The sequence below is a fragment of the Pinus tabuliformis genome, chromosome 7, assembly GCF_031772625.1.
Source record: "Pinus tabuliformis cultivar Carrire ecotype Pingquan chromosome 7, CPIR1, whole genome shotgun sequence".
NCBI classification, from domain to species: Eukaryota; Viridiplantae; Streptophyta; class Pinopsida; order Pinales; family Pinaceae; genus Pinus; species Pinus tabuliformis.
Genome location: NC_142293.1, coordinates 789,028,596 through 789,605,311, shown reverse-complemented (window position 1 = coordinate 789,605,311; position 576,716 = coordinate 789,028,596). Strand labels below are relative to the sequence as shown.

The 576,716-nt window shown below is 39.4% G+C and overlaps 2 protein-coding genes across 3 annotated transcripts; both read left to right on the top strand.

Moving 5' to 3' along the window:
• Positions 1-196,925: 196,925 nt before the first annotated feature.
• On the top strand, positions 196,926-199,485 carry LOC149249926 (uncharacterized). Its single transcript, XM_089458844.1, has 2 exons — positions 196,926-198,470; positions 198,574-199,485. Exon 1 carries the CDS (start codon positions 197,530-197,532, stop codon positions 198,112-198,114), a length of 585 nt encoding a protein of 194 aa, XP_089314970.1. The 5' UTR covers positions 196,926-197,529; the 3' UTR covers positions 198,115-198,470; positions 198,574-199,485.
• Positions 199,486-258,410: 58,925 nt separating this feature from the next.
• LOC149249925 (histone H3-like centromeric protein CENH3) lies at positions 258,411-537,218 on the top strand. Of its 2 annotated transcripts, none has more exons than XM_089456357.1 (4): positions 258,411-258,785; positions 258,905-259,098; positions 437,554-437,656; positions 536,673-537,217. In XM_089456357.1, the coding sequence occupies exons 1-4, from the start codon at positions 258,698-258,700 to the stop codon at positions 536,732-536,734; spliced, it is 447 nt and encodes a 148-aa protein (XP_089312483.1). In that variant the 5' UTR covers positions 258,411-258,697; the 3' UTR covers positions 536,735-537,217. The 2 variants fall into 2 exon arrangements, with proteins under 2 accessions (XP_089312483.1, XP_089312484.1); XM_089456358.1 differs by having other exon boundaries at positions 258,412-258,785; positions 437,554-437,613; positions 536,673-537,218.
• The last annotated feature ends 39,498 nt before the right edge of the window (positions 537,219-576,716 follow it).

The window sequence follows — 576,716 nt, the reverse complement described above, 5'->3', positions numbered from 1 at the left end:
CGACACTGATGTGATGGATCGGTAGCATTACCCCAAATATGGATGGTATGGCGAGACCATGGATGTGACCGGTGAATGAAACAACCCAACCCGATTGTGGTACGGAGGAAAAGTGTCATGTTCAAGAGCGACTTGCTACCATCAAAGTTTTCTTTAGTTTCTCCCAATTTTTCCCCAGTCATTGCTGACCAGTACCTCTTTATTTTTGTCAAGCTTGAGGAGGATAACATATGCTTGTTCTATAACCTACCCTTCGGGCAAGCCCATCGCTATGTTTTAACGAGCCTAGCGATAGTGAAACTCGTTCTCGTCTAAAGACAAGTTTGTCGCTATTTAATGATTTTAACGAGTCTAACGACAAAGATAACTCGGTTCTTTTCATTTTTAGAGAGTCTGAAAAGATACATAAAGTCAACTCCAAAATTCCTTTTTCGTCATCTAATCCCTTAAGTCCGAAAAAGTATAAAACAATACAGAAGGGATGAGTTTTCGATAGTTTTAACGAGCCGAATAAAACAAGCGCTCGATCTTTTTGTGAAATAATCCCTCCGGTCCAAAAAGATTAAAATCTAGAGGAGGGATAGCTCTTCCGGTCACTTTAACGAGCTGGAAGGCCAAAACTCGGCAATCTTTTCATATTTTACGAGTCAGATGAAAAGAGCTTAAAGAAGACTCGTCTTTTGAGGAACGAGTGATGAACAGGGTTAGCAGTTGATTCCAGGTACAGGTTGGAATTTTCCAATCATGGCAGTGTCACAAGGATGGCTAGGTGAAATCACTCTTCGCAGCTGTTCCTCAAAATGGGTAAACAATCATATGGAGGTGAACGATCGGCCAAATGAAAAGTGGAGGTGACAGGTGCAAACACGACCAAGGCTTTAATGGCTGATGGTATAACATTCACAGTGGTTATTTACCGGGATAGTTCATTTTTTAACGAGCTTAAACGCGGGTGGAAACATTTGCTCGATCTTATGTTTATTTTTTAACGAGCATGAACTATGTGCTAAAACTGCTCGGATCTTGCGTTTATTTTTTAACGAGCATGAACTTTGTGCTAAAACTGCTCGATTACCCAGTCATAAGATAAGAGTGTCTCATCAAGATTCTATTTTTTATGGAGCTTCATCTCACTAAGCTTTGCTCCGCATCCTTTCTTTATGCAAGTTCGGAAACGACTAATCCTACGAGTTTAAAGGGTTAGAGGTCCTAAAAATTTAAAAAATAAATAGCCGCCCCTTGCTTGCACTCCGAAAGGTTTGCATGCCCCCAGGCATAAAACAGAGTTTCAAGGTTACCTCTACTTCTCTTCCGTCAAAACATTTGTTTCAACGAGAGAGGCTTACCTCTTTCAGGTTACCCAAAGATTGTCTCGTTAATCTTTCAAACAAAACACTTCCTCGGCAATGTCTACCAAAATAAACAAAGGTGAGTGACGACTCTTGCCAACTCACATAACTTTGACAAAAGAATCTTATTCTAGAATAACCCCTCTTCCTCTATGGACGGGGTACAGACTAGTCATATTCTCCCGTGGAAACCTACTCTATACCCAAAGTTTTCCTGCCGAAGCAGACCATGACGCATGCCCCCTGGGTTCCAATCATATCCTTCCGGATTACTCGCGCTCATCAGGAGGACGGACCGTGGGTTGAGACACTTCTTGCACGTATAGACCATTTAGGGATGGTACATGATTATTTGCGATGCGTGATCCGGGAAATGAAAGTTGGTCCACGAGCTTGACCATTCTTCCTTCATGCGGAAAACACATTACTCTAAAGAGTGAGGAGACTATAGCTCCCATGCAATATATATAGTCTCGTCCAAGGAGTAGGTTATAATCCAAGGGTCCTTGAATGACCATCACGTTCATTTGAACGGTCTTCCCTTTCAATGTTATAGGCACATTGGGGAGGATCCCTAAAGGTCGACTGGTTCCTTTATCAAAGCCTGATAGATTTCTCATTTCAGGAAAAAGCGCTGGCGAACCAAGCGCTTTCCAAGCAATAGAGGAAAGGATACTCACAGATGCCCCCTCATCAATGATAGTGCCAGCCATTACCATTCTGTATATTTGAACGATAATCCTGAATGGTATATTGGCTGGCAACTGGGGTCTGCCTAGTTGGTTCCAATCAAAGGACACAACCAGGTTGCTTGGTGGTGGGACCGAATAAACGGCTGGATATCGCTCTGACGAACTTCCTTCCTGCGATAAAGGAATGGGGGCATTGCCCCCTTGTTCATCAGAGTCAGTGCTGATGAAGAGAATTTGGACGGTGTCGTCTTTATTCTCCTCTGTGATGGCATCATTCGAAGATAGAGCCTCTGAAGGCAAAACCGAGTCAACTGCCGTATCAACCTTTTGACTTTCGTCAAGCATGGATCCAGACGGTTCATCTTCAATGATAGGTGCTTCGGCTGACCACCTGAGCGGGCCGGCCGGATTCTCAACTAGTGAAGGACTTGGCAGGAGTTTTTGATATCCAGGAGGAAGTTGTGCTCGTAAAATCGGGCGATCTTCCAAAACTCTTTTTGCCTCGTCTAAGAAGGGACAACAGTGGATGGCGTGATCACCTTCACACAGTTTATAGGGAAATCTAGCTTTCCCTCTCTGTCCTGTGACTTCACTTTCACTAGTCGACGGTGAGCAGTCAACATGGCTATCAGAGGTTGATGCTACCGAATTGTGCAAACGGGGAGACCAGTCCCTAAGTATTCGAGGGATACAGGGACAATCTCTGTGGAAATGGTCTCCCTTGCATATGACACATGGCGATTTAGGCCTTGTCAGTGCTGTGTGTGGATTTTTGTCAGACGACACTTGTTTGCCCCCAGTCGCCTTTGGCTCCTTCTTCTTCTTCTCTTTCTTCTTCTTTTCCTTCTTCTCCTTAGGAACTCGGTTTTTGGTTTTACCAGTTCCGTCAAGCGAAGAGGAAGGAGGAGAGGAAGATGAAGTAGAAGGCTGGTGGGCAACTCTGGTCGGGTCTGACTGTTGACTCGACTGTTCAGGAATGGTGGTGTTCTGAACGACATTGGTTGAAAAGAGCCAAACTGGCAGGCCAATTGTCAGTCCTGGAAGCGACAATGTGGCCATGTGGGGCGCACCAACATCTCCCCAAGAGGAGAAGGGGCTAGGATTTTCCACCAAGGGGAATTCCTTGGTTGGTGTGCTCCATTTTTCAACCTAAAGATCAACGCAGGAATAAAGGGTGATTGTTCCGTTTAAAATAAATTTTAACGACGCTTTAGACACAACTTGCTTTTTCAGTTTTAAAGAGTCGAGAAAAAGCTAAAGATGACTCTAGTCTCCTTCGATGTTTTAACGAGCCCGAAGTGACAAATGCTCGGATGGACTTTTTCTGTTATAGAGTCTGAAAAAGGCCAAAAGAAACTGCTCTAGAGTTCTAGGCAGAGGGTGTGCCAAACTTTTCGCAAAACCGCAGAATACTTTTTTAAGGTACGGGCGGTCGATCTTCGTGAATGCTGTGTTCACTGCATTGCGATCAGTAGGGCGGCCGACACGGCTTCCTAAGGATAAAGGATATATGCCTATAGGGGTCTCCCAATATATACGCGACGGTACGTGGGAGCACAATCCGTACTAGCGCTATCGTCCCTCAGCAGGAATCACCCACCTTCCACGAGATCGACAGTCACTAGGCTTAACGACGCCGGAACACATCTCTAGCCTAGACCTCTATGTTGTGCGTTATGTTACAAAGCGTTGTTAAGTTCATTCAATTTATTTTAGGTTGATCTTTTTAAAGTTTGCCTTTCAAGGTTCACCACGAGATGTATGATACAAATTCCTAAATGCAGTCTAAAGATGATAAGCAAGCTTTATATCTTTTCAACTTTGAAAATCCTAGCTACTAAGGGAAAAGAAAGACACCATCTTTTCTCAAAGAGCAATCAGCACACTCTAATGCACTTTTCCTAAATCCAACATGCAAACTTATCAAAATGCAAATGCACAATGCAGGTGTTTGTTTTCCGCTTTCTTAGTATTGATGCCTACAAAGAAAGCTTTTTGTACAACTTTGAATTTGCTTTTAAATGATCAATACAAACAAGTTCACTTTTTCGAAATCAGAAAGGGTAGAAGAGATTACAACACTTAACGATTTTCGAAATAAACTTTTGTTTCGACACTTTAAAAGAGACAAACTCAAACCAATAAGCAAAAGTAAATGTATAATCAATCTGCAAACAGCCAATGAACTCTCTCCTAAGACCACAATCAACAGATCTTAATCAAGGGCTACAGGATGATTACTTCACTCATGCAAAGGAAGACTGTAAATGACGCCACAAACACATAAAAACACTCACAGTCTTTTTGTACAAAAGGAGGCGGAATGTAAGCAGAGAAAAGGGGTTTTCAAACTGGTACCTATGCTGGTTACAGGCCACAAAAATCAGAGATCAAAACAAGGCAAAACAGAGCAGAGAACCCCAGCTGCACAAGAGCAAACTGGTTCAGCGCAACCTCAACACAGGGGTTTTGACATTCAGCGCAGGTAGCCTTCACGGGACCTGCGTTGAAATGCAGAATCCCTTCACTGGGTCTGCGCTGAAGGAGAAACTCTCGTTTCCCACAGGTTCTGGGTCACAGATTGCTACTCAATCAACTGTTTCAGGCCAAATAAAAGCAACAAGCAAGGTGTAACTAAAGGGATGCTTTGAGAGGCTACTAAGATCTATCACAAGGATCATCAAATCATTTGTGGATCCATTGTTAAGATCATAGACAAGTCCAGCAATTGGATCAAAGCAACAACTTTCTACTTTGCATCCGGGAAAGATGCAGTTCGATTGTTGCTGTCAAGTCTATGAAATAAACAATGATAGAAACACAAATAAAATGACTTAAACAGATCTCCCCAGCGGAGTCGCCAATTTGTTGTGGGGAAAAATGCCTATGCAGGACGATCCTATCCACCTAAGGTGTGACAGTGCCTTAGCAACAAACGAGTACAGCTATACTGGTTTCTTCCTTTATGAAATGTGAAAGAAGAGAGATCAATAGACTTACCGGTGTCTTCCCTTTGTCCCTCGATCCAGATCCTCTTCTCTTTGGGTGTTCACAGCTACTTGCCTCCTCGCTCGTCCAAGAGAACAGCTACTTGATTCCTGCGAGATCACAAGAGAACAGCTACTTGCGACAAGAGAACAGCTACTTGCGACAAGAGAAGAACACAACACAAAGGCAAATATACATATTCATAAATGATTCAGGATTAGAAATAAATCAAATACACTAATGCAATCATACATCAAGAAAACATCAGCATATAGGAGAAACCAAGATAGCTTTATTGATGAATAACAAGGTTCAGGAAGAGATACAACCCAAAGGGCTCCAATCCAGCATCTCCTTCCCAGCAAATGGAATTCCTATCTTCACCCCTTTCAAAGCATTAAGCACCCAATAGTTCCAGTCTCAAACCAACAGCAATTCTTTGCAATAACAAAATTCCAGCCTCTAGATCTCATGGAAGAGAGATCCATATATAGATGTTTGGAGAGAGGATGAGTCAGCTTGAGATCTGACTAGTGTCCTCTCCCTCTGTCAGTTCTTGAGTCCACTTGGAGGTTCTTGCTTCCACTTGGAGATTTGGAACCTCTTACTCATCACCAGTCGAATTCCCTGAGGCAAGTGTCATTTTGGAAGCTTCCTGGGTTTTGACACCTTGAGAAATGAGCCTGCCACTTGTCCACTCTCGTTCAGCGCAGGTAGCCTTTGTTCCAGTTGACATTCAACGCAGGTAGCCAGTGTTGGCTTTGACATTCAGCGCAGACAGCTAGTGTAGCCACTGAAATGATCCTGAATTGACTTGTTTTGAGCAGTTTTCAGGTGGAGAACTTCCGTGAATTGTTGTGGTTTGTTAGCCTTGTTCCTCTAGGGGTAGGAACAACATGTTTAGGGACTTTGGATCCCTTAGATTATGGACATTTCATGCTCAATGCTGTAAGGCACAAAAATGTCTATAACAGCAACCTCAGTGGAATGTTGCTCATCAAGGGTGGAGGACCCAATACAACTCTCCTCCTGCTCTTTTGCCTCCACCGCCTGCCCAACCACAACCGTTACCTCCTGCTCCACCAAAGCAACCCCAGATGCCTACCCAGCCAATCTGAATCTGAACAACAGACAGGCTCAGCAGGTGTATAGTGGGGAACCATCATGCTTGACTTATGCTGTGGAGATTCAGGAAATTAACTTGTGATCTGGGAAAGTTCTCCCAGATAGCCAGCCTCCACCTAGGGAGGTTGAGGAAGATAAAGAGGAAAGTGAACCTAAAGCAATTCCACCCTTTCTTGAGAGACTATCTGCAACAGTCCAGCCTACCCCAGAAGAAACTGAACTCCTGGGAGAATTGAAACATTTATGTGTGAAGATACCACTTCTCCAAGCCATAAAAGATGTGCCTATCTACAATAGGTTGATCAAAGAGAAGTGCTTTAGGCATCCAAGAAGGCACAAGAGAGATGCCCCAACCATCAATGTCATAGGGCAACTATCCAACTTGATGTTAGGGTAGGTAATCTGTCCAAAATATCTGGACCCTGGAAGCCCAGTAGTTGATGTCCACATCAATGGCACCATGATCCCACACGCCTTGATTAATCTAGGCGCTGCCATTAATGTGATGAAAAAGGACACAATGCTTGAACTCAACCTCTATGAGGAAGACCACAACCGTGCTATAGCTTTCAGACCGCTCCACCGTGACCCCTGAGGGGATTGTGGAAGATGTGATGGTCTCCATTGATTCTTGGGAGTACCCTGTTGATTTCTTATTTCTCCAGCCAAAGGCAAAGCTCACTGGGTATCCTCTCATTCTGGGAAGACCCTAGTTGGCTACCGCCGATGCCTACATCAGCTATCGAGCTGAGAACATGACCATAAAGAACAGGCATATGTCCAAGCAGTTAATCCTATATCCTCCTGCCCAACCCTTGCTAGAACATGATTTACCTCTCTGGTTGGAGGAGGAAGATGAGGATGAAGTCTATTTTGCACTGCTTTGTGCATTAGGAATCACCATGGGGGGGAAACAGCAAGATGAGGATGATATGATTGAAAATCTGATTCATAATCCACCTCCCAGTGTATCACCATTAGAGGACATAGTAAGAGAAACCCAAAACAACCCCTCAACTGATCTCTGTGTGGCCGACTCCACCTCTCTCCATGTTAAGAATATAGATTTTGGCCCAGAAAGAACCTTGAGAATTAATCCATCCCTATCCACTTCCCAGGAGAAGGAACGGTGTAGCTTGTTGAGAAAACACCTAGATGCCTTCACCTAGAGTTATAAGGAGATGAAGGGAGTGCACCCTTCAATATGTACTCATCATATATACATCAAGGAGGATTGCATGCCAGTCAGGCAACCTCAAAGGAGTATGAATCCAGCACTTAAAGATATTGTTAAGGAAGAACTATAGAAATTTCTTGATGCAGGATTCATCTATCCCATCTCTGACAGTGAATGGGTCTCTCCTTTGGTGCTAGTGCCAAAGAAAAATGGTAAGTGGAGAATCTGTGTTGACTATCGGTAATTTAACAAAGCCACTAAAAAGGACCATTTTCCTTTACCTTTCATAGATCAAGTGTTAGACGGTCTGGCAGGGAAAAAGTTTTTCTCTTTCCTAGATGAGTTTAGCGAGTACAATCAGATTCATATTAGCCTAGAAGACCAAGATAAGACCACTTTCACTTGCCCTTAGGGTACCTTTTCATACTGGGTCCTTCCTTTTGGTTTGTGTAACGCTCCCGCTACTTTCCAAAGAGCGGTATTGAGTATATTCTCTGAATTAGTTCATGATGCAGTAGAGATATACATGGATGACTTTACTCCTTGTGGCTCTGACTTTCAGGAAGCCTTATCTAATCTAGGAAAAGTTCTAAACAATTGTATTGAGATGAACTTGTCCCTCAGTCTGGAAAAATGTGAATTTTTTATGACTGACCGTGCTAGGTCATGCAATCTCTCAACAAGGATTGCAGGTGGACCCCAACAAAATTTCCATCATCCAAAGGGTCCCACCTCCTCAAAAGGTGAGAGATGTTAGAAGTTTCCTACGCTTAGCTGGGTATTACCGGAGATTCATTAAAGATTTCAGCAAGCTGGTCTCTCCTTTGTTTGGCCTTTTAGGTAAAGATGTCGAGTTTATATGGTCAGAAAACTGTCAAGAAGCCCTAGATACCTTGAAGAGCAAGCTCGTGACTGCCCCAATTCTGAGAGGCCCAAACTAGGCCCTACCTTTCCACATTCACACAGATGCCTCGAACAAAGCAATAGGAGCAGCCTTGGGACAAATTGATGAAAAGTTACCTTATGCCATATACTTTATAAGAAAAAACTTGTCAAAGGTAGAGTTAAACTATACGGTGACCGAGAAGGAACTCCTAGCTGTCGTGCATTCTTTAAACAAATTCAGACATTATATCACAAGCTATCAAACTTTTGTGCACACTGATCATGCTGCAATTAGATATTTAATGAACAAACCGGATGTGAATGCTTGCATTATTAGATGGTTGCTTTTACTGCAGCAGTTTGATTTGACCATTATTGATAAGCCTGGTAAAGAAAATGTTGTTGCTGACTTTTTGTCTAGAGTAAATTTACCTGTAGGTGAAGAAGGAATGGTGGATGAAAAAATGCCAAATGAACACCTGTTTGCTATCTTAGTACTCTCTCCATGGTTTGTTGATATAGCAAACTACTTGGTTTTAGCACAGTTTCCACCACATCTGTCCTCAAAAGAGAAGAGCAAGATAGTGAGGAAAAGCGCCCCTTTCACCTAGATTGGGGGCAATCTCTTCAAACTTAGCCCAGATCAGGTCTTGAGAAGATGTGTCAGGGAGGAGGAAGTCTTTGACATCCTCCTGACCTGTCATGATGAGCCTTGTGGAGGTAATTTTGCAACAAAAAGAACCACCTTCAAGATACTGCAAGCAGGCTATTATTGGCCCACTCTTCATTAGGATGTGAAAAGATATACCAGCTAGTGTGATCGGTGCCAGAGGATGGGGAAACCTACTCCAAAGGATGAGATGCCCATGCAACCTCAAGTGACCTTTGAGCCATTCGAGAAGTGGGGCATGGACTTTGTGGGTCCTATCAGCCCTCCTTCAAAGCAGAAGCAATACATCATTGTGTGCACCGATTACCTAACAAAGTGGGCAGAGACAAAAGCAATCAAAGTAGTGACAGAGGAAAAAGTAGCTGAATTTTTGAGAGAGAACATATTCTACAAGTTTGGGTATCCAAGAGAATTGGTCACAGATCAAGGTAGTCAGTTTACTTCCAATCTGATTGAAGACCTGCTCACACATCATAGAATCAAGCATAGGACTTCAACCCCTTACCATCCACAAGCCAATGGGTAGGTGGAGGTCACTAACAGAGCATTGGAAGGGATCCTAACAAAGGTAGTGAGCAGCAGCAGAAAAGACTGGGCAGACAGATTAGTTGAGGCCACTTGGGCCTACAATACAACATGGAAGACCACTACAGGGTTCACACCCTATGAGCTGGTCTATAAGAAGAACGCTTTGTTGTCAATAGAATTTGAATTCAATACCTTGAGGATGGCAGCTCAGATGGACCTAGACCTCAGCCATGCATAGAAAGAAATATTACTTTATCTCAATGGATTGGATGAACACAGAATGTAGGCCCTTCTCCATACAGAGGTAGTTCAGCTTCAGAGAAAGATATGGCATGACAAAAACATCAAGGAGAAGAAATTCCAAGAGGGAGATTGGGCACTACTCTATGATTCAAGATACAAATATTTCAAGGGCAAGCTAAGGACAAGATGGCTAGGACCCTACACTGTGGAGAAATGCAATGACAATGGTTCAGTTCTGATCAGAACCATTGATGATGAAGCCATCCCCATGCTTGTAAATGGACATCAGTTGAAAGTCTATAAGAAACCCCTCTCCAAGCGAGAGTTCATTGAAAATTTGAATAAGACAGTGATGGTAGTGGAGCATGTCTTGGCCTCCACTTCATCCACTCACTGAAGAAAAAGAAAAAAATAAAAAATAAGGACTCAAGTAGGCGCTTGAGTCCCATAATTGGGTTGAAAACCTCTTCTGAGGTGGCCCAGTGATGTCAAAAAAAAAAGGAGAAAAGAGAAAAATAAGATCCCTGGGTGAAAATCTCCCTTGGAGGCACCCAGGGCAGACAATTAGGGTGAAAATCTCCTTGAGTCACCCTAGTTGTTTTCAAAAAAAAATAAAAAAATGAATTTCTAGTTGCATTGTAGGTTTACAAGTGGACTACAGAAAACAGTAGAAGGTGCCAAGGGAGCCCTGAAACCAATACCAGCACCTATCCTACCTTCCCACACCTTTCTCCATCACTCTTGGCATTCTTTTCACCTCACTGTGCTTCTTTTTCAAAAATTGTGTTTTCTACAGGAGGCTCATGTAGGAATTACAGAGAGCTAGAAATGGATATAAAAGGTAGTTTGAGGGATAGGGAAGCTTCATAAAAGATCTATGAATCCTCCTGTAGTCTTCAAACCTCCTTGCTATCATTTCCAAGCCTGCATCACATCTCAAGCATCATTCTTCTTTCTGCCCAAGGAAAACACAGAAGAAAAAAAATAGTTTTTTAGGAAAAAGAAAAAAAATAAGAAAGGAAACAGCACCATCCACCTCACCTGAAGCCTACCTATTACTTATCCATCTCTATCTACATCTCTGGCATCATCCTCACAGCTCCAAGCATAGAAAGAAGTTGAATTTTCAAAGGGAGAAGCAGCTACAGGAGCTCCTGTAGGAATTCCTGTAGCAATTGATCCCATTAAAATCCAGCATCAGCAGCAAGAGGGTGCAAATATGAAGGTTGAAGAAGACACCTGAAGATCAAATCCAGCCAGAGAGGAACCTGCACAAAGCACAGCCACACATCAGCAAGTAGATAGCATGCATCAAAAGAAACAAATGCATGCAGCAGAGAGAAATAGCCACCACCTTCACAGCAAATGCATTCGGATCTCAGATAAGTAACTAACCCGCTCCTCTGTTTGCATTTGTGTAATTAGAAGGCATGAAATAGCAACAAGATGGTTGAGGTTGAACGAGGGAAAGGTGGCTAGTTAACTTGGCCACCTTCATCTAGTTGACTCCACTCATCCGAAGATGTCACCCACACGTGCGCACAATCAACTCAGGAAAGATGTCAAGGACAAGTAGTGGAGGAAGTGTGAACTCTGATGCAATCATGAGGGATGATTACGAGGAAAGGGCCATGATGACAAGGCAGGTGGGGACCAATGGTCCAAATATGGCCAACGTACACTTGGCCAGCTCACCCTCCATCACTGGAAATATCCATAAAAAGCAATAAGTACTCCTCCCCGAGCACTCTCACCACCTTTTCCTTCATTCTCTCCTCGAAACTCCGCTCCTGCAATCTCCTCATGCCCCCACAGCCTCGTAACCATCGTTCTCCATTGATCTCTCCCATATTCCTGCTCTCGGTGTTTTCTACAGGAGCACTTATAGGTTCTACAGGAGAACCTACAAGAATTCTACAAGAGAGACAGTAGTCTTCTACAAGAGGGCTAGTGAGTTGTTTCGAAGGGAGAAAACATGGGTTTTAGCACAATTCTTGGGCTGAGGAGGTAGGTTCTATGCATACCCCCATTGAATATCAAAATATGCAAGCAGTGGTTAAAATTTTGAGGAGAAAATAAAGCCTTTAGGTGGAGGAAATACATAAAATAATTTCTACTTATTTCTTAAAAAAACACAGTCTCTCTATTTCTCTGTTTTTCTTCAAAAATTGTTGTCTCCTTCTCCTCATTTGGTTTCCCAAAGAAGCATAAACAAAATGACAGGAGGTTTTATGAGGAAAGAGCCCACCAACTCCTCTAGGCTCCATGCACATCCCCAAGTAGTGGACATATTCACAAGAGCAAATTGGATGAACTTTTTTGAGAAATTTCGAGGGTTTGATGAGGAAATTGCTCAAGAATTTGCCCACTCTTTGGTCCCTCACACCAAAACACATGCCACTGTCACCTTTAGAGGCATTTCCATGGAGATAACCCCTGAATTTATCAGTAGGGTCACTACCCTTCCTCTTGGATTGCCTTGGAGTAAGGATGAGAAACCAATTGGCCAAGCTGCTAAGAAAAACTTCTTCCAAAACAATGAAACCCCTGTAGAAGATAAAAATGGCATAAGAAGGGTTAGCATACCATATCCTTGGGATGAGGTTAGCTACCAAATAATCAAGTATATTTCCTGTGAGGGGAGGTACAACATTGTCTATGGTTACCACTTTAGAATCCTTCATGAATTAAGGTATGGCACGGACACTCCAGCCCCTCAGAGGCTCAGCAACCCCTACTTCATCCCGCAGTCCCTCATTGACTCAGTACTAAATTAAAAGCAGGAAATCCATAGCAGCTAGCTCACCATGTGTTAATCAAAATTTTAGTGGAAGAAGCCCTCCATACATTTACACTCCCTATAGCATGGGAAATATTCTGAAACATGACAGCTGAAGATGACATAAAGACCCTGACCTATGATATCAGTCCTACTGGCAGTGAGGAGGAAGAGCAGAAAGGGGGAGAAGGTGAAGCAACTGGTGAGTTAGAAGAACAAGAAGGGAAGAAGGAAGAAACCAAGATAGAGGAGGAGAAATCTAAAGAAATAGAGCAGGAGGAAACAGAGCAAACAAAGACAGAAAAAGAGGCAGAAAAGACAGAAGTGTCCCCTGAGACTCTAGAAAGAGAGGTAGTAGCTGCTCTCACTGCCCTTAACACACCAATTAAGCCAAAATAGAAGAGGAAGAGGCAGACCTCAATGTATTTCAAGGCTAGGAAGAGCACAAGAATCAAAACAGGGAAACCCCAGCCTTCTTCAAAAGTGCCAATTATTATTGAAGATTCACCCTCTGCCCAAGGAAAAGAATCCCCTTCCAAGGCACCTATCACATATGAAAGGGGGACTCCTAGATCCCCCACATGGAAAGAAAAGGTAGAACTACAGGACCCAAAAACAGTCCTATAGGAGGCACAGACAATTCTACAGGAGACCCTGTCAAAACTACAGGAGACCCAAAAGCTTGAGAAAAGGGTAGAAGGACAGCCACAGGGAAAGGAGGAAGAAACAGAGCTACAAGAACCTGATCCCCAGCCCAGTCTTGGCTCCTACTACAATCTTCTTGAGGGGGGAAGAATAATTCCACAAAAATTTGCAATTCCACTATTCTTTGAATTAGAGAAAGAAAGAATAAGGACCCATAGGTGGATGCAAATAGCCAAATCCAAGGGGTTGAGGATATTGGCCATATGGAGAACAAACTCAGAGAAATGGGCAGAGAGTTAAGTGTTGTCAGACACAGAGAAGCAATCACAAGAAGCCACCTTGAAACTGAAAATGAATTGCTAAGAAGACAGCTACAAGAGAAAGAGACCCAACTGGCATGTATGGTTAGCTGGTCCATGGAGGCATTGCAATATAGGACACCAACAAAATCCTATGGCCTGTATCTCAAGGACCAATGGTTGCAATTTCAGATAAATACTTTGGCACAAAGAGGCACAATGCCTTTCCAAGATTACAGGCAGTTTATGGACCTGTGTGACCAAAGCACATCAAAAGATAAGGCAAAGATGGCAGAATTCTACCTGCATAACATGGCCCTCATAGACATGAATGTGTGGGACCCCAATGCTAGGCTAGGGGACCTGCAACTAATGGCCATGGCCTCATGGATGAACCATGAAGAGTTAAGGGTAGCAGAAATAAGAAGGTTGATGATAAAGGAGTAGAATCAGCCATTAATGATCAAAGTTGAGCCATCAGACCCCATGGAACTCATCAGCACACATAACTTGCTTGCCCATAATCCTTAGATTGCACCTAGATATATAAGTGATCAAGCACAAGCCATTGCCATTTTGATGATATGGAAAGGTTACTTGGGGATGACTGTGTACATGCATGTATGAGGAGATGGAATACCTTACCACACAGTCTACATAACAGGGAATATCATTCCCCAATGAGGAGGCATTAAGGAGAGCGTCAATGTATAAGTGCTCCATGCAGAAGCTGAAGGTCAATTGGATTGGCGTCAAATTGAGTCCCCCACTGCTGCTAGGCATGCTGGAAGGCAAAAGAGAAGAAGAAGAGCAGGAGCAGTGGGAAGAAATAGACAGGAAGGTAGGATTCTATGAAAAGGAAGAGGAGACCACATCAGAAGCATGGGATACTAGGGAGGCCACCAGGGCCATAAAATATGAGGAGATGGACTAAGTTGCTCAGAGGTGAGAAACACTTTCAGTGGGGGGGTGATGATGAGACTCATAAATGGGTAATTATATGGGCTCATTTTACCTCCAAACCTAGTCAAATCAACCATTCTCTTATCTTATTGTATGATTTTCTAATTATATTTATGCTTATAGAGTGAGTTGAGTTAGTTATGATGCCATGTAGTCTAATATGTGTTTAATGCAGATTATTGATGAATTTTGTGATCAAAGTCAAAGATCCAATGGACAAATGGTAGCAATAACTCGAAGTGGGCAAAGGAGAGAACTTATAGGAGGGAGTCCCCCTCATTTATTACTCCTCACTTTGAATTCCCCTTCATTTAGCTCAGAGTACACGCAGCCAAGTCATGCATTAGCAAGCAACTGAGCAAGTGGAGGATGACTGATGACTATCTCGAGTTTTGGGAGCCAAGCCTCCCTGATTTTAAGGAAGCTATTGGTAGATTCATTTGTATAAGTAGAGAGGCCTAGGGCCTCACTAGGGTTAGATTTTTGTTGGATTTTTGTTGTACTTTTTCTTATGTAAACAATGCTCAACTTCGAGCTTATTATTTTGAGAGTTTCATGTAATCTTGTTATTATTTTGGAAATAAAGATGGAATCCTTTTTGAGTTAGCACTGAGTTACCTCAGAGGGCTGAATCTCTTGGGTTAGGGCCCAATCCAAGCAGCCAAGCTCCTCTTTACTTGTATTTGTATGTTTTATTTCAGTTGTAGATTAGATTGTTGTTAGATGTATTTCTTTCATGGTTAAGAATAGGTTGCTTTTGATGATTCAGTAGTTTGCTTCCATTTTTTCTTTCTATAGCAGATTAATCAGTGGTAAATAAAATATTCAAAAGGCTATAAATAGTGCCTTGGCCTCTCTTCCTTCCTTTCGGACCATGATCTGAGGCAAAGACTCTCTTGCTGCGCCAAAAACACACATTTTCCTCATTCATAGGACTTCTAGTGTTTACAGCTTTTTAGTTGGTTAATAGTCTAGTTTTGTTTTGCTTCAGAACTTCTTCATCATGCTCACTTCTTCATTTACAATAGTCCTCTTTCATGCTTTCCTTTCTTGCAGCATTTATCAGCATTTCCTTTCATAGATCACAGTTTAGATTAGTTTGATGCAAAACTCTGTTTTTCTATATGCACTTATTTCATCGCTTGCTTCATCTTATTGGTTGACTGTAAATTGTCTATGCAGCAGATATCTTCTCACAGTATATCAGCTTATCATCCATCCCATCATCCATCTTATCCATGCCCTACAGGTCACCCAAGTCTCCCCTCAATTATGCCTTAGTTTCCTGCATTTTCCATAGAATTCCTTCCTCTCTCCTTGAGCAAATCCAATCATCTTTCTCTCTCGTAATGATTCTTGGTAGACCCTAGGTGCCCTAACACTTCATTCCAACCTTCATCCACCTTTCTCACCCACTCTCACACCTTCAAATCAGCCAAAACTGCTCTCAGCCTCCTCCTGTAGGCCTCTTTTAGAATGTTGTTTTTCCTCCTGTTGATTTCCTGTGTCCTCCTGTAGATTTTCCTGTAGGCTTTGTTTTGAAGGCCGAGTTTTGGAAAAGCCTCGAGAAGGCCACCTGAGACTTCCTAGGACCCAACCACGCCATCCTACATCCTCTCAAGCCCCAAAACCACCTTTCAACACCACCTATTCGCTGCCACATTCACAAACAATAAATCACATACATGTCAAATTCACATGAAAATACATAAAAATCCAAAAAGATGTTTTTTGTTCATTTACTTCTAGAAATAGCTTAGTTAGATGTTGTTTACTTCTTTGAATAGATAGATGGCATTATTTTCATGGTTTTCATAGTGCTTTCTGCAAAAGTAGGATTAGTTGGTTAAGTAGGATTTACTTGGTTTGCTTTACATTTCAGTCTTTCTCCTTTCTGCAATTAGAATAGCATCTATCTTTCTTTCCTTTCATCACATCTAGAGCTTCTTCTGGAATCCATAGAAGTTGGCTTGAGCTCCTAGTGATCTTGCACTGGTTGACCAAGTGACAACCTGCAATAAGAACTAGTACTTGTGCATACAGCACCGTCACTTCCAAGTTTGTAACGAACTACCGGGTTGATAAGAGTAAAGAAGGTAGCCTAGGAGTTGCAGCATTATTGCTGCAATACTGGTGCTCACCAGCTTCCACTTTCATTTTTTGCTACTCTTTCTCTTAATGAGTAGGCTAAATTTTTCATCTCTATAACCTTCACAAAACACATCTTCATGATCATCGGTTTTTCCCATCTACCGTTCAACCATAGGTCTTCATACTTGACCCATATTGTAGCTATAATATGGGTTATGATGCCTTATTTTCCAGTGTCTACCTTTGTTTGCAACTAATTTATATGGTATGATTTTAAAATTACTAAGTTGGTGCTAATAAATGTCTACGGAAGGAAATCTTACTAAAGTAGTCTCATTCACGATGTTATCTTTGATAGTGGTAATGAAAAGTAACATTGCTTCCTAATGCTGTTGGATGGTTACTTGGTGCCTTTCCAAGGTCTCCTACTTCTCTTTCAACTATTTTTGTACCTAAGTCATCTTCTATGTGAACTTGCTTTCTTGCTATATCTCTTATTGAATGACCTCTCCCAAGTGTATAAGTTTCACTCCATGCTTGCCCCAATATTCTGTGATAGTGGTGAGGGAGTCTTGCCATTATTAAAACTTCTTCTTTAGAAATGGCAATAGTTTGATAGGGTTCTTGAGGTTTTTCTCCATTTATTTCATCCACTTGTTGAACATCTCTATCTACTCCTTCAAATGCTTATTCTTTTCTTGAACCTGACCATAATCATTCCTTAAGTATTCCAACTTTTCTTTGCTTTCTTTACCTGTGTATAGGTATAAAAGGTTCTCTTCAAAATTCTAATAGTTATTTGATGATCAATTATGCACCTACTATGATACCTTATGATCCATAAAATGAGAAAATTATATCCCACTTTCTTCACCAATATGGATCCTCTACAAAAGTCTCTTCCAAACTTTGTTCTTAGGATTTTGTAGTGTGCTAAATATTCTAGAGCTACTAGGCTTATGCTCCTCTAACATATATAGGGATCTCTATAATATCAATTTGGGGTTTTTTTTTTAGGCTCTTCTAACTTCATTGAAACCTATAATAATAATCAACCTCTAAATTTGTCTTGAAAAACTTTGTTTAGTATTCAATTTGATGACTACAAGGATTATTGTTTATGCAATCTCTACTCTATATGATTGACAAGCTCATTCTCTATGTAATGTGAACACAAGGACCACAATGAAAATGCAACAGAAATCCTTTATACTCAAATAGCCAACCAATGTCATGTATCTAACCTTGTTGGAAGTTTAGTACTATGTTTACGTAAGGGGTATTTTGCTAATGAATTGCTTATACTATCCAACAAGTTTACTCTATCTCTATGCATAATTAAAGTACTTCACTTAGCTTTGAGTGTTATGGAAAGCTAACGTCCAAAATATTCCAAATATTCATAGCCCTCCTTGTTTTCCTCCAAACATGAAAAATTTGGTTAGAAATTGCATTTTAATTTCAAAGCTTATTCTCCCCAAACTCAAAACAAAACAACCATCCTTCAACTCTAGAAATTTACAAGCAATGAAAAATATAGTTGGAAATTGAGATTCTTCGCAAAATAAAGATGTATTCTCCATATCCATTCTAGTAACGAATAATTTCTAGGTGAGATACCATGTGCATCCCTACAATCCTCTAGAACCTAAACCATTACCTTAAGTCTCAAGGCTTCTTGTTTTGTCCTTCATTATAGAGTTTAGGCTTAAGGCATGGCTTCGAATCTAAAAACCATTATTACTATTTTATATGAACAAGAACTAGAAATCCTCTTATACCAAAGATGGTAGTCTTCCTAAACTCCAATTTATAGTAGTGACATCACTCCTAGTTCTATCTTCACATTCTAGAACCAATAACACAATACTCTAGGAATCATTCCATATTTTGGATCCCATCAACTACACTATCATTTTTCATTATGGTTGTTATAGTTAATTCAAAATTACAAATTACTTAAAATATGTGGCATGTGAGGTTCCTCAATAAATCCTTCAATGACCAGTGAGAATTGAGCACTAATTTTTAGTGGGGTGTTTGAAGTATCAAGTTGGAAATAAGATATCATTGTAGTGTATTCTTGTAAATGATTGATGGATGAGACAAGGCACTCAATAACACCTGCATTTTCCCAAGTAAAAGAAATTATGGCCCAAGAATTGAATAAATCACCTAGCAAATGAGAAATTGATATTATAAAAAGGAATTCCCTCAATAGAGGTAAAAAGTAATTCTAGTAATAAATTAAATCAACTAGACTGCAGGGCAAATTGATCAACTAGCCAAATTTTTAACAACACCAATAATTTTCTAATTACTATTATTCAAGAATAAGATTACAAATGTAGAGAACTAGTTACAACAATCAAGTTTTGACAACCATAGATCCCAAAATTTGAAGTGGAATGAATGAATGTCATTTCGTAGTTGTTGCCATTCATTGAGATGTATGAAAAACAATTTTTTTTTAAATGAAAACTTAGATCATAAATGAAAATTACATTTTGTAATTTAAATGTATGGAAGAAACTTATAAACATAATTAACAAATACAATAACCAGATAGTAGATTATTATGAAATGGAGGGGTGCCAAACTTATCCATAAATTGCGATGGATATTCCACTGAAAAATTCATCACAACAAGTCTGATAAAACTATATTTAAAAATCCAAAATCTACAATATTAGGGTTTTATTTGTCTATAGATTTCTAGATTTCTAGAAACTGTGAATTTTGTATGAACACAAACTAAAGTTATTCTAGATTTCTAGATTTCTATATTACTGTTATTTTTCTCTCTTCTTTTTTTTGTCTTATTCAAGTACCACATTTGCATTGATTTGAAATGTTTGTTTATCTTTATTAATTATCTAACCAATCTTCTAGGTACTGATTCTTACACCCATTTGTTGGTTTAGATCCATTTCAAATGACACCTCCATATTGAGAGGCTTTTTGGTGTCTAAAATATTGAAGGAAACCAATCTAGATCAATGTGCCTTTTGTCTAGAAAATGGCTCTAAATCTAATTCATTCCTATAGTTTTGACTCTAGCTCTAGCTCTAACTCATTGGTCTACCTAGAAGCTTTGATTCTTGGCTATGGATTTGGTTTTGGTTACTAGGTCTCAACTCTGAGAAATCTCTAGATTCAAGCTTCGGATTCAAATCCCATCCCATCTCTCTTTCCATCTTGGAGATAGTCCATTTTGGTAGTAATTAGGAAAAATTTCAATTATAGTATTCTTGTTGAGTCTAATCCCAACACACCCTGTTCACATAAAAACTCACCTAAGCATAGTGTGGTTCTGTTTGTCTACTAGGATTAGTTGTTTTTTGAAAACTTATCAAACATGACTTGAAAAATATGCCACAATACATTCAAAAATCCTATAAATTAGGAGGTAGTACATAATATTATTCTTGTCCCTCATCCCATAGGAATAAATCCCATCTTACTTTTCCAAATTATGTCCCATTTCTCTATGCAATTCTTTTTATAAAATCACAATGAATATTTGATGAGCCTCAGTATTGCAACAAGAATGCTACAACTCCCAAGGCTACCGGCTTTAATTATCAACCTGGGGTTCGTACAAACTTAAGAGGAAATGTAATAAAATCATATCCTAAACTAATTTCAGAAATGGAAATGCTCGAAATGGAAAAGAAATTAATCCTAGGTAACAATAACAAAAGTGTAATTGAAATCCTAAGAGCATGAATTCAAATAAATAGGCCTCATCTACATTGTAAAAAGGCATGTCCTAATTGGTGTTTATTATTCATCAATTGTTGATTTAGAGCTTAGGGGTCATGATTCAACCCAAGGGACCAAACCCAAGCTTCTTGAGTGAATATGGGCAAGTATATACATGTTGGAAGGCTGCTACAAGAGATCCTGTAGCTACTACAGGATGTTATAGATTTGCTACAGGAAGTTATAATTCACCAAATGACCAAGAAAATCCATTCCAACTTGGATGGGACAAAAAATTTTATTGACTAGGATGTCTTAAGTCTCCATTCCAAGTGGAATCACTCAACAATATCTCTGTTAACCCATGCTAAAAAATAACAGAAAATTACTAGTCTAAAATCTAGAAATTCGAGAACAAGTGAGCTAGTAAATCTATCAAATGCTTAACCTAATCAAGTGAAAATGTAATGGGGTAAATTTTTTTATTAACTAGAATGTTTTGTGATCTAATGCAAATGGAATCAACTCGATTGAAGCTCATTAGAATGCTCTAAAAAATAGCATAAATTTATTGTTATTTGCCACAAGGGACTTCTAGAAATCTAGATTTGGGAATAAGAAAACTAATCCAAGTAGCTCAATGATTAATATGACCTTCCAAATCTTTTCCAATAATGAAATGATGCTTTTGATCCTGAAAAATAACTTACTTCAACCATTTAACCTAATCCTACAATAACAAATTATTAATACTAAATGCAAAAATAGAAAAAAGACAAGAACAAGAGATGCATGTGAATAAGAAGTGAAAAGAAGGAATGTAAATGATACAAAAGGGTTCTGAGGCTCCTGGGATGGACAAGCCAAAGGAAACTCAAAGTCCTATGAAATAGACCAAGATTTAGAAGTTTAACATGGCACCAATCTTCATTATTTCAATCAATACAATTACATCCCTACAAGAAATGAAAGTGGAGCTGCAAAAATAAGAGTTCTCTCCACAAGAAGACTAAGAAAAATCAACCCCTAGAGGAAATTCAAATTGGTACTTATACAAAATTATTAGGAAGAATTCCCCATGAAAGGAGGAAGATTTCCCCACCAAAATCCCTCAAATAGTGGATTGGTACCCAATAATAGGAATCTACATTAAATGATAGGGAACACATTCCTAGATTTTCTCAATCATTGGAGCTCCATAATTTGTGCAATAATTTTAGAATATCTTCTTGTTTTATTATTTAATTTTGATTCTCCTGTAGTAGGGAGCAAGTCCCTAAATTATCTCCTCCAAATCTTCATAATTTGTCCAATATTCTCTTAATATTCCACAAAAATAAATAATGTTAGGCACAAATATGCAATTATCCATGAAGCTTCCTAATGAATATAATAAAATTAAAAATGCATTATCTGATGCAAAAAAAGAGGTTTAATGTGCTGAAGAATGGTCAGATGGGCCTTAATTTATGTCTAATTTGGAGTCCCATCAATATTATGGCAAAAGGGTCAGTGAAATTGCTCCCAAATCTCATCTTAGAGAATCGAGGGGTTTTCTTACAAAAAAAAAAAAAAAAAAATTGTGGACAAAATAATAGTGGTTTAAGAGGACACTCAATTTATTAAATCCAATCATGAAAGGAGTATGATCATCAAGATAGACATGGTGAATTTGTTCACTAAGATAAGACATTATTTCCATTTTGGTGTCCTACATAAATTTGGTTTGTCTCCTTTTGTCATTGGATTGTTTGCATCTCACATAAGTGCTGAGAAATGAATATGCCTTATGAATTAGGGTTTATTTCTATGCAATGATAATTACTTGTGAATGTATTGGCTTCTTTATTAAAAAAATTGTTCCCTTATTTCTTCAAGCAAATACCAAAAGTATAAAACATGAAGATCACAAGAGACAAAGCAAACAAGGATGTAGGCTCCAAGCCAGAGAAAACCCCACAAGGGGGAAAACCTAACCAACTTCTCTTCTTATATAATAAGATCAAAGTCAGAAATCTAACATAATACAAAAATCCAACCTCCAAGATGCCAAGTCAAACCCTCCATGTTCTGCATCATCATGATAGATCCCATCAATCTTAGTCATAAGAGATAACATCAATATCAACCATAATAAATTATATGTCACAAGAAACTCTCTCTTATTTCAGATTATTTGTCACAAACAATTCCCATTTATCCGAAAAACTTCACATTTATCTCAGACATATATCTCAGGAAGCTCACATTTCTTTGTAGACATCTAGCCTCAAGAAACTTGCCTATTTCTGCAGACATATAGCCCCAAGAACTCACAAATATTTGTAGACATATAACCTTTGAAATTCATAGATCTTTGTAGACATATACCCTCAAGAAATTGCAAATCTTTGCAGACATATAGCTTGAGGAACTCGCAGATATTTGCACTTCAAAACTCATCACAGAAAATGCACTGAAATTTATTTCTATTTGATGGAGGATGTATGCAAATATATAGTTGTTCTCATATGTGAAAAAACACATCTCTTGAGTGTTGACTTGTCATCCAGGAGGGATGACTTGGCTTCTTGAGGTGAATTACATTTTTGAAAAAAAAAAAAAAAAAAAAACTTTTTCTTTACAAGAAGTCCAAATAGGACTTTGACTCAAGTAATCCTAGAAGCATGAAGAACATGCTTAATAATAATATTTTTTTTTCTTCTTTTTATATAAAATACATAATGATAGAAGTACAATGATAATTATGAAGACCGAACCTAATTACACTTTTCAATAATAAGTACAACATCGATAGTGCCATTGGTAAATGGAAAACTTGCACAATTTTTTGAAATAAGTATGGGGAAAGGACATGCTTCCTTATATCCCCCTTAATATTCATCCTAATGGCACAATCCCGGAGTAGAAAATTGGAATATGAAAGGTGATTTGGAAATATTCTAAGAGTAAAAAATGTTAGAGGGTAAAGAGTCTTAACCGCTCCTAGTTTTCTAATGACACCATATATTAGGAGGTGCATCCTTCATTATTATAGTATAAATCAAGATTTTTTTGGAGGCTTTCATGTATCCTTTAGGAGGGAAAATAAATAAGTGAACATCCACATTTTCAGGTGGAATGTAATCCTTTGACTACTCCAAAATATTTTCAGGATTTTGCAATTCCCTATTAGAAGAAATGGTCTTTGTTAGGGTACTTATGCATGCTATTATCTCTTATTAACTCCTTAGCCTAGTATTGGTAGAGCATTTTGGACAAAATCAAAAGAAAATTATAGCAATGGGAATCACAATGGCTAAATCCAATTGGTTGTATCATCCTAATCAAATTATTTCTAATGGCTATCCTAATTTTTCAAATTGTTGAAAATGGTTGTTATTGATGTCAAAGGCAATCCAATTGGATGAGTAAAATCCTTAAATAGATGGCTCATTATTAGGAGGATATTAGAACATAATTCAGTTATTTTCTTATAAGACATTAATAAACATATCTGAAGGTTCACTACTAGTGAAATGAGACATGGAGAAGCCTAACCAAAGTGTTAATAAAACTTAACCATTGTGCATGAGAAGGGACAGGATTCTAAGATTTGAAAAGAGTTTGAAGGCGTTATTGAGTTATGGAGCAGATCTATAGGAGGCCAAACCTAGCCATCCATTTTGTTAGTTGACAGGCCAAGAGCACTCTGACATAGGCTTCAGATTTAAATCGAGCCTTATTGTCAGTATTCTATTTTCATGATTGAGAAGTGATAATGTATGTGTCTACCATTTATATCATATGGGAATTGAGGGCACATATCTATGATCATTGTGGTATCAAAAGGAATCAATGATGGAAACCCCTCATATAGGCATCAAAAAAGGAGAAACATCCTTTCCTTGATAGTTTTGTGACCATAGATCCTCATAAAAGCCCTTCTCCTCATCCAATTATGTCTTTATTTGCTTATAAGCCATTTACACTTATTATAAAACATAACATATGTGGTGATATCATTGTTTGTTAGTATATGGGTTAAATCTGATAGAGAATTTTGGATTGAGCAATACCATGGTTCATTCATACGCATAATTGAAGGGAAAGCCACTCATTTCTTCAAAGAAGTTGAGAGCACAGGTTTTGTTGAGTACCTCCATCAGTCATCCTATTAAAATTGCATTCATTATGAACTTTTATTTAGTTCTAACTCATCATGTGTATCACCAAAAAGGCTATCATTGTCATCATGTCTGCCATCTTATTACTCTTCAAAGTAATTGCATGGAATTTTTTATTGTGGGGAGACATGTTGCATAAAGAGGAAGATAAGCTCAAGAGAGGTGAACATTAGAGAGATGACTCCATAGATGGTTTTGTGTATTTGAGTTGAGAAGAGGTTGTTAGTTGCACATAGAAGCACCCCAAGGGAGGTGTAGCACTGAAGAAACAAGGATTGTTTGTTGTGTAGTTTCAAGTTGAGAGAAATCACTATCCACATTGCATATTGCATGATGGAAGGTAGTAGATCTCTAGGAAGGCATGGGTTATGGTATGTCATGTGATGGAAAAATGACTTGCAGAGGTTGCATGTTTGTTCATCATATAAAGGTAAGTAGTTGAAAAAGAACTTGGACAAAGATTTAGTCAGGAGTGTAAGAGGATACAACAACAAGAGAAAGGGAGATGAAAAGTGTAGTGGAGATAAACTAAAGTCTCTCATAGGTTAGTGCCTATGGATTTTCTAAGTTGTTGCTCAGCTAGGGAATCAAAGTCTCTTGTAGGTTTGTGCCTATGAATTTGTTGATTTGGTTCTCATCTAGCGGATTGAAATATCTTGTAAGTTGGTGCCTACATGAGTTGTAAGTTGGTGCTTACTTTTTCGAGGAAGTTTACAAAATAGTTACAAAGAAAATTTTTATAAGTGTTTCTTATATAAATATCTATGTTTCATGATTTATTTACCTTAAATGTTTTAAAAGCTAAAAATTGTTAACGGTAGGGAAATATTAATCACCCTCCTCTCTCAATATTTCCAACAATTCATCTATGCTATCACTTTTTGGGATTATGAAGTGGATAGCACAAGAAAGTGGTAAATTCATAAGTTGGTTAGTGGTTATAGATCCAAAGGATAGAGAAGGTTTGGAAAGTAGGGAACATGTACTTATGTTAATATGACCTAAGACTTTTCTAACTCACATATAAATGTATTCTAAGTATGAATAAAATCCCCAGTCAAGCCTAAATATTTAACAGAGACCTAGCCTTGTGACCGCTGACTTGTAGAATTTGGTTTGTTAATTTGATTTAACATAAAATAACTACATTCATGTAGATTAGCGATCAAGTTTTTTGACAAAAGTATGTACTAACTGCAACCCATTATAGTAGCTTCTCCCAAGATAACCTCTAAACTATCCCCAACCCTCTAAGATAGAAATTTCCCTCAAGAGGGAAATCTAATGACAAATATTTTCAATTATTAAACCTTGCTAAAATAACTTTAATTCACAATGGGTCTAGTCAATAATAGAAACAACAGCAATATGATTTGCACAAGAATTTTTTTCAAAGGATTTTCAAAGAAATGAACTTCCATTAAGATTTAAGCACCAAAAGGAACACCCAAAAAAATTATATGCTTCAATCCACAACCTCCCATAACCTTAGTTTTTTCTATTTTCTCCTTATTGACCCAATGAGAACCTCTAAAGTCCAATCTCCCTTGCTAAAGGAAATTGTTGCAACAATTTTTATTTTTATTTTTTACAACACCCTTCATGATTGAAGTTAAAGAATGCCAAAAAAATATGGATAACTTCTAGAATGGATTTAACCAAAACCAACCTACCTCTATGAGAGAGTTGTTTATGACACCAATAATAATACAAGATTCTCCCTTTTCTATAATCCAGCTTAAGTCAACCTTCACATATATATTAGGTTGTCACATGACATGTTGCACAATTATGTAATGTAACAAACTTGTAACAAGACAGGTTTGACCTATGGCAAGTTTCAACAACAATAATTTGTGCTAGAAACTTTGGGGATAATTCAATAGGACCTATGTGCTATTGTGACTTTGTAATTTACATACAAGTTGAGGGCTCCACCTGTTGTAACAAATTGTAACATAAAGATGTGCTAGGCTAGTTTGGGCCCCATGGTCGCATAAAAGTTTACTTGTGTTTATTTTTATGCATATTATTCATTGTATGTTATGAATGATTATGTAGAATGATTGGCTATGTGTTTGGATAGTGTTAAGTTGTTGGATGTTTTTAAGTACAATATTTAAATAGAAACAATTTGTGAGGTGTTGTTCAGACTCATGTAGTCTTAGATTGGGTAGACCAATGAGACAAAATGAGTCATGGTATTTCATGATCTATAGTGATGGGTGACTTGGCTGCACCAAGTCGATCTCTAATACAAATTCAAATATAGGGTTCTGACAATTGGTATAAGATCAAAAGATATGCCAACATGCATTCATAAAAAATAAACGCGTTTTGAAATTTGTGAGATAAGTAACATAGATAGTATAGGAAACAGGATTGTAACAGGAATGGGGCATCACCTTGATGGCATATAATGACAAGAAAACATAGAAGCAATGGATCAAAGTTTAAAGAGGATGGTTGAGATCACTGCATAATGAACATCATGGGAGAGTTAGCTAAAATATTTGATTGTTGACATTGAAACCTAAGAAGTGCCAAGCTTGGACACGAACATGATAGGATTTTATGAAGCCAATAACATTGCCATATTTAAATGAACTTGTCCAATTTAGGATGTTTGTGAATCGATTAGATGTTTTCTATGTTTAGGAGAACACTTTGAGGAATACTATCCAAAGAAGGTGACTTGGTTGAATTAGTTGGGCACTTCTATCAAGGTTGGGCTAAATGTTTTAGACAGTAAGATGTAAGAACCACATTCATCGTAGGATTTGCAAAGGGTTAGACTATGCCAAGGATGTTCAATGAGTGCAACCAAGGAGAGATAGGAAAAAAAATCAGAATAATACATATAATGACTAGAAACAAGTTGCAGAAACAACAAAGTTACCCAATGTGCTTACAAGGAGAGGAAATCCATTTAAGTTCTTTTACTAGCACATAAAAATATTAGTCAAAGGAAATTTCATGGCAAGGAAATATAACATTAATTGGTGTAATTAGTAAAGGACCAAGCAACACCAAGCAAGGAAGCCAAGGTCTAGATAAGACTGTTCAATATTGGTGAATAGATGATAATGCACTCAGAAAATAGGGTGTTCAAGTCCACTCAAATTGAATAGTTGTAGAAATAGCAAAACCAAATAAAATAAACAAATATGTTGCTTGTTTCTTTTCAAAGAAAACCCACTTTGTAAGGAAATTCCCATGGAAACTGTAACACCACCCTTTCCATTGCCTAGAGCCCATACTAAGGGCAAAAGGGTGTGTTAATATCATAGACTCAACATCCGTAGCCTTGTCATGGAAATGGGGTCATACAATTTCTCATTTTTCAGCTTCCTTAAAAGTAAAACTCAATTCCACCATCAGGTTCATCTCATTGAGACCTTTCTAGCGATATAAATTTTACCTTGATCTGAATTATGGATCAAAAGATATGACCATTCAAATTTAGGTCCATTATAAAACTTGCCACATCATCATTGATTCCCATGTGACACCCACATAAGAACCCGTGTGGCACCTGACAGAGTCATCGTGGACAAATCCACATGGAATAGGTATACCCCTCTAGATAGTTGGAGGTCGTCCTACTTAACAGACCACAAATATATTTTTTGACCAGAGCCTTAAACCCTACCTAGCCTACTGGACCGACCCCCTCAACCTAGAGGGTCCCACCCGTCTATAACTCTCAGGGTGACTAGGTACCGTACCCCAACTAGTCCGACTCCCAACCAGTGGGCCCACCCGACTACTTGGCCTGCACATCTTTGGTTGAGAACAAACTCATCCCAAGTTTGGCCTTTTCGACTGACTTATCTGACCCCAAACTTGGTGGGTCCCACATGTGACTTTAACCTGTCTTTGCAATCCTTTTACACTTAGAATTTTTTTGGATTCCTTCCTGATTTTTACATAGACCCAAATCATTTGAACGCTTCTACCTGTTAAAATATGAACTTCATGATTTCACGGTAATTCCCTGATACATTCAACTAAAATCGTTGAAGAACACAAAAAATTTAATGATGCAACTTGGAGGATAATATGTATAGGAAGATACATTCAAAAAATGTGCATTCAAGTGCGTTTGATTAGAATTATAGGGAACTCAAGTAGCTCCCTCACACAACATAAAGATGTATTTATTTTAATCATTCAACTCATGTACATCAAGAAAATAATGGGACACATACATAGTAATGCATGTTGGTACCATAATCATCAAACTTCACCATTAAATGCAAAGATATTACTATCTCTTCAGGACCAAAAGATAACTGAAATTCAAATACTTAAACATATACAGGAATTTTAGACCAATCCTCCTAGACCTATACAGGGAATTCAACATCCCACATCCACACAAGGATCCCATCCCTCAAATTCAATATAAGCATTTTATCATCCCAATAAGAATGCACATAATATTCAAATATAGAGGAGTATCAGCAAGCAACATTACATTAACACCCTGGAATTAAGCTACCCCTCAACATTACAAAGGAAACAACATCCTTCAACATTAGTTCATGCACTTAATACATAGTGAATATTTACTCACAACATATGCATATGAATCTAGATAGACACTTATCTTAAAATGAAGAACCTGACAACTGATATTGGGACTTCGACTCTCGACCCAACCTTAGATGAGTTGCAACTAATTCTTTCTTACAGTTTTCACCCTTAATCCAGATTCGAGTGCTTAAGGAGGAGTGATTTCAGAGAAACAAACTAATGATAGTAGTTGAAACATGGTGTTACAAAGATACTCCGCCTTCACCCTCCAGCTACCCAATTAAACAAATAAAATAATCAGCCACTTCAATCGCACACAACCATCATCCCCTCAAGTAATTAACCCATTATCATCTGCTAAAACAAAGTGCCTCAAGGTTACGCTTCCTTCACCCACTAGCTATAAAATCATTCATATAAGACAGGAAATGCTTCCTTTTTACATAGAGGGACTTATAAGGCAAAATCCCAACATCTCTAGGGATTTAAGCACAAAGAGTCTCAATTTAGATATTGAGAAATAGATATATAGTTAATGATAAGGAGGATTTATCAGTTGCATTACTCCTAAAGGAATATGAGTGTACTCTCTAACAACTTAATGGAACTTCCACCTGTGTTTTTAACCTAACTCTGTGGAACTACTATCAAGTGTTATCAATCCACCAGCCCTATGTGACTTCACCATTCAGAAGTTATCAACCAGCAAAGACTCCAATGGAGTTATTAGCCCTGTAAGGAACAACCACTGCTCAATGATTATCAACCAACAATCCTTTTGTGTTCCTTAGTTGGACTACCATATGAGCTCACTCTATGATTATCAACGAACAAGCCTCGTGGGTTTCTCAGTTGTGTTATCATTAGAGTGTTTCCCTTCTTCCTAAATTCTCTCAGAGATGCTAAATTTTTCTTTTCCCTCTCAGCGAATACACTTCGTTACGAGTAGCCTCTCATCCTCCCCTTTTAACATAGTTACTGATCAAATGAGAATTATTACCTCAAAACGAGAACTCTAGCCAAAAACCCCCAAAAAAACCATGAAAAAACAGGTTGAAAACGAAAATTGTTGATGTTGGAAGACTATTTTTTTCGAGGTAAATTTTCAACATTTTTTAAAAATGGGAGTAAAAACCAATTTTTTTTTGTACAAAAGACACCCTGAAAATGAAAAGTGTTAATATTGGAATAACATCTTTTTTTTCAGGGTAAATTTTCAATATTTTTTAATAATGATGCTAAAAATAAAATATCATGACTCCGAAAAACATTAAATTTCCAACGATTTAAAGATAAAATATTACGTCTTTGAAAAACCTGAAAATTCCAACAATTTTCAAGCATGGTGCTAAAGAAAAAATACTTATAACTGTTTTCAACCATATTATTAAAGTCAAATACCATGACTTATAAAAACATTAAAATCCTGACAATATTTCAACCAGGGAATTAAAAAAAAAAAATTATTGTTATAGCTCCAAATCTCACTCTTATGGTTTGTGATGTTGTACTCATGGCCTAGGGCAACCCCTCCTTCCAGACCTGGTCCTAAAATTTAAAAAACAGTGTTTTATCCCTTATACGCGACATTGACCTGAGTTAAACGCATGTATATGCGGGTCTGTGTATACCCAACCCGCGTATATGTATTAAAACACTTAAAAAAATATAAACTCCTTATTTTCGGGCGGAGATCGTGGGTTTTACCTGCTGATCACCTGTTAGTGCTCGTGGCCCAACTGTTCCCAACCAACTCCCAACTAAAAAACTACTTTGGGAGAGGTATAAAAAGACCTCAAAGGGAAGGCCTAAAGGAGGAGAGAAGAGAGAGAAAGGTTATTATGCTGAGATTTTTCCCCTTACCAGGTCTGAAGTCCCTTGTGACTTCTGCACTTCCCCCATTTGTACAGGAAACTCTTGTTTCCTTGTGTGTTGATGTTCATCCATTACTTGTGACATCATGGAGAGAGTCATGGAAGGAGTTTGTTAAAGGCTTGAGGCTGGAACGGATCCGGAAGGAAGCTTTGCTTGGAGCCTGCTGAAGGTGACTCAGGTGAAAATATTCCTTTTTCATGTACTTTATTTGTCTATAATAAAAGAAACACATGTCTTGGTTCCCGAAATGAATCTTCTCTATGTTAATGATATTCATGTTTAGAATTCATATGTAAATGGTTGTTTGGATTTCATAACTAACTACCTTTATTTATAACATGAAGATGGTTTCTTTATAAGGTTTTGTCCATATACTGTTGTGTTCTTTGAATTGGTTGTTTTGTAGGACAAAAGAGAAGAAGGGAACTCCAAGAAGGGTTTGGACCCTAAAGGCCTTCTCAAACGTAGGACCTAAGGTACGTACCCTTTACAATAGAATTTGCTTATAATAGCATAATGGCCGTGTGAATGTGTGCTTCTTTGAATAGATAACTTTCAGTCTGCTAGGGTTTCAACCCAAAAAGCCCTAGGGGAACATTTCCCTCAAACAGAATTGGCGACTCCACTGGGGACAACACTCTTGTTGTTCCTAGTTTGGGTGTTTTTCAAGCCAATCAGGGCTCAGCTGCCTTGTCTACTTGCTGTTACTGTCTGGTCTGTTCTTGAACTTTAAGTTTTGCCAGTTTCTTCAGTTTGTTTTTTATTTTTCTTGAAACCTTTTATATACGCTATTTTTCTTAGTTATAGAGGCGTATGTACGCATGTTTCTTTAAGTGAACCCGCGTATACGCAGGTTTCCTTAGTTACAGTAGCGTATACACGCATTCTGTACATAAGTACAGTCGCGTATATCTTGCAATTTTCAAGATTTGTAAATCTTTTTGTCTCTGAAGGTCTGTCTGGTAGTTTGAGTCAGTCTGAAACAGTCACTATCCAGTATCAGTTATTTGTTTTACAGCGAGCATCTTGTTCCGAATTCTCTCTGATTATAAGAAGTATTGGTCTTGTTTTTTGTTGATTGCAAGCGTCATCGTTTTTTTGCTAAAGCACGCAAGATTTCTTGCTAGGAATCTTGGCTGCTCTGATTCATCAGGGTAGGGAGATTGATCTCAATCTTCGTGTCAAATCTTGCTTTTGGTGACTTTTTGTTTGCTTGACAAAACCACTTTTTGTGACCATCCACTTCTTTGTTTCATGAAAGTTGTTGATTGACACTTTCTTGGAATTTGTCTTTTTGATCTTTTTGGTTTTCATTGCCAAAGCTTTCATCGCTGCTTTTGATTGTTAAGAGCACTTTTAAACACATTTATTTTTGTTGAGTTTTCATCCATTGTGTGGTGTCAACTTGCAAAAGTGTTTGATTGCCTATTCTTCAATCACAAGTTTCAGTGTTGTTGAGAGCATTTTTGAAAAGACTCTTTTGTTGTTGCTTTTGAAGAAAATCTTTTTGAAAAACTTAGTTTTGCTTTCTTGAACTTGGTTTGCATTTGGTTTCCTTTTAGTGAGTGAAAGTGCTTTATGTTTGTCTTAGAACTTGTTTTTAGTGTTTAGACGAAATGAATGGTAGCATCTCATATTCCATCTAGACATTTTAAGTGGCAAGATAAAGATTGATAAGCAAGCAACTTTCATTTTTTGTTTTTAGAGTAGTTATGAATCTTGCATCGGCATATATTTGTTGCATTAGGATAGATTTGCATACTTTTTTAGGCATCCATAGATTTGTTATCTTTTGTGCGTGTGAAGTGTGAATTAACGAAAAGAAAAGAAAAATTTCTTTTATTTGAAGTTCCTCTGAACCCTATAGAAATTGCTTTTCATAGAAAAACGAAAAAGTGCATGTGCATGTAGTTAAGTTTTTATTAATTTCTTTTGCGTCAAAAAACACCACTAGTTTCACTTCCGTTATCCCGTGATTTAAAGAACAACCTATTTTAAAATCAAGCGCTAACTAAAATTCACTAGAACTTTTTGTTTAAGTCAGTTACACCAACAAGTTTAGGATTTTAGGGCCTTGGATTAGGCGAGTGGAGAGTTAACTCTCCAAGGCCATTTAAACGTCAAACGTAGGAGTCTGAATAACAAGAGAAAATCCAATAGCATTAGGAAGACTAGGAAAGCTCCGGATCTGGGAGTTAAGCACGAGGGTCTGTGAAGACAAGGAAGAGAGATACCCCCTCTCATACTTGTCCGAACTTACCTCACGACTGTTCCGCCTAGCTTCTGTGACGAATTGGTATCCATAGTTGCTACTCTTAGGGATCTACACAGGTGGCTGGGGAGGGGAATCCCGTGGCACCTGAGGTCGACGTTGCATCACTCTCGACAGTACTACTGGAGGGCACCCTTGCGAAGCTTGGGGGCTTGCACCGGCACAGGCTGTTGTTAGGAGGTCAGCGTAACTTCCTCTGTTACCTTCGCTGATAGGACTGGACTGTCATTATCCCAGACTATCTTCGGAAGGCCCCTTACTCCACTTTCTTGTATTTTGGTGTCCGGTCCTCATCACCCGGAGCGGAAATACTTGGAAGTTGTTTGACTGGCTGTTATCTTTAGGGACTTTATAGTGTGTGCTCTTTGTTCCTTGTATATAGTTGGCTTTAGGTATTTTTGTCTAGTCACGTTTGGACTTTGTGTTCTGAGTGACCGGCTTACCACTCTACCGATCTTGAAAGGCTTTTGGTCGTTCTTTCAGAAGTTGTGGAGTTGCCTCTTCAAGGGCAAAGGTTTTGATTGCCTATCTATATTCCTTGAAAAGTTATTTCTACATTCCCGTAAGGGAAGGGTCTTTGGATCAGTTAGATATGGCCAATATTCCTGTGGAAGCCAACCAAGGTACCCTTCCAAAAGGAGATCCCTGTGCTTTTGCTTTCTTTGGAAACGTTGGTACTCCCTTGATGGCCACTTTGAATATTCCTGGGTTAAATGTTGGACTTCCCGTTTGGCTATGGTCCACTCCTAATATTCCAAATGCTCTTGAAGCCTCTCAGTTGAATGCTTTATTTCAAGGGCATCAAATGGGTGCTAATTGTTCATCTTCTTTCAAAGAGAAATCTGGGATTCCTTCTTCTCCTCCTTCTTGTAACAAGAAATCTAAAAAGAGGAGAAAGAGGAAGTCAAAGAAGAAGAATAATTCTATCCCTTCATCCTCAACCTCTGCCAGTCATGTTGGAGATGAGTCTTTAGCCACTGCAAGTCATGCTGGGGGCACAAGTCTAGTCACTGCAAGTCATACTAGAACTTCATCATCAACCTCTGCTAGTCATGTTGAAGATGAGCCTTCAACCATTGCAAGTCATGCTGGGGGCACAAGTCTAGTCACTACAAGTCACACTAACGCTTCATCCTCAACCTCTGCCAGTCATGTTGGAGATGAGTCTTCAGCCACTGCAGGTCATGTTGGGGGCATGAGTCTAGTCACTGCGAGCCATACTAGCAAAGAGTCACCGACCTCTGCAAGTCATGTTCAGGACTCTCCACAAACCACTGCTAGTCATGTTGGCAGAATGGACGTTGATAAGAAACCTGGACGTCGAAGTTTTAAACCTAAGTTCCCTTGTAAGATATGCAAGGGAGACCATCTTACTCATTTATGCCCTGGTATTCTAGAGGTTCAAAGGATATGGTCCGAGTCTGAAAGTACTTCTACTCCTAGATCTGGTATGGTTTCTCATCAATCCCATCAACCTTTGGTTGATAATGTGGTAGCACCAGTGCAATCGCTGGCCGATTACACTCCTCTTTTGGGGGGTGAAGTGCCTAACAAAAGAGTCTGTTTGATCTCTAGTACAGATTCTTCTGGTATAGGGGGCATTCCAGTTTCTTCGAATGTTCCCCCTCCAAGTTCTAAGAGTGTTTCCTTTGATTGGAATAGTCTTGTTGAGCCTCGTCTTCCTTCTGCTGCACCTTTCCAAATAAAGGTCAGAGTTAATTCCACAAATGTCTATCGATGTATGGTGGATGAAGGATCCTCTGCAAGTATTATATCCTCTTTGACTTGGAAAGCTTTGGGTTCCCCAAAGTTGTTGACAGCTCAGAGTCAGTTGTTAGCCTATGATAGAAGACCTGGTGAATCTATGGGTGTTCTTCCTCAAGTGCCTATCACTTTAGGTGGGAAGAATGTCTTAATCGATATGATGGTGGTTGATAGCCCTTTAGACTTTAATATGCTACTTGGGTGTGATTATGTCTATGCTATGAATGTTGTGGTGTCTTCACTCTTTCGAGTAATGTGCTTTCCTCATAATGGGAATATTGTCACTATTGATCATCTTGCATCTGATAATCACCACCCTAATTCGACTTTACTGCAGAATGCCCCTTGGTTTGTTACAAGTGTTCAAGTAGACTCTACCCCGCCATGGGTGAATTATGTGGCATTGAGTCCTCAATGTTTAATCGCTTCTAAGAAGGATCCTTTGACTTATTATTCTCCTTCTTGGGACTTGGTCCCGGCAGTTTATCGAGAGATTCTTCCTATAGGGACATGGGACCCTTAATTCCCTCTTTTGATCCTTGTAGTTCTCATGATTTCTTAGAACTTGTTTTGCCTTCACAGGAGGAACTCTTTGAAGCCATGAGTTTTGACTACCAAAGGAGTCCTTGGCCTGAGCCCTGCAAGGGGTTTGTTCAGCAGAACTATTATGCGTAAGCCGCAAGGCTGTGTGGTTCCCTGTACCATATTGTATATATAAGGTACGCATTTTCAAGTTTTGTATTCTATACCACAAGATCTTATATGAAGTTTACATGTGGGATGTATTAACTTCTCGTCTAGTGTTCCTATTTATGTTTATAGAACTTGGAAGATTTCTCCTTTGGAAGTTTATGGTTGGTCCGTTCTGACAGGTATTGGTTCTTGAAACTGGCATATAGGTTAGGTTTTTCCACCTGCATTGTGCACTTATCAGTTTCCTTTCCCATTTGGCCTTAGGATCGACCCCACCAAGTTATGGTGCGGAACCTTCTCAGTTCTTAGAAGTATCATGACTTGTGTGGTAGAGCCTACCTTATCATGGGTGCCCTAGTTAGTACCTTGTTGTCGCTTGGCACTCATGCTGATTTTTCATCCCTAGGCTCGGGAGTCCTCTTTAGTCCTGCCATGACTTATGCGTTGAAGACTCATTCCTCTTAGCTTCTCCGCTTTGTTCTGGCCTTATACCCTAGAGGCTCCTTTGTGTTGAGTTGTACTACTGCATTGCATGTTGACCACTTGCACCTTTTGGCCTAGAGCCGGCTTCACTTGGACTCGTGTTTAAGCCAACTTTTGACCATGACGACTGCAAAATCAACCTTGCATACCTTTGACTTCTGCAGCTTGACACACCTTGACCCGTGGAAGGAACATACCTTTGAGTGTCACTGACCAGTTTTCACCTCCCTGCATTGAGCATAGGAACGTTCCATTCCCAGGAACTAGATCATCTGTTTCACCAACACTCATTCTTTCCACTGTACCATAGCATTCTTTTATTCTTTTTCCGGCTTAACAGAAAAAGACAGAAAAATTAAATATTCCAAAAAGAGCGGGAACGGGACAGTATTTCCATTTATTGTTGGCAGCTAGAGTCAGTCGTGTCGCCCTTGAACAAAGCACTCAAAACAAAGTCTCCTCCACTTGGGCGGGATTTAGTTTGACTTAGGTAAGCCTTAACCTTGTTATTGAGTCAGTTCTCCCCCGATTGGTTATCTCTTCCAATCATATGGAGGGTTCGTTCGTGCCTCCTGCATGGTGAACTTATACAGAGTCATCATATGCTGCCACATAGTCACATTGAGTCGTGCTTTTGTTCAAGGGAAGTTAGCCTGAGTCGGCCTCTCTGCGGTGTCTCTTGACTCATTTTTCAGTCGGCCATCCCTGGTTGTCACTGTCATGTCTATCATCACATCAGCTATATTGGTCCTTTACTCGTGCCGGTTTGAGAAGGTCCCCATTGACTTCTTGCTGGCGGGTCTTGTCCTTATCGACGACGACATCTTGCTCTAAGGACAGGCCTAGAGCCGCACCCTGGCCCTATGTTCATTATTGATAGGTCACCTTGTGCTCAGCATCGATCAGTATCATGGGTCTTTGACTGAGTGGTTTCCCTTGTGTTCGACATCAGCTTACATTATCACACATTGGGATTCGTGCAGTACCTTGGTTTCCATTTGACCCTATTGGTGGATACCTCGCCTTTGTGTCAGCTTTCATTATTGGTTGGTTCAGAGGGTTTCTGTCGTGCGCTAGCCACATCTTGTCTACGCCGGAAACGTACTTCGGTTGGGTTACTACATCTTTTTCATCCAATTCCTTCCACATTATTAGCCTACGGGTTACACTCGCGCTAGATTGATGAAGGATGCCTTAATGCCTTCCTTCTAGCGGATCTTTCCCTATCGACTCCGACTCATTGCTCTGGGGCAAAGATCTAGAGTCCATTTGGCAGTACCTTGGGATTTGCAGTCATTAGTGGCAGATCCTTCGCTATCGACAGTGGGAAACCATCATTGTCTCCTGATCGATAGATTCTTACAGGTGTTCGACTCTAGCTCATCTATTCACACTTGTTAGATTGTACTGGGTACCTTAATGCTCATTATCATTATCGGTGAGTAGTCTCACGTTTGTTAACGGTATGCATCAATGACCGGTAATCAAACGATTTCTCACATGGTCGACTTCAGATCATTTATTCCCATGGTGTAGAAATGTACCACAGCGGTCGGTGAAGACCTCAGGTTGTATCAGCATTCATTGGTTCAGTTGACAGTTGCTTCTGTTGCTGCTAGTTGATACCACTCCACCTTATATGTTGCAGTCAGTCATGGCGACATTCTATATGCTGGCACCTAAGTTTGCAGTGTAGTACCATCCTATTCCATCATGTTCAGTTGGTACCTTTTGGGATCAGTCTTTGATATCAGTGATCTGTTGCATCTTTCAGCATCATTGACAGTCTTATATGTGATATTCAGACATGTACTTGTTCATTATGATCAGATGATCCATTATGTATCTTTCAGTCATTTATACTTGTATACTTAGTGGATCTGCTTGTACTTGTTATGCGGACATGCTTTACTTTTTCTGAGCATGGGTATGCCCGCCTCAGACAGTGTTTCTTTCTGATCTCCTTTGGTGGCTTGGCAGGCTGAATTCTGGTGAAGTCCTCCTCGGTTTTTGACACACTTCCTTTCCATGTACTTGCATAATATATTTCGGCCATCATGTACCCCTTCTGACCTCATATATTAGGGGGCATCTGTTATAGCTCCAAATCTCACTCTTATGGTTTGTGATGTTGTACTCATGGCCTAGGGCAACCCCTCCTTCCAGACCTGGTCCTAAAATTTAAAAAACAGTGTTTTATCCCTTATACGCGACATTGCCCTGAGTTAAACGCATGTATACGCGGGTCTGTGTATACCCAACCCGCGTATATGTATTAAAACACTTTAAAAAATATAAAACTCCTTATTTTCGAGCGGAGATCGTGGGTTTTACCTGCTGATCACCTGTTAGTGCCCGTGGCCCAACTGTTCCCAACCAACTCCCAACTAAAAAACTACTTTGGGAGAGGTATAAAAAGACCTCAAAGGGAAGGCCTAAAGGAGGAGAGAAGAGAGAGAAAGTTTATTATGCTGAGATTTTTCCCCTGACCAGGTCTGAAGTCCCTTGTGCCTTCTGCACTTCCCCCATTTGTACAGAAAACTCTTGTTTCCTTGTGTGTTAATGTTCATCCATTACTTGTGACATCATGGAGAGAGTCATGGAAGGAGTTTGTTAAAGGCTTGAGGCTGGAACGGATCCGGAAGGAAGCTTTGCTTGGAGCCTGCTGAAGGTGACTCAAGTGAAAATATTCCTTTTTCATGTACTTTATTTGTCTATAATAAAAGAAACACATGTCTTGGTTCCCGAAATGAATCTTCTCTATGTTAATGATATTCATGTTTAGAATTCATATGTAAATGGTTGTTTGGATTTCATAACTAACTACCTTTATTTATAACATGAAGATGGTTTCTTTATAAGGTTTTTTCCATATACTGTTGTGTTCTTTGAATTGGTTGTTTTGCAGGACAAAAGAGAAGAAGGGAACTCCAAGAAGGGTTTGGACCCTAAAGGCCTTCTCAAACGTAGGACCTAAGGTACGTACCCTTTACAATAGAATTTGCTTATAATAGCATAATGGCTGTGTGAACGTGTGCTTCTTTGAATAGATAACTTTCAGTCTGCTAGGGTTTCAACCCAAAAAACCCTAGGGGAACATTTCCCTAAAACAATTATGACTACAAAAAAAATCTTAAGTTTTCAAAATATTTCAAGCATGACATTGTGGAAAAAAATTATGACTAAAAAAACTTTAAAAATGAACACCTAAATAAAAAAGTTATTATACCAAGAGTAATTTATTTTTTAAATGTTAAATGTAAAACGATTTTAAAATCTTAGCCTAAGACAACTTGATACATTGCAACAAAAATTTAAAAATCAACCATCAAATTGACACGCAATGTAGGTGAACTTGACCCGTTGTGATGAAAACTTAAAGATCAACCATAAAATCGACACATTGTGGGGGCAAACTCGATTCATTATAACAAACATTTTAAAATCAACTATCAAATCGCACATAATGGCATTGGATTACTAGACGAGCATTGACACGAACCTTGCAAATATATATATATACAAAAGAAAACAAATATTCAAATATTGAAAAAAAAAAACATAAAAAGTAATACAAAAGAAAACAAAAATTTAAATATTGAAAAAAAAAAAATCAATAAAAAAAAAATAATACAAAAAAAAAATATTGAAAAAAGAAAGAAAAACAATAAAAAAAAACACGAAAAATAATTTAAAAAATAATACCAAGTAATAAAACATAAAAATAAAATTAAAACATGACAAAAAAATCAAATATAAAAATTATATTAAAACAAAAAATGACAAAAAAAAATATAGAAATGTGAAAAAAAAAATCAAAATTAACTTTTAAAATTAAAATATATGGGGAAAATATTTCAAAAAAATTAAAAATTAACCAAAAACAAAAACAAAAACAATTTTTTTTTAAGTTAAAAAATAAAAATTGCAAAATTAAAATAAAACATTAAAATAAAAAATACAAATAAATTAATTAATTAATTTAAAAAACCAAAAAAATGACCCAGGGGTGGCAGGGTCAATTCCAGGAATCGACCCTACCACCCCTAGGCCGGTTGGGCCACGGGGGTGGGCGAGGAGGAGGCTTTGTGTATCCGCCTCCCCGCCCACCCCCGCGGCCCAACCGACCCAAGTGTCAGGGCCACAAGTTGAAGCGAGTGTGCTCATGTGCAGCAGCCGCCCGTATTAACCAACTCGGGCGTGTGCGACGACACGTGGCGACATTTGGTTATATGCGACCAAGTTGTAGCGGGTGCACCCATATGCGATAAGCACCCGTACTAACCAACTAGGGTGGATGTGCGATGATGAGTGCATCGGGCAAAGCCGACTAGGCGAGCGCGTGCCCATAGCAGGCGGGTGAGACGTGTGGGCATCGGGCGAGTCGTGCGATGAGTAGTTTGGCGAGTCAGGTGAGGCCGACTGGGTTGGCACGTGCCCATAGAAGGTGGGCGAGACATGTGGGCGTCAGGCGTGTCATGCAATGTGCAGTTGGGCAAGTCAGGTGAGCGGGTGGCCAACCTGAGCGACCCACGGTGGAAGTGCAACGAGTTATATGTGTTGGTCGAGTTTTATAACATGCGAGCCGACATGTTGAATGGTGATGGGCCGACCCTTGGTGAAATGAAGGGTCGCTTCCTTTGGAGTACACCATGGCATGGAGCATGGGTATATATTGGTGAAGGTTTAATGGAGTGAAGGCATCAACGAAATCACTTAGAGAACCATCGCAAGACAAGGAGGCAAAGGGGTCGAGCGAGCTACAACGAAGAAATGGTAGACAACACTTGGGACAGTTTGGGCGAACTCGGGTTGCATGTAGGAGCAAGTTGTAGGTCGTGCACAGCGTGCAGACCATGCGCCCGCACTATGCGCAAATAGTTGAGTGAACCAGATTGTAGAGGTGCATTGCAGAAGTTCGGGTTGTGGGTTGTGCAGAGTCTGTCAGGCAGACAGGTCATAGACCCGTGGCACATGACAATTGTCACAGGTTCGGGTCGGGTCATGGTTAAACTATCGGGCAGGCACACCACAGACCTATGACGTGATGCACACAAATTCACTTAGGAGGCAGGGTGCGGCAGAGCGTTGCGACCGGGAAACCAGTACAACAAAACGTGAGAGTAGAGTGTGCGGAGTGGTAAATAGTCGAGTGGACCATAGACGAGTAGGCACAGCAGAGCATGCGACACGATGGGTAGACCGACTGTGCAAAATTGTATTACGACAAGAAACTTGGAGTTTGTTCAGTTTGTAAAATATTGTACATTGTTGTTATATATATCTATATATATATATATATATATATATCTATATATATATATATATATATATATATTGGCAGACTTTACGGGAGTTGCCCCTCCCAAGTATGTATGGGCATGCTTGTATGATGTGTTGAATGTTTAATTTGAAAGATTAAATATTGAAGTAAATGTTCCATTGCATTGTTAACACTTGTTTGGAAAAATGACTAAGTGTTAAAGTTAGGCGTAGTCCATACACTCTAATATTGGTGAAAAGAAAAAGTGTAGTGGTTTCGCACTCGCTATATGTGGTTGGAAGAGTACCACAGGTATAGGGCCATGACAGGTGGTACAGGTGGTATCAGATCCCTATTTCCGCAGGGCTTTGTAGATTGAAGTTTTGAAGCAGAGATACATCTAACACTTCGTGACAGATAGTATAGGGCTTTGATTTGAAGAAAAGTGAAGCAGTTGGTGAAGCGTTGAGCCTGGTCCAAGCTAAGAAAAGGAAGATGGCATAAAGAGCTTTCCAAAATCTTAAAGACATGACAGGTTATTGGAAGGACAAGAAGCATCAGCACTATGAGGCTCTTGTGCAAGAGTGGGAACTCTTGGGACGCATTGGAGATGAGATAGTGAAGGTGTGGAAGGAATTGGATAATCTTCATGATAGGTCTACTAAACTTGATGAACTTGATGAGAAGATACAACACGGTGACCGAAAAGTCCAAGAACTCATGGAGGAGTGAGTTCACTTAAGGGAGAGAAGCTAAAGTCAAGGGACTTGAGGATGAGATCAAGAAGGACTTTCTTGATCATAAACCTATTGTTATAGAAGAAGTTGAGCTTGATTACATTGACAAACTTGGAGCTTATTACCGAGCCATGCAAGATGATATGCGGATGGTTGGGTCACTTCAAGTGGAGGAGGTCAATGTGTGCCAAGTAGGTGCACTTGAGCAAGATGTGATGAAGGAGAAGCTTGATGGAACTCAAGCTAGACTAGGATCAAATTGCTCAGATAAACTGAAAGGGGAGATTGCATACCTTAAGAGGACATTCAGGTCGAAACGCAAGTCGAAATACCCTTTTAAGGTTGAATTGTTGAAGAAGGTTACTGAGGTAAGACGCAAGATAAAGCCTACAAAGGATGTGGACTCCTTGAGGTTGAGTTTTGTGCAGGTAATCGTACATGGCAAGAAGTCTGTTTCATTGGTTGACACATGATCTACACTTAGTTTCCTTAGCGGGAAGGAAACAACATCTTTTGGGAAGAAAGCTAAAGTGGAAAGAGAGTTGAGTGATTTCAAAGCTATAAACTCTACCATGAAAGTTGTGGCAAGTGTTTTGAAGAACACACAAGTGAGAGTGGGTTCGTGGTTTGGCAGGTTGGATTTGAGGGTGATTGATATGGATGATCATGCTATGGTGTTGGGGCAAGACTTCTTTGTAGTTTCACAAGCCATACCGATGGTGGACTATGACATACTCTTGATTAAGGCTGGAGGACATACCATGATTGTTCCTATGAAAAGGAATAGTCGCTTGGGATATCAACCAAGGATTACTTCGATGACCTTGTATCCAAAGGACCCTGATGTGAAGCATAATTATGTGGAGCATAGGGAACTTTGATGTATGGCTCAAGCAATGAAGGAGAAGAGGATGATTGATTTTGTTGCGAGAGATAGGAAGAAAGATAGAGGTGGAAGGACCATTCCACATATCTTGAGGAGTATGACAGGTGCATATTCTACTGAGAGACTTCACCATGTGGTTGCTGATGAGAGGGGGAGTCTGAGTACTTCTTCTAAAGCAGTGGTTGGGGAAGGTTATGCAGGTAGAGATCCAGCTGGCATTGTGGACTTTTGCAGGTATGCTATGGGCATATATGACTTTCAATTGATGAAGGACAAGCTTGGGAAGCTTGGATGTACACATGAGGAGATTGTTGTTGTGCATGAGTACTTGAGGATGCAACATCAGTCAGATACATGGGTGGATGAGAACCAGGGAGGCAACTTCCTAGCCCTTCTCACACGATAGACCTTTGGAGGTGGGTGTGTGCAATGCCTTGATGATGAGGAGGACTGCACCACCCTCACAAAGGGGCCTTTAGGGATGAGGCCTCTCTTTTACACATTATGATGATGCTTGGATGGATGTGGATGTTAGGGACATCACCATGGGTAGCATAAGGAAATTAGCATTGATGGCAGCCTGTTAGAGATGAGATGATGGATTACTTCATGGACCTGAGCATGGATTATTTTACAATTGGGATGGATTGTTGATCAAGATGATATTGTGACAGGATGCTAGAGAAACAACCAATGGATGCATAAGGATGGACATTCTTATGATTTGATCATGACAGTTGGACTGATCACCCGACTAGCTCGAGTCATGAGGGCATGCAATGTGCAGAGTTATGTCGAAATATGTCTTGGTTATGACCAAGATATCTTGTGTTGGATAGAGTGTCATGGCAGAGAGTTCACATGATGATGACACATGATGATTCGACACAATATATGTTGCAATGATAGCATGTAGCTTGAGTTGAGGAGGACCAGCCTCTTCACGGTGGAGCAGCATGGAGATTGCAATAGATGTGGTTGATGTTCATGGATTGAGGAGACTTTCCCATTTTAGGGAGTCATGAGCCTTGAGGGAGGTTTATGTGATGAGGAGGAGGGTTTGGCAACATGGACACTGGATGTTGGAGCTAGTGAAACTTTCCAATGATTTGATGATGATGGTGTTGTCGAGGATGACAGTATTTTTAGAGTGGTGGAGGATGTCAGGCCCACAAGTTGAAGCGGGCGCCTGTATTGGCCAACTCGGGCAGGTGCAATGACACGGGGTGACATTCGGTTATATATGACCGAGTTGTAGCAGGCACACCCGTGTGCGACAGGTGCCCGTACTAACCAACTTGGGTGGATATGCGGCGGTGAGTGCGTCAGGCGAGGGCGACCAAGTAGGCGAGACATGTTGGCATTAGGCATGTTGTGCAGTTGGACGAGTCATGCGATGTGCAGTTGGATGAGTCCGGTGAGCAGGTGGCCGACCCGAGCGATCGACGGTCAAAGTACAATGAGTAATATGCATTAGCCAAATTTTATAACAGGTAGGAAGACGTGTTGATTGGTGATGGGACAACCCTTGGTGAAATGAAGGGTCGCGTCCTTTGGAGTACACAATGGCATGGAGCATGGGTATATATTGGTGAAGGTTTGATGGAGTGAAGGCATCAATGAAATCACTTGGAGAACCATCACAGAACAAGGAGGCAAAGGGGTCGAGTGAACTACAACAAAGAACCGACAGGCAGCACTTGGGACAGTTTGTCTGAACTCAGGTTGCAAGCAGGGTTGGGTCGCAGGTCATGCACGGCATGCATACCATGCGTCGGCACTATGGGCAGGAAGTCGGGTGAATTAGATTGTCGAGGCGCGCTACAAAAGTTCAGGTGTTGGGTTGTTCAGAGTCTGTCGGGCAGATAGGTCGCATACCCACAACACACGACAGTTGTGACAGGTTCGGGTCAGGTTGTGGGTAGACTCTTTGGCAGGCACACCACATACTTGCAAAGTGCAACACACATATTGGCACTTGGGTAGAGGTTTGGTGCAGCGTAGGGTGTTGCAACCAGGCATCCACCACAGCAGAACATGCCGGTAGAGTGTGCGGAGTGGTAAACAGTCGGGTGGAGTAGAGACAAGTTGACACGGCATGGCGTGCGACACAAACATCAGATCGACCGTGCAGAATTGTATTATGACAAGAAACTTGGGGTTTCTTCAGCATAATTTGTGTGGGAGAAAGGCAGCTGGGTTGCTGCAAGTTTATGACACGGACTTGGTAAAATGTGCAAGCCAAGAAAGTTGGAAGCACGGTTGTTGTAAACTTGTACTTTGTAAAATATTGTACATTTTTGTTATATATATATTGGCAGACTTTATGGGAGTTGCCCCTCCCAAGTATGTATGGGTGTGCTTGTACAATGTGTTGAATGTTTAATGTGAAAGATTAAATATTGAAGTAAATGTTCCACTGCAGTGTTAACACTTGTTTGGAAAATTAACTAAGTGTTAAAGTTAGGCATAGTACATACACTCTAGTATTGGTGAAAAGAAAAAGTGTAGTGGTGTCGCACCTAGTATAAGTGGTTGGAAGAGTACCACAGATATAGGGTCGTGACACCAAGGGTGGCAAGGTCGATTCCCGGAAGCAGCCCTACCACCCCTGGGAAGGTTGGGCCCTAGGGGTGGGCGGGGATTTTTCATTTTTTTAATTTATTTTTATTTTTATTTTTTTTATGTTTTATTTTATATATATATATATATATATATATATATTATATATATTGTTATTTAATTTTTTTTTTTGTGGTTTTTTTTTTTTTTTTTTTTTTTTTTTTTTTTTTTTTTTTGTGGGGGGGGGTTGGGTTAATTTAAAAAAAAAAAAAAAAAAAAAAAAAAAAAAAAACCCACATAGTAAAAAGAATATATTTCAAAAAAGCATATAATTTAGGGAATTTTTTTTTTTAAATTAAACACACCCGCCCCCCCAAACATATATTGTTTAAATTTTTTATTTTTACAAGTTAATTTTGTTTTTATTTTTATTTGATTTTTTGTCATGTTTTTTATTTTATTTTTATGTTTTATTACCAACATGAAAATAACCAAAATTTAAAAAAAAATCCACATTTAATACATTAGAAAATTTAAAGTGTAAAAAATAAGCCCTTTATAAACAAAAAGGGTTGATTTTGCATCAACACTTTTCAAATCAGGATGAAAATCACTAACATTTTAAAAAACATGTTCATACTTGATACATTAAAAAAAATTGAAGTGTCAAAAATAAGCCTTGAAAAAAAATGTGTTGATGTTGCATCAACACTTTTCAAAATCAGCATGAAAATCACTAACATTTTAAAAACAATGTTCATACTTGATACATAAAAAAATTTGAAGTGTCAAGAATATGCTCCAAAAAAAAGGGTGTATTCTGAATAACCACTTTTCAAAATCGGGTGATTTGTTTGCTACCTCAAAAAACTGATAATCGGTAATTTTCTTGTTTGATCGATAACTTCTATTCCCTTCCTCTTTTCTTGCACATATGTCGATTATGCCTAACCCTTTGTTTTACTCTCCTAAGCGATAGAAGGAAAATCCATCTCTTCAGACCAGTTTCAGTATCCACTTCTCGTTTGTTCTAAATGTGCGAGAATGTGTCTCCCCTCATCCTCCTCTCACCACATCTCCCAAAAAAAAAAACATTTTCCTTTCATGGTCTACATGGACTAACTGCCTTGGGTAGTGTGGCCCATCTTCATCATTAATTTTTGTCCCTTTCTTGCTTACAATTATTCCCAAAAGACACATGGGTCTATCCTTCATTTTCAGATGAATTTAATATATAGTCATCCCATTAAATACTACTCAATAAATCCATGACTGATATTTAAAATAATCAAGTCCTCAAGCAATCTCTCACCTGAAGCAATGGAATATTTGTCCTTTTTCTCGGGCCCTTTTTAAATTTTACAATTAGATAATTATAAGGAATTATTACAATGTTTAAAAGGGGAAACTAACCCGCAAAGGATGTCATAATCCCCACCCCCTTATAGGAACACCGTCCTCGGTGTTCTCATTCCAAAACACAAAAGAAAACATGCTTAACCTAAGCATAAATGATTTGGAGCTTTATATTTACATCTTTATTGCCATTACAATTCACATATAGAAATTTATCGCCTATTAACTAAATGAACATGAAAAATTATCCTTAGATCAACCACTTTGTGTGGCTCCTTTGCAACCTTCTTGGTGATTTTTTTGCACACTCTCATATCTTCAAGTTGTTGCTTGTTGGTCCTGAAGCCAGGTCCATTCACCCAGATTAGGAAATTCCCATGCTTCCTTATAACATGGCATATAATCTCTCATGAGGTTTATCATGAATAAATTATAATAATTTTAATTGTACCTCTTATCTTCCTTGTCCTTAATAAGCCCATTTTATCAAGTGTTCTCAACAACTCCTTGTTGTTACACCACAGTGGCTGTAAATCAACACATGGGTTCATGCATATCACAAAAAGTCTCAGTTCAACCTTGGAGAGAGATATATATTTAATAGCAAGGATGTTTTATCAATTGTGTTACTCTTGAAGGAGTAAGAGTGCACTCTCCAGTAGCTTAGTGGAACTTCCACCTGTGTTCGTAGCCAAACTCCATGGAACTACCATCAAATGTTACCATCCCACTAGTCTTGAGTGCCTCAACCTCCCAAAAATTGTCAACCAACATAGTCTCCAATGGATTTATCAACCTTGTAAGGAACATCCATTACTCAATGATTATCATCAAACAAGCCTTCTAGGTTTCTCAACTAGGTTATCATTTGAGCTTACTTTGTGATTATCAGCCAACAAGCCTCATGGGTTTCTTAGTTGCACTACCATCAGAAATTTTATATGATTAACAACCAGCAAGCCTCATGGTTTCCTCAATTATGCTATCATCAAAGTTCCTCTACACCACCAAACTCTCTTTATGAATTAACACAATGCTTAGTGGAGTACATGCCCAATCCTACAACCAAGGATTTTGATTATTATTAATGTACCATCAATACTTCATTTCCATCCACATGATACAATATGAGAATATAAAAGTCCTATTCTCATGAAATTAAAATCATCAATCAACTAGGGCTACTTTTTCCCAATTAATTACTTAGAAAATTAGAAATATTTTCATGCCATCTATATTTGCATTAAATAAATATAAATTGTCATTCTTCCACAAGAATGAAACGTGTCAAAATATGCCAGTCATAATGGCATCTATACATACATATTAGCATGATCATGAACATATCACATATACAAATAAGGTCAAGGTTGAGAGAGCCTCTTTTTATCCATGCAAAGCATGCATGGAATTGGGATCCATGGTCCTAAAATTTGTCCAAGGAATTGATTATCTAAATCCTTTATCCCTGCATGTTTTAAACCCTGCTACTATGATGATTCTCAACCAATTTTCATCCTACCAAACAACAACTGTATTCCTTCACTGCATCATAATATGAGGATGCATGTATGTGGATATACATGTTGGTCATGAAATTTTAAAGTTTTAGGAAACCTCCCTTTTTATGCCATTCTCATGTAGGTTTCTATGTCATAGTCCATTTATTATTATGGACTCAACTAGCCCACTTGGTTTTCATACTCCTCCTTTATATCTTCATTGCCCTTTACTCATACATCGGATTTCATTAAGGGTTGTCTCCCTCATTGGATTCCACTTATCTCTTCCCTGGAGTTCCATTATCCTACTTCCACACCCAACAAGCTTCCAAAGACCCAACGCATAGAAGGAAAAAAAGAAAGCAAGACAAAAAATTCATAACATTTCATAACAACGATACAAAACATAAAAGTGTAGCATGGACATACGCAAGTCAACAGTGACATAGTATACCCAATATGAGTGCAAGTTAAGAGACAGAAACAATACATCAAGTATTAAATTCATTATGGAAACACAAATGCATAAAAACATTCAACAGTTACAACAACCCATTGCCCATGGGTTATGGTGTTACTTAATGCTTCATGGATAAGGCTCAACATAAGCCCTCTCCATGATTTCATTTAGGCTCATTACTAGTCAGCCATCTTAGTTGTTTGATGCTAGGTGACCGACTCATTTATTTTTCAGGGCAAGATGAGTTCCAAGTATGATCTAGGCTATGTCCTCCACCATTTGTTCTTCTTGCATAATATATAGTCTTGGTTGATTTATCTGTATTTGGGATCAATCTCTATGCAAGTGGTTTCCTCACATTTTTAGCACACTATGGGCTTACTCCATGACTCATCCCCTTCTTTGGCCTGGGTAAGTCAGCCTTCATAAGAATTTTTGAACATTTATTAAGTTTTACCTCCATTGGTGGTGAAGCTTCTTGCATTCTTCCTAGGCTGATGTCCAAAATTTCCTTGCCATTTTCCTCCAATTCCAAAACTATCTTTCACATTCAAATTAGTCTTAATCTCTAGCCTGCACCAATTTTTCGTAGTAGTGTTTTAACTTCTTGGCCGCATCCTCCAAGGTCTATGGCTCATCAAATTCAATTTGTGGCCTCCCAGTAACAAATCTTTGGACTTATTCCTTTTCCTCCTTGAGGTAAGGCACATATCGAAGAAACTCTAGGAATTTAGTAACATACTCATCATCATACATTTGTCCCATTTTGATGTCATAGAACTTCTTTTCCTTGTTATCAAAATATATTTCAAATAGGTATTTATCCCTGAAGTAATACTCAAATTCCTTCCATGTTAGTATGCCTTGTACATTATTTAGATACTCCCACCGTATATCATCCTTTCCTTTTAAGCTGAAGATAGCCACATTTTCTTTCATATTCTCACAATAGATGAACTTTGAGATTTTTCATCCCCAACAACCATGCTTTGGAATCTTCTACTTCCTTCACTTCACCATTAAATGTAGGGGATTAATTTTCCTAAGTTCCTTTGGTACGTATTCCTTTTCCATCCTATGATGATGATGATGATGATGATGATGATACCTTTTTGTGAGTGTCTTCATAATGTTGTTCACAGATGCTTGATTTTTTTCTAGGAGTTCTTAATAGAGTGCCTCCTTTCACAATGTCTTCACTAGACAATAGATGCCTCTTTGTAGATATGATCTCATTTACCCCATTGGTTCTTTCCTCCTGCCCCAATAGGTTTCACATACCTCTATGGATAATCCCCAACTCATGTTGCCTCTTCCTTTGCAGATATGATAAGCTTTTCAATATGATTGCATTGACTTCAGCTTGATTTTCTTGCACTCTTGCAAGCCTCTCATTGTCAACTTTAAAACTCCTTATTTATGCTTTTAGGCTTCTCAATGTGTCCATGCAATCAGGAAATTCTTCCTTTCCTCACTATTCAACTTATATTTCCTCTTCATGTCCTTGTTGTGATTGGTCAGAGCTATACTAAACCATTTTACTATTCTTTCCTTGGTGATATTTGGAAAATTCTAGTTTTGCAGACAAAATAGATATCCCTAGGCTTGGAAAGCAAGCCTAGTAACAACCAAATAAATAAATGAAAACATTCCCTAATTTATAATTGAATCACAGATATGAAGAGGATGAAAAGCTCATACCTTTTTACAAAATACTCGTTGATGACCCTCACTACTGTCCTTTGTAGCTTTCAACCTTTTTCCCTTGATGCTCCAAGAGAAAACCTACAAAGATAGAACCAAACAAGAGATCAAAGCATAAAGTATATCAAAGATTCAATCATAAACCATGTAAGAGATCAAGGAGCCTTACAATAAACATTAAAACATATGCATATGGGAAGAAACAAGTATTTGTATTAATGATAAAGAGAAGGAGATTTACAACCATGTGCCTTGTTGTTGGGGTCTCCACTCAACAATCTCCAATTCTCCTTTGCACAACAAGTCTTCAATCTCAATATCAAATGGGTAGCATAAGGGCACGAGTTAAATGCTCAAAAAGTCAAGCCCTTCTCCAATGAGTATCATTGTATTTATAGGAGAGACGAGGGATGTTGGAGATCCATATCTCATGGGATGAGATCCACATAAGGAGGAAAAAAGGTTACATGATAGGTGGGTTTAGTTCCACGAACCCTGAGATGAGGTCCAAATAGGTAGGAGCTTGAGTCTAGGTGGTTGAAGATAAGATTCCTCAACAAGAGTTCTATAATTTACTTTTTATTTTCACCTAGTTAGAAAGGTTGTCGCACTTTTTAGTGGAGAGAAGTATGACACACTACATAAGGGACAATAATTGGACCTGCGATTTTGGATTTTCCTCATAGGTAAAGTGTGACACTGCTTGAAATTAGGGTTTTTAAGTAATGTAATCCAAGATTCTTATATTTCTCAAAATGGTATTTACTCTAGATTTTCAGGGGATTGCTAAGAATGGTATATCAGATAGCGAGAGATCCAGTTTTAGGGTATTTTTCCTCAGTGTGACAAAATGACGTGTAGATTTCCCCCAAAGAAAACATTCAGAGATTATGTATGAGGACCATAGTGATTTATTCTGTGAAAGTTTGGATTAGAGATCGATGGTTGGAGACCTAAAACTATACAATCAAGGGTTATAAAACATATAATTATGAAATCATCTCTAAGGTAAGCATTACCATTCTTAGTATAGCATATCAAATATGTACCTAAGTATGGAAATGTACAAATATCCATCTGAATAAATCAAATTCATGGCCACCAGACGTATGCCATGGATCCATGCTCAAATATACTCAATATGAATATAGCCATTTCGTACAATGTGAATATGTACATCGGACATGAAAACTCCACACAACCTAGATGGATGAAATTAGATCCAGGGTCTTGGTCATTACCACCCGATAGTACGTGTAACCATGTGAATGAATGTATCAAAGTTGAACATGGCAGACACCGTCTGATTACCAATCAATGATGAGGATCATTAACAGATGCGAGAGAAATCAACAATAATGTCAATGGATCTCAAGGTACACTAGTACAATTTATGAAGTGTGAATGAATGATTTGCAATCGAACACTCATATAATCTTATGATTGAATGCCAATGATGTGAACCTGTCGTCGAAATTGAGGAGACCTACCATTGAGACATGTAAGTTCCAAGGCACTAAACAAAGTTTGTAAGTCAAATTTCTAGATAATGTGTTGAAGTCGATAGAAATTTGTTCAATTATAGCAAGAAAAGGATTCATTTGACTTGTGCCTTAGTCAAATGGAGAAATTTGAATTTCCACATTAGCAAGATGTCTTGAGTTGCAGTCAACGAGAGTGACATGGCCAAGTCACTTATTTAAGTTAGTCAATTTGAGTTTTTGGGAAAGAAGTAGATTTGTGCATGAGTTATTGCTGAGATCAAGCAATCCAATGGAGTTATAGCTTGTTAAACTCAGTTATTTGAGCTCTAGTCACAAATAGAGTTAGTAGGAGTTCAATTGAGTAGTTGTGATTGTTGTTAACTCATTGATCTCTAAGTTAACCAGTCAATTTATTAAAAATATCCCTAGTCATGCATGCAATTCGAATTGCCTAGTTGAAAGGAGGAAAAATGAATCATTGTAATCATTGTTGTATACTAGTGAGTGTAGAAAGTTTGCATGTATCATGTGAGTTAATTTCCTTAGGAATTGTGCAAGGAAATAAGAGCTTCCTATTCTATAGGAGTAAGAATTGTGCAAGGATATAGGAGGAAGTTGGAGGCATATTTTGTCCAAGTAATGGTCAGAGCAGGAGATTAGTATTCCAGTGAAGATTGAGCTTCAAGGACTGAAGCATCCATTGTAATTGATCATTGTCTTATATGATATAATACAAATAGAGGAGGGGTTTTTACAAGTTGGGTTTCCCATTAAAAATATCGTGTTCATTGTGATTGAATGATTGTTTCTATTATATGTTTTCTTTTCCGTAGATTGGGTAGAAGAAATTTGTGTCTATTGATCTCAGTTTGATTTCATTAGTAGCTGAAAATTTCATGTTATTTAAACATGGTATTAGAGCTATTTAAAACTACATAGAGACCATGTTCCTGATCATCTCTCAAAGAAATTTTGAATAGAAAATTTGTGGTGCAGGTGTTTTCTTCAGTGCAAGAACAATGGCTTTCAATGGATAGAGGCCTGAGTATGCATTGGAGGCCACTTCAAATTTATGTGATTGGAAAGATAAGATGGAATTTGTACTCAATGACAAATTATGGAGTATTGGAGTACACAGAAATTGATATTCCAAAACCAACAACATCAGATGCACATCAGCTGGCTTAGTGGAAGAAAGACAAAAAAATCTAGGAGGATTATCCTTGAGGGAGTCAGAGATCATGTGGTTTTGAATTTAAATGGAAAGGATACTCCATTTGCAATGTGGAAAACCCTCAAAGATATATTCCAAAGCAACAGTGATGCCAAGAAATTGGCCTTGAGAGATAAGCTCAGGAACATTCAAATGGGTAAAAATAAAATTGTTGTTCAATACTTATCCAGATTCACGCATGTGAGAGATGAACTTGGAGGAGTAGGAGATAATCTGCCATCAGCTGAAATTGTGAACTTAGCACTCCTTGTTCTTCCAACATCCTAGCACAACTATCAGTATTTATTTAATGGTAGCGACAAGCTCCCAGATTGGGAGAGACTTTGGTCTAACTTGGTGTAGGGGGGGATTAGAAGAAACACTAGAGATGGTGTCACATCCATAACTGATGAGGAAGAAAAATTTTCTTTGGCAGGAAAAGGAAAGAAATCCAAGGGAAATAAGTCCCAAGGCAAGGTAAAACATAGCCAGAACCATGGCAAGAAGAAATACCTCAATAAATTTAAATTGCCTTCACTGCCATGAGTATGGACACTATGAAACCAAGTGTCCACACAAGAAATCCAGTAAGAAGCCTACAACAGGAGCAGGAGGAGATGCTCTCACATCATAATTCGAGTTGGTTTTCACCCTCATTTCTTGCATGGCAAGTATTATACAAGGTAGTGTATCATACTTAGACTCTAGTGCTACATTTCATATGATAGGAAATAAGGAGTTCTTTAGCAATTTGGAGGAGAAGGACCTACAATTACACATAGAAATTGGAGATAATGGGAGGTATAGTACCAAAGGAATTGGCACTGTCACCTTTAAGAGGGAGTCAGACTCCCATATTCACCTAAATAATGTAATGTATGTGCCTAGTTTGAAGAAAAATTTGGTTTTTGTAGTTGTACTTGAGGACAGAGGATTTGATGTGTTGTTTAGTAAAGGGAAAGATTATTTGAAGCATGTTGCTACCAGACAAGTAAAAAACAATTCTGTTCAGGTTAAAAATATCTACATGTTAGAGGTGGATGCATGTGCTACATTTAACAACAAGGCATAACATGTTTAGGGTCGAGGCATTGGAGAGCTATAACATAGGCGCATGAGCCACCTACACCATGGAGCTTTGAAAATAATGCAACAGAACACAATTGGACTTAAAAAATCCACCCTTGATCAGTATGATGTTTGCAAGGGATGCACTCTTGGAAAATATGTTAAATCCTCCTTTTCGAGCTGAGATAACAGAGTTGGAGCCATCTTGGAGTGTATTATACATAATTTTCACTATTGCAGACAAGGGTGAATTCCCAAGATCTAGTGGTATGATCTAGAACAATAGAAATGAAAAATATCAAAGTTTTCCTTAAAGAAATTAGAGTATGTGAAAGAAGCATACCTGGAATCTATAGCAATCCTTCCTTTCCTCCTTACTTGTAGGCTCCAACTCTAGCTCCAAATGTTATAATTAGAACCTGCACACATGACTAAAACAAGCAAAGGAACCACAATCCACATAGCATAATCTAACATTTCTATTCATTGAGTCAGCATGGCATTGAAATACATGAGTGAAAACATAACAAAAAAAATATAAGAAAACAAGGTGCTATTTGTATTAATAAATATAGGACAGAGTTACAACCATAAATAGAAGTCTAACTTTGTAGATGTCTCCCCAAGTTGACTTGTCCTTCCTTGCCACAAAGCACACCTTAATGTCAACCCTAATGCATGAATATGATTACTCCTTAGGCTCAAAGAAGCATCATGAGGGCACCATCAATCTCCAAAGGCCAACCCACACTCTATGGGAGGCAGTAAATATATATGGTATTTACCATTTTAGGCTCGAGATACACATATGATGGGAGGATGAGCTCAAGGGATAAGAGATTAGGTATCCAATATAGGATCAGATAGGAATTCGAGATCTCTATCAAAATAGTTAAAACTACCTTGGAAGCTTCTGAAAGAGGAAGCTTCAGAGGTATTTTTTAATTTTCCCAAATTTCTAGAATAAATGCACTTGTAGAAGGGAGCAACATGTGTTGACCAACACTAGTGCTCAAGTATGCAACATGCGCTAAATGCAAGTGGCCAGTAATGAAAGATGCATTGGGGCGAAAAAAAATGTTTTTGAGCTAATTTTCCCAGAACCTTAGACTTTTTGGAGAAGTGATGCTTAGGGATTATGACAAAGTGTTCATGGATGTTGATTGATTCAATTTGCAAGAATTTTGGGTTGATGTGAAAAAATGGACTGTAACGGATTTCCCCCTAAAGTGCAAAGTCAGAATCAGTGGCTAAGGCCTTAAGTGATTTACCTTGTGACAAGTCTGGATCAAGAACAAATTGGTTGATATCATCATCTATTAAAATGCATATTATCATCATGATATCATTACCAAGGGAGGCATACACATGCTCAACACATAAGCCAATATTACATGTACAATTATCAAGTAGTCTCGTCCACTGATGAAAAAGTGTGGACCCATGCTTGGATGACTGTCTAAATTATCATAGCCATCATACTTTTGTAATCCTGTATTAATCCTAAAATCACAACCCGAATGGATGGAACTAGATCCAGGGTCTTCTATCTCATTCACTTGATCACTTAATAGTACTAGTCTAACCATGTGAATAAATCAACTAAATTTGAACATGGTAGATACCATCTAATTACTTACCAATGATGTAAGCCATTAACAGATGCGAGAGAAACCACCAATGATGTTAATGGTTCTCAAGGTACTATAGTACAATTTATGTGGTGTGAATGAATGAGCTGAAGTTGAACACCACACAGAATTTTCCAGTCGGAGGCCAATGATGCAAACATGTCTGAAAACGAGGAAACTTTCCATTGATGTATGCAAGCTCTAAGGTACTAAAGGAAGTTTCTAAGTCAACTTCCTGGATAATGAGTTGATGTCGATAGGAAGCGACCCATCGGACGAGGACCTTGATGTATCCCCCACCAACAACACGAAACAGGTATCAAGATTTGAGACAGAATGATGTTGATGAAGAGTTGGTCTAGGAACGACAAACATGAATGAAGGCCTAAGAGTATTGTAGCAGATATCAATTGAAATAATTCTCTTGAACATATCAATGAAACTTTATGTAGTTGGAAACATTGACTCAAAACCGAATGTGGAGGCTTTTAGATATGGTGTGATGAACCAAAGAGGCAAGTAGATTTCCCAACCCAACAGTCATGGAGATGAAGTGAAAGAGTGTCATGTTCAAGAGAATCTCATTTCCATTAATAGGATAAGTACCCTATTTTCCCAAATTCCCCAACCATTTCTAGTCAATACCTCTTTATTTTTGACAAGCTTGAGGAGGATAACATATGCTTGATCTATAAGTTCATCCTTCGGATGAATCCTTCTGAACCTTTTTAATGAACCCTGAGAAGGAGTGGTTCGATCCCATCATTTGTGAAGAGTAAAGCATTGTTTGATGTTTTTACGAGTCCAGCAAAGGTGTAACTAGACTCCTTTTTCATGTTTAGAGAGTTTGAAAAAGAGGTGAAAAAGAACACTCCAAAGGTTCATTTCCATAAATTTAGTCTCAAGTCTGAAAAGGCATAAAATGATACTTAGAAAAACCTTCTAGTCATGTTTGAATAAAGTATTCCTTTTTCATAAATAGTCTATCCCAGTGCAAAAAAAGGTTAAACTTATACTAAGTAGACATCTTTTCATTTAATTTAATGAGTTCAAAAAGACAAGTGCTCGGCAATAATTTCATGTCTAGGGAGTTTGAAAAGGGTTAAAAGAAGACTCCCCCTGGAGGAATGAGTGGTATAAAGGGAAGAAATTAGTTCCAGTCATGATGGAAATACTCAAAACATGTAAAAGTTAAGAGGATAGTTAATAATACCACTCATCGCAGTTGTTCCTTATGAAAGGGTAAAACAACCAAGTGAAAGTGTATGATCGTCCAAGCAGATGGTGACGATGGAATGAGAAAACCAAGGCTCATCTTACATAAATAGGCTAATAAAAATGGAAATCATGAGGATAGGTTTAATTTATATACAAGCTTGAAATAAAGGAAAAACTAGGCTTAAGAGGGATTTCATTTTTACAGAAACTTGAAATAGATGAAAACTATGCTTGAATTAAGTTTCCATGCCCCCATCATAATGACTCAATTCTAGGCACATGCCACCCAAGCTTCATTTCATTCACCTAAGTAGACTATTGGTTACTAATAGGTCAATGGAATGAAGGTCCATTTACGAAATCACGTGAAAGACTCGCTTGGGAATTTATGAGATCTAATCAAATACTCGAATTGGAAGGGGATATGTTTCATTTTTTAAAGAGATTGACACAAGAAAAGAACTATGCTCATGGGACCTTGTTTCATTTTTTAAAGAGATTGACACAACAAAAGGAACTCTGCTATTGGCTTATTGGGGCCTGACCCAGGTACGGAAGTGTTTTAACCAAACAAATCCCACACTACCAGCCCTTTCGGCAACAGTCCGCGGAGCGCGAACTGAAGTCTCACCCGAGGTAGTATGGGAGGGTGTTGGAACCAGGTTTCCACACCCTAAGGATGTCTTGATGAGGACCGGAAGGGTCACGAACTGATCTGCACGCTTGCACTGCTCTATTCAGCCGTCTGGCTGGCCTTCGCAAAGCTTGGCGATGGGGCACTTCCTAGATTCTTATTATTAATGTGTTAATTATGGATCTGATCTAATTCTTAAGGTCTTTAATCAAGCATTCAACAATTATAACCAGCGCGCACAACCATAAATCTTACAGATATGCATAAACTCATAATATAAGCATAAACATATAGATCTGCAACCAAATGCACAATAATTCAGAAACACTTATCTTTATTAATATTTTGTTCAGCACAATCAATTCCACCCTGTGCACTCAGCTGCAGGGGTCCGCGCACACAACTGCGGACTCTACCAGGCCTCTGCGCACACAACTACAGAGCCTACACTAACTACTATCACCCACGACTCGGACTTACAGACTCAAAGCACTCTTGCTTCTTACAAACCCATACACTTCAGATCTTAATCAAAAGCTACCAAAAACTGACTTCTAAACCTAGAGCCCTGCTCTATTTATACACTCACTTTCTATTATTTTACATTTTTCTCGAGCAGAAAACCCTTTGACTTGACTCATTACAATTTGTGCTCCACGCACTTCGCAGAACCTTTACCATACTTTTACCCAAAATTATGGGCTTTAAGCCCCAAAACCATCACGCGGGGGATTCGCTACCCAACAGGCCCCCAACACAATCATCGTGACTCCTCCCGAGTCACTCGGCTGGTGCGGTGATCTTGGCTCGGAGTCCATACAGCAACATCCACGCTATGCTGATATCTACCACACATTCTTCCGTTGTCTGATGTATCACTTGTGTGCAGATTTATGATGCAGTGTCAGAGGCACCTTCCTGCCCTAGGGCATATGCATCATATAGCTCAGTCAGCCTCCCCTCAATCATAGTGGTGATCATGAACCCTTCCTCCAACCAAGGTTGGATGCGTGCTTTAAGCCCGGCTCCTTTCTACCGCGCGGCATCCACCTATTCCTTCATAGCTTGGGCCTCCGTCATCTTGGCTAAGTGCTGAGTGAGGGCGACCATTTACGCAGTCCCCCAGACATTGTCATAAGCTTTCTGTAACTCTCGTACTTCTGTCTCGACCTACTGTAGCATTGGGTCTTCTTGTAGTGATGTGAGTGTATAGTGATGTGAGTGTAAGGAGTGACTGATCCAACAGTCCAATGCAATCCTGTATAGCGTGCTGTATCACTTCCAATCCTTCTTGAAGGGTGCAGCGGCGTTGCTCTCTGACTTTCAGCGGTGTAGTGGTCTGTGCTTTCAGCCTTAGCTCTGCAATCTGCAAATTCAATTCCCAGTGAGCTTTGGCAGCCTCCTCTTGGGCCTTACGGAATCCTGCGGCCATGTGATGAATATTTGCAGTGGCTAGGAGTTCCCCTGGCATAGAGAGCTCTGGTACACCACTACAAACCTTTGCCATGGCCTGTTCTAATTCTTGGTTGTGTGCGACCAAGTTATCGTGCTATAGACTGACATGCTCTAGATTTCCTTTTTGCTCCATCAAGACCTGGAGGGTGCGGCCTTCCCTGGCACAGAGCTCAGCGGTTACCCCATCCTGCAGCTAGTATAGGGTCTCTCTGGGAAGGGCAGCCAAATTCAACCCCCAAATCCTCAGGTCACCTTCGGCTTCTGCTAGGACGACGCCTGCTGGTAACACTAAAGTGTTCATTGTGTGGGCGCGCATCATCTGCTCAGCCGCGGATGTATCATGCGCTAGGTTCGGTATCATCCCTCCTGGGGGTCGCACCTGCAATGCCTGTAGCTACGCTCTGAGCGCCCCCAACACAGTTGTCTGCTCCGTCATCAATTCCTCCAGAGCACCCTTAGTGATATCACACACTGGTTCCCTACTGGCAAGAAGATCTCCCTCCAAAATCCTTGTTGTCTTGGTATTTTTGCTTGCTGGTGGCTACTCTGGACACGTGGTCTCTTAAGTTGGGTCGATGCTACGGTCAGGCTCGTGTATTCCTGTGTCTCCACTTCCCTCTGTATGTCCTACTCCATGGACATTTCCTCCACAGTCTCTTCGACGGGCGCAGTGATGGTCTCTGCTGCTGCCTCGGTCGCCTCCTGCTGTGTGGGTGTTTTCTATTCCTGGCACGTTCTTTCTGCCAACTTTGTGATGCACAACTTGATTTCCTTCTTCCACTGCTGAGCTGCAATCTTTTCTAATTCGGCCAGGTCCGGAGTGCGCCACTCTGGAGGCCATGCCACCATTGCCTCGAAAATTGCATCATCTGTTGCAATGAATGGAAGCTTTACCCATGTTCGAGTGGAATCCTTTCAAGCCTGAATATACAGATTATGTATATCCACCTTGAACTCGGTCGCTCTTTGTAAATAGTTGTATACTGTTGGGGATAACTGCGGTCTGTGGTTGATCCGTGTCCAGATACTCGCCTCCATGAATATCCAAAACACCTTGATCTCACGAATCCTCGTGGCATCTTTCGTAGCCCAAAGCAAGTTATACCGCACGGCTTCAGGTAGGTTCTTCTCAATGTCGAGAAACTAGCTGCCCTTCGGCAGCTCTCCTACAACTAGTAGGATTTTTAGGAGCAACCATGCGTAATGGAAAGTCTTACCTTGCTCCTGGGCTTCCCGACAATTCGTCAAAAATTTGTCACAGAGAAACTGTGCCCAGTTGAATTGAACCCCTTTTGCGCATTGCTCTGCGAGCGCAATGATAGAGGCTGGCACCTCGTCTGTGCGACATTTCCTCATGAGCTTACCAGCCAGTAACTGGGTGGCAATGCACACCCCTCGATCTTTGATGCTTGCTATTACATACCCTCGCTTCCGCTTTTCCAGCTTATATTTAACCTTCATGGCTTCTGCGAGGCCCACGTTGCTACTCGTTCTAGCTATGTCTGCAGGATCATTTCCTTTAGTAGGCAACTGGGAAATTCGGTGTATTAAATCAGCCGTGATGGGAATCGGTTCCTCCAGCTAGAGATACCCATCATGTACTAGACATAGTAATTGTCGGATAACAAAAATTGTGATGGTCGTGCAGTGATAGTGGGGTATCCACCTTAGATTGAGTAATCCTGCCTTCTCCACACCCCGTAACCACTTCTACTACAATAATTTCTCCACGGCCAACTGGGGGAACTTCTCACTGTCCACGAGATCCCAATCTTCGAACTTGATATTTGGTACCCGACCCAACGGCAGACCATCAAACCTTATTTCATCCGGAAGAAGCGGGGTCTGGAGCATACTCTTCGTGGCCTCCAGGTCCTTCAATATCTTGGTTGTCCCTTTCCACGGAGAGATATATGGTGGTAGTGTTATCTCCAAAGGTACTTGGGAAACATTTTCCTCTTCCTCATCCTGTGCTTCAATCTGAGCGATCAGGGCTTGTAAATCTTCCTCTTCCTCCTCGAGTTCAGTGGTGATTGCCTTGCCCTTTTCTGCCATTGACAATTTACTGAATCGTGGTGATGCCCGGACTGGCCCCATAGTCTGTTTGTCTTTCTGGGGTCACAGCGTGCGTGGGGACTTTGGAACCTCTGGGGCAGTGGCCACCTCTCCTGGCTCCTTCTGGGTTAGATAGGGCTCTTCTGCGAACCTTACCCTGGTTCTAGACATGGTTTCTATCCTGGATTCGCTCGGGTACGTACTCATGGGTGGCCAGGTAGCTGGGTGCTTACTGTTCTGTACTGGCTCAAATCACAAATATCCAAGTGTTGTTGTGGGGCTACCCCAAGGGTTTTTATAGGAACGTGTGAATTTGAATTCGACCCTTCCCTCCACTTCTAAGTCATTAATATCTTTTTGGTGGCAAATATTTTCGTATCTAGCTTGGAATTCCTATCTTAATGGCCCACCGCCCGCTCCTCTCTGCTACAAATCGGACTTCTTGTCATGAACGGTGACATCAACAATCACCTCCCAGCCTTCCCACACGGCAGCACAGTGTCTTTTGTGCGACCGCGATCTTGATGACTGATTGGCCCTGCGTAGAACCTCCTTTCCGCACAGCTCTCCTGCAAACTTGTTTATAGTCTCGCACTTCCTTTCAGCTACTTGGAGCGCTGAGACTATGCTTTCCACAAATAGTCAGGTGGTCGCACCCCACGTGCGAGACTTTCGCTTCCCTGCTAGCCCGGGCTGCGAGCACCCTTCGAGTACCTTTGTATTCGGTAGCACATCGCGTCCTATGCTCCTTTGTTTAGCAAGGTGCAGTCGCAGCCATGATAGCAGGGTTGCAGCTTGTTCTAATGTAGTAGTAGGGCTAGCCAGGCTTGTTCCCCTTAGTTCCACACAATTCACTTGTGCGACTCCAGTGTTCAGTTTGTTGATTTCTTCATCCAATGTCATGCTTTTCTTCCTCAGTTGTGCCCATTCTTCATCAAGTTCACGAAGTTTCAAGCTCTCGCACCAAATGGCTTCCTATAACTACCGAATTCCTCTACCCTGGTCCTCGCATCCTATCCGAACTGCGGGGCTGGCGGTCTGGGGAGATTCTGTTGTCCTCCTGATTTCATCTTGTCTTATCAATGATAGGATCACCTTCGCACTCCTCTTTTTACTTATGGTCCTATATGCCCATCAAACCCTTGGTACACTCAGTTCCTTATTGGTTTGTTTTATCTGGCGAACTCTGGTCCTGCTCTCACCTGTTTTTCTGATTACTTTGTCGCGAACAGCTGGTGGAATGCGTCGCTTTTCCTGTTGTCGTGGTGGGTTCTGACTTTTATTCTTAGTCGAGTAGGTGGTTGCACAACATACATTTGCATCCTATGTCGTCGGTGGACGCTCAAACCGCTTTTTCCTCCAAACCGTGCACGCGCCCGCCTTCTACATTCGCGCCAGGTCCACCTAGTCTTCTGACGTGTATTCCACCCCTGTGCAGTTGTCGCATGCAGCGCCCCTGTTTGCGCACCGTGCCACTTCTGTTCCAGTATCACCTTTTCACAGTGGTCTACGGATTCCTCCTCGTTCGTTGCCCCCTCATCCGTTGGTAGTTCCCTTGCCTCAGTTGTCACACATCACAGTGATCTAACCATCATATTACAATTTAACAATTGTTACTTCATGCAATTGGTTCTATTATCACTCTATCTCTTCATCTAAATCTGACGTACAAGAACTGTGACGTTCCCATGAGATTCTCCCGTCCACTGTCGATTCACCCAATCCTGGTCTTGCACTGTTATCTGGTAGATGTAGTCCAGGTCATCATCACTGTCCTCATGGCACATAGGTTCAGTGTAGCGTGCTCCTTTGGAAGGGTCCAGTGGAACTATTACACGTAGATACTTTTTCTTGAATATCATTTTTCGTCTCTTTAGGTTGATGACTCCATTCATGTCCGTGGCCTAGTCTATCCCTAACAATGCGGGGTAAGGGTTACTGTCATCCAAAATTTCTATTACCTCAAAATATTTTAGTGTGCTCGTGCCTTTGATGTCCACTGTGACTCCTTGCAATCTCCCAATGGGCAAGATCTTCTGTTGGTTCGCCATCCTTAATTAAATAGGAGACCATTGTAATGCGGGCCTGCCCATGCGTTCCCATGTCTGTTTAGGTAGCACATTTGCATCCAAACCTAAGTCCAGGATGACCTGATCCATCTCAAAGTCACCAATCTATGCTGTCAATCGCATTTCCTGCCCGGTGCGTAAAGCATGCTTTCCTAGTTTTTGGACCATGCGAGGTTTGCCCGACCCTACGCACCTAGTTATTAGCTCCTATAGTCCCTTAACTGCTTTATTGTCCCGTAGTAACTTCATGCATGTCTCTAAAAAGGTAGTTAGCATAGAAGGATCTGTTTCTGGTTCATTTTGATCCTTGCTACCTGAAGTAGAAGCCTCTGCGAAGCTCTTCTTAGCTTCCATAAAGGTCTCCTTGGCGCATTCCAAGTCAAACTCAGGTTGCTTTGTAGGGGCCTTACGAACCCATGTATTCTCCTCAGGTTGCTTCCCCTTATCTTCCCCTGTGGTTGCACCGCTTCTAAGCACCATGTTCACGTTGGGCTCTTCTTTGCGTGGTTCAGATCTCATCATTTAGATGTTTTGCGTTGGAGTAGTCTGAAGCACTCCTTTCTCACGCATATGTGCAATTAAAGTGGGGCACTCTACCGCTTCATGGTCAAACTGATAACAGTATGGACAATAGGTTCTGGTCGAGTTCGTATAGTCACGTGCATAGTGCCCAGGTCCTCCACAATTGTATCAGATTAACTGTCCATGGCCTCGTCCAGGTCCCATTCCTCCTCGTCCTCATCCTCATCCCTGGAATCCTTCGCGTGCTATTGCGGAAGCTGGGTCCTGGCCTCATGTCTCAATCTGCATCCTGTAGGTAGGCGTTTGATCCATCAACAATTCATAACTCCGACAGTTTCGTTGATCATGACCCACCGATCTACAAAAATTGCAAAATAGCTACTGGGGGTTTTGTGTAAATTTCTGCAATTGATGACAGTTGTCCATTGTGTGTTTTCCTCCCACCTGACAGATTGCGCACCAGAGCGCGGGTGCCACACTCGGTCCTGCCTGTGCCTCTAGTCTCAACGGCATTGGCCCTCCCCCTACCAAATAGTTCATGAATACCAGACAATGATCCTTATCGTGGCCCTGGCTTCTACATTTTATGCACCACACTTCTTCTCGCACTTCTGGCCGGGGTGCCCTATCCTATTTCAAACTTTGCATCTCTAAGCATAGGTTTTGTACTTGCGCATGGATTTGTTGAACTCCCAACCCAGGATCTTGTATTGGAGTTTCATGTAGCCTCATCGCTATCTCTAATGCTTTAGCCTGGGTTGAGATCTTCTGTTGTGATAGCGTCGTCCGCAGATGTGGTGTCAATGACACCACAAACCATGCGTGGTGTTGTGCATCCGTCAACGTCATGTTAGCTTCGTGGATCGTGCTCTTCAAGAGCTAATCCAGATCCCATGGAGTTTCGCCTGGATGCATCACAATTTCCTTAAATCCGATGATTGACTGAGTTTCTAATTTCGATCGGCTAAACTCTTTGTTCAATGCATCCTAGATCTCTACTATTCCGGCATTTGGATGATTGCTAGAGTGCTTAATATACCACGTCAACGCGTGATCCTACAACGTGCTCACCAAATTAGCCTTTTTAATGTTATCATCCGTAACGCCTTGGGCTTCCCATACTGCCTTTATCACGAACCAAAACTAGTATGGTTCCTCATTTCCTACGCCTCTAAATATGGGAAACTTGATCGCACTCACCATTCCAACCCTTGGAGGTGGTGTAGGACGGGTAGGTGAAGATGGGGTTGATGTAGATGAAGTTGGCGATGGCGTGGATGGAGGTGGTAGCTGCAAAATGCACTACTTTATCAACCGGACCGCACTTCTCGGGGAGAACCCAGTGAGTTCCTCCTCGCTTTCTCACAAAAGTGAAATCAGTGGATTATTTTCTAATCCTTCGATCCCTTGGTAGCCTCTTCCGCTCTGTGTTACCCCAGACATCAATGGATTCGCATAACTTGTTTTTCACATAACATCATTTTAATCCAAGTATTCAACGATTTGATGTACCTACCTCGTGGTCCCTTGAGAAAACGTCGCTCTACTTCGTTGTAGCTAATGGTTGTTTCTATCGCGAACTCAGTGATAAACCCTCCTATTATCCAATCCAGCCAATGATCTACTGCCTGCGCGATCTTATCTTCAGATTCTTCTAGCCCGCGCACCAAATCTGGAGTCCACGCTATGGGTTTATCAAGCTTGCACCTTTCTAGGCCGTCTGCTAGCCTCGTGATCCACCCATACAGTTTTGATGAGAAGGACGTAAATAAGATCTCCGTGTGTCAGGCGGAAAGAGTCGATAGTGCGGACACAACCAACCTCCCTAGGAGCCTAAGACTCTCTAGTGACAAACAAGACAAACAAGAGCAATCCTTCTCTAAACATGCATTTACCATACAAGAAATCAAGTGTTTAGATCCTACCTGTAGTCCAACGCTGTTGTAGTAGTCCAGCCTCGCCGATCCGGATGAGCTCCTCCTTCACTTTGAAACCTGCATTCACTAACAATCAAACGATTAAATAGCACTTGATAATCTCATAAAATAAAGCATATTTAACATATAGACCAAGGAGTACATGAAACAACTCATAAATAACAAGTTATTGAGAAGAATGGACTCATTTGCATTAATAGGAAACAAAAGGAACAATTACAACCTGAGCCTTGGTGTTGTGCAAGTCCCTCCCAAGGTCCATCAAGAGTTCTCCTTTACTTTGACAAAGCTCACCCACTTCCAAATGAAACAAGAAAGGATGGGAATCTCTCCTCACAAGCTTCTAAATGGGAGTCCTAATTCCAGCAGCATCTACCCTTAGAAATGTTTAGCTTTAGGAAGGGTGAAGCGCTTTATCATTTCAAGGATTATCTCATGGAGAGCTTGGTCAGAACCTGCAATTTTCAACACAAAATACATGTATAAGATTATATCATCGCTGAGGTAGGCATTCCCATACTCAGATCAAAACTTTAACTAACAGACTAACTACTCTGATACAGGAATGATCTTGCAGTACATCATAATCATAGACTTTTGTAGACACAGTATTGACGCAGCCATCTGTTTATGATTAGTCTACTAGATAATGAATACAAAACTCCTCGCAGCCTGGATGGTGGGAACTAGATCCAGGGTCTTCATTTCTACTTCCCGAATTGGTACGATTCTAGCCATGCGAATAAATGAGTTGATGTCGAACATGGTAGAAACCACTTGATTACCAATCAATGATGTAAACTGTTAACAAGTGTGAGAGGGACCACCAGTGATGTCAATGGTTCTCAAAGTACCCAGTACAATCCATGAAATGTGAATAAATGAGTTGATGTCGAACACGTGACGGAATCCTCTGATCGAAAGTCAATGATGTAAACTGTCGTCAAAGGCGAGAAACCTGCCATTGATGCATGCAGACTTCAAGGTACTGTCGATTTCTAAGTCATCTTTCCAGATAATGTGCTGATGTCGATAGAAAGCGACCCGTTGCAGGCAAGCCCACAACACGAAATCATTGTTCAAGTTGAAGAAATGTTGCTGTAAGGACTGACTCAGGGATGGTCAAAATGGATGACAAGTATTTTTGTAGATGAAAGTTTTGTTTGCAGACCTCTTGAACACATAACGACACAACAGATGGCTTGGTAACAAATGACTCAAAGTTAATCCCCGGAACCCGGCTGAAGACTTTCAATGTGGTTTGATCAACTGTGAGGTAAAGGATTTCCCAACCCAGGTGAATGAAAAGTGTCGTGTTCAAGAGTGGTAATAAGGTTTCTTCTGAGACAAAGGATAACAAATAGGCTCATTCTTCTCTCTTTTCCCCCACCATTTCTGGCAAGTACCTCTTTATTTTTTACAAGCTTGAGGAGGATAACCTATGCTTTATTATAAGCTCATCCTTCGGATGAGTCCAACCTAGTTTTGATGCGAACCCTAGGAAGGAGTGGTTCGTTCCTATTTGTAATTGAACAGGCCCTTTACTGTGAAATTTTAACGAGCCCAGTATAGGAGAAACTCGACATTTTTCAATTTTAGAGAGTCTGAAAAACTTAAGAAGACTCCAGGTTGAACTTTTTCGTAAATTTGTGTCCCCCAAGCCCGAAAAAGTATAAAATAATACCTGGGAGAACCGCTTGATCTTGCGACCAAGGAGTACTTTCATGATTAGTGCCACTGACCTGAAAAGTAAAAAGCAGTCAAAGACACGTCGTTTTATTTCCGTATCGAGTTTGAAACGACAAAAACCCGGCAATCTTTTCCTGTTTTTTACGGTCAGAAAAGAGCTATAAGGGGACCGTCTTTTAATTCCGGTTTAATGAGTGTAAAAGAAACGCTCGGCAATATTTTCATGTTTTAGGAGTCAGAAAAGAGCTTAAAAGATGACTCTGACGTTTTGGTTCGTGAAAAATGATGATTTTACCCTAAAGCCCTTTTGTCCTGCACAAAAACAACACATTACTCATACCTGTTTAAGATGGGTAAAAATACATTGAAAAACATCTTTCCATGGTGAAAAATAAACAAACTTAACATTCATTCATCCAAAAAACCTATAAAAAGACTTTTTACCATGTCATTTTACCATTTTACTGTAGAGGTTGAGAAAAGGGCTTTTGACAAGAAAACTTCCCGTGGACATTGCGGAGAATCCGACCGTCAGAATCGAGCGCTGTCTCTTTCAGGTATTCCACAACATCCTCCTCTTCAATTTCATCCGTTTAGAATTTCATTTCAAGTTTTAGTTTGATTTTTTAGGGGGTTTAGGGTTTTAGGATATGTTTCTCGGGGTACGCAGGTGCCCCATGGGCAACCTGCGTACCCCGACCTTTTTCGTATATAGGAAAAAGGTCGGGGTACGCAGCCCGCCTTCAGACCAGCCGCGTACCGCCGCTCTGTGTTCTGAACGCGGGGTGCGTACCCCATGAAACACGCATTTTGAAACCCCAAACTATAATTTCAACCAACCAAATTTTATTTTATGAATTCTAACTATTGTTTTTTGGTGTGTAGGGCAGTCACCATGCTAGATTGGAGAGAAAGAGAACACGAGGACGTTGATTTGGCCGCAATTGGTCATCAACCTTCTATTGATGCGTTAAAAGCATGCGATCTGTACAAATACTGGGCCATACCTGGCATGAGGGGCCAGGTGCCATTCCTTGAGTGGCTGGTTGAAAGGTGGAACATTTAGGATCAATGCTTCTACATCGGAGAGAACCAGCTCGAGATAGAGCCCTCCGACATATATTTTCTCTCTGGCTTGCCTAATAGGGGCGAGCAACTGACTCTGTCCAGGACTATGCCGGGTGGCCAATCCCTTGCTAGCCTCCGGCTAGAGTGGTGCAACAATCAGAACCAGGAGAAAGGGATAAAAATCAAATATATATCCCTGCCCGAACTTATGGTGATAGCCTTTACTGTTACCAAACTCTGCGGCGCAGCCGCCTTGCACATTGCCACTAGGTCCCAAATGCAGATGGCGATAGATTGCTACCGAGGCACCATTTTCAACTGGTGCGATGCTGTGTTGGCCAATATGAAGGGCCAACTAACCAGGGCAAAGAACGGACAACTGAAGACCTTTGGATATGGGCCTTTAGTTGTGAGCTTTGCCCTAGAGAGAGTTCCAATGCTGATCCCCCAGCATCTTACAGTTCCAGTTGGGGCTCCTCGGGAGCCTAAGTTGACGAGATGGGTTGCGGTAATGGCCCGGCATCCTGATGAGGGCGCGATAGTTGTTCGATTTCCTGATGGTTACTTTCACTGGCTAGAGAGCCAGGTCTTTGCTATTCAGGATTTTCCTTATGCCAGAATGGATTTTCGGAATGATCCGGACATGGTTCTTCCACAGGGAGAACAATGGGACGACAGAGGTATTTCATTTTTCACGAGTTTTTAAATTATCTATTTTTTTTATTTTTTTTTTATATATATCGTCTCAAAACTGACAGCACAAATTTCAAAAATGCAGATGTAGGTCCACGGCGTCCGGCCAACCTCCGGGCTTTTGAGAGGAGAGTACCAGCTGTACCAGCACCAGCCCCACAGGATGCGGCCGCAGAGACCTTAGCCGAGCTGGAACAGGATCTAGAGCGTCTAACGGCGGGTATACCAGAGACCACCATAGATGACATTCCTATTCGACTTCAGCGCTATGTGGTCGCAGTCCCAGGACCTTTCAGGAGGTTCCTATGTAGGGTAGCGCGGGCAGTGGTCTCGTATAGAGAACACCACCAGTGATTGGCTAGTCACTTTTGTAGACACATATGACATTTTTGGTTTTTTGTACTTATCATTTTTGCCGATCATAAGGTGTTTTTCAACCTATGATCGAAGACGATGTATATTTTTGACACACTCCTATCTATATATATATATATATATCATTATTACCGGCTTATCTTGTTTAACATATGTGATGAAATGTTTTTAAATTTACTTGCATGATTATCGCAAATGTCTGTCCAACATTCGAGAAGCGATTGCATCTGCTAATGTATTTAAAGACCTTGGAATATGCTGATATTCAATGTAATCAAATTCACGTTCCAAGAGACGCACTCTCAAAAACAACCTTAATAACACAGGATTTCTAATGGCATGTACTCTATTAAGCTGTAATACAACGAGTTCAGAATCTAACCTCACTATCAAACGTCGAATTCCAAATGAAATAGATTCAGACAATAATTCAACCACTGCACTGTATTCTGCAATGTTGTTCGTTGTTTGACCGAGGCTCACCCCATTCATAGAGACTAACTCGTCAGAGGGCGAATAGATAACCCAAGCTGCGGAAGAGATATTCCGTGTACTACGACAAGCACCATCGGCAAATCCAATGTATGTTTGGAGAGGCGTCGACATCTGTAATATCAAGAGTAAAACCAAGATAAGCCAGAATAACGACGAAAAAAGACACACTTTCTAAGCTAAGCACACTATCTAAGCTAACAAACATACTAGCTAGAAAGAAAACCTAACCTAACTAAAAAATTCTCCATACCCATCATTTAAACATAATACCTCTTTAGGTAAAGTCCATTTCTGGGTTTACCCAAAGAGTCCCCATCAAAATCTACCAGCTCATAGGACCCTTTTGCTAGCTTTCGCTTTACAATGTAGGGTCCATGCCACATAGGAACGAATTTTCCAGCACCTAGCTTATCGTTAGCTTGATCATATAATAGCACTAGGTATCCCTCCGAAAAACTTCGAGGGGTCACATTTCTATCATACTGAGCTTTCATTCGCTTCGCGTGAGTCTCGATTGCCAATGCAGCGTCACGTCGAGTCTCATCTAATTGAGCTAAGTATAATAAACGTTTCTCCTCTTCGGAAGTAGCTAGGAGTAATTCGACAACCATTTGAAGTGATGGGATTTCGCATTCAATGGGTAACACGGCTTCCAAGCCATAAACTAGCTGGAAAGGAGTGAACCCTGTTGAAGTTTTCACTGAAGTTCGGTATGCCCATAGCGCTGAAAATAACATGTTGTGCCAATTCGACCGATGAATCCCAATGATTCGTCGGATCATGATAACCAGAACTTTGTTGATAGACTCAACCAAACCGTTGGCTTGCGGATAATAAGGAGTGCGCAAACCAAGCTGGCTTGTAAGCTCAGTTATCATGATGTTTCGAAAATGGCTCCCATGGTCAGTGATGATCGCTTGCGGGACACCAAACCTAGTTATAATGTGATTGAATACGAAAACTGCAGCTATTTTGCTGCTTGCGTCGAATGTAGGCATCGCCTCGGCCCATTTAGTAAAATAATCAACCGCGAGGATGATATACGCATGCCCCCCGGCCGAGTGAGGGTTACAAGTAATAAAATCGATACCCCATTTGGAGAAAGGACCAACGGCAATTATAGGATGGAGAGGAGCAGGTGGTGCGCGCATCTTGCGATCAAACACTTGACAGTTGTGGCATTTTCGGACCGCAATGATACAATCTTTAAACATGGACGGCCAGAAATAGCCAGCACGCAACACCTTCTGAGCTGTGGCATACCCAGACATATGACCGCCACACGCTCCAGAGTGACAATCATTCAAAACTCTCTCAGCCTCTTCGTGAGTTAAACAACGTCGAAAAACCAAGTCTGCCCCCCGGCGATAAAGTGTATCTCCAATAATTCTGTATTGCTGGGATTGAAACCGAATTTTTCGACGCTCCGACTTTGAAGCTTCAGGCCGAAAGGTTTGGGTTTGGAGATAGATGATGATATCCCCATACCACGGATCTAAAGTACTGATAAGAAACAAAGATTCGTCTGCGATGGACTCCTCTGCCACAGTCTCTGTGTCAGTACGCGGGAAATCACACATCAATTCCGCAAAAACTAAGGATTTCTTAGACTTGGACTTCTCGAACTCCAAGTCGAACTCTTGCAGGATAACGATCCATTTAGAGTACTTGCCCCCTAGCAGTTGTTTAGTCAAAATATAAATCATAGGGTTGCAATCCGAAATAACTGTAGTTTTACGGAGGAGAATGTAGTGACGAAAACGCTGGACAGCTTGAACGGCTGCCAGGGCCAATTTCTCCACATGCAAATATTTTAGCTCAGTGGGGTTTAACGTCCTACTAAGATAATATATCACATGTTCCGTTCCGAATTCATCTTCTTGGACTAACACCATTCCAATAGTGGAATGCGAAGCTGCGAGGTATAAGAAGTAGTCCTGGTTGTAGTTGGGAGGATGCAACAACGGTGCATGGGTCAACGCGTGCTTAAGTGCATCAAAAGATTTTTGGGTAATCTCGTCCCAAAATAATTGAGCGTTCTGTTTCAACAACCGTGTAAAACCCTTAGTGACCTCGGCGTAGTTTGGAATGAATCGGCGTAAAAAGTTTGCTTTCCCTTGCAAACTTTGGAGTTGGCGCAAACTCGAAGGAGGAGGAAATTTGATGATAGCTTCGACCTTCGAGGGATCGACGCGAATGCCGGCTTTTGAAACAACAAATCCCAGCAATCGACCCGCTTCTATACAGAATACACACTTGTGCGGATTCAACCGAATACGATAATGCCTACACCTCATAAAGATTGCTCGTAAGTGGACAAGGTGATCAGCTCGATGTAAAGAATGAGCAGGCAAATCATCGAGGTACGGTTGCACAATGTGCTTGATGTCATGAAATGCATAAGACATCGCCCGTTGAAAAGTGGCTCCGGCATTCTTAAGCCAAAAAGGTAATTTGCAGTAAGCAAATGTCCCCCACGGACAAATGAATGTCGTTTTTGGTTGATCGGCAGGTAGAATATTGATTTGATTATAGCCCAAAAAACCATCCATAAAGGAAAACATTTCACTTCCGGCACAATCATCAATTATTTGATTGATATAGGGCGTAGGATAGTTGTCTTTTGGACAAGCTCGATTTATATCCCTATAGTCGATACAGATTCTTATTGTTCCTTGTTTCTTGTTAACTGGAACAATATTCGATACCCAATCTGTTAATGAAACCTGCTTTCAACAGCTTTTCGACTTCTGCTTTAATCGCAGCCGCTTTTCTAGGGTGAATCTGACGCAACTGTTGCCGGACGGGTTTAGCGTCCGGGTAGGTCTTTATTTCATGAACAACAATGGCAGGATCGATTCCTGGCATTTCCTCGTAAGACCAGGCGAACACATCGCGGAATTCTTGGAATAGGGCCTTGTAAGCTTGAATTTCATCTTCTGTACATGAGGCACCTATATGAATGTTTTCCTCAATTCCGGACTTCACTGAAATGTTAATGGGAACAGTATGAGAAATATTCCCTAAATTCAACTCTGAATCAGGATGTTTCGTTGGATTCTGAGCGTCTTTGACATATTCAGCGGTAAAAATAGATGAAAAATAGTTTTCAAAAGCATCACCCTCAGGTAAAAACGAAGATCGATGATGGAGATCTTCCCATTGTAGATCGTCTACACTTAGGATTTCGCGAAGTTGCTCGTCAGATGACACGACTTCGGGAAATGCTATCCGTTCTGAGGTTGATGTGAAAAGTGATTCCTCACTGACCACATTCATTTGGTCGATTTGGGTTAAACGCGAGTCGGTAAAAGACACAACGGCTTCATAAGCAATTTCATATGGACTCAAAGGCATAGCATCACCGAATGAGTCTATCTCAGATTCAGATGGGACAATCCAAGGATCGTCGTAAATAATGGTGTCTGATGTAATCATATGAATTGATGCAAATGAAGAGTCTGCGTTGATTGGAGGGAAAGGAAAAGTTCCCAGTAAACCGGAATCTTTAACTAAACCTACGCCAACGTCCCTATAAGGGATTGTCGTCTTACCGACATGCTGGATACTCTCTGAAGAGGCTGGGTCGGATGAAAAGTATGTCAGCTGATCAATTGTCACGATCTTGCCATTATGTGGAAACTTTATTACTCTGAAGACCGATGAAACGACCGCTGTCATAGCATATGACCAACTTCGACCCAGAAGAAGGTTGTAGTCTAGAGGGGCATCAACCACCTCCACATCCAGACTAACGGTTTTACCTTCTACCCCTATAGGCAATTCCTGTAGAATACCAAACGGACGGAACCCATGGCCATCAAAGGCCTTAAGGATGGTCGGGGATTGGTTCAGTGAAGGGGAACCAAGCGATCTCCAACACTGAATCGACATAATACACGTAGAAGCTCCTTCATCAATTACAGTCCGATGAATAGGCATGTTTTTTACTATCACTGGAATCTGGAAAGCCATTTGATGAGGGAGACGCGGTGTACTATTTTCTAGATCGAAGATTATCAGATTCGGGTCCTGAACATCAACAGCTCCGATAGCCGACAAAAGTAATTTTCGCTGTGCTGGGCATGATTGCAGCACTTCTAAAGCCGACATTTCTGAGGGTGAAATAGCTAAGTCCTCAACAATGTTGTAATTCTGGGCCGCTCTCGCATGTGGATTGAAAGCAGACCTTCGAAGAACACCCTTGGCGGGCGGTTTGATTACTAAGTCCGGGTTAGGTTTTTCGATCTGTAGTGGATCGGAACCAGGAGCTGAGGTTGATGGATTAGAATGAGAAGATTCTGCTTCCTTACCATCAACAGGATTCTTACTACCATAATCTTGCGACCGAGTCGCAATCCTCACATGAGACATCATAAAAATGGGTTCTTCACTAGCAGTCGAGGAAGAACCTATCATCTTACTCTCCTGCTTTGGAAATGGATCTTTTAACACAGCAGGAGTGGGAGAACCTTTGACTATTTTCACAACCTCGGCCCGATGAGGGCAATCTCTTGTAAAATGATCCTCTTCACAAATAAGACAAGGATATCGAGGTTTGCGCTTTTCGTCATTAGTTTCCGACTTTTCTGTTTTCTCCTTCGGAGCCTTGTCTGCTTTAGCCTTCTTCTTTCCTTTCTTCTTTCCACCGTTTTTTGATTTGGCCGTAGATGACTCTACAGTGTGAATATCGGCGGAAAGTTCAGGAAAAGACTCTCCTGTCGGGGAATCAGGCAAGGTGATTATAGGAGTAGTAGAATTCTTGGAAGACTTCTTCTTGCTCTTTGTGTTCACCGTACCAATCATACCATCAGCGGCATGAGATCCCGAAGGAGCAGCAGCAATTTGATTCGATTTTGGAAGATCTGGGATCTTCTCGTGTAACGTACCCGACTGAGTATAAACTAAGTCAAGGTACTGCGCCTGAGCAATGACTTGCTCCTCAGTAACTACTCCGGCCTTAGCTACATCTTCAGTAATCTTCGGTAATAATGATTTAACAAACCATTCAGCTAAGATTTGGTTCGGAATAAAAACTTTCACTAACCTTCTTCGACGTCTCCACTCATGAATGTGATCGGAAATATACGTGGACGTCGATTGTTTTAGTGAAGTTAATAATTCCGTGCCGTTATCGTATCTGACCGGCAACTGAAAGTGAGTTAAGAACGAGGTAGCTAACTGGCTAAAATTATAAAAAGAGGCCCGTGGTAACTCAATGTACCACTTGGCCGCGAGACCAATGAGTGTACGCTGGAAAAGACGTAAGCGGATCGAATCATCCGAGATAGAATTTGAAGCACACCAGAGGTGGTAAGTCATCACGTGATTGGACGGATCCTCTCCAGACTTACCTTCGAACTTGGGTATATCACTGGGCAACTTATTTGGCATTGGCGGCCAGAACGGAAGATATTGAATTGGATCGTTTGTTAGGCGCGTCAAGTCTAGTAAATCCAAAGTTGCGATAAACGGTAACTGCCGGTTAGGATCTCTGAAACTCTGGGTCACAAGACCAGTCCCAGGAGGAGGATATCCAGGATAACATGGAACAGGAATCGCATTTGGGATATTATATCCTCCTGGAAAACCAGGATTAACTGGACCGTACTGGGGTTGTTGAGGTTGTTGATAAGTGTACCCAGGATACGGTTGATACTGGTAAACCGGCTGTTGGACAGCTTGCCCATATTGATACTGTCCCTGGTACGGTTGATGAACAAATTGCGGTTGAGTAGTGACAATCGTACTTATACCAGGCTGACCTACAGGCATCTGAACCGTAGTTTGAATCGTAGATCCAGATAAGGGTAAAGATGTCTGAGGAGTGGTTACAGAGACAGTAGAAACAGGAGCTGTCGATACTCCAGAAGTAAGTGCGGCAGATGTTGCGGTAGTTGCTACAGCCGTTTGAGATGGAGTACTAGGTGCAATTGGCGGCTGAGTAGCTACCGAAGTTACAGAAGTTTGAACATTTGACTGGACAGGTTGCGGTTGCTGGGGTGAACCAGAAACCACGGGTTGTCCAGTTTGAGGTACCAACTGTATACTTGGCTGCAACACCTGTTGACCCTGTGATGGATCCCACACTATCATTCCGGGGTATTGACCCGTAACAGGTTGAGGATACTGAGATCCATAACCGGATTGAGGATAGGATTGATAACTGAAAGGTACAGTTCCCATACCTTGAACATATGACTGACCTTGAGGTGGTTGATAACCTTGAGGTTGATACCCTTAGGGTTGATACCCTTGGGGTTGATACCCTTGAGGTAAATACTGATACTGAGGTTGACCTTGGGGTACATATTGAGGCTGGGGTTGACCTTGAGGCATGTATTGCACCATAGGTACATACTGACCTTGAGGCTGCCCCCCAGACACAATTTGTGTACCCTGAGGTTTCCCCCAGGCATTAATTGAGGCTGCCCCCCAGGCGGTAATTGGCCACCTTGAGGTTGAGAAACGGGAACTGATCCTGACATCATGTAAATGTCTCCTACACCCAACAGTTTATTACCATTGTTTCCAGCTAATAACCCATGATCAATGGGTTGAGGAGATGCCCTCGCAAAGGTACCAGAAAGTGACTGATACCCGGTGGGAACAGAAGGACCACCGTGTAAGAAAGATTTAGGAGATTGAGTGAACACGGACGACTGACCAGACATATTTACAGGAGTATAAATACCTCCAGGTGGAAAAGGAGTACGAGGTGGAGAAAAACCTACCCCTGAGTTGTCTAAATAATTGGTTAACGAAAGGTACCAAGTAGTACTTCTAGGAGGACTGTAAAAGATAGATTCACGCTCTCTTAGATCAAGAGTAGGTTGATCTTCAAGGGTAGATACGCCTAATTCTTCCTCTGGAGCAAGTTCTTCAATAGCTATCAAACCAGTAGGAAGATTTTCGGTGATGACTCTTTCTACCCTGGGTGAATCTGGTACACTAGAAGTTGGAGTAACAGGTTCAGATATTTCAGGTTCTTTGCCTATATCACTAGTAGATGAAAAACTACCAGCAAGCTCAGAAACTGTAACAGCTTCAGGATTATAACCTGTTTCTAGACTTTGGTAATCTGGATGGACTACCAAGGAAGACTCTCCTTCTTCAGGTGAACCTACTCTACTGCCACTAGGAGGAGTTACAAGGACCTTCAATCCTTCGTACTGACCTGGGACGTCTTCAGGAGGTCCACCCCGCGATCTACGGAGTTTCCTCAACAAATCAGTTCCGATAACAATCTCAGGGTACTTGCCCCGAAGTCTACGGGACTGTCTCGGTAATTCCGCCACAGCTAAAAACTTTTAACTACTACACACGAAAACAAAGTAAAATTTCAAATCAAACCACCTAAAGTCGCTAAAGAACCAAAAAAAATTAAATCACACGCCTAAAGAATCTAGGGCGTCAAACCAAGCACAAACAGTAGCCTTTCAGACCGAAAACGCTAGTTGGAGATGAAACCCAACATCGTCGGATTCAGTACAGAAGTGGCGGGTGGAATAGTTACCCCGGCAACCTGCTTAATAAATAGACTGGCACAAGTTCCTCCACTTTAACCGTCTCGAGTGAAGTGAACCCCCTGGAAAATCCAAGTGAGTCTAGCCGACGTCTGCTCCAGGTACAGTGGGATCTTCCCTCCACCGTCACCTCAGTAGAATCCTAAAGATAATGGTCACTAAGGTTACCAACCGCAACAAATGCACCTGGGGGAACAGTCTACACTCCGACAGCACGCAAGGGAAGAGTATCAAGCTCAATCCCCTTGCCGGCTCCTTGACAATAATCCAAGGTTTACCGACAAGTGACCCCTAGCTCCTCGACAATGGTTAATCCGAGGTTTACCGTTTGTAATACGTGCGTGTCTGGCGTCGTTCCCAACGAGGGAGGATTGATCCCCTCACTGGTTCGGACACGAGCTCGTGCTTCTCCTTTAAGAGGAGCTTTCCCAGAGTACAAATGAGACAATTGGATTTATTCTATCACAAGATAAGCTACTTGTTTGGTTTTGTTGTCTTGGAGAGTTAATTACTCTCCTACTCCAAGACACTAGCCTGATCTAAATTGGTGTTTCAGAGCCCTAGTAAAAGAAAAAGTTACTATGTTGATTTTACTTTAAGCGTTAATTTTTATGGTTTTCTTTAAAGACAAAAGGTAGCGGAAATGAAACCAATGGTGTGTAGACTCGACTTGCAACCACTACAAAGATGCACCTAAGATGATTTACACTACTTTTCCTCTTCAATGAATCTCCTAACTAAGAGAGTTGGAAAATGCAAATTTTATAGAAAACAACTTTCTTAGTAAAGACAATCAAAGAAACAATTCTCTTTTTCTTTTCAAAACACACAACTCATGACCACTAATTACGTGCACGAGAAATTCTTTTTCTTTCAAAATACTCCAAAGCCACTTGAAACAAAACTTTTCAAAGGAGATGTTTTTGTATTTTTTATTTAATAAAGCATATAAATCTATTTTAACGAAAATCAATCTCAAAATCTATAAAATCTATGAAAAATTCACTCACAAGCAAATCAAAAGGAAATTTACTCTAAAGCAAACCTAACGAGGCAAAAGCCTACAAAGATGATTCTATGTTGTTTTACTTGACCACAATCAAGCCAAGGACCAGCTAATGCAGAATCAAAAAACCAGTCAAAACAAAACTCAAATCTTTTTGTTCTTTTTGTAAAATGGAATTCAATACTCAATCAACAAGCACTTCGAAATTTGCCAAAGAGACAACTCAAAGATAAGTTGCTCTCATAGGTAGACTTTATGATAGGTCCGACTCCTAAGAAGGCTGACAAAACCAGAGAGATCTAAGGCTTGACAACTTCTACCGCCAAAGTCACTACAGGACCTACTCAAAAATCAAACCCTAGGGCTTAAACTTCTATGAAATCCACTAAAACACTCAACGCTATCGAAACAAGTTCAGGTGAAGATCTTTGACAGGAGACTAATGGATCTGGGCAGTAAAGACTAAGAAAAAACAAAATCTAAGAGGAAAAATGTAAAAAATGGAAATTTCTTAATTTTTAGCAGGGTACGCAGGCAACCTGTTAAGACAGGTGCGGGCCCGCTCTGTGCACACAGCAACAGTGCGTACAGTTACGCACTGTGCAATACTCAGAGGGTGCGTACTACTGGAAAAACCAAGAAAAACTAAGTCTAATTTAACCCTAAGCTAGCCCACCCAAATACAAAGTCACGGAGCCAAAAACCAGAAAATAAATGACTTTTCTCAGATCAAAGTTGCATACAAAGGAAAAAACTTTCACATCAATGGATTCCCCAGTGGAGTCGCCATTTTGTCAGGCGGAAAGAGTCAATAGTGCGGACACAACCAACCTCCCTAGGAGCCTAAGACTCTCTAGTGACAAACAAGACAAACAAGAGCAATCCTTCTCTAAACATGAATTTACCATACAAGAAATCAAGTGTTTAGATCCTACCTATAGTCCAACGCTGTTGTAGTAGTCCAGCCTCGTCGATCCGGATGAGCTCCTCCTTCACTTCGAAACCTGCATTCACTAACAATCAAACGATTAAATAGCACTTGATAATCTCATAAAATAAAGCATATTTAACATATAGACCAAGGAGTACATGAAACAACTCATAAATAACAAGTTATTGAGAAGAATGGACTCATTTGCATTAATAGGAAACAAAAGGAACAATTACAACCTGAGCCTTGGTGTTGTGCAAGTCCCTCCCAGGGTCCATCAAGAGTTCTCCTTTACTTTGACAAAGCTCACCCACTTCCAAATGAAACAAGAAAGGATGGGAATCTCTCCTCACAAGCTTCTAAATGGGAGTCCTAATTCCAGCAGCATCTACCCTTAGAAATGTTTAGCTTTCAACCTCCCCTCCTTCTGGCCCAATGCCTGTATTTATAGTGCTCAAGAGGAAGTTAATCAGGTCCACCATCAATGGGATAATCCCCTATTTGGATGGGATAGCTCCTCTCTTGATGGGATAAGTTCCTCTTTCATAGGGGTACATGAACCATCTGGAGGCGCTCAATACACGTCGAACAACCTTCTAGAATGCTCTAGAAATGACCACAAGTAACTTTTTAAAGATGAAACTCGCGCCTTTTGACCTTTACAGGGGTACGCACCTGCCCCTTTACATACAGATCGTACAAGTACGCAGTTTTTGTGAACATTAGGTGCATATACGCAGGTAAGGCCGAGAGAATCTGCGTACCCAGAGATAAACACATTTACAAAGACTTTCTCTCTTTTTTGGAGTTTGACATGGAGAGCAGAGGCATGAGACTTGACCAGGAGGATAGCATGACTGTTGATAGAGCCATACTAACTGTAAATAGCCATGGTGACATTTTTTAGTGTAACACCGTGTATATGTAGCGATCCAGCCACCTTTTCTCAGATATCGGTGGGGTTTTGTTTCCTTGCACCATGAACTCATGAAGCTTCTAATCCAACCAATCTTCAATCTCTTTCTTTGTAGGGTTCCAGCTTTTGGACATCAGACATCCCTTAGGTAGATCCCGGTCCTGGCAACAGAACCATTTGTTGGCTTATTGGGGCCCGACCCAGGTTCGGAAATGTTTTAGCCAAACAAATCCCACACTACCGGCCCTTTCGGCAACATCCGGCGAAGCACAGAATGAAGTCTCACCCAAGGTAGTATGGGAGGGTGTTGGAACCAGGTTTCTGCACCCTAGCGATGTCTTGATGAGGACTGGAAGGGTCGCGAACCGATCTGTGCGCTTGCACTACTCTACTCAACCGTTTGGCTGGCCTTCACAAAGCTTGGCGACGGGGTACTTCCTAGATTCTTATTATTAATGTGTTAATTATGGATCTGATCTAATTCTTAAGGTCTTTAATCAAGCATTCAACAGTTATAACCAACGCACGCAACCATAAATCTTACAGATATGCATAAACTCAAAATATAAGTATAAACATATAGATCTGTGACCAAATGCAGAATAATTCAGAAACACTTATCTTTATTAATCTTCTGTTCAGCCCAATCAGTTCAACCGTGCGCACTCAGCTGCAGGGGTCCGCGCACACAGCTACGGACTCTACCAGGCCTCTATGCACACAGCTGCAGAGCCTACTCTAATTACTATCACCCACAACTTGGAGTTACAGACTTAGAGCACTCTTGCTTCCTACAAACCCATACACTTCAAATCTTAATCAAAAGCTACCAAAAACTGACTTGTAAACCTAGAGCCCTGCTCTATTTATACCTTCCCATGGTCCGCGAACCATGGGCATGCCGACTCACTTTCTATTATTTTACATTTTTCTCGGGTGGACAACCCTTTGACTTGACTCATTACAATTCGTGCTCCATGCACTTCGCGGAACCTTTACCATACTTTTACCCAAAATTGTGGGCTTTAAGCCCCAAAACCATTACGCGGGGGATCCGCTACCCAACATCTGCTCTAGGAACCTTGTTTCAATTTTTAAGGAGCTTGACATAAGAAATTAGAACTCTTATCATAGGACCTTGATCATGACCTCCAAGAGGCCATGGATTCCAAGAGGTTCTCATCATATGAAAGAACAATTCTCTAGAAGGGATACATATCAAGAAATCTAAGGGAAAGATTAGGCGTTAGTGCTCCCAGTACATAATGCACTACATCACCTACTAGATCATCAGTGGACACATGGATGGAACATGTTGCCACATAATTAATCTGTGGCGGGGGAGATACCACATGCATATAAGGACCATTTAGGTAGGTTGGTTGATTGGGAGTCAAATTAGGACCAACGAATGAAAGTTGGTTAATGGTCACGATTCTTCCTTCATACGGGAAACACATCACACGAAAGAGTGAAGAGACAAGAGCTCCCAGTCATAAATATAGTCACACCCAAGGAGTAAATTAAAATAAAAAGGGCATTGGAATACCATCGCATTGATATAGACAGTCTTTCATCCCAAAGTAATAGGAAATTAAGGAAGGATCCCTAATAGTTGACTAGTTCCTTTGTTAAAATCCAACAGATTCTAGGTAACATGCACAAGCTGCGAAGAATCGAGAGATTCTCAAGCAGTTGAGAACATAATATTAACATAAACTCCTTGATCTATGAATATTCCAGGTACAACCATATTATAAGCCTATACTATGATCTAGAAGGGCACGTAAGGAGGAAGACGATATCCTGCCTATCGAATCCAATCAAAGGAAGTGACCATAATACTTGGAGGGGGTGCCATTGGAACATGATAATTTCACCCTTATGTTATGGGAATGAGTGAAATTATCCTTTATTTTGTGGGAACGGGAGGATTACCCTCGTGTGTTGTGGGAACAGGAGGATTATCCCCTTGTGCCATTGGAATGAGAGGATTTCCCCCCAGTTCATTGGAGCCTGAAGAAACAAGAAGAACCTGAGTGGTATAAGACTCACTCTTTATGGGAAAACTACGATCAATGGAAGGTGGAAATGAGTTACAATTTTCTTAGCCAATGGTTGATCGGGAACAGACTCATGGGATTCACATTCAGAGAGAGTGGGATTGATTGGAGATAGATTGTGATCAATCAATTCATCAATTAGTGGAGGATTAGGGGAAAGCTTTTGGTACCCAACCAAAAGTTATGGTTGAGAAATAGTAAGGTTTTTCAACATTTTTTAGGCTTCATCCATATAATAACAAATGTGAATAAGATGATCACCTTTACATAACCTAAAAGGAAACTTAACTTTACCCTTTTTAATATGGATCTTACTCTCACTAGTTTATGGTTTCTCCATAGGATGATGACCAGGGATGATGTGAGCACATGGACCACACTTTTATTACCTATGGAATACCAAGGAAATCTCTAAGAATGTGATCATCTTTACATAACTTGTAAGGGAATTTAACTTTGTGAGGCTGATTGGAAGGTATCTCCATACTAGTTGCATTGAAAGCAATGGTTGTTGGATTTCCCCCCTTCTTATTTGGCTTCTTCTTCTTCTTCTTCCCTTTCTTCTTCTTCTTATATTTCTAGTTACTAGAATCGATACTTTCATCAGGAAAGGATGAAGGAAGGGATGAATAAATAATACGAAAAGAAGGTACATGGATCGTCATCTAATATACCAGAAGGTATGTGGAGAACGATCCAATATACCTGATGTACGTGGAACGAGATATCACCCCTAGAATGTAATGCTGACAAGTAATGACAACTCCTATGTTTAAAGATGTCAGAACACATCTCTAGCCTAGGCCTCTATGTGTGTCGTTAAATGTTACAAATGATCCTTAGGTTGATTTAGTAAATTTTAGAGTTCATATTTGGTTATGTTTCATTTTTCAAGGCTCATCTCAAGTTCACCTGAACTCCCTATAATGCAATCTAGCATGATAATAAGAAATATTTTATTTTCAATGAAAATCTATCTATGGGAGGGAATAAACAAAGAGCAATGCAACAAGCAAATCTTCCCAAGTAGATTTTTCTAATGCCACTGTTCCAATTTAAATTCAAAACCCTATATGATGAAAAACCATGCAATGTAATCTATGCATTATTTCGCTGAAAACTATGCAAATGTAATCTATGCACAATTTCCTTTCCTTTTATGAAAATGAGAATTCTAACTATGCAAATGTAATCTATGAAAGAGAATTCTTCAAAAAAATCACAAGATGATTCCAAATCGGTGAAAGAAAAATATAACAAGGCTACTTATGAAAGCAATACCTTCCTTCACTAATGTAATGAAAGAACCAATCAAGTGTAAAGGAAATTTCACAAAAATTATGCGACCCAATGAAATCAAATGTGATCTAAGATTTCATTAACAAAGAACTCAAACTAAAATTTGGTGAAAATTCCAAAGATCAAAAGAGATGTCACTCAAAGGGGATTAACACTCATACACATTTTTAAAAAAAATACAAGAAAAAACACATAATTTCACATAAGGGTTTGGCTTTACAAAGACATAGACAAACTTGAAAACTAGAAAAAAATTCTAGACCAAATTAGAATTAGTAGCAAGGCAAAGGAATGAAATTTTTTGCATCCTACAAGATCAGTGCACGTGCAGAACAAACATCAGTTCACTGCAGTGCAGGCGCAAAGAAGATACACATGCATTGAAGCACTCTGTCTTAGAACAAGGAATGCACTGGAGATGTTTTGGTTAAAGCAAGACACAAGAAACCCAACCAAGCTTAAAAGGGTGTTTTCCTACGGTCAATAAATGTCTAAATTAGTCATTTAAGGTTGCTTTGAGAGGTGAAAATTGTTAAGCTCAAGGAAACCACTAAGGGAAAATATCATCCCCAGTGGAGTCGCCAATTTTTTATATGAAATTTTCACTATTGCGGACAAAGGTGAATTCCCTAGATCTAGTGGTTTGATCTAGAGCAATAAAAATCTAAAAGCTAAAAGTTTTCCTTAGATAAATTAGATTATGGGAAAGAAGCCTACCCAGAATTTGTAGCAAGCCTTCCTTTTCTCCTTTCTTGTAAGCTCCAACTCTATCTCCAAATGTTATAATTAGAACCTACACACATGACTAAAACAAGCAAAGGAACCACAATCCACGTAGCATAATCTAAAATCTATATTCAATGAGTCAGCATGGCATTGAAATACATGAGTGCAAACATAACACAACAAATATAGGAAAACAAGATTCTCTTTGTATTAATAAAAACAGGAGATAGTTACAAGCATAAATAGAAGTCTGACTTTGTAGATGTCTCCCCAAGTTGACTTGCCCTTCCTTGCCAAAAAACACGCCTCAACATCAAACCTAATGCATGAATGTGAAACTTATTAGGCTCAAAGAAGCAGCATGAGGGCACTATCAATCTCCAAAATCCAACCCAGACTCTATGGGAGGCAATATATATAGGGTAAGAGTGGTAGTTTAGGATTTACCATTCTAGGCTTAAGATCCACATATGATGGGAGAATGAGCTCAAGGGATAAGATATAAGGTCTCCAAGATAGAAGCAGATAGGAATTTGAAATCTCTATCTGTAATAAATAGTTAAAACTACCTTGGAATCTTTTGGAAGGTGAATCTTCACAGATATTTTTTAATTTTCCCTAATTTCTAGAATCAGCACACCTGCAGAAGGGAGCAACTTGTGCTGACCAACGATGGTGCTCAGGTGTGCACATGCATTCAACCTAGGGGGCTGGTAATGCAAGATTTGTTGGGTCTAAAAACAATGTTTTTGAGCTAATTATCCCAGAAACTCAAAATTTTTGGAGAAGTTATGCTTAAGGCTCTGTAAAGGGATTATGACAAAGTGTTCATGGATGCTCATTGATTCGGTTTGCAAGAATTTTGTGTTGATGTGAAAAAGTGATCTGTAATAGAGAGATTTCACTCAAAAGTGTGTGGTCTATTTTTTACAGTCTCAGTTGCAAAGCACATGTATTATGCGACCTTTGTAGATGATTTTTCCTGCAAATGTTGGATCTATTTTATGAAGAAGAAAGATGAGGTTTATTTGAAGTTTGGTTAAGTTAAAGCCTTGGCTGAAAATGAGACTGGACAGAAAATTAAATCCCTGAGAAGTGATAATGGAGGAGTATGTGTGTAATGTCTTCAAAGAATTATGTGCTAAGGAGAGTAGTAGAAGGGAGTTGACTACACCTCACAACCCATAGAAAAATGTGTTGTCAAAGAGGAAAAATAGAAGCAATGTATGGGCTATAAGAGCAATGTTGCATCATCAAGGAATTCCACTATACTTGTGGGAAGAAGAATACAATACAATTGTTTATTTTCAGAACATATACAATTGTTTATTTGTAGAACATGAGCCCTTACAAAATTCTTGGAATGATCACACCTAAAGAGGCTTTCTTTGGGAGGAAGTCAAATGTCTCCTACTTTCGCATTTTTGGATCCATGGTTTGGGGGATCTTTGTAGGATATATAGAGACACCTCATATTTACTAGGTGTATATACCCTGACTTAGGATTACTATGATGAGGAAAGATGACATATTTGGTGAGTAGAAGGCCATGAGAAGTTCCCTAGAGCGAGAGTTGAGCATTCCACCAGAGGAGGATATTTTAGCTCCAAAGGAGGAGCCTCAGTTAGATCCACAAGATGTTTTGGAGCAGCCACATGTGAAGGAGTAGAGAGCAGGCCGAGTGGAGGCACCCACTCACACAGAGCCTTCTAGAGAACATAGGAAGAGAACTAGGGAGACAGAAAGGCTGGTGTAGGAAACTCAGGAGCAGGTTGGAGCTCTTAGTTCCTTTTGCAGATAGAGGAGATCACTAGACAAGTATACAGGATATATGGCATTCATGAAAGAGCTTATTGATTCTGAGACTTCTTCATTTGAAGAGATAGTTTCCTAGCAGATGTGGGTATATTCCATGGTTGAGGAGTATAACTCCATCATGAAGAATGATGCTTGGGAGGTTGTGCTTAGACATGAGGGCAAATCTATTATTGGCTACAGGTGGGTGTATAAGGTGAAACATGCAGTTGATGGCAGTGTTAAGAAGTACAGGGCCATATTTGTGGCCAAAGGATGCTCACAGGTGGAGGGAGATTATTATGAGGAGAAATTTTCCCCCGTGGAAAGATACTCTTCTATCAGGACCATACTTGTATTGGCAGCACAGTTTGGGTGGAGGATCTACTAAATGGATTTTAATATTTCCTTCCTTAATGGAATGGTTGAGGAAGAGATCTACATTGGGAATCCTTAGGGATTTGATACATTTGATAGGGAGACACATGTGTGTAGACTTAGGAGATCCATCTATGATCTCAAATGGGCACCTCATGCTTGGTACACTCTCATATTTTCCTATCTCAGTGGATTTGGCTTCACTAAGAGTGAAGCGGATGCCAATATCTACTACATTTTGGTAGATGGTTGTATGCTCATCTCAGTCCTGTATGTAGATGATTTGATATTGACTGGAGATAAGAGGTTGATCCATTCTTGTAAGGAGGACGTTGCAAGAGAGTTCAAGATGAAGGATATGGGTTTGAAGCACTAATTCCTTGGCTTGGAGGTGTGGTAGGGATATGGATAGATATTCGTTGGACAAGGGAAGTACACCTCTAAAATCCTTCATAGATTCCATATGTAGGATTGCAAGCCCATGGGCACTCCTATAGCTACTAACTAGAGGAAAGAGGATGCTTCAATGGGAGAAGTAGTAAATGGAACTATTTACAGAGAGTTTGTGGGGTCCTTGATGTACTTGGTGAACACAAGGCCAAAAATTTATTTTGTAGTTAACCAACTTAGTCATTTTATGGTGAATCTTACCAAGCTTCATCGAAAAGAAACAAAACATGTTCTCAAATACCTAAGAGGCACAATAGATTTTGGTTTATGGTATAGGTAGACCAATGGACTGAAGCTCCAAGGCTTCACAGATGCCAATTAGATAGGGAGTCCCTTAAACAGAAAGAGCACATTGGGAGATATCTTTAGTGTTGGGTCAAAAACAGTTTCTTGGTACATTAGGAAACAAATATTTGTAGCACTAATCTCAACAAAGGTCGAGTATAACATTTTTAGTAAAGAAACACACGAGACAATTTGGATGAGGAAGATTTTGGTTGGTATCTTCAGTCAGGGGATGGAGCCTACATTGATCCGCTGTGATATTCAAAGTAGTATAAAACTCTTTGAAAATCCATTGTTTCATGATAGGTCCAAGCATATAGACATCAGGTACCATCACCTGAGAGATTGTGTGGAAAGGAGTATTATCATGTTGTTGTACATTCCCACCAAGGAGCAGGATGCAGACATTTTGACAAAGGCTTTATCAAGGGTCAAGTTTGAGTTCCATAGGAGTAGGATAGGGGTTTTTTAGAACCCTTTTCTTGCTAAGAGGGTGTGTTAAATTGTAGCAAGAAAAAGATTCATTTGACTTGTGCCTTAGTCAAATGGAGAAATTCAAATTTCCACATCAACAGGATAACTTGAGTTGCATTTAGCAGGAGTGAAATGGCCAAGTGACTTAGTTAAGTCAATCAATCAGAGTTTGTGGGAAAGAAGTAGAATTGTGCATGAGTTTTGTTATCACTTAAGAAGTGATTACTAAATTGTTCACATCAGTTTAATTGTGAAGGTTAGGTGTTAGTCCAAGTTCAGTTTTTCCATGTTCAATGTAGTCTCTAGGTCTTTAGAATCTCGGTGGTATGGTTAAATAAATGTCAATAACCCGTTCTCATTCATCATTGGTCCCACAACCCGCATAGATTCCTTGTATCAAGTTTTTTTTAAGGTTCTTATGTGTTATAAAGCAGTTTAGGTGTTTTCGTAGCGCGGAAACGAGTCTAGGTGTTTTCGTAGCGCAAAACCCAGATTTTACACTGGCTGCGCTACGAAATCGGGGATTCGTGCGGATCCGTAGCAAATCTTTCTCAGTTGTCATATCTATCAAGGTCCGTTATGTTTACATCATCAATTGTCAGTTTATACACTTCGCCTATCATGTCCAACCGCTTATCTTCATCATTAGAGTCGTTAGGTACCTTGGTACGCTCAGATTTCAAGTTTCAAGAAAAGCCAAGCACGCACAGTCATAATTTGTGGTTGGATTCATGCGTAAGGAATAAATTGTCAAGAATTCAGTTTGAATTTCTTGGAAGTCAGACGAGCCAGCTTTCAAACAAGGCAACTCTCAAGAGAGGCAGCGATCGAAAATTGAAACAGTGCCAGTCTTTCAAATTGTCACCCTGTTGGAATCCCATGGGAAGGGATACATAAAGAAAGGAGCACAGGTCAGGCAGGTGCTTGAGGAGTGAACCTAAAGGTTTAGACATTATTTTAAAGAACAGAGAAGTTGAACATGCATTCAAGCAGGTTGACTGTTGGAATTTCTGCGAAAAGCTTCAAGGAGGCCACATGCAAATCACCAAGGAGTTTGCCTTGAATTTCACAGCAACGAATTCAAAAGTTGGGGTGCTTGAATTACCAGTCACTCCAGAGGCCATATCTACAGTCACTGAGATCCCAAGGGGAGAAGAAATATGGTTTAAAATTTTCAAATTTGATATGACCCCATGCAAAGAATTTCTGAAGCCGGAGTTTATTGATTCAGATTTAAATAAGTCTGTGCCCAGGAATTTTGTCAAGGATGCATATGCCAATTTTCTTACCTGCATACAGAGGTACTTTACCTGCGAGGGAAGGTATCATAAGTTGTATTCATATCACTTCAAGCTTCTGCTGCATTTCACAGGAAAAATATCTCTTGATTTACCTTTCTACTTGTTTCGTAGCCTAGGCAAAATGTGTGACAAGGTTCAGCTAAAGAAGGAAGCCTGTGAGACCTCACTGTTTCATCATGGCTTAGTTAAATTAATCGTGTTGCATGAGCTCCAGAAAGTAGGTAGGGACTGGCCCACGTTCATGCTTATGTCTGGTTTCAAGAGCGAGACTGGTCTCAGTCCTCAAGTTGCAAAAGAGTCTCCACCAACAACTGGCCATCATGCGAAAACAAGATCCAGGAGATTTGTAAAATTGAAGGCTAGGAAGTAGGTAAAAGAACCTACCAAACCACTGATAATCCAAGACACACCCTAACAGTCTCGGAAAGAGAAAAATCAGATCAGAGAGGGTGTACATGAATCATCTACAGGTTAAGTGGTTCAGAGAAGAATGACAAGGAGCCAGTTAGCTAAAGAAAAAGGCAAGACAGTGGTTACTGAGGAAAGCCCAGTTTCAAAGGGAAGTCTTAATGACTTACTGCAAGCTATTGATATTGAAGAATCTCCCTTGGTTCAAGTAGATTTGATAAAATCAGGAAAGGACAAGACCAAAAAGATTAAAGCCTCAAAAAAGCTTAAGTTCGATGATCCAATGGCTAAATTTGTCTTTAAGCCAAGAAGACCAGTGACGAGGCATTCAAGACAGGTACAAGAGACACTGCTCGAAACAAGTGAAACAGAGGAGATAGCACAGTATCATGAAGGAAAAGATAAAGATAAGGTAGTTATCCCTCAAGAAGAATATAGTATTGAAGAGTTAAAAAAGAAGTTGAAATTAGCAAACCTAGAAATTGCTAAATTGAAAAAAGCCTCAAGGAAACATGCAATCAAAGAAGCTCATTTCAACAAAATTGAGGCTCTGTGGGAAGACAAAACAATTCAAATACCTGAGGTGGTCGACTGTCATGCTCAATACTACACATGGTCAGTTCCCACAATAAAAGAAGCAAAATTCATCAGAAGGGTTAATATGAAACTAAGAGCTGGGATCAGGGTTATGAAGAGACAAATTGAGGATTTGAAGATGCAGCTAAGCCAGCGGGAAAGATCTCCTTAAGAAAATCACACAGCAAGTAAGGTTATATCCCCAAATTTTTTATGATTTACCTTGTTGTAGTTTTTCCTCAGTTTTGAATAGCTTCAGGGCAGTTGAAAGGGACATTTCAAATTAAAAAAGGCTCAAGACAGTCAGATTTTGGTATTAAAGCTGTGTTTTGTGATTACATGGCAGTTTCGTAGCGCGCTACGAAACTGCTGAAAATGACGCATAATGCACAGCAGTTTCGTAGCGCGCTACGAAACTGCTGTAGCTGCATAATTAAACTCAGTCGACCAATTTTGAGTAATCAAGGGGAAATTTTTTGAAAGGGGAATTTCAAAAAGGGATCATTTACAATGTGCAAGCAACCAGCAAGGGTAAAACAAGCGGAGAAAAAGATATATGAACTATAAGTTTTTGTCATACAAATGATCACCGCTAGTATTGTCCACGACATTTCAAACGGCTTTGAAGAATTTTTGTCTCCATACGAGTATATGGGAAGGGTCTACAGCACATCAAGAACGTGGCACTCCAATACACTTTTGTGTAATCAAAGAAGAACCTCATTGTTACACAGTAATTTATCACTGCCTTCCTGTCAGTCACCCTGCTGTGTCCAGAAGTCACAATCACTAAGTGTTTGATCCCTGAACTGGCTTAAAACCCATTTTTCCAAAGTTTTGTGCATCAGCGCGTCTGTTCCTAAAATAACCGCGATGACCAGCGCCTCACAGTGTATTTCGTGCGCTGCCATCGCGGAAGAACATCACTTTTCCGCGATGACGCACAGCGCGGCTTTCCCGTGTTCTTCCGCGCTGACATGACTTGTTCAGTTATTGTTATGTGCTGACAGCGCGGCAGTCTCCATATAATCCGCGCTGATCCAGTTTGGGCGAATTTGTTCAAACAACCAGCCTTCCAGATCTCTCCAGGCTTGGTTGTTAGCTTTGTGAATATTGACTCCCTTCTATGGCATGTCTGTTCGACCCTTTGCAACAACTCCCCTTGAAGATAAGCTCATCCTTCCACCTTTTTAGGAGACTCCTTCTCCTATATAAACTTCCACCATTACCATGAGCAGCTAGTTAGAAACTAGTAGAAACTAGCTAGACTTAGCTTGGATTGCACAGAGCTTGTAGTGCTCAGATTGCTGCTATAGGTGTGGTGTGTTAGGAGTGGAAGTGATTGATTGCTTTGGGAAGTTTGTTTGTGACATTTGTGTGAGAGAGAGAGAGTTGTTTGTCTTGGGAGAATCATCCTCAAAGGTGAATGCTTGAGATACATGCTGACTGATCCCTCCTGAGGAGTTTACCGACGTCAGAACATGTGGTTGTACTCTTCTCTATTCTGATTAATAATAGATGACTGCTATTATTGTTCCATTCTCGTTTGTTTATGCAATGGATAAATGTGAATTATGTCTTTTCTGACTGGCATATAGTTACTTTTACTAGATTTCACGCTTGCGTTTGCCTTCTCTTCGTGTGTGCAGGTGTCCGTTCGCGGGGATCGCGGAGGATTGTGACCAGCCGAAGCGAAGGAGCGAAGGAGACATCTCTTCGTCCAACGACAGCGCAGGAATCCAAGTAGGTGCTCTTTACTTCTTGTTTAATTGTAACTAGGAACATGCGTGGCAGCATTGTGTGATTGTTGCTAGACCCCTATTGGGCTAGTAGGGATCGCCTCTATCCGTAGAGGGGATTTACCTCTCCAACAATTTGGCGACTCCGCTGGGGAGAAGCCTTTTTGTCTCTTGAGTCCACTTTTGTGTTTGGCTTTGATTGATCTCTTTGTGGGTTTTTGGGATTGTCTTTTGTTGCTTATGAACTTTCTGGGTGTTTCTGGAAAGCGTCTTTATTATTAAAAAGCTCCTGCCTTTGGTTTGGGAAGTTTTTATTTTGGCTTTCCTTGTTTTTTACTCCCAGCGCGTTTTATTTCGGAACAGTCGCGCTGACATCGCGACTCTGTTCTTTTGGTTTTCTCTTCATCGCGCCTGTACGTCTAACAGCCGCGCTGACCTCGTTTTCAAGGGCAGCGCGCTTTATTCGTGTTCTTCCGCGCTGACATCGCGCCCCCTCTTCTTTGCGATTTCGGTCATCGCGCCTGTGTGCCTTATATCCGCGCTGACCTCGTTTGTCCTAGGGCAGCGCGCTTTTTCCCTGACTTTCCGCGCTGACGTCGCAAAGTTGCTGAAGACCTCCCCCTGTCAGCGCCAAGTTGCTGAAGGCTACCCGCGCTGAGCCTGAAAAACTCTTTTTTGTCCAATTTGACCTCCTGAACCTCTTGCTGTGACTTTCCCTTCTTCTCCCCACTTGTCTGATGACTTGTTTTTCACTCTCTGAACTTTGAACTGTTTGATTACGGAGCTCAACTCCATAGGGTTTCGTTTTGCTTGGTTTTAAGTTTGCAAACAACTTCCCTTCTAGCTGCTTGGTTCATGTTTTCATCCTTACTTTTGCGATTACTGGATTGTGTTTGGGTCTCTAATTGACTGGTTGCGACTCTGGTCCGTCGGATGTTTGCTTTTCTCTATTTGATTTCACGCTCTGAACCCTAGGACATCTAGTGGCCGTGTGTGTGTCAAGCCTCCCGTGAGGATCCCTGTTTGCTTGATTGACCAGCTCGTTCTAGACTCGCTTTTCGCATTTTTTCAGTGATTGTCAGAGTGTATTGGTTTGTGCTTCCAAGTGGTCTTTTTCGCTTCCTCCTTGCTTGCGATCCTTGCTTGTTTTGCAGAGCTTAGATCACATAGCTCGTGCATTGCCTTGTTTCCCTTTGATTTCGAGACTTTGGTTGAGTGTTTTCGGGAACTTCGTGTGCTCTCATTAAGTAGTTTACTTGGTGTTCAAGTTCCTCCAAATTCCTTTAGGTGTTTTATGTCACTAAAAGAAAACGAATTAGTAGCTTACTTTAAAATTCAAAAAGGAAAAGAACATTTCATTGATTTCCATTTTCAAAAGAAAAGTTTCCTTTCCTCGCTTTAGTTGCATTTAGCTGCTTGTTTGTTTGTATTCGTTTTGTTTAAAAAATTCTTTGCTCTCTCGTAGCTAGAATTCATCGAACGAAACGAAATTCTTTTGCATATAGATTGCATCTAAGTAATTGTGAGCGAAAATACGATAGAGCTTGAAATCGAAACTTAATCTCAAGATCAACTATAAAATGAACCAAATGAATCTAAAAACGCATTGGAACTAAACGCAAATATTTAGAGGTCTAGGTTAGAGACGTGTTCCGGCGTCTTAAAACATAGTCACTGTTGTTTCACATTAGGTTGGGTGATTCCTCCTTCTGTGACTCGATAGTGGTCTAATACGGACTGCGCTCCCACGTACCGTCGAGTATATAGGGAGACCCCACTAGGCTTTTATCCTTTATCCATAGGAAGCCGAGTCGGCCGCCCTACAATTCGCAATGCAGTGAACACAGCATTCACGAAGATTGACCACCCGTACCCTAAAAAGTATTCTGTGGTTTTGCGAAAAGTTTGGCACACCCTTTACCTAGAGTTCCAGAGCAGTCGCTTTTGATCCTTTTCGGACTCCCTAAACGAAAAGGTGCCTGTGAGCGTCTTGTCACTTCGTGCTCATTAAACATTCGAAGGAGACTAGAGTCATCTTTTCGTCCTTTTCTCGACTCTTGAAACATGAAAAGGTCAAGTTTGGTTCCAGTGTCTTAACAATTTATTCGGCCTCGATAACATTTCCTGGTTAGATCTTATGTGCGCTAGCCTGAGTAGGTTTCGTGTTCGTCTGCTATGGCAACTTTTCCGGGATTCACTAACCCAGGTTCCCCCTCTGATGGGAATCCAGGACAATTCCCTCCTCTTGGGAATGTTGGTGCTCCGTACATGGCGACGTTGTCCCTACCAGGGTTAACTGTCGGGTTGCCTGTGTGGTTGTTTTCAACCTCTTTGGTCCCTACCGTATCGGCTGTTAGTCCATCAGTCCCTCCACCTGAACAACATCATGTTGATCCTAAGGTGGATCTCTCCCCTTCGACGCCTACCTCTACGTCTTCCTCTTGTACTTCGCCTGGTGAAAGTCTCGATTCGCATAACCAGGTGGCTAAGAAGAAGAAGAGGAAGACCAAGAAGAAGAAGTCCCCTAAGGGAGAGCCTACACACATAGTTCCCCCCTCAAGTCCAGCTATCCACTCCAGTATACCTGAAGTCGGGTCACCTTCTGCTCCTCCGCGGAAGGTCAAGTTTCCTTGTCGATTATGCAAGGAGGACCATCTCCTTCGTGATTGCCCTGGCATTCCCAGGGTATTAGAAGTTTGGTCTCACGATCCAGCCCGCCCTCCATCGTCCACTGATGATCATGGAGATGCTACCTCATCAGTTGGGAATGGTAAGGAGAAAGGGAAGCTTCGAATCCCCTGCCGACTTTGTGAAGGCAAACATCCCCTTCACCTTTGTCCACTCATGGATAAAGCCTCTGCTACGTTGGAAAGTCTTGCTGCTCCTCCGAATCCACTTCCCGCTGGTTATCAGCGTCTTTCTACAGCTATAAATCGCGCCCCTGTTGACAAAGAGATCACTTCAGATTCCTCTCTTGTCCAGCCCCCTCTTCCCGAAACCGGCTGTTCCCAGCCCATCCCAGACCCGTCATCGGTCGGACAGAGCATTGAATCGAGTTCGCCACTCGCTCACTCTGTTCCGGAAGAGAAAAATTCTCATGTTCTTTTCGTCTCCTCAGATTCTCCTGAGCTTGATAAAGGTTCTCCTGAAACCTCTCCGGAGAATTTAGATTCGGTTCTTTCGGAGCAGGGGGGCAACCATATGGTTCCCCCACCAAGTAGTTCGGTCATCTCCTTTGACTGGAGTCGTTTGACTGCCCCTCCCCTTCCGTCCCATGTGCCTTTCTGGGTCACCGCCTATGCTTGCAGTAAAGCGCTGCCCGGCACTGTGTTAGACGAAGGAGCATCGGTTAGTCTCATGCCCGTTACTACTTGGCGAGCTTTGGGTTCCCCATCGCTCGTACCTGTCGCACCGCATCTCACCGCGTTTGATGGAGGAACGAGTCAGCCATTAGGGATCCTTCCAAAGTTTCCTATTACTTTGGGGGGCAAGACTGTCTATATAGACATCTCAGTTACCCAAGGTTCTTTAGACTTCAGTCTTCTCCTTGGTCGTGATTATGTGTATGCCATGGGAGCCCTTGTTTCTTCACTTTTCCGTGTGGTCTGCTTCCCACACGACGGAAGAATTGTGACGTTCGATCAATTATCGTTCGTTCGTCCACAAGCCCCTCCCGCGCATTCGTCTTTCCCTCCTGGCTTTCATCCACAAGTTGCATCTGCCTCGCCACAAATCAACTACGTGGCCACCTACCCCGTGCCCGTACCCAGTGATGACACCATCGTGCATAGTGTCCTGGGGGCATTAGGTCCTGATTTCCAAGATGTCGGCCTTCCCTCCGGAGCCACTTTCTTGGGGGCCTCCACTTCCCGTTCATTATGATGAAGTCTGGATGGAGCATAGTTCCTTTCCGATGTCAAGCTCCTTAAAAAATGAAATTGGGTCTGGATGGAGCATAGTTCTTTTACGGTGTCAAGCTCCTTAAAAAAAAATGAAACTGGGTCTGGTCGGAGCATAGTTCGCTTTCCTGTGTCAAGCTCCTTAAAAAATGCAACTAGGTGTTCGAGCATAGTTCCTGATCTTGTGTCAAGCTCGTTAAAACATGAAACAAGGGTTATGAGGATAGTTCTTTTACTGTGTCAACCTCATTAAAAAATGAAACAACTCCCTTTTCAGATCGAGTCTTTGATTAAGATCTCGTAAAATCCCAGTCGAGTCTTTCCAAGATCTCGAAAGTAAACCTTCATTCCATCCACTTTGTCGAATGCAATGAAGCTTGGGGGGCATGTACCTTGATTTGCATTATTATGCTGGGGGCATGCGAACTTATAACAAGCATAGTTTTTCGTTTCAAGCTTGTGTAAACATGAAACCGAATCCAAGCAAAGTTCTCCACAGTTCAAGCTTGTGTAAAAATGAACCCATACCTGATTTACATCTCGTGATTGCCTTTTATCTGCTAATTTCTGCTAGATGAGCCTTGGTTGTTTCATTCCATTGCTACCATCTCTTTGGCCGATCATATGCTCTCACTTGGTTGTTTATCCTTTCCTGAGGAACCGCAGCGATGAGTGGTTTTATTAGCTTGCCTCTTGACCATTACATGTTTTGAGTAGTTCCACCATTGCCGGAACCAGTTGCTACCTTTTATACCACTCGTTCCTCTAGGACGAGTCACCTTTAAGCTCTTTTCTGACTCGTAAAATGTGAAAAGATTGCCGAGTATTTTTCCCTTTTGACTCGTTAAAGAGAATAAAAATGGAGGTCTGCTTTCAGCTCTTTTCTGACCGTTTAAAGATGAAAAGATTGCCGAGTCCCCCTCTCGACTCGTTTAAAAAAAAAAAAAATGAGAGGCGGTCGCTTTTAAAGCTCTTTTTTCGACCGTATAACTTAAAAAGATTGCCGAGTGTTTGTCGTTTCGCACTCGTTATTGGCTCTAAAACGACGTGTTTTCGACCGCTTTTTTACTTTTTCGGGTCAAGAACACTATTTACGAAAAGTACTCCTCGATCGTAATGGTCGGGCGGTTCTTTCGAGCATTGTTTTATACTTTTTCGGGCTCGAGAGACACAACTTTACGAAAAAGGACCCCCCTGGAGTTTTCTTTTCTGTTGTCTTTTCAGACTCTCTAAACAGGAAAAGACGCCGAGTTCTTCCTTTGTCAGACTCGTTAAAACTTAAATGACATCGGGTATTGTCAACATGACACACATCAAGCATATGTTACCCCCGTCAAGCTTGTCATCCAAAAATAATCGGGGTACCTGCCTGCAAAGGTGGGGAAAATGGAACAGTAATCATAGTCGTGTCGGCAGTATGTCGCTCTTGAACATGGCACTCTTCTGCTTCGTGTCTGGGTGGGATCATCTCATCTTGTTTTTCACTAGCCTCCGTGGGTTTGGGTTATCCTGTTTTGACCTCTCATCTGCTCATTGCCCTGTCACCATGACCTCTGCTCATTTGATGTCAAATACTGCCAAATCCGTTACAGTGCCGCCGATATGTTCAAGAGAAGTTGACCTCTGCAATAATACAACCTCATCTGCTATCTCACACAAATCATTTTTCCTCTGTCTCGCGTCGATGATGTGGGAAACATTATGGCCCACCTTCGATCAAGGTCACTTCCTGTCGACTTCAGCTCATTATCCAGGAAGGTGACTTAGAGACTCCCTTCAGGTGCCTTAGAACCTGCATGCCTCAATGGCAGGTTCTTCGTGTTCGACGCGAGGTTTACATCATTGGCCTCCGATCGAATGATTCCGTGGGTGTTCGACACCAGCTCATTGATTCACATGCCGCGGATTGTACCTATAGTACCTTGAGGACCATTGTCATTATTGGTGGTACCTCTCGCGTCTGTTAACAGTTTTCATCATTGACTGGTAATCAGACGATGTTCATGCATGTTCGACTTCAACTCATATATTCACATGCTTGAACTTGTACTTTGCTCGGATCGGGACGGAGCGCAAGACCCTGGATCCCTATCTTTGAGGGCCGGGTTGCGATTTTGTGGATGATCATTACATGACTCATTGATGGATGGCTGCGCCCATACCTGAGTCTTCATGGATGGCTGCGACCATACCTTGTCATTATTATGGTCTCTTTAGCTGGGTGGCTGCGTCCATACCATAGACCAGTCTCGCATGTCTTTTGGATGGCTGCGCCCATGCCTAGACTGCATGTATATGATTGTCAGAGATTTTTCGGTACTTCCTGGTGGTGTTCCAGTTCGGCGTGTGTTGTAAAGCATTTCACCCCTCCCACTCTCTCGGTCTTCATGCTTTAGGGGGCATCTGTTACACAGTAATTTATCACTGCCTTCCTGTCAGTCACCCTGCTGTGTCCAGAAGTCACAATCACTAAGTGTTTGATCCCTGAACTGGCTTAAAACCCATTTTTCCAAAGTTTTGTGCATCAGCGCGTCTGTTCCTAAAATAACCGCGATGACCAGCGCCTCACAGTGTATTTCGTGCGCTGCCATCGCGGAAGAACATCACTTTTCCGCGATGACGCACAGCGCGGCTTTCCCGTGTTCTTCCGCGCTGACATGACTTGTTCAGTTATTGTTATGTGCTGACAGCGCGGCAGTCTCCATATAATCCGCGCTGATCCAGTTTGGGCGAATTTGTTCAAACAACCAGCCTTCCAGATCTCTCCAGGCTTGGTTGTTAGCTTTGTGAATATCGACTCCCTTCTATGGCATGTCTGTTCGACCCTTTGCAACAACTCCCCTTGAAGATAAGCTCATCCTTCCACCTTTTTAGGAGACTCCTTCTCCTATATAAACTTCCACCATTACCATGAGCAGCTAGTTAGAAACTAGTAGAAACTAGCTAGACTTAGCTTGGATTGCACAGAGCTTGTAGTGCTCAGATTGCTGCTATAGGTGTGGTGTGTTAGGAGTGGAAGTGATTGATTGCTTTGGGAAGTTTGTTTGTGACATTTGTGTGAGAGAGAGAGAGTTGTTTGTCTTGGGAGAATCATCCTCAAAGGTGAATGCTTGAGATACATGCTGACTGATCCCTCCTGAGGAGTTTACCGACGTCAGAACATGTGGTTGTACTCTTCTCTATTCTGATTAATAATAGATGACTGCTATTATTGTTCCATTCTCGTTTGTTTATGCAATGGATAAATGTGAATTATGTCTTTTCTGACTGGCATATAGTTACTTTTACTAGATTTCACGCTTGCGTTTGCCTTCTCTTTGTGTGTGCAGGTGTCCGTTCGCGGGGATCGCGGAGGATTGTGACCAGCCGAAGCGAAGGAGCGAAGGAGACATCTCTTCGTCCAACGACAGCGCAGGAATCCAAGTAGGTGCTCTTTACTTCTTGTTTAATTGTAACTAGGAACATGCGTGGCAGCATTGTGTGATTGTTGCTAGACCCCTATTGGGCTAGTAGGGATCGCCTCTATCCGTAGAGGGGATTTACCTCTCCAACACTCATGGTTAATTGGTCTCAAATATCCTTGAGGAAACCAAAAGCAGGAAAATAGGGGCAATTTCCTACTTTGCAGGAGCAGTAAAGGAGATAAGACATTAAGGGCCAGCAAGGAGTTTTAAACATCCATCAAAGTTAAATTGAAGGGAACCACTTGTCAGAGAACGAGTTTTTATTGTAATAAATTCTATTATCAGCATGATGTGTAGTTAGACTCCTAATTGTCGTAGGTTTCTAAAACTTCCAGTTAGCAGTTGTTGTATTTAATAGTTAGTTAAAGTTTGAATAGGTGTCATAGCAAGCAGAATTCGAGTTCCCCTCATGCTGGAGGAGGAATCTCAGCTTTGTAAAGAATTCTATATATAGGAGAAAGAGCAATGTACATGGTGGTTGGAAATTTATTGAGAAAAGCTCTGATATTTGGCTTTATGTGAAAGATTTTGTTTTTAATAATACAGTATTGGATTTTCTTCTCAGGAATCATAAAGAATTCAATGTGATGAATGTCTTGTGTTGTCTTTTCCTATTATCTACAATGTTGTGAATATGTGATTACTTAGAAATCACTAACAGTGCTCTAATTTCCTTCATATATTCGTAAACTGTATTGGCCTTCTATGTGTTTGGTGTGTTCTACATATGTTGGATTCTGAATGCCTTGACTTCTATGCAAAGCTAACCTTACTGTCGCTACTGAAGAATATTTGACTCCATAAGCCCAATGGATACTTTCTAATTGTGTTTCAACCTTTTATACTTGTTCATTTTGTTTCATAGAGTTAGCCATCTTATTCATTATCCAAATCTTTAATCTTGTGAGAGATCCCTCTCAGGTTGAGGAGGTTAAGCCTCAGCCTAAAGTAGGTTTGAAAGAGTTACTTGAAGTCTACCTGATCAGCAGCCTGTCAGGGTCTAGTTTTGAGATAACAAGTTTATTACTAAGATCTAGCAATCTAGTGGACTTACAGTTAGTGAAAATTAGTTATATGAGCTCTAGTCATCAATAGAGACAGTAGGAGTTCATTTGAGTAGTAAATGTTTTTAACTCAGTCATCTCTCAGTTAACTAGTCAATTTACTAAAAATATCCCTAGTCATGCATGCAATTCAAACTTCCTAGTTGAGTGCAAGAAAAATGCATCAATGTAATCATTATTATATACTAGTGAGTGAACAGAGTTTGCATGTAGAAGTTGAGCTAATTTCCTCAGAAATTATGCAAGGAAATAAGAGTTTCCTATTCATTAGGAGCAGGAATTGCACAAGGAAATAGGAGGAAGTTGGAGGCCTATTTTGGCTAAGTGTTGGTTGAAGCAGGTAGAGACAGAGATCAATGAAGTGCAAACTAATCTTCAAGGATTAAAGCAGTCATTGTAATTGATCATTGTCTCATTTGATATAATATAAACAAAGGATGGGTTTTCGCAGTTGGGTTCCCCAGTAAAAATATTGTGTTCATTATGATTGAATAATTGCACATTTTTCTATTGTATGTTTTCCTTTCTACAGATTGAGTAGAAGAAATTTGTTTCTATTGATCTCATTCTAACTTCATTAGTAGTTGCACATTTCAATATATTTCTACAAAAGTGACCCACCGCATGAGGGCCTTGATGTATCCCCCATTAATGACATGAAACATGTATCAATATTTTGAGTAAGATAAACAAAGTAATTCAGGACCAACTTAGGGATGACCAAAGCGAAATATGGCTATAAGCACTGCAAAATATTTTAACTAAGGTTGATCTTATCTTGAACATATCGGTGTCACTATATGGAGTTGGCAGCACTACTCAATGTGGGATCAAAACCCAGTATGAATACTTTCAAGAAGGTGTGATCAACAGATAGGTAAGTGGATTTCCCAACCCAATCAGACACAAAAGTGAAAGAGTGTCATGTTAAAGAGAAACTCACTGCCAAACATAAACTCTAGTCACTTCTTTTCCCAAATTTTCCCACCATTTCTCGCAAGTACCTCTTTATTTTTACACAAGATTGAGGAGGATAAAATATGTTTGTACTATAAGCTTATCCTTTGAAGTATTTTAATGATCCTTGGGAAGGAGTGGTTCGGTCTCATCATGATTGACGAGTCCTACATTGTTTACATTTTACGAGTCCAGTGAAGGGGCAACTTGACTTCTTTTTCACATTTAGAGAGTTTGAAAAAAGAAATGAAAAGGAAACTCCTTAAGGTTATTTTTCATAAGTTTAGTTCCCCGAGCCCAAAAAAGTATAAAATGATACAAGGGAGAACTCTTTTAACCATGGTTGATCAAAGTATACATTTTTCGTAAATAGTCTATGTAGTCCGTAAAAGGGGTAAACTTATACTAGATAGACATTTCTTCATATACTTTTATGAGCATGAAAGAAAAAAGTTTACTCGGCAATATTTTCATATTTTGAGAGTCTAAAAAGAGATTAAAGAGGACTCTAGGGGTTTCCTTTTTCATTCAATTTTAACGAGCCCAAAAAAGTGATAAAAGTATACTCAGTCCCAAAAAATTTTGTTTCAACAATTAACCTGCAATCTGCACATTCAGATTCAAAAAAATCATATTCGCTAAAAATAGTGAAAAATGACTGAAATATTTGAAACTTAAATAACATAAAAAAAAATATTATTTTAATGGACCTCATTTGGTTACAAAAGGTCAAAATTAAATCATTTTTTACCATTGTGTTTTATTTTACCACTTAAGAGCTATGACTAGTGCATTTTCACCCAAATATTCAAGAGTGGATTGAGACTGGTATGGTGGACCATTTTGAGTGTCGTTTCCTCCAGGTAAGAAATATTTCCCTATTCTTTGCATTCATGGTTTCATTTTTCCATTTTGATGGTCATTTTTTCATTTTTCAAGATTTTAGAAGGAGGAAAATGCACCCTCAGGCTGTCACACTTTTCCTATATCAAGAGGTGTGAAATCTTGTTCACCCAAAATGGGTGGAAGTGGCATGTCGCACTTTGTCTTGAGAGAAAATGTGCAATTTCACATTTTCTCTCAAAATAGAGTGCGACAAGCGCAAGGGGTGAAGAAAAAATAAAAATTTATCTCAAATCTTCTTCCATTTTTATTGTGCTTGTTATCTAACACATTTTCCTCACTCATTGCAAAGTTTTTGACAAACAAAGTGGAGTGGAGAGAAAGGGAACATGAATAACAAGATGTTATTGCAAATAATGATCTAGGAATGATGCAAGCACACAAGAATCATGGTCTTGCGATTTTCTTTTATTCCGGGCATGAGGGCCCAGTTAGATCTGTTGAAATGGTTGGTGAGAGCCTAGGATGTTCAAGAACAACATTTTTGGTGCTCACACACCTACCATTGATGTTGAGGAAATCTACTTCTTGACAAGGCTTTCATGCAGAGGAGCCAATGTTTCACTTTCTGGCCCTAGGTATGGAGGTGAACCAATAGATTACGACATAAATGAATATTGCTTTCAAGGATCTGAAAAGAGTAGTGGAAGGACTGAAATCAAACACATTAGATACCTTCAATAGAATACCATTTTATTCACCATTTCTCACTTATTTGGAAGTGCATCTCCTCACCTAGCTACAAAAGAACAAATACAGTATGCATTAGAGTGTATGGAGCCAACCATATTCAATTGGTATGAAGGGCTCTTAGCCAATTTGAAAGGATAACTAACCAGAGAAAAGATGGGGTGACTAAAGCACTTTCGTTATGGTTCCATTATAGTGTCTTTTTCTCTAGAGAGGATTGCCTTTCTATGCCCACAGAGGATTTCCATGGAGATGATAGGTCCTAGAGACCCCCATATGATACAGTGGGTTTTGTTGATGGCTCACCAAGGAGGTGGCCAATTGATAAAATTCACACCTACATTCTTCATATGGTTGGGTCAACAACTCCTGATGGTTGAGGATTACCTATACACAGGTGTAGATTTCTAAGGTGATTTGAGTATTCCTCTTCCTGAAGGAATGCAATGGGGTGACTTAGTTAAAACTTCTCATTTTGGTTGTTTTGTATTTTTCTAGATTTTCCAAGTTTTTTTATGTTTCTAATTTTGTGTCAATACTAACTATAGAATTACCATACATATGTTGCACCAGTTAGACCAGCAAGAATGCCACCAATACAAAGTCATGGCCAACAACTAGCAAACATTATCGAGAAGGACCTTACTGCATTAGATACCTTGGCTAAGATTGAGGAGAATCTCAATATACTGACGTTGAATAATCAATACTGATGATCTACCTCCCCATTATCAGAGGCACACAACAGGGGTACCTGGATGGATTGGTCTTCTACTACGATGAGTGGCTTGTGCCATCATCTGTTATCATGAGCATGGTGTTTAGATTCTTGGGCATATAGCTCAATTTTCTATTTTTCGTTTTGTCGGCATGTATTCAGATATTAAAGGTCATGGGCCTCATATGTCTTGGACACCATTTTTGTAAAAACCATTTTTTTTTACAAATGTTTAATATATGGAGACTACTTCTATTTACTCTACCTACTTTGTACAATGTGTGAATGACTATTGTTTCTTACTACAAATTCTGTAAACGTTGATTTAATACATATTTTACTAATGCATCAGTCAATGTATTCAAATGTCTTGAAACATGTTGATATTTGATGTAATAAAATTCCCTTTCCAAGAGATAAACCCGTAAAAACATCCTTAGCATTGAAAGACTTCTAACTAAATAGATTTTACTCGGATTTAATTCCACGAGTTGAGAATCTAATCTAACAACTAAATAAAAAATTCCAAGTGAAATGGCATCATACAAGAGTTCAATAACCACGCTTTACTCTGCAATGTTGTTAGTTGTTCGACCAAGGAAAATGCTATGCAGACTCACTAGCTCATTTGTAGGCATATATATTTCCAATGCAACAGAAGAAAGATTTGGGGTGCTACAACTAGCGCTATCAACATAGTCAATGTAAGGTTAAGGGAACGTCAGCATCTACAAACCAAGTGTAAAAAAAGATATGCAGGAGAACAAAAGGAGCTCGGGATTTTCATGAATTTAATGAGTCTTGAAAATAATAACCAAAATGGACTCGAAATAGGTTTCATTTTTACACAAGCTTGAAATAGAGAGGAAATTGTTCTTGAGATAGTCTTGTTTCATTTTTATACAAGCTTAAAATAGAGAGGAAATTTTTCTTGAGATAGGTTTGTTTCATTTTTACACAAGATTGAAACAGAGAGGAAACTGTGCTCGAGATAATTTGGTTTCATTTTTACACAAGCTTGAAACAAAGAGGAAATTGTGCTTGAGATAAGTTGCAATGCCCCCAAAGCATAACCTACATAGACACATGGCCCCCAAGCATAACCTGTAGAGGCATGTGCTCCCAAGTATAACACAGAGGCACTTTCCCCCAAGCTTCGTTTGACATGTCTAAGTAGACTACTGGTTCCTAATAGGCGGATGAAATGAAGGTTCATTAACGAGATCAAATGAAAGACTCGACTTAACGTTTACAAGATCTAGTCAAAGACTCGAATAAGTTATAGGGGGATTTGTTTCATTTTTTAACAAGCTTGACAGAAGAAAAGAACTATGCTTATAACTCCTTACTTCATTTTTTAACGAGCTTGACAAAAGAAAAGGAACTATGCTCATAGCTCCTTGTTTCATTTTATAATGTGCTTGACATAAGAAAAGGAATTATGCTCATAGCACCTTTGATCATGACTTCCAAGAGAACAAATCTCTGGAAGGAATACATGTCAAGGGAAATACCTCGATCATGACTTCCAAGAGATCTTCATCGGATGGAAGAACAATTATCTGGAAGAAACACTTGTCAAGGGATTACATAAGGACAGGAGGATCAAGTTCCAAAGTTCTCATTGAAGGGTTTGTTGTCACTTGTTGGATCTAAGTCAAAATAAGTCAAGCATACAATGAGAGGCTCATTTTCATCGGTAAGTGAAGACATGGAACAAGCTTCCACATAATTAACCTATGGAGGGGTGGATACCACTTGCATATAAGGAACATTCAAGGAGGTTGGATGGTTGGAAGTCATATCAAGGGAACCAAACAAAAGTTGGTCAATAGTCACAATGTTCCCATTATGAGGGAAAGACATCACATGAAAGAGTTAGTACACAACAACTTTCATTACATAGATATAGTCTCACCCAAGGAGCAAATTGAAATCCAAGGGGCCTTCGACTACCATGATATAAACATAAATATTTTTTCCTTCAAAAGTAATGGGTAACTGAGGAAGGATCCCTAAAGGTTCATAGGATCTTGTATCAAAATCCAATACATTCTTAGTAACAGACACAATTTGGAGGGAACCCAAATCTTTCCAAGTGGTTGAGGAAAAAATAATAACAAAATCACTTTCATCTATAATAGTGAGACAAACATTACTATCAAAAGCCTTCACAATTATTTGGAAAGGGATGCGAGAAGGGAGATCAGGTTTTTTCAGTCTATTCTAATCAAAGGAAATGACCTCAATAGTTGGAGGGGGTTCCATGGAAATGGGTGAAATGCCCCCTTGTGTGGTGGAATCTGAAGTAACAAGAAGAACACGAGCGGTATTAACTTCACTCTCTAAGGGGATAGTGGGATTGAATGAAGATAGAATCAAGTCAACTACTTCATCGATTGATGGTTCATCAACCTCAGTGCCATGGGTTTCACTCCCCAAGGGAAGAGTGGGATTAATCAAAATTGGAATGGGATCAATCACTTCATTAACTGACGGTAGGTTGTGAGAAATCTTATAGTAATTAGTTGGAAGTTGTTGTTGAGAAACAGTAAGGTGTTCTAACAATTTAGAGGTTTCATCCATATGAGGGAAAGTTAAGTTTGATGAATTCCTTCGCATAACCTACAAGGATACCTAACATTTACCATTTTTCCCAGGACCTTTATAATCACTAGTTGAAGGAACAACAATAAGTTGATGACAATCTCTAGACCAAACTTCTAAGAATCTAGGTATACCGGGGCAATCCTTAAGAAGGTGGGCACATTTACAAAGCTTTCAAGGGTATTTTGGCTTGTCAAGCATGTTGGAGGGTTCCTAAAAATTATCAACAGTCAAAGAAAAGGTTGGTTGGCCTCTTTCTTATCTTGCTTCGTCTTCTTCTTATTTTGCTTCTTCGTCATAGACTCCTAGTTACTAGCATTAAGACTTTCACCAGGAAAAGAAGAAGAAAGGGTAGAATACATGATGGGAGAAGAAGGTAAAAGGTCAAAAAGAGGTTGTTGTTGTTGTTGAGTATATGTATTGGGTTGAGGTGAAGCAGTTTGGGTATTTACGACCAATGATGTTGGAAACAACCATATTGGTAAACATATAGTGAATCTGAGAAGGGAAAAATTAGAGACATAAGGAGGACCAACATTTCCAAAGTAAGGAAAAGGACTAGGATCCCTGTTAAAATAGGTATCCTGATTGGTAAATTCTGGAATTGTTGTTATAGTGAATTTTGATTAGGAAATTTTAACAATGTATGGCAATTAAATTCACTATTGTAATCAATCAAATAAATAATAGCAATAAAAATAAATGGGTTACTAGGTATAAAAGGTTTACCAAGCTTATGTGAACTACTTTATACTATTAGGTACGTGTAGGAAATCTCCCATAATGTTGTGTCTGGTGTATCACATACAACAAGGTGGATGACTCAGTTACCTATGGCGTGTTTACAACCTAGAGGATACCTGAGGGTACATGTTAGTGTAGTCCATGTCAGTGTTGTGTAATGCATAATTGTATGATGCGAAGCATTCCTATATACTCGTCATACATGGGGTGCCTTCCATAGAAAAATGACCCTACATACTCTGATATACATGGAATACTAACCACCCGCATAATGTAACACTTACAAGTAATGACAACTCCTAAGTTTATAGACGATGGAACACATCTTCTAACCTAGACCCGCACTAAATGTGATTATTGTTTATTGATTATTTCCTTTAAAAGTTTTGATTGATTTTAATGTCTCACTTTTCATTAAAGGTAATAACTGTGTATGATAACCAACCAGTATGATAACTCAATTCCAACTAATGCATCTAACATGATATATAACCTTTTCACTTCAATGAAATCTTATCTACGAAGGGGAGAAGGCTTCATCACTTTTAAACAATGCAAGAATCAATGAATAAGAGAAATCATAGCAAATACTCTAATGCACTCAATCCAATAATTTTATTTTATTTTATGTTTAATAGATAGAATAATCACTACTTATTGCAGTGTAATAAAAACAAGAAAATTCAAATCGGACCTCTAATTCAACGACAAACACTAGATTTTCAATTGACAAAATAATTCTTTACAACACGTATAAATGAATGTTTGGTCAGTTCTAGTGAAAGAAAAGTGACTTTCATAATCAAAACCAGAAGCGAAAGACACTTTTTATATAGATCAGCAAACCAATCAGACATAAAAACTCTAATATGTAAAGATACGTGTTTTTCTCAAAAGACAACTAAAAGCAATGATTTAAATCCAAGTTTACCTTTCACTAATGAGCACCAACTCAAAAAACCACAACAAGCAAAAAATTTCAGACCAAGAGGGTAAAACCCTAATTATTCAAATTTTTCTAAGGTTATTGCAGGTAGATAGCTGAGTCAAAAACTACTCAAAAGGTCTCAAAAACTATACTTTAAGAATCATAAAAAAAACCCTAAAAATACTGGAAGGCCATAGTAGGCAAAGGAAGCCACTGAAGAACTTATTTGTCCCCGGTATGGTCACCAAATTGTTATCTAGACAAATCTTGTTTTACAAATAGAATATATCTCCCTAGGCTTGGAAACCAAGCCTATTAACAATCAAATAAGTAAATGAAAACATTCCCTAATTTATGATTGAATCATATAGGACGAAAAACTCATATATTTTTACGAAATGCTCGTTGATGACCCTTGCTACTATCCTTTGTAGCTCTCAAAATTTTTCACTTGATGCTCCAAGAGAAAAACTTCAAAGGTAGAAACAAATAAGAGATAAAATCATAAAGTTTATCAAAGATTTAATCATAAACGATGTAAGAGATCAAGGAGCCTTACAATAAACATTAAAACATATGCATATGGGAACAAACAAGTATTTGCAGTAATGATAAAGAGTAGGATATTTACAACCATGTGTCTTGTTGTTGGGGTCTCCACTCAACAATATCCAATCCTCCTTTGTACAACAAGTCTTCAATCTCAATCTCAAATGGGTAGCATAAGGAAAAGAGTTAAGTGCTCAAAAAGTCAACCCCTTCTCCATTGAGTAGCATTGTATTTATAGGAGAGAAGAGGGAGGTTGGAGATCCATATCTCATGGGATGAGATCCACATAAGGAGGAGTAGGTTCAATTATAGGTGGGTTTAGTTCCATGAACCATGGGATGAGGTCCAAATAGGTAGGAGCTTGAGTCTAGGTGGTTGAAGATAAGATTTCTCAACAAGAATTCTAGAATTTACTTTTTATTTTTGCCTAGTTAGAAAGGTTTTCACCTTTTAGTGGAGAGAATTGCAACACACTGCACAGGGGACAATGACTGGACCTGCAATCGTGAAATTTATTCATAGGTAAAATGTGACACTGCTTGAAATTAGGGTTTTTGAGCAATGTAATCCAGGATTCTTGTACTTCTCAAAATGGTATTTGCTCTATATTTGTAAGGGATTGCTGAGAATGGTTTATTGGATAGTGAGAGATCCAATTTTAGGGTATTTTGCCTCAGTGTGACAAAATGACGTGTAACACTTGGTTTGTTGGTTATTACACCACCATTTATTGTTCTTGTGGTCTTTCAAATTTCATCTCTTTGGGCCTTACTATCACTTTAGCTTACTGGTGAATTTTTTGGTGTAAAGGTAGCTGCAACATTACACCTCATTTAGTGCATGAGGGTAAAAAATAACTTAAATCATCAATACTATGCTACATGTAGATATCATAGTAAAATACACTGAGTGGCACATGTGATCAACACAAAAATAACTAGGTTCTTAATGCTGAATATGAGGTTTTAAGGCCTCATTGGATCTCCCAAGGTCCAGTGTCAAACCTTCACTTTCCAATTCTACGATAGAGCACTTCTAGTCCAAGTGTTGAACCTAGAAGTTTTGATACCAATTTGTAACACTAACCCTTCCACAACCCAAAGCCCATAATAAGGGTATAAGGGTGCATTAATATCATAGACTCGACCTCCATAGTTATATCATGGAAATGGAGTCATAAATTTCTCTCTTTTTAGCTTCCTTAAAACTAAAACCCAATGCCACCATTGGGTTCATCTCATTGATACCTTTCTAGAGATATAAATTTACCTCGATCCAACTTATGGATCGAAAAATATTTCCATTCAAAATTAGTCCCATTATAAACCTTGCCACACCATTAGTTATTCCCATGTGGCACCCACATAATAACCTGCATCACGCCTAACATGGAAGTTATTCCATCATGGAAAAATACACGTGGAAATGGCGTGCCCCTCCAAATAGTTGGAGGTCAGCCTACTCGACATAACATAGATATAACTTTTGACCAGAGCCCTGACCCTAATATGGCGGACCAGATTGACCCCTCACCCACCCATGACCTAGAGGTCCCACCTAACCATACCTCCCAGGCCGACTAGGTACCATACCCCGACTGGATCAACTCCTAACTAACGAGCCCACCTGACTACTTAGCCTACATGCCTTTGGTCGAGCACAGGCTCATCTCAAGTTTAGATTTTTTGACTAACTTTTCTAACCCCTGACCCAGTGATTCCCACTAGTGACTTTAACCTATCTTTGCAAGTAGTTTACACTTAGAAATTTTTCGGATTCCTTCTTGTTTTTTATGTAGGCCCAAATCATTCAAAATCTTCTACCTATTAAAACATGAACTTCAATATTTCACAGTAATTTCCATTGCATCGAGGTCATGAAAGCCATTAAGAATTTACATCGTAACATTCAACAAAACTCTCTAAATAATGCACATGAATTTTAATGATGAAACTTGGAAAATAATATGTACAAGAAGATACACTCAACAAATGTGCATTCAAGTGCATTTCAAGAATTACAAGGAACTCAAGCAACTCCCTCGCACAACATAAATGCGTGTTTCTTTCTATCAGTCAACTCACATACGCCGAGCAAATAATGAGACACGTACATAGTAATACATGTTGGTTACCATAATCATCAAACTTCACCATTGAATACAAATATATTACCATCTCTTTAGGGAAAAAAAGATCATTGAGATTCATGTTGGAAATAATACTGAGAGGGGGGGGTGAATCAGTATTATCACATTAATAAAACTTTTTCATTTCCATAATCAGATTCATATATGCTACTTCCACAACTTCTTATGATTAAGTTAATTGATCTTCAATGAGTGCATTAGAACATTATCAACCATATTATCAGATAACAGATGCAGTAATAGAGAATAGATCATCACACATAAGGCACACACATGAACACCATGATATAAGGTGGAAACCCAATGTAGGAGAAAAACCACCTGCTGCAAGTCATCTCAATCTTCTTCTTAATAAGAAAATCCTTTTACAATATTTGTACTGGTGCAGTCTTATACCAGTACGGGAGCTACAACCCCCTTTGCTCTTGTACTAGCCGATCCATTTACTAGTATGCAGGCTGCTACCTGCTACAATGCTCCAAAGATCTCCCTTAGCTTTTGTACTAGCTTAGATACTAGTACGTAGGCGCTGGCCTACAATCTTCTCTCCTCCAGGTACCACGTTTCATCAATTTTCAGACTGGATACACTGAAGCACAACACATAATCTGAAAGGCCACTTTTCATCCAATTTTCATACTGGACCCAACAACAACATTGAAGCTCATAATCAAACAACCTTCTGAATCACCCAATCACCATATCCATACATATACAATGATATTATGAGAGTTATCAACCAGATCTAGTACATAAAGATAAGTCATTAATCATGCTGTTATCTGAACTCAATACCAGTAACCAAACATCAGTTATGCACCCAAAACCCTGCAAAATAGTCAAAGGCTGTTAAAACAAATTTTAAGCAGGGATCGCAACTTCACTGGTATAGATCTGCGGATATCTGTACTACCTCCGCACCTGCGCCTTCTGTGGCGCCGCGACCACCGCACCTGCGCCTTCTGTGGCGCCTCCGCACTGCGCCTTCTGTGGTGCCACCGCACTGCGCCTTCTGTGGCGCCTCCGCACTGCGCCTTCTGTGGCGCCTCTGCACTGCGCCTTCTGTGGCGCCTCCGCACTGCGCCTTCTGTGGCGCCTCCGCACTGCGCCTTCTGTGGCGCCTCTGTGGCGTCTCCGCACTGCGCCTTCTGTGGCGCCTCCGCACTGCGCCTTCTGTGGCGCCTCTGTGGCATCTTCGCACTGCACCTTCTGTGGCGCCTCCGCACTGCGCCTTCTGTGGCGCCTCTGTGGCATCTCCACACTGCGCCTTCTGTGGCGCCTCTGTGGCATCTCCGCACTGCGCCTTTTGTGGTGCCTCTATGGCATCTCCGCATTGCGCCTTCTGTGGCGCCTCCGCACTTCCGCAGCTGCAGCGCTCGATAGATCACCCTTCACAGATTCGCTTTCAACTTCACTTTCATAGATCAAACTTTCAAAACAATAACCCAATATTTCAGATCTTAAGATATTCAATTGCAAGGATGAATTAGCCAAGTGATCTCCTTTGATTTATATAGGCTTAGGCCTTTCACAATACCACGGGCCAAAACCATAGGATCAAAAAACTGTTGGACTAATACCATGAACCAACCATGAAAGTACGTGAGATCAACACTTTTGACGAAGTACCATGGTCCAAAACCATAGGTTCAAATACCAAGGACTAACTACCATGGACCAAAGGTAAGATCTCCAACATATACGCGCTTTTCCTCATAGGTTCAAATACCAAGGACTAACTACCATGGACCAAAGGTAAGTTCTCCAACATTAAAGTGCGTGAACTTTTTCTCTACATGAAATAAACTTTTCTCTACATGAAATAAACTTTTTTCTGCATAAAATTGTGTGAACTTTTCTCTACATGAAATAAACTTTTCTCTGCATATAAGTGCGTGAACTTTTCTCTACAAATAATTTATTATCTGAGATGAGTGGGTTGCCATCAAGTGCAACATATGTATCATAATGCCAACAATCTCCCCCTTTGGACTTGATGGCAACAACAACCAATCACTCTCCCCCTTTGACATCAAGGGCAAAGGGTTATGCTCCCCCTAAGAACATGCTCCCCCTGAATATGAACCAGATCTGCAAAGAAGAACCATAATCCACTAAACACCATAAATGACCATGAAAGAGATAGATTGTAGCAATAATCAGACCAGCATCCCAGATCTCCTTCTGTACGTCCTCCATAATGCCAACAATGCATTATAAGCTCCCCCTGAGTACCTGTTGAAATCTCTGAATGAGCTCCCCCTTTGTATATGTCATGGTGCACCAATCTGATCATGCTCATTCTGAGAACAAGCTGAAATGTCCGCTCTGCTATATAGTGTTGTTCATGCTCAGGCTCCCCCTGATTGTAAGCAAGGTCTTCAAAAGGATGTTCTACATCACAAATGACCTTCCTAAAAGATTCAATACATACATCCATCACCCAACCAAGTGGGGATATATCAGAAAAATGAAAACCAAATACATTACATCTTCATCCCAGGCATAGTGGGGAAACCAACATAGGTCGTTACATGACCTGAAGAGATGACACTATTACATCATGAGTCTTGATATGACATCACCTAAATAAGATGAACATCAGCAACAACACTTTATGATCTGCTCCATAGTATCTGTCAACAGCAACTAGACCAGCAACTTGTATTAGTGCATGAATCATCAAGGTATGTCCGCATCAACAGAATTTCACATTCTATGTGAGAAACATCATAGTCATCCAGACCTACATGAATCAAGTATCATCAATTGGGAATATCTGCATTAATCAACATATGTATGAAACAATCCTATCATCATATAGATAAGAGCTCATTATCATCATGTCTCCAATAATGCAACTTTGAATAATCATCCCTGTATCCAGCCAACAATCCTCATCCATTTGTGCCAAGAATGAAAGGAATCATAACTCTAATATATGATCTTTATGCATATGACGACAGCAGCATATGAGTGACTCAACATCAAGAAGATGTGAATTCAAGCTAAGTGCTTCCCATGCAAGCATCATTAGAGAATCAACCATAAATCTGATCCAAGAACCATGTGAACAACTCATAACCATAGCAAGATGAATCATTTATCCATATAAGTATCATCACCAAGGACTATTAACCATAATGCCAATAATGCATTAAGTCCATATGCTCCCTCTAAACCTGTGCCATCTGCCTGATCATGCATATCAATAAGAAGAATCAAGACATCATCAATATCAAGTTAGAACCAAAACACTTCTAACCATCATATCCACACATCATTATTATTAACTAGAGAAAAACTGATCCTTCTCTTGAATCTGTCCCTACTGCCTTTCTTCAAACAAACATATACGCGACTGTGCAGTAACTAACTCGCGTATATATGCAACTTTCCTTTATGGAGTTTGCATATGAGATTCAGGACACTGAAGTTTTGTACTTTCAGCTCCCTCTGATTCTGGTATGTCTGTACGTTGTGCAGTGCCGCCTTTTTCTGACTGTACTTCCTTTTTCCTCCATATCTTCAAGTGTGACGATGACATTTTCTCCTTTTGATATGCTGCCCACACTTTGTTCCTGCATTCCTTAGCTATATGTCCAAGCTTGTTACATGCATAACATCTTACATGTTTCATATTCCTCCTGTAACAATCAGCAGCTTTGTGACCAAACATATTGCAAGCAAAGCAATATCCATAAAAGTACCTTGAATGTGATGATCTTTCTGCATAATGGTCTTGAACCCTTCTTCTTCTACATCTAGCTGCAACATGTCCAAGATTATGACATACATAACATTCAACATTATTCATAGGAGGAGTAAAGGATTTTCTTTGAGGAATCTCTTTTCTTGGTTGATGATGAGATTGATCTTTCATTTCTTCGTTGATCACTTTAGATTTCTCTTTAGAGTTCCTTGCCTCACCTTGTGAACTAGATTCACCTTCAACAGATTCATGGAAACCAAGACCAGTCTTTATAGCAGGAGACCTTTGACTACTAAGAATATCATCCAAGACTTTAGAACTATCTTGAAATCGTAAAAGCTTATCCTTTTCTTCTAGTTTACCTTTCAAGATATTTACCTCAACCTGAAGTTGTTCTTCCTTTTCAAGAGATTGCTTTTTCAAATCTTCTTCAGCTTTCCTTCCTTCTTCCATTTGTTCCCTTAGTTTGAGAATCTCCTTTTCTTGTTCTTCATTCAGATCCTGCTGCATTTGACGAACTCGGAAGGCACATTCTAGTTGAGATTTTAAGCTGGTGACTTCGTTTTCTTGTTTTGCAATAGCTTGGAGTAGATCTGTATTCTGCTTCTTTGATTCTTCAAGATCTCCTTTTAGTGAGAGGATTGTAGCTTCAAGATTTTCATAGTAGCTGGATCTATCTTTGAGTTTCTTGATGGTTGTGCTTCTTTCGTTGACTTCTTTTCTTAATGATGTCACTTCATGCTGTAATTTTTGACATTGGTCTTCCTTGTCCTTGAGTAGCTTTCTTACCTTGTTTCCTTCTTCTAGTTGGGCCTTTAGTTTGGTAGCTTCTTCTTTGAAATCACATTCCCTTTTGTTCAATAGATCTTGTTGATCTCTAATTTTGTCTGTCAGCCTTTTAAATTCTGCCTCTATTTGATATCTTTCTTGTTCACCCATAAGAGCAAATTCAGTAGTTTCGCTATCACTTTCATCTCTTCCAAAAGGAAAGATAGCTGGAACATCAGAGGATAATATATTCATACCTGATAATGATTCTGAATCTGATTCTGAATCTGAAGAGCTTCTTATACCTAATCCCCAATCGATTCTCCCACTGTCATAGTTCTTCTGAGATGACTTCTTTTTCTTAGGTGCTTTCTTCTTAAGCTTCTTTCCCATTGTTCCACGGATCTCCTTCAAGCGATCAAGCTTCTATCAAAGGACCTGCTCTGATACCAATTGTTGGAAATAATACTGAGAGGGGGGGGTGAATCAGTATTATCACATTAATAAAACTTTTTCATTTCCATAATCAGATTCATATATGCTACTTCCACAACTTCTTATGATTAAGTTAATTGATCTCCAATGAGTGCATTAGAACATTATCAACCATATTATCAGATAACAGATGCAGTAATAGAGAATAGATCATCACACATAAGGCACACACATGAACACCATGATATAAGGTGGAAACCCAATGCGGGAGAAAAACCACCTGCTGCAAGTCATCTCAATCTTCTTCTTAATAAGAAAATCCTTTTACAATATTTGTACTGGTGCAGTCTTATACCAGTACGGGAGCTACAACCCCCTTTGCTCTTGTACTAGCCAATCCATTTACTAGTATGCAGGCTGCTACCTGCTACAATGCTCCAAAGATCTCCCTTAGCTTTTGTACTAGCTTAGATACTAGTACATAGGCGCTGGCCTACAATCTTCTCTCCTCCAGGTACCACGTTTCATCAATTTTCAGACTGGATACACTGAAGCACAACACATAATCTGAAAGGCCACTTTTCATCCAATTTTCATACTGGACCCAACAACAACATTGAAGCTCATAATCAAACAACCTTCTGAATCACCCAATCACCAGATCCATACATATACAATGATATTATGAGAGTTATCAACCAGATCTAGTACATAAAGATAAGTCATTAATCATGCTGTTATCTGAACTCAATACCAGTAACCAAACATCAGTTATGCACCCAAAACCCTGCAGAATAGTCAAAGGCAGTTAAAACAAATTTTAAGCAGGGATCGCAACTTCACTGGTATAGATCTGCGGATATCTGTACTACCTCCGCACCTGCGCCTTCTGTGGCGCCGCGACCACCACACCTGCGCCTTCTGTGGCGCCTCCGCACTGCGCCTTCTGTGGCGCCTCCGCACTGCGCCTTCTGTGGCGCCTCTGCACTGCGCCTTCTATGGCGCCTCTGCACTGCGCCTTCTGTGGCGCCTCCGCACTGCGCCTTCTGTGGCGCCTCCGCACTGCGCCTTCTGTGGCGCTTCCACACTGCGCCTTCTGTGGCGCCTCTGTGGCATCTCCGCATTGCGCCTTCCGCACTGCACCTTCTGTGGCATCTCCGCACTGCGCCTTCTGTGGCGCCTCCGCACTTCCGCAGCTGCAGCGCTCGAGAGATCACCCTTCACAGATTCGCTTTCAACTTCACTTTCATAGATCAAACTTTCAAAACAATAACCCAATATTTCAGATCTTAAGATATTCAATTGCAAGGATGAATTAGCCAAGTGATCTCCTTTGCTTTATATAGGCTTAGACCTTTCACAATACCACGGGCCAAAACCATAGGATCAAAAAACTGTTGGACTAATACCATGAACCAACGATGAAAGTACGTGAGATCAACACTTTTGACGAAGTACCATGGTCCAAAACCATAGGTTCAAATACCAAGGACTAACTACCATGGACCAAAGGTAAGATCTCCAACATATACGCACTTTTCCTCATAGGTTCAAATACCAAGGACTAACTACCATGGACCAAAGGTAAGTTCTCCAACATTAAAGTGCGTGAACTTTTTCTACATGAAATAAAATTTTCTCTACATGAAATAAACTTTTCTCTGCATAAATTGCGTGAACTTTTCTCTACATGAAATAAACTTTTCTCTGCATATAAGTGCGTGAACTTGAGATGAGTGGGTTGCCATCAAGTACAACATATGTATCATAATGCCAACAATTCAAATACTTAAAGAAATACATGAATTCCATCCAAAGTCAATATGAGCATTTTGTCATCCCAATAAGCATGCACATAATATTCAAATATATAGCAACATAAGCAAGCATCATTACATTAACACACTAGAACTAAGCTACCCCTCAACATTATAAAGGGAAGAACATCCTTCAACATTAGTTTACGCACTTAATACATAGTGAATATTTACATCAAACACATGCATGTGAAGCTAGATAGGCACTTATCTTAAAATCAAGAACCTGGCAACTGAGATTGGGACATTGAATCTCCATATCTTAGACAAGTTGTAACCAATTATTTCTTGTAGTTGTCACTCTTGATCTAGATTTCATAACTTGAGGAGGAGTGCTTTTAGAGAAACATGATACTAGCTCAAATAGGGTGTTCCAAGGCTACATCTCCTTCACAAAGTACGTGAGATCAACACTTTTGACGAAGTACCATGGTCCAAAACCATAGGTTCAAATACCAAGGACTAACTACCATGGACCAAAGGTAAGATCTCCAACATATACGCACTTTTCCTCATAGGTTCAAATACCAAGGACTAACTACCATGGACCAAAGGTAAGTTCTCCAACATTAAAGTGCGTGAACTTTTTCTCTACATGAAATAAAATTTTCTCTACATGAAATAAACTTTTCTCTGCATAAAATTGCGTGAACTTTTCTCTACATGAAATAAACTTTTCTCTGCATATAAGTGCGTGAACTTTTCTCTACACTATAATTTATTATCTGAGATGAGTGGGTTGCCATCAAGTACAACATATGTATCATAATGCCAACAATTCAAATACTTAAAGAAATACATGAATTCCATCCCTCAAAGTCAATATGAGCATTTTGTCATCCCAATAAGCATGCACATAATATTCAAATATATAGCAACATAAGCAAGCATCATTACATTAACACACTAGAACTAAGCTACCCCTCAACATTATAAAGGGAAGAACATCCTTCAACATTAGTTTACGCACTTAATACATAGTGAATATTTACATCAAACACATGCATGTGAAGCTAGATAGGCACTTATCTTAAAATCAAGAACCTGGCAACTGAGATTGGGACATTGAATCTCCACCCTATCTTAGACAAGTTGTAACCAATTATTTCTTGTAGTTGTCACTCTTGATCTAGATTTCATAACTTGAGGAGGAGTGCTTTTAGAGAAACAAACCAATGATACTAGCTCAAATAGGGTGTTCCAAGGCTACATCTCCTTCACCCACCAAGATTATTGTAATTATCCAATCCATGTCCCTTTTCTCAAGACCTTTTTAAAATTTACAATTAGATAATTACAAGGAATTATTACAATGTTTACAACAGAAAACTAACTCACAGGGGATGTCACAATCCCCACCCCCTTAGAGGAACACCATCCTCGATGTTCTCATTCCCAAACACAAAATAAAACATGCTTAACCCAAGCATAAATTATTTGGAGTTTTATATTTATAGCTCGATAACCATTACAATTCACATATACAATTGCTCTCCCAAGTACTAAATGAACATAAAAAATTATCCTTGGATCAATGACTTTATGTGGCACCTTTGCAAACTTCTTGGTTCTTTTGTTGTATGCTTGATGTCTTCAAGTTGCTTCTTGTTTGTGCTACAACCATCTCCATTCACCCAAGCTGGGAACTTCCCATTCTTCCCTATAACCTGGAATACAATATCTCATGAGATTTATCATAAAGAAATTATAATAATTTAAATTGTACCTCTTATGTTCCTAGTCCTTAATAATCACATTTATCAAATGTTCTCAACAACTCCTTGTTACACCACAGTAGTTGTAAATCAACACAAGGGTTCACGCAGAGCACAAAGAGTCTCAGTGCGGCCTTGGAGAGAGAGATAGAGTTAATAGTTAGGAGGTTCTATCAGTTGTTCTACTCTTAAATGAATAAGAGTGCACCTCCAATAACTTAGTGGAACTTCCACCTATGTTCTCGGCCCAACTCCGTGGAACTACCATAAGGTGTTATCATCCCAGTAACCCTGTGTGACACCACCATTCATAAGTTAACAACAAACATAGTCTCTGGTCGATTTATCAGCCTTATAAGGCACAACCATTTCTCAATGATTATCAGCCAACAAGCCTTTTGGGTTCCTCAACTAGACTACCATCTGAGCTAACTATGTGATTATCAACCAACAAACCTCATGGGTTTCTCATCTTGTGGTGAAGTAAAATTCTAAGTGCGTACACAAACAATTCCTCTAGCCCGATAGCGGGTCTAGCCACAAACAAGACATTCTATGGAAGATTTCCTTAGGTTAGAACCAATAAAGAGGGCCTACCTCTTAGTACGGTTATCTCGTTTGGTGATGACCTTGCTTGCTTGCTCCAGCTATCTCCCGTTTCCTTCTTCGAACACCTGATACAAGTAAACAACAACAAACAACAACCGTGATAATAGACAAATTGTAATTCAACCTACTTAACAAGTTAAGAAGCATTAAGCCATAAACATGTGAGATGACACATTATGTAGGAAATCAATTGATAGTTGCATATATATCAAATCAAGAAGAGATTACAACCATTGTCTTGACGTTGCTATTCTCCTCCAACAAATCCTAGTTCCCACATACTTCTATTAACATTCCATGGTGGCCTCAACAATGATAGTTTTAAGGCTCTTCCCTTTAGTCTTCATACTAAACCAAATTCACACTTCTCCCCCACACACAACTAGAGAGCTACAACTATGGACAACTTGTTGATGACTCCAAACTTAATTAGCACTAGCACACCAATAATAACACCAGCTTGTGCTTGGGAAAAAGGGAGGCTTATATAGCATGAATGGATGGGAGATGGTTCCTCTTCTCATGGGAGAAGGTCTTATCTCTTGAGGCAGTTCCATCCTTATAGGGGAAAGGATCCCAAACTGACATCCTCGACTCCATCCAGCTGAACCATTTACCAGAATTCTGTTACGAAGCTTCTAAAGCTAGAAGCTTTGACTCCCTATTTAAGAAACTTTCCCAAAGAGGATTGGTGTGACTAGAACAAGGCTCAGTCGCTCCGATCGATGCTAGGGATAGTGTTAATCCCTACATATCGGCACGAGGAGGACACTGCTAATTAGCGTTGATCTTGTAAACAGGAAAAAACAGAAGATTTTTGGGAAATGATGCAAAAGGGAATTGATCTGCTCATGAAGATGGACACAATGGGAGTTTCTTCATGAAGGGAAAGCATGTAGGATTCACTGTAGAGGTCCTCCGGGACCATGGAACAGATGACAAAATGTTGTGTAATAGATGCCCCCTAAAGCATGAAGGTCGAACTAGAGTGAGGGGTGAAATTATTTATGAATCAGTGCGGGGAACCGGAGTATGTCGTCAAAAAACCTGCAAACAAGTACAAATACATAAACTGTGTCAAATGGTACATGAATCATGGTATGGATGCAGCCATCCATAGAATGATCATGTAAATGGATCCAGGCATGGGCACATCCATCCAATAAGAGGATCATATCGAAACCAAGGTGTGGTCGTAGCCATCCAATAATGAGAAGGATTACATATGACAACTCATGGTATGGTCACAGCCACCCATCTGAAAGAGACATGCATATCAGCACAATCATGTCACACTGCCTTGCAACCTGGACTTTTGTAATCTGAGCCCAGGGTCTTACGCTCCAACATGACCTTATAAAAGTACGAATTATAACATGTGAATAGATGTGTTGACGTCGAACATGCTAGAAAATTGCTTGATTACCAGCCGATGATGTGGACTGTTAACAAGCATGAGAGAAACCACCAATAATAACAATGGTACTCAAGGTACTATTAACACAATTCACAAAATGTGAATAAAGGAACTGAATTCGATCAACCATGAAATCACCCAATCGAAAGCCAATGGTGTGAACTTGTCATCGAGTTCGAAGAACTTGCCATTAGGGCATGCAAGCTCTACGGTACTGGAAGGGAGTATCACACTCAACTTCCTAGATAATAAGTTGAAGTTGACAGGAAGTGATCATGTCGAAGGAGGGCCATAATGTATCCCACATCATCGAAACGAGACAAAGGGATGCAAAATAATTTTGGATGATACAGAGAGTCAAGGGTAAGTGTAACTGCAGAAGGACTATTACATATCCATTTGGGCACATCATTCCCATCATCCAGATCAGTGTTTTAGAACTCATCAAACCTTAATTTCAGTTGCTACATACCCTAAACAAGTTAACCTTTTGAATGCCTCCTTCCCAGACAGTTTCATGGCCTGAAGACATCCTGAAACGACCTCTAGAGGGACTAGCGCAGGTAGGCCCATGCAAGGGTGCGTTGCAGAGCAGTTAAGTCCATGCCAGGGTGCTCTGCAGAGCACTTATGCCCTCTTTAACCTGCGTTGGGCAAGTTTGAGCGAAATTCACATAGGGTTTGGGGAATATTCTTATCTTCTGGAGCCTTCTAGAATATTCTTATCTTCTGGAGCCTTCTAGAAGATTTCCACACTTATCATCTCCTATGAGCTCGAAAATGGATGAGGAATGAGTTAAGATACCTCCTATCCTCTCATCCCTTCCACCATGGAACTAATTCTAAATTATGGAAGACCATTCAATACCCTCATTGATGACAAAACCTCCTCCATCTTCCTATAAATTGAGTACTCATCTAAGTGATCAAAGGTTGGAATTTGATGAATTGTAAGGAGATAATGTTAGTTTGAGAATTGAGACTATTGTAAGTGTCATTATGCTTCCGGATTTTCATGCTTATGATGTGATGTGGATGGAACCAAAGCTAGAGGAGTGACTTCGAATCGGGTTTCATGGTTGTAATTCTTCCTGCTATTCAATAAAGTATTTACACCTTTTTCCATATGCTTATCTTGATATGTGATGCTTATATGTATGAATGTATCTGATTCCATTTACTTGTAATCAATAGATATTTTGCTTTGATTGGTTCTTTGTCTTCTGTTGATGTTTACAGGTACTTCTCAAGCGTGTTAAGTACGGGAAGGAGCGATAGGACCAATATAAAGGAGGCAAGAGGAGAGCGAAAGTACAAGTAGGTCCTCTCATTCTCTTTGTCTTATCTATTGTTTGTAGAAAAAGGTTAAAGTGATTTAAACTATTGTTCTATATATGGCTACTTATCTAGGGAATTAGTATTTGTCCATAGATACCAAATTTTTCATAACAAGGACAACTCTTGAACATATCGGCGACACGACTGGAAGTTTGGTAGCTTTTGGATCCAGAGGATCAGTGGTCATGATGACGTGGCAGAGATCAAATGGAAGGCAAAAATTAACGGCCCAGCCCAGGAAGATCAACAATAAAAAGGAGGATGTCCCAACCCGACACAAAGCAGAAAGTGTCATGTTCAAGAGTGAGTTGCCGACACAACTGATTGAATTTCCAAATTTTCCCCCACCATTTATGGTAGGTACCCCAATTATTTTTTAATCGCAAGCTTGAAGGGGATAGCATATGCTTGCATTGTAAGTCCATCCTTCAGATGAATTCGACCTAGTAAGTTTAACGAGCCCTAAGAAGGAGAAGCTCATGTTCGTCATGGTGATAAGTTCGATGTCGTTGTATATTTTAACGAGTCCGACAAAGGTGTAACTCAGTATCTTTTTCATGTTTAGGGAGTTTGAAAAAGACAGGGAAAAGAAAACTCCACATGGTCCCTTTTCATACATTTGTGTCTCTCAAGACCGAAGAGGTAGAAAATGATACTTGAGACAACCGCTTGACCCTTTCAGTCAAGGAGTACCTTTTTTGTAAATAGTGCATCCCAGCCCGAAAAATGGGTAAACATATACTGGACGCACGACGTTTCGCATCCGTTAACGAGTTCAAAACAAAAAGAGCTTGACAATCTTTTTGTGTTTAAAGGGTTGGAAAAGAGCTTGAAAGAAGACCCCCCATTTTATTCTCTTTTAATGAGTCAAAAAGGGAAAAAATATTCAGCAATATTTTCATCTTTTATGAGTCAGAAAAGAGCTTAAAGGTGACTCGTCCTGGAGGAAAGAGTGGTATAAAGGGTAGCAACTGGTTCCGGCAATGGAGGAACTTCTCAAAACATGTAATGGTCAAGAGGCTGGCTAATAAAACCACTCATTGCTGCAGTTCCTCGGGAAAGGAAAAACAACCAAGTGAAAGCATATGATCAGCCAAATAGATGGTGGCGATGGAATAAAACAACCAAGGCTCATCTAGAAGAAATCAGCTGATTAAAATGGAAATCACAAGATATAAATCAGGCATGGGTTCATTTTTACACAAGCTTAATCCGTGGAGAACTCTGCTTGGATTCGGTTTCATGTTTACACAAGCTTGAAACCAAAAACTATTCTTGCTATAAGTTTGCATGCCCTCAGTATAACGACTCAATCGAGGTACATGCCCCCCAAGCTTCATTTCAGTCAACTAGGTGGATGGAATGAAGGTTCACTTTCAATATCTTGGAAAGACTCGACTACGATTTTATGAGATCTTAATCAAAGACTCAATTTGGAAAATGGAATTGCTTCATTTTGTAATGAGGTTGACACAATAAAAGAACTATCCTCGAACTCTTGTTTCATTTTTTAACGAGGTTGATACAAGAACAAACTATCCTGGGGACTCCTTGTTTCATTTTTTAAGGAGATTGACACAAGACCAGGAACCATGCTCCGACCTCTTGTTTCATTTTTTAACGAGATTGATACAAGACAAGGAACTATGCTCATATCCCTTGTTTCATTTTTTAACAAGGTTGACACAAGACCAAGAACTATCCTCATGACATTTGTTCATGACCCATAAGAGAACATGGCTTCCAAGAGGTCTTCACTAGACAGAAGAACCACACTCTGGGAGGAATACATGTCATTTGGTACCAAAGACAGATCGAGTTCTAATACCCCCAGTACATAATGTACAATACCATATGTGTGATCATTAGAAGATGCGGAGACCGAATGGGTAGCGACATAATTGACCTGTGGCGGGGAAGGTACTGCTTGCAAACAAGAGCCGATAGGGGATGATGGTTGCAAAGGAGGCGCCTAGTGACCAATGAACGACAATTGATCAATGGTCACTATTCTCTCTTCATCCGGAAAACAAACCACACAGAAAAGTGAAGAAACAAGAGCTCCCATGACATAAACATAGTCGCATCCAAGGAGAAGATTGAAATCTAAAGGACCTTGGACTACCATCACATCTATATAGACAGTCTTCCCTTCCAAAGTAATAGGGAACTTCGGAAGGACCCCTAAGGGCTGACTGGTTCCTCTGTTGAAAGCCAACAGATTCTGGGTGACAGGCACAAGCTATGGGGAACCCAAAGCTTTCCAAGTAGTAGAAGACATGATGCTAATAGACGAGCCTTCATCTAATATAGTGCCAGGTACTACCATATTATAGGCTTGTACTATAATCTGGAAAGGCACATAAGATGGAAGGCAGAAAGCAGTCAATGGAATCCAATCTAAAGAGACGACAAAACTACTTGGTGGGGGTATCATATGATTGCCCCCATGCTCTGCGGGAATAGAAGAAGGACTCTCCTGAACAACTAGGAAGGGAGGGTCATTGTTCGATTCATGAGAATCTGAGGAGATGAGAAGAACATGAGTAGTATGATCACTACTCTCTCCGGGAACTGAGTGAACAACTGAAGGTGGAGCCAAGTTGACACTCTTTCCAACCAATGGTTGGTTAGGAACATACACAAGAGAGACACACTCAAGAAGAGCAGGACGGTCAAGAGATGAATCCAAGTCAATCTCTTTACCAACTGGGAGAGTGTCAGAAGAAAGCCTCTCACAACCAACAGGAAGTTGGGATTGAGGAGCTACAAGGTTTTCCAAAACTTTGGAAGCTTTATCCATAAGAGGACAAAGGTGAAGAAGATTCTCTTCTTCACATAACCTACATGGGAATCTAATCTTTCCCTTATTTTTACCATCATTGGATGAAGGTGTGGCATCGACATGATCTCCAAAGGTCGATGGGGATGGTTGATTAAGGTCTTGAGACCATACCTATAAGACTCTAGGAATGTCAGGACAGTCTGAAAGGAGATGGTCACCCTTACACAGCTTGCAAGGGAATCTAACCTTTCGTTGAGAATCAAAAGGTTTGTCGACAAGAAGTGCATTTAGAGCAATAGCTGCACGGTTGGCCTCTCGCTTATCTAACTTCTTCTTCTTCATCATCTTGTTCTTCTTCTTAGCCTCCTAGTTACTAGATTTGAAACTTTCACCAAGAAAAGTAGAAGAGGAGGGCAAAGAAATGGGGGAAGAAGGTAAGGGGTCAACCTTAGAATCATCGTGACATGATTCGAATGAAGGAGACATTTGGACAGGAGTTGAAACGCTCGGAACCACCAAGGTCGAAATTAACCAGACAAGTAGACCAATGGTTAACCCAAGAAAGGACAACGTCGCCATATAAGGAGCACTAGCGTTTCCAAAAGAAGGAAAAGGACCAGGATTCCCATCCGAGGGGAATCCTTAACTGGTAGACTCTGGAAATGTTTCCAGTGGAATAGACCCTAAAGAATCACTAAGGAAGATAACTTTAACCAAGAATATTTTGTGGGTAGTTAATTTTAATACATTGAAATAAAACTTTTCCTTTTCATATTTTAAGAGTCAAGAAAAGAGCAAAAAGGTGACTCTATCACTTTCGATTTGAAACGAGCTTGAAAGGACAAGTTCTCGAGTGATCTTTTATATTTATGGAGTCAAAAAGATCAAAATGACTACTTAGGGTACTCTAGGTAGAAAGGATTACCAGGTAACCGTGAACTACATAATACCTCCCGGCGAACCAAGAAGTACAGGCAGGCAATCTCCCCGAATGTTGTGTTCGGTGTATCACGTTTACAAGGCGGCAGAATCGGCTTCCTATGGATAAAGGATTGCAAACCTAGTGGGGTCTCCATTTATATACACGATGGTACAAGGAGCACAAGTCCGTACTAGCGTTGTCTAATGCCGAAGCAAACGGTAACTTCTAGGTTTAAAGACGCTAGAACACGTCTCTAGCCTAGACCACTAAATGTGAGCGTTAAGTTTCAATGCTTCCTTAGGTTAATTCAATAAATTTTAACGGTTGATATTGAATTAGGTTTCAATTACAAGGCCTTACCGCTGTCATCTGACAAAAATCCTATATGCAGTTGTATGAGAAAAGACATCTTTCTTCGATGAAAGTTAACACTAATTGAGGGATAGAGAGCACACAATCAATGCAACAATCAAAGAATGAAAACTTTCACTTATGCATGTCCTAAATGCACTTAATCTTCCTATAACAACATAAGAAGTTTCATTTCATTTCCAATGCTTATGATGATGCAATTCTAGCTTCTCAATAATGCTACTAATGCAATATTTTTGCTTAAGTAAACTAGAATGATGTTCTCCTTTTCATAAAATGAAAAATGAATCTTTCACATAAAGCACTTTAAATGAAAATTTTCACAATTCTGAACAAACAAGCATCAATCAAATCCAAAGCATGATAAATGAAACTAAAAACAACTTCTTCCCTGAATCGAACCAACCAAACACATAAATGCTTCAATCAAGAAACCAAGCAATGTAATCTATGCTTGGAAAGAGAAAAGAGACACTCGAAATAAGAGAACAAACGACACTCTTTCACTCATTCAATTGAAAATGAAGCAATGAAGATGGGAGTCGAAAGAAGGGAGTCTGAGGGTCAAGACACACTAGCACGGGAATGTGAGAAATTCAGATTTTTTCTTAACTTAGAGACTGAAGTGACTACCTAACTGAAACTAGTGGCGATCGGCACGAACGGTACGACTAGCCAATACTACAACTAGCGTTGATGGCCTAATCGACACGACTGCCTAACTGACAAGTAGCGCTAATCGAGGGATTCAAAGAAAAAATAAAAAATAACTTCACACAGGGCTAGACTTAACACATCAAACACATATTTCATTAAATTTATAACTAAATAGTGGATCTAGAATTTCAAAATAACAAAAAAACTTAATTCTATTGATGTCTTTGTAATATAATTTTTCCAATTTTAATGAAATATTTGTTATCAGAGGGTGGGCTAAACCAAGCAAGCACACAAACCAAGCTAAATGGAGCTTTCTAGTCAGGGAGAACGCAGTCTAAACAAGCTAAAAGGCAAAAATCAAGAGAGCAAGACACATTGGTCGAGATCTAGGGTGAACCCTAATCTTCACCTACAGGCATCGGTGCAACTTCCTAACTGACAACAAGCACCAGAAGGGGGTCGACGTGACTGTTCCTAAGTGTATCGCATCATTCGACATGACTGTTAGCGAAGTAAGTGCACTAGCCGAGGATACAAGGAAAACATAAAAAAAAAATTCAAAGGCTGAGACCAAACTTGCTACTATAAATTTCAAACCCAAAGCAGATAGAACTAAAGGGAAATGGTGATACTAGAAAAATTCACACAAAACCATGGAATTACAAACAAGAAAAAAGAAGGATTGGTTCCCCAGTGGAGTCACCAATTTGTGGTGAAGTAAAATTCTAAGTGCGGACACAAACAATTCCTCTAGACCGATAGTGGGTCTAGCCACAAACAAGACATTCTATGGAAGATTTCCTTAGGTTAGAACCAATTAATAGGGCCTACCTCTTAGTACGCTTATCCTGTTTGGTGATTACCTTGCTTGCTTGCTCCAACTATCTCCAGTTTCCTTTTTCAAACACCTGAAACAAGTAAACAACAACAAACAACAACCATGTTAATAGACAAATTGTAATTCAACCTACTTAACAAGTCAAGAAGCATTAAACCATAAACATGTGAGATAACACATTATGTAGGAAATCAATTGATAGTTGCATATATATTAAATCAAGAAGAGATTACAACCATTGTCTTAACGTTGTTGTTCTCCTCCGACAAATCTGGGTTCCCACACACTTCCGTTAGTATTCCATGGTGGCCTCAACAATGATAGTTTTAAGGCTCTTCCCTTTAGTGTTCACACTAAACCAAATTCACACTTCTCCCTCACATACAACTAGAGAGCTACAACTATGGATAACTTGTTGATCACTCCAAATTTAATTAACACTAGCACACCAACATTAACACCAGCTTGTGCTTGGGAAAAAGGGAGGTTTATATAGCATGAATGGATGAGAGATGGTTCCTCTTCTTATGGGAGAAGGTCTTATCTCTTGAGGTAGCTCCATCCTTATAGGGAAAAGGAGCCCAAACTGACATCCTCGACTCCATCCGGCTCAACCATTTACCAAACTTCCGTTACAAAGCTTCTAGAGCTGCAAGCTTCGGCTCCTTATTTTAAAAACTTTCCAAAAGAGGATCGACGCGAATGGAACAAAGCTCAGTCACTTTGGTCGACACTAGCGGCAATGTTAATCCCTGCATATCAGCGTGAGGAAGAAACTGGTCATTAGCGTTGGTCTTGTAAACTGGGAAAAACAGAAGATTTTTGGGAAATGATGCAAAAGGGAATTGATATGCTCATGAAGAGGGACACAATGGGAGTTTCTTCATGAAGGGAAAGCATGTAGGGTTCACTATAGAGGTCCTCCAGGATCATGGAACGGGGATTACAGGGACAGTGAAAAAAATGGTGTAACACATCTATGCTATCATCAGATTTTTTCCATTCTCTTGAATTCTCTCATAGCTGCTAACATTTTCTATGACCTCTTAGTGAATACAATTGGTCACCAGGAGCATCTCGACCTCCCCTTTTATGTTCCCTTCCTCTCTGCCTGTGCATATGAAAATCACACCTAATCCTTTGTTCCACTCTCTTGAGCAAGTGAAGGAAAATCCCCCTCTTTGTACTTGCTTCAGTATCCAATTCTCATATATTATAATTGCATGAGAATATGTCTCCCCTAGTCATCCTCTCACCATGTCTCCCACAAAAAAATAAAAATAAAAATAAAAAAATGTCTTCCTTTCATGGACTACATGGACTAACTACCTTGGCAATGTAACCCATCTTCTTCATTAAATTTTATCCCTTTCTTCCTTGTAGTTATGTCCAAAAGACACATGGAATTGTCCTTCATTTTTAGCTGAATTTAATGCACATTTAGCCCATTTAATACGACTCAATCAATCCATGACTGATATTTAAAATAACCAAGTCCTCAAGCAATGAATCCATGTCCCTTTTCTTAGAACTTTTTTAAATTTTACAATTAGATAATTACAAGGAATTAGTGCAATGTTTACAAGGGGAAATTAACCCACAAGGGATGTCCCAAAAACTTAGGTTGGTGTGGTTGGTTGAAAAAGACAAGATCTGACTTGTAGCAAGCAAGAAGGAAGCTTCAGTTTAAAGGGATATAGTTATGGCCTAGCAATTCATGAAGGAAGTGTTGGAAGGGTTTAAGGCATTACAGGGTATTGGGTATAATGACAATGATGAAAAGGCATGGAAAAATGAGGATGTTTTAGGATTCACTGCAAAAATGTGACGGTGAAAGGATTCAAGGATGGTGCATAGGTGGAAACTAGCATAACTCACAATTTTATCAATTAGCGAACTATGAAGTCACTTCATTATGATCTAGAACATGATGCAATTTTGTACGAGGCAATCAATTCTGAGAAACCAATGACATGGATAGTTCATTCAAACTGTATTCAAATAGGATATTGGTTTGGGAACCTATATTTGAGAATGGTTCTATTATATGATCATGCATCCATCTTGAGTTGTGTCTTCCTTAGAGCTTCTGAAGCAGTCCCATTAATTTGTTGAGGTTTTTTTTTGTTCTTACATGGAGCTAAGATAACCAGTGTATTGATGACAAGGAAGAGTAAATTTGGTTGGAAATCAAGGATTTCTATGACCAATTAGATTGAGGGAATTCATTCAAATGAGAATAAACCTCATGAGGAAATATAAAAACAAGGGATATAAGCAACAATGGCTTCTTTAAAGAGCATGGGAAAAGAAGATCATAGATTGAAAAGTGTGGAACTTTTGGTAAAATCCATTGTGGAAATATTTTAGGTGATTACAAGTTCAACAATACTCATGATGAGGTGTGAAGAAATTTCAACCCCCACTCTGGTTATCAGTTTTCCTTATCACTATATGCATTTAGTTTTAAATCCAAGCATGATAAAAATTCTAAAATTTGGAAATGATAATATTTTTCTGAAAACACAAATTTAGAGATTTCACAATTGCTGAAATTGTAGAAATAAAACACAACAAAATTATGACAGCCACACACAGAAAATAACATAGTGATTTTTGGTCAATGTGACCCTGGAAAAACCCCCTACAACTCTTGGGGAAAACCAGTTTGAGAGATATTCTTTATTTCTGAAAATGATTTTACAGAGAAACTAAAATACATAGTAAAAATTCCAGCAACCACAAATTACAACTTATCTCGATTTTCATGCTTGAACTCCACCTTGAAAATCGTGCCAATCAGAAAACAGCCGAAACAGAAATTTTTTACAGCAATAAAACAACATTAAATGTTGTATGGCCAGCCTCAAAAAATGTGCCCAGAACTTGCTATCCCTCTTCCTCAATTTCTGTCCCTTTCTCCTACTGTACAGTTTTTCCTTGGGATGCATGCCAATAAATGTTGCTACCCAGATTTGCTGAAATATCTTCTTGCTACTCTCCTTCACTTCCTCACTGCTCAGAAATTCTCTCCTTGCTCTCTCTTCTCTCTCTCAAATGCTCATGAAAGAATGAATTGATCTCTTCCTCTTCTCTTCTCCTTTTATTCTCTAAATGACCTTTTGAGTTACCCTAAGATCTAATGGCTGAGATTCATTTAGATCTAGGGATGAAAATAAATGTGCATTTAGTTCTCACTTTCTATTTTTTAACTCACCCACTTAAATAAAGACCCACTTAGCCTTTTTTTTCCATAGTCACTTTTTCACTTTCTAATTATTCATTCAATTTAATAAAGTCACCTTTAAAGTAGAATGTAACTTTACCACTTATAAAGTCACTTTTAAATTAGAATGTAACTTTACCACTTATAAAGTCACTTTTAAATTAAATTGACTTTACCACTTATAAAGTCACTTTAGGAGAAAAGTAAAAAATAAATTTGGACACTTTTCCCTAGGCCAAAGATCAAAACCTTAGGAAACCACTTGTCCTCTGGTACCCAAATTTTACCACTCCCTCTTACCAAGGAAAGTATTCCTCACCACTCCCATATTGTCTCTGAAGTATACATGCTTGCCCCATGGTAAGGCTTTGGTGAAAATGTCCGCTACTTGCTCATTTGTAGAAATGTACTCAAGCTTGACAGCTCCCTTTTGGACATAGTCTCTAATGAAGTGATACTTGATCTCAATATGCTTTGACCTGTCATGAAAAACTGGATTCTCCATGAGTTTTATACAACTCTGATTATCACAGTAAATTACTAAAGGTCTCAATGCCTGACCAAATAGACCAAACAACATCTTGTGAAGCCATATGGCCTCACAACTAGCCAAACTAGCAGCCATATACTCTGCCTCAGCTGAGCTCAATGCAACTGACTGTTGTTTCCGGCTGATCCACGACACAACTTCCGAACCCAACCCAAAACAACAACCAGAATTACTCTTCCTATCTGAAGCACAACCTACCCAATCTGAATCCGTGTACCCTACCAATCTCACTCCATCACCCTGTCTATAATCTAGACCAAAATCCACAGTCCCCTGCAAGTAACGAAGAATGTGTTTTGCAGCTACCCAGTGCACTCTCCTGGTCTCACACATGAACTGACTCATAGTGTTAACTGCAAAACATATATCTGGTCGAGTGTTGACCAAATACATCAAACAACCAATCAACTTTATGTATAGAGTAGGATCCACCAACTCGGAATCAGAAGCATGAAGCTTCTTCCAATTAGTGATCATAGGTGTAGACATGGGTTTGCAGTCCTCCATGTGAAATCTGCTAAGAATATCCACAATGTACTTCCCTTGTCCCGGGAAGAAATGCCCCTCCTCCTGCCACACCTCCAATCCCAGAAAATAATGCATCAAGCCAATATCCTTCATCTCAAACTTTGAAGCAAGATCTCTCTTGCAGCCCTCAATGAGTCTATCTGCACCAGTGATGATCAAGTCATCAACATGCAACACCAAAATGAGAGGCTCCTCACCCACCACAATGAAGTATAGGTTCGGATCAGCCTCATTCTTTGTGAAACCCAACTGCTACAAGTATGTATCAATCCTCGAGTACCAAGCTATAGGAGCTTGCTTCAGGCCATAGAGTGCCTTTTTCAATCTACATACATGGGACTCCTTCCCATGCACCTCAAAGCCTTGCGACTGCTCAATATAAACCTCCTTCTTAATGAAGCCATTGAGAAATGCGTTCTTCACATCCATCTGGTGGATCTTCCAACCCATCTCTGCTGCAATCGATATAATGGAGTGAATAGATGTATACCGAGCTACAAGAGCAAAGGTCTCCTCATAGTCAACTCCCTCTACCTGTGAGAACCCTCTCGCCACAAATCGAGCCTTGAACTTCTCGATGCTGCCATTTGTAGCATGATTTATCTTGTAGAGCCATCTGGAAGTAACAATTGATTTACCTTCAGGCCTCGGCACTACCTCCCAAACATTGTTCTTCATAATAGAAGAATCCTCCTCCATCATGGCCTCTCTCCAGACCTGCTGGCTAGCTACCTCCTCATAACTAGAAGGTTCAAAGTCAACAATACTTGTTATCAATGCCATGTAACTACAGAACCGCTCAGGTGGTTTACTCTCTCTAACCTGTCTCTTTGGCCCAGCAACTAATGTGGCCTCGTGCAAGGTATCTTGAAGCCACTTGGGCTTCCTCTTCCCTGAGCATACTTCTCCCACCAGAGTGAAAGAATCATCATCATCATCAGAAGCCTAAACTCCTGAAGGCCTGTCAACTGACTGATCTGAATTGGATCCATAGAAAGACTGTCAAGAACCATGATTGAATCGGGTCAAACAAATCTCTAAAGAAATCCAAAACAGTATCAAAAACACCCTGAACCAGTGGCCATGGCAGCTGACGCGGAATGACGAGGACCTCGGTCAAAGCGCGCTGACCGAGGCCCATGGAGACCGTGCAGGAGGCCAAAGTAGCTGCGGAATGGGAAAAGGACGAGGTTTTTGATGTGAAATTAGCGCTTAGCACTAATCGCACATCGCTAGGAAAACACGGCCCTGAAGGGGAAGCCCAAGCACTCGGTCACATCGGGAGCCAGGAAACCGTGGGCAGAAAAAGCGAAAAACGCTAACGTACGAAGGCGGGACCTGTGCACTAGAAAACCGGTGGTATTGATCGGGGCGCCCGTGAACGGTAAGAGGTTTTGGACAGGAGCGGAGCAATTCCATACACCGATGAATGCATGGCAGGCAGAGGTGAGAGAAAATCGTCGTTGATCGCGCGCTATCGGTCAAGCAAGTCAACCGCGCGAAATGTGCGTATGACGTCGGATCTGGAGAGCTCAGATCGGATGGCTGAGATTGCACCCAATAAAAAGAAGCAGAATCGACAAGGAATTAAGCCGCGTTTGAAGAGATTTGGAATTCGTTTGACGGCCGCAGTGGAGGAAGAACGCAACCATGGCGTAACTGAAGAAACGAACTGACTAAGCATGCTGGCACCATTTAGAGGAGGACAAGTGGCCACTCCCTGAGCGTTCATGATGATGCCGAACACAGGGAACTCCAAGCACAGCCGCAGAAGGTGAATTGGCACAGGCGAAAGAGGAACCGAACAGGCATAGGGATCGAATGTCTAAAGCCATGAACAGAGACAGTCGAATCAGAGAAGAAGAGACAAAAGTCGAGAGACGAAGTAGTGAATAGTGAAACCTAAGAGGAGGACTGAACACAGAGAACATTAAAGCTAAGCAGAAGAGACAGAAGGCTGAGCTGACCATAGGCGGCATCGAGCACCAGAGAGCTTGAAGATTCAAGCCTTCCCATAGAGGAATCTGTCCGGACTAAGCATCACATTTGGCTCTTTCCACTGTAGACCAAAAGGTCACAGAGCTAGTAGGAAGAAGAAGATTCTGTGTACTCCAAGTGGCTGGGGAAATCCAAGAACCACCCTTCCAAGCAAAATCTGTGTCAGGAGAACTCATATTGAGTCCCTGTATTGTAATTTCGCTGCTTAAAGACACAATAAAATAAGGCCACCACTGAAGCTAGACCATAAACGTAGCCTTGGAGAATAGGGTGAACTCCTTATTAAAATTACTTATGTCTTTATGATTGCTTATTGTATTTCTCTGCTGTCTTTCCATTTTATTTGTCTGTGTATTGGCAATCTGATCGATCCATTGTTTTAATAACACAAAACACACACACCAGCACATGAGTCTGTAATACCTTTAATAATTCTGCAACTTATGTCACTCATAGGGTGAATATTAAATCACTGACCTCATGCCTGAACCTGTGCCTGTAGATGCTAAAGTACCGTGTGAACTGTCCATTAGTGGACTACCCTGTGAACTGCTCTATGGACTGCCCTGCATGCTGCCCGAAGAACCACCTACCTGACTCTGAGAGACACTGCTCACTGATGAACCTGGCACTATAATCGATGTACCTCCTGATCCCTGACCATTGGATCCCTGTGACTGACTCAAATGCTCCTGAGGGTCAAGTGACTCTGGATACTCTAACTCCCATGACCTCCTGAAAGCTCTCTCCTCCTTGAACTTCACATCCCGCCTGACAACCACTTTCCTCTATGCAGGAATATAAATCTGATAAGCTTTCGAGGTCTCGCTATAACCCACAAAGATGCCCTTGTCTGTAGTGGGCTCTAGCTTGGTCTTGTTCTCCTTGGGAACATAGGAATATGTAAGGCACCCAAAGATACGAAAGTGCCCAACATCAGGCTTCTTCCCAGAAAAAGCCTCCTCCGGAGTCACATTCCCCAAGGCACGATGTGGACTCCTGTTCTGCAAGTACATAGCAGTGTTGTAGCCCTCTTCCCACAAAAATAAAGGTAACCCCTAATCATGAAGCATGGCTTTGGCAGCCCCTGCAATGGATCTGTTCTTCCTCTCTGCAACCCCATTCTGCTAAGGGTAGTAAGGAACTGTGAACTCCCTCCTAATGCCTGCCTCAGCAGAAAAATCAACAAACTCACCAAGGGTATACTCCCCTCCATTGTCCGACCTAAGGACCTTCATCTTCCTACCTGTCTTGGTCTCCACAAGAGCTTTGAACTCTTGAAACCGCTTGAAGACCTCACTCTTGGTCTTCAAGAAATAAATCTAGGTCTTCGTGGAGTGGTCATCAATGAATAAAACATAGTACTCATAACCACTTAATGATACATGAGACATCTGACCACTCACATTGGTATGTATCATGTCAAGGATCCCGGTCACTCTACTATCATTGCTAGGAAAAGGGGATTTGGAAAACTTCCCCATAGCACACCCTCTCCATACATCAAGGTGATCAGAACTAAAATCTGGCACACCAATGGTGATCTCCGGCAATGTACTCAAGGCCCCATGATACATGTGCCCCATCCTGCGGTGCCAAATCTCACACAACTCTAAACTACTAGATATGTTGTCGGTCCCGTCTTGGGTGCTGCTACTCAATGCCATCAGGGGCTAGAATGAGAACTTGTACACCTTGGCATGGCGCACACCAATCTCTCTAGCTGAAGAAGCTAGAGTTCCCAAGTTATGAACCCAAACTCCTGATCAAATCTCTCTGAGAAGCTCTCTATCTCTGCAGAAGCTGCCATGGGTTTGTCTTTCCCTTTCTTGTTCTTCTTCTCCAGACACACAACAACATAATGTCCCAACTTTTGACAATTCCAACATTTGACTTTGGAATAGTCCTTCTCCTTGTTCTACTGCTTGCCTTTACCTTTGCTTTGCCTCCACTGTTGGAAGCTTGCTTCTTTTCTCTACCCTTCTTGCCTCTTGCTAACAATGCCACATTGTCATCCTCCTCCACCTGTTTGGCTTCCCCAAGATGGTTCTTTCTGATCTCATTCTGAATGCAATCATCCCACAACCTCTCCCAAACGGGAAGGTTTTCTCGTGCAACAATGCCATCCCAAGTCTTGGGAAGACCATTCAAAGCAATTCTCACCATCTCAGTGGGTGCAATGATCTCACCTATGGCTGCCAACTCATCTCTCACTGAAGTGATCTTTGTGAGGTATGTTGTAGCACTGTCAATCTTAGCCATTTTAATGGCCTTCAATTTCTCCTTTATGACCATTTTTCTGTTTTCATTTGAGCTCTGGTAAAGACTGGTCAAGGATGTCCACATCTCATGTGCATAAGTCTTTCCTCTCACGTGAGGAATGACATGGTCTTTGATTCCTTCCAGAATCAATCCTTATGCCTTAGCATTTTTTTTGTTAAACTCTGCCAACTGAACAAGGTCATCAGGTACTACTACTAGGTTCTGTGTGGTATTTACCATAATGCCCCAGACTTCTGCTTCCTCAAAGATGCTCTAGATTCTCTCCTTCCATGCACTGTAGTTGTTCTGCCCATCCAACCTGTCTTCAACTCTCAAACCCAAAGACATGTTTCACTGTCCTACCAAATTGAAATTTTCAAATCTGTGGTAAAATTTTATGTTTTCTGTGTAAAAATCAGCTTGCTGTAATTTTCACTTTGTTGTCCCAAACTGCACTTTTCAGCCAACCAAGCTCTGATACCATGAAGAAATTTCAACCCCCACTCCAGTTATCAGTTTTCCTTATCACTCTATGCATTTAGTTTTAAATCCAAGCATGATAAAACTTCTAAAATCTGGAAATGATAATATTTTTCTGAAAACACAAATTTAGAGATTTCACTACTATTGAAATTGCATAAATAAAACACAGCAAAATTATGAAAGCCACACAGAGAAAATAACACAGTGATTTTTGGTCAATGTGACCCTAGAAAAACCCCCTACAACTCTTGGGGAAAACCAGTTTGAGAGCTCTTTTTATTTTTGAAAATGATTTTACAGAGAAACTAAAATACACAGTAAAAATTCCAGCAACCACAAATTACAACTTATCTCGATTTTCGTGCTTGAACTCCACCTCGAAAATCGTGCCAATCAGCAAATAGCCAAAACAGAAATTTTTACAGCAATAAAACAACATTAAATGTTGTACGGATAGCCTCGAAAAAAGTGCCTAGAATTTGTTGTCCCTCTTCCTCGATTTCTGTGCCTTTCTCCTACTGTACAGTTTTTCCTTGGGATGAGTGTCAATAAATGTTGCTGCCCAGATTCGCTGAAATGTCTTCTTATTTCTCTCCTTCACTTCCTCACTGCTCAGAAATTCTCTCCTTGCTTTCTCTTCTCTTTCTCTCAAATGCTCATGAAATAATGAATTGATCTTTTCCTCTTCTCTTCTCCTTTTATTCTCTAAATGACCTTTTGGGTTACCCTAAGATCTAATGGCTGAGATTCATTTAGATCTAGGGATGAGAATTAATGTGCATTTAGTTCTCACTTTCTATTTTTTAACTCACCCACTTAAATAAAGACCCACTTAGCCTTTTATTTCCATAGTCACTTTTTCACTTTCTAATTCTTCATTCACTTTAATAAAGTCACTTTTAAAGTAGAATGTAACTTTACCACTTATAAAGTCACTTTTAAATTAGAATGTAACTTTACCACTTATAAACTCACTTTTAAATTAAATTGACTTTACCACTTATAAAGTCACTTTAGGAGAAAGGTAAAAAAATAAATTTGGACACTTTTCCCTAGGCCAAAGATCAAAACCTTAGGGAACCACTTGTCCTCTAGTACCCAAATTTTAACAAGGTGAAGTCATGAGGGCCATAATATTTGGAAAAATGACTACAATTTTCCTCGAGTACAAAACCATTGCTTAGGTGTTAAAAGGTTTTTCGTAAGTGTTTTGCAACAATTTTATTCATAATAAAAATATTAGTTTCCACCAATGGAAGATATGGTGAACCTACCATGAATGCATGTCCGAAATTTCATTAGAGGATAAGGTGCATGTAGTTCATTGTTATTGGTAATGTCATTGATGATTAGATGCATTGGTAGTTTGATACTTAGTTACAAGAGAACTTTCACTAGTTAAATGATTATTTGAAGAGAGCGAGTTAAAAATGTAACACTAACCATCTGAGTATTTGGAAAAAATATTTATTATTTTTTGTAAATAGAAATGGTAGTTCTAAATTTGTATAGGGAGTTTAGTTCAACATTTCAACTATCCTTTAATCAACTCAAAGGATGCTTTCCACATTTATGTATGGCAGTCTATTAAACATAGCCTAAATTAGCCCATCTCACCATAGAACTAGTCAAATATTCAACAACATGTTGAGCTAACCCCTTACTCTTTTTGCCATAAAATAAAAAATTATGTCACAGTGAAGAGTTTGAGATTATCTCAGATGATTCTGTGTCAAAAGAGCGGCGGAGAACCTAGGGTTTACTGGGCTCTCGCTGCTGCCTGAGCCTGCGGCGGCAGGGCTTACCACTGGTGGGGGTACTGGTCGCCCTTCCGGCTACCATCGTCTGATATCAGTGCCGGGGCTCGTTGCATCTGGTGGTTTCTGCGGATCCGGGGCTCGCTGCATCTGGAGGTTCTGCGGAACAGTTAGCCTGCGGCGTGATTTCGGCCTCGACTCCCCTATCTCCTGCGTTTTCCCTCGCGCAGTGTTTTTCTTCATTTTCCTCAGCGAGGCTCGGGCTTTGAGCTGAGCGGCGGCGGCGTTTTCTTCCTCTAGTTCCTCGAGTATCTGCGCACCGACAGACCCTCCGATTTGGCGGTTTTAGCAAGGGGTTTTGGCCTCTGAGTTTTGTGCTGCGCCGCAGAGCGGGGTCAAGGGACTTGGGCCTGACTTTCTTCATGGGGGCGAGGTGGCTGCCCTAGCCGCCTCTGCCCCCGGAACCGACCCGCCTCAGCTCGTTTCGGGACCTGTTGGGCTCCTTTGCTGATGTTGGGTACTATTTTTTGGTCCTTTGCTAGTTACCATTGCAGCTATGGAGAGTGTTGAGGGATCTGAGGTGTAGAGTCTGTCTCTGCATCGATTCGTGCCGCTCTTCTATGGCTGTTGCTGGTTAGTTTCTTTACTGGCTTCTCTGGATATATGGGTGGTTTTCTTTCACTTGCTTCTGCGGGCTTTGGTGGAGAGTTGAGGGGATGGGGGAGGTGTGGCCTCTCCATTTCGTGCCTCTCCCCTCTGTCTTTTGGCTGCCATTTGAATTATTTCTGCACATTCCACAGGAGCTATCGTTTATTTACTGTTTTTATTAGCTTATTAGGGTAGGAGTATACTCCTGTTGGGGTTTACATACCCTGTTTCTGGATGCCCTGTCTGAGGGCTTTATCTGCATACTTCCCTGAAGTATTGGTTATTGTAAGTGGTTTACCCACACTACTGCATATGCGTTTCAGCATCTACAACATGTAATTTTCTGAAATTAATGGAAATTACGCGTTCTTTTCTTCGGAAAAAAAAAAAAAAAAAAAAAAAAAAAAAAAAAAAAAAAAAAAAAAAAAACCACTTACTCTTTTTAATTTTATATATATATATATATATAATGAACTATGTTGAAAAATTTATAAATATTTTTCTAATTTTATAGGCAATATAAGGAGATAAGTATATTAACAAAGAATTAAAATGAGCTCTACAATACTCTTGAAGGATTTCCTGTAGGATTTTCTCAAAAAAGGAACACTGGAGATGCCTAGGTGTGTGCTCCCACAACAGATCTCACCAGGCTAAGGGTGCTTTAGATCCTTCCCCAACAAACACGCTTTAGGAAATACGAAAAGAGCATGAGAATGGATGACACAGAGATTGACATGATCGATCTCGAGTTGGAAGAAATTAATCTGATGAACAATGATATGATGATGGTGTATGGAAATGCAAACATTGTTCGTACCCCTATGCCTAATTTGAAACCCTCCATAATGGGTGGTACTTACTATCTCGACAATGGTGGCTTTAAGAAGACCAAAGGGATGGGTTTCATAGATGAAACAATTATTGAATGCACTAGCCTCTTCGCAACACTCGAGTTTGAATATCTTGACTCAGATAGTGTCTTTGGCCCTTAGAGACGTTCTACCCCGAATGAGATGTGGGTCACCGAGCTTAAAAATATTCTAAATATTGGAGGGTTTTTTGTTTTTCAAAACCCTAAATCTGTAAATCATGTTGAATCCTCTTTTTCCCTAGGTATCTATCGGGTGCTAGCATGATCTTTAGTTCACTTCTAGAGGAGGATATACAAAAACCAAGAGAAACCGTTTTTAGTACAGGTTTCTTCTTGGATCCACAGTGAGGTTATTACCCTTGATCTGGATAATTTTACAGTATTTGTGAGACGATTCTCAAGGGGCTCCTTATGTTTGCAAGTCAAAGACATAGATCTTGTCTCCTCACTCACAACCAAGATACAAGATTCGACAGTAATCCAATATGATAGTATTTGAATCCTTCATGGAGGTCTGAAACTTCAGGATATGAATTCTCTCAGTGAGTTTGGTATAGCCAAGGATACCTCAATTTATCTAGCATCAAGATTAACAGGTGGAGCCAAAGGCTGGGGTGTGTCCTCCTCCTCCCAACCCAAATATTATAAGGATGTAATAAAACTAGTTCTTCACCAACAAACCCCAAAGCTTTATCAGGGCTAGCATTTGTTGTGGATCAGGAAGCGAAAACCCCATCTCTTAAAGTGGATAACCTTATATCCATATTTTTAGCTACAGGTTATGAACCAAATGTGATTATTTGTTGTTTTAATGGTTTCTAGCCATCAAAATCTGCTTTAAGTGAATGGGTGCACCAAAATTGGTCTTAGAATACAGAAGTGCATTTTTGCTCAAAAGGATTCTTTATTGTGCTCTTTAGAAATATAGAGGACCAACAAATTTTTTTAGATTAGGGATCTTGGTTATGGAGCCCTATTCGTCTATCATTTCAACCTTGGTTTGTTTTGTTTTAATCCCCTTTCTATGACGGCTCTAACAAATCTATTCTAGGTAAGGCATCCTACCTTACCCATTCATTTGAAACAACATGATATCTTAGCTAATGGGTGTTGGGTGTGTGTTATATTCTTTCCATGACTAGTCGCACATGCGAGGGGATCACGGGGGGGCAACAACCATCCATGTTCGGTTTGTCGGGCACAGTAGGGGGATGGTAGCCCCCTTGCACGGGGTTTGGGGCAATGCCCCGGGGAAAAAAAAGTGGACCATAGGTGGGCGGACCTACCTATGGTTTTGTGCATGGGTTTTGCACATGGTTTTGGACATGATGGTTTTCTTCCCATGGTATTGTGTAGATATGGTCAAGGGAACTATAGTTATGTTCTAATCTAGGGTTAATGGATTAGGGTTTATGAATGTTGCGGCATGTATATATATGTATTGTAACATTGAAACGATAATAATGAAAAATCAATCTGGTAGTCCCGGTTTTGGATTCAGGGGAATATCTGTTTATTTGTTTTATATTCTTGTCATTATTTACTTTCTTTCTTTTTTTAGAATTCGGCTGTAGGTAATTTTTGTACAGGGTTAAAACCTACATTTGGTATCAAAGCAGTTCCGGCTTCAAGGGGACACCTTTGCTGCTGTGGGGTTTTTCTCGGGCCTGTGGTAGACCCCGTTCAGTGGGAGATCTATGGGATTGATTGTTGTGGTGAAAGAATATGGTGAGAAGTGGAAAGATATAGATCGATAAAGTTAATGGTCAGAGTTTTGAGTTGTGGAAACTCAAGATGGAGGATCTACTGGAGGCTAAAGATCAGTGGATCGCAGTAGATCCAGGTACTAAACCAACAACAATGCCAGATGAAGATTGGGAAAAGTTGGATCATAAAGAAAAGATCGCAATACAGTTGTGTATCTCATATTTAGTATTGTTGAATGTATCAGAGGAAGCTACGGTGAAGGCTTTGTCGAACAAGTTAGGGACTTTGTACCAATCTAAGTCTCTGGTGAGCAAACTGTTCCTACATAAAAAGCTATATAACATGAGGATGAAGGATGGAGACTCGGTGACAAAGCGTCTAGATGCCTTTAATACTGTGGTAATCCAGTTGTTAATATTAAAATTTTAGATGAAGATAAGTGCATCAATTTGTTGTGTTCTCTACCAAATTCGTGGGATAGTCTGGTTATTGCAATAGGTAGAAATACAACGACCTTGAAGTTTGATGAAATAGTATATTCTTAGTTGTCAGAGGAGATGACATAGAAAAATATGGAGGGCCAGAATGGATATGCCTTGTCATTACGAGGACGGTCCCAGAACAGAAACAAAAATAATTCCTGGAGTGGGAGATCTAAATCTAGAGGGAGATCTAAATCTTTAGGAAAGCCTATAAAGGTGTGCTGGAAATGCAGAAATGAAGGGCACTTCAAAAAGGACTATAGATCTAAAGTTCCTGAGAAAGGAAAGGGATCTGATGATGCTCCTTTTGTAGAGATGAAAACCACCCCAGATAAAGGTGGGGGTGTGTACTTGGATTCTTCTTCAAGTACACATGTAGATCATGAGGCATGGTTGATTGAATCAGGTGCATCCTTTCACTTCACTCCCCATAGGGAGTGGTTCTAAGAGTATGAGAAATATGATGGTGGTGGTGTCTTCTTAGGGGATGACAGGAAGGCTAGAATTGTCGGACATAGAAGAACACTTCAATGTGTTATGCATATTCCTTAGCCAGAAATTTGATTTCTATAAGAAAGATGGGTGATGCAGGTGGAAAAACACTATGAGAAAGATACCTGCAAGATGGTTCAGGGAGCACTAATATTGATTTGAGGATTTTAGGTTGGAACTCTGTACAAGATTTTGGGTAGTATTGTTATTGATGGTGCAATAGTTCTGTGGTTCTTGAAAGTGGAGCAGAAATCTAGTGGCCTCTGGAGAAAAGACCATGCTATGGCATCAAATGCTTGGAAATATTGGAGAGAAGTGCCTTCGAATACTTCATGGTAATCGTATGGTAAAAGTTATGTCTAATTTCTCTCTGGATTTCGATTTCTATGAACATTGTGTATATGGGAAGCAGAATCGGGTGATTTTATCCTCTGGTGCTAAGAGGGCGAAAGGGATATTATAGCTTATGCACAATGATGTGTTTGGACCTGTGTCGGTTCCATCACTGGGTAAGCCTGTGTACTTTGTATCATTTATAGATGACTTCTCAAGTAATACATGGATATATTTCTTCATGAAGTAATCTAAAGACTTTGATAGGTTTAAAGAATTTAAGGTTGTAGTGGAAAACCAGACAAAGAGGAAGATAAAGGTGTTGAGGACAGATAATGGTGGAGAGTTCTAAAAGAAGGAATTTGAAGAGTTTTATAAGAAGTGTGGTATAGCACAGCGGAAGACTACTCCATACACACCTCAAAAAAATGGAGTTTCAAAAAGAATGAGTAGGACATTGATGGAAAAGGAAAGAAGCATGCTTAGTGGTGTCGGGTAAGGACACGTATTATCGGCTGAGGCGGTGGAGACTGCATGTTACTTGGTTAATAGATCACCTTTGTCAGCTTTGGGGGATAATAATCCACATGAGGTATGGACTGGTAAGAAACCCTCTCTTTCACATCTAAGGGTATTTGTTTGTGATGCATATGTACATTTTCTAAAGGAGGAAAGAACCAAGTTGGATAGTAAATCTAAAAGGTGCATCTTTATTATGTATAAGGATAGTTTAAAAGGTTATAAGCTTTAGAACCCAAAAATGAGGAAGGTTGTGTACAATCGAGATGTGGTGTTTAGAGAGGTGAAATATGTTATTAAAAATGAAGTCCTACTAAAAGAATCTGAGAAGATAGAGTTTGAGCTAAAGGTGGAAGAATCGTACTCTACAACAAAACAAGAATCAAAAGATGAAGAGCCACAAACTCCAGTTGTGAGAATATCAGTTCAAGAAAGAAGGTGGCCAGAAAGGTATAGTCCATTTTATTTTTTTCAAATTTTTCTTTATCTATTACTGATGATGATCCCATAACTGTAGAAATTATGATTGTAGATTAACTTGATAATGCAATATAACCAAAGAAATATACTTTAACCTACTTCTACAATCAATTTTTGGAAGCTTAAAAGGTTTGAGCAAGATCAAGTTGAACACATATAACCAGAAGAAGAATCAATGCCCATGAAACACAGAAGAATACTCAAGGGAAAGCCTCAGCTAAAAACCCCACTATCTGTATTATCATACAAGTTGGAAATATCTCAGAATTACACAAATCCTTAGCTCTCACAGCTAGCCATCTCTCAGTACAATCCTCCTGGACGCTCACAGGAAAAATAGACTTCTCATAAAACCTTCTCCTCTACCCTCTAAGCTCCTATTTCCTTGTGCAATTTCTCCTGGGTGATCCTCATGTTACCAAGTGGAACATTGATCACTCACACTGATCTCACACCCTGTAAAACTGTGCAATCCTCAAGGAATGATATTCCTTCTGCATGCATGAGTTTTGTTTATACAAAAACACATGCAACTGATAGTGCATTGTCCCTGTCTTTAATCTCAACTGGGTCTTTTTCCAAGGAGTAGGCAAGTACACCCAATAGTTATGAGGTGTATCAGTGTACCCCACAAGTATCCCCAACTTTTCTGTTGGTTCAAACTTCTTCTGTGCATCTTTTGTCACATGGAAATATACCGATGAGCCAAAGATCCTGAAGTGACCCACATCTGGTCTCTTACTAGAGAAAGCTTCCACTAGTGTCTTCATCCCAAGTATGCGATGCGGGCTTCTATTCTACAAATAGATCGTTGTGTTGCATACCTCAGCCCACAAGTGAAGTGGTAGGCCTTGGTCATGCAGCATCGCCCATGCTGCCCCTACAATAGTTTTGTTCTTCCTCTCGACCACCCCATTATGTTGTGGGTTATGAGGTTCCAACAAATCTCGTTTAATTCCTTCCGCTGCACAGAAGTCCTTAAACTCTTGAGAGACATATTCTCCACCGTTGTTGCTTCTCAAGGCCTTGATCTTCTTCACTGACTCTTTCTCGACCAAAGCTTTGAACTCACAAAACTTTGTGAAGGTTTGGTCCTTCTTCTGCATGACATAAATCTAGCATTTACGAGAAAAATCATCAATGAAAATCACATAATACCTTTGCTTCGTTGTGGATTCCGTTGAGAATGGTCCACACAAATCAGTATTAACTTTCTCTAAGATAGCCTCTGCTTGACTTTCTCGATCATGAAAGGAAGACTTTGTGTACTTTCCCAAGGTACAACCTTTGCATGTGTCAACTTGCTCAAGTTTACCTTTGGGAAGTCCTGTAGATATCTGCTGCATTATCTTCAAAGCCCTGATTCAAATGGCCCAACCACCTGTGCCACAACTCACCAATATCTTGGCTTTGCACCAATTTTTCTTTCGTACTCAATGTTGCACAATCATCTACCTCTAGTTTAAAGATATTTTTCACCCGAATCCCTATCCTCTTGGTCTGACCCATGGCTATGTGTCTTAGGAATGCCTTTCCTTTGCTGAAGACAACATCGTAGCCTTTGTCCTCCAACATCGTGACCGATACCAAGTTATTCTTCAATCCAGGCACATACTTCACATTTGTCAAGGTGAGAGGAGTTCCATGCTCCCTCTGAAAAGCAATCGTGCCCACTCCTGAAACATTGTACTTTCCATTGTCACCCATCTCTATGCACATCTTGAAGTCTTTCTCCTCCAAGGTAATAAATAAACTTTTATCGTCAGTCATGTGGAATGAGGCTCCACTGTCAAGATACAAAACACAACCCACCATTGATGACACCACGCATGCAATGAGGGTAAAGTCCATTTCGAATTGAGAGGCTAATGCATCAACTTCCGATCCTTTTTTGGATCCCTTCTTGGACTTCTTCGATGGGAAATTAGTTGCATAATGTCCCATATCGTAACAATTAAAGCATCTCACTTTAGACTTGTCACCCTTCTTCCCTCCATGAGAAGAATTCGATTTGGAATGGGAAGCCTCCCCCTTTCCTTTCCTTGCCTTACTTGCTCAGGCCATATTTTCTTCTTCATCATTCTTTGATGAAGAACCATCTCGTGTGCTCCTCCTGATCTCCTCCTGCGTCAGATCTGACCACAGTTGTTCCCAATCTGGCAGTTTCTCCCTTCCCTTCACAGAGTCCTGGTAGCCATTCCAATTCTTTGGAAGGCCAAGGAGAGCGAGGCTCGCCATATCATCATCAGCAATAGTTATTCCCACACTGCCAAACTCATCTCTGCAGGTTGTGAGCTTGTTCAAATATGTGGAAATAGTATCGCCCTTCTCCATCTTGATTTTTCGAACTGATCCTTGAGCATCAATTTCCTCTAGTCGCTACTGTTCTGGTAGTGGTCCTTCAATTTCTTCCACATTGAAAATGGAGTATCCTTCCCATGGAGACTCGAGACAATATGGTCTCGAACTCCCTCAAGGATGATCTGTCTCACCTTCACTACACACTTCTTCCACTCAGGCAAATCTTGTGCATTAGCTGCAGCTGGCTTTGGGATTTCTTGATTAATGAAATCCTTCAAGCCATTGTCTTCTAATATAGCCTCCATTCTATCTTTCCATGCCATGTAATTCGAGCTGCCTTCCAAGGCATACTCGAGTCTCAAGCCATAGAACGCCATTGACCAACTTGAAGTATGATATGAATTCAATTTGCACTTGCAACCTTGAACTTCAAACTTTGAATTCTCTTCTCAGTATATTTTTCACAGCTCCGATAACCTTTGCTCCGATACCATGTAAAAATTCTTACTGTAGATTAACCTGATATTGCAATATAACCACAGCAAAATACTTTAACCTACTTCTACAATCAATTTTCAGAAGCTTAAAAGATTTGAGCAAGATCAAGCTAAACACATATAACCAAAAGAAGAATCAATGCCTATGAAACATAGAAGAATACTCAGGGGAAAGCCTTAGCTAAAAACCCTGCTATCTGTATTATCATACAAGTTGGAAATATCTCAGAATTACACAAAGCCTTAGCTCTCACAGCTAGCCAGCTCTCAGTACAATCCTCCTGGATGCTCACAAGCAAAATAGAATTCTCATAAAACCTACTCCTCTACCCTCCAAGCTCCTATTTCCTTGCGCAGTTTCTCCTGGGTGATCCTCCTGTTACCAAGTGGAACACTGATCTCTCACACTGATCTCACACCCTGTAAAACTGTGCAATCCTCAAGGAATGATATTCCTTTTGCATGCATGAGTTTTGTTTATAGGAAAACATATGCCACTAATAGTACATTGTCCCTATCTTTAATGTCAACTGGGTCTTTCTCAGAATAGACATGCATGAGTTACTGATGAGAGAATATTTAGTTTTCTGGAGTACACTAGTTGAGTGCATGCATGCATCAACTGACTGATAACTCACAATTGGTTCCTCAAACAGTTTGGAACTAATTTAACTGGACTTAACTCAGTAAACTGAGCTAACTAATTACAACTCAAATATAACTCAATCTTATCTCCTTAATTAAGGGATAATCTCCTTAATTTAAGGGATAACTGTTGCATGACTTCAGAAAGACTTCTAACTTGAATTTCTGCAACTAATTAACTCAAGATGAATTAATTAATTATTTTTCAAGCAGCTAGTGAGATTAAATTTTAATTTTAATTCACAATGTTAATTCAAGGACAAATTAAAATTGGAATATTCTTGTTGCCACATTTCAACAATAACTGTCAAGGAGGTAGTAGATTCAGAGGATGGAAAACTCTGGAAAGAGGTCATGGTTGATGAATGGCATATTTGAACAAAAATGAAGCTTGGGATTTGGTGGAGTTTTTGGCTAGAAGGAAACCCATTTGAATCAAATGGGTGTTTAAGAATAAGATGAATGCAAAAGGAAATCTGGAGAAATACAAAGCTCGTTTGTGATCCAGGTTATCTTTTGTTTATAGATGCATGAAAAGAATTATATAAACAGTTTGTCGCTTAACCAAAGAGAAACTTAAATGTGCACATGTGAGAAGAAGAAGAAGAAACACATGAGAAGACAAGAAGACAAGAACTTGATAACGGAGTTCGTCCCCCCTGGACTACGTCTCCGGGCCTTGCTCAATCAATTGGGATGCCTTCATTCATTAAAAATGGCATCAAAAGAAGTTACATTCATCAGTTACAAAAATGGAGCATTATACCTCCATGCTGAAAAATACCCGAAAATTGCAGATCTCTATTGCAGAAACTGACACTACCAATGGATTCCCGTCGCCTAGAGGTGCAAAATCCATATAAAACTTGCCCAATTCTGAGTCTGGACCAAAATCATCTTCCTGCAAAAACGCTGCTCAAACAAAGTTCCACCAGTTTTTCTCAACTGCTCAAGGTTCCGCCAACTGGTCTCAAAATCTGTGCCCGTTGATCTCTCTCTTGCAAATGGTAAAAAAAATGAGTTTAAATAATTCTGGGCGGGTTAAACCATAATGTTGTTATGGATTATTTTTATCAAAACCCATTTTAACATAACCATATACCAAAAACCGTATGCCTTTTTTAATACATAATATATTTTTTAATTTTCATCGGGGAGTGGGCCTATACCCGACGGGACTGCACTCACCCCAACCTACGAAACATGCTTTTACTTTATGTTGTACGTTGGTTATGTGGGGGCGGCGGGATCACCACATGGCTGCCCCCAACCACACCATATCTTCCTGCAATCTTTACCATATACGTTTGCTGCAACCAACCATACGTTGAAAACTTCACCATGGAACTTCATTGGTTTTCATTGAACATAACCGCCATACGTTACAACGTACCTTAGCATGCGTTGGTTGGTTTGTTATTTGTGTTATATATGTTTTGGTATGGTTATAACTTTTTACCATGTGTGGTATAACCATATTATTATATGGTTTTGGTTATTATTACATATATTTTTTAATTTGATTTGGTTTTTGATATAGTTAAGTGGATAACTAGATGAAAACTGCAGTTATAACCAAAATGTTTCTTGTGCAGGTTTAGGAGGCTAATGACGGGCTTCCATGTGGGTCCCACGTGTTGACTGGGATGCCATGTGGCGCACTGTGGGCCCCATTTTTCCTCTGCCATACCAATCTTTGAAGAGATCTATCTTTTGCATACGAGCTCGGATTGACAAACCGTTCAAGCCACCACGATCAGGAAGACAAACCCTCTCAACTGATGCCATCAAATTCTCTTTACAGCCATTTTGAATTTCGAGCCTTTATCCATCCCTTTGGTGTCTCAAGATCCTCCTGGATCAGTTTGGTAGAAAAAGGTTATTCCTAGGTGTCAAGAATTGATTTTGGTGATACTTTTCCTCTTGTTGCCAAGGTAGCTTCTATTAGATTACTTTTATTTGTTTCTGCTACTTTTGATTTTGAGGTAGAATAGATGAATATGAAGACAACATTTATTCACCAGGATTTGGAAGAAGAGATCTACATAAAGGAACCTGAAGGCTTTACGGTGAAGGGAAAGAAAGAACTGGTATGCAGGTTAAAAAAGTCTTTGTATGGGTTAAAACAGTCACTAAGGATGTGGTATCATAAATTTGATACATATATATGGGGACTTGGATTCACCAGAAGAAAAGAAGATAATTGTGTGTATTTTAAATTAATTGGTGACTGTGTTATTTATCTGGTCTTGTATGTGGATGATATGTTGTTGATTGGAAATGACATAGAAGTTATCCAAGATTTGAAGACCCAATTGTCCTCCAAATTCGACATGAAGGATATTGTTGCTACAAAATATATTTTGGGCATGGAAGTTAAACAAGATTAGGCAAAGTGGAAGCTATGGTTAAACTAGAGGAAGTATGTCGAGACAATACTGCAGAGGTTTAATACGCAGGATAGTAAACTGGTGAAGGTTCCTATTCCTATAGGTGTAAAGTTATCTGCTGAATAGTGTCCCAAGATAAAAGAAGAGGAAGAGGACATGTCCCATGTTCCATACACAAGTGTAGTCAGTAGCTTGATGTGTGCAATGGTTTGTACTAGAACAGACATTGCACATGCAATGGGAGTATTGAGAAAGTTTATGTCAAAACCAAGGAAGGAGTATTGGATAGAAATGAAACAGGTTTTCAAGTATTTGCGTGGCACTAGTAATTATGGTTTGTGCTACCAAGTAAAATCAAGATTAGACAGAGTTTTGGACATCCGTGGCTTTGTTGATGCAGACTGGCTTGGAGATCTGGATCAGAGAAGATCTACAAGTGGGTATGTGTTTAACCTATTTGGAGGTGAAATCAGTTGGATGTGTAAGAGACAATTTGTAGTGACACTTTCAACTACAGAGGTAGAATACATGGCAACTACTCATGCAAGCAAGGAAACACTTTGGTTGCAAAGATTGTGTTCAAGTATGGGGTTAGTCAAATGAGCTATAAGGATAAACTCTGACAACCAAAGTGAAATTTTCTTGGCAAAGAACCTTGCTTATCATTCAAAGACAAAGCACATTGATGTTTGGTATCACTTTGTGAGGGATATGGTTGAGGACAAAAAGGTGTTGTTGGTAAAGTTGGACACTTCAAAGAATGTTGCAAATGCATTGATGAAGGTTGTGAGCACTGAGAAGTTTTCTTGGTGTAGAGAAAAAATGGGTGTTGCAAGATTAAACCAATGACTAAGGTCTCTTGTAAACCCCTGTGTGGAAAAGAAAACGACAAGTGGGAGAATTTTGGGTGTGTGTTATATTCTTTCCATGACTATCTACATGTGCGGGGGGGTCACAAGGGGGGTGACAACCACCCCTGTTCATTGCATTGGGCACTGCAGGGGGGGGGGGGGGCACAGCCCCCCTTGTCAGGATTTTCATGGGGGCGGTAGTCCCCCTGCACAGGGTCTGAGACAGCGCCCCAAGAAAAAAAAATTGGACCCTATATTAGGTGGGCGGACCTACCTATGGTTTTGTGCATGGGTTTTGCACATGGTTTTGGGCATGATGGTTTTCTTCCCATGGTATTTTGTAGATCCGTTCAAGAGAACTATGATTATGTTCTAATCCAGGGTTAATGGATTGGGGTTTATGAATATTTCAGCATGTATATATATGTATTGTAACATTGAAAGGATAATAATGAAAAATCAATTTGGTAGTCCCGATTTTGGGATCCAGGGGAAATCCCTATGTATTTGTTTTATATTCTCGTCATTGTTTGTTTTTTGTTTTTTAGAATTCGTCTGCAGGTAATTTCTGTACAAGGTTAAAACCTACAATGGGGGGAATTTATTAGGTCACTTCATCAAAGTAGAAACTAAAAGGATTTCGAAAGGAATTATTACATTTGCCTACATATGTGTCAAAGTGGACCTCAATAAATTGTTTCCAGATAAATCCTTCTTAAATTGAGTAATAGGGTTTATTTGCAACTAATAGACTATGAAAACACTACCTTCTAATGCAGGACTTTTCAACAACCTTGTCATCTTCAGAATGCCTACCCTTTTTCGTAAGAGATGTATCCACACTCATATGCTAAGAAAAAGAGTCATGGATGGAAAGATCTAAAGGGAACAAAAGTATCCAAGACTACTTCGACTCCCAAGCATCACAACCTACAACAACAAACATCTATTGCCAAATCAACTCCTGCAGCTTCATCTCGACCCCATGGAGAACCATCTCATCCCTTAACATAGGAAGGTCATCCTTTGACTGAAAATGCAGGAGATCCATCCATAACTTTGGCTTCGTAGAAAAGTGGGGACAAACGTACCCATGAATTAGATCACTTAGATAGCAACAAGGAAACAACAAATATGATAGAACCACCATAAATGGATCTATCTCAAAGAAATGATGGCATTGTCTCATCTACATAAAACCATTAATTTATCTTAATAAATTGTAATTAAATTGTAACTATAAATAATTGAATCACATAAAGTTATTTATTCTCGGAATATGATTTAGAATTATTTTTTTTATGGCCCAATACCAAAAGAAATTAGCAATGGCCAAAATCTATCTCCTTACCATTTTTTAGTAATGGCTAAATTTTATGTTTTAAAACATAATGATATACTATAAATCTTGAAATTATAACAACTAAAAAACCAAATTTTATAATTTATCCTTGTTATAAGAAAAATAAATAAAATAATTATAATTATAAAAAATACATTTTTTCAATTAAAATGTTAATTAGTTTTAATGCATTTAATAAATATTATTAAAAAAATCTATTATCAATTTACAACGTCAAACTAATTATTAAAAATTAAATAAATTGAGTAAATAGGACATTGCCCACTTATATGGTTTGTTGAAATAACATGGTTGAAGGAGGTGAGAAGCTAGAAAGTGTCAAGTTGTATCAAGTCCAATTATTACTTAAAATCTCTAAAAAATAATATATAAAAGTTATAAAATAAATGATATATTAAATTTATTATTATTATTTGGAGGAACAAATAAGTGGGATATTAAAATTATTTAATTGATATAAAATAAATAATATATAAAAATGAAATAAATAATATATTGAAATTAATATAGTTTGAACATTGTATTAAAAAAAAATATTTTTGGAGAAACTTAATATAAATAGTTAAAATGTCTGAAGTTTAAAGTGAAATTTTCACCTTCATCATAGATATGAAGTAAAAACGTATTTATGTCTCATGTTCTTGATGATGGGTGAACGGTTCACCTAAAACTTCAGACATTTCAACTATTTGTAACACAATTTCTCCATAAACATTTTTTTTCTCATTATGAATTATAACTCTGGAAATTTAAATACCATATGATATGGAGGTTAATTTTTTTTTTTTATGTTTTTTTAACAATTTTTCTATTTTTACATTTTTTTTTTCCATTTTTAAGTACTAGGGGGGATTATAACCAGAACATATAATCATTAATCTTGAATACAAGCATTGCTCCACCAAGGATTACATAAACCTCTATGTCTTAATATGATAGCCCACAAACCATAATGAGTATGGTTAGCCAAGATTTTAAGAAAGGTGGGTGGCATTGTCACTATGGGTTCCAAAGGGCTACTCCCACATGGGTTATTATAAAAAAATACATAGATGTAAACTTTGATCCACTTATGTGTGCACAAGTCACGAGACTACTTAATACTCTCTACATGTGATAACACATTGGGTCGCTACCTGAAGATGTCCTTTAGCCCATTGGGTCGCTACCTGAAGATGTCAAGTGAGGATAACCATTCAAACCAATGGACCTTGGTGACCCATCGATGCAACATTCTTCAATCACTATGTGCCCTTATTTGTGAAGGGTAGTGTGGTTCTCTCCATTTCACATCTCCAATATAGTGTTGTTATTGGGCATGGTTCAAATTAGTCATTCCCATTCTAATTCAATCAATCGAAGTCGAAGCACCGGGTGCAAGCTCCTTAAAACACATTCCATCCACCAGTTCAACCAGACTCTATATAAACCTCTAAGGCACCCGCTGAATGACCGGGGGAAAGAAAGAAGCTTCAAATGCAGATACAAGACTCATTATTATAACGGGAAGGCTCCTTTGTTTGCTTTCATGAAGTCAAGTTCAAGGAAGGCATAATGTCTGAAAGCATGAGAATTCGTAATTTCGTACGGACGTCGATGCACTTATGGGCGAATTTTTTGACCTCGTCCCATTTCCACTTCTCATATTTTGGTTGCGCGAAGGAAGACCAAAATGGACCTTTGGGATTGGTTGGGGAAAACAATGGTTGCCCAGCCAAGTCCATAGAGAGAACACCTTCGGTGTAATTATCTCTTTATATAAATATGTTAGAGTTTATGATGATTGCCTTAATCAACCTAAATTATCATCAATTATATTATATTTTTCTTCATTAAATACTAATGTCTTATAGAATATGTTCTTTTATGAATATAAAAAGTGAAAAATAACAATTAAATTATTTTTTTATTTTTATTTTTATTTTTTATTTTAAAAAACAATTAATATAATTAAAAATCAATATAAAAATAAATAATCTTAATCTTTGTAAATTAAAATACTATATTTTTAATAAATTCAAATTATCAAACTAACCATTTAAATAATAATGCTAATGAAAGGACAATAACTTTTAATCTATTAAATCTGAGCCCTTATAAATCACTCCATATAATATATAAATCACTCTATATAATATTAATGCAACAATTTTTAATCTATTAAATCCCAACACCTATAAATTACTCCATATAATATCAGTGCATTGTTGCCAAATTCATTATAAATCAAGAGCATGATCAAGGATATTAGGTAACGCTTATAAACAAGGAGGGTTGCAAGCAGCAAGTCCCTGCCTTGAGTGAACAAGTCGTTGCCTTGAGTGGACAAGTCGTTGGTGTCTTGAGAGTTAGTTTATTAGCCTTACATAAGTGAAATCGTTTTTCTAGCCACATTCAACTGCTCATAACTGCCCATTGTTTCAAGGGCCCATTGTTTCTGGGTGTCTTTGGCATACATGGGTCAAAAGAATCCTGGATTTATAGATGGGTCACAAGAATCCTTGATTTATAGATTGACAGGAAGCAACAATTATTATAGAAAAATTGTTTGATTAACATGGAAGAAATTGAGGTTCAAATAGTTATTTTCAACAGTGCACTGCGCGTGATGAAAATCCCTTTCAAAAAGACTTGAGGACAGAAAGGCCTAAACCGTTTTGCGAAATTGTTGTATAACTGGTACTGAGATGGTTTTGTTTTGTGTGATTCTTTTGGAATTCGAGAACCTCTATATTGTTAAAATTATATATTTGCATTGTATTCTTCTTGAATATATAAAATTGATTTAGGGGTTTGATTTTATTCTGCAATTACAATTTACGATGAAATGAAGTAACGCTGCAGTTTAAGATTTTTACATACAAATTCCTTCCAAAACTATTATTGAATTAATCCCCCTTATCCCACACCTCAAGAACATTTCCATGATTGTCGATGGTGAGCGGGCCGACATTATATGTAAGCAGTTGTGCAACGGCCATGGAGTTTTCAAATAAATGTGAAGTGCGTGAATCTCTAGAAAAGAAAGTATCTTTGATGGCCACTTGTGGGTCCTCTCTCACACCATCTCATGCTTGTTCCAACCATGTTATTTCTTAACGCTGCAATGAAGAGTGAAAATCCATATCAATGTAAACCAACGTTTTTTTTCAGAGAGAAAAGAAATTCTCATATGGCCGAAGCCTACAGATATTTACAATCGATATAGCCGAAGCCAGCAGAATACGGCATAGCCGTTACAAATCGCCGAAACAAGGGGCAGAGAGAGCCACCACAGGATTCGAACACGGCTGGGGTGCGAAAGCCAACCGCCCCAGCCATCTTGTCATGCACGTCGCGTGCATCAATGTAAACCAACGTTGCAAAAGCAACCCTTATCAAAATCATATAATTAAGAGCAGAAATCTCTACCAATGTAAACCAACTCCTCATCAATTTTTAGTCAAAAGATGAACAACGCAAACTGTGTACGGTCATATTTATTTGTACAACAAATGTCACAATTGGCTAATCTTGTTACAAAGAACGAGCATGCAAACATGATGCTCCTGGACTCCAAATAAACGTGAAAAGCGAATGTGAAGGTGCCACTTGAATAATGGTTGTAGTTCGAGCCATTAACTTATTCATAGGGGTAACGTAGGACAAGAATCCATGGTGGTTTTCATACTGCCCATCCACACTTTCACCGCTCCGTCAAGACAGTAAGCGATAAAAGAACTGTTATCACAGGTTAGTGGACTGGTGACACAAACTCCCGCTAAACATTACAAATAATATAAACGCTAATTATTTATTAGACATGATGCAGGAAAATTGTTTAAAGGTGTTAAGTGAAATTAGTTTAAAGGTGTTAATGGAATAAGAATTGTACAAAAGTATCTAAATAATATTTAATTGTAACTAGGACTGCAACATGACACAACAAAACACTTGTGCATGGAACAAAAGTGTTGCTTGTCTCCAGGGGTTTTGATTATTGAAGGGTTTCATTGGGTAGGCCAGGGCTAGATTTTTTAAACCTTTTCATCTGCAACTAGTTTTGTTTCTTCTTGTGTCAATAATACGTCTAAGCACAAGATTGGTAGTCGAACCTGCACCTCTCTTTAGCTCTTACACAGTGTCTCTCTATCTGAATGGCTCCTCACAACACTCATTCCTTTGAGGACGAAGAGTCTATTGGGAATAATATTGGGGGGGGTGGTGAATCAGTATTATCAAATCAATAACTTTTTCATTTCATAATCAGATTTATATACGCTACTTCAGTGAAGGGAACTTGCGTGTGCACACAACTATTATTAAGGCAACCAGCGTATATCCAGTGAACTTATGATTCAGTTAATTCTTCATATGTTCATCTTTAATCAGTGCATCAGTACTTTATTAACCATTTAAATAGTAACCTTGTGCAGTAATAATAGAATAAACCATCACATATAAGCAACACACATGACCACCAAGATTTAAGGTGGAAACCCAATGTGGGAGAAAAACCACCTGCTATTGTCGTCTCTGTCTTCTTTTAATATAAGAAAAACATGTTTACAATCTTGTACTGGTGTAGACTCATACCAGTACACAGGCACCCACCTGCAGAAGGCTACAACCTTCTCTCTTTCTCCAGCTTCTACTAGAAGGGAGCTACAAACCCCTAGCTCTTATACTAGCCAATATGTTTACTAGTACGTAGGCGTCGGCCTATAGAAGGCTCCAACCTTCACTCGTTCTCCAGCTACTACCGGAAGGGAGCTCCAACCCCTTGGATCTTGTACTGGCCGATATGTTTACCAGTACATAGGTGCCGGCCTATAGATTGCTACGACCTTCTCTCTTCCTCCAAGGACCATGTTTCATAAATTTTTAGACTAGATACTTCTAGTACACAACAACACAATATGAAGGCCACATTTCATCCAATTTTCATACTGAACCCATCAACAACATTGAAGCTCAAAATCAATCACCATTGCAATATAACCAATCATTGAAAACCCATCAACACTGAAGAAAATCACAATCAATCAATCTGAACATTCAGAACACTATCACCAGAACACAAAGCAGGACCCAGAACTTTGCATCAACAACCAAAACCAATTGCAACTTCAAACATCATATTTCATAATATATACGCTACTTCGAAGTGTCGAACCAATGTGTATACGCGCCTTCACCGAGGTGAACCAGCACATAGATCTACAAATACTAACTTAAAACTTCATATCTATTCGACACTTTAGTCATACCCAAATCATAACATTTACAGAATAAAACATGCGTTAACATTCAAATCTAGCCCATCCATTATCAAATCATACAATGATAAGTCATTTCAGGTTTCATGATCATGATCCAACATTGTATCCAAAGGTGCACGTGATATTTCAGATCATATCATTACCATAGCCCTTACAACATAAAATATACTTAAGATAGAAGTATTCAGGAAAAACCCATTCACTTTCACACTTGACCCTTTGATCTTCTCCTCCTTATATTATTAGATCCTTTGTCAATACCCCAGACCAAAACCATAGTTATGCTGCTGGTATTATTTGATGGTATCAATATTCTTTGTCGCACTCATTACCATGGGTCAATACGATGGTAGGAACCCCCAGTATTCATTATCCTTAATTTTCCATCCCATACGCACTTTTCCTTCTATGAAAGTGCGTGCATGCATATACGCTCCTTTTGTTCTATGAAGCCACGTGTATACGCTATTTGGACAAAGTGAACCAGCATATACTTCTTAAACCATTCTCTTTCTTCAATCTCTGGAGTCTGATCTGTAATCCTTTGTTGTTAACCTGTTGCACTGTGAACTGCCATCATTCATCATATATGTGAGTTTCCATCAAGGACAACACCTGTATCATAATGCCAACAATCTCCCCCTTTGGACTTGATGGCAACCATATTGGTGTTTATTACGTCAAGTTGTAGAACCTGTTAGATATATCAAACAACACCAAGATACTCTCCCCCTTTGACATCAAGGGCAAAGGGCGGACCAAGATATTCTCCCCCGTAGGGATGCACTTATATTCTCTGATCATGCTCCCCCTGAGCTTTTATTGAAATCTCAGATGGATGTGAAATGAAGTACATGACTCTATCACTCAACTATGTGAGTATGACCTTCCTATCACCAATGAATCATACATACATCAATCACCCAACCAAGTGGGGATATACCAAATGTTCATACATGACTGAAAATTTGCAATTATTACATCATCCTTCCCATGCATAGTGGGGTTACAAATTACATCATAGGTATTTACATGACCTTTACATCAAATGATATACATGACAATGATCTAAACAAGATCATGATAGTCATCAACAACTATCATATACCATATATGATCTGCACCATAAGCATCTATCAGCAGCATCAAGATCAACAACTTGTATATGTCCATCATCAAAAGAGTCATCTGAATCAAAACAACTATGTGAATCAAGCAGTATAAGTATCATCATGTACCAAGGTCTTCTATTATAATGCCAACAATGCATTATTAGAAGCATATGCTCCCCCTGAACATGTGCCAACTGTTCACTGTCAGATATGATCATTGCATTTGTCAATAAGAATCATCAAGGCATCATCATCAACCAGTTATTCATCAAGTTATTAACAACTTATGAGGGCCACAAGCACTTCTACATATCATCAACACACTGTAATCATCATCAGTCAAAATATAAAATATAATTAATAATTGACTGAACCATATTAGACCCCTTTTCTTGAGTCTGTCCCACTGCTTCTTGATCAAAACAACATATACGCGACTGTGAAACTTCTAACTCGCGTATATATGCGACTTGTCTTCATAATAACTGTTATGGAATACTGAAGTTTCACACTTTTAGCTCCCCCTGGGTCTGTTATGTCTGTATACTGAGCTATGCCACATCTTTCTGACAACAGTTCCTTCTTCTTCAATACCTTGGATTGTGATGATGTTTGCTCCTTTTGGTATGGTGGCCGAAATTTGCTCTTGCATTCCTTTGCTATATCCCCAAACTTGTTACAAGCATAACATCTTATATGTTTCATATTCCTTCTATCGCAATCAATAGCTTTGTGAACAAACATGTTGTAAGAAAAAACAATATCCCTTAAAGTACCTGGAAACTGATGATCTTTCTATGTGACGGTTATTAGCTTGAACCATTCTACTTCTGCATTTGGCTGCAACATGTCCAAAATGATGACATATAAAACATTCAACATTATTCATCAGAGGAAAGAACCGATTATCCCTTCCATGGTTAGGAGGAAATGATTTTCTTTGAAGCCTTTCTTTCCTTGGTTATTGATGGGGTTTACCTCTTATCTCCTTGTTGAGCATTTTAGATTTTGCATTAGAGTTCCTTGCCTCATCTTGTGAGCTAGATTTACCTTCAATAGTTTCATGAAAACCAAGACCAATCTTTATAAGAGGAGAACGTTTAACTTTGATGATTTCATCTAACGTTTTCGACCCTTTAGCAAATCTAAGATTTAGAGTTTTTGTCTTCTCAAGTTATTTTCTTAGACTTACTACTTCACACTCTATTTTTTCATTGTTCTTGTCCTCTTCAGTGAGTTGATGTGTCAATGTGTCAATGATTGTATCCTTTTCTGCCAAACAAATTTTGAGTTGAGCGATTTCTTTAAGGATATCTTCCTTTTCTAAGGTATCATTTTCATATGCAATGATTAGTTTAACATCTTCATCACTATTAGACAAGCCATCACTATCTTCATGAGTATAATAACTTCTTCTATTAACTTCTGCAGAAATATTTCCTTTGTCATGAGGGCATTTAGCAGCATAATGACCAAATCTTCCACAAGCAAAACATTTGAAGGGAAGCTTACCTTTGAATCTTTCGAAACCCCACTGAAGTTTCTTCACAAAGTTTACCTCATCTTCTTCTAATATGTATCCTGATTCTTTGAGATCTTCCTTTTCTTTTCCTTTTGTAGAGGCTTTGAAAGTGGCTTCTTTGATTTCTGATGGACCTCCTTTCCTCATTTCAAAGGTAGTTAAAATTCCATGAAGTTGAGCAATAGTAACAAATTGTAGATCTTTCTTTTCTTCAATGGCAGATACTTTTGACTTAAATTTAGAAGACAAAGATCTCAAAATTTTCTCAACTATAGTAGCATCCTTTATTTATTCACCCAAATTTCTCATATGATTTACAATCTCATCTACTCGTAAGAAATAATTAGCAATACTTTCATCACTATGCATCTTAAGAGTTTCATACTGGATTCTGAGAGTTTGGAGTTTAACACGTTTTACCTGGGAGTCTCCTTCGTAGCTCTGAATGATTCTATCCCATATTTCCTTGGTTGTGTTGAACTGCATGACTTTGACGAATTCTGATTCTGATAGACTTCCTAATAGAGCATTGACAACTTTGGCATTGATTTCATATGATTTCCTTTCTGTTGGATCCATGGGGACTGCTGCTGGATATTGGTATCCTCTTTCCACAATTGCCCAAACCTCAGCTCCAAGTAACTGAAAATAGGATGTAGTTCTTGTCTTCCAATATACTAAGTTATCTTCATTGAAGATTGGTGGTCTGATAGATCCCATTCCTTTGTGATTGCTCATTTTGAGAGATCTTCCTTCAAGCGATCAAGCTTCTTCTGAAGGACTTGCTCTGATTCTAATTGTTGGGAATAGTACTGAGAGGGGGGATGAATCAGTATTATTAAATCAAAAACTTTTTCATTTCATAATCAGATTTATATACGCTACTTCAATGAAGGGAACTCACGTGTGCATGCAACTGTTCTTAAGCCAACCAACGTATATCCAGTGAACTTATGATTCAGTTAATTCTTCATATGTTGATATTTAATCAGTGCATCAGTACTTTATCAACCATTTAAATAGTAACCTTGTGCAGTAATAACAAAATAAATGATCACACATAAGCAACGCACATGAACACCAAGATTTAAGGTGGAAACCCAATGCCGGAGAAAAACCACCTGTTGTTGTCGTCTTTGTCTTCCTTTAATATAAGAAAAACTTGTTTACAATCTTATATTGGCATAGACTCATACCAGTATGTAGGCACCCACCTGCAGAACTTAGGCTACAACCTTCTCTCGTTCTCCAACTTCTACTAGAAGGAAGCTACAACCCCCTATCTCTTGTACTAGTTGATATGTTTATTAGTACGTAAGCATTGGCTTACAGAAGGCTCCAACCTTCACTCATTCTCTAGTTGCTACTAGAAGGGAGCTCCAACCCCGTGGCTCTTATACTAGCCGATATGTTTACAAATATGTAGGCGTTGGCCTACAGATCTCTACGACCTTCTCTCTTCCTCCAAGGACCACGTTTCATAAATTTTCAAACTGGATACTCTTGGTACACAACAACACAATATGAAGGCCACATTTCATCCAATTTTCATACTGGACCCATCAACAACATTGAAGCTCAAAATCAATCACCACTACAATACAACCAATCACTAAAAACCCATCAACACTAAAGCAAATCACAATCAATCAATCTGAACATTCAGAACACTGTCACCAGAATACAGAGCAGAACCTAGAACTCTGCATCAACAACCAGAACCAACTGCAACTTCAAACATCATATTTCATAATGTATATGCTACTTCGAAGTACTGAACCAGTGTGTATACACGCCTTCACCAAGGCAAACCAGCGTATAGATTTGCAAATACTAACTTAAAACTTCACAGCTATTCCAGACTTCAATCATACCCAGATCATAACATTTACAGAATAAAACATGTGTTAGCATTCATATCTAGCCCATCCATTATCAGATCATATAATGATAAGTCATTTTAGGTTTCATGATCCTGATCCAACATTGTATCCAAAGGTGCACGTGATATTTCAGATCATATCATTACCATAGCCCTTACAACATAAAATATACTTCAGATAGAAGTATTCATGAAAAACCCATTCACTTGCACACTTGACCCTTTGATCTTCTCCTCCTTATATACTTAGATCCTTTGTCAATACCTCGGACTAAAACCATAGTTATGTTGTTGGTATTCTTTGATGGTATCAATATTCTTTGTCATGCTCATTACCATGGGTTAATACCATGGTAGAAACCCCTCGTATTTGTTAGTGTCGGTATCTTCATCCCTCCACCAGTGATCAAATTTCTCTCTTTGCATGCATATTAGGTGTCCCATTCGATCAGCTGCATTCCATTAGGTCATGGATCAACTGATGGTAGCGGTTCATTATTAATTTCCCTCATGGCATTTACCTGCTGGCCTATTTTCACATGTTTAGATCATTTGCTGTCATTTTGTGTCATTTCATTTGCAAAAGCTAGTTTTAGGGTTTTAGGTCTCACTAGGTCTAGGGTTTGCCACCATGGTTATCCAAAAGTCAATAAAAAGTCAGCAGGCACATGAGGAGGTTTTATAAGTTCATAATATTATAAATTTACTGATGATATGCTCAATAAATGGTTTTTACCTCAAAACTCTGTTTTGAGGTGAAAACAGGGTTTTTATTTCTATGTACAAATTTTATGTAATTTAAAGTGTTTTCTATATGTAATAAGTTCCAGTTGCTACCCTTGGTCACCTTACCAACTCCAGCCACTACAAGAAACAAAAACATCAATGCATTAGTTCATCAAATGATCAAGAAGAGTCAAACTGCAAATGGAAAAACAGAGTTTTAAAAGAAAAGTGACAAAGACATTAGAAAAGTGGGTTTGGTAAATGAAAAAATTAAAGCAGGAGATATAAAAGCTCATCTATGGTTTGAAATCTTCATTTGTTGTGAGTGAATGAGTTTAGATGCAAAAATCGTGATTTTGGAGGAAAGAGGCAAAAAACAAAGTAAGAGCCCGAAATTTCTCTGGCGCTACGCACCTGACGCAGGTTTTGCACGGGGTTTTGTTCAGGCGCTACGCACCTGTTTTTTGAGCTTCAAAACGAATTTTATCACCATCCTCTGCCTCAAATTTCACAATTGGCCTCTCAACAAGTAAGTGAAGCTTCTCATCCTGTCTAGCAAGGAATTTTTCATCAGTGGTGGTGATTTGTATGTCAAGAACATTAAACCCTAGCTGTCTCTAAATTGCCTTCTAGAATTTGCAAAGGGTATTGTGTTCTATTGTTTCTATTCCCTTGAGTTATTTCCCTACACCCTTTTCCCTTAAACTAATTTCCCCAAACCACTTTTCCCTTTCCTTTCCCAATATCATTAGCACTCACCTCCCAAATCCCACTCCCTATTATCAAACCCTAACCCCATACATTCCCAAAACCCTAATTCCCATTTCCTATTCCCTCATTACATCCATTCCATCATCAAAACTCTCATATACAGTCATAATATCAGTCATTCCCTCATTTCCCAAAATAAGAAAAGCAGTCATTTCCTACAATACAGTATTCACCCTCATACTTATAAAATCTCTTCATACTCATTAGTTTTCACTCCAAATTCACAAGCATGGAGACAGACTCAGCATATGAGAGGGATGATGAAACTGTTGGTGATTCTTCGCAAAAAGCCCATGTGCCAAGAAAACCACATAAAGGAGGAAAACATATCCGGGAGGAGCCTACCACTCTCACAGAATTACTTGCTTGTCCTCTTTCTGTAGCCTGTTTTAAACATCAATGTTGTTATCAGTTTTGTGAAATGGTAGAAAGGGTGAAATATCATCATGAGCTGGCTAGGTTGTTTGTTCTTCATCTTCACAATGACCAGGTGAACCTAGCTAGTGTCTCTTTCACCTTGACACCTGAAACTATTGCAACAGCAACAGGCATCCCTAATGTAGGTGAACAGTGGAATAAGGGGCAGCATGTGGGTAGAGAGCATTATGAGCCTTACATCAAGGCTGGTTATCAAAGGCAAATCAGCAGGGTTTTTCCTTTCAAATACCTGCAAGACACTTATGTTCCTTTCATGAAACTCATCATCAAGTATTTCACCTGTGAAGGGAAGTTTTCTCGCCTCTATACCTACCATGTCAGATTGTTGATGCATTTCACAAGAGTGAGGATGATGAATCTCCCATACTTTATCTGTAGGAATATTGAGAAGATGGCTCTATATGTGCAAAAGAAACCTTTTCCTCAGTAGTTCAACAACATTTACCACTTCTCACTGATCAAAATTGTTGTTTTGCATCAGCTAAGCTTGCTGAACATACCATGGGATACCTTCATTGCACATGAGATTTTCAAAGGCCCTCAGGTGATTCCATCAGTGCTCCAAGAGGAAGGAGGCCCTTCAAGACAGCCAGATGTTCATGAGACTGAAACTACAGTTGTGCCAGTGTTTGTCACTTATCAAAAAGGCACCAGGATACTTTTTGCTACTGCCAAACGAGTACTATCTTCACTAGGGGTGGAAGGGGTCTCGTTTTCTTCACCAGATCACAGGCAAATGCTATCTTCACCTGGGGTGAAAGGGGCTTTGCCTTCTTCTTCAGCTAAACAGGTACAAGATAAAGACAAAGGAAAGAAAAAGGTGCATGATGAAGGCCCTATTGAAGGGCAAGACAGAGATTTTGTCTTGGTTGAGGAGGATGACATTGATTTGGGCCCTCAAAGCTCAAGACTCAAAGATATGATCATCAAGGAGAAGGAGGCTGAAATTCAGGCCTTATCACTTGACCTTGAGAGGGCTAAATGGATTATTAACTTCCTTGAACAAGAGAACAAGTAACTGGAGGACAAACAAGCAATCATGGAGTTGCACACAATTAGAGAAAACCGGCAAGTGGCGAAAAGAAGAAAAACTAGGATGACATCCTTAGAGCAAGAAATTGAGGCTGACCGGGAATCATGGTTGGAAAGAGTGAATATCCACCTTGAGAAGCTACTTGATAAGGCTAACAAAGAGAAGAAAATGTTGTGCCATATGGCCTATCACTACTTAACCTGGAATAAGATTTGCAAAACAAGGGTGAAGAGGTTAAAGGCGAAACTAAAGAGAGATTTGAGAAGAAAAAAAGAGCAAGACAAGCTTAATATTTTGGCCGAAGCATCATTGGCCCAACATAGCACATAAAAAGGATCACTCATGCCAAATTTCAAGAAATTTGGTGAAGTTTTTGTCATTTTTGAAATTTTTAAGCAAAAAACAGTTTTTTCAGTAGGTGCGTAGTGGCACCGGTGCTACGCTTTTGATGGGGGCCTCCATTTGCAAAAAAGCTTACATTTTTGGAATCAACATGAAAAGTTATGGTTGCTCAGAAATGGCTGAGAAATTTTGACAAGTTCTGCACCTCCAAAAGGGCTAAAAACACCAAAAAAGTGGCCTCTCTGCCACTTTTTTGCCACACAGGAAGCAGTCTTGGGAGATTCCATTTTTGGAGGGGAAAATGAACTCCAAATCAAAAAATTCAAGTTGTCCTAGAAAGTAGACTCACCAAGATTTCCAATTAACTATTCTGCACCTGATTTGGACTTCGAGAAGCCTTCCAAAACTGGCCTGGAAAAAACGCATAGGATTAGTGGCGCGACGCATAGGAGAAAAATTTACCAGTTTTGCCTGTTTGTTCAGAATTTCGCCCAGTTTGCTATTAGTTTGACTTTTTCTTCCCTATTGGTCAATTAATGATGTAATTTGATGTAACTTTATGTACCATGATGTAAATATGATGAAAAATGACTTAAGGAGGTAGATACATCAGTTAGAGTTGGTTTGAGGATGAATGAATCAGTTTCCATAGTTTTAGAAGCAAGTTGTTCCACTGCCTATTTTTTAGTTCCTAGTTTAGATCTTGTTGAAACAGCTCCTTGACTCATGGATTCGACCCCCGATGGCTAGCATAGGTGGTTTTATGCCTATATATTGTACTTTCTTAGTCATTTGTCAAGGTTGGACTCTTGTGGATGCACTGAGTTACTTTGTACATCACTTCTTCAGTTTGGCAAGGAAATGAACCAGGGTTTTGCAGCATTTTGTGGGATTCTTTTGGTAATGTGAATTAGCATTGTTTTCTCCTATGTTATTCAGTTTATCTTATGTGTATATGTGCCATCATCTCTCTTTTTCTGCATAACTAAATGAATCAAGATTAAAGGGTGGAATCCATTGGTGTTTCAGTGCTCTGCCTTGGGGTTTATTTAGTTCTAAATGTTTTCTGTTGTTTGAAGAGGACTCATGAAAATTGCATGCCTTCTTCAAACCCTCACCAGTCTTTAGACTCACCTTCACATTCATTTCAAAGTGCTAAAACACTTGCCTACCTTACCCCACAGAAACCTCTGCAAATTTGAGTTGATTTCTCGAACCCAAAGCTGCCTTCCTCATCTGATCCAACAACCAACCATTAAAATCAATCAAAATCCTCTGAGCATATACCTAGCCTAAAATTCGTTTTCATATCAGTCATCTCAAGCCCTACTACCATATTTTCTTTGAGATTGACAAGGAGAGAGCCCTCTCCTGACCTGGTAGGGCTAGCTACCAGGTTAAGCGTGGTTTGATGTTACCCTAGACCTGCCTTTCTCAGCCTGAGGTAGATTTAGGATCTAACAGTATTCATTATGCTTAATTTTCCATCCCATACGCGCTTTTCCTTCTGTGAAAGTGTGTGCATACATATACGCTTCGTTTGCTCTATGAATATGTGTGTATATGCTATTTAGACAAGGTGAACCAACGTATACTTCTTAAACCATTCTCTTTCTTCAATCTCTGGAGTCTGATCTGTAATCCTTTGTTGTTGACCTGTTGCACTGTGAACTGCCATCATTCATAATATATGTGAGTTGCCATCAAGGACCACACCTGTATCATAATGCCAACAGAGCCCAGTCTCCAAAACGTGGTACAAGAACTAGCGCTCTCACTAAAGCCCTCAAGCTACAATATCAAAGCAGAGTTTACTTTGTGCTTTCCTGCCCTGGTGTGTCCGCCTCCAGATGTGTTCACCTCCAAAGAAGCCGAGACAGCCTTTAAGCTTTGGAGATCTCAAAAACATTGGCTTCATTCATAGAACGTCAGGACGTAACAGTGGAGGGATGGACCGGTTTGTCATGGTGTAGAAAGGCAGAAAATATATCTATGGCTACAGTCCCATTTATATATGCATCGAATGCAACCGCAATTTTATCACAATCTATAAGTTTCTCTTAATATTTTACTTGCTTTTCTGTCTCATCTTTTTCCACAGTAACCGCGTCCATTTTTTGTCGCATTGGAGAAGATATTAATGAGATTTAAGTCTATTATGGGGCTTCAGCTACTCATGTCTTGTTTGAAGCTCAGTTCAATCATGCCCCTTTCCATGTCTCTTCATGCAATTGTGATCTTATTCATGTCGATATATACTCTGATCCTCTGAATTACGCTTTCAGGCTTGGAGACGTCTCCAAGGCAGCTAGAGTATCTTAGTCTCAGCATAGCTGGGTATCTGGGTAGTTATTAGGGGTTTTATTGTTTCATTTTTTCCTCCAACAATAGTGGTTGGAAAGAATAGCAGCACTGGGCATAAGGCTGGGCCGCGAATCATGATACTAGCAGAAAACCAAGGAGTGGCTTTTCTCTTTTGCAATCCTCTACTTTGACAGAATTTCTGAAGTATGCTTCGGCGAGGTTTGAATGTTCAATTTAGAATCAATTTATCCAGTCTGTTGAAGGTTACGAGTACATCTTCATAACTTCAATGCAGGTTAGTCCATGAAAGTCTCCGGCAGAATTTCTGAAGCATGCTTCGGCGAGTTTTAAATGTTCGGTTTAGAACCAATTTATTCAGTCTACTGAAGGTTACGAGTACATATTCAGAAATTCAATGCAGCAGGATAGTCAGACGTAGTGCTCTCAACTTACTATCGAGTGTATGACCCATGTTTACATGTAAATAGAAGAACAGAAGAGTGTATGACACCTGGAAGAATCTGTGGTAGTCGTACATGCAGCAGTGATGGTTCTCTATTATAAGATGGTTCTCTATTATACTAAATATATTTTGATTAACTTTTGATTTAATGTTGGCATTACTTCAAAGCCAAATTTTCAAATGTGAAGCGAAAATATGATATAACTTGTGCTTTTAGCCTCCCCGCCTCGGGAAGAGGCCAAATAAGACAATCAAATGGATTGTTGTTAAGAAAGTTTGGTTATTCGTGATAACAGGTATTTATTCGGGATGGTAATCAGGTTAAATAAATGTTAAAGCCAACATTTTGATTATTATAGTCCCTGGCTTGCCTGCGGCAGGGACTAATAATGAGAATTGAACTCAAACAAGATTAAAGTGTGTCATATGTATTTGTAAAGTTATATATCACTTATATCAAATATGTTTTTATTTTTTGGTTTGGTTTGGTTTTTTTTTTTTTTTTTAGAAATATAAAATACATAATTATAAGTTAAATAAAAAGGTGGTAAAATTAGTTTAGTTAAAGTCATTCTATTATTATCAAACGATAGTTTCAAAACATTTTTTTTAATGTCAAGAGTTCATAAAAAAAAATGAAAAAATTATCTTGATTTACTTATAAGGAAACCAAATCATGCTAAATTTTAGGGTTATAGAATAACCACATATATCTATAGATAAAATTAGATAGATCCACTATAGAATAAATCAAACCCAGCCTAACAAAAAACTATATAAGAGAATTTATGAAGTAATTAAAACTATAATAGGTAATATCAAAAGTAAAAACTATTGTAATGAAGAATTGAGATTGAGATCAAGTACAACCCATTAACAACATCCTTGGCGAGGTGTATCACGATAGGAGAGTCTTTTGAGGTCTGAGTCAACTCTACTAGGAAGACCCCTTTATTTCTCCACACTAACCAGGGGCATAGGGTAATAAAAAAGTGATTCCATATACAACCTTTACCAAATTTCCTAATGGTTATTCTCCTTCACAAGTCACGACATGTTGTAACACATCCCAATTATTAAAAATAAAAAAAATTATATCCAAATAAAAATTTAGAAAATGGAAGACAATAAACAAGAATTTGTTAAGGTCTCATTTTTCTATTTCAATCTCAATCCTTTAGGCTGCCTTAAGAAATTGAAATCTAAAATTCATCTTCCTTAAATGATCTTAGCCTCTTATTCGAGGTGATCATCATTTTTTACTCCTCAAGATATTTCCAACGTAAATTTCATCAAATTATGAACTCTAGACACAAAGTTATGGCCATCAAAAGATTTAATTAACTAAGCCACAATAACATACCATATCATTGACACATGGTAGTCTTGCCCATGTGTCACCACAACATAGTTCCATGTCTATTGGTCAGACACCTCATCATGCCATGTCATATCTAGATCAGAGTCTTTTTCCCCTCGACCTTTTCTGATTTTTTTCGAATTCTTCTATCCTAACAAGACACTTAGTCAATTGGTCAACTTTCTTATAATGACCCATCGCTTATTATATGAAACACAAGAATATTAGCATGCACACAATGCATCCATGTGATAGCTACATATGCATGCATCGTATATAATGCACTAGTATACATATTAGCCAATATTGGAAAATGTCTAAGTTTCGGGTAATGAATTGATTATCGAAATAAATTCCTAACTCACCAAGAATATAATAAATATAGCAAGTGGGGTACTTGATATGTATACCACTAGAGTATATATATATATATATATGAATATGATTAAGCATTAATAAAAAATATATAAATACAATGAATTATGAATTAAATTTATAGGTTAATTTAATTAAAATAAATAAAGTAATTTATTTAATATACAAATAAGGTACTTTATTTAATTTATAAATAAAGTGATTTACTTAACTTATAAATGAAGTAATTTAGTTAAAGTATAAATTAAATAAATTGAAATAATGTCAGCGCATAAACTAACATTACAATTGCAACTAACGCTCCATCACATTAATATGGCCTCCCTATAAATATAATTGTATCTACTCAAAAATAAAAGAGGATTCTAGAAAGTATGAGACATACAATAGAGCGAAGGGGAAGACGGTGATGGGTTTTGAGACAGTGGAGTTTGGGGCATATAATGGAGTCGAGGAGACCACAAGAGGGGGAGAAGGCACAAAAGGAGAGTTTTATTTCTTAACTGTGGGAGAAGCAGAGACTGTGGAGAGAAACACAAAGTCTTGAGCAATTGTTCTTGGGGTTTTGGGTACGGGGGCCAAAAGACCTCTAATTCAAAGCCTTCTAGTTCTGGGAACCAGATAGGTTGATCCCAGATAGGTGGGAGAAAGCAGTTGGTTTGGTAGTAGGAGCAGGAGCAACAACATACAAGAAACGCCTCCAAACTTATTTCCAGGTATTCTTCTACATTTAATTTTTAAATTCCAGTTCAAATTTATTGTTTGGTTAAATTGCACAATTAGGGTTCCACATCTCTGGATATCCAAAGCATTTGGTCAATAAGTTTCAAGTAAATCCAATAAAAAGAAAAGTTGAATTTTGTAACATACACCCTTGTTTTTTTTGGTTTTCTATTTGAATGTGTTTATAGAAGAGAGAGATATGCAGGATATTTGTTTGATAGTGATAGTAATGACAACAGTGAAAATAATAGTATTTAGGAAAACCCACAAACTCTTATAACTCAAATTTATTTTTAGAGTTGTGATTACAACGTATAATGAAAATGAATGATACCCATATAACAAAACTGCTTTAAAAACACAATTCAATCATACCCATTAAATATGGAAATGTATAAGTCTAATTTTGAATTGAAATATTCCAAATCATTAAGCAATGTTACTATAAATCATTAAGCTCTAAAATCCTTTTTGTAGCCACAAATATTCCTTAAATCTACTCTAAACTATAGACATCAAACCAAAAATGAAGCACAACTCTGGTCTCTTGTGTGAAATCACCAAGATATTCTTAAGATTATATCTCTCAATAAATGTTGTCTGCAAGGGGTTTCCTCCTCACAAACCAAGAAGAAATAATCTCCTCTGTAAAATGGAAAATATCAAATATCAAAACCAACATATTAATGAACTCCACAAATTCGCTTTTATAACTCCCCTGAGAAGTTCAACCCTCTTCATTAATCCACGTGGGACTAAATAAAATCACATTAGACTCCCAATTAAAGGCCTTATTATTTTTGTTCTACATAAAACATATTTCACTTTATAACTAACCCTTATAGTCCCTTCATTAAAAATATTAAAATAATGATAAAGTTAAACTTTTGATTTAACTTTATTAATTAATAACTTATTATTATTTTAGTTAAAACCACCAAATTATATAAAATGTTGAGACAGTCATCAAAACTAAACCCATCAATAATATTAAAAATAGTAACTGTGTCAACTGACCTATTCAGTGCTCGAATCTAACTTACTAAAAATAGTAAGTATTGGAAAACTATCCCAAAATCATTCCAGAAAAAGGCAGCTTTCTCATAATCACAATGATATCTCAACTCACCATCAAACACTCCCAAATTTTTGGATCAATTGCCTCCAAGGTTCCCTAACCTGATAGTCTACTAACTAATAGGCTAGAGGTCCACCAACTCCATTGGTTAGGAAGGGGACATTACAACTTGCCCTTCCCAAAATTGTTTGTCCTCAAGCAATCTCAGCTCTAGATGTTGTAATATATGTTAGTTTTCCCATGTGACATCCTCTACTGGAAAGTTCTTCCATTTGACCACAAACTCTTTGATGACCCTCTTATGAAGAGTCCTCTCTCTAGTATTAATGATGGCCTCTGGAATCAATATCAACTTCCCTTCCTCATCCAATGGTGGCAGATCAAATGTAGGAACATGTTATGACTAAGTGTCTTTTTGAGTTTAAATACATGAAATACATTATGAACCTTGTTGCTAGCCAATAACTAAAGTTCATAGGAAACCTCTCCAACCCTCTGATATAATCTAAATGGTCCATAAAACCTAGACTTGACTTTCTCTACTCCACTCTTCTTGAGCGTAGACTATCTGTATGGTTGCAATCTCAAATAAACCATGCCTCGAACCTCAAAAATATGCTTTATCGTATGTTGATCATCATATAAATTTTGTTGATTATGTGCCTATTGCAAATATTCCTTTAGTGACTTCATGATGTCCTAACTCTCTTGTAGTAAGTTTTTTGCCTTAGGCACTCCACTATCCCCAAACAGAAGATCTACAAAGTTGGGAGCCTCATAACCATATAAAGCCATGAATGGTGACATCTTGATAGACATGTGATAAGTAGTATTATAGAAATAGTCAACATGGTGTAGCATTTGATCCAAGCTCTCTATTGTCGAGAAATATAGTTCCTAAGATACTACTCCACCCATTTGTTCACTATCTCCATTTGGCCTTCTATCTGTGGGTGGTAGCTAGTGCTAGGAGTGAGCTTAGTCCTACACAATCCAAAGAGATCCTGCCAAAACATACTTAGGAACTTGTTGTCATGTCACTAATAATACTCTTGGGCATACCATGCAACCTGAAAGTATCTCTAAAAAACAAGTCCGCTACATATGCCATTGTATAAGTCACTGAAATGGAAAAGAAGTGTGCAAACTTAGTCAACCTATCAACCACCACATAGATGCAATATTTACCCAATACCTTAGGTAGCCCTATGATGAAATCCATAGCAATAGATTCCCATTTTTTATTAGGAATGGGTAGGGGTTGGAGCAAACCAGTTAGATAAGTATGTTCATTCTTTTTTTGTTGGCAAGGAGGACACTCTCTAAGATACTTAAGGACTTCAATCTTAATTCCTTTCCATGTGAATCTCTCTCGGATATTCCTATATGTTTTAAAGAAATATAGGTGACCAACCATAGGTGCATCATGAAATGTCCTCAATTTATTTACCTTAAGTTGTGAAGAAGGCACCAAATAAATTCTACCCGTATACATGATAAAATCATTTACCATTGTATATCTATCATCATGAATTGTGCCTTCCATGGCTCCAGTTTTGCATGAATCTTTGACATACTCTACTTTAATTAGCAGATATCTCCTCCAGTGAACATATGTGACATCTCTTGGAAAGCACATCAGTAACTGCATTATTCTCCTCCTTGAGATATACATCGTCAAAATCATATGCCTGCGATCTACTGACCCACTTATGTTTCCTATCATTTATATCCTTTTGTTTCATGAAATATTTTATGCTTTTATGATCTGTTTTGACGATAAACTTACCCCCAACTAGGTATGGTATGAATTTAGCTAAGGCATGCATAATGCCCAACATCTCTCTATCATATACTGAGTAACTCCTTTTCACGCCTCTTAATTTTCCACTCTCAAAATAAATGGGGGGTTTATCCTATATCAGAATGGATATTATCCCCTCTCCCAAAGCATCACACTCCAACTCAAAGGCTTTCAAGAAAATTGGTATTGCCAACATAGGGCATGTGGACATCACCTGCTTGAAGTGCTCAAAACACTTTTATGTTGAATTAGACCACTCAAAGGCCCCCTTCTTAGTCAAATTTGTAAGCAGTGTTGTAGTTTGTGAAAATCCCTTAATAAGTCTCCTGTAGAAAACACAAAGACCAAAGAATCCCTTAAGTTGGAGATATTTGTAGGTGTAGACCATTCTAGAATAGCCTTGATCTTCTTAGGATCTACTCTTACTCGCTTTACACTGAAGATAAAACTGAGATAAAGAAGTTATGTCATCCCAAAGTCACATTTAGACTCCTTAGCATATAGAGACTCATCCTTTAATGTTCTCAATACCTCCTCAAGATGTTGCATATTCTCCTCCCAAGTCTTACTAAAATTTAGGATGTCATCAAAGAATATTAAAATAAATTTCCTCAACTATCTCCTAAACACCTGATTCATACAACTCTGAAAATTGGTTGGAGCATTTGTCAATCCAAAGGGAATTACCAAAAAATTGAAATGCACCAAAATGGCATTTGAAACCAATCTTCTCAATATCCTCTTCTCTCATCTGAATCTGATGATACCCTGACCTCAAATCAAAGTATCATGCCCCATGCAACTCATTGACTAATTCATTTATCATTGGGAATGGATACATGTTCTAGACCATCTTTATGTTTATGGCTTTGTAATCAATGCACATCCACATTGTTCCATCCTTCTTTTTTACCAACACCATTGCTAATGTGAAAGGAATTTTGTTGGGTGTTATGTACCTCATTTATAGTAACTCCTTAGTTTCATTTTCTATTTCATCTTTTTTCCTCTTAGAATGTTGGTAAGGAGTAGTGATCATTGGTTTGGTTCCTTCCTCTAGCTCAATGACATGCTTGATTCTCCTCTAAGGAGACACTCCTTAAGGGATACTCTTGAAAACCTTGTTATGTTTTTATAGCAACCCCTGAATATCAAGATGACAACCATTATTGTGTTGGTTCGACATTGTAGGAATCATTGGCATGATGAGACACTATGTTGCCTACTCTACCTGGTCATGTCTGATTAGTAGTTCCATCCTCTGACATGATACCACTCTAGGCCCTCCATTTAAAATTCTTAGGAGTACTACTTTCCTATTTTGATGTCCCCCATGTCTACCACATAAAATTCATCTTGCAGCTAATAATCACCCAATTGTATACTTAGATTTGAAATATTATGAGCACAAGGAATCTTATACATGTTAGCTACCATTGCCTCAAAACTACTATGTTCTTCTATTTACAAACCCCTCTTAGTGACAATCCTTTCTTTAATGGCATTACAAGTTGTCTTTGTATCAATTAAAGAAACAATTCGCTACCCCTCTACTACACCTCTTACCTTAAATGTGATTATGTTTTGTGCACCAAAGAGTTGTGTTATGTCCCTATCATCTTGTGGCTCTTCTTCAAAGTGTCCTCCTCATCACTATACTCTGAATCATATTTGTGATCGGATTTTTGTAATTCAGATTCTTTAGCAAAAAATTACTCTAACTGCATAGCTTTTGTTTTCAAACTTCATCTATGTGAGGGGTCCCATGGCTCTCTACAATGGAAACGGGTCTTCTTCCTTTTGAGGTCATTTAGTTGCTCATTATCTAACTTGTTAGAATCATTTCATAGTTATCATGATTCTCTTTGATTTTTTTTCTTTCTCCCTCTTCTATATGAACCCTTTGGATTGAAACTTGCTTTTAGAACTCGAAGCCTCCATGTCCCTTGCCTTTTCTATGGCTTCCTGTAAGGTAGGTGGATTTAGGGCATTAATACAACCTCTCAAAGTTTTTGTCAAACCATCCATGAATAGCACCATTAGTCTTCTTTCTGAAATATCAATGACTAGCACTACAAGTCTCTATAACTTTGCAATATAAGTGTCAACTAACCCCCACTGCTTAAGTTGTGCCAACTGTTTGAAATGCAGCTCCAAATCCTTCTTATCAAATATCTCAATGAACCTCTCAGTAAAATATGCATATGAAGTGATCCTGTCATGTCCCATGGTGATCATCCCATGATGCCACCACTCGTGTGCTATGCCATCAAGGTGTATAGTTGCATATTTGATGGCCTCTTCCTCTAGCATTGGGTTGAGTTTGAAATAGGTATCAACCTTCTAAACCAAGCTTGTGCTGAAGTCTTCCTTGAACCATCATAATATGGGAGAGTCAATTTTCCCACTTTCTTCTTCAAATCATAATTTTGTGCTATGTCACTTATGTGGGGTCTATGTTTCATCCTGACATCAATATAATATCTAAGTGATATAGCAACCCAAAAATCTGGGGCCATATTTGTCCAAGCCCACATAAACTGATTCTGCAAATTGGTGACTTGTCGCTCATTTTCAACTAGTGTTGGTGCTCGAGGTGGGAAGGTAGGCATAATAGGGCTCAAACTAATGGTTTTAGTTGGTTGATTTTGACTACCCCCATGAACAAATTCTCTCTCTAACCATTGTTTCCTCTATTGTTGTCTCCATTATTTGCACCGTTACCACCAATATTAACTCCCAATTGTCTAGCCATTAGTTGTGTCAAAAGGTCCAACCATTGATTCTATGTGTGGGCTCTTTGCTTTGCAACTTGTTTCCCTCCAACCATGGCAGCCAACAAATTCAAAAAACGTTCTTCAATATTTTGATCTCCAGGGTCTCTATCACCCATATTACCTGTATTTTATCCCTTAACTACATTTTATTTTTCTATAACCAAATTTATAGCAAACATGTTTCTACAAGTATTGTAATGGTGTGTATAAGGTTGTTGATCAAATCCTAACATAACACTATACTATCATATTGAACCCTTTAGGATGACATGATACACTGCTTTGATACCATTGTAGCATACACCCTTGGTTTTTTGTTGTCTAAATGTGTTTATAGAAGAGAGAGATATGCATAAGATTTGTTTGACAATGATAGTATTGACAACAATGAAATGACTAAAAAAATAACACTATTTAGGAAAACCCACAAACTATTATAAGTCAAATTTATTTATAGAGTTCGGAATACAATGTATGATCAAAAGGAACAATACCTAGATAACCAAAATGCTTTAAAAACACAATTCAAGCATGACCATTGAATATGGAAATGCATAATTATGGTTTTGAATTGAAATATGCAAAATCACAATAGCAATATTATTGTAGTAGCAATACTCTAGACTATATATATTAAACCAACAATGAATCCCAATCGTGATCTATTTGTGAAATCACCAAGATATTCTCCAAATTATATCTCTCAATAACATGGATAATGTCACCTACAAGGGGTTTCATCCTCACAAACCAAAGTAATCTCCTCCAGAAAATGGCAATATCAAATATCAAAACCAACATATGAAATGAACTCCACAAATTTTCTTTTATAACTCTCCCAAGAAGTTCAACCCTCTTCATCAAGCCATGTGGGACTAAATAAAATCACTTTTAGTCTCTCAATTAAAGGCCTCATTCTTTTTTCTTTTTTTAAATAAAACATCTTTCACTTTATAACTGGCCCTTATAGTCCCTTCATTAAAAATATTAAAATAACGATAAAGTTAAATATTTGATTTAACTTTATTAATTAATAACTTATCATTATTTTATTTAAAACCACCAGAGTATATAAAATGTTGAGATAGTCATCAAAAATGAACCCATCGATAATACTAAAAATAATAACCTTGCCAGCTGACACAATCAGTGCTTGGAATCGACTTGTTAAAAATAGTAAGTATTGGAAAACTATCCCGAAATCATTCAAGAAAAAGGCATCTTACTCATAATCTAGACAAGATATCAATTGGCCATCAAACACTGTAAATTGCTAGATTAATTTCCTCCAAAGTTCCCTAACACTAACCCAATAGCCTACGGGAACGAACTAATAGGCTAGAGATCCGCCAAATCCACTGGTTGGGAAGGGGATATTACAAATTTCTAGATTTCCAAATTCCACATTAACTCTGCCACTATGACTGCCACATGGCCAACACTTAAAAGTTGTCAAACTTCCATGCCACACTGTCATCATGCTACCTTAGTGCACTTTTAGATATCTAGGCTTCTATATATCCAAAACATATGGATTCGAAAGAAAACATAAAATGTCCATTTTTCTAAATTTATGGATCACAGATCCTAGGTTTCCATGTTGTGTACCACAACAAAGGCCACATAGGCAACTACATTAGTGATTTCACACCATACTACCACATCATTAATGACATGTTACATTATGGGTTACCTAGGGTTCGCCTTACATGGTTCCATGTGATCCTTACAAAGTCTACCCCATTGGCATTCAAATTTTGGTTTTTCCAAGAGATGTAATTTAAAGAAGTTACAAAATTTTGGAATTTTAGAGCCAAATAAATAGAGAATTGTTGAATTCTCAAGATTTCACCTTCAGGTTCCACTCAAAGATTTAACAAAGAAAAAACTTCCCCAATTTCAACATTTTTGGCCTCAAAATGCATGTTTTCCGTTCATCAATGAAATAGGTTCCAACCTCTGAATTCCATTTATGGGTTTTTGATTAATTTTCTAGCATTCATACATTGCGAGTTTTTGGCATTCAATTCAAGAACTTTTTTCATTCCTTAGATTAACAAATTTCCCAAATATTTGGATTTTGTTAAAGGACAAGAAATAATCCTCGTAAATGATGGAAAGGGCAAGTTATGAGATTCCAAATCTTCCAAATATTTGGATTATGTGAAATGATGAGGATTCTCAATAATAAAGAGAAAGGCAAATTGTTAGATTTTCTCTTTAGCCCCTTTTCAGCTAGGCCCATGGTCACTCTCTCATCGACCCATATGACCAGGGGCTAAGGCCAAAACTCTAAGCCTAAATAGACAAAGTTTAAAAAATCAAAATACAAGGGGTTTATCAATTTACCTAATTGAGGGTTCCATAAAATTCTGTAAATAGTTATAAAAATTTCAAAATGACACATACAATACCCCTAAAGTACATAGAAGAAAATGCTAAGTGTTGTAGTGTTTTCTTCTCAATGATGTACAAAAAGAACCCACTTAAGATTGTGGATGACAAATAATCTCAACAATAGAAATGACTACTAAACATTGTAGATCTGCAACTATTGATAGAAACAAAACCTGCCAAAATTCTGATCTATGCTGCAATCATAGTTAAACAGTGAAAGAAAGAGTAATAACCCCAAAACATCCAATGGAAACCAGATATGTAAAGAATAATTTTATAATAACACATGTGAAGAGAACAGATAAATGTTACCAGTCCCCCTCTATGGGATGGGTTCTTGGCTATCCTCAAACGTCTTCAGCTTCTGTAGAGTCTCTCTCCTCTATAATGCATAAACCCAACAAAAATATGGTGTGCAACAATGAAAATAATGAGAGTTACAATAGTGAGTGCAACAATGAAAATAATCAAAAGTGAATAATGAAGGGAAAACCCTTCTATTTATAACGAAATATTAAGTTATCCTCGAATAATGAGCAATGATAAAATATTATTGATCCCATTCTTGGAAAAACCACTTGGAATATTTTATTATATTTGTTTAGGAGGGAAACAGTATTTAAACTTTTATTTAGAAATAATAAATAAATAAACGATTTATTTATCATCTCAATGAATTACTTAAGGAATAATAAACAAATAAGGATTTATTTAATTATTCCTAAGGGATTTAGTCAAATTTAACAAAGAATAATAATTAATTATTCTTAGAGAAAAATAAGAAAAATAATGATTTATCTGTTTATTTTTCATGATTGGGTCAAATTTAACAAAGAATAATAATAAAACAATGGTTTAATTAATTATTCCTAGAAGAAAATCAAATAAATAGTGCTTTATTTAATTGTTCTTCATGGTTTTAACTATAAATTACTTAATAAAGGTGGTTTATTAGGTAATTTCTCATAGTGAAAGCAATTTTATTATGGTAAAATTGGCTTTACATGGTGTCCTTCGATCCATCTAGTAAATTAGCCTAGATGATTAATTTTTTGGTGATAACAAATTGGCCCCCAACATATGAGTGTTAGGAGCAAAACATATGACCAAAGTACGTTGTAAAGGCACAATCACTTAGACAACACAGGGGAGTCAAGGAGAGAGAGAAAGAGACTAATGAAGCTGAATCTGAGAGAGGATAGTGACAGAGGGGGCGAGACTAATGCAAGTATCCTTTTATGTTGTGATATCGGACCTTAATGAGGTGGGGGAGGCATACCCATACCTGCCGAGATAACTTAGTACAAAAATAATGGTTCGCCCAGAAATATAAAACTGAGCAATGAAGTACATGTTGAATGGTACATGACATGCTGGCATAACAGAGCCAGAAAATAATACAATGTGTCCCATATACATAATGCACCTGGTAAAAACATGAGCCATGATTGAATACAATAATATATGAGTACATGAGATACAAAGCCCCTTCCCTCAAAAAATGGGTGGGAGGGAGGGTAGAACAACCGGAGAAGCCCTGCTAAACAAGGAAGGGCTCTGTAAAACTGAATGGATCATCTGGAGGAGACGTGCATGCTATGAACACTGTGATTGGTAGGAACTGAATCCATCAACTCAGCGGAACTGCATCTGAGGTTGTAGCATAGTATGTATGCATCTGAGCATGTGCGGGGCTATCTGAAGGTCCACCCCCTCATGAGGTCTGAAACATCTCACACACACATGGGAATCACTAGGGCAATCTGATGCATCACTGGACCATCAAGTGTATGGATCACGAACATGAAACGATCAAGGCAAAGGGCAATAATGGGACCCTCTGCTCGATCCAAGGCATCGAACAAGAATGGAAGCTAGAACTGAGATACACCGCCCTCTAGGCCGTTCTTCTGGAAGAAATGAGCTGATGTCGACAGAATAAGGCTCGCGATAGATGAGGCAATGAGGATCCTCAACTAAAGCATGAGGGAAATGGTAATGTGGCTGATGGAATGACACCAAGGATAATGGGAAAAGTGGGATTGAGGCACATACAGACGACTTTCCTTGTCAGAGCATAAAGTGCATGGTTGACCTGGCAGCAACTGACTCAACTCCGGAGGGGATGGGGACAGTATGACTAGAGGCCAAAATGGGAAACATGGGATGAACGGTATGCAAATATGGATGGAATACTGTGACATGAGATGATGGGACATGAAGTAGACTCCAAGAATTCAAGGGTGACTCATCGTGGATGCTCTGAACAAGAGTGACTCGATGACACTACCACAAATATGAGGCCTGGTGGGGACCATGAAAACATGAGTAAATGATGGTTACTCATGACGACAATCGACATATGGTACAATAGGTATTTAGAGGAGGTGGACCTCAAAGTACAAGTGTTGCTTTATGACGAAAGTCGATTTTGAGGGGTGACAAAGTGACCTTTCTTGGAAAAATGGTTTCCCAGTGAAGTGTCAAATCATCAAAACTGAGGAAGACCCATTTTAGAGCTCGACGAGAGCTTTCCAATAGTGTCTATGGTTTGTCAAACTGAGCCACATTCTAGTCGCAATCTGTGACAAAACAAATGTGGGTTTTCCTATAAAAGGTGTTTTCCCTCCAATTTAAGTGGAAGAGAAGGCCCTAAATCTTATGGAGATCGTAGCAAACAAACCTACCATAAAAATCGAGATCTACAAATTTCAGACAAGTGGCCTTAATGCTTCTTGGAGCAATGGTTCCTGGTGAAGGATTAAGGGAAGGGGAAAACGAGAATGAACTACTAGAGGATGTCTAGAATCATCCTCACCCACTAAGTCAAACATGGGGACTAGGTGGTAAAGGAGTAGAACATTTGAAGATATGGTATCAAATGTCTACGATATGCGATGTGCATATGGCTCGCCGGAGAGGTCGGTAGGACAAACTATCCAAGGAATGGGAGGATAAGCGACCATACCTAGATCTGGTGGGATCCAAGCCGAGACTTTGGTTGAGAAGATGGCCAGGGGAAAAACATCATGCCCCCAAGCATGGGATACTGATCTAGTATGCAAAGGTGGGAATGATGCCCCCTAGCAAGAGGAGTTTGTGGAGCGCCATTGTGTTCCAAGTGCTCAAAAAATGGATTCAAGCATCTTGGCCCAACTTGGCACAAGATCCTCCAAAGGATGGTGAGGATATGTAAGGGCCTATGTGCCCCCCAGTATGTTATGGGTGCACTGGATGTATTTAGAGCTATGGATCCAAACACTTTTATGATACATAATATGATTATGCATTTTATATGATGAGGATGGCTCACAATTTGTTTTGTTTACGGCTGTCTTCTGTGGTATACATGTGATAAATGCCAATCTAGAATGCTGTTTGCAATGATATCTACATAGTGATTTTGGGCTCTAGGCACATGACTGAAAGTAATGGTTTCAATTTCACGCACCAATAGCTGTGCTCGTAGATACTTTCTAAATAGGACTTGGTTATGCACATGATACACACCAGTCAATTGCATGACAAGTAGAAAGGAATCTAAACAAACATGAAGATGAAGGATGCGATGAGCAAGGGCATCGATTAACAAACCTATCATTGCATCATATTCGACCTGATTATTGGTGGCAAATCCAATGCACACACCATTTGAAAGGACTAATGTATGCAAGGGGGTAAAAATGGCCTAGGCTGTCAAGGCTAAATTTCGGGAGAAGCGACTTGCACCGTTGGCATGGCTGATATACGGTGTGGATGATGGATCCTGTTATCACTCCAGGAAGCTCTCCTAGGTTGCAGCTCGGAGATGCCTGGTAACATATAATCTTCAATATTGTTCTCAGAACTATTGGAATGGATGAAGGTTTGGATCAAGCCAGATAACCATTTCAACTCTGTTTTTACTCAAGACATGCATGAACACCCTCAGCTTTACAAGGCTTTAGACCACTAATGCTCAATAGTTTGTAGATTCAATGGATAGATGGAGAATACCGACTGTACCAGTAGATGCATATATAAACACATATGAATGGCCAGCTACAGGAAGTAAATGAAGCTTGCAAATCTAATTTATCAATGCAGAGATAAGATGACAGTTATTTGGCATTAGACACAGAAGAAACATGAAAAACCTGTTCAAGTGCAAGCTTAGAATAGAAGAGAAAATGGAAATTGAACATATAACAACAAAAGAAGCTTATATTGCTAGAATGAAGATGAGAAGCTTGAGTAGCAAAGTATCCACAGTCTCCAGAAGTTGAACCCTTCATACATTTAACTTTCAGCCATTTATAGGCCTTTTACAATGCTCCTGAGCTCTCAAAGGCTCGGAGTGTCTTAATCTATCCTCTTTGTCTTTTTAACTATCTAATGCCATGACTAGGCATGCATGGGCTCGGAGGTTTCTTCTTCTAACAAACGAGCAATTGTATTCAGGTAGTTTGCTGCGTTGTCTGGGAGCTCGCTCGTGCAAGCGATGCTCCATGATTGTTTTGTTTGTTTTGGCTGTGTTGCACTATTGATGCTCCATGATCACTTCTATTTCGGGCTACATTGTGCTGTGGCCCTTTTTCTTCCCTTTTCGGCCTCTGTCTCGCGACAACTATTTCCCGGCCTCTATTTTGTGGTGGAATGGGTCTTCAGGCCTTTGTAATCCTTTTAAATGTTTATAATGATTATTTTCTGTTTTACATAGAAAATGCTGCAACACTATAAAATCCCGCCCATCTCTGTTTATTTCGGACTTCAAAAGTCCTCAAATATGGCCTATTCCTCTATCGGGTCCGCCCTCTGGGTCGCTATGGCAAGTCGCTAGTGGCTTGTTCCCTTACTTCCCTTTGTATCTTGGATATGTTAAAAACACTGAAAATCATGAGAAATTTGCTTTGGCGGCCCTAAAAAATTATATATTTTCATTCCCGAACCCTTTCAGGTCTGGGTCTTATCGCATATCGCAAGTCGCTCTAGTCCCACTCCAAGGTTCCCCTTTGTATTTTATAAATACATCAAAACTGTGAAAATGCATTGGAAATGGCTTTTCTGCGGACCTCAAATATTATAAAATAATATTTAGAATACTGTCGGGTCTGGTTCATCGGGTCGCACACATATATGTGTAAAGGCCCCGCTCCATGGTGTTGCTTCGATGCGATATAGCAATGCGATCTGATCGCAATCGCATATCGCTCATGCCCCAGGCCATTGATAGCACTCTTCGTTAATCTCTGATAGCGATCCTGCGATGCGATGTGGGCCGTCGATCTGCGCGCTTGATCGACGGTCCATGTTGCATCATTGATCGCCATCGTAAGTTCCAAACAGTCTGCCCTTAATCTGCCAATTTCCTCCGCCACTTGCGACTGATGAATGCGACTACCAATTGTGACCCGCCAATCATATCTGGACCGTTGATCAGCCAGATCGGACGGTTGCTGTGCATTTCACTGTCTACGCCTCTGATACTTGGTGTTTTCACTGTTTTTCTAGTTTTCTGCCTCCCGATAGTGCTTTTCCACCATTTTGAGGGCTCTTGGCATGCGATTGTTTTGATCTTTGAATGATCCTTAAGCAAATTTTGAAGACTTCGGTAGTGTTTTGGATCCATTTTGGGCCACATGCCAATAAGGCTAACACTGGCTCCTTCTGGGGATGAAATCCTCCCTGTGAGGTTTCAAGAATTACATAACAATGCCTTTCCTGTAAAACCAAAATCAAATCTTCCTCCTAGTGTTCCATTGGGCATGGAGTCTATTTTGCAACAAAATAAAAATTGAAAAAACATATTTACAATACCAAGGCTTTAAAGCCTTAAATGAAATAAAGTTTCAAGAACCGCCCATTGACTGGGCTACCAAAAACACCTTCCCCCTCTAAATTGTGCAGAATGAAAATGTTGCTCATCTGAACTTGAGCGATGACAAACGGACCTGTCCATAAGGCATCAAATTTACCATGGTTTCCCTTCTTTTCCTTCAACGCATCCCATTTGAGAACCCAGTCACCAAACTGAAAATTGTCCCATTTTACCTTTCTATCAAAGGTTTCTTTTTCTTGGTCAATGTGCATTTCAGCAAATTCATCAAAGACTTGTAAAAGCCTATTAATTTCATCATCCTTTTCAAAAACTTTCCAGTATTTGACATTGTCAGGCAGAGATGGTCCATATTTCACCTCATCTCTATATGCTTTCAGCCTTGGATGCTTTGCTTGGAAATTTTTGTTGACCTGAAAAGTTAGTTTGAAAGATAAATTGATGCATTCTTGTGTGGGGGACACAAGGACTACACCTGCCCCTGCAGCTTCCTTAGAGCAAGCTCCATCTCTGATCTGGAAAACTGGTTTCTTAAGCTGCGGGGAGGCCAACTGAGATTCTTCATTCTGAAGAAAACAAGCTCCAAAATCAGTGTCGACAACATAAATGGGATGATTAGTGGGATTCCTTTCATCACTGATGATATAAGCCAACTGAGCCTCTCTGTATAATCTCCTGCTCTCACCTCCAAAAACTGGGACAGTAGCGTAGGACAAATCATTTTATAATGTTCCACCTAATCTCTTGATCCAACCTCTAGAAAGCAACATGCCAAACTTGGGGGGTACATCTGCTACCACAATATCCATCATCATGCTCTTCATGGGCAGCTGAGACAAAGTGATGGCTAGGTCCTTGATTAATCCCAGACATTTCACTTTTCTAGAGTCAAAAGAAAACAGGTCATGATAAGGCTTGGTAATGTCAAGACCCAATTTATCCATGACAGCCTTGGGCATTAGATTATGGCTGGCTCCAGTGTCCAGAAGGCAATTGTGAAGGATTTTGTCATGAATAGTCAGAGAGACATAGAATGATGGGGAGTTGTCTTCACAATTTTCAATCATTGGGCTGAGAATAACAGTTGGTTTGTCATCTTGCAGATTTACATAGTCGGTGGAGGCTTGGATGGCTTTAGGCTCAAGGGCCTCGAGGATAGATTTCTTGAAGGATTCATTATTCACTAGTTAAGTCAGAGGTATAGGTATCCTTAGCTTCTGGAGTTCTGATTCAAAACTGAAAGGAGAAGGAGACTTGTCAGGGCCTCTTACCTCATGATCTAGATCTTTGAGGATGATAGGATCAACTGCTAGTCACCTCTGCTTATTAGCTTGTTGTACTGCAAGGACAACAGCTCTTTGAACAATAGTTTCCTTCACATTATTCATCTTCGACCTCAGATTATATATGTACTGATCTTTAGTTTGCAGAACAGCTTCACCATCCCATTCTTGGTTAATCTGGTCATTGAATAATGAATTTTCATAGGCAGCTAAGGTCAAAAAGGAGGCACTACCTTTGTCTTCCAAACAATGGATCTCATCATCTTCTTCAAACTATTCTTCTTCCATGACTACATTCTGGAAAGGGGGCTTCACCCTTTGGTCTTCATTGGCATCTTTGCTTCTTTGCAAAATCTGCAACTGCTCATTAGCTCTTCTATATGGATTTGGATTTGGATTTCTAGGAGCAAAGGTATTAGGAACTCTTCCTTTCCCAGGGTGCTACTCAACTTTTAATTTGGAGATTTCAGAGGCTAATGACTCTATCATCTTAGTCATTTTATCGATCTTGGGATCTGAAGATGATGAAGACTTGCTCCTCTGTCTTCCTCTATCAATATTTCCCTTGAGCTTCTCTGTAGCCATGATGTTTGATCTACTTCCAATGTTGCATCCTGCATATCAGCCAAAGTAGCACATTGCCTCTCCCTCAACAGTAAACAGAAGTCAGAATCAAAGGCACTGACATAGATGAGTCTAGTAGAGCTAGTGGTGGGTTTACTTCTGTTGGTATCTTGTTGTACATGTGGTTAAAACTCTTATTAAAATCAGACAACAACTCACCATTTTCCCTCTTTAAGTTTCCAAACTCGGTGTGGTAGTAGAGTAGATCCTTTTTATCCCCCTAATGCTTCAAGAATGCATCATCTAAAGCCTCAATATCTGCTATAGATCTTGGGGTCAGTTCTATGAACCATTTTCTAGCCTCTCCATCTAGGTTTTGGACAAAGAATCTCATCCAGACATCATCTTCACTAATGTCTAGGTTATCAACATAGTTATAGAATGATTCAAGATGTTCTTTAGTTGTAACACCTTCAGTCCCAGTGAACTTAGGCATATACTTCTGATATTCTCCACTAGGCATGGCATTCAAAGGAGTGGGCAGTACTAGAGGTCCATACCTAGTAGCTATGATTCTTTCCATTTTGGTGGGTGCTTGTGGACCTGCCATAGCTGTGGTGGCTATAAGAGTACTGGCAGTCTGAATGATAGAGGGATGAGGAGTGACTGACAAGACTAAAGGAGTATGATGGAGAGGAGGCGAGGTTTCATTTGGGCTTACAACAAAAGGAGAACCTAAAGAATAAGGAGCTTTATAAATCTCTAAGAGTTTTTCTTCACTGCTAGTATTATATGTTATACTCTCAACAGGTATTTGTTCTATTGCAGGATTTTCTTGAAGAGATATAAAAGATTGTTTAGATTTACCTGAACCTGATGCTCCTTTCTACAATACCTTTCTTTCTTTGATGATTTTTTCAGGGTCAGGTACTGGATCAGCTTGTGGCTTCTAAGGATTTCTCAGAGTATGCCTCACAAACTGAGCTAGAACTATGAAGTGGAGTCGCCAAGAGGTTCGTCCTTCAGTAGAGTCGCCAGATAGATGATTACAACCAAAAAGTGCCCAGACTTTGTCCATCATCAAAGCTGGATCTGTATCGTCTCCCAGGGAAGCTGAGCTTCAGTCTCCTCTCCCTAAAAATGGCGCTAATTATCTTATCACTCCATGAAGCTCTCCTAGATTGCAGCTCGAAGATGCCTGGTAACATATAATCTTCAATATTGTTCTCGAAACTATTGGAATGGATGAAGGTTTGGATCAAGCCAGATAACCGTTTCAACTCTGTTTTTACTCAAGACATGCATGAACACCCTCAGCTTTACAAGGCTTTAGACCACTAATGCTCAATAGTTTGTAGATTCAATGGATAGATGGAGAATACCAACTGTACCAGCAGATGCATATATAAACACATATGAATGGCCAGCTACAGGAAGTAAATGAAGCTTGCAAATCTAATTTATCAATGCAGAGATAAGATGACAGTTATCTGGCATTAGACACAAAAGAAACATGAACAACCTGTTCAAGTGCAAGCTTAGAACAGAAGAGAAAATGGAAATTGAACATATAACAACAAAAGAAGCTTATATTTCTAGAATGAAGATGAGAAGCTTAAGTAGCAAAGTATCCATAGTCTCCAGAAGTTAAACCCTTCATACATTTAACTTTCAGCCATTTATAGGCCTTTTACAATGCTCCAAGCTCTCAAAGGCTTAGAGTGTCTTAATCTATCCTCTCTATCTTTTTAACTGTCTGATGCCATGACTAGGCATGCATGGGCTCAGAGGTTTCTTCTTCTAACAGCTGAGCAACTGCATTTGGGTAGTTTGCTGTGCCGTCTGGGAGCTCGCTTGTGCAAGCGATGCTCCATGATTGTTCTGTTTGTTTTGGTTGTGTTGTGTTGTTGATGCTCCATGATTGCTTCTGTTTTGGGCTACATCGTGTTGTGGCCCTTTTTCTTCCCTTTTCGGCCTCTATCTCCCGGCAACTGTTTCCCGACCTCTGTTTTGTGGTGGAATGGGTCTTCGGACCTTTGTAATCCTTTTAAATGTTTATAATGTCTGTTTTCTATTTTACACAGAAAACACTGTAACACTGTAAAATCCCGCCCATCTCTGTTTATTTCCGACTTCAAAAGTCCTCAAATATGGTCTATTCCTCTATCGGGTCCGCCCTCTAGGTCGCTATCACAAGTCGCTAGTGGCCTATTCCCTTGCTTCCCTTTGTATTTTGGATATGTTAAAAACACTGAAAATCATGAGAAATTTGCTTTGGCGGACCTGAAAAATTATATATTTTCATTCCTGAACCCTTTCAAGTCCCAGTCTTATCGCATATCGCAAGTTGCTCTGGTCCTGCTCCAAGGTTCCCCTTTGTATTTTATAAATACATCAAAACTGCGAAAATGCATTGGAAATGAATTTTTTGCGGACCTCAAATATTATAAAATAATATTCAGAATACTGTCGGGCCCGGTTCATCGAGTCGCACACATATATGTGTAAAAGCCCCGCTCCATGGTGTTGCTCCGATGCGATGTAGCGATGCGATTTGATCACAATCGCATATCGTTCATGCCCCAGGCCATTGATAGCGCTCTTCGTTAATCTCCGATAGCGATCCTGCGATGCGATGTTGGCCGTCGATCTGCGCACTTGATCGATGATCCACGTTGCTTCGTTGATTGCCATCGCAAATTCCAAATAGTCTGCCCTTAATCCGCCACTTGCGATTGATGACTGCGACCGCCGACTGCAACCCGCCAATCAGATTTGGACCATTGATCGGCCAGATCGGATGACTACTGTGCATTTCACTGTCTACGCCTCCGATACTTGGTTTTTTCACTGTTTTTTCTGGTTTTCTACCTCCCGATAGTGCTTTTCCGCCATTCTGAGGGCTCTTGGCATGCGATTGTTTTGATCTTTGAATGATCCTTAAGAAAATTTTGAAGACTTCGGTAGTGTTTTGGATCCATTTTGGGCCACATGCTGATAAGGCTAACAGATCCATCTGAAAGGTGCAAAAGGCAATGGATGAGATGATGCAATCTACCTAACTTTATGGTAGAAATAAAGACACGGAAATCAAAGGGATGTGCGGTGAGCAACATTTCTGGAGGTAGAGCGCATTGGGAGAATTAGGAAGGAGATGGCCTTTGAAATCCTCTTGAAGAAATGCCTCTTTACTCAAGTGTAGGGGTAATCAGGGGTAGACATAGCTTCCATGGTGTCCTCATCAGGCTGAGAGATAGGCGAACGGGAGGAAGACAGACTACATGACACGACGACATTACCTAGTGCATCAACCTAAGAAATAAGGTTCACATACACATCGTCTTGAATGGTAGATGGAGGATCTACTGATGTTGAGAACTAGGATTATGTCGAAGGACGGTCGATAGAAACGCGCGCAACAACCTCAGGATGGTTTGCCAACGAGGAACTCAAGGATGACGACAAGTAAGGCATGGGGCCTGTGGTGTCTGTCATCTCGACATCGGGGGGAGGGATCACAATTAGATGGCTAGAGTTTCCCGGTTCTGGTTGAATGGTGGTACCAGAATCCACAAGTAGAGGAGTAGAGGCTATACTACAAGTGGCCTCGTATTCACGAATTGTCCCAAGGCAATCAAAAAATTCTTCGAGATGAGAGCAACAATGGGAATAGTGACCATGAAGATCACAAAGGGCACAAGGGTGGTTTGTGCGAAGCGTTTTGAGTTTCTTAGGTTTGATTGGTATGTTAACATGGACTTCCAGAATATTTGACTCAGGGAACGCTTCATGAACCAAAGGTTTAAGTTGAGGAAGTTCAGGACAATGTTGGTGGCATGCCCAACAACGTCACACAAAGTGCACAGGGGTGTTGGCTTTGGGGCCTTAGAAGGGGCTGGAGGAGGTTGGGGAGCCTTGTCTTTCGAATCTTTCCTTTTGGCTTTGCCCCACTGGATAGATGCTTTTGCAATAGGAGCTGGTTCCTGTTGAGGTTGTGATGGAACTAGAGCAACGATAGGGGTCATGGGGACCGGTTGAACCGGGGTCAAAGCGTGATACGGTCTTGGCTGACCAGGTGGAGTGTTTGCAGGGGGATCGATTTACCATACTAGGATCTCGAGAGTCATGTTAGGAAGGACCAACAAAGCCATGACAGATACAAAAAAATTCTCGGAGGGGGGAATAAGAAAGCTATCTAGCCTGTGCGATAATGTCCTGGTGAAATAGCTCCTGGATGGTTGAGACCTGGCGAAACTGTTCCAGGTGGGAACATAAGAGAGGCACCCACAAATGGAGGAGGTCCTGGGGGAGTGGGTCCAGAGGGTTCAACAGGAAGAGAAACAACAGGATGCTGAGGACCTGGTTGTTGATTAGGTGTACCGGACTGCTTAAGGGTAGCCCGTGACGCTTGTAACATGCAAACACTCATGGAAGTAGGTTTAGAAATGGGAGGGGGAGGACTAGGGAAGGCACCTAACAATGAGGAATCCTTATATACTCCGAGTGAGACACAAGTACAAGGAGTTGAAGACTTGTTGTCGAACATCGATGAGATGATGAACTTGGGGGAGGTCACGGATGGCGACTCATAGTAAGTCAACTGATCAATGGTAACGATGTTCCCTTCATGGGGGAAGCACATCTTGCAGAACACCGCAAACGTGACAACTTACATGGCATATGTGTAACTACGACCTAAGAGGATGTTGTAATCCAAAGGGGATTCATTGAATTCGATATCGACATGGACAGTCTTGCTCGCAAGGGTCACTGGACAGTTATAGTACATGCTAAGGGGCTGGGAGGAGTGTCCATACCATGCACACAAAGTGATGGTGGAGGAGGACAACTCAGGTGACTTGAGTTGTTTCCAAACAGTAGCGGACATCACACAGGTGGATGCGCCTTTGTCAATAATGCATATGGAGATGATGGCATTACGAACTCTAACTGGTATCTGGAAAGCAACAAATGAAGGTAATGGGGGGTGCTATGATGTATCAACCGAGAAGACAATCAAACGATAGTCGGAAGGATCCACTGCACCCAAGGTAGTTAGTGGAGTCTTCTTTTGGGAAGGGCACGACTGGAGGACATCCAGTGTTGACATGGCGGCAGATAATTGCGCCAAGTCGTCTACTATACTGTATGTATGGGCAGCTCTGTTAGAAGCCGCATTACAGTGTAATGGTCCTTTTGAGATCTTGGGAATGGCCTCAACTTTGGGTTGAGGGATCTGTAAGGGACCATTTGCTGTTGTAATAGGCTCAACGGACACTTTGGTTTTGGAATCGACAGCTGATGAAGTGGAGGGCTTGTCATATTGACATGACCGAGTTTGTAGGTTGATATTGGAGGGGTTAACCTCATCAGAGTTCATCATCAGGATCTGGTAGTCACCGGGACCAAAAGGTTGGGGGAGGTGGGCTGCTTGACCTAGCTAGGGTTGAGCAGCAACAAATCCTTGTTGAGGGAAAGGATTTGTGAGCATGACCGGTTGAGGTGGCGCAGGATTCTGAGGCAAATGTTGACCTCGAGAAGCTGCTTAGGCTTCCCACATTTGGCACATCTGGGGTAAAGAGGACACTCATGTGTATAGTGGCCATGTACACCACAACATGCACAAGGCTTGTTCGTACCAATAGCCTTGTTCTGCTTGGGCTGGCCACCTTGTTGCTGGCTGTTGGTGTTAGGCTGGATCCCCTGGGGTTCACTAGGCTGGCTACCTTGGTTACCCTGGTTACCCTTGTTACCCTTCTCCTTATTCTTTTTCTTCGAATTTTGGGGATTGGTATCACTTTGCAGTGCAAACACTTGGCCCTGAGGGGGGCGTGGCTATTATGGCTGAGGATGCATGGAATGTTGTGGCGCTAATGCTTGAGGGGCTAGAGCACCAGGCTATGCGTAAGAAGGAGCAACAATTTGGTAGATGGGTTGGGGCCCTGGAAACATGTTGCTAGCAAGAGGGGCATAAATGTTGGAGGAACTGGTGCCCCCCTGCGGATAGCCATAACTTTGCTGAGAATATGGCGAAGAGTGTGAAAGGGATCCAACGATACTGTCGGTGGTGTGAGATGCTCTCAGTGCATTGGCACTTCCAGGACGAGGGAGGTCTGGAATGACGGTATAGACATAACTGGATTGAGCATAAATCAGATCATATCTCAAAGCGATCTGGAGAGCTTCTTCCTCGGTCTGAGGAAAATGGGACGCGACATCTTTCCCAATGGGGGATAAAAGGCTCTTAAGAAACCAATCTAGATAGACACGGTCTTCGAAAGGCGGGGCACGACATGTGCTCCTCCTTCGACGCCACTCTTGAACATGGTTAGAAAGGCGAGTGGCGGAGGATTGACGGAATGTTGTCAAAAGCTCAGTACCAATGTCATACCAGAGAGGTAACTAGAAATAGGATAAGAACGCCCTAGAAAGCGTTGCGAAAACAGAATGAGAGGTGGAGGGCTGGTCTACATACCATTTCGCAGCGTCTCCAGTGAGCGTGCGTTGGAAGAGCCGAAGACGAATAGAGTCATCGGTTATGGAGTTGGACAAACACCACATGTGGAAGGATCGAACATGTTTGGTAGGATCCTCTCCAACAATACCCTCAAACTTTGGGACATTTGAGGGAAGCTTAGTCTGCATAGAGGGCCAACCAACATCATGGTGTATGGGATCATTTATCAACTGGTTAAGATCCGATAGACTTAACCCAGCCATAAAGGGGAGCATGGGAGCTGCCGGAACGGTTCCTGAGATTGTTTCGCCTGATGTGACCACAATATAGCACTGGAGCCACCACTAGTTTGGGTTCCTGCACCAGCTGTGGGTCCAGATATGGTGACGATATGCGATGAAGGAAGTTCACTAGAATATAATTCTACTTGCGTTTTTTTTCCTTTTGTAATTTAAAAAGAATATTTAAATATTGTTCAATTGACTTCTTTTAAATATCTTATTGTCCTTTGTATTTATTTTTTAAATTTCATATAACTCTTTAAACTTTAATTCAACTTCACTTTAACGTAAACTCTTAACTGATATTTTCTCCTTATGTAACCTTTTATAATAATATCCACTTTGTGCTTATATATATTTTCAATAATTTTATGACTTGAACTTTTCTTTAAATACCCCTTTATAATATAATACTTCTCTTTATATATGTTTTATTTATAATAATTTTCTTTTTTCTTTTTGAAAAGTTACAACCCTAGTGAAACGTGGCTATTCACTTCTTTGGGGTATAATATAAAATATATGTTCACTTATGTACTTTTGACTTGGTTAATGTTGTCCACTTAAAAAGTAAAACTTACCATTCACATAAAGAAATTTTGTATTCCTTTTGTTGTTCTTTTACTTTTAAAATACCATGGGCAATTACCATGGGTTTCTAAAACCTCCGTTAATGTTTTCCACGTAAATAATCAGAGTTACAACAATGAACGCAACAATGACAATAATCAAAAGTGAATAATGGATGGAAAACCTTTCTATTTATAACAAAATATCGAGTTATCCTCGAATAATGAGCAATAATAAAATATTATTGATCCCATTCTTGGAATAACCACTTAGAATATTTTATTATATTTGTTTAGGAGGGAAAAAATATTTAAACTTTTATTTAGAAATAATAAATAAATAAATGATTTATTTATCATCTTATGAATTAGTTAAGGAATAATAAACAAATAAGGATTTATTTAGTTATTCCTAAGGGAATTAGTCAAATTTAACAAAGAATAATAATTAATTAGTGATTAATTAATTATTTTTAGAGAAAAATAAGATAAATGATGATTTATCTGTTTATTTTTCATGATTGGATCAAATTTAACAGAGAATAATAATAAAACAATGGTTTAATTAATTATTCCTAGATGTCCATCAATTTGAGAAGGCACGCTTGCAGGTTTCAAGGTTGAAGATGGATCTAGCTTTTCTTAAACGTTGCAGAGACTCCGTCTCTGCTCTAGCTATTTAAACAGGCAATGCTGGATCTGTTCTTCAACTTGTCCTGACGATGAACCACACTGGTTGGTTCGAAACGCGTCGACAAATGGTTTCTCATGTGATTTTCGCCGAAAAATCTATCATAAAATAGTGATTTATTTAATTATTCTTCATGGGTTTAATTATAAATTACTTAATAAAGGTGGTTTATTAAGTAATTTCTCACACTGAAAGTAATTTTACTATGGCAAAATTGGCTTTACAAGGTGTACTTCGATCTATCTAGTAAATTAGGCTAGATGATCATTTTTTTGGTAATAACACTAAGACCATGTAATATGCATTTTTGTTAATGCAATGTGAACACTTCTATAGCTCAAACATTTCCTAAGACATAACCCTTGGAATGAGAATAAGGAAACATGAGAAAGTTTACAAGAACTAAATTTCAGAAACCTTTCATTCTTTTTCCATAAACCAAAAAATTTCTATAACCCAAGTACAAACAAATAATGAAATTGCAGATAGGGACAAAGGGCTTATTTGAATGCCAAAGTAGATGACCAACAAAACTAAACAGACAGAGAAATTTACACTTAACCTTAGGTAGTTCGTTGTAGAACTCTACCCCTTAGCTAGGCTATGGTACCAGTAGGGCAAAGTAGGAAATGAGTTAAGGGTTCAGCCTATATGAAATTCAACTAGGGTAATTTTCGCTAACAAGTTTGCAAAAGCAAAAGCAACTCCAAGTACCTACATTACTTGCCTCTTAGAACATAAAAAGCACATCCTTCTTTGTTTTGCAGTCCCTCAGAAGTCTCCTCTTCTTGTTATTTTAAGTGAGGACATAGGAAAGTCTAGCTAATGTCACAAAACTTCTTGCATAATTTCCTTGTTTCCTAGCTCTTTCAATAAGTATATCTACTTATTTTCATGGTTGTCTAATCTATATGTTCATGGCACTTTGTTTTATGCTCTTCTAGTCTCTAAAATTTCTCTTTTATTGTCTCACTCTTAGCCTCCTTCTCCCATGCGTCTATCCCTAACAAGAAGTCCCACCCCACCATCCCTTCTTCCCCCTTCCCCCCCACCAACTATTTTGTCTCATTCCAATAATGTAGGAAGGCACCTTTCTAAAGTATAGGAGTGATGGCTTCACGCTAGGAATTGGTTTTCTCCTCTACTCGTAGCTTAAATAAGGTGAAGGTGATAAGGTATGATCGTTAGAAGGAACAAGAAAGAAATCCCTTAGACCCCCTTACCTTTCCTCACTTGTGGTATAATAGACACAATATGCGCTCATGTATGTCAGTCTTGGTCATCATCATTTTATTAATTGCACATGTTAAGTATTTGTAGTATTTATAACACCATGGTATATCTACCTCATGGTGATTAGTATCACAAAAAAATAAAGTATCCATCCATAGTTTTAAAATTTTCAATTTCAATTTTTCTAAGGAGAAAAAAAGGGATATTATACATGTGCAACAAAGGCTTTGATGTGTTAATAGAATTCCAATATTCAGAAGAATTTGGTGTCCCGTGTATGACCAGTGCCTAAGTCAGGGATGAATTCCTTTGCTAAATGATGGACCTCCTCATCATCACTATAAGATTTATATACCTTGACATCCTCTTCAATGCCCTTGATAGGTTTTTGAATGACAAACGAAGTTAAATTCTTAAAAGTAGCAATTGTAGCAGTGGCATCACTCTTCACCTTGGTTCAACAATTAGGGGCCTTCCCTCAACGAGATGTGTGAGAAGCCATGCACATAAATAGAATTAACAACACAATGATATTGGGACCATCTAGAATGAATTGATGTCTAGAGACAGAGTTGTTACACTTAATCATGTTTTCCAATTGTGAGATTAATTTTCTTCTCGATCTGTTGTGAGACACAAGGAGTTGAATCCATAGGACAAACCACATTCATGTAATGCTTATTACACTAGTTTCAGACATGATTTTAGCTTAAGCTAACACTATCATGTTAATAATGCTCTAACGGTAAAATACCTCTCTCTAGCTTAGGCATATCCTTACCATTAACTTCCCCCACTAAGCTCGCACAACTTGTATCATCAATTGTCCAATGTGTGGCAAGTAACATATAAGAATGATGCACTTGTGTAATTTGTCTAACATGTCCATCAAGCACTCAATACATGAAAAATATGTTTTTATTTACTAAAATGGGAAAATAAATATTTTAAGTTATTGTTATTATAAAATACCAATGAGGTGTAGACCAGTGGGGTTCAGTCCCTACCAGGTCTCAGGCTCAAACCTTCTAAGGAGGGGTTGAGGATGAAAGCCACTTTGGGGGAATTAAACTATCCCAAGAAGCATCGAAACTTGACCAAGGTTTGCAGAAATCTAGTGATAACATCCACGATAGTTCTTTCATCCAAATTCAAATCCCGTCTAGATAATGTACTACCAACCTATTTTTTATGAATTTATAAGCTACTTCTACGATGTTAACTATTTTTTTTAAATAAATAATTGAAATTGATAAGATTTTCGAATGGTTTAGATTATGTAAAATTCAAAATCATCATAATGCATTAAAAAAGAAGGGTTAAAATCTAAGAAATGTTTATTCATATTTGCATCTGCAATTGTTGTGTACGATTGTTGCTGTGTCGTGGTACTCTACTTACCAAGGGCAGGGAAGGGACCAAGCAAGCAAACTATGTCCGCGGCCGTGTTGTGGAGGCGGAGTGCAAGGATTTGAAGAATCTGCTCAAGGAGTTTCGAACCGCATTCCAGCCAGAGGGCGAGGGTGAGCTTACTGAAGTGGGAAGGGGGTCATGGAAGGCGTGAGGAGCAAATTGTGGTGGATCCAGGTCATCGTACGCCAGATAGAACGTGGTCAGGTCGCTTAATCCTCTCTTTAGACGTGGCGGATGCGCAGCCGTCGGATCCGTTCTCCATTACAGCAGAGACGAGACGTTGCTTGGTTGGTTGTTGTGTGTGAGAATTGAATTCCTATCTCCATCCCCTCTGTAGGTTATGCTGCTTCTAATTCAGGGCGACAATGTACATGGGAATGGAAACAGCAAGATGAATAATTAGGCCATCATAGCCCTCCCCCTCCGGAACTTTGGTATTGTGCTGAATCAACCTCCTACTATTGCGGCGGCCGCTGTCAGATCCGCTCGGAACCCTCTTTTCATTAAATTCCTCACATTCAAATGAGCAGATGGGAAGAAGGAAGAAGGTCATGAGCACGACGATAAATTTCATCCGGCTCACGGGCTTTTTTGTGCTCTGGACAGCGTGTACTCTGGAAGGTTTCTTTGCATTGTCAGGACATCCAGGGCTGGAATCCGGAGAAACAGCAGGCGGTGCACGATATTTCGAGGTAATTCCAGTGATCCTTTTTCCGGCCAAATCTGTGGAAGCCAACACAGGTGGTTCCAGTTTTCCGTCGCCAGCGTATGCACCAGCACCAGCACCAACACCAGCACCAGCGCCAGCGCCAGCGCCAGAATCTGGCAGCGAAACTCCTAGTAAGAACCCTCCTCTTCCTCAGCCCCATCGTCTCCCTATCTTTATAAAAGGTCCCAGATTCAATCATCCTAGGCTAAACGGCAATAAGAGAAATCTGAAATACGGCAGGACAGTGGGTTACCTGTTCGTGGTAATAGTCAGCTTGCTTCAAGTGGCATTGCTTGTATTTCTTCTGATAAAGAGAAAGCAGATGCTCAGTTTAGTTAACAAATACGATCAAAGTCCTCCGGAATTACAAGGCCGCTGGAATGGCTTATATGGTCCGGCCGCATAAGATCCCTTCTTTTTTGTCAATTAGGTTCGCAATCCTCTCAGAGATCTAGGGTTTCGTTCTTCTTTATTCCTCCTGGTAACAAATCATGGGCGTTGAATGTGCACTTCAGCAGTTGCAATGCCAGCTGCTATATCCGCCATAACCTCTCTATGTTTTGCTCTGATATAAGGTTATATGGAGAGATGTGTCGAAAGGTTTGGAGTAACTTGGGTTTGCTTTCATTAAGTGGTTTGGTGTAATTGCAGTTAGGATTTTGGTGCCTATGGGTGTTTTGAGTATGCTAGAGTATGTGCCATGAAGGGTATCTTCCTCATTTGGACGTTCCAAGATCAAAGCCGTTGGGATCATTGCAGCAGGTATGCGAGGAGCTTGTTATACTTCTGTTGTCAATGGTTGATTATAAATATACCATACCGGGTGGCAGAGAATCAAACTAACAATATCTTTGTGACCGAACAGGAGAAAGAAACAATATCTGCTTATGCATATGCATATTTGAAACAGGAGGCTCCGTCCAGCTCATCTTTTTGCACTTTTTCATATAGTTATAATAGCAGAGAAGAAGGTCCAATGTTTGTGATAATGTTATGTTCGCAATCTGTGGCCACGATTACCTAGCAAGATCAAATTAACTTGCTTCTCTTCGTTATAGTTACAACAGAGGCAGCATTTTTTGATTGCAAAACCAGACAGCCTTACCTCTCTTTTAAGGAAGTCATTGAAAACAAGTTTTTTCTTTCTTTTGGTAATATATTTTTTGTAAATTTATTTATTGAATATCTTAGTCATGATATTGATATATCATGGAATCAGGACTGTAATGATGCAAAGGGCTAAGGCTTAGCGTTATTCTTAATTTGTGCATTCATAGTGAGGGCATTATTCTTGTGCTTGGAATCATGAATCGTTACTGAATCAAATTCTCAAACACCGATTGGATCCAGCTTACCAGGATTTCTAGTTGTCTGATATCAAAGGCAGTTTCTCATCAGGATTCACTGGAAAAAAGGCAGTTCTATCACCTAGAGATCTCTACATGCCCAGGTTTCCTTGTTATAAGGTCACATAATGAGGTGATGGTTGACTATGATGCTGGGCGAGATGAGTGAATCAATGCAACCCGTTTAAGAGTTCTTTTTGTGCGTTCGGTTATAGGATGAATGGCATAGGAGTGAATGGTCCTTTCATCAAGTTTCATTGACAAAGAATATTTTAGTCAAAAGACTACTTACCAGGTTCGGGATCCCTTGCGAGTATTGTAACTCAAAGATGGATGAGATAAAGTGTAACGTGTCCGTTTCCATTTCTTCTGGGTCAATATTTATATACATTCACAAAGCTTTAACATGTATCTGCACCCTACAGTTTTTATACTTGCAGGAGCTTTGTCACATAATACCTTGTGCTGGTTTGAAGGGGAAATGGGAAAGCTGCAGAACAGAGTCTTCCCTGTAAATAGATAGGTTTTTTAATCATAAAGGGGATACTCCATTTTCCCTGGGCTTTCTGTAAAGATAAATTACTGATCGGTTATCAAACCTTTTTCCCTACTTTACAATTATGATGACAAGTGGAATTTATCATACTCGGGATTTTAATGCGACTTTCTAATTTATGGAATGCATTATATATATATTGAACGCAGTTACATGACTGGGGTTTTGCTAAATGGGTATATGGTACCAGGTATAGTGATCAAGATATTGTTGTTAAATATGTAAAGAGACAAGTGTGAGATGGAAAGGGAGATGCATTATATCAATATGCTTCAAAATCACATAGAATGTTTTTGTATATATATCTAGCAAGTTCCATTATTCTCCTTAGAAACTGCTAACCTAGTTTACTTAATACATTAGCTTAAGTGTTATTTATTACATACTATTTATTCCTCACCTTATGGCATTACAAAAGTACTCTTACAAATAACATCTATTACTCAGATAAAATAAACATTACAATGCCTAACACCTGCTATTAATGTTCATTTCATTTTCTGGGATTCCTAAAATTTATTGAGATTTCTCGAACTTATCCTTGTTTAGTGCTGTTTTGAGAACTATGACTACTATCTTGTCCTTCTAACTCAACTTAACTTTTCTTTCTCCTTTTCTCTGTCCTCTTCTCTTCTCTGTCTCCTATATCTGATTGGAGTTTAAGTTTCTTGTTGTCAATCTACAAAACTTCACCTTTCCATTGTAATGTTTGAAGATGTTGAGGTTTCTCATAAAAGATCGCATACCTACTTGTAACAACCTTCCTATTTGTTAGATCATATAATTTGTGTGCATTCAATTTAATTCAATATCTAATAATTCCTACTTGACTTCCTGTTTATGTATATTTTTGTTTAGAAAATGTCCATATGCCAAACAACCAAAGACTTTGAAATTTCTTACATTTGGTTTCTTTCCTGACCAAGCTCCGTAAGGTGACTTACCATGAACTTCTTTTGTGGGACTTTGTTTGAACAAAAGTACTGTTTTATTTTTTTTAGCTTAAAACTGATCACTTAAATGACACCCTTTCACCATGATTGGGTCGTCTGCATAATGGATCAATTATTCTATTCTGACAAACCATTTTGTTGGATGTTTTGGTAACGTAACTCTATCTTTTAATACCATTATGATAGAAAAAATCATGAAGTGCATGGAATTCATGCCCACCTCCTCTGTCACCCCTGAATACGTTAATATGTTCTATGGATTGGGTTCTTATAGGACCACGAAAATCACTTTCGATTAAGCCAAGCAACTATGTTGCTTTTGTTTCATTGTTATCATTTATTAATTTATGTTTGTGAAGCAACTTCAAACAAAAATAGTTGATGACCATATCTCACATTCCAAAGTTGATTTTCTGTATTAGAAGGTGTCTAAAAAGCTTCTTCTGAAGAATTTTTTTGAAAACTATTTGACGGAATTCTATCTTATCCCTTTAACTCCAACTCTAGATTTTCTTTCTCCACTTCTTCTTCTTCTACATGTGACTGGAGTTTTGAGTTCAAGCTCTTCATTGTCAATATCCAAAACTTCTCCTGTACATTTAGATGTTTGCACATGTCGGTTTCTCATCAAAAAATTGCATCTCTACTTAAACAACTTTCGTATTCACTCAATCATATAACTTGTGTGCATTTAATTTACTGTTATATCCAATAAATATATATTTCTTATTTTTGTCTTCCAATTTATGTTTATCTGTATGTGGAACATGTGTTTATGCTAAGCAATCAAAAACTTTGAAATTTGTTATCTCTGATTTATCTCTGGATCCTAAGGTGTCTTCCCACAAAATGCTTCTGTGGGACTTCAATTCAACAAAAACAATGCCATATGAATTGCTTCAATCCAGAATGGATCATTTAGACGATGACCTTTCATCTTGCATTTAACCATCTCCATAATGGATCTATTATTTCTCTTGATTGCACGATTTTGTTCTGGTATTTTGGCAACAGAAATCTGTCTTTAAATACCATTACGATAGCAAAAATTACGAAATGCATGGGAAGTTACAATTTCTAACATTGTGTTGGTCAGACCTTTCTTCCCTTATGGACCCCGGATTTTGTTTTTGGTCAAGTTTCTTGCAAGAGCTTAAGCCTATATCATCTTTACTATATGGGAAGTGGCCTTTAAAATTCTGTTGGTTTTGTATAACTGTAGTTATTCTTACCATGAAATCTCTATTTACAATAACGAGAAATTGTCAAAACTCTACGAAATTTTTTTATTATAGAGAAAATTGTGGATTCTTGGAGTAGCAATTCAAGCATTTTCCTTTTCTTTCTTTCTTTAGGCAATTCTACTTATTACCATGGTTTGTAATCTCTTGCGAGTATTATAACTAAAAAATGGATGAGATAAAAGTTCAGTAGATCCATTTATATTTTTTCTGAGTCAAGATTTGTATACTTTCGCCAAATCTTCCTAGCTGCACTCTGTAGTTTTAACTTTTAATACATGCAAGGACTTTGTCATATGATATCTTACGCACATTTTCGAGTAAGAGAAAATGGAAAAGCTGCAGGGCTAAGACTTCCTAGCAAATAGTCAGTTTTTTCACAAAAAAAATGGTCCTTTTTCTCATGGCTTTATAAATGTAAAGTTTTAGGGAGGGGAAGTTCAGTAGATCCATATCCATTCTTCTTGGGTCAAGATTTTTATACCTTCGCCAAATATTTAACATGTAGCTACACTCTCTAGTTTTAATGCATGTAAGGGCTTTGCATATGATATTTTAGGCACATTTTCGAGTAAGGGAAATTGGAAAAGCTGCAGGGCTTAGACTTCCCAGTAAATAATAATCCTTTTTCCCAGGCTTTGTGTAAAGGTAAAGTGCTAGGGAGGGGAAGTTCTTTGGGTGAACTGTTTTCTACTTTATTCTATTTTAGTTTATTAGATTTCGTTGGAGACATACTAGATGCTTCCTCATGGTTGTTTCATGTTGGTTTTGGTTTTATAGTCTTTCAATTTGTCTCAGAAATTAAAGTTGAGTATTTCCGGGGTTGCTTTCGTTTTGCCATATGGAAGTTCTCTTTAGGTGGCTATTATCTGATTGTATGAAAGTTAACCTGAACGATATTGTATAAAACTGCATAACTTGCACTCTGAGTCTAAAGTTGTGTCCTTCATTCATATTGTACATTTTGGATACAGAACCAAAGCTAAGATAGAAATCACCATTTCAGGTGGAAGTGATAAAATGTATCCGCTGCCCATATTTCTGAGTCTAAGGTTGTGTGTTTCATTCATATTGTGCATCTGGATACAAAACCAAAGCCAAGCTAGAAATCACCATTTACAGTTAGAAGTGCTAAAATGTTTCTGTGGCCCATATTATTTTTCTTATCTGCTTAACTACTTCCTAGATAATAATTTTGCACCATACTTCTCCATATGTGTGAATATTGCTGACATAGCATCAAACCAGATATACAAGGAAATGCAAACATACTTCTAAAGGAAATGTTTACATGATGGAAATACACTGTTCTTCTACCTAATGGTGGAGCATTTAGCTACATGATTTAATTTATTTCATGTTTGACATAGTAACCATGCATGTATTTTGATAACATAGGTACATTAGCACAGCCATATAAATTAAATGGCCAGTAAACCCCAAACGGCAGTGATTTATGGTTGTGTCGAAATGCACTGTACAACTATACAACCTTGTATGAGGGAGATGTTGTTCCGAAATGTTATATTTAAAACTAATAAATTAATAGTTACATTAACAAATTCAAAAATAGTAATAACAAAAACTTTTTCAATGTAGGCCATAAATAAAATGCTTTAATTTCCACTTTAATTTTTTGTCAACTTTAAATAGAGAGATTAAGTAATTGAAAGTTAAAAAAAAATTGTAATTGTTTATATTTTTTAATAGGACTTAGATGTGTAATTCTTTCATTACATGTGGCATCTAAAAATAATATTGATATCATGGTTGAGTGTGAAGTAGATGTGTAATTCATTTTTTCTTCTGTTCAGATGACATGTGATATTTAAAAAATACATATTAATAACAAAAAAAGCTATTTTAATGGTAGTCTTATTTTAATGTTGGTCATAAATAAAATATTTCAATATTCATGTTAAGTAACATAATTTTATATCAAATTTATGAGAGTAGTATAACAAGACCACAATTTTGCTCAAAAAATGGTGGAAATTTTGTTAATTTTCCACTGTCTTATGTTGTTACAATCACTTTGCCCAATTCCTAACTTCAATTAACATTCAGTTCAATCTTTCAGTAATAAACAACAATTGTAGATAGAACAGTGAATGCAATGTACAATAGAAGACAATCAAAGACAATAACAAGAGATACTAGGTTGGTCAAAGACCAAGGAAAAACCCTTTCAAATTCTTCTTATTAGATTGTCATAAAATGTTCAACAAATAGTACACTGTTCCAAATTCATAAACCAAGAGTCAGTCAATCATTTGACTATTAACAAAGCCAACCGACCAATATTCAAATGATGAGCCAATAGTCAAATATAGTCAAAGAAGTCTACAATTATGTCGAAGTCAACATTAATCAAATGTGCTCTAACCAGTCCACAAGTCAATGGTTAAATTGACCTCCAAGAGCTCGGTCAACAGTCAAAGTATTCAGTGTCCAATGATGGTAAAGTCAGCCCAAAATAGTCCCAAAAAACTAAATCAAAAGAGAGAATCTTGCTTCAATTGCTCTTTGGTCAACACAGATCAAAGTCATGCGGTCAATGCAAGTTAATGTGCCCATAAATCCTCGATTTTTGTGTCAATAAATGCGGCCTCCTCAAATAGATCTAACTCTGGTCAAACCAAGTCAAAAGGTACCAAGACAATGCTGGTCAACGCTGGTCGAAGTCGCCTAAACAAAAGTAAAACTTGGTCACTAAAAAAGAGGGACTCCTTCGCCCGTGTGAAGAGAACCTTGCAATATTTTAGATGTATGAACCAATAGAGAAGAAGAAGAAATGCTTGATGTGATGATCCAAAGTGATGTGCCCTAGATTTGTATTTATATGCGATGGAAGAGGGATAATTTGTCTTCTATGTCGACCTGGATTTTTGTGACATTGTGGGTTTTCACCTTAAAAATACATTTTTCCTTAACCAAATTAGATTCTTTTAAGGGTAATTTGGGGATTCTTTAGATGAGGAAGATTGTCCAATGGAGGGAGTTTATCTTTGAGCTGCCAAATTAACAAATTCCAGTAAAGATTTTGGCCAAAATTCGGCATAAATTTTAGGAAATTTGGATTACAAATGTCAAACTTCAGAATTTTGGGTGCCCCAAGGGTTTTTGATGGTGCTGAATCCATTTTCACCATCAAAAAAGCGATTTAAACACTCCTATGTTTGGATTTTTTGAAAAAAAAAATGGATGGATTCTAGCGAAAAATGATTTTTTGGGCAAAATTGTGACCTCTGTAGATAACACCAAATTTATATAGAGAGATAAATTAATTGAAATTAAAAAAATTAATTATATTTTCACTTTTGATTGCGATGGAGATGTATAGTTTATTCAATTCTTATTTTTTAATATAGCGCTAGCATTTAAAAATATTAACAAAAAAAAAAATCAATCAAGGTTATAAATGAAATTATCATATATATATATATATATATATAGATATATATATAATATATATATATTATTGATAAATGTTTTCTAACTCAAGCTATATGAGAGATTTGTAAATTTTTAAATGCTTAATATGGAGTTGACATGCAACATTTAATTATTTATTTATTTATTTTTAAATCAAAACATGAATTTTTGGAGAATCAGTAACTTTGAAATATCCACCGTTACTATTACACGTCACTATTACACTTAATATAGTTATTTCATAAATGCCACAAATGGATAAGTTACAACATATCTCTGGAGACTTGAACTCATACAACTAGATAAACAAATCGTTCAACAAACCACTTGAGTGGAGATCCTTTGACAACATTGAAACAAAAATATCAATAACAAAAAAAATCAATGTAAATATCTATCTCTATATATAGAGAGGGGGATATGTTATATATATTATATAAAGAAAATGAAAAAATAAATTATGGTTAAAATATTTTATTGAGTGCCTTGAAGATGAAGGAGATGTCTACCATTTTTCGCATTGAGTTCTCTCTCTCTCTTCTCACACACACACAACACCAACATAGATTCATGTTAACTCTGGATTGATCAACCATCGATAGGGGGCAAATTTCTCGAGGTGCAAATAGTTCTTCAAGTTGGTCACTATTACACCTAATACAATTATTTCATAAATGCCACAAATGAGTCAGTTATAACATATTTCTGGAGACTTGAACTCACAGAACTGGAGATGCAAATCGTTCAACAAACCACTTAAGTGAAGATTCTTTGACAACATTGAAACAAAATTACCAATAAAAAAAAAATCAATATATATATATATATAATAATAAAGCAAAATTATGGTTAAAACATTTTATTAAGTGAATGCATTCAAGATGAAGAAGATGTCTACCATGTTTCGAATTGAGTTCTCTCTCTCTCTTCTCTCACACGCATAACACCAACATAGATTCATGTTAACTCCGAATCAATCAACCATCGATAAGGATCAAATCTCTCGAGGTCCAAACCTTTCAAGTTTTGTAGTCTAAAAGAGGTTTGCACCTTTAAAGGTTTGATCCATCTTGAAGCTTGATAGTTTAGGGGTTAACATGGATCTATATTGGTAAATATAAAATTGCTTACCTCATAGTACATTTCACATTGTTTAAAAAAATAGTAGACATTAAATAAATTATAACTTTATTTTAAATTATTGTTGTTATTATTAAGTATAAAATCATATTTATATTCTGTGTTTGAAGGCATGATGGCATCTAGGTTTATCCTGCAAACTAGTTTTCTTCCTTTCGCCGATGCTAATTTCAATGGCTTCACTTCTTACTTTGAGTATACGTCACAGAGTGGTGTAAGCCTCCCAAATTTCTCTTGACTATGGACAATATTTCTTTGTTATTTTTATCTTCTGTGAACAGAATAAGTATATGTTGGGTTGTGCATTTGTCCTCAAGGGGGGGCGGGGAGAGAGAGCAGGTGAAGATAAAGGTTGTGATTGGAACAATGGGAATGCCCTGCTGCGATGAAAATGGAATGCACGATCAATGCAAGGGTTTGCACACTCTGGTGTTGCTCTCTGGTCGTTGCCTCTTGGCTTGGCCTAGATTTTTCTTCCTTGGTTGAGCTAAGCAAAGGGGTATCGACTTCATTTACTCAAATCGTATTTGGATGAAGGGAGCAACGTAACAAACAAGAGGACGCTTGGATCGTCGTATGCTATGTCAGGGCCAATATAGGGTCCAAGATCTCTAGGATAACTTGTCAGAGGTGGGACTCTTCATGTTTTGAGAACAACACATTTGGCGTGCACAAAAGGTATTGCTTTGAGCATTGTTTGACTTTTCAAACCCAACACCTGGTATTTGGTTCCCGACAATTATTAATGGAACGAATACATAGTGAGATTCCTAACACAAAAAATATAGCGGAAGAAGAAAGAAAGGCCGATCTAAATCACATCCACATAAACAGATTTTTGACCAATTAACAATTCTTTATTAATAAATTAATCATGGAACTTACTTGGGCTCTTGCACCAGGGATAATGGCCCAACTGAGAAAATAAAAACTATAAAGTTGATCACCAACCTCACTGCGTTCTCTCGAACCTAGCACACGCTCATTGAAAAGCCTCTCTCAATCTTGTGCTACTCTTGGGTCTTAGCCTCAACACTTTGGCTCAATTTATAACTTTCCTAAGCTAGATTGATGACCAAAATTAGCTCGTCAAGTTAACTGAATATAAATAACTTTACTTTAATTAACTATCATATTTTTAGCTTTCTCTACTTTAACTCAAGTACAAGTCATAAATTTAGCTTGTTGTACATGCACATCTCATGCATGTCGCGTGCAACACATCAACATCTGTGTAACTCATTTGCACACTTTGCATGTCATATGGAAGCTACTAAAGAGACAAATCAAAGTCCTTCTAGTCAAGACACAAGACTAGAAGTACCTTCCAAGTTACAAAACTCAACACTCCCTCTTAGCAAGGGTGCTGCTTCTGGAAGAACCTTTCACACCTAGATCTATCTCTAACACCACCATATTATCCATTATTGTAGCCACTCCTTTTGAACTAGAAGACTTCCCTGCTACCTACTTTGGAATATGATCAAAAGAGTTGTTCATTTCAACCATGCTCTTAGGATTTTGTGCCCGAGTGTCTAAATATCATATCATATCAGTTGAAGCTCAACAAAGTTAGCGATCAAATGAGAGCTGTGACGTCAAATTGAGAATTCTAGCCAAAGCCTCCCAAAAAACATGAAAATACAGTTCAAAAACAAAAAAGTGTTAGATGTTGGAACACCGTTTGCTTTTAGGTAAGTAAATTTTCAATTTTTTTTTTTTAAATGTAAGAAAAAATCAAATTTATTTGTGCAAAAAACATGAAAAAAAATCCTGAAAACAAAAAACGTTGATGTTTGAACAACAATTTTTCTTATTTTTGTGGTAAAATTACAACATTTTTTAGCAATGATGTTAAAGATAAAATATCATGACTCCGAAAAATAATAAAATTCCAACAATATTTAGGCATGACGTTAAAGATAAAATAACACATCTCTAAAAAACCTTCAATTTTCAACAATTTTTAGTTATGGCGTTAAAATATTATGATTCTTAAAAGCCTTAAAATTCCAACAATTTTCAGCTATGGTGTTAAAGATAAAATAGTGTAACTCTAAAAAACCCTAAAATTATAATTGTTTTCAACCATAGCATTAAAGAAAAAATATCACAACTTATGAAAACCTTAAAATTTTGACAAATTTTCATCCACGGGATTAAAACCAAATATATGACTACAAAAAGACTTTAAATTTTCAACATATTTCAACCATGGAGTTATGAAAAAATTATGACTAAGAAAAACTTAAAAAATGAACACTTCAAAGAAAAAATCATAATAATTTATTTTTTAGACGCTAAAAGTATAACTATTTTAAAATCTTAGTCTAAGACAACTTATACATTACAACAAATATTTAAAAATTAACCATCAAATTGACACACTGGAGGCAAACTTGACCCATTGCAATGAAAACTTAAAAATCAACTATGAAATTGACACACTGTGAGGGTGGACTTGATCCATTACACAGGTTGCTAGTTAGGACCAACACGACCATACAAAAAAAACATAAATTAAACAAAATAATAAATAATTAGATAAATAAATAAAAATGAAAAATACAAAACAAAACAAAAATTAAAACTAAAACTAAAACAAAAATAAATAAATAAATGGGCTTAAAAAAATAATGACTATATATATCTATATATAAAACATAAAAAAATTAAAAACAAATAAAAATGGCCCAAAAGGTAAAAAATCAAAATTATATAAAAAAACACACAAAAAATAATTCAAGCATAAAAAATTAAAAAAAGTCAAGCCCCATTAGCACAATCAGTGGAGGATGAGCCTCGTTAACAAGGCAGCCCAGAGTCAAATCTCACAGGGTTGTTTGTGTCTGTGCTAGGGGGAGGAGACATGCTAAAAAATCCAGTCAACTTAGAGCTGGTGTGGCTTAGGTTGGGTGCGATCCCTGAGTGACTTTGATGAATTAGATATCCCTACATCGCAGTTTCTCAAGCCACAGATCAAGCCCCGAAGGATCAACAACTTGACCAAAAAAAATTAACCTACAAAATAGAATATTAAAAAAAAAAAATCTCAAAAAATTTAAAAATTTAACCCAAAAAAAACAAATTCCGTGATTAAAATACAGATTAAAAAATATTTAAATCATAATAAATAATAATTTAAAAACACACACACATATATATTAAAAAAGATTTTAAAAATTAAATTAAAAAAACTTAATATTCAAAAGTGTCAAGTGAGCCGGATCGCGCCCTGCCACTCAAGGGTTGCGGAGGTCCACCCCGGAAACGACGAGCCACCCACCTGGGGTCCTTGGGCGATGGGGCGGGGCTCTCACTTGAAACAAATTTTTAATTAATATATTTTTTATTGTTTTTACTTTTTTATTTTATTTTATTTTTATTTTTTTTATTTTTAGGCCGATAGGCCTTCCCTTTGGAACAGACTTTCGTCGTCCCTTTTTCTCCCTTTGACTGGTGATGATCAGTTGATCATGTCTTGCAAGGAGGACCTTGCAAGAGAATTCGAGATGAAAGACATGGGTCTCATGTATTACTTCCTTGGCATGGAAGTATGGCAAAAAGGTTGGGGAGTTGTTTGTGTCTTAGGAAAAGTATGCCAATGAGATACTCAGGGGATTCCACATGGAGCAGTGCAAGCCCATGCAGACTCCACTATTATTAATTAAGGTTTTTTTTTTTTTTTTTTTTTTAATTAAGGATTTTTTTTTTTATTTATTTATTTATTTTTATATAAGTGTATTTTTTTATATATATATTTTATCTCTTTACAATTTTTGTGTTTATTTTTTGTATTTTTTTATTAATTATAGTTGTGCTAGATCTTAGACTTTTGTGATCCATATTGAAGATGAAGTTGTATTTCATTAATCACATTATTGAGATATGGTTGATGTTTCAAACCATCTAATGTGGTTCATCCTCAGGACAAACGTGAGAAAAAATCAAACTACCCATAAGTTTAAATAACAAAGATGTATCTAGGTCCAAAGTTAGCCGTTAGAAAATTAGCTCTTAAGAATTAGTTATAAGAAGAATAATTTTTTATTATTTAGGTATTAAATTAAATAACATTAGAATTAATACTTAGCTATTAGGAGTTAGTTGATATGACTTAGACGTTAGACATTAGATATTAGAACAATAATATTAAATAAAATTAGTATTTAATTAGATTGGGGAAATCGGTCGCTCTATTAGCTAAAGAAGAATCCAAGAGCACGCAAAAAACACTAAACACAATCGTTTCCTCTCCTCAACTTTAGTTGAACATGCAAAGAAATCTAAACACCATGTCTGCATCAAGGATTCCTGGGTTATCACAAGAGTTGATCTTCCATCACAAGAAGCTAAGAGAAGCCATTGAGATTGAGAAACATTTCATCAATCTCAATAGGGATGAAGGTTGGAAGTTGAGCAGGAGCTGGTTCCCGCACTCTCTTCTTCATTGCCCCTTTTTATTTTTATTTTTTATCTGATTTTATTAACAATATACATAATTAACTATCATCATCATCATCAACAAAAAATTAATTGTAATTTGATTCAATCTAATTTAACTTAACAATAATAATAATAATAATAAATTAATTAATACATTACTATTATTTGATTAGCTAAAGTCTAACCGCTAACTCATAAATACTAACTCCTAACAACTACTTATTAACAACTAAATATTTATTAATTTATAATTAAATACTAATTTTATTTAATACCTAAATAATAAAATTGTATTCTTCTTATAACTAATTTAATTTAAGAAATTATATATATATATATATATATATACATCTAATGTCTAATGACTAACTCATATCATCTAACTCTTAATAGAGTTAAGTATTAATTCTAATTTTATAACTAATTCTTGACGGTTAATTTCCCAATGGCTAATTCTCGACTTAGATGCATCTCTACTATTTAAATTTATGGGTAGATTGATTTTTTCTCATCTTTGTAGGCAAGATGAACCACATTAGATGGTTTGAATCATCCACAACTTCATCTTTGATTATAGTTATATTTATTTATTTTAAACTTTTAGCAATATATTTTTTTTAATAAGATTTTTTTTTAATATTTGGTTTTTTAAAATAAAATTTTGCTTATAATATATATATTTTTTTGTTAATTTTTTTTTCCCATTTTTTATTTTAAAAGTTTTCTATTTATTTCTTTTGTTTTAAAACATTTTTTGTTTGTTTGTTTTCCAATATTTTTTTTACAATTTATTTTTATTTTATTATTTTGAATTTTTTGGTTAAAATTAGTTTAATTTTATTTTATCTTTCAACACTTTTTTTCCTTTCTATTTTTAGTTAAAATTTCACGCGAGACTATTTTTGGACATAAAATTCATAAAAATTTCATACAATATGTTATTTTTTCAAATTTTTTAATTCAAAAATTTCATTCAAAAAACTTTATTTAACATGTATTTTTTAGCGAAAAAGTCCAGAAATGTGCATTTTTTAATTATATCTATATGCAAATGTGTATTTTTTGACAATTTTTTAAAATTATGATTTTTTAGTGACAATTTTTTTTTTTTTTGTATAACTTGGCAGGACCTTCTGTTTTCTATTTATAAAAGACAAGTTTACACCACATGAATGAGATAGGTGGCCTCAACTTGCCTAGTGGGAAACCAAGTCTGTTGGCCACCTATCCTCATTATAAGCCATCCAAAAATAATATAGTTTCAGGCGATCAACCCAAGCTATATATGTATCTATATCATGATAAGAGTCTAAGTTTCTATCTATCATAAGCATACATCAGTAAAAAGTAAATGTTATCCGCAAGAAACCAAAAAACATTCTGGAACCTGACTATTCCTTCTGATCTTCTAAGGCTGAGTCCACTGGAGCCAGGTCTTCGGCTGAGTCTCCTGGTGCATCCGCCAACTCGATAATACAAGGGATATGCCTTTGAATACGATCTAGGCGGATGTCCTGCTTGCACAGCTGGAATTGAATGGTCTGTAGGTCTTTCTTGTAGTTTGGCATGTCCTGGAGGGTCATGGCCATCCCCATTGATAGTTGCTCCATGGCCTTCCCCAGAAGGCTCTTCATGAGCCAGTACAAGTATAGAGTCTACTTAAACTGCGTGAGTCTACCCCTAGTATTCCTTGGATCCGGGATTACCTCTCGCCAGGTCTCCATTTCCTCTTCGGAGTCCGCCTCCTCCTTTATCTGTTCCTCCCAATCTTCTAAAATCTTGTGGATGCCTGCATCCGTTCCTACCCTATACGTTATTGCCGCTTCACTGATGAGCCATTCTATCGGCTTCCTCCCACGCCTAGGCTCCGAGGTGCTCAGGTCTGCTGCTCTAGGCAGCTCCCTCCCCCTTCTGCCTCGTCCTCTTCCACGAGCTGGTCTAGCCATCTCTTCTGTTGTGCGAGCCTATTCACACACAATTCGCATTAGTTCACGGAGTATATGTTCTAGCCATTCTAGGTTGCTATTGCTTCCCCTCCCCTCACATTTCAAGCCGCACTTGCCTCTGCCCCGGTGCCCCTCTGCCCAAGGATGTGACGCCTCTCCTCTGCCTGAATTATCAACGCCACTCACCTGCCAAGCAATAGCCTCTCCACCTTTCTGGTGTTGGTGTATCTCTCCTCTACTCCCGGGGGTGATGACCTGGTGCCCGACTCGAATTATGCTTACGACACTCACCGCCAGCCCATCGAGCTAGGTTACCAACACTCCCATTCTCATAACCTTCCCTCACCCCTCTGTCCTATGCAGCTTCCGCTCCTCTCTGCCACTCCCAATTGCCTTCCCTCGCTCATGCTTATCTACATTCTCCCCTCCCTCCCTGGTAATCCTACTATCCTGCTTAATTGCAGGTGGTTTCTCAAGGTCCCAGCCCCGATTATCTCTCTCAGTGCCAGTTTCTGGTTCGGACCCGATTCCCTTCCCTCCCATCATGCAGAGGTCTCCCCCACCTTTTCCCCAATTCCCCTCCCTGGTCTGTTCTCTCATCCCCCCGCCATGGAATAGCATAGAAAGCATTGCATTAGACGTGTAAGGCCAGTTAACATACCCAGAGCCGATGCGTAGAGGTCTTTGCTGGTCTCTTCCCTGGTATGTTGCGTCTTTTCTCCGTCTTCCCGTAACAACTATGCTCTTCCCACCACCCTGCCTTCCTTCATAATCCACTCCCTCCGTTCTCTGTCCCATCACCCCTCCTGTCATGTCCTTCCCACCTCTGTCACTACCCTGGCACTGACTGCCACTTCTCCATTTCCCTCTGTCCATTGTCATGCGGGAGGCCACCGCACCCATCACCATGAGCGTGTGGGATGTGGTGGATAGTACCCGTCCCTTAGTTGGCCTGGCAACCATCGCTGACAGACGTACTCGGGCACACACCCTGATCGTAGGTATTTTTTAGTGACAATTATTTTATGTGTATTGAAGTATTAATTAATGATATACAAATATATATATATATATATATATATATATATATATATATATATATATATATACTTCAAAATATTAATTTTTATTACTTATTATTTTAAACTTTGCGAAAATAAAATAAAATAAAATAAAATTTCATTATAAAAAAACATTGCAAAGAAAAACAAAAGGCACAAGGTTGTAAAACCCTTAAAAAACAAACATTTTAGAACGAAAAATAAGAAGAGGAATAAGACAACTTCAAAAATGGTTAAATAACCAACATTTAAAAAAAAAGTGCATACTTAGGACATAAGAAAAATTAAAATGTCAAAAAAATGTCCCACTCCTAAAAGATTGATGCTTTCAAAATCCACATGAAAATCACCAACATTTTTTTTTTATCCATACTTAATATATCAAAAAAATTTAAGTGTAAAAAATAAGCCCCAAAAAAAAGGGGTTGATGTTGCATCAACACTTTTCAAAATTGGCATGAAAATCACTAACATTTCAAAAAAATATATACATAATTCATAAAAGAAATTTAAAGTGTCAAAAATATGCTAAAAAAAAAAGTGTATTCTGAATCAGCACTTTTCAAAATCGGATGACTTTTTGCAACCTCTAAAAAAATGGGAACTCAGTACAATTCCCATTTGGTTGGTAACTATGTTGCTCTTGCAAGTACTTGAAGAATCACTCTTCCTCGCCACCTGCTCACTTTGAGCTATTGACACTGATCCTATATCCAAGATCCCCTCATATATACCCACAGATCGTCCCACCAACTTGTATGACTACTCTTATCTGATGCCAAGCACTACAACTGCATCCAACGTCGCCCCCACTGAATATAGAAGCACCTATCTATCCCGGAACGAAACTCTATATCCATCATCCTCTAAGGTTAATACTAAGAGCATGTATACCATCAACCTTGGAATAAATAACATCCCTGTCACATCTAGAAATCCTTCCGACTCTAATTGGAAATTAACACATCCAACCCCCTTCACTGCATGCATGGTGCTAGCTCCACAACATACATGGTAGTATGAGTCTATCTCTAAAATACTCAGAACACTGACCTCATCCTCATCACGTTACTAGACGCTCTACTATCCACTAGGCTTGATCATGTGTCAAGTCCTTCTAACACGATTATGGGTCTATCTCGGTTCTTTGATACACCCACAAGTTTTGTTGTCAATCCCCCGATTAGTATGGTCTCCTTCTGAGAGCTGACCTCTATCAATCTTATTGGTTTCTAGTACTTCCTTCGTACCTACTGCTGCTTACTTCCAACTCTACCAACAACTACTAGCCCATACCTATCATGGCAAATTCCTTGCCCGACGACTCTTGTTGTCTACTACATCTCATAGTTTCTTCGATCATGTCCAATGTGGCATTTTCCCCACGACACAATCCTCTCATTGTCTACATAGCTTGCCTCACAACTAGTCTCTTTGAGCACCTGCGTGCTTAGCCCGACATCCTGCGACTCCTCACGTCTCTGTTGACACAACCGACTGCTGCTATGTACTTTGCTAATGGCACGATGCTAGCCTTGGTGGCTTTCATCGATTGTAGACTCATGCCCCCCTTTGCTTGATGTCCCTGGCCCAACAACACTATTATTGACTCACACTGGCTAAACTTGACCTGCACTAGTTGTCGCTAGTTCTTGCAACTATGATTGGTGTCTCCACTACCGAAGGCCCTCATGCTCGACAATGTCATAGCTCTATAACCAATTTATGTCGCCTTGTTTCACACTCTTTCCCACAACTAGTAGATCACTTTTGACGGCTACATCTTGGGCCTTGTGACTTACAACTATGGTTGGGCTTGTCATCATGTTCACTTACATGGGGGGCCCCACTACGTGAACAATGTGTTGACCTCAAATAATTATCTTGCTATTTAGCGATCTCTGTTGACCACCTTTGATGTTGCTCGAACCCATGTGATGTCGACTTAGACCTGTCATTTGAGCCCTGACACAACTCCCAAGACTTGTCTCTAACTGTTGGTTGATCTTGTGCGGTAGTTGTGTGGCTTGAAAAATCGCTGGCCCCACTGTTGGAAACCACCATAGTCAACAACATTTTTTTTAAACCCCCTTTTTTCTTTAAAAAAATTGGGCCCTCTTTTTTTTCTACATTTTTTTCAAATCATGTATATATATATAGATACATGATTAAAAAAAAATTCTCATTTAAAAAAAAATCCTCAACCCAAAAAAAAATCTCGCCCCCTTTAAAAATGAAATTCCATTCATATGATCCCAACCAACTAGGCTTTGACGATTCGATATGAACCCAACACCTATAATTCCAAGATCAATTCAGAGTTGGTACTTTGATACCATGTTAGAATGTTCGTATCGAACACCTGGTATTCGATTTCCAACAATTATTAACATAATGAATACATGACTAGATTCCTAACACAAAAAATATAGTGGAAGAAAAAAAAGATCGATTTGAATCGCATACACATAAACAAATTTATGCCCAAATTAATCACGAAACTTACTTGGACCCAACACACGCTCACTAATAAGCCTCTCTCAATCTTGTGATAGTCTTGTGTCTTAGCCTCAACACTTAGACTCAATTTATAATTTTTTTTAGCTAAGATTGATGGCAAAAATTAGCTCGTCAAGTGAACTGAAGATAAGTAACTTTAGTTAACTATCCTATTTTTAGCTTTCTCTTCTTTAACTCAAGTACAAGTCATAAATTTTGCTTGCTTTACATGCACATCTCATGCATGTCACATGAAACACATCAACATGCGTGAAAATCACTTGCACACTCTGCATGTCACATGCAAGCTCCTAAAGAGGAAAATCAAGGTCCTTCTAGTCAAGACACAAGACTAGAAGTACCATCCTAGCTACAAAACTCAACAAGACCTTTTCTCCTTCCATAGTGAATACAAAATTATGCTTTTTATTCTGGGCAGAGGGTTTGCATGCATTCCCATAGCATGTCTTGATACACCCCCTGGGGTTTACACTTCTTGAACAAAGAATTATTATGGAGCTGATAAATTTCTAGATCTTCATAAAGAATTTGAAAGGAGTATCATACATTTTATGGACCAAAAGTCATGACTATGTTTTATCTATAAAAAAATACATAGAAAATAAATGAGGCATTCATGTTCATCATCAAGCTCTTTAATATGATGGGAAGGTTCTCAACGATCATTAATAGCTCCAAGATTATAATATCAACAAAAAATTAACAATAATCCCAAACACAAGATTGAGAGGAGGGTCCTCTGGATTTGGAGCTCTAGGCTCCATGAAAACAAATGGAAAATATTCCACATTTAAAGAGGCTATGAAAGGGAAATCTCCTTCCACAACATATTAGACACAAATCATACCAAGTCCCTACATAGTTGACCATATGGAGAAAACCCCCACCTTGGAAGTAAATATTCCATAAGTAAATTCTATATTCTCAATTCTCTATTCCAAGGCGGTTATTTGCGAATTTAATGGCTTTTGTCCCAAATTAAAAGACCTGCACTTGTGGTTTTATTCCTCTTGGACACCCAATTGTGACTTATTTTTATGCTCCAAGGGATTTTTCATTGTACAATTCACCACACAGGAGGATCTAGATTTTGCATTAAATGAAGTGCCATGGTTTCAGGGTAGAGCAAGGTTCTTTATCACTCCATGGTTTTTAGAATTTGATGCAACAAATATGGTTGTAATGACTCTACTAGTTTGGGTGAGACTCCCAAACCTCCCTCTTCATTTTTGGCGTCATCAAGTTTTATAGGGAATTGGGAATACTTTGGGCAAGTTCAAAAAGAGGGACATGGAAAGAACAAATAAATGTATATTTACCATTGTTAGTATAACGACCAAAAGTCGTATACGCAACGGAAATATTAAAATATTTCATAGACAAATACATCCATCGTAGAATAGTAAGTGTAAATTGTATATTATATAAAGAATTCATGTAAGATGAGTACAAATGAGAATGAGGGTCCTGTATATATAGCCAAGTAAGTACTTTTTCATAAACATGCATGTCTTTCAGACATGCCCTTTCATTATTAACTAACTAACCCTTAGTTAATTTACTTATTATTTATTATTATATTTATATTATTATGATTATTATTTATTATCTATTTTTATTTATTTTTACATAATTTATGTTCATCACATTGCCTTCTCCTTCAAAAGTCTTTGTCCTCAAAGCTTGTTGAGGAAAGGGCTTGATCTCTTTTGTGCTACGAATGTCTTCTACTTAATATCTTTTTTTGCTATGATGTCTTCTTGTCTCGAAACAATCATCTTTGTCGATACAAGTTGATATGAACCTTGGAGTGATATATAAAATTGTCTTACTGATAATGGATCAGACCATCCTAGATTAACCTTCTATGGAATCTTTTGATCGCTGAAACTTTGTAACAAATTGTTATCAGTAGATTGAATTGAGCCCACTTTAGTATTCTTTGTAACATAAGTTTGTTGTTTATGTTCTGAGCGATACAGATTTGTAGATTTTATTAATGTGTCTACTCTTGTGATTCAGATGTAGATAAGGAGTTTTTCTTGTTTGAACTTCCTTTAATGTTTTTATGACAGTTCCCTGATTTCCATCAGGTACTATTGTTGTTGACTTAACTATTGAATCTTTATTTGGGGTGTCCTCTGTTTGAACGACAACCTATGAATACGTTTTTACTTCAATAGGGTTTGGATTTGCCTGAACTACGAGATTAGTGGTCTTGATCTTTGTTTCTTCAGTTTGGGCTGCCACATTTGGAGTCTCGAAACATGACCATCTTCCCTTTATAAGGAAATGTCAAAACTTGTTTCTTTATGTTTTAAACATGAATGTACCCAAATCCTTAAACCGGAGTTGATTGAGTATGATGTCAGTGTTTTTATCCGTCCTTACAACATGAAATTGAGATATGTAGTCATAATGACCTATTGTCACTTGTAGATCACTAATTTTATACTTGTTTTGGTCAAAAATATTTTTCTTTACACTAATGCTTAGCTCTGGAATTAATAATTGATTTCCCAAGTTGATGTTGATATAATTTTTATCATTGCTTTGGCTGATGACGACATTAACTTATCTCCCTTGGATACTTCTTTTTAATGTAATTACTCTGTGATCTGTAATTGAAAGACCATTACAGGAAAACCTTTCTTCCTTCGTCATTTTAGAATTGAGCTCCATCATTTTTTTCCAATGATTGATCCCATTTGTTTTGTCGAGATGACTTAAGGTATTATATTTAAAGCTCCTTTGGACTTTGTACTTCAAGCCTCCTTTAAAAGTGCCTTTTTAATATATATATATATATATATATATATATATATATATATATATATATATATATAATTCTTCAAAACTCTTTTAATCTAATTTCATAGAATTGAGCCCACTCCAGTATTCTTTGTAACATAAGTTTGTTGTTTAAGTTTTGAGCAATACAGATTTGTAGATTGATTAATGTGTCTACTCTTGTGATTCAGATGTAGATAAGGAGTTTTTCTTGTTTGAACTTCCTTTAACTTTTTTATGGCAGTTCCTTGATTTCCATCGGGTATTGTTGTTGTTGACTTAACTACTGAATCTTTATTTGGGGTGTCCTCTTTTTGAATGACAACATATGAGTACGTTTTTACTTCAATAGGGTTTGGATTTGCCTGAACTGCGAGATTAGTGGTCTTGATCTTTGTTTCTTCAGTTTGGGCTTCCACATCTGGAGTTTTTTATGCTTCCTTTGTGACAAGTTCTTTGAACCTTTTCGTCCTTAAGTTTTTTAATCTGTTTGAGCAGATTTTGATTATGATTTTTGAGACATAAGCATTCCTCATTCTCTGAGTCAACTTTATTTTGGCCTTCATGCTTCTCGTCTTTTAAACACTTGATTTGTTCTACTAATGTTTGGTTAAGGCTCTTTAAACGTAAATTTTCTTCTTCTTGTTCTAATAAATGCTCCTTGAGTTCCTTCTTTGATGCTTTAGCTTTCTTGACTTGTTCGAGTAGCTTTTCTTGGTGATCTCTGAGGCGCAAAATTTCTTTGTCTTTGCTGCAGATGACTTCTTCAAGCTCTTTTTTCTTCTTTGATATAGTTTTTTCGTTATCTTGAAACATCAAATCTGAGATATCAATAAATGAATATTTTATTGATTTTGATTTACTTGTTATGTCTCGAAACATGACCATCTTCCCTTTATAGGGAAACGTCAAAACTTGTTTCTTTATGTTTTAAACATGAATGTACCCAAATCCTTAAACCGGGGTTGATTGAGTATGATGTCAGTGTTTTTATCCGTCCTTACAACATGAAATTGAGATATGTAGTCATAATGACCTATTGTCACTTGTAGATCACTAATTTTATACTTGTTTTGGTCAAAAATATTTTTCTTTACACTAATGCTTAGCTCTGGAATTAATAATTGATTTCCCAAGTTGATGTTGATATAATTTTTATCATTGCTTGGGCTGATGACGACATTAACTTATCTCCCTTGGATACTTCTTTTTAATGTAATTACTCTGTGATCTGTAATTGAAAGACCATTACAGGAAAACCTTTCTTCTTTAGTCATTTTAGAATTGAGCTCCATCATTTTTGTTTTCAATGATTGATCCCATTTGTTTTGTTGAGATGACTTAAGGTATTATATTTAAAGTTCCTTTGGACTTTGTACTTCAAGCCTCCTTTAAAAGTTCCTTTTTAATATATATATATATATATATATACTTCAAAACTCTTTTAATCCAATTTCCTATTATCTTTAATATTTCAAAATTCCTTTGTATTCTTTTTATATAATTCTACTTGCGTTTTTTTTCCTTTTGTAATTTAAAAAGAATATTTAAATATTGTTTCAATTGGCTTCTTTTAAATATCTTATTGTCCTTTGTATTTATTTTTTAAATTTCATATAACTTTTTAAACTTTAATTCAACTTCACTTTAACGTAAACTCTTAACTGATATTTTCTCCTTATGTAACCTTTTATAATAATATCCACTTTGTGCTTATATATATTTTCAATAATTTTATGACTTGAACTTTTCTTTAAATACCCCTTTATAATATAATACTTCTATTTATATATGTGTTATTTATAATAATTTTCTTTTTTCTTTTTGAAAAGTTACAACCCTAGTGAAACGCGGCTATTCACTTCTTTGGCTATAATATAAAATATATGTTCACTTATGTACTTTTGACTAGATTAATGTTGTCCGTGTAAAAAGTAAAACTTACCATTCACATAAAGAAATTTTGTATTCCTTTTGTTGTTCTTTTACTTTTAAAATACCATGGGCAATTACCATGGGTTTCTAAAACCTTTGTTAATGTTTTCCACGTAAAAAGTAAAACTTACCATTCACATAAAGATATTTTGTATTCTTTTACTTTTAAAATACCCTGGGTTTCTAAAACAATGGGCTTGTAAACCACTTAATGAAGAATCAAGATAATATTATTTACTCTTCCTTCTCTTACATATAATTTTAAATATATTTGGAAATATTCCCTCTTAACTTTATTTTGCACTTGTAATCAATAATGTAGAACCTTTTTATATATGAATGTTCTCCTTCAAAATTTACATTGGACTATATATATATATATATATATATATATAATCTTTATTTTTTTAAATCTTTATATGTAGTTATTTCTTTTTTTGAATTTGATTTTTTCTTTATTTTTTGAATTTTTGCTTTTTGACTTTTTATTTTCTCTCCATATATATATATTGAATGACCAAATGCTTGATAGCGAAATGGAGAAACTCTAAATTCTTGTAATGAAGCGCTTCAATGACAACAATGTTGATGAATTTGACAGTCAAAGACCTGGATTGGAGAACACGACTCTGTGAAGCGGTTGAGCGACCAGAGGATGGAACAACTCTGGTACCAATGTAACGACCAAAAGTCGTATACGCAATGGAAATATTAAAATACTTTGTAGACAAATACATCTATCGTAGGATAGTAAGTGTAAATTGTATATTATATAAAGAATTGATGTAGGATGATTACAAATGAGAATGAGGGTCCTGTATATATAGCCAGGTAAGTACCCTTTCACGAACAGGCATGTCTCTAAGACATGCCTTTTCATTATTAACTAACTAACCATTAGTTAATTTACTTATTATTTATTATTATATTTATATTATTATGATTATTATTTATTATTTATTTTTACATAATTTATGTTCATAACAGCTAGAATATGTGTGGAGATTGACGTGAGCAAAGGCTTAATGGATGATATAATCTTGAAACATCAAAATTTTGAGTGGTCTTAATCTTTAGACTATGAGAATACGACAATTAGATTTCGTTTTTATTTTTAAATGAGACGTATTTAGAACTGTTGCCCACAAGATAAAATGAACCCAAAAAAATAAAAGGTGCACAAGCCAAAGGGACGCCAGTTCTAAAATCCACATTTACCTGATGAAGAAGACGAAGACAATGCGAAAAACCCTGAAAAAGAAAGGGGTACATAGGAGAAGAATGATAATACTATTCTACATTAGAGTGGAACCATTTTAGCAAAAAATCAAGAGACAAACAACAAATAAATTTGGTAAACAAAGAGGATGGCATGGTGGGAACAAAGTGTGTTCACATCTCAGATAGCTTTGATTTGGACAAAGAGCTCCCCTCAAAGACATTCATTAATGATATGTCTTTGGTTCATGTGGAGTCCAAAGCTGGGGTATGGAAACAAGTTCAGAAAAGGAAATGAAAGAAGGGGAAGATAAACGACTACATGACTTGATCTTCCCTCTTGTATTATAGTTTTATCTTCTATTTTAGTTTTTGCTTCTATTTTTTGGGTCCTTGTGGGGAAAACTTTTTGTTTGCTTTATAAGCATGTATATGTAATTTTTACTTAGCCAAATATGGATTTGGCTAGATCCAGTTGAATGCACACGTCTTAGTGTGTATATGCAAAATGTATTTTCTTTTAAATATGAATGGAAGTACGGGTTTCTTTTCACAAGAAAAGAAATAAAAACAAGATTCTGAACCATGGAGATTCATACTCATTTTACTATTGAAATTTTTAGCTTATAAATAGATTTTGTTAGAATACCACATGTCTAAAAAATCATAACTCATTTCACCCTCAAAATAATGTGAATTTAAATTTGTAACATTTTTTAATTAAATTAAAAAACAAAAAATGACATAACTACCTTAAATATAAATATAAACTCTAACTACTTCTCAAAAATATTCCTTCTATATTTTGTAAAAATTAAATTTCTACTCATAGATAATAGATAATTAATTCAAAATTAAAAACTCACCTCTAAAATAAACACATTTTATATTTAATGAAAATAAAAATATATTAATAACCAACATATTCTCATAAACTTTAAATTATACATAAATATCAATAATATTTTTCCAATCTATCATTATTACCAATCTTCACTATTGCATATCATAAAATATTAGTAATATCTTCAACAATTACATCACCCCATATATATGACTATACCATACAACTTCACATTATATATCTTTACTATGATATTGATTTGGTCCCCAACTCCATTTACACAAACACTGAAAGGAAACCAAAAACATTTAAAGCTAATATGTCATCCACATATCTTGCTTCACCATTTCATATATTTTTATGCTAAGTCACCAATTGGTCCCACTTCCCACATCTTTGTCACGATCTCATCTCCAATAATCTTTTCTCTCCTACTATAGACAACCCAAGGTGGGCACTATTTTCAAAATGAATTTCATCATGATTGGTTATGAGTAGTGCTTTGGTGGTATTCGACATTTTTAGGTGTTACTCATTCAATGTTTTATATTTTACCCCATTGGTTTAATTCTTAATAATTATAAATTATTAATACTTGTATATATGTGGTAAAATTTTGATAGTGAGTTACTTTCAATTTCATGGGCTATATAAATATATTTAAGTTGGCATCATTACATTTATTATACAAACTATCACATGTTTTTTAATCAACATTATCACTAAATTTTGATTTTTGCATTACATTGATTTTATTATTAATAATTGTGGCTATAAATAATAAAATTACCAATTTAATTAGAATTATGACTTCAACTAGATCTTTAGTTTTAAAAATCCCTATTTTTTTAAATGTAAAACATGAAAAAATACGTGGACATGTAAAAGATGATGTAATATCATTATTTTATTATTATTATTATTTCAAGATTAAAGTTCTTTTTTTTCAAAATGTTAAGGTTAAAATTCTTATATTTTTCAACTATAGTATTAAAAATCAAATCATGAGTACGAAAGATACGGAAAAAACATTTTGAAATAAAAAAATGGTGATGCAACATCACAATTTTTTTCTTAGGGTGAATATTTAAACATTGTTAATTGTGACATTAAAAATTGAATATCATAATTACAAAGAACTTTAGAAAACACTTTGAAAAAAGTGGTGATGCAACATCACCTTTTTTTTCTTTGGGTGAAAATTCAAACATAGTAAACAGTGGCATTAAAAATTAAATATCATAACTACAAAGAACATGAGAAAACAATGTGAAATACGAAAATGGTGATGCAACATCATCCCATTTTTTAGAGAGGGAATTCAAGCATTCTTCAACAATGGTACTAAAGATCAAACTTCATGACTATGCAAAACCGTAAAAAGTAACACTTATGACCTATTTTCAATGAGACATTAAAATTGCAATATTTATTTTAACTAAAATATACAAAATGTATAAACAAAATCGTATTAAAAAAATAATATGTGAAATGTAGCAAATTTATTAATTAAAAAAATAGAAATTTTAAATTATAAAAAAATCAAATTAAATAATTAACAAAAATAAACTTTAAAAAAATCAATAAAAATGCAATTAAAAAATTTAAAATGTATTAAAAATCATATATATATATATATATATATATAACAAAAAAAATAAAAAAATATAATAGATCCCCTGATGGGGTGACCAAACACTTGGCAAGACCACCTTGGAGTTCGCCCCATGAGACATGTGGTAGGCGATGGAATGATGATGTTTAATGTGATGCAACGGGTTGGCGGGTGGTCGAATTCTCTAGACCCGCCTCTGGTATGTTGTGCAGCGACGATAGTGTAACAAATGTAGTATCTTGGGTGATGAACTCAATGTGCAGGGTGGTGGATGAGAGTGTTGAAGGCCAAGTGAGCTTGCCAGGGCCATGGGGTAGTTGGATTTCTACAGAGTGCTCAGATACTATTACTATGGCTTCTCCTAGGAGACTTTGTGCTTGTATATGGGATCCTGGTTTGTTTGGAGGTTTCTCTCCTCTCTGGTGCGGTAAGGTCAGTTATGTGAGGTCGAACTTTGGGTGTCGCCGAAGGAGGGTTGCTCTAGGCTAGTGGGTACTCGACGCTCTCTAGGTAATAGAATTCATTTGCCCCTGGTCTTTATCTGAGCTGTTGATTCTGGTGGTGGCTAGTAAGATGACGTTGTTGATTGTCCTGTGGAGGGGGTGGCCTAGTATGTGGCAACACTCTCAGATTGAAGAAAATTCTCTTAAGGGTAGTCAAGGTTTGCAGTGGTTCTAGCTTTTGTTGTGTCCCTTTGGTAAAATCCACGAGGGTGGTGGTGTAATTGGTCATGGGGTAGCCTACAAGTCCCTCGTTAGTTGTTACCTAGTTGTGTTTGTTGTTATATTGGGTGAGCTGTTGGGTGTGTTGTTGTGTGATTTTGTGCTGTGCATTGCTGTTAGACCTCCCCTATTATGGCTGTGGATTGTTGGAGGAGTAACATAATCCAGGGGCTTTCACATAGTGTTAGTTGTGCAAACTTGCTAGGAGCTTTGGCTTAGACAGAACTGTGAGGTTATAGGGGGGAAATTGTGGAAGTGTTTGTGTTTGCTCGGGTGTGTGCAGGTGGTTGATTCCTCCTAGGAGGTAGAGTCATCTCTAGTCATTCTGGTAAGTGGTCTTCAGGTGTTGCCAACCATTCCCCAATAGCATGGGCATCCCTTTCACAGAGGTGGGCATCAGGGCCATGTTGGGCGGCAAGTTAGCGACTCGATCTTGGCTTCGGAGGATGCAGTCAATGGAGAATGGGTGGGCGACGTTGCTCATGCTCGCGGGCACTCTCTAGGCAGAGTGGAGGCTCCAACCTTGCTGGAAACCATTGCAGATCAATTGAGAGATGTCTAGGCCAACCTGGACATCATGAGGGAGCATCGTTATGAAGATCAGAACAAATTGGTGGCCTACATGAATGACATTCAATTTTGCCTCAATGAGACTCTGGAGCTACTCGAGAGTATTCGCTGAAACTAGAGACGCATTAATGACCCCCTACATGATTTGGAGGCCTGAGTAGAGCACATCGACTTTCATATGCATGAGCGAGTCAACTTCCCAGCAGTTCCTCCTGGACTTCCTCCTCACCACCTTTTGTGACATGATTATCTCAGGTTCTTTGTCTTTTTTGCCATCTTTTTGCTATGTAAGGCTAGTAAGCCTATCAAAAATAATGGTTGTTTGGTTACATCTTATGCTATCTATGACACCCCTTGATCTCACCTCTAGCTTTAGCAAAGCAAGGAGGGTCGTGCAGTCCATTTTTGTACTTTGGTTTTCACTGTTGATAATATAATTTATGCTATTTTCACTGACTATATATATATATATATTAAATGAAAAATAAAAAATCAAAATAATAACTTAAAAAAAAATAAAAATAAAATTTTGCTTTTTCTTTAATTGATAAAAAATAATAATTAAAAAGCAAAATAATATAAGACCCCCTTGTTTGTGTGACAAGGGATCCACCTCTGCACAACAATTTGACTGCTAAGTCTAAGAAGACATACATATTCTACACCCTCTGGTTTTGAACCTGTGACCTCCTAGGAGGAAAAACATTCTCTTAACCATTAGGCCAACTCAAGCTATATATATATATATATATATATTTTGATTTTTTTTTTTTTAAGCTTTTTTGGATTGTATTTTTTGATTTTTTAAAAATGAAAATTTGTTTTGTTTTGTTTTTTTTTCTCAAAATTTTAATTGTTTTTTCCCTGAGGGAAAAAGCTATTTTGGTGTTTTCCAGGTTTTAAGGTATTTCAGTGTTTTCTGGGTTTTATTATGTAATGGTAATTGTTGTTTTTTAAAAAGTGGATTTGTAACCTAAAATTAATTATTTACATTTTTTTTCTAATTTATTTTTAATGTAAATTATTAAAAAAATAATAATTAGTTATTTAAGAAATTCATGTAATGTCATTTTTTAGATTTAGAGTTGATTTTATGTTTTGTGTTTTTTTCTTAGGATACCAATAGTCAAGACCATAATATCAATTAATTTGTAATTTTTTTTTTTTTTTTTGGGTGAATATTATATTGCCTTCTAAACTGGAATGTACATAGATGTGCTAGATCTCTTAGGTCATTTTTTCAATGGAAAGACCAGGCCATAGCCAAAAGTGCACTTTTCATATAGAGGCATCATATATCAAAATGTTCAAAAAGACTAAAAGGATGATATATGAACTAAGAAACATGCTAGATAGGCCGCTAAGACAAACTATAAGATCAAAATGCAAAATAATCTGGAACATGGCATAAGTTAAGTAGATGGATTAGAGTTTGTGTTGACAACCTAAATAGAGTCTTCATTGTTGTCAGGGTTGTTGCCTGCCGTTGGAGGAATACCCAGATGCTACTCAATGCATTCCAAGTGTTAGTCCATGTCTCTCAAGTGATGATATAGATGCTCCAAAGAGTGTAGGATGTTTGCTATATGCTCAAACTGGTCCATCAAAATTCTATTAAGGAGAAAATTCAAGTGCTAGTATAAGTCAATTGTGTACATGTATTGGTTGAAGCGACTGCGCGTGTCCAACATCTGACTCCCAATCATCCATTGTGGCGAGAACATTGGTGCCCAAAAGTTGTTGCGTTGAGGCTCCCTCACATTCCATGCACCTTACCTCTTCTTGGATGGGGCTTGGCGTGAGATTCCAAAACTTGGAAATTGTTTACTCTAAGCGATAGTGGGTATAAGAGTGACCCTAAGAAGATCACTCTTAATAATAAGTTGCCCCTTGGAAGACACATGCATACTAACAAAACATAATGCCCTAAGAGCTAGGTGAGAGATGTGAGAGGAGCACCCAGTAGAGAAGATAGGCGAAATAAAACAAGTAATATGGACAAAAGCATGAATAAAGACTAGATACTAAGTGGGATGTAAACCACAAATGACCAAGGTTCCCACATAGGAGGTCTGATGCCCACACATATTATCTATTGTCATGCACAAGGGACCTGAATCAGAAGTTGCTACATGCATAATAATTCAACATAGAGAAAGAAACAATGACGTCAGATCTCCATTTAGGGGGAGTGGACTTGCCAATTATGGAACTACAACTTATATTGACAGTGGAAAAACAAGGCTTGGCTAATGCTCATATGAGTAGGCCGACTAGTGCTGAAGAATATTATTACCAAGGTACACGGAGGAAGCTGCAGATGAAGAAGAATGATGGCCAAGCACTCTAGATGAGAGTAGTGGCATGGAGGGGAGAGGTGTGAGATACATGAGGAGAATAAATGCCACTCGATCCAGGCTTGATAGCCTTGGAATGGAAACAAGAATTCAATGCTACTAGAGTAATTGAGCATGAGATCAGTGGATTGGCCATAAGTTTGCATGAGGTAGAGTCTCGATGTGTGGAGAGTCATAAAGACATGGTTATGGGGGCATGTTTCCATGTCTCCTAGTTGCTTGGCCCTGTGGGGCGGTGGCAACCCCCACCCCCGCACCCACACCCCAACCCCCCCCGCACCCCCACACACTTTTGCAATATAGGCACCTCATATGGAAATTTGTAATTTTAACTTCAAAATAAAATAATCATTAAACAAATTTGAAAAACACTTAAAAAACAAGCATTTAAAAAAAAGTAGTCAAACTTTGGGTGCTGACTTTTAAGGTTTTCGTAGTCATGATCTTTCGTCTTTAATGCCATAGTTGAAAAATGTTTGAATTTTCACCCTAATTACATTTCAAGGTGTAAAAGCCTTTTATAGTTATGATATTTGGTTTTTAATGACATGGTAGAAAAATGTTTGAATTTTCACCCTAAAAAATGGGTGATGCTACATCACCACTTTTGCATTTCAAAGTGTTTTTTCATGTCTTTTGTTGTTATTATATTTGGTTTTTAATGACATGGTTGAAAAATGCTGAAATTTTAACCATGAAATGAAAAAAAGGTGACGTTACATCACCATTTTTCAAAATGAGCATAAAAATCAACACTAAATGCAACCTCTGAAAAAACGAGAACTCAATGAAATTCTTGGTAAATTGGTAACTTTGTTAAATTCTAACAATCTCCACCTTAATAACAATTTATTTGATACCTTGCCCAATCATATTCATCACCTCTTCTGTAAGCGAAGAGAATCCAAACACCACCACAACTTCTCTAACGGTACTGAATTTGTAAACATGTTTATACAATTTTCTTGAGTGTGGATCTATTACTAATCAAACTAGTAGTATTTTTAAGGTCCTGGCATTGCACTATGATTGACACACATAATATAAGTGCCTACTATCACCTTGGTCCAAATCCCCAACTTTAAGCCTAACTTCTTTAAGAAAGGCTATGGGATAATTTCCATTTCATACCTCAACCAAATGAATAAAGACTAGTGCTTTGAATGAGGTCTTCTGTTTCTTTTTTTAATCTAAGGAAAGAAATCAACCTCCCTATGAACCTAAGGGCTAGAGTGTGGTTGTTGGTACTAGGTTAGCCCATAAGTATACTCACTTAAGAGTTCACAAGGCTCAAAGCCATTACAACAATATTTATCAAGACATTATAGCTCATCATCTCACTAGTGACGATTTGAACCTAGGTGGGGAAAATAATGACCATTCCACCCAACCACCCAAGATAACCGTCATTGATGATTTGCATGGGGTCTATCGATGAGGTGGAGGAATTGATTGTTTGTTGTTTTTTTGTTTACTATGTAAAAATCTGTAGAAAATACACGTTATCATTAAGATATGACACTCAAACTCAAGAAATATAATAGTATGACCAATCAAAATGAATGTAAAAAAATATGCTATCCAAATATGAAGTTATTTATGTGATTGAAGTGTTAGTTAGAGGGGTTCTAGTGTTGTTTTGCTTGTTTTCATGTGTCAACAAACTGTAAAAAATGCAGAAAATGTAGGAACAATAACAAATCCCCTTGAAAAAAGGCTACTCAAACAATGCGTTGGCACTCTAGATAAAAAAATCTAGGGTTGGAGAGGCTAGGAGATGTTATGTAGATCTTTTGGGATCACTCCCAATCCTTTTATCAATAGCAAAACACAATTTTCAACAAGTTGGAAATTGACCATGTGAGGTTAAGGGATAAAAAAAAATCGAGCAACAAATTTAATTTTGATGCAGTGGGAAAAATATATTTTTTAGACTCAAATGTGAAAAATCAGCAAGTATAATCAATATACAATCTATTTATGAAGTTCAAATGTGAAATATTTCCTCGGATGGCACTCAAAACCTTGGAAAATCAACATATATGTTATACTACAACAAAAAAATAACACAAATTTGCAACAATAACACTCAATACACTATGAAATACATTTTGGAATCAAGCTCAAATGTGGTATATTAATCATTGGTTGAAAACATAACTCGATTGATCAAAGACTCAAGGTAAAACTAGCTATTTAAGATGAAATATAGAAAAACAAGCTAGTAAATAAAACTAATCTAAAACGAAAACTAAAGTTGCCAACTACAATCTCTCTTAAGTTGATTATGTTTTATGGACGGTGAGATGGTTTTGGTCTCGAAAGAGAAAATTACCTCCAATTATGTCTTAAAAATCTCCACACTTTTCAAACTGTAGACCCACTCATTGTCTTTCTTCACTTTGCAAAGCCACTTACACCCAACAACTTTTATATCTTTTGGAAGTTCTATCAGGTCCGAGTTTGTTTTTCTCTAAGGCATAAATCTCTTTTTTCATTGGCAACTTCCATTTAACATCATCAATATCATCTTTGAATTCCTTATGACAAGAAGGTTCCCTACCGTGAGGAACCAAAGCAATAGATAGATGAAATAAAATCAATATACCTTTTAGGAGGATTTCTCTCATGTTGATCTTCTTGGTGTTGGTTGTGGAATTTCTATGTTTTCCTAAATATATTCAACATTCATGGAATATTTATCTTCATAAGATTCTTCCTACTTCCTAGTTTTTGGAGATGGTTAAGTGAGTTTGTTGATTTAGTGGTACTTGTTCCTATTTCAAATCAACTTTTACAATATTTGATTTAATGAAGGAGATTCATCAAATACTGCATATTTGTTGATGATGATTTTGTGGGTAGTATAATCTCATAATCTATCTCCCTTAGCTACATCATCATAACCAACAAAGCCATATTATTTAGATATAGGGTCTAACTTAAAATGCTAATTTTAGGATTGTGTTCCCCACCTCAAGTGTTTGTGAGTGCCTCCCAAGGCATGCCTCTAGATGAGTGAAGCTTAAGGCTTATGTTGTACCTTATGAACCATATGTGTTTCTTTTAATCATTCCATGTGGGATGATTCAATGTAGTGACACTTCCTTTAAGTAGGATAACATATAAAGTATTGCTCTCAAACTTAGGCTATAGAGCATACATTATTTAACTGCTAGACAATTTTCAATGAATTGTTTGCACAATGTGTTAATTATAGATACTCGCACTCATGAAATAAATATCTAGAACTCAAAACTTAGAAACAAGGCTCATGAGTAAGCAATAGGAGGTGGCCCCCAGATGTAAGCAATAAGAGGCAACCACACATAGTCCCACATAGAGCTTAATGCTCGATAATGATGCATACATAAGATAGGAAATAGGGTGTGAGGTTCGTAAGGACTAATGAGTAGGTGCATCTTCAAAATTATAGGCTTTAAGAATATTTCACCTTGAACCTCCACCAATACCTCCTTAGGGGCATTGCACCTCTTAACCCATGCCACCAAATTAGTAGAGCTTGTACGCATTCAACCTTATGAGCTACATGGTATCATTTCAATCATTATATTTTAGTGTTGTGTGAGTTTATTTGGAAAGGCTTAGCAAACCAATTACTAGACCTAGAACTTAGGCCATGGGACACACACCAACTAATAATTTAGGGATTTTTTAGAGAATTCTAGGCATGACGTCTTGGGATTAAATACCAGAGCTCCCACGTAAGAGGTGGGGTCCATGGGTAACTAGTGGGAGGTGGGCCATATGAGTAACATATGGAAACCCCAGGTAATCCACTTAGCACTCAATGCACACCCCTGAGAGAAGAGACGCGGGCTTACTAGGATTGATGAATAGTTGCATCTTTGGAGCCTTAGGCCCTGGTAACAAGTTCCTCACCTCAAACTTGCACTAACAACTCTGTAGGTACAATTCATTCTCTAGGTGCACTTTATTTCCTAAGTAATGCATTCTTATTAGCAAAGTTTAAGGCATAAGTTGTGCCTTATGGACCATATGCAATGCTTTCAAGTATTGCACATGTGATAGTTCAACATAATATGACTTCCTTGCCGAGGGTTTAGTCAAACGAGCACTAGCCTTAAAACTCAAGCCATGTATATTGTACATGTGTGAAATGATTATAATTGTTAAAGGTTTTTGTATGCAATTTGTTAGTTGCACATAATGACACTACAAAGTAAACAAGTATAACCTGAACTCACATATAAAGCTCCAAGGAATGATACATTATATGCAAGTAAAGTGTTTTATGTGAATATTTTGATTTGGTCAAACTATACATGTAGATAACGTAGGAGAATTTTTAATAAAGACCCATAAAATTTATTATTGATAGTTGTAAATTTGGAAAATAACATTAGTGTGAGCATATTTGATCTAAAATAAAAGTGAAATTTGTAACTTAAATAACCAATGAGAAACTCTATTTTTTGAAAAAAAAGTGGAGAGATGGTCAATTTTTAAAATTTTTCCAAATAAAAAATGAAGGCGACTAAATATCCTACATTTTTGACTTTTTTTTGGTTTACCATCACTAAAGGAGGAAACCTTTGTCGAAATTACATTTTTAGATTGATGAAATTATTGTTTTTAATGCAAAAATAGATTCGATCCCCTCAAATATACCCCTAGTGTAATGAGATTGTGCAATGGTGACATCTTATATTCACAATTCCACCAATCCAAAATTATTCTTGTTAGATTTCATGTAAAAAATGCCATTTTTCCTCCCCCACTATTTCAAGCGGTCGGAAAAGGACTAATTTATGGAGCATTTAGACTACAACCTAAAGTACCTTAACCTAGAGGTAGGAGGAGAAGCCCATGAGAAAACAATAAGAGGTGGGCTCCATGGGTAGAAATTGATGTCAACCACATATATTCAATTCCCTCTTTTCCTTGAATTATTCGTCATTAAACTTCTTCCCAAAGTAACAACTTGTTCTCCTCATGTTGATTGAGTTAACCCTATAAAAATTGGTTGCATCGAGAGGTACATTCTTGTTCTATTATGGGGGAGACATGTTGTAATGAGTGTAACATTAACACCACACCAATATTCCACCCATTTAAAAAAATATTCTATAACAATAATAATATTAAATTCACTTGATAAAGTGTTACTAACTACATATAGCATCAATATAGATGCATCGTAATTGTGGATTTATCAAATATAGACATATAAAATCCTTTGAAGTGCAAACATTTTTTCCGATCTTTCGCACCATCATACAAGTTTTCACTTTAAGAGATTTGATATTATCTCTTGATGCTTGATAAAATCTAAGGTTAAAATCAATTCAAGTTGATTTATTTTTGTAATAATCAAGTGATGATTTGGTCATTAGCTTGCAAAAATGGAAGGGAAATGCTTTGGGTAGGAAGAACATAAAATGGGTTTCTCCAAAAACTCAATAGGTTCTTGAGCCTCTTTTGATTCTTAGATTTTAAATAGTTGTATGTTCACACTCATAATGACCATGAAAAGTACTTTACAAATGATAAAAAATGTATGGTTCAAATTAAAGGCAAAACCCATTCTATACTAGCAATTGCACCAAGAGGTGCAAAGGAACGCCGATAGGAGGAGTGGGAGGATTGTGGAACGAAAATCTCACCTTGCGCAACATGTCAACCTGCAACATTGATATCACCTTATGCGACACGTAATGCCATGTTGAAGGGAACTAACTTCTCGACCTTTGCACCTCATAAATAATTCTAGTCATTATAATAAAAGGGGGTCATGTCGTTGAGTTCAATGGGAGGAATATTGGAATTATCCCCACCACTTTCCTTCTTATAAACCCAAATATTGTTGAAACATGCCAACTCCAACAATGGTTTCAAGAAACAGGTTTCAATGCATCCTCGCCTTCATTGATTTGAAAATACACAGGTGTCTCAAACAGGGCTCTCAATACAAAAACAATCTCTAAACTTATTGCAATGTTTAGCGCCGAGAAATCTCTGTGGGTTGTCATTTGTGCTACTACTACAATAATTAACATGGAAGTTTTTTACTTCCTTGCATGAATATTCGATGTAGAAAGAGGTGGATATGGGCTTGAGCATATAGAAGTCCATGCCTATTCAATGCGAAAAGAGGTGGCCTAGGCATACTAATGCAAGACGTGAGTTGAGGGGAAAGACAAGGATGTGGGATGTATTTCCTAACTATATGAGTTCCTAGAACAACATTGAGTTGGCATTAGCCAACTTGGATCTCAATGAACCAACGATACAACCAGTCACTTTTAATGATGGTGATCCTCTTGAGGGGGTCATCCTCCACACATGCAAGTATTGGATAGGATCTAGAGGGGGAGGAGGATGGAGTAGAGAGCAATAGAAATCGTGATGATATTGATGATTTTGACATCGAGGAGGACAACAAATGAATTTTGATATTTTTCCATCTACGGTTCTAGTATCTACCCTATTTTGTATTTTCCATTGGCATTGCCATATATAGTATCAATGGAATCTATGTCATACAATTTGATTTGATGACATCAAATAACTCAATGAGAAAACTACAATTTATGGTTTTAAGTTCTAACCTCTATTTTATGTGTAATGAATATTCTATTTCTTGTGTGTTTAATGTGGTAATTAGTTGTATCAATATTTTGTGGATGCTCTAAAAGTTTTGGATCTTTATGTCTATATTTTGTTTTTTATTTGTAACATTTTAATAGAGATATATATAACATGTTCCTCAGGTCACATTTCAAGGGTCAAAATGTCCCATGTTGGACACTCATATCCACATGTCCTGTGTATCTTGTATCCCAGTCTCATGTGATTTAATTGATGACTTGTTAACTTGGTGAAACATTTTGAAGGGGAGGATAATGTAATTAGTCTTGTTGGAAGCAATAACATGGGTGCTTTAGTTGGTGAGGCAATGGAATTTTTTATCCCCTTCCCAAAACTCACATGTTAAAGAAAAATGTTGCTTAGAAATTGATCTTATTTCTCTTGATTCTATTATATTTACAGAAACACACACATCCTATCTTGAAGAAAATTATTTTTAACCTAGGGAACTCCTAAGCTCTGACAACTTATCGCACTGGAGGGTTGATTGGAGGTACAAGCTTGGTATCCCCTTATTCGCTTTCAAATTGAGCTTGGTATGATGGTGCATCGGTGGTATTTTCCTTCAGATCACCATGAGTCCAATTTTGTGGTTTCAAACCATTTGAGTTCTGACAATTTTTTCTCTACATTTAGGGATTCTTCCATATGAGTAACTACACTTTTACTAGGAAACTAGGGCATAGATGGAATCAACCATGTCGTTTGCAAGACACTGGGTTGAACTCCCCAATGCTCAAGTATCCAAACTCATTGACTGGAATTGAACACGTTAATCAGCAACTGCACCATCTTCAATGTGGATATGGATCTCTCAAGGGGCAAATATGTTTAACTACATAGTGACCAAAAAAGCCAAGGCTTAGACCAAACACTCGAGGGTGTTTATGTACTATTGTGGCTTTCCATAACATGTTGGCTCCTTCACCAAGCCTCAAAACCATTAACTCCATTTACATTATCTCGTCCATGTAGCTATGTGAACTTTATTTCACTATATTTCTAGCCCATGTTGATCTATAATTTGCATGTACTCCTTAACCCCCACTCAACAATCATTTGTTGCACCCATCTCTCTAGGTGCCCACTAGGGCTCTCACCATGCCTTGCATTCTACTAGAAGCTCCTCATCATCCTTGGAGACATCTTCTATGCTAATGGATGCAAGTTGTTTCCGCTTTCAATAAAATACCTTACCACATATTCAATGGCTACCTTGGAGATTTATATCCATGCAATTACATGGTATCCTTACTGTAGTTCGACTATCGCAATGCAACCTAGATCAAATACACCCATCTCTCCTTGACCCATGTACAACCACAATGCCTTTGTTGTATAGAGTGCTCAACCACAAAGCCTATGTTGTATAGAATTCTCTTCCTTTAGCTTTGATACCTCTGTTATAAAAATATAGATAAACAAAAACATAATAGAAACATATAAAGACGACAATGCATGGACCATAAATTATCCCGGAAACCCTTGCAAGAAAATAAACTCCCACTAATAAATTTTTGATTATCTCACCCAAAAAAATCTTACAATAGAATCATTATGTCTTTAAATAAATTATATTAAAACATCATAGTACAATGAAATCATCATACCCTTAAATTGTTTCAATGCCTCAAGGCCTTTTTCAAAAATATACTTTAATAGTTACCAAACCCTTTTTTAAAACATACTTGATTATTGCAAAAATAAAGCCAGTAAATACCTCAATGACACTTAGATAGGAACCTACTTCATTTAATCTTGATTTTGTTCCAGAGATGCCAAGGTGGAAATCATGTCTTCCATCTAATCTCTATTTGTGCAAACAATGGACTCTAAACTAAAAAGCGCATTTCAGATTTCCATCTAACCTTTGTTCTTGTAAACAATGAGCAGCATAAACTTAAAACTCACGTACAGAGTACTTTATAGTAAAAATTGCAGCGGCCTTGCATCACAATAATCTTGTAGACATGAATACAAGATTAATGATACATGTACATTGTTAATCACTTCGTTTGATGTTTAGGTTTTCATATTCACCTGTAAAAAAGGTGTAGAGCTCCTTCACCATTTCGTTTCATAATAATTTCCTTGCTTCTTCCCCACCACTACTATATACTCAAACAAAATCTGTTATCATCTTTTAGCTTTTAAAAGAAAAAAACATCATTATTTTTGTGGATTGGGAAGAAAATTTAAAAAAGAAAATAAACACCTCAAATACCTTATTCAGAGACCTTTTGATATCTCTTCAGAACCTTGTTGCTGGTTTTGGAAGAAAACAAAAATCAGTAGCCCAGTGGAAAATCTTGTTTGCTTAAAATATTTTAATTTCATCATAACCTTCAATTCTTTGAGAGAAGTCTAGATACAGAGAAGGACAAAAAACCACACATGAAAGACTCTTTCCCATCAAAAATTCGGCTGAGATTTCACTGGACCTGAGTAAAACAATTGAGGAGATCTGAAAATCCATTTACATTCTTTCCCAGAAAAAAATCGTCTCGAATTTCACTAGATCCGATTTAAACAATTGAGGAGATCTGAAAATCCATTATAGAACCCTTCAAATCTTCTTCGCATCTTTCAAAACAGCTATAAAGCCCACATAACTTCAAATTACAGTACACTAGAGAAGAAAATAGATGGAATATAAAAAAGTCCAGAAAATAGTTTTAATTCATTAAATTTGGCAGATGAGTTTTGCAAATATGATGGCCAATATAGCTAAACTACCCAGTAGTTTTTCACTAATGATCCTGTAACAGGTCCAATTTGGATGTTGTAACTTCTCCCACTTTACACGTAAAACCAAGACTGGAAATGCAAACTATTATTATAAAAAGATGAGCTTTCATTTGTTACCTCCATTATTGCAGAAGCCTTATGGGACGGTGAAATAGATGAGCTTTCATTTGTTACCTCCATTATAGCAAAAGCCTTATGGGACGGTGTGTTATTTCATTAGCACGTTTAATGCAATGGTATCAGAACTGAACTGACAATTGAACCGAAACCCTGTGCACTGAGAACTGGTCGGAACCAGAGAAAAAAAAAACAGTTTACCAAAAACACATAAAATATTCATATCTTAAAGAAAAACATATATATTCATGTGTATCCATATGAATCCAAATTATTTATACAGAAATATCCAAAAGTTCTCATTTATATAGCATGTAACAGTGCATACGAAAAAAATAGCACTTAGTGCAAAACATTGTTAAACCAAAAAACATAAAAAATACAGACTCTAAAAGGCCTTTATAGTCCAAAATAACATGATAGTATGATACTGCAGTCTAGATTACTACAGCTACATCCTACAAGTGCTAATTGTCAATGTCATCATTAAAATCATCATTCTGAACATCCTCCTAATCCCCATTTGAAGAATGAATAGCATCCAGGTATGCAATGGGATTACGACTTGATTCCCTTGGTCCTGAAGCTGCTAGTGGTGCTTCTGATATATCTTCCTTTGCAACCTATGAAGGTGGGTCCAAGTGCAACCAAGTAAGAATTTCAAGGGACTTGAGTCTTGAATGAATAGTGTGAGTGAAATAGAGCGGGTGGGTGTGTTTAAGTAAGTTTGGCGGGGCCTAGGATAAAATTAGAATTATGGCAAATTAAAAAAATAAAATAAAAAAGTTTGTTTTGCTGTATGAACCACCTGAACTGACCTCCAACCAGAATACCAAACCGGCCTATTCCAGTTCGGAGGCCTGGTTCGGACTGGATTTGGCCCAAAAACGGCCGGACCAACTAGTTCCACCGTTTCCGGTCCGATTTTGATAACAATGGATTAATCAAAGTCACCAACATCGATGTCTGGTGCATAGTAGGAAGATTGGAGTTGGTTGCATACATGACCTATCCCGCCAAATATAGTGTTCACAGAAACACTATTTAAACTCATTGTTTTCTCTAGGCCCGCGGGGTGGCCACATTGTCTCCTCAACAAGGTCCAACTCTAAAAATTAACTCACAAAATTTTGGAACTCATTAAAATTTGTAATGGAGAGTGCATATAACAACTAAATTCATATTTCAAACATCCTTGTAGAGAAAGATAAGCGGAAATATATGATCTAGTACCAAGTTCATTAGAGCAAACATTCAAAACTGCAAATATAAAGGGTTTTTAGAGTTTGTCCACAATCCACTGCAATTGCATTCCTATGTATTGATTTTGTGAATGCCTTAGAATATTTGGAACAATTCATGTCAACGAAACATCAAAGCATGCCACAGGTATCCAGAGAGGTAACTAGGCCAATAAAGCTCCAACTACTTCAGAGCCAGAACTAGGATCACATCAAATTGAATCACCTGACATGGAGACCATTAAGCTCAAACCTATGAGGAACCAGAGGAGCAAAATGGCAAAGGTTCATGTTCCAAATTCTGGTTTTTCTTGCAGCATTCATGTCACAATACCAGAAACTGATTTTCTTTGAACTCCCACGGCTCCCTTCTTTTAATCAAGATCCTGAAACCAGAGATAAAGAAAACACTTGGAATTTATGTCAAAATTCGACGACAGACAACCATAAAGAAATTTATTTGAATTTGAATTAAAAAATTTCACTTCACCATGTTAACCCAGTATCAAAATTTCGGCTCAACTCTGTCTTTCATTCAGTTACGGTATGACACAATACATTTGTGAATAGGACCTTTATCTTGTCAGACAAATTGGAATACATTATATTAAAACATCAAATAATGCAGTCGTATGCAAAACATTAAATTGTAGACAATAACTTTGTAGGGAATGGAATGGAATCAACCAAACTAGAAAAATAAATGAAAATGGATGCATATAATTACTTAGGAAAGGACAAAATTAGTCACATATATTCGTTGAACACATAATTTGCAGAGAGAATTGGCAAAAAAAAATGAATTAGCTTTGATCTTTGAATGCATTCTAGGCTTCTCAAAATCCACTGCCGAATTTGCCTTATTCCAACATAATATACAATCCTTACAACAATGAAAGATTTATAGTTTGTTGTTCACAAATTTTTTCAATTATCATCGATGCTACCTATATCTACTACAATCATCTCTCCTTAACCCATGTACAACCACAGAGCCTCTGTTGAATAGAGTGCTCAACCACAGAGCCTATTTTGTATAAAGTGCTTTTCCCTCAGCTTTGATACCTCTGTTATAAAAGGATAGATAAATAAAAACGTAATAGCAACATATAGAGGCGCAACATATAGAGGCGACAATGCATAGACCATAAATTATCCTAGAAACCCTTGCAAGAAAACCAACTCCTAGTAATAAATTATAAATATCTGGCCCAAAGGCACCTTACAATAGAGTCATCGTGCCTTTAAATAGATTATATTAAAACCTTCTACAGTGAAATCATTATACCCTTAAAGTATTTCAATACTTCAAGGCATTTTTTTAAAATATACTTTAATAGCTACAAAACCTTTTTTTAAAACATACTTTAATATTGCAAAAACAAACTCAGTAAATACCTCAATGACCCTTATATAGGAACCTACTGCATTTAATCTTGATTTTGTTAATACATGATACATATCCAGAGATGCCAAGGTGGAAATCATGCCCTCCATCTAACCTCTATTTTTGCAAACAAATGAATTCTAAACTAAAAGGTTCAATTCGTGCTTTCCATCCAGTCTCTGTTCTTGCAAACAATGAGCTATAAACTAAAAACTCACATAGAGAGTGCTTTATAGTAAAAATTGCAGCGGCCTTGCATCGCAATAATCCTGTAGACAGGAATTCAAGATTAATGATACATGTACCCTGTTAATCACTTCGTTTGATGTTTAGGTTTTCATATTCACATGTAAAAAGGTGTTGAGGTCCTTCCCCATTTCGTTTCATAATAATTTCCGTGCTTCTTCCCCACCACTGCAATATGCTCAAACAAAATCTGTTATGATCTTTTCGCTTTTAAAAGAAAAAAACATAATTTTTTTTCATGGATTGGCATCAAAATTTAAAAGGAAAATAAACACCTAAAATACCTTATTCGGAGACCTTTTGATATCTCTTCAGAAGCTTGTTGTTAGCTTTTGGAAGGCAACCAAAATAAGTACTCCAGTGGGAAATCTTGTTTGCTTAAAATAAATTAATTTTATCAGAACCTTCAAGTCCCTGAGAGAAGTCCAGATACAAAGAAGGACAAATAACCACATATGAAAGACTCTTTCCCTTGAAAAATTCTATTGAGATTTCACTGGACCTGAGTAAAACAATTGAGGAGATATGGAAATCCATTTAGACTCTTTCCTAGCAAAATTTCCTCTGGAATTTCACTGGACCCGAGTTAAACAATTGAGGAGATCTAAAAATCCATTATAGAACCCTTCAAATCTTCTTCGCATCTTCCAAAACAGCTATAAATCCTATATAGCTACAAATTACAATACACTGGAGAAGAAAATATATGGAATATAAAAAAGGCCCAAAAATAGTTTTAATTCACTCAATTTGGCAGATGAGTTTTGCTAATCTGATGGCCAATATAGCTAAACTACCTAGTAGTTTTGCACTAATGCTTCTGTAACAGATCCAATTTGGATGTTGTAATTTCTCCTACTTTACATGTAAAATCAAGACTGGAAATGCAAACTATTATAAAAAAATGAGCTTTCATCTGTTACCTCTGTTATTGCAGAAACCTAATGGGACCTAGAGTTATTCATTGGCACATTTAATCAAAGTCACCAGGGTCGATGTCTAGTTTATAGTAGGCAGATTGTAGCTGGTTGTGTTCATGACCTATCCTGCCAAATACGGTGTTCACAGAAACAATGACTCTACTTAAACTCACCGTTTTTTCTAGGGGCCACGAGGTGGCCGTATTGTCTCCTCAACAACGTCCAACTCTAAAAATCAACTCACAAAATTTTGGAACTCATTAAAATTTGTAATGGAGAGTGCAGATAACAGCTAACTTCATATTTTAAACATCCTTGCAAAGAAAGATAAGCGAAAATATAAACATCCGAAAACTACAAATATACAAGGCTTTTAGAGTTTGTCCACAATCCACTGCAATTTCATTCCTCTGTATTGATTTTGTTAATGCCTAGAATATTTGGAACAATTTATGTCAACGAAACATCAAAGCATGCCATAGGTATCCAGTGAGGTAACTATGCCAATAAAGCTCCAACTACTTCAGAGCCAAAAATCTGAAATAGGATCACATCAAAGTGAATCATCTGGAAATGCAAACTATTATAAAAAAATGAGCTTTCATCTGTTACCTCTGTTATTGCAGAAACCTAATGGGACCTAGAGTTATTCATTGGCACATTTAATCAAAGTCACCAGGGTCGATGTCTAGTTTATAGTAGGCAGATTGTAGCTGGTTGTGTTCATGACCTATCCTGCCAAATACGGTGTTCACAGAAACAATGACTCTACTTAAACTCACCGTTTTTTCTAGGGGCCACGAGGTGGCCGTATTGTCTCCTCAACAACGTCCAACTCTAAAAATCAACTCACAAAATTTTGGAACTCATTAAAATTTGTAATGGAGAGTGCAGATAACAGCTAACTTCATATTTTAAACATCCTTGCAAAGAAAGATAAGCGAAAATATAAACATCCGAAAACTACAAATATACAAGGCTTTTAGAGTTTGTCCACAATCCACTGCAATTTCATTCCTCTGTATTGATTTTGTTAATGCCTAGAATATTTGGAACAATTTATGTCAACGAAACATCAAAGCATGCCATAGGTATCCAGTGAGGTAACTATGCCAATAAAGCTCCAACTACTTCAGAGCCAAAAATCTGAAATAGGATCACATCAAAGTGAATCATCTGACATGGAGAAAACTGAGCCCAAAAATATGAGGAACCAAATGGAGCAAAACGGCAAAGATTCATGTTCCAAATCATGGTTTATTCTTGCATCATTCAAGTCCCAACATCAAAAACTAATTTTCTTAGACCTCACACAACTCCTTTCTTTTAATCAAGGTCTTGAAACCATAGATAAAGAAAACACTTGGAATCTATGCCAAAATTCGACGACAAACAAGTAGTCACAAAGAAATAAATTTTAAAGCTACACTTCACCATGTTATCCCAGTATCAAAATTTCGGCTCAACTCTGTCTTTCATTCAGTCACAGCATGACACAATATGTTTGTGAATAGGACCTTTACCTTGTCAAACAAATTGGGATACATTATATTAAGACATCGAATAATGTAATTGCATGCAAAACATTAAATTGGTGTCAATAACTTTGCAAGTATTGGCAGAGAATCAACCAAACTGGAAAAATAAATGAAAATGGATGAAAATAATTGTTTAGGAAAGAACAAAATTAGTCACATATATCTGCTGAACACATCATTTGCAGAAAGAATTGGCAAAAAAAATGAATTAGCTTTGATCTTTGAAATGCACTCCAGGCTTTTCAAAATCCACTGCCGAATTTGTCTTATTCCAATATAATATACAATCCTTACAACAATGAAAGTTTTATAGGTTGCCGCTCACAAATTTCTTCAAGCATTTAAAAAATCTATGGTATTTAGTCAAAAACAATTGACAACTGAAGTGAGATTGATCAATTTGTTCAGACTGAATAAAAAGGTAAGTATAGAGCATATTGGTAAGTTGGACTAAATGTACAAACCAAATCAGTAGCTGTTTGGATACAGTGCTGAGGGGGCATGCTTTGAAATTTGAAGTGCCTGTTTAGCACAATATTCAGCTCTTATTGTTTGATGAGAACTACCATTATTTCTCACTCATTATGACCCTTCAAAATGCACAAACAAAGGGAGGAAAACTGCAAATAAACAAATGTCTTCTGTAAGACTCCATCCTAGGGTCCTCTAACAGAACTAAATTTCTTTAATTTCAAATACAATAAAATGGGAAATAATTTATTTCTAACTAAACATTTAATCGATGATAATTTACCATTAAAATTTATTTCCTACAATTAAATAGTGAGCATTTCATTTCAATCACTTACATGAGTAATCTATAAATAGAGGAATACCTGTTCCGATAGCCTGGTTGAGATGCCCCTGAGTTCCTAATCCTGCTGGGATGCTCCTTTTGACTACCAACTGGATTTACCTCCCAGCCAACTAGGAAGTATTTTCTAACCTAGGAAATCTCCACAGGTTCCCTAGCCCTCCAAGCCCAAGTCCAACTAAATGTAGTGTGTCCAAGATAAAGAATACTCTCATTCTCTCCCTTCTCTCTTCCCCACCTTACTCTCAAAACAAATCCTCCAAAACCAAAACCAAAAGCAAGACCAAGGATCCCCTCGCCTCCCCTCATCCTTCCCGTTTTATGCCCCCTTCTCTTCTCCACCTCAACCACCTCTCATTAATGTCATAACTACCCCCTCATCCTTACATTTGACTTATCTTCTCCCAAGTAAATTTGAGAGGACATTTTGGGGATGAGATATGAATATATAATTTGATAATTAATTGGAGAGGACCATGTCTTCTCCCAAGTAAATTTGAGAGGATATTTGCGGATGAGATATGAATATATAATTTGGTACTTAATTGGAGAGGACCATGTCTTCTCCCAAATAAATTTGAGAGGACATTTTGGAGATGAGATATGAATATTTAAATTGGAATAAATGGAAGGAGACCACATTTTATCAAAATTTAAATTTGACGAGGTAAGTTGGGAATTGAATAATAACAAAATTTATATTAGTAATAAGTTTACAGTTTCACCAATGTAGGTATGTACCAATATTTCTTGATAATTATAAGTCAATATTTTAAGGTAATTTAAACACTAGTAAAATTTGCATGATAAGATTAAGTAGGGCATTACATACACTCCTCCTTCAGAAAACTTCGTCCCGAAGTTAGAGTGTAAAAGATACAAGGAGTTTGAAGCAGTTTGGCAATAAGGCATAACAAAATAGAGAGAGAGTTATAGTAGTAAAATTTGATAAGTCAGACAATGACATCGTGTTCCATCAAGAGTCTCCAATTGATCTATATCCTCCTATCCTTCCTGACCTACTTCTGTTCCCACCCTATCCATCCTCTACTGCTATATACAGTGGCATTGGCTATACCAATCTAACCACTGATAAAACCAATATGGAGGAAGCATCGACTATATCGACCTAACTTCCCCAACAGGCAACTAGCAATCGTCATCACACGTCTAGGGGAGCATGTCCACCACTGCCCTCCCACGATTCCAGGTTTGGAGGTTACACGGTGGGAAATACCTCCACCCCTCCTCACAACTAGGGTCAACACCCTAATATGGACCACACTATAGCGTTGGTTGGATACTTGTCATCGAATAATCCAGTTAGGTAGTCTTGTCACCTGTCATTCACATTTTACCCATGTCATAAGAGTGCATATCCAATAGATACAAAATGTAATAGAACAATGTACATTATACCTTTCCCCATGAGATGTCTCGACCTTCCCCCAATGGAAGAGTAGATCTTGGCTATCATATAGTTCTTTCCAATCTGCGGGTTAGCTCTCATTCATGCATTTATATAACAACAAGATATATATAGATAAGTGATCTTTAAACATCATGTTATTAAGTCTAGTATCCACGTGTCAATCTTGCAGTTCATACTGGAAATAAATCATAATTTCACTAAGTCATTCATTAAATAAATCATATCCACTTGAGCCATACATGAAACAACAATAATTCTGATAAGTCACGCACTAGATAATTCATCACTAAGTGAGTCATACATTAGGCCATACATCAAACATTTCCATCATCAATACCAAATCCATCAAATAATTTACATAAGTAGTTTCACGTGTTCAACTAAATACATCAATATTACATAACGTTCATAAATAAATAACATGGAACTGTAAAATAGAACCTTAGCATAGGTAGTTGTCTAAGTCAAAAATGGGCATCACAGATGCTCAAAAAGTGAGGGGTAGTCACGACGTATAGTCTCTGCATCCTCCCAGGTAGTAGATCCTGGGTTATACTTGTCCCACTGGACCTTAACTTGGTCCACCATGCAACGTCTACCCTATGGTCCAATGTGCGTAATGGTTCGACCACTATGGTTCCCATGTCCGAGACTTGCAATTCCCTCCAATCCAGTTTGTGAGATTCATCAGAAACATAATGTCGTAAAATAGATACATGAAATACATCATGAGTTTTATGCAAATGGGGTGGCAGTACATGACGATAGGCAACTGGTCCAATCTTCTCCTTGAACCTAAAAGGTCCTATGAACCGAGGTGACAACTTCGTCCCTTTCCCAAACCGAATGATGCTTTTGTTGGGTCGGGTACGAATAAAAACTTGGTCCCCTACTTCATAACTGTGATCAATCCTATGTGAAACAACATAACTCTTCTGTCTCTCTTGTGCTTCCTTTAACCTTTGTCGAATCTGCTTTCCCTGTTCCTCCATTTCTTGAACTAATTCGGGCCCGACTATTACTCAGTGCTCCAACTTTTCCCAACTCAACGGCGTCCTACATGACCTTCCATATAGAGCTTGATAAGGAGGCATCCCGATTGAACTGTGGTAACTGTTATTATAGGAAAACACTATCAATGGTAAGTACCTTTCCCATTGAGTCTGATTATCCATGACATACATCCTAAGCATGTCTTCCATAACCTGATTTACTCTTTCAGTTTGCCCATCTGTTTCTGGATGATATGCAGTGCTCAGGTTCAACTGAGTCCCTAGTGCTGACTGCAAACTTGTCCAAAACCTAGATGTAAATCGAGAGTCTCTATCAGAAATGATCTTTGTGGGTAACCCGTGTAGTCGAATAACTTCACTTATAAACACTCGTGCCACATCAGTAACATCGTAAGTGTCTCTTACTGGAATGAAATGGGCACTTTTGGTCAATTTATCAACTATAACCAATATAGCATTGTGCCTCTGTGAAGTGAGTGGCAAACCCACAACAAAATCCATGGAAATTACCTCCCATTTAGACATAGGGATGTCATGTGGTTGTAGGAGTCCTGCTGGATGGCGATGATCAACCTTCACTTGTTGACATTCAACACATTTGGTGACAAACTGGACTATGTCGTGCTTCATGCCTGTCCAAAAGAAGAGTTTCTTTGTGTCCGCGTACATCTTTACTCCAGGATGTGCAGAATAGAGTGCTCTATGTGACTCTTCGAGGATGGTCCTTCTTATACCCCCTTCCTTAGGTATGTACATTCTCCCTTGAAATCTCAATAGTCCATCTGGTTCAAGGACATATCCCTCAAACTTTGGTTCTATTTGCTTCCCGCTCTGGAGTGCTGAGATAACCTTTAGATACCAACCATCTTCAAAGAGTTTCTCCAACACACGTTCCCTCAAATTTACCTTTAAGGCTACTAGGGAGAAGGTTCGTGGTCTCCTGCTTAGTGCATCAACCACTACATTCTCCTTTCCCTTGATGTATGAGATCTCAAAATCATACTCACTCATGAATTCGCTCCACCGCCTTTGTCTAGCATTCAAATCCCTTTGAGTGAAGAGATGCTTCAGGATTTGATGATCTATTCTTAACTCAAATCTTCTCCCAACGAGGTAGTGTCTCCACAGTTTCAAAGCTAACATCACTGCTGCTAATTCTAAGTCATGGGTAGCATACAACTCTTCGTGTTTCTTCAATTTTCTAGATGCGTAAGCTATTACTCTGCCTTCTTGCATCAATACTGCACCCAATCCTTGCTTTGAAGCATCGGTGCAGACAATGAAGTCTTTTTCCATGTCCGGTACTCGAAGGATCGGTGCACTAGTTAGTAACCTCTTTAGTTTTGTGAATGCAATGTCACATTCATATGCCCATTCATACTTGACCCCCTTTCGTTGTAATGTGGTGATGGGTTTTGCAATCCTCGAAAACCCTTCCTCAAACCTGTGATAATACCCTGCTAGCCCCATAAAACTACATACCTCATGAGCATTTTTCGATACTGGTCAATCCATTATGACCTTCACCTTTTCCGAGTCAACTGAAATCCCTTCTCTTGAAATAATGTGCCCAAGGTAGTGAACCTTCTTCTGAAAGAAGGAACATTTTGACAATTTTCCATACAATTGACTTTCCCTTAAGCAAGTCAATACAACCCTTAGGTGCTTTTCATGCTCCTTTTCATTCTTGGAATACACAAGAATGTCGTCCAGAAAGACTTGCACAAATTGGTCCAAATACTTCCTGAACACACCATTCATGAGGCTCATGAATACTGTTGGTGCATTGGTCAAACCAAATGGAACAACTATGAACTTGTAGTGCCCAAACCGAGTTCGAAATGCAGTTTTTGAGATGTCCTCTTCCTTAATCCTCAATTGGTGGTATCTAGATCATAGATCGATCTTTGAGAAAACCGTTGCTCCCTTCATTTGATCAAATAGGTCATCTATTCGAGGTATCGAGTACCTATTCTTTATTGTGGCTCTATTCAAGTCCCTATAATCTATGCATAGTCGTAAGGAACCATCCTTTTTCTTGACAAAAATCACTGGTGCACCCCAAGGTGAAATACTAGGTCTGATAAATCCCAAGTCTAAGAGCTCTTTTAACTGCATCTGCAACTCACAAAGTTCTGGAGTTGTCATCCTATAGGGTGTCATAAATATTGGTTCTGCACTAGGTTTTAGGTTGATTGTGATATCAATCTCCCTTACAGCAGATAATCCAGGCAATTCCTTAGGAAAAACATCCTTGAATTCTGACAAAATTGGGTGTTGATCTAGGGAGGGTCCTTTCTGGTCACTTACAGCCTCGACCACATATAGCTTGCAACCTTGTCGGAGACAATGTTTTACCTTCATCATGGATATGAATCGTAGCGACACTCCTCTCTTGATTCCAAAAATCTCAATTGGCCTACCTTCATCATCTAAACAAATCACCTTCTTCTTGAAACAGTCTACCAAAGCTCAATGAGCTTCTAGCCAATCCATTCCAATAATTACATCATACGTCCCCAATGCTGTGACGTATGCCTTCAACTTAGTCATACACACCCCGAGGTTTACCTGACATTGGTCAACACTAGGTCCTACTGCTTGTTTTATCCCAGAAGCCATCTCAACTTGCTTAAAGTCATCGTGCTCATAGGCTGCCAACCCACATTTTTCTAATGCAACTGGTGAAATGAAACTATCTGTAGCACCAGAATCAAACAAAATTTTAACTTTTACTTTGTTTATCATACCTGAGGTTTCTACCACGGTAGACTGGTGTTCAACTTGCTGGTTATCAACTGCTGCATAGATTCGATGGTGGCTACTTGCCCCCCCCATTGGTGCTTTTCCTTCTCTATGGTTGTTACCAGCTTGTAACTCAAGGCAGTCACGCTGGTAATGAGGTCCCCTGCATCCCCAACAAGTGATGCGCGGTAGACCTTGAACTGAATGTTGTGGAGTTCTTTGGAAAGAGTTCCTTCCCTTGGGACCCCTGCCCCTACTTGTTGCTCCTCGCGTATGACCTTGATTTGCATGTGCCCTTGAAGTTGCGGGTGAAGCTGCACTAGTAACCATTGAAATCCCCACTGTCAGTGCTTTGGGTACAACCCTGTTTCCATATGGTGGTGGCCTCAAACTTCCTCCCCTGGGGAAGGTACAAGGGGCCTTCCCCATAAACCTTGGTTGGTGTGGAAAAATGGTTTTGTTTCCACCCTTTAAATCTAAGTGTTCTTCAACATAACGAGCTTGTTCCACAGCTTTTTCAATTGAGGGTGGTTTCCACATTTGCGCCATTGCCCTAATCTTAGGGTTCAATCCATAAATAAAACGATCTGCTTGGCGCTAGTCAATATCCATGTAGGAGACATACTTGACCAATTCCATGAATCTAATTTCATATTCTTCTACCGTACGATTTCCCTGTACCAGGGCATGGAAGGCTCCTACCTGTTGTTCTTCATAATATGCTGGTAGGTACTTTTTCCTGAATCTCTCCTCAAATAACTCCCAAGTAACTGTGTCCGGAGTGAGGTGTAGTTGACGCTCTAAGTTACCCCACCAATTCATAGCACTATCTCTAAGTTGGAATATTGTTATTTTAGCTTTTGAATTGGAATTATAATCCCTTAGTGCGAAGCACCTTCTCATTCCTTCTAACCAGGCTTCTGCACGTTCACTGGCACGACCTCCTGCAAACTCTGGGAGCTTAATCTTTTGGAGCTCCCTAGTAATGTCCTCGATTGGAGGTCCTCTATCAGAGTCTCTTGATCCCTCGAGATTTCCTAACCCTGATGGAGGGTGCTCCACTTCCACTTCATTTGTTTGGCACCCTTTTAAAGTCTCATTAATTGCTTCTAGGGAACGCAAGATGAGAGTCAACTCCGGTGAAGGTAATGGGTTATTTGTAGGAGGTCCTTGTGATGACTCTCCCTAACCTTGATTTCTTCGCGTCCTCACCATTTTGAATTGTCCAAATATTTGCATGATGCGCAAGACTCATTAATCCCTCTTAGGACTTGTCCCTCTTAGCTGACTCACATACATGTGTATAATGATAGTCATAAGTTTTCCTTTTACTATGCTCGTAAACAAGCATTATTAGTACTGAGAAGATTCCCAAGGATCTACCAAATCCTCTGTTGTGTGAGTTCTACATAACTTAAAATTTTTCTCTTGAGACTCGCTGGGGTACTGGTGCAATGTACTTGTAAGTCACGCTCTAACACAAATTGTTTTCTTTAGTACCATAGCTATAATTTAATATTGAGCTAATTAATAACTTGGTTTAATATATTCAAATAATTAAGTCAAATACTAATGTGAATAATACCCTTTTTAGTCATGTCTTCCTTCTATGGCCATTAGTTGTTCTTTCCCACCCTTTTATATTATGTCCTTAAAATCCTTTATGTCCATTTTATGAATCTTGGGACCCCCTATAGGACATATAAACAATTGGTCTCACCTCTCGAAGAGGCAATGCTTTTGAAGCAAGGTTCCAAAGCAATTATCCATGAATGCATATATATATATATATACCTATTTGCAATCATTAGTTTAAAGAAGAAAAATTACATTGCCAAAATAAATATGTCTTCTTACTAGCTTCATAGACAAAATCTAAAATATTGTGGGATGAAAGAATGCCACTTTGTGATATTAATAGAATGGAGAATGAAAATTAATATCACTTATATACTTGTAAAACACATAAATCTCAATTTCAAAATGTTTTTAACATATAATTTCCATAACTTCTTAACTCATCGAACTAATGGAATTGAGAGAAGCTTTTAGGTCAATATTTGTGACTTAATTTCGATAGATTTAGCTTTTTTGTTTTTTTGTTTTTGTTTTGTTTCTGTAGTGTCTTTCAGCAAATCCCTTCTTCTTTTGAACACCCAACTACTTCAAACATTCCATAGCCTCTCGAAGACCCATCTGTGCCTCCCCAGATCTCTTTAGCTTCTTTGCCTCTAGAATTTAAGTAAAAGGTCTCAAATTGCATCCATTTTATTAATAATATGTTAGAAAGCAGTTTCATTTACAAGCATTTTTCTTGATAAAGGCTTTTTAGTCTCACCATGGCCATGTAATTTAATGAAATTTGGCTTTAGAAAATACCCAACATAAAGCCTCTGATATGTTGGAGCACAATGGAGGTGCAAGTTTATGAGTTTACCATTGACATGCTAGAGCACAAGGGGGGAGGAAGTTTACCATTGATATGCTAAAGCATAATGAAGGGCATGAGTTTAGTAGCGTTGACACCAAAATGATGTTCACGACTGGAATAAATTCCTCATATACGAGGTTGACTGGAGAAATCCTCATAAAGTCGAGTCGTGCCAATTTTAACGCAAATTTAATACTTCGTCTAAATGAGAAGGATGTGTCATAACAACATAATGGGGTTTAAAAGTCCGTCCAATCCTCATAAATTTTCAGCTAGTGAGTTTAAATGATGAGATTCTCTAAAATAGGAGTTGAGAGTGTAACTCCCAATGGTTTGACAAAGCATATTAGAGTTTTTTTTTTAAGAGAAACTTACATCACCTTTGTATGTGTCTTGAGTATTTGCGCCAACTTAGTAGCTCATGAAGAGGGAAAACAAGTTCATGCCCTAGTCCTAAAATTGGATTTGAGGCATAAATTCTTATTAGGAACAACCTTGTAAACTTCTATGCTAAATGTGGAAATTTAGATAGTGCACGTAATATGTTTGACAATGTTTGAAAGGGATGTAGTATCATGGAATGCAATGATTGCAGGCACTGATCATGGTGGCCATGGTGAGGAGGCGCTAGAACTGTTTTATAAAATGCAACACATAGGTACAAAACCAAACCAGTTCACTTTTGGCAGTGTTTTAAGCGCATGTGCGGGGGCGTCAGCTTTGGGATAGGGTAAGCAGGTTCATGCTTATATTGTCAAAACATGATTGAACCAGATGTCTTCATAGGGAATGCATTTATAGATGCCTACACCAAATGCAAAAGCATTGAAGATAAAAGCAGAATATTTGACAACATGATTGAACGAAATACTATTTCATGGAGTGCAATAATTGCAGGATATTCTCAAAGTGCTGTGTTTGAGAATGCCATGACACTCTTTTGCCAAATGCTTCTGACAAGGATAAATCTGGACCAATTTACCTTTGCCAGTGTTCTCAGTGCATGCGCAAACTTAACAACTTTGGAACAGGCTACGCAGGTGCAGGCTCATATTGAAAAAATTGGATTTATAGAGGCAGATGTTGTTATGGGAAATACACTAATTGATTTAATGGATTACCATGCTTGCTTGGATAAAAAATTTAAAATTGAATGTTGTTTCTATATGTTTGAATTGCATTATGGGCAAAGAAAACATGGCTTTTTAATTTCTGTCAAAATTGAGCAAGGCTTTGCTGAGATCTAATTCTTACACAAATAGCGATTGCATTGGACTTCAAGTACAACTACAACACAAGACTCAATCTTCTCTACCATGGCATTTACTATTGGACTAGCTTCTTTGGTGCCTGAACACAGTTGGATTTGTTATACATGAAAGCACCAGAAAAAGGATCTCTATAAAAGAAGAATGTCAACAACGTGCTCTATAGTGAAAAATGAGAATCAAATTTGTCAAAGTTTGAGAGGTCTAAGGGACTTGGCACAAACTGGTCAATATAAGGCATGGTTTTTAGATCAATTTGGAGTTCTCCACAATGGGCAGAGACCTTATAGAGGAGCTATTGCAACTTTGGAACAGTTAGCGCAAACTGGCATAAATATAGTAATTATCAGTAATTCTTCAAGACGTGCATTGACAACATTGGAGAAGATGAGGAAACTGGGTTTTGATCCTTCTCTTTTTGATGGTGCAATAACTAGCAGGGAATTGACACATTAGTATCTTCTGAGGAGGAATGACCCATGGTTTGCAGCTCTAGGTCGATGCTGCATTCATATGACATGGTCCGAGTGAGGTGCAATATCTCTTGAGGGACTTTAGGAACGAAATATGAACAATTGGGTGGACAAGTAAGATGGATGGGGAAGCCAGACCAGGTCATTTATAAAGCTGCAAAAGAAATGGCTGGGGTTGATGCTGCAGAATGTATTGCAGTGGGAGACTCTCTCCATCATGATATTCTGGGTGCAAATAATTCAGGTATGCAGTCAGTTTTTGTGGCTCGGGGTATACACATCAGTGAGGTTGGAATAAATCAATTTGGAATGGTTCCAGATGAAGCAACAGTTGAAGCTCTTACCCGCTCATATGGTGCCTATCCTTCATATGTCATTCCTTCTTTTATATGGTGATTAGAATGTCATTCACATTGTTTTCGGATTTCCCTTTCTTTTGCGTTAAGGACATGGGTACACAGTAATGCACTACTTTCATAATATAATTTTTACATCTCTCACAAAAGAATTTGCTCTATTATTCTGTTTTTTTTTTCATGGATTAATCATGCTACAATAACTTGTATGCATGAAATCACATTCTGGATGTGTAAATTCTGAATTTTCTTATTCAGTGAATGGCAAATAGATTATTTGGTTGCTCACACTCTTTAATACTTGACTATGTGCATCTACCATGGCACAGAGAAGTTGTAAACATCTTGAAGGTTTTCTTGTTTGCATATTTGTGGAATATTGAGTAGACAAGTTTATCAGTTGCGCTCAAGTTGGAACACTTGCCATGCAACAACCCATGTTTCTGGTAGACATGCTCCAAAATCTGAGACATGGAAATGTGAGACTATGTGATAGTCGAGGTAATATATACCATATATGAAGCTTTGCTGAAAGTAGAGGAAGAAAAGATATCTTGACAATGATGAGAGACATCTGATTCACTATGTATGACACAACAAAAGGTATACAATAATATGGTGAATATGGTTTTTAGATATGTTAATTACAGGTTCACATCCTAAATAACTCCTTTTCTATTTTAATTCATAACAGGTATATCTTGCTTGTATTTTTTTTTTGTTGAAATTTTCTTTTCTATATTAATAGAGAGCAGTCTTCAAAGGACTATAGTGCATATCAGTCATGGCATTCTAAATTGATCCTAATATAGTGAGAGTAAGGTGGAGAAAACAGTTCCACATACTTTTTAAAAAAAATTAGCGGAGATTTGTGTCTAGTGGGTCTTGGGTCCAGATTTTAAACCCGCTCTGATACCACGTGTAAGACTGCATCCTAGGGCCCTCTAACAAAACTAAATTTCTCTAATTTCAAATACAATAAAATGGAAAATAATTTATTTCTAATTAAACATTTAATTGATGATAATTTACCATTAAAATTTATTTCCTACAATTAAATAATGAGCATTTCATTTCAATCACTTACATAAGTAATCTATAAATAGAGGAATACCTGTTCTGATAGCCTGGTTGAGATGCCCCTGAGCTCTTGATCCTGCTGGGATTGTCTTCTTGACTACCGATTGGATTTACCTCCTAGTCAAATAGGAAGTATTTTCTAGCCCAGGAAACCTCCACAGGTTCTCTACCCCTCCAAGCCCAAGTCCAACTAGATGTAGTGTGTCCAAGATAAACAATACTCTCCTTCTCTCCCTTCTCTCTTCCCCACCTTCCTCTCACAACAAATCCTCCAAAACCACAACCAAACCAAAACCAAAAGCAAGACCAAGGATCCCCTCTCCTCCTCTCATCCTTTCCTTTTTATGCCCCCTTCTCTTCTCCACCTCAACCACCTCTCATTAATGTCATAACTACCCCCTCATCCTTACATTTGACTTATCTTCTCCCAAGTAAATTTGAGAAGACATTTTGGGGATAAGATATGAATATATAATTTGGTAATTAATTGGAGAGGACCATGTCTTCTCCCAAGTAAATTTGAGAGGACATTTTGGGGTTGAGATATGAATATATAATTTGGTAATTAATTGGAGAGGACCATGTCTTCTCCCAAGTAAATTTGAGAGGACATTTTGGAAATGAGATATGAATATTTAAATTGAAATAAATGGAAGGAGACCATTTCCTATCAAAATTTAAATTTGAGGAGGTAAATTGGGAATTGAATAATAACAAAATTTATATCAGTAATAAATTTACAGTTTCACCAATGTAAGTATGTACCAATATTTCTTGATAATTATAAGTGAATATTTTAAGGTAATTTAAACATTAGTAAAATTTGCATGATAAGATTAAGTAGGACATTACATTTTCAGTTAAAACTCTGTACTTCTATCTTTTGCCAAATATATTCCAAAAGTGGCCTCTTTGCAAAAAATCAAGAAGTTTCTTGACAGCACAATCCAATTCTGCAAGTTATTCCAAGTGAATGCAGGTTCCAGCTGCTATCATCTGCTTTTTGCACTTAAAATTGTTGGAAAGTCTGAGAAAAATGGAAATTGAGTTTTTATTGTCTACATTGATCTCTGATGGATCTAGGAATCGCACTTTTCTCAGAATACGCTTTGGTTCTTTCCTGATCAATGTCCTGCTACCATCAAAGAGAAGAAGAACCGATAAGGTCCGTATTCCTGTTCAGTAGTAGTTTTAGCTTCAAGGATTGTAACTAAAGTAGGAATACAACCAGCGTCTCCAAGAATCTTCGCATTCTCCATTGTAGTACCAAGTTCATATGTAGCAACCGCTGCCAATTGTTGAACAGTCAGAATTCCACTTGTTAAAGCATTGTCCAGTCGAGGAATAAAACCTGCAGAAATAAGAGCATCCCAATTTGTCCTACAAGCAGAAAGGTTTTTCAGTGCTCTGATTGCAATTTCTTGTGCCCTAGGAGTTGAAGCCCTATCCCAGAAGAATAGAAGAGGATGAATTCCCCCTTCTTTAGAAATCAATGTCCTCAGATTATCATCATTAGACGCCAAGTTTTGCAGACAATCGACTGATTGTTCCTGAGCAAGGGGAGTGCCCGAAGTACTCAACCTTATTAAAACAGGAAGGGCATTCTCATCAATGAAATTTTGCTTTATCTCTGGAATCCTAGCAAGGTTCCTAGGAGTCCATGCGCATGCTGTCTTTATCCGGAAACGATTTTAGCGGGCAAATTCCACTGGAGTTGACGGAGATCAGCTCTCTGTGGAAGCTGAATCTGAGCCATAATTGGTTCTCTAAGCATGTTCCACCATATTTGGGGAATTTGTACCGTTTGCGCTTGCTAGAGTTTCGCACAATTCCCTAATTGGGAATATACCCAGTGCCCTCTTCAAGAACTGTGCGAGACTAAGGTACTTCACATTGGCTAATAACAAGCTATCTGGTCCGATTCCAGGTGAAATGTCACAATGCGGGAGGCTTGTGGGGTTAGATCTCTCGTTCAATAATTTTGTCGGAAACTTGCCTAGTCAACTCTGCATTCCAACTTTTATGGCTCACGTGAACGTTAAAACGAATTTTCTTATGGGATTTTTTCCTGAAGAATTGGGTGACTGCTAAAACCTGCAGTTCTTGGATGTGAGCAGTGATTTGTTCTCCGGGTTTCTGCCTTCTAGGCTTCTCAGTTTGAGAAATCTCGAATACTTAGCTGTAGATGAGAATGCTTTTACTGGGGGCCTTCTTCCTGTTATTTTAGTCTAACCCTAAACCCCAAAGTCGGATCCGCGCATAGGCAGGGATTGGCAAGAAAACTACTTCGTTTGACAGATCTAGAAGGCTTAAATTTGACAAGGAACCTAACAAAGCATAAATCTCACATAGCCGATTGTTTACAAGATTGAGGTCAGAGAGGCGTGGAAAATCTGCAAGTTCATCAGGAAGCGGCCCGAACAGTCAATTATTGCTTGCACTGAACTTTAAGAGATTTGTTAGTTGTCCGATCTGTGAAGGAATCATTCTGCTGAACTGATTGTTCGCAATCTCTAGATATTGCAGATTACTTCTAGATTCCAAGGGCAGCAAATTCCCACTAAAATTGTTCGCAAATATAACCAACGCAAAAAGACCTCCCTTGCATAGATTTCTAAGCAAAGGGCCTCGAAATCGTTGTCTGAAACATAGATCAGCCAAATATCAAATGTGTACCCAATTTCTGGCAACCACCCAGTCACTCACCAGAAAAAAATTAGGGTTGTCAGGTTAACAAGCGTTTCTAGTTGTTCAGGGACAAGCCCATCAATCAAGCAGGCTAGTCCCATGGGTGCACAATGCAAGTCGTCGTGCTATAGAAGAGCTGAAGCTGCAAATCAAAACGAGTACTGGGTGAAAAATCTGCGTGAGACGTCTATACGCTGAAACTCCCCAAATTCACTGCAAAACTTGCACGGAACTCATTCCACGTGTCAGATTAAAATTGGTTGGAGGACGACTAAAATAACGCTTTGCTATTGGTTGGGATGAACAGTTGCTGCACACCTCGCAGAGAAACGCCTATCGGCTTAATTATATCTATCAAAAGCCCTTCCCTCCCCTTTCATAATGCTCGATGGATTTCTATGCTTCCTTTGATCTTTAAATTTCAAATGGTTTTGGGTAGGTAGAATATAGAATGTGTTTCTCCTAAAGCGCAAAAGGTTCTCAAGTTTCTTTTCGTTCTAATCCAAATTCAAGGCAAAACCCATTCTATATTTGATCTATCAACGCCTTTCCTTTGCATAATGCTCAATGAGTGTTTATGCTTCCTTTGATCTTTAGATTTCGAGTGGGTGTGAGTTGAAACCCACCGATGATAAATATGAGTTGAATGAAAAGTATCCCAAATAATTTTCAGTATCTTTGTACTATGCCTTGCTAAAGCACACATTTTGCTTCTTCTTGCTTTCTGATCTGGTTGAAAAATGGGTGCGTGGAAAAGTATATTCATGGCTTCCGGATTTGAAATAATATCACCTTATTGGAGGGAGAAGATGTTTAAACGAAAAACAATATGGCTCACCTATGGCCATACGATGCTTCTTTGATGAAGTCTTCCTACGACGTAATTCTTGGATGATTGATTGATTCTTCCCACGATGTAATTTTTGGAAGATTGATCGATTCTGTTACAAACACTAAATCTCTCATCTCCCTCCATTTAGGAAAAAAATCAATAATTGTTCTTGCCCCAGACTATTTTTGTATCTTCTTACTATGCCTGGCTAAGACGCACATTTTGATTATTCTTCTATATGACCCAGCCGATTTGGAAAAGTATGTTCATAGCGGCATTTGTTCATTTGAAATTGCATTAGGGGCTCCCGGATTTGAAATAATCTGGTGGAAATGGTTAAAAGAAAAACAATCCCCGCGAGAAAGAAGAGTGGCAGTGACAATGCTGCTTCTGCATCTGGGTTAGGAGTGTCAACTCCTGGTAAATAAATACATGTTTTTGAGCAATGTAGATTGTTCTTTATTGCATTTTTGGTTATACAACAATAAATAAATTAGGGCACATTGAGATTGATTAGTTTAAGTTGGGGGAGATTTAAGGTTCAGCAGGAAGAGGAGGCCAGCACAGAGGCGCCGCAAGGCGCACAACTACACCCGAAGCCGCTGGTAACCCACAGGCACCTTCTACGAGGAAACCCTTTCGTTATAGACCTGGAACTGTCGCTCTCAAGGAGATCAAGCGTTATCAGAAAAGCTTTAATCTCCTTATCCCATCCCTGCCATTCGCTAGAAATGTGAGTTTTCTGTAGTCTTTTTAAATCTGTTTTACATCTCTGTATGTTCGCGAGCTTTTGTAATTAAATCCATCATTTGGCTTTTGTAAAATGTCAAGTCAGTGAGAGGGTCGGTAAAATAGGTTGAATGGTTTTCTTCCTTGGCCGTCTTTTTTATTTTTTTAAGCATCCATGGAGGTAAAGTTAATATCTGATAAATTTGCTCCTTTATTGGCTTTTGGAAGACACTTTTGTTGGGCTAAGTTAGTATATTATTATTATCAAATTTTAAGGTCACCGCCAATCCAAACATCAAATTGGTGTATGAGAACCTCTTGTTTGTGGGACATGACCTACTTCTGCACAGCAATTTGACTGGTAAGTCTATGAAGACATACATACTCTATCCCTGGTTTTGAACCTGTGACCTCGTAAGAAAAAACCCATTCTCTTAGCCATTAAACATATATGGACACACTATAATATGTATAACCAATTTTGCCCCACCAAAAAGTCACCTTATATATACATACCAGCCACTCTCCCAAGTGTATGATAGCAAACTGCACCTACAGCTCTGCACCCGAGAATGGTAATTATTTTAATTAAATTTTTGTTATACAGAATCTAACAAATGAAAGCAATTACATTATGAAAACAGTGCCCCTGGGATATGGCATATGCTTGAAGCATGATATAAATACTCCCCAGTTTGACATCACAGCCCTGACAGGGGATCGAGGTCCCAACTCGGTTTGTTTTGGCACAACAGTCTTTTGTTAGCATGAGAGTGTTATTACTCCATCGGAGTTAGCCTTGCACTAATAATTTTTACTAACAATATCTCAAACTTTTTTGATATCGTTGCCTGATTATTGCTAGTTCCTGAAAATCATCTTAGTTACTCAGTCAGTTCTAGGAAACTTGACTGGGTTTGATCGGTCAAACCTAGGGTGTATCTTGTTTCACAAATCAGATGGTATTGATTTTATTGCCATTCACATGGACTGTGTTGGTGCAACCCGAGTGGATTGTTGCGCAAAGTCAGGAGGTCCAAGAGCCATTATATTCAGAGGATGGATTAATGAGATTTAATATGGCCCCCGAGTCACAAATTGCTCAATTAAAGACTTGTATTTGTCTCAGATACATGGTTACCACTCTTCCTCCTCTTGTCAAATCTGTTGCCCTGCACACTACTGAAACTGTGGTGGCTGGTAAAGGAAATGTTGCTCTCGTTATCCCAATTTTTTCGCCAATAACCATCCCCACTAAATGGAATCACGAATACATCTTCTTAAGTATAGAAGCAATGGATACTTAGCCAAGGAAATTGTTTCTAGGCACTTCCTCTCCAGGAAAGGAAGTGATAAAGTTATCAAGAAAGCCAACGGTACACTGCCCCGCAGTGATTAAAAATTAAAAATTATAAATATAATCAAATATATGATAAAGAAGGACAGTATACAAAATTTGATCCATTATTTCTAGATATGGTTTCATAATTCTATTTAAATCCCAACCCTTTAAACTACCCTAAGGAGATGGATTGTCAGAGTTTTTCTTTTTCAATCATTAAACTTTTTTTTTAATAATTTTTCCTGAAACACAATTGTCTTTTGCTCATCGAGAGCTTTGCAATAATATAATTTTCATCTAGATCTGAGTTCTTGTTACAAAATTATGGCCCTCAGAAGTTTCATTGACTTGTACCACATCAACAACAGACACTCGGCAGCTGGTCCACATGTCACCTTCGTATTGTGGCTTTGTCATATAACACTGGGCTAACATGTGGCAATTTTGTGCCCATGTGTCGCCACCCCAACGTGTCACCTTCGCAGGGTAGGCATGTCAGCTACCCAACCACATTTGGATCAGAAAAATCTTAAAAGTTCATTTTCCTCAAAAAGTCATATTTTCAGATTATTGGATCCCACTTCATCACCTCCACATCATCCGTGTCACAATGGTTCCACATCATCTTTTTGGCACCTCTATGCCATGTCAACACACCCCTTCGGCTCATCATGTCAACATACCATGTCATCTAATCTGTCCTTCATGCCATGCCAACATAACATGTCATCATGCCACGTTAGGATTGCCTACCCATAGGGTTTGGAAGTGCCACGTGGACTCTTCGTAACTTCCACGTGCTTTGCTAGGATCTGGATCTAGGCTTTTCATTTAACAACCATTTCTCAATTTTTCGGATTTTGGATCTTTCACCCTTGATAGTTTTTGGTGTTGTCCCTACCATACCATGCGATAGATTTTGGTGCCATCAACTAACATTCCGGTTAATTGAGCATTGGGCCACTAGGATAGATAACACATCTCCCTTCTAATTTGACTCAGTCCGATTGACAGATTGTTAACTAACATGACTCCACTTTTTTGTCAACTGACATTCTGTTAGCTGGGCATCAGGGGTGTTGGATAACTGGCTCATTGGGAAATCACCCTATCAAAAGAAATAACAATCAGTCGTTGTACCTTGACTTGATCTAGTTGATGGATGTAGCAATAAACTTTGTCAATGGTTTTATTAATTGGCCACCACCAAGAGAAGTAGGAGCTGCCTTCAAAAACTTAAGATTAGTCTAGTTAACAGACTTTCGTTTTTAAGCCCCCTTTGTGGCTATGCTCTCGGTCATGACACTCGCCAACCTCCAATCCTTGAATTTTCCAAAAAATATTACAGATTTTAAGGTTAATTGTGGTTGTAAAAAGAAGACTTATACAACTTAACATGATTCAAGGCTTATATATTATAGTCAAGCTGCTGAAATTTCTTGAAATTCTGCTAAGTTCTTGAAAGAACAATCTGAAACTACTTTTATTTTCACCAAGACACATAATCCTCAACAATAGAAGTAGCGGAATAAAAAAACAGAGATAAAAACATATCAAACAAATATTGACACATTTTTCAACAGGAAACCTAATAGGGAAAATTTGCTTGCTTGATGTGTAGAAATATGGTGATAGAATTGTAACTGCTCAAGAAGTTTAATCTAAAATCAAGAGACACAATTCTACTCCACTGATCCGTGGAATTTAATTCACAATTTAGAACAACATTCGCAAGCATGCAATAAGAAAAACCACACATGCACAATATTTTTCTAGGGAACCCAACTGGGAAAAACCCCTCAAGCCTCTTTGCATTAATCAGAGGAATAGAGAGTGTATTACAATTGCTTGTCCGCTTTGAACACAACCTGCAAGTGAATAACCTATCTCTTTGCTCAATGAGAAGCTCTGATCCAAACTTAGTCAATTTCTTCCTCTTCTTGAGCCCCTATTTCCTTGCGCAATTCCTAAAGAATTATCCCCTATTTTTTAGGAATTTTCCTCCAATTGATTGCGCAATTCCCAAGGATTGATCATTTGATTGCATGCAACACCTGTACACTCAAACTAGTTTACAACTGCTTGTTACACTGCCTTGGAATCTCCACCACAACTGGGAAACTGAAATTCTCTGCATGCACTAGCTATTTTGAGTTGATTGATTAGTTCACTGGATGATCACTGAGTTAGACTGTGGTCTCACTGCACAACTGACCTTTCACTAGTTCCATTAACTGTTAGAACTAGTTTAACTGAACACAACTAGATATAATTGAATTGGATTGCTACAAATTAGCAATCACTCATGTATAACTGAACTCCAAGCCCTCTAACTTGAATTTACCGAGCTAACTAAGTGACAAGAGCCATGTCACCTCAGTTAACTGTTGGTTTCTGTAGCGTCGGATATGCTTTAGCCACGAAATTTGGTGGAGAGACTAGAATACATGAGATTTCCAAAACCCATAAGTCGTTTCTGGAAATTCCAACTAGAAATGACTTAATTAGATTATTAACCAATTTTTTTAATGTTTCCTGAGTCTAAACTTAGGAAAACTAGTTAATTAATTAGAATTGATTAAGTCAAGGTGAGAATTTTCTAGAAACTCACAGGATCAATCCAGAAATGATCTGAGCCATCGATTAAGATTTAATCTTGACTGTTGGAGTTCCAATAGGAAGATATAAGAAGGGATCGATGTGGTGATGGTGAACACACTAGAACAAATACTCAGTTGCCCAGGCAGTTCGATTTTCTCAGTAGTATAGACTCAAAAGAGAAGATAGAGCCAAGGGGTGAGTAGCAGGTGGTAGAGGAGGTTAGCAGCATTTTCGGAGGAAGTATTCCAGTTCTTGGAGAGGCAGTGAGAGGTAGGCCGAAATACCCAAAGGTTCTGCGCAAGCACTGTGCAGAGGTTGACGCAGAAGGATTTGCGTGTGGCTAAAGAGACAGTTTTGGAGATAGAAATTAGCTCTGGGGCGAGGGAAAATTCTCACAATAATTTTGCCAGTATTTTTCCCTACATTAGATTACCAATAGAGATCTAAATTATTGTACTTAGAATTGTTGTTGAAGAATAATAATAAAACCCTCAACTGTTGCATCGGTTTTCCCAAGTTGGGTTTTTTTGGCGATAATTGTCTAAAAACAACCATGTTAAATTTTTGTGTGCGTGCAAGAATTTCTCAGTTTCCAGTATTTTATTTTCCGCAGTATTTTTATGGTGAAAATTGCAATAGAGAATTATTCGTTGTTTGTATGTGCAAATAAAGTGTTAAATTAAATTAACAATTAGGAGAATATTTTCCAGTTACTGCAATAGATGAATTTTTCACATTAACTACCTCCAAGTTGTTTGCTGATGTGGAAATTCAAATTTTCTCAATTTGACCAAGGCAAAGTCAAATTGAAACTTTCTTGCTACACTTCTCAATACTCCCTCTTAGTAAGAAGGGGATTATCAATCACCCCTATCTTGCACCTGTGGAATTCGAACCTCCCTCTTGACAAAGCCTTTGTCAAGATGTCAACCTCTTGTTCCTCTGTCAAAATGTATTGTAGCAACATTATCTGCCTCTACGCACAGTGTCGTAAATGATGATACCAGATATCTATATGCTTGGATCGATTGTGAAATACCAGATTCTTAGAGAGCTTAATGCAACTATGATTATCACAATAGATCACAGTTGGATCCATCATCTGACCAAACAATTCCACAAGTATCTTTCTCATCCAGATTGCCTCACATGCTGCTTGACTTGTAGCCATGTATTCTGCTTCTGCCGAGCTGAGCGCCACAGATATCTCCTTCCTTCTGTACCAGGAAACCATTGTGGACCCAACACTGAAAATTCCACTTGATGTACTCTTTCGGTCAGATGGACTCCCTGCCCAATCTGCATCTGTGAAGCCACACAACTTCACTCCCTCTGTCTGTACCATAATCCATACTGGGTAGTGCCTCTGAGGTATCGTAAGACATGCTTCGCTACCTTCCAATACAATTTGGTCGGCCTAACCATAGCTTGGCTCAACTGGTTGACTGCATAGCACATATATGGTCGTGTGTTCACAAGATACATCAGTGAACCCACTAGCTGCTAGTAAATGGTAGCATCAACCTCTTCACCTAAAGTGGCATTCTCCTTCCTCCAGTTGGTCGCTAGAGGTGTCTCCATGGGCTTACAACTCTCCATGTGAAATCTTTGCAGTATCTCATTGGCATACTTGCCTTGAGACACAAACAATTCCCCATCACCTTGCCATACTTGCCTTGAGACATAAACAATTCCCCATTGCCTTGCCATACTTCCAACCTAAGGAAGTAGTGCATGAGACCCATGTCTTTCATCTCAAATTCCCTTGCAAGAGAATCAACTACTCATCACCTATTAATATTAAATCATCAACATATAAAACAATGATAAGCAATTTACCTTCTACCAAAATATGATAGAGGTTTGCATCTGCTTCACTTTTGGTGAAGCCCAATCCAGTGAGATAACTGTCGATCCTGGTGTACCAAGCTTGGGGTGCTTGTTTGAGACCATACAATGCTCGCCTGAGTTTGCACACATGAGACTCCTGATCAAATGTCTCAAAACCTTCTGGTTGCTTAATGTACACCTCCTCCTCAATAACACCATTGAGAAATGTTGTTTTTACATCCATCTGGTGGATCTTCCACCCCATCTGCGCAACCAGTGCAAGAATTGATCTAATGGATGAATACCTTGCTACAGGAGCAAAGGTTTCCTCATAGTCAATTCCCTCAACTTGAGAGAATCCTTTGGCCACAAATTTGGCCTTATACTTCTCTATGCTTCCGTCTGTTGCATGCTTAACCTTGAAGATCCATCTCGAACCCACAACTGATTTATCTACCGGTCTTGGGACCACTTCCTAAACACTGTTCTTCATGATGGATTCATATTCTTCCACCATTGCATCAACCCAAACAGGTTGCTCTACTGCTTTCTCAAAAGAGGATGGTTCAGTCTCTACAAGCTCGGTCATTAGAGCCATGTAGCTAGTGTACCTCTTCGGTGATTTCCTTTGCCTGTACAAATTTGAAGGAGCTCCCACATTCTCTCTCACATCTTGCACCAATCTATCAACTTCCATGGTTCTTTTCCTACCTTCTCTGGATGGTTCTGCTTGAGTGGATGTCTCCACTCTACCTATTCTCTGATCCTCCATTTGTGGTTGCTTCACAACTTCCTGAGGCTCCTCCTTTGGAGCTAAAAGCTCCTCTTCTGGTGGGATATGAAACTCCTTCTCAAGAGAGCACAACATCGCTTTCTCCTCATCAAACTTTACATCCCTTCGCACAACTGTCATTCTAAGGGAAGGTAAGTACACATAGTAATTGTGTGGAGTTTCGGTGTAACCCACAAAAACTCCCAACTCTGCTGTCGTCTCAAGCTTCTTCCTCGAATCTTTGGAGACAATAGTAAATAGAGGCTCCAAAAATTCTGAAGTGAGACACATTCAGCTTTCTCCCCGAGAAAGCCTCCTCCGGTGTATTCATACCAAGAATTTGATGAGGACTCCGGTTCTGCAAGTAGACTGTTGTGTTACATGTCTTTGCCCACAAATGCAGTGGTAGGCCTAGGTCATGTAGCATAGCTCTTGCAGCTCCAACAATGCTCCAGTTCTTTCTCTCAGCTACCCGATTTTGCCGCGGGTTGTTGGATGCTGCCAGCTCTCTTCGAATGACTTCTTTCGCATAGAAATCCTTGAAGTCATTCGAAACATACTCACCTCCTGTCACACGGAATCTGTCAAGGGTGCGGACACGACTGACCTTCCTAGAAGTCTAAGACATTCTAATGACAAACAAGACAAAATGGAGTGATCTTTCTCTAAATACACCTTTTACAACATGAAAACTACAAGTGTTTAGGCTTACCTTATTCCAAAACGTGTTGTTGAAGTCCGTTCTTGACGATCCGGATGAGCTCCTCCTTCAAGTCAATTCCTGCAACCACAAACAATCAAACAATTACCAAGCACTTGCATTTCATATAATAAAACATATATTCAACATGCAGACCAAGGAACACATGAAATAACTCATTAACACAAGCTATTGAGAAAAATAAACCAGTTTGTATTAATAACGAAACAAAGAAACTCTTACAACCTGGCCTTGGTGTTGTGCAAGTTCCTCCCAGGGTCCATCAAGGGTTTTCCTCTACTTTGACAAAGCTCACCCTCTCCCAAGTAGAATCAAGTGAAGACAATCTCTCCTCACAAAGGCTCTAATGGAAGACCTAAATCCTGCAGCATTTACCCAAAGAAAATGTATAGCTCCAACCTCCTCTCCCTCTGGCTCAATGTCTTTATTTATAGTGCTGTAAAGAGGTTATTCAGGTCCACTATCAATGGGATCATCCCCCTCTTTGGGTGGGATAGCTCCCTTATTGATGGGATAAGTTCCCCCTTAATAGAGATACATGAACCAACTGGAGGCGCATCCATTTCATCAAACCGACCTCTAGAATGTTCTAGAAGTAACCACAAGTAACTTTTTCAAGATAAAACTCGCGCATTTTGCCTTTTACAGAGGGACGCACCTGTCCCTTAACATACAGAGCGTCCATGGACGCATATTTTGTGAACATGGTCAGCGTCCCCGCAGGTAAGGCTAGAGAGAACCTGCGACCCCAGAGATAAACATAGTTTTTACAAGACTTTCTCTCTTCTTTGAGTTTGAGATGGATAACAGAGGCATAAGACTTGCCTAAGAGGGTAGCATGACTGTTGATTTGAGCCATACTAACTGTAAGTAGTCAAGGTGACATTTTTTAGTGTAACAGATTGCCCCCTAAAGTGCGAAGCCTGGAATAGAATAGGGTTTTGTAATTCTAGGAAGGGTGAAGCGCTTTATCATTTCAAGGATTGCCTTGTGGATGGCCTGGTTGGAACCTGCAATTTTCAACACAAAATACATGGATAAGATTATATCATCACTGAGGTAGGCATTCCCATACTCAGATTCAAAACTTTAACTAATGGACTAACTATTCTGATACAGGAATGATCTTGCAGTACATCATTTTTATAGACTTTTGTAGACACAGTATGGACGCAGCCATCTGTTTATGATTAGTCTACATAGATAATGAATACAAAACTCCTCGCAGCCTGGATGGTAGAAACTAGATCCAGGGTCTTCACTTCTACTTCCCGAATTGGTACGATTCTAGCCATGTGATTAAATGATTCGATGTCGAACATGGTAGAAACCACTTGATTACCAGTCAATGATGTAAACTGTTAACAAGCGTGAGAGAAACCACCAGTAATGTCAATGGTTCTCAAAGTACCAAGCACAACCCGTGAAATGTGAATAGATGTTTTGATGTCGAACACTTCACGGAATCCTCTGATCGAAAGTCAATGATGTAAACTGACGTCAAAGGCGAGAAACCTGCCATTGATGCATGCAGACTTCAAGGTACTGTCGATTCCTAAGTCATCTTTCTAGATAATGTGTCGATGTCGATAGAAAGCGACCCGTTGCAGGCAAGCCCGCAACACGAAATCATTGTTCAAGTTGAAGAAATGTTGCTGTAAGGACTGACTCAGGGATGGTCAAATGGATGACAAGTATTTTGCAGATGAAAGTTTTTGCTTGCAGACCTCTTGAACACATAACGACACGACAGATGGCTTGGTGACGAATAACTCAAAGTTAATCCCCGAAACCCGGTTAAAGACTTTCAAAGTGATTTGGTCAACTGTGAGGTAAAAGATTTCCCAACCCAGGTGAATGAAAAGTGTCGTGTTCAAGAGTGGTAATAAAGTTTCTTCTGAGACAAAAGGTGACAAACAGGTTCATTCTTCTCTCTTTTCCCCCACCATTTCTGGCAAGTACCTCTTTATTTTTAACAAGCTTGAGGAGGATAACATATGCTTGATTATAAGCTCATCCTTCGGACGAGTCCAACCTAGTTTAAATTCGAACCCTAGGAAGGAGTGGTTCGTTCCTGTTTGTAATTGAACAGGTCCTCTACTGTAAAAGTTTAACGAGCCCAGTATAGGAGAAACTCGGCGTTTTTCAATTTTAGAGAGTCTGAAAAAACTAAAGGAGACTCCACGTTGAACTTTTTCGTATATTTGTGTCCCTCAAGCCCGAAAAAGTATAAAATAATACCTGGGGGAACCGCTTGATCTTGCGACCAAGGAGTACTTTCATAATAGTGTCGTTGACCTGAAAAGTAAAAAGCGATCAAGGACACGTCGTTTTATTTCCTTATCGAGTTCGAAACGACAAAAACCCGGCAATCTTTTCCTGATTTTGCGGTCAGAAAAGAGCTAAAAGGGGACCGTCTTTTAATTCCGTTTTAACGAGTGAAAAAGAAACACTCGGCGATCTTTTCATGTTTTAGGAGTCAGAAAAGGGCTTAAAAGATGACTCTGATATTTTTGTTTGTGAAAAATTACAATTTCCCTCGAAATCCCTTTGTCCTGCACAAAAGCAACACATTACTCATACCTGTTTAAAATAGGCAAAAATACATTCAAAAACATCTTTTCATGGTAAAAAATGAACTAATTCATCCAAAAAACCTATAAAAAGACCTTTTACCATGTCATTTTTACCGTTTCACTGTTGAGGTTGAAAAAGGAGCTTTTGACAAGAAACTTCCCGTGGTTGCTGCGGAAAATCTGACCGTCGGAATCGAACGCCGTCTCATCCAGGTATTTTACACATCCTACTCTGCATTTCTATCCGTTTAGAATCAATTTTTAGGTCTTAGTTTCATTTTTTGGGGGGTTTTGGTTTTGGAATGCGCCTCTCGGCGGACGCAGGTGCCCTTCGGGTGACCTGCGTCCCCCGACTTTTTCTCATACGGGAAAACGGTCGGAAGACGCAGCCCGCCTTCAGGCCAGCTGCGTCCGGGCGCCCTGTGCTACAAAGCCGGGGTGCGTCCTCCGAGAAACGCGCATTTCAAAACCCCAACTCTCTCAAAAAACCACCAAAAATTCCCAAATCAATTTCTAATTGCTATTTTTGATATGCAGGGCATTAATCATGTTAGACTGGAGAGAAAGAGAGCATGTAGAGGAAGATGAAGCTGCAATAAATCATCAACCTTCCCTGGATGCCCTAAGAGCATGCGGATTATACAAATATTGGACCATACCGGGCATGAGGGGCCAGGTAAGATTCTTGGAATGGCTGGTTGAGCGATGGAACGTACAAGAACAATGCTTTTACATAGGAGGGCACCAGCTCGAGATAGAGCCCTCGGATGTATACTTTCTCACTGGCTTGCCAAACAGAGGTGAGCAACTCAGTCTTGCGGGGACTAGGCCGGGTGGCCAATCCCTTGATAGTCTCCGCGAGGATTGGTGCACACCTGGGGCTCACCATTCAAAAGGCATAGAGATAAAACACATCACTCTACCGGAACTCAAAGTCATAGCGTTCACGGTTACCAGAATTTGCGGCGCGGCCGCTTTACACATTGCTTCCGGATCCCAAATGCGGATGGCAATTGACTGTTACCAAGGCACCATTTTCAACTGGTGTGAAGCTGTGTCGGCTCATATGAAGAGCCAACTGACCAAGGCAAAGAACGGACGACTAAAGACTTTTGGATATGGGCCTATAGTCGTGAGCTTTGCCTTGGAGAGAATTCCAATGCTGATCCCTCAGCAACTCACTGTTGATATCTTGGGTCCTCAGCAGCCAAAGCTGATACGATGGGTTGCGGTGATGGCCCGGCATCCTGACGAGGGCGCGACAGTAGTTCGATTCTCAGATAGTTATTTTGACTGGTTAGAGGGCCAGCTTTTTGTGATACAGGACTTTCCGTATGCCGGAATGGATTTCAGAGGTGATCCGGACATGGTTCTTCCACAGGGAGAACAATGGGACGACAGAGGTACTTTTTATTTTCACAAGTTTTCTAGTTATGTATTTTTTGTATTTTTTATATATATCGTCTCAAAACTAATAGTAAACTTTTTCAAAATGCAGATGTTGGTCCACAGCGTCCAGCCAACCTCCGGCCTTATGATAGACTACATCCAGCTGCACCGGTACCGGCCCCACAGGACGCGACAGCAGAAGTACTAGCTGAGTTGGAGCATGATCTAGAGCGTCTCACGGCAGATATACCTGAGACTACTATGGACGACATTCCTATCAGGCTTCAGCGCTTCGTAGTCGCGGTCCCTGGACCGTTTAGGAGATTTTTGCGTAAGGTAGCCCGCGCAGTGGTGTCGTACAGAGAGCACCACCAGTGATTGACTAGTCACTTTTGTAGTCACATGTGACATTTTTGACTTTTTGTACTATCATTTTGCCGATCATAAGGTGTTTTAAACCTATGATCGAAGACGATGTATATATTTTTTGACACACTTCTATCTATATATATCACTATTACCGGCTTATCTTGTTTAACATATGTGATGAAATGTTTTTAAATTTACTTGCATGATTATCGTAAATGTCTGTCCAACATTCGAGAAGCAATTGCATCTGCTAATGTATTCAAAGACCTTGGAATATGTTGATATTCAATGTAATCAAATTCACGTTCCAAGAGACGCACTCTCAAAAACAACCTTAATAACACAGGATTTCTAATGGCATAAACTCTATTAAGCTGTAATACAACAAGTTCAGAATCTAACCTCACTATCAAACGTCGAATTCCAAATGAAATAGATTCGGATAATAATTCAACCACTGCACTGTATTCTGCAATGTTATTCGTTGTTTGACCGAGGCTTACCCCATGCATAGAAACTAACTCGTCAGAGGGCGAATAGATAACCCAAGCTGCGGAAGAGATATTCCGTGTACTACGACAAGCACCATCAGCAAATCCAATGTATGTTTGGAGAGGCGTCGACATCTACAATATCAAGAGTAAAACCAAGATAAGCCAGAATAATGACGAAAAACCACACTCGCTAAGCTAAGCACACTGACTAAACTAACACACTTGCTAGCTAGAAAGGAAATCTAACCTATCTAAAAATTTCTCCATACCCATCATTTTAAGCATAATACCTCTTTAGGTAAAGTCCATTTCTGGGTTTACCCAAAGAGTCCCCATCAAAATCAACTAACTCATAAGCCCCTTTTGCTAGCTTTCGCTTTACAATGTAGGGCCCATGCCACATGGGAACGAATTTTCCGGCACCTAGCTTATCGTTAGCTTGATCATATAATAGTACTAGGTCTCCTTCCGAAAAACTTCGAGGGGTTACATTTTTATCGTACTGAGCTTTCATTCGTTTCGCGTGAGTCTCGATAGCTAAAGTAGCGTCACGTCGAGTCTCATCTAATTTAGCCAAGTATAATAACCGTTTCTCCTCTTCGGAAGTAGCTGGAAGTAATTCGACAGCCATTTGAAGTGATGGGATTTCGCATTCAATAGGTAACACAGCTTCTAAGCCATAAACTAGCTGGAAAGGGGTGAAACCTGTTGAATTTTTCACTGAAGTTCGATATGCCCATAGCGCCGAAAATAACATGTTATGCCAATTCGTTCGATGGATACCAATGATCCGTCGAATCATGATGACTAGAACTTTGTTGATTGACTCAACCAAACCGTTGGCTTGCGGATAATAAGGAGTAGAGCTATCGTGGCGCAAACCAAGCTGGCTTGTAAGCTCAGTCATCATGACGTTTCGAAAATGGCTCCCATGGTCAGTAATGATTGCTTGTGGGACACCAAACCTAGTTATGATATGATTGAATACGAAAACTGCAGCTGTCTTGCCGCTTGCGTCGAATGTAGGCATCGCCTCGGCCCATTTTGTAAAATAATCAACCGCGAGGATGATATACGCATGCCCCCCGGCCGAGTGAGGGTTACAAGTAATAAAGTCAATGCCCCATTTGGCGAATGGACCAGCGGCAATTATAGGGTGGAGAGGAGCAGGTGGAGCGCGCATCTTTCGATCAAACACTTGACAGTTGTGGCATGTTCTGACAGCAAGGATACAATCTTTAAACATAGACGGCCAGAAATAGCCAGCGCGCAACACCTTCTGAGCTGTGGCATACCCAGACATATGACCGCCACATGCTCCAGAGTGACAATCATTCAAAACTCTCTCAGCCTCTTCGTGAGTTAAACAACGTCGAAAAACTAAGTCTGCCCCCCGGCGATAAAGTGTATCTCCAATAATTCTGTATTGCTGGGATCGAAACCGAATTTTTCGACGGTCTTCCTTGGAAGCTTCAGGCCGAAAGGTTTGGGTTTGGAGATAGATGATTATATCCCCATACCACGGATCTAAAGTGCTAATAAGAAACAAAGATTCGTCCGCAATGGACTCCTCTGCCACAGTCTCTGTGTCAGCACTCGGGAAATCACACATCAATTCCGCAAAAACTAAAGATTTCTTAGACTTGGACTTCTCGAACTCCAAGTCGAACTCTTGCAGGATAACAATCCATTTAGAGTACTTGCCCCCTAGCAGTTGTTTTGTCAAAATATAAATCATAGGGTTGCAATCCGAAATAACTGTAGTCTTGCGGAGAAGAATGTAGTGACGAAAACGCTGGACAGCTTGAACGGCTGCCAGGGCCAATTTCTCCACATGCGAATATTTTAACTCAGTGGGATTTAAGGTTCTACTAAGATAATATATCACATGCTCTGCTTTGAATTCATCTTCTTGAACTAACACCATTCCAATGGTGGAATGCGAAGCTGCGAGGTATAAGAAGTAGTCCTGGTTGTAGTTGGGAGGATGCAATAACGGTGCATGGGTCAACGCGTGTTTCAGTGCATCAAAAGATTGTTGGGCAATCTCGTCCCAAAAGAATTGTGCGTTCTGTTTCAACAACCGTGTAAAACCTTTAGTGACCTCGGCGTAGTTTGGGATGAATCGGCGTAAAAAGTTCGCTTTCCCTTGCAAACTTTGGAGTTGGCGCAAACTCGAAGGAGGAGGCAATTTGATGATAGCCTCGACTTTCGAGGGATCGACGCGAATGCCGGCTTTTGAAACAACAAATCCCAGCAATCGACCTGTTTCTATACAGAAAACACACTTGTGGGGATTCAACCGAATTCGATAATGCCTACACCTCATAAAGATTGCTCGTAGGTGGACAAGGTGATCAGCTCGTTGTAAAGAATGAGCAGGCAAATCATCGAGATAGGGTTGCACAATGTGCTTGATGTCATGAAATGCATAAGACATCGCCCGTTGAAAAGTAGCGCCGGCGTTCTTAAGCCCAAAAGGTAATTTGCAATAAGCAAATGTCCCCCATGGACAAATGAATGCCGTTTTTGGTTGATTATAGCCTGAGAAACCATCCATGAAGGAAAACATCTCACTTCCGGCACAATCATCAATGATTTGATCGATATAAGGCGTAGGATAGTTGTCTTTTGGACAAGCTCGATTGATATCCCTATAGTCGATACAGATTCTTATTGTTCCTTGTTTTTTATTGACGGGAACAATATTCGATACCCAATCCGTTAACGGGATCGGATAAATGAAACCTGCTTTCAACAGCTTTTCGACTTCTGCTTTAATCGCAGCCGCTTTTCGAGGGTGAATCTGACGCAACCGTTGCCGAATGGGTTTAGCATCCGGGTAGGTTTTGATTTCATGAACAACAATGGCAGGATCAATTCCCGGCATTTCCTCGTAAGACCAGGCAAACACGTCGCGGAATTCTTGGAATAGGGCCTTGTAAGTTTGGATTTCTTCTTCAGTACATGCGGCACCTATATGAATGTTCTCCTCGATTCCGGGCTTCACTGAAATATCAATGGGAATAGTACGAGAAATATTCCCTAAATTCAGCTCTGAATCAGAATGTTTCGTTGGATCCTGAGCGTCTTTGACATATTCAGCGGTAAAGATAGATGAAAAATCATTTTCAAATGCATCATCCTTAGGTAAAAACGAAGATCTGTGATGGAGATCTTCCCATGGTAGATCATCTACACTTAGGATTTCGCGAAGTTGTTCGTCAGATGACACTTCTTCGGGAAACGTTATCCGTTCTAAGGGTGAGGTGAAAAGTGACTCTTCACTGACCACATTCATTTGGTCGGTTTCGGTTGAATGAAAGTCGGTAAAAGACATAAGAGCTTCATAAGCAATCTCATACGGACTCAACGGCATAACATCACCGAGTGAGTCTAGCTCAGAGTCAGAGGGAACATACCAAGGATCATCATAAATAATGTTTTCTGACGTGATCATATGAATTGTTGCAAACGAAGGGTCTGCATTGAGTGGAGGGAGAGGAAAAGTTCCCAGTAAACCGGAATCCTTAACTAAACCTACACCAATGTCCCTATAAGGGATTGTCGTTTTACCAACATGCTGGATAGTTTCTAAAGAGGTTGGGTCGGATGAAAAGTATGTCAGCTGATCAATAGTCACGATCTTACCGTTATGTGGAAACTTAATGACTCTGAAGACCGATGAAACGACCGCTGTCATAGCATATGACCAACTTCGACCCAAAAGAAGGTTGTAGTCTAGAGGGGCATCAACCACTTCCACATCCAGACTAACGGTTTTACCTTCGACCCCTATAGGCAATTCTTGTAGAATACCAAACGGACGGAACCCACGGCCATCAAAGGCCTTAAGGATGGTGGGGGATTGGTTCAACGAAGGAGAACCAAGCGATCTCCAACATTGAATCGACATAATACACGTAGAAGCTCCCTCATCAATCACAGTCCGATGAATAGGCCTGTTTTTGACTATCACTGGAATTTGGAAAGCCATTTGATGGGGGAGACGCGGTGTACTACTTTCTAGATCAAAGATCATTAGGTTCGGGTCCTGAACATCGACAGCTCCAATAGCCGACAAAAGCAATTTTCGTTGCGCTGGACATGATTGCAGCACTTCGAGTGCCGACATTGCTGAAGGTGAAACAGCTAAGTCTTCAACAATGTTGTAATTCTGGGCTGCTCTCGCATGTGGATTGAAAGCAGACCTTCGAAGTACACCCTTGGCGGGCGGCTTAATCACTAAGTCTGGGTTAGGTTTTTCGATCTGTAGTGGATCGGAACCAGGAGCTGAGGTTGATGGGTTAGAGTGAGAAGATTCTGCTTCCTTACCATCAACAGGAGCCTTACTACCATAATCTTGCGATCGAGTCGCAATCCTGACATGAGACATCATCAAAATGGGTTCTTCACTGGCATTCGAAGAAGAACCTATCATCTTATTCTCCTGCTCTGGAAATGGATTTTTTAACACAGCAGGAGTGGGAGAACCTTTGACTATTTTCACTACCTCGGCCCGATGAGGGCAGTCTCTCGTAAAATGATCTTCTTCACAAATAAGACAAGGATATCGAGGTTTGCGTTTTTCGTCATTGGTTTCCGACTTTTCCGTTTTCTCCTTTGGAGCCTTGTCTGCTTTAGCCTTCTTCTTTCCTTTCTTCTTTCCACCGTTTTTGGATTTGGCCGTAGATGACTCTACAGCGTGAATGTCGGCGGTAAGTTCAGGAGGAGAAGACTCTCCTGTCGGAGAATCAGGCAAAGTGATAATTGGAGTATTGGAGGTCTTGGAAGACTTCTTCTTACTCTTCGTAGTCACGATACCAATCATACCATCAGCGGCATGAGATCCCGAAGGAGCAGCAGCGATTTGGTTTGACTTTGGAAGATCCGGAATTTTCTCGTGTAACGTACCCGACTGAGTGTAAACTAAGTCAAGGTATTGTGCCTGAGCAATGACTTGCTCCTCAGTAACTACTCCGGCCTTAGCTACATCTTCAGTAATTCTTGGTAATAATGATTTGACAAACCATTCAGCTAAGATTTGGTCCGGGATAAAAACTTTCACTAATCTTCTTCGACGTCTCCACTCATGGATGTGATCAGAAATGTACGTGGATGTCGATTGTTTTAGCGAAGTTAATAATTCTGTACCATTATCGTATCTGACTGGTAACTGAAAATGAGTTAAGAACGAGGTAGCTAACTGGCTAAAGTTGTAAAAAGAGGCCCGTGGTAACTCAATGTACCACTTGGCTGCGAGACCAATGAGTGTACGCTGGAAAAGACGTAAGCGGATGGAATCATCTGAGATGGAATTTGATGCACACCAGAGGTGGTAAGTCATCACGTGATTAGACGGATCCTCTCCAGACTTACCTTCGAACTTGGGTATATCGCTGGGCAACTTATTTGGCATTGGCGGCCAGAACTGAAGATATTGAATTGGATCGTTCGTTAGGCGCGTCAAGTCGGGTAAATCTAAAGTCGCAATAAACGGTAACTGCCGGTTAGGATCTCTAAAACTCTGAGTCACAATACCAGCCCCAGGAGGAGGATATCCAGGATAACTAGGAACAGGAGTCGCATTTGGGATATTATATCCTCCTGGAAAACCAGGATTAACCGGACCGTACTGGGGTTGCTGAGGTGGTTGATAAGTGTACCCAGGATACGGTTGATACTGGTAAACCGGTTGTTGGGCAGCTTGCCCAGGTTGATACTGTCCCTGGTACGGAGGTTGAACAAATTGAGGTTGAGTAGTAACAACCGTACTTGTACCAGGTTGGCCTGCAGGCATCTGGACTGTGGTTTGAACCGTGGGTCCAGACAACGGTACAGATGTCTGAGGAGTGGTTACAGGGACAGTAGAAACCGGAGCTGCCGATACTCCAGAAGTAAGCATGGTAGATGAAGCGGTAGTTGCTGCAGCCGTGTGAGGTGGAGTACCAGGTGCAATTGGCGGCTGAGTAACTACAGAAGTTACAGGGGTCTGAACACTTGACTGGACAGGTTGCGGTTGCTGGGGTGGACCAGGAACTGCAGGTTGTCCTGCTTGAGGTACCGACTGTATACTTGGTTGCGACATCTGTTGACCCTGTGACGGATCCCATGTTAACATTCCAGGGTATTGACTCGTAACAGGTTGAGGATACTGAGATCCATAGCCGTATTGAGGATAGGGTTGATAACTGTAAGGTGCAGTCCCATATGATTGCCCTTGAGGTGGTTGATAACCTTGACCAGGGTATTGACCCGTAGGTTGATAACCTTGAGGTAAATACGAATACTGGGGTTGACCTTGACCTTGAGGTTGGTATCCTTGGGGTTGATACCCTTGGGGTTGCCATCCTTGAGGTTGCCATCCTTGAGGTTGATATTGATACTGAGGTTGACTTTGGGGTACATATTGAGGCTGGGGTTGATACCCTTGGGGTTGATACCCTTGAGGTTGCCCCCCAGTCACGAATGAAGTACCTTGAGGTTGCCCCCCAGGCATTAACGAAGGTTGCCCCCCAGGCGGTAATTGGCCACCTTGAGGTTGGTTAATGGGAGTTGAACCTGACATCATATAAACGTCACCTATACTCAATGGTACATTACCACTGTTTCCAACTAATAACCCATGATCAACAGGTTGAGGAGATGCTCCCGCAAAGGTACCAGAAAGTGATTGATACCCAGTAGGAACAGAAGGACCGCCATGTAAAAATGATTCAGGACTTTGTGAAAACACAGATGACTGACCAGACATATTTACAGGAGAATGAATTCCTCTAGGTGGAACCGGAGTACGAGGTGTAGAAAAACCTACTGAGTTGTCTAAAAAATTGGTTAATGCAAGGTACCAAGATTCACTTCTAGGAGGACTGTAAAAGATGGATTCACGCTCCCTTAGATCAAGGGTAATTAGATCTTCAGAATCAGAAACGCCTATTTCTTCCTCTGGAACAAGTTCTTCTATAGCAATTAATCCAACAGGAAGATTTTCGGTGATAATTCTTTCTATTCTTGGTGAATCAGGAACACTAGGAGTTGGAGTAACAGGTTCGGAAATTTCAGGTTCTTCGCCTGTTTCACTGGCAGATGAAAAACTACCAGCAAGCTCGGAAACTGTAACAGCTTCGGGATTGTAACCTGTTTCTAAACTTTGGTAATCTGGATGGACTACCAAGGAAAATTCTCCTTCTTCAGGTGATCCTACTCTACTGCCACTAGGAGGAGTTACAAGGACCTTTAACCCTTCTAAATGACCCGGAATGTCTTCAGGAGATTCACCCCGCGATTTACGGAGTTTTCTTAACAAATCTATTCCGGTAACAATCTCAGGAGACTTGCCCCGAAGTCTACGGGACTGTCTCGGTAATTCCGCCACAATTAAAGATTTTAACTACAACACACGAAAACAAAGTAAAAAATTTCAAATCAAACCACCTAAAGTCTTCTAAAGAAGCAAACAAATTTGAAGCACACGCCTAAATAATCTAGAGCGTCAAACCACACACAAACAGTAGTCTTCCGGACCAAAAGCGCTAGTTGGTGATTAGGCCCAACCTCGCAGGATTCAGTACAGAAATGGTGGGTGGAACAGTTACCCCGGCAACCTGCTTAATGAATAGACTGGACCAAGTTCCTCCACTTTAACCGTCTCGAAGTGAAGCGAACCCCCCAGAAAATCCAAGTGAGTATAACCGACGTCTGCTCCAGGTACAGTGGGACCTTCCCTCCACCGTCACCTTGGGTAGAATCCTAGATATTATGGCCACTAAGGTTACCAATCACAACAATTACACCTGGGGGAACAGTCTAAACTCCGACAGCACGCAAGGGCAGAGTAGCAAGCTCCAATCCCCTTACCGGCTCCTTGACAACAATCCAAGGTTTACCGATAAGTGACCCCTGGCTCCTCGACAATGGTTAATCCGAGGTTTACCGTTTGTAATACGTACTGCCTGGCGTCGTTCCCAACGAGGGAGGAATGATCCCCTCACTGGTTCGGACACGAGCTCGTGCTTCTCCTTTAAGAGGAGCTTTCCCAGAATGTAACTGAAACAATTGGATTTGTTCTACTCAAGATAGACTATCTGTTTGGTTTTGTAGTCTTGGAGAGTTAAGTACTCACCTACTCCAAGACCCTAGCCTAAGCTATGTTGGTGCTTCAGAGCCCTAGAAAAATAAAGATTACTAGATTGATTTTAATTTAAGCGTTACTTTTAAGGTTGTTTCTTAAGTCAAAAGGTGATGGAAGTGAAACTAGTGGTGTGTTGACTCGACTCGAAACCACTACAAAATGCACCTAGAATGATTTATCCACTACTTTACTTTTTCGATGAATTGCTTAACTAAAAAGTTGAGAGAATGCAATCTTTATAAAAGCAACTTCTTAATTGAAGACAATCAAAGAAACAATTCGTTTGTCTTTTCCAAGCATAAAAACATAACCTCTCTTTACATGCACGAAAAAACTCTTTTCTTCTTTCGAAAACAAAAAGCTACTTGAAACAAGACTTTTTAAGAAGATGTTTTTGTATTTTTCTTTTAATAAAGCAAATAAATCTAATATAACCAAAAATCAATCTTAACAACTCTTAAAATCTATGAAAATGCACTCATAAGCAAACTAAAGGCAAATTTACTCTAAGCAATCTTAACGAGGCCAAAACTAACAATGATTATTTCTAAGGTGTTTTACTTGATCACAATCAAATCAAGGACTAGCTTATTGCAGAACCAAAAACTAGCCAAAACAAAACTCTAATCTTTTTGTTCTTTTTGTAAAATGGAAATCAATACTTTATAAACAAGCAATTCGAAATTTGACCCAAAACAACTCAAATGGCAAGTTGCTCACAAAAGGAGACTTTACGACAGGCCCGACTTCTAAGAAGGTTGACTAACCAGAGAGATCTAAGGCTGGACAACTTTCTACTATCAAAGTCACTACAAAGCCTTTCCAAAAATCAAACCCTAGGTCTAAACTTCGTTGAAAACCACTAAAACACTCAAAGCTCACAAAACAAGTTCAGGTGAAAATTCTTGACAGGGTACTAAAGGATCTGGGCAGAAAACACTAAGAAAAAACAAAATCTAAAAGCAATTTAAAGCAAAAATGGAATTTTCTTAAGTTTTACAGGAAGACGCAGGCAACCCGTTGTCACAGGTGCGGCCCCGCTCTGTGCAGACGGCAACAGCGCGTCCAAAGACGCACTGTGCAGTACTAAGAGGGTGCGTCCTTCTGGAAAAATGAAGAAAAACCAAATCTAACTAAATCTAAAGCTAAGCCACCCAAATACTAATTCTCACAGTCAAAAACCAGAAAATAAAAATGATTTTCTCAAAGCAAAGTTCATATAAAGGAAAAGACTCTCTCATTAATGGATTCCCCAGCGGAGTCGCCAATTTGTCACACGGAATCTGTCAAGGGTGCGGACACGACTGACCTTCCTAGAAGTCTAAGACATTCTAATGACAAACAAGACAAAATGGAGTGATCTTTCTCTAAATACACCTTTTACAACATGAAAACTACAAGTGTTTAGGCTTACCTTATTCCAAAACGTTGTTGTTGAAGTCCGTTCTTGACGATCCGGATGAGCTCCTCCTTCAAGTCAATTCCTGCAACCACAAACAATCAAACAATTACCAAGCACTTGCATTTCATATAATAAAACATATATTCAACATGCAGACCAAGGAACACATGAAATAACTCATTAACACAAGCTATTGAGAAAAATAAACCAGTTTGTATTAATAACGAAACAAAGAAACTCTTACAACCTGGCCTTGGTGTTGTGCAAGTTCCTCCCAGGGTCCATCAAGGGTTTTCCTCTACTTTGACAAAGCTCACCCTCTCCCAAGTAGAATCAAGTGAAGACAATCTCTCCTCACAAAGGCTCTAATGGAAGACCTAAATCCTGCAGCATTTACCCAAAGAAAATGTATAGCTCCAACCTCCTCTCCCTCTGGCTCAATGTCTTTATTTATAGTGCTGTAAAGAGGTTATTCAGGTCCACTATCAATGGGATCATCCCCCTCTTTGGGTGGGATAGCTCCCTTATTGATGGGATAAGTTCCCCCTTAATAGAGATACATGAACCAACTGGAGGCGCATCCATTTCATCAAACCGACCTCTAGAATGTTCTAGAAGTAACCACAAGTAACTTTTTCAAGATAAAACTCGCGCATTTTGCCTTTTACAGAGGGACGCACCTGTCCCTTAACATACAGAGCGTCCATGGACGCATATTTTGTGAACATGGTCAGCGTCCCTGCAGGTAAGGCTAGAGAGAACCTGCGACCCCAGAGATAAACATAGTTTTTACAAGACTTTCTCTCTTCTTTGAGTTTGAGATGGATAACAGAGGCATAAGACTTGCCTAAGAGGGTAGCATGACTGTTGATTTGAGCCATACTAACTGTAAGTAGTCAAGGTGACATTTTTTAGTGTAACACCTCCATTGTCGCTCTTGAGAGCCTTCACCTTCTTGCCGGTCTCTTTCTCAAAAAGTGCCTTAAATTCTACAAACTTTGAGAATGTCTCATCCTTCTTCCGCATGAAGAAGATCCAACACTTTTTTGAGAAATCATCAATACAAATAACAAAGTACTTATGTCTGGCAGTGGAGTTTGTCGAGAAAGGCCCACAAACATCAAAGTGAACTCTTTCCAAGACTGCATGTGCTTTGCTGTCTCGTTCATGGAATGTGGATTTTACATACTTCCCCAAGGTACAACCTTTGTAGACATCCTATTGCTCAAGTGCTCCTTTAGGGAGGCCAATGGTTATTTGCTGCATAATTTTTAGGGCGCCATGATGCAAATGGCCCAATATCTTGTGCCAGAGTCAATGACATGGCGACTCTGCATTTTCTCTGCCTTACTGCTTAATGCAACACAATCTTCCACATCCAACTTGTATAGGTTCTTCACATGAACCCTAATCTGCTTCACCTGTCCAGTGGCTATGTGTCTTAGGAATGCTTTCCCTTTGCCAAAGATCACATCATAACCGTGGTCTTCTAAAAATGCTACAAAGATGAGATTCTTCTTTAGGCCTAGAACAAACATGACATTTTTGAGGTGAAGAGGGGATCCCGACTCCCTCTTAAAGGTTACTGTACCAATCCCGATAGCATTGTACCCTTCATCGTCCCCGAGCTCAATATGCATCTAGAGATCTTTCTCCTCCAGGTCATTGAAAAACTCTCTACACCCTATCATGTGGAACGAGGCACCTGAGTCCAAGTACCACACACTCCCATCACAATGCTAGCCATGCATGCGATAAGGGTGAAGTCTAGCTCAAACTTGAAGCCAAAGCTTCACCTGCCGCTGCTCCTGAGTTCTTCTTGCCATACTTTTTGTGTGGACACTTTGTAGCATAATGCTCGAATTCATGATAATTGAAGGATTTTATTTTGGACAAGTCTTTCTTCTTTCCCCCTTGGCTAGATTCTGGTTTGTTATTCCCTTTGCCCTTCTTTCCCTTTCCAACCAATATCTTCATCGTCTCCCTTGGATGAAGTTCCATCTTTGGTATTCCGCCTGATCTCTTCTTGTACCAAATCGGACCACAAGCGTTCCCAATTTGGTAATTTCTCCCTCCCATTCACTGAGTCCTGGTAGCTATGCCAACTTTTGGGAAGGCCTAGAAGAGCTAGGCTCACCAGGTCATCTTCTGCAACATTCACACCAACCCCTCCAAGCTCATCCCAAACTTGTGTAAATCTGGTGAGATACTATGGAATAGTGTCATTCTTCTACATCTTAATGTTTCGAAGTTTTTCTTTGAGGGCTAGTTTTCTATGATCACTGCTATTCTCGAACAACTCTGTCAGTGCCTTCCACATTGCGAAAGGAGTTTCTTTCCCATGGAGATTTGAGACAATGTGGTCTCGCACTCCCTCCAAGATTATTCTCCTCGCCTTGGCTACATCTTTCTTCCATTGGGCTAGGTTCTAAGCATCAAATTCCGTTGGTTTTGCAACATCTTTCTTGATGTATTCTAACAAGCCATAAGCACCGCCTCCATGCGATCCTTCCATGCAACGAAATTCAAGCTACCTTCCGAGGCATACTCTAATCTTAGTCCATTGAAGGCCATTCTCCCAACTCTAAAGTGATCCTGCTACACTGAAGTTGCAAATTTGAACCTCCTAAGAAACAACTTCGAAATTCCTATTCTAGTGTGAATCCTGCGCTGATACCATGTAAGAATATGGTGATAGAATTGCAACTGCTCAAGAAGTTTAATCTAAAATCAAGAGACACAATTCCACAAGGAAACTCACTGTCTCAAATTTGGGTATAGGTTATTCCTAGATACGCTCTTCCCACAACAAGCTCTCGCACAAAACTCGTTCTTAACAATAATATACAATGATGTGCCTTCATCCTCCTTATAAGCAATTCGACCATGTTATATTTGGCAAGTTTATTTTAGAACTTGGCCTGTGATTGATTTGTTAACTGAGTCAAACTGACTCTTCTAACTCGTCCTAGTCTCAATTAGACAATGAGACTCTCACTCATCCCTTTCCAAATATAACTCACACTTGGAAATTGATTTAATTGTCTCTCCAACTCTATGCACGAGTCAAACTGTCACCATGAACTCATCCTATTTCCTAGGAATTCGTGCATGCTAAAGGAAGACTGTTTGTGGTCTTTCTTGACTAAGGAACAAGTCAAGTACCTTTCTCGCTAATATTTTCAACACTCCCTCTTGTTAGTTTTTGTAGCATTGGATTTCTTCTAGCCAAGAAATTTGGTGGAGAGGCTAGAATACATGAGATCTCCAAAACCCAGAAATCGTTTTTGGAAATTCCACCTAGAGATGGCTTAATTAGATTATTAGCTGATTTTTAAATATTTCTTAAGTCTAAACTTAGGGAATATGGCTAATTAATCAAAATTAATTAAGTCAAGGTGAGAATTCTCTAGAAACTCACATGGATAGATCCAGAAATGATTTCAGCCATCGATCAAGATTTAATCTTGGCCTTTGGAGTCCCAATAGAAAGATATAAGAAGGGATCGATGTGGTGATGGAGAGGGCACCGGAGTCACTTGGAGAATTCGATTTTCTAGTGTAGCAGCAATCAGTTGCCGGAGAGTTCGAGCTTCAGTGAGGTAGCAAAGAGTGAGGGATAGGGACAATGATCTAGAGGAAGTTTTCTAGATTCAGAGAGGCAGCAGCAAGAGGGCCAAGTTATTCCTAGTGAGGCAACACAGAGGACTGCGTAGTTGCTTCAGAGTAGTTCGATTTGTTGGAGAGAAATTCGTTCTCAGTTCTAGAGGCCAAGCAGAGGGTCCAGAGCGCTGGAGAGGCGATTTCCTCAGGAGAGACAGGCATAACAAATTCATCAGAGTCAAGTTGGAGGCTTGATGTCATACGGTCTATGCAAAGCCGCGCAGAGGGTCTAGGAGGCCGAGTTTTCTGAAGGAAATTGTGTTGGGATTGCTTGTGGAAGAAGGGTAATTCCCTTAAAATAATTTTGCCCAAATTTTCTTGCTGTTTGGATTGCTAGTTAGGCATCCATAGATTGTACTCAAATTTTCACTGCTGCATAATAATAAAACCCTCACTGCTGCACCAATTTTCCCAAGTTGGGTTTTTCTGGGGACAATTGTCCAAAAATAATGGTGTCATTTTTATTTTGTGTGTGCTAGTATTTTCTCAGTTTCTAGCGCTATTATTTCCACAATATTTTATTTGTGAAGGTTGCAGTGTGATTTATTTGATATTTGCCATAGCAGATAAATTGTTAAAATAATTAACAATTAGAAAAATAAATTCTAGTTTCTGCAATAGGATTTAAGTTTTGAAAATTTCACGTGATATCAGAGCGTAAGTGATCAACTAAAAGCTCAGAAGCGAAGGAAAGAATTTCACCGCTCAGAGGTAGCAGCAGGCCGAAATTCTCAAAGGTAGTGCAATATCCAGATAGGCAAGCCAAATTGTTGGGGCAAAAAAATTTTGATTTTCAATTGCAGGAGTACAAAAAAGTCGAATTGCCCATGATTTTAATTCTAGCAGTCAGAGGGAACAATTGAAGCTCAGATTTTTGCTGAGCAGATTCTTGGTTGGATGCAAAGGGTTTTGCTGCAAGTTGCAGAAGCAGAATCCGTGTCGGGTGGAAGAGAAAAGCACACATAGCAAAGGGAAAATTTTCCTCAGGGAACTTTGAGTCTCGAAAGTTCAATTTTCCAGTTGCAGATTGACAGTAGCAACTAGCAGAGCCATGCATTCTAGTAGGGAGTGCGAATAGAAGAGCAACAACCAAGCACAGGGAAAGAGGGAGTTTTCGACAATTTTAGAGATGGTCACTGTAGGGCTTAGAGATCAGGATAGGTTGGATGGAGCTTCCAACTGTCTTCTGGAAGGCTAAGATGTCCTTCCTTCTAGATGAATATGGCTTGAAAGCTTACATTGATAATGTAGTGGTGGTTCCTCAGGATGCAGACCAATCAAGGAATATAGGAAGGAGATGGCGCTGGCGAAGCGGTTGATCTTGGATGGAGTCCAAGACCATAGTCTCACATATAGCGGCCAAGGGAACAACCAAAGAGATGTGAGATGCTCTCTCCACTATATACCAGGGTACTTCCGAGCATCGGAAGATGTTTCTGGAGGAGAAGCTGAGATGCATCATGATGCAGAAGGGGGAGGGCATAGGTCCTTTCCTCACTAGGATTCAGGAAGTCTAAGACCAACTTTCGGTTGTTGGGGCAGTGCCTCAACCTTCAAAGCTAGTACGATTGACACTCAACAATGTCTCAGAGGATTGGCAGGTCTTTATCCAAAGTATATTGGGCAAAGAAACATTACTAAGATGAGACAAAATGTGGGTCGATTTGCAGCAAGAGGAGTTGAGATGAGCTCTATTTAAAAGCCCCATCAGTGGGAGCAGTAGCAGCGAACAAAAGGTGGTGAAGGAGGCGAATGTGGCCCTTGCATCAAAGTGTCCCAGTCAGGGATAGGGGGAGCAAAAAAAGAAGAAGAAGGACATGTCAAAGGTCAAGTGCTTTAGCTGTGGTGAGCTCTGTCACTACAACATACAGTGTCCTCTCAGGAAGAAGGATAAGTCAGAGAAGCAGGACTAGCAGGCAGCGTCAACTGAAATCGACAAGTTGTCCTCTAGGTTGGAGGAAGACTTCGCGATGTTGGTAGCCATACCTCCAGGAGTAAGGTGGGGTGGCTTGGATTTGTATTCCCAGAGAGCTACAAATTGGGAAGGGTCCTTGAGGAGTCCACCTCATGGATCATTACCTAGGTACGAGGGCCCACAATATTTAGTAACAGGATGGATTAGTGTTAGAGGTGCTGTCAGTACTAGAGTGAGAGTTGCAGATTAGTAGCAGTCAGATGCTGAGGAGTGCAATGCAGTGTTGAAAACAGAGCAGGTGGCTCAGTGCAGAGTTAGCAACAAACACAAATTCTTTAGTTACAGTGCATATACTAGTAGCAGTGAGGACTCGGGAGACAGATGCATCATACTGAACATAGTTGATTCAATATTTTGGATGCTTTTTAGTTGCAGATGTTGTAGTTGCAGCAACAACAGAGTTGTAGTGTAGATGCAGTGTTGACAAAAGTATAACAGGGTCAATAATAACACAGATGCAACATCAGAGTTGCGCAGTGGTTGGTGGGAAGTGGCAGGCAGTGACAATAGGCAGACATGAGCAGTGTGACAGGAGGTGATACAGAGACAAGGTGTTGTGGTAGGATGTGCAGCACCAGAACACATTCCTCGCTAAGAGGGAGTGTTAGTTTTTGTAGCATCGGATGTGTTCTAGCCACGAAATTTGGTGGAGAGGCTAGAATACGTGAGATCTCCAAAACCCAAAAATGGTTTATGGAAATTCCACATAGAGATGGCTTAATTAGATTATTAGCCGATTTTTAAATATTTCCTAAGTCTAAACTTCGAGAATATGGCTAATTAATCAAAATTAATTAAGTCAAGGTGAGAATTCTCTAGAAACTCACACGGATTGATCCATAAATGATTTTAGCCATCGATTAAGATTTAATCTTGGTAGTTGGAGTCCCAACAAGAAGATAGAAGAAGGGATGGATGTGGTGATGGAGAGGGCACCAAAGTCACTTGGAGAATTCGATTTTCTAGTGTAGCAACAGTGAGTTTCCAGAGAGATCGAGCTTCAGTGAGGCAGCAGAGATAGTGAGGGATAGGGACAATGATCTGGAGGAAGTTTTCTAGATCTGGAGAGGCAATAGCAAGAGGGTCGAGTTATTCCCACTGAGGCATCACAGAGGACCGCGCAGTTGCTTCAAAGAAGTAGTTTGATTTGCTGGAGCAATTTGTTCTCAGTTCCCGAGGCCAGGCAGAGGGTCCAAAGTACCGGAGAGGCGATTTCCCCAACAGAAATAGGCAGAACGACTTCATCAAAGGTAAGTTGGAGGCTTGATGTCATAGGGTCTGTGCAGAGCAGCGCAGAAGCTGATACAGAGGGTCTAGGAGGCCGAGTTTTCTGAAGGAAATTGTGGTGGGATTGCTTGTGGAAGAAGGGTAATTCTCTTAAAATAATTTTGCCCACATTTTCTTACTGTTTGGATTGCCAGTTGGGCATCCATAGATTGTACTCAAATTTTCACTGCTACATAATAATAAAACCCTCACTGCTGCACCAATTTTCCCAAGTTGGATTTTTCCGGGGACAATTGTCCAAAAATAACAGTGTCATTTTCATTGTGTGTGTGCTAGTATTTTTTTAGTTTCCAATGCTATTATTTCCGTAGTATTTTATTTGTGAAGGTTGCAGTGTGATTTATTTGATATTTGTCGTAGCAGATAAATTGTTAAAATAATTAACAAATAGAAAAATAAATTCCAATTGTTGCAATAGGATTTCAATTTTGAAATTTTCATACCTCTTAGCAACGAAGGGATTTTGTACAACTCCCAACTTATCTCTAAAATGAACATAACCGCTTGTTGCCAATGCTTTGGTTAAGATATCTATTGTCTGCTCCTCTATTGGAATGTATGCTGGCTTCACTATTCCTTTTTGCACACAATCTCTGAGATGATGATACCTGATCTCGATATACTTTGAGCGATCATGAAACACTGGGTTCTTAGAGAGCTTGATGCAACTCTGATTATCACAGTGTATCACAGTAGGCTCCATCCTTTGTTTGAAAAGTCCCACAAGCAACTTCCTCATCCAAATAGCCTCACATGCTGCCAAACAGGTAGTCATGTACTCGGCCTTTGTTGAATTGAGTGCAACTGATCTTTGCTTCCTGCTGTACCCGGAAACAACTGCTGATCCAATGCTGAAGATGCCACCTGAAGTACTCTCCCGATCTGTAGAGCTCCTTGCCCAATCTGCATCTGTGAAGCCCTCAAGTGTCACTCCATCAACTTGTCTGTTCCATAATCCATAATCCGCTATGCCTCTGATATACCTCTAAACATGCTTCGCAACAACCTAGTGATCTCTGGTTGGTTCCATCATGAATTGACTTCGCTAGTTGACTGCAAAACAAATATCAGGTCATGTGTTGACCAAGTACATCAACGACCCAATGAGTTGCTTGTATACTGTGGCATCTACTCACTTTGCTCTACTAGCATACACCTTCCTCCAGTTTGTTATTAGAGGCGTGGCCATGGGCCTTCAATTCTGCTTATGAAATCTTTAGAGAATCTCTGTAGTGTACTTCCCCTGTCCCATGAAGGTCTCACCATCACCTTGCCAAACCTCCAAGCCAAGGAAATAGTGCATAAGCCCCATATCCTTCATCTCAAACTCCCTTGCAAGGTCCTCCTTGCAATCCTGGATCAAGCTATTTGCTCCAGTCAATATAAGGTCATCAACATAGAGCACTAGAATGAGCAAAAGCCCTCCAGCCATGATGTAGTACAGGTTGGCATCCGCCTCACTCTTAGTGATGCCGAATCCTCGAAGGTAGCTATTAATACGAGAGTGTACCATGCTCTCAGAGCCTGTTTGAGCCCATAAAGAGCTCTCTTCAGCTTGCACACACGTGTGTCTCTGTTGAACTGCTTAAACACCTTTGGTTGCTCCATATAAATCTCCTCCTCAACCACTCTGTTGAGGAATGTTGTCTTCATGTCCATCTGGTGGATCTTCCAACCCATCTGTGCTGTAAGTGCTAGAATAGTCTTGATGGATGAATACCGTGCTACTAGGGCAAAGGTCTTGTTGACCACTACGTGTCAACGACCCATAGCAGTACACCCCCTTTTTTCGCAAAAGGGATAGCGCCTGATCGATGTGTCCGTGTTGTCCAACTATCATCATCAGCTTAACTTCCAAGATGTTATGTAAACCCATTCTGCATGTGTATAATGTAAATAATCTCAACAGACCCATGTCATGTATGTAACGACCTGGGTAACCTACCTTTCTAGTGACGATCTCCATTCTAGGAGGTTTTTCATCTCACCGATTCATTTTCGAATGATCGGCAGAGTTTTTCCCTCCAGTCTTACCCCAAAGCTGGAATGGATTTTGTTGCTAGGATCTTAGGCAAGTCCTAGTGTTCTAGATGGAGTCTATGTAAAAGTGATTTGGGAATAATCCTAACTATTTGGTTAGATTATTTTATTACAAATCGCTTGGTCCGCTGGATTATACTTGTGTCGCAGAACTGGGTAGTCTGTGAGGGTTTATTACAAATGGGTTTTCCCCCTTGTGATGTAAAAAATATGTAAATCATGATGTAAAATGTCTAGTGCATGGTCCCTCATAATTAGAAAACCATGGCTAAACATTTGAGGGTTGGAAAAATAATTTATCCCCTCATAGGTTAATTAATTAAATTTTCTGGCCCAAAATTAATTAAAATCCTAAGCCAGAAATTTAATTAATTCTAAGTCCTAAGTAAATTTAAATTCTCCAAAGGCAAAATTCGTCGGTCCTAAAAAATTAAATTTTAAGAGGTCCCGGGACTAAGGTAAATTAATTATTTTGATAAATTTTAAACCTTTGATCCCTGGGGGTTAAGTCAAAGTCAAATTTTTGGGGAAATTAACTCAAAAATTCTATTTTTGAGTTAATTAAAATGCATTTAAATGAAAAATTCGATTTTCCTCAAAAATAAAATATTTCGACAAATGAGATTAAAAGAAATTTTGATCTTCATCAACGGTCAAGATTACTTTGACAAGGATCACTCGAACTAGCTGTTGGAGGATTTATCTTTAAATAGGAGGTCATTTGTTAGTCGATCTATCCGATCTCTGAGTCGTGTGCTTAGCAAGAAGCTCTAGTGTAATCTTTTTCTGGATAATAAAGAAAGACTTTGGGGTTAAATTCTGCTGGTGTTACTCTTCATGGGAATGTTGTAAGATGTTTTATTTCATGCATAATTTTTTTTAAAGCCATTGATGATAGCTTCTAAAGAGTGACCTAAGCACAGGTATGTTGTTCAGTTTGCTAGGGTTTGAATAATAATTTTAATTTTGAACGTAATAGCAAGTATCTCTATTTGTCTAAATTTAATTATTATTTTTTTGCTCTATTTTTGATGGTTGGATTGAGTTTTGCAGGAAAACCTTGAGATAGATTATCGGGCATTAGGGGATAGTCTTCAGTTGGACTAGCTAACTCCCGATCTATATTTCCTAAAGAGCCCAACTAAATAAGCTCTGAGCTTATCATAAGATTTTCGTTTTGTGATGCATGAGGGCTTCGAGCTAGCACCTCCTTTTAAAATTAAAAAATTTTCAATTTCTGTGCAGCATAATGATAGATCTGGCTAATTGGAGCCTTCAGTTTGTAATTATTGTAATTATCTAATTGGGTTTTTGGGTTTGTTTTTTGTTTTTTTCGTTTTCTGATTTTATCATTGTATATATCGTTTGGGTGTTTTTTTTTTTGTGCAACTGCATATTTGAGGGAAAAATTGAAATAGAAGCCAAATCTAGGCGCTTAGAGGGTAAGATCTGGACTTCTAAGGTTTACCAACATTATTCTCCAAGGGTTTTAAATTCAGATCTTGGGTCTTTTTGGGAGAAAATTTTAAAGCAGAGATATATTGGTGTGAAATTTAATTTTTCTGGGTTTGTTCTAGGTTTTTGGGGGCTACCATTTGCTGCCTGGAACCCTTTTCGAATTTCTCTACTACCTGGGGTTTTCCTTTTCTTTTCTCCCTCTCTGCTGCATTTGTTGAGCCTTCTTCTTTGCTACGTTTTCCTCCATTCCCATTTGCTGCCTTAAATCACTAGTGTGGTTGCTCTTCCTTTTCACTGTGGCCCTAGCTCCACCCTCATACTTCTGCCCGTTCTGCCATTTTTACCTACAAACCCACAGTGTTTTTTCTCTCCTCACAACTTGCCCTTTCTCCTCATCGTATTTCTATTCCTTTCGCTCCCTGTCATCTTCTCACAGTCCCCACACCCTCAAATCCCTTCATCTGCTTCCCTTCTCATCCTTTCCTGCCCGCGGCCCTCATCGCTGCCCTGCCTGCAACTCTTTCTTTGCTTCCATCTCCTGTGTGCCATCCCTTTGCTGCTTTCCTCTCTGCGTCCATTGCCTGCCGCGGCTCCCTCTCCTCTTTCTCCTGCATATCTCCTTTCTCCGTGGATGCCTAAGCTCCCTGCTTGCTGCTCCTTGTCATGAATTCCTCTCTGTCGCCGCCAAGTCCAAACCTGTAGGCAAACAAAAACATTCAATTTTTGTTTTGTTTTGTTTGTGTATCTTATATTTTTTTCTTCTATATAATACTACCTAAGCACCCACGGGGGATTTGAACCGATGACCTATCACAAGGAGTGCCTTAACAGTACACCCATTCACCGTCAATCCAAAGCCCCATGGGCTTGTGTATCTTATGTTAGTTTAGGTTAATTTTTTTTATTTTATATAATTCGATTTTCCTTTTAGGGTTTGTTTTCACGTTTTATTTTATTTTATTTTTTGTTTTGATTTTTTATTTTAATGTTCTTTTGTGACTTTGATTTTCTTTTTTGAATTTTACTTTTATTTTTTCTTATGTTTTGATTTCTTTATGATTTTTTTAATATTTGTTTGATAAAAAAGAAAAAGAAAATTAATTAATTAATTTTTTTTCTTCATTTTCATTTTTTTATTATTGTGACCTTAATTTCCAAAAGAATGAAATCAAAAGAGAACTTACACTTTCACATTATAAAATTTAAATTTTTTGTGGCCTATGGACCATTAAAAATTTAATTTATTAACCCTTTTGATTTTTTTTTTAATTTTGTCGCATTAAAAACTTAATTTCTTCATTTACCACATTAAATTTTCTCATAAAACTTAGCACATTAAAATTTGCCTAAGGAATAATTGAATTTTAAATCTAAAGTTCCTTCTTGGTGTCTTTTTGTGTTATTTAAAAGGAAAATTGTGTGGTATTGATATTTTCATTTCTCTATAGTCAAACACACTTAATAATCTTTTAAATCGTCTCTAAAGATTGACTATAGGAGAACGATAATTTTTTCTAGATTTGGGTCATTAAATAAAAATCATTTAAATTCTAGGATTGTGAATTGCTTAGCATTTGAATTTCATGGTTTTTCATGATATTTAGATCTTTTGGAATTTAATTGCTATGCTATTTTGCATGCTAAGATCGTTGTTTCTTCTGAGTAGCTTGATTGTGTTTCTTCAAGTAGGTTCGTGGTTAATTGAACATCTAAGGCGTTGGTCTAAAAATCATTTCTATCTTGTGGTTGTGTCTTATTCATCTTACTTAATCAGAACTTGTGTCATTTTCATTAAGTTTGTCAGCCTTAAGTCTCCTAGAGCATGTGTTCCACAGGTTTCCTTCATTCATTTACTACCCTTACTCTACGCGTTGTTGCGGTGCCTGGACACTTTGTGCGACAACAGGTCTCATCATAGTCTATGCCCTCAATCTGTGAGAAGCCCTTGGGCAAAAACCTGACCTTGTACTTCTCCACACTCCCATCTGCTCCATGCTTCATCTTGTACACCCATCATGAACCTACTACTGATTTTCCCTTAGGTCATGGCACAATCTCCAATACATCATTCTTCATGATGGAGGAATATTCCTCCACCATGGCATCTTGCTAAACCTGTTGAGAAGCTACCTCCTTATAAGAAGAGGGCTCAGTGTTCACCAACTTTGTCATCAGTGCCATATAATTTGTGTACTTTGTGGCTGCTTGCTCTGCCCGAACATGGTGTTAGGAGCTTCAACATGCTCTTGGGCCTCCTGAATCAACTTATCATCGCACTTGGCTCTCTTCCTCCTTGTACCAAGAGTCTCTAAGTAGTTACCTACTCTAGTCCTGGTATCTTTTCCTCATCCTCCTACTCTACATTTTGACGTGGATTCTGCTGTGCGGGCCTCTTGCCACTTGGCTGAGACTCAATCTGTGATCCTGGCTGAGGCTCCTCCTTGGGAGTGAGTAGCTCCTCCATCTCAGGTACTCCAACTTGCTCTTGCTCTAAGGACTCCCTCAGAGCTCTGGACTCCTCAAACCTCACATCCTGCCTGAGAACTGTATTCTTGAGTCCTCGTAGATACACCCGCTATGCTTGAGATGTCTCATTGTATCCCACTAAAATACCCTTTTCTGCTATAGGCTCCAACTTCTTCTTGCTATCTTTGGACAAATGGCAATCAAATTTTGTGCCAAAGATACGAAAGTGTGAAACATCAAGGTTCTTTCTTGTGAAAGCCTCCTTTGGTGTAACTCGTCCAAGAACCCTGTGTGGACTCCTGTTCTGCAGAAATAATGCAATGTTACATGCCTCTGCCAACAAGAACATAGGTAGTCCCTAATCATGCGACATTGCCTTGGCTGCTCCAACAATACTGCGGTTCTTCCTCTCAGCCACCCTATTGTGCTTAAGGTTATGGGGTGCTATCAACTCTCTCCTAATGCTCTCCTTCGCACACAACTCCTTGAAGGTATTAAATACATATTCTCCACCATTGTCACTCCTCACTGCCTTGGTCATCTTTCCGGTCTAGTTTTATACCAAGGCCTTAAACTCCATGAACATGGTTAAGACCTCATATTTCTTTTTCATAAAAAATATCAAGTTTTCCGAGAATAATCATCAATGAAAGTAAAATAATACCCGTGTCTCATAAGAGATGGAGAAGAGAAGGACCAACATACATCTGAATGCACCAACTCCAAAATCCCATTGGCTCTATTGTCTCGGCCCTGAAAGGAAGTTTTGGAATACTTGTTGAGTGTGCACCCCTTGCACACATCATGTTGATTAAAATTGCATGTTGGAAATCTTGTGGCTATCTGCTGAATAATCTTCAATGCCCCATGATGCAAGTGTCCCATGTGCCTGTGCCAGAGTTCTCCAACATCTCTACTATGCTCACCACTTGCCTTGCTACTCAAGGTTACACAAGTCTCTACCTGCAGCTTGTATAGGTTCCTCACCCTCACACCTATCTGCTTCACTGATCCAAAAGCTAAGTATTTGAGGTACACCTTACCTCTGCTGAAGATGACATCATATCTCTGGCCCTCAAGGGTTGCTACTGAAATAAGGTTCTTCTTTAGTCCTGGAACATAGAGAACATCTCTAAGATGGAGAGAGCTTTAGATTCCCTCTCAAAGCTGATAGTACCAACTCCCTTGGTTGTGTACTTGCCATTATCTCCTAGCTCAATATGAACCTCCAAGTCCTCCTCTAACTGGTTGAAATACTCCTTGTTCCCAGTCATATTGAAGGAGGCTCCAAAATCAATATACCACGTGTTGCTCCCTACTGACCTTGCCATGCAAACTATCAATGAGAAATCTTTCTCAAACTGAGAAGCAAACCTATAAACCTCAACTGATGCAGCCGCATGATTCTTACTGGACCTCTTATTGTGCTACTATAACCCACCATTTTGTGGGTGATATCCCTAGGAGAATTTTTTTCTCCATGATGGTCCTCAATCGGCAGCCAACAACCCCTCACAACCACCAACTAGCTCGATGTGCCATTTCTTTGCCACCTGAGCCAACCATGTGGTCCCTCACCCATCTGTCATGATCGTATGTTTGAAGGTGGGCCTCCCAAACCTAAAGGTATGCCTTGTTATTCGATAATTGAGTATTCTAGTTTATTTATGATGGAAAATTTAGGCATGGATTAATGGGGGGATTCGGCGGAAAGAGTGATCTAGGTCTGTGCTCCTGTCCCCTAGGTCTCTTTTGGGATGTTAACCTTGCACCCTAGTTCTGTGGGATCTCTTTTACTGACCTATTGGTTTTAGGGATGGTACTACATGGGAAACCCTAATTTTGGTTGCGTGGTCCCACTCCCCGATTCACATATATTACTCCCCTTCCACTCATTACACCCCCAATCATCTCTCCTCCCACCTGGGTCCACATTCCTCCATTGGGTCCACATAGGGTTAGCCACCCCCTCCCCTTGAACCACAGCTTGAGTCGGGCGTGGAATGATGCTCGGAGGTTGATGCAACTAAAAGAAAAAGAAAAATCATAATTGGCCACATTCAATAGGAAATTGTACCACAAAATGCAAAAGATGGTCGGGACAAAAGCATTTAGCACGTGGGAAAAAGCCATGACATGAGCTCTACCCCATTCCATGGCCATCACCCTGGTTCCTACATGGCCCTTGATGAGCCTCCTTTATCATTTAGGAACCCATGATTGTCCCAACCCCTGGTGGGTGATGAACTGCCCCACCTTATAAGGGGGTATCCACTGCTATACTTTACGCATCATGCTCTCATTACCTAGAGCCCCGAGCAATTAACTAAAGAAAATCATAAAAAGGCAAGAGGCATATGAAGAAGGGTGGAAAAATCAAGGTCAGGGTAACTCATGCACCATGATTGCTCCCTCCTACACATTATTTACCCAAGTGTGGGCTTCCCTTTTATTAGCTACCCTTGTACCATGGCATGTGATCCAGGTTGCCCCCTTTCATTCCCTACTTCATTCCATCATTATGCCACATGACACCATCATTTGAAGGATGTACCACAGGCATACCACCCACTTTAGAGGTAGAAGCCGCCTAATAGGATGCCTGGTTAATCCTATTTGGAGATGGGAGGCATTAGCACATGCCAGAGCCATTATGGAAGGACATGCCATTATGAAGTGCTCACTTGTTATCCATGGTTTATAAATTTTTTACTTGATTTCTTTAATGATTTGGTGTGCTAGAAGGCACGGGGACGTATTGGATCTTATGCAGGATTACAGGTGGTTTCCATTTGGGTTTGGTCTCCCTATACGGGGTCCTGACCCCAAAGGCCTACATTGGCACATATAGAGTGTGTGTAGAGAGCCATGGGTCTCCACATTAGGAGAGAACATTCCATGGATCCCCACAACCATTTAGAGGTTGCTCGTGGTTCACTTATTGGATGAGGAAGATGCACCTGATCCATCAGGCTCAATTGGCCCTAGAGTTGCACCATACACTTGGCAGATGATTCAGGACTTGCATGATAATGTGGCATCACCTACACCATCATCCTAGCCCTTGTAGGCGATCTACTGGCATCTTCGATTTGTTTGGAGACCCATGAGGACACTTGTGTGCCTCCACATGTCATTTGGAGCACCACAAGTTATTACAAGGGGCTAACTCCTTGTCCACTGCTTTTGGGAGTTCAACTACACCTTATGGCATATATGGACTCCATTAGGGCTCCTTCAAGGTCCAACGACATGCACTATTCATTATTCGACCTCTTGAGAGGCTTATTCTTTTGTTTATGAGCTAGTTTGGTGGGATTGTTACCAAAAGTTAGTTATTTTGCACATTATTTTATTGTAGGGGCTAATGTAGGCCTTGTGAAAATTCCGAAAACCGAAATCCTATTGCAGCAACTGGAAATTATTCTCCTAATTGTTATTTTAATTTAACAATTTATTTACTGTTTGCTACAACAAATACTAAATAACGCACACTGCAACCTACACAAATAAAACTGCAGAAGAATAAACGTTGGAAGAAATGCTAGCACACACACATAAAAATAACACAATTATTTTTGGACCAATGTCCCCAAAAAAAGCCAACTTGGGAAAACTGGTGCAGCAGTGAGGGTTTTATTTTATTATGCAGCAGTGAAATTTGAGTACATCTATGGATGCTCAACTGGCAATCCAAACAACAAGAAATTTGAGCAAAATACTGAATGGAATTACCCTTCTCCCACAAGAAATCTCTGGCTCGACTTTCCCTACCAAAACTCGGCCTCCTAGAGCTCTACGTTAGCCTCTGCGCTGCTCTGCGTAGCTGGCTGGATGACTTGCTTTGGACTGGGCTCTAATGAAGTCGTTCTGCCTCTGGATGTTGAGGAAATCGCCTCTCTGGCCCTCTGGGACTTCTTCCCAGCCTCTGGAACTGAGAACAATTATTCCTTCCTCCAAATCAAACTGTTTGGCTGAAGCAGTTGAGCTATCCCTCAGCGCTGCTTCTCTGGGATAATTCAGCTCTCTTGCTGCTGCCTCTCTAGATCTGGAAAATATTTCCTTTGGACTACTGTCTTTGCCCCTCACTCACTGCTTCGATCTCATTGGGTCTCTCTCCAACAACTGATTGTTGCTACTCTGGAAATTGATCTGCTCATGAAATCAAACTGCTCGAGTGTCTTTTCCAAGTGCCCATCGACTTCTTCTTATAATCCTCTATTGGGACTCCAACGACCAAGATTAAATTTTAATTGATGGCTAGGATTACTTTGAAGTTGATCTGTGTGAGTTTCCATATCATTCACGAATTGACTTAATTAATTATGATTAATTAACCACATTCCCTAAGTTTAGGCTTAGGAAATATTTAAAAACTGAGTAATAATCTAATTAAGTCATTTCTAGGTGGAATTTCTAGAAATGGTTTCTGGGTTTTGGAGATCTCCTGTATTCTAGCCTCTTCACAAAATTTTGTGGCTAGAACACATCCGATGCTACAAAAACTAACACTCCCTCTTAGCGAAGAATGTGTTCTAGTGCTACTGCTCACCCTGTAGCAACACGCTGTCTCTGCATCATCTCCTGTCACACTGCTGCTTCCCACCAACTACTGTGCAACTCTGATATGTGCTCCACCTGTGCTGTTGTTGACCCTATTGAACTGCTGCCAACACTGCAATCCCCTCTCATCTATTGCTGTTACAACTGCAACAACTGCCATTGAGAAACATCCTAAATACTAAATCAACTGTGGTCAGTATGATGCATCTGTCACCCGAGTATTTGACTATTGCTAGTATATGCACTGTCATTGAAGAATCTGTGCTGCTACTGACTTTGCACAATTGCACTGCTGCCAACTTTGCACTACGCTCCCCAACATCTGACTGCTACTGGTCTCTGCAACTGTCACTCTTGCATCTGACTGCATCAACTGTCACTGATCCATCGTGCTATTGAATACTGTGGGCCCTCGTAGCAAAGGTATTGATCCATGAGGTGGACCTCCTCAAGGATCCTGCCCATTTGTAGCGCTCTGGGGCTACAACACCAAATCTCCCCACCTCACTCCTGGAGGTATGTCAGCAAACATGGCGAAGTCTTCCTCCAGTCTGGAGGAAAGCCTATCGATCTTTGCTGATGCTGCCTGCTGGTCCTGCTTCTCTTCCTTGTCCTTCTTCTTGAGAGGACACTGGGTACCATAGTGACCAAGCTCACCACATCTGAAGCACTTGACCTTTGACAGGCCCTTCTTCTTCCTCTTCTGCTCCCCCTGTCCTTGACTGGGACCCTTAGATGCAAGGGCCACATTCTCCTCCTCCTTCGTCTGCTTTGATCCGCTGCTGCTGCAATTGATGGAGCTCTTTAATAAAGCTCGTCTCAAATCCTCCTGCTGCAAATCAGCCCATATCCTGTCCCACCTTGGCAAGGTATCTTTGCCCAAAATACTTTGGACGAATACCTACCACTCCTCGAAGCCACTGTTTAGTGCCAATCACACTAGCTCTATGGGTTGAGGTGTTGCCCGAACAACTGACAACTGGTCTTGAACCTCCTGAATCATGGTGAGGAAAGGGTCCATGCCTTCCCCATTTTGCATCCGGATGAGTCTTACTTCTCCGCTAAGTACATCTTCCACTGCTCGGATTTCCCTGGGACAACATGGAAAGTGTATCCCACATCTCTTTAGCAGTATCTTTTCCAGCTATGCGAGAAACAACATTATCCCAGACACCATCTAGGATCAATCTCTTCACTCGTGCCATCTCGTTTTTGTACTTCTTCACCTGATCTACATCCTGGGGTACTACTACCACTACATCAATATACATCTTCAAGCCAAACTCATCCAGAAGGAAGGACATCCTTGCCTTCCAGATAACATAGTTGGAAGCTCCATCCAACCTGTCCTAATCTCGAAGTCCAGCAGTGGCCATCTCAACAAGTGTCGAAAATCTACTCTTCCCTTTTGCTTAGTTTCTGCCCAACTATTTGCACTCCCTTCTGGAGTGAGAGACTTTGCTCACAACGACTGCTGATCTGCAAGGGAAATCAAACTTCTTGAGACTAGAAGTTCCCTAAGGAAAATTTTCCCTCAGTGTGTGCTCTTCTTCCTTCCACCCAATGTTAGCTCTGCTCTAGTAAACTGCAGCAAAAATACTGCGTCCAGCTAGATATATGCTCTGCGAAAATACTGAGCTGCTCCCTCTGCCTCTGGAATCCCCCCTGATCTGGAGAGATCAAATTTCCGTGTCTCTCACTCAGAAAAATCGAATCTCCTAAAGAAACTCGGCTCTCGGCAAAGTGACTGCGCTGCCTCTAGGGTTTCGATCTGCTTCCCACACTGAACAATGAAACTCCTGTCTTCACTACTGAGCTCTCCGGTTGATCAACTGTGCTCTGATACCATGTGAAAATTCCGTAAACCAGAATCCTATTACAGCAACTGGAAATTATTCTCCTAATTGTTATTCTAATTTAACAGCAAATACTGAAAACACACAAATAAAACTGCGGAAGAACAAAACGCTGGAAGAAATGCAAGCACACACACATAAAAACAACACAATTATTTTTGGACCAATGTCCCCTGAAAAACCCAACTTGGGAAAACCGATGCAACAGTGAGGGTTTTATTTTATTTTTCAACAGTGAAATCTGAGTACATCTATGGATGCCCAACTAGAAATCCAAACACCAAGAAAATCTGAGCAAAATACTGAAGGAAATTACCCTTCTCCCACAAGCAATCTCTGGTTCGACTTTCCCTACCAAAACTCGGCATCTTGGAGCTCTACGTCAGCCTCTGCGCTACTCTGCATACTAGCTGGACGACTTACTTCAAACTGGGCTTTGATGAAGTCGTTCTGCCTTTGGATGCTGAGGAAATCACCTCTTCAGCCCTCTGGGACTTCTTCCCGGCCTCTAGAACTGAGAATGATTATTCCTTCCTCCAATTCGAACTGCCTGGTTGAAGCAACTGCACTGTCCCTTAGCGCTTCCTCTCTTGGATAATTCGACTCTCTTGCTATTGCCTCTCTGGATCTAGAAAATCTTTCCTCCGGACCACTGTCTCTGCCCCTCACTCACTGCTTCGGTCTCACTGGCTCTCTCCCCTGCAACTGATTGTTGCTACTTCGGAAATTGATCTGCTCATGAAATCGAACTGCTCAAGTGTCTTCTCCAAGTGCCCATCGACTTCTTCTTATAATCCTCTGTTGGGACTCCAATGACCAAGATTAAATCTTAATCGATGGTTAGGATTACTTTGAAGTCGATCCATGTGAGTTTCTAGATCATTTACAAATTGACTTAATTAATTATGATTAATTAACCATATTCCCTAAGTTTAGACATAGGAAATATTTAAAAACTGGCTAATAATCTAATTAGTCATTTCTAAGCTAAATTTCTAGAAACGATTTTTGGGTTTTGGAGATCCCTTGTATTTTAGCCTCTCCACAAAATTTTGTGGCTAGAACACATCCGATGCTACAAAAACTAATAGGCCTAATTAGCTAAATCAAACTCATTAGAATTGTATAAATACAAGCGATGTGAATTCATTTTAGCATCATCATTTGGATTTGGAACTAGTATCTCTTTAGAGATTTTCGCTATCCTTCTTGGAGGACGAATTTTTGGAGCATGGAATGAATTTTGATGTTTGGATAATTTTCATATGTCTTGGAGCTTCTTGATGGCAATTTTTTGGATGGTTGGATATATTCTTATACATGTAAGTACATTTTAATGCTATTCTTTCTTTCTAATTTTGTCACATACATTGTTGCTGGGATTTCACTATACTAGGGCTTATTTGTTGCATCTCTTATGCAAAGTTGTGGAAATTTTGTTTCTAGATAGTGAATGCTTCATGTATGGGCCATGTATAATGAATGAATGTTCCTAGGGATGTTTCATTACTGAAATTCATCTTGACAAACCATTTATCTTGCAAAACAAAGTATAAAGTCTTTGAAGCTGCTTTTGCTGTTGCCCTAGTGCCAAGCGAAGTTGTCTTTGAGGCCTCCTTGACCTAGAAAATTCAAAGGTCCATAGTCATAATTCTACCTGACTCCAATCTCCCCAAAGGATTAGGCACTGGTCCACCCAAAGGTGATCACCTTAAACCTATTTTCCTTCTCCCCTTTCCTCTTCTCTAGGTCTAGTCCTCTTGGTCACCTAGGGCATCACTTATCTCATGATCTAGCTATCCAAATACTTCGATTTTTTGTCCACAACTATGCTGGCGTGTCCTTAAGAAGCCCTCCAAATTTCATGAAATTCCTATGATGGGATCTTGAGATTTCGCAAGCCCTAGCTCGAAGACCAATTCTTGCCCTTGGTTTCCCTTAGGCTAGAAACTTCACTGGGATCCTTGTATTTCCTTTCATTGAAAATTCATTACTTGATCCTTTGCCCCTCCCTAATTAGGTCAATCATATCATTGGTTGCTAAACTCCCTCCCCTTGACCTAACCTAGGTCCACTTGGTCCTATGTGGTTCATATCTTATCAAAGTCAACTCTTCAAAAACCACTTGGGAAACCAAGTTCCACAAGGATTTTAGGGTTTATGAAGCTCTTTTACAAGTCACCTAAGCCAATTCCTCAAATCCCTATTCCCCTATCCTAGAGAACCTTGCACCTTACTTAAGAAGAAAGCAAGTCCCACTCTTGAGTCTCTCCTAGTAAAGGGTCATTGAAATCACTTCACACCCATCTTAGCTGATCTATCCTTCATATGTAATTCTCTATATATCAGGTCTCCTCCCATCAGTGAAAGTCCGTAAAGAGTAGGAAGTTTTAGTTGTGGTGACAATGGGATTTAGCTTCATTGTTGCCCTTAGCCTAGTAGTAACCCTTCAAAGATCCCCTTTTAGGACCCCTACTAGTTTGAGTGGTAACATTGCCCAAACTCATGGCAATGGAAACACTTGACCTTACTCAGATCCTTCTTCTTCTCGCCTTTCTGACTAGACTCAACCTTCCCTTTGCTTTTCTTTCCCTTGGCCTTTCCTACTAGAGAAAAAATTTCCTCGTCCTCGGTCTTTGTTGTTCTACCATCTCGGGTTCCTCTCCAGATCTCCTCCTGAACACAATCAATCATAACCTTTCCCAACTAGGAAAATTCTCTCTGCCACTGACAACATCTTGGAAGCCATACCAAGGCTTGTGAAGTCCTAGTAAATCAAAACTCACATGGTCATGATCAGGTACAGTGACACTCGCACCACCTAGCTCATCTTGAACCTGAGTGAACTTCGTAAGATATGTGACAATGGCCTCTTCTTGTCACATCCAGATACTCAACTTCTCCATAAGAGCAAGCTTCCTGGTATCATTGGAACTCTGATATAGATCTAAAATAGTTTTGAACATCTCAAAAGCTATCTTCTTCTCATTGATATGAGGAACTATATGATCTTTAACTCCTTCTAGAATAATCCTCCTGGCCTTGATATCATTCTTAGTATGTTGGGTCAAATGTTGGGGATCTTGTGGTGGTGGTATAACATTCTTGACAAACTCTCCCACCCGATTATTCTCCAATACTATCATGATCCTCCCTTTCTAAGAGACGAAATTAGAGGCTCCCTCTAAACAATGGTCCGATCTCAATCATTGGAACGCCATCCTGCTTACCCAGAGAATTCTCCTTCACAATCTAGCACTAGCCTCCTTATCTAATACCATGTTGAAATTCCTTGAAATTCTGCTAACTGCCTGAATGAAAAATTTGAAACTACTTTTCTTTTCACCAAGATACATAATTTCTCAACAATAGAAGCAGCAGAATGAAAACATAGAGATAAAAACACATCACACAAATATTGACACACTTTAAAACAGGAAACCTAATAGGGAAAACCTGCTTGCTTGATGTGGCTATTTTATTGATCTTGAGCAATTGAATCAATTGCATAGCAATCTGTCCCTTTGAGTTGATACTTGTTCTCTTGCTGATCTAGCTTGGACTTTCCCTGCCAACCCTTGATCCCAGCTCCTAAATCCTAACACACTTGTGATCTCCTATTACTTAGGACATGTTACCCACCATTTTGTGGGTAATATCCCTAGGAGATTTTTTTTTTCCAAGATGGTCCTTAGCCGGCTTGCAGCCACCAGCTAGCTCATTGTGCCATTTCTCCACCACCTGAGCCAACAATGTGGTCCCTTGCCCATCTACCATGATCATATGTTTGAAGGTGGGCCTCCTGAATCTAAAGGTATGCCTTGTCATTTGGAAATTGAGTATTGTAGTTTTCTTATCACAAACACTTCTAGGCATGTATTAATGGGGGGATTCAGCGGAAAGAATGGGCTAGGTCTGTGCTTTTCTTCCCTAGAACCCTTTTAGAAATTAACCTTGGATTCTAGTCTCGTGGGATCTCTTTTACTGACCATTTGGTTCCAAGGATGGTATTTCACAGGAAACCTCGATTTTAATTGCGTGGTCCAGCACTCTTATCCCGCTAATATTACCCCCCTTCCATTCATTATTACCCCATTCATCATTTCTCCCGCTCGGGTCCACATTCCTCCATTGGGTCCACATAGGGTTAGCATGCACCTTCCCCTTGCCCACACCTTGGGTCATGCCCTGGAATGAAGCCCGGAGGATGATGCAGCTAAAAAGAAAGATAAAAGCATATATGGCCACATTCAACAGGAAAATTGTTAAAATTGGAAACCAGGGCCAAACTCCATGTGGGTCTTCTTATTTATGGCAGATGATATTTTTCTTGGATTCCTGTCGACGAGAGGTGTAGGATTGATCTAAAGATCATCCGATTCCGACGTGTATTCATGGAGATATGAATTTATTTGTGTTATGGGACAATTCATCGAGGTCGGCCAACAACCAAATTGCCCCCATCTATCCTCAACGTTTTACTATAAAAAGAGGTGGCTTGCAAGTCATTTGATACACACCTCTTGTGATCTCTTCCTCTCCACTTGTCTTTGGGTTTTGGTGGGAGGAGAGATCTTAAGATGATATGCTGCCCTAAGAGGAGATGCCCTAGATGCTGTCATGGGAAAGAAGAATCTACGCAACCCTAAAGAAGATGCCCTAGCTCCTAATGTTGGCATGGAGATGAAGGCCTAACACAATTATGAAGATAGGCTTCTAACGCCGCCCTAAATGCAGTCATGGAAACACAACGAGGAATGGCTAAAATGCAGGTCTATACCAGACCCTAATACGTTGTCCCTAATGCCCTAGCCGTGGGTCATGAAGGGACCCTAATTTGCTGTCTCAACAGACCCTCAAACACAACAATAAGAAAGCCTTGATCTGGTGTTTATGCAACTCGTAATCCGCAATCTTCAAAGGTCCTCATACACTGTCATAATGGAGACCATAGGAGAAGGATTCTATACACTGGAAGAACAGTGAGAAGATCTGGCCGCATGCAAAAGGGAGATGTATTACGTTGTCATAAGGAAGCCCTCAAACATCTAAACACAAGGCTAAAAGGAGTTGCCTTATTTGTTGTTCTCATCAAGATCAAGGTACAACCATAAGCCCTAAATGCTGTCAAGAAGAGGTGACCTTAATATGCAGTGAAGGGTGATTCAAAGAAGCCCTTATTCGCTGTAATAAGGTGTCTTTAATACATTGTCATTAAAGGCCTCATTCCGCAGCTGAGGAGGATTGTTCGAGGTAGCCCTTACACGTTGTTTTCAGGAGGATCTTCATAAGCAGTTGGTTGCTGTCCTGAAAGAAGCCTTGCATAGTCATCTAGCCGCTTGTTGTAGGTGACAACATGGTTATGTTTTGGTATGATATGCTAGGCATAAGTATCCAATGAGGAGAAGCTATGGGGTTGCTGTTTGAAGGTTGAATGGATCACTACATGAATGAGACATGTTGGAAGAACATATTGCTACAACCAGTTGCTTTGTTAGGTTGCAAGCCATAGCAAGCAGCTAAGGCTGTTCCATGGGAATAGTGTAGCATGACAGTGGTGCAACATAGTGATGAATGGTGCGACATAGTGCAGCATGACAGTGGTGCAGCATAATGATGATGAATGGTGCAACATGACAGTGGTGCAACACAGTGATGCTTGTATGCAGTATGATGAGTGCAGCATAGTGTAATGAAGTGCAGCTCAGTGATGAGCAGAACAGTGATGAGAACAACTCAATGATGGGTGCAACACTGTGATTGGTGCAACATGGTGATGGGATCACCTTGGAGAATCAGCTGAAGCGGTATGCCTTCACCTAAGTTCAGATCAGCTACCTCATGTTATCTTCTTAGTGAAGATCTTTGCTCTTATTTTGTCAAGTCAAAATGTTGACTTCTGATGTATATGTACTATCTCTCTCTCTCCCCCTACTCAACTATTGAAGAATATAAGAAGAATTGATCAAGGGTTTCCCCACATTGGGGTTTGTCCCTAGCTGGTGCCACATCTTGTGTCCTCTTGTCTTGGCTTGTTTTTTGCGATTTATGTTTATGTTATATCTGCATTTTACTATCATGCTAAATGTGATTGCTAATCTGGAATTGATATTGAACTAATATGGAAAATTGAAGTAAATTTGCTTTCAGCATAGAACATACCAAAAATTAACATGGTATCAGAGCTGAGGTGAAGACAAAGCCCAAGCAAGAGTGAAAGAGCAATCACTGAAGACAGTTGGACAAGGTCAAAAGGCTCAATGGGTTCCTCATCCCTCTTCAAATTCACCAAGGGTGTAGTTGAAGCAAAGAAGATTATCAAAGTGGCGCAACTGAAGCATCTGGTGACCTACCTATAGGTCACTTCAATAAGAGGTCCAGATCTAAGAATAGAAGGAAAGGCAGATGCCTTGCTTGCAATAAGTTTGGCCATTATGCGAGGAAGTGTCCAAATAGAAGGGACACATCACTTGATGATGATAACAATCATTCCAGGGGCATCTTCAATGATTGAAGGAATGCAGGTCATCAAGGAAATGGTCGACTCTTCAAAGAAAGCAAGGAACTCCAGGTATGAGAATCAAATGTTGTTTCTGATAAGCTAAAGGAGTATAATCTTATATTGGCCCTCTCCACTGCTTCTCATCCGGACTCTTTGGGAATCTGGCTTATTGATAGTAGTGCTTCAAGGCACGTCATCGGATAGAAGGAAGCTCTCTCTAATTTGATAGAGAAGGAAACAATCGTGGAGATTATACTTGGAGTCAATGCCACCTATCCTAAAAAGGGTGTAGGGAATGTTACCCCTCAATTGAATGATGGTAACACGATTCATTTATAAGAAGTTCTTTATGTACCTGATTTCAAGAAGAACTTGGTGTCCATTTTAGCAATGGAAGACAAAGGTTTCAAGGTGGCATTCATCAATGGAAAGGTGCGTGTGTGGATAAGGAATTTTTAAAAGATGCTTTTGAGTTCAGGGTTGGCAATTTGTATCAAGTTGCAGGAAATCCATTGGGAACCATGTCGGTTGACACATCTCTTCTATAGCACCGAAGGTCTGCTCATTATGGGGTCCTACCCAATGTGAGTCAAATGGTGACAGTGATGCTTAAATTCCAGAAGAGCATGGAGGTACATGTCTGAGATGTACCAAAGGAAAACTTACAAGGGGACCATTCCCCTCATGTAGCAAGTCCACAGATTTGGAACAACCCAAGGGGTTTGAGATTCATGATCAGGAATCTCATGTATGCAGGTGGAAGAAAGCCCCTATGGCTTGAAGCAAGGACCCCAGGCTTGGTATGAAAGGATAAACAACTATCTGATGAATCTGACATTCACTAGGAGTGAAGCCGATCCAAACCATTGCTTGAAGGTTGTGGGTGATAAACCTCTCATACTAGCACCTTATGAGGACGACCTCTTTCTAGCAGGTATAGACCCTCTCATTTGCAAAAGTAAGGGGGAGTTGGATTCCGGATTTGGAATGATGAATTGCAAGCCCGTGACTACCTCGATGGAGTTTAGTTTTAAGAAGTTATGCGATAGTGATGTCAGACCCGATTTGGGAAATGCCTCTGAGTTTCATAAACTCATACTAGCGTTGATGTTCTTGGTGAACGCCCTTCCGGATATATGTTTTGCAGTTAGCATGTTGAGCTCATATATGGTTGAGCCTCACTGGATTGGTGCCAAGAATCATTTGAGATATCTTTAGGGCACAGTCTCTCATGGATTGAAATACATTGCCAGAAACGTGAAGCTGCATGATGATCACTGGGTAGGCAGTGTGGAGGATCACAAGAGCACTTATGGGTGCTAGTTCTCTTTGGATCTTGCTTCGATATCTTGGATGAGCGAGAAGCAGAAGTCGGTTGCTTTGAGCACTGCTAAGGCTGAATACATAGCTATGAGTATGGTCTCGTGTGAAGCTGTCTGGTTGTGGAAGCTCTTCAGTGAGTTGTTTGGACACGTGCTGGATACCATTGTGATCTTCTTTGACAACCAGAGGGGGATTCGATTGTTGAGGAATCCTGTGTTCTATGATCATTCCAAGCATATAGACACCAGGTACCACTTTATCTGGGATATGGTACATCAAGGAGCAAGAAGGCTCCATCGCATTGGGACTAATGTGCAGGTCGCCAATATTCTGTCGAAGCCCCTGGGAAAGGTCAAATACTTGACTTTCCTAGAACGGTTATGAGTCGTGGAGAGACTCTCTCCTAAGGGTCCTGTATGATATGGACATTGAGCTCTGGGAGCTCCGGGGGGCTTGGGGATACATCTTGGAGTGATGAGCAACCATAGGGTGAGTGGTTCAGCCTTCCCCTAGTGCTCTGCTATGTAGGCAGGATGAGTGGTTCATCCTTCTCCTGCTGAGACACAGTTATAGGGTGAATGGTTCAGCCTTCCCTTAGTGATTTGTTGTGTACTGGGTGAGTGGTTTAGCCTTCCCTAGGATACCCTTGGTGACATGTAGGCAGGATGAGTGGTTCATCCTTCTCCTACTAAGACATCCTACCCATGCAGTCTGGGACTCATGGGAAGTACCTCTCATCTGGCCAATGAGTAGGGAAATGAGGATAGGGACCATAGTAGTACTGATGGATGCATTGTGTTACTACCGTACTCCCTATGCTAGGATGATATTGATCTGGGATCAATTGGAACTGACTTGGGGTCAGTAAAAGTGATATAACTCACTCTCTTTTGGAGCTAATTTCGAATCAGTAAGAGTGGTATGATACACTCTCTTTGTTTGGAACTAATTTCGAATCAGTAAGAGTGGTATGATACACTTTCTTTATTTGGAACTGATTTCGGATCAGTAAGAGTGGTATGAGACACTCTCTTTTATATGGGACTGACTTCGAGTTAGTAGAGGATGGTATGATACATTCTCGATCACTTCTTCTTCATAGTTCAGCAGAGCAGAGCAGAGAAGTGTAGGGCACTGATGGCAAAGATAGTACAGTCAGGTAGATGGATTAGCAGATGGAGTTCTCCCTAGTTGAGAGGGAGTGTTAAAATTGGCAACTAGGGCCAAACTCCATGTGGGTCTTCTTATTTATGGCAGTTGATATTTTTCATGGATTCCTCTCGACGAGAGGTGTAGGATTGATCTAAAGATCATCCGATTCCGACATGTTTTCATGGAGATATGAATTTATTTGTTTTATGGGACAATTCGTCAAGGTCGGCCAACAACCAAATTGCCCCCATCTATCGTCAACATTTTACTATAAAAAGAGGTGGCTTGCAAGTCATTTGATACACACCTCTTGTGATCTCTTCCTCTCCACTTGTCTTTGGGTTTTGGTGGGAGGAGATATGTTAAGATGATACGCTGCCCTAAGAGGAGATGCCCTAGATGTTGTCATGGGAAAGAAGAATGTACGCAACCCTAAAGAAGATTCCCTAGCTCCTAACACTGGCATGGAGATGAAAGCCTAACACAATTATGAAGATAGGCTTCTAACGCTACCCTAAATGCAGTCATGGAAACACAATAAGGAATGGCTAAAATGCAGGTCTGTACCAGACCCTAATATGTTTTCCCTAATTCCCTAGCCACAGGTCATGAAGGGACCCTAATTTTCTGTCTCAAGAGACCCTCAAATGCAACAAGAAGAAAGTCTTGATCTAGTGTCTATGCAACTCCTAATCTGCAATCTTTAAAGTTTCTCATACGCTGTCATAATGGAGACCATAGGAGAAGGATTCTATACGCTGGAAGAACAGTGAGAAGATCTGGCTGCAGGCAAAAGGGAGATGCATTACGCTGTCATAAGGAAGCCCTCAAACATCTAAATGCAGGGCTAAAGGGAGTTGCCTTATTTGTTGTTCTCATCAAGATCAAGGCACAACCATAAGCCCTAAACGCTGTCAAGAAGTGGTGACCTTAATATGCAGTGAAGGGTGATGCAAAGAAGCCCTTATTCGTTGTAATAAGGTGTCTTTAATACACTGTCATTAAATGCCTCAATCTGCAGTTGAGGAGGACTATTCGAGGTAGCCCTTACACGTTGTTTTTAGGAGGATGGTCATAAGCAGTTGGTTGTTGTCCTGAAAGAAGCCTTGCACAACCATCTAGCCACTTGCTGTAGGTGACATCATGGTTATGTTTTAGTATGATATGCTAGGCATAAGTATCCAATGAGGAGAAGCTATGGGGTTTCTTTTTGAATGTTGAATGGATCACTGCATGAGTGAGACCTGTTGGAAGAATATATTGCTACAACCAGTTGCTTTGCTAGGCTGCAAGACATAGCAAGCAGCTAAGGCTATTCCATGGGAATAGTGCAACATGACAGTGGTGCAACATAGTGATGAATGGTGCAGCATAGTGCAACATGATAGTGGTGTAGCATAATGATGATGAATGGTGCAGCATGACAGTGGTGCAACATAGTGCAACATGACAATGGTGCAACACAGTGATGATTGTATGCAGTATGATGAGTGCAACATAGTGTAATGAAGTGCAGCTCAGTGATGGGAGCAGCACAGTGATGAGAACAACTTAGTGATGGGTGCAGCACAATGAAGGGTGCAACACTGTGATGGGTGCAGCATGGTGATGGAACCACCTTGGAGAATCAGTTGAAGCAGTATGCCATCACCTGAGTTCATATCAGCTATCTCATGTGTTATCTTCTTAGTGAAGATCTCTGCTCTTATTTTGTCAAGTCAAAATGTTGACTTCTAATGTATATGTACTATCTCTCTCTCTATTTGCTTAACTATTGAAGAATATAAGAAGAATTGATCAAGGGTTTCCCCACATTGGGGTTTGTCCCTGGCTGGCGCCACATCTTGTGTCCTCTTGTCTTGGCTTGTTTTCTGCGATTTATGTTTATGTTCTATTTGTATTTTACTATCATGCTAAATGTGATTGCTAATCTAGAATTGATATTGAGCTAATATGGAAAATTGAAGTAAATTTGCTCTCATCATAGAACATACCAAAAATTAACAAAAAAGTACAACAAAATGCAAAAGATGGTTGGGACAAATTTATTTAGTGGGTGGGCAAAAGCCAATACATGAGCTCTACCCCATCATCATCGCCATCACCCTGGTTCCTATGGGTTCTATGAACCTCCTTCATCATATAGGAACCCATGATTGTCCCAACCCTTGGTAGGCAATGAACCGCCCCACTCTAAAAGGGGATATTCACTACTATATCTTATACATCATGCTCTTACCCCTTTGAGCACCAAGCAGTTAATAAAATAAAATCATAAAAAAAAAAGGCATATAAAGAAGGGTGGAAAAATCAAGGCTGTGACACCTCATGTACCACGATTGCTCCCTTCAATACATTATAAACCCAAGTGTGGGCTTTCCTCTTATTAGCTACCCTTGTACCCTAGCATGTGACCCAAGGCTACCCCTTCTCATCCCCTACTTCATTCACCTATCTGTCACATGCCACCACCTTTTGAAGGATGTACCTTGGACATATTATCCCCTTAAGAAGTAGCAACCACCTAATAGGGTACTTGGTTAACCCCATTCGAAGTTTAGGAGACATTGGCACATACCGAAGCCCGTTATGGAAGGGCAGGCCATTATGAAGTCCCCACCTATGGTCCATGATTTGGTAAGCTCATTTACTTAATTTCTCTAATGACTTGTTGTACTTGAAGGCTAGGGGACACATTAGATTTTATGCAGGATTGCATAAAATCCCTATACAAGGTTTGGTCTCCCTATACGAGGTCCTAATCCTCTAGAGGGTCACATTGGCACATGTAGGGTGAGCGTTGAGAGACGTGGGCCTCCACAACAACATATTGCACTCCATGGATCCCCATAGCCATTCAGAGCTTGCTCATGGTTCACTTATTGGACGAGGAGGATGCACCTGATCCATCATGCCCAGCTGGCCCCAGATCTACACCATACACTTGGCAGATGATCTAGGACTTGCACGATGATGTGGAATCACGTACACCATCATCCTAGCTCTTACAGCCGATCTACAGGCATCTTCGATTTGTTTGGAGACCCATGAGGACACTTGTTTGCCCCCACATGTCATTTGGAGCACCACAGGTTATTACAAGGGCCAATCCTTTGCCCACTGCTTTTGAGGGTCCTATTCTTCATTGTGGCACCCATGGACCTTGTTGTCGCGCGGATTGACACGACAACGCTCAGATCGGGGGCTGTCACTCTGATCCCCGATCCCTCCGTTTAAGCCTGTCTCCCGCGGCTAAGGGGGGTAGACCCTGTGAGGTGATGGAGGCCAACTGCCAAGCAGTTGGGCTGGGAGACGAGATGCACGATTGAGATAAGCACTAAAATGATTTGATGAATTGAGCAGACCAGTGCCTTACAAGATCTAAATGATTACTAGCTAGATGATCTAAGAACATGAGCCATGGACAGCAATCATTTATTATCAGACAAAGAGAGCGATGCTTTAAATATCTAGTAAACCACAAGGCTCCTCAAATAACGATATCCAGCAAACTAAGAGAAATAAATTGCTTTAAATAACAGTGAATCCAGATATCTATCTTGTGTCCAGATCTCAGCGTGAAAGATACAGCATGAATAAAAAGACTGAAGCTGGCAAAATAAATTTTCCAAATTTTTTTTATTTATTTTTCATTTATTTTTTTATTTTTTTTTAAAATCGAATTTAAAATCTAATGAATTTAAACTAAAATTAATCTAAAATAAAAAGTTTAAAACTAAGCCTAAAGACTAATTAAAATATAACATTTTTTTTTGATTTTTTATATTTGAAAATTTTAAAATCTAAAACTTTAGAAAAAAAGAACAAACTAAAACATTAACTAAATAAACTACAGCACTATAAACTAAAAAAATTAAAACTATATGAAAATTTAAATAAACTAAACTCTAACTAAATCTAAACCAAAATTGAAAAAATCAAAATCTAAAACAAATCTTTTTTTTTTTATTTATTTTTAGATTTTTATCCTAAAAAAATAAAACCAAACTCCAGCCAAACGGCTTATTTGATTTCCCTTTTTCTTTTATTTTAAATCTTCATAAAACTAAAAAAAAAAGGTGCCTACGCTAAACAAATCAAAGGTGCAAGCTAAACGTAAATCGCAAGAGGGCTGAGCTATAAATTTTCTCGCAGGCTTAAGATGAAATACGTAACCCTACGACAGCCACACAAAAAAAAAGCTTTCAAAAATACGATGCCTGCAGCGGTGATAGGGATCTGCAAACGAAAAATTATACTGATGGCTTACACGACGGCGGAGAGTCAATACAAGTCAGAGACTGCGTGTGCGGGAGGAATTTTCGCTGGAGAAACACCTGAAAACGCTGACGGAAAGAACGAAATCGAAAGATTTGGACCAGAACTAAGTTTCGGAAGTGAACGTGGATCAGAACATGTGAAGAATTGCCCTCTGAGGATAGTAAAAATCGAGACAGCCTTTCAATGCATTTACTAAACCCTTAAGACGTTATGATTGAAAACGTAAATCGAATTCAGAGAGATCAACCGACGTTTATTGATGGACTTACCTGATGCCTGTGCAAGACAGCGTAATACTTATCCCACAGAAAATCGATCACGTCAATGCAGTGCCTGGTCTTGTGTTGTGAATGTGGTCTTGTGTCGATCTTCCTTTTTAACCCAAACTTGATTATACCCAGAAAAACCGTCTAGCAATGACATCATTCCAGAGCCAGTTACTCTTTGCAACAAAGTTTCCATTTTTGGCAAAGGGTAATTATCCTTTTTGCATGCTAGATTAAGGTTTCTAAAATCGACACAGAGTCTTATTGTACCATTCTTTTTCCTGACAATCACTAAATTCGAACACCATGTCGAATGCCTAGTTTGAGCGATGATCCCTGCTGCAAGCATTTTCGTAAGCTCTTTCTGGACCAGGGGGGCTAACTTAGGATTAATCTGCCTAAGCTTCTGCCGGAAGGGTCTAGCATTTTCGTCCTTTAATGGAATAGTATGCTCCATAATATCCTCCCTATAGCCCTTCAATTCATCATAGGAAAAAGCTAAAACATCTCGATATTCGCGAAGTAAATCGGTTAACTTTTTCCTTTCCTCCAAACTAGTACCTTTACCGATTTTAACTATTTTCGGATTTTCAGAAGTGCCAATGTTGACTTCAAGGTACTCACCTGGGTCCATCTTGTTTTCTTCTCTCAGCTTCGTGGCATCATGCCGATCAAAATGTTGCTCTAAGGCAACCACATTTCTGGGAGTGGGATTTATGATATGTCTATGATCTAAAGACCCATCCTCGTCAGAAACTAACCGGAAATCCTCAAACTCGTCTAAACTATTGAGAAAACGAACGACTTGCTTTTCATCATTAAAAACTTGCCAATGTTCTGAGTTGTCTGGGACAGATGGTCTGAATATTACCTCCATTTTAATTTTATCGTTAATTAACTCATCAGACAACTGGAAAGTGGTAGCAGCTACGGCAAGTTCATCTGCCGAACTATTCAGCTCTCTAGGAATTGCTTCAAGGTTAAGGGCATCGAAGTGCTCCATAGTATCCCACACAGCATTTCGATAGTTTCTTAATCTCTGATTTCTACATGTGAATTTGTTCTTAAGCTGCATGATAACCAGATCGGAATCCCCCTTTATGCTAAGCAACTTAATCTTCAAGGCTTTGGCCAATTCAAGGCCCAACAATATGGCTTCCTACTCAGCGACATTGTTGGTTGCTTCAAATTCTAGATGATAGGCAAACTTGAATACGTGACCAAGGGGAGACTTGAGCACAATTCCAGCACCCTTACCACGACTAGAGGACGCACCATCGAAATACATATACCAGACTTCATCTTTAAGACTTTTGACCTTTTCGTCGGGAGGAGTTATGAAGTTAGACAGGATAGCATAGTTCCCGATGTCAGATTGCTCTCTAATTATTTCGTTATGAGGCTTTTTAGGATTTTCAACATGAAATTTCCTCTCAGGCTCTCTATTTAGTCTAACGAAACCGTCACCGCTAGGAGAAGGAATCATAGCATATGACCAATTCATCTGAATGCTTCCCCCTAGATCAGAGGCCCACTTCCTAGATAACAGCATACCCCAAGCATCAGGTACATCAACAACAACAATATCCATAACAACCATGATGTCTGGGTAAACCGAAAGATGAACTTGCAAATCCTTGATTAAACCATGTACTTCGATTTTCTTAGAATCCATGGCACATATATTATAGTAGGGTCTGGAAACTCTTAAGTTAAGCTGTTCCATAACCCTTTTAGTCATAACACAAGCAGATGCACCTGAATCCAACATGCAGTTATTCAATTTATACCCATTGACTAACAAGGTGATAAAGAAGGGTTGATGATCCTTGTTATCAGCATCTACGCTTTGCAGGTAAATAGGAGCATCCTGATAGTCAACCTCACGAATCTTCTGTTGAGAAGCATTGACTTGAGGACCCTGAATTGCTTTTAGTAACTTGTCTCTTTGGGAAGGGATCTTAGCAATCTCAGATACGGGAACCCAGATTTTAGCATTATTAAACCAACTCCCCAAATCGACATCTATTCCAGAGTTTATACCAGGGTTTAAAGTTCGAGGAGGAATTTGATTCCCGCTCTGATCTTTATCCCTTCTCTGGTATGTTAAACCCTTATCTCTAGCAATTTCCAGAATTTTCTCAGGAGAGGGTTTCTCACCATACAACCTAGCCAAAATGTCATCTTCGTCTTCAAGGTTATTTATATTAAAAGCAGATTGAGGATTCCCAACATCATAGCTCCTTTCCTTAACATCTATCCAATCATTCATAGGCAAAGGAAACTTGCCCCCTACTACGTTTATTTGCTCACCTGTCCCAAACATTCCATTGTCTAGGAGTCTTCTGATGGTGGGACAGGAGGACTCTTCGTGAAAAGCATCGCAAGCACGACAGTAAGGAGGAGCATTATCAACCAGATTAGTAAGCGGATTAGGAGGCCTCTGCTCACTGGATTGACCCTTTCTTTGCCAGTTACTATTTCTGTTATTATTATTTCGTGGTTGAAAATTTTGCGATTGCGCTCTTTCCATTTGAATCAACCTATTCTGCAAAGTGTTTATCTCCTTGTTATGATTAATTTCCATGGTTTCAATTTTCTGAAGCAATTTGAGAACAAGTTCATTTTCAGGCTCTTGGACTGCTTTTCCCTTAGGTTCCTTCAGTTTTGTAGCAGCCCTGTCATAACCTGGGATTTCAGACTTCCCAGAAGCTGCCTTGTCCTTTTCCAGTTCTATAGCTAAGGCTTGGCAATCTCGATAATCAGTAAGTTTAGCACGCCTTAACTCATAAGATGGTTCAGGACCAAAGGCGTCAATATAAAAATCTTGGAGAGTTTTATCTGAAGGTTTATAGTCTTGAGGTAATTCTCTAATAATACCATTAAACCTTCTATTAAATTCTTCAACAGTTTCGTCTTCTCTCTTTTTCATCAGAGTAAGAGCTCTTACAAGATGTCTTCCCTCTCTCTTATCTCCATATTTTTCTCTAAATGAATTAATGATTGATTGTAAAGAGTCAAAAGAATTAGGAGGTTTTTCTGTAAACCAGTCATGAGCATCACCTCCTAGAGTCAAGATAAAAAGGGTCATCCTGACATCTTCATGATCAAAATCAGGAGATCTAGCATACTTAGCCATCCATATGTTGAAATCTCGCAAATGGGAATTAACCGTAATGGCATTATCTCCATGAAAGCTAGGCAATTTGTCTATCCCAACAGATGGAATATCATTGGGGGCTCCAGGAATGTTAGAAAAATCACAAGGGCCCAACAGACTCATGGTGTTGCGCCTAACTTGACCCCTAAAGAGCAGATGGACGTCAGAAAGGGCTTCTTGTCCAAGGTTTGTAAGGAGTGCACGAGAAGCGAGTTTGTGTGATCGCACCCTGTAAACCTTTTCAGGATCCGGAGTGGGGTTGCACAGACTGCCTGGATGTCTTCTAGTGTACACTCTTGCAGATAATATGGGAAGTGGAGTCGCCACTTGAACAAGAAGTTAAGCACAGAAAAGCTTGAAAAAACAAGGACCAAGGACAGAAAAACTCTATCCCCGGCAACGGCGCCAAAAAATGTTGTCGCGCGGATTGACACGACAACGCTCAGATCGGGGGCTGTCACTCTGATCCCCGATCCCTCCGTTTAAGCCTGTCTCCCGCGGCTAAGGGGGGTAGACCCTGTGAGGTGATGGAGGCCAACTGCCAAGCAGTTGGGCTGGGAGACGAGATGCACGATTGAGATAAGCACTAAAATGATTTGATGAATTGAGCAGACCAGTGCCTTACAAGATCTAAATGATTACTAGCTAGATGATCTAAGAACATGAGCCATGGACAACAATCATTTATTATCAGACAAAGAGAGCGATGCTTTAAATATCTAGTAAACCACAAGGCTCCTCAAATAACGATATCCAGCAAACTAAGAGAAATAAATTGCTTTAAATAACAGTGAATCCAGATATCTATCTTGTGTCCAGATCTCAGCGTGAAAGATACAGCATGAATAAAAAGACTGAAGCTGGCAAAATAAATTTTCCAAATTTTTTTTTTTTTTTTTTTTAAATCGAATTTAAAATCTAATGAATTTAAACTAAAATTAATCTAAAATAAAAAGTTTAAAACTAAGCCTAAAGACTAATCAAAATATAACAATTTTTTTTGATTTTTTATATTTGAAAATTTTAAAATCTAAAACTTTAAAAAAAAAGAACAAACTAAAACATTAACTAAATAAACTACAACACTATAAACTAAAAAAATTAAAACTATATGAAAATTTAAATAAACTAAACTCTAACTAAATCTAAACCAAAATTGAAAAAATCAAAATCTAAAACAAATCTTTTTTTTTATTATTTTTTTTTTGATTTTTATCCTAAAAAAATAAAACCAAACTCCAGCCAAACGGCTTATTTGATTTCCCTTTTTCTTTTATTTTAAATCTTCATAAAACTAAAAAAAAAAGGTGCCTACGCTAAACAAATCAAAGGTGCAAGCTAAACGTAAATCGCAAGAGGGATGAGCTATAAATTTTCTCGCAGGCTTAAGATGAAATACGTAACCCTACGACAGCCACACAAAAAAAAAAGCTTTCAAAAATACGATGCCTGCAACGGTGATAGGGATCTGCAAACGAAAAATTATACTGACGGCTTACACGACGGCGGAGAGTCAATACAAGTTAGAGACTGCGTGTGCGGGAGGAATTTTCGCTGGAGAAACACCTGAAAACGCTGACGGAAAGAACGAAATCGAAAGATTTGGACCAGAACTAAGTTTCGGAAGTGAACGTGGATCAGAACATGTGAAGAATTGCCCTCTGAGGATAGTAAAAATCGAGACAGCCTTTCAATGCATTTACTAAACCCTTAAGACGTTATGATTGAAAACGTAAATCAAATTCAGAGAGATCAACCGGCGTTTATTGATGGACTTACCTGATGCCTGTGCAAGACAGCGTAATACTTATCCCACAGAAAATCGATCACGTCAATGCAGTGCCTGGTCCGATGCTTGCTTGGAACCCTGGCAGCGGATGAGAGCTCCACAGTTTCGTGCAGGTCTCTGGGCGTGCGTAACTGGCAATGTCTTCAGCCGCAAAAGGAAGGAGAGTGACCCGCTAATGAAACCTTGATGCCGTTCGTAGACCAATGTATCTTATGCTGAAGCCACTGCTTGACTGGGCCTGATTTTGTTTGCTAACCCAAAGGAATTTGGCAGCGATTGCAGGATGGCGGGATCTCCTTGTGAAAAGTTTTCGACAATTGAGGAGCACACAAAAAAAATTTCAGTTTCTCTCGCTCTAGAAACCCCTTAAATCACTGAGATAGGAATCTTGCAAAATTTCCTTCTCTGGCTCTTATCTGGTAGCCTGCAAGATAGACAAATAAAGCCCGCAGATATATGCAAAATTTTTTAAAGTAAAACCCTTCAAAATTTACCAAAAGTTACAGAAATTTATAGCTCTGGCACAGCAAATTTAACAATAATTGCAGTAATATTTTTCGAATTTTAGAAACTTTGAACTTTGCTGTAAGCAGAAAGAAAATCTCTCATGTAAAACGGGAAATAAAACTCTTAATGATTAACCCAGGGCCAAAACCAGCTAGGCTCTGCAAAGAAAAGCCTGTGGGAGTCGGCTGGTTCAGCCCAGAACTTCCCCAAACGCCCACAAATACCCTTCACCTAAAGGCTTCCTGCACACCTCCAGCAAACATCAGTAAAGAGGGCAAGAAATGCTGCTAGATTTCAAGAAATAATGGAGATACCTGCCATTATTCCAGAAACCCTACAACATTCAAACCCTAGCACGTGAGCAAGATACCTGTACTCACAATACTCTGAAAACCAGCTATTATTAACTGCTGAAAACTGAAATATGCAGAAAAATGAAAATCTCACAGCAATTCCAGAGAGTAACACCAGCCAGTTTTGAACCCCAAAGTCTTTTTATTAATCAGAAAATCAGATTACAAGAGAGCTTTCTCAGTACAGACTCACAGATCAGATAAACCTGTAAAATGACCCCCTAAGACCCTATAAAAAGGAAATGATCCCAACGGCTAGTTTTGGGTGATCCATGTTGAAGCGATCTCGACCGTCGATGAGGGTTAAGCCATCTCTTAATCTCATCCGTCGATTTTATTTAAAAAGATATTTTGCATGCATTCACAAAAATATTATTATTTTATTGCTTAGGGTTTTTGCTTTATGTTTTTTTTTTTTTTTTTTTTTTATTTTTTAATTTTTTATTTATTTTTTTTAATTTTATTAATTTTATTCATTTTTTAAATTTTTAATTCATTTCAAGATGGATCATCAAACTAAGCCGTTGGAAACATCACCTAGGACCTAGGACCTAGGACTCATGAGGGGATTTACAACATTTTCAACCCTCAAGACACATTTCATCATGATTTTTACAATTTCATCTCAAAAGGATGAACCCACTTAATACAGACCCTCATAGAACACCCAGTTCTGCGACACAACTATAATCTAGCAGATTAACATATAAGATCCTCCTAAAGTTCTGATGACGAAATCCATCCCGGCTTTGGGGTCAGGTTTGAAGGAAAACTCTGCCGATCGTAGATCGGTGAGACGAAAAACCTCCCGGGACGCAGATCATCATTAGAAAGTTAGGTCCACCTAGGCAACTTTACATACATGACTCTGATCTGCTTAGATTATTTACAACTTATACATGCAGACTGGGTTTACAACAAAAATGATCAAGCTGTCGATGACTGTAGGCTGGCACGGACACGTCGTTCAGGAGCTACCCCTCTCTGCCAAAAGAAAGGAGGTGTACTGCATGGGTAGTTGACCGATAGTGGTCAATAGACCTAATTAAGCCTACGAGAGAGCCCTAAAACATGCATAGATTATTATTTGACCGCTTGTAAGGCTTACTTTTCATTTATGAGCTAGTTTGGTGGGCTTTCACCAAAAGTTGAATTATTAGAACATTATTTTATTTTTGGGGCTTATGTAGGCCAAGGAGGCTAATTTGAACTCCTAAGTTGTGTATAAATACAAGTGAGATGAGGTCATTTTCTCATCATCACTTGGATTGGATCATATATTCTTGTGATATTTTCACTATCTTTTGAGAATGAGACTTTTTGGATGAATGGATGAATTTCAATGTTTGGTTATTCTTTGTCTTGGAGTTTCTATGATTGGCATATCTTGGTTATTGGATATATTGTTCTTACATGTAAGTACTATGTTAATGCTATTTTTATTCTGTATTTTGCTGCATTCATGATATTGGGATTTTCGCTATTCTAGGGTTAATTTGCTGCTTATCTTGGAAATTGTGGAAATTAAATCTCTAAATAGTGTTGTATCATGATTGGGCCATGTTTGAATGAATGAATGTTTCTAGAGACATCCTTGTCTTGACAAGTTACCAAATATTGTTGAATGAAATATAAATGGCCTTGAAGCTACTTCCATTAAGCCCTAATGCCCAACGAAGTTGCCTTTTAGGCCTCCTTGACAAGTGGAAATCAATCCAAACTGTAAATCTTCCATGACTCCATCTCTCCCAAAGGGCAAAGCACTGGTCCTTCTCTGATGATCACTTTAAGTCTTATTTCTTTTAGTTGCCCCTCTGTTTCTAGGCCTAGCCTACATAGGTCACCTAGGGCATCAATTATCTCACAACCTAGAAGTCCAAATACTTAGATTTTTGGTCCACCACTGCGTTGAGATTCCGACGGTGGGATCTTGAGATATCGCAAGCCCTAGCTCGAAGACTGATTCTTTCCCTTAGTTTCTTTTGGTTAGAAACCTCACTAGGATCCTTGCATTGCCTTTTAATGGAATTTTTTCCCTTGATCCCTTTCCCCTCCCTAATTAGGTCAAGTATATGATTGGTTGCTAAATCCTATCCTCTTGACCTAACCTCGGGTCCACTTGGTCCCATGTGGTCCCATGCACTATCAAGGTTAATTCTTCAAAGATCACTTCGAACCCAAGTTTCCACAAGAATTCTAGGGCTTACGGATCTCCTTTATAAGACACATACTCAAAACCTAACCCTTGAAATTCTCCCAAGCCCTTCCTAGAGAGCCTTCCATCTTGTCTTCTAAGACATGCAAGCCACAATCTTGAGTCTCTCTTGTGAATAGGCTTCCAGGATCACCCTTCATCCTATCTTTGATCTATTCATTTTTGTGATCTTTATCATATCGAGTCTCCTCCCATTGGTGAAAGTCCGTAAAGAGTAGGGGACTTTAGCTGAGGTGACAATGGGCTATTGCTCCATTGTTTCCCTTGACCTAGCAATTGTCCCTTTAGGATTTCTGCCTAGAACCCTTGCTAGTTTGAGCGGCAACATTTTGGCGCCGTTGCCGGGGACACGAAACGTGTGTTTTGTTCCCCATATGACATATTGACATATCATTATTGACGACTCCATTGGAAGAACGAAGTCCTAGTTCTTCATTGAACTTTAAGGTCGATGTTTGTAGGGTGAAGCAAGCATTTTTCTAGGCATCTTTAATTTCACCCTGGTGACTTCTACATATGTTTCATGTATACCTCAAATAGGTTGTCATTATTTCGTAAATTTCCCTTTTTTGACATTGCTAGCATCCCTAGACATCCTAATCATGTCGCGGGAAGGATGCTATGTGGGATGCCCATTTTTTATGGTGATCCACTCTCCGCAATTAAATACGTAGAAGGATTCAATGCACATGCTTCAAGAGAGAAGGTTGTCCACCAAGATGTCCTTATGTTATTGTTGATGGGATCTCTTGGTGGTCATAACTCATGGTTGCATGATTATGAACCTAGGAGCATCTCATCTATTGAGGAGTTTGTTGATGGCTTTCTTAGACATTTTCAAGTACACCCTACATTAAGCATCCAAGAGGAAGCCCTCATCGAGCATCATCAATATATTAAGAGTCTAGGTAATGAGCAAGAAGACAGGTCCTCCTTGGGTCCACATGATGAAAATGATGATTTTGAGGACATATGTGCTGGGAAGGATGAATTTATGGAAAGTGAAATTGAGACCAACCATACCTTTCTCAAGGAGATTTCTCCCGATGAATCCTCTTTTGAAAACCTTGAGAGAGATGATCCCATTAGCCCTTTGAAAGATGACATTAAAGATTATTTCCGCATTGAAAAGGAGAAATGGGAAATTGCTGGTCCTCAATTTGATTTTGTTCCCATTTACAATACCGACAAGGAGGATGAGGATGAGATTGGTCCTCCCTTCCCCTCAGGCGTTGTTTATGATGACATACCCATTGATACCCTTGGGAAGGAGAATCTTCATTTTCCTTTGCATAAAGAGGGGTAGTTGGAAGTGATCAATTTTCCTTTTAGGAGAAACCAAATCTTTGATACTAAGGAAATTGATAAGGCTCCCACCTCTTGTTGATTTATGTAGCATCGGTTGTGCTCTTGCCTCGAGATTTTGCAGAGAGGCTAAGACATATGCATTCTCCAGTACCCATAAATCGTTTAGGAAAATTCCACCTAGAGACTATTTAATTAAAATAGTTAACTATTTTTAAATGGTTCCCTAAGTCTAAACTTAGGAAATCTGGTTAATTAAAGGGTATTAATTAAATCAAGTGAGAATCTTCTAGAAGAAGACATGGATCGATTTTTAATTAATCTTAGCCATTGCTTATGTTTTAATCTTGGCCGTTGGTGCTCCAACAAAAGATTATAAGAAGTCGATGGGTAGATGGAGAACACACTAGAGCAGATACTCAGTTGCTCAAGCAGATCGATTTTCTCACTGGCTGAAGTTTGGCAAGAGAAAATCGAATCAAAGAGTGAGTTGCAGGTGGGAGAGAGAGGGCATCAGCATAGTCAGAGAGTGCAGGACAAATCTGGAGGAGGCAGCACAGAGGAGAGACGTAGAGCTGGGATGCAGAAGGGTTGACGCAGGGCCTACGCTGTCACTGCGCAGAGGGTGACGCAGAAAGGCTAGCGAAAGAGGCAGGAGGTCCTCTTCGGAGTCAGAAAATGCTGTGGAGTGTGAGAAAATCACCAGTAAAATTCTCTCAGTGATTCTTCCTCTATTTTGTCTTGTACAAAAATTATTGCTGAATATTAATAAAAGAAACCCTCATCTGCTGCACCAGTTTTCCCACATTGGGTTTTTCCGGGGACAATTGTCCAAAAATAATTGTCACTGTGGTTATATATGTGCTAGTATTATCCTTGCATTTACTTTCCATATAATTTTTATTTGTGAAGACTGCAATGTATGTATTTTGATGTTTGTCGTAGAAAACTGCAAATAATTTGTTTAAGTAATAGAAGAAATATTATCATTTATTACAGTAGGATTCGGGATCACCGAATTTTCACATGGTATCAGAGCACAAATCATGAGTAGGAGAGCTCAGAGCAGAAAGGAAGAAGGGGGTTTGAAATCCTGCCTTGGCAGTAGTTCAAAATCCCAGAGGCAATGCAGTCCTTGGGCCAAGGAGGTCGAAGTTTTGAGTGAGATCGATTTCTCTGAGTGAGTCGACAGAGAAATTCAATTCTCCAGATCAAAGCTTTCCAGAGGCAGAAGGGAGCAACGCAGTTTCCTTGTAGAGCAAATCTTCAGTTGGGATGCAGTTATTTTGCAGCATTTGCTGGCAGAACAACGTCAGAAGAAAGGAGAATAGCACAGGAAGTTATGGATAATCAAGAAGCCTTAGAATTATCTTCTAGATTGGAAGATGAGTTTGCGTGTCTGTCAAGATCAACTTCAGCTAGTGTTTGGTATATTGATAGCGGAGCTTCAGCTCATATGACTGGAGTAAGGGAATATTTCTCGAGCTATCAAGAGGAGCAAATGGACTTCCAAATCAATATGGGAAACAAAACTAAGTGTACTCCAGTAGGAAGAGGCACCATAAATTTTCAGACGGATGCAGGAACCAACACTAGCGCCACAAATGCGCTCCATGTGCTCGGAATGGGTATGAACCTAATCTCAGTGTCCTAGTTACAGGACAAGGGATATGATGTGTACTTTGTGGGAAAGAAAGTGTATGTCAAGCATCCCACCTAGAAGAAGGTGAGACAGATTGGAGCTCGAAGCAACAGACTATATAGGTTGCAGATCGATTCTCCAATGGCACTGATAAGCAGTGATGACAACAGTAGGAAGAAGCTGAATGAACTATGGCACAGGAGGATGGGGCACTTGCACCATGGAGCACTTAGGATGCTCAGAGAGACTGTAACAGGAGTTCCAGCTCTCAGCAATGAGCACGATGATCTATGTCGAGGATGTGTACTTGGGAAGTACACAAAAACAACATTTCCCAGAAGTGACAAGCAGAGCCAAAGGTGTGTTGGGATTGATACAATCAGAGATTTGCGTCCCTATGTCCACCAGAGCTCTTAGCGGTGGTGAGTATTTCGTCACCTTTATTGATGACCATTCCAGAAAAACCTGGATCTACTTCTTAAAGACCAAAGATGAGGTCTTTGATCGGTTTCGAGAGTTCAAGGCTCTTGTAGAAAACATGACAGAGAAAAAGATCAAGGTACTACATTCAGATAATGGTGGAGAATACACAGATAGAGACTTCACAGATTTCTGCGCAAAGGAAGGAATCAAAAGAGAGTGGACAACTCCCTACAATTCACAGTAGAATGGAGTAGTAGAATGGAAGAACAAAACTATAATTGGGGCAACAAAGGCCATGTTGTATGATCAGGATCTGCCTAGATTTCTGTGGGCAGAAGCATGCAACACAACAGTGTACATTCAAAACAGGACACCTCACAGAGCTTTGGGGAAGAAAACGCCAGAGGGAGTCTTCACTTGGAAGAAACCTGAGGTAAGTCATTTGAGGATATTCGGGAGTGTAGCCTATTGTCACATTCCAAATGAAAAGAACAGTAAGTTGGATCAGACTGCAAAAAAGAGGTATCTCATAGGGTATAGCGAGACCTCAAAGGCATATAGAATCTACATTCCTGGCATCAGGAAGATTGTAGTAAGGTGAGATGTAAATTTCATGGAAGACAGAGCTTTCAAAAGATCTCGAGAGATGCCTACAAGAGATCAGTCATCAGATGTTCCATTAGTCCAACAGCAGCAGGGACCGCAGGGAGAACAAGCAGGGGGACAATCACAAGATTTGAGTACAATGACTAGTACTAGCATCTCCTCAGTAGCAAGAGATCCAGGAAGTTCTTAGAACTGACAAGAGGAAGCGTAGGCAGCCAGACAAATACCAGGCCTTGGTAGCTCAGGTTGCAGAACCCTCCAGTTTTCAGGAAGCCGCACAACATTAGGTATAGATGCCATGGTAGAAGAGTACAGTTCTATCATGACAAATGATGTCTGGGAGGTGGTGCCTAGACCCATAGACAGATTAGTTGTGGGTTCCAGATGGATCTACAAGATCATGTACGTTGCAGATGGCAGAGAAGTACAAGGCTAGATTCGTGGCAAAGGGGTATGCACAAAAAGAAGGAATAGACTATGAGGAGACCTTCGCCCCAGTTGCCAGATATACCTCTATCAGATCCGTCATATCCCTAGCAGCACAGATGGGATGGGAAATTCACCAGATGGACGTCAAGACAGCGTTCTTGAACGGGGTGATAGAAGAAGAGGTGTACATAGAGCAGCCTGAAGGCTTCGAAACTCATGAGAGACGCACTCATGTATGCAGATTGAAGAAAGCCCTGTATGGGCTCAAGTAGGCACCCAGGGCATGGTACGGTCGAATTGACAGTTACTTGCAGCAGTTGGGATTCATCAAGAGTGATGCAGATCCCAATCTCTACTACTTGATGGTGGAGAATGAGCCTCTCATTCTGGTTTTATATGTAGATGATCTATTTTTGACAAGATCATCGAGGCTCATAAAGGACTGCAAAAGGAACCTTGCAGCAGAATTCGACATGAAGGATATGGGGTTGATGCACTATTTTTTGGGGTTGGAAGTTTGGCAAAAGAATGGGGAAATCTTCCTTGGACAAAGAAGATATGCTACAGAAATTCTGAAGAGATTCAGAATGCAGGATGGTAGACCCATGGCGACACCCATGATTACCAACTAGAAAAAGATAGATGCTTCAGGGGACAAGGAAGTCGACCCCACCTTGTATAGACAGTTGATTGGGTCACTCATGTATCTGGTCAACACTAGACTAGACATCTGTTTCACTATCAATACCCTTAGTCAGTTCATGGTAGAACCGAAAAGGGTACATTGGGAAGCAGCTAGGCACATTCTCAAATATGTGCGTGGAACAGTTGGACTCAGGTTGAAATATACTCGAGAAGATGATGTTAGGTTGAGCGGATTCACAGATGCAGATCGGGCAGATGCAGATCGGGCGGGTAGTTTAGTGGACAGGAAAAGTACCTCCGAGTACTGCTTTAGCGTTGGATCAGGGATGATCTCTTGGTGCAGCAGGAAGTAGAAATTAGTAGCACTGAGCTCAGCAGAAGCAGAATATATGGCTGCCAACATAGCCACGTGTGAAGCCATATGACTTATGAAATTGTTGGTGAGTTTGTTCAGGAAGAAGATGGGAGCGACCAATATTTACTGTGATAATCAGAGTTGCATAAAACTCTCTCGGAATCTAGTATTTCATGTTAGGTCAAAGCACATTGATATCAGATGTCATTTTATCAGAGATTGTGTTCAACGTGGAATAGTCCAGCTGCAATATGTTCCCATAGGTGATCAGGTAGCAAACATATTCACAAAAGCTCTAGGGAGAGCTAAGTTCATGCAGTTTAGAGAACATATGGGTATGGTGGAGAATCCATTTCAATAGATTCTTAGTAGCAACAGTTAAGAGGGAGTTGCAGTGCATATGCAGTAGTTGACAACAGTTCAGCAGGGTTAGCATCAGAACAGGTGCAACTCATATTAGGGTTGCGTAGTAGTTGACAAGTTGTTGGGCAGTAGAGCCAGACATCAGCAACACAATAGGAGATGGTGCAGAGACAGAGTGATGCTTCAGTGGGTTGCAACACTAGAGCACATTCGTCGCTAAGAGGGAGTGTTGATTTCTATAGCATCGGTTGTGCACTTGCCTCGAGATTTTACAGAGAGGCCAAGATACATGCATTCTCCAATACCTAGAAATCGTTTGGGAAAATTCCACCTAGAGATGATTTAATTAAAATAATTAACTTTTTCTAAATGGTTCCCTAAGTATAAACTTAGGAAATCTGGTTAATTAAAGGCTATTAATTAAATTAGGTGAGATATTTCTAGAAGGAGACATGGATCGATTTCCAGTTAATCTTAGCCATCGATTATGTTTTAATCTTGGCCGTTGGTGCTCCAACAAAAGATTCTAAGAAGAAGTCGATGGGTAGATGGAAAACACACCAGAGCAGATACTCAGTTGCTCAAACAGATTGATTTTCTCACTGGCTAAAGTTCGGCAAGAGAAAATCAAATCAAAGAGTGAGTTACAGGTGGGAGAGAGAGGGCATCAGCATAGTCAGAGAGTGTAGGACAAATCTGGAGGAGGTAGCGGAGAGGAAAGACGCAGAGCTGGGACGCAGAAGGGTTGATGTAAGGCCTATGTTGTCACTGCGCAGAGGGTGACGCAGAAAGGCCAGTGAAAGAGGTAGGAGGACCTCTTCGGAGACAGAAAATGCTATGGATTGTGAGAAAATCACCAATAAAATTCTCTGAGTGATTCTTCCCCTATTTTGTTTTGTGTAAAAATTATTGTTGAAGATTAATAAAAGAAATCCTCATCCCTTGCACGGTTTTCCCACAGTGGGTTTTTCTGGGGACAATTATCCAAAAATAATTGTCACTATGGTTATATATGTGCTAGTATTTTCCTTGTATTTACTTTCCCCAAGTTTTTTATTTGTGAAGACTGATGTGTATGTATTTTGATGTTTGCCATAGAAAACTGCAAATAATTTGTTTAAGTAATAGAAGAAATATTATCAGTTACTACAGTTGGACTCGGGATCACTGAATTTTCACACCTCTCCTGAGTATGATTCTACGTTCAAATCGCTTGAGCCTTTACATTATGATTTTGGGAAAGTATAATCCGTTGAATACAATACTTCTTTCTCCTTTTTTCCTATTGGTCATCATATTGGGTCTTCATCAAATGAGTCCCTCACCTATGGTCATATGATCTCAAGTAATTGTGAGCCATTTTCCCCTCCAAAGTATAGTGTTAAGGAAAGTCCCATCACTGATTATACTTTTCCTCCTTGGACGCACCCTCAGGGTTTTGATTGCTCCATAATCTCCCCTCTCCAGTGTGATCATCATGTGCAACATACTTGTGTTTCTCCATCTCGTCGGCCTCCCTTTCCTGCAAATCATAACCCGATGAAGGCCATAAGCTATGACATAAATAATAAGGATGTTGGGAGTGATATGCTGGGGGTTGTCATCCATCGAAAGTTTATGAGCTTGGTTGTCGACATCTCTATATTTTGGTTGTAAGAGAGGATCTGATGGGCCAAGTTACATCCTTTTCTTACCTCTTCTTACATAATCATCCATATGTGGGCATCATATTTTCCCACCTCCCGCCCACAACATCCTCCATGTGTTTGTGTTTGCATTCACTTTGGGACTTGCCGCATGAGTAATCATATATGCAGGCATATTTATATTGACTTGATGATATGTTAGTTGCATTGGATTTACGACTACACTTAATAATGATTCGTGTTAATTTTAGATAGCAATGGTATGTACTATGCTTTAGCACAATTTACTTCAATGTTCCTTATCAGCCCAATGACAATTTCCAATAGTAGCAATCAAATTAACTTAAACACATTGATAATAAATGCAGATAGAACATAAAACATGTGCAGAAGACAAGCCAAGACAAGAGGACACAGGATTTGGCGGATGCCAGGGAAAAAACCCAATGTGGGGAAAACCCTTTGATCAAATCTTCTTATTATTATTCAATAGTTCATCAGAGAGAGAGAGTACATAAATCAAATTTACTTGCCCAATACATAGTTAAAACAACCCTCTCAAAATCAGCAGTTAACAACAATCAACTGCAGCCCTAACTAGAAAGTCAATGCTGGTCAAATAAACATCAAAATGTCCCCCAAGCAGCTCGGTCAACAACAGACTAATTTGGCCTTCAAAGAGAGTCAAATTCAGCCCAAAACAGTGTAGTCAAACCTAGTCAAAGGAGAGAGAAACACTGCTGTAATTTCTGCAGTCAAATTTGAAGTCAATGCTGAAGTCAACCTGCCCAAAACACCTCGAAATCTGTGCCCAGCAACTTGGCCTAGAGAAATCAGAATTCTGCCTTGAAGATCGAAGTCAAACTTGGTCAAATGAGCCCTGGTCAACACTGGTCCGTTTCTTTGAAATTCAGCCTGTCCTTGTCTTGAAATTTTTGGCCTCTTGCCACATGTGCGAAGAAGAGAGAGGCTGTCCCCAAGCTGTACGAACCAATCAAGAGAGGAGAGAGAGATGTATGATGTGATGAGTGATGTCCAAATGAGGAGAGAGGTCACTCCTATTTATACAATTCGTTGAGGGTGTGGAGACACATCTATTGGGCTTCTTGAGCCTACATTTGACTGAGGCCGACCTTGACAATTTATGCATGAGAGAGAATAAATTCAAAACTCCACTTCTTGTTAGAATGAGATGATCTTTATATCAAAATTGGACCTCGAAAAGAAGAATCCAATGCAATAATCATCTCCATCATATGAGTTGTCCTACGGTGGAATTTGGCCCTAGTTTCCAATTTTAACACTTTGTCATAAGCATGTTAGGGTAGGATAAATTGCATGCTCATTTCCGCATTAGAAATAACTTCATATGATATTTCTCATGGTAGATAGATGCATATTTCATATTTTATTTTCCTTTGATTTTGTGACCTAACATATTAGCATGTGTGATCATGAGACGTTGCGAAAGAATGCTGCCCTGTGTTTTTCCATCTATTATATATGCAGGTGACAGGTCTACAATAACCAAGAAATTGCTGGAGTTCTCGTGACCTCCTTCTTTGAGTAGCCTCACCAAGTTATTCAAGACATCAAGTCCCAGTTGGAGCCAGATGTTACCCACCATTTTGTGGGTAATATCCCTAGGAGATTTTTTTTTCCAATATGGTCCTCAAACAATAGCTGGCAGCCCCTTGCAGCCACCAGCTAGCTTATTGTGCCATTTCTCCACCACTTGAACCAGCCATGTCTTCCCTAGCCCATCTACCATGATCGTATGCTTGAAGGTGGGCCTCCCGAATCTAAAGGTATGCCTTGTCATTTGGAAATTGAGTATTATAGTTTGCTTATCATGGACACTTTTGGGCATGGATTAATGGGGGGATTCGGTGGAAAGAATGGGCTAGTTCCGTGCTTTTGTCCCCTAAACCCTTTTTAGAAATTAGCCTTGGATTCTAGTCTCGTGGGATCTCTTTTACTGACCATTTGGTTCCAGGGATGGTATTTCATGGGAAACTACAATTTTGGTTGTGTTTTCGCTCCCTTATCCGCTTGTATTACCCCCTTTCCTTTCATTGTTACCCCATTCATCATTTCTCCCGCCTGGGTCCACATTCCTGTTGGAGAATGTAACTATGTTCGATCTTCAATAATGTACTTAAGTCATTATGTAATGTACTTGTCAAAAGAATAAAGAAAATAATAATTATTATTATTATTGTGACTTAGTACAGCATGGGTTTCATGCTTGGGTCACCATGTTTTAGGTCAAAGTCCCCATTGAGGACTTCCAGGATTTATTCTAAGTCTATAGAGTTATTGTACATTTAAAGAGACCCTTCTTGGGCTTTTGAATCATGTTAAAAGGTTAAATATTGAGTCAAATATGAATTATGTAACCCCCACACCATGTTGGCCTAAGGGAAGATCAAGTCGTCCTAAGACCCTATTCAACCCCACAAGAAGCCTATAAAAGGAAGGACATCGAATTCATTTGAAGCATCACTCTCTCATCAAGTTCGAATTCTCTTGCTGCTAGGCAGAAGTGCAAAATTCTCTTGTTGTTGGGTAGAAGTGTGAAGTTCTCTTATAGCTGGGAAATGGTGCAAAGTCTGTTGTCGGGAAGCCAAAGTGAATGCGAGTTTGCGGGAGTCTAAGGAGACAAAAAAAATCGAAATTTTGGTGGTCTCTCTTTGTTTTGTGCTCTCAATTGGGAGATCGAAGTCTTCCAAGTTGGACTGCTGCCTGAAGCTGTCAGTTGCTGCATAGTCGAAGTTGGTGGGAAGGGGTCAAACTTCTGGAGGCTGACTTGGTGTGGAGGTAAGGTCTGGTCTTAGTCTAGGGTGAAGCATCTCAAAAGATACTATTGAAAGGAAGAATTATCTTCACTGGGTTTTCCCCTCGAGGGGAGTTTTGCCTTGGCATGTGCCTACATCTGGTGTCTCTTGTTTTATGTGTTGCTGATTTTGGTAATTGCTTGATGAACTAAAGAAAGAAGATATAAAGAATCGTATTAATAATAAACATCACAAGTAATTATCAAGATCAAGAAAATCTTTACTGCCTTTCAGATTTTCTAACATGGGATCAGAGCTTTAGTGAAGAAGGAAGGAAAAGGCACTCTCAAGCATTTGATCTATTCATAGGTACTATCTCAGGGAAGAAGTCTATCATATTCAAGGAAGATGTCTAACTCAATCAAGGGTGAGAACAATCTTGAAGGATCATCTAACTCCATATCCTGGAAGAAGAGGATTGACCTAATCATCGAGAAGAACAAGGCACTGGATGTGGTAAAAGGAAATGTAAAGAAGTCTACAGAAGAAGCCAGTGATGCAATTCAAGGATTTAGAATTGGTGGCTATGACTCTGATGATAGAAGGGATAAAAGACAATCTTGTCCCATCCATAACTAACATCGATCATGCTCAGCAGATGTATGAAGCCTTGTCAAAGCTATTCACTATTAAGAACATTGGTCAAGTAACAAGTTTGAAGAATGGGCCGAGGAATATGAAGATGACTAAAGAAGATACTGTGGCAACTTTCTTTGTGAAGATAGCTAGATTAAGGGATGATCTCTTGGCCATTGATGAGATTCTTCCAGACAAAGAACTAGTGATCACTGCTATATTAGAATTGCCACCCTCTTGGGTTCCAACTTGCATTTGCTGCAGGTCTCAACAGTTGGAAGGTAGCTCCCATCTTTGAAGAATTATGGATCACCTATAGTCAAGAAGAATTAAGGATCTCAATGGTTGTCAATCCTAAAGGAGTATCAAATGCTTATGTTGCTCATCATAAAGGAAAGAGATCGAAGGGATCGAGGAAGAAAGTTGACATGTCCAAGATAGAGTGCTATCAATGTCATAAGAAGGGTCACTACAAAAGTGACTATCCCGAGAATCCAAAGAATAAGAGGAGAGGAAGAGATCAAGGCAACCTTGCTATAGAAGGAGACTCAAAGAAAGTCAAGCCCGAAGAACCCGACATTAGGGACTTACATTATTGAGTCTTTTGCATATCTTGTTTTTTAGAATTTATAGGTTTTTAATATATTTTGGAAAAGATATTTATGTATTATTTCTGTAAGTTTGTAGGTATCCCTCAAGATTTGGAGGGAGCTACCAACAACTACCTAAGATAAGTATCCTATGTCTTTTCAGTTTTGGTTTCATGTATTCATTTAGTTTTTTATTATATTAAAATACTAATTACCTTTCTCCCTTTGTTGTCTTGATTAGGAAAACATCCGAAAGGAGGATCTCTCAAGACAAGGTTAGTCAAGAATCAAAGGTATGCTTTGAATACATTGATTGAAAGAATTATTCATTTGATGATCTATTACTAACTGTAATATTCTTAATTAGCCATGGCTAATTGGAATATTCGATTTTTGCTCAATTTTTGCCTTCTATAGTTATTAATAAATAAAAAAGTGAGGAAAAGGGGACATAACTCACTTTATGAATAAAGTCACTCCCTAGTAGCACAACGTTGTAACTTAAAAGGGGAGCCAAGGGGGCCTAAGGACCACGTAGAGAAGGGGCCCACGTAGACACTTGGAGGGACTGCGCAGATGAGAAGGAACACGTGGCAAGAGAGAGGCTACGTTGGAGGAGGTGGCCTTAGGGTTTGAGAGAGGCCAACGCTATAAAGGAGAGAGGAGGCTCCTCATTTTGATCATTCGATTTTGTTGCATTTGAGCTAGTCATTTCGACTTAGAGCACGATGGCTGTTTAGCCTGTCTGCAACACTGTTTAGTGCATCGAGTGTCTCCGTTCGGAGATCTCACCCTTAGCCCCGGGGAACTTCGAGTGCCTGCTTGGGCAAGGTAGTTTCATCAGTCCTTCTCAGGAGGAGCGATCTTTGGAGTTGAGGAGGAGCTGAGCATTTGATGACTGCGTAGTATTGAGAGGGGAGGACACAGTTTTTTTGGGTAGGAGCTCGGGACTGGGGTTTTGTGGAGGATTTGAGCTGGGAGATTGAGCTAGGGATCAACCATTGCATATTGGAGGATTTTGGCAGAGTTTCGGGTAGAGTTTTGGAGGATTCTCTTCAAGTGCAGCGCAGAGCCTTGAGGGATTGCGCAGATCCCCAAGGGGGTGATTTTCGAGGGTCAGATATCTTAGAAAAGCTTTCTGGGTTTATTGAGCAGAGGCTGATTCCAGAGTTTCAACAATTTCTGAGGAGGGGAACAGCCCCAAATCCTCATTTGATTCCAGCAGTAGCAGCAGCACAACAGTTCTCCGGTAGTTTGGACGCAGTTCAGAGAGAGGCCATTTCCCTACCATTCTGAGTGTATTTCTTCACTTGCCTTGTGCAAGTCGAGGTGCTACCTGTCTGATCACCTCTTGTACTCTTTCCATTACTCAGTATAATAAAATGGCTTAGCATTTCTCTCTGCATTTCTCGAGTACTTGCTTATATTCCATGTATACATTATTGTATGTTGCACTACTGTTATTTTTGTTTTATATTTTTGAGCACCCTGGCTACTATATTGCTTGTGTTTGAGGGATACCTCTGATAGGGGATATTACAGTGGTATGACACCGAGGGAGAAGCCTTACATCTGTTACAGAGGTAGGAAATATAGAGATATTGAGCGTAGGTTGGAGAACACCTACGGAGAGGGAGACTGTGTTCGGGTGGTGGACACAGAACAGGAGGAGCCTGTGGTGGACGCAGAGCAGGAGGATCCGATGGCAGATGATGACGGGAAGAAATTTGCGGACATGCTCCTCAAATCAGTGCAGGATCTGTCGAGGCAGATTGAGGTGATGGGGCAGAGATTCATGGCGGTGGAGGCTAGACAGTGTGAGAGCCCACGGGTTTTCCAGGTTGGAGAGGGATCGGGTGCATCTCACCATTTGCCAGAGCAGGGTGCCACTCAGCATGATACTACTCAGCAGGTGGCCTCACATGCCCCTATACGCTCTACCATGCCCACTTTCCTAGGAGCAGACACGGAGGCCGGCGCACAGCAGGAGGCAGAGCCCAGTCATATGGGCGATTATTTTGCAGAGTACTAGGCCTATGGGCAGGAGTTCAGGGATGCTCTCTCATTTAGAGACTTTGTTCAACTCCAGCAGGATAGTAGACCTCGCGACCATCACAAAGGATAGCGACATTATCATGATGGAGACACCCACCGCACAGCTAGTAGATTTCATTTGCCTACGTTTGATGGCTCATCAAACAGTTCGGCAAAGTCTTGGGTGGAGAAGTTGGACATCTATTTCCAGCTTAACCAGATGTTGGAGATAGAGGCCATCAAGGTGGCGACATTACATTTGGATGGTGAGGCCCAAGACTGGTGGTTCCATGGATTGGTTACACTCGGACACTCCACAGTGACGATATATGCCGAGTTCACCAGGAGACTCATGGAGAGGTTTGACTGGAGGGATCCGGAACAACACTTTGTTGAGCTGACGAGGCTCAAACAGACCGAGAACCCAGAGACTTACATTGTAGACTTCTTGAGGATTTCAGTGATGGTGCCAGATCTATCCGCGATACGGAGGATCTACATGTTTGTTGAGGGGTTAGCAGAGCCACCTCGGGGTCTAGTCAGATCCACTAGACTAGCCACACTCTAGGATGCTATTAGCAGGACCTGGGACTTATAGGATGCCTTACCCAGGACCCGGACACCTTACCCCCAGAGACAGGCTTTCCAGCCTAAGGGGAAGGATGTGAGGATTCCACCTCCAAAGGGGAATCCAGGACGAGCACAGATTGATGATGATGCTAGGAGGGAGTTGAAGAAGAAGCGGTTGTGCTTTACTTGTCAAGAGCTGTGGGCACCAAGACATAGATGTGCTGCTGAAAAAGCACATTTTATTGAGGTCTTCTCTGAGAGCAGCGGGGAATTGGATGAGGAGGATGATGTGGAGGTAGGAGATAGTCATGCCGCGCAGGATCCTTTGCCACCTCCACCAGCAGCAGCAGGTGGTGCAGCCTTTGCACCTACCAGAGGGGCCCTTGTAGCATTGCGAGGAGTTCCCAAGTATCTGACGCTGCGCGTATGGGGGACAGTATGTGGCCAGCGAGTATCAGTTTTGGTTGATAGTGGAGCAACCCACAACTTCATCGATGCACAGATGGTTGAGCGGAGAGGTATACAGACAGAGAGCTTCGATGGCTTTTCAGTTTTGGTCCCAGGAGATCAGACCATGGTGTGTGCTCGTTATGTTCCAGAGTTATCAGTGACGATGGGCACCTACACACTGACTAACCACTTTTTCATGGTCGATATTCCGGACACCAACATGATACTGGGTGTTCAGTGGCTTATCACTCTAGGGAAGGTCACGACAGATTGGAAGGCCCTAGAGATGGAGTGGGATGATGAGAAGACAGGGAGGCATGAGAAGATATGGGGACAGCACACATATCTGCCTCAGACTGTTTCGGCTCATCGGATGGAGGCAGTCTTCCAGAAGGGAGACGTAGAGTGGGAAGTGGAGCTGCGTGCATCAGAGGCAGGGACTACAGGGCAGATGGTGCACCCAGAGATACAATCCATCCTTGACCAGTATGCCACAGTGTTTGGGGAGATTCCGCCGGGACAACCACTGAACTAGGGGTTTGAGCACACCATTGAGCTTGAGCAGGGCATATAGGCAGTGATTACTACCCCCTATAGGCATCCCAAGGCCTATCGGGATGAGATTGAGCAAGCCATTCAAGAGTTGCTGGCTCTTGGGCACATTCGGCCGAGCACGAGTCCTTTTGCTTCTTCCGTGGTGTTGGTGAAGAAGAAGGACGGCACACTGAGGATGTGCATTGACTACAGGGCCCTGAACAAGAAGACCATGAAGAACAAGTACCCCATACCAAAGATCGATGAGTTGATGGATGAGTTGAGAGGAGCACAGTTCTTCTCAAAGATTGATTTGAGATCTGGGTACCATCAGATTCGCGTGAGGGAGCAAGACATTCCCAAGACCGCCTTCAGGTGTCACTATGGGCACTTTGAGTTTTTGGTGATGCTCTTTGGGCTAACCAACGCCCCAGCTACATTCCAGTCCTGCATGAATCACATCTTCCGCAGTCACTTAAGGAAGTTTATGTTGGTGTTCTTTGATGACATTCTCATTTACAGCAGGACTTGGGAGGAGCATCTCCAGCACATTGAGACAGTGTTGCGCATCTTGGAGGAGAAGCAGTTCTATGCCAAGTTCTCCAAGTGTGAGTTTGGGTTGACAGAGATGTTGTACTTGGGACACATCATAGGGGTGGACGGAGTGAGAGTCCATGAGGAGAAGATCAGGGCCATCAGAGATTGGCTGGAGTCGAGGAATGTGATAGAACTCCGAGGATTCATTGGTATTTGTACTTACTACCGGAAGTTCATCAAGAGTTTCTCACAGCTTGCTGCATTCCTGACAGATTTGATGAGGAAAGGGGCATTTAGTTGGTCGGATACAGTGCAGCGAGCCTTTGACAGGCTCAAGGAGGTTATGAGCAGCTGCCCAATGCTTGTATTGCCGGATTTTTCGCAGCCATTCATTTTGGAGTGTGATGCGTTGGGAGAGGGGATCAGTGCAGTGTTGATGCAGGGAGGTCACCTTATATCCTTTGAGAGCCGGAAGCTCCTTCCGCATGAGAGGTTGTATTCTATATACGACAAGGAGATGCTGGCCATTATGCATGCATTGGCCAAATTCCGACAGTATTTAGTGGGTAACAGGTTCAGGGTGAGGACTGATCACAACAGCCTCAGGTTCTTTTTGGAGTAGAAACAGCTACAGGAGAGGCAGCAGAAGTGGATCAGTAAGATCCAAGCGTATGACTTTGACATTGAGTATGTCAAGGGTAAGAACAACATGGTAGTAGATGCCCTTTCACGTAGACCAGCCACGTTGTCTCTTATGAGCTTGGACACAGACTGGAGGGCTCGACTCTTAGTAGAGTACTCCAAGGACAGATTTGCATGTGAGATTCTGGATGGGCAGGTGGCGGATGACAGGTACAGGGTGATCGATGAGATCATCTACTATAGGGACTGGATCTTCTTGACTGAGGGATCTCAGCTCAAGAAGAAGATACTTCAGGCATCACATGATTCACCATTGGCTGGCCATTAGGGGTTTACCAAAACTTATTGAGCCATTAGAGAGAGGTTCTCATGGAAGGGCCTCAAGGAGGATGTACTCCAGCATATCCCGGAGTGCGATGTTTGCCAGAGGAACAAGGGGGAGATGAGCCATCCCACAGGATTGTTGCAGCCTCTTCCTATTCCAGAGGGGAAATGGGAGAGTATTTCGATGGACTTCATCACAGGGTTGCCCATGGTGCAGGGCAAGGATTGTATCTTTGTCGTCGTTGATCGACTGACAAAGTACGCACATTTTTTCGCCATATCTGCACACTACACAGCAGCACAGGTGGCCGAGCTGTTCTTCAGAGAGCTCTTTAGGCTACATGGTCTTCCTAAGACCATTATCAGTGACAGGAACAACCGTTTCGTGGGGGGTTTTGGCAGGGGCTTTTCCGGTTGGTGGGGACGGAGTTGACACCGAGTACTAGTTATCACCCACAGACGGACGGGAAAACGGAGATAGTTAACAAGTGGCTGGAGGGTTACTTGCGTAACTATGTCAGTGGGCAGCAACGAGCATGGCTGAAGTGGCTGCATCTGGGGGAGTACTGCTAAAACACTACACATCACATGTCCATTGGTATGTCACCATTCTATGCTTTGTATGGATATCATCCTTTATCTTTTGCTGACGTGATGTTTGGTGCTAGGAAGGCTCCAAGAGCCAAGATTTGGATCCAAGAGAGTCAGGATATCCTCCGAGCTCTCAAGGATAGTATGGCTACAGCGCAGAACCAACAGAAGCTGTATGCTGACAGGGGTTGGGTGGAGAGACAGTCTGAGGTAGGGGACTTGGTCTACCTACAATTACAGCCATACTGACAGTTGTCACTGAAGCAGAAGGGAGCTGATAAGCTCAAGCCCTGCTTTTATGGGCCATACAGAGGGTGATACATAGGATTGGACAGGTTGCGTATGAATTGGAGCTGCCCCAAGGCAGCAAGATTCGTAACATTTTTCATGTATCATGCCTGAAGAAGGCATTGGGGCAGCAGGTGACAATGATAGATGAGCTACTACCCACAGATGATGAGGGGCATTTGGTGTTGCAGCCAGAGGCTATTATTGATACCAGGGAGAGGCAGCAACGGAGCAGGACAGTCCGGGAATTCTTGGTGAGGTGGAAGAATTTATCGGATGAGGATGCCACCTGGGAGAGAGAAAATTTTGCAGCATCCATCGCTTCAGTTGCTTGAGGACAAGCAACATTTTGCCGGGGGAGACTGTAATATTCCTAATTAGCCATGGCTAATTGGAATATTTGATTTTTGCTCAATTTTTGCCTTCTATAGTTATTAATAAATAAAAAAGTGAGGAAAAGGGGACATAACTCACTTTATGAATAAAGTCACTCCATAGTAGCACAACGTTGTAACTTAAAAGGGGAGCCAAGGGGGCCCAAGGACCAGGTAGAGAAGGGGCCCACATAGACACTTTGAGGGACTGCGCAGATGAGAAGGAACACATGGCAAGAGAGAGGCTACGTTGGAGGAGGTGGCCTTAGGGTTTGAGCGAGGCCAACGCTATAAAGGAGAGAGGAGCCTCCTCATTTTGATCATTCAATTATGTTGCATTTGAGCTAGTCATTTCGACTTAGAGCACGCTGGCTGTTTAGCCTGTTTGCATCACTGTTTAGTGCATCAAGTGTCTTTGTTCGGAGATCTCACCCTTAGCCCCGGGGGACTTCGAGTGCCTGCTCGGGCAAGGTAGTTTCATCAGTCCTTTCCAGAAGGAGCGATCTTTGGAGTTGAGGAGGAGCTGAGCATTTGATAACTGCGCAGTCTTGAGAGGGGAGGACGCAGTTTCTTTGGGTAGGAGCTCAGGACTAGCGTTTTGTGGAGGATTTGAGTTGGGAGATTGAGCTAGGGATCAACCCTTGCATATTGGAGGATTTTGGCAGAGTTTCGGGTAGAGTTTTACAAGATTCTCTTTAGGTGCAGCGTAGAGCCTTGAGGGATTGCGCAGATCCCCAAGGGGGTGATTTTCGGGGGTCAGCTATTTTAGAAAAGCTTTCTGGGCTTTTCTGCGTTTATTGAGCAGACGTTGATTCTAGAGTTTCAACAATTTCTGAGGAGGGGAACAGCCCCAAATTCTCATTTGATTCTAGCAGTAACAGCAACACAGCAGTTCTCCGACAGTTTGGATGCAGTTCAGAGAGAGGCCATTTCCCTACCATTTTGAGTGTATTTCTTCACTTGCCTTGTGCAAGTCGAGGTGCTACCTGTCTGATCACCTCTTGGACTCTTTCCATTACTTAGTATAATAAAATGGCTTAGCATTTCTCTCTACATCTCTCAAGTACTTGCTTATATTCCATGTATACATTATTGTATGTTGCACTACTGTTATTTTTGTTTTATATCTTTGAGCACCCCGGCTACTATATTGCTTGTGTTTGAGGGATACCTTTGATAGGGGATATTACACTAACTTTGTTATGACTCGCTGTATTGAATCTTAGTGATTCTTGTTTGGGTGATTCATCTCTTGATAAATCTACCCACCCCATTCATGTTCTTGATTGACTATGTAGAACCCTAGGCAGGTTTTGGAAAACCCTAACTGAAGGGTATGCTAATGTGAATGTCTGAAATCCTAAGTTGCTTAGGGATATTGTGAAATGCTAGTTGAAGTTTTATTAATGAGGTCATGTTTGGGATTTTGGTGTGATCGGGAAAATCCTGGCTTGTTACGATTGAGTGATAAGGTCTAAAGTCCCGAAACCCTTGATGGTTTGGTAGCATTGGTTTTTGCTATGTTTCTACTTTGGAACCCTAGCTCATTGGGGTTTGGTGGAATGTGTAAGCAATACCCTTACACTGCCTTGAAAATGTTTTCCTTGGTATGTGCATGTTTGTTTGATTAAACCCTGGTGTAATCAAGATGATTGCATGTCTTACTCTTATTTGATATTGATGTGAAGTTGGGTTTGACTAACACAAGATATGAAATGTATTTGCATGATGAAATCTAGGCATGTATAGGTATGTCCTTTTGATTGAAACCCTAGCTTGGTCTAGGTCGGTTATAGTTATGTTATCAGACATATGATATTCTTATGTATGATATGCATGAATTCCTAGTTATGGGTGTTTACCTAGTCATTAATGGTCATGAGTTTTAGGATTTAATGGAAGTCCTTGTCTGAGATTCTAGGATGATGATATCTCGAAATATAGCGTGTTATAGCTAAACCCTTATGAAGTTAATTGTCTAGTATGTGTGACATAACAATATGAAATATATCTAAATGATTGTTGGAAAATGAAAAATCTAGGGTTTTGCAGTTTAATCCTAGTAGCAACATCATCTAGTATGTGTGAAATGTAACAATCTGAGATCCATGTATTTAATGATTGTTGAGATTGGGAATTCTAGGGTTTTGGAGTTAAACCTTAGTCAAAGTGAAATCTCTATGATGATTTGAGATCTGTGTAATATTGTTGAATTTGTGAAATTGGAATTCTAAGAATCTTTGATGAATGCTTGACTATATGATAATTTGAGATTTGTGTAAGTGAAAATGGAATTCTAAGCTTTTGAAGTTGAACCTTACCCAAAGTAGAAATCTCTGATGTATGATGACTATTTGGGATTTGTTGAAATCTGAGTTTTAGTTGTGATTGATGATTGATTGAAAATCTAGGGTTTGCAACTAACCCTAGTGGTCGCTGGTCATGTTAGTGACAGATTGAAAATCTAAGGGTTGGAACTAACCCTAATGGAAGCTAGTCAGGTCAATGACTAAGCTGTGATTGATTCCTTTGTATGAAATCTAGGTTGTGTATGAATCCCTTGTGAGAAGTCTAACATATGAAAGGGTGATAGATGCTTTGTAGATCTATATTTGTGTGAATTGTCTTTAGGGTTTGCTATGTGTTGAAGGAAGGTATGTCATACCTTTGGAAGAAGCATTGAAACTCGAGATGGAATGAAAATTGTTATGACGTAGTCTAGGGTTTATGATAAATACCCTAGCAAGATGTTGAAGAGTATATGTCTCTTGTTTAGTTTGGGTATCTGACATGTATAAATATGAGTGCTTTCGAGATTCTGATATGACTAACAGCACGCTTCTATAGATCTGGTTGTACTTACTATTGAAGCTGTGCGTACACTTCCTTCATTTTGATGAAGATATTCATTGATATGATACGCATGATATGGATGATGATAACTCTGATGAAATGGTTGGAAGCCACGAAGGATTCTCCGATGTCGAAAAGAAGAAGTTGATCCCTCGAAGAAAGCATAAACAGAGGAGATATCCCTAAGATTAAGAGGGAGTTTGGATAAAGAGATGTTCTCTGGTTGAGAGGGAGGGCATAGCTTGATATTGAATAAAGAACATAATTCAAAGGATATGTTGCTACATGGGTAGTAGGAAGTAAAATATATGATTGAGGAATCTTTTGTCAAAGATTTGGCTGATAGTCCTACTATGGAAAGATGAGAAGCAACATCAAGTTGTTTGAAGGACCCCAGAGGTTTGTATTTGATTATGTACATGTGAAAGTATATTATTTATTGGGGTTGTGTTTGTACAGGTGAATCTCTCGAAGGATTTGATAGCATGTTGGTTACCAATCAGGTTGATTGGGAGAGATTGGACATTTTTGATTTGCTGGATCAAAGAGTGTTGAGGCTTTGCAAGTGAAGCATTTCCTGGGCAGACATTTGGCTGACACTTTGTGTTGATGTCTGAGTCCCGAAGTTGGATGTATGGTGTTGATCATTGAACTCTATTTTGGAGACGCACCTGGATTTTGGGTTGAAACGTAGTTACCAATCAAACGAGAAAGTGAACTGGTACCCGTTTTTTTGAGGTAGCAAAAAATCACTCGATTTTGAAAAGTGGTGATACCAAAATAAATTTCTTTTTATTTTAGCATATTTTTGGCACTTTAAATTTTCTAATGTATCAAGTATGAACATTTTTTTCGATGTTATTGATTTTTATGCTGATTATGAAAAGTGCTGATGCAGCATCAACCCCTTTTTTAGAGGGTTGATTTTTGACACTTAATTTTTTTTATTTTTTTATGTAGTAAGTATGAACACCTTTTTTAAATGTTAGTGATTTGTATCTTCATTTTGAAAAGGGTTGATGCAGCATCAACCCTTTTCGTTTAGAGGGCTTTTTTTTACACTTTAAATTTTGTAATGTATTAAGTGTGGATATTTTTTTTAAATGTTTGTGATTTTCATGTTCGTAATAAAACATATATATTTTTTTTAAAAACATGACCAAAATAACTCAAATAATAAAAAAGATATATAAAAAAACACCCATAAAAATGTAAAAATAAAACAAAATTCAATTGTAAAAATAAAAAAATTAAACAAAAAACAAAAAATAAATAAATAACATTAAAAACTAAATAAAAAAGGGAAAATATTTCCAAAAAGCATAAAATTTACAGAAAATATTTGAATATTAATAAAAAAAAATACTTCTTTTTAAGTTAAAAAAATAAAATTACAACCACATAAAAAATAAATAAAATAAAATAGAAAGAAAAAAAGTAAATATTTAAATTAAAAATAAATAAATAAATAAATTGTTAAAAAAAAGTTAAATTTAAAAACTAAAAATAAATCATAAAAATTATAAAATAAAAATTAAAAAAATCAAAACAAAAAAAATATTAAAAAAAAAATTTGAAGAATTAAAATACAAAAAATTAAAAAATTAGAAAACAGAAAAAAAGCAAATCAAAACCAAAAAATAAAAAATAGAAAGTTTAAAAAAATATTAAAAAAAAATAAAATTAAAAATTAAGTTTCGCCACCTCCTGGGTGAGTTGGCCGTGGGCGTGGGCGGGGAGGCGGGGTGCACGTAGCCGCGGGAATCGGCCAACCACCCCCCCTGGTGGGGTTGGCCGTGGGTGCGGGCGGGGAGGCGGGCTGCCGCCTGCCCACCTACGCCTGCGACCAACCCCGCCCGGCAGGTGGCAGAACCTAATTTTTTTTTTTTTGAAATTTAGTTATTTATTGTTTTATTTTTCTTTTTTATTTTAATTTTTTAATGTTTTTTAATTTTTAATTGTTTTGTTTTGATTTTTTTTAATTGTTTATTATTATTATTATTATTATTTTTTTTTTTTAATTATGTATTTTTATTTTTATTTAAAAAAAATGTTGAAAAATGATTTTTATTTTATTTTGTTAATTTAATTTCTTTTTTTTGGTTAAATTGTGTTTATTTTTAATGATATTTTTATTTTTATTTTTTTTGTCTAATTTTTTATATTTATAAGCTAATTTTATGTTATTTTTTACTTTTTTTTTAGGTTCTTTTGTCTCTTTTTTTTTTGTAATTTTATACTTTTTAGGGTTGATTATTTTGTCATGTTTTTAAGTTTTTTTTTATGCTTTATTTCTTGTTATTATTTAAAAAAATATATGTTTTTTTTTTTTTTTTGAATTTTTCGTGTTTTTAATTTTTATTTTATTTTAATTTTTTTTTTTTTTTTTTTTTTCAATATTTGAATTTTTGTTTTCTTCTTTATTATTTTTTGTGTTCTTTTTATTGTTTTTAGTTTTTTCTCAATATTTAAAATTTGCTTTCTTTTTATTAATTTTTTATGTTTTTTTTCTTTTTATCAATATTAAAAAAATATATATATCTTTTGTATTATTTTTTGTGTTTTTTTTATTGTTTTTATTTTTTTTCAATATCTGAATTTTTGTTTTGTTTTTGTATTTTTCATTTTTATTTCTTTATACATTTATTTATTTATTTTATTATTATTATTATTATTTATTTTTTTTTATAATTTTATTTTGGTTTTTATTTTCATTTTTTTTTCTACAGGGTCTGTGTCGATGCTCGTCTAACAACCCAATCCCATTATGGGCAATTTGATAGTTGATTTTAAAATTTTCGTTATAATGAATCGAGTCTGCCCCCACAATGTATCAATTTCATGGTTGGTCTTTAAGTTTTTATTACAATGGGTCGAGTTCACCTATATCGCGTGTCAATTTGATTGATTTATAAAAAAAAATTTGCAATGTATCGAGTTGCCTTAGGTTAAGATTTTAAAATCGCTATATATTTTGCATTTAAAAAATAAATTACTCTTGAGTGCTCATTTTTAAAGTTTTTTGTCATAATTTTTTTTCATAATGTCATGCTTGAAATATTTTGAAAACTTGATATTTTTTTGTAGTCATACTCTTTGGTTTTAATTGCATGGTTGAAAAATTGTTAAGATTTTAATGTTTTTCTAAGTCATGATATTTTATCTTTAATGCTATGGTCGAAAACAATTACAATTTCAAGGCTTTTTAGAGTCAAGATATTTTATCTTTAATAATATGGATGGAAATAATCAAAATTTGAGATATGATATTTTATCTTTAACATCATGTTCGAGAATTGTTGGAATTTTACAACTTTTCAAAGTTCGGATATTTTCTCTTTAACTCCATTGCTAAAAAATGTCAAAATTGTAACCCGATTTTTTTTTGTTATTCTAGAATAAACCTTTTTTTTTAAGGGTGTTTTTTCATCCATTTAAAAAAAAAATGGTTTTTACTTCCATTTAAAAAAATTGTTGAAAATTTACCCTAGAAAAACATCGTTATGGAATAAACAATTTTCATTTTTGGGTTGTTTTTTCATGTTTTTTGGAATTTTTGGGCCCGAGTATCCGTTTTGAGGTAATAGTTCCCGTTTCATCCGTAACTATGTTTTGATGGTTAGCTAGTAAGATCGAGGGTACCTAAAGGAGTTGAAAGCTTAAGTCCATCTTAGTCCCACCTGGATGGATTTCCTTGGTCAGAAATCTAGTCCATGGCATTGTGGTGCCTAAACTGTTAAGTGACTGTTTGGATAGATTTCATTGGTCAGGAATCTAGTCCATGGCATTGCGGTGCCTAAAGTTCTTCATGGTTCATATAGTTTGATATCTTCCATTGTATATGTACATTATGCGTACCTCCCTAGTTAAGAGGGAGTGTTGGAAAATGTAACGACGTTCGGTCTTTAATAATGTACTTGAGTCATTATGTAATGTACTTGTCAAAAAAATAAAGAAAATTATTATTATTATGATTATTGTGACTTATTAAAGCATGGGTTTCATGCTTGGGTCACCATGTTTTAGGTCAAAGTCCCCATTGAGGACTTCTAAGATTTATTCTGAGTCTATAGAGTTATTCTACATTTAAAGAGATCCTTCTTGGGCTTTTGAATCATCTAAAAGGGTTAAAAATTGAATCAAATATGAATTATGTAACCTCCATACCATGTCGGCCTAAGGGAAGATCAAGTCGACCTAAGACCCTATTCGACCCCACAAGAAGCCTATAAAAGGAAGGACATCGAATTCATTTGAAGCATCACTCTCTCATCAAGTTCAAATTCTCTTGTTGCTAGGAAGAAGTGCGGAATCATCTTGTTGCTGGGCAAAAGTGCAAAGTTCTCTTGTTGCTGGGCAGAAATGCGAAGTTCTCTTGTAGCTAGGAAAAGGTGCGAAATCTGTTGACGGGAAGCCAAAGTCAATGTGAGTTTGGGGGAGTCTAAGGAGACAAAAAAATCGAAATGTTGGTGGTGGTCTCTCTTTGTTTCGTGCTCTGGATTGAGAGATCGAAGTCTTCCAAGTTGGACTGCTGTTGAAAGCTGTCAGTTGTTGTAAGTTGCTGCATAGTCGAAGTTGTTGGGAAGAGGTCAAACTTCTGGAGGCTAATTTGGTGTGGAGGGAAGGTCTGGTCTTGGTCTAGGGTGAAGAGTCTCAAAAGATACTATTGAAAGGAAGAATTATTTTGACTGGGTTTTCCCCTCGAGGGGGGTTTTACCCTGGCATGTGCCTACATTTGGTGTCTCTTGTTTTATGTGCTGCTGCTTTTGGTAATTGCTTGATGAACTAAAGAAAGAAGATATAAAGAATCCTATTAATAATAAACATCACAAGTAATTATCAAGATCAAGAAAATCTTTACTGCCTTTCTGATTTTGTAACAATTCGTCCATTGGGTCCACATACGGTTTGCATGCCCCTTCCCCTTGCCCACACCTTAGGTCATGGCCTGGAATGAAGCTTGGAAGTTGATGCAACTAAAAAGAAAGATAAAAGCATATATGGCCACATTCAATAGGAAAACGTACCACAAAATGCAAAAGGTGGTCGGGACAAATACATTTAGCATGTGGGCAAAAGCCAATACATGAGCTCTACCCCATCATCATGGCCATCACCCTGGTTCCTACGAGTTCTATGAAGCTCCTTCATCATATAGGAACCCATGATTGTCCCAACCCCTGGTGGGCAATGAATGGCCCCACCTTAAAAGGGGATATTCACTGCTATATCTTATACATCATGCTCTTACCCCTTTAAGCCTCGAGCAGTTAATTAAAGAAAATCATAAAAAGGAAAAAGGCATAAAAAGTAGGGTGGAAAAATCAAGGCCAGGGCACCTCATGTACCATGATTTCTCCCTCCTATACATTATAAACCCAAGTGCGGGCTTCTCTCTTATTGGCTACCCTTGTACCCCATCATGTGACTCAGGGCTGCCCCTTCTCATCCCCTACTTCATTCACCTATCTGTCACATGCCACCACCTTTTGAAGGATGTACCTTGGACATATTATCCCCTTAAGAAGTAGAAACCACCTAATAGGGTACTTGGTTAACCCCATTCGGAGTTTAGTAGACATTGGCACATACCGAAGCCCATTATGGAAGGGCAGGGCATTATGAAGTCCCCACATGTAGTCCATGGTTTGGTAAGCTCATTTACTTGATTTCTCTAATGACTTGTTGTATTGGAAGGCTAGGGGATGCATTGGATCTTATGCAGGGTTGTAGATGGTTTCCATCTTGGGTTTGGTCTCCCTATACAGCGTCCTAATCCTCCAGAGGGGTAAATTGGCACATGTAGGGTGAGCGTTGAGAGCCATGGGCCTCCACAACAGCAGATTGCATTCCATGGATCCCCACAACCATTTAGAGATTGCTCATGGTTCACTTATTGGACGAGGAGGATGCACCTGATCCATCATGCCTAGCTGGCCCCAGATCTACACCATACACTTGGCAGATGATCTAGGACTTGCACAATGATGTGGCATCACCTACACTATTATCATATCCCTTGTAGGCAATCTACATGCATCTTTGATTTGTTTGGAGACCCATGAGGACACTTGTGTGCCCCCACATGTCATTTGGAGCATCACAGGTTATTACAAGGGGCCAACCCCTTGTCCACTGCTTTTGAGGGTTCTATTTTTCATTGTGGCACCCATAGACTTCATTAGGCCTCTGAGAGGGCCCTACGACATGCATAGATTATTATTTGACCTCTTGTGAGACTTACTTTTTCATTTATGAGCTAGTTTGGTGGGCTTTCACCAAAAGTTGAATTATTAGAATGTTATTTTATTTTGGGGCTTATGTAGGCCAAGGAGGCTAATTCGAACTCCTAAGTTGTGTATAAATACAAGTATGAGCTCATTTGCTCATCATCACTTGGCTTGGATCATATCTTCTTGTGATATTTTCACTATCTTTTGAGGATGAGACCTTTTGGATGAATGGATGAATTTCGATGTTTGGTTATTCTTCTTTGTTTTGGAGCTTCTATGTCTTGGTGATTGGATGTATTCTTCTTACATGTAAGTACTATGTTAATGCTATTTTGATTCTTTATTTTGCTGCAGTGATATTCGGATTTTCGCTATTCTAGGGTTAATTTGTTGGTTATCTTGGAACGAAATTGTGGAAATTAAATCTCTAAATAGTGTTGTGTCATGATTGGGCTATATTTGAATGAATGAATGTTCCTAGAGACATCCTTGTCTTGACAAGTTACCAAATATTGTTGAACTAAGTATAAATGACCTTGAAGCTACTTCCGTTAAGCCCTAATGCCCAACAAAGTTGTCTTTTAGGCCTCCTCGACAAGTGGAAATCAATCCAAACTCTAAATCTTCCACGACTCCATCTCTCCCAAAGGACAAAGCGCTGGTCCTCATCTGGTGATTTCTTCGTCTAGTGATCACTTTAAATCTTATTTCTTTCACCTTCCCCTTTTTTCTAGGCCTAGCCTACATAGGTCACTTAGGGCATCAATTATCTTACAATATAGCCATCCAAATACTTCGATTTTTGGTCCACAACTATGCTGGTGTGTCCTCAAGAAGCCCTCCAAATTTCATGAGATTCTGACGGTGGGATCTTGAGATATCGCAAGCCCTATCTTGAAGGCTCATTCTTGCCCTTGGTTTCCTTAGGCTAGAAACCTCACTAGGATCCTTGCATTGCCTTTCATTGAAAATTCATTCCTTGATCCCTTTCCCCTCCCTAATTAGGTCAAGTGTAGGAATTTACAGGGTAAGTTCCTCAGATAGAACACCAAAGGACACCACTCACAAACAGATCACAGATCAATACACCAATATTCTTGACATGGTTAAAACCCTCAAAGAGGGAAACAATCCATGTCTTGAGCCAACGCGACCACTTCAGGTAGTTTATTAATAAAAGAATGAAAATTTACATAAGCTTCTCTCATGAACGGTTACCCTACAAATGACCCTCCATGCTCTTTAAATAGAGATCATGGACCAATCAGGTGTTAAGCCACGGATCAAGTGTCGGTAATACCGAGGAGAGAGTGAACTATTGGATCACTTCATGTCTAGAACATATCGTGACCGTCGGATTGTAAGTTACAAATGTACATAGTAAAGAAACACACTTTACCTAACTCTACACTAGACCAAGTTATACTTAACTGTTTCCTATGTGTTGGAATATCCTAACATCAAGTATATGATTGGTTGCTAAATCCTATCCTCTTGACCTAACCTCGGGTCCACTTGGTCCCATGTGGTCTCATGCACTATCAAGGTTAATTCTTCAAAGATCACTTGGAACCCAAGTTTCCACAAGAATTCTAGGGCTTAGGGATCTCCTTTATAAGACACATACTCAAAACCTAACCCTCGAAATTCTCTTCCACCCTTCCATCTTGTCTTCTAAGAAAAGCAAGCCATAATCTTGAGCCTTTCTTGTGAATAGGCTTCTAGGACCACCCTTCATCCTATCTTTGATCTATTCATCTTTGTGATCCTTATCATACTGGGTCTCCTCCCATCGGTGAAAGTCCGTAAAGAGTAGGGAGATTTAGCTGAGGTGATAGTGGGCTATTGCTCCATTGTTTCCCTTGACCTAGCAATTGTCCCTTTAGGATTTCTTCCTAGGACCCTTGCTAGTTTGAGTGGTAACATGACACAAGCTCTCTGCGCTCTCCACAAACAAGTCTCTCTCACAACTTGTGAGCTATGTCTTGTCACAAACCTTTGTGCACAAAACAATTCATGATTCCTTATGCCTTCGTCCTCCTCTTTATAGATTCAATCCATGCTAAAGTAGGCAAGTGCAAATTTATAACTTGAGTTGTGATTGACAAGTTAACTGAGTCGAACTAGTTCTCTCTCCAATAATTACTGGAGTTATAACTCATCCTTCCTTCAATCAATAACTAAAGTCCTGACTCATCCTAAATTGACCTCGTAACTACCAAACAATCCTGTGGTCAAACTGACGACGACTTCCTCTTACATGAAGCTCCAACTCTACGCATGCTATCTTGATGATTATTCCAGTAAACTAGAAATAACTCATCCTAACTGAAGTCTAACGCATGAGGACAACTCGAGGTCTTCACTGGCTAAGGCACATGCCAGAAGACCTTGCTCGCTACATTTTCAACACAAACTTTATTTACGTGATCAAAACATGGTTTCACTTTAGGAAATATGTACAAATATACTCTCTCTTTCTCATTTAGAATAAAGAAATTTCCAAAACCCAAAATTGTAAAATTAAGTGATTTTCATGATTAAATTAAACTCCTAACAAGTATTTTTGTATACAAAGTTTTTGAATAGTAATAAATATTTGTCAAGGTGAAGACATGTCTTATCGTTAAACTCAAACATCTATCAAAACATATAAACATATACAAGTGACACACACATCAAATTTAATGTATATTTCCAGAATAATTTATCCTTCAACAATAATTTAGAAGAATTCCATGACTAATTACAATTGCACAAGGAATGTTGAGAACAAAATTTGTAGAATAGAGATAGAAATAAAAACTTATCTAAATACAAAGAAGATATTAAGTGATTTCCATGCAACTGTAGGTAGTTTCACTGTAGAACTCCACCCCTAGGTACGCTATGATACCAATAGGGAGAAGTAGGAATAATGGATCTATGTCCAATCTATAGGAAATTCAACCAAGATAATTTCCACGACTAAGTTTTGCGAAGGAAAAAGCAGCTATAGGCACCCACATTACTTGCCTCTCACTACACAAGAAGACTTACTTCCTTGCTTCTTAGTGCCTCAAAACTGTCTTCTTCTGCTGCTTTTCAGAGAAGGAATAAAAAGGTCTAGCAGATATCACAAAACCTCTTGCAAGATTTTATGGATTTCTAGCCCTTTCTACAAGTATCTCTACTTATTTTCATTGCTATTCTGGTCTATATGTTCATGGCACTTTGTTTTTCGTTCTTCTTTTGCCTATACTTCCCTTTTCTTTTTTTTCTAGTCTATTTCTTCCCAATCTAATTTTCCCATGCATTCTCCTAACAAGAAGTCCTCCCACTACTTATTGCTCCTATAATGTAAGGGAGATATCGTTTCTAAAGTACATGAGTGGTGGCATGAATTTACCCTTTCCTTGACCTACGTTTTCCACCCCTTTTTTGTGCTTTTTACTTAAGTGATTCACCATTATTTGGTGTTTAACTTAGGAGCCCAAGCTTGCTTTTATATTTTTCCAATACCCCTTTAAGATGTAGCAGTTTCTCACTCATTAGGGTTGGGACATTCAAGAGTTCCTTTATTTGAAATGAAGCATTGAATGCTTTGAGAAATTGGGTGATGGCTATTGAAGGGGGTAGAGCTCATTCTAGGATTTTGCCCACGTGCTAAATATGGTCCCATCCATTTTTTGCATTTTTCATTTTCTTTCATAGTGGCTTTATATGCCTTTAGCTTTCTTTCAACTGCATCAACCTTCAAGGTGAAGTTTCCGGGCTTTGACTCAAGGATGTGGATAAAGGGTGCCAATGTCAATGACAAATGACTACCAACCCAAAGAATGGAGATGGATAATTGAGAGAGATGGAAAGTGGTAAGGAATATTTTGGACACGCTATATCAATTAGATCCTCCCTAGTAGTGCCCTTCCAAAACCTTAAGACCTTAAAGGAGGCCCCAATGGATTAGAGTCAAAACCCAACCTCCCAAGTGAAGTGTGGGAATAAGAATACAATCAAGATTGATTAGTCATCTAATTTTCCTCGTGATCCATATGAATATGCACATAACATTAAATGAAAGCACATGATTGTAAGAATGGTTAGAGTACTTGCCGAGAGATGACCCACCTTCCTTCAAGAAGAATGCCAAATGGAAGAGATTTCTGACTAGAGAAATGGGTGGAGAACTCTAGCCTAATGCTATGTCTAACCATCCTAGGGCTGCTGGCTGGATGGTGGCTATCAAATGAGGAGAATTTTTTTCTCCTATGGATTATCCACTTTTGGTGGGTAACCGTGCCAACCTTAACTTATTCCATAATTATATTTTATGAGTTTCAATGACTAGTTAGAGATCAATGTTTTAGGGGATAGCACATCTTGTGCTATTAGTGGAAGAGTTTTGGTTTAGGCTGCCAACTTTATAGTTATAGTAGTTTTTCCGATGCATTAGATTCACATGCAAATTGAGGGGCATGCATGAGGGATGTATGAGAACTGGATAGGCACTTATAGATTATTATGCTATTTTTAGTAGTTTGTATTTTTAGATGCTCAGTGTTTAGGGGATAACACATGCTATGCTATTAGTGGAAGAGTTTTGGTTTAGGTTGCCAACTTTCTAGTTATAGTAGTTTTTCCCATGCATTAGATTCACATGCAAATTGAGGGGCATGCATGAGGGATGTATGAGAACTGGATGGGCACTTATAGATTATTATGCTATTTTTAGTAGTTTGTATTTTTAGATGCTCAGTGTTTTCCATTAACAAATGACAATATTTTTGGATACCCATTGGGTAGATAGGCTTATGGTCCATGTTTGGGGTGAATTGGAGGAGTTGGTATTTTTGTCAAGGTTCTATTTATAGAAGGTAGTCATAGTAGAATAAAAATTATATTTCCAATGATCAAATTGGGAGATTAGCCCATGGTTCTAATTTGAACTAGATCCAAGATTGTGATTTTTGGGTCTATTTTTGTTAGGTGGATGATATTGGACTGGATGATCATGTCTTTTCATACACATTATAGCATAGAGTATTAGTGCAAAATTCAAGCCATTTTGAGCACTTTTATTTTCAGGGATTGTTTATGCTTTGCATTTGCTACTTTTGGAGGTTTGTTATTAGAGTAACATTTGGATTGCATAAAGTATTAGTGCAAAATCTCAAGCCATTATGGGCACTTCTATTTTTTAGGGACTGTTTATGTTTTGGCACTTGCTGCTTTTGGAGGGTTGTGGTTAGAGTAACATTTGGATGGTGTATTGCTACCATTTTCATTAGGATATAGAGTGCTACACTTGAGGGGGTTTCATGTGACCTATTGGGACTTGTGTGACGTTATTTTTGGCTAGATAGAGGAGTGTCTGCCTTTTGGGATTGATATTGTTGACTTTTGAGACAAGCATGCTATTTTTGGTCAAGTGGTCAAGCACATGGGTCAAGGAGACTTATCTTTGTGAATTGTCCTTGATTAGAAATCTGAGTTTTGCCTCTAGTTAAGAGCACATGGCATGAGGAGCTATTTTTGTGGTTGAGGTGAGTGTTTTAGGAAAGACACTTGCTATTTTCAGTAGAGGATGGAGTGCATGGCTTCATAAGGATGATTTTGGGGGGATGTCTTAATTATATTTTTTAGTTTCTCCTAGAACTGGAGCATATGGACTTGGAGAAGCCTCATTGGGAGACATGCCTAGTTTATTCAACCTATTTCCATCATAGAACTAGAGCACATTGCTTGGATGGGAGTTAAGCTTTCTTTATTTTGGATTATTATTCTTTTATTGCCTCCTACACTCTCTTTGAAGGGATTTATTTTTGACAAGTTCTATCTTGTACTTCCATTGATAGTTGGGGATACTTTTGTATTGTCCCACGCCTATTCTATAAAGGCAAAGGGGATAGGGTGTAAGATGTTATTATTCATTAATGATTTTTCTTGTTTTAGTCCTATTACCCACCACGTTGTGAATGATATCCCTAGGAGAAATTTTTTCTCCAAGATGGTCCTTAGCTGGTAGCCAACAACACCTTGCAACCACCAGATAGCTCGATGTGCCATTTTCTCCACCACTGGAGCGAGCCGTGTGGTCCCTTGCCCATCTGTTATGATCGTATGTTTGAAGGTGGGCCTCTCGACCCCGAAGGTATGGCTTTTCATTAGTATAGTTGAGTAATTTTCCTTACTTATCATGGACACTTTTGGGCATGGATTGGTGGGGGAATTCAACATAAAGAGTGGGCTAGGTCTGTACCCTTGTCTGCTCTGTTTGATTTTGTGGTTACAATTGTATCCTAGTCCCATGGGATCTCCTTTATTGGACATTAGCTTTAGAGTTGGCACTACATGGGAAATCTTGATTTTGGTTGTGTGGTCCCACTTCCCGACACCATATACATCGCTCCATTCCGTTCATTCTAACCCCATTCATCATTTTTCCCATCCGGGTTCACATGTGTCCACTGGGTCCACATAGGGTTAACCTCCCCCTCCCCTTGTCCACACCTTGGGTCGAGCCTGGAATGATGCCTCAGAGGTTGATGCAGTTGAAAAGAAAAGAAAAAGCATAATATGGCCACTCTCAACAGGAAATGTACCACAAAATGCAAAGATGGTCGGGACATACAAATTTAGCATGTGGGCAAAAGCCAAACATGAGCTCTACCCCTTATTTATGGCCATCGCCCTGGTTCCTATGGGCTCTAGATGAGCCCCCTCCACATTAAGGAACCCATGATTGTCCAAACCGCTGGTGGGAAATGAAATGCCCCACCTTAAAAGGGGGTACCTACTACTATATCCTACACTTCATGCTCTCATCCCCTGGAGCCCCGAGTAGTTATAAAGAAAAATCAATCAAAGGCAAAAGGCATATGAAGAAAGGTGGAAAAACAAAGGTTGGGGTAACTCATGTACCACAATTTGCTCCCTCCTACACTCATATACCCAAGTGTGGGCTTCTCTTATCATCAATGTTGATAATATAGCTGAAATATTAGCGATATTCAAAAATATCACGATATTTTCGACAAGCCAAAATATCGCGATATTTTCGACAAGTTGAAATATCACGATATTTTCCTGCTTGAAAATATCTCATTGATATTTCAGCAAAATATCGCGCTACGACCTCAAATATCATCGGACAAGATGGGTCGTGGCTAGAAAAGCGATTTTGGTAGTTTTATTTGCTCATTTTGGTTTCTTAGTCTTGGAGAAGGAAGGGGAAGAGCTTTGTGGTGGTTTTCAAGGAGGGATTGAGGATCAAACAACCATTATCACCACTAACTAAAAAAAATTTGTGGATCAAAGATTGAAGATCAGTGAGACAAACTCCATTTCTTTTTTTCATAGATTTAGGGTTATGCTTGCTTGCCTCTTTGCCTACCAACATTTTGCTTCTTTGTTTTTTTTCCATTTGCTATGATTTTCATGCCCATGAGCCAATGCAAGGGTTTTCTCCATATTTGGACAACAAGCTTCATTTTTTTTTAGACTTTCTTATGCACCTCTTATTGCCATTTTTCATTCACATTGCAAATAATGTAGTAAAAAAAATATTTTTTAAATGAGGTGGTTATTACTTATTATTCTGTGTATGGGTGTTTAATGCCATTTTTTTGTTTTTTTTGGTGCCTTAGGGAGCATTTCCAGGCAGCCAACAATAGCCTCAAGAAATCCAAAATAAACCCAAAAAATCGAATTCCATGTCTATATTTGTTATGCTTCAGATTTAGCCTTGAAACCCTAATGAAAGTTTCCAGATCTAAAAATTTTTAAACCCTTGGATTGTAACAAAATTGAATAATATCCTTGGAAAATTACGTTGATAAGCCCCCAGAGATCCAGATATTACCCTCCAGGGCCTAAATCTAGACTCTACACAAATTTCCTCCTCAGATCTATAGCTACACGACAACAAGAAACACCCAAACGATATATACAATGACAAAAAATAAAGCCCAGAGAAACCCATGTTAGAAAAATAATTACAGAATTTACAAACTGCACAAGAATGGTAGATCTATCATATTTGAGGAGTATGAGTCCAATTCCGGTTCCAGATCTGATAATCTAAGTCTCTCAACAGCCAGATCTATCAATTTCCCACATAATTTATTTATTTATTTATTTATTTTTTTTAATTTTTATTTTAATTTTTTTTTTTTTTTAATTTTTTTTTTTTTTTTTTTTTTTTAAGGAGGTGCTAACTCGAAACCCTTCGTGCATCACCAACAAAAATATTATGGTAAGCCCGGGATTAATTTCACTGGGCTCCTCAGAAAACACAGATCGGGAGTTGACTGGTTCAACTGAAAACTTTCCCTAATGCCCGATGATCTAAAATCAAGATTTCCCTGCAAAACTCAAGCCAATCTTTAAAAATAGAGTGAGAAAATAATAATAAAACTCAGACAAATAGAGATACCTGCTATTACGTTCAAAATTTAGATTATTATTCTAACCCCAGCAACTGAGCAAGATACCTATACTCAAATCACTCTTTAGAAGCTATCATCAATGGCTTTAGAAAAAATTATGCATGAAAACAACACATCTTACAGTATTCCCATGAAGAGTAAAACCAACAAAACTTAACCCAAAGTCTTTCTTTATTATCCATAAAAATATTACACAAGAGCTTCCTGCTAAGCACACGACTCGAAGGTCGAATGGATCAAATGACAAATGACTTCCTATTTAAAGATAAATCTTCCAACGACTAGTTTGAGTGATCCTTGTCAAAGCAATCTTGACCATTGATGAAGATTAAAATTTCTTTTAATCTTATCCGTCGAAATATTTAAATATTTGGGGAAATTCAAAATTTTCAATTAAATGCATTTTAATTAACTCAAAAATTAAATTTTTGAGTTAATTTCTCCAAAATTTTGACTTTGACTTAACCCTAGGGATCAAAGGTTTAAAATTTATCAAAATAATTAATTTACCTTAGTCCCCGGGCCTCTTAAAATTTAATTTTTAAGGCCCGATGAATTTTGCCTTTGGAGAATTTAAATTTACCTAGAACCTAGAATTAATTAAACTTTTTGACTTAGGATTTTAATTGATTTTTGGCTAGAAAATTCAATTATTTAACCTATGAGGGGAAAAATTATTTTTCCAACCTTTAGACACTTTACATCATTATTTTCATATTTTTTACATCACAAGGGGAAAAACTCATTTGTAATAGACCCTCACAGACTACCCATTTCTGTGACAAATATAATCCAGCAGACCAAGCAATTTGTAATAAAATAACCTAACCAAATAGTTAGGATTATCCCAAATCACTTTTACATAGACTCGATCTAAAACACTAGGACTCGCCTAAGATCCTAACAACAAAATCCATTCCAGCTTTGGGATAAGACTAGAGGAAAACTTTGCAGACCATTCAAGAATGGATCGGTGAGATAAAAAACGTCCCAAAATGGAAATCGTCACTAGAAAAGTAGGTTTACCTAGGTCGTTACATACATGAAATGGTTCTAATGAGATTATTTACATCATATACATGTAGAAAGGGTTTACATAACATCTTGGAAGTCAGGCTGATGATGATCATTGGATGGCATGGACACATCGATCAAGCGCTATCCCTTTTGCGAAAAAAGGGTGTGTACTACTATGGGTCGTTGACACGTAGTGGTCAACATCTGGCTCTACTTGGGGACACGTTGTTGCACCAGAGGAATGTGAGAATCCAGAATCTGCATCCACGCAACACACAATATAACATAAGTAGCATCCATCCAAAAATCATCATATAACATTAAGCACAGGAAAGATATAAGCTCTTCATTTATTAACTATCCTAATAACATGAAAAACATCTACCTACAAAAATAAAATACTGAAATAAAAGGGTGTAGGGTTAGGAATACAATACAAAGGATGCCCCATGGCATCAGATGCGTTCAATGTAGTGCATGCTGAGCATTTGCCTGCTTTCAGGCAAATCTGTTGGTTGTTTCTCAGATGTGCCATGTCCAATCCTGCACACGGTAGGACTTTTTCCTATCCGAAAATCAACCAACAGATGCATCAAACCGCTTTCTTCATTCTGCATATGCTCTGTCAAGAATGATGGATCAATCTCATAGGTGTCATGAGTTAACTTGACCTTTTTTAATTTCTTCTTTGATCATGTCATTCTTAGTTAAATCTTCGTTAATGGAGTTAGCCTCTTTCTCGGGATATTCACAACAAGACAGGACCTGTGATTTCCTCTCTTCCAACCTCTTATGTAATGAACTCATTTCTCTTGCATGTCTTACTATTAACTTCGCTTGATTGAGTTCAATTTTCACGAATCTTTCTTGCAGAGTGACATGATTAGCTTGCATAGCCTTTATTAGATTTTGAATAATGGACATTTGATTAGAATGATTAGCTTCCATTATTTTTAATCTTTTTTCGATGATATATATTCCCTCTGTATTTATGACACATGGTATCTGCTTTTCCTCTATGGCCAATAATCTATTCTGAAGAGATATTTGACCAACTTCCATTTTCTTTATAATTTTATCATTATTTGCTTTCATGCCCATGAAGCAGTTTTGCATATAGTTTATCTCTTTCTTATGATTTGCTTGCATGGTAGCTAACTGATTATTATAATCGAATCTCATGATGGTCATTTTTTCATCCATAGTTGACATTCTGTTATAAATCGAACTTATTTCTCCTTGATAACTTGCTTCCATGGCAGTCACTTGATTTGAATGATTGAATTCCATGATCGTCATCTTTTCCTCTAGGGCTAATAACTTGCTTTGCATAGAATTAATTTCCCTAGCATGTTTAGCTGTTAATATTGCTTGATTAAGTTCCATATCTTTAACAAGTTGAGCCTGATTAACTTTTGCATTCTTGATTACTCGAGCCCGATTTAACTATATGTCTTTAACCATTTGAATTAAATCCTTGAAATCATTTTCAACTTCTATAGTTTCCTTCGCTTTGACTTTGTCTTTATCTCCATATCTATCTTCAAAGGAATCAATGATTGATTGTAGAGAATCAAAAGTGTTATTAGGGAAATTAACAAACCAATGTAAAACATCTCCAGATAAGGTAAGAATGAAAATCTTCATCTTCACATCTTCATATTTAGAATATGGGAGACACTTGCTTATACAGAGGCTGACATTCTGAAGGTGAGTTTCGGCAGTAAAAGTGTTGTTACCTTGAAAAGGAGGAAATTCATCGACGACGTCACCAAAAAAAGAAGGATAACCATGTAGAGCTCCCGGAATATTAGTAAAATCACAAGGAGCAAACAAGTCATAAATCATGATGATCTGTTTATCGGGAAAAAGATGGGCCAAATGGATATCAGAGGGAGAGATCCTTGCTCAAGAAAATCAAAACATCTACAAGAAGCGAGCTTCTAGCAGAAATTCTTGTAAGAAATGGAAGAAGTGGAGTCGCCACTTGAGCACGAATCTCTCACAAAGTTTCCAAAGGTGAAACCAAAAAGTTAGTGAATGGAGGCAGATGGATATTCAGGGAGGGCTCCCTGTCTGGGATTAAATGAATGAATAAGTGGAGTTTCCACCCAAACAGAAAACCAATCGAAATGTCCAGGTGCAGAAAGTGAATATGAAAGGATTAGATGAGAGAGATGACGAGAGTTAGGATGAAGAGACGAAATGACGCCACAAAAATGAGATGAAATGCTGTAAAGCCCAGGTCCAATAAATAGGTCCTCGGTGGCAATGCCAAGAAGTGTTGGCTTTGCCAGCTCGAATGAGAGATGAGAAATGATGAGGAAATGTCATTGAAATACCGAGAATAAAATATCCCCGGCAACGGCACCAAAAAATGTTGTGCCGCTTGATGGGCTAATGAATGGAGGAAAAGAGATGATTAGAAAAATGTCGTGAGGACCAAGGATAGAAAAACTCTATCCCCGAAAACGACGCCAAAAAATGTTGTAGCACAAAGTGTTTAGGCACTGAGACAACACTCAGAGTAACGACTGTCACTCTAATCCTTACTCTCTCCGTTTAGGCTCTCTCCTAGACAAGTCAAGGGGGGTAATCCCTGGGGTGAATGAATGAGGATAGCCTGTGAAACACAGGCTCTAAGAGACTTAAAGATGGACAACTTGATGAATGTAGAACAAATCTTGGTCAAATGAGATGGATAGATTAAAATAAGACACAACCACAAGATAACAATAATTATAGACCAGTGCCTTTATATTCAATTAACCATAGACTAAACAGAAACAAGTTATCCCAAGCAATTTATAAATATGGAGAAATTGACGATCACGATGATTAAATGTAAACGCCCAAAACTGCAATATATTCTAGCAATTAAATCCCATGAAGAATTATGAAAATTAACTGCTAAGCAATGATTCTAGATTAAAAATGATTTTCTTCAATAACCTAGATCTAGAATTAATTATCTTTTTCCAATAGGCAATATAATTTTTAAAACATTAATCACACTTGCCAATAGAGAAATCAATACCACAAAAATTAAAATTTTACATTTAACACCAATGACACCAAGGAACTTTAAATTTGAATTTTAATTATCCCTTAGGCAAATAATTTAATGTGGTAAAATGAAGAGATTAAATTTTTAATGTGACCAAAGTAAAACAAATCAAAAAGGTTAATAAATTGAAATTTTAATGGGCCATAGGCCACATTAAAATTTTTAATGTGAAAGTGCAAGTCCTCTTTTGATTTAATTCTTTTAGGAATTTTGAAGTCACATAAATGATATATATATATATATATATATATATTTTTTTTTTTTTTTAAATTTTTAGATCTTTTAAATGTTTTTAATTTTTTTTAATTTAAACAAAAAATCAAAACAACAAAAAATTTAAAATGAAAACAAAACAAAAATAAAAAAGGAAAAGAAATTAAAAATGAAACCTAAACCCAAAAGTAGATTTTTTATTCTTTTATTTTTTATAAAACATTGATCTTTCAACCAAAGTTAAAAAATTTCAAAAATAAACTCGAAATCAAAAGGAAACTAACTAAACTAAAAAAATAAAAAAGTAAAACCTAAACCTAATGCATAAAGTAAAGAAACAAGATAAAAAATAAAAAAAATCGAATGAGAGTTTTTTGTTTTACATGCAGGTTTAAGCTTGGACGACAGCGGGAGCTGAGCATCGACGACATCAATAGGATCTCGACGTTAGTAGGGAGGACTTGTGGGGTTGCAGGCAGAGGAGTGGAAATCGCAGGGAAGAGGAGAACGTAGGTGGGATGGACGCAGGTCGAGAGGGAAAGGATGGCTGCGGGAGGAGCGATGAGGACGTTGCAAGGAAAATGACGTGGGTAGCAATGGAAAAGGACTACGGTTTCGAAGTAGTAGTTGGGAGGAGGTCATGTGGAGGGAGAAATTGTGATGGGATGACGATGAAGCTTGAGATGCAACCAACAAATAAAAAAAACGCAAGCAGAAAAAGGACTGCGAGAGTGCTGCAGAGAAGAGGAGGATGCAACAGAATGAAAAGAAACGGACATGCAACATGAGGGGTTTGCAGATTCGCAAGAGCGAGGGTTAATGTTGCGGCTCAATGAGATGAGGGTTTCTTACAATTTTAATGGAGAATGCAAGCAACAACAAAGGGCTATAGGCCTTCCTAAAAAAAATCGAAATTTTTGAAGTAAGAAGAATAAAAAGAAGAACCCAGGGAGCATTTCCAGGCAGCCAACAGTAGCCTCAAGAAACCCAAAATAAACCCAGAAAATCGAATTCCACGTCAATATATTTTTTATGCTTCAGATTTAGCCTTGAAACCCTCATGAAAGTTTCCAGATCTAAAAATTTTTAAACCCTTGGACTGTAACAAAATTGAATAATATCCCTGGAAAATTACATTGATAAACCCCCAGAGATCCAGATCTTACCCTCCAGGGCCTAGATCTGGACTCTACACAAATTTCCTCCTCAGATCTGTAGCTGCACGACAACAAGAAACACCCAAACGATATATAAAATGACAAAAACTAAAACCTAGAAAAATCCATGTTAGAAAAATAATTACACAATTTACAAACTGTACAAGAATCGTAGATCTATCAGATCTGAAGATTATGAGTCCAACTCCGCTCCGAGATCTAATAATCTAAGGCTCCCAACAACCAGATCTATCAATTTTCCACATAAAAATTAAATTTTTTAAATTTTAAGGAGGTGCTAACTCGAAACCCTTTGTGCATCACCAAAAAAAATCTTATGATAAGCCCGGGATTAATTTTACTGGGCTCCTCAGAAAACACAGATCAGGAGTTGACTAGTCTAATTGAAAACTTCCCCTAATGCTCGAGGATCTAAAATCAAGATTTCCCCGCAAAACTCGATCCAACCATTAAAAATAGAGCGAGAAAATAATAATAAAACTCAGACAAGTAGAGATACTTGCTATTACATTCAAAATTTAGATTATTATTCTAATCCCAATAACTGAGAAAGATAGTTGTACTCAAATCACTCTTTAGAAGCTATCATCAATGGCTTTAGAAAAAATTATGCATGAAAACCACACATCTTACAGTATTTCCATGAAGAGTAACACGAACAAAACTTAACCCAAAATCTTTCTTTATTATCCATAAAAAGATTACACAAGAGCTTCTTGCTAAGCACACGACTCGAAGGTCGGATGGATCAACTGACAAATGACTTCCTATTTAAAGATAAATCCTCCAACGGCTTCAAGTGATCCTCGTCAAAGCAGTCTCGACCGTTGATGAAGATTAAAATTTCTTTTAATCTCATCTGTCGAAATATTTAAATATTTGGGGAAATTCGAAATTTTTAATTAAATGCATTTTAATTAACTCAAAAATTATTTTTTTGAGTTAATTTCCCCAAAATTTTGACTTTGACTTAACCCTAGGGATCAAAGGTTTAAAATTTATCAAAATAATTAATTTACCTTAGTCCTCGGGCCTCTTAAAATTTAAGTTTTAAGGACTGATGAATTTTGCCTTCGCAGAATTTAAATTTACCTAGGACCTAGAATTAATTAAACTTTCGGCTTAGGATTTTAATTGATTTTTGGCCAGAAAATTCAATTAATTAACCTATGAGGGGATAAATTATTTTTCCAACCCTCAAGACACTTTACATAATTATTTTCATATTTCTTACATCATAAGGGGGAAATCCCATTTGTAATAGACCCTCACAGACTACCCATTTCTGCGACACAAATATTATCTAGTAGACCAAGCAATTTGTAATAAAATAACTTAACTAAATAGTTAGGATTATTCCCAATTCAATTTTACATAGACTCGATCTAAAACTCTAGGACTTGCCTAAGATCCTAGTGACAAAATCCATTCCAGCTTTGGGGTAATACTGGAGGAAAGTTCTGCCGACCATTCGAGAATGGATCGGTGAGACAAAAAACCTCCCAGAATGGAGATTGCCACTAAAAAAGTAGGTTTACCTAGGTTGTTACATACATGACACAGTTCTGCTGAAATTATTTACATCATATACATGTCGAAAGGGTTTACATAGAATGTTGGAAGTCAGGCGGATGATGAAACAAGGGGGTGTACTGCTATGGGTCATTGACACGTAGTGGTCAACATGCTAAAAAATAGACCAATTGCGCTCACAACCTGAAGCACTGCAAGTTTGGGTGAGGACTCTAATTGCAAACTTTTGCAATTTAGGACATTGGCCGCCAAACGACTCCCACCAATGTGCTGCAAAGAAAAAGACATTAATTAGTAACTTAGTTCATTTCATTACTTATTTACAAATTATAAGTATTTATAGATAATTTGAATTGTAAATTTGTAAACAATTTAATTTGAAAAGAAAAACAAATTGGAAATTAGAATTGCTTACCTGGTTGATCCACATCTCTTGCCATCTTTGCCAAGTTTTTGCCAAAGGTACCAGCTGCCATACTAAAAAGAGTAAGTTGTTTGTGTATTTCCAACTAGTCTGCATGGATAGGGACCACGCACTCCAAGTAATCAATCAATCTAGCTCTGACCTCCCCATCTTGCAGATCTCCTAGCCGATCTTTATATTGATACTTTGGGTTCAAAAAATACCCAGCTGCATGTATAAGATGATGGAGTTGATTGTTCCATCTATTATCAATGATCTCCCATATACGGCCATATTTAGCTAACCTATCCTTGTAAGCTGCCCGTATCTTCTCCTTTGCCTAATCCATAGCCTCGTAAATGTAGCCCATGGCCAATTTGCTGAAATTTGATGACTAGAAAAAAGTTTCCTGCAATCCCAACGCGGTTTTAATTTCAACTTATCACTCCCATTTAATTAAATGCCCTTTCCCATAAGAATACACTCAACATATAGAATTCTGGAAATGAAATTTTCAGATTAAAACACATGGGACTGTCAACACATGCTGAAAATAAATATGGACATAACCAGACCAACAACACACATAAAAATACACACAGATTTTTGGTCAACTTAGACCCAGGAAAAACCCCTTCAATCTTCTTCAGGGAAAACCTGTTAGAGAGCTCTTCAAATTTATTTATCTTTCAAGTTCAGGAAAAATACATTTGTAGACAAAACAAAACAGCAAAATACAACTTATCTCTTCAGCCCAAAACTCCTTGAAAACCGTGCCCACTTTGCCTCGATTTTCGTGCCCACTTGAAGATGAAAATATTTATTGTATGGATACAATTGTACGGATTGTATTGTATGGACTTTGTACGAACTGTACGAATTTTCATACTGTCGTACAATTTTTTTCAAAAATTTCTCTCGAACAACGTGTAGTTCACAACATTCAATGTTGTTCGTATTGTACCTTCTGTTGTCTTCTATGCCTTGATTTCCATGCTCAGCTTTGCCCAGAAATCACTCCTTCAGCTTGCTGCAACAAATTTCTCCTTCAGAACTTTTCTCTAGCTCTCAGCCTCCTTTCTCCAATCTGCTCATGAAGAATGAATGCAGTCTCTATTTTCTTTTCTCCCTCTTGTTTCCCTAAATGACTTTTGGGCAACCCTAAGATCTAATGGCTCAGATTCATTTAGATTAAGGGATGAGAATAAATGTGCATTTAATTCTCACACCCATTAAATAAAGTAACCACATTGTACTTTATGTCTAAAGTCACTTTTCACTTTATAATTTAACATTGACTTTACCACTTATAAAGTCACTTTGACTTTATAAAGTCACACCTAGGAAAAGAATTATTTTGGACGCCTTTCCCTAGGTAGAGACTAACTCGTGGGAAACCACTTGTCCAACGTACATTAAAAATCAACACTCCCTCTTACCGAGGAAAGTGTTTCTCACCACACCCATTTTGTCCCCGCAATGGACATGCTTGCCTCTTGGTAAGGACTTCGTGAGAACATCGACCACCTGCTCATCTGTTGATATATACTCCAACTTCACTGCCCCATTCTGAACATAGTCCCTGATGAAATGATATCTAATGTCAATGTGTTTTGACCTATCATGAAACATTGGATTCTCCATGAGTTTATTGCAACTCTGATTATCACAGTGAATAACTGTCGGTCTCAACTCCTGATCAAATAGGCCATACAACAACTTGTGAAGCCAAATGGCCTCATAACTAGCCTGACTAGCAGCCATATACTCAGCCTCAGAAGAGCTCAAAGAAACGAACTTTTGCTTTCAACTAAACCACGACACAACTGCTGAACCCAATCCGAAGCAACACCGTGAAGTGCTTTTCCTGTCAGAAGCACAACCTGCCCAATTTGAATCTGTGTAACCTACCAACCTAACTCCATCTCCCCGCCTATAGTTCAGAGCATAATCAACTGTCTATACGTAGCGAAGAATGTGCTTTGCAGCTACCCAGTGCACCTTCGTGGGCTCAACCATGAACTGGCTAAGTGTGTTCACTGCAAAGCATATATTTGGCCTAGTGTTGACCAGATACATCAAGGAACCAATAAGTTGCCTATACAATGTGGGATCCACCAAACTAGAAGCTGAAGCATGAAGCTTCTTCCAGTTGGTGATCATAGGTGTAGACATGGGTGTACAGTCTGCCATGTAAAATCTGCTCAACACATCCACAACATACTACCCATGCGCTAGAAAGTTATGCCCCTCCTCCTTCCACACCTAAAGCCCCAAAAAGTAATGCATCAACCCAATGTCCTTCATCTCGATCTCCATATCAAGATCCTCCTTGCAACCACTAATCAGTCCCTCTACCCCAGTAATGAACAAGTCATCAACATACAACACAAGAATGAGCAGATCATCCCCTACAACAATGTAGTATAGGTTCGGATCTGCATCACTCTTTGTGAAACCCATCTGCTGCAAGTAAGTATCAATCCTCGAATACCAAGCTCTCGGAGCTTTCTTAAGTCCGTAGAGTGCTCGCCTCAACCGACATACATGGGTCTCCCTTCCAAGTACCTCAAAGCCTGTGGCTGCTCAACATACACCTCCTCCTCTATAACTCCATTAAAAAATGCGGTCTTCACATCCATTTGATGGATCTTCCAACCCATTTCTGCAACAATAGAAATAAGGGACCGGATAGAAGTGTACCGAGCTACGGGAGTGAAGGTCTCATCATAGTCAACTCCCTCTATCTGTGAGAACCCTCTAGCCACAAACCTCGCCTTGAACTTCTCAATGCTGCCATCCACAACATGCTTGATCTTGTAGAGCCACCTGGAATTCACAATTGACTTGCCCTTCGGCCTAGGCACCACTTCCCAGACATTGTTCTTAATGATAGAGGCATACTCCTCCACCATAGCCTCTCTCCATACCTCCTGGCTGGAAGCCTCCTCATAGCTAGTAGGCTCAAAGTCAATAATGCTAGTAGCCTTGGCTACATAACTGCAAAACCGCTCAGGTGGCACATTCTCCCTGTTCACCCTCTTCGGAGGACCAACAGACTCCGCTTCCTTCAAGGTGTCTTGAAGCCACTTGGGCATCCTCTTCCTTGAAGAAGCTTCCCCATAGGGAACCTCATCCTCTGCCCCCCCAGTCTGATGAACCTGAAGGTCTGCCAACTGACTCTGGTGTGCCTGTACCAGCATCTGTCTTCAAAGAACTTGTACTGGCACGTGTGCCTGTGTCAGCTGAAGTGCCATGTGAACTCTGTACCAAAGGAATCCCTAAAGAAGTGCTCGGTGAACTCGCCATTGGTGCCCCAAATGTCACTGACATTGAAGTACCTCCTGTACTAGTCGATCTAGAACCCTGAGCTCCTGCTCCCTGTACCTGACCTCCCTGCTGAGGAGAAGTCTGTGACTCTCTCTCATCATACTCCCGTGATCTCTGATAGGCCCTCTCCTCCTCGAACTTCACATCCCTTCTAATCATTACTCTCCGTTTAGAAGGAATGAAGATCCGATAGGCCTTCGAAGTGTCACTCTAACCCTTAAAGATACCCTTGTCTATCATGGGTTCCAGCTTCGTCCTCTGCTCCTTCGGGATATAAGAATATGTGAGACATCCAAAGATACAAAGATGTGCCACATGAGGCTTCTCTCCAGTGAAAGCCTCCTTCGGAGTCATATTCCCCAATACTCTGTGAGGACTCCTGTTCTGAAGATAAACAATAGTATTGCAGGCCTCACCCTGTTAACACCCAGGTTGTTCCCTATGACTCCCAAGGGAATACGGCCGGGGTAACCACTAACCAATCTTTGGATTACAGTTTCTAGCCAAGCTGTAATCAGAGAGGGCTCTCTCTTTATGATTTGTCTCTGTTTTGATGATGTTTTAGGCTAGCTATTATGCTCAGGTTTTTGGTTTATGTTTTGGTTGAAGGACTTCTTTCAGTGCTTAAGATGTAGTGTTCAGACAGTAGTATATCATTGGGCAATGGAGTCTAGAGCTGTGAACTGTTTTGAAATGCTGGAGTGAGAATGTTCAGACTGCCGGGCCTATTGGATACCTCAACAAACAAAATTTAAACTTAAGTGGTGATGTATGGTCAGCCAACGGAAAGCAATCAAGAATTCTCCATTAAGCTGGTGATGTGAAAGTGAAACATGTTGCTCAGGAGCAAACTTGAATTCCTGAAACAAAGGTCACTGTGAAAGATATATTCTGATGGTGTAGCAATTAAGAATTACACTTATCAAAATTATAGCTGAAGAAAACATTCATTAACAACATAGATTGAGCTCAGGGTATTGCATGAATAAATCCTGAAGGCTATTCTTTTTCTTTGTTGCTAAATACTTAGAAATTAGAAACATATATGGATTGTAAAAGATTGAAACACATAACAAAGAGAGTTACAGAAAACTTATTGTATTGTGAGGTACACAGGAATCCTGCAGTTTTCAACAAACACCAGAACGCATTCAACACTTCAGAACTTTGAGAAATTCCATCACTTTGTTTATTAAACTCTGAAAAGATTACAGCATAAGAACTTCTTCAAGAGAAATCAACAACAACCCCTGCAAGCTTATGCGAGGGGCAAATATATACAAACGGTAATACAAAAATATCTATGGCGTTGAGTCATCTGAGGAATAAATATTTCACCAACTTTGTACATAACAGCAGATAAAAAGTTATTGCTGTCTTTAATGCATCATAAATGTTCATTTACATCAGTCAGAAGATATTTTGGCCTTTTGGAGGCCACTGAGTCGGTTGGAATGATCTGCTTTAAATACTGGAAAATGCGCTGATGTGGCTGCTCCGCTGTAACTTTTCGGCCCTGTCACCTATAGCTGTCCATCTTGACTTGCTGGCCGAGAGTTCTGCTGAGTTGGCTCAGCTTTTATCTTTTCATGCATGCTGATTTTACTAGCTTTTCCTGTGCATGCCACCTTGTATTCTTGATGAAAAACTTGAAGAATGGCTTCCTGGTCTACAGGATCATCTGTATTGCCTTTGTCCACCATTCCTGTGTGGGTAGTTGATGCCTGAGAATTGCTTCCATAGTCTCATCTGCCTCTGTGTATTTATAGAAGTTAGGAGGCACTTCAAACAGGTGTTTTATCTCATTCATTATAAAGAATAAATTCTCTACTCTGTTGTAGAGACTTTGCCCTGTAGCTGGCCCTGTTTCTTCTGAGGTGCTGGGCCTTTCAGTGATCTGACTTGTGGCAAATGTATTGACCCTCTTGGCATACTGCTCATGGGTCAGCAGTTTCCCTGCACTGTTCAGCAAGCCAGGGAGACCTCGGTTTTGTAACACCACAAATTTGTCCATAAATCTGTTCACCTCGGTCTGCATGTCTTGGGTCCTTCGCTCCAATGTCTGCACTAAGTTTCTTAGTGTAAGGACCCTTTTTACCAACATAATAGTCTCAGTTCTGTTAGGAATTCCCATGGTTGCTAACTGAGAACTTGTTCTGTTATTGAGCACATTGACCATCCTGGTGGCAATTTCAGGCATATTGCCTAGAGCTGCCCTTGATCTCTGAATCTCCTTCTGTGCCTTTGTGATGAGCTCCAGCTGCTCATGGATTGTGTCAATGTACTGCCATTGGTCAGTAATAGACTGGCCAATATTGGCCCATAGCACTGTCTTGATCTCGGCCACCACTTTATCCAGTTGGAGCTCCTTTTCTAGCTCCTTTATCCTGTCTTTGAGGGCTTTTATTTCCCTGCCCTTTTCTGCCACAATCTGCTTGGACTTGTCATATCTTTCATTGACTTTGGCTAGTTTCTCCCTGGCCTCATTCAATTCTGTCATTTGTGTTTCCAAGGCCTGGATCTCATTTCTCAGCTTTTGCATGTCCAGGCTTGGGGCCTGCTCTGTTGTTGGTGGTAGTGCTGAGGTGGATGTTGCTGCCTGTTCTGTTTGTTGAGGAAGAGGAACAGTAGCTGGAGTAGTTTCCTTAAGGTTTATTACTTCAGGAGGAGGCTGGGAGGTCTAACCTTCTTCTCTTTGCTTCAAAGCTGCCTGTAATGCTGCCTGTGCAGCCTCTGATTCTCCCAGCTTTTCTTGTGTCTGGATTAGCTGCTTATATAGAGACACTAGCAAGGCTGTGGCATCTTGATCATGCCTCTGCTGGGCAACTTCATCTGTTTGAGGGTGAATAGTGGCTGGGATTTTGATCTTTCTCTTCAAAGCTGCCATGTCTGCATCCCTCAACTTCAATATCTCTTGTATGCCCTTGATATCTTTGGGATCATGCCCAATCTCTATAATTATATCTTCTAAGGACCTAATTCTGTTGTCCTTAGCTTGAGAGGATGCTCTTTCCAACTCAAGTTGGGCAGCTGTATTATTAAGGCTATTTTCCAGCCTATAATTGTCCAATGTTTTGTCTGCCAAGGAGGCATACACCATCTCACCCGTTTGTTTGTGTAGTTCAATTTTGTCCATCGGGTGGATGTCCTTGGCAAGGACCTCAAGATTGGTCCTTATATAATCTGCAGGGGACTGGGGTTGTGCTACAGCTGGCAAGAAATGACTCATGATCATTTTGCCTTCACTAACATCAAACGCAGACATCAGTCTTTGCTGGTTAGTGGGAGCCATTTTCAACAGATGATTGTATAGTTGTATCTTTATTGGCTCATTCCTCCTCTTTATGTCTATGAACTGCTGTTTGATCCCTCCTTCAGCTTCTCTTTGGTGGCTTGAGGAGCTGACTTCTCCTCCTATTGTTCTGTCTTGTCCCTGCTGGAAGGAGCTAGCAGATGCTTCTCTACTAGGTGGGCCCATGCCCAGAGACTGCCCTATTGGCATTTCCTCCTCAGAGAAAGGATTCAATCTCTGTCTCTTCTCACCATGACTTATTGATGTGGTCAAGGGAGTCTCTCTGTCCCTTTTTCTGCTTATATCCTCCTTTTGTGGGGTTTGGAGGATTGATGCTTCAGCTGATGTTTCTTGTCTAGGAGGGACCGTGTTTTGTGCCTGCTGTTCAGTGAAAATTGGGGCCTCAACTGCCCCTTCTTGGTGTGGGGGCTGCTCTTTGTCATGCTGCCCTTCTTCTTGCTGTAATCCCTGCTGTTGTTGTTGTTCTACCTGCTGCTGTTGTTGTTCTACCTGCTGCTGTTGTTGCTGCACCTTCTCATGAGGTGGCTGTTCGGTTTCCATTTCCTTTTCCTGGCCTTTGCTAGATATATCTTCAGTGGCTTTGGGTGCTTGCTGATTTGCAGTCGAGGAGGATGCAACTGCTCCCAATTGTGTGCTTGGAAGGGAAAACACCTGTGAACAAAGTTCAAGGTCAGCCATCTTCTTTAGATTCCTCACCGCTCTTTGATTCAGCTCTTCCTGTGTAACAGGCTCTTCTAAGGTACCTCTCCTCCATTTTATTTGGTTTGCATATTTTTCAATGTGAGGAATCTTCACATGATCATAGCCAGACAGCTTGTATTTGAGCCTTCTCAAAGTTATGAAGTGGTTGGGGTCATAAGGTTTCCAAAGGAAACTGGTTTGAAGGCCAAGGGACTCAAGCATCCTGTCTGCTTCTTTCCAACCTTCCTCCCTCTGGTTATAGACAAAGTGGCCAAGTTGGTTCCTGACTTTCAACTGTGCTTTCTTGCCTTTGCCTGAAAAGTGAAGCACATCAACATTGCCAAATTGCCTGAAGTATTCTAGGGCAAACAGCCTCATAGGCACATATTTGGGTAGTCTGTAGGGAGGTAATTCACACCCATATATCCTGATGACGGTGTGGTTCTGGTAAAAGTACCAGTCCCCAATGCTGTATGATTTGGATAACTGCAGGATCCTTTGCATGTCATCAGTGAGTCTTGGAGGAGGTGAGCTCATCAACATAGACATAGCTGGGTGGATGAAGAGATCTATGAACTCACAATAAGTATAAGGAGACTCGAATCTACAGTGGAAAACGGAGGACCAATAGACCACTGATCTTGGATTGCCTTGGGCATCCACTCTTTTGATTGGAAAAGAGAACTTCTGATGTTGATGATATAAGATTGAGTGGTAAATGTAAGAGGTGTATCTGAACACCCTCTCTCTTGCCAGGTTCATTAATTGCTCATGTATCTTGTCTGATATATAGGTGGCATAGTCATAGCAGATAGGAGACTTGCCAGGGGCAAACATAAGCATCATTACCAGCACAGTTTGATCAACAAACTCAATTGAATTGTAGCCCAAAATGGGACTAATCATGTCAGCAAGATCTCTGCCCAATTGGTTGAGGTATACCTGATTGATAGGAGGATACATCACCGAGTCAGAGTCAATGTACAGTTGATTTAATTTGGTGACCTGAGCATCTGTCAATCTGGCTCCTTGATTTATCAAGTCTATGAGTGATAGAGGGACCAGTTTCCTCTCAGTCCTGAAGCAGAGCATCTCTTTGATAGCTTCTGGGGTGATATAAAACACAGCTGAGCCTGAAGGGTCAAGAACTGCCCTCTGAGTGGGGTCATAGTTTTCAGCACAGAGGTGGATCAAATCAGGGAATTGTCTAACCTGAGGGAGCTTGAAAATAGGGAGGAAAGACTCCCATATGCCCAGCACATCTGTTCCAGTCTCATGTTTGGCCTTCAATTCATTGAGCAGGTGGATGTGGAACTTGGTCCTCATCAGCATTTCCTCTGAAATTTGATAGTCCATGTCTGCCAGAGGCTGCCATTCCAATTGTCTCTGAGGGGCATTCAATGGAGCAACGTTTAATGCCACCGGGGCCACTGGTGGATCCATGGTTTCTCCTAGGATTATAGATGGGTGTTGCTGTGCAGAGCAACACAAAGGAGTTTTGTTTACCAGAGAAATGTGAATTATTCAGGGATAAGGATAAATGATCAGCTGCAGCAATTGAAATACTGCTTTAAGGTGCAGATAAGACTATTGTCTGGTCTTAATCTCTCTCTTATAGCAGGCAGGTGTAGTTTCAGTGGCCGTTTCGCGATTGCGCGAACAGAGTGCGGTTTTTTGGTGAAATTTGGGCAAACAAGGCTCAGCTGATGATTTTCGACCTTTCAGTTGCAAATGGGTACTAGATACAGGGATTTTGCCGGCGAATTTGCAAGTTTGTTTGTTTCTTAAGCCTTTTTGAGGGAATTTACAGACAAATCAGGCGTATGAAGGATTTACAAGGGTAAATACCTGGTGAACAGCGAGCAACGGTCACGAATGTATGTAGAAATGGCGCGCCGGAGGTCTCCAAATCGATTTCAGCAAGGTGGTGCAAGTTTGGACGTAAAAAACCATGCAGAGAAAGCAACAACGCTTTGGCAAAAAGTATGAAAAACGTGAAAAATCGACCAAAATATGGATTTTTGGCATATTGGCGCGTTTTTTGGATGACGTCAGCATGACGTCATCAGGTGGGGTCAAGGTCGGATGACGTCAGCATGACGTCATCGGGTGATGTGGCAAGGTGTGATTGGTCCACGGGGATAATGAGGTGGCAGGCATATTAGCGCAGGGGCGGACAAGGGTGCTGACGCGACGACGGGGTGGAACTGACGTGGGTCTGACGGGGTGATGACGTTGGCCGGGCGGATCGACCGAAACCGGAAGCGGTTAGCGGTTTCTCATCGCACCGCTTTTGATACGGAAGCGGAATTGTCAGGCGTACCTCCGATAAGCTGTGGGGGTGACGCGTGGCGGAGGCCTGACGTCACCTTCTGACAGATATCGGAAGGTATCTGTCGGACGTCGGGGCCGGTCCGATATGGATGAGGACCGTCGGATCAAAGAGGTCCGATCCGACGGCTGACGGATCACTGAGGTGATCGGACAATACGGAAGGGGGCGGGATTATTTTAATATTTCTTTCGGGATCTGTGCTCGGCGGAAACCTCTTGGGATATGACGGATTTGTAATGTTTTCCAATGTAAAAATAATGCGGCCCCGACACTTTGGATAAGCGAATAAAAGTGGGTTTTGATGTTTATTTTGCAATTTAAAGCGGGTATGGGTAAAAAAAGGTCTTTTACAAGGTTTTCTTTAGCAAATGAAGGTTTTAATGGGCCAAATGAATTCAGAAGAGGGGAGGGGGGGTTAGACTTAGGTTTATCAAAGTGACCAGATGTCATTTTGATCCCTGACAGAGAACATATGGCTATAATGCCAAGGGGAGGGATATTTATACAATGCTTGGGGTTTATACACCATGGTGTTATAATACTAGGGAAAGGGTAACATAGGGGGTTTATATAATAAAGTTAGAAATTAATATGGATGAAAGGAGTGGATGAGGGGAGATAATACTAAGTTTATTTGAAAATAACTTAGCTTAGGGAGTAGATCAAAATGAAAAGAGTTTTTAGACAAGAAATGTGGCTTTTAAAGGACTAAGAACCACCATAAAACCACCAATTCTTCCATGAATCTCAACTGATGATGGGATATTAGTAATGAATGAAAAAGGGGAAAACTTGGGAAGTTAGACATGCTTCTTTGCTTGCTGCAACCTGATAGAGAAGAAGGACTTCTCAATCCATTGATTTTGCTTTGTGAAATAGGTTAGCACACCTTCAATTGTAAGGAATGACACTTCTGCAACCTCATCTGCCTACCCATCTACTTGCCTAGCATTTTTTATTTCTTCTTGGAGGGTGCACTTAGGCTTGCAGACCCTTATTTGCCTTTTCTTTTCTTTGGCTTTTTCCTTTTGATTTTCTATCTAATTCTACCCTTATTGCTTCCAAGGTCCCAGATTAAGCAGTTGGGAGCCTTACTTTCTCTACCTGAGCTACTTGTCTGCCAAGATTAAACAGTTTGGACAGACTTCCTTCTCTATTCTACAACTGGAAATTTAAAACATGGCATGATCCAGATTAGGCTGTTGGACCATCCATCAAAATTGAGTCCACATCAAGCTATAAGCACAGATTGTATTCTCTTGGAAATATGTGATCTTTGCATCATCAAAGCAGAGCATATTTGGACCTTTTCATTTCCAATCATGAAATATGAAACCTATTGATATAGGTAGCTAACACACCCCACCAAAACAAAGGCAACCCCTGATCATGAATCATCGCTCTAGTAGCCCCAACAATAGTCCTATTCTTCCTTTCAGACACCCCATTCTGCTGGGGGTTGTAAGGAACCGTGAACTCTCTCCTAATGCCCTCCTGTGCACAGAAGTCAAAAAACCCACCATCGGTGTACTCACCATCATTATCTGACCTCAAGATCCGAATCTTCCTACCTGTCTGCTTTTCCACAAGAGCTTTGAAATCTTTAAAGCCACTGAAGACCTCACCCTTGGTCTTCAGGAAATATATCCAGGTTCTCCTAGAGTAGTCATCAATGAATATAACATAATACTCATAACCACCCAAAGACACATGAGACATATGACCACTAACATCAGTATGAATCAAGTCTAGTATACCTGTAGATTTGTTGTTGCTCACTGGGAATGGTAACTTGGTGTACTTGCCCAAAGCACACCCTTTGCAGACCTCATAATGCTCGACACTGAAATTAGGAACTCCAGTAGTGATCTCCCTCAGTACTCTCAAAGCTCCATGATGCATATGCGCCATCCTCCGGTGCCATAACTCGCACAAGTCTCTACTGCTAGTGGTACTAGTGTGAGTGCTACCAGATATGCTACTCACCAATGCTCCTGCCAACTGAAAACTGAACCTGTATAGTTTCCCAGAGCGGACTCCAATCACTTTGGCCGAAGTGATGGAAGCTCCCCTGGGATGCATCAATACCTGCCCTCCTGAGAAAGTGACGTCAAACCCCTTCTCCTCCATAGCAGACACTGAAATCAAGTTCTTCTTCATCCCCGGAACATACAAAACATCCATGACCTTCAAAGGAGGCAAAGACTCCCTCTCAAAGGTCACAGTCCCCACACCAACAACTCTCACAGTGCGGTCATCTCCTAGTACAATCTCAATATCAAGTGCCCTCTCTGCAAGCTCTGAAAAGAACTCCCGTGCACTTGTCATATGGCGGGAAGCCCCACTATCTATGTACCACACATTGGATGATGTACTCCTACTAGATGTAGAAGTAATAAATGCAAAGTCCTGGTCAAACTGTGAAGCAAACTACTCCACCTTTGTTGAAGCTGCAGTACCCTTCTTCCCCTTGTTCTTCCTCTCAAGACACATAGTAGCATAGTGTCCCAACTTCTGACATGCCCAACATTTTACTTTGGACATATCCGTATCTTTCTTATTCTTCTTCTCCTTTCCCTTAGCCCCATCTGATGAGGCCCCTTTCTTGGCCTTCCCTTTGTTCTTCCCCCTGGCTGTCAAGGCTACATCCTCCTCATCTGCTATCTTCACCCCACCACTGCCAGTCTTCCGTATCTCATGCTGCACACAATCATCCCAGAATCTGTGCCAATTTGGAAGATTCTCCCTAGAGGTAACAACATCTCCAAAGACCTCCCAAAACTTAGGAAGTCCCGCTATAGTTATCTTGACTAACTCTATGGGTGCAACTGCCTCACCAATAGCAGTCAAATAATCACGTACCTATTGACCCTGCCAAGATAATGAACTACACTTTTAGCCTTTGTCATCTTGATGTTCTTCAATTGTTCTTTGAGTACCATCTTTCTGCTCTCATTGGTACTCTGATAGACTGGTTAGAGTTGTCCACATTTGATATGCATATGTGTTTCCTCTCACCTGAGGAACCACATGATCCTTTAGACAGTCCATCGAAATCTTTTTTGCCTTTGCATTATTTTTTGTGAATTAAACAAGTTCATCTGCAGCAGTAGAGGTACAACCACTTGCCGCACTATGTCCCAAACTGCTGCCTCCTCAAACACTGTCTGAATTATGTCCTTCCAAACAGCATAGTTGGATATCCCATCCAGTCTGTCCTCTATCCTTAAGAACATGGCCATGACTGTTGTCCAAAATTTACAAAACTAAGAAAATGGAGAAATGAACTTTCCAGCACACCTTGCTATCCCAAAAGTTCAGTCTATGTAAAATTTCACTTTGCTGTCCCAAAATATCAGTTTGTTGTCCAAATTGAGTTTGCTGTCCAAAAATTCAGTTTGTTGTCCAAACCACTGTTTGTTGTCCCAAACTACTGTCTGTTGTTCAAACTGCAATTTTCAGCCTGTAGCTCTGATACCATGTTGAAATTTGATGACTACAAAAAATTTCCTACAATCCCAACCTAGTTTTAATTTCACCTTATCATTCTCATTCAGTTAAATGGCCTTTCCCATAAACATACATTCAACATATATAATTCTGGAAATGAAATTTTCAGATTAAAACACATGGGACTGCCAACACATGATGAAAATAAATATGGACATAACCAAACCAGCTACACATAAAAATACACACAGATTTTTGGTCAACTTAGACCTAGGCAAAACCTCTTCAATCTTCTCCGGGGAAAACTTGTTAGAGAGCTCTTCAAATTTATTTATCTTTCAAGTTCAGGAAAAATACATTTGCAGACAAAACAAAACAACAAAATACAACTTATCTCTTCAACCCAAAACTCCTTGAACACTGTGCCCACTTTGCCTCGATTTGCGTGCCCACTTGAAGTTGGAAATATGTTATGTACAGATATGACTGTACAAACAGTACTGTACAAAATCCGTATGGATTGTACATGTCTTTTTTTTCAATTTTTGTTTTCAAAAAATTCTCTCGAATGACGTGCAACTCACAACATTCAATGTTGTTCATATTTACTTTCTGTTGTTTTCTATGCCTTGATTCCTATGCCCAACTTTGCCTAGAAATCACTCCTTCAGCCTGCTGCAACACATTTCTCCTTCAGAACTTTTCTCTAGCTCTCAGCCTCGTTTCTCCAATTTGCTCATGAAGAATGAATGCAGTCTCTCTATTCTTTTCCCTCTTTTGTTTACCTAAATGACTTTTGGGAAACCCTAAGATCTAATGGCTTAGATTCATTTAAATCAAGGGATGAGAATAAATGTGCATTTAATTCTCACTTTCTATTTTTTAACTCACCCATGAAATAAAGTACCCACATTGTACTTTATGTCTAGTCACTTTTCACTTTATAATTTAACATTGACTTTACCACTTATAAAGTCACTTAGGAAAATAATTATTTTGGACACTTTTCCCTAGGTAGAGACTAACCCATGGGAAACCTCTTGTCCAAGGTACATTAAAAATCAACACAATTTTTCTCCATCCACCATCCTTAGCACTTTAACAAGGGGCTCAGTAATTTTCACAAGCTTTGCAGACCTTTTCCAAAAATAATTGTCAAACACTTTCTTTTTGGTGTCTTTGCCATCTTGTCTACGAGCCCACTGAGATTTAGTCCAATCATCAGAAGAAAACATTTTCTGCAGGTTTTTCTGTTGAGCATTGAGACATTACAACGTGACGGAGTGAGTTGCAAATCTTGTAATTGCAGACCTAACAAGCTCTTTTCCCCCAGTGTTTTTCCTCATTAGGCTCTGTTGTCGCGCAGATTGACACGACAACGCTAAGACCGGGGGCTGTCACTCTGATCCCCGATCCCTTCGTTTAAGCCTGTCTCCCGCGGCTAAGGGGGGTAGTCCCTGTGAGATGATGAGACCAACTGTCGACCAGTTGGTCGGGAGACACGAGACACGATCAAGATAAGCACTAAAATGATTTGATTAATTGAGCAGACCAGTGCCTTAAAAAGATTGTTATTAAAATGATTACTTGTTAAATGATATAAAACAAAAACATAAACCGTGAACAGCAATCATTTGTCATCAGCTAAATCACATGAGCAAAACGATATTCGGCAACTAAAAATTTTGAAAAGATAAATGCCTTAAGCCACCACGAGAATCATGAATTATTAACCAGACGTCGTATTTGTATCTCGACCTGAAGATTTTAGATCTCAGCATGAAAGATGATAATTCCCGAAAATCACTAGATCTAACAAAGAAAATTTCCACAATATTTTTATATTTTTCAAGATTTTAAAAGAAAACGAAATTTTAAAACTAAATCTAAACTAAATTTTTATTTTTATTTTTTTTTAATAAAATCTTTTGTACTATTTTTTTTTTTTTTTTTTTTAAAATCAAAATAAAACAAAATTTAAAATCTAATTAAAGTTAAATCTAAAACGTAAAATTAAAATCTATATAATTACAAACTAACAATAAACTATAACTAAAAACTATTAAAACATGATTTAATATATACAAAAACTAAAAATCTAAAATCTAACTCCTAATGTAAACATTTTTTTTTTTTTTTATTATTTAATTGAAATCTAACTATATAAAAAATGAAACTTTAAAACTAACCAAAATAACCTACGCTACTGATCCTTTTGGGCTTTACGCTTCATAAAAAAAATACGCCTCAAACTTACGCTAACCAAAACATATATCCACCAAATGAAAAATGGAATTACTGCGAGATCCAGCTCTCGACGGCGGGGTGAGTAGGGCACAGGCAGCGAAAGGAGAAGACAGTGGATAAAAAAGGGGGGCAGGCCCGGCTACGGCTCAACATTTATCAGCATGCAAATGAGAAAGCCAGATGAATGAAAGAAAAAAACGCGAACGTGCATCACAACAGAAAGGCTCAAACCGTCAAAGGAATTACGCTGCACGTCACAGCCCTCCTGCTCATACACATTTCTATTCGAAGGCAATATAGAAATACGATGAGTTGAACCACAGATATGATAAACGCAAAACGTGCTATATGACCACAAAATAAAGTCGATTTACCTGTTCCGTCTGCGGAGAAAAAATCAATACGTTTACCTGGCAATACGTTTGATGCGTGAAGCCAGCTGCAAATACCCTGACGGTGGCACGTTCGGATCAATTCTTTGATGTGCAGTTGAACTGAGCGTGATTTTCCTGCTGATCTGAACAATCCTGAGCCGAATAGTGACGTAACTTCCTCCTTGCAACCACGCGAGTTCAATGGCAGAATGCTGATATACAGTTCGATGGTAATGCTGTACAATGGATAGCAGCGTTGGATGGTGTTTCAAAAAAGGAACGACGTGACCAGCCTCAGATGTAAACGATAAGAGCATGCCCATAAACCGTCGACCAGAGATAGCTGATGGCGGCCAGGGAAAAATCGATCCAAATCGTTGTGCAGGTGAAATGGCTGATATGCCGGTGATGATGCGCTGAACTGAGCGTGATTTACCCTGACCCGTGGTATGACGGTTGGCTGGCCTTTGCACTGTGCTGCAGGCTTTCACAGGTTCATGTCATTATCTTTTGGCAACCTGAAAAGAACAAGCTCACTGAAAACCCTAATCAAATATTCAGAAGAAACCCTAATGAAAACTGCAAAAATAAATTTGAAACCCTAGAACAGCTAATTAATGTACAAATTTTTGGCCCCTCAATAGCCAGATTCAGCAAATAAGAGCAGGAATACTTTAAAGAAATAAAGATTTAAGGTTTTCACTGTGAAGAACTTCAGAAAATCTCTCATGCAACTTAGAAAAATAAATCGAATGATAGACCCAGGATCAAATCCAACTGGGCTTAGCAAAAAATGCTTATGGGAGTTGGCTGGTTCAGCCGAGAACTTCCCTGAACGCCCACAAAATTCCTTCAGAAAATTTTTTCTGCACAGCTCAAAACAACCGTCAATAAAGAGGGCAAAAATGCTGTTAGATCTCAAACAGTAATGGAGATACCTGCCATTACTTCAGAAACCCTAACAGCATTCAAACCCTAGCAAGTGGACAAGATACCTGTGCCCACAATACTCTACAAAAAAGCTATTATTAATGGCTGAAAAGAAAATATGCAGAAAATTAAACAATCTCACAGCATTTCAAGAGAGTAACACCAGCAAGATATGGACCCCAAAGTCTTCTTTTATTAACCAGAAACAGTTTACAAGAGAGCTTCTTCAGTATCAGACTCACAGATCCAATGATCTGAAATGACCCCCTAAGACCCTATATAAAGGAAATGATCCCAACGGCTAGTTCGAGTGATCCATGTCGAAATGATCTCGACCGTTGATGAGGATCAAGACATCTCTTGATCTCATCCGTCGATTTATTAAAAATAATATTTTGCATTCATTCACTTAAAATATTATTATTTTATTAGTTAGGGTTTTTGCTCTATTTTTTAATTTTTTTTTATTATTTTTTTAATTTTTATTTGTTTTATTATTTTTATTTATTTTATTATTTTTTTAATTCATTTTAAAATGGATCATCGAACTAAGCCTTCGGAAACATCACCTAGGACCTAGGACTTAGGACACATGAGGGGATTTAAAACATTTTCAACCCTCAAGACACATTTCATGATGACTTTTTACAATTTACATCTTAAGGGGACAAACCCACTTAACATAGACCCTCATAAACCACCCAGTTTCTGCGACACAACTATAATCTAGCAGATTAACACACTAGGATTCTCCTAAAATTCGAATGACAAAATCAATCTCGGCTTTGGGGTCAGGTTGAAGGAAAACTCTGCCGATCATGGATCGGTGAGACGAAAAACCTTCCGGGACCTAGATCATCATTAGAAAGTTAGGTCCACCTAGGCAATTTTACATACATGACTCTGATCTGCTAAGATTATTTACAATTCATACATGCAGACTGGGTTCACAATTAAAATGATCAAGCTGCTGATGACTGCAGGCTGGCACGGACACATCGTTCAGGTGCTACCCCTTTCTGCCAAGAAAAGAGGGTGTACTGCATGGGAAGTTGACCAGTAGTGGTCAACATCTGGCTCTACTTGGGGACACGTTGCTGCTCTGTAGGAATGTGAGAATCCAGAATCTGCATCCATACAACACACAACAAAATATAAGTAGCGTCCGTCCAAAAATCATCGTATAACATTAAGCACAGGAAAGATATGAGCTCTTCATTTATTGACTAATCTAGAAAAGCAAATCTAATCCTAAAACCGAAACGAAAATGCTGAAATGACAAGTAGGGTTAGAAATACAATACAAAGGATGCCCCATGGCATCAGATGTGTTCAATATAGTGTATACTGAGCATTTGCCTGCTTTCAGGCAAATCTGTCGGCTGCTTGTCGGATGTGCCATGTCCAATTTTGCATATGGTAGGACATTTTCCTATCCGAAAATCAAGCTGCTCACGGCCGTCTGATGCATCAAATCTTCGTCTCATTTTCTTTCTTTTGCGCTTCTTCCTTCTGGCAGGTTGACTTACTGATGACCTGGAACTTTCTGTTTCAAAACTATCAGATGAAGTATGCGTGATATGTCTTTCTTTATCCTGCATCTGATCTTTGTCGTTTTTAAGTCTATCTGGATCACGTTCAATTAACCATCTTTCAATCGAATCAGTAACCTCCTCATAATAAGATGGAACTTGTTGTAGCAAATGAGAAGGCTCCTGATCTATTGATGTCACCTGGTTTCTTTCATCTTCCAATTGCTGAAACCTTTGAACTTGTATTCTAATGGCATCCATCTGACTAGAGTGTTCAACCTTTATAGCATTGATTTGTCTGGCATGGTGTTCTTGCATATCTTTTATTACTTTAACATTTTCTTCCTTTATGTTCATCAAGCAATGCTCTATGGAATTTATTTCTTCTTTGTGATTCGCTTGCATGTCAGCCAATTGATTATTATGATTGAATGTCATGATAGTCATTTCCTCATCCATAGTTAATAACTTATTTTGCATAGAGTCAATTTCCCTATCATGATCAGCTTTAATGGTCACCATATTTTCCTCTAAGACTGACAACCTGCTTTGCATGATTCTAATTTCTGTTTCATAATTAGTTTTTATGGCCTCAATTTCTTTAGCATGCTGATTTTGTGTGACCTCCATCTCCTTATTACGTTTCTCTAGATGGGAGCATAAAGTTCTTACATCATTGATATAACTAGTTTGATTGCTTTCCATATTTTTTACCAGCATCATTAGATCCTGTAAAATTTGCTTTTGCTCTTCCTTTTCATTGTCATTTGTCCCTGATTTCCTGTGGACTTGATCTGAAATAGTACAGGTGGATGACACATTTCGATGTGAAGAATCGTCTTGGGATCTTTCACTGTCAGCTGGACCTTTTATCAAATTGCTTTCATTCTGTTGCACATTTTTAGGGGCAGAAGGCAAGCTGTTTGGATAACCATATCTATTTTTAAAAGCATCGACAATGTCTTCTAAAGAAGTGAAAGATTCCTTTGGAAAATTGTTAAACCAATTCAAAGCATCATCTTCTAAAGAAAGGACAAATAGACGCATTTTGATATCTTCATGATTAAACTGAGGGCATCTGCAATATATGATCATTATGCGAGTAAACAAGCCTAGATGCCTTCTAACAGCAATTGGATCACCACCCGAGAAAATAGGTAGTTTAGGAATGGCCTCTTCCGGAAAATCATGGAGACGTTCAGTAAAACGACATGGTTTAAATGAATAATCCATGATGAACAATAAGGGATCAGATGGATGATAGAACTAGATCTCTGCTCAAGAAAATCAAAAAATGAAAGAAGTGGAGTCACCACTTGAACAATGAATCTGATTCTAAGATCCAAAAAGGTACCAGCAAGCAGATATGAGGAAGGCTTCTTGTCTGGAAAAAATGAGAAAATGGAGTCGCCACCCAAACAAGAAACAAACCCAAGAGATGCTGCTGATATGGGATGAAAAGATGCCAAAAATATTGAATCTGCCAGCTCAACTGAGAGATGAGAGATGAGAAGATGAATGTCGATGAAACTCCAGGAACAGAAAAACTCTGTCCCCGGCAACGACGCCAAAAAATGTTGGCGTTGCCGGGCCAGATGAAAAGATAAAAAAAAAAAGAGAAGGAAGATTGTCGTTGAAACGCCGAGAAAAACTCTGTCCCCGGCAACGACGCCAAAAAATGTTGTCGTTGCCGGCTCAAACGAATGATAGAAAGATGAACGATGAATGATGAAAAGTCGTTGAAATGCCGAGAAAACAAATTCCCCGGCAACGGCGCCAAAAATGTTGTCGCGCAGATTGACACGACAACGCTCAGACCGGGGGCTGTCACTCTGATCCCCGATCCCTCCATTTAAGCCTGTCTCCCGCGGCTAAGGGGGGTAGTCCCTGTGAGATGATGAGACCAACTGTCGACCAGTTGGTCGAGAGACACGAGACACGATCAAGATAAGCACTAAAATGATTTGATTAATTGAGCAGACCAGTGCCTTAAAAAGATTGTTATTAAAATGATTACTTGTTAAATGATATAAAACAAAAACATAAACCGTGAACAGCAATCATTTGTCATCAGCTAAATCACATGACCAAAACGATATCCGGCAACTAAAAATTTTGAAAAGATAAATGCCTTAAGCCACCACGAGAATCATGAATTATTAACCAGACGTCGTATTTGTATCTCGACCTGAAGATTTTAGATCTCAGCATGAAAGATGATAATTCCCGAAAATCACTGGATCTAACAAAGAAAATTTCCACAATATTTTTATATTTTTCAAGATTTTAAAAGAAAACGAAATTTTAAAACTAAATCTAAACTAAATTTTTTTTTTTTAATTTTTTTTTTAATAAAATCTTTTGTACTATTTTTTATTTTATTTTAAAATCAAAATAAAACAAAATTTTAAAATCTAATTAAAGTTAAATCTAAAACGTAAAATTAAAATCTATATAATTACAAACTAACAATAAACTATAACTAAAAACTATTAAAACATGATTTAATATATACAAAAACTAAAAATCTAAAATCTAACTCCTAATGTAAACATTTTCTTTTCTTTTTTTATTTAATTGAAATCTAACTATATAAAAAATGAAACTTTAAAACTAACCAAAATAACCTACGCTACTGATCCTTTTGGGCTTTACGCTTCATAAAAAAAATACGCCTCAAACTTACGCTAACCAAAACATATATCCACCAAATGAAAAATGGAATTACTGCGAGATCCAGCTCTCGACGGCGGGGTGAGTAGGGCACAGGCAGTGAAAGGAGAAGACAGCGGATAAAAAAGGGGGGCAGGCTCGGCTATGGCTCAACATTTATCAGCATGCAGATGAGAAAGCCAGATGAATGAAAGAAAAAAACGCGAAAGTGCATCACAACAGAAAGGCTCAAACCGTCAAAGGAATTACGCTGCACGTCACAGCCCTCCTGCTCATACACATTTCTATTCGAAGGCAATATAGAAATACGATGAGTTGAACCACAGATATGATAAACGCAAAACGTGCTATATGACCACAAAATAAAGTCGATTTACCTGTTCCGTCTGCGGAGAAAAAATCAATACGTTTACTTGGCAATACGTTTGATGCGTGAAGCCAGCTGCAAATACCCTGACGGCGGCACGTTCGGATCAATTCTTTGATGTGCAATTGAACTGAGCGTGATTTTCCTGCTGATCTGAACAATCCTGAGCCGAATAGTGACGTAACTTCCTCCTTGCAACCACGCGAGTTCAATGGCAGAATGCTGATATACAGTTCGATGGTAATGCTGTACAATGGATAGCAGCGTTGGATGGTGTTTAAAAAAGGAACGACGTGACCAGCCTCAGATGTAAACGATGAGAGCACGCCCATAAACCTTCGACCAGAGATAGCTGATGGCGGCCAGGGAAAAATCGATCCAAATCGTTGTGCAGGTGAAATGGCTGATATGCCGGTGATGATGCGCTGAACTGAGCGTGATTTACCCTGACCCGTGGTATGACGGTTGGCTGGCCTTTGCACTGTGCTGCAGGCTTTCACAGGTTCATGTCATTATCTTTTGGCAACCTGAAAAGAACAAGCTCACTGAAAACCCTAATCAAATATTCAGAAGAAACCCTAATGAAAACTGCAAAAATAAATTTGAAACCCTAGAACAGCTAATTAATGTACAAATTTTTGGCCCCTCAATAGCCAGATTCAGCAAATAAGAGCAGGAATACTTTAAAGAAATAAAGATTTAAGGTTTTCACTGTGAAGAACTTCAGAAAATCTCTCATGCAACTTAGAAAAATAAATCGAATGATAGACCCAGGATCAAATCCAACTGGGCTCAGCAAAAAATGCTTATGGGAGTTGGCTGGTTCAGCTGAGAACTTCCTCGAATGCCCACAAAATTCCTTCAGAAAATGTTTTCTGCACAGCTCAAAACAACCGTTAATAAAGAGGGCAAAAATGCTGCTAGATCTCAAACAGTAATGGAGATACCTGCCATTACTTCAGAAACCCTAACAGCACTCAAACCCTAGCAAGTGGACAAGATACCTGTGCCCACAATACTCTACAAAAAAGCTATTATTAATGGCTGAAAAGAAAATATGCAGAAAATTAAACAATCTCACAGCATTTCAAGAGAGTAACACCAGCAAGATATGGACCCCAAAGTCTTCTTTTATTAACCAGAAACAGATTTACAAGAGAGCTTCTTCAGTATCAGACTCACAGATCCAATGATCTGAAATGACCCCCTAAGACCCTATATAAAGGAAATGATCCCAACGGCTAGTTCGAGTGATCCATGTCGAAATGATCTCGACCGTTGATGAGGATCAAGACATCTCTTGATCTCATCCGTCGATTTATTAAAAATAATATTTTGCATTCATTCACTTAAAATATTATTATTTTATTAGTTAGGGTTTTTGCTCTATTTTTTAATTTTTTTTTATTATTTTTTTAATTTTTATTTGTTTTATTATTTTATTATTATTATTTTATTATTTATTTTATTATTTTTTTAATTCATTTTAAAATGGATCATCGAACTAAGCCTTCGGAAACATCACCTAGGACCTAGGACTTAGGACACATGAGGGGATTTAAAACATTTTCAACCCTCAAGACACATTTCATGATGACTTTTTACAATTTACATCTTAAGGGGACAAACCCACTTAACATAGACCCTCATAAACCACCCAGTTTCTGCGACACAACTATAATATAGCAGATTAACACACTAGGATTCTCCTAAAATTCGAATGACAAAATCAATCCCGGCTTTGGGGTCAGGTTGAAGGAAAACTCTGCTGATCATGGATCGGTGAGACGAAAAACCTTCTGGGACGTAGATTATCATTAGAAAGTTAGGTCCACCTAGGCAATTTTACATACATGACTCTGATCTGCTAAGATTATTTACAATTCATACATGCAGACTGGGTTCACAATTAAAATGATCAAGCTGCTGATGACTGCAGGCTGGCACGGACACATCGTTCAGGTGCTACCCCTTTCATCCAAGAAAAGAGGGTGTACTGCATGGGAAGTTGACCAGTAGTGGTCAACAGGCTCAATACCCATGAGTTGTTGTACATTTATTTTGTAATTCACTTGGCATGCTCTACAGTGTATTTTACCTACTCCACTTTGCCTATGTCCTCATGCATGAGGTCTATGCAATGTGCAGCACATGGAGTCCAAAATATGGTCCTATATTTGGACTCAAGCATTTTTCCAGCAAGCACATAGTTTGAGGCATTATCGATGATGACCTACACGACATTCTGCTCCCCCACTTCCTGAATAATGTCATCCAAAAGCTCAAATAGAAGGGTTGCATCCTTCACCTTATCAGATGCATCAACTGATCTCAAAAACATGGTTCCTTGAGGGAAAGAAATAAGGAAATAAATATAGTGCAGTTCTTTCCATCGGTCCATTCATCTGACATGATGGAACAACCTATTTTGAGCCATGAATCTCTATACTTAGCCAATTACTCATCAATGGAAGAAATTGTCAGACTAGGAGGTAACTCCTCAAATCAAATCATATTATTCATTCAAGTTGTTCATTATTATATACAAGAGGAAGTGACTGTTTAGTTGATCTCCCGATGACTCTCCATCTTCTCTATTATTTATTTACACTAATTACAATTGTTCACCCAATCCCTATGATTAGGTGTCCACTGTCAACATTCCCCCCTTAATTTGAAGGGATGTTGGTGAGTCCAAGCATCGTTCTAAATCTTTCAAGCTTTTCTCTTCCAAGCGCTTTGGTGAAGATGTCTGCAATTTTCTCATTAGTGTAACAATGGCGAGATGGATTGTTTTGGCTTCAACATGATGTCGAATCAGATGATATTTATATTGATGTGCTTCGTTCGATCATGGAACTTTGGGTTCTTGGCCAACTTTATTGCCGAGGTATTGTCAATCACGAGTGGAGTCGATTGTACTTGTTTTACCTGCAAATCTTCATGAATTTTCCTGAGCCACACAATTTCTTTTGTTGCCTCAGCTACTGCCACATATTCTACCTCTGTTGTGGAATCTGCTGGAACTGATTGTTTGCGTGATCTCCAGGAGACAGCTCTTGATCCAAGACTCATAGCATAACCTGAAGTAGATACCCCAGTTTCTTTGTCTCCATCGAAGTCTGAATCAGAGTATCCAATCAAGCTGAAGTTGCCCACCTATGTATACTTGATTTCAAAGTCTTGAGTTCCCTTCAAGTACTTTAGAACTCTTTTTGTAGCAGACCAATGTCCCTCACAAGGCTTTTGCATAAACCTGGAGAGGATTCCAACAGCAAATGAAATGTCTGGTCTGGTAGTACTTAGGTAGTTGAGACTTCCTACAAGCTTTCTATACTTTTTTGCATCCTCAAATTCTTTTCCTTCAATGGATGTGAGCTTTAAGTTTTGTTCCATTGGAGTAGTCAGAGGATTGCATTCAGTCATGCCAAACCTGTTCAACAAATCTCCAATGTATTTCTTTTGAGAAAGGAATATGGACTTCGGATGTTGAGTTACTTCAATACTAAGATAGTAATGAACATAGCCCAAATCAGTCATTTCAAAACCTTTCCTCAATTCCTTCTTTATGGATGCAATGTAGCTCTCATTGTTCCCTGTCATCAAAAGATCATCTACATATACCACAAGATATACAACTGTTTTGCCAACCTTCCTGACAAACAAAGTTGCATCATCAAGATCATAATGTTTGAAATTGAGTTTCAGAAGATGCTCAGTTAGTTTTTCATACTAGGCTCGCGTTGCTTGTTTGAGGCCATACCAGGATTTCACAAGTTTGCATACTTTATGTTCATGTCCTTTCACAGCAAATCATTCAGGCTAGGACATAAAAACATTCTCTTTTAAATCTCCATTCAAGAAAGCAATTTTTACGTCCATTTGATGGACTTTCCAAACGTTCTGAGCTGCTAGGGCAAAGAGTGTTCGGATGGTAGCCCATTTTGCTTTGGGGGAAAAAGTCTTCTCATAATCGACCCCTTACTTCTGTGCAAAACCTTTTGCCACAAGCCTGGATTTGTGCTTGTCAAGTGAGCCATCAGCTTTATACGTGTTCTTGTAGACCCACTTGCAGCCAATTGGTTTGGTTCCCAATGGAGGATCAACTAGTTTCCAAGTGCCATTCTTTATCAGGGCATCATACTCCTTTTGCATCGCTTCTTTCCATTCATCATGAGAAGCAACTTCTTTGAAGGAAGTTGGTTCAAAGTCTGTAGACAAATTCAATTCACATTCATAAGAAACATCCATATCAACAGGTGAATCAAAGTCATCTACTTCACCTCCATTTTGCTGGTTTGAATTTCTAGTTCCTGTCTTTCGAACCTCATTAGGATGAACACTTTCAAGTGTCTTCGTTAGGCACTTTGGGGGACCTTTCTCAGATAGTCTAGGCTGCTCCGTTGATTGAGTTGGGACTGAATCAAGATTGAGTCTCCCAATTCTGTCAATCACATCACTCAAAGTATCATCCGTTGTTGGAGTTTCATGCGGGGGAGAGAGTGCTTCAAAAGAAGATTCCACAGGTTGATCTAGTATGGGAATCCCCCCCTTCAAAATGTGGAATCTGATTATCAAATTCTTGAAATGATTTTGCATTTGCAAATCTATCCAAGCGATCAAGTTGCCGCTCAACAACATTATCAGCTTGGGATGATTCAAGAAAGATTACATCTCTAGATACAACAAACTTTTTATTGACTTCATCATAGAGACGGTATGCTTTGGAGGTGTTTGAATACCCAAGGAAGATACACTTACTACTTCTTGCACCAAGTTTGTTTCTATGTACCTTTGGTATCAAGGCATAACATGTGGAACCAAAGACCCTGAGATGCTTTACCGAAGGAATGTGCCCATACCACATTTCATAAGGAGTCTTGTTTCTAATAGCATTAGATGGACATCTATTCTTTACATATACAACACATAGAACTGCATCAACCCAAAACATCAATTTTACATTTTTGAAAAACATCATGGAGCGTACCATATTTAAGATTGTCCTATTCATTCTTTCAGCTACTTCGTTCTATTGGGGATTATAAGGCACAGTTGTTTGATGTTTGATCCCATGTTGGTGAAGATAGTTTTCAAATTCATTTGAAGTGTATTCTTTTCCATTATTAGTTCGAATAGAGCCAATATGAGATTGTGCATCATTTTCAATCCATGTATGAAAGTTCTTGAATGTTTGAAAAGCATCATATTTGTTCTTCAATAAATAAACCCAACACATTCTGGTGTAGTCATCAATAAATATCATCATATATTTATTTCCATTTGTAGAAGGAACAGGCATTGGACCACATAAATCTGAACGAATGAGTTCAATTTTTCTATGTGCTCTTGAATGTGAATCATGAAAACACTGTTTGCTATGCTTTCCTAGAATGCAAGCATCACATTGCTTAAGTTTCCTAGGAATTGTAGGCAAACCAGTAACACCATTTTTCTTCAACAAGCAGAGGTTGTCATAGTTCAAGTGTCCAACTATAGCATGCCATAATAAACTTGATGGAAATGTACCTTCTTCATAATGAGAATTCTATGAGAGATTTTGTGCATGAGCAGAGGTACCCTGCAACTTGAGAAGCCTTTCTTCTTCTATACCCATCATAACAAGTGAGTGGTCTGATGCTTTTCTTACCTCAAGCTTGCCATCAAACATATGAATGGAGTGTCCTTGCTGGCGGATGTGGACCAAGGACAACAAGTTTCTCCTCAGCTGTGGGAGATATAGAACATGATGCAGAAGAAAGTCTGGAAGACTAGGCAATTTAAGCCTAATTGTGCCAAGCCCTGATGGCTTGAGTTTTGATTTGTTTGCAAAGTATACTGCTCCATCAACATTGTCAGTAAATTCTTAAAAAAAATCTCTTCTAAAAGTCATGTGGCAAGTTGCTCCTGAATCAAGCAACCAATCATTTTTCCAAGAAGCAAGTGAAGCATTAAATAAGCCTTCATTTACTCCAATATTACAGTGTGCCACAACATAGTGAGTGGATTCAGGTGCTTTACCTTTCTCTTTGTCATTAGTTTTACCTTTGGGTTGGTTTCTTTCCTGCTCAATTCTGTCCCAAGGCAACTTGCATGTGGATGCATCATGTGATCCATCTCTTTTGCAGCATATGCAGTGCAAATCTGACTTTTCTCCTTGAGAGTGTCTGCCCCCCTGCCTTTGAAATTTCTTCCTCTTCCTCTTCGACCACCTCTTCCTTTGGAAGAATCTTGAGCAAGATTCTTTTCTCTATGAGCAAGGCACACAACCTCTTCAGAAGACTCAAGGGCTGTCTTCTTGCCAAAAGCTTTCCCTCTTTCAACAAATTTTTTCACAAGGGAGTCAAAGGTAATATCTTTGAGGTTTCCATTTGCTTGCAATGACTCAAGATAATTTGAGTAAGTGGGATAAAGTTCCTTGAGAAAAGCTATTAGAGGAATATCCAGTTCAACATTAGTGACTTTGATATCATGCATTATAGATTTTACTTCTGATGCAAGAGCAAGAGGATCATTATTTTGTAATTCAAGGGTGAAGAGTTTAATCATGAGTTGAACAACTTCAAGTGCAGAGTGTGAGTCATAGAGTTCCTTCAGTTTTTGTAAGGCTTCGAAAGCATTTGAAAATGGCGAAATATGGCGACTCACCTCTTCATTTACTGATGCTGCAATCAATGCATAAGCCTTGTTGTTCTTATTTTCCCAAATGATGAATTCCTTGTCTGAGGTAGGCTGTTCTGGCTCTTTGTCTCTGTCTCCAACACACACTCCTTTCCATAGCTCATTAAAAATGAGAGTGTGTTTGATTTTCCTAGACCATTCAGGATAATTCTCCTTCCCATTGAGAACCACTCCCACAATAGATATTAATGAATGCATTGTAAAATCTGTGTACTGTGGAAAAAAATACTTCTGCTGCAAAATTTTACTCCTAAAAAAATCTGATTCTGATATATGAAGATAGAGGTATTATGTGGGGAAGGTGGTATTTGGGGAAGGTGTTATACCATGTCAGAACAACGTTAACTTGTGGTAATACGAGAGTTGACTGTGTATGGAGGAGGGTCATGGAGGAGGTTCAACGTATTGACTAAATGATGGAATGAGAAGGGAGGTATTGAAAAGACGGGGAGAATTTAATACGACTACGTATGGGAGCCTACTGGAGTGGAGAGGGCTGAGATCACCAAGACAGTGCGTAGAGTGAGGGCCAACTTTGCAACAGAGGGAGGGTGGGCCAAGATAGTGGGCCGACTATGTATGGGAGCCCAAGGTATGCGTGACTGTCTGAGGAGGCTGACCGTAGTGACCAAAGGTATGCGTGACTGTGGTGTGGAGGCTGACCGCAGTGACCAAAGGTATGCATGACTGTGGTGTGGGGATAGCGTTACAACGTATGCATCCACGCTCACGGCACCATTCGGCCTTTAAGGGCATTCACCATATTTCATAAAAAAATATATATAAACAGATTTGTTCGAAGAATACCAGAGGTGATCTTCTACCTAGTAGGGAACAACGTGATGTTCAAAGGCATTCTGCTAAAGCCGAGCATGGTTACCCCCGATGCCGAGTGTAAGGAGAGGGCCAGTCCCAAAATTGTTGCCCAATATACCCTGAACCTTCTCCGAAGAAGAGTTCCACCGGCTGTTCCTGGAATCATGTTCTTGTCTGGTGGGCAATCTGAGGTGGAGGCGATCTTGAACTTGAACGCGATGAACCAGGCGCCGAACCCGTGGCACGTATCATTCTCAGATGCTATTGATGGCAGGCCCGAGAACATGGATGCAGCCCAGAAGATCTTACTGGTTCGGGCAAAGGCCAACTCCCTTGCACAACTTGGCAAATACTCTATTGAAGGTGAGTCGCAGGGGATATGAGAGAGATGTCAGTGTACAAAAGATTCATAACATAGGCAGAATAGGCAGAATAGGAGTTACAAATTAAAGAGGGAGGCCAAAAATGGCACTGGCTCTGATACCATGTCGAACTAGGAGGTAACTCCTCAAATCAAATCATATTATTCATTTAGGTTGTTCATTATTATATACACAAGGGAGTGATTGTTCAGTTCATCTCCCGATGACTCTCCCTCTTCTCTATTATTTATTTACACTAATTACAGTTGTTCACCCAATCCCTATGATTAGGTGTCAACAAAAATCTCTTTTTTGCAAAAGAGCTCCCTTCAAGTCATGCATACTAGGGCCTCTGAAGCCCTTTTCTGCAGCTATAACAGAGTCCCATATAGCTTGGTAATAAGGTGAGCAAGAAACATTAAATGGGATATCTGCATCATACCACCATCTAGCAATGTATTGATAAGAAGTTTCTTTGCATTGTTTTTTCCAATGTTGATCCAAAGTGGGTTGACAACTTGGCTGGGAGGAAGTGGGATTAGAAGAGGCAATGTTGGCAGAGGATGAGAAATAACTCTGGATGTTTGTTCTCTTTGTTCGTTTTGATTGTTGGCCAAAAGGAGGAACATAGCAATGTTGCAGTAATCGTTATCGGGATAATATCTATTATCGACGAGGGAAAAAATCGGAAAAAAAAAAAAAAAATTGTAAAATACAAAAATATTCATTTTTTTCAATTTTTTTAATATCTAAAGCATCTACAACATAAAATAAATACATTGACACATAAATATGATAAAAGAACTAATATATAAGATGTGTAATATCATTTCTAGTGCTACATCACACATAACAGTGAATCATGTCCTGAATAGTCAGTCCTGAATCCTGAGTCCCAACTCAGCCTCAAAATATCAACAAAAAATATAATAATGTATCTCATATCATGAGCCATAATTTCATATACAATGAAATGAACCAAATAACTAATATCACTGATTTCCTCTGCCCCTCTTGCGAGAAAATGCAATAGCTTTCCCTCTAGATGTAGATGCCGATGGAGTTGGCAGTGGACTCTACTGTGCTCTAGAAGCTGAAGAACTAGTAGCTATAGGAGGTAGACCATGTCCTCTACTGGTGACAGGGGTAGCCTGGGTAGGTTGTGTCACCTCCTCATCAAAAAATCGGAACACAATTTTTTTATTTATTTTTTATTTTTTTATTTTTTTTTTATCAAGATGTTTTTCCAAAAAATCACGGTTTTTTCGTAGAAACCGCGATTATTTCAAGTTATTCCTATTTTTTGCAAAAAAAAAATTAAGTGAAAATCGGGCGATAATATCGCCAAACTCAAAAAATCGCGATTTTCGCAACACTGGAACATAGTGAAAGGGGTCATTAGTGGAAGGGATAGAAGAGGAGTCTTGAATCTCATAATCATCATACCCACTCTCTTTCATGGCTTCTAATAATTCCCTCTTCTTTGCAATGTCATCTTGGATGGCCTTCTCCCTAGCCTTATTCTCCTCAATCTTTTCAATCTTGGAAAGATATTCTGCCCTAATAGGACCTAACACTTCATTTGGTGCTTCACATGGCTTTACTTGGCTTCTTACCCCATCCAAGTGTTGTTTCAATCTGAGAATATCCCCACCTCCAATAGGTTTATGTAAAAAATTGCATATCATTTTTCCATCAATCAAATCACAATGAGCCCATGTACTGTCCTTGGATTTTGGAGCCACGAGGCTTGAAATAATTAAAATTTGCAAAGAAATCTGCCATTTAAAAAAAAATTGCAACTAAGAAACATGGAAAACCAAAGCTAAACTTAGGGAAAAAAATGCACATGTGGGCTACAAAATTTGATAGCATAGAACTAGAGATTTGATAGCATAGAACACATAAAAAAATTTAATACATGGACAACAGTCAAATGAGGAATTTTTCAAGTGAAAATCCTTACCTGGAAATGCAAACTAGCTTCCTTAGCCTCCTCTTGAAGATGCCAACTCCATTGACAGCTCCAAACTATCTCCAAAATAGCTCCAACTCCAACTCCAAGCCTCCAAGATGACTACTTCAACAAAAACTCAACACTCTCCAAGTTCCCAATCAAACTCACAAAAACTCCAAATGAGATGTGTGAGACAAATGAGAGGGGCAAGCTCTTTTTAAAGGCTTGGAGAGGGTGTTTTTGGAGGGAAACAACCCTTATTTCCCTCCAAAACACCCTAGAAGCTTCCTAAATTGTGCTGCGTGGGTCCTCTGTGGCCTTGGCAACTAACTGGCCGATTTATGACGGAACCGGTTGGTTTGACCTTAAACCGGCTGGTTAGCACCACTTTTTGTGGATTCTGGGCGAAGTGAGGGGTTGAACCTGGTTTTTCTGCCGGTTTGACCTGGTTGGCTAATGAACCGTCTGGTTTGACCAGTTTCTGGTTCAAACTGACCGGTTTTTAAAATATTGACTACATCATATATATCAGTGCTTTCTTCACATTTATGTGCCAATGTGTTATTTCATGTTGTTATTGCTTTATATGTTTAAAAATATGAAAAATATGAATATATTATGCATTTTTTATGTTTGCCGATATTGCCGATAAGATGTTTTCTAGACCCCCGCCAATATTTTTCCGATACCGATATTTTCAACACTGCTCATCATAGCTACCCTGGTACCATGACATGTGGCCTGGATCCTTCCCTTGATCACCACTCCGTTCCATCACTATATCACATGCCACCTACCCATTTATGGATGTACCATGGACATGTCATCCCCTTTAAAGGCTGAAACCACCTAATAAGGTCCTTGCTTAACCCCCTTATTGAACTTGGAGACACCTATACATGCCAAAACCCACTATGGAAGGGCATGCCACCATGAAGTGCTCAATTGATTCCATGATTTGTAAGCTCTTTTACTTGATTACTCTAATGTTTTGTTGTATTGGAGGGCAAGGGGACACATTGGATCTTATGCAGGATCATAGGTGGGTCTCCATTTGGAGTTTGGTCTCCCTATACGGGGTCCAAGCCCTACAGAGGGTCATATTGGCACTTGTAGGGTGAGCGTAGAGAGCCATGGGCCTCCACCATAGCAGACAACACTTCATGGATCCCCAACACCATTTAGTGATTGCTTGTGTTCAGCGTTTTGGATGAGGATGATGCACCTGGTTCACCGTGCCTAGCTAACTCCACACTTGCACCATACACTTGGCAGATGTTCTAGGGTCCAGATGAGAATGTGTCTCATTGCATGAGACAAAGGGAGGGCTTGTGTCATCATCCTAGCCCTTACAGATCGTTTATAGGCATTATCGATCCACTTGGAGACCCATAAGGATGTCATTGTGCCCCCATACCCACTTGCGGACACTACATATGACTTGCTTGGATATCAAGGGTCCAACCCCTTGTCCATTATGTTTGGGGTCCATTCTCTCACCATGGCACGCTTTGGACTCCATTAAGCCTTCTTAGTGGCCCATTGACTCATTATGTTGATTATTCTGCCCTTTTGAGAGGCTTCTTTTTATGTTATTGAGCTATCTTAGTGGGCTTGTCACCAAGTCATATCATTATTGAGCATTATTTTATTATTTGGGGCTAAACAAGACAAATTAGGCTATTCGAATCCCCTATTGGATTGTATAAATAGACGAGTGGATGATTCATTTCTCTCATCGTCACTTGGATTGGATTAGTATCTCTTGAAATATTTTCGCCCTTTTTGTTGGGATAACTTTTGGAGCTTTCTTGATGCACTATGATGTTTGGATTTTTGCTATTGTCTTTGGAGCTTCTTCCTATTGTGAAATTGATGAATGGATATATTCTCTCTCTCATGTAAGTCAAAATTTTGATGCTATTCTTGTTATCCTACTTGTCAATTGCATGTATCTTGTTATCATTGTTCTTGTATGGGTTAATGTAATGTGAAATTCTTCTGGGACCTTTGAACAAGTGATTAAATGCACACGTTGAGCTTTGAGGGATTGGGTGAATATTTCTAGAGGCACCTCTTAGGTTGAAGACCTCGAAACATTGTCTCCACAAATTTGAAGTATAATTCCCTATTGACCTAGTTGCAGCCCTTGGAGAGGCTAGCGAAGATCAATTAGGGAACCTTAGCTTAGAAAATTCTCAATCTATGTGTATCTTGACAACATTAGGCCCAAGCAATAAGGCATTGATCCTCGTATCCCTTTGGTGGTCAAATTTACCTCTCAATCTTCACTTTTCCAAATTCTAGGCCTAACCCTTGAGGGTCATCTAGGGAATCCAACAAATTTTATTACAAGCATTCAAACACCTCAATTTTTGATCCACTACTGCGCTAGGGTTATCTCTAGAGGTCTTCCAGGTTTCAAGAAAATCCTACAGTGGAATCTTGAGATATAGCAAGCCCTAGCCTCAAGACCAATTCTTGCCCTAGGTTGATTTGGGGTAGTGTCCTCATTAGGATCTCTGCATTCAAAATCTCAAAGAAAATTAGTCCTTTGATCCTATTCCCTACCCTAATTAGGTCAAGCCCCTCAATGGTTGATCAACTCCATATCCTTGACCTAGTTGCAAGTCCACTTGGCTCTGTGTGGTCCCTGTTACTGCTCAAACTAGCAAGGAACCTAAAAGGGGATCCTTGAAGGGAAAATACTAGGCCAAGGGCAACTAATGGAGACTTAGTCCACTGTCACCTCAGCTAAGGCTCCCTTCTATTTACGAACTTTCATCGATGGGAGGAGACTCGGTATATGGAGTCATAGATGAAGGATAAGTCAATGAAACAATGTGGAGTCACGGATGAAGGATAAGTCAATGAAATGATGTGGAGTCACCCAACAATCTGTAATGTCCCAAATGCAGAAAATTTGGAACGAACACTTACATAAAACTCATCATGAATTTAACAGAAGATTGCAATGTAAAAATAGACAAATAGAGCACTGTAATCTCATAACATAATAAGTAAGAAAACTCTTAGCTTTATTATATTAGATAACTGGGGTTTTACATGCACATACAACCCATATAGTTGAGATAATCTGGCCTCAGACAGATCTACAACAATGCCACAAATCAACCTCCAAACAACTGAAAAACAATACATTGCAACCTGTGAACCCTGAATGGATTCACCAAGGGAAGAGATGGGTGCTCGCCCAATCTCTCTATATCACCCGAGGGTTTTCCTCCCAGGGCTACCAATGGAGTAGAGAACTAGGTTCTCAACCTCTCATACAAGAAACAATATCAAAACCCAAGATATCCTTCAATGGTCTCCTCCTCCTCTTTTATAGATTTGATGGGTTCCTCTAGAACCTTCTATTTTATTATTATTTTAATCATGGAGGACTTTTCCCTCTTTTATTTCAATTAAAATATTCTTTTAATTTGGGAAAAGGGTAAATTGGCCACTATGTCTCTTCAGGTCACTAAAACTCACATCTAACCGTCCCATCCTGTAGATCTTCTCATTTCGGTTCCAACGAGCTATTACGCCGAGGTGTTCCACCAATTAATATCCTCAGAATGCCACATCGAGCATAATTGATTAAGTTATGCCCAATAATAATGTTGATTTTTGAAAGTTGTTGGAATGCGACGGAACGAAAGGCAAACTGTGCGGATGATGGAATACGCCAAGCAAATGCCATCAAATCCCATAAAAAATCCTCAAAACTCCATCGGAACCCCTGATGACATAAACTTGCTCCATTGAGCTGGACATCTCCTGCCCTAGAAATCCACCCTAGCTGCAGAAGAATAAAAATGGGGACATGAAATTCCTCCCGCCCCAAGATTGCTTGCCCTCAAGAAATCCAAATATGTGGACCAATCTGGTGGTCCGACACAACTGAGACCCAAAGCCAGGATCCCATACGCACCATTGGGTGATGCTATACTCTTGTGTCAACCCACCATGAACGGACTCCTCGATGCCTGAATCCCAGATCAATCTGCGACTGAACATGTCATCAGCAAATCCTCCTGGATCCCAATGCCACCAAGAAGGAGCATCAAGGCTCCACAACTCCTGTTGTGTTATAACTCTGGCTATGAATGATGCTCCACTCACCGCATACCAACTCATCACCTCTCTCCAATCCAACCCTTGGCATAGACCAAGGTCAATCTGATCATTTTGAAGCCGTGCTAAAATACTAATGAGTGGCCGGCCTACATCTTGCTGCCAACTGAAGCATGTGATGTCCCTCACCTGGGAGGGCTTCTGCAATACAATGCTCCTGACTAAAAATGGCACTCCATCAAAAGGATACCAGCTCATGATCTCTCGCCAATCTATAGCATGGACACTTGTGCAAGGGATATGTCTACTATGCTGAAACTGGTCCATGCACAGCTGATGATGCTCTACCTGGACAATCCAAGCATGTCCAAAAAATTCCGCCTCTCTCCCTCTAATGGGAAAAAGTGGGTAAACCTTGTTGCAAGCCTCGTCTATGTACTCCTGGAGAGGGATGTTGCTTGAAAATGCTGCAGCTCATCTGACTACCACTACATTTGTTTGCACCTCATCAATGGGTAGTCCCAAAGATGGATGCATTGCCATCCCCCTCGTCTGTTAGGAAACTCCACGCTCCTCTACTCCACCAATTTCCTGCCAAATTGTCCTATCGTACTCCAACATCTCTTGAGGACAAGTGTCAGTGAATAATGTCACCTTGCCAGCTATCTGTACATCTGTTTGCTCCTCATCAGTGGCTGACCCCAAGGGTGGCTGCTCACCCTCCACCATCACGGGTTCAATATGAACCTCCAACTGGCTCTCCCAAGAAGGCTCATCATGCATACTGTGCGCCTCATCCTCCTCAGCTGACTCATGCTCCATCATATGCTGCTCATGCTGACTCATCACTGGTGACACGCTATCTTGAATGTCTCTCCTAGGACCCACAGATTGCTCATCATATGAATCTGGCCTGATGTCAATGACTCGACATGACTCATGCTCCTCTATGTGCTCTCTATGCTGAGTCATCAGCCGCTCATCTGCTCTCTGATCTCTTTCCCACATGGGAACCATCGGCTGCTCCACATACTCCTCTACCACACATGGATGCATATCTGGGCTACTGTCATCAACTCCACATGACTGCTCGTGCTCCTCTAAGGTATCATCGTATGAACCCATGGACTCATCCAGCGAAGAGTCCTCATCCTGACAGACATAACGAATATCTCCCTGCTCTACTGCTGTCATCTCCTCAGTGTCACTCAAGCATGACTGGTCAAGTCCCCAAGGTTCTTTGTAGATAAAGCAAAGTCCCTTCCTCCTCATCTCATTCTTGCTGCATGAGCCCCCAAACCTGAGCTGCTACTCCTTGGTCAGCTGTCTCCTGAACAGCCCAATGTTCTGCTCAACCAACCTCTTGGCTAGATCATAAGCAGCAAGTGAGACCAACTGCTCTCTCCTCCAAACAGACAACAATCGGGACTGCAACTCCCGACAAATGGCATCATGGCCTCTCATACATGAGTTCAAGATGGACTGCATGTGTACTATGACTCTGTCGAGATGATGTTTCCTAATGATGAAGAAGCATCGAAACATCTGTAGGATGAAATTGTCACACTCTAAATCAAACATGATCTCATAAGTCCTCGTCATGGCCATGCCTCCTAGAATATCAAGCTTCTTCCCAAAGGCAGAGCCTCCACTGTTGTCCAAGTCTTAGAAAGTTTCTATCATCAGTCTGAAAACTCTCCTCATAACATCATCATTGTAAGGAGCTATAGAAGTGGTCAGTCTCATGATGTTACTGAGACATGAGGCAACCGGAAGTGTGACCCCTTCACAAGGGTACTCCAAAAACTTAGGTTGTATTAAAGCTAGCATGGTAGGTTTCAAAGCCCACAACAACTTCTTCCCTTCTAATTGGTTCACTTCAGAAAGAAGTGCATCCAATTCATCTAGTTTGAAAAGGGCTTTCCATGTGACTCTCATGTGTTTCAAATCTGATCCAAGTGCAAGGATTTTGTGTCCAATCTCCGGCTTCTTCTGAAAATCATTGGGTTGTTCTTTTTGAAGAATGGCATAGACCTTCTTTGAGAAGGGTCTATTGTCTGTCGCTGCTAGTTTATTAGGGGAGTTTATAAAGGTTTCATCCATGTTCTGGCTGAGTGAGTACATCAAAATAATTGACAACAATACACTAATACTTGACTCAATAGCTGCTCTAATACATAAACCTCTCATATTTGACTAGTAGCAGACATGACACAACTCTCAGAAATCAAGCATTCAACCCCTTTTTGTGACAAGACACGCTTAGTTTTAGCAACAGTACTCCCAACAACAATTATTCAACCCTTTACAATACATCATAGTGTACACATGAATAAGCGGTGTGCTCCAACAGACTCTATATCAGGCCTAGAAATTAATATACTGCAAATGACAATACAAGAGACTTCCACTTCAACTCACAATGGGAAAATAAGAGAAATTAAATCTAGTTTGGATGTTAGCCATAAATTCACAAATACTAGACCTAGAAACAGTGAGAGAACAACTTACAGGTACTTGGGGTGACTCTACAACCCATGCTCAAGAGTGAATGATGGTGGTATTTGTAGGTGAAAGCAATCCTCACTTGGTCTGTTGCAACCATTTGACCAAAGATTTGCTCCTTTTCCAATCAGCTATGCAGTCTTCCCATAAATATGTCAGGCACAACTTCATTGTATTTCTTGGAAGCCCTTCGAAGCTCTTGTTCATGAATTATCACCCTTGGTGATGATTCCAGTTAAGCTACAGGTGACCATATGATGCAAGAGAAATGTGGGTCTTCCTGGAAATGAACATGCACAGCCACAAGGTCTACTTGGAGAAAACAATTCGGCCTCTCTACTATTGCCAATTTGGCCTCTACCAATAAGCTGCTATAGGTACCTGGAGGATGATATTCGAGCCACACATGAATTTTCTGATATGGTTCCTTTCTCTTTATCTGAGAATGACTGTAAATAGTGAACGGAATCTCCTTTGAACAGTTCGCCTCATTGTTAAGGAAAATTCACCATTATCTGAAGTGGTCTTCTGTCTAAGAAATGAATCTTAGTTAGCCTCTCAAACTGAAGCATTCACACAACAATCTCGTCTTCGAAAATGGTGGCTCCAGCCTTTGAAACTTGCACAACAATCTCGTTTTGGGAGTGGCGGCTCCTTAGTCAATTCCACTGCGAGTTCTGATCCAATCCACGAACCATAACATGCCACAAGTGATGGTCATGAAATATATATAATTGAGTTTCCAGTAATCAATTCCACCTTTTGTTACACACCCAACCTTCTACACTAGTGCTCTGCCTCTATTCTGCAATTTCTCCACTGTACAGTGCATAGACACACATGAACCCTTATCAGATATTCTCCCAAAATTCTCACGTGGCTATAATTGTGAAGCATGGCCCCTTTTTGATGCAAAATGAGCCGATTCATGTCCACCCTTCAAAAATCGATCTGTGGCTCTGTGTATGTGGATGACAGTAAACGAATCCAGAACTCGGTCCTTTTAGTGGCCTCGTATGAGATCATTTTGATGCGATTCAGTTTAAATCAGCACAAACACTCTTGGATTTTTCTGGCTGTCTCTCTACATAACTTAGACCTTCCAGTAGGGAAAATTTTAAGGATGGATATCTATTTGAAGGTTTAGAAACCTTGGCGAATCTTGCTAACCTATAATAGAAAATTATAAAATGTTTGATGATATTTTTGTAAAAATATATAAAATTTTGATTATATTATATTAGTTAATATAAGATCTTGGCGATTTTTAAGGTAAAATGATTTCATACTATAAAAATTGGGCGAATTAGAAAAACTGGAAATTGGTGAATATGTTTTTGGAAAAAGTATAGAAAATTAGCCCACTTGCGAATATTAACCCCTAAAATTTTCCCTGCCTACCAGTGACCTGCTTTTTGACACTTGCTCGACCTTAATCAACCATATCCACGCTGAGACACTGTTCTGCAATTTCATTGCTGATAATGTTTATCCACGTGGGCACACGATTTGTTTCAACATGGCCCGCCTTCACAAGCTTTGGCTTGGCCCTACTTTGCAGCGATGCGCAAAATCGTCTCCCTAACGTCAAGCGTGGGTTTTGTCATCCATCTCTGATCATCGACTACCTCCACACAAATCGACCCTATAACTTGTCAAGCCACCACAAATTTGTTTTCAATAGATTTAGCTCTGTAGGCAATTCAAATCAGTCGTCTCCAATCAACTACAATAACTAGTTGAGTGGAGAACAAGAACTAGAGCGACCTTGGCCACGTTTGCAGCTATAGATGTTCAGATGGACATGGTAGGTGTTGACCTCTACTGGTCAACTACCCATGCAGTACATCCCCGTTCCTTTTGGCAGAAAGGGATAGCACCTAAACGACATGTCCGTGCTAGCCTACAGTCATCAGCAGCTTGATCATTTTTGTAAACCCAGTCTGCATGTACGAATTGTAAATAATCTAAGCAGATCAGAGTCATGTATGTAAAATTGCCTAGGTGGACCTAACTTTCTAATGATGATCTACGTCCCGGGAGGTTTTTCGTCTCACCGATCTACGATCGGCAGAGTTTTCCTTCAAACCTGACCCCAAAGCCGGGATGGAATTTGTCATTAGAACTTTAGGAGAGTCTTAGTGTGTTAATCTGCTAGATTATAGTTGTGTCGCAGAACTGGGTGTTCTATGAGGGTCTGTATTAAGTGGGTTCATCCCTTTGAGATGTAAATTGTAAAAGTCATGATGAAATGTGTCCTGAGGGTCGAAAAATGTTATAAATCCCCTCATGAGCCCTAAGTCCTAGGTCCTAGGTGATGTTTTTCGAAGGCTTAGTTCGATGATCCATTTTAAAATAAATTAAAAAATTAAAAAATGAATAAAAACTAATAAAATAATAATATTTTAAGTGAATAAATCGACGGATGAGATCAAGAGATGTCTTGATCCTCATCAACGGTCGAGATCATTTCTGCATGGATCACTCGAACTAGCCGTTGGAGGCATTTCCTTTAAGTAGGGTGCTAGGGGTCATTTCAGGTTTATCTGATCTGTGAGTCTGTACTGAAAAAGCTCTCTTGTAATTTGATTTCTGGTTAATAAAAGAAGACTTTGGGGTCCAAATCGTGTTGGTGTTACTCTCTGGAATTGCTGTGAGATCTTTAATTTTCTGCATATTTCAGTTCTCAGCCATTAATCATAGCTTTTTTTTTTTTAGGAGTATTGTGAGCACATGTATCTTGTTCACTTGCTAGGGTTTGAGTGTTGCTAGGGTTTCTGAAATAATGGCAGGTATCTCCATTATTTCCTGAGATCTAGCAGCATTCTCTCTCTCTTTGCTGATGGTTGCTTGAGATGTGCAGGAAAACCTTTCTGAAGGAAATTGTGGGCGTTTGGGGAAGTTCTAGGCTGAACCAGCCGACTCCCACAGGCTTTTCTTTGCAGAGCCCAGCTGATTTTTGCCCTGGGTTAATCATTTAAAGTTTATTTCGTATTTTACATTGAGAGATTTTCTTTCTGTTCACAGCAAAGTTCAAGTTTCTGATAATCTGAAAATATTTCTGTTATTATAGCTAAATCTGGCTGTAAGGGGCCAAGTTTGTACATTAATCAGCTGTTCTAGGGTTTCAAATTTTTTTTTGATCTAGGGTTTCAAGATTTTGCTTGGTACAGTTTTGATTAGAGTTCTCAGTTTTCTTGTATCTACAGGCAGCTCATCGGTCCAAAACAATGGCGTAAGTTATATTTAAATGAGCTCACAGAAAACAGGGTTTCTGACGGCGTGAGCAAGAAAAAACGTGATTTATGAGTTTTGCTGAGCATAAATCTTCATCCGGTTGACCTACGTATGCATCTCCTCCACGCTACCATTACATTTCATTGTTCGCCTGATCCAATCCGTATCTGTCATAGCACAATGCCAAGAGAAACACGCAGATGCCAAAGCGTGATAGTGCATCAATGCGGCATCGAACCAGCGGTGGGCAGCGGTGGGAACTTCAGGTTAACCACGAAATATCTCAAATCGTAAATCAGCTATCCGTCGAAGATTTCAGGCCAAGTAATCTGCAGGTGATATTAAATCGATCTTCAAAGCTGCCGTCAAATCCATCTGCTAAGAAACGTGCCCATATAAATCGAACTCGTCATTCCTTTCTGCGTGCTCGAATCTTTCTTGTTGCTGTCGAAAAACCCGCGTCGAGAGGTGGAAATCGCAAGGGATCAACAGAGTTTATCATTCTATTTACCAATGTGCAGGTAATGTTTCGCTGTTCTACGCATTAGTTAGGGTACCGTTCTCGTTTTCGTTTTTTTTTATGCGCCTTCGTTTTATCAACAAAACTCGTAGTGTAGTTTTTACGTCAAGAGCTTTATCGTTTTAGATTATGGTTAGGTATTAGTTTTGTTTTATTTATTTCTTTCAAAAATTATATTATGAAAATCAAAAATGTGATTCCGCCCCATTTTATTTTAACATAGTTTTTCTTTGTTTTATTTAAATTTTAGTTAAGTTACATTTAGATTTAATGTTTTATTAGATTTTAATTTATTTAACTTTTAGTTTTGTATAGTTTTTATTTTATGTTCTAGATTTTAGTATTTTAGATCTTAGTTAGATTTAGATTTTAAGTTTTAGTTTAAATAAATTTTAGGATTTTTGAAATTTCATTTTTACGTTTAAAAAAAAAAAAAAAAAAATTAAAAATTAAAAAAAAAAAAAAAATTCTTGGAAAATTTATTTTTGCCAGTTTCAGTGGTTTTTCATGTTATATCTTTCATGTTGAGATCTGAGTTTTTTTCAAGTCGAGATGCGAAATTGATATCTGGTTAATGGTTTATGATTTGTGGTGGTTTAAAGTATTCATTTTTTTAAAAAATTCTCAATTACTGGATATCGTTTTGGTCATTCTAAGAGTATTGTGATTTAGCTGATGATAGATGATTGTTGTTCATGGTCCATCTTTTTTATATCATTTAACAAGTAGTCGTTTTAACCACAATCTCTTAAGGCACTGGTCTGCTAAATTAATCAAGTCTATCTGGTGTTTTTCATATCGTGTCTCGTGTCTCCCAACCAACTGGTCGACAGTTGGTCTCATCATCCCACAGGGACTACCCCCCTTAGCCGCGGGAGACAGGCTTAAACGGAGGGATCGGGGATCAGAGTGACAGCCCCCGGTCTGAGCGTTGTCGTGCCAATCCGCGCGACAACATTTTTTGGCGCCGTTGCCGGGGAACTTTGTTTTCTCGGCGTTTCAAACGACAAATCATTTTCTCATTTCTTATCTCTTCATCTGGCCCGGCAACGCCAACATTTTTTGGCGCCGTTGCCGGGGACTTTGTTTTCTCGGCATTTCATCATCTTTTCATCATTCATCATTCATCTGTCTATCATTCGTTTGAGCCGGCAACGCCAACATTTTTTGGCGCCGTTGCCGGGGACACTTTGTTCTCGGTGTTTCAAACGACAATCATTCATCTTCTCATCTTTCTCATCTCTCAGTTGAGCTGGCAGATTCAATATTTTGGCATCTTTTCATCACATATCAGCAGCGCCTCTTGGGTTTGTTTCCTGTTTGGGTGGCGACTCCACTTTCTCATTTTTCCCAGACAAGAAGCTTTGCTCATATCTGCTTGTGGTTACTTTTTGGATCCTAGAATCAGATTTATTGTTCAAGTGGCGACTCCATGTTAGGATATTCCGACACATAGGATATAGTTAAGTTCAACTTGGTCTAGTATAGAGTTAGGTTAGAGTTAGGTAAAGTGTGTTTCTTTACCGTTGTACATTTTGTAACTTACAATCCGACGGTCACGATATGTAGTGATCCGACGGTTCACTCTCACCTCGGTATTACCGACACTTGATCCGTGGCTTGACACCCGATTGGTCCATGAGTTCTATTTAAAGCGCATGGAGGGTCATTGTTCGGGTAATCCGTGCATGAGAGAAGCTTATGTAAATTTTCATTCTTTGATTAATAAATTCCCTGTAGTACCCACGTTGGGACAGGCCGTGGACTGTTTCCCTCCTTGCACTTTGAGGGTTTTAACCACGTCAAAAATACTGGTGTATTGATTTGAGATCTGGTTGTGAGCGATGTCCTTTTGGTGTTCTTTCTGAGGAACTTACCCTGTAAATTCCTACATGGTATCAGAGCTATTTGAGGGCCGCGTCCGTTGGTGATCCAAATCTGAAGCCGGTAGAACTGCATGCGGTTGTCGTTTCCTAGATCTGCTGTTTCTGACTGCTTTCAGGCCGAGAGGGCTGCTCTGTTGCGTTCGGAGCATCTGTTCCTGTGAGGAACCCCTTTCGTTTCACGCGAAAAGGTTTCCGGTAGCCCTAGCTGCGTCATTTTTCAGATCGGGAGGTATACAGTGTTTTTTTTTGCAGTTTACTGTTATTTTCTCTCTGCTTATTTCGGTTTCGGTTTATTTAGCCCTTTTTTTTAACCGAATCTATACCTTTCATTTCTGCGTATGCTCTTTGCCCTGCGACTCTGTGCGATCTGGGCAAATCAGAAACAGAAAGGAAGGATTTTTCTCATGCGTATGCTCTTTTCCCTGCACCTTAGTGTGATCTCGGAAAATCAGAAACATTGAGAAAAATATTTAGTTTTTCGGCTAAAGCTAACTTTGAGATTTTTTTAAAAAAATTTCTAGTTTTTTGGCTAAAGCTAACTTCGAGCCGCAAGGTTCGTTTTTCTTTGCATATTCGTGTTGGGTTTTGTGTTTTGTGTTTTGTAGGGAAAAAGAGCTTTCTTAAGGCAAGCACGCAAACCAAGCCCCCCCCCCTCTCTCTCTCTCTCTCTCTCTCTCAAATTTTTTGTATAGATCAATTGGTTCAAAGCTATTTTAAGAGAGTAGAGGTCTTGGGTTCAAGTCTCCATTTTGTGGGGGCGGATTTTTTTCATTCCCGCACATTCGCGCACTTTGCCGGCAACTTCAACAATTTTTTTTCAAAAAGCCATAACTTCTTCATCCGGAAGCCTTTTTCAGAGCCGTTTTTTTTTAAACCGCCTATTTTTTCGAGATCTATCCATTGGAACACTTACTTTCAGCATCTTCAGCTTCAGTTTTTTTTTTTAAATGGAAAGTCCATGCCAAGTCATTCTTGACAGCACTAACTACTTCCAATGGGTAGCCTACATGGAAGATTTACTTAGAAGTAAAGGTCTCTTCAGAATAGCCACAGACCAAGAGAAAAAACCAAAAGATGAAGACAAGGTTGCAAAATGGGAAAATAGACAAGATCAAGCACGTGGTTTGATAGGGATGTCTATTTCTCCTGATCTTAGATTCCACATTGCAGACCTTGAGACTCCTCATGAAGCATTAGAAAAACTCGCTAAAGTTTTTGGGATTAAAAATGAAATTAGAGCCCATCAACTTGAAAATGAGCTGCTTACTTTGGATCCTAATAATTTTTCTTGCATTGAAGATTTCTTGTCCAAATTCAAGACCCTTAGATATCTCTTGGAAGGTGTTAAAGTTAAGAAAGAAGATGGTAACCTTATTTATTCCATCCTTACTAAGTTGGGACCAGCCTACTCTGTATTTGTTTCCACTTTCCATTCTACAAGGGAAGCTTTCATTTGTCAAGGAAAAGACTACAAGGCCCCTTCCTTTGACTCCTTTTGTGATTCCTTAATAAGAGAACAAGAAAAACTCTTACACCTTGGTCTTCTTAATCTTGGAAACTCTTCCACGAAAACATTAGCCGCCCAGCAGAGACCAAATTCAAAGAATCCTAAGAAGTCATATCCTCAAAAGAATGGTCCTAAACCATCTCAGCCTCAAAATGAAAGATCATTTCAGCAAAATGATAAGACCAATAAAAACAAATGGAAGAAGACTGATAGACATTGTAACTTTTGTAATCGAGATGGCCACTTAGAATCTAAATGCTTTAAGAAGATGGAAACCTTGGAAGCCGCAATGAAGAAACATAACATCCATGTGGAGCCTACTTCAACTTCAACTTCTGGAATGGCACTTTCTGCATGTCATTGTCAATCATCTCAGTCTGGTTATGCATTAAATGTATCTTCTTCTTCTTCTCATTCTCATGAGTGGCTCATTGATTCTGGAGCCTCTTGTCACATGGCCAAAAACCAAGCCATGTTTTCTTCTTTAAATGATTGTAACACCAAAAATATATATGTTGGTGATGATAGATCTCTTAATGTTGTAGGGACTGGAACTGTTCATCTAGACAATGGTCAGTTTAATGATGTATTATGTGTTCCAACCTTATCCTGCAACCTTCTATCTGTCTATCAGATAACTCATTCAGGTGAAGGTAAAATTGTTGAATTTTCACCTCATGATGTTGTAATCAAGGATCTAAAAGATCCTAAACAGATTCTAGCTACTGGTCTTGCTGATGATTCCAAAAGGTTGTATAAGTTTCACAACTTTGGGTCATCAAATCTTCCCTCAGTATTTATTGCTCATAATGATGAAGTGAGCAAACTTTGGCATGAGCGATTTGGTCACTTAAACTATCGCTCCCTTCAGCATCTATGTAAAGAAAATATGGTGACAGGTCTTCCTATGGTATCTTGCAGAGATGGTGTTTGTTCCGGATGTGTACTCGGAAAACATCATCAGGACAGTTTTGACAAACGTGCCTCTTGGCACGCCTCAGCCCCTTTACAGCTTGTGCACAGTGATTTATGTGGTCCTCTTCCTGTTGCTTCATTCTCTGGCTGCAAGTATTTCTTAACTTTCATTGATGATTTCTCCAGACGCACTTGGGTATACTTCTTAAAACTCAAGAGCGAAGTATTTAACACCTTTTTGGCCTTCAAAGCCTTTGTTGAAAAACAATCTGGACATCAAATTCTTAAGCTAAGAACTGATAATGGTGGAGAATATGTTAAAAACACATTCATCAACTTTTGCACCGAAAATGGAATTCAAATGCAACATACTGTTCCATACACTCCACAACAAAATGGTGTAGCTGAAAGGAAAAATCGCACCTTAAAGGAAATGGCTAATTGTATGCTGCAATCTAAAGGACTCAGTCTTAGTTTTTGGGCCGAAGCAATTAATTGTGCAAATTATATAATCAATCGCACTCCTACTAAGGTTCTAGAGAATATCACTCCAGAAGAAGCTTGGAGTTCCATTAAACCAGATGTAAGTCACTTTCGTGTGTTTGGAAGTGAAGCATGGGCCCATATTCCAGATCAAAAGCATAAAGCTTTAGAACCTAAGAGTGAGAAATGTACTTTTGTTGGATATTCTGAAGATGTAAAAGGATATAGACTTATTCCATTTAAGTCCAAAAATGTTATCATTAGAAGAGATGTAAAGTTTGATGAAAATAAATCGGCCTGCGAGCCTAGTCCGGCGGATGTGCCACCTCTTCCTATCTCTTCTACCTTTGAAAACATTTCTTCTTCAGATGATGAAAGCGAGGATGATAATCCTCCCCCACCTTCTCAGGATCCTCAACTTCCACGATGGGTCCGTGCTACTCGGGATGCAGTAGGTGATCTTGCCGGTGATCCTACAGATCAGCGACGTACACGTTCTCAGTTTGAAAGAGCCTCTTCTTTACTGGCTCAAGCTCCAGTAAATCATGATCCTGACACTTTTGCAGAAGCTTCAGGCCATCCACATTGGGAAGCAGCTATGAATGAAGAATATCATTCATTGATGACAAATGATACATGGGATCTTGTTCCTCTACCAAAGGGACGCAAACTTGTTAGATGTAAATGGGTTTACAGAACCAAGTATGGACCAGATGGGAAAGTTGATAAACATAAAGCTCGTCTCGTTGCTAAGGGCTTTTCACAGGTTGAAGGCATTGACTACACTGAAACCTTCTCCCCTGTTGCTAAAATGAACTCTATCCGCCTTGTTCTTTCCCTTGCTGCCTCTTTAAAATGGGAAGTCCATCAGATGGATGTTAAATCTGCCTTCTTACATGGGGACTTGCAGGAAGAAATCTATATGGAACAACCCATTGGCTTCATACAAACAGACTCCAGCCTTGTTTGTCGACTTAAGAAATCCCTTTATGGCCTCAAGCAAGCTCCTCGGGCTTGGTATGCCAAAATGGATAGCTTTCTTTTAGAATCTGGCTTTTCTAGGTGTCATTCTGACAATACTGTCTACACCAAGAAAGTGGGCAACTCTCTTATCATCCTTGTTCTTTATGTTGATGATCTTATTCTTACTGGTAGTGATCCCAACCTTATAAACCATGTGAAGTCCAGCCTTAAAAAGAAATTTGAAATGACAGACTTAGGACACTTACACTATTTTCTCGGTCTTCAAGTCTTGCAATCCCAGGAGGGTATTTTCCTTTCCCAGTCCAAGTATGCTTGTGATATTCTTCGTCATTTTCACATGGAAGACTGTAAGCCAGCCCCTTCTCCCTTTCAGTCTGGAGTCAAACTTTCAGTCTCTTGTACTTCTCCTGAAGTTGATGCTACCTTATACCGTCAACTTGTCGGAAAACTCTTGTATTTAACCCATACTCGTCCTGATCTTTCCTTTGTTGTTGGCCTTGTTGCTCGTTTTATGCAAAACCCCCGTGAAAGTCATTAGAAAGCAGCTAAAAGAATACTTCGTTATGTTCGAGGTACAATACAGTTTGGGATTCATTACAGTGCCAAAGCAGCTCCTCTGTTAGTTGGTTTCACTGATTCTGATTGGGCTGGTGACCCTGATGATCGGAAGTCTACTGCCGGTTATGTCTTCACTCTTGGTTCAGGACCTATTACATGGGCTTGTAAGAAACAGGCTGCCATTTCTCTTTCGTCAGCAGAAGCAGAGTATCGTGGTGCCGTGGAAGCTAGTAAGGAAGCCTTGTGGCTTCGTCAGATCCTATCAGAGTTTGGCTTTGAGCAGCAGCATCCAACCACACTTTGGTGTGATAATCAAAGTGCCATTCAGCTATGCAAAGATCCAGTCCAGCATCAGCGCAGCAAACACATTGAACTACACATGCACTTCATCAGAAAGCTCATTCATGACCATGTTCTTGAAGTGCAATATTGTCCAACAGATGATCAGGTTGCAGACATCTTCACAAAGGCTCTCACAGAGGCGAAGTTCACTAAACTTCGATTTATGCTTGGAGTTCAGGAAGTTGTCACTAAGGGGGGATAGGCTCTAGTGCCTCCTTCCTTCTCCTATTGTGTCATATTTGTAAATCCTTCAATCCTATCCCAAGTTGTTCTTAAGGGGGGATGTTAGGATATTCCGACACATAGGATATAGTTAAGTTCAACTTGGTCTAGTATAGAGTTAGGTTAGAGTTAGGTAAAGTGTGTTTCTTTACCGTTGTACATTTTGTAACTAACAATCCGACGGTCACGATATGTAGTGATCCGACGGTTCACTCTCACCTCGGTATTACCGACACTTGATCCGTGGCTTGACACCCGATTGGTCCATGAATTCTATTTAAAGCGCATGGAGGGTCATTGTTCGGGTAATCCGTGCATGAGAGAAGCTTATGTAAATTTTCATTCTTTGATTAATAAATTGCCTGTAGTACCCACGTTGGGACAGGCCGTGGACTGTTTCCCTCCTTGCACTTTGAGGGTTTTAACCACGTCAAAAATACTGGTGTATTGATTTGAGATCTGGTTGTGAGCGGTGTCCTTTTGGTGTTCTTTCTGAGGAACTTACCCTGTAAATTCCTACACTCCACTTCTCTCATCTCTTAATTCTCTTGAGCAGAAATCTCTTTCTATCATCCATTTCATCCCTTGTTGTTCATCATGGATTATTCATGTAAACCATGTCATTTTACTAATAATCTCCATGATCTTCCGAAAGAGGCCATTTCTAAATTATTTAAGTTCTCGGGTGATGATCCGGTCGCTGTTAGACATCATTTAAACATGTTTACTTGTGTAATGACCATATATTGTAGACTTCCTCAATATAATCATGAAGATTTCAAGATGCGTCTATTTGTCCATTCTTTAGAGGGTGATGCCTTGAATTGGTTTAATAATTTTCCTAATGATTTTTTCACTTCTTTACAAGACATTCTCAATGCTTTTAAAGATAGATATGATAGTCCAAACAGCTTGCCTTCTGCCCCTAAAATTGTGCAACAGAAAGAAAGAGTTCAAGATCAGAATGTGTCATCAACCGGAACTATTGCAGATCAAGTTCATGATAGTGAAAAATCAGGGATAAATGACAATGAAAAGGAAGAGCAAAAGCAAATAATACAAGATTTAATGATGCTGGTGAAAAATATGGAAAGCAACCAAACTAATCTTATCAATGATGTTAAAACTTTACGCACCCATCTGGAAAAACGTAATAAGGAGATTGAGGACACGCAAAATCAGCATGCTAAGGAAATTGAGGCCATGAAAACTAAACATGAAACAGAAATTGGAAACATGCAAGCGAATCATGAAGAAGAAATAAATTCCATGCAGCATTGCTTGATGAACATAAAAGAAGAAAATGTTAAAGTAATAAAAGACATGGAAGAACATCATGCCAGACAAATTAGTGCTATAAAGGTTGAACACTCTAGACAGATGGATGCCATTAGAATACATGTTCAAAAGTTTCAGCAATTGGAAAATGAAAGAAACCAGATAACATCAATAGATCAGGAGCCTTCTCATTTGTTGCAACAAGCTCCATCTTATTATGAGGAGGTTATTAGTTCAGTTGAAAGATGGTTGATTGAAGATGGACTTAAGAATGATAAAGATCAGATGCGGGCTAAAGAGAGACATATCACGCATACTTCATCTGATAGTTTCGAGACAGAAAGTTCCAGCTCATCAGTAATTCATCCTACCAGAAAGAAAAAGCGCAAGAGGAAGAAAATGAGAAGAAGATTTGACGCATCAGACGGCCGCGAGCTGCTTGATTTTCGGATAGGAAAGAGTCCTACCATAGGCAAAATTGGACATGGCACATCCGACAAGCAGCCGACAGATTTGCCTGAAAGCAGGCAAATGCTCAGTATGCACTATATTGAACACATCTGATGCCGTAGGGCATCCTTTGTATCGTATTTCTAACCCTACTCCTTGTTTTTTCCGCATTTTTATTTCTGCTTTAGATAGTTAATAAATGAAGAGCTTTTTTCTTTCCTATGCTTAATGTATATGCTGATTTTTGGATGGACGCTACTTATTTTTGTGTTGTATGGATGCAGATTCTGGATTCTCACATTCCTGCAAGCAGCAACGTGTCCCCAAGTAGAGCCAGATGTTGACCACTACCGGTCAACTACCCATGCAGTACACCCCCTTCCTTTTGGCAGAAAGGGATAGCACCTGAACGACATGTCCGTGCCAGCCTACAGTCATCAGCAGCTTGATCATTTTTGTAAACCCAGTCTGCATGTACGAATTGTAAATAATCTAAGCAGATCAGAGTCATGTATGTAAAATTGCCTAGGTGGACCTAACTTTCTAATGATGATCTACGTCCCGGGAGGTTTTTCGTCTCACCGATCTACGATCGGCAGAGTTTTCCTTCAAACCTGACCCCAAAGCCGGGATGGATTTTGTCATTAGAACTTTAGGAGAGTCTTAGTGTGTTAATCTGCTAGATTATAGTTGTGTCGCAGAACTGGGTGTTCTATGAGGGTCTGTATTAAGTGGGTTCATCCCTTTGAGATGTAAATTGTAAAAATCATGATGAAATGTGTCCTGAGGGTCGAAAAATGTTTTAAATCCCCTCATGAGCCCTAAGTCCTAGGTCCTAGGTGATGTTTTCCGAAGGCTTAGTTCGATGATCCATTTTAAAATAAATTAAAAAATTAAAAAATGAATAAAAACTAATAAAATAATAATATTTTAAGTGAATAAATCGACGGATGAGATCAAGAGATGTCTTGATCCTCATCAACGGTCGAGATCATTTCTGCATGGATCACTCGAACTAGCCGTTGGAGGCATTTCCTTTAAGTAGGTGCTAGGGGTCATTTCAGGTTTATCTGATCTGTGAGTCTGTACTGAAAAAGCTCTCTTGTAATTTGATTTCTGGTTAATAAAAGAAGACTTTGGGGTCCAAATCGTGCTGGTGTTACTCTCTGGAATTGCTGTGAGATCTTTAATTTTCTGCATATTTCAGTTCTCAGCCATTAATCATAGCTTTTTTTTTTTTAGGAGTATTGTGAGCACAGGTATCTTGTTCACTTGCTAGGGTTTCTAGGGTTTCTGAAATAATGGCAGGTATCTCCATTATTTCCTGAGATCTAGCAGCATTCTCTCTCTCTTTGCTGATGGTTGCTTGAGATGTGCAGGAAAACCTTTCTGAAGGAAATTGTGGGCGTTTGGGGAAGTTCTAGGCTGAACCAGCCGACTCCCATAGGCTTTTCTTTGCAGAGCCCAGCTGATTTTGCCCTGGGTTAATCATTTAAAGTTTATTTCGTATTTTACATTGAGAGATTTTCTTTCTGTTCACAGCAAAGTTCAAGTTTCTGATAATCTGAAAATATTTCTGTTATTATGGCTAAATCTGGCTGTAAGGGGCCAAGTTTGTACATTAGTCAGCTGTTCTAGGGTTTCAAATTTTTTTTTGATCTAGGGTTTCAAGATTTTGCTTGGTACAGTTTTGATTAGAGTTCTCAGTTTTGTTGTATCTACAGGCAGCTCATCGGTCCAAAACAATGGCGTAAGTTATATTTAAATGAGCTCACAGAAAACAGGGTTTCTGACAGCGTGAGCAAGAAAAAACGTGATTTATGAGTTTTGCTGAGCATAAATCTTCATCCGGTTGACCTACGTATGCATCTCCTCCACGCTACCATTACATTTCATTGTTCGCCTGATCCAATCCGTATCTGTCATAGCACAATGCCAAGAGAAACACGTAGATGCCAAAGCGTGATAGTGCATCAATGCGGCATCGAACCAGCGGTGGGAACTTCAGGTTAACCACGAAATATCTCAAATCGTAAATCAGCTATCCGTTGAAGATTTCAGGCCAAGTAATCTGCAGGTGATATTAAATCGATCTTCAAAGCCGCCGTCAAATCCATCTGCTAAGAAACGTGCCCATATAAATCGAACTCGTCATTCCTTTCTGCGTGCTCGAATCTTTCTTGTTGCTGTCGAAAAACCCGCGTCGAGAGGTGGAAATCGCAAGGGATCAACAGAGTTTATCATTCTATTTACCAATGTGCAGGTAATGTTTCGCTGTTCTACGCATTAGTTAGGGTACCGTTCTCGTTTTCGTTTTTTTTTATGCGCCTTCGTTTTATCAACAAAACTCATAGTGTAGTTTTTACGTCAAGAGCTTTATCGTTTTAGATTATGGTTAGGTATTAGTTTTGTTTTATTTATTTCTTTCAAAAATTATATTATGAAAATCAAAAATGTGATTCCGCCCCATTTTATTTTAACATAGTTTTTCTTTGTTTCATTTAAATTTTAGTTAAGTTACATTTAGATTTAATGTTTTATTAGATTTTAATTTATTTAACTTTTAGTTTTGTATAGTTTTTATTTTATGTTCTAGATTTTAGTATTTTAGATCTTAGTTAGATTTAGATTTTAAGTTTTAGTTTAAATAAATTTTAGGATTTTTGAAATTTCATTTTTACGTTTAAAAAAAAAAAAAAAAAAAAAAAAAAAAAAAAATCTTGGAAAAGCATAAATTTTTTTTCCTTTTTGTGGAGAATTACTTTTACAACCTTCAGTTGCTTATCATTGCATATCTTTCACGCTGAGATCTGAACACAAAATAGATATCTGGTTTCTCTGTTATTTAAAGCAATTTATTTCTCTTAGTTTGCTGGATATCGTTATTTGAAGAGCTTTGTGGTTTACTAGATATTTAAAGCATTGCTCTCTTTATCTGATGATAAATGATTGTTGTCCGTGGTTCATGTTCTTATGTCATCTAGCTAGTAATCATTTAGATCTTTTAAGGCACTGGTCTGCTCAATTCATCAAATCATTTTAGTGCTTATCTCAATCGTGCATTTCGTCTCCCAGCCCAACTGTTTGGCAGTTGGCCTCCATCACCTCGCAGGGACCACCCCCCTTAGCCGCGGGAGGCAGGCTCAAACGGAGAGACCGGGGATCAAAGTGACAGCCCCCGGTCTGAGCGTTGTCGTGTCAATCCGTGCGACAACAGTAGGAATTTAATCACAACCACCATCGGATTCTGGATGCATCCAAATGAATCGATTTGGCCCCTGGATTAGCGCGGTCACCATAGTAACTTGGGTCCCATAGCCATGTGAATAACTCACGCAGCCTATGCTTAGGTTACTCGCATATGCACTTTGATGAGAAAGTCAACGCTCCTTGAAATGATTTTTGTATTTGCCTGGATTTAACACATAGATCTTGTTTAATGCCCTTACAACTGAACATGCCATAGAAACACATCGGCCTTCCAACACGCAGTACACATTCTATCTACTAAACTACTGACTGAAAAATACATCTGGAAATTTTGTCTCCAATAGCAGATTTCCTAATGTGGTTGAATTCTAGCTCCAACACACAATTTCATCCCTTAAAAAAAAAGAAAAAAATGATGCCTTCAAGCAGGAACAAGGAAAGACCCTAGATTTGTCTTCAGAAAACAATAAACTTTTGATCCCTTTCACTCTGGTGGCAGTTTTTGACTTCCACAACAACTGATAAATCTGATATGGCAAATTTACCGAGCACCCTCAGGCTGGCAGGAAAACCAGTGCTGATACCACTGTAATGTCCCAAATGCAGAAAATTTGGAATAGAGACTTCACATAAAACTCATCATGCATTTAACAAAAGATTGCCATGTAAAAATAGACAAATAGAGCACTGCAATCTCATAACATAATAAGTAAGAAACTCTCAGCTTTATTATATAAGATAACTAGGGTCTTACATGCACATACAACCCATACAACTAAGATAATCAGGCCTCAGATAGATCTACAACAATGCCACAAATCGGCCTCCAAACAACTGAAAAACAATACACTGCAACTTGTGAATCTTGAATGGATTCACCAAGGGAAGAGATGGGTGCTCGCCCAATCTCTCTATATCACCTGAGGGTTTTCATCCCGAGCTACCAATGGAGTAGAGAACCAAGTTCTCAACCTCTCATACAAGAAACAATATCAAAACCCAAGATATGCTCCAATGGTCTCCTCCTCCTCTTTTATAGATTTGATGGATTCCTCTAGAACCTTCTATTTTATTATTATTTTAATCAGGGAGGACTTTTCCCTCTTTTATTTCAATTAAAATATTCTTTTAATGTGGGAAAAGGGTAAACTGGCCATCATGTCTCCTCAGGTTACTGAAACTCACATCTAACCATCCCATCCTGTAGATTTTCCCATTCTGGTTCCAACGAGCTATTACACTGGGGTGTTCCACCAATTAATCTCCTCAGAATGCCACCTCGAGCATAATTAATTAAGTTATGCCCAATAATAATGTTGATTTCTGAAAGTTGTCGGAATGCGACGGAACGAAAAGAAAACTGTGCGGATGATGGAATATGCCAAGCAAATGCCATCAAAGCCCATAAAAACTCCTCTAAACTCCATCGGAACCCTTGATGACATAAACCTGCTTCACTGACCTGGGCATCTCCTACCATGGAAATCCACCTTCGCTGCACTATGAAGAAGAATAAAAATGGGGACATGACACAATCCCTTTCCTGAAAGATTTAGGAAGATAAGGCTTGCTTGCCTTTCAAGCAACATACAATCTCTTCTAGGGAAAAGAAGGGAGGATTTAAGGGTTGGGTTTATGGGATATGACTTGTGAGGGAGTTTCCCAATCCCTAAAATCCTTATTGTGATTGGTGTCCCAGATGGTTCTTGAAGAGTTGTCCTTTCAAAGGAATGGGACCACAGGGGACAAAGTGGACCCAGTCAAGGGTATGACGAAAGAATGTAGCAACCAATGATATTCTTACTCTAGACAAGGTTGGGAAAGGATCAAAGAAAGATCTTTCACTTGAAGATGTTGTTTTGACCCTATGAGGTGCTAGCCTTGGGGATGGTAGGGCAAGGTTTGATCCCAGAGCTAGGATTTGGCTTTTCTCCCAACTCCATAGTCAGATTGGCTTCAAAATTGGAGGAGAGCTTGAGGAACGGCAGTGCAAGAGACCCTAGGAGATCGAACTTTTTGGAGGGTTAGGTTTTTGGGAAATTGATGCCCTAGGTACCCCAACTTGGCTAGACGTGGAAGGTGGTGAAAGAATATGATTTTTAGTGCCCACCCTTGGTATATTAGTGCCTTAATCTTTGGGAGAATGGAGTCTATGATGAATATGAGTAGGATTTCTTGGTTCCTAGTCAAGGAGGCCCCAAGATCACTTCGCTAGCCTTCAAGGTCAAGGAGAGGCAACCTTGCAGCTTTTATACTTCGATGTGCAAAGGGAATGTCTTATCAAGGTCAAATTCTTTGATAGAATTACCCCTAGGAGATTTCACTAATATTGCATGGCCCATACATTGAGAGATGCTATAATAGAGACAAATTCCACAATTTTAAGCATAAATGCATGCAACAATTAGCCCTAGAATAGCGAAAATCCCAACCCAATGTATATGACAAAAGTAAACAAGAATAACATTTAAAAACATGTACTACATGTAACAGAGTATATCCAACCATTCACAATTGACAAGAGAAAAGCTCCAAGAGAAGATAGACCAATATCCACACATCAAAAGTCATCCATAAGGCTCTAATTCATCCTCTAGAAAAAGTGCGAAAATATCAAGAGAGATAAGAGATCCAAAACCAAAGTGATGATGAACAATGAGCTCATCTCACTTGTATTTATACACAACTTAGGAGTTTGAATTATCCTCCTTGGCCTACATAAGCCCCAAAAATAAAATAATGTTCTAATAATTCAACTTTTGGTGACAAGCCCACCAAACTAGCTCATAAATGAAAAAGTATGCCTCTCAAGAGGTCGAATAATAATATATGCATGTTTTAGGGTCTTTTAAGAGGGCTAATGAGGTCCATGGGTGCCACAATGAAGAATAGGACCCTCAAAAGCAGTGCACAAGGGGTTGGCCCTTTGTAATAACTTGTGGTGCTCCAAATGACATGTGGGGGCACACAAGTGTCCTCATGGGTCTCCAAACAAATCGAAGATGCCTGTAGATTGCCTGCAAGGGCTAGGATGATGGTGTAGGTGATGCCACATCATCGTGCAAGTCTTGGATCATCTGCTAAGTGTATGGTGTAGATTTGGGGTCAACTGGGCATGTGATCATGTGCATCCTCCTTGCCCAATAAGTGAACCACGAGCAATCTCTGAATGGCTGTGGGGATCCATGGAATGCAATCTGCTGCTGTGAAGGCACATGGCTCTCAGCGCTCACCCTACATGTGCCACTGTAGCCCTCTGGAGGATTAGGACCTCGTATAGGGAAACCAAATCCAAGATGGAAAGCATCTGCAATCCTGCATAAGATCCAATGTGTCCCCTAGGCTTCTAGTACAACAAGTCATTAGTGAAATCGAGTAAATGAGCTTACCAAATCATGGCCCACAAGTGGGGACTTCATAATGGCCTGCCCTGCCATAATGGGTTGTGGGATGTGCCAGTGTCTCCTAAACTCCAAATGGGGTTAACCAATAATCCTACTAGGTGGTTTTTAATTCTAAAGGGGACAATATAGTCAAGGAACATCCTTCAAAAGGTGGTGGCATGTGACGGATAGGTGAATGAAGTAGGGAATGAGAGGGGGCAACCCTAGGTCACATGCTGGGGTACAAGGGTAGCTAATAAGAGGGAACCCCACACTTGGGTTTATAATGTATAGGACATAGCAATCGTGGTACGTGAGATGCCCCGACCTTGATTTTTCCACCCTTCTTTATATGCCTTTTGCCTTTTTATGATTTTCTTTGATTAACTGCTCGGGGCTCAAGGGATTAGAGCATGATGTATAAGATATAACAGTGAATTCCCCTTTTAAGGTGGGGTGGTTCATCGCCCACCAGGGGTTGGGACAATCATGGGCTCCTATATGATGAAGAAGGCTCATAGAACCTGTAGGAACCAGGGTGATGGCCATGATGATGGGGTAGAGCTCATGTATTAGCTTTTGCCCACGTGCTAAATGTATTTGTCCCGACCATATTTTTCATTTTGTGGTACATTTTCCTGTTGAATGTGGCCATATATGCTTTTATCTTTATTTTCAGCTGCATCAACCTTCGTGCTTCATTCCAGGCCATGACCCAAGGTGTGGACAAGGGGAAGGGGCAAGCTAATCCTATGTGGACCCAATGGAGGAATGTGGACCTAGGCAGAAGAAATGATGAATGGGGTGGTAATGAATGGAAAGAGGGTAATATAAGCATATAAGGGAGCAGGACCACGCAATCAAAATCTGGGTTTCCCGTGAAATACCATCCCTAGAACCAAACGGTCAGTAAAAGAGATCCAATGGGACTAGAATCCAAGGTTAATTCCTAAAAGGGGTCTAGGGAACAAAAGCACAAACCTAGCCCATTCTTTCCGCCGAATCCCCCCGTTAATCCATTCCTAGAAGTGCCCATGATAAGCAAACTACAATAATCAATTTCCAAATGAGAAGGCATACCTTTAGATTCGGGAGGCCCACCTTCAAACATACGATCATGGAAGATGGGCGAGGGACCACATGGTTGGCTCAGGTGGCAGAGAAAATAGCGCAATGAGCTAGTTGGTGGCCGCAAGGGGCTTCCGGCTGAGGACCATCATGGAGAAAAAAATTCTCCTAGGGATATTACCCACAAAATGGTGGGTAACAGTCCCCAACTTTGCAACTCCAATTCCACAAGGATTACATAAAAGCCTCTTATCCATAAGTATCCTAGGATCTAGGAAGCCCCTTGTTAAGGAATATCCTCCAAACTTAGGCTTAAGAACCCTCTTAGACCTTCCTAGAGAGCCCATCACCTTGCTTTTGAAGAAAGCAAGCTATCTAATTGAGCCTCTCTTGTGAATAGGCCTTAGGAATCACTCTCTATCCATTCATAAGATCTATCCTTCCTAGTGATCCTGTAATGTTCCTAATTAAGAGAAACAATGATATGCAAAACAAATAACAAATATAACACCAAAAATTTCAAACATTCAGTAAACACCCATGTAAACTCAAGAAATAAGAACCAACTGAGCCATTTTATTAATCAATTGGGGCAAAGAACAATAGTGTGGAAGGAGTGCACCTAGGATTGCCTCAATGGCAAGTATAACAAAACCCAGGTGATAAAATAACCAACCCAAGTGTTAGAATTAGCTGCTCCAATGATGCCCTGCGCTGCTCTAGAAATCTGCACTGTCTGCTGGAAAGAAACTGCTGGAAAACCCACCTCTGGGGCTTAGAAAATTCTGTAAAATTAATCTCAAGCTCCTCACCAAAAACCCACCAAAACCCTAAAAGGGTTTGGTGTGGTTTTGATCCCCGACATTGGGCCCCCAAATACCACGTCCTGCTCCAGCTATTGGAAAATACGGCCTACCTGTAACTCACACAAAAAGCTCCCAAAATCACACCAGAAAGGCTAAGATATTCTCCACCAAGGTTCTCCTTATTCCCCCCAGCAATATTCAGCTCCCCAACTCGTTCCTCAACCTCCCACGTGTGCCCAGTGAGAGGCTTTTGCGCTCGCCCAAGTAGCTGCCATTCATGTTGCCCTCAAGCAACAATCTCCTGCTCTAAAACTCCTCCAAAATGCTGATATCCCATTAAAGCTCTAATGTCGTGCTACTCGGAAGACCCTTGAAATGACCTCTGCGTGCTCCCTTCCTGCGTCCTCCTGGATCACACACTATCTGAGCAAAGGCTAAAAGATAGGCTCTGGAATCCCTCCATCTCTTTTTAAAAGTGGTATGATTGACCTCCCTAGGGTGGCACTCAAAGTCCCCTGAAGAAAAGGTGAGTTCTCTGCTTGGAAAACTCAGTGCTAAACAGCAAGTGACCAGGCTAAGTAGCTTGAGCAACAAAAGTGAGTTCAATTGAAAATACACCCCAAATGAGGCTGAGCTCCTCCTATCTATAATTAGTGAGCTTCCTTTTCCCACGTTGGCCCCTCCATCTAGCTTTTCGATCTCCCTTCCTTGGCTATTTGAATTTCTCCTTAGGCAAGTGTGTTTTTCCTTATGTGTGTGGGCCCCACGCTCCACTAACCAAGTATTTCGACCTTCCTTTTTCTCCTAAGTCTTTCTCCCAAAATTTCATGGGCCCCACCCATTGTTACCAAAAATGTCAAAATTGTAGAACAATAAACTTTGGGACAAATTAATTTAGGAAGGGACATTACAATCCTCCCCTCCCAAATGTTGCTTGTCCCGAAGCAACTTCAGTGCTGGATGCTCAAGTATGTGTTCACCTTCGTAAGTGGCATCCTCATCCGGCAAACTCCTCTAGCGTACTAAATACTCCTGGATAATTCTGCTCCTCATCTTCCTTTCCTTGGTCTCCAAAATGGCTTTCGGTTCTAGAATCAGATGTCCCTCATCATCAAGTGGAGGCAACTCTGTCGATGTTGTCACCTATTGCCCCAATACCTTCTTGAGGCATGAGACATTAAAAACATTGTGAATCTTTCTCCCGGTTGGGAGCTCCAGCTCATAGGCCACCTCCCCAACTCTCCTAGTCACCTTGTACGACCCATAGAAACATGGTTGAAGTTTCTCAGGCCCCTTCTGCTTCAACGTAGATTGGCGATATGTCTGTAGCTGCAAAAACACCAAGTCCCCCTCCTCAAATTTCCTCTTAATCCTGTGCCGATCTGCGTACATATTTTGCTGATTCTGGGTTGTCAACAAATTATCCTTGAGAGCCTTGAGAATATCTTGACTCTCTTGGATCCAATCTTTGGCCTTTGGGGACCGGCTATCTCCAAAAACAATTTTAGCAAAAGACAAAGCATCATAACCATACAAGGCACAGAAAGGTGACATACCAATGGACATGTGGTGGGTGGTGTTGTAGCAGTACTTGCCTAGATGTAACCACCGAATCCATGCCCTCTGTTGCCCGGTCAAATAGTTCCGTAGGTAGCCCTCCAACCATTTGTTGACCCTCTCCGTTTGACCGTCGATCTATGGATGGTAACTAGTGCTGGGGGTGAGCTCAGTACCCACTAACCTGAAGAGCTCCTGCCAAAATGCCCCCATGAACTGACTGTCCCTGTCACTGACTATGGTCTTAGGAAGCCCATGCAAGCGAAAGACCTCCCTGAAGAACAACTCGACCACTTGTGACGCTGAGTACCGTGTCGGGATGGCAAAGAAGTGGGTGTATTTGGTCAATTGATCCATCTCCACGTAAATACAATCTCTGTCACGCACCAACATGAGCCTTGTGATGAAATCCATGGAGATACTCATCCATTTCCCCTTAGGAATGGGAAGTGGTTTCAACCCAGCTGGATGGGTTAACTCCCCCTTGTTCGTTTGGCAAGCCTCACACTCCTGCACATATCTCAATATGTCCCCCTTGAGGCCTTTCCATGTGAAGCGCTCTCTGACTGTCATGTATGTCTTTCGGAACCCTTGGTGTCCTGATAGTGGGGAGTCATGAGCTGCATGGAGAATCATCTCCTTCAACTGTGAGCCCGACACCAAGAATATACACCCCTTGTAGTAAATGACCTTAGCCATCACCCTATAATGCTCATCAGCGTGAATTCCCTCCAAAATCTCGCATGCCCGCCAGTCCTTGGAGTACTCCACCAACAACTGTGCCTTCCAATCATGGAAAATGCTCATGAGTGAAAGTGTTGCGGGCCTCATGGATAATGCATCTGCTACTATGTTGTGCTTGCCCTTGACATACTCAATGTCGAAATCATAGGCCTGCACCTTGCTGACCCACCTCTGCTACCTGTCACTGAGGCCCTGTTGCCCCATAAAATGGCAAAGACTATTGTGGTCAGTCTTCACCTGGAAACTGTTGCCCAATAGGTACTGTCAGAATTTGGCCAACGCATGCATGATGGCCAACATCTCCTTGTCATAGAAGGAATATGACCTCTCATGTGGAAGGAGTTTCTGACTCTCAAAAGCAATGGGGTGTCCAACTTGAGATAATACTGTGCCAACCCCCTCCCATGATGCATCACACTCCAATGTGAATGGTTGTGTAAAATCTAGAAGTGCCAAAACTAGGCAACTGCTCATCACCTCCTTGAGGTGATCAAATGTTGATAGTGCCCTACCTGTCCATGTAAAAGCACCATTCTTCATCAGATCTGTGAGGGGAGCTGCTAGTTGTGAGAAGGTCTTTATGAACTTCCTGTAGTAGGTGCATATACCTATGATTCCCCTCAACTCAGTCACATTCCGGGGTCTAGGCCAATCCCGGATGGCCTTGATCTTCTCCTTGTGCACCCTCACTCCATCTGCGCCAATGACGTGTCCCAGGTAGAGCATCTCTATCAGCCCAAACTCACACTTGGACAGTTTGGCGTAAAACTGCTGCTCCTATAAAATACACAACACCATATCCAAGTGCTGCAAATGCTCCTCCCATGTTCGATTGTAAATCAAGATATCATCAAAGAACACCAACACAAACTTCCGCAACTTCCCACGCAATATATGGTTCATGCATGACTGGAACATGGTGGGTGTGTTGGCCAACCCAAAGGGCATGACCAAGAACTCAAAGTGCCCATAGTGGCACTTGAAAACCGTCTTGGGGATGTCCTGATCCCTCACCTTGATCTGGTGGTACCCCGAGTGCAAATCTATCTTAGAGAAGTACTTGGCTCCTCTAAGCTCTTCCATCAGCTCATCAATGCGTGGGATGGCGTATCTGTTCTTCAAGGACCTCTTGTTGGCGCCTTGTAATCAATGCAATGTACAAAGTCCCATCCTTCTTCTTCACCAGAACTATTGATGAAGCGATGGGGCTAGAACTCTGCCTAATGTGCCCCAATGCCATCAACTCCTTGATGGCACGCTCTATCTCGTCCTTGTAGGCTTTAGGATGCCTATAAGGGGTGGCGATAACTACCTGCACCCTAGGCTCCAACTTGATGGTGTGCTCAAAATCCGTGTTAGGTGGCTGTCTTGGTGGTATGCCCCAAACACTACTGGGTATCTGTCCAAATTGGTTTGTATGTCTGGGTGAGGTGGCTTGGGTTGTCCCCCAACCTCCAAAATCCTCAGCTCCACTGCCCATGTTATGTCCCCATGCCTCAAGTCAGCCTCCATCCTGTGCGCTAAGACTATCTATGGAGGGTATGAATGCACGCCTCGAAGAACTACCAACTTACCATCTGACCCTGTGAACTCCATCTCCAGTTTCCTCCAATTAGTGGTGACCTGGCCAAGGGAGTAGAGCCATTGGACACCCATCACCACGTTGGTGTTCGACACATCCACAACGAAGAAATGATCTGTCACCAAGTAGTTCCCCATGGTCACTGTCAAAGCAGGAACATATTGGGTGCACTTCATAGTCCTATCCCTCGACACCAGAACTGAGAACCTCTCAAACTCCTTTGTAGTGATGCCCCACCTCTGAATCATCTAGGCATCAATGAAATTTCGGCGGCTCCACTGTCTACCCAAACTGAGACATGCTGTCCCTACACTGTGCCTCCTATCCTCAGTGATCCAGTTTTAAATAGGAACACAACAAATTACAGAGATAACCATAAACACAAAGATGCAATGGAAATAAATCTTCATTTCATTAATGTAAAATACTGAGATATTCTTACAAACAGAAAATGGAAAAAATAGCTAGGGCGATGGTAGCTTATCTCTGAGAAGAGATGTGGCGGCTACTTGCCTTTGAACTGTGTTACAATGAGGCTTGAAGGCCTATTTATTGTTGAGGAACAATGGAAAATCCTAAACATCCAAAAACCTAACCCTAGAAGATGAAACGCCAAACTGTGGGCCCTGTTTGGGTAAATTAGTACATCGACTTTTCGGGGTCATAACTTTGGCATTCGATCTCTGTTTGACGCGTACAATATCTCGTTAGAAAGATCTATTCGAGAACTACAACTTTGGGAAGAGCAACATCGGTCCATGGACCCATGTTGCTCCCATTTTTCCCAAAAAAACGTTGTTTAGGGCCTCAAAACAACTCCAGAAGTTCAGGACCCAAAAAACTGCTAAAAATAGTAAATTGTGCTACAATTAAGGAAACTGAAAAGCTGAAAGAAACAATGGTGGGGGTCCAAGTGGACTTGGTGGGTGGCCACCAATATCCACTTGGATCACTTAGAGTAAAAAATTTGGGAATTCCACGCAAAGAAGCGAGGACTCCCCCAGATGGTGCGAAAGGTGCTCCCCCAAGTGGTGGTGGTGGTGATCCTCTCTCTGCCTGACCCTCGCTATCTCCCTCGCCAAACTCCAGCTCCGCATCATCCTCCTAATCACTATTCGAGAAGATCTCGATATAGTGGGCCTTGCCCACTGTCCACCGATGGCCTGTGCCCATGGCTCCCGACAAGTAAAACACAATTTCCTTCTCCGTAGGTCTCTCTTGGCCTCCTCATCTAATTGCCCATGCCCATGGTATGCTCGTTGTGGTGAGGGTCTAGTGTCACCTCCCTTCTGTGGGTAGGGAATCCGTGATGGAATGGGTGCCCTGGTCTTGCAGATTTCTCCTTGTAAATCTCTAGCATGAGCCACTGCCTCCTGCAAGATAGAGGGCTTGCGTGACTTCACTAGTCCACGCAATGGCTCAAGTAACCCCTTTATGAATTTGTACACCCGCCTAACATCAAATAGATCTGGCACCATAACTAAAACCCTCAAAAACTTCGATATGTAATGCTCAGAGTGGCCAGTCTGCGTAGGCTGGGTCAACTCCCTAAAGTGAGCCTCTGAGTCCCTCCTATCAAAATGCTCCACCACTCTCCATATGAAATCCTGATAAGAGGTCACTCTGGCATGCCCCAATGTGGACAAGACATGAAACCACCACTCATGTGCATCCCCCTCCAAGTGCAAGGTAACCATTTTGATGGCTTCCACCTCTTTCATCCAATTGAGTTGGAAATAAGTATCCAACTTCTCCACCCAAGCTCGAGTTGTACTCTTGGCAGAGCCATCATATGTGGGGAAGTACATCCTCCCAATGTTACGCTGCAACTCTGAGTTCTGTGTACTTGATCCCCATTGTACCTACTCTTCTCATTCTGTTTGAGTTGGCATTAGTCTTTGAATGACAGAGTTGCTTTGAAATCTTCCCCCATGGATTACCACTCCCTGAAGAAATCCTCCATGGGCATCTGATCATCTAGTCTTCCATTCTCACTAGGTGCTGAGGGTAGGAAAGTAGGCAACATGGTTCTGGATGGCCCATTGAAAGTTGGTGGGTGAGTGGTTGGTGAAGGGTGGTCATATTGTTGTGATGCCCCTAAAGTCTCTCAAAATAAGAACTCACACGAAGGCTCTTGTCCCTATTCTGCTGTTTGATCTCCTCCAACATCTTTTTTTGTCCCTTAGCCAAATAATTCAAGGCCTTCAAGAGGCTATCGAATGTTGCTTCTTCCTTACTCCTTGGCCCCCCCATCTCGTCTACAACTATTGCGGTCCCACGTGCTTCTGTATCAGGTGTAATCTCCAACTCTCTTTCCTTGCTCTTGTACCTCTACCTCCAATAAGTCATGTTCTGCCTATCCTCTTCGTTCATAGGAAATTCCACCCCACAGCTGAGCCAAGATCTGAGATGAGATACCACTGTAACGTTCCTAATTAGGAGAAACAATGATATGCAAAGCAAATAACAAATACAACACCAGAAATTACAAAGATTCAATAAACACCCATGTAAACTCCAAATATAAGAACCAATTGAGCCATTTTATTAATCAATTGGGGCAAAGTACAATAGTGTGGAAAGAGTGCACCTGGGCTTGCCTCAATGGAAAGCGTGACAAAACCCAAGTGATAAAACAACAAGCCCAAGTTCTAGAATCAGCCACTCCAATGATGCCTTGTGCTGCCCCAGAAATCTGCATTGTCTGCTGGAAATCCCACATCGGGTGCTCAACAAATTCTGCAAAATTAATCTCAATCTTCTCACAAAAACCCACCAAAAACCAGAAAGGGTTTGGTCTGGTTTTGATCCCCGACATTCGACCCCCAAATACCACGTCCTCCTCCAGCTGCTGGAAAATATGGCCTGCCGGTAACTCACAGAAAAAGCTCTCCAATCACACCAAAAAGGCTGAGATATTCTCGACCAAGGTTCTCCTTATTTACCCTGACAATATTTAGCTCCCCAACTCGTTCCTCAAGCTCCCACGTGTGCCCAATGAGAAGCTTTTGCACTGGCCCAGGTAGCTACTATTCACGCTGCCCTCAAGCAACAATCTCCTGCTTTGAAACTCCTCCTCCAAAATGCTGATATCCCAATGAAGCTCCAATGCCAAAATTCTCCCGGCAAGTGCTACCCAAAAGACCCCTGAAATGACCTCTGCGTGCTCCCTTCCTGCGTCCTCCTGGAACACGCACTAGCTGAGCAAAGATTGAAAGATAGGCTCTGAAATCCCTCCAACTCTTCTCCAAAGTGGTACGATTTGACCTCCCTAGGGTGGCACTCGAAGTCCCCCGAAGAAAGGGTGAGTTCTCTGCTTGGAAAACTCGGTGCTAAACAACAAGTGACCCGGCTAAGCAACTTGATCAACAAAAGTGAGTTCAATTGACAAAAGACCCCAAATGAGGCTAAGCTCCTCCTATTTATAATTAGTGAACTTTCTTTTCCCACATGGGCCCCTCCATCTAGCTTTTCGATCTCCCTTCCTTGGATATTCAAATTTCTATTTGGGCAAGCACATTTTTCCTCGTGTGTGTAGGCCCCATGCTCCACTAACCAAGTATTTCAGCCTTCCTTTCTCTCCTAAGTCTTTTCTCCCAAAGTTTCGTGAGTCCCATGGTTACCAAAAATGTCAAAATTGTAGAACAATAAACTTTGGGACAAATTAATTTAGGAAGGGACATTACAGATCCCCCCTATACCAGGTCTCCTCCCATCGCTGAAAGTTCGTAAAGAGAAGGGAGCCTTAGCTGAGGTGATAGTGGGCTATCGCTCCATTGTTGCCCCTTGACCTAGTAGTTGCTCTATAGGATCCCCTCCTAGGACCCTGTTGAAGGCTGGAACTTGACTGCCTCAACATCGGGGAACACCACCCGGTCGGGAGCTTAAAGCAACTCCATTTCCGTTGAAATTGGCGGGTCCAACTGGATATAAAGGGATCAATTTCCCGTTTTAAGGAGATTTAATATAGTAACAAAATGAAAAATTGATGAAATGATTTTATAGCTAATGGTAAAATTACTATTCCCGGGATAGTACACTTCACATGTGATTCAAAGAAAGATTTCACAAAGTAAATAACAATATAGATCATTCAATACTTTAATGAATAGAAAGCATATATGATAAACTAAATTAATTAAATAGTTAATTAATTTAGTTGATTAAAACTCAATCACATAAAAAGATCTCGTTATCTCATACATAATCACAAATCATCCAATCCTGCACATCAATAGTGATAATGACTGATTGTTTTCAAAGCATTTATATAACGAAATAACACATAATAGATTCACTATCTAAATCAACCATACATAACAATATCACAAAGATAATAGTACCCGATGCATTATTGCTTTGCTTATGAAAAATATAGCTTTCAGGCTCAGTGTCTTAATTAGATAACTCTGAATCAAACAATAGTGCAAGTTCAAAAGTTGTCTTCTCAAAATTCTGGACCCTTTCTAAATGCATGAAAGGGGTTTAAATAACCTATTAATATTACAAAAATAGTAAATTTAAAATAAAAATCTTCAAAAAAGATTTAACAAACTAAGCTAAGATAAAGGACAACTAAATTTGTGATATGTTGCAACAAGAACTCATGATTGTGCTCCAGATTGATTCTTCATCTACTCTCTGAGATTGTATATGTCCGTGAGTGGCTTCAGCTGGGGGGGATGTATCGGCTGCATGCGCATTTGTCTCGTAAACACTACATCATTAAGTGCTGGAAGAAACTGTATTTTTGCATTTGAGAGACACCTCACCACGAGCCATTGATTATGAGGCTTCGGCAGAAAATGCCAATAACCTTCAAGGTTCGCTCACGATAAACTCTAAATGTCTTGAACCTTCTTTTAGATGTTTCTTGCCAAGATTGTTTCAAAGCTGTGACATCTGGCAAGGTGTCCTTTGGGCATTCTTGAATTAGATTGGCTTGCAATAAGGTATCTGTGATGTATTCAGTGAAATTTGAGGCAAGATTTCTGGCTCTAATAATAACCATCTTTGCCCATTTCATTTTGATATCCCAGTCACCAAATACAATATCCTTCTGTGATTCTTCAATTTGAGGAAGATCAGATGATCTTCCCTGAGCACTGTCTTGCCAATCTATATACTCAGAGATTTTCTCGTCAATATCTTCATAAAATGTCCTCAAGTTGGACAATTGATTTACTAAAGAATCACTGGTCTTTGATAAGTCATGAATTAAGGCCAATTTGTGACAAAAAATGGCATGTTGCTTTGTTAAGAGTATATCCAGTTTTGATGCTTCCTTGTGGACTTCATTTATATCTAGATTTTCTCTCAGCTGGTCTATTCTTTGTTGCAACTACAGTATTTTTTCATCCTTGTCCTTTACTTCAGCTTCAAATTGTATCTTTAAATCATTAAATCTCTTTTGCAACTCGGTAAGATTTGTTTGCCACTGTTGCTCAATTTCTTGCTTTTCTATTTGAAAAGTTTGTTCCAACTGGACAATCCTTTGATCCTTTTCCTTCATTAGCAATTGTATTTTTGTAGCTTTGTCGATGGTAGCACTAGCATAAGCTCTTGCAAACTGAGATAATCTGTTCAATTCTTCGTCCGGGGCTGTTTGAGTTCCTTTCCAAAGAACTTGAAAAGGAGTCTCATTTGTAACTAGCGCTTGCGACTGTTCTAGCTTTCTTTTCTTCCTTGACCTGCTCATTACTGCTTTATGCTTTGGACTGTAAAATACATCCAAAGGCGGGATTTCTTCAATTTTGAGGACTATCTCAGTAGTAGGAAATGCAAGAATTATCTCCATATCATCAACAACATTTGATTGATTGACAATCTCAGCATTAATATTATTCTTGGGATTTTTAGGAATAGTATCCTCTTGGGAAGCCTCAACAGTAAACGAGGTTGTCCTTGTAGTCTCTAGAACCTGCTCTGTCTCTCTGCTGACTGCAACTTGTTCTTCTTGTATATTAGCCAAGACATCTGTAACCTGAGCTTCTTCTGTTTTCAAAATGCAGTTGAACTCCTCCCATACTTCATCTAATTTGTTCTCCTCTTTGATTTCTCTTGTGTGCTCAACAACTATAGTAGCTGTTTCGGAGACTTGGGAAGTAATTGGAGCTTTTGAGGAGGAAGCTGATGCATCTGAAGTTTCTGAATTCTGTCGGAATTGCTTTAACAGGGATTCAGGCAAATGGGCTATTCTTCGCTGACGATATTGATTGAATCTAATCAATTCGTCAGGACTTAGACGGTCTACTGCTAATTTCTCTACCATATAATATTCCAGAACCATTTCAAACAAATCATCAAATTTGTCAAGCTTGTTTAAAAACAGTTTGAGCTTAGCCTGTGTTGTAACATCTTTTGCTACACCATGCGGGTCATATGGTCTGTTTAATATGGTTGGAAAATTAAAGGCTCTTAATTGGTCAATCTCAATTGAAGAATGCTTGAAATTTTCTAAGGCATAGGTACCACAAGAAATAGGAAAACATGGCCAGGCGAATTTCTTGGCATCTTTAAGTACTTTAGTTAAGCCCTTACCAACTGTTTGATAAGCGACTTCTTTGGCCAACAACTTATCTGGGACAAAAAGGGGCAAAACATGAGGATGGGCAAGGCTACCAAAAACACGAATGTAGGTAAATGATTCTTCCCCAAACCACTTTCCTATAGGCTTTAGGTCTTTATTGGCTTCTGCAGTAAGTCTAGGGGCTTTTCTGCCAAAGACTTCTTGGTGGATGGGGAGCATGACTTCATGATAGATTTTGTAGAAGTGAGCATGGTATTTCGATTCCCAAAGGATATCAAGATAAACAAAAATAGGGCTAGGAAATTGGTCTGTCCATTTCCATCCAAGAGATGGAAAATCATAAGAAAAACAAATTGCGTCCATGACATAGGCGCTCATAAAGAAAGGAGTGATTCTTTCGAGAACATTGCACTTTTGTTTGTAATTGTGGATTTCGGTGGTCAAATTGTTGGATAATATAGTCGCCCAATCCATGATATAGCCATGAACAGAGGCTTCTATCAATGACACCCATTCTTCAGAGAATTTTTGCGTATTTGGATAACCATAGAGGCGACATAACATAGCAGCAATATGAGAGAAAGGGCCAACAATGGAGGCTAATGAATACATACCCCTGTCCTCTTGCTTGTGTTTGTTCGGGTCCCTTCTCCATTCTCTGATCAGGTCCACAGGGTTCGGATTCTCTTGCATGAATTTCTGGACGAATTACGTATCATACCTTTTTTGAGGTGGAGGTAGATGATACATTTTCCTTAAATCCTTAGCTTTAAAAGACCTAATAACTGTCTTCCTTGGCGTTATAAACGTTCTATTTGTAATGTCCAGTTGGTCGACAACCCATCTCACCATATTTGTATATGGTAGGATTTTAGGGCGAGCAACAATTCTATGAAGAAATGAATTGGCCACATCATTCCATGCAACGTCGTTACTTGGAGGAGAATCATCAACAGTAGCAGTTTGTTTCACAATTACCCTCAGATTTTCATCCTCGAATAGTTTGTATATCACCTCCTAGGAGGCGGAACCTGTGTTCGGAGTGCATGTAGTATCTGTAAACAATGGAGACATTTTAGACACTTCTTCAGGTGGCAAGACTAGTTCTTTCTGTGTTACAGACTTCCTCCTTGCCTTGATTATTCTTGACATGTCCTTTAACTTCTCTTTATTAGAATTTACCTGTAAAGAAACAAACCAAGATAAGCAGCAAGAGCTTCGAAGGATGAAAATGGTCATATCAATTCAATGTGAGTTATATGGAAATCCCTTCACATTAACTAAAAATTATTACCAATCAATAAAAACCTCGAAATTAGAACTACGTAGAGTGGTCATTAAATTTCCAAACGTTTGTTCACGTGATACTGACACTTGTCATTATACCGGAAAATCTTTTATCGGCGTGTGGTATCGGGTGACATTACATAGCTTAGCAATTTTGCGATTTCCGAAAAGTATATAGGCGCAGGATCTATATTAGTGAAAGACTGGAATTTAACAGAACGCGATATGACCCGCATCCGTCAATTGACGGAATGCGATATCGGCTCTTGACGGAATGTGATATTGGCTCAACATTTTGCAATTCGACTTATTGCAATTTCACATTTCACAATTTTGCATTTCGCATTTTGCATTTGTATTTGGCTTATCACCTTATCGCAATTTCACAAGTTTGCATTTTGGCTTTTCGCAGTTTTAGCTTTGCGATTGACCTTTGAAATCGCCGATACTATGTGTATTATTTAATAAGACCCACTCTTTTATAGCTTTTTCATTAATTTTGGGATTCATTTAGACTTGTAATTCATCTTTTAAAACTACAAAAGGATTCCTAAAAGGTTTTATGACCTTATTCATAAATTTTTTTGTTTTATTCAAAAATCAAAGAGTAAAAATAAAACTTATCCTATTTTATTTAAACAAAGAAGGATCCTATCCTAAAATTTTTAAAGGGTCCCCATTATTCTTTCTCCTAAGTCTAAAGATAATGGGAGGTTGTTGAGTACCACAACAAACCCTTTCTACTTTGAGCGGTAACAAGTCCCTTCACGCTTCTCCTCTATTTTAGTGATTGTGAGAGCACATAGTTCTATATGAGATGTAGAGTTTGCATGCATTGTGTTCACGTGAAGAATTTGTGAACACTAATTCAAGAAGGTGCTTCATAAGTAGCTTGGGAAAACCCTTGGAGTTCTTTAGGTGAAGCTTGTATTCCCTCAAACTTTATATTTACAACTTAGGAAATAAAGGTAACATCTATTCGGTGACTATATCCATTGATTTATTGTGTCTTTTGCATAACTTTAAGCTTTTGAATTGATTAATAGTGGGAAGCAAGGTTGTGGGGGAGAGGCTCCCCCCATTTGAATTTCTCTCGGAGCGCACTCCAATCGGGAGCGAATTGGGAGCGACCCGGGAGTGCGCTCCTGTTCTTGAAATTCACTCCCGTCATGCTCCCGCAAAAAAAATTCGCTCGCCGGTTTTTTTCACACAAATTTTGTCACAAAGATGTTCCAAACACAATTTTTTCAAAGAAACAAGATTTCTTGAGTAGGGCAGCCTAATATTCAAGCTTATGGCCCTAGTATTGATATGCAATTCATGATAATGTTAAGTTTTCATTTTCATCCTTTTACTTAAATTTTTAACATTAACATGAAATGACTCAAGATGTTTGAGAGTGGTTACAACCTCATTGGATTTCATATGGAGAAAGTAGAATTTTAGATCTCACTCAAAATCCAACAAACTTATTAGTTTTTTCAGGATTTCAGGATTGGGGGGATTGCAATGTTTCCATTGGATTTTGTCATGTACTAGGGTATGGGACTTGTATTTAATCAAGAGCACCAAGCCCTCTATGTACCTTCATGTTAGTGACATTGGTTGTCGAACTCCTCTATCATGACCCTACTAAAAATGTACCCATCACTCAAACAAAATCTTGACTTGACATGCTACATTTTTTCTATCTTATGTTAATTGCTTAGAGGGTGATATTAATGACAAAGATCCCAAGATAGGCAATGATTTTGATGATATGTAGCTATTTGTTGTAGCATGATTTTTTTGGATGCTAGAGGCCATCTAGAGCCTATTTGTTGATGTATTTTCAGTTCAAAGATGGATTACACTCTATGCTATTTTGGTTATGTGCACCCTTACATGCTATATAAATGAGAACTTGTAACTTGTGGACGTGGTTGATGAAGATTATAACTTCTAGATGATTGATGTTATATGGTGTAATCCATGTTTTTATGCTTTTTATATCTAATTCATCAATCTACTTTCTTTTGTTGACATATATGCATCAAAAAATATAAAAATATATATTATATAAAAATTCGCTCCCAATTCACTCCCAAACTGGGATCTTTTGAAAATTTCACTCCCTGTTGCCACTTCTGCTCCCGCTCCCGCTCCCCACTTCCAAGTAACATTGGTGGGAAGTACTCTCCTTATTTAATTTTCTAAACTTCGTAGCCCATAAGGTCCAAAGCACTGAAGTCCTTTTTTTAAATTTTTACACTTGCTGTTTTTTACATTTTTCACATATAACAAGCAGTATTTTAGCAGTTTAATTTGGTGTTTTCAACACTTATAGACCTATCTGCAAATACTCCTTCCCCTGATATCAAAATATCAGGCCATAGCAATAGAAAAATCATTAAGATATTTTTGAAGACGCTGTTCATTAGACACAAATGTGGCAGACAAATCAGTGAGCTGAACAATTAGCCATAGTGTGTTTTGAAAGTTGTGTTGCGAAATTTGTATTTGTTTATGCCAATTTTAAATACCTCAATCACAAATCAAGTTTTGACAATAATATAGCACCTTGCATCTAGTTAATAGATCCTATTTTTTATGGTGAACTTGAAATTTGTTACATATATTGCTTTAGATTCTAGAATAGTCGTTGGAATATTTACTAGGGTGATTGTAGGTATCTTGGGTATTTTAATAATACATAAATAATAATAATAATAATAATAATCCAAATTTAAGGTCACGGTCAAGCCATACACCAAATTGGTCTATGAGACCCCATTGTTTGTGCAACAAGGGAGCCACCTTCCTGTAGCAATTTGATTGCTGAAGTGTATGGAGATGATCACAATACAAATGTTGTTTCATTGATTGCATCTATTTTGATGGTTCACATTTACTTTCTTTAGCATGGTCAATTTGAGTAATATTTAGTTTGAAATTTCATATTAATATATTGACTTTTTAGTTTTTCTTTTTTCAGAATCCAATCTATGTTATAGTGTAGTAAATATGTACTAGGAAATATTGTTTGTTTGGTATCTTTGATCATAGTGATGTTGATAATGTATGTAGGGAAATGTGTCACAAAGCTTTATTTATGTTGTGGTGTATATAGGTGAGGGAGCTGACTGCATATTATTCTCCTGTGGTGAATCGATGGACTGCTGAGGCCTTGGTAGCATTACAAGAAGTATCACATAAGTTTGTCAATGTTATATGTAGGGGAAAGCTTTGAATATGGGGTTCTTGTAGGTTTTCAGGATGCATGAATGTTTAATGGTTGATAATGAAAACATAACCATATATATATATTAATGAGAACTGTTGTTTTTATATCAGCGAAATTGCTGCAGCCATATTGATCAACATACTATTACATCCTAATTACATATTTTTCAAAGAAGAGTATCAGCAAATTCAAAATTATAGCTTTTGTAATGTCCCTTTTCCCGGACATGGGCAGCAGAGACCATCTTAGTATCCTAGCCATTCCCATAGGATACAGATTGAAATAAATTGGGGAGTCTCAAGGGAGGAATTAATTAATTAAGACGACCAAGGAAAAAAAGTATTAGAAAGTCACTTTATTTAATGAAGGAAAACGTGACCCATGGTATTTTGATAAGCCACTGTAATAAAAGAGAACTAGGAGCTCATTCTTGGATATGATTGGATGATTGGTTAATTAATTTTGTGGGCTTGTTGAGCTTGTGTGAGGGTTTGTAACCCTGAGTATGAATCTTTTGCAGGGGTGAAGCTATCCTCCCTATGAATCAAAACTAGTTTCGTTTGTGAAACATCCACCCTAGTTAGTCGAGAGGGAGGCCCACTTGAGGTTCTTTAGTGAAGCTCATAAGTGAAAAATGGGAGGCCCGGTTTCTGTCAAAGCACATCACTGAAGGAGGCCAAATTTATAAGGAGATCGAATTAGCCTTGGAAAAAGGGCCGAGTTACTAGGTTTCAAGGGTCAAGATCTTCATCTGGAGCAAAGGCTGAATTTTACTTGTGGGCAGAGTGCACTTTCAAGAGCCAAATAAATTAAGGAGGTTGAGAATCTTGCTAGGATTAGATTAATTGGAAGACTGAATCTCAATGGAGGCCAACTCATTGCCACAAAGAATGCATAGCTTTGTGTCAAAATTAATTTCTGAAGAGGACAAGTTGGGGCTAGTCGAAATTTTGCCAGGTTCTAAGAAAAATAATTCTGATGTAATTTGTAGAATTTATTTAATAAAGTTCACAGGGATTTATTGTGAAATTTTATTTTTGAAATTGTAATATCCCCAATTTTGTGAAGCATGGAAATCACTAGGAATTTTTGGGAATATTAATTAAAAAGGGGCAAATATTATTTTATTAGAGAATGGCAGCAAAATAGTATTTTATGGGAGAATGGCAGCAAAATAATATTTTATTGGAGAATGGCGGAAAAGGAATATTTTATTGGAGAATGGTGGCAAAACATTATTTTATTGGAAAAGGGTGGCAAATTATTATTTTATTAGAAATGGCGGCAAAAAGTCAATAAGTGGAAAATGGCCCCCACCAATAAAATAATATTAAAAGAAGTCTAGAATGATGGAGAGAAATTATAAAATGAGAAGAGACTCATTTGTTGGGCATCCTATTCTATCATATCTCATTGACATTGAAAAGAAGCTCAAGCAAGTTTCAGTCTAAGGGTTTCAAGCATAGTTATCAGAACCGGACCGGTTGTCGAACTGGTAGACCCTTCAGACTGGGATCCGGTAAAATTTGGACGGAAACCAGTAAAAAAACCGGACCAAAAAACCGGTTGAGCAAAAATACATAAAATACTCAAATTTTAAAGAAAAACATATATATTCATGTGCATCCATATAAATTCGAACCATTTATACACAAATATGAAAAAGTTCTCATTTATATAGCAAGTAAGAGTGCATAATATGATAATAGCAAAATAGCACTTAGTACAATACATGTCTCAAACAAAATACATCAAGATACAGACGCTAAATGTCCTCTGATACATCAAACTACAATACTATTACTAAATTACTAATCAGAATCAACATCCTCAACTTCCCCCTCATCTTCATCCTCAGAATTAGCAGTAGAAGACTAAGGATCTATAATGAGATTTTGACTTGATTCCCTTGGCCCTGAATGTGGAGTTGGAAGTGGGTCCAAGTCCATCCAAGAAAACTCTTCATTGTCAAATGTTGGTTCCTGGGTCTCCACAACCCACTCTGATGATGGATCAAAGTCATCCAAAGTTATGTTTCTTGATTCTGGTGTCTTGATCAATAACTGGTTTCGCCTCAACCTAAGTTTGTATTGAACATAAGCCATGTCATTCAACCGTTTTTGCTCCAAACAGTTCCTCTTCCTGGCATGTATTCGCTCAAAAACACTCCAATTCCGTTCACACCCTAAAACCCTAACTAAGAAAAATATTTAAAAAAATAAAAAATCGCTTCAATGGGCCCTGTTACCCACCATTTTGTGGGTAATATCCATAGGAGAATTTTTTTCTCCAAGATGGTCCTCACCCGGTAGCCAGCAGCCCCTTGCAACCATCAACTAGCTCATTGTGCCTTTTCTCTGCCACCTGAGCCAACCATGTAGTCCCTCTCCCATCTGCCATGATCGTATGTTTGAAGGTGGGCCTATTGAATCTAAAGGTATGCCTTGTCATTTTGAAATTGAGTTTTGTAGATTGATTGTCATGGACACTTCTGGGCATGGATTAATGGGGGCATTCAGCGAAAAGAATGGGCTAGGTTTGTGCTTCTGTCCCCTAGACCCATGTTAGAAATTAACCTTGGATTCTAGTCCCATGGGATCTCTTTTATTGACCATTTGGTTTCAGGGATGGTATTTCAAGGGAAACCCCGATTTTGGTTGCGTGGTCCCACTCCCTTATCCGCTTATATTACCCTCTTTCCACTCATTATTACTCTGTCCATAATTCTTCCCACCTGGGTCCACATTCCTCCATCGGGTCCACATAGGGTCAACTTGCCCCTTCCCCTTGCCCACACCTTGGGTCATGGCTTGGAATGAAGCCCAGAGGTTGATGCAGCTAAAAAGAAAGTTAAAAGCATATATGGCCACATTCAACATGAAAAGTACCACAAAATGCAAAAGATGGCCGGGACAAAAACATTTGGCACGGGGGCAAAAGCCAATACATGAGCTCTACCCCATCATCATGGCCATCACCCTGTTTCCAACATGCTCTATGAGCCTTTTCATCATATAGGAACCTAGGATTGTCCCAACCCCCAGTGGGCGATGAACCGCCCCACCTTAAAGGGGGGAATTCATTGCTATATCTTGTACATCATGCTCTAACCCCTTGAGCCCCGAGCAGTTAATCAAAGAAAATCATAAAAAGGCAAAAAGCATATAAGGAAGGGTGTAAAAATCAAGGCAGGTGCACCTCATGTACCACGATTGCTCCCTCCTACACATTATAAACCCAAGTGTGGGCTTCCCTCTTATTAGCTACCCTTGTGCCCCAGCATGTGACCCATGGCTTCCCCTTCTCATTCCCTACTTCATTCACCTATCTAGCACATTCCACCACCTTTTGATGGATGTACCTTGACTATATTATCCCCTTTAGAAGCAGAAACCACCTAATAGGGTACTTGGTTAACCCCATTGGGAGTTTATGAGTCATTGGCACATCCCGAAGCCCATTATGGAAGGGCAATCTATTATGAAATCCCCACTTGTGGTCCATGATTAGGTAAGCTCATTTACTCGATCTCTCTAATGACTTGTTGTACTGGAAGCCTAGGGGACACATTGGATTTTATGCAGGATTGCAGATGGTTTCTATTTGGGGTTGGGTCTCCCTATACGGGGTCCTAATCCTCTAGAGGGCTACATTGGCACATGTAGGATGGGCATTGAGAGCCATGCGCCTCCACAACAACAGATTGTACTTCATGGATCCCCATAGCCATTCCGAGATTGCTCGCGGTTCACTTATTGGGCAAGGAGGATGCACCTGATCCATCATGCCCAACTGCCCCCAGACCTACACCATACACTTGGCAGATGATCTAAGACTTCTACAATGATGTGGCATGCCCGACATTATCATCCTAGCCCATGAGGGCAACCTACATGCATATTCAATTTGTTTGGAGATCCATGAGGACACTTGTGTGCCCCCATAGTCATTTGGAGCACCACAGGTTATTACAAGGGGCCAACCCCTTGTCCACTGCTTTTGTGGGTCCTATTCTTCATTGTGGCACCCATAGACCTCAATAGGCCTCTTAGAGGGCCCTACAACATGCATAGATTATTATTTGACCTCTTGAGAGGCCTACTTTTTCATTTGTGAGCTAGTTTGGTGGGTTTCCCACAAAAAAGTTGTATGATTAGCACATTTTTATTTTTATTTTTGGGGCTTATGTAGGCCAAGTAGGCTAATTCGAACTCCTTAGATGTGTTACACATTGTTTTAAAACTGGGCCGATTTGAACCGGTAATTGGTCAAACCGGCCAGTTCACTAGCCGACCGGGTCAAACCGACAGAAAAACCTTGTTTGATCCATCCCTTCGCCAAAAAATTAGAAAAACCGGTCCTAATCGGTAGGTTTAGGATGGAACCGGCTGGTTTATGGTCAAACCGGTTGGTTCCATCATAAACTAACTGATTTATTTCCAGGGCAACCATAAACCCCACAAAATGCATTTTTGTGAGTTTTGAAGTTGTTTTAAGGGAAATTTAGGGTTGTTTTCCTCCAAAAATAGTACCTCCAAGAAAAACATGCCTACCCTCTCATTTTCTTGACACATCTCAACCCTAGCAATGTCGGCAATTAATGATAAACATGACATTTCCTTTAATTTTCATTTTCATCCTTTTACTTAAATTTTTAACATTACATGAGATGACTCAGGATGTTTAAGAGTGGTTTCAACCTCATTGGATTTCATGTGGAGAAACTAGAATTTTAGATTTCACTCAAAATTCAATAGACTTAATGGTTTTCAGGATTTCATGGTTTGGGGGTTTGCAATGTTTCCATTTGATTATGTCATGCGTCAGGGTATGAGATTGGCATTTGATCAAGAGCATGAAGCATTTTAAGAACCTTGATGTTGGTGGCATTGATTGTTGAACTTTGTTGATGTTGGTGGTATTGATTGTTGAACTCCTCTACCATAGCCTTAACAAGAATGCACCCTTCACTCAAAGGAAAACAATTGGTTAGGCATGCTAATCATTTTCTACCACATTATAAGGTTGAGGAGATGAACCCTTCAGTCAAACCAAAATCATTGGTTAGGCATGTTAAACCATTTCAATTTCTATCATGTTATAAGGTTGAGCAATCCAAGTCTAAAGACTTTGAGCTAGATGATGTTTATGTATCTCTTGTTGATGATGTTTATGTATTTCTAGTAGCGTTGAAACTTGAATCAATGATGAGTTTCATGAGTGACCATGTTGATCAGTGATTTGTATTTTTGATGTCTATTTTTGCTACTACTACCAAAGTTGTAGAGGAGTTATAGGAGTCCTCAAACTCTGAGCCATATTATTTATGTAGCTCATGTTGATGATCTCTTGTCTAGTAGTGGTGATGAGTTTGATCATGTTGTTGATCACTGATATATAGACTTGTAGTAGGTCAATGACCCCATAGCTTAGAGCATTGTTTTCAGACACTAGAGGCCATTTGGAGCCTCATTGATTATGTATTTTGTTGCTGATATGTATTGCACTTGATGCCATTTTGATATATTCACCTTTACATGGTATATAGATGAACAAAGCTTGCATATTTTGTCTCTATTGGTTTGGAATCATGGTTTTAAATCTTAAAAGTAGTTTTTTTTATTAAAAACTAATTATTTCATGTATTTTTTTAAAGATTGGTTCATTTAGACCTGACCAGTCCCAGTTTGAAACCTGGTTTATTAGGTGGACCGGTCTGGTCACTGGTTCTAGTTTTTAAAACTATGGATGTGTATAAATACAAGTGAGATGAGATCATTTCTCATCATCAATTTGGATTGGATCTCTCCCTTTAGAGAATTTCACACTTTTTTCTAGAGGATGAATTGGAACATTTATGGATGAATTTTGATGTATGGTTATTGGTCTATCTTCTCTTGGAGCTTCTCTATTGTCATTTGTGAATGGTTGGATATACTCTACTGCATGTAAGTACGAATTTTTTGATGTTATTCTTGTTACTTTTGTCACATATGCTGAAAAGGTTTTTCGTTGTTTTAAAGGCTAATTGCTACATGCAAATTGTTGCTTAATATTGTGGGATTGTCTCTAGTATAATGTTCTCTCCATATATTGGCCAATGTAGTATGATCAAAATCTTCGAGGGGTAAATATGACCTTGATAAGCCATTCCTCTTGTAAATTTGAAGTATAAAAGCTGCACAATTGCTTTCACTTGACCTAAAAGGGTTTGTGAAGTAATCTTGAGGCCTCCTTGACTGGGAACCAAGAAATATTACATATAATCAACATAAACTCCATTCTCCCAAGGATTAAGGTACTGATCTACCAAGGTGGTCACCAAAACACTTAATTCTTTCAACTTCTCCCAAGTCTATCCACATTGGGGTGCCTAGGCATCAATTTCTTGACAATTTAGCCACTGAAAAAGTTCGATCTCCTAGGGTCTCCTGCATTGGCCTTTCCTCCAGCCCTCCTCTAAATTTGAAGACACTTCGACGGTGGAGTTGGGAGAAAAGCCAAGCCCTAGATCTGAGACCAAAACTTGCCTTGCCATCCCCAAGGCTAGCACTTCCCAGGGTCAAAACAACATCATTAAGTGAAATACTTTCTTTGATCCTTCCCACCTTGTCTAGGGTAAGAAAATCATTGATTATTTCATACTTTCCTCATACCCAAACCAGGTCCACTTGGCCCCGTGTGGTCCCACTCCTTCAAAGGACTATTCTTCAAGAACCATCTGGGATACCAACTTTAACAAGGATTTAGGGTGTGGGAAACTCCTTTCAAATCCTATTCTTATACACCTAACCCCCAAAATCCTCTTCCTTTCCCTAGAAGCACATAGTACCTTGCTTAGAAAGCAAGCAAGTCCCATCCTTCAAAACCTTCTCGGAAAGGGTTTGGGTCACTCATATCCATTGAATTATCATTCATTGGTGACTCCATACATATCGAGTCTCCTCCCATCGGTGAAAGCTTGTAAATAGAAGGGAGCCTTAACTGAGGTGACAGTGGGCTAAGATTGCATTTGTTGCCCTCAGCCTAGCATTTGCCCTTTAGGGATTCCCCTGCTAGTTTGAGCGGTAATAGGCCCCACGCATGAGTTGTTTGGTGGCTGCATTGAACTCGCTGGTTCGGCAAAAATGGCCGGTTCGGTATTGAACCGGCCATTTTCGGTCTGTTGCACCGGTCTAAACCGGTTTAGGGTTGAAAACAGTTGGCCCGGTCGGTCCAAACTAGTTCAGTCCTGTCCTGATAATACTAGTTTTGAGCGAAACTCTAAGCTGGTTTTGGTTGACTTTGAGTGACACCCTAGTCAGCTCTTGGGGAAGATCACTTCAGATCTCCCATTTGAGTTTATTGCAAGGTCATACAATCTCCAAGAGGCCGAGTATATTCTCCTTCAAAGGGCCAAGTTTGTTTTGCACCAGTGTTGTGGAGGCCAAATTATTTGTAACAAAGCTCCGAGCTATTCTCCTAGGGACGAGTTCTTGGACCATTTTGGAGGACGAACGCACTATTGTTTTGCTGAAGATTGTGGGTCGAGTTCCTCTTTGAAATAGGGCCAAGTTCCTTCACTATTCTCAGGCTTCATTTGAGTTTCCTTGCTGGTTAAGTTGGCCATAAGTTTGAGGGTCGAGTTAGTCATCATTTGTTGGTCGAATTACCTTATGCCAATGGACACTTCATTTTCAAATAAAGGATGAGTTAATACCTTATTTCGTTGGCTCAATACTTATGAAAAGGGAATGAGTGGCTGCATCTCAGGGCTGGGTTTTGCTGTAGCTTTAAGAGGTCGAGTTCTGGGTTTAAAGTGGCCTAGTTCTCTCATAGAGAAGGATCGAATTCCCATTCTTGTTGCTGACCAAGTATTATATCTGTTGGCTAAGTCTGATGTGGAGAGACACTGAAAGAAGGACAAGTTTCTCTTTGTGTACACTCATGCTGCTGTAAGCCATACTTCTGGAGCTACATACCATATCGAGGACAACCTCTGGGCCGTATTGCTGAAGGTGCCATTGCAGAACTTGAGGAAAAGGCTGACCAATATGCTGAGTTATAATAAGGTTTTGTGATTCCATTCTCATTGCAAACCCATTTGTAGGTTAATTCAAGGACTATGTATTTTACAAAACTTATTTCCTTGATAATATTGATTTAATTTCAGCAAGGAAAATAACCATATTATTGTTGTTCATGCTTATATTCATCACTACTCAGACTTGTATCAACATTAATATAATTCCGGGCATAGTATAAATCGGTTAATTTTCTCTTGAAACCTTTTCTTGGCATGCATGAATCACTGTAAATGTCTATTTGAAATTAAACTTCACAAAGTGCATTGACAGCCTTCAATATACAAGCCATTTGACAAAATACCTCACCAGAAGACTCATTGAACCTCATTTAAAAATAAAAAATTTTAAGTGCAAAATTGGGATATTCCGGTTGGGAACATTACAGAAATTGTGGCAATTGGTTCCTTGATTTATTTCTAGATTTTTTCCTATTTATTTGCAATTTAATTATCTGAACTTTTCTTGAGAATTTTTTTCGAAGGAATTTGGGAAAAATAATTTAATAAGTCCCAAAGGGGATATTATAGTGGTATCAGCGTTGTGCATCCTGCTAGCTTGAGGGTTTTAAAGGGTAATTTCAGATTTGTAAGTGTTTGTGGTAGTATCTATTTGCGACCAGGCAGCCAAATTTCTTATGCATGACGGATTTATTTGAAGGGCCAAGTTAGGGTAAGAATTCTTTTTGTTGAAGTGTACCCTCTGGTAGTCATAGATGGAAAAACCAAGGGCATAAATTTTGAGATGAGTTGGATGAATCAAAGGGTCAAAATGCTGAGCTACATTTAAAAAAATCGAAGGGCGTAATCCCTAGATGAATTAAAGAAGTTGAAGGGCCAAAAAGGGGGCCAAAATTTTGCCTCCCACACTTTAGACAATTTGTCAATAGCGTTGCTGGACTAGTTAAAGGCTAAGTGTCAGGTTATACTCTCGTTTCTAGGCTTCAAAGGCCGAAATAAATCACAACAAAATAGCAACGAAGTGCTAATTCGTGAGGTACGAATTCATTATATGAATCCAAGGTCAAATTTTTAACAATGGATTTCTCTCCCTTGTGAAAACGAATAATAGCAACAACTAAATATTCCTTGGGGCCAAGATAATAATGTGAAAATTTCTAAACCAGAATTCCTACTGCAGCTGCTGATGATTTTTCTCCTATTTGTTAAATTCCTTCAAACAAATTACTTGCAGTTTCCTACGGAAAATATCGAAATACATACACTGCAGCCTTCACTTAATTAAATATTATGCAGAAACAAGAGACTGAGCAAGAAAGAAAATACAACACAAATGACACTATTGTTTTTGGACAAATGTCCCTGGAAAAACCCAATGAGGGAAAACCAGTGCAACAGTTATGAGGGTTTATTATTATTAAGCAGTAGCAAATTCTAAATACATCTCTTAATACCTCACGGGTTATTCAATTACAGAGAGAGAAATACTGGCAGAAAAATTTGTGAGATTACCTCACACAATCACTGAGAAAAATCTCCGCTGATCCGGACAGTGGATGAGTTGCCTCTGGCAGGCCCTACACTGCCTCTGTGCAGTCCTCACACAATCCCTGCATCAATCCCTCTAGGCACTGCGACACCCAGCCAGCTGATCGATTTGTTGCCCGGAGTCACTGCTCTCAGCCTCCCAGTCTCACACCCCAGCTCCCAACTTCTGAAACTGACTCTGTTGCAAAATTTCGGACTCTCTCTCACCCTCTGCCTTGCCCTTGTGTGGCCCTGCGTCAGCGTCTGCATGAGAGCCGCTGGATCACTCTCTGCCTCTCTCTGTTGATGATTCTCTGGTTGAGAAAAATCTCTCTCCGGATGCTATCCCTACCCCTCAACTGCAAGAAATATACTCAATTAGAATTTCCTCCTAAGAACTTCTCACTTCATAAATTCGATCTCTTGATCTCTTGGTGTGTTTTCCAAATGACCCTCAAGCTCCCTTAAATAATATTATGGTTGACATTTAACAACCCAGATTAAAAGCTAATCAATGGCTAAAATCATTTTAGCTTGATCCTCGTCTTCTTCTAGAAGTTACACCCACAATTAGATTATTACCCATTAATATTTTTAGTTTACTAAGTTTAGACTTAAGGTCCCATTAAAAAATATTAATTATTTTAATAAAATCATTTATGGGTGGAATTTCCCAAAACACTTTTTGGGTTCTTTGGAATACATGTGCCCAAGCCTCCATGCAAAAACTGAGGCCTAGAGCACACCTAATGCTACCCCAAATCGACACTCCCTCTTAGTTAGGAATGTGCTCTAGCAATATACGCTGCTGCATATCGCTCTGACTCTGAAGCATTGTCCTTTGCGTTGCTGATGTCTGACATGCTGTCCATCAACTACTGTGCTGCTGCTGCAATTGTACTGCTGCTGACACTGCCACTGTCAACAATGCATCCGTACTACAACTCCCTCTCAAGTGTTGCATCTGTGCTTCTGCTAGCACTGTCACTGCCAACTGCTACTACACTGCAAACTGTTGTTGATACTTTATTAGCAACGGAAAAACATCCAAAATTACTAAACTAACTGTATTCAGTATGATACCACATGAATGCTGGAGCCTGACTACTGCTAGTCTCTGCACTGACCCTTTGAATCTCCTGCGCTGTTGCTGGCTCTACTCTCTGCCATATGCACTGTTGCCAACTCTGCTCTGTGTTGTTCAGTCTCTGGTGCTCCTAGCCACTACAACTATCTCCCCAACACTCCTCGACCACCATCCGACACTAGTCCATCCTGCTACTGCAAAATTGGGCTCTCGTAGCACGGTATTGATCCAAGAGGTGGACTCCTCAAGGATCTTGCCCATCTGTAGCTCTTTTGAACTACAACTCCAAATCAGCCCACCTCCCTCCTAGAGGTATCTCGGATGTCATGGAAAACTCTTCTTCTTCGATCTTCGCGGGTGCAGCCTTCAGATCGTGTTTCTCATCCTTTTCCTTCTTCTTGAGAGGACATTGAGTAGTGTAGTGACCCATCTCACCACACCTGAAACACTTGATCTTCGAGACATCTTTCTTACGTCTCCGCTACTCCTGCTGTCCCTTCAATGGAAGGGCTGCATAATCCTCCTCCTCCTTAGGCTTTGACTCACTGCTGCTTCTTCCGTCAAGTTTAACCTTGACTAAGTCTCTCCTCAACTCCTCTTGTTTTAGAGCTGCCCACATCTCATCCCAATTTGGCAATGTTGCTCTGCCCAGGATACTCTGGACAAAGACTTGCCACTCATCTGAGACAGAATTGAGGGCCAGTCTAACCAACTTTGAATCCTGAGGTGTATGCCCCGCAGCAGACAACTCATCACGGGTTTCCTTCAGCTTTGTGAGGAATGGATCCACATGTTCCCCCTTCTGCATCTAAGCAGATCTCAACTTCTACTCCAAGTACATCTTCCGCTACTCGGAAGATCCCTGATATAACGTAGCCAAGGCATCCCACATCTCCTTAGCAGTCCCTCTGCTAGCGACGTGACAAACCACGTGATCCTTTACTCCATCCAGGATCATCCTCTTGGCCTTTGCCATTTCAGCTCGATATTTCTACAGCGGATTTGGATTTGACATATGTCTTGAGGGCATGCTTATCTAGAAGGAATGACATTCTAGCCTTCCAGATGACATAGTTGGGTGCTCCATCCAACCTGTCCTGATCCCTCAAGCCATTGGTTGCCATTTCTGCCACAAATGTCGAAAATCTCCTCTCTCTTCTATGCTATTGCTGGGCTAGCCTACACACTCCTTGCTGGAGCTAATAAAACTGTTGCCCCTTGCTGCTACTCAGCTCCAAAGAATTCGAATTCCTTGGCTAGGAATTCTATGAGGAAGAAATTCCCTCAACTGTGTTTCTCCTCTTCTTCTGACAATTTTCTTCCCTGAAAACTGCCTATAGAAAAATTTGCGTCCCACTAGCTTCTCCTCACGTTGAGACTTCAATGCTGCTCCCTCTGCCCCGACAAAAATTCGAACTGGGAGCTCTTCTATCCATCAACTCACTTGGAGAGAGACTGCCTCAAAATTTCAACCCTCCAGCTAAGAACTGCGCGAACCCTCTAGAGTTTTGAACTGCTGCTTCCTACAGCTTTTCGATCTCCCTATTTTGCTCAACGTTAGGTTCTTTGGCACTGCTCTTCTTGTTCCACTTGCAGCTCTGATACCATGTGAAAATTCCACAACCAGAATCCCTATTGCAGCAACTGATGATATTTCTCCTATTTGCGAAATTCCTTCAAACAAATTACTTGTAGTTTCCTATGACAAATATCGAAATACATACACTGCAGCCTTCACTTAATTAAATATTATGAGGAAACAAGAGACTGAGCAAGAAAGTAAATACAACACAAATGACACCGTTGTTTTTGGATAAATGTCCCTGGAAAAACCCAATGCAGGAAATCCGGTGCAACAGTTATGAGGGTTTATTATTATTAAGCAGTAGCAAATTTTGAATACATCTTTGAATACCTCATGAGTAATTCAGTTACAGAGAGAGAAATACTGACAGAAAAATTTATGAGATTACCTCACACAATTAATGAGAAAAATCCTGGTTGATCCGGACATTGGATGAGCTGCCTCTGGCAGGCCCTGCGCTGCCTCTGCGTAGTCTCACACAATCCCTGCGTCAATCCCTCTAGGCACTGCGTCACCCAGCGAGTTGATTGATTGCTGCCCCGAGGCACTGCTCTCAACCTCCCAGTCTCACACCTTGGCTCCCGACTTTTGAAACTGACTCTGCTGCAAAATTTTGGACTCTCTCTCACCCTCTGCGCTACCTCTGCATGGCCCTGCATTAGCCTCTGCATGAGAGCTACTGGATCACTCTTCGCCTCTCTCTGCTGATGATTCTCCGGTTGAGAAATATCTCTATCTCTCTTCGGATGCTATCCCTGCCCCTCAACTACAAGAAATCTACCCGATCAAAATTTCCTCCTGAGAACTTCTCACTTTAGAAATTCGATCTCTTGATCTCTCGGTGTGTTTTCCAAATGATCCTCAAGCTCCCTTAAATAATCTTCTCGTTGACATTCAACGGCCTAGATTAAAAGCTAATCAATGGCTAAGATCATTTTAGCTTGATCCTCATCTTCTTCTAGAAGTTACACCCACAATTAGATTAATACCCATTAATATTTTTAATTTCCTAAGTTTAGACTTAGGGTCCCATTAAAAAACATTAATTATTTTAATAAAATCATTTCTAGGTGGAATTTCACAAAACGCTTTCTGGGTTCTTTGGAATACATGTGCCCAAGCCTCCCTACAAAATTTGAGGCCTAGAGTACATCTGATGCTGCTCCAAATCAACAAATTAACCTTAGTGTGGTGAGGCGGAGTTATCCAAAGCAGTCGATAAGGTCGAATTTGTGTGCAAGTAATTTACAGGAGCCGAGATAATTTACCCTGGCACTATGAGGCCTAACTTATCCCAAGCAGTCCACATGGTCAAATTCATCAATTGTGAGTGACTTACTGGGCCTGAGATAATTAACCCTAGTGTGGGCTAAAACAAAACGTAGATTGTGTCCAAGGAAGCAAACACTAGGTTCTTATAGAGGACCGAGAATGTCAACAACTGGTCGAATTTGGGTATAAATTGGGTGGAAGATCTTGGATGAAATGCGGGCCGAAATTGTTTAGCTACTAGTGCAATGGCTAAGTCAGACTAGACTCATGTCCTCAACATCATCTATAGAGGGACGAATTATCTGATTGAATTACATGTGGTTTGCTGGGCTAAGTTCTGGAAACCAACATTCTGAGTTAGACGGGGTTTCTGGGTGTTACCATTTGTTGGGGGATAGAGTATAGCAGCAAGAAGCTTGAGTAGTTGTTACATGGCCGAAACCAATGGAGATCTACTCATTGAAACATCATAGGGTTTGTTAATAATAGAGAGGCCAAATTGTCACTTGTTGAAGATAGAGAACAATCTCTTGGTAGCTCGAGAGAAGTGGGAATCATTGTGCATCTGGTGAATAATTGTATTGCTAGGAAAAGGGTTGATTCGTTGTTGGTGTCATGTGATGAGGTAATACCAAGTTCCACATCTATTTGTATTTTCTCTCTTCTCATAAATGAAACAAATCACGAGTTCATTGTTTATCCACAGTTACATACCTTATTCAATAATGGTCGCCTTCTATGAATATTGCTAAGTAACTAGTGGGTATTTGCTAATACTGTAATACATTGCATAAAAGAGTTTTGAGGAATGTTAATTGCTTGCAAAAGTTCACTAGCTAAGTGTCAAGGTTAAAGGAATATGATGCTTGCTATCTTGAGGACTTAGAACTTAAATCTAAAGAAACAGTTGCAATTAGTTAGTCAACTGTATGTTGGCAAACTAGTTAGGAAAAATGCTAGAGGAGGAGCTTTTTATTGCATGAGACAAACTCAATTGTTCTCCATCAAAAGATACCCTTCTTAGCTCATTGGGGGAAGTGGTAGAATGTATACACAAGGTGGATCATACACCTTCCCAACTGATGCAAATAGCTATGGTCCCAATGGTGACTCACTTGGGTGAGCATAGGTTATTGAGACATGAGGATAAGGATGTGAGGCTTGTTATTGCACATTGTTTAAGTGAGTTCTAAGGCTTATGTCTCCTAACATTCAATATAAGGAGGATGCCATGCAAGAGGTCTTGCAATTGATCGTTGAAAGTTTTGGCGGGTTAGGTGACATCAAAAGTTATTCTCTCAGCAAAAGGGCTAAGATCCTAGAATTAATGACAAAGGTGATATCATGTGTTATCATGCTTGATTTACACTGTAATGATCTTGTCCTACAATTGTTTCATCATTTCGTCAATGCCATCAATAATGATCATGGCACAACTGTCCAGGATCACATGAAATCCATCATGATCTCCATTATTGATGAAAGTGATGTTATTTTCCAGTTTATTATGTCTTTGTTGTTGGATGTTCTGAATTAAAAACAAGTTACTTCAATAGTTGCTTACAACTTGGTACATAGTGTGGTCAAACAATGTGAAGGGAAGCTTAAACCTCTCTTGTTTGAGGAGTTGGTGAAAGAAGAAGAAAAGGTTGAAATTCTTTTTGTGGATGCACACTCCATGTCATCTACAAATGCTATCACACAGGAGGATGATAATAGTAGCATGGGATGGAGTACCACTTCACTAGGGCTTTCAAATGGTAGTCATTGAGAACATACTCCGGAAGAGATTAAAAGGGGCATTTTAACCAATGTGGTAAAAGTCGAATTCAGGATTAAATTTACAAGGGTCCAGAAATTGAAAAAGTCGTTAAAAGTTGGGAGGTTTTTGAAAAAGTCGGCAAAATTAAAAAAATACAAAAATATTCATTTTTTTCTTAAAAGTTGTTAGAAAAACTACACCACTCACGGATTTTTGGAAAAACTACCGATTTAATCTTGATTTTTTCGATTTAATGTCAACTTTTTCAACTAGGAAAAAATTGCCAAAAAGTCGTCCGATTAAATCGGCTAGTCCAAAAAATTGGACTTTGCTGATTTAATCGCGACTTTTTGGCGACTTTTTCCACACTACTTTTAACAATAAAGGAGAGAACCAGGGCACTAAAGGACACAATATTACTACAAGATAGGGCACTAAAGGCATTGGGAGCTAGGAATGCAAAGACAACTGCTAACCTCGTTGATATTGAGAGACAATTGGGAAGGTTAAGAAGGCAATGGAAAAAATCTACTCTTGGGTTGTGGAGTGACCCTCTTCAGACATGCATAGACCAAGCTTGTAGCACCATGAGTCCACATGAGCATATTTTAGGCCACACATAAATGATTTGAGGACTCATAGGAGTGGGATGGATGGATGGTATCGAACTTGCAAGTTTCTTTTACAAGATGGCATGCATATTAGCATGTGGGATTAGGAGACATGACTTGGCATATTGGCATCCTAGTTATAATTAGAATAGCGCAGCGTCAACATGGCGGTCTTTTTCATGGCTTGCTAATGCTTAGTGGAGACACATTCTTTGGGGTGCCATTAACTCCAGTGGTGTTATGGTCACGATTGATATACCCTCTTACAAAAGCCTATGTCAGTTGGATTGGAGAGAGGTTATGAGTTGGTATCTTATTGAGTGAAGGACACTTCTAGGTAGGGGTACGACACAAAAGGATTCCTGGGATGTTGGGAATTATAGACTCCCTATTTGGCAGTGGGATCTAGGTGGATCATCTCATCATATGGCAGAGTTTGACTACCCTATTTGGCAGTGGGATCCAAATGGATCATCTCATTGTTGTCACCTTCTGAAAATAGAGTTCTAGTTGTACAAAGAGTACCAAATAACATAGAGGTTTTCATCCATATTCCAAGCCATAGAAGCTCTCAAAGCTAGATTGGACTCTCTCCACTGGATAGTGTTCGGAATAAGCTTTCCAACAGTAGGTGGAAGTCCAAAAACGGACTCCTGGATCAGAAGTTAGAGAAGATTGAAGATACCCTTTCAAAGCTAGAAAACAAAGGAAAAATAGCTAAGGGTCAGGCTCATCGCAAATCGCAATCGGGGCTTTTCTGAAACAGCAGCAGGGGAAGGAAGTGAAATATGTGATCGGCCGAATGTTGATATTGCAAATCGCAAATTGACGGGTCCCAAGGCATGGCGCATCGGCTTATCGACGATCGAAGGGCCTCAGGCATAGTCTATCAGCTTATCGGCGGTGGGGAGGACCTGCATATTGGACTTCCCACAACATCGGAGGTCCCGCAACATCGGCGATCGACGATTCTGGACGGGAGTGAGGTTAAAAAAACTGCGAAGTGGAGAAGCCCTGATATAGTGTAAAGCACTGGGAGGGGCCGAAAACCATTTAACAAATGATTGGAGTGAAAAAACAAGGCTAGGTGGACCCTTTTCTCTCTCCACCATGGGGCCACGTGGCAGAATACCATTAGTCCCTATGAATCCACATGGGTGCTGAAGTCATCATGACGTGGTAGTACGAAGATGACATGGCAGTATGGAGGACACGTAGCATGTTGATTTGACATTTTCAGGGGTCTTAAGGGGGCATTTTTCGGTGACACTTGTCACCTCTCACAAAGTGACACATGGCGGTGGTGATGTCACCCATCGTAAATTGGAAACCGGCGATTACACGAGGTAAAGTCCCTCCTCCGCCAAAGTCCCTTCCGACTTGCGATTGCGATATGCGAATGACCCTCCCAAATGCGATATTTTATGTGTCATACCTTATGAAGTTTCATGTTCGGACAATCGGCCAACGCTATGAAGGGAGGTAAAAATGATCTCTCTCCCGCATTGCAATTGCAATATCCTAGGTGTCAAGGGGAGATACCAAAGGTAAAGCATTATAAATCGTCAATATCTGGTATTCCATGTAAGAAAGGAAAAATACTCCAGAGGGGAGTCTAAGGGCCCTATCGCCCGAGGACTAAACACCTGGTCATAGCCCTTGGTCACATGAAGCAAAAGGGGCTGGAGTGGATCTGAAGGTCTCATCTTGTAAAGGCTTTTAATGGAAAATCCAGATATGAGAACTCCATGTCTAGGTAGTGCAAAACTTTAAGGCGAGGTGGGTGGGTAGTGGTGGTATTTAATAAAGGAGATGGAGCATTCAAACCCGGCATAGATAGACCCAGATAGGCCCCTTGTGACACGAAATCCGGGTTGACGTTGATTGAAGTAAACAAGGACTTAGTAGCTCGGGAGGACTTGATTATCTAGCATGGTGCCCCCATACAAAGGGAAGACAAAGTACTGCCCAGGGGTCCTCTGCTTCAGTACTGTGGCATGAAACTGATAGCGCCCACTCCCAGCTTTAAAGGATGAATGGTTCAAGCAGTAAAGGCAAAAACAACGAGAGTCGTCTGAGTAACACAGGAGGCTAGACCGTGAGCAAAATTCAACCTGAAGCAGCGGCGATCACAGGGATGGGCATGAGATGTTTTATTAACATGTTCATCTAATTGTCGACTGATTTGTAATCCTGTAATGGGCCGCCCTTTAATGAGGCAATTAATATTTTGTAATGTTGGGCCATAGAGCCATCCCTGGCCAAGATAGCGAATCGGTCTGACAACTGAGACTCGGCAGAAGATATTTTTGTTGTAATGAATGTTCAAATTCTACCCTCTCCAGATAAATAGGGGGAAGCAACACTTTACAAAGGTTTAAAAATCCTAAAGAAAACGCTACGTGTTATTTTCAGACTGTATGACTTTATAGTACAAATCTTTCAGAATATCAAGTAAATGGTGGTGATTTCCCCTTCGAGTATTACAATATGTTATCCCTCTGTTAAAACCCATTATGTTCATGTTTCTTCTCTGAATTCATGCAATCATAGCTGCTAGAAATATTTCATACTTCCTCACAAATTCATTTGTATTGATTTATTAATGCATGTGCCTGTATGGATTATTGAGATTATATATTTAAAATTGCGCTACATGAATCATAGCATTCAGTCTCTCTTTGGTCCATTATATCTACTCGTAACTCAAATAAGTGTAGAAATTCTTAATGCTTCAAGCTCTATGTGTTAAATGTAGAATTCTTGATGCTTTAAGCTCTATGTGATGAGTTGCTCTTTCTTCTTATCCTCTCTCATTGCTCTACAAAATCTTATTAAACTGTAAGTCCTTGAACTACTCGACCTCCACTATTTTATGCACATATTTTTGTGAACTGCATATGTGAAGAAGTACCAAAAATACATGACTTATACCTTTGGATGAATGAACCAACCCATTCCTTTTAATATATATATATAGAATATATGTGATGTCTCTATTTTCCTGAGAATCATTTGAGACACACGAAATCTAGATGTGCCCAGGCACTGGTCTTGTAAGAAATCCAAGGCGGTCTCTAGGAGCAACAACATCTTCTGGTGTCATTGCCAGGGAACATATTGAAGGATTTTTCCCCTGGGATATGACAAGTTGAGCACTCTTTGTGTAGGTGAGCAAAGACATTTTGATTGCATCCACATCACCTTGGCGACTCCACAAACCCCATTATCATTTACTATCCTGGCTTTAAAAAAGCCTCACACTCGCTCAAATGCCTCTCAGCATAAAGCCCCATTTGTATCTGACCCAGAGAAATTAATTTTCAGGAAAGTCTGGAAGGAGAAAACTCCTACTACTTGCACTACCGTCCCATCAGTCTTTGAAGCTTCCTCATCCAACTCTCAACCTGTTGTTACTCACTACTCAGGATTTACTCCTAAAAACCTTACATACCCTGCTTTCAGTCTAGCCACTCCTACCATTGTGTTTTTGGCCCATGTTCCTCAGGAAAATATCAATCCCCCTCCATTAATTCAAATGGTTGTTCCGAGTTTTTTGCTGAATAAATATGCCCCTCTTGATTTACCTCACCCTAAGTGCTATGCCCCAGGACTACCTAAAGCTTCTACCTAGATTCAATGGGGAGGATGAAAACAGTGCATAGAGATGCATTGAAGCCTTTTGTGCTTTTGCTGAGAATCTAAACGTAGAACAATTGGATGTGGTCCTGAGACTTTTTGTACAATCCCTTGATGGAGAAGCTAGAAAATGGTTTAAAGCCCTACCCAATGCCTCCATCACTACTTGGAGGAACTTGAAAACTCTTTCACACAAAAATGGGGTGAAAAGAGAAATCATGAGTACCTCCTCACAGAGTTTAACGCTATAAGGAAGAAGCCAAAAGAGGATATCTCAGAATTTATAAAAAGGTTCAATAAGTAGTATAATAACCTGCTGGGTGAGATAAAGCCTCCTCCAGCTGCTGCTCGAGTAGCTTTTTTGGGAGCCTTTGAATCCGACTTTGGTTTTACTCTAAGGGAAAGGAAGTCTCTCACTTTAGATCAACTCCAAATCGATGCGCTTGAGGTGGAAGCAAATTTCACCTCAACTGGGAAGTCAAGAGGAAAGCAGGAACCTACTAAGAATAAAAGAGGGAAAGAAGAGGCATCCTCCTCTGGTCAAGCTAAAGAATCACCGGACCTGAAGTGGGATGAATTGGATAAACTCATTAGGAGTTTATCACATAAGGTTGGAAAGCTTGAACTTGAGAACAAGAGTCTCTCCAAACAGAATGCTCAAGGAAACAACCGGGGTTATAACCCACAGTATAGAAGGCCTCCATTGCAGATACTTCCAAGGGAAAGAAAGGAACAGCTTGATTAGATCCCTCATCCTCTATATTTAGAAGATGATCCCGATGAACAATCGTCAGATACACATGAGATGCAAGGAAACTTGTATTTTGCTTTCTCTGAAGAAGAACATGAAAATATGGCTCACCAGGAGACCAGTCATGATAGAGAAGCAACAACAAATGAGGAGGATATAGACTATGTTGGAAATAATACTGAGAGGGGGGGGGTGAATCAGTATTATCAAATCAAACACTTTTTCATTTTCATACTCATATTCATATACACTACTTCAGTGAAGGGAACCTGCGTGTACACGCGACTATGTCTAATGCAACTAGCATATATCCAGTAAACTTATGATTCAGTTAATCCATTAGATGTTGATCTTTAGTTAGTGCATCAGAACTTTTATTAACCATATGAACAGTAAACAGGTGCAGTAAAACAGAATAGATCATCACACACAAGAAGCACACATGAACACCATGATGTAAGGTGGAAACCCAATGTGGGTGAAAACCACCTGTTGCAAGTCATCTCTATCTTATTTTAATAAGAAACTTCTTTTTACAATATTTCTGTACTGGTGCAGTCTTATACCAATACACAGGCTTCTACCTGCAGAAGGCTACAACCTTCTCTCGTTCTCCAGCTTCTCCTGGAAGGGATCTGCAACCCCCTTAGCTCTTGTACTAGTTGATCCTTTTACTAGTATGTAGGTGTCGGCCTACTGAATGCTCCAACCTTCACTCGTTTTCTAGCTGCTACTAGAAGGGAGCTACCACCCCCTTAGCTCTTGTACTAGCTGATGTACTAGTACGTAGGTGCCGACCTACAGAAGGCTACAACCTTCTCTTTCTTCCTCCAGGTACCACGTTTCATAAATTTTTAGACTGGATACTCATGGAACACATCATCATAATCTGAAGGCCACGTTTCATCCAATTTTCATACTGGACCCATCAATATCATTGAAGCACACAATCAATCAACACTAGCATCATCAATCTCTGAATCACCCAATACTAAATCACTGAAACCCAGTCAACAAACTGCAATCACCAGAACACAGAGCAGAACACAGAACTCTGAAACAATGTTCAGATCTAACTATATCATCAAAAATCATGTATCAGAGTGCATACGCTACTTGGAAGAGCCGAACCAGTGTGTATACGCAACTTCACCAAAGCGAACCAGCGTATATGTCATTAATTACTTACTTATAACTTCGCTGCACTTCCTGACTCCAGAAAAACCCAGATCATTACATATACAAGGATAATACGTATGTTAGCAACCAGATCTAGTCCATCAGATCACATAAAGATAAGTCATTATGATCCTGATCCATTATAGATCTCATCCATCAACACTGAAGCTAAACACAATCAACCAAACTGAATATGCAGAATATTGACACCAGTAAACAGTCATTAGAACTCATCAACAACCAGAACCACCTGTAACTTCAAACATCATAGTTCATATGGTATACGCTACTTAGATGTATCTAACCTGCGTATGTACGCGCTTTTATCATAGTCAACCAGCGTATACATCTGTAAATATTCATTCATGATTTGCAGCTATTCCAAAACTTGAGTTATACCTAGATCATAATATTTACAGAACATTACATGCGTCAGTATACAGATCTAGAATAAGCGTGATCAAACCATATAGAGATGATTCATTCCAAGCCATTAGATCCCAATCTATCCTTAGATCTTGTTCTCCATCAGTGGCTGAGATTCCTCCTTAGCAAAGCATTATGAAACCATAACCTTCATACTAGATCTCATACTTCATTAGATATTCAAGACTTTCTGAATACCTTTGCCTAATGATCTTCTTCTCCTTTTATAGTCTTAGGCCTTACTCAAGACCATGGTCCAAAACCATAGGTCCAAGTACCAAGGACTAAATACCACGGACCCAAAACTTAGTTTTCCGACATGTACGCGCCTTTCCTTGCGTGTAAGTGCGTGTGTACGATATACGCTCCTTTGTATATAGTGATCCTACATGTATACACTACTTGGTATATAGCGAACCTGCATATATATGCGACTTGGTATATAGTGAACCTGCATGTGTACACGACTTGGTATATAGTGAACCTGCGTATGTACGCAACTTGGTATATAGTGAACCTGCGTATATACTTTTCTTTCTTCATTCTTTATAGTCTGATCATCATTTCTTTGCTACTGACCTCCTGCACTATGATCTGTCATTTGTGTGAGTTGCCATCAAGGACAACACTTGTATCATAATGCCAACAATCTCCCCCTTTGGACTTGATGGCAAAGCTAACTTGCCATACTGAGAACTGTCATCTTAATGAGTTGTCATTGTTCATTACATCTGAACTGATTCCTTTGAGCTGTTCTGCATCGCATGTATTCTGTCACATCTGATATCTCTTCTGTAGATTCATCTAGTTATATATAAGTGAGTTGTTCTTCTACAAGGGGTTGCCATCAAGTACAACACATGCATCATGATGCCAAAAATCTCCCTCTTTGGACTTGATGGCAACAACCATACCAAGTCACTCTCCTCCTTTGACATCAAGGGCAAAGGGCGAACCAAGATATTCTCTTCCTTGATATACATTCCACTGTCCATACTCCCCCTGAGTACCTGCTGAAATCTCTGATTGAGCTCCCCCTTTGTGTATGCCAAGGTGTACCAATTTGTTCATTCTCCCTCTGAGTACATGCTGAAATCTCTGCTCCGTTGAAGTGTGTTGTTCATGCTCCCCCTGACTGTAAGCAAGGTCTGCAAAAAGATGTTCTACAAAAAGAACATGACTCTATACATCATAAATGACCTTCCTATCACCAAAGGCTCATACATACATCCATCTCCCAACCAAGTGGGGATATACCAATATTGACTCCTCCACCCATCCAAGTGGGGATATACCAAATACCAATTGTTTATACATGACTAAAATATTACATCATTCTTCCCATGCATAGTGGGGGTACAATTTACATCATATGACCAAAAGGGATTCATCAAATGACTACAATAGACAGAGACAAACTATTACATCATGAGTCTTGATATGACCTTTACATTGAATGATATACATGACAATAATAACAAAGACCAAACATCTAAATAAGACCATGATAGTCATCAGCAACTATCATACACAGTGTATGATCTGCTCCGTAAGCATCTGTCAACAACGTCTAGACCAGCAACTTGTATATGTCGATTAGTGTAGATAGCATCAACCTGTGACAAGATATGTTCGCATATAGATATCAATTCATCCTCTTGATCTTGAGCATTATAAAACCATTCACATTATATCATATGCGAAAGACACCATAGCCATCTCATCAACATCAAGATCTGCATGATCTTATATATCATCCATGTATCATCACTCGGGGACATCCCTCATCTGTATCAATCAACATATGTAAGTATCAACCTGTCATCATATGGGTAAGAACTCATCATCATCATGTCTCCAACAATGCAACTTTGAGTAATCATCCATGTATCCAGCATATTGTATATAGCACTATGTATCTTGAGCTCAAGATCTTTTGTCAAGACTTCTTGATATCATCAACAGCAACAATCCTCATCCATGTGAATGCCAAGAACTATAGGAATCCTGCATCATAACTGTATTATATGTCGACAACAACATATGAGTGACTCATCATCAAGTAATGAAATTGTGTATTCAAGCTTTGTACTTCTCCTTATCCTTATGAAGATCACCATGTAAGCACCATATATGCATCATCAGAGAATCAACCACAAATCTGATCTGAACACCAACTATGTAACCCCAAGAATCATATGAGATTTTATCATGGAAAACTCATAACCATATCATAGCAAGATGTATCATTTAGCCATATAAGCATCATCACCAAGGACTACTAACCAGAATGCCAACAATGCATTATTAAAAGTATATGCTCCCCCTGAACCTGTGCCATCTTATTTATTGTCAGATCTGATCATGCATATATCAGCAAGAAGTATCAAGGCATCATCATCAACAAGTTAGGATCAAAACACTTCTAAACATCTTACAAATATCAAGATATTTCCACACATCATCAACAGATTGTAACCATTATCAAACAGAGCAAGTAATGGACTGAATCATATCAGACCCTTTTCTTGAGCCTGTCCCATTGCTTTTCTCAAACTGACATATACACAACTTCTATTTATGAAACTTGCGTATGAGATTGAGAACACTGAAGTTTTACACTTTCAGCTTCCTCTAAGTCTGTTATGTCTGTACATTGTGCTGTGCCACATCTTTCTGACAGTACTTCCTTCTTCTTCCATATCTTCAAGTGTGATGATGTTTTCTCCTTTTGGTATGGTGCCCGTACTTTGTTCCTGCATTCCTTTGCTATATGTCCAAGCTTGTTACATGCATAACATCTTACATGTTTCATATTCCTTCTGTAGCAATCAACAGCTTTGTGACCAAACATATTGCAAGAAAAAAAATATCCCTTAAAGTACCTGGAACGTGATGATCTTTCTGTATGATGGTCTTGAACCATTCTACTTCTGCATCTGGCTGCAACATGTCCAAGATTATGACATACATAACATTCAACATTATTCATCAGAGGAGTCAAAGATTTTCTTTGAAGAATTTCTTTCCTTGGTTGTTGATGCGATTGACCTCTCATCTCCTTGTTGAGTATTTCAGATTGTGCAATAGAGTTCCTTGTCTTATTTTGTGAACTAGATTCACCTTCAACAGATTCATGAAAACCAAGACCAGTTTTGATAGCAGGAGACCTTTGACTACTAAGAATATCATCCAAGATCTTAGTACTATCTTGAAATTGTAAGAGCTTATCCTTTTCTTCTAAGTTATCTTTTAGAATATTTACCTCAACCTGAAGTTGCTCTTCCTTTTCACGATACTGCTTCTTCATGTTTTTTTTAGCTTTTCTTCCTTCTTCCAACTGGTGTCTTAATTCAAGAACTTCGTTTTCTTGTTTTTCAAGAGCTTGGAGTAGTTATTTATTCTGCTTATTTGATTCTTCAAGATCTTCTTTTAGCGAGAGGATCGTAGCTTCAAGACTTTCATAGTAACTGGATCTTTCTCTGAGTTTCTTGATTGTTGTGCTCCTTTCATTTACTTCACTTCTTAATGATGTCACTTCATCCTGCAACTTTTGACACTGATCTTCCTTTTCCTTGAACAACTTCCTTACCTTGTTTCCTTCCTCTAGTTGAGCTTTTAGTTTGGTAACTTCTTATTTGGAGATACATTCCCTTTTGTGCAATAGATCTTGTTGATCTCTAATTTTGTCTGTAAGCCTTTTAAATTCTGCCTCTATTTGATATCTTTCTTTCTCACTTATAAGAGCAAATTCAATTGTTTCACTATCACTTTCATCATCAATGGATGGAGAAATGTATCACCAGAGGATAACAAATTCATACCTGATAGTTCTTTTGCTTGTTCATCTTCATTCTGAAGTGATTCTGAATTTGAAGTGCTTCTTCCACATATTCCCCAATCGATTCTTCCACTGTCATAGTTCTTCTGGGATGTCTTGTTTTTCTTAGGCGCTTTCTTCTTAAGCTTCTTTCCCATTGTTCTACGGATCTCCTTCAAGCGATCAAGCTTCTACCAAAGGACCTGCTCTGATACCAATTGTTAGAAATAATATTGAGAGGGGGGGGGGTGAATTAGTATTATCAAATCAAACACATTTTCATTTTCATACTCAGATTCATATACGCTACTTCAGTGAAGGGAACCTGCGTGTACATGCGACTGTGTCTAATGCAACTAGCGTATATCCAGTAAACTTATGATTCAGTCAATGCATTAGATGTTGATCTTTAGTTAGTGCATCAGAACTTTTATTAATCATATGAACAGTAAACAGGTGCAGTAAAACAGAATAGATCAACACACACAAGAAGCACACATGAACACCATGATGTAAGGTGGAAACCCAATGTGGCTGAAAACCACCTGCTGCAAGTCGTCTCTATCTTCTTTTAATAAGAAACTTCTTTTTACAATATTTATGTACTGTTGCAGTCTTATACCAGTACACAAGCTTCTACCTGTAGAAGGCTACAACCTTCTCTCGTTCTCCAGCTTCTCCTGGAAGGGAGCTGCAACCCCCTTAGCTCTTGTACTAGTCGATCCTTTTACTAGTACGTAGGTGCCGGCCTACTAAATGCTCCAACCTTCACTCGTTTTCCAGCTGCTAGTAGAAGGGAGCTACCACCCCCTTAGCTCTTGTACTAGCTGATGTACTAGTACGTAGGTGCCGACCTACAAAAGGCTACAACCTTCTCTTTCTTCCTCCAGGTACCACGTTTCATAAATTTTTAGACTAGATACTCATGGAACACATCATCATAATCTGAAGGCCACGTTTCATCCAATTTTCATACTGGACCCATCAATATCATTGAAGCACACAATCAATCAACACTAGCATCATCAATCTCTGAATCACCCAATACTGAATCACTGAAACCCAGTCAACAAACTGCAATCACTAGAACACAGAGCAGAACACAGAACTCTGCAACAATGTTCAGATCTAACTGTATCATCAAAAATCATGTATCAGAGTGCATACGCTACTTGGAAGAGCCAAACTAGCGTGTATATGCAACTTCACCAAAGCGAACCAACGTATATGTCATTAATTACTTACTTATAACTTCGTTGCACTTCCTGACTCTAGACAAACCCAGATCATTACATATACAAGGATAATACGTATGTTAGCAACCAGATCTAGTCCATTAGATCACATAAAGATAAGTCATTATGATCCTGATCCATTATAGATCTCATCCATCAACACTGAAGCTAAACACAATCAACCAAACTGAATATGCAGAATACTGACACCAGTAAACAGTCATCAGAACTCATCAACAACCAGAACCACCTGTAACTTCAAACATCATAGTTCATATGGTATACGCTACTTAGATGTATCTAACCTACGTATGTACGTGCTTTTATCATAGTCAACCAGCGTATACATCTGTAAATATTCATTCATGATTTGCAGCTATTCCAAAACTTGAGTTATACCCAGATCATAATATTTACAGAACATTACATGCGTCAGTATACAGATCTAAAATAAGCGTGATCAAACCATATAGAGATGATTCATTCCAAGCCATTAGATCCCAATCTATCCTTAGATCTTGTTCTCCATCAATCGCTGAGATTCCTCCTTAGCAAAGCATTATGAACCCATAACCTTCATACTAGATCTCATACTTCATCAGATATTCAAGACTTTCTGAATACCTTTGCCTAATGATCTTCTTCTCCTTTTATAGTCTTAGGCCTTACTCAATACCATGGTCCAAAACCATAGAGAATCAATACCATGGACCCAATTCCTAGGTTCAACACTTTGGACGAGATACCATGGTCCAAAACCATAGGTCCAAATACCAAGGACTAAATACCACGGACCCAAAACTTAGTTTTCCGACATGTACGCGCCTTTCCTTGCGTGAAAGTGCGTGTGTACGATATACGCTCCTTTGTATATAGTGATCCTGCGTGTATACACTACTTGGTATATAGCGAACCTGCGTATATATGTGACTTGGTATATAGTGAACCTGCGTGTGTACACGACTTGGTATATAGTGAACCTGCGTATGTACGTGACTTGGTATATAGTGAACCTGCGTATATACTTTTCTTTCTTCATTCTTTGTAGTCTGATCATCAATTCTTTGCTACTGACTTGCTGCACTATGATCTGTCATCTGTGTGAGTTGCCATCAAGGACAACACTTGTATCATAATGCCAACAGACTATTATTGTAAACAGTTTGCGGATTTCATGCAGACACAACTACACCAAAGGTATGATCTAATATCTTCAAGAAAGAGGTCGAGGGAACCATAACAACTAGAGGGAACTGCTCCCCAAGATATTCCCTCAGTACCAGATAAAGGGAAAGGTAAGCTGAATCCTAACTCTTCCAAGATAAAAGTCTCCTCAAATAAGGAAAGAAATAGTTCCGAGGGACACACAGAAAAGGAGGCACCTGTTTTGCTAAAAACTACTAGTGGTAAGGAAGGAGAAGCAAAGCCAGGAGGTATAGAAAAAGTCCAACCTACATTCAATCTTCAGAAGGAACTTGAAAAGGTAAAGATTCTTGTTCCTCTAATTGAGCTTCTAAAGAAGCCTACTTATAAAGCTCAAGCATCTCAATTCATGCTTCCATCCACCTCTTCACCCACCCATGAATTTTTAAACCTTTAAGAAGAGAGGCCAATGGTTGTTTTTGGGCCGCATGTGGAAGAACTTGATCCTTCTACTGCACCCTTCTATATGACCCTGGTAATCCATGACCTTTTATTGCATAATTGCATGTTGGATTTCAGAGCCTCACACAATATCATGCCATTAGCAGTGATGGAATAGATTGGCTTACAGATCACCGGGCCCTACAAGGACCTATACTCCTTTGAATCTAAGAGGGTCAAATGTTTAGGAATGATAAAAGATCTAGTGGTAAACCTGGCTCAAATCCCTGTGAAGAGTGTGGTAATGAACATAGTAGCGGCAGATATTCCCCCTCGGTTCGGCGTGCTTCTATCTAGATCTTGGGGTTCCAAGGTATGGGGCTCTATCAAGTTAGATCTAACTTATGCCACTATTCCCATGTTTGGAGGCGAACAAAGGAGGTTGTACAAAGAGTCCAAGTTTGTAAAAACTGTGACCCCAGCTAAAGGCTCAAAAAACTCCCCAGTGCATGGAAAAGAAAGTGACCTCTCCTGCCTATTCCTAGAAGAAGATGAGACCATCTTAGAAGAAACATCAGTACACCTAACAAGGCAGTTAGAACACCAGCACGCAAATGAAAACAAAGTATGGAAATTATACTTTGACGGAGCAAATTCCAAAGAGGGAAATGGAGCAGGAGTATTGTTGGTATCTCCTGAGGGCAGCCTGATACCCCTCTCATTCAAGCTGGAGTTTGAGGCAACCAACAACGTGGCGGAGTATGAAGCATTGCTCCTTGGGTTACAAACGACAAAGAATATGAATATTGAATGCCTAACGGTCTATGGAGACTCTGAGCTGGTCGTAAGGCAGATCAGAAATCAGTGCCAGGCCAAACACCCCAGATTGAGGACTTACCGGAATGAAGTGTGGGATTTAATTGATAAATTCTTCCTAGCCTTTAATATCCAATTTCTGCCCAGAGAAGGAAACAAAATGGCTGACTCCCTTGCTGTAGCAGCAAGCAGTTTCAGGCCCCCTCAAAATCCGCTCCTTAGGTATGAGGTAGAAGTCAGATACAGACCCTCTATACCTGATAATGTCAAGCACTGGCAGGTATTTGAGGACGACGAGAAGGTGAAACGATTCATAGAAGTCATTGGGGAGTTCGTTAACTCCACCATCGATCAAGAAGAAGAGAAAGAGGCAGATCAAGAAACCACTTCGTGGGAAGACATAGTGGTTGGGCACAAAATTCTGCAACTGAAAGGGAATACCATCCCTCACGAACTAGTCCCACTAGAAAGGATTTTTAATAAGGATGACATAGCCTCCAAACCAATGGCTCCAGAGATAGACGATCAAGTAGAAGATTGCAATATCGGCTCAGAGGAGGAACCCCAGATGATTAGGCTATCAAAAGGAATCCCCTTGCAATACAAACAAAGGTATTTAAATCTATTCAAAATATACAAGGATGTTTTTGCTTGGTCTTATGAGGATTTAAAAGCATTTGATACTAACATCATTCAGCATAAGATTCCTTTAAAGAATGGAATAAAACCATGCAAGCAGAAACTTAGGTAGATAAATCCACTCTTACTCCCCTCCATTGAAAATGAAGTGAGAAAGCTTCTATAGGCAAAAATCATAGTTCCTTTAAGGTACTCTGAGTGGGTGGCCAACTTAGTCCCAGTCCGGAAAAAGAACGAAGAAATAAGGCTATGTGTAGATTTTCAGAATCTGAACAGGGCGTCGTTGAAAGACAACTATCCGCTGCCTAAGATGGATTATATATTGCAGAAGGTGGTTGGATCAGTCAGAATGTCCATGATGGATGGGTTCTCTGGTTACAACCAAGTAGCAATCTACCTTGATGATAAGAAGAAGACTACTTTCACCACCTCGTGGGGAGCATTCATGTATGCTCGCATGCCTTTCGGTCTTATTAATGCAGGAGCCAGTAGCCACATTTCAGAGAGTTATGAATATAGCTTTCACAGGGGAGCAAGACAAATTTGTGGTGTTTTATTTAGACGACATCACAGTCTTTTCTAAGACTGATGAAGAGCACATCCTCCACTTGAAGCTCACCTTTGAGAAATGTAGAAGGTATGGTCTTTCTTTGAATCCTAAGAAATCTCAGTTCACCCTAAGTGAGGGGAAGCTACTAGGACACATAGTAGCGCAGGAAGGAGTGAAGATCGATCCTAAACGAGTTGAAGCCATCAGTCATATTCCTCTACCCAGAAATAAGAAAGAGGTCCAAGCCTTTTTGGGGAGAATAAATTTCTTGAGGAGGTTCATACCCAACTATGCAGAAATAGTCAAGGGTATTACAGACATGCTTAAGAAGGAAAATGAATTCAAGTGGAGCCCTGCCCCCCGAGATTCTTTCATTAGAATTAAAGAAGCTTTGGTTGAAGCCCCGGTACTAGTCAACCTCGACTATTCAGTACCTTTCTATATCTTCTCTTTTGCTTCTCTGCATACTATTGCCGCAATTCTGCTACAGAAGAATAAAGATGGCTATGAACAACCCATCGCCTTCTTTAGCCAAGTCCTGAGGGATGTTGAGCTGAAATATAACATCTTGGAGAAACAAGTCTATGCACTAGTCAAGGCTTTGAAGGCATTTCGTATGTATGTGCTACAATCGGAAATCACAACATTTGTCCCAACGGCAGCGGTCAAAGACATCCTGGTGCAAGGAGACAACAAAGGAAAAAGGGGTAGGTGGATAACAAAGATACAAGAATATGAGCTAGACATAAATCCCACTAAGCTCATAAAAGGCTAGGGGTTGGCCAAGGTTTTATCCGAATCAAATTGCCAAGCTCTAGGGATAAACCTGATAACAGAGGAAGGCAGACTAGAGGATCATCAGAATAAGATTAAAACGTCTGAGCAAAAGATCTATGCTAAATATGAGGGATGACCCTAGTATAAGAACATCATTCATTATCTCTTATTCCTGAGGTGCCCGCTGGTGAGCTCCAGTATTGTAGCAATAATGCTACAACTCCTGGGGCTTCCTATCTCTAATTTTATCAACCCGGTAGTTCGTACAAACTTGGAAGCGACAGTGCTGTATGCACAAGTACTAGCTCTTGTCGCAGCTGTCACTTGGTCAGCTGGCACAAGTCCACTAGGGCTCAAGCCAACTTCTATATGCTCTCAGAAGAAGCTTTCTAAATGATGGACGAAGGCTATCTCAAAGGAAATTGATCTACCTTGCAAAAATGAACTGAAAGCCAACCAAAACATGAAACCCTAGTAAACCCTAATTTGACTAGTTTGACCTCTATGATGCAATAGTGAATGTGCAAATGTCTAAAAAGGATGCCATTACTTCTAATGATGTGAAATGCATGAACTCAAACTACTTCTATGAAAAAGAACATTGTTTTTGTATTTTTGCTTAAGTGGATGGAATGATTATGAATTTGTTTCTTATTAGGGTTTGGCTGTGCAGAGGTGGTGCGAAGGGAGAGAAAGCTTGGGAAAGGTCAGGAGGGCTAGGAGAGGTCCCAGAGGGTCCCTAGCATCAGTCCACAAAGGTCTACAACGTTCAGATGCTCGGCAACCAAGTTTGCAGGCTTCTACAGGATGTCTGCAGGGGATCCTACAGGAAACTAAGGAATTCTACAGGAAGTCTGCTAACTTCTACAGGATGTGCTGTAAGTGGAAGTTTTGGGTGATGGTGAGGTGATGGAGCGGTATGGGTGGATAGGTAAGGTGGAGATGGAACTTGTGATGGCTCAGGGGCAGAGAAATAAGATGGAGAGAGAGTGCACGGAGTTGGTTGGTGGATAGAAGGATGGCAGCAACGAAAGGTCAAAAAATGAAGCTACGTGGCAATGGATGAGTTGGAAGGTAAACGAGCTGAACAGAGGTCGAGTAGGTGGCTTGAGGAGAGGTTAAGAAGAAGAAGAAGGAAGTAGAATGATATGGAGCAGTGTAAATAAAACAAATGACTTATGTCTTGCACCAAAAACGAGAATTCATTAACCAGTGCTACCTGTGCTATTAAACCAATGAACAACGATGTAAATCATGAAGAAAAGTCGTGCATGGAATTGTAATGACGAAGTATGGCTCAAGAGCAAAATGCATGGAAGGATCCACGATTAAACCGACTGTGTTGCAGCTTGCATAAAAGTAGAAAAGACTGCGTTTTTTTTGGTGGTTGGTATAGACTGCACCCCAATCCCTAAACAGAGATGGCAGTGGAGGCACTAACAACCTTTTCTTGGAGCTCCAGTGGATTACAAACATCCTATCCTAATCTAAGCAGTTGAAAGTAATTTAACCATAAGCTAATCCTACTCAATCTTATTAAAGAAATAAAATCAGCAAACTGTGTTCTTTGAAATGCATATCAAAAAAAGGAAACAAAATGCTGGAAAGAAAGGTAAATAACACTACAAGAAGAGGAGATCTATTGCTCTCAGGTTGGGCCCTAACCTGAGAGCTATAGCTCCCTTAAAAGCTCAGAATTAGATCCAAATCTGCTTGCCTTTATTCATAATCAAAAGTCTAATGTCATGCCAAAACTGGCTTACAAAAACAAACACCGAGCTGTGCTCAGAAATTACAATATCAGTCCAAAAGTTCAAAAAACTCCTAACAAAGGCTATGGCCTTCATATTTATACAAAAGGAAGATCAAGCTGGCTTCCTCCATTCGTGGAGCTTGGCTATCCAACTGAAAGTCAAACTGCTGTAAAACTGCTGATCCTGTAGAACGTGTTGGCTGCCTTTAAGCTCGGTGGGGAGAGCTGTTAGAGCTCGGAGTTAAGGTGAAAATCACGAGGAGGGTCATCAAGACTGTGGACAACCTCCCTATGAACCCTCAATGTCACCTTTGCTGTCTCCTTGTCTCCTTTTGCGTGGTCTTTTGCTCCCTTTAATGCCAAGAACCTAAAATCATCATGTATTAGTCACATAGATATAATGCCTGCCCTTCTTCCTACAAACAACACGAATATACTAAGAAATGAATGCATAAGTGGTAAAAGATGAAAGAGCCAAGTGCCTTGACACGAAGGATAAATCCGCTGGTCGAGCTTCATGAAAATAGAGAACAGGTGGGGCCCAAATTTTCAAATCACCAACAAAAGATGAAATCCCTATTTGACAAGAAGGCCAAGGATCGGCCTCTTCAACCAGGAGATTTAGTTCTCCGATGGGATGTCCAACGGGAAGACAAAGGCAAACACGGAAAATTCGATCCGCTATGGTTCGATCCTTTCAAGACTGCCGAAGAGAGAGGAAATAACACATACATGCTTGAAAATATGCATGGTGAATCGCTGGAACTGCTGATAAATGGTCAGTTCCTTAAACTCTATTTCCAAAACTAAAGGTACCTGTCTTGCACTCATTGGAAATACCAGTGTGTGTATTATATTTGTTATATGAAATTTCCAGCTTATGTTGAAAATTCCACTTTCACAAAATTATTGTTTGTTTACAAAAGACTCCATGCCCAAAGGAGAAGCTTACAGTTTGCAGGTTCTCAGCACCTTGCTAGCAAGGCACTGTCCCCAGGTGGAGCCAATGTTGTCACCTTCTGAAAACAGAGTTCCAGTTGTACAAAGAGTACCAAATAACATAGAGGTTTGCATCCATCTTCCAAGCCACAAAAGCTTTCAAAGCTAAATCGGACCCTCTCCACTGGATAGTGTTTGGAATAAGCTTTCCAACGATAGGTGGAAGTCCAAAAACGAACTCCTGGATCAGAAGTTAGAGTAGATTAAAGATACCCTTTCAAAGCCAGAAAACAAAGGAAAAATGGCTAAGGGTCAAGCTCATCGCAAATCACAATCAGGGCTTTTCTGAAACAGCAGCAGGCGAAGGAGGCGAAATTTGTGATCAACCGATCGCCGATATCACAAATTGCAAATTGGCGGGTCCCAAGGCATGTTGCATCGGCTTATCGGTGATCAGAGGGCTCCGGGAAAGGTCTATCGGCGGTGGGGAGGTCTTGCATATCGGACTTCCCGCAACGTTGGAGGTCCTACAATATCGACGATTGGTGATTCTGGATGGGACAGGGGTTAAAAATACTGGGAAGTGGAGAAGTCCTGATATAGTGTAATGTGTCAGGAGGGGCCGAAAACCATTTAACAAAGGATTGCAATGAAAAAACAAGGCCAGGCAGGCCCTTTTCTCTCTCCACCAGGGGGCCACGTGGCAGAATACCATTGGTCCCTATGAATCCACATGGCTGCTAATGTCATCATGACGTGGCAGTACGGAGATGACATGGCGGTATGGATGACACATGGCATGCTGATCTGGCATTTTGAGGGGTCTTAAGGGGGCATTTCCGAGTGACACATATCACCTCTCACAATGTGACACGTCGCAGTGGTGACGTCACCCATCGCAAATCAGCAATCGGCGATCGCACAAAGAAAAGTCCCTCCTTCGCCGATGTCCCTTTCGACCTACGATTGTGATATGCGAACGACCCTCTCGGATGCGATATTTTATGTGTCATACATTATGAAAGTTTCGCATCCGAACAATCGGTGAGCGCTATGAAGGGAGGTAAAAAGGCTCTCTCTCCCGCATTGCAATTGCGATATCCTGGGTGGGCCCAATCTCGCAGATCGGTGATTGCAGGTGTCAAGGGGAGATACCAAAGGTAAAGCATTATAAATCGCTGGTATGCAGTATTCCACGTAACAAAGGAAAAAGACCCCCGAAGGGGAGTCCAAGGGCCCTAGTGCCCGAGGACTAAACACCTGGTCATAGCCCCAGTCACATGAAGCAAAAGGGGCTCGAGTAGATTTGAAGGCCCCGTCCTGTAAAGGCTTTTAATGGAAAATCCAAATGCGAGAACTCCACGACTAGGTAGTGCAGAACTTTAAGGCGAGGTGGGTCGGCAGCTGTGGCATTTAATAAAGGAGATGGAGCATTCAAACTCGGCATGGACAAACCCAGACAGTCACTTGTGACACGAAATCAGGGTAGACATTGACAGAAGTAAACAAGGACATACTAGATCAAGAGGACTTGATTATCTAGCATGGTGCTGCCATATAGAGGGAAGACGAAGTACCGCCCAGGGGTCCTCTGCTTCAGTACTGTGACATGAAACTGATAGCGCCCACTCCCAACTTTAAAGGATGAATGGTTCAAGCAGTAAAGGCAGAAGCGACGGGAGTCGACTGAGTAACACAGGAGGCTATACCATGAGCAAAATTCAACCTGAAGCAGTGACGATCATAGGGATGGGCACGAAGATATTTTATTAACGTGTTCATCTGATTGTCGACTGATTTGTTATCCTATAATGGGTCACCCTTTAATGAGGCAATTAATATTTTGTAATGTTTTTGGGCCACAGAGCCATCCTTGGCCGAGACAGCTAGTCGGTCTGACAGTTGAGACTCGGAAGAAGATATTTTTGTTGTAATGAATGTTCAAACGCTCCCCTCTCCAGATAAATAGGGGGAAGCGACACTTTACAAAGGTTCAGAAATCCTAAAGAAAACGCTACATGTTATTTTCATACTGTATGACTTTATAATATAGATCTTTCAGAATATCAAGTAAATGGTGGTGATTCCCCCTTCAAGTATTACAATATGTTATCCCTCTGTTAAAACCCATTATGTTCATGTTTCTTCTCTGAATTCATGCAATCATAGCTGCTAGAAATATTTCATACTTCCTCACAGATTCATTTGTATTGATTTATTAATGCATGTGCCTGTATGGATTATTGAGATTATATATTTAAAATTGTGCTACATGAATCATAGGATTCAGTCTCTCTTTGGTCCATTATATCTACTCGTAACTCAAATAAGTGTAGAAATTCTTAATGCTTCAAGCTCTATGTGTTAAATGTAGAATTCTTGATGCTTTAAGCTCTATGTGATGAGTTGCTCTTTCTTCTTATCCTCTCTCACTAATCTACAAAATCTTATTAAACTGTAATTCCTTGAACTACTTGGCCTCCACTATTTTATGCACATATTTCTGTGAACTGCATATGTGAAGAAGTACTAGAAATACATGACTTATACCTTTGGATGAATGAACCAACCCATTCCTTTTAATATATATATAGAATTTATGTGATGTCTCTATTTTCCTGAGAATCATTTGAGACACACAAAATCTAGATGTGCCCAGGCACTGGTCTTGTAAGCAATCCAAGGCTATCTCTCAGAGCGACAACATCATATGGCAGAGTTTGATTACCCTATTTGGTAGTGGGATCCAGGTGGATCGTCCCATCATATAGTAGGGTTAGACCAAATAGGGAAGCATAACTGGGAGGAAGAAGGCAACATGGTAGAAACCCTTCCCGGGGAACTAACAACATACTTTTTGGGGGAAAATCCAAGAGTAGGTTTGTTGGTGAGCACTGGAGATTAGAGCTACTTGCATGTAGTCGTTGGTTTGGGATATGAATGTAGTAGCATTAAAACTCAACTCCCTGATAGTATATTTTTAGACTGCGCTCATGTCAGATTAGAGCGGCATAAGCTTCGAGGGAGTACGACCAAGAGATTGTTAGCATGTCTACTAGTGGTGCATGACAGTAATTATCATCACATAGTGTTTGGACGGTTGACTAAGCTAATGCATTTTCTTATGACTCCATGGGAGTACTGGGATACATCATATGACAACCAACATAATGATGTCCAAACATCATCATATCATGGGAGCCACAAACAACGTGGCACAAGAAAATTATCTCAAGGTTGCTCTAGTTTTGTTGAGAAACCAACAACAACAATTTTTCTTGAATATATATGCTAAAGGAAGTTGTGTGAAGCAGAGCAAGAAAGCTACTGGTGGCTTGGAGATGTTGTCAAGACGCAGACATGGGACATGGAAGGGCGGATATTGGATATTACGCCAATCGAGATTGAGCTTCTAGAATAGGATCATTCAGGGGGAGAGTAACGGGTAGTAGACAAGAGATGGAATCATCTTGTTTTTTCATTACCTTAACAAATGGTATTTTAGGTGGGTGAAATCTTTTTCCATGATTTCACTTGAATATAACCTCAAGTTAGTCATACAACAATAGATGGGTGTTGAAATTTTGATGTTCTATGCTGTTACAATCACTTAAATCTAGAACTTCATTACGCTACAAAATAAGTTAAGTAATTGTAGATAGAACATAAACCACATAAACCATATGCACAGTGGAAGAAAACCAAAAACTCAATGAGACATAGAGAAGTTAGGTCAATGACCAGGGCAAAACTGACAAGGGGAAAACCCAACCAGATTCTTCTTCTATTAGAAATCAATTGTTCAATAGAGATACAAAATAAAATGAGAGAATGAAGAAGTTCACCCAAATCTGAAGAAGATCTCTGATAGCATTAGCTGATGCAAACACTGAATCACTTTCGCTCTCCAATATCCGCTCTTGCTCTTCAAGATTCTTTTTCTCTCTCTCTCTCTCTCAATCTTCCTCTAGACTCTCCAACTCTTCCTTTCTCTAGTTCGAATTCTCCTTTCACAAACACAAGTAAGTGTGTCAAGTGAATATGAGAGGCACAAATATATAGGAAGAGCAAGGAGGTCGAATTCAAGAAGGAGTAACTCCTATGCCTTGAGGAGTTACATATGCCAAAATAGGATTGTAACTTATGCCATAAAGGAGAGGAGTGTAACTTATGCATTTAGGAGAGAAGTGTAACTTATGCATTAAAGAGGTGTAGGAGGAATCTTTTTATGACGAGTCATTAAAGTGTGGAAGAGGTGTGTAAGAGCATTAAATAGAGAGAGGAATGAATCCATTAAGAGAGAGAGGAATGAATCCATTAAGAGAGAGATAGAGAGTAACATATGCATTAATTGAGGGGAGTTACATATGACATGATTGAGTCTCATGATTGAAAGACTTGAATTTCTTTTTTATAATAATATAATAATATCATAAAAAGGATAATAGTAATAATAATAATAATGATGATTAAGTTAAAAATTAAACAATTGAGATTGATTAAGGACAACTTAAGTGAATTTCCATCATGTATATATGATTACGAATTGATGGAAGGTGATTTACTATTTTTGGAAAGTCATGGTTGCAAAGATAGACATGACTTTATATTTTTAGAAAGTCACTTTAGAAAGGTTGGAAACGAAATTCTATTAAAGTAAATTCAACCCATAGCTATCAGTTTTCAACAATGGGTCAGTAGGATCTGATCATTGCTGGAAAAAAGGAAGAAATTGTGGGCCATGTTGATGCTTTAGGGGTCAAGGAACATAATAGAAGCCATCTCGAGATTGGAATAGATGGAGCATATGATAACACATAGCAACAAGTAAATTCCTTGGATAGTACCTTGTGCCCCCACGGCTTCACACTTGCCAATAGTTCATTATGGAGTAGCATGATATGGCTTTTCCTAAGAGGTCTTCCAGTTGCAATTGAGGTCATGAAGCATCCATGTCTAATTCTTCTTGAAGGATGCACGAAGTATGCTAGAGGAGGCAATCATCAAGAGCTATGTTCTCCATTTTTATTAGGGATTTTTATGGAACATGGCCTACATCTTTGTGATATGGCAGAGGATGGCAATGATGTGGAGTTTAGCAACACCAAGATGATACAACATATATGTGCTGAAGTCTTCCACATACTTGTTTTGGATCGTGGTATTGGTGTTTGGATTGCTTGGGGACAAGCAATTTTGGGAGGGGAGGACTGTAATGTCCCTTTTCTCGGACATGGGCAACAAAGACCATCTCAGTGGGCTAGCCATTCCCATAGGCTACGAATTGAAATAAATCGGGGAATCTTAGGGAAGAAATTAATTAATGATGTTGAATAAGGAAAAGAATATTACAAAGTCACTTTATTTAATGAAGGAAAAAGTGACCCATGGTATTGAACCATGGTATTCTGATAAGCCATTGTCATAAAAGAAGAAGGATCTCATTTGTGGACATGATTGGATTATTTGGTTAGTTGATTTTGCGGGCTTGATGAGCTTGTGTGAGGGTTTGTAACTCTGAGTGGGGATCTTCTTCCGGGGTGAAACTATCCTCTCTAGGGATCAAAACTAGTTTTGATGGTGGAATATCCACCCTAGTGTGAAAATTTATGAATCGAACAAGTCAAAAATCTTAGTACAGTAAACCGATTTGCATTACCTACTTGTGTTCTTCATTTAACAAGTTATTTTCAAAAATATTTGGAAAATATTATTGTAAATACACTGCAGCCTACACCAATATACATATCAAGTACTAAAAATAAATGAGATAAACACACAAAGGACACACTTATTTTTGGACTAAACGTTCCCGAAAAACCCAATGCAGGAAAACCGGTGCAGCAACTCTGAGGGTTTTCTATTATTAAGCAAAAGTTCTGAATACAAATGTTGGTTTCCCTCCCGACAAACTAGTGACAGAGAAATACAATGGCGGAAAACCTAAGTGAGTTTTACCTCACTTCACTTGGCAGATTTCGGCTGATCCGGCAGCAAAACTGGCTGGCCCTGGCTACAACTGTGCTGCCCCTTCGCAGTAACTGCGTGGGCCTGCGTGGAGCTCTCTGAGGCTCTGCGTCAGTTCTTCTGCTCACTGCGTCAACTTTCCTGGCTGTTCCAACAATTCGTGGCAGGTCCGACTCTCTACGTCGAAGGCAACTTTCTCCCTCTGCACTGGCCCTTCTGGCTCTACGTCAAGGCTATGTGGGCCCAGACTGGCCCAGTGTCAGCTCTTCCTGGCTATCGCGCTGCCTCCACAAGCTTCTCTCCGCCTCTCTATCAGTATTCCCGAACTATCACCGCCCGTCAGCGGCAAGATCTCCCTAATCGATTTCCCTCCTAAGAACTTCTCACCTCAGAAAATCGATTTCCTCAATCTCTTTGTGTGTATTATCCAACTGACCCCAAGCCTAAATCAACGACCATGATATAATCTCTAATCAACAACTAAGATTAATTTAGACTTGATCCTCATCTTTTAGAAGATTCTCACCCATATTTTGGATCTAGATCACATCCGATGCTACCCAAAAATCAACACCTAGCTAGTCTAGAGAAAGGACCACTTTAGGTTCTTCAGTGGAGTGCGTATTAGAGAAAAATAAGAGGTCGGGTTTCTATCAAAGCACATCATTGAAGGAGGCTGAATTTTATAAGGAGGATCAAATTATCTTGGGGAAGAAGGTCTAGTTGCTGGGTTTCGAAGGCTGAGATATTCATCCGGGGCAGAGGCCGAATTTTACTTGTGGGTTGAGTGCACTTCTAGGAGCCAAATAAATTAAGGAGGCTAAGTATATTGCCAGGATTAGATTAATTGGAAGACTGAATCTGCTAGGGTGGTCAAATCATTGCCACATAGAATTTAGACCTTGGTGCCAAAATTAATATTTGAAGAGGAAGAGTTGGGGCTAGTCGAAATTTTGCCAGGTTCTATGAAAAATAATTTTGACGTAATTTCTAGAATTTATTTAATAAAGTTGAATGAGATTTATTGTGAAATTTTATTTTTTAAATTGTGACAACTGGTTCCTTGATTTATTTGGGAAAATTTTCCTGTTTAATTGCAATTTAATTATCTGAAAGTTTCCTGAGAATTTTTTCGAAATTTTTTGGGAAAAATAATTTAATAAATCCCAAAGGGGATATTACAACTTCACTATCTATAGTTCTGCCTACTAGGCCAAAATGTTGTTCCTAATTACCGCTATATGGGTGTATCTTGACATTGCCACCTAGTAACAAACATATTTTTAAATACATATAAAACATTGAAAAATGACTAGATCAACAAAGTCTGAGATCAATATTCATAGAGGTCTAACCAATAGTATCCAGTTCCATATCAACAAACTGTTGTTGAACAATTTAGCTTTCCTTTTTGGTAGATGACTGTTAATTTAGGTATGTTCTAAGCTAGAGCAATTTATTTAATTTCTTTTCCATATTAGCAATCACATCAGCATAAAATAAACTGCAGATAGAACATAAATATAAATCGCAGAAGACAAGCCAAGACAAGAGGACACAAGATGTGGCACAAGCCAGGGACAAACCCCACAATGTGTGGGGAAACCCTTGATCAATTCTTCTTTTATCTTCAAAGTTCAGCAGAGAAAGAGAGAGAGAGAGATAGTACATTTACAACAGAAGTCAACACTTCGACTTGTCTAGATCTAAGCATAGATCATCTCCTATAAAGATGAGATCAGTTGAAGACATTCTGCTTCAACTGATACCTATCATCGTGTTGCATTTGGTCCTCTAGTTGCACCACTGCATACTGCACCATGCTGTTGCCCATGTCCATGATCTCATCCGTCATGCTGCTGCTCAAACTAATGTGCATCATTGTCCTTATAGATGTGTATTATCATTATGTTGCTGCCCTTGCAGATGTGTATTATCATTATGCTGTTGCCCTTGCAGATGTGTATTATCATTATGATGTTGCCCTTGCAGATGTGTATTATCATTATGCTGCTGCCCTTGCAGATGTGTATTATCATTATGCTGCTACCCTTGCAGATGTGTATTATCATTATGTTGCTGCCCTTACATCATGCTACTTTGTCACTTCTTTGATACATGATGAGCCAGATCTGATTGTAGTGATGATATGTATGCCAAGGATCTTCTCATTGAATTCTTATAGCAAGATTGTAACAAGTCTGCTACAAGACTGCCACCGAAATCAGAACTGCTCCTAAGATTGCCATGTCTTAATTCATCTGAGTAGACTGAACTCACTACGGTTCCATGACCTTGTCTGTAAATTCATTTGACTATGACTTTGCTTGACTGCAACTCTTTGTGGCTTCATGCCTTTATAGTGATTCCTCTTCATAACTGCGACTGTGTATAAAGAGTTTCTATGACAACGTATAGATTCCATGACTGTCCTTGCTGTGCGTATAGATTCTATAACTGCATATTGTTTCCAATGTTGTGCATTTGATTTCTATTGCAATGTATAAGGTCTTCCAACATATCTGCGTATGACCTATGAATGAGTCTTCATAACAATGTGTTGACTGCAAGGGATCATTCTTCAAGACTATGTTGGTTCATGACTGCGTTTCAATATTTCCAAGACTGCATATTCCATGGTTGCGTATAGACTGTGTCTCCAGGAATGTCTAGAGTCTTCATGCTGTTGCGTATGTATATCTGCGTATTCTATTACACAATGGAGCAGATTCATCATGTTGTCATGAACTGTGTGTTTCATGAATAGTGTATATGGTCTTACGTTGACTGAGGGCATCACGTTGTCATGAACTGTGTGTAAGGAGATTCATCATGTTTCATGAACAGCGTATATGGTCTTACGTTGACTGAGGGCATCACGTTGTCATGAACTGCGTGTAAGGAGATTCATCACGTTTCATGAACAACGTATATGGCCTTACATTGAGTGTAGAAGTCTTCCATTGTTGCATATGTGTAGATAGATCTTCATTTGCCAGTGTAGATAAGACCTCATCTGCTGCGTGGATGTGCCCTCATCATAGTGTATGGATTGCGGCTCATTCTATTACAGCTATATCTGCAGCTAGGGCATCCAACGTATTCTCTTTATGTGTCTTCTCCTTCTCCAAAAACCCAAGACGTGGAGAGGAGGAGTTCACCTGGAGAATGTGTGATAAAATGACTTCAAGTCCTCTATATTTATACTAAAACATATATGATGAATAGTCATGATGTTTGGGCTTCTTGAGCCTACATAAGAGTTGGTCGGCTAGATAATAAAACCATAATCTAAATAAATTCATATCTCCATAAATACTTATCGGAATCGGATGATCTTTAAATCAATCCTACACCTCTCGACGAGAGGGATCTAATAAAAATATCAGCTGCCATAAATAAGTTAACCCGCATGGAGTTTGGCCCTAGTTTCCAATTTAACACTCCCTCTCAACTAGGAGAACTCCATCTGGTGATCCATAAGTCCGACTGTACTATCTCTGCCATCAATGCCCTGCACTGCTCTACCCAACTCTGCTTAGCTCTGCTATCTCTGCTCAGCTCTGCTGCCTCTGCTAGCTCTGCTGGCTTTGCTAGCTCTGCTCTGCTCAGCGCTGCTGGCTCTGCTTAGCTCTGCTCGCTCTGATCTGCTCTACTTAGCTCAACTCAGCTCTGTTGGCTCTGCTAGCTCTTCTCTGCTCTGCACTGCTTAGCTCTGCTGGCTTTGCTCTACTATGCTCAGCTCTGCTGGCTCTGCTAGCTCAGCTCAGCTCAGCTCAGCTCTGCTGGCTCTGCTAGCTCTACTCTGCTCAGCTCTGCTGGCTCTGCTAGCTTTGCTCTGCTATGCTCAGCTTTGCTTCTGCTGAACTATGAAGAAGAAGAATTGATCGAGAATGTCTCATACCATTCTCCACTGACCCGAAGTCAGTCTCAGAGTGCGTACCACTAGTCCCAGACCAGTCTCAACCGACCCAAAGTCAGCGTCATAGAGGGTACCACTCCTACCACTGGTCCCAGACCAGTAACGCAGGCTCAGAGAGTGTACCACTGGTCCCAGACCAATCTCAACTGACCCGAAGTCAGTGTCATAGCATGTACCACTCTGACTGGTCCCAGACCAGTCCTGCACTGACACGAAGTCCGTCTCAGAGTGTGTACCACTGGTCCCAGACTAGTCTCAACTGACCCGAAGTCAGCATCATAGTAGGTACAACTCCTACCACTGGTCCCAGACTAGTATCGCAGGCTCAGAGAGTGTACCACTGGTCCCAGACCAGTCTCAACCGACCCGAAGTCATCGTCATAGCATGTACCACTCTCACTAGTCCCAGACCAATCCTGCACTGACACGAAATCAATATCAGAGTATGTACCACTGGTCCCAAACCAATCTCAACCGACCCGAAGTCAGCGTCATAGTAGGTACAACTCCTACCACTGGTCCAGACCAGTATCATTGATCCCAGATCAATGGAGGTCATTCTAGCGTAGAGAGTACAGTAGATACAACGATGCGTCCATCGGTACTACTATGGTCCGTAACTTCATTTCCCTGCTCATTGATCAGATGAGAGGTACTTCCCATGAGTCCCAGACTGCATGGGTAGGATGCCTTGACAGGAGAACTAATCAATCCTGTCCTCACAGGAGAACACAGCAATCCTGCTACAATCACCATGGTGAACACATCAATCCAGGCCTCATAGGAGAACACATCAATCCTGCTACAATCGCCATGGAGAACACATTAATCTAGGCCTCACAGGAGAACTAATCATCCTGCTACACAGGAGAACGAATCATCCTGTTCCACAAGAGAGAAAAACATTTTGTCCCAGTGCGCACCACCAGAGGAGGGTGAGTCACCCTGTGTTCGTATGTTGCTCCAGTAAGAACCGCAAGCCCCCAGAGCTCCCAGAGCTCAATGTATGCAACATGAAGGACCCTTGTACAAGGGTTTCTTGATGACTCCAAGTCGTTTGGGAAAATCATAGATTTGATCTTTCCCCGAGACTTTGACAAAGTGTATCGATCTGTACATCATCTTAATGCGATGGAGCCTTCTTGCTCATCGACTTACCATATCCCAGATAAGGTAGTATTTAATGTCTATCTGCTGGAGCAACCGTCGAATACGTGATTCCTCAATAATCGAATCCCACCTTTGGTTGTTACAGAGAATCACAGTGGTATTCATCATGTGTACAACTCACTGATGAGCTTCCCCAACCAGTCAGCTTCATACGAGATCATACTCGTAGATATGTATCCGGTCTCGGTGGTGCTTATAACAACCGACTTCTGCTTTCTACTTAGAAGCAGAATCCAAAGAGGAACAACACTAAGAAGTGCTCCAGTGATCCTTCACATTGCCTGCCCAATCAACATTCGACTAATCGTGCAGTTTCATATTTCCAGCATTGTATCTCAATCCATGAGAGATTGTGCCCTAAAGACATCTTAGAAGATTCTTGGCACAATCCAGTGAGGCTCATCCAAATATGAGCTCCCCGTGCTAACTGCAAAACATATGTCCATACGGAACTTCACCAAGAACTTTCCAAAGTCTGGTTCAACATCACTATCGGATAACTTCCTCAAGGTAGTCACAGGCTTGTAGTTTATCATTTCACATTCGGAATCCAACTCCGTCTTACTTCTGCAAATGAGAGGGTCTACAACTGTCAGAAATAGTTCGTCCGCATAAGGTGTCGGTATGAGAGGTCTATCATCCACAACATTCGGATAATGGTTTGGATCGGTTTCACTCAAATTGTCAAAGTTCTAGGGAAGCAGAAGTACCTAATTTTTCAACAATGATTGAATCACATATCAGCAATCCATGTGTCTTGGTCATCCCATTTTGCAAGTTATATATTGTAAATGATCTTAGTAACCCTTGAGTCTATGTAACAACCTAGGTTAGCCTATAATTTGATGATGAATTCCATCCTAGGAGGTTTCTTAAACCCCAACGATAGGGTGAAATTTATTGTCAAATTATTAGGTGAGTCCTAGTGTTTTAGTCGAGTTAGATGTAAAAGTGGTTTGGGAATAATTTAGGCTAATTGGCTAAATTATTTTATCACAAATCACTTGGTTTATTAGATCATATTGTGTCACAGATGCGTTATGTGTCTTGAGGGTCTAAGACGAATGTGTATTCCCTCTTTGAGTCTTGTAAATGAAAAATCATATGAATTAGAGAGTTGGAAAAATAATTAAATCCCCTCATGTGTAAATTAATTAATTTTTCTAGCAAAATAAACTTAAATCCTAAGCCAAAAAATCAATTTATTAGAGTCAAATTAAATTGTCTTAGGAAAATAAATTCTCCAAATGGAAAAATTCATGGGCATTAAAAGAGTCAATTTTTAAAGGTCCTACACCAAGGGAATATTGTATTTTTCAAGAAAATTTGGACCTTTGGACCTTGGTGGTTAAGTCAAAGTTAATTTTTTGAGGAAATAGCTCTAAGTAATTAATTTTGAGCTAATTAAAATGGAATTAAATGATAAATTCGAAAATTCTCCAAAAATGAAAAATCAAGGGCCAAGATTAGAAGATCTTAGAGTGTTTATCAACGATCAAGCTTATTTTGATAAGGATGAAAGAAACTAGCCATTATTTTTCAGTTTCCATTTGGAGGATTTATCTATAAATTAGAGAGTAAGTTGAGTCTCTAGTCATCTTGATCTCTGGCTAGAATTGCCATTGAAGCATTTTGTAAACTATTGTCCCGCTAGAACTATTTTTTCTATTATAATAAAAGACTTTGGGGTGAAACTCGAGGTGTTTTTGTCGCTGATATGTGGTATGTATTGACTACAGGCTTCCTATGTGGTGTTTATATTATTATTTTGAGATAATACATAGTGTGTGTAGGTATTCAATCCTTGGTCTCTGTTAATTTATGGTATGTTCTATGCTTAGAGAAGTTTACTTCAATTTCTTCTTATTAGCCACTATTTAGCAATCACATTAACATATAGTAAAATGCAGATAGAACATTAATAGATCAACAGACAACAAGCCAAGACAAGAGACACCAGATGTGGCGGCTAACCAAGGACAAACCCCAATGTGGGGAAACCCTTTGATCAATTCTTCTATAATCTTCAATAGTTCAGCAGAGAGAGAAATAGTACAAATACATAAATCTGTAATTTTAGGACAACAGCAACAAACTTAAACAGCAAAGTCAAATCTAGTCAAAAAAGATGAAATTGACCTCCAATATGCTTGGTCAATTTCCTAGTCATCTAGGCCTCCAACAACAAGAAGAGGCAGCCCATAAACAGTTCGAAAAACCCAGTCAAACTGCAGTCAAATGAAGTCAACCTGCTGCCACAAACTAGGGTAGTCAACGCTAGTCAAACCAGAGGTCAGAATGCCTCGATTTAAGTGCCAAAATTTGCGGCCTGCCTAGGAGAGACAGCCACACTAAAATCGCAGCCCTGAAATGTCCATGCTAGTCAACGCTGGTCAAAGAGATGACGTGCACCTTCTGCGTCTTCCTTCCTCACCCTTCTACGTCCTCCTTCTTCCCACGTGTGAGCTGCTCCTTGTGTAAACCCAATGCTAAGGAGAGAGAGAGAAGAATGAGTGAGATGAGATGATGGAATAATGTCTCAACCTCACTTGTATTTATATGAAAGGCTGACCATGTGTGCCACACATTTAGTTGCTGGCCGACTTTGACAATTTTTCAAGTAAATACAAATAAATTCATATCTCCATAAATAATTGTTAGAATCGGATGATCGTTAGATCAATCCTAGACCTCTCGATGAGAGGAATCCAAGAAAAATATCAACTGCCATAAATAAGATGACTCACATGGAGTTTGGCCCTAGTTGCAATTTTAACATGTTGATTTGGGGTGGCATCGAATGTGATCTAACCACGAAAATTGGTGGAGAGGCTAAAGCACATGAGATATCCAATACCCAGAAATGGTTTGGGCAGATTCTAAACAGTTTGGGAGATATTAAAATAATTAATACTTTTTAATGGGGTCCCTAAGTCTAAACTTAGGGAAAATAAAATATTAATGTGAATTAATATAAAACTGAGTTAGAATGGTCCAAATGTCATGGATCAAGCCAGATCTAATCTTAGCCGTTGATTAGGGACTTAATCTCGGCCGTTGAATTGTCAATGAGAAAAGTATAAGAGGAGGCTTGAGGGTCACTTGGAGAACACACCCGAGTGATCAGTCATTCTATTCTCTAGAACGAGGTTTGCTAAGAGAGATAGAATCAGTGATCAGTTGCAGCAAGGGACAGTGAGTACGAGGCAGAGAGGTAGGGACAATGCTGAGCGACCAGCGCAGAAGCAGAGAGAGGCAGACGCAGAGCCAGAGGGAGCCACGTAGAGGCAGCAGAGCAGTAGAGCCAGAAGGGGCCTACATCATCCACACAGAGGCTGCAGGAGTGATGCAGAGAGCCAGAGAGGCTGCACAGAGCCTCAGTAGGCTGACGCAGAGGCCAGCAGGGCTGATGCTGGGCTTCAGATTGTGTTGGATAGGGATTTCGTGGAGCAGGCTTTCAAATACCTGTTTCTGAAGAGAGGTATTGCTGCCAATTTTTTTTATCTCTGTCAGGTTAGCCAGTTTGGCACCCAGTGTATTCAGAAAAGTGCTGCTTAATAATAAAACCCTCAAATCGCTGCACCGATTTTCCCGCATTGGGTTTTTCTGGGGACATTAGTCCAAAAATAACTGTATCACTTGTGTGCTTGTTTTGTTTCCTTCAGTTGATGATCTGTAATGTGTTGAGCATGTACTTGTATTTATTTTCAGTATTTACATGGTAAATAACTTGTTAATTAATCAGAACAAGTAGGAAGAAATAAATCAGAAAGTACATGAAGGGTTTCTAACAGTTAGACTTAGAAATTCCAACATGGTATCAAAGCGTGGTTGCAGATCATAGGAGAACTAAGGACATCAGCCGAGTAGAGCAGCAGCAACAGAAAAAAGCTGTCCCAAGTGACAGAAGCTGTTCCTAGTAGAGAAGCAGCAAGGAAGGGGTGACGCAGTGCCTACGTCATCAAGTTTGAGCCGGTAAGAGGATCAGGGCAGTGGCAAAGGGGAGCAGACTCGACCTACGTAATGCCCGGTCATCTTTCTCAGTCAGGAGGGATTGACACCTGTGGCCAAGAGGTGCGAATTTTGCTAGTGCCGGGATTGCGTAGAGCCTAGAAGCTCTAACCTTCAGTTTGTTAGGGCTTAGGAGGCTGTGGGTAAGTTGCAGAGTGAAGTTGGTGGGGTACTGTAGTTAGAATAGTCCCTAACAGGGCAAGACCAAGGAGGAGGGAGTTGCTATCGAGGATTTCTAGCCAAGAAATCCAGATCAATGGTGTAGCTACACTAAGGATCAGAGTGGGTGCATTTCGACATTGGTAGAGGGGCTTCTAGGAGGGAAATCGAGGCTCAGAGGGAGTCACACCGAGAACTTCCAAAAAGGAAGTAGAGGAGCAACGAGATAGCGATGAACAGGGTAAGAGACTAGGACAGACTGGACGGAGCCTCAAACTTCATAGTCTGGAAGGCCAGAATCTTATCCGTTCTAGATAGGGGCCATCTCAAGCAATTTGCCTTGAGCACAATAGCGGTCCCAGTTGACCCGGGTGATAACGATAAGTACAAGGATGCAATGGCGAGGGCTAAGAGCGTCATCCTTGATGGGGCAAGGACCATGTAGTACCACACATTACGAGAACAATACGACAAATGAGATGTGGGAGGCCCTAAAGAAGTTCTATCAGCATACTTCCGTACAGAGGAAGATTCTACTAGAAAATCAGCTGCGGTCATACCAGATGCAGAAGGGAGAACAGATCGACCCCTTCCTCGGTCGATTGAAGGAGATCCGGGATCAACTGACTTCCATAGGAACGACGCCGAATGAAGAATTGATGGTGAGAACAACCCTGAATGCAGTCTCAGAAGATTGGGAGGTGTTTGTCCAGAGCATACTGGGCAGGGTGACCCTTCCAGATTGGGAGGAAATGTGGGTGGCTCTTTGCCAAGAAGAGATTAGAAGGCTAAGCAAGGTGGGAAGCAGTGGTAAGGGGATCATAATCAAGGAGGAAGAGGAGGATGCTGCCCTAACATTTGAGGGAAAGAAGGAGAAACGGAAGAAGAAGGACCTCTCCAAGATCAAATGCTTCAACTGTGGGGAACTGGGTCACTATGCGAGCCAGTGTCCGAGGAAGAAGAGCAAGGGAGAGGCTTCCGAGACAAAGGCTGCGTTGGCAAGGGCGGAGAAGGAAGTGGAGATAGATGATAACTGTGCCATGAGTGCTCACATGCCACTTGAGCAGAAGTGGGGAGACATCGAGTTGTAGTCAAACGGACTACAGGCGATGAGGGGTAGGATCCTTGAGGTACCCAACCTCTCGGATTATACTTGGCTATGGGAGCCCCAAAGAGGAGTAGCAGTGCTGGCGGATGTCAGTAGAGATGGATGCGGATGGAGTGACAGAGGGAGCTACAGTGCAAGAGTCCCAGGACAGCGTGAGGTAGCAATGCAAGATGCATAGAGTTGATGCAGCAACGCAGAGGTCAGAGAGGGAGCACTTGTTAGTGACAGAGGGAGCTTCAACATCGGGAGTGTTTATAGCCTGACGGAGATGTCAGAGTTGGGAGATCAGTTACTTACTTCTTAGTAACTAAGTTGCAGTGCAGCAGTTAGTAGTGGCAATGCTATGGGCAACACAATGCAGCATGATGAGAGGGGTTGCAGTGCAGATGTAGCAGTGGTAGTGGCAGGGCCATGGCTAGCAGCATGGATGCAGAGGGAGTTTTCGTACAGATGCAGCAGTGGCAGTGGCAGGGCCATGGGTAGCAGGGCATGATGCAGTAATACAAAGGATGTTGGGTAGCAGGCCTAGCATCAGCACAGGGACCGATGCCGGATGATCAGGGTGATGCTCAGTGAGGAGTATTACTAGAGCACAGTCCTCACTAAGAGGGAGTGTTGATTTGGGGTAGCATCGTATGTGCTATAGCCACGAAAATTGTTGGAGAGTCTAAAGCACATGAGATCTCCAATACTCAGAAATGGTTTGGGAAGATTCTAAACATTTCGGGAGATATTAAAATAATTAATATTTCTTAATGGAATCCCTAAGTCTAAACTTATGGAAAATAAAATATTAATGTGAATTAATATAAAACTGAGTTAGAATGGTCCAAAAATCATGGATCAAGCCAGATCTAATCTTAGCCGTTGATTAGGGACTTAATCTCAGTCGTTGAATTGTCAACGAGGAAAGTATAAGAGGAGGCTTGAGGGTCACTTGGAGAACACACCCGAGTGATCAATCATTCTATTCTCTAGAGCGGGGCTTGTTAAGAGAGATAGAATCAGTGATCATTTGTAGTGAGTACGAGGTAGAGAGGTAGGAATAGTGCCGAGAGACTAGCGCGAAAGCAGAGAGAGGCAGACGTAGAGCTAGAGGGAGCCACGCAGAGGCAGCAAAGACTGCGCAGAGCCAGAAGGGGCTTGCATCATCCACGCAGAGGCTACAGGAGTGACGCAGAGAGCCAGAGAGGCTACACAGAGCAACAATAGGCTAATGCAGAGGGTTTCAGGCTGACGTAGAGGCCAGCAGGGTTGATGCTGGGCTTCAGATTGTGCTGGAGAGGGATTTCATGGAGCAGGCTTTCGAATACCCATTTCCGAAGATAGGTATTGCTGCCAATTTTTTTTATCTTTGTCAGGCTAGCTAGTTTGGCACCCAGTGTACTCAGAAAAGAGTTGCTTAATAATAAAACCCTCAGATAGCTGCACCAATTTTCTCGCATTGGGTTTTTCTGGGGAGATTAGTCCAAAAATAATGGTATCACTTGTGTGCTTGTTTTGTTTCCTTCAGTTGATGATCTGTAATGTGTTGAGCATGTACTTGTATTTATTTTCAGTATTTACATGGTAAATAACTTGTTAATTAATCAAAACAAGTAGGCAGAAATAAATCAGAAAGTACATGAAGGGTTTCTAACAATTAGACTTAGAAATTCCAACATAACACTCTCTCTCAACTAGGGAGAACTCCATCTGCTAATCCATCTGACCGTTGGTACTATCTCTGCTGTCAAATGCATTGCCCTGCACTGCTCATCTCTGCTGTGCTGAACTATGAAGAAGAAGAAATGATCGAGGATGTATCATACCATCCTCCACTAACCTGAAGTCAGTCCCAAAGAGTGTGTCAAACCACTCTCACTGATCCCAGATCAATGGAGGTCATCTTAGCATAGGGAGTACAATAGATACAATGATGCATCCATCGATAGTACTACTATGGTCCCTAACCCGATTTCCCTGCTCATTGATCAAATGAGAGGTACTTCCCATAAGTCCCAAACTACGTGGGTAGGATGCCTCGACAGGAGAACCAATCATCTTATCCCTAAGTTTCCATGGGGTATCACAGGGGAAGGTTGAACCTTTCACCCTGTACATAGCGCACCACTAGGGGAGGGTGAATCGCCCTGTGGTCGCATGTTGCTCCAAGAAGTACCCCACACTCCCCGGAGCTCTAGAGCTCAGTGCATCCATCATGCAGGACCCTCATAAGAGGGTCTCTCAATGACTCCAAGTCGTTCTCGGAAAGTCAAGAATTTGACCTTTCGCTTGGGCTTCGTCCGAATGTCGGCGACCTGCTCATCTGTACCTATATGTTGGAGCCTTATTGCTCCCCACTGCACCATATCCTGGATATAGTGGTACCTGATATCAATATGCTTGGAGCGATCATGAAATACGGGATTCTCTAATAAACGAATCTCACTCTGGTTGTCACATAGGATCACGGTAGTATCCAATGTAAATCCAAACAGCTCACTGAAGAGTTTCCGCAACTAGACAGCCTCACAGGAGGCCATACTCGCAGCAATGTACTCTACCTCAGCAGTGCTCAAAGCCACCGATTTCTGCTTCCTGCTCATCCAGGATATCGAGGTAGAACCCAAAGAGAAACAACACCTGGAAGTGCTCTTTCGGTCCACCACACTACTTGCCCAATTAGCATTGGTGTATCCAGTGTTGATAATATCGCCGAGATATCGGCGATATTCGTAAATATCGCGATATTTTCGGCCAGACGAAATATCGCCGACCAAATATCGCGATATTTTCCAGTTTTTAAAATCGCGCGAGATTTACGATATTTCGGCGATATATTTGAAAATATCGCGCGACGACCTTAAATATCGCGGGTGACCCTGAAAACAATACGCGCGGGCTATATAAATCGATTTTTGGTCTTTTTGAAGTCATTTTGGTTTTTTCTGAGCGCTGGAAGGTTGCTGCCAAGGAGGGTTTGAAGCCAATATTTGCCAATACAGGTACGTATTTTTAAGAAATCTGACTTGCACCATGAAAGAGTAATTCAAATTAATACGCATGAGAAAAAAGTCCGATTTAAGACTGTGTGCCCAACACATTGGCAATGTCACTTATGATGAATAGCATCGTTTTGACTCTTGAGTATGTGCTTCGTGTGGTACTGGTACCCAACGATCCTGCACTAACTGCTTCAAAAAATATTTGAATAAGGTCCTGTTTTTCCTTGTAGGTGATAAATGTTACTCTCCTTCCATTGTATATTCAAATGTAGCAATCTCTGCGTTTCCTTTTCAATATTTTGTTGATTAACTGCTTCAAGGAATTATAACGATGGCTAGGCACCGTTATGTCATTTAAGGAATGCCAATGCGTGCAACTTTGTGAATTGAAATTAAGATTGAAAACTTTACACTTTTACCTGTGTGGCAGTGTGCTATTGATACCACAGTTCTAAGATGTAGATGATTCTAATTTCTGAGAGCCCATTTGGTGATCAACTATTCTGGGTTCAGCTGATTCCGTAAATGTTTTGCAATCCTAATAGGGCCCATTACCATATTGGCATATAATATATATGGCAACACATGATAATTATTAATTATAATTACATGGGTCAGAATTCTGTGGGTGTTGTTTTCTTTTTGTTTTTGCACTGGATCATGTATGAGAACATGTTTTCTTAAAGATAACCCGATGTATGTTTTTAAAATTTCTGAATGTTGCATTGTGTGGTTTTGGAATTGGACTCTTGTGATTTATAATTATGCACAGCGTGACAACAGTGGTATAAGTTATAAGTTATAACAGTTATATATTTTTCCCATGCTTGGCATAATTCTGAAAGAAATTGTTCTCATTCCATGCCAATTTGCTATGTGTTTCATGTGCCATTTGGATACCTCACGTTACAACATGTTCATACTCTTTTGTTCAAGAGTATTCAACAGTCAACTTGTATTACACTTCTATTCAACAGTCAAGTTAAAACTGTTTTGTAAAATGATGTGGTTATTTGTAATTTGAAAATTTCGTATTACTTATTAAGTTACTAATTCCAAATTTTTTTTGGTGCTCTAGGTTTCCTTTTGAGTTAGCCCACTACAAAATACAAATATGCCAAAAGCCTTGGACCCATTTTGGGAGTATGGGAGCCCTGATGGTGGGACAAATCGTGCATATCTTACATGCAAATTGTGTGGGGACAAGATGACAGGTGGGATTACACGACTGAAATACCATCTTGCTAGACTCAGTGGACATGATGTTGGGATTTGTACAGTTTCTAGTCCGGAGCTTATACAAAAAGCTCTTGAGGAAATTGAAGAAAAGGACAGAAAGAAGAGGCGGAAAGAAACAAAGCTGAACGTGCAGGTAGATCTTTCGGGATATCTTCTCCTGATTTTGGTGTTGAGGGTAGTGGGCCTAGTGGCCCTAGTGGGAGGGGCTCCACAACTGGCACACCATCACATGCTACTGCTAGTGTGAGTGCGAGGTCATCATTTTTTGTTCCACGAACAGGCGCTGGAGCACAACCTGGCATAAAATCGCTTGTTAAAAAAAAGGAGAAGCAAGAAGCAGATAGAGTCATGGGGAGGTGTATTTTTTGGAGCGACTTACCTCTCAGCATCACGAAAACCAATCCATTTTGGCAGCCAATGTGTGATGCTATTGCTGTTGTGGGCCCAGGGTACAAAAGTGCCACATATGAGGAGTTGCGGGGGCCAATTCTTCAAGCAGAAAAACAGGACATCAACTCTAGATTGGCGGAGTTGAAAAAGACATGGGAAGTCACTGGATGCACAGTGATGTCTGATGGTTGGACAGATAGGAAGGGTAGGACCCTTCTAAATTTCTTGGTACATTGTCCTAAAGGTACCATGTTTATTAAATCGTTGGATGCAGCAGAACATATCAAAGATGCAGCAACGATATGTGAGTTGTTAGATGGGTTCATTCGGGAGATTGGTGTGCAGAATGTGGTGCAAGTCATAACAGACAATGTAGCTAATTATGTGTCTGCCGGCAGAATGCTTATGGAGAGGCATCCCACATTGTTCTGGACTCCATGTGCAACGCATTGTCTTGATTTGTTGCTTGAGGATATGGGGAAACTCTCCATCAAGGAGGCAGTTGATATGGCTAGGAGCATCCCCAAGTTTATTTATAACCATGCTTTTGTTCTTAGCCTTATGAGGAGGTTCACTAGAAACAAGGAGTTGCGGTGTCCTGCCATCACACGTTTTGCCACAACCTTTATTACTCTTCAGTCTTTGCTTCGATGTCAGTTCGAGTTGAAGCAAATGTTTGTGTCTGATGATTGGCGTAATTGTAGATACAACAGGAGACCTGATGGGATAGCCATTGCAAAAATGGTGTACTTTGAGACATTTTGGCGTGGAGTAGAAGAAGCATGTGCAGTTAGCGAACCTATAGTAAAGGTTCTTAGATTGGTGGATGGAGAGAAGCCTGCAATGCCTTATTTGTATGAGGGCATGGATAGGGCCAAGGAGGCCATTCGTTCCTATTATGCAAACAAGGGTTCTGCTGGCCTTGATAGGCAGATGATGTTATGGGATGTGATCGATAGTCGGTGGACAGGGATGCTTCATCGACCCATTCATGCAACAACACTCTTCCTCAACCTTGCATTTTCATACAAATGCAACTTTGATTTTGATGGCGAGGTGATGGAAGGGCTCCATTCCTGTATTCAGAGGATGGTACCTGATCCTGAGCTTCGTAGCAAAATCCATCGCGAGTTACAGTGTTATCAGGATTGTGTTGGCCTATTTGGCTTTGATGATGCCATTAGGGAAAGGGCCCTCTTCATGCCACGCAAGTGACAAGTCATCACTCATTAGAAATTAGAAATTTGAATTTAATTATGTTTTAACTTTTAAGTTTTTGAATTTTTTATTTCATTATTTTGTTGTAGATATTTGGTGGCGAAGCTATGGTGCAAGGGCACCAAATTTGCAAAAATTGGCTATACGAATCTTGAGTCAAACATGTAGCTCTTCAGGGTGTGAGCGCAATTGGAGTGTATTTGAGAAAATACATGCCAAAAAGCGCAACAGGTATAACTTTGAACTCAAGCCTTCAATTGAGCAATTACACTTATTGTAATTTTTAATTTTTAATTTATGACCTTCAAGTGTCAAGAGTCAAGAGTCAAGACTCATTACTTTTTTTGACACTCTTACAGGTTGGAGTTCGCATGCCTCAACGATTTGGTGTATGTGCATTACAACATCCGACTTCGAGTGAGGCAAATAGAATCACCAATGGATCCAGATGCCATTTCCTTAGACAATATTGATGTATTGTCTCCATGGAGAGTGGAGTCTGAGGAGCCCATATTGGAGGAGTCACCTTCATGGTTAGAGCCAGTGGCAGATGATCCATTAGAGCAGGGGCAGCAAGAGGAGGACTCGAAGCCAGAGGAGCAGCAACACTTAGAGGAGGAGCAAGAGGAGCAGGAAGAGGAGGACACTGCGGGAGCATCAGCATCAACACCATCTGCTATAGATATAGGAGAGCATAGCTCCATGCCTAGCGCTCATTATTTGACATTAGGTGCAGAGGCAGGGTCAGGGCCTTCTACTACTAGGGGCAGGCCTGGCAAACAGCCCATCATGTTTTCCCGTAAAAGGGGGAGAGGGCAGTAGATAGATAGCTGCTAGTTTTATTTGTTATGCTACATGTAACTCATGATGATGAGATACTTTTCTATATGTGATGTTATTTTGTATTGGTTCTCCACATTTGAGTCCTTGAATGGACAATTATCAGGGATCAGCAGGATTTGGTATCGCCTTTGATATATCATTTCTATTTGACATCATATATATCAGTGTTTTCTTCATATTTATGTGCCAATGTGTTTATTTCATGTTGTTATTGCTTTATATATTTAAAAATCTGAAAAAAATGAATATATTATGCATTTTTTATGCTTGCCGATATTTTCGCCGATATTGCCGATAAGATATTTTCTGGACCCTCGCCGATATTTTCCCGATACCGATATTATCAACACTGGGTGTATCCATGTAGTCTAACATCTCCGACAGTGTATCTTAACCCATGAGTGATTGTGCCACGAAGGTATCTCAACAGATTCTTGGCACCAATCCAATGTGTGTGGTGAGGCTCAACCATATGTTGACTTAACATGTTGACCGCAAAACATATATCTGGACGGGAGTTCACCAAGAACATCAATGATCCAATGAGTTGACAATACTCAGTAGTATTTTGCAAAACTGGTCTGGCAACACTACCACTTAACTTCTTGAGGTCAAGCTCCATCAGGGTAGTCACGGGCGTGCAGTCCACCATACCGAATCTCTCCAATATCTTCACCACATATTTTCCCTGAGATAGGAAAATCTCCCCTGGCTTCTGCCAGACTTCTAGTCCTAGGAAATAGTGCATCGGTCCTAGGTCCATCTCTCGGAAGCCAACTCCCTCTTACATTTGTGAATGAGAGGGTATGCACCCATCAGAAAGAGGTCGTCAACATACAACACCAATGAGAGGTTTATCATCTTCAACATTAAAGTAAAGGTTAGGGTCGGCTTCACTCCTAGTGAATCCCAGCTTCATCAAGTAGATATCGATTCTCTCATACCAAGCTCGGGGTGCTTATTTCAGCCCATAGAGGGCTTTCTTTAACCTACATACGTGAGATTCTCGATCATGAATCTCAAATCCTTCGAGTTGTTCCACATAGACTTCCTCTTTGATTGAACCATGCAAGAATGCGATCTTGACATCCATCTGATGTAGGTTCCATCCTTGCGAAGCAGCAAGGGCTATGATTGGGTGGATGGTGGTATATCGGGCAAGACGTGCAAATATCTCGTCATAGTGTATACCTTCCTTTTGAGAGAAGCCACAAACGACAAAACGAGCCTTATACTTTTCAGCACTTCCATCAGCTCCATGCTTTATCTTGTAAAGCCATTTCGAAGTGACAACAGTTTTGTCTTAGAGTCTGGGGACCACATCCAAAACATCGTTCTTCATGATGGACTTGTATTCCTCAGTCATAGCATCCTTCCATACTTGATGCTTCACAAATTCAGCGAACGATGAGGGCTCATTTTGAATGATCGTGCTCATAATGGTCAAGTATCCATGATACCTGGTCGACTTCATGCTTTCCCAAAAAGTCCCTCTGGGTGCAATGTGTCCTTCAGCATCATCAAGTGTCCCCCTAAGCCATGAGGGTCTCTTCCTAGAAGAGGAAGGCTCTTGCATAGGGGGATCAATAGGGTCCATGGGTTCTTTCACTTTGAGCATAGTTTCATCTTGCTTTTCCTACAGTTTGCTGGTGTCAACTTCTCCAAATTTCCTTAGTATAGGAAGATTGTCAACTTTGCTAAGAGCCATATCTTAGTCAAAGGTGACATCATGGCTAATTTCAACTTCCCTTTGACCAGCCACATAGATTCTATAGCGCTTAGTATTTTCGCTATAGCCCACGAAGATTCCGTTCTTTCCAGATGCACCCAATTTATTCCTTTTCTCTTTCGGCACATGAAAATATACAGGACTTCCAAAAATTCTAAAATGAGATACGTCAAGTTTCTTACCAATGAACATCTCTTCGGGAGTCTTGGAATCCAATGCTTGATGAGGACATCAGTTTTGAACATATACGACAGTATTTGCAGCTTCGGCCCATAGAAACTTTGGAAGTCTTTGATCATGGAGCATGGAATGAACAACTTCCATAATTGTATGATTCTTCCTTTCCGCCACACCATTCTGCTCAGGAGTGTATGGTTTTGTGGTCTCCCTCTTAATTCCAGCTTCCTTATAAAAGTCATGGAACTCATTGGATTCATACTCAGTCCCATTATCAGTCCTTAAGACCTTTATCTTCTTCTCAGTTTGATTCTCGATCAAGGCTTTGAAGTGACAGAACCGGGAGAACACTTCATCCTTCTTTTTCAAGAAGTATATCCAAGTCTTGCAAGAATAATCATCTATAAAAGTGAGGTAATATAAATATCCTCCCAAGGAGTTCACAGGCATCATACCAGATATGTCGGAGTGAACTAATTGTAATATACTCGAGGACTTGCTATGGCTTGAGGGGAATGGTCCCCTTTTGAGCTTTCCTTCGGCACATCACGGACATACACCTTCTTGCTCTCAATGTTGCAGGAAGCGTCCCCCCCTCGGTTCTAAGGCCCGAAGCGCGTCCCGTGCGGATGCATCTAGGAAGCGTCCCAGGAAGCGCGCTTCCAAATTTTGGAAGCGCGCTTCCACCTGTTTTGGATGCTTCCTGGAAATTTCCGAAGCACGCTTCCGAATCTATGAAGCGAGCTTCGTATGGCGCTTCGGTCATACGAAGTGTGGCGCTTCGGAGGGCGAAGCGTACGCTTCCTGTATGCTTCCGTACGATTCCGGAAAAGCGCCACGCTGTGTAGAAAATCGTTTTTTATTTTATTTTTATTTTTTTATTTTAATTTTAGGTGAGTTTGCTTGTTGGGGGTGGGTCCACCTTGGGTTAGGGTGAGGAATGGAGGCAAAAAAAATATAAATATGGCAGATGCTCCCTCATGGTAATGTTAAATTCTTAAAGTAAAAGTGACATTCTCTTTTATTTTTCATTTTCATCCTTTTACTTAAATTTTTAACATTACCATGAAATGACTCAGGATGTTTGAGAGTGGTTCCAGCCTCATTGGACTTCATATGGAGAAAGTAGAATTTCATATCCTATTCAAAATTCAGCAGACTTAACAGTTTTCAGGAATTCAAGATTAATGGGATTGTGGCATTTCATTAGATTATATCAAGTATGAAGGTATGCAATTAACATTTAATCAAGAGCACCAAGCCCTATATGTACCCTAGTGTTGGTGGTGTTAATTGTTGAACTCCTTTGTCACGCGGCACGCCCTTAGCAAAAAATTACCTTTCAATCAAGTCAAAATCATCGATCAAGCATGTTAAGCTTTTTCTACCATATTTTAAGTCTTGAATTAGGTAGTTTGATTAAAATTGGGTAATGTTGACTAATATCCCTAGACAATCGAGGTAGAGGCAAAGGCTAGACAAGAGGAGAAGAATCTAGATTCTAGATGGTTGATGCATCTAAATGGTTGATGCTCGAATAATTAATCATTAATGTACAATGGATGCTATATCTATCTTGATTTATGCAAAAATATGCATGTTTTCATGTCTTCTACAACTAATTTGGTATTTGGGATGTTTGTTTTGAGTATAAATGCAAAAAAATATAAATATAAATATATATATATATATATATATATATATAGCAGACACTTCCGCAGATGCTTTGCTTCCTAGATTTTTGGAAAATGATGCTTCCGCGTCCCTGCTTCCAAAAAACGTCCCCGCTTTGTCCCCGCTTCGTGCAACATTGCTTGCTCTACTTTAGATTCGGGCATCCCTGTCACCATTTGTCTCACATTAGGTAGAGCTTTATAAAGAAGGTGGGCAAACCTCCGGTGCCATAGTTCGGACTGAAGAGATGTGTCACAAGACATGACACCCAACGAACTTCCTCTGACTTGATATAGAGAATTCACCTGAAACCCAAGAGTGAAAGCATCTTTAAAATTCTTTTTCCATACACGTACCTTGCCATCGATGAAGGCCACCTTGTAGCCTTTGTCTTCCATTGCCAAAATGGACACCAGGCTCTTTTTTAGGTGAGGTACATATAGGACTTCTTGCAAATGAATTGTATTACCTTGATTCAATTGAAGAGAGACATTCCCTATGCCTTTCACGGGATATTTGAAGTTGTCCTCAAGAATAATTTCCAAGTTGGTCTCCTTCTCTATCAGATTGAGAGAGATTCTTTGTAACCAGTGAAGTGTCTTGAGGCGCCACTATCAATAAGCCAATTTCCCAATGAGTCCAGAGGAGAAGTAGTAGAGAGGGCCAATATCAGATAATATTCATCTTGCTTATTGTTAACAACGTTAGATTCATACCTGGAATTTCTTGCCTTCGTGCAGGGTTGACAACTTCCTTGATTTCCGACATTCCTCTTTCCTTTGCCATTGAACCTTCCCTTCCTTTGATTGTTGTTGGAATTGCCGTTGGAGTGATTTTGATTATCGTCATGATATGTGTCCTTTCTATCAGGACATTCCCTCGCATAGTGGCCAATTTTGTTGCAAATGAAACATCTTCCTTTCCTTCCACCTTTCGGTCTGGCCTTTCCCTTAGATTTTTCCTGTGAATTATTTCTCCTTTTAGCATGAGAGGAGAATGCGGCGGGATTGCCTCTAAGTGCAGGCATTTCCTGCTCTTCCATCCTTTTTTCTTCTTGAATGCATCTCGTCATCAATTCCTCAAATCCTGGAATTACATTATTGTTGAGAAGAGTGGTTCTGAATATATACCATTCAGATGGGAGCCCTCCAAGAGTTGTGATGGTCAGTTCCTCGTCAGGAATGACTTCCCCAATTGATAGGAGATCATTCTTGATCTCAGTGATCCTTAAGAAGCAGGCGTGCATACTCTCATCTTTGCCCTTCTTAATTTCCTTTAGTGTTAATTTTGGGTATGTTTTATGCTGGAGCAATTTATTTAATTTCTTTTCCATATTAGCAATCACATCAGCATAAAGTAAACTACAGATAGAACATAAATATAAATCGCAGAAGAAAAGTCAAGCAAGAGGACACAAGATGTGGCACAAGCCAGGGACAAACCCCACAATGTGTGGGGAAACCCTTTGATCAAATCTTCTTTTATCTTCAAAGTTTAGCAGAGAAAGAGAGAGAGAGAGAGAGATAATACATTTACAATAGAAGTCAACACTTTGACTTATCTCGATCTGAGCATACATCATTTCCTATAATGATGAGATCAATTGAAGACATTCTGCTTCAATTGAATCTCCTAGGTGATGACTTCACCTATCCATTTCGTTCATCTACTGCGCCTTACCGTGTAGTATCATCATGCTGCATCATGCATCTTCATGCTGCTCATGATCACTGTGTTGCCCATACATCAAGTTGTCCATGACTTCATACTTTAGCTGCTCATGCATCATCATGCTTCATGCTGCCCATGCTGCCCATGATCTCACCAAGCGTCATGCTGCCCATGCTGCATCATACTGTTCTATTGTTGAGTTGTTGTACACAACTTTACTGCCCTCCATCATCATGCTGTACATATTTTGCTGCTGTCATCATGATGACTGGTTAGAGTACCAAGCACTATTGAAACAGTCCTTCAAACAAACTAGGACACTGCTCTGGATACGCTGTTGATTTGGGCATATGTAAGTCCTCAAAACTCATACGCAATCCTAGACTGTGGTGTTATGGCATGCGGCCTAACACACAGTCTTTCTGTGGCTTCCAGGCAACATAACCCTTGTTTCTTGTCCTTCCAACAAGATCCCAACAGATCTATCCCTTAGCTCCTCTAACTCGGTTCTCCTACAAGAAGAGAACAACTTCATGCAGTCACAAAAGAATACGCAAACAGTCCTGTCTCTATGACAATGCTGTCACCTACAGCAACTCAAACTTTCCTTCTTGCTGTCAACAGGCTTCGATTTGCTGTGATAGTGTCTATTCTGGGAGTGCGTATTAGGCCTCTCTTATCTGTGGTTAGGGCCTCCTTAGGCCAGCGAAGATGGACTGCATTAGACTGCGTATTAGGGCCTGAGTATAAGTCTACAGGTCAGCGTATTAGGGCCTCCATATAAAACTTTTGGACAGTGTAATAATGCCTCCATATTAAACTTCTAGACAGCGTATTTAGTGCTTCCATATTAAACTTCTCGACAGCGTATTAGGTGCTTCCATTTTAAACTTCTGGACAGCGTATTAGGTGCTTCCATATTAAACTTCTGGACAACGTATTTGATGCATCACTTGACTGTGTAATGGAGCTTCATTAGTTAGTGGATAGGAGCCTTTCCTTGACTGCGGCTAAGGCACGTCTGAACTATGGCTAGGGCACAACAGAACTGCGGGTAGATCATTATCTCAACTGCGTATAGGGCATCATCTGAACTGTGTATAGGGTCTCCTTAATGTCTGCGGATCTAGCCTTATCCAAGCCTTCCTTTGTTGCCGATAGGGCCTTCCCTTGACAGCGGCTAAGGCACGTCTAAATTATGGCTAGGGCATAGCTGAACTGCGGCTAGATCATCATCTCCACAACGTACAGCGGCTAGGGCATCATCCAAGGCCAGCGTATTCTTCTTAGTGTCTCTCCTTCACTAATAACCAAAGACGTGGAAAGGAGGAGATCACTTGAAGAATATGTTATGTTAATGACTCCAAATCCTCTCTTATTTATACTAAAAGCGGATGATTGAATAGACATGACGTTTGGGCTTCTAGAGCCTACATAAGAGCTGGTCGGCTTGATAATAATTACATAAAATAAATAAATTCATATCTTCATAAATACTTATCAGAATCGAATGATCTTTGGATCAATCCTACACCTCTTGACGAGAGGGATCCAATAAAAATATCAGTTGCCATAAATAAGCTGACCCACATGGAGTTTGGCCCTAGTTGCCAATTTAACACTCCCTCTCAACTAGGGAGAACTCCATCCGGTGATCCATAAGTCCGATTGTACTATCTCTGCCATCAATGCCCTGCACTGCTCTGCCCAACTCTGCTCAGCTCTACTGGCTCTATTCTGCTCAGCTAAGCTTAGCTCTGCTCTGCTCTCCTCACCTCCATTGGCTCTGCTCTACTCTACTCAGCTCTGCTAGCTCTACTTTGCTCTGCTGAACTATGAAGAAGAAGAATTGATCGAGAATGTCTTATACCATTCTCTATTGACCCGAAGTCAGTTTCAGAGTGCATACCACTGGTCCCAGACCAGTCTCAACCGACCCAAAGTCAGTGTCATAGTGGGTACCACTCCTACCACCGGTCCCAGACCAGTATTGCAAGCTCAGAGAGTGTACCACTGGTCCCAGACCAGTCTCAACCGACCCAAAGTCAGCGTCATAGTATGTACCACTCTCACTGGTCCCAGACCAGCCCTGCACTGACACGAAGTCAGTCTCGGAGTATGTACCACTGGTCCCAGACCAGTCTCAACTAACCTGAAGTCAGTGTCATAGTAAGGTACAACTCCTACCACTGGTCCCAGACCAGTATCGCAGGCTCAGAGAGTGTACCACTAGTCCTAGACCAGTCTCAACCGACCCAAAGTCAACATCATAGTATGTACCACTCTCACTGGTCCCAGACCAGTCCTGCACTGACACGAAGTCAGTTTCGGAGTATGTACCACTGGTCCCAGACCAGTCTCAACCGACCCAAAGTCAGTGTCATAGTAAGGTACAACTCCTACCACTGGTCCCAGACCAGTATCATTGATCCCAGATCAATGTAGGTCATCCTAGCGTAGGGAGTACGGTAGATACAATGATGTGTCCATCGGTACTACTTGTGGTCCCTAACTTCATTTCCCTGCTCATTGATCAGATGAGAGGTACTTCTCATGTGTCCTAGACTGCATGGGTAGGATGCCTCGACAGGAGAACTAATCAATCCTGTCCTCACAGGAGAACACATCAATACTGCTACAATCGCCATGGAGAACACATCAATCCAGGCCGCCATGGAGAACACACCAATCCAGGCCTCACAGGAGAACACATCAATCCTGCTACAATCACCATGGAGAACACAAATCTAGGCCTCACAGGAGAACTAATCATCCTGCTACACAGGAGAGCGAATCATCCTGTTCCACAAGAGAGCGAATCATCATGTCCCACAAGAAAGGAATCATCTTGTCCCAGTGCGCACCACCAGGAGAGGGTGAGTCACCCTGTGGTCATATGTTGCTCCAGTAAGAACCGCAAGCCCCCCAGAGCTCCCAGAGCTCAATGTATGCAACATGCAAGACCCTTTTACAAAGGTCTCTCAACGACTCCAAGTCGTTCGGGAAAATCACAAATTTGATCTTTCCCCGGGGCTCTGACCTGTACATCATCTCAGTGCGATGGAGCCTCCTTGCTCATCAACTTACCATATCCCAGATAAGGCAGTATTTGATGTCTATCTACTGGAGCAATCATTGAATATCTGGTTGTCACAGAGAATCATAGTGGTATTCATCATGTGTACTCACTGAAGAGTTTCAACAACCAGGCAACTTCATACGAGATCATACTCGCAGTTAGGTATCCGGTCTCGACATTACTTATAACAATCGATTTCTGCTTCCTGCTCACATCCATGATATCGAAGCAGAATCCAAAGAGAACCAACACTAAGAAGTGCTCTAGTGATCCTCCAAAATGCCTGCCCAGTCAGCATTCGAATAATCATGCAGTTTTCATATTTCCGATAGAGTATCTCAATCCATGAGAGATTGAGCCCCGAAGATATCTCAGAGGATTCTTGGCACTAATCCGGTGAGGCTCAACCAGATATGAGCTCACCATGCTAACTGCAAAACATATGTTCGGACGGAAGTTCACCAAGAACATCAACGTGATTGAGTTTATGAAATTCAGAAGCATTTCCCAAATCTGGTCTGACATCACTACCATATAGCTTCTGAAAGTTAATATCCTTGAGGTAGTCATAGGCTTGCAGTTTATCATTCCACATACGGAATCCAACTCCCTCTGTCTCCTACAAATGAGAGGGTCTGCACCTGTCAGACATAGGTGCCGGTATGAGAGGTTTATCATCCACAACCTTCGAGTAATGGTTTGGATCGATTTCACTCCTAGTGAATCTCAGCGTCATCAAACAGCTATCAGTCCTCTCATACTATGCCCGGGGTGTTTTGCTTCAAGCCATATAGGGCTTTCTGTATACATGAGATTCCTGTTCATGAATCTCAAACTTCACAGGTTGTTCCAAACCTGTGGACTTGCTACATGAGGGGGAATGGTCCCCTTGTAAGATTTTCCTTCGGTACATCTCAGACATGTACCTTCATGCTCTTTTTGAATTCAGGCATCTCTGTCACCATTTGACTCACAGACCTCTGGTGCTGTGTCAATGGACATGGTCCCCAGTGGACTTCCTGCAACTTGATACAACCCTGAACTCAAAAACATCTTCGAAAATTCAATTTTCAAACACGTACCTTTCCATTGACGAATGCCACCATAAAACCTTTGACTTCCATTCCCTTTTCAGGATAGGTGGCATCGGCTCCAAGTGTAATCCCATGATTGTTTCCATCTCTACCAAATTAGAGAGTGCACCCTTCTATCCGATGAAGTGCCTTGAAGCACTACAATCAATATGCCAGATTCCCAAAGAATCTGAAGGAGAGGGCCAATACAAGATAACACTTCTTTATCAAAAACAATATTTGATTCTTCTTACCTGGGGTTCCTTGCTTCCTTGAAGAGTTGGCCATGTCTTTGATGACCTGCATCTCTGTCATTCGGACACTCCTTCACATAAGGGCTGAACTCATAACCAAGACATCTACCTTTCCATCCACCCTTGGATCTGAACTTCCCAATGAAGTGATCTTTAGGTATGTCATCATAAACTTCCGCTGTGTCATTCTGATAACATTCTCTGCTTCAACTTCACTCTAGGTGAATTATGAGGAACCCATTGATCCTTCTGTCTTGTCCCAACTGTCTTTGGTGATTGCTCTTTCACTCTTGCTTGGGCATTGTCTTCACCTCAGCTCTGATACCATGTTAATTTTGGGTATGTTCTATGCTGGAGCAATTTATTTAATTTCTTTTCCATATTAGCAATCACATCAGCATAAAGTAAACTGCAGATAGAACATAAATATAAATCGCAGAAGACAAGCCAAGACAAGAGGACACAAGATGTGGCGCAAGCCAGGGACAAACCCCACAATGTGTGGGGAAACCCTTTGATCAAATCTTCTTTTATCTTCAAAGTTTAGCAGAGAAAGAGAGAGAGAGAGAGAGAGATAATACATTTACAACAGAAGTCAACACTTCCACTTATCTAGATCTGAGCATAGATCATTTCCTATAATGATGAGATCAGTTGAAGACATTCTGCTTCAATTGAATCTCCTAGGTGATGACTTCACCTATCCATTTCGTTCATCTACTGCACCTTACCGTGTAGCATCATCATGCTGCATCATGCATCTTCATGCTGCTCATGATCATTGTGCTGCCCATACATCAAGTTGTCCATGACTTCATACTTCAGCTGCTCATGCATCATCATGCTTCATGCTGCCCATGCTGCCAATGATCTCACCAAGCTTCATGCTGCCCATTCTACATCATACTGTTCTATTGCTGAGTTGTTGTTCATAACTTTACTGCCCTCCATCATCATGTTGTACATATTTTGCTGCTGTCATCGTGATGACTGGTTAGAGTACCAAGCACTATTGAAACAGTCCTTCAAACAAACTAGGACACTTCTCTGGATATGCTGTTGATTTAGGCATATGTACAAGTCCTCAAAACTCATACACAATCCTAGACTGTGGTGTTATGGCCTGCAGCCTAACACACAGTCTTTCTGTGGCTTCCAGGCAACATAACCCTTGTTTCTTGTCCTTCCAACAAGATCCCAACAGATCTATCCCATAGCTCCTATAACTCGGTTCTCTTACAAGAAGAGAACAACTTCATGCAGTCACAAAAGAATACGCAAATAGTCCTGTCTCTATGACAGTGCTATCACCTACAACAACTCGAACTTTCCTTCTTGCTGTCAACAGGCTTCGATTTGTTGTGATAGTGTCTATTCTGGGAGTGCGTATTAGGCCTCCCTTATCTGTGGTTAGGGCCTCCTTAGGCCAGCGAAGATGGACTGCATTAGACTGCGTATTAGGGCCTGAGTATAAGTCTACAGGTCAGCTTATTAGGGCCTTCGTATAAAACTTTTGGATAGTGTAATAGTGCCTCCATATTAAACTTCTGGACAACGTATTTAATGCTTCCATATTAAACTTCTGGACAACGTATTAGGTGCTTCCATATTAAACTTTTGGATAGCGTATTAGGTGCTTCCATATTAAACTTCTGGACAACGTATTAGGTGCTTCCATATTAAACTTCTGGACAACGTATTTGGTGCATCACTTGATTGTGTAATGGAGCTTCATTAGTTAGTGGATAGGAGCCTTTCCTTGACTGCAGCTAAGGCACGTCTAAACTATGGCTAGGGCACAACAGAACTGCGACTAGATCATTATCTCAATTGCGTATAGGGCATCATCTGAACTGTGTATAGGGTCTCCTCAATGTCTACGGATCTCGCCTTATCGAAGCCTTCCTTTGTTGCGAATAGGGCCTTCCCTTGACAGCGGCTAAGGCACGTCTAAATTGTGGCTAGGGCACAGTTGAACTGCAGCTAAGGCACATCTAAACTATGGCTATGGCACAGCAGAACTGCGGCTAGATCATTATCTCAATTGCGTATAGGGCATCATCTGAACTGTGTATAGGGTCTCCTCAATGTCTGCGGATCTCGCCTTATCCAAGCCTTCCTTTGTTGCGGATAGCGCCTTCCCTTGACAGCGGCTAAGGCACGTCTAAATTGTGGCTAGGGCACAGTTGAACTACGGCTAGATCATCATCTCCACAACGTACAGTAGCTAGGGCATCATCCAAGGCCAGCGTATTCTTCTTAGTGTCTCTCCTTCACTAATAACCCAAGACGTGGAAAGGAGGAGATCACTTGAAGAATATGTTATGTTAATGACTCCAAATCCTCTCTTATTTATACTAAAGGCGGATGATTGAATAGACATGACGTTTGGGCTTCTAGAGCCTACATAAGAGCTGGTCGGCTTGATAATAATTACATAAACAAAATAAATTCATATCTTCATAAATACTTATCAGAATCGGATGATCTTTGGATCAATCCTACACCTCTCAACGAGAGGGATCCAATAAAAATATCAGCTGCCATAAATAAGCTGACCCACATGGAGTTTGGCCCTAGTTGCCAATTTAACATTTAGCTTATTCTTAAGGAACAAAACTTGATTTGCATCACTAACTTTAAGTAAGCTTACCAGTCTATTGTAGATTTCCTTGAAGGTGGTCAGCTTGGAAACGTGGGCCACCAGGTGCTTGTCAATAGAGTCCCGAATGATCTTCTTTGTTTTGAATTCACCCCTGGTCCACTTGTTCCTTGCAGCAACGGATACAATTGATGGAGGCTCAATGATTCTGCCTCTCACATGGTCCAACACTTCTTGCTCTTCCAATGTCAGATCGAGAGACATCTTCCATCCGTGATAGTCAGACTTCTCACAGAGCTTGTCTTCAGCGGGGAAGTGTGATGAGGACCCCATGGAGTCTTTAGGATTGCTTCAACAGCCTTCGGTGATTGCTCTTGCTCTTGCTCTTGCTTGGGCTTTGTCTTCACCTCAGCTCCGATACCATGTTAATTTATGGTATGTTCTATGATTAGAGCAGTTTACTTCAATTTCTTCTTATTAGCCACTGTTTAGCAATCACATTAACATATAGTAAAATATAGATAGAACATTAATAGATCGACAGAAAACAAGCCAAGACAAGAGACATTAGATGTGGCGGCTAGCCAGGGATAAACCCCAATGTGAGGAAACCCTTTGATCAATTCTTCTATAATCTTCAATAGTTCAGCGGAGAGAGAAATAGTACAAATACATAATTCTGTAATTTTAGGACAGCAGCAGCAAACCCTAACCAGAAAAGTCAAATTTGGTCAAAAAAGATGGAATTGACCTCCAATATGCTTGGTCAATTTTCCGGTCATCTAGGCCTCCAACAACAAGAAGAGGCAGCCCATAAAAAGACCGAAAAACCCAGTCAAACTACAATCAACTAAAGTCAACCTGCTGCCACAAACTAGGGCAGTCAACGCTGGTCAAACCAGAGGTCAGAATGCCTCGGTTTGCATGCCAAAATTTGTGGCCTGCCTAGGAGAGACGGCCACACTAAAACCGCAACCCTGAAATGTCCACGCTAGTCAACACTGGTCAAAGAGATGACCTGCAGCTTTTGCATCTTCCTTCCTTGCCCTTCTGCGTCCTCCTTCCCACGTGTGAGCTGCTCCTTGTGTAAACCCAATGCTAAGGAGAGAGAGAGAAGAATGAGTGAGATGACATGATGGAATAATGCCTCAACCTCACTTGTATTTCTTTGAAACGCTGAGCATGTGTGCCACACATTTAGCTGCTGACCGAACTTGACAATTTGTCAAGTAAATAAAAATAAATTCATATCTCCATAAATACTTGTCAGAATCGGATGATCGTTAGATCAATCCTAGACCTCTTGACGAGAGGAATCCAAGAAAAATATCAACTGCCGTAAATAAGATGACCCACATGGAGTTTGGCGCTAGTTTCCAATTTTAACAGTCTCCAAGTTCACAGACTGTGAGCAACGATTACTTTGCTTGGATCTCTAATTTTTATATGGTGGATTGAATCTTCGCTTGGGTTAGATAGGGCAATACTTTTCTTGAAGCGTTTTAGACATTCTTTCAAGGAAAAAATATCATAAAAATTATTTTCTCAAAATCTATTTTAAAAACCCCCGTATATTTTTTGTAAATTAAATTGTAAATTATTTCTCTAGCTTGGGTTGGTGTTTTAAGATTCATTTTGTATATATTTAGGGTTTGGGTGTTGTAAATTTGATTTTCGCAAGTTAGATCAAGGAGTCAACTGCAAGAAGAGCTAGATCTAGGCCCTTGGGGGTAAGATCTAGTCTCTAGGAATTTTTTGTAGGGTTTCCACAGAAGAATTTTTAGAAAATCAAAGAGCTGAAGCATAAAAATTTTTGGAGCAAGGGTTTCAAGCTTTTTAGGGCTTCTAGCCCCGGTTTTGCCTTCCTAGGCCTCAGCGTCAGCCTTTCTCCCTCCAGCGTCTTGGTTTCTAGCCCTCCTAGGGCTAGCCGTGACCCTTAGGGGTTGCGGCTTCCCTTCTTTACCCTAGCCGCAGGCCCAAAAGGCCTTGCAACCTCCTCTTTTCTTCTTGGCCTCCCCTCCTGGCCCTCCTCCCTCGAACTTCCTCCCTCCTCCTTCCTCCCTCGGCGCTCTTCTCCTTCTCTCCCTAGGCCACATCCCTCTAAGGGCTTGCGACTCCCTTTCCTTGGCCTTTAGGCCTTAGGGCTCTTCCTAGGACTCTAAGCCCTCCATACCCTCAACAGTAGCCTTATTAGGCATAGCGTTGCCTCTTTGAGGTCTTATCTTTCATCTGCGGTCCCCAATATACTTGTTGGGTTGTGTTATATTCTTTCCGCGACTAACCTACGTAGTGAACCAGGGGGTTAGAGTGGGGACGGAGCCCCCCTTTCGTTGCGCTGATTGCGCAGCGGGGGCTTTGAGGGGGGCAGGTATTTTTTTTTGGACCCTATATTAGGTTGGGCGAACCTACCTATGGTTTTTCAGTCCATGGTTTTGGACGCGATGGTTTTCGGTCCATGGTATTGGATGCTTCAGCATGTATAAATATGTATTGTAACATTGAAAGGAACATAATGAAAAATCAAGCTGGTAGTCCTGGTTTTGGGATCCAGGGAAAATCTCTGTGTATATGTGTTTTATGTGTTATGCTCTCGCATTGTTTATTTTCTGTGTTTTAGAATTTGTATGCAGATAATTTCTGTACGGGGTTAAAACCTACATTTGGTATCAAAGCTGTTTTGGCTTCAAGGGAACGCCTTTGTTGCTGAGGGGTTTCACTCGAGCCTGTGGTAGACCCTGTTTAGTGGGAGATCTGCGAGATCGATTCTGGTGGTGAAAGAATATGGTGAGCAGTGGAAAGATAGAGATCGAGAAATTTAATGGTCAGAGTTTTGAGTTGTGGAAACTCAAGATGGAGGATCTGTTGGTGGATAAAGATCAGTGGATCGTGGTAGATCTGGGTACTAAACCAACGGGAGTGTTCGATGAAGAATGGAAGAAGTTGGATCGGAAGGCAAAGAGCACAATACGATTGTGTGTCTTAGATTCAGTATTGTTAAATGTATCAGGGAAGCTACGACGAAGGCTTTGTGGGACAAGTTAGGGACTTTGTATCAATCTAAGTCTCTGGTGAATAAACTGTTCCTGCGGAAAAAGCTATATAACCTGAGGATGAAAGATGGAGATTGAGTGACAGAGCATCTGAACGCATTTAATACTGTGGTAAGTCAGTTAGCATCTGTTGATATTAAAATTTCAGATGAAGATAAGTGCATCAGTTTGTTGTGTTCTCTATCAGATTCGTGGCATAGTTTGGTTATTGCAATAGGTAGCAATGCAACTGCCTTGCAGTTTGATGAAATAGTCTCATCCTTGCTGACGGAGGAGATGAGACGGAAAAATATGGAGAGCCAGAATTGTGATGCCTTGTCTGTACGAGGATGGTCCCAGAACAGAAACAAAAATAAGTCATCGAGTGGGAGATCTAAATCTAGAGGGAGATCTAAATCTCCAGGAAAACCTGTAAAGTTGGTGTGCTGGAAATGCGGAAAGGAAGGGCACTACAAAAGGGACTATAAATCTAAAGTTCCTATTAAAGGAAAGGGATTTGATGATGCTCCTTTTGCAGAGGCGAAAACCACCTCAGATGAAGGTGGGGATGTGTACTTGGCTTCTTCAAGTACACATGTAGATCATGAGGCATGGTTAATTGACTCAGGTGTATCCTTTCACTTCACAACTCATAGAGAGTGCTTCTGCGAGTATGATAAATACGATGGTGGTAATGTCTTCTTGGGGGATGACAGGAAGGCTAGAATTTTTTGTCGCGGAAAAGTACAGTTGAAGTTGCAAGGTGGAAGGTTTAGAACACTTCTGGGTGTTCTGCATATTCCTGCATTAGCCAGAAATCTGATTTCTATAAGCAAGCTGGATGATGCAGGTGTAAAAACAGTGTTCGAGAAGGATACCTGCAAGATGGTTCGAGGAGCACTGGTATTGATGCGGGGAGTTCGGATTGGAACTCTGTACAAGCTGCAAGGTAGCACTGTTGCTGATGGGTGCAACAGTTTTGTGGTTCCTGAAAGTGGAGCAGAAAATCTAGTGGTCTCTGGAGAGAAGACCATGTTGTGGCATCAAAGGCTTGGACATATTGGAGAGAAGGGCCTTCGAATACTTCATGGTAAAGGTATGGTAGAAGGTATGAGTAATAGCTCTTTGGATTTTGATTTCTGTGAAAATTGTGTATATGGGAAGCAGAATCGGGTGAGTTTTCCCTCCGGTGGTAAGAGGGCGACATAGATATTAGAGCTTGTGCACAGTGATGTTTTTGGACCTGTAAAGGTTCCATCACTGGGTAAGTCTGTGTACTATGTATCATTTATAGATGACTTCTCAAGGAATACATGGATATATTTCCTTAAGAAGAAATCTAAAGTCTTTGACAGGTTTAAAGAATTTAAGGCTCTGGTGGAAAACCAGACAAAGAAGAAGATAAAGGTGTTGAGGATAGATAACAATGGAGAGTTTTGCAGTAAGGAATTTGAAGAATTCTATAAGAAGTGTAGTATAGCACGGCAGAAGAATACTCCATATATACCTCAGCAAAATGGAGTTGCAGAAAGAATGAACAAAACGTTGATGGAAAGGGCAAGAAGCATGCTCAGTGGTGCCGGGTTAGGACATGAATTCTGGGCAGAGGTGGTGGAGACAACATGTTATCTAGTCAACAAATCACCTTCATCAGCGTTGGAGGATAAGACTCCACAAGAGGTATGGACTGGTAAGAAACCCTCTCTTTCACATCTGAGGGTATTTGGATGTGATGCATATGTACATGTTCCAAAGGAGAAACAAACCAAGTTGGATAGTAAATCTGAAAAGTACATCTTTATTGGGTATAAGGATGGTTTAAAGGGTTATAAGCTTTGGAACCCAGCGACAAGGAAGGTTGTGTACAGCCGAGATGTGGTGTTCAGAGAGGTGAAAGATGTTATTAAACATGAAGTCCAACCAAAGGAACCTGAGACGATAGAGTTTGAGCTAAAGGAGGAAGAATCAGACTCTACAGCAGAGGAGGAATTAGAAGATGAAGAGCCACAAACTCTGGGTGTAAGAAGATCAGCTCAAGAAAGAAGCCAGCTATAAAGGTATAGTCCATCTGCTTTCTATTCAGATTTTTCTTTATCTATCACTGATGATGATCCCAGAACTGTGAAGGAAGCAATAGATTCAGAGGATGGAAAACTCTAGAAAGAGGCCATGGTTGATGAAATGACATCTTTGCACAAAAATGAGGCTTGGGATCTGGTGGAGTTGTCGGCTGGAAGGAAGCCCATTGGTAGCAAATGGGTGTTCAAAAAGAAGACAAATGCAGAAGAAAAGGTGGAGAAATACAAAACTCGGTTGGTAGCAAAAGGTTATTCTCAGGTGCCAGGAATTGATTTTGGTGATATTTTTTCTTCTGTTGCAAAGGTAACTTCTACTAGATTACTTTTATCTGTTGTTGTTGCTTTTGATTTTGAGGTAGAACAGATGGATGTGAGGATAACATTTCTTCACAGGGATCTGGAAGAGGAGATCTACATGAAACAACCTGAAGGCTTTGCGGTGAAGGGTAAGAAAGAACTGGTATGCAAGTTAAAGAAGTCTCTGTATGGGTTAAAATAGTCACCAAGGATGTCGTATCAGAAATTTGATACATTTATACGGGGACTTGGCTTCACCAGAAGCAAAGCAGATCACTGTGTGTATTTTAAATTAATTGGTGACCGTGTTATTTATCCGGTCTTGTATGTGGATGATATGTTGCTGGTTGGAAATGATAAAGAAATTATTCAGGATTTGAAGACCCAATTGTCCTCTAAATTTGACATGAAAGATCTTGGTGCTGCAAACTATATTTTGGGCATGGAAATTAAAAGAGATCGGGCAAAGAGAAAGCTCTAGTTAAACCAGAGGAAGTATGTCGAGACAATATTGCAGAGGTTTAATATGCAGGATAGTAAACCGGTGAAGGTTCCTATTCCTGTAGGTGTAAAGTTATCTGCTGAACAATGTCCCAAGACACAAGAGGAGGAAGAGGATATGTCCCGTGTTCCATATGCAAGTGCAGTCAGTAGCCTGATGTATGCAATGGTCTGTACTAGACCAGGCATTGCACATGCAGTGGGAGTATTGAGCAGGTTTATGTCAAAACCAGGGAAGGAACATTGGACAGCAATGAAGTGGGTTTTCAGGTACTTGCGTGGCACTAGAGATTATGGTTTGTGCTACCAAGGAAGACCAGGATTTGACAGAGTTTTGGATATCCATGGCTTTGTTGATGCAGACTGGGCTGGAGATTTGGATCAGAGAAGATCTACAAGTGGGTATGTGTTTAACCTATTTGGAGGTGTAGTTAATTGGATGAGTAAGAGACAATCTGTAGTGGCACTATCAACTACAGAGGTAGAATACATGGAAGCCATTCATGCAAGCAAGGAAGCAGTTTGGTTGCAGAGATTGTGTTCAAGTATGGGGTTAGTACAGGGAGCTATAAGGATAGACTGTGACAGCCGAAGTGCAATTTTCTTGGCAAAGAAACCTGCTTATCAGCACATTGATGTTCAGTATCACTTTGTGAGGGATATGATAGAAGACAAAAAGGTGTTGATGGTAAAGGTGGACACTTTGAAGAATATTGCAGATGCATTGACAAAATCTGTGACCTCTGAGAAGTTCTCCTGGTGTAGAGAAACAATGGGCGTTTTAGGGTTGGAAAAATGACTAAGCTCTCCTGTGGCCCCCTGTGAAAAAAAACAACAAGTGGGAGAATGTTGGGTTGTGTTATATTCTTTCCACGACTAACCTGCGTAGTGAACCGGTGGGTTAGAGGGGGGGCGGAGCCCCCCCTTCATTACACCAATTGTGCAGCGGGGGGTTCACAGGGGGTGCAGCAGCCCCCCCTGTCTGGGGGGTTTGAGGGGGTTAGGTAGGCCCCCTCTACGGGGTCCGAGGCAGTGCCCCGGGAAATTTTTTTTTGGACCCTATATTAGGTTGGGCAAACCTACCTATGGTTTTTCGGTCCATGGTTTTGGACGCGATGGTTTTTGATCCATGGTATTGGATGCTTCGGCATGTATAAATATGTATTGTAACATTGAAAGGAACATAATGAAAAATCAAGCTGGTAGTCCTAATTTTGGGATCCGGGGGAAAATCTCTGTGTATATGTGTTTTATGTGTTATGCTCTCGCATTATTTATTTTCTGTGTTTTAGAATTTGTATGCAGGTAATTTCTGTATAGGGTTAAAACCTACAATACCCTCCTAACCCTTTTATCCCTGCAAATTCATCTCCCCTAGCCTTTTTCTCCATTTTCTTAGCCTCTTTTGCCCTAAATTGACCTAAAACCCCAATTTGAAGTTTTAAGGCTAAATAATTGGCAGTTTTGCAAACTTAAGGTCTAAAAATTCACATTTTTCAATTGGCAACATGATCCCAAAATTCAACAAATTTCAACCGTGGGATCTCAAGGCCTAGGGCCTAGGGTTTGACCTCTAAACCTTTGTTTTGATTCAGTTTTTTTACAACAGTCAAATCATTGATATCTAAGCCCTAAAACCACATTTTAATTGGTAAAAATCAATTAGAATTGCAAAATCTAAATTTTCACAAGTTTTGGTCACTTGGACATCTCTAACTTGACCTAGATCTAACTTTTTAGCTTGCTAGAATTTATTGCATAATTGTGAAATTCAAGTTTGAAATATTTCTGAAGCATATACTTGATAAGGATAAAAAAATTGAGTTTTCAGTTTTTGGCAAAAACTTACTATTTTTAGACATTTTGGGCATCATCTTCAGTATTTTTTAGATTGTTGATCTGTCACTAACTTACTGCTGTAATAAATTTATCAGTTCTAAAATTTCTGAATCACACTTCCTAAAAGCCATAATAATTGAAAATTTTAAGTTCTAGTGTATTTTTACTATTTTTGGCATTTGTAGCTTGCTGATCCATGATTGTATACTATTGTAAACTAACAAATCAGACCTGAAATATCACTGAATGCATCATTATAAAGTGGGCTAAATAAGTTAATCTACATTTGCTGGTCATTGAGAATTTTTGCGTTTTATGTCTATGGCAAATTTCATGATTTGAAGTGGTTTCCTCACTGCTGTTATAACATTGATTAAGTCTGAATTTTTTGAATTTTTTACTACTGATATAAATTGTCATAGATTTGAAATTGGCTTATATCATCTTTGCACTCAGAATTTGACATTGATTTTGTTGATTGGCATAATATCTTGTGTTAATAATCATTGTGTTAATAAATCTGCCCTATTGACCAACATTGACTTTTCTAGTTAGGGCTTTTTTGTTGCTGTGATAAATTATCAGATTTCTAAAGTGTACTATCTCTCTCTCTGCGTAACTATTGAAGAATATAAGAAGAATTGATCAAGGGCTTCCCCACATTGGGGTTTGTCCCCAGCTAGTGCCACATCTTGTGTCCCCTTGCCTTGGCTTGTCTTCTACTATTTATGTTTATGTTCTATCTGCATTTTACTATCATATTGATGTGATTGCTAATTTGGATATTGATATTGGGCTAATGAAGAAATTGAAGTAAAATTTCTCTAAAGGAGAGAACATACCATTGTTCCCTAAAATTAACATATTTTCGTTCCTGGGGTTTGCGACAATATCTCAATCTTTCAATTTGTCCATCTTTCTTCATTCCTTGTCACGCCAATGCCACAACATTTTTTGGCGCCGTTGCTGGGGATGAGTTTGTCTCGTTGTCAGGGTTAACGACATTCTCATTATTGATCTCTCATTTTTCCATTTAGCCTGTCAAGCAACACAAGTTACAACATTTTTTGGTGTCATTTCCAAGGATAAGTTTAACTTGTTCTTGGCGCTTCAACGACATCCTCTTTAATCATATCATCTTGTGATCTTTCATTATTCATTCATTGTCTCATCAACGCCACAACATTTTTGGCATCTTTCTCTCATCATTTTTCATCTTCTCATCACTTTATCACTTTTTCTCTCACTAATCCTCTCATCTTGTTCATTCTCACATTTAGCACCTGGACATTTAGGTTGGTTTCTTGTTTGGGTGGCAACTCCACTTACTCATCCATTCACAAGAACATACTCTAGAAGGAATCCTGGTAACTTGGTTAACCCTGCTCCCAATCCTAAAAAGGTTCTAAGAGCTCGGTTAAACAAGTTACACTCTAGAGATCATTTAAATTTTCTCAGACAGGAAGCTCTCCTTGACCTCCATCTTCTTTTCATCAATCCTCCAAATCAAGATATCATGGGTGACTTCTATGGGCCTTGCAACTTCACCAACATCCAGGGGTATCCACATGATCTACCAAATGAGTCAACTATGAACAAATTGCCAATTTTTGAAGGAAATAATGTTGTCAATGTTGAAGAACATATAAAGAAGTTTGATTTGTTCCTCCATAGATATGCTCATTCTACGAACTATAATCATGAAGATGTCAGGATGAAACTATTTGTCTTATCATTGGAAAGTAGTGCGATTGATTGGTTCCATGACAAGGTTGATAATTCCTTTGATTCTCTGAGAACCCTCCTCAACGCATTTAGAGACAAATATGGGGATAAAAGGGAAGGAAAATTCTTAGTAAAAGAATTTAATACCATAAAGAAGAAAGAAAATGAAACGGTGGTAGAATTTAACCAGAGGTTCAACAAATTAAAGGACATGACTCAGGATTACAAGCCTCCTAACCAATGTTACTTGGGAGCGGGAGCGGGAGCAGGGAGAAGGAGCGAAACGGGAGCGGGAGCGACCATTTTCAGAAGCTCCCGGTTTGGGAGCGAATCCGGGAGCGATTTTTTAAAAATATATATATTTTATATTTTTTAATTTTTGATACATATATGTCAACAAAAACATGTAGAATGATGAATTAGATATAAAAAACGTAAAAAAACATAGATTGATCATTGAACCATAGCACATCAATCATCTAGAAATTATAATCTTCATCAACCATGTCCACAAGTTAGTAAAATACATATTACAATTGCAACATATTGAGTCTCGTGAATCATGATTCATCAAATTCAATCTTAAAGTTTCAACTTCAAGCTTTCAAAATTGAAAATTCAATATATAACATTTATCATCATTGATCACCAAAGTTGTACTTGTAAGCTAAGTTTAACCATTACAAGAAGTAATATCTTAGATATTTCTAAGTCCTAACTTCTAACTGTTAACATGAAATGAAATGTTATAAAATGAAACATGAATAATGAAATGAAATGAAACAACTTTAGTCTTTCACGAAGCATCATATTCATAATTCACAATCATTACCAATGAGTTATAATTGCCAACTTCAAACTTCAAATTTTCATTGTCACAGTCATATATTGTTTACAAAAAATATCATTATGATATGAAAGAGTCAATAGTCAAGAGTCAAGGACTCAAAACTCAATAGTTATGAAAACTAATAGAAACTAGAAAAGACAAGTAAACTGTAAATCTACATGTGGCCCTTGCCATGAGAGTCTCTAGGAGTATAAGCAGGTCGTGGTGGTCTTCTAGGAGTCTCCCACACAGACCGACGACCAGAACTAGAAGGCACATGCCCTCCACATGAGGGTGTAGATGGAGGTGGCGACATCAAAGGAACAAGACTCGTACCTCGAGCACTGCTACTGGATGGTGGAGGTGGAGGTGGCATGGCTGCTGCAGCTGTAGCTGCTTCATCTTCATCCCTTATAAGTTCCTCTTCCAGTTCTTCAAGATGCACTATACCATCCTCCAAATTGTCATCCTCTGGGTGATTGTCCCAAATTTTATATGTGGGATCCTCATAAGCCCGATCACAGTAATGACTCAACAACCTCAAGTTGTAGTGCACATAAACCAAGCTTTTTTCTCGGTTTTCATTGAGTCTGTTTCTTTTCACATTGTGTATGAAGTTGTAGGTGCTCCAACACCTCTCTGCAGAAGAAGTATTCACAACCTGTGATAGAACTTTTTTTGCCAATTTTGGCAAAAGTCCATGGCCGCCATATGTTTCCCACCATGTGAGAGCATCAAATCTATCTCTGTCTTCCATTGCATGGAAGGTACCAAACAAACCAGTGCCACTGAAGTATTTGCCTATTTCAAGGCGCACAGCTGCACATTCCTCCCTGTCAGGTATCAACTTTTCTAATGCTTGCAAATATCCACTAGTTACCTCTGCATCTAAATGGGGTTTGGTCTTAATCCCACCCCCTGGTGCAGGTTGGCCCAACCAAGATGTAGAGTAGTATTTTGGCATAATGATATACACCAAGCAATGTAGTGGAAGATTAAGTTTATTCCACCGTTCACACACACAATCGTGAATCAGTTTGTACAAGTTGGGATCTCTGTTATGAACAATATCTTTAATTTGCCCCAACATGGTATCCATTTTCTCATACACCTCGCCAATCATTGGTTTGTCTGTATCTGCAAACCGAATCATGTGATTAATGGGCTTGGTGAAATCCAATACTTGCCTCACACTTGTCCAAAACTGACCATCAAGAGCGGCCTCCTCCACCAGTTCAAAACCTTGCCTGTCAGCTGCATTTGTAGCCCTTTCCTTTAATACCTGCCAATGTGGACTTGATACCATGCTAGCCAATGACTCTCTTACCTTCAAAAGGTGCATGAAGGTGAGGTAATAGCTACCAAATCTGGTCTTCGCAATCTTCAACAACTCCAATCTCGAGTGACTGCGGAAAAGGCCATGGGTATTGCTATGATTTGTAATAAATTTTATCATTTGTTTGCCTTTCTTGTACAAATCACCAATCCATTTGTATTGTGCATTTTTGTTCTTGACAACATCATGCATCAGAAGGTTCAATGTGTGAACCAAACATCTAGACCAAAATATGTTGGGGTATTTATCCTCAATAATTGCTCCCGTTGCCTTACAATTAGGAGCATTATCAGTGATGACTTGGATGACATTGTATGGCCCAATACGATCAATTGTTTCAAGTAATGCTTCTGCAATGTTGATGGCGGTCCTGAATTTGTCTGAGTAATCATGTGCAATTAGAAAGATGGCACCACTAACAGACACAGCAAGAACACTTATCAATGGCTTGCTTTTTACATTTGTCCATCCATCAGATACAATGGACACCCCATGGTCAGTCCAAGAACTTGTCATTCTATTCAAAGAATGTGATATTTTTGCTTTTTCATGATCAAGTCCAATGGTTCTTGCCTTGTCATACCCAAGGCTCTTGTATCCTTTAGGGGCATCATTTATGGCAGAAACCATTTCGTGCCAATAAGGTGAGTGAAGAACATTGAATGGTATCCCACATGCATAGAGAAACCTGTAAACCTTTGAATCCACATCATTCCTACACCCCTCATCAAGGAAATCTGATATGGTTCTATGCCTTAAACCTGATGACCCTGTGCCTCCATATCCACTGCCTTGGGAGGATGCTGAAGGAGTTCTTTGTGCTTGTGATTGTGAGCTTGGTTCAAAGAAACCCCTTGATTTTTTTGATTTGTATTGAGCTTCCTCCTCTTTCCTTATGTATTTGGCTCTATCCGCTGCCGACACCGCTGGACAAGTTTTGATTCCTATTTGTTTGTCTCCATCCCATGGCCTTTTCCCGCAGAGGTGTTTTCTGGCATGGGTGTATGAACCTGTGTAATCATTGTTGCAATGAGGGCAATGAAATTTAGTGGTTCCACCCCCTCTCCCCGCTTCAGGCCTGTTAACATATTTCCACAATGGGGTTTGGTCTTGTTTAGTTTTTTGAGAATCATGTTCACCCTCCTCCAGCTCCTCCTCACCGGGGTTTTCATCAAATCCACTTTCTCTAGCTTCTTCATCCCCCTCTTCATTTTGGCCCCTCCGTTTCCTACTCTCCAGCACCATAATAACCATAAAAGGGACCAAGAAGAGGAAAATGCCAAGAAATATAGCCAGGTCCATGATGTTTGATATTTGTAGGCTTTTGAATCTGCAAATTAATTTAATTTATTTAGATTAATTAATTTAATTTAGATTCATGATTTTTTTACTAAATATAGTTAATAAACTAAATTAAACTAACTAAATTACTACCTAACTAAATTAAACTAACTAAACTAACTAAATTACTAAGTTACTTACCTCTTTGCAGGCTTGCTCCTTGCTCCTCGCTTCTCCTCGCTCCTTTGCTCTTGCTCTCATTCAAGTGATAATGAAATTTTTGTTTGCCCCATTGAGTTTTTAAAACATAATTTTTTTTTTTTAAATTGGATTTTTTTCGCTTCTGCGGCTTTTTTTCCGCCCAGATCGCTCCTGGCGTCGGTCGAATCGCTCCCAGAGCGAAAATTTAATGCTCGGGAGCGATCAGGAGCTGATCGCTCTCGAGCTGTAATTTTCGCTCTGGGAGTGACGGGAGCGATGCTCCCGATGTCGCTCCCGAAATTAGCAAGCAACGCAAAAAATTTTATCGGGAGCGCGCTCCCGCTCGGAGCGCGGATTGGGAGCGGGAGCGGGGGGGGAGCGCTCCCCCGCAACTCTGCTCCTAACGAAACAATCTTAGAAACATATCTTGAGGCTTACCAAGTAGAAGTTCAATATGAGATAAGACGGGTTCATCCTGTCACTTTAGCTGCTGCCCAAAACACAACTAAAGAATTAGAAAAAGATAAGAAGGTTTAAGGTAAATCTGAGATCCCTAGTTACGAAAGAGTTCCAGTCAAAATCAAAGAAGAGTCAGAAACGATCAAATAATTAACCAAACTAGTTAGGGATATGGAAATCAAACATGCCAAGCGGATAAATGACATGCATAATCAATTAAAACAGATGGAAAGGAATACCAGGATGCAAATACAAAGTATGCCTCCCCGGAACAATAATAATAATAGGGGTAACAATAGTAGTCAGTGGCCAAAAAGGAGTTCGTCAAACGATCAAAGGCCTCCTGCACCACTTGAGTCTGCCAACGTAGTTGATGAGTCTATTCCTTTCTGTAGACCTTGTGACAATTTTCATGAAGAAAGTACATGTGCCTTTGCTAGAAGGATCTTAGAAGAAAGTAGATATCAATAAAATAATAATGCAAGTCAAGGTGAATCAAGTGAAAGCCCATGCGCTAATATGATTTCTTCAACCTTTGCAATAAACACCTTCGATGAAGAAAATGACTCCATTACTCAAGCCTATGCTGATAAACCAACTCAGGAACAAATTCTAGAACTTGCAAAGAGTAAGGGCTACACATATCAAAGGAAGGGTAAAGGTCAAAGTCAAAACAAGCAAGTTCTCACTGAAAGATACAAATCAGGTTTGAACATGGATTGGACCGCATGGATAAATAATATTAAGATGTTTGTGCCTGTACTTGAAATTTTAAAGATTCCATCTCAAAGGGCATATTTCTTCAGGGCTTTGGGTATGCTTCAACAAAAATATGATGAAATTAATCATGAGGACGAAGAAATTAAATTAAAGGATATCAACTGTTATATGACTAATGAAAATCATGAACCTTTATTTCTTACTTTGGACATAAATGACAAATTACTTCACAACTGCATGCTAGATTCTGATGCATCTAAGAATGTTCTGATCAAGAAGGTCATGGAGCAATTAAACTTAATTTTTTTTTGACCATATCATAACATTTGTTCAATGGATTTTAGAAAGTTTGAAGTCCTTGGTGTGGTTAGAGATTTACAGGTTTCCTTAGCAGATTATCCATACAAAATCATCACCATGGATATTGCAATCATTGATGCACTAGATGTATGGGGAATGCTTCTCTCTTGACAATTTGCAGCTGATTTAGGTGGATGCATTCAGATGGATTTATCTTATGCCAATATTTCAGCAGCAATAGGTGGCATGGTCTGATTGTAGAGTGAAGTAGAAAGAAGATACCACGTGGAAGTTCCAAAGAAGTTGGAAAATGGTGAATAGGTCGTGCCACAAGAGCATTCACCTCACTTCGCATCAGAGATATGTCACTTTTTCCACCATCCATCCCCTTTGCCTAGTGTTGAACTGGGGCAGCATCAGATGTGCTCTAGCCATGAAAATTGGTGGAGAGGCTAAAGCACATGAGATCTCCAAGACCCAGAAATGGTTTGGGTAGAATCTAACCAGTTTGGGAGATATTAAAATAATTAATTTTTTTAATGGAGTCCCTAAGTCTAAACTTAGGGAAAATAAAATACTAATGTGAATTAATATAAAACTGAGTTAGAATGGTCCAAAAGTCATGGATCAAGCCAGATCTAATCTTAGCCGTTGATTAGGGACTTAATCTCGGTCGTTGATGGACCAATGAGAAAAGTATAAGAAGAGGCTTGAGGGTCAGTTGGAGAACACATTGAGGGAGACCAGTCAGTTCGATTTATGGAGCGAGGTTAGCTGAGAAATTCAAACTAGTGGTCTGGAGAGCAGCAGGAGGCAGCAAGTACGGAACAGAGAGTCAGGATCAGCAATAGAAGACCAACACAGAGGCAGCAGGAGACTGTGCAGTCACTAGAGGGCCTATGTGGGTGACACAGAGAGGCCTAGGGCTGACGTAGACAAGCAGGGGCTGACGCAGAGTGTCTGGGAGCTACGCAAAGGTCAACCAGGCTGACACTGGGACTGGGAGAAGTGCTGGAGAATTTTTCTCTCTGTTGGGTAAGCTAGTTTGGCACCTTGTTGTATTGAAGAATTGCTGAATAATAAAATCCTCCCTTGCTGCACTGGTTTTCCTACATTAGGTTTTTATGGGGACTGTTGTCCAAAATATCTATGTCAATGTGTTGATTCTTATGCATGTGTTTGTTTCTGTATTATGGTGTGATATCTGTAGCAGAATATCTTTTAATGTTTATTGAAAGAATTTCATAAATAACTTATTGCAAATAAGTAGGCAAAGTAAATCAGATGTTGTAGTGAGATAGAATTTTCATATGGTATCAAAGCAAGTAATCAGAGACAGGAAGGGAAAATCGGTTATGGGTCAAGACCATGATGTAGAGGAATCAACGCCAGGGGACTCGCATAGATTTTCATAAACTTGCACAAGAGATTTCGATTTCTCCATGTTGGCTTCTAGGATGGAAGAAGAAGTGGCTTGTATGACTAGTTCTGCGTTATCAGAAGTATGGTATATAGACAGTGGAGCCTCTTGGCATATGACGAGAATTAGGGAATTTTTCTCAGAGTATCAAGAAGAGAAGATGAACTTTCAGATCACCATGGGGAACAAGGCAAAGTGTACTCCAGTAGGGAAGGGTACCATTGTTTTTCAAACAGAATTGGGAGAACGGTTCCACGCTACAAATGTGCTGCATGTACTAGGATTAGGGATGACCTTACTTTCTGTGTCACAACTTCAAGGCAAGGGCTATGACGTCTACTTCATCAAGGAGAAGGTATAAGTCAAACACCTGAGCTGGAAAAAGAAAGTGCAGATTGGGATCAAAAGTAATAGGTTGTACAAATTACAACTAGAACCACCAATGGCACTAATAGGAAGTCATGGAAACAAGGACTTGAAAGAACTCTGGCACAGAAGAATTGGACATTTGCACCATGGGGCTCTGAGAATTCTCAAAAGCACTGTAACAGGAGTTCTGAATCTTAGTACGGAACGAGATGATGTATGTAGAGGATATGCTCTAGGAAAGTATGCCAAGGCATCATTTCCTAGAAGTAAATACAGGGCCAAGAGTGTACTAGGATTGATACACTCAGATATCTGCGGACCTATGTCCACCAAAGCTCTTAGTGGTGCCGAGTATTTCGTTACCTTCAATGATGACCACTCAAGGAAAACTTGGATTTATTTTCTGAAAACCAAGGACGAGGTTTTCTATCGATTCAAAGAGTTCAAGGCTCTGGTGGAGAATCTGACTGGGAAGAAAATAAAAGTTTTGCCCTCAGATAATGGTGGAGAGTATGTCAATAAGGACTTCATTGATTTTTGTGCTAAGGAGGGCATCAGAAGAAAGTGGATAAATCCATACAATCCGAAGCAAAATGGAGTAGCAGAAATGAAGAACAGAACTATTGTAGAAGCAGTTAGGGCCATGATGTATGATAAGGATATGCCAAAATTCCTGTGGGCAGAAGCATGCAACACAACAGTCTATGTTCAGAACAAGACTTCTCATCGGGCGTTGGGCAAGATTACTCCAGAGAAATTTTTCCCAAGGAAGACGCCTGAAGTCAGTCATTTTAGGATATTTGGGAGTTTAGCATATTGCCGCATACCAAAGGAAAAGAGGAAAAAGCTGGATCAAACTGCGGAAAAGGGATATCTAGTGGGATATAGCGAGAACACTAAGGCATATAGAATCTATCTTCCAGGGAGCAGGAAGGTAGTTGTTCGACGAGATGTAAAGTTCATGGAGGACAGGGCTTTTAGAAAATCTTGTGAGATGCCTTTTGAGGAGTAGTCAAAAGAAGAGTCATTGGTTAAACCTCTTCAACCAATAGAAGTAATGAATTCTTCCTCGGATTAGGAAGATTCATAGAATGAGGAGGAGCTAACAGAAGTACCTGCTGGCAGAGGAAGAACTGGTAGGGAACTTCGTCAGATTTTGCGAGATGCAAAGGACTTCATCAGTGCGCCAAGAAACAATAAGAGGGAACGAAAACAACCAGATAGATATCAGGCATTAGTAGCTCAAGATGGGGAGCCTGCTAGTTTCCAGGAGGCCAACATCAGGTTTGGCTAGATGCGATGTTAGAGGAGTACAACTCCATAATGGTGAACGATGTCTGGAAGGTAGTGCCAAGGCCTCAAGACAGATCAGTGGTAGGTTCGAGATGAATCTACAAGATCAAATACGCTGCAGACGATAGTGTTGAGAAATACAAGGCCAGGTTTGTGGCTAAAGGGTATGCTCAAAAGGAAGGAATTGACTACAAGGAGACCTTCGCCTTGGTAGCCAGGTATACATCTATTAAGACCATGATATCTCTTACAGCTCAGATGGGGTGGGAGATTCATCAGATGGATGTCAAAACAACTTTTCTGAATGGGGTAATAGAAGAAGAGGTATACATTGAACAACTAGAGGGCTTTGAGACACATGAGAAGAAGTCTCATGTATGCAGATTGAAGAAAGCCTTGTATGGGCTGAAACAGGCACCTAGAGCATGGTATGGTCGAATCGATGGCTACTTGCAGAAGATGGGATTTGTAAAGAGTGACGTGGATCCAAACCTCTACTATCTGGTTGTAGAGAATGAGCTGCTAATCCTAGTATTGTATGTGGATGATCTCTTTTTGATAGGATCATCCAAGATCGTTAGGGATTGCAAGAAGAATCTAGCCACAGAATTCAATATGAAGGATTTGGGACTAATGCATTATTTCCTAGGGTTGGAAGTTTGGCAGCAGAAGGGAGAGATCTTCCTTGGGTAAGGGAGGTATGCTACAGAAATCCTGAAAAGATTTAGGATGGAAGACTGTAGACCCATGGCTACTCCAATGATCACCAACTAGAAGAAGATTGATGCATTAGAAGACAAGGATGTTGATCCCACCCTATACAGGCAACTCATAGGGTCCTTGATGTATCTGGGCAATACCAGGCCAGACATTTGCTACGTTGTCAACACCCTTAGTCAGCTCACGGTGGAACCGAAGAGGGTGCACTGAGCAGGAGCCAAACATGTTCTCAGGAATTTACAGGGAACAGTCGATTATGGACTCTTGTACACCATGGGTAAGGATATCAGATTGAGTGTATTTACTGATGCAGATTGGGCAGGAAGTTCAGTGGATCGGAAAAGTACCTCTGGGTACTTTTTCAACATTGGATCGGAATGAATTCCTGGTGCAGTAGGAAACAAAAGTCTATGGCTCTGATCTCATCTGAGGTAGAATATGTGGTGGCGAGCACAGCTTCGTGTGAGGCCATATGGCTTAGAAAACTGCTTGTGAACCTATTCAGAAGGAAAATGGAGGCAACCGGGATCATGTGCAATAATCAGAGTTGCATCAAGCTCTTTGAGAATCCAATGTTTCATGATCAGTCAAAGCATATTGATATCCGGTGTCACTTTGTCAGAGACTGTGTCCAACGAGGAGCTGCATAGTTGAGCTACACTCCTACAAGAGAACAGATGGCAGACATCCTCACCAAGGCCCTTAGAAGGACAAAGTTTGATTACTTCAGGGAAAAGATGGGGATGATAAAGAACCCATTTCAGTAGCAGAAATGGGGGTGATAGCAGCACGGATGCAGAGGGAGTTGCAGTGCAGATGCAGTGTTGGGAGAAAATGACCAATAGCAGCATGGATGCAGAGGGAATTGTCGTACAAATGCAGCAGTAGCAGAGCTATGGGCAGCAGTGCAAAGGATATTGGGCAAGGAGGCTTAGCATCAGCACAGGGACCGATGCCGTATGATCAGGGTGATACTCAGTGAGGAGTATTACTAGAGCATAGTCCTCGATAAGAGGGAGTGTTGATTTGGGGTAGCATCGAATGTGTTCTAGCCAAAAAAAATGGTGGAGAGGCTAAAGCACATGATATCTCCAAGACCCATAAATGGTTTAGGCAGAATCTAACCAGTTTGGGAGATATTAAAATAATTAATATTTTTAATGCAGTCGCTAAGTCTAAACTAAGGGAAAATAAAATATTAATGTGAATTAATATAAAACTGAGTTAGAATGGTCCAAAATTCATGGATCAAGTCATATCTAATCTTAGTCGTTGATTAGGGACTTAATCTCGACCGTTGATGGACCAACGAGAAAAGTATAAGAGGCTTGAGGGTCAGTTAGAGAATATACTGAAGGAGACCAGTTAGTTCGATTTCTGGAGCGGGGTTAGCTGAAAAATTTGAACTAGTGTTATGGAGAGCAGCAAGTATGGAATAGAGAGTCAGGATCAACAACAGAAGACCAGCGCAGAGGCAGGAGAGGCAGATGCAGGGCCTTTCAGGCAGATGCAGAGGCAACAAGAGACTACGCAATCATTAGAGGGCATGCGTGGGTGACGCAGAGAGGCTTAGGGCTGACGCAAAGTGTTTGGGAGCTACACAGAGGTCAGCCAGGATCACACTGGGACTGGGAGAAGTGCAAGCCAGTTTGGCACCCTGTTGCACTGAAGAATTGCTGAATAATAAAATCCTCCCTTGCTGCACCGATTTTCCCACATTGGGTTTTTCCGGAGACTGTTGTCCAAAATATCTATGTCAATGTGTTGATTCTTGTGCATGTGTTTGTTTCTGTATTATGGTGTGATATCTGCAGCATAATTTATTTTAATGTTTATTGAAGGAATTTCATAAATAACGTATTGGAAATAAGTAGGCAAAGTAAATCAGATCTTGCAGTGATAGAATTTTCACACCTAGCAGAAAAAGAAGAAGGTTTCATACTGACAGAGATATGCAGCGTAGTGATGAGTAGTCACACCGACCTAAGAGGGTCAAACTTCAGTAAGGGACATATGAAAAACAATTGATCTACCTATTAGCGGTCAGATGCCCGAGATTGTTCCTCACCGATGATATCTGATGTCATGGGCATCATTTTGTATAGCATCTCTAACCTATTCCCTCTTTATTTCATGTCGTTAGATAGTTTATTTCACACATTTATATTATGTCGTGTATATTTCATTTTGTTAGAGTAGATTTTCTATTCCAATGGTATTTTCTTTATATGCATGATGATTTTGATGTTGAATGGATATCTATTTGATGGACTTCTGTTTCCTTGGATGCAGGATTCTGGGATTCTCACGTTACTTCTTGGAAGCAACATGTCCCCATATGGAGCCAGATGTTGCACTCAAATTGTCAAAGTTCCAGGGAAGCGGAAGTACCAACTTTTTCAACAAGGATCAGATCACATATCAGCAGTCCATGTGTCATGGTCATCCCATTCTGCAAGTTATATATTGTAAATGATCTTAGTAAACCTTGAGTCTATGTAACAACCTAGGTAAGCCTATAATTTGATGACGAATTCCATCCTAGGAGGTTTTTTAACCTCGTTGATTACCTGTGTTTTTCGACACGGCTAATCAGAGGAGTTTTATCCCTCCAGCTTAAGCCCCAAAACTAGGGTGAAATTTATTGTCGAATTATCAGGTGAGTCCTAGTGTTTTAGTCGAGTCTGATGTAAAAGTGGTTTGGGAATAATTTAAGCTAATTGGCTAAATTATTTTATTACAAATCACTTGGTTTACTAGATCATATTGTGTCGCAGATGGGTTATGTGTCTTGAGGGTCTAAGACGAATGCATATTCCATCTTTGTGTCTTGTAAATGAAAAATCATATGAATTAGAGGGTTGGAAAAATAATCCCCTCATGTGTAAATTAATTAATTTTTCTCGCAAAATAAAATTAAATCCTAAGCCAGAAAATTAATTAATTAGAGTCAAATTAAATTGTCTTAGGAAAATAAATTCTCCAAATGGAAAAATTCGTGGGTCTTAAAAGAGTCAATTTTTAAAGGTCCTCCACCAAAGGAATATTGTATATTTCAAGAAAATTTGGACCCTTGGACCTCGGTGGTTAAGTCAAAATCAAATTTTTTAGGAAATTAGCTCTAAATAATTAATTTTGAGTTAATTAAAATGGAATTAAACGATAAATTCGAAAATTCCCCAAAAATAAAAAAATCAAGGGCTAAGATTAAAAGATCTTGAAGTGTTTATCAACGACCAAGATTATTTTGACAAGGATCAAAGAAACTAGCCGTTATTTTTCCATTTGGAGGATTTATCTATAAATTAGAGAGTCAGTTGAGTCTCTAGTCATCTAGATCTCTGGCTAGAATTCTACTGAAGCATTTTTTAAACTATTGTCCCGCTGGGAGCATGGACTATTATACACCAGAGGCAATGACATCAGGCTAAGTGGGTTCACTAACGCAGATTAGGCTAGAAGTTTAGTAGATCAGAAAAGTACAACTAGGTACTGTTTCAACATTGGATCAGGAATGACCTCCTGGTGTAGTAGGAAACAGAAATCCGTGGCTCTGAGTTCAGCTGAAGAAGAATATATGGAAGCTAGCACAACTTCATGCGAAACTATATGGCTTAGCAAATTGCTTATGAATTTATTAAGGAGAAGGATGGAAGCGACCAGGATCATGTGTGATAATCAAAGTTGCATCAAGCTATCTGAGAATCCAGTATTTCATGATCGGTCGAAGCAAATTGATATCGGATGTCACTTTGTCAAAGACTGTGTCCAACAAGGGGCAGTACAGTTGAGGTACACTCCTACAGGAGAACAGGTGGTGGACATCCTCACCAAGGCTCTAGGAAGAACAAAGTTTGTTTATTTCAGGGAGAAGATGGGGATGGTAAAGAATCCATTTCAGTAGCAGAAATGGGTAAGTGTCAGGAGTTACAGTGTAACAGTTAGCAGTGACAGTGATATGGGCAGGCATGATGCAGCACGATTGAGAGGGAGCTGCAGTACAGGTGCATCAGTGACAATGGCAGTGTCATGGACAACAGTACAGGAAGCAACAATATAGGGGATGTGAGGTAGCAGGCCAAGCATCAACACATGTACTGATGCGGAAGATCATTGTGATGTTTCTATAATGAAGCATTGCTAGAGCACATTCCTCGCTAAGAGGGAGTGTTGATTTTTGGTAGCATTGGATGTGCTCTAGCCTTGAAATTTGGAGGAGAGGCTAAGGCACATGAGATCTCCAAGACCCAGAAATCGTTTTGAGAAATTCCACCCGGATGAGGAGTTATTAAAATAATTAATATTTTTAATGAGTTCCTAAGTCTAAACTTAGGAAAATAAAAATATTAATGGGTATTAATAAAGATAAGGGTGAGAAGCTTCTAAGAGACGAGGATCAAGTTTGTTTTAATCTTAGCTGTTGATTAGGGACTTAATCTCGGCCGTTGATTCGTCAACAGGAAAAGTATAAGAGAAGACTTGAGGATCATTTGGAGACACACCGACAGATACTCAGTATCTCTAGGAAAATCGATTCTCAAGTAAAGGAGATTGATTTCAGAGGGAGAGTTGTAGGGTGGAGGAAGAGGAGGGAATCAACAACAGGCAATGACTGAGGAAGAGGTGATGCAAGGACAGTGTGAGACAACACAGAGAGAGATGCAATCCAGAGGAGAGACGCAACCCTCACACAGGTTGACGTAGAAGGACGCAAAGCCACTCAGAGCCACGCTGAGCCACGCAGAGGCAACGCACGAGTGGGAGCAGGGTCTCCAAAGTGTCAGAAAGTCTCAAAGGGAAAGTCTTAGGTGTTTCAGTTTCTCTGTAAAATCATTCCTTGTAAAAGCAATTTCCGCTGAAGATTAATAAAGCCCTCATCTACTGCACCAGTTTTCCCACATTGGGTTTTTCCGAGGACAATTTTCCAAAAATAATTGTGTTGATGTGATTGATTCTTGTGCATGTGTTTTCTCTGGGTAATTGTGTGATAACTACAGTAGAATTTATTTTAATATTTGCTAAAGGGATTTCGTAATTGTGAATAATAAGTAGGTGAAATAAATCAGTTGTTGCAGTAGAATTTCAGTTTAGAAATTTTCATAGGAGGTGGGTTGATATAGAACTGTAGTTCGATAGAGCTACAAATGGGCAGGATCCTTGAAGAGACCACCTCTTGGATCATCACCTTGCTATGGGAGCCCATGATCATTAGTAGCGGGATGGTGGACTTTTCAATTGGTGCCATGGAGTGTTGATTTGACAGATGCAGTAGTTAGTAGTGCCAGAATGTGAGCAATGCAAAGCAAAGAGGCAACAGTGCGTGGAGGCACAATGCAGAGATTCAACAATGTATTGGCTTCAGAGGACATCGCAGGACTAGCAGCAGTCAGGATTTCAACACCAAGGTGTATCCACTAGATACTTGTCCAGTTTTGGGTGTTTACAATTTCTTCTCTCAGCAACTGAGTTGTAGTACGGATGAAGTGTTAGCAGTGGCAGTGCTAGCAGCATAGCAAATGCAACATTTGAGAGGGAGCTGGAGTATAGATGTAGCATTGGCAGCGCAGTGTCAAAGGCAGCAATATAATAGCAGCAACAACGCAATAGTTGGTGGACAACATGTTAGACATCAACAACGCAGAGGACGATGCTTCAGAGTCAGAGCAGTATGCAGTAGTAGTGTATTTATAGAGCACATTCCTCGCTAAGAGGGAGTGTTGATTTGGGGTAGCATCAGATGTGCTCTAAGCCTCAAATTTTGCAGGGAGGCTTGGGCACATGTATTCCAAAGAACCCAGAAAGTGTTTTGGGAAATTCCACCTAGAAGTGATTTTATTAAAATAATTAATATTTTTAATGGGGTTCCTAAGTCTAAACTTAGGAAAATTAAAATATTAATGGGTATTAATCTAATCATGGGTGAAACTTCTAGAAAAAGACACAGATCAAGCCAAAACGATCTGAGCCTTTGATTAAGATTTAATCTAGGCCATTGGTTGTCCAATAGGAAGATATAAGAAGGGGTTTGAGGGTCATTTGGAAGATACAATGAGAGATCAAGGAAATCGATTTTCCGAAGTGAGAAGTTCTTAGGAGGAAAAATTGATTGAGGAGATTTCTTGCAACAAAGGGGCAGTGAGAATCCGGAAGAAGGAATTTTCGAAGAGTACGAGGCAAAGAGAGGACAGAAAGACATCCAGAGGAAGGCTAATGCTGGCCCACGCAGTGCTGACGCAGAGGAAGCACAGTCCTTGAGGGGAAGTCTAGTTTCCTACTAAGGGAAGTTGAGTTTCAGTTGTCGGAAGCCGGGGTGTGAATCCGGGAGGCATAAGTTTGATTTTCTCAGCCAACAGAGGATCCGGAAGAGAGGCAGCATAATACCGAGCAAGGGTGATGCAATAACTACTAGGAGTGACGTAGTTCTGTGCAGAGGCCACGCAGAGGGTGACGCACAGCCTCTAGTTCAGCAGGATCAGTCACTGATTCTCCCATTGACAAGGTGAGATCATTTCACTAGTCTTTTGTTCAATATTCTCTCTGTATTGGATTGCTAGTTGAGCATCCTAGAATTGTACTCAGATTTTCCCCTGCATAATAATAAAACTCTCAGAGCTGTTGCACCGGTTTTCTCGCATTGGGTTTTTCTGGGGACTATTGTCCAAAAATAATGGTGTCCTATGTGTTTCTATTTTCCTTTCTCAGTTTTGTATGTTTCAGAAACATATTTAATTTGGTGTAGGTTGTTTCAGTAATTTACTTCAATGTTTCAAGAAGAAATCTGAAATAAGCTTGTAATGTAATTTACAATCTAGGTGAAGTCGATTCAGCTGGTTGCAGTAGGATTGAAGAGATTGTTAGGTCTAGGAATTTTCACACTTCAAGAAGATTTGCTGGAGTTTTGAGCTGGATCTAGACCCTTGAAGAGATTTTCGACTGATTTTGGTGGTTGTATGTAGCCTCTTCATAGGAGGAATTGCGGGCCAGTTTTGTAGCTTTCTACTAGACCTAAAGGCCCACTGGCTTGCCCTCAAAACCCTTGATCTCCTCACTATTTACTTACAACTAGTTAATTATTCCATAACAGTGGTATAAATCTAATTAAATGGCATAAAAAATCATTCAGAAGTGGCCTAAGGCACTAATAAGTTAATTGCATTTAGTGGGCATTCATTGTTTGGCTTCTTTTTATAAAATTTAATGACTGTCATACTCTGCGGGGCTGCATACTAAGGTCTGATCATAACAGTGGCATTGGTGTCTAAAGAGTTAAATTCATTAAGGCTCTTGTGTTTGGCAAAGTGGTTTGGTATTTGAGCCTCCATTAATTGCATTTTGCACTCATAGGCATATCACACCTTGCATCTTAAGTGCTCTAAACTGAATGTTCTCACTGCTGTCATAAAGTTTATTTTTTGCTAATTGAATGTTATCAAAACACAAGTAACATAAACATTTTCACTTGGTTATGCTCTATTTATAATAATTGCTCATTGTGGAAAGGATTTGTTTACATTGTTTAATGTGCTATTGTGAAGAAGATTGTTAGCATTGGTAATATGGATAAGAACACTAACGCTTTGGTTTCTTGTGAGTTCCAATATTTCTAAAGTTCCAAACTTGCACTAATAGGTTCACTCTCTAAAGCACTTGACCTAATCCAATGATCTTGTTGAATTGTTGCTCAAGTGGATAAATCTAGGAATTCATTGGATAATAGTATCTCTTGTTGGCATTTAAGAACCTAATCATGACATTAGCATTATCTTGTTGACATATCTTGGAAGGCTCCTAATTGACTAAAGAGCATTGATAATCTTATTGTCTCTTTGAGTAATTATCATTGGCTAATTGTTCTAAGTGGATAAGTGCTCTAATTATCATTAGATTTATGGTTCATTTCTAAAGTGGATATGTATTGTGAATGATAATTTTATATTGGTAAATCATTTTGAAGGGCATCTATTTTGTTATTTACATCTTGGGTAATTACTTCTTGATTATCTCTTGTATCTTGTTGGCACTTGTAAAATTGGCACATATTATTGCGGTTGAGATTGTCTCTTATTTGCCATTGTTAAGTACTTATTATCATAACTTAAGATCAATCACAACTAAGTACTTAAGGTCACAAGAAATCTCACCCTAAGAAGACACTCAATAATCTTGCATCTCATCCTAGAATTAGTCTTGCATTAATAACTTACCTCCAAGCATAAGCTTGGTTGATAGAGAATAGGACCACCTTTCTCATCTAGGTTGAGGAGCCTAGCACCTCTTTAGTGGTTAACATGGTGACCTTGTAGTCGCTAGAGCCATAGTTTCTATAGTGCCAAAGGCATTGGGTGGCTAGAACCTAAGGGGAGGTATCATTAACCAAGCCTTTGCTTGCTTCCCCTTGGCTTCTTTCTCACAACCTACTCTAGAGACTAGCTTCAAAATAGTTAAGAGGGAGGTTACATTTAGTTAGGCATATAATTAAATAAACCAATATCTTGCATTTCACCTAAGTCATAGGATTTGCATAGCATATAGGATAATTAAGCATCAAAACAAAAATTGTTTATCGAGTCACCTGGTATCTAATTTATCTAAAGCAAGTAGTTGACTCCATAAGGCACTGGTCTCATAAATAATTCAATCTAATCTCATAACTTGCTATAATCAACCAAGTGGCTATGCCATTCAATCATGTCTCCCGGACTTGTTGGTTGCCAATAGGTCTTGCATTTCCATTTTCCTTAGGGACTACCCCCCATACCCTAATGTTGGGAGACAGCTAGAACGGAGAGGTCGGGGATTAGAGTGATAGCCCTCGACCTAAGTCGTTGTCGCATCGTGCCTGTACAATCTGAGCGACAACAAGAGCCAAAGGTTACCCCTAGTTAGCTAGTGGGATATGTTATAGCTCGGGCTGCTAGGAAGAGCAGGGGTTCCATTCTAGAATCTTTGTTACTATATTTTGTTCCATAGTTGAGCAGAGCGACTAGTAGGAAGTTAGAGAGTTGAATAGAAGGGGTTAAGGCTCTGTAGTAGCCTTACAGGCCACAGGTCTGAGGTAAGTCCATAAGGAGTACCTCTTCTTTTGTATTTGCATATTTCTATACCAAAGAAAAGAGAGCAAAGCAGCCTAACCTTCTAGCTCAGTTTTCTCTTGTAAGCATTTCCTAGGGTAAAACTTATGTCTATTATTGTTAGTGATGTGTACTTCTTTCTGTTCTTTATTTCTCGCATTTTAGCTATTTCATGCATTTAAACAGAAAATCAGCATTAAAGAATCTGAGATATAAAAGAAAAATAACCGTGATTTATAGATTTTGGTTATTTTATCAGATCTGTTGTGATAATCTGTTCCAGTGAAATATCCACATCAGTTTACAGATCATCTTAGGATTCCTTAATTTTGTCACAGCTTTAGAAATGCCTAGAAGGAAAGATTAAACTGAATGTTTTAATTTAAGGAATGTGGGCTCAGTTTTCTTAATTTCCCTTCAATATGGCTACTCTCTTATGATTTGTTGCAACTAATCTTAGTGACAGGTAGAAAAAACATCTCTTTAAAGGTTTTCCCATTTATATTTAGTTCTTTGTGAGTTTTCTTTTCATTACATATTCCCATTGAATTAGTTTTTGATCCATGGAAACTGATAGAGTTCCATGACGTGTGTCGTGATCTGATATTAGATGCATTTACATGGACAGTAAGAGGGATCCAGATTTGATGCAAACATCATGCAGATCTAGAAAAAACTCTATGCAAGAAACCTAGTTTGAAATAACGTTTATTCCTTTTCTTTTTGGCCATTTGAACTACTTTTTTACAAATTTTTCTCTAGAAGTATATTATGGGCTTTGTACTTTCTTCCATCTTTGTTGATATGCTGGAAGGTCTGGAAAATTAATATTAGTAGATGTAGTATTATGCATCCTGTAAGTGTAGTAGTATTCTATTTTCATGTTCTAAAAGATTTTCTTATCCGGGAAGGTCTGGAGAAATTAATATTAGTAGATGTAGTATGATGCACCCTGTAAGTATAGTAGTATTCGATTTTCATGTTCTAAAAGATTTTGTTGAGCCATATTACAGCCATTTTGGTGTCATTATTTGCCGTCTGTTTGTGTTTTCTCAATAAAATCTAAAGCCTATGAAGTTTTCCATTTTTAAAAACCATAATTAGCATATTTATACTCACCACATTTGCTGTCATGGCATACTCATACTCAGCATACTTGGCAGTATGAAATAATGCAACAAAAATCACTTTCAATGCATGAAAATCACTTGGGTTACTGGAAGAGTACTTGCCAAGACTTCTTGTGTGTATGGTGAGCAATGACTAGCCAATAGTTGGTCAATGTGAGCTGGCCAAGATACAGAGAATACTTACCAAGAATTCTTGTGTATGGTGAGCATTGACTAGCCCATAATTGGTCAATGTGAGCTTGCCAAGAAGTGGAGAGTAGTTAAAGATTGTGTATGGTGAGCATTGACTGGCCGATACTTGGTCAATTTGGACCGACTACTCTTCCCAGAGCTGACAGTTGCAAGTATGGAAGTTATGTATAAACCATCATTTATCATACTTTGTTCATTCTCAACAACAACTCATATTTTCCATCCCATTGATTCTTATTCCTGTTCCTGCTTTCTCAACAACAACTCATATTTGCCATCCCATTGATTCTTATTCCTGTTGCTGCTTTATCGTGTATTCTTTGTTGAACTGCTGACAGATCTCTAGGAATTAATTACAGTTGGAATTTCCATTTCACAACAGCTAGCTCTAATTTTTCTCTTTCCTTTTTTATTACATGAGTGCATGCTATCCTATCTTCTATCAATACTATTGGTTGGTGCCCATTTTTCTCCTTTTTGTGAAACTGAAGCGTAAATTAAAAAAGATTGCATATCGCACAAAATTATGAGTAAGCATCAGAAAATCTCCTTATAGGAATTTAGTGTGATGGTGTTTACAGAGAAGATGCCAAAGAGACTCGAGTCCTTCTACAGTCATTTCCATGTAATTTTCCATTTCCGGTTATGAGTTGATTGCTTGTCTTGTTAAAGGAAAGGTTTTAGGTCAATTTGCTATTTATATTTGTGGATTGTAGGGATGCACTATGAACATTTTCACTTTTGAATTATCTGTACATAGTTGATGACAGGGTAAACATCTGACTTGCTCCGGTTTGCATTAACATGAAGCATGATGCTATTGCACAGCATGTATTGTCAACTTTGTTTAACTAAAAAATTTCGCTATATTTTTTCATGGTTCATGGTCAAAGATAATATTTTTTTTGTAGAACATATTATATTATCACATAGACACCTAATGAATTTTATATGCTTGCTATTTCAGTGGCCAGAAACTTGAAACTGGCAAGGCGCGTTCGTGGTGGGGGTTTAGACAGGCCTTGGTGAAATTGCAGAAATGCATCACCAGAATCTAGAATATTCTAACTTCTTGTCCAGAATGACCTGTGCTTGCCGTCACTGAAAATTGTCCTTGTATCAAGCTCTTTGGACAACTCTGTACAAGAAAGCTTGTTTGTATCGATTTCTCCTGAATGGCTCATAACTACGTGATTATAAGTTAAAACACGTCGTTCAGTTAGTACATTCTGAACATTTGACCGCCAATCAAAAGGTTGATCTGGCTCAATCAGAGATCTGATGGTAATTTGTTATTGGGCCGCTTCACAAAGTGTGCTAACAGAATTCAAGAATAATTTACTAGTTAGAAGCAGAAGCGGATACAAGTTGAGTGCAATTTCCCTTGTTTAGAGTTGAGATATCAAAGCGAAAGCTGAGTGGAGCTAAAGGAGTTTGTTCAATATTTTCAAAACGTTAAATTTCTTTCTCGATAAATTCAAATGCAAATAGTTCAAGAGGATGTCATTAATGTTTGTAATTGCTAAGAAAACATGATAGGAATCTTTCCGAATATAATTTAAAGACTAAAGGTCAGTAATTAGTTTTGTCATTAATATTTATAATTGCTAAGATAACATGATAGGAGTTCTTTCCGAATATAATTTAAAGACTAAAGGTCAGTAATTAGTTTTTCTATGCTTCCTTGCATCATTTTAAATATAATTCACTAATAGAAATTAATGAAATATTAGTGGTTCTATGCTATTGCTTCACTTATCAGAAATCTATGCACTTACAGCTCTGGAATATAAATGTTTAGTATATGAGTGAAGTGGATTTTCAAGAATTTAAATGTTTAGTATGCGAGTGAAATGGGTTTTCAAGAATTCAGAATATGCATAATATAGTAAGTTTTTATTTTTAAATTTGGGAGTATTTTTAAAAGTTGTTTTTAGGTGATTTTTTTGAAATTTGTTAAATTTTTTATGTAATTTTTTAAAAAAGTTGGATATATGACAGCCTGCTCAAATGCAAAATTCAAGGTAACAATTGTTGGGATTATTGGTGTAGGATGTGGCCACAATGCATTTATATGTAGCACTCTATACTAGTATTATAGTTAGGGTCATATTCTTTATTCTTTTATTTACTATTAGGTATGGTTAAAGATGACCTAGTCAAATCTGATATATTGGCTCATGTAGCACTCATATTTGGGTAATCTCTCTTTCTTGTGCACTATGGATATGTCCCTCTAGCACACTAGTGATTGAATTGGTACATATATTGGTTCTTTCAATTCCTTGCTCTCATTTATGATTCTCAACATGGTATTAGAGCAAGGTGAACCTCACTCTTTCAATTTGTTTAGTTGATTTGAAAAACAATTGGCTAGTGGCATCTTTCTTACAATGTGGAACTAGGGTTCTCTTGGATCATTTAGTCTAGGGATTTTTTAGCGGTCTTGGAGATATAAACCCTAACCTAGTTCTAGAGATCTAAACTAGGTCCTTGTGCCTTCCTTCTAGGGTGGTTTTTTCACATTATGATTTCATCCTTGTTTAAAGCCAAAGGCTTCATTCCTAGGTCACATATGGTTTTGTACCATTTGGGTCTATAAAGGCATATTTTTGAAGTCTTCATTCCATAAGAAGCATTCATTGTGTTGCTATTGAGCCTATGGATTTAAAGTGGTTGTTTTCTTGTTTTAATGGGGCCAACTTTCATTATTGGGTGGATTAAATAATTACTCTGCTTCAAAGCAAAGATCCATGGGTGTACTTGGTGATGTCACTTATGGTTTAAGATGATGACAATGTTAACTTTGCATGTTTAAAGAAGGATGGAGATTTTGTGTTGATCACTCTTAGATCTCATTCATCATCCTTGCAATATCTTGGTTTTGATTCTTTGGATGCATTGTATGAAATTGTAAATAAAGTGGCTATAATGACAAAAGTCAAGTTGAATGGGCTTAGATAAAATGCTTCCTTGTGTAGATTGTGTAAACATATTGAATGAATTCCTAGGGAAGAGCTCAAGACCAAGGCTAGACTAATGAATGTCTAAGCATGCAATTGTGGTAAATATCCTTTTTATATACCATAACGTAGAATTTCCATGGTATTTTCAAGACATTTAAGTATTATTCTGAAAAAATATTATTGTCGAATGCTTACTATTATGGGGAGGATGAGAGGTGCCATGAGTCCACTAGATGGGAAGAGGACAGAGGTTTAAAGGGATGACAAATAATCTGAGCCGCTCAAGTTTCATAATTTTACCTTTTTCCTTAATGATTGTGTGCATCAATAAAACCTCAACCACTAAGCATTGAATGCATGGGGTTGCTCATGAGAAAGTCCACCTTCCCTAGTTATGAGAGCATGTGGGTTTAGGTCAAACATGAAGAGTGTAAGAGGCTACATCCTCATATGAGTTTGAACCTCATGGAAATATGAACAATCTTTATTCTCATGCACTTTTCCTTAATGTTAATTTGAATGAAGTCACCCATTCATTTATTCTACGCATTCAAACTCTATTAGCATTTGCGTTATTCACCATTCAAACCATTCTCCATATCCACACACCTTTGAAGTTATATAATTGCATTCTCTAGGGATTAAGGTTTGGACTTGTAAATGGCTAGACAATGTCAATGAAGTGAAGATTGAGAGCTCAAGAAGAGAGATAAAGTGTTGCAAAAGAGCATTGAGGTTGGGTTGATAGGAAACCACCTCCATTTCCTTGTAGATTTTTTGTCAATGAGTGCTAAAGGACCAATACATAATTATGTTGGGTTGTTTATGAAGACATGCAACAAATTGGACTCTTACACACAATGAAGAGCATTGGAGGGGATAATATTCCAGAGGTATTGTTGAGTAGATAAGGGAGATATCTTCCTTTTGTTGTATGGAGCATTTGAAAGGAGTGCCACGATTGAGTTGGTTGGAAACATTCTTAGGATATTATGTTGAATAATTGACTAATCTTGAGAGCAATTTTGTTGGGGAAGATACTCGAGAGTCCTCATCTAGGTTCCTTTGTCCTATTCGCCTCACAACCTTACGTGGGGGTTGGATCTGCAATAGATGCCTATAGTTGGGTGGAAAATTTCACATAAGCAACAAGTGTCATTGCACCATCTTCTTAAGAAGATATGTGTTCCATATTTGTTTGTAATTTCCTACTATAATTTTGATGTTAAACTTGTATATTTCTGAAGTATGTATTTGGAAATGAGATGTATGGTTATATAATGTTTCCATGCTTAACTTTGTTGCATGAGTTAGATGTATGCATTTACATGTGAATTGCCTTAGGGATATTTGAGTTTGAAGTTATTCAAGAGATTTCTATATTATATTATGCATTCAAACTTGAGCTTGAATGGCCATCTTTTGCTCAAAGTACATTTTCATGTTGGCATGGTCAAAGGCCAAACACCAACTTGACTTTGAGAAGGGATTTTGAACCTATGGACCTTTCTATTTCTATGTTTGGGTCCTTCTTGTTTAGTGTTTGACGTGTTATTTGTATGGGCTCAAAAGCATATTTTATTTTACTTGGAAGTGTTATATTTGAAGAGAGTCAATGCTTGTTTTTAGGGTTTAAGCTTGAAGTATTTTTTCTTAAGATGGAAGCTCTTTTTGTCTAAGTTTGAATTATTGACTTCAAATAGGGCTTGATGGCCTTAGCCTTTGCATCATGTACATCTTGAAAAAGTACTCAATGGGCTATCTTGGAAAGAGGCTTGATGCCATTTACATTTTTGTATCGAGTTCATCTTTAAAAAATGGTCCAATGATTGCCTTTTAAAGAGGTTTGATAGGTCCTAGCCTTTGGTCGAGGACATCTTTGGAAGAGGCTCGATGGTCATCTATCAAAAAGGTTGAATGACCCTTTTTCCTATACATCAGGTGGATTTTTTGAAAGTGGTTAATGGACAATCCATCACATTAGCTTGATAGACTAGTGATCCCTTTCCCTTGAAGATTGAGTGGAACATTTGATTAGTCCAAATGGCTTGAGGATCAAATATGATAAATGCCAGATGAAATATCTTTTGAGTTGGCATATTGTAATGCTAAATGGGTGTTGCTTGTGGTATTTGACTTGCACAACAGGGCTAGATTCAAAGGATACTATAGTGGAAGAATGAAACATATCTAAATCTGGATTTGAGACCTCTGTGGTTTATATCTTTTAATTTAGAAGCCGGAGAACCCACAGTAATAACCATTTTTCATCAATGTTTCAAATCCCAACAGGGATCCATCATCAGGACATTCTTGAATGATGATAGTAGAAGAGCTTAATGAGGGTAAGGTCTGCAGCTCTTCTTGCTATCTTCACCCTAAATTTTTCGAGTAAAATGATTTCACTCCATGTATTCTCTCCGCATAGGGAAATGATTCTGGATTTGAGACCTCTGTGGTTTATATATTTTAATTTAGAAGCCGAAGAACCCATAGTAATAACCATTTTTCATCAACGTTTCAAATCCCAACAGGGATCCATCATCAGGACATTCTTGAATGATGATAGTAGAAGAGCTTAATGAGGGTAAGGTCTGCAGCTCTTCTTGCTATCTTCACCCTAAATTTTTCGAGTAAAATGATTTCACTCCATGTATCCCCTCCGCATAGGGAAATGATTCTGGATTTGAGACCTCTGTGGTTTATATCTTTTAATTTAGAAGCTGGAGAACCCACAATAATAACCATTTTTCATCAACGTTTCAAATCCCAACAGGGATCCATCATCAGGACATTCTTGAATGATGATAGTAGAAGAGCTTAATGAGGGTAAGGCCTGCAGCTCTTCTTGCTATCTTCACCCTAAATTTTTTGAGTAAAATGATTTCACTCCATGTATCCCTCAGCATGTATCCCTATGCGGAGGTGATACATGGAGTGAAATCATTTTATTCGATTTCACTCCATGTATCCCCTCCGCATGGAGTGAAATCATTTTACTCGAAAAATTTAGGGTGAAGATAGCAATAAGAGCTGCAGACCTTACCCTCATTAAGTTCTTCTACTATCATCATTCAAGAATGTCCTGATGATGGATCCCTGTTGGGCTTTGAAACGTTGATGAAAAATGGTTATTACTGTGGGTTCTCTGGCTTCTAAATTAAAAAATATCTAAATCTGTTAAGATGAAAAAAAAAAAAAAAACCCATTTTCTCAAGATTTATTTGAGGGGCTTGGGTATGTAACAATACCAAGGATGATAATGTGAACAAAATCTAGGATATATTCAAAACTTTCTTTGGAAAAATGAATACCTTTTAGGGCAACAAACTTGAAATTATACCTTCCAACCTTTAGATGGGTGATTTTGACACAATTGAAGAGGATATTGCAAGGTTTTAAAAAAATGAATGCATACATATTTGAGCATGAGGAAAATACAAATCAAATTCAAAACTTTTAAGTATTGTTTTGAATGATCTCTCTTTATCATTCAAACATTTTTCTCTAATATTCTACAACATTCATTTATTTCTTAAGAAGCATGTAACATCTACTCTTGAGAAAGTTTTCTTTAATCTCATTCAACATTAAGTTACTTTGGAAAGTATGGGTAAATTAACCCCTAAGATTGAGCCCATTAAAATGTTGACTCAACCCCTTTTAAATTTGAGTTTAACTAGGGTAAATGAAAATAATTGCAACAAATATTATCATGAGGATGTCCATCCGTTGAAGCCTTCTCTCCCTTGTTTTCAAAAAAAATGAAGAGCTTGCAAGATCCACAGTAGGCATTAACAACCTTTTTGATGACAATGTTGGATCTCTTGATAGTGCACATTGGTGGTACATTGTGGTTTGGTTCTCTTCATCTGTGAGTGATTTTGGAGCTCACTGAGATATGACCAAACTTCAATACGTATTTTCAAATTATAAATATCATTACAACAGAAAGAGAGTGGCTACTTGTGATAATTTAATGATAAAGGTTGCAAGTAGTGGTAATGTATCATTGATGCAATTAAGTTTGGAGATGGTCTCCATGTTCTAGGTGTTGGACCGAATTTTCTCTCTGTATTGCATTGCATACCAATTAAAAGATGGAAGTTTGGCTAGATTGATGGGTTGCAAAGGATGAGTGACGGCTTTAAGGTGTTTGCCTCAGGGTATTGTGATTAATATGATCATATGTACACATTGGGGAATATGGGAAAAAAATTTGTTGCTATAGTAGCCAACACTGATGACATCGTCATCCTATAACATTAATGTCTTGATCACGCCAATTACAAATCTTTGCAACATATGATTTGGCTACCTATAGCTAATGACCTTCCATAGATGAGGGGCAAGTATTAGGGAAACATCATCCAAAGTGTTTTCATATGGACAAAATGAGGTGAACGTTTGAGTCTCTTCCCTTGGTTCATAGTGTTCTTGATGAACCTATGGATACATATTTTATTAGGGGAGCTAACTACTTCCTCATTATTAATGATTTTTCTCTTCATTTTTCGGTAAACACCATTATATCCATGGTTGAGGTGTTTATAAATTTTGGGGAATTCATATCTTGTGGAAAATCAAAGCAGTAGGAAGATCAAGTGTCTTAGGATTAATGGTGGAGATGAAAATATTAACAATTATTTCTAGGGATTTCTTGTATCTTAGTGCACCTCTTACTAGAGAATTTTTCTTTACACTCACAACAAAATGGGGTAGTAGAACATAAAAATATTCCCTATCATAGAGATGGTTTCATTCATTCTTCCCTCTAAGAAATGAAGCTTTCTTTTGGGGAGAGGTGGTTGTTTTTGTAGCCCATATCATTAATATAATACCTACTCATGCTATTATTGCTACTACTTTTTAGGAATGATTTGGGAATAAGCCTTTTATTTCATTTTTTAGAACGCTTGGATCTAGTGCATGGGCCCATGGTCTTAATGAAGGGAAAAACTTATTTATATCTCTAAAGTTTTGGTACACTATGGTTGGGTAAAATGAAACTTTTTAGGGTTAGCTACTTTATGACCTCATTGCTTGACAGAGTAGTTGAATATAGAGGCTATTTTTGACAAGGTTCCTACTCATGTCTATGAGGATCTTTCACATTACTTCTTTTAAAATATTCTACTTGGCATGCTTCCATAAATCATGTTACTTCATATCACCCATTTATGTCTTTTTCCACATGATACATGTTATGTTTTAGTGGACAATTCTTTTTCACAATATGATTTTGGTTTTCTCTCTACTTATATAATTACTTTCCTAAGTATTGTTATAGTGTTCAAGTCAACTCCTATCACTAATGTACACCCTACTTATGACTCTTCCAATCTTTTATATTGTAAATGTCTCTTCACTTTTTCATGGTTCTCTTTTCAATGGCTCACTCAATGTTCATGTTGCAATTGATGAGGCTTTTGTCAATGACTTGCCAAATCTTGTGCCATATATGCTCTTGAGAATTCAATTCCATCACTTAGTGATGATGGTGACACCTTGTATGATTTCTTGTATCAATGTCTCTTTCTTCATAGAAGTCAAGGCTTTCATAAGTGGGTTGTAATCTTGATTGGGTGGTGTTCATCTCTATATCAATCTAATGTTAAGTTTAAAACCCCATATTAAACCCCTAGATATTGCCTGATTACATTTTTATTGTTATATTGCTATATAGGCTAGAATCTTACATGGTTCTATTTTATTATAATTGTAGCCTTTGTCTCCTATATATATATATATATATATATATACAAAGACCTAGTCTTAAGATCATCAAATATTCCATTCTACATTGTATTTATTGTAAAAAGATGTTTCCCCCTCGAAAATAACTGTAATTATTGGTTTCTTATAATTTTTAAGGTGCAAGGTTCATAACATTATGTATAAGAGCATACAAACCTAGGGCTTTATTGTTTTAAATAGGCCATCTCAGACTTTTCATTATTTTTTTGATGGGAGGTTTCAATTAGTGAAACTTGGATAATATTGAGGAGAAATCTCGGGGAACATATGGTTTAAATTTCATATCTTGGTTCACTACACTTTCAGAGATACGCTCTAAAGAAGTTGGGGTTCCTTAGTGCTCCTTTACCCAGTTTCAAACAGGTCAGTTTGGAACTTTTGCTATAATTTTTTTTCCTTCTAGGAGGTTTTAGATAGTGAAACATGGACAATGTTGAGGAGAAATATTCAAGAACATGTTGTTCAAATTTCAGATCTTTGTTCGCTATATTTTTAGAGATATGATCTAAGGAAGTTAAGGTTTTTGAATGCTCTTGAAATCAATTTAAAATAGGGAAGTTTAGTATGTTCACCATAATTTATTTATTCTGGGACATGCTGGACAATGAAACTTAGACCACATTGAGGAGATATCTTGAAAAATATTTGGTTCAAATTTCATAGCTTTTTTCACTATAATTACGGAGATATACTCTATGAAAGTTAGGGTTCGTGAAGGATATTGAAATTAGTATCAATTAGGCCAGCTTGGTATTTTTGCTATAACTTATTTTCTAGGACATTTTAGATTATGAAATCTTTAGGCATATTAGGAGTGTTGATATGTGGTTTTCATTGATGTTAACTCAAGTAGCACCAAAAGATGTTGCGACTTTGTTGACCAAAATGGCATGGAAATTCATGATGTTTCGAGTCACAAACATCTTTGTTGCACTCTCCTCATTGAGTTGATTTTGGTGGTATGTGGCACACCAAAAGAGCCTTCACGATTTGTAAGTTACGCGTGATTAAAGATGAATGACCAAATTTGTGGATAAAAACCCCAAGGATTGGTATTATGGTAGTCTTCCTTTAGATTCGATAATAAGGCTCTTTCACCAAGATTTACATTCATTTTATGCTCATGAAAGGTGTTAAAATTATTCTAAAATTTGTGAGGTATTTTTCTGGAAGGAATAACCCTCAAAATTGAAATGGGATTTTGATTTTAAAAGAATTTGATTTTTTAAATCCAAATTTCCCTCCACAAATACAGGTCAATTGGCTGCTATGTGACTCTAAGAAAATCTATAAAGGGGTATTAATCATCACCTTCTAGGTATGCACTTCAATGAAAACATCTTGTGATATTGATTTGAGATTTTTTGACCCTTGTGGAGACACTGCTATATCAGATGAAGAGGGTAGTTTTTGTTTTGTTTTGGGCTTAGGGTTTCATTGGGTTATCTTTAGAATTCGACCCTTATCTAGGGTAACATATATGTGATTATAGTTTGAATTCTCTATTTCAGGACCAACATAATGTTTGCAAGGCTAGCTGACCCTTTAGGGCATTAAATTTTGAGCAAAACATCACTACAGGCTAGCGAATGTTGGTCACTACAGGCGAGAGAATGCTGGTCTTGGCTCTAAAGAAGATTGAACTCTAAAAGATTCGTTGGAGAAGTATCACATTGCCTTATTCTCTGTGGTCATACTATTGTGTCATTACAGTAGATCTTTGAGCAACATAGTATTTGAAGTTTCGGTGACAAATTCAGTGCATAAAAGTTTCTTACATACTAACGAAGAAGAGTTGATTTCATAATCAAGTCTCAAAGAAGAACAAAGGATGATTAAAGACTGTTATTGGCTTGCGAATTAGATTTGTGACATCATTTAAAGTTTATTATGGAAATCTTAGCCTAGGATTCCCTCAGAAGGTGGAAATTTGCATTGTGGCCCAATTGCACCAACAATTGGCATCAAAATTCATCGAATTTCAACAAGATTGTATGACAGTATTGAGGTCCAAATTCTGGGATCTTCCGACCACTGGTTTGAAGAAATAACAATTGCGTTTTGGTTTATATTCAACTCGTATTTCTAGTGAATCTATTTCACTACTCTCTCGGCATATTACTACATGGATTTTTGTATCAAACCCAAGGAAGACACTTGTACCAAGAATGAAGCTCCAAACAACGAATATCCAAATCACTGTGACTAAGGGTTTCTTTTATATATATATATATAATGACCCGCATTAGTGACTTGAAGCCTTCCATGTATATATATATATATATATATATATATATATATATATATGTATGTATGTATGTATGTATGTATGTATGTATATATATATATATATATATATATATATATATATACATATATATATACATATATATATATATATATATATATATATATATATATATATATATATATCAACAAGGCTTCAAGTCCCGCATTAGTGACTTGAAGTCTTGTTGATATATATATATCTATATATATATATATATATATATATATATATATATATATAAGTTAATGAACCTGCTAAAAGGAAGTCAAGCTGCCCATATTTGAATATTTTGAAGGATCGGTTTAGATCTAAACAGTGACAGCATTCAATTATACTTCGAGACATGGCTCATTTCTTGCACTTGTTAACTTCTGTAAGCACAATTTGAAAATTGAAGACCGAATTTGGTTAAGGGTTGTATCAGTATTTGTCTTCCATAAATACCCTTGATCAAACCATTGATGCCATAGATAAACAAGGGTTTCCAAATTTAAAAAGAAGTGAGGTATTGTACTGAAGCATGCATATATTATGTCATCAATTTGATAAAATCTGGAATATTCAATCTGGTCTGTAGAAGACAGTGGCATCAACAAACAGAGAAACATCAACAATTTTTCCTTTTACAATTGTTTTGGACATCGGTTTGGTTTTTGCAGTAAAGATCTCATCAGGTTTTCTACAATGGCAAGCAATATTTGAACACCTGAGTTATGACATGATTTTACATTGATATGTAATAAATGATTCACAACTTACAACATTAAGTAATCTGGACTTCATCAATAACTTACTAAGGATTGTTGGCATTGCTACGAGATATCCCCATCAAAGGTACATTTGTTCAGTGCTTCATTGGAAGAGTCTCTCATTTCATAGTAGGGTTTAATTTTTGGTACAAGGGTTCAATGATCTGACTATTATAGGTAGAAAAAATTTGTAAGTGGGTCATTGTCCGTAGTACGGGAGCCCACAATAGTTGAAGAAGTCTACTAATTGTAAGTGGGTCATTGTCTCTAATACTGGAGCTCAAAATTGTGTGTCAAATTTATTATCATTTTCAGGGTGGTTGGGAGGTGGTAGGCATGTGGTTGAACACCTTCAGGTTGAAGCCTAAAAACAATTCAGGGTGGTAGAGTGGTGCTACAGCAAGTTGGAGCTTGCAAGGATGTTGGAGCATCCTTTCAGCATTGGCTGATAAAACTAGGGCATTAGAGTGTCCTTCTAGTTGGATCTGGGAAATTGGGTGCTTTTATAGAGTACTAGGGAGTTGGGCCTTCCCATTTTCATTTGGAGTTGAAGCATTAATGTACTCATAAATGATTAGAGAATCATTTGGTGGTTTTTGTCCCCGAGGGGGTTTCCACCTAAAAAATATTGTGTCTACTGTTTATTGCTTCTTTATGTTTTGAATTGTTGTTGAATATTAATTAATGCTCTGCAAATATTAATAAGTTATTAATTCCTAAGAAATACTGATTCAACGCCCCTCTCAGTATTTCCAACAATTGGTATCAAAGCAGGTTCCTTCACTGACAGTTTAACAATTGGAAGGAGATCATGGAATGGAATAAGCCAAGAATTCAAGTACTTGATGGGAATAACTATGCATTTTGGACTGAAAAGATGAAGTCATATCTTCAAGCACACAAATTTTATGTTTGGAATGTTGTGTTAACCAAATACAAGGAACCTTCGACTCGTCCTTCGGATGATGATGGCTGAAGGCTTTACAAGAGAAATGCTAAAGCTAAAATTCGCTCATGATTGGTGTGACAAATTCTATATATGTTAAAATAATGCACTGCAAATCAACGAAAGAACTTTGGGAGAAGCTTCAAAATACATATGAAGGAGACAAGAAGGTAAAGGAGGCCAAGCTCTAGACCCATCGAGACAATTTGAGGAGCTGAAAATGAATGAAGAGGAAAACATTGAGCCCACTTCCTTCGCGTTGATGAAATAGTGAATGCTATAGAAGCATTGGGAGAACCAATGGAAAGCAAGGTAGTTGTCCGAACGGTTCTAAGATCTCTTACAGAGAGATTTGATTATAAAGTCTCTATGCTAGAAGAAAGAGATGATTTAAAAAAGCTCAGCATGGACCGGTTGCATGGAATACTTACAACATATTAAATGAGGAAAGAAGAAGAAAGTCCATCCTATCGAGAAACAACATTCACAACATCTAGGAAGACCAGGAAAAACAAACAAGAATCAAGACTGAGCTCCAACTATTGCGAAGAAGAGTATTGAGATGAAGAAATTGTTAACTTTGTGAGAAAGCTAAAAAGAGGAATAGGTAAGTTCAAAGGTAAGATTCCCTTAATACGTTTTCAGTTGTGGTGAGATTGATCACTTTGCATCTAAATGTCTTCACAAGAACCCTAGTAGTGAAGAAGAAGCATTCAAGAAAGGGAAGAAGGGTCAAAGCATATTCATCAAGAAGGGTAAAAGGAAAGGCTTTAAGAAGAGATTTTTCTTTAAAGAAGACAACTCCTCATCTGAAGAACTGATAATAGTGAATAAAATGACACATGAAGAGTGTTATTCATGGTTAGGGACAATAGGAAGGAAGCTCCCGAAGAAGAAGACAATGATGAATAAGAGATGGACGAGATTGAGTTTCAAAATGACATGGTCAGAACTATAAAGGATCTCAAGGTTGAAAAGGGAAACATATAATCTATAGAAGCCAAACTAAAATAAGAAAAATAACATACTATAAGCCTCAATAAGAAGAATGATGAATCAAATGAAGCCATAATCTTCCTTAAAGTACAGTTGGAAGAAGCCAAAAAAAATGAAGACTCCCTCATAAGAGAACTTGAAGAAAGAAACAAGGCTAGGGAAGATTTAGAAGTAGAGATAGTCTATATATGAAAGGAACTACAGAAAAGAAGTAATGTTCAGTGGAACTTTGTGAATATATTTAGAGCATAAGATGAGCTTATCAAAAGTCAAGGGCTGCTAAGTGACAAGATAGGATTGAGCCACAAGGAAACATTTGTAAAGGAAAGAGGCTTCCCAACAGAACATAAGTTTGAAGATCAACAAGAAATTCCTTGGAGAACAATACCATGAGGGTCTCCCTCTCTTAGGTATCAAACCATATTTTTTGGTGTTTGTTATTCTTGTGGAAATTTCAGACATAATGTTGTAAATTGTCAGGTCTATGATAGGAGCAGAAGCACCTCTAGAAGGTTTATCGGGAATGATTGTCCCGAAAACTCTCAAGAAGATTATAGACAAAAATACAACATGTTAGGATATTTAAGCAATGAAGTAGAATGCCATAAGTGTAACAAATTTGGACATTTGACTAAAGATTGTAGGCTAATTGCTCCCCCAAGGGAATCATAGCAAAATAAAAATGCTCAGGTATGGAGGAAGAAAACTAAAAGATGCACACTTTCCCTAAAATCTCAAAGCAAGAACAATGTGTGGTATGTTGATAATGGTTGCTCAACGCATATGATCAGAGACAAGAATAAATTTGTATCTCTAAAATAAGGAAAGGATGGAACAATGTCTTTCGGAAATGATGGATTTGCAAACGTTATAGGAACATTATTGTCAAGCTTGGAGGAAAGGATGCTACAATAGAGGATGTACTTCTCATTGAAAATATGAATCATAGTCTATTGAGTGTAAGTCAAATGTGTGGTTAGGGACATACATTGCTCTTTGATTCAAAGAAATGTGAAATAAGGATAGAAAAATTTGGCAAGCTGGTGGCTATTGCAACTAGGACTCCAAATGACATCTATATATTGACAAAGGTTGTTTTTTGGCAAAAGAAGATGAAAGTTGGCTCTGACATAGACATATGAGACACATAAACTTTGAAAACCTTGTTAGAACTAGTACAAAGGAAGTTGTGAGAGAAATGCCACATATTTTGAAACCAACCAACATTACATGAAAACATTGCAAACATGGAAAACATACAAGAGTTGAGTTTAAGACCAAGGAACATTCCACGTCAAAACCATTGGAATTTATACACATTGATCCATGTGGAACAATGAAGACTAAATGAGAAGATGGTGAATAATTGTGTTTGTTTAACAAATACAAAGCAACTTTGTTCACTATCTCAATTTTCCCATCCAATTTAGGATGATAAGATGAGATATAAGCTAATTGAGTACCCAAACAAGAAAATAATTTCGTCCAAAATTATCCAGTGAAAATAGCATCTCTATCACTTACCACAATATTTGGATTTCCATGTAGATTTTGAATTGTTTTCATAAATGCAGTAGCAAATGTACTAGATTTTAATGGATGAGATAATGCACAAAAGTGTGCATACTTGGTAAGTATATCATCTACCACCATGACGACACTATTTCCTTCAAACTTGGGTAAACTTGTGATAAAATCCATTGAGACCTGCTTCTAATGTTGACTTGGAATGGCTAACGGTTGTAATAGACCCGAGATTTTAATTGTATAACTTTATTTTGTTGGAAAACCAAACATTTTGACACAAACTTCTAAATATTAGATTCAAGGTCATCACAAAAAAATATTTCTTGACCCTGTGGTAAGTTTTTAAAAATCTTGAGTGCCTTCCTAAGGGGGAGGTGTGAAATTATAAAAGAATATTTTGTTTGAGTTGGGAATTATTACAAAGATATAAGCTATATATTTGTACCATAATGACTCATTTTTCCAGATAGATGTATAAGATGTATTGGGATCTTGTTGCAACTTTTGAATGAGTGTCCACACAGGTTTCATCATTCTTCCATTCATCACTTTCTTTAGTTATCCAATCAGGTTGGATAATAGAAATGGCACATAGCAATACTTCCACATCCTCATCCTTTATTGAGAGTGCATCTGCAACAAAATTTTGCTTCCCTTTTTTGTAGATGATTTCAAAGTCATAACCCAACATCTTGGTGACCCACTTTTTTTGCTCTTCTAAAGATAATATTTGTTCCAAAAAGTATTTAAGACTATCGTGATTTTTTTTAACCTTGAAGTGTCTTCCCATTAGGTAAGGTTGCCATTTCTTTAGTGCATGTAGTATTGCCAACATTTCCTTCTCATAAATAGGTTTTTGTAAATACTTTCCCTTGATTGGACGACTTTCAAAAGTAATGGGTCTTCCTTCTTGCATTAAAACAACACCAATTCCATTTCATGAGGCATCACATTCCACAATAAAGGTTTTTGTGAAATCTTGTGTAGCTAAGACTAGTGCTTGGCACATTTTCTATTTAGATGTTCAAATACCTTAGTTACTTCTAGAGTCCAAGAAAATACATCTTTCTTCAGTAATGTTTTTAGATGCATTGTTATTCTCCCATAACTCTTAGCAAACTTGTGATCCTTATCAACCTGAGAAATCCTCGAAAATGCTTTAGGTTTGTGGGGGTTTTCCATTCCTTGATAGATTTAATTTTATTAGGGTCTATCTTAACACCCTCATGAGATACAATATGACCCAAATATTCCACCTCTTGTACTCCAAAGAAGCATTTGGAGTTTTTTGCATATAATTGTTTCTCCTCCAATAGTTTGAGTACCCTGTCAACTTGTTGAACATGATCCTTCCAAGACTTGTTGTAGATTAGTATATCATCCAAAAATACTAAGAAATTTTTTCCAAGGAAGGGTTTGAAAATGGAATTCATCAAACCTTGAAATGTGGAAGGTGCATTAGTGAGGTCAAAAGGCATTTCTTCAATCTTCATTATAATTTGATAATATCCTAAATGAAGATCCAACTTGGTGAAGTAAATTTCTCCATGTAATTCATCCAAAAATTCACCAATGAAAGGAATGAGAAATTTATCTTTAATAATGAGCTTGTTGAGCTCCCTATAATTCAGATACATATGCCATGATCCATCCTTCTTATGCACCAAAACTACTAAAGCAAAAAAACAACTTTGACTAGGTTGAATTATACCGTCCTCTAGCATTTCTGCAACCATATGTTTAATTTCACTCTTTTGGGCACATGAATATTGGTAAGGCCTGATGTTTGGAGGAACACTTCTTGGAATCAAGTGAATAACATGATCATAATCACGAATAGGGGGGAGGCCTTTGGGAGTCTCAAATACCTTGGAATGATTGTCCAAGACTTTTTGGAGATTTGGAGAAGGAGATGATTTCGATGTTTGAACCTCTAGTCAGCATAATTGTGCAATTATGCCCCATTTCTCTCTCTTCAAAAGCTTTGTCATGCCATTAGAGCTAATTATCTTCCCTAGTTTCCCTACGTTACCCCTAAATTCAATTTCCTTTCCTTCCCAAAAAAATCCATGAAAAGTTCTTGAAAATTAAAAGCTATCGCCCCGAAAGATTGTAACCATTGGACTCATAGTACAACATCAGCATCACTCATTGAAATGGAAAACATTGAACTAATCAATACATATTCCCCCATGGTTAACTTGATATTATGTTACTTTCCAGAGAAATTTATGGTTCCTCCATTTGCAACCATCACTTGACACTCTGGTGCTGGATATAGAAAGCAATTTAATTCCTTGGCTATCTTACAATGAATAAAATTATGGGTACCACCTGAATCAATCAACACTATTACCTTTTTCTTCTTATATCCGTCTATCTTGAGAGTTTGAGGAGTAGTAATTCTCACCAATGCATCACATGATATGGTCGGATTCATTTCTTCTTTCTCTAGGGTTGGTTCCTGGTGTATATCTTATTCTTTTGATGTTTCTTGTTCCTTTTCTTCCTCCTCTTCACAATCTATGTAAAATATTTTTTCCAACACACTTATGACCTTTAGTGTATTTGTTAACACAACTATAACAAAGTCCTTTTTCTCTTTTTTCCACCAATTGTTGTGGTGTCAACCTTGTAGGTTGTGGAAGGCTAAAAGTAACAACACTTCCCTCTTTAAAGTTGTAAGTGGTAGACTTCCTTGTTGCCATATTTTTGCTTTCAACTTTTCTTGTCACCTTGAATGCATTCTACAATGAATCAAGTTCACAAAGGTGAACCTAATGTTGGATGTTATCCTTTAAAGTTCCTATGCAAACATCAATCTTATGCTCCTCTGGAATGGCATTTACCTTGATATTCAATCTTTGGAAGTCTTTAGTGTGCTCTGCCATTGAACCCTTTTGCTTGAGATTTATCAATTGGCTAGAAAAGGTATTTCTCTTTGTACCCTCATATTGTGCTACCAGTTCTTCAGTAAAAATTATCCAAGTGACAATTGATTTACAAGAACAAAGCCATTGATACCAAGCAAATTGATTTTTTTCTAAATATAAAGATGCAATGCATGCCTTTGTGTGTTTGACACATTATTTAGATCAAAGAATTGCTCCATCTGTAGTATCCATGTTATCGGATCCTTACCATCAAACTTCCTCATATCAATATTTGGAATGTGGTGGGTCTTAAACCCAATGTTGTAGTCTCTAAAATCATATTTCATATTCCTTTTGTCCTCATCCATATTTTCTTGGAGTACCTTGTCACCACTAGGAAGCATTTCTTGTAACAATTTTCTCAGATATTCCTTCAAACCTTCCATGCTTGCTTTCAAACCATCTATATTAGCTTCCATGTCATCCTTCAAACCTTCCATGTCTGATTTTAAACCATTCTTCAAACCATCCCTCTTAGCTTCCATTCCATTTTTTGTTACTCTCTGCAAAACCAAAATTTATGCACTTGGTCTCGTAATTTTGATATATCATGTTGCATTTCTTCCTCTTCTTCATATGTCATAGTAGAGATTTCTGGTTGCTTACTAGGTATTTCCATTTTCTTGCTTCGAGTAATTTTGGAATCAAAAAATGATATTTATGCTTCACTATACCCCTTAAATCACTTCAAACAAAACTTATGCAAATTTTAAAAACAATACACACATTTTTCTTTCTTTTTAGGATCTCGATATTGAAGCTATTGTATCTTTGTAATTTCGGATGTCCAAGGTTTGCAATTTCATATTGTGGTATCACTTTGAGTCTTCTTTCCAACTCCACAAGTCAGATTGAGATTGGATTCTTCAAGAAAGAGTTGTCCAATTTCCCACGATGTCTTGATTATAGACTAATTCAGTAGAGTGAACTTGTACGAAATTCCACGTGTCATTGTTTCAACCTTTGGCTCTGACAATGGTACACAAAAAACTACAGTGCACTTTCAATCAAATTTTTACGAAATTCAAATCCGATGCTCAGAGAAAAAGTTATGATGATTTTCCCTAGGTCACATGTTTGAGATTGAATCTTGAAGTCTGCAAAAACCTTAACTTCCTCGAATCATATCTCCTAAAATATAGCGAACCAAGATCTAAAATTCATACATGAAGTTCACTAATATTTTGGCACCATGTGGTTGCAATTTCAAATTCTGAAGCCTCGTCGAAAATGAGTTATAGCGAAGATTCTAAGATGGTCTGTTTGAAAAAGCAAAACCCTAGAATCCAAAGCTCAGAGACCAAATCATTAGAGGAAATTTTAGCCTAAAAGTGCCCATCAAAATTTCACATAATTTCCATGTCATAATATGTAAACCGATCAAAATCCTTTAAATTTAAAAAGAGGTACATGCAAATATTTTAGAGGGAAAATAAGAAAAACTACTTTTTTAAATTGTATTTTTGACTTATCTCTTTATAGGTTTACTCAAATTTCAAGTGTAGACACTCGTTGGATGCATAATTAAATTTTGCATCCAACAAGTACCCATTATGCATACTTTCGAGGAGACCCACATTGATAAAAATTGAAGATACATTAAGAAAGCGTGTTCAACACATTTTATTAATGTATTTTCATTTTTTTTCAATGTGGGTCCCCCCAAAAGTATGCATAATGGGTATTCGTTGGATGAAGAATTTAATTCTGCATCCAATGAGTGTCTACACATGAAATTTGAGTAAACCTATAAGGACATAAGCAAAAAATACAATTAAAAAAAATTAGTTTTCTTATTTTCCCTCCAAAATTCATAACTTTTATTTTATTTTTTAAACTATTATTTTATTATTTTTTCCTTAGAAGACCACTTTTAGGCTGAAATTTCTTCTAATGGTTATGCAACAAACTCACAAAATAGAAAAAAAGATAGATCAACGACTAAAAATTTAGCTTCATCTAGGGGGAAACCTCCTTTACATTACATAAACGAACAATACTTGGATGATACAAATGACTAGATCTCCTTCATATATATAAGAGTTTGAGGGATTACAATATAATTAGAGCCTACATAACAATAATAATGTAAGATCACAACAATAACAACAATGGGCTTCTATGGGGCATAACAATAACAATATGGGGGCTTACATCGGTACAACAATAACAATAGGAGGTTACACTAATAATAACAATAAAGGGGCTACACTAGTATGATATGGACTTAACAACTCTTTTGTTGAAGATTCACCAATTGACTAAAGAATGTATTGTTCTTGATATGCCCATAATGCGCTATCAATTCCTCTATAAAAATGGATATAATAGAATCATTTCTCCTTTCACAAAGCCATTAATACCACACATGTTGGTCTTGTTCTGAAACAAGGATGAAATATTTACCTTTTGTAAGGATTCCACTTGCTGCAGATCATAGTATTGTTCCATTTACAATATCCATGTTATAGAATCATTACCATCAAACTTCCTCATAATGATATTTGAAATGTAATAGTTTCTTTTTGCTGGCATCAAGACCTGATGATATAAATCTTGAAATGAAAATTCATGATTATGGCTCTATGAATCAATATTTGTGCTCTCCAATTTTGTGATAAAATACTCCCCATAGATGATTGAGTTCTAGCAAAATTGTTCTTATTTTCATGATTTAGTTGGATCTTGCTATCCCTTTTAGAAAGCCTCACTAAGAGAATCTTTTCCATGGTATTCATAGATTTTTATATTTCTTCCTTGGCACTGTTCAGTTCTTCCTTATTTTGATTCATATTATTTTCCATTTCATTTATAATTTATCTTTTATGGTTTTCCCGAGAATCTTATAAATCCACTTTTTTCAACATAATCCCATCCATTTAATTAACTATCTTCTCTAATTGGGAGAACTTAAATTCTAAGTCTTCACCTTCTTAATGAGTCCTAAATGAGTCTTTAGGACATTTAATTAGTGTAGTAGCTTTCTTTAAAAGCATGATGGAAAATAATAGTAATAATCCCCTTTATCGCAAGTTTCAGTTACAAAAAAAATGAATCTAATAAAAAATTATGTCACTTGTAATTTATGTACCTTTAAAACCTTAATTTGGAGGATATATAAATGATTGACCATTTTCTTGATATAGCTCTAAGATTTGAGCTCTTATGAATCTAAATTTTGGTCTATAACACTTCAATATTTTTTCTCTACAATACACATGTTTAACTATAATTTTTGATCCAGATTGGATCATTATATTATTTTCCATCCATCTCGATGCATTCAGAGTAGAAAAAGTGGAGGAATTAGCTCACAGGACTGTTTTCACTGGTGGGGCCCAATTTGGAAAAATGAGGTCTTAAATCTTATGGGAGCGTTTTAAGGCATAAAAAATGGGTTTTGGGGTAAAAGTTTTCCTCCCTAGCGCCACACCTTTTTCATGCTATTCTACACATAAATATATTTCCAACGACGCAAAATGTATGTCAATCGAAGTCCATATGCAAAAGTTATGCCACTTAGAAGTTGACCTTCCTGTTTTCACCACCATGGTTCGAGAGGGTGTCGCGTCAACCCCTACTATTTGTGGAAAATGGGATAATCACGTGATTGTGATGTAAAAGACTCTAGAAGAGTGTATATTGTAGCTCTGGTTAAGAGTTGATGTAGTCAAACTTAACCACTAGTAGGCTATCGGGATGTGTTATAACTAGGCCACTAGGAGGAAGATGCATTTCATTCTTTCAAATGCATTTGTTCCATAGTTGAGCAAAAATAACCAAGAGGGATAGGAGGTAGAGCACATAGAGAGGACTTGTGCATTGTAGCAGCCCACAAAACATAGAACATATTTCTTTGTAGCTGTAGCCATATTTCCAGACAAAGAAAAAGAGCGAAGTGACCTCATCTTGCAGCTGAGTTTTCTCTCGAAATGGTTTCCAAGAGCATATCAGACTTGTGTCTTATGTGTGTGATTTTTTATTTTTTCATTCTCTATTTTCTGCATTGTTTCCTTTCACATGCATGCACTTATTACAATAAAATATATAGATCTAGAAATTTAATAAAACTATAATAATGTGAATCTCATATTTTTAATATAATAATATTATTAGATTTGTTTTGATGAACTATCCAGTGGAATACTCACGACAGTTTATAGATCATATTAGTATCAGAGCATGTTTCTTTGGGTATTTTGTGGATATTTGCAGTGGATCTATATTTGTGGGGCCGGAATCGTAAAACCCTAATCACCGCCAACGAATTTGTAAATGACTCTCGTGATCCTGCAGAGGTGAGGATTTTGCGGTTAGAACAACAAGTCACAGATATAAATCGCAATGTCAACTTCCTCATGGCAGCCCTGAACAATAAGCTTGGGATATTTGGAGAAGATGGGGGTTCAAATGCAGAGGACAAATCAGAGGGGGGATTAGGAGATCGAGAAGAAACAAAAAACCAGTCTAACAAATAATTCGGAAAAGATCAACCTAGTTCGAGTGTCGTGAATCAATCCCTGATTAAATAAGAAGCAAATGTCAATATCAAGCCATACCATGACAAGATTAATGCTCTGAAGTTGAATCACTAGTTGCAGCAGCGGGAAGTTTACTTCAACGTCCATCAAATTGAGGAAGGACAAAAGATCTCATTTACATGGTTGGAGTTAGAGGGCCATGCACTAACTTGGTGGTAGAGCCATACAAAGAGCTTGAGGTTGGAGGGAGAACCTCCAGTGACTAAGTGGGAGGACTTCAAAGCCCTTATTAAGTCACATTTTTATTCCATTGGGTACAGGGAGGATCAGTGGATCTAGTGGCACTATTTCAGGAAAAATCTGGGCCAAAGTGTGCAGGAATACACCATAGAGTTTAGAAAGATGCCTATAATATTGGGTATCTCTTCAAAGAATCCAGATGTACTCCTTAATTATTTGGGGCATCTGCACTGCAATTTGATGGACAAGGCTTGTGTACAGGGGCAATACTTAGAGAACATAGGCCTGAAGAGAGTGTAATCAAGTGGATCGAAGAAAAATGAGCAACATGATGCTTCTAAGGAGGGAAAGGAGAAGCAAAAAGGGGGAAAATAAAAGGATAACAACCACAACACACTAGTAACATTGTAAACTTTGAAACGGGAGCTATAAACTCAAAACAAGAACTTTAGCCAAAAAAACCCCAAAAAACATGAAAAATAGTGCTAAAAACGAAAAGTGTTGATGTTGGAATAACACTTTTTTTTTCTAGGGTAAATTTTCAACATGTTTTAAAAATGGCAGTGAAAACCAATTTTTTGTGCAAAAATTGTGCAAAAAACACCTTGAAAACGAAAAGTGTTGATGCTGGAATAACATTTTTTTTTTCTAGGGTAAATTTTCAACATGTGTTGATGAAATAAGTTTGTTTGTTTGTTTTGTTTTTTTGTTTTTTTTAGGATAAATTTTCAACATTTTGAAATAATGGCATAAAAGATTTTATCATGACTCCGAAAAACATTAAAATTTCAAAAGAATAATGAAAACATAAATTTAAAAATAAAAACAATGAAAAAAACCAAACTTAAATAAAAATATATATTAAAAACAAAACATAAAATTAAAAAAAAAAAAGACAAAAAAAATTGTTAAAAAAGAAAAACATAATTAACTTATAAAAGATAAGAATTAAAAAACAAAAATAAAAATAAAGAAATAAATAATAACACAAATATATTTTCAAAAAAAAAAAAAAATTATGTAAACAATAAAAAAGATTGGAAAAAAAAAACCCCTATAAAATTAAGTAAATAAAAATACAAAAATTTTAAAAACCATTAACAAAAAACAAAAAATTTAAAAACAAACTAGATTTAAAAAAGAAACTACAAAATTAACCAAAAAAATTAAAACGTCTTAAATAATTTAAAAACATAATTAAAAAACAAACAAACAAAAATTAAAAAACTACTAAAAAAAAATTAAAGACATTAAAAAAAAATTATAATAAACCTAAAAAACAAAAAAAACCATTAAAATTAAAAAAAAAAAAAAATTCAAACTTACAAAAAAAAAAAAAATGCGCCTCCATGGGCTGCCTAGCAGCTGAGGGCCGATTCTGCGTGCAGCTCCGCTACCCAGGGTCGCACCCCCAGGGGCCCTAGGCAGCTGAGAGACTTCTGGCCCTCAGCCGCTCAGTGGCCCTGGGGCGCAATTATGCAATGAGTGCTAAGTGGACTATTAAAAAAACATGAGAAGTTAGTCAGTTACGACTATCTCTCATGGAAATGGTCATAGATGAATGAATTATTGTTGTGGCCACAACCACCACCCTATTAAAATTTGCCCTAGTAGCAATTTTGAATGGGTCCCCTAGAGGTTGATCTTGCACTCCTCCGAATGATCTGTTTTATCCCAAGGATTTTAACTCTTTGCCAAGCCAAATCTTCAATTTCTAAATGGTTAAGGCCCCCTTAATAAATCTCTGCTGCATAGTTCATTCGTAACCCAGCCTAGCCCTTTATTCAGTCCCTTCATCAGGGGTTTCAATCCTCATAAGTATTCATGGTACATTTATGCCCGCACATATAATCGCCCCTACCTTTACTATGGCTGTTCGTGCACTTAACACGCAAAAACCTTCTATCACATCTTTATCCCCCTTTTAACTCTTCACAAGGGAAATGCTTCACAAAACATGTTTAACATACCTGTTTATCACTTATCGCACGTCGCCTTGATCAAGGGCAAAGGCTTGTTTATCATGAATAATTGCGATGCGATTAAGTCCTCAATCGCATCGCATATCGCAATCGGCAAGACCCAAGGGTTATTCATAATGCAACCACAATGCACTGGATCCGTTGGGGTCATGAACCATAGTGTATATAATTTTGGGTCCGGAGCCCCCACCACATATCACAATCGGTGGGGTCCTAGGGCTGTGCACATTGCGATATGCGATTTGGTAGACCTGCTGATCTTATTAAACAAAATATATATGTTATCGGGTCTGCCTCCCCCATCGCTAAATCGCTATCGGCGAGGTCTAGCGCTTATGCATAAGGTCTAATTTGATGAAGCGGACCCACCAATAACTATGCATCCGGGCTTATAAATTTTGAAATCCGTCCTTGTGGTCAAATATGGCCTTTTCCGTGTATTCCTGTGTTTTTTATAAGATGTCATTATCCGGATTCTCAAAGGAAATTCGGTAGGGGTGAAATGGCACATGATTGCCCGTTGAGATGTGCGATTGCGACTCGGTCGCAACACGATGTTGGCTAAGCCAGGGGTCGATTCTTTCACGCTCGCTCCTTTTGATTTCATTGCGCCTTATCATTTAAAGTTTCAATGATGACGAGAATTGTTCTTGGGCGTTTTTATCATATTTTCATAATCACAGCTAATATGAATTATCTCTGCAGGCGAATTCGAGTGGATCCGATAGCAGATAAAGGCAATGTATGTCAAGATGATACCTCTGCACCCCCGATGTCGATATTGCAAAAAGCGTAGTCTGCAGAAGGGGGGATGAATCGCCACAATGCATAATGAAGGCACACTCTGTGTCAAAAGGGAAGCACAATGCTAATCCACCAAGATGTCACTCCCTCCAGATAAACCTCAAGGCATGCCAGATGTGGGAGGATGAGCGCGGTATATTCAATTTCCTTCAAGAAATTGCATGGAATAATAGCCATCCCACACAAATGCAACAAAATGATACGCAGTCATTCTCTGTCCCCCTCCTGGGAAGTAGAACGCTCCAGCAAAGATGACTTCAACGTGTCAACAACCTCACGAATCGTTCTCCTCTGTACGTTCGGATCTGTGTAATGAAAAGAAAGGAGGTGAAAAGTCAGTGAGGGAGGGTCATTTTGAGCTGTATAAGTATTACCTCGAGATGGAGGAGAGGGGCTTTTTGTTTGGAGAGAACAACTTTGATTTATTATGAATAAAGAAAGACTGTTTGGTTCAATGAGGAGCCTGTGTTTTAGATTGACTTTCCTCCTCTCTTATGTGTTTTGATCAGAATGTTGTTGCTATTACAGTTCACGGGGTCCCTTAAAACCCGTTGGAACTAGCCATCCCAAACAAAATCAAGCCTAATTAGGGTTTGTGATCGGGTTAGTTCCCCATTGTTGATATAGTGAAAATTCGCCATGTCAACAAATTGGCGCTAGAAGGAGGGCCTGAACCGCCATCCACATCTTTTATGATTTCATTTATAAATGTCCACGTGGACTCGAAAAGATTAATGTATGGATAGTGAAGGTCCAAAAGACCCTTCCTCTCATTCGAAAAAGCCTCATTTTGAAGAAGAGACATTGTGGGAGTATCCTGTCACTCAGGAACAACCAGTCAGAAGACTCACTCAGGCTTACACCCATTCCCTATCACAACTCCCTATCTTTCAGTCATACCTCTGATAGCAAAAAGAAAGCCAAGGGTCTACCACATAAACAAAGAAACATCTGCAACCCCTTCTCTTGAAGATATTGTGCTTGATTCTTTATAGAGTATCAACTCTCCTTGGGAAGGAATCCCTGAGGATTCCCCATCTGAAGGAAATCCCTGGCTTGATTGGGAAAATCCTAACGAAGAAACCCCCAACCAGAAAATCCCTATCCTTGATATGGCTAATATTCCTCAACCGGGTGGAAACCAACTCCCACCTCCTCCAGGAGCACTGCCCCCTTGGCTCGCTCAGGATGTTGTAGCGATACCTGGGCCACAGCATCCCTTACCCAAGAATGCAGAAAAGATACTGCCTAAATTCGACCCTGAGTGGGGAGACACTGCTGAAAACCATATCAATTCGTTCTTCCTAGCCGTGCGCATGTTGGGGGTAGCTGATGAAGATATAGTTTGTCACCTATTCCCTTTTACCCTGATTGGTGCAACTTCCACATGGTACTTTAGCTTGAGAACAGGATCAATCACTTTGTGGGCTGCCTTTCAATAGGCCTTTTTAGACAAGTATGGCGATGACAAAACCCCTGTGGCCTTAGTTCTAGAACTATCCCGTTTGAAAATGGAAACCAAAGAAAAGGTCAAGGATTTTAACATCCGGTTCAACACCTTGTTCAACAGAATCCCAACCACCACCAGAACTACTGAGGAGGTGCTCATGGAATTCCACATCACTACTCTCCCTGTCCCTACTGTGATGTGGGTCAAGACGAGTAATGCACAAACCTTACAAGGTGCTATCGATGAAGCAGTAAAGGTTGAGAATGAAATGCTCAGTCTCACAACATGCCACCCTACAACCGGAGAAAAGAAAGCCTCTCAGGCATCCAAGAAGAATAATGGGAGTGATAACATGGGGGCTAAAAACAAAGAAAAGGATACCATAGATGTAGAAGGTCTGCATCGGATCATTAAGAAGTTGACAAATATAGTCATCGATATGAAAAGGAATTCTGGAGAGAGTACAAGCGGGAGTGTAGGAGAGTATAACAACATAAAACCTTTCAAACCTTTCTATCGTAAGAAGGTAGAAGGTGGTCATGGTCCACTTGCACTGCTTGCTCCACCCAATGAAGGGAATTTAAATACAGAATATTTGGCTCTTATCGGATCGCCCCTTAACCACAGAGAACCTATAGTCGAGCTAGAGTCGGGACAAGAAGATGAGGAAGAATACCAAGTAGAGGAGCCCTTGGAAGAAGAATCTCAAATCAATGTACTGTGGGATTTCTATACAAATGAGAACGATGATGATCAAGGAGACAGTTTGGTATAGATCCACACTAATGAAATCCACACACGAAGCAAGGGGCCACTTGCTGGTGTGATAAAGCCTGTAGATTAGACCAAGAAAGATGTTCGCCCCGTGAAGGCACCCGCTCCCAAAGTCCCTGTTGAGAAGGGTAGACCTAGTGGTTAGTCCAAGAATACCCCAGTGGCAAACCATCCAGAGAAAGAAAATGCATCTCCCACTGCAACGAAGGCGACTCAAAATGGTAAACTCCCACCTAAGAATGGAAAAACCGGTATGTTTACTCTGCCCTATCCTGTTTATAACATTGATTACAATATTGTGGATGATCTTAAGAAATCTAGGGCTAATATCACATACTTTGATTTGCTGAAATTAACGTAGCAAAGAGATTTGCTCTTGAAAGCTATGAATGAGCGGAACTGCAAAACTCCCACCATCCCGAGCAGCCAAACCTAGAAGTCAGTCTCCAGACCTGTTAGTACTCCTAGCACAGCCCAAAAGCCAACAGCCATGGAAGCCACCCTATAAAAAATGAATCGAAACCCCCAAGATGTTAGTGTAGCCATGATAGGAAGGAAATCTAAATCCATGACTCCCCCTTTCCTTATCACATTCAAAATATTCAACATGAACGTGCACAATTGCTTGGTAGACTCAGGTGCCTCGTCGACTGTGATGCCTTACACTGTTGCTAAAAGACTTCATGCGATACCTGAGACAACTGGAACTCGAATCATGCAATTAGACTGGACAAATGTGAAAGTAATTTGGGAATTGAAAGATGTATTGATTCAGATGACAGCTAAACCACAATACACACAAGTCATTGATATAGTGGTAGTCGATATACCCGAGGCTTATGGAATGCTGCTTAGTAGGGATTGGTTAGAAAAACTGAATGGATACTTCTCAACTGATTGGTCCCATCTCTTGTTGCCTCAGAAGGGGAAGAGTGATATGCTGAGAGTTGATCGTGAAAGATACATGAAGTATGTAGTGACGGAGCTAAACCGTTCCAATGAACCTGTAATGTTCACCAAATCTACCCTTGGGAATTATAGTTTCAATGTTTGCACCACAAAAACCTGTTTTGGAGAATTCCATGCAGAAACAACTGAAGAAACTGCAATAAACACACAGTTGGAAGCTCTCCCTTGTAATCCAACTGATGAACCACCTTGTAATATAGTAGATAATAGAACTAGTTTCATAGGAATTAATTCAATTGATGTAACACTAGACTCTGTATGTTGGACACTCTATTTTGATGGCTCTAACTGCCTTGAAGGTGCAGGTGCCAGGAGAATTTTCATTGACCCGCAAGGGAACCAACATTTGATGGCCAGCTAGTTGGCGTTTGAATGCACCAACAATATAGCAAAATATGAAGGCTTGCTGTAGGGCCTAAAGAAAACCGTTGATATGAAGGTAAAAAATCTTAAATTTTTTGGTGACTCACAGATAATCGTGGATCAGGTAAGGGAAAAGACACATTGTAATTCACCACACCTGGTAAGGTACTAGCATGAGGTATGGAGCTTAATTGACAGTTTTGATTCTTTTAATGTCACATACATACCTCGAGGTAAAAACCAAGATGTTGATCTGATGGCTAGTATGGCTGCTAAACTTTTGCCTAATTTTAGATTAAAGAAGAACAAATGTTATGTTGAATTGATTTTTAGACCATCTGTGCCTGATAACATCTCAAATTGGCAGGTGTTCGAAGATGACAAGCTTATGAATGGGAGTAAAGAGGAGGCTAAGCCCTACCAACAGAAGCTTCGTAAGATGCATCCAGGCCCAGGACCGTTGGTGAAGAAAGAGTTTAACAAAACGTTGGATGCCAAAATCATCTTTCTGGTCATGCACACCCCCTGGGTAGCCAATCTTGTGTGAATAAGAAAGAAAATTGGAAACATTAGGCTACGTATCGATTTCAGAAACCTAAACCAAGCATACCAAAAAGATAGCTATATTGTCCCTCCTATAAAACACATTCTCCAGTGCGTTTCTGGGTCTGAAATGTTGTCCCTATTAGATGAGTTTTCAGGATATAATCGAGTATTGGTGTCTAATGGAGATCAGCTTAAGACAACATTCCAACACTTATGGCTGAGCCAATTTCAAGTTGTGGAAAAAATTGGTCAGGGAACTTGCAGATTGAAAACTTTACAGGGGGGAACTGAAAAACTCCCTGTTAATGGCCAATATCTCAAAAGATACTTCCAGTAGCCACCACATGGTGGTTACCTCCTGAGTATATTAGGATGCATTTTATTTTGTTGTTAGTTTAGTCACATTTCCATCTTTTCCTTTCTTGTTTTTCTGCAAAACTCATTTTCCTTCTGTTTTGAATTAGAGTCCTTTTCAGCCAACTGATTTCGGCTCTCCAGTCTCATTTCTTACCTTTTCAAGAGTGCACTCACTCACCACTTTCAGCCTTTCCCTTCTTCATTAACCTGCTGATGATTATGTTGTTCCTAAACCCATCATTACCCTGCAAATCAAACAAATTTTCTATCAACCCATGAGAACTTGAAAATTAGCTATAGAATTCAAACCAAGCCACTCATTAGCATCTGTCGAGAACTGGGTAAGATCTGTTGATAACTTGGATATCTGGAGCATGTAGGGGCATCTTTATAAAACAAGAATGTGTAACTACAGCTGGATTGGCATGGAGGGACGCTACATTTTGAATAAATCCCACTCAGACCTAGCACATACTTGCTTATAAGGCTTACAGTCATTCTCCATTGGTCCCATCCACCACATTAAATTGTCCAATACCTGTCATCTACAAGTAATCATCCTTTCATGGGCTAAACTCACTATCATATATCTGTGGCAAATCTAATTGTGCTCTAGTCCTTGTGCCTAAAACTGGAAGGACAGGTTGTTTGGGAAGCCGATTAGAGTAGGGACTGTTGCTGGGCTCAGAGTACCGGTTGATACAGCAAGCCCAACCTTGCTTAAGTGGTTTAAAAATATGGCAAGATCCATGACTGCGCCCCATTCAATCATATGAAAGTATAGCACTAAAATTTCTATATAAAGTGCAGATAAACATATTTACTTCAAGTTTGATGAGCAATAAAGAGCTGAGGTACACACCTAAACGGGCATGGACAGACTAGTGATGGCCCCAAAAGGATCTTGAAAGTAGAAAACAGGTAAAGGAAGGTCAATAAACCCCATAATATGACCATTGGAGAATGCCTGTCAAAACCTTATCAGTGAGAAGAAGCTATTTGTCTTTATCCCGTCTGAAACAATTAATGTTGAAGTGGAACCCATGCCTGTTCATCTGTACAGTTTGCATTTTGAGTTTATCTTAACACCTAGATATTTTATGAATCCAAGGTTTATTTGGAAACAGAGACAACTGGTTCGCCCAGCGGTTCGCCATTTGTTGTGGCCACAACCACCACCCTATTAAAATTTTCCCTAGTAGCAATTTTGAATGGGTTCCCTAGAGGTTGATCTTGCACTCCTCTGAATGATCTATTTTATCCCAATTTTAACTCTTTGCCAAGCCAAATCTTCAATTTCTAAGTGGTTAAGGCCCCCTTAATAAATCTCTACTGCATAGTTCATTCGTAACCCAACCTAGCCCTTTATTCAGCCCCTTCATCAAGGGTTTCAATCCTCATAAGTATTCATGGTACATTTATGCCCGCACATATAATCACCCCTACCTTTACTATGGTCATTCGTGCAATTAACACGCAAAAACCTTCTATCGCATCTTTATCCCCCTTTTGACTCTTCACAAGGGAAATGCTTCACAAAACACGTTTAACATACCCGTTTATCACTTATCACACGTCGCCTTGATCACAGGCAAAGGTTTGTTTATCATGAATAATTGCGATGCGATTAAGTCATCAATCACATCGCATATCGCAATCACCAAGACCCAAGGGTTATTCATAACACAGCCACAATGCACCGAATCCACCGGGGTCATTAACCATAGCATATATAATTTCGAGTCCAGAGCCCCCACTGCATATCGCAATTGGCGAGGTCCTAGGTCTGCGCACATTGCGATATGCGATTTGGTGGACCAGCCGATCTTATTAAACAAAATATATATGTTACCGGGTCCGCCTCCCCCATCGCTAAATCGCTATAGGCGAGGTCTAGCGCTTATGCATAAGGTCTAATACGATGAATCAGACCCGCCGATAACTATGCGTCCGGGCTTATAAATTTTGAATCCGGCCTTGTGGTCAAATGCAGCCTTTTCTGTGTATTCCTGTGTTTTCTATAAGATATCATGATCCGGGTTCTCAAAGGAAATCCGGTAGGGGTGATATGGAACATGATTGCCCATTGAGATGTGCGATTGTGACTCAGTCGTAGCACGATGTTGGCTAAGCCAGGGGTGGATTCTTTCATGCTTGCTCCTTTTGATTTCATTGCGCCTTATCATTTAAAGTTTCAATGATGAAGAGAGTTTTTCTTGGGAGTTTTTATCATATTTTCATAATCACAGCTAATATGAATTATCTCTGTAGGAAAATTCGAGTGGATCCGGTAGCGGATAAAGGCGATGTATGTCAAGATGACACCTTTGCACCCCCGGTGTCGATATTGTAAAAAGTGTAGTCTGCAGAAGGGGGGATGAACTGCCACAATGCATAATGAAGGCATGCTCTGTGTCAAAAGGGAAGCACAGTGCTGATCCACCAAGATGTCACTCCCTCCAGATAAACCTCAAGGCATGCCAGATGTGGGAGGATGAGCGCGGCATCTTCAGTTTCCTTCAAGAAATGACATGGAATAATAGCCATCCCACACAAGTGCAACAAAATGATACGTAGTCATTCTCTGTCCCCCCCCCCGAGAAGTAGAACGCTCCAGAAAAGATGACTTCGACGTGTCAACAGCCTCACCGACTGTTCTCCTCTGTATGTTCGGATCTGTGTAATGAAAATAAAGGAGGTGAAAAGTTAGTGAGGGAGGGTCATTTTGAGCTATATAAGTATTACCTCGAGATAGAGGAGAGGGGCTTTTTGTTTGGAGAGAACAGCTTTGATTTATTATGAATAAAGAAAGACTGTTTGGTTCAATGAGGAGCCTGTGTTTCAGATTGACTTTCCTCCTCTCTTATGTGTTTTGATCAGAATGTTGTTGCTAGCATAAGTGCAAATGTATATTTGTTTTATTTGTGCATATTGATAACTTACAGTTCATGGTTAAGCCTAGTTATTTGAATATGATTCAACATCATGGTTATATCATGAAAGGTTGTTGATTCAAAACTATGTTAGACATCAGTTGTAAGCTTTTCTTCCATAAAATGGAATGTGTATTCCTATATGAATGATTGGATTGCAATTAAGAATCAATGTAGCCTTGTCTTGTGTGAACCAGTAATTGATTCATTTAGACTTGGAAATCATATATGATGTTTAACCTCTCTTTATCATGCTTCTACAGGATAGATTAGGATAGTTAGGACTAGATTTAGAAGTAGTGTAGATAGGATTTAATACTTAGTGGTTAGCTGTTTTATTTTGTTGATTTAATTGAAGTCTTCTTCCCAGAAGCAATCTCTCAACACTTGTTACAGTTCACGGCGTACCTTAAAAACCGTTGGAACTAGCCATCCCAAACGAAAGTAGGTCTAACTGGGGTCTGTGATCGGATCAATTCCCCATTGTTGATATAGCGAAAATTCGCCATGTCAACACTTACTTAACATAGTTGGACCAAAAAATGATATCTAATATAATGCATTGCGAAAATCCCCAATACTTAATTCAAAAGAGTGAAGGGAACTCTACTTGAATGATTCATGAGGCACAATACTTGCTAAGGTTTTGCAAATGGGGTAGAAAGCTAAGTGGGCTTGATTGTGGGGAAAAATCCACAGTTAAATGCGCTTGAGCCAGAGGCGATCTGGGATGGGTGACCTCCCGGGAAGTCCTAGTTACTGGGTGCAAGCCCTGAAAGTGATGATTGACGTTATGTGATTTATTTCACTAGTTTCAATCCCACTTCTTCACCCCTGTGAGCATCACCTGATGCAATGAGTGCTAAGTGGACTATTCAAAAAACATGAGAAATTAGTTAGTTACGACTACCTCTCATGGAAATGGTCATAGATGAATGACTTACTTAACACAGTTGAATCCCAAAAAATGATATCTAATATAATGCACCGCGAAAGCCCCCAATACTTCATATATATATATATATATATATAGTTAAATTTTGATGACTTTTTTGTTTATTTTTTTCCTTTAAATTTGAGTTTTTTAAATGTTTTTAATTTAATTTTAGTAGTTTTTAAATTTTTGTTGGTTTATTTTTTAATTTTGTTTTTAAATTATTTAAAACATTTTAATTTTTTGTTTTGTTTTTTGTTTTTTAATTTTCCAGTTTTTTTATTTAAATCTAGTTTGTTTGTTTGTTTTTTTGTTTTAGTTTTTTGTTAATGGTTTTTAAAATTTTTGTATTTTTATTTACTTAATTTTGTAGTTTTTTCAAATCTTATTTTATTTTTTTTTCCAATTTTCTTATCAGAGAATATATATATATATATATATATTTTTTTTTTTTTTTATGTTTTTTGTCTTTTTAGATATATATATATATATATATATATATATATAAGTAATCAACATTTAAAAAAAGAGAAATAAGACAACTAGAAAATTTGTTAAGTAATCACAATTTAAAAAACAATTGGACATAAAAAATTTAAGTGTAAAAAAATGTAACATTTTAAAAAAAATATCCACACTTAATACATTAGAAAATTTAAAGTGTCAAAAATAAGCCCTCTAAAAAAAGGGTTGATGCTGCATCAACACGTTTCAAAATCAGCATGAAAATCACTAACATTTAAAAACAAATATTTATATTTGATACATAAGAAAATTTAAAGTGTCAAAAATATGCTTCGAGAAAACATAGTGTATTTTGCATCACCACTTTTCAAAATCGGTTGACTTTTTTGCTACCTCAATGAAACGGGTAATCGTATCAGTTCTCGTTTCAAAGTTTACATTGTTTAGTGCAAATATCCCAATAACCACTACAACATTGATGGCCATACATAGGAGAAATGTTGGAAGTTGCATCGAGAGTTGAACCCAAAGAACAAAAAGAAATATAATAAGAAGGAGAATCTCATGGCCAAATATTTGAGCAACCAATTTAAAAGCAGCTCGAATGTGGATGAGAAGATCATGTTGAAAATAATACTGAGAGGGGGGGTGAATCAGTATTATCAGATCAAAAACTTTTTCAATTTCATATTCAGAAACATATACACTACTTCAGTTAAGTGAACCCGCGTGTACACGCTGCTGTGTCTAAAGCAACTAGCGTATATCCAGAAATCTTATGATTCAGTTAGCTTATCTTCAGTAAATGCATCAGAACATTATTAACCATTTTAACAGTAAACAGGTGCAGTATAACAGAACAGATCATCACACAAAAGCCACACACATGAACACCAAGATATAAGGTGGAAACCCAATGTGGGTGAAAACCACCTGCTGCAAGTCGTCTCTATCTTTCTTTAATCAGACTTCAGTTTACAATCTTTTGTACTGGTGCAACCTTATACCAGTACGCAGGCTACAACCTGCAGAAGGCTACAACCTTCTCTCGTTTTCCATACTCTCCTGGAAGGGAGCTCCAACCCCCTTTGCTCTTGTACTAGCTAAGATACTAGTACGTAGGTGCTGGCCTACAATCTTCTTTCCTTCAGGTACCACTTTTCATCAATTTTCAGACTGGATACTCCTGAAGCACAACATTACAATCTGAAGACCACGATTCATTCACAAATCATTGAAGCACAAAACAACCAATACTAGCATCATCAATCTTTGAATCACTGAACCACTGAAAACCTGTCAACACCCAGTCACCAGAACACAGAGCAGACTACAGAACTCTGCAATAACAGTCAGACCCAACTGCAACCCCAAAAATTAAGCTTCAAAAGATATACACTACTTCAATGAAACAAACCCGCGTATACACGCGCTTTTACCGAAGCCAACATGCGTACAGATCTAAAAGTATTTTCTTAAAAACTTCGCAGCTGTACCAGACATCAGTCATACCCAGAACATAACATTGCGTCAGTATGCAGATCTAAAAATACGCATAATCAACCATATAAAGATAGTTCATTTCAAACAATTTGATCCCGATCTATCCTTAGATCTAGTCTTCCATCAATCGGTGTGATCTCTCCTTAGCTCAGATCAAGCAATGTATCATCAACCCAGAACTTGCATACTAGATCTCTTTCTTCATTAGATATTCAAGACTTTTTTTTTTTGATTACCATTTCCTAATGATCTTCTTCTCCTTATATAGCCTTAGGCCCTTCACAATACCACGGTCCAAAACCATAGTAACACAATACCATCAACTTCAAAACTCGGGATCAACACGACTGTCGAGATACCTTGGTCCAAAAACATAGGCTCAAGTACCGAGGACTAACTACCACGGACCAAAAGAAAGCTTCTCGACATGTACGCTCTTTTCTGTTCATGAAACTGCGTGTATACGCGAATTCGTACATAGCGAGCCTGCGTATCCGTGACTTAGTATATAGAGTACCAGCGTGTATACGCAACTTGGGCTTAATGAACCTGCGTATATGAAATTTCTCTTCATTCTTGTAGTCTGGACTGAGATCTGTCTTCAAAGAGAGTTTCCATCAAGGACAACATCTGTACCATAGCGCCACACTTGTGCCAAAATGCCAACAATCTCCCCCTTTAGACTTGATGGCAACCCCAAGCTCCTTAGAATCATTCTCCCCCTTTGTCATCAAGGGCAAAGGGCTGTGCTCCCCCTGAGTACATGTTGATATCTCTGCTCTGCTGTGTTGAACATGCTCCCCCTGACTGTAGGCAAGATCTGCAAAAGATGTTCTTCAAAAGAACCAAGACTTATACATCATAAAGGACCTTCCTATCACCAAAAGACTCAATATATACATCCATACTCCCAACCAAGAGGGGATACATCAGAAATTTACATATAACAACCAATTACATTACATCATTCATCCCAGGCATAGTGGGGAAACCAACATAGGCCGTTACATGACCTTGACACCATAGAAGAGATATCACAAAAGAGATACATGACATAGAGACGAAAAATCTAGACCAAGGCTTATGAAAGTCACCAGCAGCATCTGATAATCATCTTTTAGATCAGCAACCAAGATTTCCTTCTGTGCTCCTTCTCCTGAAACCAACAACAGTTGTGAACTAGGACCAAAAGCATCTAAATGCCAACAATGCTTTATTAGATTTTAAGCTGCTCCCCCTGAAACTGTGCCTGCTGCTCCCCCTGAAACTGTGCCTGAAGGACTCTGTCATACCCATCTCAGACCTTCTCCAACCAGAATCTGCCCTTGATGTTCAGAACTCCATATACGCGACTTAACCTGCATAAATCAGCGTATGTACGTGGATATCCCTTACACAACTCGCGTATACCAACTTTTCTTTAGAACAGACAAGCTTCAACAGTAGGATGAAGCATCAACTACTCCCAGCTTTTGTCTGAGATATTCAAAAGTCTCCCTGGGCAGTGGTTTTGTGAGAATATCAGCAACTTGTTCTTTAGAAGAAACATACTCCAACTTGACCTTTTGTTCAAGCACTTGTTCCCGGAGGAAGTGATACTTGATTGGTATGTGCTTGGTCTTTGAATGCATGACTGGATTCTTTGAAATGCTGATTGCACTTGTATTATCACATAAGATAGAGACTGGTGGAGTGCAAGTGATTTGAAAATCCTGTAAGGTCTGCATCATCCAAAGAAGTTGTGTGCAACAAGATGCCGCAGCCACATATTCTGCTTCAGCTGTAGATAAAGCAATCGAACTCTGTTTCTTGCTGAACCAAGATACTAATCTGGAACCCATGAAGAAAGCACCACCACTTGTGCTTTTCCTGTCATCCACACTTCCGGCCCAATCTGCATCTGTGTAAGCATGAAGAGTGAGATCTGTATCTCTAGGATACCATAAGCCATAGTTTTGAGTCCCTTGAAGATACTTGAAGATTCTTTTGACTGCCTGAAGATGAGTTTCCTTTGGGTTGGCTTGAAATCGTCCAACAATTCCTACTGCATGCATAATATCTGGTCGGGTACGTGTCAAATAAAGCAAACTCCCAATCATGGATCTATAAGTTGGTTGGTGAACTGCTGCTGATTCATCATTTGCACTGAGGCTGCATCCTGTAACCATGGGGGTAAAACTGGCTTTGAATCTTCCATGCCATACTTCTTCAAGATCTGCTTGAGGTACTTGGTTTGAGACAAGAAAATACCTCCTTCATTTTGTTGGATTTGCAATCCAAGAAAGTATGTCAATTCTCCAAGTAATGACATTTCGAATTCTTTCTGCATAACCAAGGCAAAGTTTTGACTCATAGCCTCTTCATTGCTGCCAAAGATAATATCATCTACATACACAACAAGTATTAGCAATTTGTTATTTTCAACTTTTATATAGAGATTGCTATCTGCTGACCCTTTTGAAAAACCTTGTTGGTGAAGATATTTGTTCAACCGATAGTACCAAGCCCTTGGAGCTTGTTTGAGACCATAGAGAGCCTTTTTCAATCTGCATACAAGGTTTGGATCATTCCCAAGAATGAAACCATCTGGCTGTTCAATATATACTTCTTCTTCTAAGTCTCCATTCAGAAAGGTTGATTTCACGTCCATTTGAAATACTTTGAAGTTTTGAAAGCTTGAGAGAGCAAGGAACATTCAGATGGCCTCAAGTCTTGCAACAGGAGCAAAGGTCTCTTCAAAATCTATTCCTTCTTGTTGCGCATACCCTTTACAAACAAGTCTGGCCTTGTTTCTAATTACTTCTCCATTTTCATTCAATTTATTTTTGAAGACCCATTTTGTCCCTATGACATTCTTATTTTTTGGTCTAGGAACCAATTCCCAAGTGTTGTTCTTTTCGATCTGCTCAAGTTCTTCATTCATTGCTTTGATCCAACATTCATCTTTGCATGCCTCTTTCACATTTTGTGGTTCAGTGGAAGAGAGTAATGCCAAGTAGCTTGAAGCTTCTGCAATTGTTCTTCTTGTTTGTACTCCTGCTTCTTTCTGCCCCACAATCTGAGATTCTGGATGATTCTTCCGAACATATCTGGATGGAGTCTTCTCTTCTATTCTTGTCTGCTCCTCTAGTTCTTCTTGAGGTTCTTCTTCTTCATCATTCTGTCTTTGAGGGTAGCCTTCATCTTCTTCAATGTCTTCATGATGAACTTGCCTAGGAATGTATCCCTTCTCATCAACCACAACATCAATGCTGTCAACAATTCTGCCAAGTCTTTTATTGTAGCACTTGTATGCTTTGCTATGTGGAGAATAACCAAGAAGAATGCCTTCATCTGCTCTAGGTTCAAGTTTGCCAAGTTGCTCATCAGTATTCTTAATATAACATTTTCTCCCAAAGATTTTGAAGTGCTTCACCGAAGGAGTCTCACCACACCAGAGCTCATGAGGTGTTTGAGTGCTGTTTACTTGGACATTTGTTTTGTTGAGAATAATAACCGCAGCATGTGCAGCTTCACCCCAGAAAGTTGCGGGAGTACCTGATTCATCAAGCATAGCACGAGCCATTTGTTGGACTGTTATGTTCATTCTTTCCACAACTCCATTTTGCTGAGGAGTTCTAGCTGTAGAGAATTCTCTTCTTATCCCATGTTCTTCATAGAAATCGAAAAATTCATTCGAGGTAAACTCCCCACCTCTGTCAGATCTGAGGCACTTAATTTTGTGTCCTGATTCATTTTCAACCAAGGCCTTGAAGGATTTGGATTTTTCGAATGCTTCATCTTTGTGCTTCATAAGTCCTAACCAGACAAACCTGGAGAAATCATCAATGAATAATATCAAATATTCTTCTCCTCGAGGTGTTCTTTTTCTGAATGGACCACATGTATCTGTATGTACTAGCTCAAGAGGCATGCTAGCTGATCCTTCCTTCTCAGGAAAATTAGTTCTGGTTTGCTTTCCAAACTGACATGATTTGCATATGGTGTTGTCTGGAATTTTGATATCTGGAAGATCACGAACTGCCTGATATCTGCATGCTTTCCTTATTTGTGAAAAGCTTAGATTCCCCAGTCTCCGATGCCATAGCCAGTGTTCATCATCCTTTGCTCAAATAGCATCATTGTTGTCTTTCTTCAAATATGTATAGATTATTCGGAGTCCTTCTTCCTTTGATCACTGTTTCACCTGTATCAAGATCACGAACACAACATCCATTTGATCTAAATATTACCTCTGTTCCTTGATCGCACATCTGACTGACACTCAGAAGATTATGCTTCAATCCATCCACATACAAAACATTTCCAGCTTTGACCTTCTCTTTCAACGGAGCAATGCCTTTTCCTTTTATGGCTGCAGAGATATCGTTTCCAAAAGAAACTTTCTTTCCCTTTTCTAATGCGGTATATGATTCAAGTTTTTCTTTATCCCCTGTCATATGCTTTGAACATCCGCTGTCAATGTACCATAGACTTTCTTGACCTTCTGCATAAAAGCCTATCCCACATCTTTCTGGTTGCGGTTCCTTTATTCTCCATGTTCTGACATTTGAGGTTTGTTCCTTCTGAGTTGTCTTTCTGAACCTGCTCCTGCATTCAGAGTCTTCATGACCAAAGTTATTACAAATAGAGCATTCAACTTCATTTTCAAGAACCGAAAAGTTGTTATAAGTCCTTTTCATGGTTCCAGTCATACTTCTTTGCTTTTGAGCTTCTCTAGTCATGATTGTCTTGTAGGCAACACATTGAGCTGCTTTGTGACCGAAGTTATGGCAAGAAAAACATTGGCCATTAAAGAAACTTCTGCGATAATCAGATCTATCATCCAACTGATTGTAGCTTCTATTGACATCCATTCTTGGGGCAAATTGGGAAGATTTTACCTGTGGCTGATTGTAGCTTCTGTTTGTCCTTAAGGCAGCTTGTCCCCGAATTTCTTGATTTGTTCTTGAGGTAAACTGTCCCTGATTCACTTGATGACTTTTATTTGGCCTTTGCTCGCTCCTCCTTGCTGCATCAAGATAACTTTTAGAGGTAGAAGCTTGA

Excerpts from the sequence above, each read along its gene's own strand:
- LOC149249926 (XM_089458844.1), top strand. The coding sequence starts at position 197,530 with ATGGGAAGAAGGAAGAAGGTCATGAGCACGACGATAAATTTCATCCGG.
- LOC149249925 (XM_089456357.1), top strand. The coding sequence starts at position 258,698 with ATGGTTAAAAGAAAAACAATCCCCGCGAGAAAGAAGAGTGGCAGTGAC. Across the intron at positions 259,099-437,553 it reads CCCTGCCATTCGCTAGAAAT|GTGAGGGAGCTGACTGCATA; the intron begins GTGAGTTTTCTG and ends TGGTGTATATAG. Across the intron at positions 437,657-536,672 it reads TAAGTTTGTCAATGTTATAT|TGGCCAGAAACTTGAAACTG; the intron begins GTAGGGGAAAGC and ends TTGCTATTTCAG.